The sequence below is a fragment of the Ursus arctos genome, unplaced genomic scaffold, assembly GCF_023065955.2.
Source record: "Ursus arctos isolate Adak ecotype North America unplaced genomic scaffold, UrsArc2.0 scaffold_23, whole genome shotgun sequence".
NCBI lineage: Eukaryota > Metazoa > Chordata > Mammalia > Carnivora > Ursidae > Ursus > Ursus arctos.
The window spans coordinates 5015344-5592059 of NW_026622908.1; the positions used below are offsets into that span (position 1 = coordinate 5015344).

The window sequence follows — 576716 nt, forward strand, 5'->3', positions numbered from 1 at the left end:
CGGAGGGCGGCTCAGACCCCCGCGGCCGGACCCCTCCGATCCCTTGACTGTGTGTGAGTGTGTGTGTGTGTGTGTGTGTGTGTGTGTGTGTGTGAGCGCGCGCGCGCGTGCGCGTGTGAGCAGAGTGGGTGTCAAGTGGGAGTAGGAAGAAGACAGTAGACAGTGTGTGACCATAACTGTGTAATGTCAGGGATTGTCAGGGATTATGCGGATGAAAAAATACAGTATGTGAAGGCGTGTGTGAAAAATAGAGCAGTTGTCATCTTAACTGAGTTTTTGTAGGAGAGTAAATATCCTGTGTTAAGAGTACAGATGGCGACCATGATTCTGTGAAAAACAGTGTGTGACAGTGATTGAGGATCAGAGCTGTGTCACAGTAATTGTGTGCGTGATGGGTTGCAGTGGTGAGGATGTGTGAGGAACGTGACAGAGACTGAGAGTGGGGAATAAGTCACAGTGATTGAGGGTGCATGGGTAAGTGTGAATGGGACAGGTTTTGTATGTCAGGAGAGTGTCCTAGTGGCTGCATTTATGTGTGAGAAATACGTGGTCATTGTCTAGAAGACTGTAAGTGAGAGGTTAGTTTATAATTATGTACATACTTCATACCAGGCACCGTACTCAGTGCCAAAGATCCTTTCCTGAACAGAGCGGTGTCCCTGTTCCCTCAGGGAACTTAGAGTCCAATGGGGGAGACAGCCAGGACAACAACAAAATTATAAGGCATAATGATAAGCACTGTAACTATTAAGCACCATGCAGCATGTGTGCCCATAGCAGAAGCATTCACCCGAGAGTTGGGTAGTCAAGGAAGGCTTCCTAGAAGATCTGAAGAATAACTAATAGAGACAGGTGAATAATTAGAAGAAAGGTACTCCAGGGAAAGGAAACTGCATGTGCAAAAGCCAGAGCTGAAAAGATACGAATTGTGTCACATGATTTTGAATGTTTTGGGGAAGTTTGCATGCCAGTAATTGTGAGTGAAAAGGGATTATGGGGGCGTCTGGGTAGCGCAATTGTTTAAGCCTCCAACTCTTGGTTTCCACTTAGGCCCTGATCTCAGGGTCATAGAGCCCTGCCTTTGACTCTGCGCTCAGGGGGGAGTCTGAGCCATTCTCTCTCGCCATTCTCTCTTCCTCTCCCTCTAACCCTCCCGCTAGTTCTCTCCCTCTCTCCCTCTCTCTCAAATAAATAAATAAATCTTTTTTTAAGTGATTATCTATGTGTATGGCAGTTTAACCAAATGTAGCAGGAATCACAGCTCAATGTAGAGGTAGTGTCAGGTAGTAGATAAGGCCATAGGCTCTGGGGCCAGACTGTCTGGATTCAAATCCTAGCTCTTTCACTAAAGGTGTGATGTTGGGAACTGAAACTCTGTGGCCCAAATTTTGTCTTCTCTAAGGAAAGTAAGACTACTTACCATAAGGGTTGTTTGTTGTTGTTCTTGTTCTTATTTTTCAGTAAGAATCAAATGAGTTAATACCTATAAAGCACATAAAACAGTGCCTGGCACGCAGTAAGCTTTTATGGCAGTTTTGGAACATGACTGCAAGTTCTCAGACACTACTTAGTGACGTCCTTGGAACCAAAAGAATGCAGCAGAAAAGATGTTGCAGAACTTCCAAGGCTAGGTCAGAAGAGACCGTACAGCTTCCACCTGTTCTCTCAGGATTCTCATTCTGGGAGAAACAAAGTAAGAAGTTTGACTACCCCAAGACTCCCGTGCTAGTGAGGCCACATGTAAGCATGCAAGTCAAAGGTACAGCTGAGCTCCTAGCAGACCGCCAGCATCAACTGCCAGCCTCGGGAGACATCTTGGATATCCAACGCTGTCGAGCCTTCAGCTGAGGGCTGTCCCTCCTGGCATCTGACTGCAAGTGCATGAGGGACCCCAAGCAAGAGCTGCCCAGACCAGCCCTTCCTGATCCACAAAATCATGGGCAAAATGAAGTAGTAAACTGGTTGTGCTTCTTTCAGTTTTTCATTTGGAAATTATTTCCATGTGTAAAGTAGAAAGTACACCCATACACCACCTTTACCCAAATTCCACTATTGTGAGCATTTTACTCCCCTAGTTCTCTCTTTTATATGTATATATAGGAAACACACACACATATATACATATATATATAATCCATATATAAAAATGAATTTTTTGAACCATTTAAGAGTAAGTTACAGACATTATGGCCCTTTGCCCCTAAGCACTTCAGTGTATATTTCCTAAAAATAAGGATATTATCTCATATTATCTCACAGTACAGCTATCAACTTTAGTAAATTTCATATTGATATGAATATTTTAATCTAATCTACATTGATATTCCAATTTTGTCTGTTGACTCAATAATGTGCTTTAGAGCATTCTCCCCCCAGCACAGGATTCAGTCCAGGATCAAGCATTGCATTTAGTTGCCAAACTCTTTTTATCTTTTTTTAGTGTGGTACAAAATGGTTGTTTTAAACACCTATTTTGGGGTGAGAGGAAACAAAATATTACAGCAGTAATCGCCAGAAAGGCCTCAATGACAGATATATCATCAATATGAAAAGAAGGAGAAAAAGGAGAGAGAAAAGAAAGAGGAGCCCACCTCAGAGAGGTGCTGAGAAAGGGCCAGTTAATCTTCCCACAAATGTCTCTCGATGTCTGCGTAGCCCTAAAATTGCCTATAGCCCTAAAATTTCCCATAATCCTTTAGGAGCAAGAAGATGACCAGTGTCCGCCTTATGCTCCTTGCCTTCTGAAGCACCAGCCTATTTTCAGTAGAATCTATTTCAATCACCTAATTTGTAAGCCGCTTCTATGCCTAAGTCCCAACCAAGATTTTCTTTCCTTCCTACCCGGCACCACTACGATCCCTGTGTATAGGGACAATTCCTGAAACCAAGCAAGCAAAACCATCCTACAGAAACATGTGCCGGCTGCCTCCCAGTCATCCATGTCTCCCTCCTTTCAAATAGTATCTCCAAATTTCCCCTCTAGTTTATGAATGGCACCCACCCTCAGCGCCAGGGGTTCACTCTAATTCACTTAAGATTATCAACTTCCACTAGCCACGGTAATTAGCTGGAGGATGGGTAGATAGTCTAAGTCAGGGCAATCAGGAACAGTTTCAACTGTGGAATCAAAACTACAATGAGATACCACTTCACACCCACTAAGATCACCATAATAAAAAAGCCAGATAATAGCAATCATTAACGAGGATGTGGAGAAACGAGAACCCTCACACACTGCTGGTAAGAATGCAAAATGGTGCTGCTGCTTTGGAAAACAGTCTGGCATTTCCTCAAAAGGTGAAACATAGACTTACCATATAACCCAGAAATTCTTCAGTATAGACCCAAGATAAATTAAAACATATGTCCATACAAAAACTTGTACAGGTAAGTTCATAGCAGCATATCCATACTAGCTAAAAAGTAGAAATAACCCAACTGTCCGTCAGTTGATGAGTGGGGAAACAAAATGTGGTATATTCATGCAACAGAATTTTATTTGGCAATAAAGAAGATGAGGTACTGATTCATGCTACAACATGGACGAACCTTAAAAAATCACGCTAACTGAAAGAAGCCGGTTACAAAAGGCACATATTATATAATTTCATTTACATGGAAGGTTCAAAGTAAGAAAATCCATAAAGGCAGAAAGTAGATTAATGGTTGCCAGGACTGTGGAGAAAATGCTGAGTGACTGATAATGGGTATGGGGTTTCTTTCTGGAGATAGGAAAATATTCTGAGATTAGATAGTGATGATGGTGGCACAATTCTGTAAATACACTAAAAACCATTGAATTATATACACTTTTTAAAGTGAATGTTATGGTATATGAATTAAATCTTAATAATACTACGGGGAGAAAAGATTCAATTGCAGGATTTTATCAGAGCTATCAAGAAAATGTCTTTTTATTTCAAGATGTCCCCTGTATCAACTCTATTCCTTTATTATTATTATTATTATTAGATTCAAAGTCGAGTGTTCAGCAAGCAAGAAGCTTAGACTCCACCTAGACTTCTATTCCAAAATGTTTTCTTGCCCTCTTGCCCTCCCAAAATCCTACACAAAAAGAAACCTCTACAAAAACAAATCACCGATGACATAGGAGAATATGGGAACGAAAGAACTAGTTGTCTTTCGAGCCAAATAAAAATGAATTTTCATCTTAATCTGGAAAGTTTGTTTCTCAAGTAGCTGGAAAAAAATAGGTAAGTATGTAAATCTTTACAAAAAGCGTGACCTACAAACTTGGAAAGAGTGGTAGAGATCATCCCCCTTACCTTACTGAAAGAAATCCTATGACTAGGGAAAGAATTTCTTTCCCAATGTCACCTAGCAAGTTGTTAGCAGGACACAGGTCTTCTGACTCCTTTGCTTAGAGCGCTTTACGTCATGCCAAGCTGGGTGTTATCCAGAACCCCGCAGAGCCTCACAGCACAGAGATGGCGTCATGCTACCAATCAAGAGAACTGTTGAACGCATCATTCTGACTTAAGTTGAATGAGGATGTGGCTAAAGGGCTGTCAAGAACTTCAACAGGCAGATTCAAGACCTGATTTGGCCAGCAGATATGTTTTGGGGCATAATTCAATTTTTTAATTGAATTACTGCTATGTAAGTGAGTTATCGGTATTTTAAAGTAGGATATTTCACAAACAAATCTGGATTTCTTTTTTTTTTTTTTAAGATTTTATTTATTTGAGAGAGAGGGAGAGAGCAGGAGCAGGGGGGAGGGGCAGAGGGAGAAGCAGGCTCCCCGCTGAGCAGGGAGCCTGATGTGGGACTCGATCCCAGGACTCTGGAATCATGACCTGAGCTGAAGGCAAACGCTTAACCACCTGAGCCACCCAGGCGTCCCCAAATCTGGATTTCTAACTCTTCCCAATAAAATTAAATGGAACGTCTAGCAACACCAGGTCAACATTATCATATGACAGCTGGGTCTGGGTAAATACAGGCTGCCCTTGAGAAAAGGTCTGCATGCTCCTGTTCTTCAAAGTCACCAGCAGGCCTATTGCAGCCCATCCAATGGATGTCACCTGCCTGGCCTTTGTGGGCTTTAAGCATTTGCCAATCTTAACTACTATCTGCCAACGCTCTCCAACTAGGATGCACATCTGAAATCACCTGTAATCGTCTTAAAATGAAGAACCTGGGCTCCCCTCCCCCGCCCCCGTCTTGTTAAATAAGATTGCACGCCAAGACTCCGAAGTTGTATATTTAAATATCCAAAGTAACCCTGAGACACCTCCATAACTGAGAATTCTTGGTGGAGAGTAGACTCATCCATGTCCACTCTATTTCAGAACAAACAATGACCTTCTCATCTGGAATGTTGGTGACTCACCATCTCTAAAACCCACCATTGCCCAAATACCATCCCTGGCCCATCCCAGAGAAAGGATCTAGGGGTGGAGTGGGGAAGGAGGTACTGCTGAAACGAAGATTCCCCCTGACCTCATCTATAGCTGAGTGAGACCGAGCCCAGCCTCAGTAACCAAAGAGGGCCAGACCCCAGCTGAGAGCGTTCAGTTCTTACCATGGTTGATGGAAGCGCACCATCCACTTACTTCCTTAATGGGCCTCTGCTTCTAATGTGAATGAATGGCTGGTGGAGAATGAAACAGCCCAGCAGGAGAGCTGCATGCATCTGAGATGAGACAGATGCACGAATCTATTCCTTGTTTAAAGATCACGCTGCTAAGAATAGAAACTGAAACGCACGCTGAAGTGTGGGCACACACAGCCCTGAGGCCGGCCACAACAGGGCTGGAGGAATCCATAGCTTCGTGGAGGTTCATCGGAGAATCATAGAGCCCTAGAGCAGGAAAAGCACCCTGACATCATTCCCGCTAAAGCTTTCATTTTAAAGGTGGGAAAGCAAAGGCCCAGATAGAAAAGAGCGGTCCCCAGCGCTGCCTAGAGAGAGCAGGAGCGCGACTGGAACTCAGATTCTGTCTCCCAGCTTGGGGCCAGACCCAACCTCGTGCACTGCCGTGGGAGCCCCAGAGACGAGGAGACGGAGCAGCGTCCAAGTCACACTGCCCCTTTCAGGCCATGGCTGCCAGGAAGAATCAAGCAAGAGTGTCCACCGCCGCATCTTTTTTAAATAACGAAAAATCAAAACCACTTAAATATTCAACAACAGAGACTCAGTTAAGTAAATGATGCTACAGTATGAATATGAATACTACTTGGCTTTAAAAACAATTTTTATTTGTATGGGAAAATGAGAAGACTAGGATACAAATCAGTAAATATGAAAATGTAAAGTATGTACATAAGAGCTACCATTTACTGAGCACTTAACCAGGAGCTTGGCATTGTGCTAATTACTTAAAACCTATTATCCAGTTTAATCCACAAATCAACCATCTGAAGTGGGTTCTATTATTATTTGTATTTTACAAAAAAAGTTGAAGCACAGAGATGTCATACAGCTAGTAAATGGCAGGGTACACATTTGAACCTATGAGTGGCTCAAAGCTTTTGTACTTAATCATTATGAATGGATGAAAAGAAAGGCCAATAGGATATTCAGTTATCCTAGGTCGTGAGATTACAGGAGAGTTTTATTTCCTCCTTTGAGTTTTCCTGTATTTGATTCTTTCTCCCTCCCTTTCTCTCTCTCTCTCTTCCTTCCTGCCTTCCTTCTTCCTCTCTTTTGCAATTTCCCATTCTCTCCCCCCCCCCAAGTCCCTGGTAACCTCTAATCTACTTAATCTACTTTCTGTCCCTATGAATTTTCCTATTCTAAATATTTCATGTAAGTGGAATCATACAACATTTGCCCTTTGGTGTCTGGTTAATTTATTTAGCATAATGTTTCGGGGTTCCTCCGTGTTGTAGCATGTATTCATGTTTCCTTCCTTTTATTGGCTAAATAGTACCCCGTTGTATGGATAGAGCACAATTTGTTTATCCACTTATCTGTTGCTGGAAATCTGGATTATTTCCATCTTCTGGCTATTGTGAATGATGCTGCTATGAACATTCATACACAAATTCTGAGTTCTTGTTTTCAGATCTTTTGGGTTTGAGTGAAATCGCTGGGTCAAATGGTAATTTTATGTTTAACTCTTCAAGAAACTGCCAGACTATTTTGCACAGCAGCTACACCATTTTAATCCCCACCAGCCATGTGGGAGGGTTCTAATTTTTCCACATCTTCATCAACACTTGTTATTTTCCATTTTTGATTCTAGTCACCCTACTGGGTATGAAGTTGCATCTCACTGTAGTTTTGGTTTGCATTTTCCTAATGACTAATGATGTTGAGCATATTTTCATATGCTTATTTGCCATTTGTACATCTTTGAATAAATGTTTATTCAAGCACTTTGCCTATTTTTTAATTGGGTTGTTTGTCTTTTTGTTGTTGAGTTGTAGGAGTTCTTTTTTTTTTAAGATTTTATTTATTTATTTATTAGAGAGAGAGATCACGAGTGGGGGGAGGGATAGAGGGAGAAACAGACTCCCCACTGAGCAGGGAGCCCCCTGCAGACTCGATCCCAGGACCCTGGGATCATGCCCTGAGCTGAAGGCAGATGCTTAACTGACTAAGATACCCAGGCTCCCAAGGAGTTCTTATAGCAAACTCTTATCAGACAGGTGATTTGCAAATGTAGTCTCCCATTCTGTGGCTTTTCACTCTTTGCTATGGCCTTTGATGCAGAAGTTTTTTCTATTTTAACAAAGTCCAATCTCTTCCTTTTTAAGTCAGAAAAAATATGAAGTCATGTTTATGAACAATTTTTTATTTTTTTATTTTTTTTTAAAGATTTTATTTATTTATTCGACAGAGATAGAGACAGCCAGTGAGAGAGGGAACACAAGCAGGGGGAGTGGGAGAGGAAGAAGCAGGCTCATAGCAGAGGAGCCTGATGTGGGGCTCGATCCCGTAACGCCGGGATCACGCCCTGAGCTGAAGGCAGATGCTTAACCGCTGTGCCACTCAGGCGCCCCTATGAACAATTTTTTTAAGATTTATTTCTTTATTTGAGAGAGAGAGAGAGCGGGGAGGAGCAGAGGGAGAGAGAATCCCAAGCAGACTTTGCACCAAGCACAGAGCCCGACGCAGAGCTTGATCTCACGACTCTGAGATCATGACCGGAGCTGAAACCAAGAGTCAGATGCTCAATCGACTGAGCCACCCAGGCACCCCTGTTTATGAACAATTTTTAATGATACAGACAAAGCAGGAGGCAAGGTTGTACATATATAATCTAACTATGTAAAATTTAGTGTTCGTTAGATAATCTGGGAAAATTAACTATTCCAGGGAAAACACGAATCAGGGTCAATATACAGAAAATACTTCCATTGTCCTGTTATCGCTCAGGTTGAACTGTCATGGCTGCTTTGTCCCTTCCTTTCCTGTAGCAGCTTTCTGAAGAGAGTTGGGCCTGCTGCTGTGAGGGAAAGGAACCCTGAAAATCAGGCTTTCTGTAGCACCCAGGCCTGGGTTAGGGAGCTCCAAACAGGCCCCTCTTCAATCCACATCCCTTACCAGGACCATGGCTATGACTGTCTTAAAGATTTGTGAAGAACTGGTGAAGGCCAAGAGCATGGAAGAGAGAAAATGGAAGTCTTTGCTTTGAAACGATAAGCTAAGACATCCCTAGCCTCCAGAATGGGACACAAGTTCAAGTGCAGCCATATGGATTTAGGTTAGCTGGCTGGTAGAACCTGACAATAAGGCAAGGTAGACAGCTCCGAAGAGGGTTTTTAAATGCAGTGGTTTCGAGGCCCCATTCCTGCCCCACAGAATTACACTGTTTCGGGAGAGAGCTGAAAGGAAATGCTTTGTGATTGCAATCTCCCCTCCTGTGCCCCATGAGCCACAGGATACTTCTGTCTCCCGCAGGTGCAATACCAGTGGTCTAGTGAGAACAAGTAAGGTTTTCTTCATGGGGCACTCAGGAGCGCTAGAGAGAGAGCGTGAGACACAATGCCCTAAATGTAAGAAGGGAAGGCACCTGAGAGATCTTCTACTACACCCCCCCCCCACCATATTAGTCAGTGTGGGGCATTAGGGGACCCAATCAATAACAGCCCTCTTCCTCCTCCAAGTTCTGAACCAAGTGAGAAATAGGACACAGAAAACCAACAGATGGAGACAAAAATGTCAGCCTGATTACTGGTAAGAGCTACACTGGAGGACATGGCTTAGGTGTGAGGCCAAATGGGCTTGCCTATACTGCGCCCTGAACAAACTCACCACTGAGTTACAGGCAGGGCTGGAAAAAGTGCAGGCCTCATCTTATGGGGATTGGCCTCAGTACAACTTGCGACACATACGGGAGCGCAGAATGACTGCCCCCCTTAGTCAGGCTGCCAGAGGAAACAAAGGGAAGGGTTGAACTGAGCATGCCCAGAGTATTCTGCTGACCTCATTAATTAGATAGTGCATACCGTCTTCACGGAAAAGGATGAAGAAGGGGTGGGGAGAGAGTCTGGGAGTCTCACTCTAGTGATTTTCAAATTGTAATAGGCATCAGAATCACCAAGACCCTGGACTCTGACTCGGTAGGCACGGGGGAGGGTCTGATAAACTGTGTTTGTTTGTTTGTTGAATATTTTATTTATTTGCCAGAATGAGAAAGAGCACGCACAAGCAGGGGGAGCAGCAGGCAGAGGGAAGAAGCAGGCTCCCCACTGAGCCGGGAGCCCGAAGTGGGGCTCAATCCCAGGATCCTGCGACTATGACCCGAGCCAAAGGCAGACGCCCAATGGACTGAGCCACCCAGGTGTCCCTAAACTGTGTTTTTAACAAGTTCCCTGGTGATGCTCTCCTGGCACCACACTTTGAGAACCAATGCTTGAAGAGAATCTCTCCACTTGGAACTTGAGGAATAAATGTTCCCTTTGATAGTCAGGATGTGTTTGGTTACCAGCGACAGAAACCCAACTCAAACTGAAATAAAAAGAACTTATTGGGTCATGTAAGTACAGGCTACAGCTGTTGTGCTAACTTCAAGCTGGCCCGTACTCAGAGACTCAAATGGTAAAATCAGGAGTCTTTCACTCTCTGTAGCTCTCAGCTGTACTGCTTCTATGTGGCTCTTGTCTCAAGCAGGGTTTCCCCTGGGGTTGGCACTATGGCACCTCTTACGTTCCTTCCCCTAAGCCAGTGTTTCTCAAACTTCAGCATGAATCAGAATCACCTGGAGGGCTTGTTAAAACACAGATGCTGGGGCCCAGCCCAGGAGTTTCAGATTCAGTAGACCGGGGGAAAGCCCAAGAATTGGCAATTCTAACAAATTCCCAGTTGATCGTTTTGATGCTCTCAGAAGACTAGAGAGAGGATGCTGGAGAGACACGAACAACAGATGTTCACTACTCTGTTTCATAGATCAAAAACGGAGAGGCTAAGTGGCTGGTCTGTTTTCTCCCATTCGAAAGATTAAAGTTTGTCCGAAGGGGGGCGCCTGGGTGGCACAGCAGTTAAGCGTCTGCCTTCGGCTCAGGGCGTGATCCCGGTGTTATGGGATCGAGCCCCACATCAGGCTCCTCCGCTATGAGCCTGCTTCTTCCTCTCCCACTCCCCCTGCTTGTGTTCCCTCTCTCGCTGGCTGTCTCTATCTCTGTTGAATAAATAAATAAAATCTTAAAAAAAAAAAAAAGTTTGTCCGAAGGACACGAAGGTAGGGTCTTTGAAGTAAGAAAACCTGATGTCAAATCCCATCCCTACCACAGACGAACTGAATGGTTTAGGGCAGGTCACTAAATGTCTTTGCTCTCTATCTGGTGCTTTAAAATGGAAAATAACAGTAACACCTACTCATAGGGTGAGATGAGGGTGTGATCGCTCACTGGCACGTGTCAGAGTCCTTTATAGTTAAAGAAGCATTAGATGGATGCTGAGTTTTAAATTATTTTAAAAGTCAATGTGAATTATACATAAATATTAAAATGACAGAGTTACTATTTTTGTTTTATCAGGATTATTTTTCACCTATACAATTGCAAAGGTCAAATATTTAATAACACTATGGTGTGAAAGTCAGGGGAAACAGATATGTTCTTTCACGGCTGCTGGAGTCCAGCCCATATCCTGGGACTTTGCAATGTACTCAGGAACCCAGTGCCTCAAGAATTTCATCTCTTTGCTGGACGGATTTTTCTGAACTGTGCAAGTCCATTCTTGCCACCAGCAGGCCAGCTCAGGGAATCAGCACCCACCCCCTCTACTCCCCTCTCACACCGCCATGCTCTCAGAGCAGCCATCAGCCAATGACTCTGGAGAGATGCAGTTCCCTCACCGTTGTTTGGGAAAATCCAGATCATGTCTCATAATTTCTTAGTAGGAATAAGCTCCACTCACCCACTGAGTAGCTTAGCTGACTTCATAACACATGCCTTTAATGGTTGCCTTCTCTTCCCTGGGGTGATCGAGTGAATGACCCAACAACTGGGCAGCACGGTGGAGAGTAATGCAGGGAGTCCAAAGAGGTAAAACACACCATTCCAGGTTATAATGGGGAAACCAGACAAAAATACCATAATATTTAGGGAAGAGTAGAAGATCGGACTACAAGTAAGGCCTCAGTGCCAAATGAAGCCTGAGCTATAGGACATGGAAGGTGGCGGTGATGGGAAGATGACACCTGGATAAGCAGAGATGAAGACGAAAGCACGTTGGGGAAGATCATTTCTAGTGGAGATGTAGGATAAGCCCAATATTTTGATGCATGGTAAAGAACTGTAAGATTTGGAATTAGACGGGACCAGGGTTTGAACCCAGATCTACCCTTTAATGTTGGGCACAGTTACTTAACCCCTCAGATAGGACAATAATGGGGCTTCCGAGCCAGGCTGAGATATTTGGATTATATCCTACCCCCCTCCCGGGTGGCCATTTTAGATGATTGGTCTTCAGGATCTTCCTTGAATGTTCGCCTGAAGGCCAACCAGAAAGGAGACCAGAGAGAAGGAAGACTACAGACAGGAGAAGAGGAAAGATATTTTCCTCTACGCCCTGAGATCCCCAGACCTGCAGCCGACTGGAGATTGAGGAGGAAATCAGGAGCCCCAAATGAAATGCGAGGCCTCCCCAGGCCCATGGACAGGCTAACGTGGGATGGGGCAGTGTGACAGAGGGAGAGCCTCCATTGCTGCCCCTTCTCACCGTCTCAGCCTCTGCCGGTCGCTCCCACAGCCTCTGCGGTCACCCATCCAAGCTCGAGGCCCAGAGACATCCAAAGCCCTCTCCTGCACTGGATCTTGGTTTCCCTCCCTCGCTTCTTGACCTTTGATTCCTCACTTCTCTTTGTTTCTGTTTCACTCTCTGTTCCAGCTTTTCTGTCTCCAATTCAGAGCTTCCCTGTCTCTTTGTTTCTATCTCAATTGTCTAAAGTTCTCTCTCCATTTTACTCACACTTCTCTCAATAACAAGCCCCTGCTCCCTGGACAATTTTGTTTGCATTAGTAAAACCCCAAACAAAGCAAAACAAAAACCCAGAGGCTTGGCTTGTTCACAAAAGCCTATCAATCTAAAAGCCAATGTAATTATTTAGATTCATACAATACTCCAAAAAAAAAAAAAAAAAGAAATAAAGAAAGAAAAGAAAAGAAAATCCCAGATTAAAGAATAAAATATATAAAAGCCAAATCACAGAAAAACTGGCAGGAAATTGAATTCACTGCTTATCAGATCTTTGGAGGAATAGTAACTTTTAAAGCATTGACGCGAATGAAGAAATGACAAAGGAAAAGATGAACAGATTTTACTACATAAAAATGTGAAGCTTCTGTAGGAAGAAAAGTAACAAGAGGAAGATAAAAATAGACCAAGAAAAATGTTTGCAGTGAGCGTTCAAAGAATGAATATCTAAATTACATGAAGTTCACGTCGTAAACAGAAAAATTAAAGCCTAAATAAACAGACATCTTCCATAAATAGAAATATAACCATAAGCCAACATAAGGAAAAGTATTGAGCTTCATCTTCTCAAATAAATGCAAATGAAAACACTAATAGGAGCCATTTCCCTGCCATTATACTAGCAAAAGTTACAACGATAATACCCAGTGCTTGTGGTTACATAAATTTTCACAATACTTTTGGAACACTCTTTGGCAATAATTATCAAGAAACTTTAAACTATTTGTACCTTTGTCCCTTAATTCCAGTCCAAGGGATTTATCCTAAGGCAGCAGATTTTAAACTGTGCCCCTTGCAACCTTAGAAGTTCTACAGAACTGTCCGTGGCACTGCTAGGGAGGGTTTGTATTGGCCAGGACTTGGGGCAAAAGAAGTTAACCGTGCCTATCTTAAGCCAAAAGTCAATGCACTGAAACAAACTCAGAGGCTCGCAGAATCTCTCTACGACCAGGTTCTGAAAACAGGCAGGAAACGAGAATTCCAGAGGGCTAGGCAGCTGGAACCACAGGTCACAGAGCAAGAGCCATCAGGTGCATGTGGCATTGCTGCTGAGAGGAAAATGACCTCTGATCTCCCCCCACACTGTCACGTGCTCGTCATTCAAAGACAGGAAAGAATGTCTCATTGACTGAACCTAAATCCCATGCTTCAGGTTTTGCAAGGAAGCAGGAGGTGAGGGTACAGAATCTGGGTCCTCGGCTTCCCAAGGGGAGATGGGAACTATCTCCCGAGTATACGCACATGAGGGGTATCACCCAGATGGAAGACTTGAGTACTAATTGCAAGATGATACGGGGTGCCGGACAGCTAGAAAGCAGGAAACACCTCCTACTGAGTGTGCGGGGGTGGGGTGCTGACCACACAAAGCTCTAAGCCCTCATTGTCACTTCAGCCAGAGCAATCGCACTTTCATCAGCTTTTCCAAATAGGCTCCCAGGCAAGATTTTATTTGAAGGAAGGTTTTCACAGCTTCAACACTTTTGAGAAGTCCCTGTGACAACACCAGAAACCTGGTTTAGTACACATCCCCAACTCTTTTCTTCTCTGCTGCTTCCAAAGAAGGAGGTTGGGAAGATGCTTGCTTTTGTAGCCTCCCATATTGGTAAGGCGACCATGTAACACAATTCTGGCCAAAGAGACATAAGCCTGTGCCTACTGGGGTGACTCTGAATGATAGCAGTGAAAAGCAAGACCTGAATGGCATTCTCTCTTCCTCTTTTCTACCTTGAATGTTGATGGTATAACTACAGCTTCAGCACTCATTTTGAGAATATGAACATGAGAAAAAGGCCCAGACAACCACATCTACCTTTGAGTGACTTGTTACATGAAAAAAAAAATCTCTTAATTTAAAGGGAAGCTTTCTTTCTTTGCAGTTAAAAACATTGTAGGGGTGCCTGGGCGGCATAGCTGGTTAAGCATCCCACTCTTGGTTTCGGCGTAGGTCGTGATCTCAGGATCTCAGGATCATGGGATCAAGCCCCACCTCAGGCTTAGTGAGGAGTCTGCTCAAGATTCTCTCTCCCACTCCCTCTGCTCCTCCCCAGCCCCGAGACCCTCGCTCTTGCTCTCCCTAAAAATGAATAAATTTTTTTAAAAAAGAAAAACATTGCTTATTGATACACCCCTAAGAGAAACAACAAAAAAAAAGTAAAAATATATACTGAGAAGTTGTTCATTATAGAATTTTCCAAATTGGTTAACTTTCAAAAAAAAAAAAGGAACTGAATTTAATTATGTAATTGTAGGAGATTGCTTAAATAAATTATACTCAGTCCACTGACTGAACTACTATGCCTATTGAAGCTGGAGAAGTATGAAGTCTTTATATGTTTTTAAGATTTTATTTATTTATTTGACAGAGAGAGACAGCCAGTGAAAGAGGGAACATAAGCAGGGGGAGTAGGAGAGGAGGAAGCAGACCCCCAGCGGAGCAGGGAGCCCAATGCGGGGCTCGATCCCAGGACCCTGGGATAATGCCCTGAACCGAAGGCAGACACTTAACGACTAAGCCACCCAGGTGCCCCTGAAGTCTTTATATGTTTATGACAAAACAATAATTAAAACACACTACACAATTTTATCTATATTATTGCACTATACCTACAATAGCCACTATCACCTTCTAAGGAACTAAATCACTTATAAGCACCTGCTTAGCAGAGTAGCCCTAAACAACCTGTTCTTTGCCATGTGGCTCTATGACCCCTGCTCTCTGCACAGCTGCCTGGGTCAGGAATGGGCAACAGATCCAGCGTAAGCCAACGTCCTCTGAGATGCGTTGCTGCAAAACTCTGCTCAAGCAGGGGTGAACTGGGCCAATAGGTTTCTCATCCTTTGGATTCCAACTTGGAGAATACCAAGAGAATCAGGTAAATCACATCAGGACCTGAAGCTTAAAGGATACATAAATCAGGGATGCCTGGGTGGCTCAGTCCGTTAAGCATCTGCCTTTGGCTCAGGTCATGATCCCAGGGTCCTGGAATCGAGTCCTGCATCAGCATGGAGCCTGCTTCTCCCTCTGCCTGCCTCTCTCCCCGTGCTTGTGCTCATTCTCTCTAACTCTGGCAAATAAATAAAATCTTTGTTTTTTAAAAGGATACATAGATCATGAGGTCAAGTATGGGAAAGAGAGACTGTGAACATGTGTTTCATAAAGAACTAAAAAATAGTAAGATGAGAAAAGATACAAAGTGTGAGGAAGTAGGCCAGATGAATGGAAAGAAAGAGGCACGAAACCACAAAGAGCAGCTAACTTTAGTAAATAGCAGAGCTAGAGAGAAGATCAAGAAGTCCTGCTGAGTTCTGGAAAGCTGCTTTAGATCCAGAACACCTTTCCAGTTCCACTCCAGCAGGCCTACTGGACTCCAGCGCCTTTTGCTGAATTTCAGTGGGACTCTTTTCTCTTCCCTTCCTGCTAAATGGTTTCATTTAGACCCTGTAGCCTGTGTGAGTACGCGGTCCTGGGGATGATAATAGCCTGCGGTAGGTAGAAATATAATCATATAAAAATAGTCTTTGCATATGGCCAGGAACATAAGCAAATAAAAACAATTGATTTGTCAGAGAAAGAAGTTTGTGGATATTTCTTTTGAGGAATTCATTATTGTTGCTCTAATGTTGTTTTTACATTGAATAATGTTTTTAAACCACTGTAGAACTGCCAGAGTAAAGCCTTAAATCCGTGCGTACTGTTTGACCCTGCAATACCGCTTCCAAGAATTTAAGAATATAATCAAAAACAATGCATGAAAAATGTACGCTCTTGAGTACTCATCACAGCATTGTTGTAGTGGGGAAAAAATGGAAACCACGTAAATGCCAGAGTATTGATTAAATAAATTATGATATATGCACAAAGTGGGATCCTGTACAAGCACTAAAAATCACATTGTGGAGGAATATTGGTTGGTACAGAAAAGGCTCGTGATTTGCTGCTAGGAAGAAAAATCAAACGAACAAATAAAAAGCCCTGCAAAAGACTGACCATTTTCGTGGTTTTTTTTGGCGCGGTGGGGGAGAAAACAATGTATGTTTTTACAGGCATAGAAAATAGTAACATGGAAGGACAGACACTAACAAGTAACAGCGGTTGTCGTTGGGTTGGGAGGCAGGGATGATTAGAAGAAATGTTTGTATTTTTCCTTTAGGATATTCTGCTGTCTTCGTGTTTTTCCACCTTGAATATCTTACTGATGTAATTACAGAGGGAAGGAGGGGAGGGGTTCCCCCGCCCCCCGTTTTTTAAGAAAAACCTGCCACAATTCCCAGCGCCTCCCACAGCCCCCGAGCTGGGGGAAACCCGCAGCACCAACAAAATCACACTTGCTCTCAGCGCAAAGCGTGCAGGTGACAGGACCGGAGCGCAGGCACCGGGGCTGGGCGGACGTGAAGCCGCGCACGCTGCCGGGCGGACGCGACAGGAGCCAGCCCGGGGCGGCCGAGCTCTCGCCCCCTCCTCCGCGCAGGCCGCCGGCGAAAGCGCTTGGAGGCGTGACTCTGGGGCGCGCGGGGGCCGTGGGTGGCCTCCGCGGCGCCGACCGGCTGTGCTATCAGAGGGAGGGGGCTTCACGCCCGTGAAAAGCCAAGCTGACTGGGCGGAAGCGGCCGTGCCGAAGACCCAGCCCGGCCCGGGCTGCGGAAGGCAGCCTGGGGTGCTCGGAGCCCGCGCGCCGCCGCTCGGGAGCCGGAGAGGCGCGGGGCCGCGGAGGGCGGGCGGGGGAGGGCCGCCCCCGGAGCCGGCGCGCGGGGTCACGTGCCTCCAGCCGCCGCCGGAGCCAGCCCCCCCCCCCTCATCTAGCGTCCGCCCCGCCCGTCCGCCCGCCCGGGGGGCTGTCCGGCTTGTTTTAAACAAAGAATGTGCGGTGACAGAAGAAACAGGGAAATGGGAGTGGGAGGACTTCGATTTGGCTCTCAACTCATGACCATGAGCAGGTCCTCTTGCGGCCTTATGGCCCCGCTTCCCATCTGGGACATGGGAATAATGCTAGTATTTACCCCAGTAGGTAGCTAGGAGTCTTACTACTGAAGCCAAAAATGATCTAAGAAGGGACAGGTGAAAACTGCCCCGTAGGTTATGAAAGGCTAAGCGAATGTCAGTCCCTGTTCGTCAGATGGACGCAGTTCAGTTCTTTGGAATGTTCCTCGGCTAAACGCACCTCGCCGCTTTCCACGGTTTACACTGGAGGCCTCCACAGAGAAAGGATAATGTGGAGGTCGGAAGGATAGCAAGTCCAAAGCAAACGCATACTTGCCAATGGAAAGATCGATAAAATTTCTGAGATTGGGGTTTGAATTTAGTTCTGAGTTTCACAGCAGAGGTGTTCAAACACACACACACACACACACACACACACACACACACACACAAACCCAGCCATGATCAGATGTATTGTTCTCATTACTGGAGACGAAGATTTGGACAGAGGAAAAGATTACGAGTCTTCAGGGAAAATGGAATGTTCTCTAAATCCACATCGTGTCGGTATTGGTCCTCTATATACCGCCTCAGTTCTTTTGCTGTATCTGTATGTCACACCTACTTTTAGTTAATGCTTTAAGAGAGTCTAACAAAAATCATTTCCCAAGAAAAAAAATATACCCCTTCTTCAAATGCTTGCTCTGTATCTTCCCTAACATACTGTACTTTATTAAAAAATACACAACCATGAAAATGGAAAAGGCTCACCCTCTAAGATCTAGAAGATCATCGAACATGATGCGTGTGCATGTGAACATAGTATGTGAGGGCTGTGTATACCTCGCTTGGGGAGCCCTGCTCCGGTTTTTATGAGCCCCCTACAGAGCCTGTCATGGCCTGTCCGCAGTGACTGAGATCCCAGTTATCAGCAGGGCCAACTCCCTGGACCATGCTGAGGAGAGTGAGGTCTAGCAAAGGGACCAGCTCCCCAAGATCACACATCAGGGGAGGAATGGGCTGAGGCTTCCTGACCTCCAGTCCAGTGCCCTTGGCTCCCCATTACCCACTGCCTCTCCCTTTGTCCCTTCCCCCACCACCCTGGTTGACCCCTGAGTCAGCCCCTCTTCAGGAGGTCCCACTAATGTGCCCGTGTCTGATTCTGAGAGGAGGTAAATGGATACAATTTGGGTGACTCCTCAGAACCACCTTGGATTCTTTCCAGGAGAGGAAGAGCCATGATTTAGGAAGTTGGTGCAGAGCAGAAGGTGTGGGTGTGGAGTTCTCTAGACCTCGTCTTAACAAGTAGGTGGTGAATATGCTTTGGACAAATTGCACAGGATCAAGAGAAATGGCCAGAGGAGGGAAAGATTTCCAGGCTCCAGACTTGACAGGCTGCAGCTTCTGGGGACCCTTTGTGCCCTGAAGAAAGGCACCTGCAGAGGACGCAGCCCAGGGTCCCCAAGTGACCCCGAGCCGGGCGGAGGAAGGGAAGCTGTTTCATGTGGGCTCCCAGAGCAGCTCCCTTTCCCAGTTGGTCCACCAGAGAGGATGCCTGCTTGTTATATGCCCTAAACTGCTCTTGAGCTAGCAGAGCCCCATGTGGGTGCCAAGGAATGTTGTATCCAGGACTGAAAGATGGTAACCCCAAAACCCAGGCAGATCCTCTAGGGCCAGACAGGGCTACGTCCCCTTCACCCAGAGGCCTCCCAGGGCCCCTGCGAAGCAGATGAGCGGTGCTGTGTTAGACCAGAGAGAACAACCCCCAGAGCGCGTCCGGCCTGAGCTCTAATGCAGATTCGGGAAGAAAAGAGGGGTACAGAGACCCCGCAAAGTCTAGTAGTCATAACGCCCAACACTGAGAACAGACATGGGAAATGCCTTTTTGGCTCCCCTTAGCCTCTGCCAGGTGTTGCTGCAGGAAGGAGCCCTGCCTTCGGAGCCAGGAAGCTCGAGTTCTCGCTCCGGCTCTGTGTGACACTGGGCAAACCCGCTTACCACTCTGGGCTTCAGTTTCCTCAACCGCACACTTATTTTCCTAATTCTCGTTCTGCTACAAGAATTAGAAATTTAGGTTCTGAGGTCAGGCTGATTTGGTTTCTAGTCAAATTCCTCCCAAAGGAATTCAGAGTTCAGTGGAGCACACAGACACACAAAGATAGACCCTAGACACTGGCACAAAAGCAATAATCTTGCTTCTTTGTCGAGGCAGGCAGCAAAGACGGTGAATGGCAGAGTAAGGACTAGAATAGTTCAGGGTCTGGACTCGAATGCAGAGACACATCAAACAAATAATTCATGTAATGATTAATCATAAATGTGACCAGTGCTATGAAGGAAAAGTAGACGATACCATGAGGATGCAAAACAGAGGATAACATGACAAAAGTCATGTGAAAGATTCTTCAAAGAGTCATTTAAATCCCAAGTGAATCATTTAATCCCAAGAATAATGGAAAGAGTCGGCTGCAGTGGAGACCGGACTGGAAGGATGACAGAGTAGAGGCAGGGAGGCCTGCTAAGAGCTCTTGCAGTCATCAGACAAAAGATGGATATGGCAGGGGTTAGGGGAGTGGGGAGACCAATTCAGTAGAGCCATCGGGACTCAGTGATGGATTCAGCATGAAAAAAGGGAAAGAGAGGGCAATGTCAGGATGACCCTTGTGTTACTGGAATGAACAACAGAGTAAATGATGGTGCCATCTACTAAGACTGGGGTATGAGGGGCGCCTGGGTGGCACAGCGGTTAAGCGTCTGCCTTCGGCTCAGGGCGTGATCCCGGCGTTGTCGGATCGAGCCCCACATCAGGCTCTTCTGCTATGAGCCTGCTTCTTCCTTTCCCACTCCCCCTGCTTGTGTTCCCTCTCTCGCTGGCTGTCTCTATCTCTGTTGAATAAAAAAAAAAAAAAAAGACTGGGGTATGAGAGGAGGAGCGGGTTTTACAGAAGAAGACCTTGAGGTCAACTTTGGCCATGTCGGGTTTTCTAATTGCGATGGTCGTTGTCTTGATTGCTTTGGTCTGGGCAGACTAAGTTTGACTATGAAATTGCGAAAGCAAGAGGCCTGAGCCTCTTGGTCAGAGAGGAGTGGGCTTCGGAGTGAACTCAGTATGGCAACAGCAGCCACAGTGGGCAGGGAGAGGCAGCCTACCTGTCCCTAAAGCAGAGGAGGGAATGGACAGAGCACAGGCTTTGAATGGCACCCATTGGTTTCTCTTCCCTCTTTACCACCAGCCACGTGACCTTGGGCAAATCGTATCAGCTATCTGAGCATAAGACCCCTCATTTGTAAAATGAAAATGATTTTAGCAACCTCACCGAATCGTCATGAGAGTTATGCTACCATATAGTTAACAGTCCAAGAAAGTTTCGTTTACTCTATGGGATGATATTTCAGACAAGCAACTTGTACTCGATCTTGTAAGATTGGCGTGAAGTCTAATACCGATACACTTTTTTTTTAACAAAATAAGATATCCAGAGTACTAATCACAGTAGAGAGGCAGAGTCGTAATGGTTTACAGATATTTTGGAGCCAGACAACCCTGGGTTCGAGCCTGGGCTCAACCACTTCCTAGCTGTGGGACTTTGGGCATTATTCACTGAGTTTCCTTCTCTGAAAAATTGGGCGAATAATGGAATCTGCTTCATGGGGTTGGTGCACGGATTACGAGAAATAATGATGTAAAGTACCTTGCTCTTACTATGTGTTCCCAAAATGTCTATTATTGTCATTAGGTCTAATTCAGAGTCTGGCACACAGTAAGTATTCATCAGGTTTGTTCCCCTGCACCCTCCCCTCCACTCCTCCACCCTGTACACAGGCCTTACTCAGTGTCTGTTCTCAGAGGGACCAGAGCTCTCTAAGTTCGAATTCCTCACAGCACCCCCAATTCAGCTCACTCCACAGCAACCTATTCTTCCCCTTTATTCAACAAGCACAGCAGATAATATAGGACATTGTTGCGTTGTTCGCCAGTACCAGCTCCCCTCCCTCACTGGGAGTGTAAGAGACAGAGGCTGTAGGCCATATGCTCACATCATCAGCTGTGTTTCCATGACGACCAGCCCAGCATAACTAGATGTTTCAGCAGAGATGAGCTGTGACACCCAGCTCTCCACAGAATGTCGCTGACTAGCTATTATTACATTCCTTACACTGACCTCAGGGCGAAAGCAGGCTAGATACGGCTCTGAGGGGTGGGGAAGTTCTTGTTTGCAGAAGTAAGAGACTGAATTTGGGAAGGCATTTGGCTGTCCGCAGCAGCAGTAACTACTTTGGCTGTAATATGTTAAAAGAAATCTAAAAATTTCTGTTCTAAATGCTGCAACAGAGGAAGGTACCTATTTCTACGTGAACAAAACAAAGATACAGACCTAATACTTCCTAAGACGGTCATAGAAGACTACTCCTTCTTCTCCTTCTCCTTCTTCATTTTAACACGCTCTTTGATATTTTCTCCATCTTAAAAAAGGGAAACATATTACAAATAGCGGTGGTTAGGTGCTTTCAACTGCAAGTAGCTAAAAACCTAACTAAAGTAGCTTAAGTAATTAGGACATTTGTCATCCCATGCTCCAGGAAATCTTGAAGAATGCTGTTCCAGGGCTGGGTAATTCAGTAGCTTAGGGAGCTCAGCAGAATCTGAGTGCTGTCTTTCTTCTAGTCTTTCCTTAGCATGTCTTCAAGATCTGTCCCTGTGGTTAAGAGATGAGTAAAGAATTTCCAGAGGTCACAAGCAGTCATTTCATCTCCAAACAGAAGAGGGGCATTTGTTCCTGTGCATCCCCTTTAGTTGTGAGGAGAACCTGTCCCAACCTTCTCCCTGCAGATTTCCTATCAGGTCCCCCTTCATCATAAACAAGGATTTGTATTTTATCCTGGGAGAAGTGGGGAACCGTTAAAGGATTTTCAACCAGGTGACGGAGCCATCGATTTCTGTTTCAATAGATCACTTGGGGAGTAACATGGAGGATGGAATACAGGGAAAGAAAGATGCAAAGTGGAGAAACCAGTTAGCAAATTGTCGCGAAGTCCACATAAGAGACGTTGAGGTCTGAACTAAGTTAGTGAGGTTAGAAATCAGGGTGGGAGTTGGGAAGGTAGATGGAGGGCACTGGAGATGTTAAACTGTCAATGACATTGGACACGAAGATGGATTAGGTAGAATATTACTTAGATTTCTTTTTTATTTTTATTTTTATTTTTTTTGTTAAAGATTTTATTTATTTATTCTACAGAGATAGAGACAGCCAGCGAGAGAGGGAACACAAGCAGGGGGAGTGGGAGAGGAAGAAGCAGGCTCATAGTGGAGGAGCCTGATGTGGGGCTCGATCCCATTACGCTGGGATCACGCCCTGAGCCGAAGGCAGACGCTTAACCGCTGTGCCACCCAGGCACCCCTAGATTTCTTATTTTTGTATCTGAGTAAAAGAGTCTTGCCACCGACTGAGCTCAAGAACAGCACAGGAGCAAATCTGAGGGAACCGATGGTTAGCTCGATTGTGTAACTACTGAGCTGGGGGACCTGGTCTACCCAGGGAGCCGGAGGAGGAGGCTGGAAGCTCAGAAAGAGATAGGGAGCTGGGAAATGTCAGCGTGCGAGGGACTGGAGAAACCAGACGCATAGGCGAGATCCCCCAGAGCGGAAAGGAAAGAGTGTCAAGGGTAGACCCTGGGGGAGCAGCATTTAAGGAATGGCCACAGAGAAGAATTCAGTGAGCAAGCTGGATTCCGAGAAAACAGAAAGGTACGAAGAGAACCAGAGACGGTGGTGCTGCAGAAGCCAAGGGAAGAGGATCCCAAGAGCATCAAACCCTCCAGAGGAGGGAGGAAGTTGAGGGACTGGTTTCCACTTTAACGACTTTGATGAGAGCTGTTGAGGTGAGACGTGAACGAGGCAGATGCGAACTCTTTCCAGAAGTCTGACTTTGGAAATAACCTGCCAACTGAGGTGGGAAGGGGAGGGTTTTATAAACGTGGAATGAAGCTTGAACATGTTTGAAGGCTGAAGGGAGGAGCCTGAGCCAAGGAGAGGCTACACTTACCCTGCCTGACCCAGAGAGAGGACATATTGTAGGAAAATTCCAACAGCTACAGTTCTCTCCTCCCCCAGTGCCATTCCAGAGGGACCCTCGGGTTGGCTCTGCAACAGGGGGCTGCCAGGTGTCCCTTGGCTTCTGCTCCTACAATGACACTCATCCGCGTGCCCTTATTGTTCTTGGAAGATACGAGGGAATAATCGATCATGGTGGTCCCTTAGTGCTGGCCTCCTGGGAATTATGCAAAATACTGGCTGCCTCTCAGATCACCTTATTAGTGCCTCGGGGTGGTAATTTCATGGAAATAACTCAGAGGCACAGTTGAGCTGCCTAGCAGGGAGCCTTTTACACTAGGCATCTGTCTGCCATATCCTCTCTGCCCCTTTTGGGGCCAGCCCAACTGTCCTCAGGCCAGACTCCCAGAGGGCTGCACCCTTGGCCTCCCTGCTTCCAGACTCAGAGCGCATTTGCCCTGGCCAGTCACTCACTGTCCATCCCTTCGTGGCACAACTTGAACCAGCAACAAAGGGTCTGGGACACAACTTGGGACGGTGAGGAGTGTGTAACCTGGAGGAGACCTAGGAAAAGCTGTCAACACTGCACAGATCCCATCAGAGCCTGGGACAAAACTGCTATCTTTACAGCTGCCGGGGGTATTGACTTCTCTATAGAAACTATTGGCCTCAACTCAGGAGTTTACTCCCAAAAGCCACGTTACTGCTGCGTCACCCAATTTCTCATCCCCCTCATCGGCTGATTAGTCGACAGTGGACGTTGGGCCCAAGAGCTTTACCCATAATCTTTTTCACAGCAGAATCCCATTGCCCACCACTCTGTCCTGGTGCCCATCACCACAGAGCAGGCACTAAGTAAATATTTCTTGAATTCTTTTTATTCTAGAGTGGGGGAAAGGACAGAGGGAGAGGCAGAGGCTCTATGCCAAGTGGGAGCCCCATGTGGAACCTGATGTGGGGCTCAATCTCACAACCTGAGATCATGACCTGAGCCCAAATCAAGTGTCAGATGCTTAACTCACTGAGCCACCCAGATGCCCCTTAAATTCATTGTTTATGTTTGTGGTCACCACGTGCTGTTTGCTTTACCAGGAAGGCTCTTTCTCCAACCTCATCAGTTGGCTAATGCCTACTCATCCTTCCAAGCCCACCCAAAACATCATCAACCCCATGAAATCTTCACTGATCCTCCAGCTCCAGTCTGTTCTGGAATATTCAGAGCTTATATCTGAGGTAGAACTTTGCACTCTGTATTGCAAATATTTTCTCATTCATCTGTTATGTTGGCTTCTTTAGGTAGGTAGGTAGGTAGGTAGGTAGATAGACAGACAGACGGACAGACAGACAGATATTCCTGCACTCCCCTCCAACTTTCTTCTCTCCCCTCAGTTAGACACTGGAGGTAGTTCACTAATCTGCTGTCCAAGCAGATAACCAACTGAGGAATAGAATTCTGGTCTCTTTTCTTTGCAACTCTAAGTTCTTTTTTTTTTTTTTTAAAGATTTTATTTATTTATTTGACAGAGAGAGAGAGACAGCCAGCGAGAGAGAGGGAACACAAGCAGGGAGAATGGGAGAGGAGGAAGCAGGCTCCCAGTGGAGGAGCCTGATGTGGGGCTCGATCCCAGGACTCTGGGATCACGCCCTGGGCCAAAGGCAGACGCTTAACGACTGAGCCGCTCAGGCGCCCCTGCGACTCTAAGTTCTGCAAATGATTCTTTGGGACTCCTCCATCCATGCCCCAGAACTAGCCTTCAGATAGAGAAGAAAACACCCACAGACCAGGAATAAATGCTGTGGTCTCCACAGGGCCAACTACCCTCAAGGACTCTCCCCTGTCTTCCCTACCCTGCTTTGGAAAGGGAGGTATAGTAGTGGGGGGGCTGGTAGGTGGCAGCAGCAGAACAAATTCTGTACCTATTTGTAAACCCAGGAGAAGATTGAAGGGAACGGGGGGGGGGGGGGGTTACATCCTCAAATGTAGGCTATTCTTTTTAGCGGGTGAGGTATTTACTTTTGTCTTTTTTTCTTTGTCCATAGGCTTTAGTGCAACTGAAGGGCAGTAGGAAAAGAGCCGCCAACATCCTGCTAAAAAAATAATTCCTGCTATTGGCAAAACTGATTTTTCATACCATAAATATAGATGTAATGAAGAAAGTATAAAGCTCCTATAAGCCCACTTCTCTGAAAACAAAAACAAAAAAAACAAACAGTGCTAGCAGTTTCATCCATATTCTCCCAGACTTTTTTGCAATGCAGATTAACTTTATTAACTTTGAAAAGGGGCATCTCATAGTGTCCGTACTATTTTGTAACTTCCTTTTTTTCATATTTTGGCTGAGTATATTCCCTACACATTCATAAGTTTTCTAACTCTCAGAATGTACAGTTAAATAAAGTGAAAGGGAGAAAAAACAGAATGTAGTGTTCAATTAGAACTTGAGGTATTGATAAAAACTGATCAATTTCAATATATATATAGATGTAGAAATATACACACCAATGTCTGTATGTGGGCGTCACACATATACCACACACACACACACACACACGCACACACACACCCACACATGGATATACATAGATATATCGTCAACTGCCCATTCTTAGGGTCTGGAAGCAGTGATATCCCAAACACAATGAGCGTACCTAGCACTCAGTTCTGGGTTTCTAAAAATGACTCTCCACCAAAGGAACCAGAGCTTCTTGGAGAGATGGTTGATTCCAGGGCCCAGTCAGGGAAAGTACAAGATGAACCTGAAACATCTTTTTATAACAGAAAGTAAGGAGATGGTTAAAAAAACAATGGACATAGAAACAAGGTTGAGAGGACCCCCACTGGCCACATTTAGAATGCTCTGCACATCAAAATAAATAATGATAATGATGGGGTACAAGCCACTACATAAAGTAGGAAGCAACGAGTGCATACCGACATAAATAAATGAGTAAACAGAAAGCTTAATGAAGAACAGTATATTTGTGTGGTTTCAAAACACATCTCCACAAAATACACATTAGCTACAAAAAGGGGAGTTGTTGCTCAATGGATACAGTTTCAGTTTTGCAAGATGAAAGAGTTCTAGTAATCTGCACAGTGATTTGCAAAAAGTTAACATTACTATATTGTACACTTAAAAATGGTTAAGGGGCTCCTGGTGGCTCAGTTGGTTAAGTGTCTGCCTTCGGCTCAGGTCCTGATCCCAGGGTCCTGGGATGGAGTCCCACATTGGACTCCCTGCTGAGCACGGAGCCTGCTTCTCCCTCTCCCTCTGCCCCCACCTTGTGCTCTCACTGTCATGCTCTTTCAAATAAATAAATAAAATCTTTTTTAAAAATGGTGAAAAAATTTTTTGTAAATTTTGTGTTAAGCTTTCTTTCTTTCTTTTTTTTTTCTACCACAATTTAAAAAAAAAATACTAGTTGCAAAAGGAAAGAGTGATTTTTCAGTGGAGAAGCCTGGAAGATACCATCGTAACCAAGGGATCAAAGGGAACGTCATTAGCAGCAGGACCGATTAAAACCGCGTACCCGACAGAATGCAGTGAGAACACCTCAGTCCTGTGATAGATCTGCCAAAGACGCCTAACCTGAATCTCAAGCAAACTTAAACTGAAGGACCCACTACGAAATAACTAGATGATAATCTTCAAATGTGTCAAGGTCGTGAATGTCAAGGAAAGACTGAAGATCTGTGTCAGATCAAAGGAGAAGGAAGAGACCCAATAACCGAATGCAACCTGCGATTCTGAACTGGCACACCTTTCTGTACAAGATCTCACTGGGATAACTGGTGACACTTAGAAAGGGTCTGAAGATTGGATGATTGTCATGCGTCAATGTTGAGTTCCTGATTTTGATGGCCATACTGTGGTTAAGTAGGAGAATGCCTCTGTCTTTAGGAAATACACACTGAAGTGCTCGGGAGTGAGGGACCATCCCGTCAATGCCTTACTCTCAAATAGTTCAGCAGTTGAAGGTTATTCCACATATGTTAAAACTCACCAGTTTTCAAAACACCTCTGTCGGCATTAGACTTGCAACTTTCCTGTAGGTTTGAGATTGTTTTTCAAAACTAATATTCTCAGGCGCCTGGGTGGCCCAGTGGGTTGCCATCTGACTCTCGGTTTTGGCTCAGGTCATGATCAGTGTCGTGGGATCGAGCCCCACGTCAGGCTCCGTGCTCCAGGGAGTCTGCTTGATTCTTTCCCTCTCCCTCTGCTCCTGCTCCTGCTCACACACACGTGCGTGCACAGATGTGCGTGCGTTCTCGCTCTCAAATAAATAAATAAATAAAATCTTTTTTTAAATCAATAATCTCCTGGCAGCAGAGAAGCGTGGGGTCTTTAAATGCCGATTAGAATCTGTCTACGGGCAGGAATTGTTGATAGAGGCTTCCCTGTAGCTTCTCCGTAGGCAGAGAGTTGACTTGTTCCTTGGCGGATCTCATCCCTGCCTCCCAGAGCATCTAGTGTCCCTCTAATTCCTGAGGGTCCTTTCTTAGGGACTGCAGGGAAAACCGATTTGCTTCTTGTCGGTGTCCCCCTCTAGAAATACCTTTTGCTTTAGTTTAGCTTCTCCCAAAAGTAGAGCCTGAGACAAGAACTAGGGTGCAAGTAGTTTATCTAGGAGACAATCCCAGGCAGCAGGAGTAAGGAAGCAAAGAAAAACACGCCAAGAGAAGAAGGAAAAGCCCTAGAAGGGTGCATGATTGAGAGTGTCACTGTGGACCACGGGGGCTGGAGACTGGTCCTCCTGGAATTCTCTGAAGCACCGCACGCTGGAGCTCTTATCTACTGTTTGCTTTCCTTTTGGTGAAGTGCCACCCCCCCCCCCCCCCCGCAAAAGCCAAGCAGCTTTGACTGTATCAGCTAGGTTCCAGGGCAAAAAGAGAAAAGATGCAAGTCACACGCTTGAAGTAGGATGCTCTCCGCACAGGCCAGGTCGAGCTGTGGCTAAAGTCCGAGGAGGGTTGAGGAAATGGGAGTGAGGCAGCCCAGGGACCTACTGGAACCGTCTTGCCTTCCTCCACTTCCTGAAGATGGTTTCTTCAGCTGCTTTCTCTAGTTCACATTGTGGGGGGAGGGACACAGAGGGAGACAGTCTTAAGTAGGCCCCACCCCCAGTGGAGCCCACCGCGGGGCTCGATCTCACGATTCTGAGATCATGACCAAGCCAAAACCAAGAGTTGCATGTTTAACCGACTGAGCCAACCAGGGGCCCCTTTTTTGTTTGTTTTTTTTGGTTTTTTTTTTTTTTTTGGACTTTATGTTTTTATTGGTCTCATTGTTTGTGTGGGCTGATTTCTGAGTAAAGAAGAAAAAGACCCTGAAGTTGCTATCTTGTAACCCAAAGTCCGCTAATCGATGACTAACGTAACACTTACTTGTAATTTACCAATACTTGCAGCACGTGAGCGCGATGTCCCAAGCCCTCCTAGTTACCTCATTTTTCAGGATTTTTTGGCAATCTTTCGGGATGGCTGGTTAGTGAAATGGGATTTGCTCATCCTAGGCAAACCATAGGTTGGATCCTCCTATCTGAGAAGGAATGCAGCTTAGCCTCCACAAGTTTCACAGAAGCATGTCAGCTTTGGTCTTATATTGAAAGTCTATGGAAATCCCTTTAGTCATCAAATGAATGCCACAACCCCTTAGCAAGAAGCAAAACTTAGAACCGAGTGCAAACTACCTTCTTACAGGAAGCACACTGAAGTGAAAAAACGCCCAGTTGAGAGAGAGACTGAGACGTGAATGTGCAGACAAGATCAGATCTTCTCTTTGCATGTTCTCCTTTGTAGCAATTTATACTATTATGACTAAATAATTCATTGTGAAATCAGTTGTCTGATGTCTAGCCCTCCTCCACTCTAAGATAAGCTCTGTGGAAGTAGAGATGAGATAGCTGTGTTATCACTGAAAACTGCTTGCCCTGCCCCTAATAAATCGTTGGATTCCAATATATATATATTTGTGGAGTATATGCTTTCAGTTGCAAGTGACTGAACTCCCAACTGAAATTTGCCTTAAAATAAGTTTAGAGGGAGGCGCCTCTGTGGTCCAGTCAGTTGAGCTGCTGACTTGGTTTTGGCTCAGGTCGTGATCTCAGGGTTGTGACATCAAGCCCCACACAGGGCACCGCACTCAGCACTTAAGACCCTCTCTCCCTCACCCCTGTGTGCTCGAGTGCTCTCTCTTTCAAATAAATAAATAAATCTTTAAAAAAAGAATAAGTTCAGAGGGGTGCCTGGGTGACTCAGTGGGCTGAGCATCCAGCTCTTGATTTCAGCTCAGGTCATGATCTCAGGGTCGTGAGATCGAGCCCCATGTCGGGCTCAGTGCTTGGTGGGGAGTCTGCTTGAGATTCTTTCTCCTCATCTCCCTCTTCTCCTCCCTCCACGTGCTCTCTCTCTCTCTCTAAAATAAATAAATCTTTTTAAAACATAAAATAAAATACGTTTAGAGGTAGGATATGTTCTCTGGTTCATTCAGCAACTCAACAATATCGTAAGAATCCTGGTTCTTTCCAACTCTCTCCATATGTTGTCTTTGATTTTGACTTCATCCCCCAAACTGCAAGATGAAGTAAGAGTTCCAGGCATCACACAAAATCTAGAAGAAGAGAGAACATCTCTCCATGATTCTTTCTTTGAAACAAAGAAACTTTCCCCGGAATGCTCCAGCCCACTTCTCAGCTCTCACTGGCCAGAATTGGGTCGTATGCATTATTCCCAGCCTAAACACGGGCCAGGGGAAAAGACTGCCTCGAGCGCAGCCAGCCAGGCCTCTCCCTTGGAGCTGGGAGCAAAGGCCACTCTCTCTGACGTACGTACGTGGCTGCGTGAATGAGGAGAGGATAGAAGAACAAAATCACGATTCTGTTAAAGTGGATGCTGGAGACAACGAAGTGTCTGCTATGGGCTCACGCAGCCTGGAACTCTCTGCATAGCACACCGTAATTCAGATACGCTAGCGTGGCCAGACAACGGTCTCTGAAGTCAGGCCGTCCTCACTACCCCCTTCTGATGTGGATCCTCCCCCCAAACAATTCTCTCTTTCCTGTGACCCACCCCCCCAGTAAGTTCTGAAATCAGCCCCTTGGGCACAGCCTGTGTTTCCTTCAATGCGTTTGCTACGCGGCCATGGAAGACACTGCTTAGGCTCCTCACTATCTTTTCTAGAAGAATCTGTGATGACTTTTTCCTAGAATTACAAGTTAGTATCTGTGGACAAATGTCCTCTCACCAAACAAGGATGGATTCATCATCATTCTTTCTTGCCACCGTGAAGCTGAGAGCTGTACTCGTGCGTAGCCGTCATGATCTCATCCCAGGCTCTCAGCACCATTAGCTTTCTCCTGTTTCTCATATTGTATCTAAGATCTGGTGCTGGTTGTTGCTGTTCTTTATGTCATAAGTTGATTCTGGGAAAGGCTAGACCCCAGGATTTCTGAGCCCTTGAAGAGAGACCCGCGGAAACTAGACTTAGCTTTGGTATATTTCCCCAGGGTCGGCGATTGATATCCCAGCTTACATACCCTAATTTGATTTCTAAAGTCCACTGACAAGACATTGGAAATGCATTCAAGTCAGATTCCTGTGATTGTCTTTTGAGGACCATAAAGCCAAAATACCCCCTTGTGGGCATGCAGGGGATACTTCCAGAAGGGGATGGATATTACCATTGTTAATCATCCTGACAAGAGTTCGGTCCTTTGGCTGGAAATAATGTCTGGTGAGCCAATCCACAGACCGGGGAAAGGGGAAAACTTCCTTCTCTCTGTGGGGCCCAGGGCCGATTTGGCTCAGTCTCTGAAATGGGGACATTGCTGGAGAGTTCCAGTGATGATGAACAGCGACTGCTAAGCATGAGGCCGGGCCTGGAACACGGCGGGACCAGGATGGACCACAGGGGATCCTGCGGAGGGATGGCAGTCCCTGCCATTGTGGGAAGATGGTAACTTTCATTACGCTGGCCTCACCATCACTTCTCTTTAAACCTCACGGGCTGCTCTCTGCTGGCGTATGGGCACTGAAGGGTGGTCTTGTCTCTCGCTTGGGCCGGAGAAGCCCAGAGGAGAGCAGTGCCTTGTGTGAACCGGAAACCGTTCAAAGGAATGCTGGGACCCCGGAGCAGTGACCTTGGGGACCAGACCGCAGAGGCCCCAGTGCGGATGCGCGGAGAGAAGGCTGGAGCACAAGAATAGAAGGATTCGCCCTCTATTCTTCCTTCCCCCCCTTTTCTTGCTTTTCCCCTTTCTTTCTGACTTTTTTTTCCTTCCTCTGCTCTGCCCTCCTCTCCTCTGTTCTCCTCTCCTTTTCTGTCCTCTTCCCCTTCCTACCTTCTTTTTTTTTTTAAGATTTTATTTATTTATTTATTTATTTATTTATTTAGCACGCAAGCAAGGGGAGGGACAGAAAGAGAATCCCAAGCAGACTCTGTACCAAGCAGGAAGCCTGCCCCGTGGCTTGATCCCATAACCCCAACACCACGACTGGAGCTGAAATCAAGAGTCGGACATTCAACCGACTGAGCCACTCAAGCACCCCTATCATTTATTATTAAGATTTTATTTATTTATGGAGAGAGAGCGCGTGCAAACGGTGGGGGGAGGAGGGTGGGCAGAGGGAGAGAGAGAATCCCAAACAGACTCCGTGCAGAGCCTGGCGTTAGGGCTCAATCTCATGAGCCTGAGATCATGAGCTGAAATCAAGAGTCAGATGCTCAACCCACTGAGCCACCCAGACGCCCCCTTCCTTCTTTTTTAATAGGCAATATATTCACATGGTCCTAAATGAAAAAGTATAGAAAGTATATACTACAGATATCCAGTCAACCAATCCCCTTCTCACCCTTGTTACTAGTTTCTTTTGAATTCTTCCAGGGATATCCTGTGAATACAGAAGCAAATATAAATCAATATAATATATGTATTCTTTTTTTTCTATTCAATATGATGATAGCATACTCTACTTCCTATTCTGTGCTTTTTTATTCATCTATTAACATACCTTAGAGCTTGGTGCAAAGCAGTACGTAAAGAGCTCCCTCATTTTTTAAAAATAGCTAGATGGGTTTCCATTGTATGGGGACATCATATTTTTTCTTTTTTTTCCACTGTCAGTGCATATCTCATTTCCCATGTGGGCAAATACATCTATTGGAGAAATTCCTAGAAGTGGACTTCCTGGATCAAAGGGTATGAGCGTCTGTCATTTTGACATACATTGTCCCCTTGACGAAAGGCCCATTCTTGAAGACACATGGAATAGCACCCTGAAACATTCTCAGAAATAACTGAGAATCGAGAAGGCACTTTTTTTTTTTTTTCTGGCAGTTCACTGTTGGGACTCAGTGGTTTGGGCCAAACAATTTGGGTTATGACCATATCCCCCGAGGAATGGTTATTTATGATTACAAGACCCCTTGTGACAGAGACGACCAGGTATCCTCCCAGATCCAGTCTCCCCTTCTTTCACAGTAATAGAGGGTGAGTGAGGCAAATGGCCGCCCCTTTTCCTAGCCAGTCTGCAGCTCGACGTGGTCTCGTGACTAAGTTATCACTGACACACTGTGAGCAGAAGTGAAGGATGGAGCTTTGCTTCATTTGTTTAAAGAAAAACATCACTTGCCCTGGACTTGTGCTCTGTCCACTTCTCACAAACTGAAGCACGCACAGGGCAGGCGCGGCCCATCTTTGACCATGCAGGTGATGACCATGGCATCAAGGGTGGCAAACCAGTAAGATGGCAGGAACGGGGACCCTTAATGACTGTGGATCAGAAGGGATCTGCCTCCCTGGCTTCCTTACCTTGGGGTTCTTTTGTGAAAGAGAGATAAACTTTTTTTTAAGATTTTCTTTCTTTCTTTCTTTCTTTCTTTCTTTTCTTTCTTTCTTTCTTTCTTTCCTCTATTTCAGAGAGAGAGTGAGCGAGCAGTGGGAGGAGCATAGGGGGAGGGGGGAGGAGGGGGGAAGAATCTCGATCAGACTCCATGCTGAGCCTGACATGGGGCTCGATCTCACGACCCTGAGATCATGACCTGAGCTGAAACCAAGAGTCAGACACTTAGCCGACTGAGCCACCCAGGCACCCCGAGAGATAAACCTCTATTCTCTTCAAATCACTGTAGTCTGGGACCTTTGTGATGGCACCTTAGCCTTTACTCTAACATTCACCCAATAAGGATTTAAGAGGGCTCACAGGGGCCTGCCACAGAGTAGGCAATCCTTCCCCTCCTCCGTTGCACAATGTTTATTGAGCATATAGGATGCAGTGGGCACATTGCTGAGAGCTAGGGATACACTGGTGAACAAAACAGACGCTGTCCCTGCCTTCATAGGCCTTCCAATCTGATGGAAGAGACAGATGCTATTCAGACGGTCACACAAATAAATACGAAGTTCAGAAGTAATGAGTTCGGGGAAAGTAGTGTTAGATGAGATTGGAGAGGTAGCGAGGGGCCAGATCATGCAAGGCCACAGTGAGGCTGAATGGTCTACACTAAGTAGCTGCCGATAAAGTCCGTCTTCCAGTCAGTTTGATTCTGCCCACCCACCCTCAACCCAATGCACTCATTTGACAGATACTGATTGGTCATCTGATTAGCTGATAGGCATGAGGGAGTCTCTCTGGTCTTGGGAAGACAAAGTGCTTGGTCCTTGGGAAAACCTTGGGCATCATGAAGGGATTCCTTCAAAAAGAGAAATTCTCCGATTCAGACTGGGGTGCTTACCTGAAGTTAGAATGATGCCTGGGAAGGGATGACTTTCTGCTCCCTGCAGGTGTTCCAGCAGAAGCAGGACCAGTGCCTCAGAGAGGAGCTAGCCTCGCAATTCTGGGACCCTGAGGCCAAGCAAGGCACTCAGAGGTCGGCTCAGCAAGGGCTGGAGGAGCTGGAGCAGGAAACCACAGCCTCCCGCAGCTGCTCCTGAACTGGCTGTCCTTGCTGAGGCCTTCCCCGGGCGGGGTGTGGAGGGAACTGCCCCCCTGCGCCCCACCAGGGCCCCTCCGTGAGCCGAGGCTCCGCCCCCGCTAGTGCAGCCTGAATTTGCGAAAGAATTTCCCAGGTCCTGCCAGAGGCTTATCCATGTTCCCCCTGCCTCCTGGGAGCCCTGACTCGGCCTCACCTCTCCTCAAAGATCTCTGGGAAGGCCGAGGAGAGTGCTGGGTTTTGCATCCATATCACTACCCAGGGAACCGCAAGGCGATGGAGTAGAAAGAGGACTGGATGAGAAATCACAGCTCCGCCATGTTGCCGACTCCCTTTCCTTCAGTTTCCTAATTTGTGAGAAAGGGAGTTGGGGGCAGGGGGTGGGTTTCCCTCGGAGCCTCCTTTCTTCGCTAGTACTCTATAGTCCGGTTCTCCGTGTGTGGTACCCCGTTCAGCCGCCGCAGCAGCAGCACCTGGGGGCTTGTTACAGATGGGTCAGGGTGCACCCCAGACCCACTGAGTTGGAGTCCCCCCCAGGATGGGGTGCAGCGCTTTGCGCCCCTGTGCTCTCGAGCAGCCTTTACGGAACCCAGGGCCTCCGACGCTTGCGCTCCGCCCCTCGCAGAGTGCTGGTGGCATGGGAAGCACTGCTCGAGGAACGGGCAGGGGTGCCTTGCACACCCGCAGAGCGCCCTTCGCAGTGTCGGCGCTGTAGATTTGTAGAGTTATTGGCCATGTTCTGGAAGACAGCAGTGAAGTAACTTGAGGAAGGGACACATTTTTTCCAATTGGACTGGAAGTGCAAGTGCCAGGGGCTGGAATTCGGGGCTGGAAGCTGCAACAGTCTGAGCTTCGCTGTGAGACCTTCTCCACGCTGCAGCTTCCCGAGCAGGAGCCACGGCTGCTGTTCTTACTGTTTCAAAGCCTAACACGAGAGAGTCCAGTGGAAATTTTCTCCTCTCTCTGGCTCTCCTCCAGAAGGCATTTGTTTGAGGGCCAGCAATTCAGAACTAGAAAGGCCCTTAGAGACTTCCTCACCCAACCTCTTCATTCTACAGATGAGGAAACTGAGGCCCAGAGAGATTAAGCAACATGCCGAAGAGAGTCTGTGGCATGGGCAGATTCAACGCAGGTCCCTACTGCGTTCTATGGGGCCCCAGCCCCAACTGTGAACCCGTTTCTTCTTCCAAGTTCACCTCCCACATCTACTTCCAATCCTCACAGACACACAGACACCCTCAGGCTCCTGCTGTCTCCCTCTCCAAACCAGATAAGAGGACGGGAAGTGAAATTCAGTCTTTGAGAAAGCCCATGGGACTGAGGTCAAGTTTGAGGACAGTCTTGAGCCGTAGAGAGAGTTGCATCTTAATTGGGACCAAAGCTTCCAAAGGTAAGGGAAGCGTCTGCTGGCTTATTTTAGGCACTCAGAGCAGCTGGGGAAGGCGTGCTGAGAATGGAAAACTTCCAGGCCCCCCTCCCCCCACCCCCATATGGCCAAATGAAGCCCACTCTGCCTGCCCAGGAGATTCCCAGGGCGTGCACCGCCACCGCCCCGTCGCTGTCCTTGCCAAATTTGGGAGGCCCCAGATTTAATTCCTTAACTCAGCTCTGAGTCAGAGGTGGCCCAGGCTTCCGAGCCCAAGCCAATGCTGCTAGGGGTGAAATTGCTAACTTATCCCTTCGGGCTCTGACCACATCATCCCTGAATTACTAAGGCCCAAAGCAGAAAATCAGAAATTCTCCAGCAGCCTCGGCAGCGGGGTGCTGCCTCCCAAGGGACAGCAGTGTTTCTCTGCGGCTCTAAAACCCGCATGCGGGAAGCACTGGCCTTCCCTCCCTTGCCGAAGCATTTCTAACTTGGGGAAGAGATAGGGGAAGTCTGAGCTGGGGGGAAGGGTTGTGGCTTTGCCCCAACCAAGCAACCATCTGGGAACTTCTGGCTGTAAAGAGAGTCAGTTCAGGTCAGAGACCCAGCCCTTCAGGAGCCAAAGCCTCATGGAAGGATCACAGTATCCCAGATTCAGGTACCTAGAGATGGTCCCAGCCAGTGCAGGCATTAGAGGGTGGTACTCGACATGGGCGTTAACTCAGCTGTCATACCCACAGCCCCCGCAGCCCAGGGTGGCCCGGCTTTGACCATGTGATCCCACCTCCCTTTGGCTACAGCTGACTGGACAGGTGGAAGCAGAAAGCTTGAAAAAAAAGGGGAAATAAATCCACGGGGCAGCCAATGACTGACAACATTGAACGGCACAAAAAGAGGAGCTGGGATAACGCCTATTTCTTCATTTGGAAATGTAAACGGAGGGGCACCTGGGTCGCGCAGTCGTTAAGCGTCTGCCTTCAGCTCAGGGCGTGATCCCAGGGTCCTGGGATTGAGCCCCACATCGGGCTCCTCTGCTGGGAGCCTGCTTCTTCCTCTCCCACTCCCCCTGCTTGTGTTCCCTCTCTCGCTGGCTGTCTCTCTGTCATATAAATAAATAAAATCTTAAAAAAAAAAAAGGAAATGTAAACAGAGACATGCTGAGAGAATGAGACATTTAGGAGCAGGAACAGACATTTGAGGGCAAGCCTGAGGAGCAGACAAAAGTCTTAAGGAAACAGGAATTATGAGAAATCAGAAACCATGAGTGGAGACAGTATTGAGAAAATGGAGCCAACATGCAGACGAGCCAAGGATCGGAGTCACGTTCATAGACCAGGGCAGTGAAGGCCCGGGGAAACCCTGTAGTTAAGGTCCCTTGAACCTGTCTAGATCCAGAGGAACCTTCCAGACTTTAGGCCCCAGCCACACTACAATAGGGGTCCTCTTCTTAGAGTCAATGAGAAGCTTGTCTTCCTTTTCATTTCTCTCTCACACACACATTAGACACATTACTTGAGATAAATTGAATGATTCTTCGTTCCTGACAACCAAAGGAACCAAGCACAGACTCATCTCAGATTTTTAAGAAATATAATGATTCAATAGTACTAGTGACAATGTTGAAAGAGCAAAATAAAATCACCCATCATGCTTCCCCATTTAATCAAGTAATAATAATAGGAGTAGCTTTCAAGTATTAAAAAATACACTTCTGCGTATCCTTGGACACATGTGTATACAACAGCAATTACGGTGAACATACATTTTGATTTTGGGTTTTGTTGCCTTGTTGGGACTTGAAGAGATAGTTAGGAGAAGTGTGAGGAAGAAACGAGGATGCGGGGGGAGCTTTACATTTCTGACTGGAGTCGTTGTCTGGAACTATGCTGTCCAAAATAGTAGTCACTAGCCACATGTAGCTGTTTAAATTTCCAATAATTAAAATTGAATAAGGAAAAAAAGGGGGGGAGTGGCACCTGGCTGGCTCGGTGGGTAGAACATGTGACCCTTGATCTCAGGGTTGTGAGTTCAAGCCCCACATTGAGGGCGGAGCCTGCTTAATAGATAGATAAATTGAGCATGGTAAAATATAAGTTGCTCAGTGACCAGCCACATTTCAAGTGCTCAATGGTTAGTGGCTACCATATTGGACAGCACAGACACGGACCTTTTCTATCATTGTAGAAAGTTCTACCGGACATTCGTAGGAGCGAGGCTCCTCCATTATCCTCTATCACAGGTGCAGGTAAACTTTTTCTGTAAAGGGCCAGCTAGTAAACATTTTAGGCTTTGAAAGCCACGTGGTCTCCATTGGCGCTCCTCAAGCCCGCCCTTGTAGCATGAAAGCAAGCCTGGCCAGTTTGTAAGCAAATGACCGTGGGGGTGATTTAACAAAACTTCATTTACAAAGAAGAGGCAGTGGGCCACATTTGGCCCACCTGCTGCCTCTAGTACCCTTGCTGTCCCACATCACCCTATTTGTTTCCTTCACAGCACTGAACATTTTGTAATAACTTTATTTCTTATTGCCTTTCCTCCCACGTTAGACTATAAAGTCCACGAGGGCAGAGACTTTGCCCATTTTGCTCATCACAGTGAATCCAGCACTGACCACACGTGCTGAAGTACTATTTGTGGAGGCAGTTGACTGAATGAATAATGGTGCTGCCGTTTCCTGGACTTGGGAAGGCCAGAGAAAGAACCATTTTTTTAGAGACGATAATGAGTTCCCTTAGGGACATGCTACTTGTATTATAATTTATTATTTTTATTTCTCTCTCTGGAGTCCCTTTCACCTTTAGCCTTCTTTCAGCCTCATTAGTCTGGAAATCAGTGATGTTTTTCAAGAGAAGGACTTGAGTGACTGCTTTTTGGACCCGGTCCCTGGGAGGCTGTCATTGGAGGCCCAACCACAGGGGGCAGCGCCCGAGGCATCAGCCCCAAACCAAAGGAGCAGGAAAAAGACTTGGGCCTGGCCCAACTCTACAGCATGTTTGTCAGTGTTGGCTCCAAGAACTTAGATTTTTCCCCCCATTCTGTTTAGACTGAGCGGGATTAGAAAGACCAAACTGGTGACCTAAGGAGTAACTACCGCAGAATTTCCAAAATCCCATTCATGTGCCCCCTTCACAGTTTTTACTGCACTTCCACACCATCGGAAAACATGTTGACTTAAGATTTCCAACTCTTTCAAAATTTTAAAAAATGTTTAATCAGATTGGGTCACTCCTTGCTCCAAAAACTCCTGGCTTCCCATCTCACATTTAATTCCAAAGCTCTTAACCACAGCCTACAAGGCCCACATAATCTCGCCCCTGGATACTTCTCTGGCCTCATTTCTGCCACTCAGCTAGTCCGCTCCAGCCACGCTGACCCCTCATATTTTTCGAATATTCTAAGCCACCTGCTGCCTCCGAGCCTTGGTTCTACCTGCCCAGAACGCTTCACTCTGCACAATGATCTCTCAGAAAGGCCTTTCCTGAGCACCGTAAATATAATGGCAGCCCCTTTTGCTTTTCCAACTACATTGTAGAATCAGCTAGAAAAATTTCACACACACACACACACACACACACACACACTGTCAGTGTATTGATTGGGATTACATACGTTCCTAGAATAATTTGGAAGAACTGACACCTTTATAATATGGGGACTTCTTCCTGTCTATGCTCTCTCTCTTCATTAGTTGAGGTTTTATTTTATACTTCTCATTAAAGTTTTTACAATTTTCTTGATAAAGACCAGGCACACACCTTCTGTTAGATTTGTTTCTAGACGCGTGCGATGGTGTTACTTTTGTAAAAGATATCTTTTTGAAAACAGTTACATTATGTTAGAAAATATTGATTGCTGGTCTCTTTTATATCTGTTGTACCCATTGTCATGACCCCGTTTTTATTTCTAACATTATTTGTGCTTTCTCGCTCTCTCTTTTTCCTGCTGAGTTTTACTGGTATTAGAGAGGTGTTAAAGATTGATTTCACTTAACAAAAACATTTTTTATGTAATTGAAACGAGTGAAAAGGGGAATAATTACATATTTAGGGCTGGTGTTTATGTGGAAACCTTAAAATCATTTTGTGTCCCGTCAGGGCTATGTGGCTCCCACACTGGGAAACACTGATTTATTAAATTTCACAGCCACAATGAAAATGCCTTTGAGTTACCAGTTGCTTGGGTTCACCTCTGAGCCTGTCTTTAGCTCAGGAAGTGGCAGACGTCTGCTAAGCCAGGAGAAATGGCTGTGGATGGTGACCCAGAGGAGTGGGGCATCCCAGAATCTGAGAGGCTGAGGGCCTCCCTCCCCACCCCAGCCAGCCGCTCATGTTGCTTCTGTGAGCAGCTGTGCACACAGAGGTATTCCCCAGGGTAAGGTGCTGGGGTTGGGGGTGCAGGGAGCAGGGGCCTCCCTGACTTTCCCCACCCAGGCTCTGGATGTGAAGCAGGAAATAGGGGCTTCTTAGAACTGCTGAGTTTCCTGGAAGCCTATGAGAGCTGAGGCCATCTGGCTTTCTGCAGTCACTTTCTGGAGGTGTTTGTGACCTGGAGGAAGGAGCCCCCTCTGGGGACATAAGCTAGCTAATTGTAAGCGCAAGGCTTTCAGCTCAGCTCTTCTAACCTCCCGGCTTTTCACCACGCCCTCAGACCCCAGTCCCCTGGGCAGTCTTTGCAGCCTGCGCTTGTCACATCAAACTATGTCTTCTGAGAACTAGGATCATTTTGAAGGCTCCTGCTCTGAGAAACCCTTGAACTGAGGCCGGCAGGAAGCCACAGGCTCCCTGGTGGGCAGAGCTTACCTGGGTTACCCACCCGCTACCTCGGAGGGCAATGCAGCTGCTCTGAGTCATCAAAGAAGCCTCACGAATAGCGCCTTCTTCCAAATTAGTGTCATCAAAGAAGTAGGCTCAGGCCAGTTTATAGCTGGCATGAGGGTGCTGGAGCGAACACAGGCTTTGGGGCCATCATGCCCGGATTCTAGTTCTGGCTTTTCCACCTCTTGGCCGTATCTCTTAGATGACCTCTTTGAGCTGTGAAAGGCAAATAACCTCATGGTGAATCATGGGATCCCGTTGAAGTTGTTGTTGTTGTTGTTGTTTACTTGGGCAGGTGAATACAATGTAACACAAAATAGCCTGTGTTTGTACACGCCATGTTAATTACGGTTCTGCCAGCAGCTGCAACAAACCAGCCCCCAAAGGTGGAAAGACTCAAACAGAGGTTGATTTCGCACTCACAGAAGTTCAAAGTTGTTGGGCAGGTGGCCCTTTTTCCCTCAGTGATTCAGAGACCCAGGGTCCTTCCACGTGGTCGTTCTCCCATTCCTGACCCCCCGGGGGCCCCCAGCTTCTACAGGCAGACAGAGAGCAGGGTGTGGAAGGCTCACACTTGCTTGCTGAAAGCTTCAGCCCAGAAATGATGCCGCGTTTCTGCTCACATTCCACTGGCAAAAACTATACTGAGGGCCACACCTAGACACGAGGATGGTTAGAAAATGGAATCCCTGCTCAGACAGCTTCCCAACGACAGCTTGTATCAGAGGGTGAACTGAAATTCTGGTGGACACGCCATCCACGGGAAGAAAAAAATCTGGAGAACATACCCTAATTCATCAACAGTAGTTACCTCAGGGAGTAAGAGTACAGAAGATGGAGAGACTTTCACTTTTTACTTTAAACAAGTAATATTTTATGAGCACATGTGAATTTCATAATCAAGAACAGTTGGCATGGTTCATTGTCAATTTCTGAGCAAATACATAGTTATTTGCTGTTACTTTTATTATTATTCTTTTGTCCAGCCCTAGAATAAGAAAATGTCCCTCAAGAAAAGAATGTCCTATTCCATGTCCCTCGTTCGAGGCAGATGGGTGTTAGGGTGGGGAAGGTATGGGGGAAAACAAAGAATTCTTTTCCCTTGGAAATGTTAAAATAGTCATACCAAAGGAGACTTCAAAGAGAGTAAAAATACAGGGAGCCATGGAACGGTAGACTCAAGAACCTGTAGGAAGTTTGTATGCATTTCTCGCGCACGTCTAGAAACGTAAACGTAGTTCTCAAAAAAAAAAAAAAAAGATGTCAGGTCTTAAATCTTCGGAAGATGGAAGAGCCACTCAGGTTTCCTAATTTTATTTGAACACAATGTATTTACTATTGTCCATGTAGAGGAGAAGAGGGAATCGTTAGCATGAAGAGGGAAAAGGAAAAGATGTGTAATCAATCCTATGCAGAAAGAAAGCAAAATGACAAATACCAGCCTGCCCTGCAGTTGGACATTCGAGGGGCAGGGAGACAGATGGGGGGCGGGTATCGATGGAGAAAGATCAGGGGGAGAAGAAAAGGGGATCTCTAGAGGCTGTGACCATTCCCAGACCCCATAACAGGTGGCAACCTCTGAGGAAGCTAAGAGGAGTCTGGTCTGGCCAGATCGTTTTATTCATTCAACAAACTGTCGCTGTGCGTCTACTATGAGCCAGGAGCCCTCGAGGTACTAGGAGTACAGCACTGAACAAACCAAACCCTCATAGAATTTGTTTTCTAGAGGGAGAGACCCAATAAACACATCACGCCAAAAGTACGTGACATATCAGGTGGTGATGAGTGCTTTAGGTCAAACTAACGCAGGGTGAGGGAGGTAGGAGAGGCGGGAGTGTGGGCATTCTTTTATGTAACGGGTCTCCCGGTCAAGGCGAACCGTACTGGTAAGGAGCCATTTGAGCCAAGGCCTGAAGAGACCCACGTGAACCAGCCTAAACAAATTTCATAGCTGTCGTCACGGAGGACGCCGTCGGTTGTCCCGCCAACATCCACATATTCCTCTCCGTGTCTCTGACAGGACACCTGCCCTCTTGCTCTGACACAGCCATGGGACCGGGAGACAGTGGGACTCCCCCTCTGACTCCAGAGCGAGATCCCAATTCGTCTAAGCACTCCTGCCAAGCCAGCCTCACTTCCCAGTGACCGGTTCGGGAAGCCGGGCTCCAGCCGGTCAACGCAGTGAATTCCCCAGCGCCTGTGGTTGGTCCAGGAGGGGGGGGGAACCTAAGGTGGCCGAAACAGATTTAAAGAAGGGATTTATATTTCGGTCCGGGTGGGGACTTTGTTTTTTCTGTCGTGATGGACATGAACAAGGAAGCATGTTGTCACAGTTGCTCCAGACATGTGGCACAGCCTTCCCTGCACAGTGAGGAAAGCCAGCCTGCACACAGAGCCAATACAAAGAAGAGGGCAGAGCTGCGAGAACTGCGGAGAAAGGGAGTCAGAGCCCTGATTATCCCATGCCTGGGGCCCACCCCACTTCAAGACTCCCATTATAGGAGAGGAAGAATCTCCTCACTGTTTGCCCCAGTGTGAGATCGGTTTTCTGTTCCTTGGGGCTCACAGGTTCTTAACTGGGTCAATAAAAATAACAGCAGCTAACATTGCTTGAGCACGACCTTGGGCCAGGCCCACTCCTTAAATCTGTAATTTCACTTAATGTTCTCAACAATCTTTTTTTTTTTTTTAAAGATTTTATTTATTTATTAGACAGAGATAGAGACAGCCAGCGAGAGAGGGAACACAAGCAGGGGGAGTGGGAGGAAGCAGGCTCATAGCGGAGGAGCCTGATGTGGGGCTCGATCCCATAACGCTGGGATCACGCCCTGAGCCAAAGGCAGACGCTTAACCGCTGTGCCACCCAGGCGCCCCAATGTTCTCAACAATCTTATGAGGCAAATAATTACTGTCCTTATTTGTAAGATGTGAGTGGCTTTGCCCAAGGTCACATGGGTAGTAAGTGAGAGAACCAAAATCTTTCGGAGCTCAGAGACTGTGCTCTTGATCTCTATGATTTTTCTATCAATATGGGAGAAATAGAAAGAGAGAAGAGTATGGGAAGAAGCCAGAGGAAGAGGAGATGGGGTTACTCTTATGAATTTTGTAAATATATATGATCTTTTTCTCTCGGCCTGAAATACCCTATGCCCAGAATACCTTCTTCCCACTCCCACGTCTCTGTCTAGGAACTTCTGTTTGTTTTCTAAGACTTTCACTCTGATGTCACCTCCTCTGAGAAGGCTTCCCAGATCCTATCTCCTCAGACCTCCCACCTTCTGGGATCCTACAAAAACTTGTTCAGATTTTTATTATAGCCTGGGTTATATTATAATGCGTTAGCTTTCAGAGCTCTTCTTTTACTAAGCTCCGAACTCCTTGAAGAGGACGATGTCTAATGAATGCTTGTGATCTTGGTGCTTAGTCCACCGTAGATACTCTAGAAGACTGAATTGAACATCCATCCATCCATCATCAACACCCTTTCCCGAGGACACCGTGTCTTAGTAGGGAGTATGCTGGGCCCCAAAGAGATGTCAAGCTAAAGAGATTGGACCTTGTCCTCTTGAAGTCCATAAACAAGTCAGGGATGTGTTAGTGTGTTTTAATTATATGTTACAGAAACCCAACTCAAACTAGCTTAAGAGAAAAAAAAATGTGCATGGGGCAGAATTTATTTGTCCTAGTCAGATTACTTCTCACTTTAGGAATAACTAAATCTAGACCCAAGGGCTCCCAATGAAGATTAGATCTCTCTCCATAATCAGCTCTTGGGTGGCTTCATTCTCAGGAATTCTTCCATGTGAAAACCCCTCACAACTCTAAATTTACATCCGATCATAGCAAAAGTAGAGTTTCATACTCCAATGGCTCCAGGAAAGCTCCAGGGATAACTCTCAATGGTTTCATTGAATCACCTTTCCCTCTCTGAATCAATTCACAGTTATATTGATTGAAGAGACCTAAGGCACATTCCTACCTCTGGATTTAGGAAGTGGGGTCAACACCTTTCAAATCATATGGGCTATGAGGGAGGGAAGGTGGTTCACGAGAGGAAAATCAAGTTGCTTTTACCAAAAGAAGGATAGGATGTTGGGCAGGCAAAAACCAACACAAGTCCTCCAAAGAGGAAATGTCCTATACATTAGTAATTTTATGGCAAGGCTATGAGTGGTCATGTCTTAAGTTATAGTCAAAGATTAGGTAGGAGAAATGGGTCACTTCAAGGACAGCTGTCCAGGAATATCTCCTAGAAGGAAGCCTATGAACTGGGCCGTGATGGATAGGTAGGACTATGATAGGTGAAAATGAGAAGGCCTTTCAGATACATGGAAAGGTGTGAACAAAGGCAGGGAGGTGAGATCCTTTGGTGATTTTCCTAGTTCGTTGGAAATGTTTGGGAACTAAGGCTGGAACTTTGGTTGGGGGCTAGATCCATAGACAGTCTACTAGTACACTAACTCTTTCTTCAGATTTCTTCCATTTATAATCTCAAAGAAGCATATACTAACTTTGGCAGGTAACTTGAGGAGGATTATTCTCTTCATGTTACCAATGGGGTAACCGATTCCCAATGCAAGAAGAGCTCACTGAAAGGTCATCCCACCCAGAGAAAGATGGCCCAGGAACCCCTCTAGAGTCCAGGACGGTGCCCCCCACCCACTTACCACCATCCACAACAAGACCAATTCTAGGGTTGGAATCACGAGAACAAGAGCTGTGGCTCAGCCCCAGAGCCACCCTGAGGAGACCTTTGGAGGAAACTCTGGGAGCAGCCATCTAGGCTGAGGAGGTATCTGACTTGCGTGATGGTTAAGAGCAAGATCTCTGGAGTCAGACAGGTCCTGCTTTGAATCTCAGGTTCATGGGTTAGGATGATACCTTGAACAAATTACATAACTTCTCAGAATGTTAGTTTCCTGATCTAGAAATCAAAGTGGAGAACAGTGCTTCCCTCGTAGGATAGGTAATGAGGTGAGGTCTGAATGAGGTAATATGCTGCATGGCACGAAGATGAAATGTACAGCATGGAGATTATGGTCAATAATGTTGTAGTAACATTGCGGTGACAGACGGTGACTACAGTTATCGTGGTGGGCACTGCGTAATACAGAGAATTGTCAGTTCACTGTGTTGTATGTCTGAAACTAATATAATACTGTATGTCAACTAGACTTCAATAATACGTTTTTTTAAAAGATATTATTTACTTATTTGTCAGAGAATGGGAAACAGAGAGAGCATAAGCAGGGGGAACGGCAGGCAGAGAGAGAAGCAGGCTTCCTGCCGAGTAAGGAGCCCAATGCAGGACTCGATCCCAGACCCTGGGATCATGACCTAAGGCAGATGCTTAACTGACTGAGCCACCCAGACGTCCGCAATAAGTTTTTAAAAAGAGTTTAGCACAATGTCTGTTCCATGGAGCGCTCGGTGAATGTGGACTTGAGGGCAGGACAGCATGTGCGGACCCCGGAGGCAGACAGACTTTCAGAGGTCACATCCCGGCTAAGCTGCGACTACTCGATTTCACTGATTCTGTACTGTACTTTCCCTGCACCTCACCCCCTTATTTTAAGCATCCCTGCAGCAGAGCATCTGAGCGTCGTCACATGGTTTAACTGCCAGTGTCTCTTAGCAGTACATGAGAGCGCAGCGTGACTTACAGTCGACGTCCTTCATGGGGCAGGTTACCTCATCTTTTGGCACCTCAGTTTCTTCAGCTGTAAAATGGGGATAATAATAGTACTCACTTTATAAGGTTGTTGTGAGGGTTAAATTAAATTTGCTTTGCAAATTTCTAGCACAGTGAGGGCTAAATAGGTTCTGTGAACTGCTATTAATTTTTTTTTAAGATTTATTTATTTATCTCAGAGAGAGAGAGAGCGTGAGTATGAGTGGGAGGGGCAGAAGGAGAGAGAAAATCTCAAGCAGACGCAGGGCTCCATCTCACGACCATGAGATCATCACCTGAGCAGAAACCAAGAGTCGGACGCTCAACTGACTTCACCACCCAGGCGCCCCAGGACTGCCATTACTTTTTATTACTATTACCCAAATCAGATAATGGGGGTGGTGGGAGCCACACGGGCTGAACAGCCGGAGGTGTGCAGAGGTGAAGACTGGTATCGGGGTGCCTGGGAGGTTCAGTCAGTTAAGTGTCTGCCTTCTGTTCAGGTCATGATCCCGGGGTCCTGGGATCGAACTCCGCATCGGGCTCCCTGCTCAGCGGGAAGCCTGCTTCTCCCTCTCCCTTTGCTGTTACCCTGCTTGTGCTCCCTCTCTTGCTATGTCTCTCTCTGTGTCCAATAAATAAATAAAATCTTAAAAAAAATAGGGGCGCCTGGGTGGCACAGCGGTTAAGCGTCTGCCTTTGGCTCAGGGCGTGATCCCAGCGTTCTGGGATCAAGCCCCACATCAGGCTCCTCCACTATGAGCCTGCTTCTTCCTCTCCCCACCCCCCCCCACTTGTGTTCCCTCTCTCACTGGCTGTCTCTCTCTCTGTCGAATAAATAAATAAAATCTGAAAAAAAAATCTTAAAAAAATAAAGACTAGTATCAGAGGGGCAATGTTGATTGATTCAAGCAGGGGGTGTGAGGACCGGTAGGAAGCCGCACAAGAGGCTTCTGGAGTGCAAGGGGGATCAAGGCGTTTGGTTTGCAGATGAAGACCGGCGACCATGCCAGGGTACCCGCTCTGGCTGCCCAGTGGGTGGGGGGGGGGTGATCCGCCCGGGCTTGCTGGTCTACGTGCTCTCTTTAAACTCACATGTTCTCCGACTGTAACAGCCCCTCTTCGTTGAGTTCACTACGTGCCAGGCTGTGCTAATCTAGCCGATGTCTTGCAAGATTCTGTTATCAATCCTGTGTCTTTGATGATTTCTTTAGGTCAATTTTATAGGAGAAACCAAGGCTCAAAGAGGTAAATTAACCTGTTCGAAACCACACGGCTGTTACATGCCAGAGCTGGAGTGTGCACCACGTTTTTCGACTCTGCATCCAACACCCCAGGCCCTGTGCCATTACTGCCTCTTGACAGTTCTCCATTGTCTCTCAGTGTACCAGGAAGCAATTTTCCTCTCTCCTCACCTCCTTCCACTCCTCCTTCCTCCCCCTACAGGTCTCCACCTCCCAGGCCCACAAATGCCAACCTCACAAGTCATCTGTTTTGCCAAAATTCTGTTCCGATTTGATAAACTCTGGCCGGGCCAGCTCACTCAGCATGATTCAGCCAGAGAGAATAGCGAGGCCGCATGCCCGGCGTGCCGACTGTCTGAGCTCAGGCAGGATGGGCGGCGCAGGAACCTCAGCCTGACAGATGGCTCCACTCGGCTGTCTCCCTGGGCCTGATGCCAGGGCCAGCGCTCGCTCTCTGCGGGAGGGAGGGCAGGAGCCAGGTCGGGTGATTCTCACATGCACAGCTGTCTCTGTGTGTGTGGTTACGGAGGGAGCTTGCCTGGCGAGGCTGCATGTGACCCAGAGGACACATTTGTGTGTGCCGATTTGTGTGTGCATCTTTGTGCGTGGGGATGAACGTGTTTGTGTATGCCTGGCTGTGTGCTTGTGTGTGTGTGTGTGTGTGTGTGTGTGTGTGCGTATTTCTGTGCATGCAGAGGGTGTGTGTGTGTCTGTGTGTCTGTGTCTGTGTGTGTGTATTTCTGTGCATGCAGAGGGTGTGTGTGTGTGTCTGTGTGTGTGTGCGTGTTTCTGTGCATGCAGAGGGTGTGTGCTTGTGTGTGTGTGTGCGTATTTCTGTGCATGCAGAGGGTGTGTGTGTGTCTGTGTGTGTGTGCGTATTTCTGTGCATGCAGAGGGTGTGTGTGTGTGTGTATTTCTGTGCATGCAGAGGGGTGTGTGTGTGTGTCTGTGTGTGTGTGTATTTCTGTGTGTGTGTATTTCTGTGCATGCAGAGAGGGTGTGTGTGTGTGTCTGTGTGTGTATTTCTGTGCATGCAGAGGGGTGTGTGTCTGTGTGTCTGTGTGTGTGTGCGTATTTCTGTGCATGCAGAGGGGTGTGTGTGTGTGTGTCTGTGTCTGTGTGTGCGTATTTCTGTGCATGCAGAGGGTGTGTGTGTGTGTGTGTGTGTGCGTATTTCTGTGCATGCAGAGGGTGTGTGTGTGTGTGTGTGTGTGCGTATTTCTGTGCATGCAGAGGGTGTGTGTGTGTGTGTATTTCTGTGCATGCAGAGGAGTGTGTGTGTGTCTGTGTGTGTGTGCGTATTTCTGTGCATGCAGAGGGGTGTGTGTGTGTGTATTTCTGTGCATGCAGAGGAGTGTGTGTGTGTCTGTGTGTGTGTGCGTATTTCTGTGCATGCAGAGGGGTGTGTGTGTGTGTGTCTATGTGTGCGTGTGTATTTCTGTGCATGCAGAGGGGTGTGTGTGTGTGTGTGTGTCAGTGTGTGCGTATTTCTGTGCATGCAGAAGGGTGTGTGTGTGTGTCTGTGTGTCTGTGTGTGCATATTTCTGTGCATGCAGAGGGGGGTGTGTGTGTGTGTGTGTCTGTGTGTGTGTGCGTATTTCTGTGCATGCAGAGGGGTGTGTGTGTGTGTGTGTGTCTGTGTGTGCATATTTCTGTGCATGCAGAGGGGTGTGTGTGTGTGTGTGTGTGTCTGTGTGTGTGTGTGCGTATTTCTGTGCATGCAGAGGGTGTGTGTGTGTGTGTCTGTGTGTGCGTATTTCTGTGCATGCAGAGGGTGTGTGTCTGTGTGTGCGTATTTCTGTGCATGCAGAGAGGGTGTGTGTGTGTGTGTGTGTGTTTGAATTTGAAGTGTGCATTCATCCTGGTATGCAAAATCATGAGCATAAAAGAGAAAGATAGGGGGCACCTGGGTGGTGAAGTCGGTTGAGTAACCAACTCTTGGTTTCAGCTCAGCTTGTGATCTCAGGGTTGTGAGATGGAGCCCCGCATCAGGCTCCAAGCTCAGCGTGGAGTCTGCTTGAGTTTCTCTCTCCCTCTCTGTCTGCCCTGCCCCTGCTTGTGCTCTCTCTCTAAAATAAATAAATAAATCTTTAAAAAAAGAGAAAGACAGGGAGGTGGGGAGAAGAGGGTCCTAGGCTTCGAGAAGCCAGTCTTCTGACTGTTCCCACCTGTGGTCCGGAGCTGCTGCACACCCCTCCCTCCATCTCTGTCCTCATCGCAGGACCGGTAACAGCAGCAGCAGCAGCAAGGACCCCATTCCCAGTGCAAAGTGTAGGCTCAGACTGAACCTCAGGTTTCTAAAAACAACTTCCTGGCTATATCTTCTCCCTAAATAGCAGTACTCAACTTTGTGAATCCAGGTCCCCTCTGAAAATCTGGTGACAAGAATGAGTCTTCTTTCCAGGAAAATACCCTCAAAACACACAACTTTCCATATAATATCACAGAACTCAAGGGGCCTTCCAAAGCCTATTAGAGACCTCAGCCAGGAAATCAAATATTATACAAACACTCATTGAGCGCTTACCGAGTTCTGTCGTACTGAGCCTTTATGAGAGAGATAGTAAGTACACAGAGGAATAAGGCGGCCACTGTTTGTGAAGAGGGGACAGTCTAGTAGGAGAAATGAAGGTAAATGCCTAACCACAGGCCACCGTGACAAGTGCAGTCATGACTGAGCGAAGGAACTGGTAGGGCAAGGGAGGAATGAGGGGATGCAGTTCTTGAGGGCTTCCAGGGAAAGAGTCCCTGAAGAAGCAGACACTTAAGCCATAACTTGAAACATGAGAAGCCACTTGTCAAACAGAGAAAATGAGGCAAGACTTTCCAGGTAGAAAGAAGAGCACGTAAAAAGGCAGAGGGATGCTGCATTTTGGGGGAATACGTCTGGGAGAAGCAGGAGGTAGGGCTGAAAAGGGCATCTGGGGGCAGACTCTGAGAGCCTTCTATATGGTAAGCGAAAGGTTTTGGATTTTAGCCTGTAAGTGATGGAGAACAATTAGAACTTTTTAAACAAGAGAGTGACATGACCTCATTCGTGTTTTGTAAAGACCACAGTGCACCCAGCACTTACCCAGAGACCAGATAGAGAAGCTGTTGCAATCGTTTGGGTGAGAGATAATGAGGGTGTGAACAGCAGGAATGTGGGAAAACCAGGGCATGGGTTTGAAGAAAAGAGATATTTAGGAGATGAACTAGACAAGAATTAGGTACACTAAATGTACGGGTTTAAGAAGGGAAAAGAAGGAATAGTTGAGCAGGGCTTCTGTAGTTCTAGCTTGGGAAGAAAGGTGGATGTTAGCCCCATTCACTGTGATGAAACCAACATACAGATTAGGTTGTGGGGGAAGATAATGCGTTCTGTTTGGGACACATTGTGAGACACCCGACTAGAGATGTGCTTCAGGCAATTGGCTCTTTAGGTCTGGAGTACTGGGGAGAGAGATTTGGAAGTAGGAGTTTATGAGCTGTAAGTAGGTGAATGATAACTCAAGTCATGGGTAATAAATGAGATCATGCAGAGAGAATATAGATATAGAGTGAGAAGAGAAGCAAGAAAGCAGTGAACATTTAAGGGTAAATGAAGGGAGAGGAATTAGTGAAGGAGACGGAGGATTCATAGGGTTTGGAAGGATGGAAATGACACCAGGATGGTGTGTGTGTGTGTGTGTGTGTGTGTGTGTGTGTGTGTAATGGAATATTATTCAGCCATAAAAAAGAATGAAATCTTGCCATTTGCCAGCAACATGGATGGAGCTAGAGACTATAATACTAAGCAAAATAATTCAGAGAAAGACAAATACCATATGATCTCATTCATTCATAGAATTGACGAAACAAAACAAATGAACAAAGGCAAGAAAAGAGAGAGAGAGAGACCAAGAAAGAGATTCTTAACTATACAGAACTGAGGGTTGCCAGAAGGGAGGTGGGTGAGGGGATGTGTGAAACAGGTCATGGGGATTAAGGAGGGCACTTGCTGTGATGAGCACCGGATGCTCTACGGAGGTGTTGAATCATCATATTGTACACCTGAAACTAATATAACACTGTCTGTTAACCATAATGGAAGTAAAATGGGGCACCTGGGTAGCGCAGCTGTTAGGCGTCTGCCTTCGGCTCAGGGCGTGATCCCGGCGTTCCGGGATCAAGTCCCACATCCGGCTCCTCCACTGGGAGCCTGCTTCTTCCTCTCCCATCCGCCCTGCTTGTGTTCCTTCTCTCGCTGGCTGTCTCTGTCAAATAAATAAATAAAAAATCTAAAAAAAAAAAACCCATAATGGAAGTAAAATTAAAAGCTTAATTTAAAAAAAAAAAAAAAGAAATGACACCAGAAAATAGATATTTCCAGGAGACTAACAGCAAACAAAATTTTTAAATAAGGGAGTGGTCACTAGTGTCAAAGCTTAGAGAAAGTTGCAGTAAATTGGAGAAGGATGTAAAAACCTTGCAAAACCGAAAGACAGAAGACTGGAAGGAGAAATGAAATACACAAAACACTAACCAGCGTTACTACTCTAGGGAATTATGGGAGTTTTTTAATACTCTTTTTTATAGTCATCATCTAAATATCCCCAGACCAAGCCAATAAGTGTGTACTAAATTTGAACAATGAGAGAGAATACCTGGGGGAAATGTGGGCGTTATTGAAATAGGGGACTTCTACTTGCAGCCAAGATGGAGTAGCAGACACTGGATTTAACCTCCTGTGTAAAACAATTTATAAAACCAGGCAAAATATATGAAATAACTGTTTTCAGACCTTGGACAACAGGCAGCACAGGGCACAGATCCCTAAAAGTGGGAGAACAAATACAGTGGGTTCAAGTCCCGTACCACATTACTGCCTGGAGAGAATTTCCAGGCTACAGTGCATGGAGGGGCAACCTAGGCAGAACTGGCAGGTTCCCTGTGTTGAACGGACAGGTGGCTGGTTGTTCAGGGAGATCAAGATGGCTTGAATTCACAGGGCAGAGTACCAGACAGGACAGAGTTGCACAGAGAGAACTCCGGAGAGCCACAGAAAGTTCTCTTGAAGTCTTCAACTGAGTCCTGATAATTGTATGCATTTGAAGAAACTGCTAGAGGCTGGGGAAAGCGCACTTGAAAGAAGCAGGTAGAACAATTCTTGGAGCTCACACAGGTTGGAAATAGTTTATATCCCCAACAACTAGAGTGAAGGAACCTCATAATGTGTTAGGCACGGGGAGGGTACCACATCCAAAAAGAGACAGCCTCATAATGAAGCCAAGTTACCCCTAAACTAGACTCTGCTCCCAAAGCAACCTCAAAAGGATCAGACTCTTTCCAAGTAAGTTGACTGAATCCTAGAACAAAGCTCAGAATAATTAAGGAATAAAAAGTCCAGTGCTCAACCATGTAAAGTTCACAATGTCTGGCATCAAATGAAACTTACCAGATGCGCAAAGAAGCAGGAAGACCCATAATGGGAAGAAAAATCAGTCCATAGAAACAGACTCCTAATAGCAGCGACGCTTTAGAATTAGAAGACAAGAAAAATAAACAGAGACTATAAATATATTTGATATGTTTAAGAAGACAGAGGGAAGCAGGAACAAGGCCACCTTTCATCTCTTTGAATTTTCCCCTCAGTTTCTGGGAGATTTCTTCAATTTAACTTCCAATCTTCCTATTGAATTTTTCATTTCTCTATTATGGTTTTCATTTTCTACAGGCTCTGTTTTGACTCTGCATGTTTCTTTATTTAAAAATAGCAAGGAAAGATCTCCTCTTGTCTGAGCATATTAACGATAGTGATTTAGAAATTTTCCTTTTCCTGCATTATCCTTCTTTCCTCCAAATTACTTTTATCTGCTTGTTTGGTCTTTTCTTTCTTGTTACAAGTTTTACTCAGATGTCTGTTAATCTTTCTCTTGTTGAAGAAGGGACACTAAACATTGATTAGAAGCTTTGAACACATGGGCTAAGTTTGCTGGTTTGGAATTTCACTGTGGAATGATCTCTGGCCATTTGTTAAAGAATCCCCCCCCCCCCCACCCCGGCTGTCAGTACTTTCTACATATTTCCTGTTTGGTTGATTAGATCACCCAGAAAATGTTTTGATCATGTCTGGAGGATAGATACCTGATTGCTTGTGTTCTGCGATCCAGGAAGGGACAGAGGGCTGGGAGGTCTCAGTGTTCAGCCATCAGTAGACATATATTTGTTAGGCCACAGATGGGCCATGCATCCCTTAATAAAGGGATTCTATTTTTCTATTTTTTTAATTTTTAATTTTAAGTTTTATTTTTTTTTAAAGTAGGCTCCACAGTGTGGAGTCCAATGCTGGGCTTGAACTCACAACTCTGAGATCCAGACCTGAGCTGGTATCAAGAGTCAGACACTTAACCAACTGAGCCACCCAGGTGCCCCTCTCTTGCTTATTCTTTCTAGTGAATAACCCTTCAGTCTTCTGCTGGAGTAGAGAAGGGGGTAGTCACTCAGGGAAATAAAATATGGAGGACTGTAAGAATCTGTTTCTTAGACAGTGTTCACTAGATTTTCCTAAATTTAGTTTCCATTTCCTTTGTTCTCAGTTGCTGAGCTTTTTTGACAATTCTGTAGTATAGATCAGATTGGTTCTCTGCTTTTCCCTCTTCATGTGTAAGATTTAGTTTCTTAGATCTGCCAAGTCAGTTACTTGTCCATCTGCTTTCAAGATTCCAAAATTCTATTGCTCCTGTCTCCTCTCCTTTCTCCTCTGTCCTGGTAAATCCCTGCTTCTTTAAATCTTTTTACTGTGGTTTTAATGGGTTTTTCAGGAGGGAGCAAAATTATATGTATGCGTTCAATCCACCATCTTTAACCGAAAGCTCTTAAACACTCCGTGTTAATTCATGGATGCAACTGTGAAGGTTTAGACTATTCTCCCCATTTTACGCATTAGAGGGGAAATAACTTGATTATCCAAGATCACGCAGCCGGTAGAAACTCAAGTCTGTCTAAGCACTATTTATATACAAATATATACATCAAAAGCGGCAAACCGGAAACCTGCAGACACACACAGCCCATAGAGATTTTTGTTTGGCCCCCAGAGGGTTTTTAAACTCAGGAAATTTGACATAAAAATCAAGTGTTTGGCTTTGCTTGGGAAATCCAAAGATCTAGCAACAGCGGACTTGCATTCCTGAAGGACAAAACCAACTGGAATGGAGTTGCATCTGCTTGCTTTAAATGTAGGACCCTCTCTCTAGTTTGCTACAGTCCCTAGCATGCTCTAGGGCCTTCCACCTGCTTGCAACACTCATAGGTCACCTACGTGGCCCCCATTTTCATTTGTACATGACATAAATTTTTAAGAAGAAAATGAGTCTTACACACACTGTTCTGGACCTTGCTTTTTAAAAACTTAATCTAGTAATTATTTCTTGTGTCTGTTTATCTGCTCCGCTCACAGCCATTCCTTTTACCGTCCCAGTGAATCAGGTACGTAAGCAAAGGCTTCCTGCAATCAGGTCCTTGCCGTTCGATCCTGTTCGCCTCACCCAGAGCTGACTAACGCAAGGGGAGACGCCTAACCCTCACTGAGACAATGAATACTCTCTCCTGGGAGTTTGGAACTTGGAATAGAGACTCCTGAGGTTAGGAGTCACTAGAGTTGAGTCATACTAACAGTAGCATTCTAGAGAGAAGTCCCATGAGCTCCTACTACCAAACTTCCCAGGGCTGCCCTCATTCCTTCCCTACCAAGCTTTGGTTATTTGATAATTCATTGGAGTTTATGAGCTACCCCAGTACCCTTCCAATAAATTCCTCACATACACACATTTTCTTTTGCTTAAGCCAGAGTTATGCCTTAATTTCTTATAAACCCCTCTCCCTCTTTCCCTATTGATGCTGCTGCCACTTTCCAAGCTTTATAAAAACAAGATCATTAATGATTTTAAATAACAACAGGTGTATAGAGGTACAATTCACATGCCACAAAATCCACCCATTTAAATTATATAGTTTAATGGTTCTTAGTATAGAGTTGGGCAGCCAGCGTCACCGACAGTTTTAGAGCATTTTCATCACTCCAAAAGAAATCCTGTACCCATTAGCGGTCAATTCCTGTTTCTGCTCAGTCCCCTCCCCCCTCAGCCCTAGGCAACCACAAATCTACTTTCTATTTCTATAGATTTACCTATTCTGGACCTTTCATACACATGGAATTATGCAATGCGTGGTCTTTTGTGACTGGTTTCTTTCAGTTAGCACGATGTTGTCAAGGTTCACCCAAGTCATGCCATTCTTCGGGACTTTATTTCTTCTCATTGCAGAATAATATTGCATTATGTGGATTTTGCTTATCCATGTTGATGGACTTTAGGTTGTTTCCACTCTTTAGCTATTATGAATACTGTTGCTGTGAAGATTCCCGTACACGTTTTTGTGTGGTTGTGTTTTCATTTCTCTTGGACTTCACCTAGGAGTGGAGTCACGGGGTCATATGGTGATGAGATGTTCCACCTTTTGAGGAACTTGCGGACTGTTTTCCAAACCGGCAGCACCATTTCACATTCCCACCAGCAGGGTTTGAGGACTCCGGTTTCTCTACATCCTTAACATGTGCTGTGACCTGTCTTTTGGATCACAGATATCCTAGCGGGTGTGAAGTGGTGTCTCATTGTGGTTTTGTTTTGCATTTCTTTGATGTTTGATGATGTTGGACGCCTTTTCATGTGCTGATTGGCCATGTGTATATCTTTTTTGGAGAAATGTCTCTTTAGAGCCTTTCCCCATTTTTGAACGGGGTAATTTGTCTTTTTATTTTTTGAGTTGTAAGAGTTTTTTATATTTCTGGATAGAAGTACCTTATCAGATGTATGATTTGTAAGCTTTCTAATATTCTGTGCACTTTTTCACTTTCTTGATGGTGACCTTTAAAGCACAAAAGTTTTAAGTTTTGATAAAGTCCAATTTATCTTCTTTTTTTTCATTTGTGGCCATTAACATTTTGGTGTATAGTCCTCCAGATATTTCCTATGTATTTTAACAAACACCAGATAGTGTATACTTCACTGCTTTACAGACTTAATAAATTGTGAACAATTTCCATGACTACACATCATCATCATTGTCTTTAGAGTATATATTGCATGAACTTAACATAATCTGTTTAAGTCATCACCTAGAGATGGACATTTAGGTCATTTCCAACATTTTGCTATTATAAGCAATCCTTATGCAAGCATCTTTGCACACATGTCTAAGTTACTTGACAGGAGAAACCGGGACTGAGGCATGTGACAGGTGTAGGGAACAGCATGATGAAGGTCAAGGAGGAGGAGGAGCTCATCAAGGCTGTACTGAGAAATATATTAGCTGTGTAAAGGAGAATAGGAGAAGCTAAATCATGGCTAAATCATTGAGGATCTCAGATGTCAGTTTAATAAGCTTTGGTTCTGGAAGCCATAGAAGTCTTTTAAATGGGGGTTTGACTTGATAAAAGCCATTTGATTCCACTTTGATAAGTGAGAGAAATGTATCATATAGGTCATAAGACACAGAGAAATCAAATTACATGATTTAGCAATAAAAGAATTGTAGTGGCATTTGCCTGAGTAAAATGTCAATAGAGAGAAGTCTGAGGACTAGAAGGTATGTCAGAAATAATGTAATTCTTTCTTAAAAAGTGCACAGAGGTGAGGAAGTAAAGACTACATGTGTTAGTTAGGCTAGGCTATGTGTAGTAATGAACAAACCCCCAAACTTCAGTGACTTCACACAGCAAAGATTTATGTGTTGGGGGGACACAGTCACCAAGTAACTTAAGAGTGATGGGGGCTCGAAAACCGGGGATGTACTGTATGGTGACTAACATAATATAATAAAAAATCATTATTAATTAAAAAAAAAAAAAGAGTGATGGGGGCTCCATCGTCTTGAAGTTGTAACTTTGGAAGACAAAACCCCCTTCACAATTACCTCAGCCATTGAAGAGCTCATGGGAAAGTCACATGCCAGCTACTCTATGCTTTGGTCCAAAGTGGGATGCTAGTCACCAAGGCCTGTCTACCGTCAGAGGAGCCAGGAAACGTGCCGAGTCCATGGTCTATCTGGTGAGCACCACTGTCCGGGACATTGGGAGGGTAGGCTATATACAGACTGTTGTAAAGGGAAGGCGAGACATGCAGTAGTAGCTAGGGTCATAGGACGTAAGTGGAGTTTGATTTTTGTTTGTCTAATTGGAAGAGAATTGAGTTTGTTCACAGGACAAGGAGTGAATAAGCAATGCAGCATGGTGTTGGTCCTAGAGAAGGTGGAAGAGGGAAGGAAGGGCCTCAGAAAGGAGACCTGACCCTCTTTCTCTGAGATGGGCAGGAAGGAAGTGAAGGAAGTGCAGTTAGGTAAATGTGTGGGTGCAGAGGCAGGAAACGGAGGACGTTCACACCTGATATTTTTAGTTTCCTAAGAAGTAGGAAGCAAGTCAATTGCCAAACATGGTGGTAGTGGTGGTGGTGGTGGGAGGGATCAGAAGTAAATGATGGGCCTTTTGGAGTTTGGAGAAGGTTCTCAAATCCGTCTCCACAAAGTCATCAGTCATTGAATGGACGATGACAACAGCTTATCTGGTTTACTATTCAACCTCGGCAATGTACTACAAATGGGCTGACCCTTTTCAAAAGCTAAGGCAGACCGTTTTCAGCCGGTCCTCCGAGTCGAGCTGGATCGGTACCAGACCAGCCTAAACAACCACGGAACCAGCCTGAGACGCAGGAAGACGCATCTGGATCTCTACAAATGAACATCTCCAGCGCTGAGTATTGAGGTACGAAGCGGGGAGCCATGAAACTGTGCACAGATATCGGAAGATAAACGGAAGGGGGAGGGAGCCGCCGCGTTCTGGCGCCGGGAAGCGGCAGCCACTTGCACGGGGGAGCGGGCGGGGCTCGTGGTCGGCACCCGCAAAACAGCAGACTGAGACCGTGAGCCGGGTGCGCGCGCCACCAGGCATCTCACGAAACTCCGGAATCCCGGTGCGCTCACTGGATCCAGACTGAGACCGGGAGATCCGGAGCGCGCGCGGGGCGGCTGGCGGCTGGCGGCATTAGAAACACAAAGGACAGAGACGCGCCGGCCCTGGAAGTGAGGGCTGGGACGCCGGGTGTGGGGCGCACATCCCGGGACGCTGCAGGGTTGAGCAGCACCAACAGAAACAGAGTTAAAGTGGCCAGAACATTAGCAGAGAACGGGCCGCAATCCCTCTGTTCTGTGACAGAGGCTGAAATTCGGCCGCTGCTGCTCTGACTCTCAGAAGAGGCACAGCAAACCGCCAGGGAAAGCCGCCAGAGAACAAAAGCCTGGAAATACCGGCTCAGAGAGTGTCCATCCCCATCCCCCTTCGCAGGGGACGCGGAGACTCTACCCAAACATGGCTGCCTGAGTATCGGTGCGGCAGGCCCCTCCCCCAGAAGGCAGGCTGAAAAATCAAGAAGCCCACAACCCGGGCGCCTGGGTGGCGCAGTCATTGAGCGCCTGCCTTCGGCTTAGGGCGTGATCCCAGCGTTCCGGAAAGGAGTCCGTCATCGGGCTCCTCCGCTGGGAGCCTGCTTCTTCCTCTCCCACTCCCCTGCTTCTGTTCCCTCTCTCGCTGGTTGGCTGCCACATAAATAAATAAAATCTTTAAAGAAGAAGCCCACATCCCTAAGATCCCTATAAAACAAGGGGCACGGCCTGGGACCCAGTCAATAATTTGGGCTCTGGAAACCCCGCAACCTCTCTTCATCAGAATGACAAGAAGGAGAAGCCCCCCCCAGCAAAGAAAAGACAGTGAGTCTGTGGCCTCTGCCACAGAAATAATGGATATGGATGTAACCAAATTATCAGAAATGGAATTCAGAGTAACGATGGTCAAAATGATGAGTAGAATTGAAAAAACTATTAACGAAAAGGTTACTGAGAATATAGAATCCTTAAGGACAGAAATGAGAGCGAATCTGACAGAAATTAAAAATTCTATGAGCCAAATGCAGGCAAAACTAGAGGCTCTGACGGCCAGGGTCGCAGAAGCAGAGGAACGGGTTAGTGAATTGGAGGATGGGTTAATAGAGGAAAAAATGAAAATAGAAGATGGTCTTAAAAAAATCCACGCCCACGAATGTAGGTTACGGGAGATTACTGACTCAATGAAACGATCCAATGTTAGAATCATCGGCATCCCCGAGGGGGTGGAGAAAAACAGAGGTCTAGAAGAGATATTTGAAGAAATTGTAGCTGAAAACTTCCCTAATCTAGCAAGGGAAACAAACATTCGTGTCCAAGAGGCAGAGAGGACCCCTCCCAAGCTCAACCATGACAAACCTACGCCACGTCACGTCATAGTGCAATTCGCAAATATTAGATGCAAGGATACAGTATTGAAAGCGGCCAGGGCAAAGAAATTTCTCACGTACCAAGGCAAAAGCATCAGAATTACGTCAGACCTGTCTACACAGACCTGGAATGAGAGAAAGGGTTGGGGGAGCATATTTAAAGCTCTTTCAGAGAAAAACATGCAGCCAAGGATCCTTTATCCAGCAAGGCTGTCATTCAGAATTGATGGAGAAATAAAGACATTTCAGAATCGCCAGTCACTAACCAATTTTGTAACCACGAAACCAGCCCTACAGGAGATATTACGGGGGGTTCTATAAAAGTAAAAAGGCCCCAAGAGTGATACAGAACAGAAAGTCACAGCCAATACAAACAAAGACTTTACTGGCAACATGGCAACATTAAAATCATATCTCTCAGTACTCAGTCTTAATGTAAATGGTTTGAACCATCCCATAAAACGCCACAGGGTTGCAGATTGGATAAAAAGAAATGACCCATCCATTTGCTGTCTACAAGAGACTCATTTCAAACCCAAAGATGCATTCAGACTGAGAGTAAGGGGTTGGAGTACCATCTTTCACGCAAATGGACCTCAAAAGAAAGCTGGGGTAGCAATTCTCATATCAGATAAATTGGATTTTAAACTACAGACTATAGTTAGAGATGCAGAAGGGCACTATATTATTCTTAAGGGAAATATTCAACAAGTGGATATGACAATTATAAATATATATGCCCCCAACAGGGGAGCAGCAAGATACACAAGCCAACTCTTAACCAGAATAAAGAGACACATAGATAAAAATACATTAATAGTAGGGGACCTCAACACTCCACTATCAGAAATAGACAGAACCCCCTGGCAAAAACTAAGCAAAGAATCAAAGGCTTTGAATGCCATACTCGACGAGTTGGACCTCATAGATATATATAGAACACTACACCCCAGAACCAAAGAATACTCATTCTATTCTAATGCCCATGGAACATTCTCAAGAATAGACCATGTTCTGGGACACAAAACAGGTCTCAACCGATACCAAAAGATTGAAATTATCCCCTGCATATTCTCAGACCACAACGCTCTGAAATTGGAACTCAACCACAAGGAAAAATTTGGAAGAAACTCAAACACTTGGAGACTAAGAACCATCCTGCTCAGGAATGACTCGATAAACCAGGAAATCAAAAATCAAATTAAACAATTTATGGAGACCAATGAGAATGAAAATACAACAGTCCAAAACCTATGGGATACTGCAAAGGCAGTCCTAAGGGGGAAATACATAGCCATCCAAGCCTCACTCAAAAGAATAGAAAAATCTAAAATGCAGTTTTTATATTCTCACCTCAAGAAGCTGGAACAGCAACAGAGGGACAGGCCTAATCCACGCACGAGGAAGCAGTTGACCAAAATTAGAGCTGAAATCAATCAAGCAGAAACCAGAAGTACAGTAGAGCAGATCAACAGGACTAGAAGCTGGTTCTTTGAGAGAATCAATAAAATTGACAGACCACTGGCAAGACTTATCCAAAAGAAAAGAGAAAGGACCCAGATTATTAAAATTATGAATGAAAAAGGAGAGGTCACGACGAGCACCATTGAAATTGGAAGGATTATTAGAAATTTTTATCAACAGCTATATGCCAATAAACTAAGCAATCTGGAAGAGATGGAATCCTTCCTGGAAACCTATAAACTACCAAGATTGAAACCGGAAGAAATTGATTCCTTAAACAGGCCAATTAATTATGAAGAAATTGAGTCAGTGATAAACAACCTTCCAAATAACAAAACTCCAGGCCCGGACGGTTTTCCTGGGGAATTCTACCAAACATTCAAAGAAGAAATAATACCTATTCTCCTAAAGCTATTTCAAAAAATAGAAACAGAAGGAACGCTACCAAACTCATTCTATGAGGCCAATATTACCTTGATCCCCAAACCAGGCAAAGACCCCATCAAAAAGGAGAATTACAGACCGATTTCCCTAATGAATATGGACGCCAAAATCCTCAACAAGATACTTGCTAATAGAATCCAACAATACATTAAAAGGATTATCCATCACGATCAAGTGGGATTCATACCTGGGATGCAAGCGTGGTTCAATATTCGCAAATCAATCAGCGTGATACATCATATCAACAAGAAAAGACTCAGGAACCATATGATCCTCTCAATCGATGCCGAAAAAGCATTCGACAAAATACAGCATCCTTTCCTGATAAAAACCCTTCAGAGTGTAGGAATAGAAGGTACATTTCTCAATCTCATAAAAGCCATCTATGAAAAGCCTACTGCAAATATTATTCTCAATGGAGAAAAGCTGGAAGCCTTTCCCTTAAGATCAGGAACACGACAAGGATGCCCACTCTCGCCACTATTATTCAACATAGTACTAGAAGTCCTTGCAACAGCAATCAGACGACAAAAAGGGATCAAAGGTATTCAAATTGGCAAAGAAGAAGTCAAAATGTCTCTCTTCGCAGATGACATGATACTCTATATGGAAAACCCAAAAGAAGCCACTCCCAAATTATTAGAAGTTATAGAGCAATTCAGTAACGTGGCAGGATACAAAATAAATGCTCAGAAATCAGTTGCATTTCTATACACGAATAACGAGACCGAAGAAAGAGAAATTAGGGAATCCATCCCATTTACAATAGCACCAAAAACCATACGTTACCTTGGAATTAACTTAACCAGAGACGTAAAGGACCTATATTCTAGAAACTATAAATCACTCTTGAAAGACATTGAGGAAGACATAAAAAGATGGAAAGATATTCCATGCTCATGGATCGGAAGAATTAACATAGTTAAAATGTCCATGCTACCCAGAGCAATCTACACTTTCAATGCTATCCCGATCAAAATACCAAGGACATTTTTCAAAGAACTGGAACAAACAGTCCTTAAATTTGTATGGAAACAGAAAAGGCCCCGAATCTCCAAGGAACTGTTGAAAAGGAAAAACAAAGCTGGGGGCATCACAATGCCGGATTTCGAGCTGTACTACAAAGCTGTGATCACAAAGACAGCATGGTACTGGCACAAAAACAGACACATAGACCAATGGAACAGAATAGAGAGCCCAGAAATGGACCCTCGGCTCTTTGGGCAACTAATATTTGATAAAGCAGGAAAAAACATCCGGTGGGAAAAAGACAGTCTCTTCAATAAATGGTGCTGGGAAAATTGGACAGCTACATGCAAGAGAATGAAACTTGACCACTATCTCACACCATACACAAAAATAAACTCCAAATGGACGAAAGACCTCGATATGAGACAGGAATCCATCAAAATTCTAGAGGAGAACATAGGCAGCAACCTCTACGACATCGGCCAAAGCAACCTTTTTCATGACACATCCCCAAAGGCAAGAGAAACAAAAGATAAAATGAATTTATGGGACTTCATCAAGATTAAAAGTTTCTGCACAGCCAAGGAAACAGTCAGAAAAACTAAGAGGCAGCCCACGGAATGGGAGAATATATTTGCAAATGACACTACAGATAAAGGACTGGTATCCAAGATCTACAAAGAACTTCTCAAACTCAATACACGAGAAACAAATAAACAAATCAAAAAATGGGCAGAAGATATGAACAGACACTTTTCCAATGAAGACATACAAATGGCTAACAGACACATGAAAAAATGTTCAAAATCATTAGCCATCAAGGAAATTCAAATCAAAACCACACTGAGATACCACCTTACGCCAGTTAGAATGGCAAAAATAGACAAGGCAAGAAACAACAATTGTTGGAGAGGATGTGGAGAAAGGGGATCCCTCCTACATTGTTGGTGGGAATGCAAGTTGGTACAGCCACTCTGGAAAACAGTGTGGAGGTCCCTTAAAAAGTTAAAAATTGAGCTACCCTATGATCCAGCCATTGCACTACTGGGTATTTACCCCAAAGATACAGACGTAGTGAAGAGAAGGGCCATATGCGCCCCAATGTTCATAGCAGCAATGTCCACAATAGCCAAATCGTGGAAGGAGCCGAGATGCCCTTCAACAGATGACTGGATTAAGAAGTTGTGGTCCATATATACGATGGAATATTACTCAGCTATCAGAAAGAACGAGTTCTCAACATTTGCTACAACATGGACGGCACTGGAGGAGATAATGCTAAGGGAAATAAGTCAAGCAGAGAAAGACAACTATCATATGATTTCTCTCATCTATGGAACATAAGAACTAGGATGATCAGTAGGGGAAGAAAGGGATAAAGAAAGGGGGGGTAATCAGAAGGGGGAATGAAACATGAGAGACTATGGACTATGAGAAACAAACTGAGGACTTCAGAGGGGAGGGGGGCGGGGGAATGGGATAGACCGGTGATGGGTAGTAAAGAGGGCACGTATTGCATGGTGCACTGGGTGTTATACAGAACTAATGAATCATTGAGCCTTACATTGGAAACCGGGGATGTACTGTATGGTGACTAACATAATATAATAAAAAATCATTAAAAAAAAAAAAAGAAAGGATTTATTCAAAAAAAAAAAAAGCTAAGGCAAATCAGACGATGCCATCCTCTGCATAAAACTCGTTCAAAATCCTTAAAATGCCCCAAAGCTCTAGCTCATGTTGACTTCTCCAACCTTGCCCTCAGTGCCCTCCGTATGCTGTCACAGGGCCCCCTTTCATTTCCTTCCTCCTTCCTGCCCCAGGACCTTCACAAAGACTCTTCCCTGCACCCCGAAAGCCCTTCCCTTCCACCACTTCCACTGCTCTCACTTAGTGAATCTCAACCCTTCCTGGCCCGAAATTAAGAGTCAGTTTCTCCGGAGGCCTCTGACCCAGCAGACTAGGGTAATAGGTCTTCCTATTGTGTGCTGTTCCCATATTTGGGATTAATCCCTTTGCAGCGCTCTTCACAACTGTGATTCCATGTTCGTACACAGTGGACAAGGTCTCTCTCCCCCTCGAAGGCAGGCACTATGTTGCGGACTGGTTTCGTCTGCTGTAATGTATTTAACATGCAGCCCATTGTCTGGCATATGACAGTTGATAAAGATTTGTCCAATGAATGGAGGGGTGAACCAGTTTCGGTAGTCAATGAATTTGTACCTCTTGTGAAGAGATGACCGAGATCGCAGTACCTATGAGGGCCCAGTCAAGGATGACCCCGGAATTGCTTTAGAGCCAGTCTGCATGGTCGTGCTCAGCCGCCCGAGTGCAGGGGTGGAGAAGGCAGAGGTTGGACTGATACAAAGTTTAATGTTTTCAGAATGGGTGTGGCAGAAAGAGGATGATGCTGGTTTTCATGCTGCCCTAAAGGTCTAGGCTAATAGGGAAGGAAGAGAAATAGTAAGGGGAATGGTGGACTTGGAAGAAAACAGTGAGGCCGAAGGCCTGGTGCTAACCAGCGTGTCCAGGAGCAGTCCCGGCGGAGTGAAAGAGTGAGAGAGCCGAGAGCTGGGGATACGTCAGGGAGGCAGCGTGTCGGACCACAAGATCTCTCAAGTGGAGCGGTTCCAGGACCACTGAGAAGGTGCAAGGTTTAACTCTGGCTGCGAGGCAGTGGTCACTGTTGCTGCCAACATTAAGGAACAAAGAGACCAGGCTGGTGAGTAGCTTAACGTAGAGAGGACTCCTGGGTGACGGCAGGACTTGAAGTGGAGAAGACTTTAGGGACCAAGGTAGTCAAACCACAGCCACTGCAAAGATAGTGTGGAAGGTGGCACGTGCCTCAAGGACAGGCCCGCCCGTCATTCCCTCCATTCTTGGGTCACTCATTCAAGAGTGGAGGCCCCGGGACAAGGGTCTGATGGGTTGAGCTGGATAGCATAAGCCCCACAGGGGAAGTAAATTTGCACGTGGTAGAAGTTAGGGTAGGTTAGCATCGACAGGGAATGGCGGGACGGTCAACGGAGGCCCCAGCGGAATATGTGAGCATAGGCAGCTTCTAATCAAGAGGTCGGAAGAGAATATAGGAGAGACGTGGCCTTGAGGGACAGCCAAGTTTCCATGAAGCAGGAGGTGAAGGGAGTAATCCGCCATGAACTTGAAGCTTATAACAGAGAGATTTCTGTCTGTTTGCTTGTTTTATAACGAATCAAGGATGTGCTAGCAGTGGAAGTAACAACACGGAATAGAGAGAAGACATGCTCAGAGTCAGAGGTCAGAGTTTCATTTCTGGCCCCCTCACTTACTTGCTGAGCAACCTTAACCAATGACTTCACCTCTCTGAGCTCAGTTTTCCCATCTGTGAAATGAGAAAGTGGTAACTGGCCCAGTGTGAGGATCACATAGATAAGAGATGCAAAGCTGTGTCGTAAACTTGAAAGCGTTGTCCACATGTGAATTCTTATTATCATTACTGCCCAGTCAGTGAATGGTAGCATTTTGACAAAAGTTAACACTTGACTCCCAGTTTAGAACAGTCCTGGGACAAAGGCAGGCAAATGCTGTCTCCATTTTACAGGTTCAGTTATTCAAGAAATCTTACTGCGCTGGGCAAGGGGAGCGCAGGATGAGTCAGACACAGTCCCTAACTCAGGAGCGCATAGTCTGATGGAGGAGACTGACATGGTAACGCGCTAAGCAGTGCTACGTGGTATCATAGCGGAACAGGGTGTTGTGTGAGCACAGCAAAAAGAACAATAAGGGAGGGCCTGAGCAGGCTTTGTAAAGGAAGCGGCCTGTGAGCCAGGCCTTGAAGATGAAGCCCATGAAGAGGAGAGATACTCCACTCCCAGGGAGTGAGCGGTGGAGCCCCAACTGGATAGAGCCCAGGGCCTCGGCCATGCAATTATGTGCCACCTCCCCCGTGCTCTTTGGACAAAAGGAAAAGAAGCCTCCTCGGTCCCACACAGAAGCTTATTCTCTTCGCTTCTATGAAGGGCCTGGCTGCCATGGGAACAACACTTGCTTAGTCTCCTTGCTTGCTGTCAACAACTTACTGTCAGGGTGCAAATGCACAGCTCAGACACCCTAGATATGAGGCATCCTGCTTCCGTCTCTGCCTCCTAGCCTTCTCCCAGCCGTCTGGTGATGCCCGTTATTGGCTGACTGCCCTGCCTATGCGGCAACCAATGGCAGCTCAGTGGGTCAACTTTTGAGCAGCTTTCCCAGGAAACCAGCAGGGCTTTAAGGGAATCATTACTTGTCACACACCCCATAATGGTGTCACATCTGAAAGAGGTTGCCAGAGGACCCCCACCCCCCACCCCATCTCCTTTCCCCCCTCACTATTTCCTTCAATAACAGTAAGGAAAATCCTGATCCTATCTGGTTCCCTTCTTCCTCAATCCCCCAGGTTCCCAAGCACTGACATTTCCCTTTCCCCTTTTTAAAGGGCGTTGGTGGGGACCCACCTCATTCCTGGAAACTTGGCCACCCAGGGCTGGGCCTTATTCCTATTTAACAGCCAACAATAATAAAAACCATGGTCTACCCATTTGATAGAGGAACCTCAGAGACGGTAAGAGATGAGGGGCTCAGGGTGGGGGAGCCACCCTGGAGGGGCAGCGGAACTGTAGCAAGAGGCGAGAGAATAAAGACTGTCAGCTTAGGCTGTCCAGCACCCACGTCTCTCTTCCTACTAGCACCCCGATTTCTGTACATGCCACGGACGGTCTTGGGTGTGGACATCAGATGCCTTTCTCCCTTCGGGGTCACCGAAGGGCTACGGGGTCGCGGCCTGTGAGGTTTCAGGGAACACCAGAAGTGGTCTCGGTGCTGAGGCTCGCAGGCTGCACGGCCCACAGCGTGCGTGTAGCAAACGTCATTTCAGCTTCAGCACTGCTGCTCACTGCTCGTGTTGTGGCAGGCAAGTCCCTTAGCCGTTCTCTACCTCAGAAAGGATGTAAAATCACCAGTGTGCTTAACACGCATTAACTGCTATGGCTGTCGTAATTGTTATTTGATTAGTCTTTCGAAACAGTGAACGGGCCGAATCAATCGTGGTCTATCGTCAGCATGACAAGTTATTTAAAGTAACATGGAAGCAGACGTTGACTTATTGATATAGAAGTTTATATTATTGAATAAGAAGGTCATATTGTGATATTTTGATTTAAAAATATGTATATTTAAATGAATACACATCTGAAATGACATATACCAAAATGATAACCAGTATTTACCCATATTTATCTTTGGGTGGTTTGTGGATAATTTTTAAATTTTGCCTTACTTCATTTTCTTATCTTCATGAACAGGCATTACTTAGTAGTAATTAAATTTTAAGTGAAAAAAGGCCATACTTACCAGAGAACCAAGGACTCTGACTTGATTTCAGTCAGGGGCAAATGCAAGGGGTAGGGCGAGGCGGCCAGGTTCCATGCAACAGCGATGGCGTGAGAAGAGAATACTTCTGGATGGCACACATCGGGTTTAAAGGAAGGCCCGAGGTCGTGGCTATCTACAGAATCCAACCCTTCGGGGAAGCTGGAGGTCAAAGCTCAGACAGTAATGTTTATCTGCTCCCTGTCTACCTTTCCTACTGCATCTTCCACCACTTTATCCCTCTGTCGCAAAAAAGGAGAAAGAATCCCAGCCATTCTGTTCCTCAAATATGCCAGACTCATTTCCACGTCAGGGCCTTGTTCCTGTCTTACTTCCCTGTCAACCCTGTTACCCTCTATCTACCAGCCACTGTCTGTCCCATTAGCCTATTACTTCCTACGTAGCACTCATCCACTCTGAAAATATTTGATTGTTGTTGCAAAAATGTAAGCTCAGGAGCACAAAGATTTTGTCGGTCTTATTCACCATATGCGTGCTGGGACAAGAATGGTGCTTGCATAAAGTAGGAGTTCAATAAGAAAAAAAAAACACCGAATTAATGCAAAGTCAGAACTTCTCATAAGGGAAAATGTTCAGCAGGGAAACTGAGGCAGAAATCCAGTTGTGCTATCGAGACCCAGGAGTGTGGAGGGTCAACGATTGTGACTTCACCTTTTGGGTTGGATTCAGAGTCATGAATACAAGGAAATAAATACTACTACGTTTTTTTTTTCTTTTGCAAAAAGCAGTTATCACATTTAAAAAAAAAAAAAAAAGGTGATGACACTACCAGGGGAGCATGACACAGTCTGTATGGATGAGTTTATTGGAAAGGCTAAATGAGTAACTTCCTGAATGATGTGGAAAGTGATGAGGCTTGTGGCATTCCGGAAAAACTTGACACAAATTGTGCACTAAAGCAATTCCATGGAATCAAGTTTGATAGTTTAAATGGTCACTAGTTTAAAAGGTCTTGGCTTGAAGTTATCATGACAGCTGAACATTTCTGACACACCAAAAGCCCCGGTATGCAGCTCTTAACCCAGCTTTTCTGGGCTGCAAGAAAGCCGGTAACTAGGGCTCTATGCCAAGCCTTCTGTGAACAAATAGGGAAAATGAGAAGGGGTTGCGGGGGCGGGGGGGGAGGTGGCGGGGAAGTGGCGGTTGAGACTAACTTTTATTCAACACCTTGTACATGCCACATACTCCGAGGCATGACTTCTCTCGTTTAGTAACACTGCAAGGGAGGCGTTATTTCTATTTTCCAGATGGGAAAAATAAAATAAGTCTAAAACGGACCGACAAGTCCAAGATCACTGTTCATCCATTACAGAGAAAAATCTGATTCTGGGTTTGACTCCAAAGGCTGTACACTTAATACTCTTGACTCCCCAGAATTCCTGGAAATCCCCTTGATGAAATGTATTGCTCATCTTAAAAAAGGAGGGGTGGGGGTGCAATGATATGGCCAAAAACGAGACAGGAAATAGCAGGGAAAAAGTCACCAACTATTAGGTTGAATCATACAAAATTCCTGATATTTGATTTTTTTTTTTTTTTTTTTTTTTTTGGTGGCCATGAAAGAGGCAATTTCATATCATTCAACCTCATGGTATTTGTTCTGTGGATGAAAATCATTATAACAATACTATTAAATACAGATTATGTTTCATGCCATTTCAGTAACCTTTTAAGATGGGAAGGGTAAGGATAATTGTTCCCATTTTATACATGAGGAAAAGCTGACTTGGCAATTATGAGAGCACCATCTGGCCTTAGGGGCGCCTTTAATGGTGGTGTTTTTTTTTCCCCAAAGGCTTCTACCTGTCCTCCATTCTCTGCCCCAGCCATGTCCCACCCTCCACATCACCTCCTGTCAAAATAACTCAGATTCCTAACTGTTCTCCCACACCCCCAATCTATTCTCCCAACTGTAGCCAGAGGTTTCTCTGAATGCAGATGATTGTTTCATTCATCTGCTTAAAATCCTTAGTAGTTCTTCACCCCTATGAAGTTCAAATGCCTTAGCCTGTCCTTCATGATCTGACCCTTGTCCACCATCCCTGGCCTCACCATCTGCCATGGCCCCCAACATGCCCCATGCTGAATAAACCCATCTCTCTTGTGCCGTGCCCCTCTGTGATTATACCCAAACTGTTCTGTGGCTGGACAGGCTTTGCCACCCCTTCTCTCCCACCCTCCTCTGTCATTCAGCAGGCACATTTCTGCTTTTCAAGGCTGAGTTCCAATGTCACCTCTTTGTGAAACCATGCGTTTCTTCTGTTACCAGTCTTCTGGGCTCTCTCAGCAGTTGGTACATTTTTCTAATGTAAGACTTACTAAAACCGGTGCTCTGATGAGGTATGTACGTGTTGTCATTAAGACACGCACCAAAGTGTATCTCAACCGTAGCGACTTCCGGACATACCAAGGCACTAGACATGTAGCGGGTATTATCAATCAGAACGCAAGGATCCTAGAAAGTCCCCGTCTTCTGCCTTAGGTTAGGAAATAAGGGAAAAGTCTTAGAGGCTGAGTACCAAAAACCAGAGCACTTTCTTCCAGGGCTTTTCCAGAGGGCATTACATTGAAGGCATAAACCAGCGACCACCCGAATGTGGATTGGTACTTCCATTACCAAGGCTTATTTTCATTAAGGTAAATAGTTCCTAGCGGTATATTATCTGTAGGAATTACGTAAGAACATTTGGATTTTATACTTCACACAGACACCCAGGCCAGTGGTGGAGTATCTAGAAATCAAGTTACCCTGTGCTGACCCCATGACAGTAACACATTTAATTCAGCTCGATGAACAAGGAGCAGCTTACTAGCAAAGAGTACACGTATGCAGTGTAAAACCGCCAGGGGAACACGCGGCCACAAAGACCAAGAACATTCAGCCAAATAATCCCATAGTGCTTCTTTATTACTTTTTAAATTAGGTAGCAGGTATTAACGTGTTAAAAACATTTATGGGAAAAAAACGTAACACAGACAAAATTCTTTCTACCAACTTTTCTTGGACCTAAGAAAAGGACCACCATTATTTGATTCTACCTGTGGGAACACACTGGTCTAGCTTGTAGAATCCTAGTATACTAGCAGAGGGAGTTTGAAAACCATGTTCTCAACAGTCATACCTTCACTCAAAGCATGAGTAACAGTCACACCTTTACTCAAAACACAGGGTCACTGAAAAAAAAAAGTCTGACCTTAAACAACTTCATAGAGAAAATTGTGATTATGATTAGAGTTACTTTTTAATGTTGTTGGGCTTTAGGGAATGGTTTACATAGCTTAGCAGAGTTCAGTAATTTTCCCAGATTCCTTGAGCCAGATAGGCGTCTTCCCCCTGTCCGGGCTGGTGAAGTCCTGTACGGTGATTCAGCCCCCACCCTCTTAGAAGAGAAGGCAGTGCTGACTTACAAGGGGATGCCAGCTCTCTGGGTGGGCCCAGAAGAAGCTGAGCTTTCAGCCACTTAGAAGCCCAAGAGATCAAGATCACAGATCTAAAAATCCACAAGAGCTGGACTCAGGGACTCCAGCCAATGAAATATCTTAGCCACACCCAGTGTCCTGAGGGGGTAGACAACATGTATTTTCAAGATGTATTAGTGATAAGACAAATGTGATTTTGGTTTTCTATTCACTTGAGAGACAGGCATTGTATCTGTAATATATCCTGATTTATCTGAATGCAGAAAACATTCTTACAGAGCAGTATCTTTTTTTCCCAGCTAACATTATTTCATAGACACGTCAATGGTGTGATTTAATCCACACCCTGTTATCTCTATAGCTACATGCCTCATTCATTGGGTCACTCAGTAAGAATTTATTGAGTATCTACTATCTAGTGAGTGTTCTGATACACACTATATATAATTTACACCATTTGCTCTCATTAATACTCATTTTGGGGTGTCCCAATTGTTTTCAATTTTCATTATTGAAAATACTATTATCAAAATCTTTGGACTTCTTTTTTTTCAGGTAGGTCCCTCAAAATACTATTACCAGGGAAGAGTTTGAAAAGGTAAAGGAATTGTATAGCTACTGTTGTATGTGGTTAAGATTAAAGCGGAGGATTTAATTTTAGAATTATACATAAAATTTATGGTTAGGCCACTGCAGTAGACTAGGCTAAAGATGACAAGAGTCTAAATCGGGGCAATGGTGGTAGGAGTGGGGAAAAAAAGATGAGAAAAATACTGAGGAAGGAAGAACATGGGACTTTGTGCCTCATGAGATATAGGGGGTGAGGGAAGAGGTAAGGTGACCACCGGGTTTTGAGCATAAGTGACCAGACAGAGAACACAGCAGAGGAACAAGTTTGAGGGGCAAGAGGTGTTCATTTCACAATGTTAATTTTAAGTTGTGTGTGGGTAATATCCAGGAGATAACCCAGTTGATTAGAAAATTTGTTGAAGAGGGGCGCCTGGGTGGCACAGCGGTTAAGCGTCTGCCTTCGGCTCAGGGCGTGATCCCAGCGTTCCGGGATCGAGCCCCACATCAGGCTCCTCCGCTATGAGCCTGCTTCTTCCTCTCCCACTCCCCCTGCTTGTGTTCCCTCTCTCGCTGGCTGTCTCTATCTCTGTCAAATAAATAAATAAAATCTTTAAAAAAAAAAAAAAGAAAAGAAAAGAAAATTTGTTGAAGAGGTAGCTGTAAAAACACAAGGCTTTTTAGTATGAATTTTTTCAGCTGGGAACCCTGACGGTCAGCTAACTGAATGATTTCATTTTACAGATGAGGCGGTAGGCCACACAGATATATCTACTTTCAGAAAATTACAGAGAATTGAGATTAGATTTTAAAAGACTGATTCAGGACTATGTCAGCCCACCATGCTGCATTCCATTGGTAAATCTACTTGGTTTTAAAATTACTCAAAAAGACATAGAGTTGTTTTCTCAGAATCCCACAATTATACACAGAAGCCCAGATAAAAGGCACAAACCCCACCTGCATTCTTTTGTCACTGCATAACTGACTTCTTAATCAGAGATCCTGCCATAGCTAGGTGGAGAAAAGAAAGAGAAAATGGTCAGATTGCCAGAAGTGACTTGATCAGTGAGTGACTGTAAATATCATGTTGTTACTACAACCTGGCTGCACATATCTCTGTGCTCAATTTTTAAAGAACTAGTCATTTGATCGTCATTCTGGAAGCACATAAACCAGCACGTTTACCACAGACCATTTATCATATGAGGTATATGGGTGTGACAGTCACATTAGCTGTGATTAACAACAGTTGATAAGCAGAAGTGCCAAGAGCTAATTAAAAAATTGACAGGACAAAAAACGTCATGGAGTTGAGGGCCAATGATACCTCAATTAAATAATTCTTGAGAAATGAAGATCTTTTTAAGTTACTGGTGTTAAAAAACAAAAGCATTCGAGTAGAGTACAGAATTAGGACCTAAATGCAGAGGGAGGTATGAAGAGAGTGAGGGCACGTTTCCATCTTCTCTGCAGTGTAAGGAAGGAAGGGTAATGCGGAAAGAAACGAATCAACACTTACTAATGAGCATCTGCTCTGTGCGAGATATTCACAATCGATATATTATATAACTTCATCCTCCATCAGCTCTGTGACATAGACATTATAAGCACCTTACGAGTGTGGAAACTGAGGCACAAAGGCAAGTGGTGGCAGTGTGTGACAAGCCATAGGGACTTACTGTCTTGACACCCTGGCTTTATATCTGGGGTCTTCCTCTTCCTATTAGGCCTTTATTAATAGTAAGTAACTTACCCTCTCCTAAGACTGATCACCTATAAATGATATTAACAGTATTTCCTCAGAGTCACTGGGAGGATTATGTAGGTCATGGAAAAAGCACTGACTGTTATGCACGACACAAAGAGGCACTCAATAAACCAGCTATTTATCACTGCCTAAGACTACCCGGCAAGTAAGTGGAATACAGGATTCCACGTTTTTTTTTTAAATTTTTTTAAAGATTTTATTTATTTATTTGACAGAGATAGAGACAGCCAGCGAGAGAGGGAACACAAGCAGGGGGAGTGGGAGAGGAAGAAGCAGGCTCCTAGTCGAGGAGCCTGATGTGGGGCCCAATCCCATAACGCCGGGATCACGCCCTGAGCTGAAGGCAGATGCTTAACTGCTGTGCCACCCAGGCGCCCCAGGATTCCACATTTTTGATTCTAAGCTGAACTCAACTCAACTGTATTATACCTACCTGGTTACATCTTTAGGCTCCTGAGATCCTGGGGGTGGAGAGCGGAGCTCAGGGGTAGGGACAGGTAACATTAACGGTGTGCAGAGGGTACGGGTAAGGACAGTTAAGGCACACAGCTGATAGGCCTGACCCTACTTTGAGGACAGTATTTAGAATTGTTAAAAAAAAAAAAAGTATAATTTTAAACTAAATCTTGCTTTAATTAAGGGAAAGGCTATAAATTAACTAAGAACATTTACCAATGTGGAAGGAAAATGTTGCCAGTAAAACTACTTACGTTACCCAATATATAGCACTGTTATTTCACTTCTCATACTATTTAGTTTCTTTTAAATTTTTTAAAAAGATTTTATTTATTTGTCTGAGAGAGAGAGAGAGTATACAAGCAGGCAGGTGGCGGCAGGTAGAGGGAGAAGCAGGCTCCCCACTGAGCAGGGAGCCCAATGTGGGACTCGATCCCAGGACCCTGGGATCATGACTGGAGCAAACGGCAGACGCTTAACTGACTGAACCACCCAGGTGCCCTGATACTATTTAGTTTCTAAAACTTTGTGGTTCTCTTGTCTTTTTAGATACTATGAAATGAGTTTTGTCCCCTATATTATTTATAAATCATGTAGAAAAGTTTCTTACAGCTAGCAGAATAGCACTATTATCAATCTCCTGCCTAACAGAAAAATTACCTTGTTTTTCCTTCTTATAAAAACAACTTTAAACTCCAGTCATTTCTAATCCCAAAATGAAAATAACTTCCTTCCTAAGAGCTCTAAGGGAACACTGAGCGCTCCCTCTAGTGTCATGATAGTGAAATACAAGGGCCATTTAATTCTCTTCTAAGATTTACAGGTTTATTCATTCAGTACCTTTATAGTATTAAGCCCTCACCTTGGTGTCAGATACTATGTTTATTCTCTTACTACACATTGTGGTCCTAATTATATATCTTCTAATACGAGCAACCACAACCTTTAAATGTATATCCTAATTTAAAGAGCATAGTATAAACGGCTTCTGTAAGCTATCCAATTCAGTTTACATTTATTAAATGCACAAAGCTAAGAAAATGCTAATGAAGTAAACAGCTTAATGTAGTATACATATCCGACATCTGTGTTAACTTCCTTCTCTCTGTTCTCCTTATTTATGAATTGAAGAAAATGGCAATGTGAGCCAACCTGATCCCACCAACAACAGCTGCAGTATGTTAGGCCATTTTCTTGAGAGTATCAAGAGAGATATTCTAGGTGTAGATGTCAAGGCATAATTCCTTGAGATTTTAAATGCAATACTGGTTGCTTGTGAATATAAAACCAAAACCTTTAACATGCTAAGTCACTTTTCCTGTCCCTATAATACCATCTTCAGGTAATTCTGTGAAAACTAATTCCCTGGCCAAGTAAGATGAAGATATACTGGGTTAAACCAAACTAATCTGCTTCTTTACTGAAGGACTTCTCAGAATTTCTAGTATGCTAATGTACATGATGAATCTCCAGTACCGGACAGTATGAAGCTTTTCCCCAACTTACTTGACTATGGTATCCTTTTTCTCCCAGAGTAGCTAACGACATCAAGGAAGGTAATGTTCAATGGGACAGTTTGGGAAATGATCTAATCCAAAGTTTCATCAGTTCCTCTGCTCTCATCATAAATCTCCAGCACTTGACTGAATGCATCAAACTGACCCCTTTCCTGCATTCATCGTATCTTCCCCATTGATAGCCACTGACTTGGCTTTGAGATCTCAGTGCTGTGGGATCTCAAATGCCTTGTAACCATCCGGTTCTTTCTGATTGAAAAAGCAAGTGGCTTCAACGTTTATGACATCATACAAGGTATCGATCTCCTTTATACTTCAAACAAATCATTCCACTTTCACTCAAGTGCTGAAAGAGGAGATGCTGCTTTCATTCTTTCACAGACCTTATCTGCGGTATACAACATCCTGACTGTAGCCTGAAGCCTCGCTGAAAGACAAAGCATAATAGCTCAATGTTCAGACTTAGCTAAAAGATCAGACTACCTCAATCATCCCCAAGGAAGGCAAGGGCCAAAAGGACAGCACAATCAGACTCTAGGGAACTCAGCACAGAAAGCCACATGGAATCATACTGAGAGGCGAGGGTGGACAAGCACTGGTATAAAGGAAGGAAAGAGGAAGGTGAATTAAGGCTCAGAGGACACATGGGCCCAGCACAGCTTTTCAATCCCTTGCAGCTGAATCCTCCCGGTGCAGCCTCAATAACTGGCTGCAGCCATTATATATTATGTTCCACAAACATAAAATAAGACTCCGACCTAAATGTGAATGATTAAAAGATCTACTTTGGGGGCGCCTGGGTGGATCAGTCGTTAAGCGTCTGCCTTCGGCTCAGGGCATGATCCCGGCGTTATGGGATCGAGCCCCACATCAGGCTCCTCGACTAGGAGCCTGCTTCTTCCTCTCCCACTCCCCCTGCTTGTGTTCCCTCTCTCGCTGGCTGTCTCTCTGTCAAATAAATAAATAAAATCTTTTTTAAAATAAATAAATAAATAAATAAATAAATAAATAAATAAATAAATGATCTACTTTGGATTATTACTTTTCTTTATGATTCAGGATAATTAAGAAGAGTACGTTTATTTAAGTCAGGGTTCATAATACTCTTTTAAACTGAAGATGGATCTGTTTCCTCAAGTTATTTGATACTTTCCTTCCAGAGCTCAACTCCAGAGAAAAGCTCTTAGAACACAAAAAGGCATTTTTAGAGATAATGATGTCAAAATAACAAATAAGTAAAAGTCAATCAAGTAAATCAAGGTCTGTCTCATTTCATATCACTGAATTTGTAAATTCTCTTAACAAAGTTTGTATATGCACAACTCAGAGTGATTTAAATTTATAATAGAAACCTGTAATCCAACTAAAAGAAATCCATTGCTACATAACTAAAATTAGGTAATTATATATTTATTTATAAAATAACAAAAGATTTAGGAATAGATCTGTTTATTGTACTGTGAAAATGGTCTTGGTACATGTGAGAAACATTATATACTTTGAGGACAGCATTCAGAACTGTTAAGACAAAAGACAAACTATAATTTTAAACTCAATCTTGATTTAAGGGAAAGGCTATAAATTATTGGCTGGAATGCATTCAGCATGAACTCAGATTCTATATAACATAAAGCACGAAAGAGTACAAAAGATGTTGGAGTCCAATAAGCCCATACCTAAATTTTTACTGTAAAGCTGCAAGGACTTTTTGTTTATTCTTATATACTAGTTTTCTTCTGAGACAAGTTGATTTTATCTCCAAGACTTAAGGCCATTCCCTGTAAGGAAGAATGAAAATGTTTATAATTATTAAATCTATATAAAACCAGTAGGTTATTGTATCTTAACCAAGCCCCCAGTCAATGACACCAGGTGAATAATGAAACCAAGGATGTACAAAACAGACTCACCAAAACTTTACTTTCAGTGCTAGATTTACAAATAGTCACTAGATTTGTAGTTTGGATTTCAAAAAACTCTAGAGAACCCATTTCACAAACATCCTACAGGAATCAATCTTGTTTTAGGTAAATAATCCAGAGCAATAGGCCCAAAAAGTGGGCCATTTTAATGAAGCCAAAGTTCTATTTCTAGTCAGAGAATATTATTACATATATGCATCTAATGCATAAAACACTAGTATGACAGAGAATACTACATATAGAAATAACGAAGAAATAAATTCTTCCTTTTTGTTCCATTCAGAGATGATCTCAAAACACAAAACAAAACAAAACAAAAACCACCCTATTGTTACCTGACTCTTTGCACGAATTCTTATGTGACCAGTAACAGGGGCTTCCGGTCCCTGTTGAATTGGCTTCTCAATGCTGACATTTGCAAGGGCATCTTCTCCAAATATGGAACGAGCATACAGGTTTGCTGCCATAAAGCCACAGTAACCAGAAAGAGCCTGGAAGAAATTGACGATACACTCAATACTTCACTAGAGAACGACATAAGCGAGACCCAGCAGCGTTTATAAATTAGCATTTAAAATAGGACTTACCATGTGGTGGTGGTTACATGACTACATAAATGTCAAAACTCACAGAACTGCATATATAAAAGTGTGAATGTTACTGTGTCTATGTTACACCTCAAAAAACTGTATTTAAAGAAATAGCACTTATGCCAGTTTGTATATATACATTCCCTATTCACTTACAGAGTTGTCCGACTGCACCAGACCTTAAGCTCCACGAAGGACAGACAATTTTTATTTTGCTCATTACTGTATATCCAGTAGCTCACAGAGTACTGGGTGTATGATATCTGTTTATTTGTTAGACTATTTGTTGAATAAACTGATACAGGAATTAAAACCCATCTGTCTGGCAGAACTTTACCGATAAAATTAGTAGTATTAATATTAGTAGGAATTCAACAAAGAAAAAAAATTCCTTAGAGCCTTAGTTTCATTTTTCTTTCTTTCTATTCTTTTTCATATATACAGAACTTAGTAGAAAATTCTGTATTTGAACAGATACATTCTGACCCACAATCAGAGCCAAGAGAAGAGGTCATGGACATTTTTAATCCAGTATCAAAACCTATTTTGGAATGAGCCTTGAGCTGAAAGGGAGAAGACTGAAAAGAAAAATGAATCTGACTATAAATCAACTGGGTCCCTGTACTAGGAACAAGCAGGCTGGTATATTTTGGTACGAAGAGGTAAACAGAGTGATGCATTCTGTTAGCTAGTCCAGAATGGCACTGCTTTTCTCATGCTGAACAAAGACAAAGATACACTGAAGGAAACACAAGAGAGCCAGGAACCGGCTGTACTACCCTCTATCAGATTAAGTTCTCAGTCGAATCTTACCTTCTCCGGAGTGAGGCATTTCATGTTAGTTGACCTTAATATATGCTGTAAGTAGTCATTTAAATCAATTATATTTGTGTTAACCGTCACCTGTACAGAGGGAGAAAAAAATCAAGGAGATCATAATCCTTATAATGAGAAAGTTGCAAATTTCTGATCTTACGGTTGAGAAAACAGACTCACATATCATACAGAACCTGCTTCCAAGTATTTAGTGGGGAGAGTGGGCAAAGAAAAAAAGTAAATGACAGCTACAAAATCCAACAAACGGCAAGTTGGCATCAGAACTTTCATACACAGGTAACTTCATAAAAGATCAGCATGCTCCATGTAGAGTATTTCTAATAAAAATCAAAGCCACTGACTTTGTAAAACCTCTTCTGGACACTGGATTCAATGGTAAATTATTATTCATACATCCAAGGGATGGAATATTGTCTTTAATATCTTGATCAGTCGGTCTAATCATACAACTGCTACTCTCGCCAGTTTACAACTTAGCAAACTACTCGTGTAAGTTCTGGTTCAGGCTCATGTGCAAGAAGAGATATTGAGAGACTGCTTCTTACATCTGACACTTTTCAGTGGGACTACTTTTATCAGAGAATTCCTCAACACTAGCCCAAAAGGAAGATAAAGAGTTCGGGGAAATCTCCCAAGGACTAACTTTGTTTTCCCATTCGAATTCAGCCCACATCTGACGGAATTCAGCATCAGTGCAAGTGGCAGGCTGGATATAGTCCATGATGTCGATGTGAATATCACTGAGGACGACACAATTTCTGTCACTTGCTGCTCCAGAGACATCATAAACTGCAATACACACACACAAAAAGGTCCTGAATCACCAGAGGCAAATTTTAATTTAAAAAGTTTTAGTATTTCCAAATAATAATTATTGTATTAGCCACATTTCTAAAATGCTTATTCTATCCTGGGCTCTATTTTAAATGCTTTGAAAAGATGACCTATTGAATACTCCCTTCAATCCTATGTTATGGTATTATCATTTTTCATCTTATGGATGATGAAACAAAAAGAAGTCACATTAAGTTGTTCAAGGTCACAGAACTGACTAAGTGGCAGGGCCAGGATTCAAACTCGGTCAGCACAGAGGTAGCAACTGCAGTGTGAGGCCCTCCAGGGGGATACGTAAGTAGCAGTGTTCCCTTAGAGGTACTTAACTAACATTTTTGAATGAATGTTGAAGAGCTACAGTACTTAATGATACAAGATTATTTACTTCTATGACTGCCTCATCCACAGCAGAAAGTCGTCATCTGATTGGAGCCTACCTTTCCTTCTTTTTTTTTTTTTTTTAAGATTTTATTTGTTTATTTGACAGAGAGACAGCCAGCGAGAGAGGGAACACAAGCAGAAGGAGTGGGAGAGGAAGAAGCAGGCTCCCAGTGGAGGAGCCTGGTGCGGGGCTCGATCCCGTAACGCCAGGATCATGCACTGAGCCAAAGGCAGACGCTTAACGACTGCGCTACCCAGGCACCCCAACCTTTCCTCCTCCTAGCCTCTTCTCTTGACATTCCCCTACTCTATCTACTTTCAGTGAAAACTGAGGTCACGAGAATAAGTTTAATTTTTAGCCCCACATCTAAAAACAAATTTCTCTCTCTCTGAATCCACACTCACTTCCTTACCCTTCATATCAGGGAAGTGCTGTCTCTTCTCTTCCAGAATTGTAATTCGTGCCACTGTGACCCCTGCTCCGGGTCAGGACATCACTCCACCAATCATTACCTCCCTCTTACGTCTTTACCTTCCTATTCTCTACTGACTCCTCCCTTAGTCTATAAACATACTCACCTTAAAAAAAAAATTCTCCCTCATCCCGATTGTCTTCAGTCTACCGCCCTCTCTCATTCTTATCAAAACCGGAGTTCTACACTCAGAACTGTCTACACTCACTGTCCTTATTTCTCCATCTCCAAGTCCTCAACCCACCACCACTGCCCAAGACATACCACAAGCAATATTTAATTTCACTGATCACCAAATCCAAAGGACGCTTCTTTTAGACTTTCTCTTACTTGACCTTTTGCAACTCCGGATTCTTCTGGAAGATTTTTCCTTACTTCTTCTTTACCACATTTCAGGTACCTTCGTAGGATTCTCCTCATCTGACCATACTTTCAATATTGCTGATCTCTTAGATGCAGTTTTCAAATCTCCCCTCTTCTCACTCTTTATGCCCTCTGAGTGACTTCTTCCATGCCTATGGCTTTCAAACAAGTATGTGTCTCTGGTTTAGAGCTCCTATTCAAGTTTCACACTCGTATCAAACTGCCCTTGGACACCTGTAGATACTTTATTACTCAGCCTGCTCAAGATTTACCTTAGTATCTCTCTCAAATTTGTTCTCTCCTATATTCCCTGTTTTGGTGAATGCCATAAATATCAACCCAACAGACCCAGTAAAAAAATCTGAGGGTTACTCTAGCCATTTCTTCCTCAATCAGTCCGTGTCCTGGGCATTCTATCTCTTTAATATGGGTAATATGCAGCACTTCTCTCCAACCCAACCGCTACTGCACTGGTTTGAGCTCTGTCATCTCTCACCTGTGCTACTACAATAGTCTACTAGTTAGTCTTCCTGCCTCTTCCAATCAGTCTTCTATAGCGCTATCACAGAAATGTTTAATCATGGGTGCGCCTGGATGGTTCAGTCGGTTAAGCATCTGGTTCTTGATTTTAGCTCAGGTCATGATCTCAGGATCCTGAGACTGAGCTCCACACTGGGCTCTGTGCTGAGTGTGGAGACTGCTTAAGATTTTCTCTCTCTCCCTCTGTCCTTCCACCCGCCCCACTCATATGCACTCTCTCGCTCTTTAAAAAAAAAAAAAAAAAAAAAAAAAAAAGAAAGAAATGTTTACTCATGTAACTCACTGAGAATTCCTTAATGGCTCTAACCTTTTACATCCAGGACTAAGTCTGAAATCCTTAGCATGACACGTAAAAGTGAGCTCCCATTAAGCTTCCTAACCTCATTTTTTTTTTTTTAAACCACCACCCTCCAGCTCACTTTGAACTCCCAAGTATATCAAACTACTTGCATTTGTTCCAGCTGAATCCTTGCCTAGGTAGAACACTTAATAATCTTTCAAAACGCCATATGAATATTAGTTGTTCCACAAAGCCTTTCCTAATCTTCCCTCCCCACTCCCCCACTACTTTGAGAAAAATGACCAAATTTCTACACAGACTCCCACTTTATCTAGCATAAGCTTCCTCCGTAGCACTCACCACTATGTGTTACACATATCTATTCTACTTATCTGTCTTCCCTTACTCGACCACAAATTACCTGAGGAGAGATCTTTTGTCCTCACCATGGTAGCCCCATCCCAACCAGGAACTTGCTTAAAGAAATGCTTATTGACTGACCGAATGCCTCTATATAAGCTAGTTCCTGGGTGACCTGGGAACCAATGCCTATACAAAATTTTAGACTCAGTTCAAAAGTTATCCTTTGATAACATATCTTCCTCCTCTATAAAGCCTTCTATATATTTAGCATTTTTCCTCTATGATCCCAAAGTACATAGTATATAAAGTAGCGCCTCTCACATTGTGTTGTACTTATGTATCTTACTTATTTATTTCCTCCTTTTGCTTGGCAGTTTCTTGAGGACAGTCTCTACGGTTCATTTCTGGACATCCATGAACATAGTACAACACAATATAATAGCAGGTGCCCCCATAAATGATGAATGAGTGAATGAATGAATACATTCAGGTCCTGTCCTCAAGAAATGTCATACAACTACTTATTACAGAAATTCTTCATACACAATATTCAAACATCACATACTATAGAACAATTCCTTACCTATATTACCAAAAATTATTCCATTTTCTGTTGATGCTACTTTAACATTAGCTTTAATATTTGCAAAATCATGAGGAGCAAGAGTCAAAGGAGATGGCTTTTCCACAAGTTTCAGATCCCCTGAAAAAACATTTAGATATGGTTAAAATATATATTAAACCACACGCATATCTCTCAAATCATAAATCTTATGTCCCAAAAAATAAAATCTTAAAATGTATGCAGCTTAATAGCTTCAAGCAAAATAAGGAACAAGAGAAGAGTTATGATTCAAATATTTTGAGGACAAAATAAAGAAATCATTTAACACCTTATTATTCACATCAATTTGCATATTTTCTTTGAAAAGGTAACAGGCTTCTCAGAATAATCCTATATTTAGTTTGTGTGTGTGTACTTTAGGCTTACCATTTTATTTCAATGACTGAGTATAAATTTCTCAAAAAGCTTAAGTCTTGAACTATAGACTCCATTACAAAGAAAGATAGAATAATCCACAGAAAGACTTATAAATTCTTAGAAACATAGCTCTTTATACAGGCATCAAGCTATGCCGAGGAAGACAGGGCAGAAGTAACTTTTCCCTCGATATCTTAAAGTTCTTTAACTCTTGCTTAAGCCACATGGAATTTCCTAGAGGCACTGTACTGTTTCTTTCTTTCTTTTTTTTTTTTTTAAAGATTTTACTGGACCCCTGCGTGGCTCAGTTGGTTAAGTGTCTGCCTTTGGCTCGGGTCATGATCCCAGGGTCTTGGAATTGAGTCCCACATCGGGCTCCGTGCTTGGCAGGGAGTCTGTTTCCCCCTCTCCTTCTGCCCCTCTCCCCGCTTGTGCTCTCTCTGTCAGATAAATAAAATCTTAAAAAAAAAAAAAAGATTTTATTTATCTATTTGAGAGAGAGCGCATCTATAGAGTGCATGAGCAGGGGGGAGGGGCAAATAGAGAAGCAGACTCCCCACTGAGCAGGAGCTCCATTGATCTGAGGACCCTGGGATCATGACCTGAGCTGAAGGCAACCCTTAACTGACTGAGCCACCCAGACGCCCTGGCACTGCACTGTTTCTATATACAATTTATATATTCCAACTTCAAAGCCATATGTAGAAGTGGTCAGAGAGAGTAGGATTCATGTGTTTTTATTAAGAAGAAAAACACATCTCAAGTTGCTAATTGTAATGATAATATATTACTTTGGCCACATGTGGTAGGTATCAGTTATAGACTCAAAAAACCTAATTCTGTTCTAAGGCTATTAAAAATTTAACTAAGCGAGCCATTTGGTAAATCTGTAACTTAAACAACTCTTATTTATATCTAGAAAAACTGACATTTGCTAGTTGAGCTCACTGAATAAACCCATCTGGATGTACGAAGAGCATAAACCTAAGAAAGTCAAGTATCACAGAGGTTCAGAAAACTGGAGCTGAAAGAGACTAAATATTAAATGTAAAACTAAGCCTTGATTCAAAATTCTGATACTAAAAAGATTTCTTATACAAAACTTGTACATATCCCTTAGTAATCTGTCATAAAGACTTACTATGTAACAAAATCTTTCCTTTATGGTAAATTTCCTTACCCAGAGTAGCTAACTCTAACGTGCAGTTCTGCAAAGTATCACTGGTTTGATTTACAACAAGTACATCCAGGACAATATCATACTGGTTGACATGAACATAAGCTTCTGCATATACAGGATCTGAGAAACCTGTCAACTGGGTGACCTGTAAAACAAAAATAAAGAGAAAATCAAGTGACCGAGACAATTTAACCAAACATATCCTAGCCAAATGACTAAGTCGGTTAGGTAATTAACAGATGTGCTAAGATTAGACAAGTCATTTTGAAATTGATACAATAAAATTGTTGTGTAATACAGAGGTGGTAATTGCAAATGGGACATTAGAAATAACAGGTAATAGAGTTTATAGCTCAGTAGGAGAAAGATGTTATATATGTTAAGCAAATACATTAAACATGATCTCAATTTAAGAACGGAATAGACTTGGATACATTTTCAGTTAAATCCCTCAGTATCTCAACTCACTAGTTGCTCTCCAAAACTTGGGAAACTAAATAAAATCCAAATCATGTGGTAGTTCCTGCCACCTAAATTCAGGAACTAAATAGATTATATGGCAAGGCATGCTTGTAATTCCACAAAGATAAATTTTATATGCTTCCCCCTCAGCCAAATTAAAAAAAAACAACAACACCCTGAGTACAGCACTTTAAACTTAATATTGTCACCAAAACCTCATGCAACAAAAGAAAAAATAGATAAAACTGGATTATATCAAAATGAAGAACTTTTGTGCATCAAAGAACATTATTAACAGTGAAAAGGCAAACTACAGAATGGGAGAAAATATTTGCCAATCATACATCTGATAAGGGACTTGTGATCCAGCAATTTCACCTCTGGCTATAACCTGAAAGAAATGTAATTAATGCCTCAAAGAGATATTTGTGGTCCATGTGCATAACAGCATTCTTCGCAATAGCCAAAACGTAGAAGCAACCCAAGTGACTATCGACAGATAAATGGATAAACAATATGTGGTATATATTCATAATCGAATATCCCTCAGCCTTAAAAAAGAAATTCTGATACATGCTACAGTATGGATGAACCTTGAACACATGATGTTAGGTGAAATAAGCCAGTAACAAAAGGGCAAATAGTGTATGATTCTGCTAATATAAGGTACCTGGAGCAATCAAATTCATAGTGATAGAAAGTAGACTGGTGGCTGCCAGTGACTGAGGGGAAGGGAGTGTGGGGAGTTATTGTTCAATGGGCACAGAGTCTCAACTTTACAAGATGAAAGAAGTTCTGTGGATGGATGGATGATGGTGACAGTTGCACAATGATGTGAATATACTCGGTGCCGCTGAACTGTACACTTAAGGATAGTCAAGATAAATTTGATATTATGTCAATTTTACCACAATTATTAAAATAAATTTTTATTTATTATAAATTTTAAAAATTTGTAACTGTAATATTGTCAATGTCAATTCCAAAATTAAAGGAGAGAAAGTGTTTTAGTAGTTCCAATTCTTTTTTTTTTTTAAATCAAGCACTTGGCTTGCCTTTTTCTTTCTTCTTTTTTTTTAAGATTTTATTTATTTATTTGACACAGAGAGAGAGAGACACAGCAAGAGAAGGAACACAAGCAGGGGGACCGGGAGAGGGAGAAGCAGGCTTCCTGCGGAGCAGGGAGCCCAATGCGGGGCTTGATCCCAGGACCCTGGAATCATGACCTGAGCTGAAGGCAGACGCTTAACGACTGAGCCACCCAGGCGCTCCAGTAGTTCCAATTCTGCTACTAACCTTATCTTGGACTAATCATTCTGAGACTGTTTTTTCATCTAATAAAAGGAACTAAACTAGATCACTGATTTGTAAATTTATATATTTTAAGAGTAGGAAAACTTTCCTAATAAAATCCTACATGGAAGTCAATATACTAAGAATATAAAAGTGGAGTTGCCCTGTTTAAAGTAACAGGGGACAGGAGAAACAGGGCAGGGTGTCAGAGTAGAAGCCAGAGCCCTACCCTTTAAAAGTTTTTGTTAATCTTTAGGCGCTTGGGTGGCTTAGTCAGTTAAGTGTCCAACTCTGAATATCTGCTCAGGGCTTTATCTCAGGGTCATGAGTTTAAGCCTCATGCTGGGCTCCATGCTGGGCATGGAACCTAATTAAAAAATAAACAGAAACTTTCTTAAAGTTTTAGGTAATCTTTAGGGGTCTCCCAGTGTATGTGTTAGTCCATGATTCCGCACACAACTGGAACAAGTTATAAAACCATCTACTAGACTTACAGTACTAGTGTACAGTAAAACACCAGCATCTGAGGTTTATTTATTTTATTTATTTTAAAGATTTTATTTATTCATTTGAGAGACAGAGAGAGCACAAGCAGGGGGAGCAGCAGAGGGAGAGGGAGAAGCAGGCTCCCATCAGGCTCGATCCCCAGACCCCGGGATCACGACCTGAGCCGAAGGCAGACGCTTAACCGACTGAGCCACCCAGGCGCCCCAGCACCTGAGTTTAATTCATGTTTCATGAACCCGTCAGTCACAGTGACTGGACAAAAACTGATGCAGTATAACAAGTTATTTTTTCTTTTAAAGAACAGTGGGACCAGCCACTTCCTGGTTGCTACTTTCTTAAGTGGCCCATTTAAATAATTTACCAGTGTATTTGACATTTTGTTACCTTGTTAAGTTTCGATGCCAGGGGATCTGCTGCCTCTTTCCTCTGTGTGTTGCCCATCGCGGCCAGCAAGCTCAGCTGAAACTGATCTTCCTTGCAGTTCATTTCATTCTTCGCAGTTAGTTGCATAAAGGAAATGGGGTCATCAGGCTGTACTGTCACATTCCTCTTTTCAGATTCTTTCTGTGTTAAGAAAACAATACACATGTCTCTCTTTAATATGGAAAGAAAGAAAGCTTTCTGTAAGCCTATACTAGGGGCAGCCCTCACATAGGACTGAAAACCAAACAAAATTTTTAAAAACCCACAAAGCACTATATACCTTACCTTCTGGGATAATTTCTCTTCTTCAAGTTTAGCAGACAACATGTGAGAAAGGGACTGTCTGCATTCCTTATTGAAAATGTCATTCATTAAAGGTGAACATTCAGACAAGACCTTGAGGCACAGGGAAATTCGATCTACATCATCATCTGTAATTGGCTTCTTAGGAAGAGAGGATTTTCCCAAATGAAGGATAGTAGCCATGAGTAACATAGCCTCAGCAACAAAAGACTAGAAAAGTAGAGAAATGGATTATTTACTGTCATGGTTCTCCAATTCAGTAATGTTACTTTATTATAACTCACAATCCAAGAAATAAATCTAATTTTCACTTCACCCGAATAAGAATTCAAATGCTTCAGATTTTTATCTCCATATATTTGATGCACACCCTTTTCCTTCCTTTTTAACTGCCATCCTATAATACCTTCATGAACCTTCAACTGAAAGATAGCAACAGCTTTTTAACTATTTTCCCTTACTCTAAACCCTTTCAAATGCCAATGCTATCTTTTTTTTTAAATTCCAACTACAGGGGTGCCTGTGTGGCTCCACTGGTTAAGCATCTGCCCTTGGCTCAGGTCATGATCCTGGAGTCCTGGGATGAAGCCCCGCATTGGGCTCCCAGGTCCGCGGGAAGCCTGCTTCTCCTCTGCCTGCCGTTCCCCCTGCTTGTGTTCTCTCTCTCCCTCTCTGTTAAATAAATAAAGTCTTAAAAAAATAAAAGTCCAACTACAGAAAAGTTAAAAGGATACACTTTACCAGTTGTTTACATTATGCCTTATTTGCTTTCTTATTCTACCTACACATATGCACTTACTTTTTTGGCTAAACATATGAAAGTAAGGTTCTTCACGCCTTAACTATTTTAGCATAAATCTCTTAAGAATCAGGACAGTTGGGGCGCCTGGGTGGCACAGCGGTTAAGCATCTGCCTTCGGCTCAGGGCGTGATCCCGGCGTTATGGGATTGAGCCCCACATCAGGCTCCTCCGCTATGAGCCTGCTTCTTCCTCTCCCACTCCCCCTGCTTGTGTTCCCTCTCTCACTGGCTGTCTCTATCTCTGTCAAATAAATAAATAAAATCTTAAAAAAAAAAAAAAAAAGAATCAGGACAGTTTCCTATAGAACCACAGTATCATCATCTCACCCGAGAATGAACAATCCCAAAAACTTTACACTTAAGTTCAAATAAATTTTCCTAATGTCACCAAGTGTTTTTATGGTTTTTTTTTAATCCAGAATCAGCTTTATGCATTTTATTTGGCCATTATTCTCTTCAGTCCCTTTTAAGCCAGACCAATCCCCCTGTTTTTTTGTATTGCTTTCCACTACAATGACTTTTTTAAAAAGGCTAGGCCAGTTGTTTTGTAGAATGTCCCCCACTTTTGGTTAGAATACCAGATAGGTGATGTTTTATATCTCTTACTGTATTGCACTGGGAGGCACATAATGTCAGCTTGCCCCATTATTGTGGCGCAAAGTGTGATCACCTGCTGCTGCTATCTTAATCCTTCTTGTGCACCAGTCACTTCACTCTACATGGAAGTACCTTCAGGGACTTCCTACAACCTTCATGTTGAAGTCCATACTACCTAGCCTGCTACTCAAGGTTTCCACAAGTGACTCCAACTTGCTTTTTTAGTGTCATGTACAATTATCCCGACACATACTCTCTACACCCTTGCCAACCCGTCTTTGGCTAAGTGCTGATCTGCACATGTGCATGAAAAGACTCCCAGAGGCCTGGGAATGAACCAGCAGAGGAATGAGGGTAACAATCCTGAGTCTGGATACAGTCTCCAGAAGAAGAAAGGCGAAGGGACAGAAAAAAATAGCTACAGAAATTGTGGCCAAAAAGTTCCCAAATTTAATGAAAACTATAACCTTCATATCCAAGAAGCTCAATGAACCACAACAAAGGAAACATGAAGAAAACCACACCAAGGCAAACCCTAATCAAATTACTGAAACCTATGATAGGGAGAAAATCTAAAACTAGCCAGAGAAAACAGGATACATTCCACACAGAGGCATAAGAATGACAGCAGGCCAGAAGATATTGGGAGCTACATCTTTTTAGTAAACTGCAAGCCAGAAGACAATGGAGTAACCTCTTGATAGAACTAAAGGGAAAAAACCGTCAATTTAGAATTCTATATCCACAAAGGTATCTTTTTAAAATGAAGGAAAAATAAACTTTTTCAGACAAACAAAAACCAAGAAAATTTACTGCCAACAGACCTCACTGTAAGAAAAGTTAAAGCAAGGGGTGCCTGGGTGGCTCAGTCGGTTAAGCATCTGCCAGGGTTCTGGGATCGAGACCGTGTTGGGCTCCCTGCTCAGCAGGGAGCTGCTTCTCCCTCTACCTCTGCCCCTTCCTTCCCCGCCCCTCACTCGCTCTCAAAGAATTTTTTTAAAGTCTCTTATTAAAAAAAAAAAGGTTAAAGCAAATTCTTTAGCCAAAAGGTATATAAAAGCAGGGAAACTCTAGAAAAGGCGTAAGTGAAGGATAGTCAGGGAGGTGATAACCCAACTTCTTCCTGCCTTCTACTATATATGGCAAACTTCATGAACCAGTTACTAGAAACCTGGTTCTCTTAAACAGGTATCAGCAAATGCTCAAATGGCCTCCCAATTTGCAGAACTGAGCAGCTATTCCATGAAAGGAAATCAAACTGGACTCAGAGATACAAAATTTTGGAGACTTAAAAAGCAAAATTACACTGTGTCAAAAACCTAAATAAATAGCCCACAGATAATTACAAAGTAAATTGTTGCCATAAATCAAAATAAATTGATAAGAGCTAATACACCTTACAATTTACTTGGCCCTCTAAATCTCACTTATTGGCTATTTTCTTTCATGATGGAAGTAATAAAAAAAAATCCTTTGAAAATTCCAAATCTAAAATGAAAATGTATAATTTATACAGGAGCTTAAGTAAATGAAGGAATCTAATGGACTATCACACAGCTATTAAATATTAGGATTAGGAAGGGCTAAGAGGAACATGGGACTGTTCATTATAATGTGAAGTGAAACTGCAGTGTTATAAAACAGAGAATGATCAATACTGGGGGAAAAAAGCATTTCACAGAGAAAAGCTATAATAAACTCTTTCTGGAGGAAGGAAGGATTTTTGTTATCATACTTGGTAATGTAATTCTATCTTTTAATGTTTCTATCTCCACTACAATATTAATAAGATTTGTACTTCAGTCCTCTAACCATGAGTGATTTTTTCTCATTAGTTTTTATTATAGCACTCCTTATTTTAACAATATTAAAGAGAAATGAACAAAAATAAAACAAACTCATTCACAATTCTACCACAGAAAGATTTGTTTTAAATAAAGGCAAAGTAAAGATTTTTTCAGACAAATGAAAGCTGAGAGAATTCATCACCAACAGCGTGAGTTATAAGAATGATCAAGTTCTTTAGGCAGAAAGGAAATATCACATGGAAATCTGAATTTACACAAAGGAATGAAAAGCACCATAAATGATAAATATGTGGGTAAATATAAGACTTTTTTCTCATTAAAAAAAACTTTAGAAGACTATTAACTATTTATAGCAGATGAATGTATAAACAAAAACAGCACGTTATACAGCCTTAAAAAGGAAAGAAACTCTGATATATGTTACTATATGGATGAACTTTGAAGATGTTATGCTAAGCAAAATAAACCAGCTGCAAAGGAGAAATTTTTATGATTCCACTTATATGAGGTATGTAGAATAGGCAAATTCATAGAGGCACAAAGTAGAATGGTGGTTTCCAGGGACTGGGGGAAAGACTGTGGGAGGGTTACTGTTTACTGGATACAGTTTCAATCTGGGATGATGGAAGAAGTTCTGAAGATGGAGGGTGGTGATGGCTGCGCAACAATATGAATGTACTTAATGTCACTGAACGGCACATTTAAAAATGGTTAAAATGGTAAACTTTACGTTATGTATATTTTATCATAAAGAAAAAAAATGCCAAAAAAAAGTCACCCAGAAAGGTAATTGAACTTCGTCCTGTTTCCAACTCTCAACTTCTTACAACTAATTATGCCCCCTTCATGCCCAAACCCAGCCAAGTACTAGATAAACAAGAAATGTAAAAAAATAAAAATAAATGATGCACATATATGTATATAAACACACACACACACACACACATAATTCTTAACTATTTAAAGCAAAAATAGCAGCAGTGCATGTTAGGGTTGATAACATGACACAGAGAAATAAAATGCAGGACAATAGCACAAAAGGTTAGGGGGAATGGAAATGTATTACTTTAAATAAGTGTACAGTCAGGATGAGTCAGAAGCTATGATGAAGGCATAAACTGTAGAGATGAAAACACATTTAAGAGACATTTCTCTTAAAAAAGGTAAAAAAGACAATGACTGACTGGATGAAAATGCTTAAGAGAGAGGTCTTTCCTTCTCTGGACCTTGACTGGTCCTAGCAAGCAAACGACTGACTTCATAAGCCCTTACATCTCTTCCAGTGGACTAATCACAAGGTAACATTATTGTATTACTTTGTCAATTTTACAATAACATTATATTACCATGTCCATTTCCCCCATTACCATCAGCTCTTTAATGACAAGAACTTCAGCATTCACTTTTAGGTCCTTCACTGTCCAATGCATATGGTGGGCACTCAACACTTGCTAGGTAAATGAAGGATAAATGAACTTACATTTTGCTTTTTCTTCTCCTGAACCAAAGCGACGTAGCGCAAGGCAATCTTGGTCAGAGTTGTGGCAAGGGAGGCAGCAACAAAGAAATCTCCATCCAGAAGGAAGCCTCTCAGGGGAGGTCTGCAAAGAAATCAAGGAAAATGAAACCCAACCACTTCTTAAGCAGCATACAGCTTTTGCATAAGTGACTCAAATAAGCCTATTTAACACTCTCACTGCCACCCTCCAGGGAAGAGGATCTCAATTAGCTCCCTCTTTACCTTTTAGAATGGAAAAAGGAAAATATACATGGTTTTACAACTTATCTTCAAAAGAGCTAGAGCCAAGTTAATATGGAAGGGGAAAATGATCCCGAGTTATGTACTAGAGTCAATGAACTACATTCAAATTCCAGCTTACCTATTTATTGTGTCCCTATGGGTAAGTTACAAACCTTTCTAACCCTCAAATTCCTCTTCCGTAAAATGGGGATAATAACAAACTGTATCTCAACGAGTTGTTAAGACTACAAGAGACAAACTACTTAGTACAATGCCTAGCATATAGTAAGCAGCTATTAAAATTTCAGGCATTATTTTTATCATGTTCATTACAAAATTGGAGAGCAAAATAAGGCAAAAATACTAAAATTTTATTCCATCAATCAGAAGTGGAAAATCTTCAAAATATGTTTCCCAAGTACTAATACAGGCAACAAAATTCACAGTTAAGCTCTACTTAGCATTTTCTTTAAATCTTTTTTTAGGATTTTATTTATTTATTTGAGAGAGAGAGAGAGAGCACATACAAACAGGGAGAGGGGCAGAGGGAGAGAAAGTGGGAGAGGCAGACTCCCCGCTGACTGGAGAACCTGCCGTGCCGCTCGATCCCAGGACTCTGAGATCATGACCTCAGCCAAAGTCAGATGATTAACTGACTGAGCCACCCACGTGCCCCTCCACTTAGCATTTTCTATGTGAGTAAAATAATTTAAAACGGAACAGTTATTTCAATGAAAACAGTTTTAAGGAGCAGAGGATTAAAACCATCAACACAATTCTTGGGAGAAATTAAACACCCTCCTTTCAAGTATCTTAAATGGCAAAGATTTCCATTTTAGTCAAAAAAAGCAAATAGGAGAAAAAAAAATCATCTGACTGTTCTATACTCAGGAGTAATAATTTAGAAAGTATAGAAGGTAGGGCACAGGTGCTGCAGATTACCTTTCTTCCTCTTTCTTTGTGGGTCGAGAACTGCTAAGGGCACTCTGAGTTGCGTAGGTGCCCATCTCAGTTACCAACTTCTGAACTGGCCCCACAGTTATTTCTTCCTCAGGTTTTAATTCGCCAGCTTCTTTCTTTATTTCTGACTCTACAATTGGGATCTAAAAATCAATTGGAAATACCAATTTAGAAATAATATCAAACAGCAAGCAAAATCGTATTTAAATATTCAATCATTTCTATGTAGAAGGCAATTCCCCTGATGGGATTTTTCCAACTCGGCATTCCATTTTCTTTTCTTCCCGGGTCGATATAGTGGGATGAACAGGGGCTTTGGAGTTGGATGCCACTTATTTGTTGAATGGTTCTGGGCAAGTTAATTAAACTACTCAGTTTTTTTTTTATCTCTTAAATGGAAATCTTAAATCTATTCAGACAAGTTACTCAATAGGAAAATGCTTAAGACAGTGACTAAGAGAAAGTACATACTCACTAAGTATGTACTTACTCCTCTTATCCCTTCTTCTGAAATACTAACCAAAACAGCACCTATTCTAAAATGAAATAATATGTGTACAGAATAACTTTATCAACCACCTTTTTAAAAAACCAAATGGCTACTATGTATTTATTCCTTAATACCAATCATCTAACTTAAAAGCTCTAAGAGTTTTCAATCATTATTGGTCAATTCCTTTTTTCATAAGTGAAAAACCTGAAGTCCAGTCAGGTTAAGAAATTTATATCTGAGGTCCCAGAGTTAATTAATGGCAGAAGCAAGACTGTAACCCAGGTTTCCTGACAAGCACTGTTCTCCTATTCTACCATATGGTTGTCTGGATGAGGAAACACTGACAGTTTTAGTACATAAATAGTCTAATGTCAGCATGGTTCCTGTAATACTCGCATTCTTCTTTCAGAATATACAGGCTAACACAGAGTTTTACAAGTCTTTTCCTTTTTCTTAAACACATAACCTTTTGTTCAAATAAAATCTTACCTGAAAGGGTAAATAAAACAGACAAAAGAACAGGTGTTATGGGTCAATGCAGGGGAGAGGGATGCCCCTAATTTCCCACAACCTCTAAGTTTTAATTATCTGGGTAATTAAAACACATTTTTCAGTGTTTTTAGTGTTTTTAACTCCAACACAACTCCAACAAGTAAAAACACAAAAGCAAACCACCACATAAAAGTCAGATTTACTAAAGTAAAACTTACCTCTCCAAGGGACCTGCGGACCTCAGTCATCACACTCTGAATGTCTTCCTTGGTACTACAGTATTCTCCCAGGATCCATAATGCTCCTCGGTAAATCCTAAGGGAAGAATACAATTCTGAAACACTGACGTTGCCAACAAATCTTAAAGCAGAGAACTTTCTCTGTGAATTTAAGCTCAAGCAAGAAAACGAGATTATGCAGTTCCAAGGGACCATGGATGAAATCTGAAGAATAAAACAAAGACACTAAGTTTGATTCTCTCCAGAAATCACAAGGATTAAAAGGAAAATAAGTATCCTCACCCATTACTATTAGGAACATTTTAAAACTGGTAAACTCATTAGTAAAAATAACAAAATGTCTCCCAGAAAGGTGTTATCCTCCATTTAGGACAGAGTTAAATTTTATTTTATCATTTATTACTACAAAAAATGTATAACTTTGATGTAAAAAGTATAGTCACTGAAAAGAAAAGGCAAGATGCTGAAAAGAACAATGGATAAGGAAGGAGTGCAAAGGATCAGTAATTTAAAAACTCCAAAAACATAAAGAAAGCAACAATTCTCTAGTTAAGAATGTTAAACTGAATAAAGTCTTTAGTTATCTTTTCCTTAAGATTTTCATCAAATTTATTCAGAAAACATTTTAGAAACTAAGCTCTAAGAGATGATGGCCATTAAAGGCAAAACTTCGGTATGATTTTTTTTTTCCCACGAAGAAAGTAAATCTTTCTCACTTTCATAAATATCAATACTTTGTATCATAAAAACAATTTTACAGTGGTCCTTTCTTTCCTATCCAACGCAGATATAATGCAAGTCTATTACACTCTATCCATTAGATGCTTTAAATGAAGCAAAATTTGGATTCAATAGTCCTTTCTCAGTAGCAGAGACTATTTAAGGCAAAAATGCATTATGTCAGATTTAAGCAGCATTTTCAATCCCTCACTTTAATAAATACTAATGGGGGATATAAATAATGGTATCCAAAAAGTGATACCCTTTAAAAATATGTTCCTTAGTCACTTGAGGATTCACCACGTTTTAGAGGAAATAAGGAGGGGAGCCTGGGTGGCTTGGTCGGTTAAGCGTCTGCCTCCGGCTCAGGTCGTGATCCCAGGATCCTGGCATCAAGCCCCATGCATCAGGCTCCCTGCTCAGTGGGGGGCCTGCTTCTCCCTCTCCTCCCCACTCATGCTCTCTCTCACTATCTCTGTCTCTCTCAAATAAATAAATAAAATCCTTAAAAAAAAAATGGAAATAAGGATAGAGAAACCTAGCTAAATCACACCTACAAAACAAATGTTTGCCCACAGATTATGGAATTACTAAGGGTGGGGTGATGGGATGCTTATTATACTGGCTTTAGTATCTTGATTCATTTCTTCTCCTTTATATTTTCTATCAACTGACCCTTTAAAGATAGAAACTGGTAAAATGCTTGCCTGACCTTACATTTAAACAGATTTTAAACTTACTTGACAGATTTAATAGCATGAAAGACTTCAAGCATCTTCTCAACAATAAGCATTCTCAGGTTATCAAAGCGCTGAATGGCTTCACGAACAAACTCCAAGACATCAGCAGCTGCTGCTTCATTATTGTCACTGAGAAATTCCATTAACTGAAAGGGAAAAAAAGGAAAATAGGATAAGTTTTATAATTTTTTTAAAAGATTTATTTATTTGAGAGAGCTCGAGAGCACACATATGCACAGAAGTCGGGGGAGGGGCAGAGGAAGAGGGAGAGAGAGAATCTCAAGCAGACTCCACACTGAGCACTGAGTCCGACACGGGACTCGATCTCATGACCCTGAGATCATGACATGAGCCAAAATCAAGAGTCGGACACCTAACCAACTGAGCCACCCAGGCGCCCCATAAATTATGTAACTTTCAGAAAGATAAACAAATTTACAAAGACTATAATAATTTTATAACATGTAACGAAATGTAAGTTGAGAGACAAGCACTGCTATGTAAACAAAGTAACAATGTCTTTACTGGGTTTTGTGTAGCCAGGTTTACTACAAAAAACTCACTATAAAACAAAAGCTGGAAATACACAACTCAAAATAAATTAACTGGCTACTCCTAAGTTGTAACTAAAAGTTGAATCATTTCAGAGAAAATCTGGAATTCAAAGACAAAATTTCAAATTACAATAACATATCTCATTTACCTGACAGTGACAGAAGCCAATGATTCTAGGTACATATATTTTTCCTATAACTAAATCCTTCAACTTTTAAGAGGTAAAACTATTTGAAAGAAATATTTATTTGTGCTACTGAATATATATATACAGCATAATTTTATAATAGGTAACTGTAACAAACATCAGTTGTAATAATATGTGGAGATATTTTTGTGACTGTGTTTTTGTGTTTACTTTTTTTTTTTTTTTTATTTATTTATTCGACAGAGATAGAGACGGCCAGCGAGAGAGGGAACACAAGCAGGAGGAGTGGGAGAGGAAGAAGCAGGCTCCTAGCGGAGGAGCCTGATGTGGGGCTCGATCCCAGAACGCTGGGATCACGCTCTGAGCCGAAGGCAGACGCTTAACCACTGTGCCACCCAGGCACCCCTGTGTTTACTTTTTTTGATGAAGATGTAAGAGAAAGAAGTCAGATTCCCTATCCTTCTGAGCTCAAGGGTGAACAGAAAGATCACTTCTGACAACAGAGTCAGTGATTCTACAAGACAGTTTAACTGCTAAATAACTAAAACTTTCTATTCTTTTAAAGAATTCCAAAATTAAAGTCATCAGAATTACATACCACAGGAATAACGTTTGCAGCCATATCTGGAAATCGGACAGAACAGGAATGCAATGTTCTCACAAGGAGTTGTCTGTATTTGTCGGTATCTTCATGCTCCGACACATTATTTGTTTTAATCACTTCCTTCTTCAGAACAATAACCAACTAGAGAACAAAGTAAAAATAAGTGGGAATTACACCATGTTTGGCCTGACAGCTTACAACAGTGCTGTCAGAGTTTTACCTCTTCAACATTCCTAGAAGAGACGAGATCCAGTGCTAACTGCAGGGTCTTCTTGCGTACTTCTAAGTCTGGCGTGCTCAATACTCTCAGGATGTCCATAACCAGATCCTGAGAAAGAACAAAATATCCAGAATCAAGACCAATATTAAGAGGAAAAAATCTTAACCACAGAACGGAGGGTTCTGACCATGATAACCTTAATTCTTTCATTAATAATAAAATCAGTGGTGGTGGAAGAACCAGATATTTTGGGTATCCTGATGTAATGCAATATGAAGTATATAATATCATATATGATGCATTCAAACTGCAAATGTTCACTGTGACTCTATCAAGCTTTAGGTCAAACTCAGAGTTTACAGAAAATTCAGAAGTCAGAGAAACAAACTAAATGACACCACCAGAAAGTAATTGGACGTATCTATGAGGAGAGGCACCTTCCAGGACAATTGGTCTGGTCTCTTCAACAAGCCCATATCATGAAAAAGAATACTGCTCCAATTGAAACATCAAGGACAATCAGGTAAGACATACGGTCATGAATTAAACAAGCCAAACAAAAAGGGTATTTCAGGGACATCTGGGAAAATCTGATTTTGGAGTTGGTATTGGATAACATTAAGAAACTATTAATTTCATTAAGGTGTGATAATGTTGTTTTTGCTCTGCAGGAAAATGTAATGTCTTAATGACACATACTTTAAACAACACTATGGCAGATAAAGATTTTAAAATACAGCAAAACTAATTTACAAATGATTTTACTTCTTTAAAACTTTATTTTAAAAAAATTTCACCGATAAAAATGTTCTAAAAATTATTTCCTATATAACTTTCACTTATATTCACCAGTTGTTAATATTTTGCCACATATAGTTTAGCCCACTCTTGCTACACCTAAACATTTTAGTGTACACTTCCCAAGAATAAGGACAAACTCATATAACCACAATACAATGATCAAATTCAGAGAACATTGGTAACAATGACATTACCTAATATATAATCTATAATTCACATTTCTCCAACTGTCCCAATAATGTCCTGTATAGCAAATTTTTGTTGCTGCTCTGATCCAGAATAGCACTGAATTTAACTGTCATGGGGATTTATTTTTATAACAATCATTATTCTCACAGATTACATAGGCATGCTGATAATTCCACAGAATTCAACCATCTTTTCTTCTCAATCGGTTGGCGTATTTTTCAAAAACTATAAATTATATTCAAATTAAAATGAATGTATCTCCGTTGTTAAGAATAGCAAATGCAGTACAAATAGAAAAGATATAACATATTAATTCATCTTAGAAATATTTTTATGGCAAAGACAATACCCCAAAAGGCTATGGTATTCAAGAGGTACACCTTCGTTGACTAAAAATTTAAACTGCCCAGTCTCCAAGAATTTAAGTTAACCAAGACAGCAAGGCTTGAGCGTCACCAGAATTTGAAAAAGATTTTATCTAGGATTTCTCTCTTTCAGATAACATTTACCTGTAGTACTCGTTCATGAGCGGGATGCTCTTTTAATTCTATCAATCGATCCAGAACTATGAGCTTGACGTTGTTGTCACTCTCCTTAATAATTAAATCAATGTAACACTGAGCAGCAGCCTATATAAAAAAGAAACATTTTAGGAACACATTCGTCCCCCTTAAACACAGAATCTGAAAATAAGGAAAAAAAAAAAAAAAAGCCCCCAAAGAAGCCAAAATACATTCACTACTCCTGCACTGAAAGTTTATGCATTTTTCCCAAAGGAATGTGTCCCTCAGTTCCCTGAATTCTAATAAATCTCATTCTTCTCAAGTTTAAAAAAGTTAAGAAGAATCACAAGTTAAAAGGATGAAAAGGGGCTGTTATAGGCAGAAATACTAATGGTCAAAAATTAAGGGTTGAAACTAAGGAACAGGGCTCCTGGGTGGCGCAGTCGTTAGGCGTCTGCCTTCGGCTCAGGGCGTGATCCCGGCGTTATGGGATCGAGCCCCACATCGGGCTCCTCCGCTGGGAGCCTGCTTCTTCCTCTCCCACTCCCCCTGCTTGTGTTCCCTCTCTCGCTGGCTGTCTCTCTCTGTCAAAATAAATAAATAAAATCTTTAAAAAAAAAAAAAAAAGAAACTAAGGAACAAGGCAAAAAAGCAGACAGAGTATCCCCCCAAAATATAGCTACTGAGTATGTTTTAGTTTAGGTGCAAAGTCTAACACACCTGCATTACAGGACAGAAAAATCAAGATTATAAAACGACCCTGACTCACTAAAAGTAGAGGACAAAGGAGCAAACCTCAAAGAGCTCCTCCCAACGGCCAAAACTGGAACAATTTTATCGATGAAACAAGTAATGATAATGATTATAATACACAGAATAAAATAGCCATACTGATATGAAGAAAGAAAGAAGGGAGAGGGTGGGAGGAAAAGGTACAGCTCTTCTTTGGAGAAATCCAGTTAATAAATGTAGAATGAGGGAAATAGAAAGTCACCATTAGAATATCACATTAATAACTGCGTACAGAAATGCTAAAATTAGTTGGTATAAGTTTGAGGAGAAAAAGGATATTAGCAGTTCAAAGTATCTTCCCATGTTATTTACTGATTACAAATGGAAAAATCATAGCTCAACAGTGGAGAAATCTGGCAGGCATCACCTTAATTGACTCATCAAGGTTACCATCACTAATAGTATTCCAACATTATGTACACTCCTTGACACAATACTCTGAGAAAGGTTCATCACTTCCATGGTATTCTTCCGCAAAATGCATAACCTCAATCTAACTATGAGAAAACATTAGACAAACTCAATTTGAGGGACATTTTATAAACAAATTGACCCAGTATTCTTCAAAAGTGTTAAGGTCATGAAAAACAAGAAAAGGCCTGAGACAGTGGCACAGACTGCAAGACACTAACACATGACAACTAAATGCAATGTGCAATCCTGGATTGAATCCTGGTAGAAAAAAAGGAGATTAGTAATGAAATTGGTGGAATTCAAATAACATCCATAGTTTACTTAACAATATTGTTCCAATCGTAATTTCTTAATTTTGACAATTATACAATTGCTACGCAAGACACAAACATTATGGGAGCCAGTGAAGGGTAATTAGAACTTTGTCCTATTTTTACAACTTTTGCTGTTTTGTTGTTCTGTAAGTCTAAAATTATTTTAAAATAAAAGTTAAAAAATTTTTTCTAAGTATTGGCAGATAAAGCAATTGAGTCTCCTATTCATACAAGCTGGCTTTATAGAACTGTTCATTCTCTGACTATATTAGGGGTTTCTCATGCAGTTTTGATATAGTAAATTAAAGACGAGAAAACTAACATTCCATTATTGAAAATATGCACTGTAATCTTTTTTAGGATCCATCATGTAGGATCCAAAATTCATTTTCCCAGATCTAAGTTTTAACGTAATTAAAGTATGGGGAGAGATCTTAAAATACCAGTGTAATTCTCCAGAAACTAGAAATATTAGTATTCTTTCTCTTTCTCCCCATGTATATGTATGAAAGCAGGAAGGAAGAAAAAAAGATTGGCCTATATAAGGAATCCAATAATTTCACAACATTTATAAATTGTTATTTCTATGCCATGTAAAGCCATGTAATCACAGAGTAAACTGCAATGCCACTAAATCATTAACCACTGGGGCGCCTGGGTGGCTCAGTCAGTTAAGTGTCTGACTCTCAGTTTCGGCTCAAGTCGTGAACTTGGGGTTCCGGGATCAAGCCCTGCTTTGGCTTCCACACGTCCTGCAGAATCTGCTTGAGATTCTCTCTCTCTCTCTCTCCCTCTGCCCCATCCCTCCCCCCCATTCTCGCTCCCTCTCTCTCTCAAGTGAATAAATAAACCTTTTAAAAAATAAAAAAATTGTAAGTGCTAAGACAGCATATCTATCATCTAAGTGGCACCAAAAGAAATAAGCAATACCTTGATTGCAGTAGGTGCACTAGAGAGGGTCACTAATGTTCCGGCAGCTTCATATTTTACAGCTGGGCTAGATGACTGTAATAAGTTATAGATGCAGCGAATGAAACGAGCCCTTTCTGATGGATTAGCATGACAGACCTGGAGAAGAAAACATTTAGGTTTCAACTGACTTCAGGGACACTAGCTTTCAAACAGATTTTTTTATAGATGTCAGCCAACATGAGATGAGAACTGTGACTGATAATTTCAGGAAGAAATAGGTTTTGCTTCAGGCAATTGTTGCAGTTACTCATTCACTTATTCATTCAATCATAATATTCTCTTTCACAAAAGATTTTCAAATGGTTTATAATAAAAGATATGCATACTACACACAAGTGAAATAGAACAAGAAAATTTAAGTAACAAAATCAAGGACCAAGTGTATTAACATGGGTACTGTGATATGATATTTAATTTGGTCCTAAATTTTTATTCTGGATCTTATGTCAAAAAGCGAAACATGATGGATACCAATCTCAATAGCTAATAAAAGGAAAATACCTGTTCTTAGAGCAAGAAAGATAACCCCTTTCTAAGTACTACTACTTATTTATTTGGAACATATCCCATACTGTGAAGACAACTAAAATTTTCTATGCTTACCTAAATATATTTTAATACCTTTACCTATGAAGCAAATATTCTCTATTTTTTCTTTTCTGAAGTTGGTTTTTATGTCAGATTTTCCTCCAATATATACAGCCAAATCTCTCTCATTCAGGCATGACTCAAAAGCTATTCCCTCTCACTATAATCTGGATCCTGCTAGACAAAGAAGTCTCTGAATAGCAGAGAATCCTTATTTTGGAGAGCATACAATGAATTAAATGGAACCATACAATGAATTAAAAGGAACTATATATTTATAATTCTGGTTTCATCTTAAATGCCAAATCCAAATGACTGGTACCTTGTGTTGAAAGGGGCCCTTTTCTTTCAGAATCAAAGACAACTGTAATCAGCAATGTCTGCTGGGGGTACTTTGTCAATGTTATCCTATTTAGTAAAGGCATTCCTGATGAATATTTTTGTTGGCCTCCAATGGTATCAATAGCAAAATTGGATGTTATTTACCTTTTATCAGAACATTAAGATGCAATCAATTCTTTCAAATAATATATCAAATTTAAATGTTGCCAATAAAGCACTTCATTTTAAAACCCAAATCTCTTATCTAGTTTTAAACTTTCTATTGGCCAATGGCTGACAATGTCATATTGACATACTTAAAGTGTCTCTATTCTTTTACAAACAGGGAAGACAGAAAATATTTAAAGCTTTTCTGATTTGTTTTTAGATTACCAAAGTAGTCTGGTGTGTACTCAAGAAAAGATCTTGAATTTTATTCCAAAGCCTGATTCATAATCTATTCAGTTACTGAACAATGCATGATGATTTCTGTGCTGCTGTACTGGGTCAAGCCATTGACACAATTCTTTAAGGAGGTTAGAAAAATTGGAAGTGCTTGGAAAACAGAATAAACCAAAGGAAAAAGAAAAAAAAGACTGTGCTATAAAATATTTCTACTACTAAAACATATTATCCCAGCAATTAAGCAACATTCCAGAAAGAGACAACTTAACTTTGTCTAAAACTCTTAGTGTATTTTACCCACTATCGATTAGTCTTACCTTATAAATTAGTTCAACAATAACCAATTGAAGAATGTCTCCAAATGTTTGAACTTGATCAATGCAAGTACTTAGGTAATCCAAAGCTCGATCCTAACAAAATAAAAATATATTTATCAAATTCCATCTCATTTAATAAAAGGACTTAATCAATGCAACCTTAAAAAAACACACATAACTGAATATAGAACAAATGAAATCAGGGCAAAGAAAAATTAAATGAAGGGGAAAAAACAAGGTTAACACATACATATAAGAAATAAATCCAATACGTTTCCTACAAATGGGCCATAAATCTGGGGTCTGAATTTTCTAGCAGCTACACTGAGGAGAAAAACACTATGTTACATGATTTAGGGTACCCATACAATCAAAACAAACCAGGTACTTATGGTTATTCCTACTTCTAAGACTTAAAAGAAAAATCTCAGGATTTTCATATACTGAATGCTGATACAGAAAACTATGATCTCAACAATATCTCTACAGCAAAAGTATCAGGAAATTTTACTGAACTTTTTCTGATTATGCCCCCCTTCTAGGTAAACAGCATAACACCAAATATAGAGGTCAATAAAACCAACTGTACTAGAGGACAAAACATTCTGGCCCAAATAGGCAGCTTTCTTATAATCTTATTCACAAAGATAAGATGACAGCATCTAGATTTCAGGGATACGGATAGATTCGATATCTTTGTCTTCACGCATATTATTTCCCACATGTTGAGAATTCTGGATAGCAAAAATTCCAAATTAGATGCCACCAAAGCATGCAGAGTCACTGCTAACCCTTCCAGCTGATCCATACACTTTAAGTACCAGCAGAGCGGGATGTAGAGTTGACAACAGCTTATGAAATTTGACGAGCCTAGTAAGGATACACATCTACACTGAAGACCGTGCTTCTTTCACAGACATGGCTCAAGGTGAACCCTATACAAAGCTACTACTTTTCTCTATTAAACAATTTTATATCTATACCAACAGAAGGAAAAACAGGTTTAAACCCCGAAAGAGAATGTTACAAAAAATGGCCATAATAATTTCAGATGAGATCAGGTGCATTCAGGGTGGTATGGCTGTAGACAGCCATAATAATTTCAATCTGGAAAAACTGTCAAGTGGCTATTAATAAATATCTCTCAGATGTTTACTAAAAATAAAGTATATACATAAGCAACTGTCTTGAGAAGGATTAAGAAAAAAATATCTTATACAAATTAAGTTCAAAAATCTAAAAAAATCCAAAATATACAAACACTTGTACTATAAATAAAATCACTGACTAAAAACTTGACTAGACCTATGTAAATACTTTTAATTCTCATTTGAACACAGTCATAAAAGTATTTTTTAAAAAGTACTCCAGGGGCACCTGGATGGCTCAGTCGTTAAACGTCTGCCTTGGGTTCAGGTCATGTTCCCAGGGTCCTGGGATCGAGGCCCAAGTCAGGCTCCCTGCTCAGAGGGAAGCTTCTCCCTCTCCCACTCGCCCTGCTTATGTTCCATCTCCCGCTGTCTCTCTCTGTCAAATAAATAAATAAATAAATTTTTGGAAAAGTACTTCACCTGATCTGCATGAATTAGCATCATAAATGCATTCCTTTTGCAACTTGCATCCTTCTCATTCACCAGAAAATCATGTATCAGTTCAGGAGCATCAGGTATAAGATGTTCAAAATTCCTTGAAATAAAACAGGTAAAATTCATATTTAATAAAAACCTACTTCGTTATTTTAGTAACTCCCTGGACATTACTAAAATTAATCTTTATCAAGCTTTATAACACTGTCAATTGTTTTGCTTTTTGAAACCTTAAGTCATTTAGAACTGTCGGTAGGAATCATAAACTTACATCTTCACCTATTAAATTATTAAATTATATGTTTTCTAGTTTAATAAAGAAAAAGCTGACCTCTTCCACATGCTATCTTTCACTAGAATATCTCTAATAATTGTCTTGCATACACTTTAGGAATATAATATCAATGCTCATGATAACAATCTCAAGGTACTAAAAGATTCTTCATTAAGAATTATCAGGAGTAAAAATAGTCCTTTGAGTTGTATTAATTATGCATTATATTTACATATTCACTTACTTGCTAACTTACTTCCTATACAGGAAATTTTTAAGTATTTGTAGTTACAGAATAATGAACACCAGCTTAAAAACCGTCACCTGACTTCAACAATTGATAATTCATGGCCAATTTTGTTTCACCTATACCCCTGCCCACTTTTTCTCCTCCCATACTATTTTGAAGCAGATCCCAGACCACTTACCACTTCTTCTATAAATATATTGGCATATTATAATTGAGGATTCTTTCTTTTTAAAACAAATCATAATACCATTATCATACCTTAAAAAACTTAAAATTCCTTAATATCATCATATACAGTGTTCAAATTTCCCACTGTCTTATAAATGTCATAATTTTTGTGTATGCAGTCTAGTTTAAGTTCTTAAATTTGTGTAGTCTGTATGATAACTTTCTAAGAACTCTACATTATTAACCAGAATACCACTTTCCCAACAGATAACAAAATCTAATATAACAATAAGAGAACTGTGAAATAGAACAATCAACTCTTAAAGTACAAAGATATTTATAAAAGTGTACATCCTATGTCTAAATGGACTGACACCGGCGATTATAAAAACCAAGTATTCTAGCCTTATCTAACTGGTTCTCTGAATCATTTTTAAAGCCCCAAATCTTCAGCTTTCCAAGAACAGGAATCAGTTGAGAACTGCAACCTTTCTCATTAAAAAGTTTCCTCCTTAAGGCTTCCGAGGGTAAAAAGACAAGACCCATATTCCACATAAAGGGAATTCAAAAACAGGGTCAAACCTCAAAACCTGGGGCGCCTGGGTGGCACAGAGGTTAAGCGCCTGCCTTTGGCTCAGGGCGTGATCCCGGCATTATGGGATCGAGCCCCACATCAGGCTCTTCCGCATGAGCCTGCTTCTTCCTCTCCCACTCCCCCTGCTTGTGTTCCCTCTCTCGCTGGCTGTCTCTATCTCTGTCGAATAAATAAATAAAATCTTTAAAAAAAAAAAAAAAAAAACCTCAAAACCTATAGGGACTAAGCAAGTTAACTAATTAAATGGGCTGAAGTACTACAATTGAGAATGATAGGCGCTGTAAACTGGAAAGTGTACAACTTATTTAAAGGGAGCTACTGTTAACTTCAGCATAGTGTTGTCATGCAGAAACTAGGACCCAGGGTTGCCAGATCTTTTCAATGTTGACAAAATAATAATAAGAAAAAAAATATCATTCAGGTCAAACAAAACATTATCTGCAAGCTACATACAATCTGCAAGGAAGTGCTGTGGAACCTCTAGTCTGAAAGACTAAATAATCCTCACAAAACGAAGCCACAGGAGTATCTTTATTTACCTATAGATTGTATAGATGGCCAAAACAGCATTTCTTCTAACATAGCTGTGTCGGTGCTCCAAACAAGCACGGATAGCTGGCATTAAAGGTTCTAGCAATTCTGCTTCTTTCAGTTTGCAAAGAAAACGAAGAGTGGATCCTCGAATAAATTCATTAGGATGCTGAAGATCCTGATAAAATTTAAATACAAAATGTTGAGTTCCAGCATTTTACAAAACAACACACAATTAAGTGCAAAATTTCCCATGGAAAAAAATAAGAAAGTAGGTTTGTGGAAAAAGATCTAAATTATCAGAAAATTTCCTTCGGATTCCTGTCAAAAATTTTTAATTATCACACCAATGTCTCATATTCTAAGTGTCACTGGGTTTTTTTATTAGTAACATAAAAATGCATGTAAAATGTGCAAAGAAATAACAATAAAACTTTTTACAATAACTTTTTACAACTTCAGTTGCAATTATCGATAACTTAGATCTTATCTAAGATTTAATTTTAAAAATTAAAACAAATCCCATTACACCAATTTTACAACTTAAATCAAAGCAATATTCAGAAATAACCATGGTTTGGTTTACCTTTCTGTATGCATCACATACAAGGATCATTTCATGTAAAAGTCTCCCATCTGGAGTTGTTTTAGGAACAATTTCCCAAAATACCAGAAGTAATTTTTTGATGGTATGATCCTGAAGAGGTAGCACAAAACGGATGATGGTCATTAGAAGTCCAGGAAGCTTCTCACCATTCAGAATCATAATGATTACTTTCTTCAAAGCTTCAGTCTTTGACTTCACATCTCCTTTTTCTGATTCAAAAAAACAAAACAAAACAAAACAAAAAAAACCACAATCATTTCAAAGGAAAATTCCTCAGATAATTTTACAATTCACAAAATAAAACATTTCCCTTATTACTTTATCAGCAGTAATGGTAATAAAGGCACTAAAGGAAGTGACAAGGGTTCTCAACCTAGCTCTGCCACGAACAAGCTGAATGACTTTACACAAGTCATTTATCTCTGAACCTCATGATACTTTACATAGAACATGAAGGCACTGGATTAGATCTCTGGCCCCTAACCCATGCAGTTAATGCAGAAGCCATGAATCTGTAGGCATACCACATGATGCATGTCTCAAACACACAGTAGCTATTTTTCAAAGTGTAAATAGATGCTGTTAGAATAAGCGCTTCTGAATTCAACATAGCTTTTAGTCAGTCGTGTATCTCCTCAATCGAAGTTACAGCCACTATCATGAGGGGAAGAAGGATCAGTGGCATTTTTTTAACATCAGATCTTCAAACTCAAAAAGGCTAGGAACTAATACACTAAATCCAAAATCCATACAGACTACAAAGCTTCAGTGCTCGCTTCAGCAGCACATATACTAAAAATAGAACAGACTACAAAACTTCATAATCTTTCTTAAGAAATCACCTAAAAAACTGGAAGAAAATTAAAATGTAGTAGATGGGTAGCTATTATTTAGAATGATGGATGACACTTAAGATTCTAGTTTACTGTTACTTAGCTTAAAGCAATTTACACTAAAAACTATTTTAAGCAAAACAATCTATAATTTCATCATTATCACTGCATACTGAAGAATTAATGGTAAAAATATTTGTGTCCAAAATTCAAAGGCAGGAATGTAAGAGGCAAGCACACCACTACAACTGCTTAGATCACAAAAATAAACAAATATCTAGGAGAGGGGAGGACAAAGAGGGATGATGAAGTTTTTAATAATCTTAGAGTTATCATGAGAAATAGAACTAGGAATACATTTCCAACAATTAAAGCTAAGTGGCTATCAAATGAAGAGTTCCTTGTTATTGCCAAAGAGACAAGAGACTGTGAACGGCCAGCTGGTAGTTACAGAAAGGATTTAAGCTTTGGAAGAATTGTAATAGGTAAATCAAAATCTCTTTCTAGCCCCCAAAGGGTATATATCTTTTACTAGCTTGGTATGATATTTTCACATGTTGCAGAATAGAGAATATTCTCAGGTTCTCAATTTGTGTTCAACTGAGAACATGGTAAGGGTTCTTCCCAAATTTATTCCACAAGGGTCAACATTTCTGTTTAAAACACATCGCCTTCTCATGCATCTCTCCCTGATTCAGAGTATTATATCTCCTACCACATATGAAAAAAAAATTGGTATTGCCATACCAAATAAAGAAACAACTGGGGGTGCCGGGGTGGCTCAGCTAGTTAAGCGTCTGCCTTGACTCAGGTCAAGATTCCAGAGTCCTGGGATCAATCCATGCATCTGGCTCCCTGCTCCACCAGGAGTCTGCTTTTCCTCCCACACCCTTCCCCCTACTTGTGCACATGTTCTCTCTCTCTCTCAAATAAATATATAAAATCTTAAAAAACAACAGCAACAACAACTGTAAAATGATGAACTACCAATCTGTGCAAACCTTCAGTTTTTAAGTCTGGGAGGATAACAAACACAAAGCATCAGGAAAGGTGACAGCAGTCGATAGCAATAACTATAATAAGACAGATTAGGCAAAGTTTTAAGTGGCTGAAGTTGTATTTGCTGAGCCTAAACAGGTTTTCTTATCTTTGTTCTGAGCTTCCTTTCTGAATATATTTATAAAAAAAAAAAAAAGTTTTTTCTCCCCCTAATCTGTTTGATAGCATTAAGGACACAAAGTCCAAAAGGCATAAAACTGTATCATTATAATGCCGATGTCTTCTTTTGTTCCAGTTTTTGACTACTATTCCCAAATTAGCAAATCCTAAGGGTTTAGCAGGATAAAGCTCCACTTGTAACTACAAGTTAAAAAGTTTTAGAAGTTTCATAGAAAACTTGTCAAAAATCTGTACCATTTATAATTCAAGCCCCCTTAGCCCCAATTTCCATTTATTCCAACAATTCAAACTGAGGTGAAGGATTTTTTCCTACATCTTCAAAATTTTCAGAACTTCTCTTCCATGAGCACTACTAAAAATATGGAAAATTTCAAATATTAATTCAATTTGCCAAAATCTACCAAGTACTTCCTACTCCAGGTAATGTAGTCATCAGAACTCATGTCCAGTGACTAAAAGTATAGGTAAAGTAAATATGTCACAAACAAAAAAGGATTTGTTACTCAAATTGGAAACTACTTCTAAACTTTTTCTCATCGCAATTCTTTCGAGATACAGTAAAAAAATACACATAAAAGTTGGGATTTGAGATTACTTATTTCTTGGTAGAGGGAGGACACTTAAGGCAGCTGTAATTAAGAAAAAGGTATTGTTACAATTATGGTTTTGTTCTTTATCTTCCCAGCTGTAGCCTTAAGTATTTTGGGGTCTAAAAGTGAAAACTTTTTTTTTTAAGTAAGCTCTATGCCCAACACCAGGCTTGAACTTAAGATCCTGAAATCAAGAGTGCATGCTCTACCCACTGAGCCAGCCAAGTGCCCGAAAACTTTTAAATTATAAGAAAAAATATAGTTATGAAAGTTTATTCATTAATGTGCATTCCATTCTATCATACATAAACATGAAAAAAAAAAAAAGAACTATCTGTGGCTTTTGTATATAGGGGTATAGGGTTAAGTGCCATAAAGAAACGTTTCTTTTTCTTTCTCTAAAAACAAATCTTAGTAGAAACCTAGTATTAGGTAGCCTAAAGTCAAGAGATATTCCATTACTGCTGACTAAGAGGTGGGAATAGGCAAGTAAAATATTGTCTCCTTTCAAATGGCAAACTACCTTCTAAAAGATACTTTCAAGATCTGAAGCATAATTTTCGCTGTTCTTTGTTTTAAATAGTAGTTGCCAGTTTAAGTTAAACTTATTTTTAGTAATTCAATGAAACAAGAATCATTATTTTGGAATGTGCATTACTCTGAAAAAAAATGTTTTTCACAGAATTACTCACAGAAAGGATACAGAGTATATACTTTTAAAATCCAGAAATATACTTGTTTTCTTCTCAAATACTCTAAAAGCTTAACACTTTCTGGAAAACACACGTGTATTCCAGGGTTGACTTCATTAGTTCAATAGGTGGCAAACCCAAAGAACAAAGTTCTTTTGGTTTTACAAGCTAAATAATATGAAGTTAAGTGCACAAAGGAACTGAGACATTCAAATACACATTCTCAACCCGTTACCTACAGAAAACTGTCAGCTACACTTAAGCATAACATAGTAAACTATATAAGCCGTTATGTTATTTTGAGGAATATCTAACTATTATATTTCTTTAACCTTACTAAGCTGAAATGTTGTTTTATTTCCAAAAACCAATATTGCAAGTCTAAATGTAACAAGTTTTCTTTTTTCTTTTTCTAGTTTTTATTTATTTATTTGAGAGAGAGAGAGCCAGAGAGAGCATGAGTGGAGGGGAGGGACAGAAGGAGCAGCAGACTCCCCACTGAGCAGGGAGCCTGAAGTGGGGCTCAATCCCAGGACCTGGGATCATGACCTGAGCGGAAGGCAGAAGCTTAACCAACTGAGCCACCCAGGCGCCCCAAGTTTTTATTTTTAATAAGACCAAAGTTCCACTGAAGAGATCCTAAAATATAGTATTTAGACAAAAATTAAGTACTTCTAATTACAAAGAAACTTGGAATGGAAATGAGCTTTTTATTTTCATTTTTTCTCCATTTACTTTTCAAACTATTATCAGAGTTTACCTAGATCATTTTTTAAGCTAATTTCAGATGGTGGTTCTGAATCCATGGGCACGTTAATTAACGTATAGCACACGTTCTCGGCAGCCGTCATGGTTTCCTGATATAATCAAACCTCGATAGAAGACTGAAGGATGATAGGTGCCAGAAAATCTAGAAAAATACAGGGACATCATTACAAGTAAAAAAACCAAAACCAAAAACACAACCAGTAACTATCGTGATCTTTACTGTCTAAATTTCATTCAGTTTGGCTAATGAGTAGGGTCAATTTAAACTGTGTCCCATAAAAATAATGCCTAATATAATAAAAGACACGCTTGTCTGCCTCGGTCTTAGGTATATTACCTCCCACCCCACAACCCCGCCCAGGGCTTGAGAATGCAGTACTGCTAAGGCCCACAATACAGTGACAGTCCCCCAGTCCCGCCCAATCTTGTAACAGAACAATGATTTTTAAACGTAATACATAATCTGAACTGCTCAAGTTAAGAGATCCTGTGCACGAATACTCAGCTAAAAACCTTAAAACGTTTTCTCGCGTTCATGGGTGGATACGACTGTGCGTCGATGGGTCAATCAGTGCGCTGCACCCCCACCCCCTTCCCTTCCTCCAGCAAAGCAGCCCCCGGCCCGGAATGGTGAGCCCCGGGGCCCTGGAAGGGATTAGACCCCCGGCCAGTACGCAAGACCAGGAAGGGGCGTCCGGCCCAGGGCTTCCCAGCCCCCCGTTGCACTTTGTCAGGCCCAGACGCGAGCGGCCTAGTCGCTCCCCTTCCGCATCTTCCCGCTGGAGAGCCAGTTCCTCCGATTCAGCCCAGCCCAGCACGCCTCCGGCATTGGGGGCTTTTGGCCGGCTACCTGGCTCCAAAGCGCGGCAGCTACGGCAACGGTGGGACCGTGGACTCCGGCTCCAACCCGCAGCAGCAGCCGCTGCTCCGCACAGTCCTTGGCTGACGTGGAAGGGGGTGGGGTGACGAGGCCAAGCCACCTAGCCCCTACGGCAACTCAGAGAGGACAAGCCTTCTCCGTCCTGCGCCTGCGCTCTGCAAGAATGCTGCAAGTTTCTTGCTTCTAGTCCATGGTTGTTTTAGGCGGCAGGGGGGTCTGGGAAAGCATTAAGCTTTTCCTGCAAGCCAAGCGCTGAATTAAGCGCTGTGGTCATTTAAATGCTACCTAGAAATTGTTTCCTCTTCCAGGAACTACAACAGCCGAGAGAGGAAATGCTCAGCAAGAAGGAAAGCCGTTTTATAAGAGCCGTGGTATGGGAAAGAGCGGTAGACTGCGAGCTGGAAGCCCTTTTCTAGGTCACTCACTAATAAACAGGGAAGGTAACTAGTTACTATTTGGGAAAGTCACTTCAGTTCTTCTAATAAGTGAGGCTAGATTCTATGAAGCGCCATTTCAGTTCTTAACGTCTCCAGTAGTCTCAATCTCTGCCTTTGCAGTTAGGCTGGGGTTGCTGGGACATCGAAGTCGCACTTTATTTCGTAATGGTCCCTTTCACGATCCTTTCTGAGCACCCAAGAGATGAACTTTTTTTTTTTTTTTTCCATAAAGGAAGATTGACAGTCACAGTTTGAAAGGATTTTACCTTTCTCCAAAAACCCAATTGCTAACAGCTGCTATTAGCCATAGCACCTTCGGTATTGCTCATATGAGGTTCCGTATGTCCCCACGCAGTACCTCCCCCTCAAAAAGTTTTCTGGCCAATTATTATTAAAAACATTTTTTTTGAAACTTTGAGCAAAATCCTGTGAATAAAAGACATCTGACAGAACTCACCCTTCACAGGTACACTTCCGTTAGGAAGATAGAACACAAATATTGTCTCATGTATCTAGAATCCAGCTATTTGAGATTTCTTCTTTTTAGAACCATCAAGCAAAATATAAATTCTTTGAGCACCCAAAATATGTCACAAAGGCCATGTGTTTACAGCCTTTTTTTTTTTTTTTTTTTTTTAAGATTTATTTATTTGACAGAGGGAGAGAGAGCACAAGCAGGGGGAGCGACAGAGGGAGAGGGAGAAGTAGTCTCCCTACTGAGCACGGGGACTCGGGGTCCATCCCAGGACCCTGGGTTCATGACCTGAGATGAAGGCAGACATTTAACTGACTGAGCCACTCAGGCACCCCTGTTCACAGCACTTTCTAAGAATGTTCTTTAAATCCTATGTATTGATTTTTTAGAATATTTTATTTATTTATTTGAGAGAGAGAGAGAGAGAGCACATAAGCAGGGGGAGTGGCCGAGGGAGAAGGAGAAGCAGGCAACCCAGCGAGCAGGGAGCCTGATGTGCAGCCTGATCCCAGGAGCCTGGGATCATGACCTGAGTTGAATGCAGATGCTTAACCAACTGAGCCACCCAGGAGTTCCTGTACTGATTTTTTTTAAAAACCTTTTTATCTTGAGATAATTGCAGAGTGACCTAAATACAGAGATCCATATACTCTTCCCGTAGTTTCTCCCAGTGGTAACATTTTGCATATAGTTCAATATCAAATCCAGGAAATTGACATTGATATAATTTACTCCTCATTCAGATTCACCAGTTTTACGTGACTCACTTATGTATTTAGTTTCAGGCAATTTTACCCTGTTTAGATTCGTGTGACCCCCACCAGGCATGATACAGAACAATTTTAAGGATCCCTCCTGCTATCCAGTTATAGTCACAGCCACTTCCCTCCTTAACCCCTGGCAACTTCTAACCTGCTGTCCATATCTCTGTAATTTTGTCATTTCAAGGATGAAATGTATATGAACTGTACGACGTAACCATTGAGATTGTTTTTTCTTGCAACATAATTCCCTTGAGATCAAGCCAAGATGTGTATACAACAGGTTGTTTCACTTCTGTGTATTGGTGTTTAACATGAAATTTTTACAAGAACAGTATCTGGTTTCCAAGCCCACTCATCAAGAAGTGACAATCTGTTGGCATGAAATGAGGCCCCTCAAAGCATAAAAACTAGACTTAGCAATAAGAAAGCTCAGCAGTTTAGAGCCACCACAGTGTAGGACCGACCACACCCACTTCAATTGCTCTGGAGACTCACTGTGTTACAGAAGAAAATTTGAAGGCTTATCATGACCAAGTCATTAAGGAGACTATTAAATATGAAAAGAAGACAAGAAAACATAATGTGTTTTATAAAACTTCATTTTAGGTCTGCGCTTAAAATGTCATTGGCGGTGTATATGCATTGTTTTATATTCTTTTTTTTTTAAGATCTTATTTATTTGACAGAGAGAGAGAGTGCACAAGCAGGAGGAGAGGCAGAGGGAGGAGAAGCAGGCTCCCCACTGAGCAGGGAGTCCGATGGGGGTCTTGATCCCAGGACCCTGAGACCATGATTTGAGTGGAAGGCAGATGCTTAACCAACTGAGCCACCCAGGTGCCCCACATTGTTGTATATTCTTAAATACAAATCTTGTTCAATAGATATCAAAACCTTATATAGCCGATTTCTTCATGACTTATACACCTTGTTTTGGGTCTTTTTTTTTTTTTAAGATTTTATTTATTTATTTATTTATTTATTTATTTATTTTAAAGATTTTATTTATTTATGTGACAGAGAGACAGCCAGCGAGAGAGGGAACACAAGCAGGGGGAGTGGGAGAGGAAGAAGCAGGCTCACAGCGGAGGAGCCTGATGTGGGACTCGATCCCAGAACGCCAGGATCACGCCCTGAGCCGAAGGCAGACGCTTTAACGACTGCGTTACCCAGGCGCCCAAGATTTTATTTATTTGACAGAGAGAGACAGCCAGCGAGAGAGGGAACACAAGCAGGGGGAGTGGGAGAGGAAGAAGCAGGCTCCTAGCGGAGGAGCCTGATGTGGGACTCGATCCCAGAATGCTGGGATCATGCCCTGAGCCGAAGGCAAACGCTTAAGGACTGTGCCAGCCAGGCGCCCCATGGGTCTTGTTTTTATTCAGTATGTAATTGTATCATTCTGAATGCTTTTTTTTTTTTTTAATTTGAGAGAGAGAGAGCGAACTCGTGAGAAGAGCACGGGAGGGGCAGAGGAAGAGGATCTGAAGCAGACTCTCCGCTGAGCGGGGAGCCCCACTTGGAATTCAAACTCATGACCCTGAGATCATGATCTGAGCCGAAACCAAGAGTCCGACTGAGCCACCTAGGCACCCCTCATTTTGAATGCCTTTTTTTTTTCTTAAAGATTTTATTTAGGGGCGTCTGGGTGGCTCAGTTGGTTAAGCGTCTGCCTTCGGCTCAGGTCATGATCCCAGAGTCCTGGGATCGAGCCCCGCATCAGGCTCCCTGCTCGGCGGGAAGCCTGCTTCTCCCCTCTCCCACTCCCCCTGCTTGTGTTTCCTCTCTCTCTGTCAAATAATTAAATAAAATCTTTTAAAAAATTAAAAAATAAAGATCATGACCAGAGCCAAAGACAGATGCTTAACTGATGGAGCCACCCAGGTGCCCCATCTCCCTTTTTTAAAGATTGAATCCTTTTTAAATTTGAGAGCAAAAATCTTGTCATATACTAAGAATCATAAAAATTTAGATGTCTAGGAAATCAAGGCCTAGAGAAAAGGAACTTGTCTTCAAATCAAATGGTCAAACACTGAGAAAGCTGGTATTAGAACTTGAATCGTCACCTACTTTACTGCCTCTTATTTTTTAACCATATGAGATCTTCAAAGCTGCTACTATAGCTGCCTAATAAATTCCAGGTGAATTGAATATCATTTTTATATCAGTGATAGGTTTTTTGAGAGGATATTATTAGGAATTTTATTGTTTAAAATTATTTAACACAGATTAAACAATAAATATAACACATTAGACAAAACAACAATGGAAACGCATCACAATGAACTCTGTACAGACAGTGGAGTTGATCGAATCTTATTGGGGTGGAAACGATTTGAAGTTCGAAGATCAGTGTGTAAGACTAACACACATATTAGAAAGATTACTAAGGGGCACCTGGGTGGCTCAGTCACTTAGGCATCTGCTTTTGGCTCAGATCATGATCTCTGGGGTCTTGGGACCGAGCCCTGCATCAGGCCCCACGCTCAGCGGGGCTTGCTTTTTCCTCTCCCTCTGCCCTCTCCCCTCATGCCCTGTTTCAAATAAATAAAATCTTAAAAAATAAAAATAAAAAAAGATTACTAAAACTGTCTCCGAAGTACAATACAGATGACACTTTTTTCCCAGATGAGTACCAAATAATTGGTTTACACTTAAGGTACAGATACAAAATGTTACACATTATCTTTAAACAACAGAATCACCCAACAAGACAGAGGCTCACACAATGATAGGCAGGGAAGAAAGACCTGCCTGAAACTTTAAAGAGCAGATTATGAAATTTACCACTTATGTTCCCTCCTCCAGACTATAATAGCCATTGAGTCTGAAGGCAGGTGGGACAACTCCCTCTCATTCACTTTGTGTGTGGAAGTTGCACATGCTCAATGCAATTCTGTGGTAGGTCAAATGGCCACATGGTCCTTGTGGCCTCATCCCAAGCTCAAATGGCAGACTCCTGAGGCTACTTCCAGAACAGAGACCCAACACCTCACACATTCCTGTATTTTATCAGGTCTTTCTCTCAACAAGGTTGCCAGAGTTTCTGTTAGCACTTTACCTTCAAGAAGTCAGAGATTTAAATCTACTAAACTTTCAAAGTTTTGGGCAATCTGTGGGGCACCTGTCTGACTCAGTCAGTGGAGAAAGTGACTCTTGGTATTGGGGTTGTAGGTTCGAGCCCCATGTTGGGTGTAGAGATTACTTAAAAATAAAATATTTTTAAAATTATTTTTTTAAAAAGATTTTATTTATTTAACAGAGAGAAAGAGAGAAAACACAAGCAGGGAGAGTGGCAGGCAGAGAGAGGGAGAAGCAGGCTCCCAGCTGAGCGGGGAGCACCACGTGGGTCTCAATCCCAGGACACTGGGACCACTACCTGAGCTGAAGGCAGACAGACAGTTAATCGACTGAACCACCCAGGTGCCCCCAAAATAAAATATTTTAAAAAAATAAAAATAAATTTTTGGGCAATGTGGAAAAAAAATAACATTTTATGATTTTTAGAGTGTACAAGGTGTTTTCACATAAATTCTCCCATTTAACCTTCACAATAATTCAAACTGTAATTAATTAGTAATTAGATCTAAAGTCCAAGTTCCCTACCTATAAATCAACTGCTCCTCTCTAGAAAAATAGGAATCTCAGGAAATAAAAAACTCCTCAAGGTTTCTTAGCAGCAAAATTTTGGAGTGTTTTGTTTTGTAAATCAGATTTCCTCAAATTTCATTTTGCATGGCCTAAGATAAAAATTGTTCTGCAATATCTGCATACATCACTCACAAAAATAATGGAAAGCAGTCTAAAGATGACGCCGGAGTGGAGCTGGGCATAAGAGGAAATGATAGTTTGGGATTAAAATTTCCCTTTTGTCATTTTTGCAAAAGTTCCCTACACTGAGACCAGAGCTATCACTACTGCCATCTGCTGGTTGTAAAGAAAAACCATTCATTTGTTAAAAACCTTGCTACCATGGTCGCTGGGAAGTGGTGGTTTCTTAGGTTTTAATAAGATCTCCAGGGTAGAACCCTGCAACTTGTATTCTCAACTAAATCTCCATGGATTCTCATGTAGCCAGTCCACACATAGGGAAGTGGTATAAGGCTGTGATAGATAAGAGGTACTATTTTCCCGCATCACTAAACATAAGGCAAATTAATTTGCCAAACATGGCAAATGACCAATTGTAATCTCATTACTATTTATAGTTGAAGCTATTTAAAAAACAAACAAAACCCCAATACACAGGCAGGTGAAACAATTTTATTTCACAGTTGTTTTTACAAGCACAAAGACAGTATGTTCTTCATATAAAAACATTAGTACAGATAACTATGCTTTCTAGAAAATTTTATAGACCCTCTCAAAGAAAAATTCACGCCATTATATGGTTTCTGACAAGCTGCTTGGGAACAAGAAGCCTGGACTGATTCCTAAACAAGCCGCAATACCACCACGCATCTTTTGGTTCAAAGTATAGATTATGGTCATCAGTATGTGCTCCTGCATTCCTACAGATCTGATAATACACATACAGACTGGTTTGTAACTTAATGTTCCATCGGTTCATCCGCCTTTTCTGCAGGTTCATCAGCTGGTTGAGCAGGCTGTAAGGGGAAGAAAAAAGAAAACAGATTAAAAAAAAAATCACTTGACCAATATATACTTCTTATCACAAATATTATAAAAGAATTTACAAGAAAAAGGGGTTAGGAGGTATTCTGGATACTCAATTTTAGTTCATTGTCCTGTTAAAATTTCTGAACAAAGGTGTTTTTTTAAACAGACATAATTTTATAGGTCTGAAAACCTAAGCATCATCGAACAATTCCAGCATTTTATCATACTTTGTCTCGTTCACGAATAAACCTCCTTTTTATTATCACTACTAGCCTTAGAATATAATCAGTACACTTCCGACATTCTTATCCTCTTTAGCACTAATAAACACAGACAAAACATGATCAAACAAATCAGCTGTGTGGAACTCACGGCATTCTTCCCAACAGTGCTGGTTCTTACCAACAGTTTAAATAATGCAAATCCTACTCCTCTAAATAGTACCAACAATATCCTCTCCAAGTTGAAAAAAAAATTCACACTGTAGAAAATATTTCTCTCCAGGACACTTTATTTTCAATTACACAGCTATCAACTAAGTATCTATAAACAGCATCTGTGTATTCTAAATACCCAACAAAAAAGACCAGTATTTAATCTGAGACTTCCCAACACTTTCTGATCCTTTTCTCCGTATTTGTGAAGGGCCAACTTAGTTTCCAAAGGGTCCCTGATGAATTTTCTCTCAGTCCCCACTCCTATAGACTGTTGGCCGGCCTTATGATTTCCTTTCAACCAACAGAATGAGCAAAACTGATGCTGGGCCACTCCTGAGCCTCAGCCTTTAAGAATGTCTGGCAGCTTCCACTTCTGAGCTTTTGAACTTTTGCAAGCTCTGAGCTTCTCCCCTGCTAAAGAGACCCTGGTGAAGAGAGGCTCTGAGATTACATGGACAGTGGTAGCCATCTAGCAGAGGTCCCAGCCTTCTAGCTGTCCCTCTAGGATATACCTGGAGAGTATCAATAAAGAAGACTGGGAATAAAGCCATCTTGGATGTTCCAGTCCCACTGCTTCAACTGACTACAAGAGACCCTAAAATGAGACCAGCAAAAGAATGACTTAGCCATAGTCAATCCACAGAACTGCAAAAAATAGCAACAGATAACCAAATCATCAACGCTTGCTGTTTATGGAGATCACTGCCCCCACAGTATTTTAAATTATGCAGTTCTAAGTTTTCCTACTGCCATTTGAACTGTGAGCCTACCTCAATAATTAAAGACAAAAATGGTAGGTTTACTAAACCTGTGGTAGGAACAGCAGTTAATGATAGAACTAAAGCCTCTGGTGTTATGATTAGTTACATACCTGCGCCTTTCTCTGTGGTCTTTCCTCAAGACCTTCCAGGAATGGAGATACATCATCATCATCATAAATCGTAAACTCCAAGTCTTTACCAACAATTCCAATGGAAACATTCTGGGGGGGGGGGGGGTAAAAATTAAAAATCAAGAGAATTTATGTTGGAAAAATGCTTTTTTTTTTTTAAAGATTTTATTTATTTATTTGACAGAGAGAGAGACAGCCAGCGAGAAAGGGAACACAGGCAGGGGGAGTGGGAGAGGAAGAAGCAGGCTCCCAGCGGAGAAGCCTGATGTGGGGCTCGATCCCAGGACTCTGGGATCATGCCCCGAGCCAAAGGCAGACGCTTAACGACTGAGCCACCCAGGCGCCCCTGGAAAAATGCTTTTGATTAAATGTTGGGTGAAAAAAGGAGAATAAGTTTATATAGCACTTAATAAGAGTAAAAAAATACTTAAGTATAGCAAAAACGGGAAGAAAACTAGCAGATTCTCGTAACTTGCAGATTTAAGATTCACTTTTGATAATCATCAATAATGCCAAAGGTCTATGCCACCTAGAAATTTGTAACTTGGCTCATAATGGAAATGTGCTGCAGACCAGTGTTATCGGAGCAAGCAACTTAGCTGGGAAGTAAGCCTAACTCCAAAGAAATAATCAGCTTTGTTCCTTGTGTAAGTTAAGACACGATGGTTCTTAACAAGGAAATAGAGTAAGTTTTGGGTTCTAAAATGTTGAATTTGGTGGGGTCTTGGAACTATTTTCTATACGTTAAAATTAAAGAGAAATTCTTAAAATGCTCAGTGAATGCTAACCAGTGTAAAAAAGCCTCCTGTAAGATTAAAATTTTAGTGAAAGTTTGAGGCATAAGAATATACAGGCCCTCTCTCAATGATTTCACTGAATCATTTTGTATGATTCAGTAAAAATATAAAATCAGAAAGCCAGATACTTGAGCAAACTCTTCCAAATTGTAAATGTCAACAGTAACTGTAAACCCAAATTTTAAAAGATAGTCATCTTGGAATGATGGCATTATGGGTACTTTATTTATTCTTTGCGGGGGAGGGAGGGTGGAAGGGAGAGAGAGAATCTTAAGCAGGTCCCACGCTCAGCGTGGAGCTGGATGCAAGCTTGATCTCATCGTGACCTGAGCCAAGCCAAAGTCAAGAGTCAGATGCTTAACCAGCTGAGCCACCCAGGGGCCCCTATGCGTACTTTAAACAAATAAAAATAATTTAATGTACATTCCTGATTTTTTGGAAAAAAAATTATTTTTAGGATAAGAAAAATTACTTTTAAAAGATTACACAGGATATAAATTCTTCACATACATATTAAATAATAATTACCCAATCACTATAATAAAATGGATTTACAAAATGCTGACTTGATCTCACTTTAGTTAATAATCGTTAACCACAAGGAGGCCCACAGTGGTTCCTGCATTGTACTATATGGGTTCCTAGATCATCCAACTGCCTCTTCTCCTGGACATCTTTCTAGCATTTTCCATTCTCCTTGCTCCTTATTTCACTGAGAAAACAGAAGCAATTAGAAGAGAACGTTCACAAGCTCCCACAGTATCTGTTTCCTGTATCTATGTCCCTAGATCTCTCTCTTCTTGTTAGTGTGAATGAATGATCCATTTCCTCTCTAAGGTCTACCTTTCCACCTGTATACTCTTTAAAGACATTGGTCCAGCAGTTTTTTTCATATTTCTCCTACATAAATGTTTCCCTTTACACTGGATTATTTTTATAACCATGCACCAGACGTGCTGTAATTTCTCCCATCTTAAAAAACCAAAACAATGAAAAACCCTCACTACATTCTCTTCCAGCCAGCACCCCATTTCTCTGAACCTGCAAGAGAAAATCTCCAAAGAGCTGCCTCTAATTCCTCTTCGCCCATTCTCTCCTGATTCCATTCCTTTCAGGCTTTGGGCTCGCCATTCCAATGAAATTGTCAAGTCACCGGTGACGTCATTGCTAATCTAATGGTTAATTCTCATTCCACATATCATCCTCTCCTCCTTGAAATAGTTTCTCATTTGTTTTCAAGAATGTCTCACTTTCCAAGTTTTCCTCCTACCTTTCTGGTCATCTTTTTCAGTCCTTTTTTGCCGGTACTTACCTTCCAATCTCTAAAGGTTAGAGTGCCCCTTGCCCAGGCCTCAAACCTCTTGTAAAACTATTTGATTCCTTTAGTGGTTTCATCCAATCCAATCTCTAAATGCCATTTCTACATAAAGACTCCAAAATTTGTTAAGTCTAGCTAGACCATTCTCCACCAAACTCCAGGAGATACACATCTGATAGCTGCTTATTTTTTTTTTTTAAGTAAGCTTTATGCCCAACATGGGGCATGAACTCATGACCCCTAGATCAAGAGCTGCATGCTCTACTGACTGAGCCAGCCACGTGCCCCAATATTTGCTTATTCTATATCATCAATGGACAGTAAGCATTTCAAGTTTTATAAGTCCTAAGCTAACTGCCTGATCTTTCTCCGCAACTCCTACCCCAAGACTTGTTCCTTCCACTGTCTTGACCACTTCAGTAAACCATAAATCTCTCCTTCCTCTAATCAAGCCCAAAATCTTGAAAACAACTTTTTTTTTTTGTTTCTACACCCTCACAACCAATTCACTAGCAGATGTTTTTAGCTCTAATTTTAAAACCTACCCAAAACTGAACCGCTTATCCTCATCTCCAATCCCAAAGTTCTTTTACTTCACCACAATTTCTCATCTGTGTTACCCTAACAGTTTCAAAACTATTTTCACCCATGCTGCGTACTATAATCTATTTTCAGAATGGCGACCAGAATAACTCTTTTGAAACCTAAATCAAATCATGGTATTCTTCTTTTCAAACTCTAACAATCCACTCAGTAAAATCCAAAGTACCTGCAATGGTTTATACATGATTTCTCTTATCTGACTTTATTACTTCTCTTCCTTTTGATCATTGATCCAACATTCCTGGCCGCCTTGCCTCAAATACTAGGAATATTCTGGACTCAAGGCACTTATACTTGTATTCCTTAGAATGATCTTGCTCTAGACATCTGAATTGCTCACTCACTCACCTCCTTTAGATATTTTCCTCAAATTTCACTTTCTCAGTGAGGCCACCATTGACCACCCTATTTTAAATTTCCCTCACCACATCTCCTTCCTATACCCGGATGGTCCTTCTTTCTCCTCTTAACCTATTTTTTCTGTAGTATTTATCATTTTCTAATATATTATCTAATTTACTTAGGTATATTGTCTATCTCCCTGACTTGGATGTATGTTCCACGAAGGCCAAGATGTTTACCGTGTTTACTGTATTCTCAATGTCTAGTGCCTACACACAGTAGATGCTCAATATATATTATTTGTTAACTGAGTTAATCACACAAAGATATTCCTACCTGCTGAAGAAACCGAAGGACATTTCACCTAAGACTCATTGTTTTATTCCAAAAAGAAATGTTTGAAAATCATTTCAAAATCAGATACTTCATGAACAGCTTAAAGAGAAAGAAAGAATGAACCAAGGCAACCATCTCCCAAATTAAAGAACTGTTAAGTATACACTCTGCTATTATATTTACGAAATAAATGACTGACCTGTAATGTTAAAATCTCAAATTGAAAAACATGATATCTACCTTTGTAGTTAGGTCCTGTTCTGCAGGAAGTGTCTCTCGTAAGGCACGCAGACCATGTTTAACCAGTTCATTCAAATTGCCTATATAATAAATTAACAGTTATTTCTTAATTCCATCTTCATGCTAGGCTGCTCTTATTTGTCAGGTCTATAGTCTGAAATTATGGTTTCAGTCACATACTAAATATATCACAATAAAAACAGCCCAAATTTTAATGTTTAGTCATATAATCTTCTAATAACAATAAATAACATCACTATTATTTTAATGAGAATACATTTTTGTTACTAAATTTGACCTTTTTTATGCTAAATTAAATGAGAATCCTGAATCACAAATGATACAGCACAAAGTTTTGTTCTGAATGTATTCTATAGAAGGTGTTTGCTTTTTATAAACAAAGTCTCCAACTCTTTCTATGTGGCCAGTATTAACCTGATACCAAAACTAGACAAAGATATCACAAGAAAATAAAACTACAGATCAATAACCCTTATGAATACAGACACAAAAAACCTCAACAAAATACATCCAGCAACATTTATGTTTACGTAAACATATATATATAATATATATATAACATATATATATATATATATATATTTAGTTTATATTATAAATCATGAGCAAGAAGGATTTATTCTAGGAATGCAAAGCTGGTTTAACATTCAAAAGTCATATAATGCAATATACCACAATAGAATGAAGGGGAAACACCACATGGTCACCTCAAGAGATGTCCAAAAAGCATGTGTTAAAGTCCAAGACCCTTGCATAAAGCAAAGCACTTGAAAACCTGTCCTATGATCACATCTTACATCAACATTTTACCTTTCTTTCCCATAGCTACATTAATTTTTTACTTGTTTACAGACTACTTAATGCAGAAATGTCTGTGTGGCTAAAAATAAGAACAGAATCACAGAAAACTAAAAGTTGGTAACAGAACTTACAAGTGATAACCAGTACAATGGTTCTCAACTCTGGCTGGGGCACACTTCAGACCAACTGAACCAAGACTCTTCAAAGTCGAGGACATTTGTATTTTCATATTTGTATTCTGACAAAGTTCTTTTTTTTTTTTTTTTTTTTTTTTTCTTTAAATTTATTTTTTTTTTTATTTTTTTTTAATTAATAATGATTTTTTATTATATTATGTTAGTCACCATACAGTACATCCCCGGTTTTCGATGTAAGGCTCGATGATTCATTAGTTGTGTATAACACCCAGTGCACCATGCAATATGTGCCCTCCTTACTACCCATCACCGGTCTATCCCATTCCCCCACCCCCCTCCCCTCTGTAGCCCCCAGTTTGTTTCTCATAGTCCATAGTCTCTCATGTTTCATTCCCCCTTCTGATTACCCCCCCTTTCTTTATCCCTTTCTTCCCCTACTGATCATTCTAGTTCTTATGTTCCATAGATGAGAGAAATCATATGATAGTTGTCTTTCTCTGCTTGACTTATTTCACTAAGCATTATCTCCTCCAGTGCCGTCCATGTTCTGACAAAGTTCTACTCATGATTGAAACCACTGTGATGGCTAAATGAGGTAATAACCAGTATGTATAACAGAAATAATAAACACTCCATGGGCTTATTTAAAAACAAAACAAAATAAAACAAAACAAAACAAAACAAAAAGCTTTCTGTAAGGCTGATAGTTTTCTTCATTTAGTATACTATTTATTCACAATATAAAGACTGGAGGGGACAAAAAAAAAATCACTTACACTCCATAAACCCAGACATATGTCTCTCCAAATAAGTACGAGCTGATTGAGAACGGGCTCCAATGGACATGGCTCTACAGTCAAAATAGTTGGCAGATGGACAGGTTTGGAAAATGTGAGGGCCCATATCCTACAAATAGAAAACACACACACACACATACACAAAACGTAATTTCTAGTCAGTTTTTAAAAAATCATTAAAATGTAATAATTCTATGAACTTACATCATAACCAGCAATAAGGAGTCCAACACCATATGGTCTCCGTCCATATCGCTGTGTTGGTATCTGGGTCTCTTAAACTAGTTAAAGAAACTGTTCTAACAAGGAAAAAGTACTATCTTTATTTTCAAATTAAACACAATTAACAAAGAGCTCTGTTTTTTTTAGTGGCTGCATAATCCACCACAGCAAGAAGAAAATAAAAGAGCAATATTTCTTTGACCTAGTATTAAAAAATGTTAGGACTATCCACCAAACCCAAGAATGAGTGCTAGCAAAATGATCTCTTCTCACGTACAGAACCTCATCTGTTTTGGATATAAGGGGTCAAGAATTCTGAAGGACATCTAGAACCACCAATAAAAACTTTAAATCTTCTCTAAAAATGAGACTTGAATGGTTTTCCTCAAATTGGGCTTCTCTAGGTCTGGAAAAGGGCTGACGAAACAGCAACCCAATTCCTTACTTAGAACACATTTTTCCACGGCAAAATGTCCCACAAGTCTTCTAAATTTTAAACATTCTGTTATTGACGAGGAACTAACCTTAAAGTTTTCAAAATCTTACCTATGCTATCTATTATATTCCCAATAATTAACATAACACTTATCAAATCAATACTTATCAAATACTTATCAATACTTATCAATCAATACAAAAAGTACTTATCAATACTTATCAAAACTCTTAAGTTCACATCCATAAATGCTAACAAAAAAGGATACTGCTTCCAATTAGAGATACAAGACGAGACACAGGAAGAGGTCTGTCAAATACAAATCTGGAATCCAAACACTCCTGGCGCATAAAATTACTAAAAAAGAAACAAGGAAAATTAGTTATTTCACATCAGTTATTTCAATCTAAATAAAGTAGTTTCATTTCTTTTTGCTTTCTTCACATGGATTACATCCATATAAGGGAATCAGAAAGACATGCCACAAGGATGCATTTTTATACCAAACCCTTGGGCCATATGAGTTTTTTTTTTTTAAAAGATTAAAATATTCCTTAGCTCTAGATAAATTTGGTCTCTGAGCACTTTAGAGAACAGAGAAGGCTGAGCAAGAGAAAAAGAGCAAGCTCTCTTTTCTTACCCCTCCCAGTGTCAGCAAGGTTGTCTTAATTCAAGGTTTTGAACCAGCAAAAAGAGTAACTACTTGCTTTTTTTCTTGAAAGCTGACCGAAACCTCCCCAAGAGAGCAACTGCAAGAAATAGAACCTATACTAGGACATTGCTACATGTTCTTGCCAACGCTGCTTCTATCCGTAAGTAGCACTCTAGAGGAGACGCTGGACACTAGACTGCTCAGCCTCGCTGTTAAACCTGACAAGAGTCAAGCAAATGTAACCCTGGAGAAAAGGGAATTCATGCCTAACTACTAAAGACAAGAGGATAAACAACAAGAAATGGATATGCATCTTTCCTTCCATGTTGCTTTGTCCAGTTTATGTGTGTATGTCACATCTGAGAATCAAATGTTGACTGGGGGAACCACGCTATTTGTTCAGTACTTTGAAGTCCATTTCCCAAGGCTAGCTAAACTGCATTGCTCAACATGGCAGGTACTGGTTATATGTGACTATTCAGCACTTTAGAAGTGGCTAGTCTGAATTGAGAAGTACCGCAAGTGCAAAACACACGTGAAATTTCAAAGACTCAGTACAAAAAACAATGTAAAATATCTCATTAATAAGTTTTTATATTGATTACATGTTGACATGGCAGTATTTTGGATAGATTGGGTTAAATAAAATGTTTGACCATGCAACATATTTTACATTTTCAAAAGCTTTCAGAAACCAATAATGCTCTCACTGTATCGCCAACCTAAGAAAGCAGACAGCTTGCTGGGTAACTTGAAAACTTAAAACAGTAGCACTATTATTTGCTCTTAGTGTTCATATTCTTTCTTCCCTAATTAAATCACAGGCTTAAGAAATTAGTTTTGGCTAACTACCTTTGACCTCCTAACACAATCATATATTACCTGAAAGGCGCTGTGTTAAATGCTCTACATGTTAGGCTCTTAAACAATAACCTTGAAAAAGAAAATTAAAAGAACTGATGGTGTAAGCAACTAGTCTCATCTCACATACTAAGTGGTAAAGGTGAGAACGAAACTCAATTCTGCATGACTTCAAACCCCAGCTCTTCATTTATAGAACGCCTCTCAACTAGACATTATCTCCTCTGGACTCTCACAGAAATCTACCTGTTACTCTCTCCTTTCTACCTCGCATTACAGATATACTACTAAATTTTAAGTTCTTAAAAGACAAGATGCATATCTGACTCACCCTTGCGTACCCTGCAGTATCCAGCATTGAGCTTCGCAAAAAATATATGTCTAATTAATACTGGCATATTAAAGAAAAAATGGTAGTTCCCCCGATCCTTAGAAACCAGACAAAAATGTCAAGCTCTTCTTAGACATAACATTGTCTCGAACAATATATCCTGAGTTAACAAGTATCACATTATTTGGTGACTTCTCAAAAGCTTTAATCTTAACATGGTTAATTCTAGTAGTTACTATTACAGGGATCAAGAAATGGAGTACTGGGGCACCTGGGTGGCTCAGTTGGTTAAACCTCTGCCTTCGGCTAGGGTCATGATCTCGGGGTCCTGGGATCAAGCCCCGAATTGGGCTCCCTGCTCTGCCGGAAGCCTGCTTCTCCCTCTCCCTCTGCCTACTTGTGCAATAAGTAAGTAAAATCTTTGCAAAAAAAAAAAAAAAAAAAAAAAAAGGATAAGAAATGGAGTACACAATCTGCATTTAGAAACTCTGCCAGACAACTTCCTAAAATATCTTAGCAGGATGAATCAAAATGTTTCTTTTGTTTTTCATGATCATACTCACCATAACAGTCTAGCATCAGCAGTAAGTCCCGCAATTGAGATACCAATATGGTTGTCAACATGGAGAATTTTTTTCTGATGAGCTGCAAGCTCTGACTGCGCTCTCTAAATATAGACATTATAAAACACAAAGACACATTTATAATTTCATTATTTACACAGTGAAACTTACATTTGTTAGTCCCATTTTCTACATGAGGAAGATTTATTTACTGCCTCACTCACCTTCAATGCAACCAACACTGCATGGGTTTTTGATTTTAGACCAACTGTGGCTGAACCTTGCTTGACAGCTTCCATTGCATACTCAATTTGATGAATTCTGCCCTAAAGAGAAAACAACAACACATCTTAGAGTCATCTTACAAGACCCTTTTATATATTTAAAATTGATCTAGTGTTCCCAAATCTCAGGTGAATATAGTTAAATCTGAAATGATTTTTCTTTTAATTAGGAAACTTACTTTAATGATAAATTTAGGTTCCAGGAATGTCTAAAATGATTATATTCCATTTTCTCACAGCCAACAATTTCATGAGTTTCTTTCTTTCTTTTTAAAGTAGGCTCCACACCCAAAGTGGGGTTCAAACTCACCACCCCAAGATCAAGAGTTGCATGCTCTACCAGTGAGCTAGCTAGGTGACCCTCTAAAGCCACTTCACAGATAAAGTATAAAACATTTTTACCTGAGGGCTCCAAACAGTGACATCATTGTCATACTGGTTGCGAAACTGAAAGTAAAAGAAAAAAACCCTATTAAGAACATTACAAATTCCAATTTTTAATAAGCCCTATCACTAAAAAATGTCCTCCCATCTGCTTCTATCATGCTGTTAATACAACCTCATTAGAAGATTACTCAGTTGCAAACAAATTCTAAATTTACCCTGAGTTAGAAGGAAGGAACAGATCTAGATGGGACCTAACTTCCCAACTTTCAATTCTACCACTGTCTGTAGCACTCCCTTTGGGTTCAATTACCGAAGTTCATAGTGTCAACTTTGCTTCCCTTCTCTGCTTATGCTCTTCCCTTATACTGGGCCCTAATAAAAAGAGTTAAAAGCACTCTTTTTCTTTAAACTAACTCAAATGTCTACGTCTTTAAGTCTTCCCCATCTTTTCTCCCAAAATTCCAACACATACTCCTATCAGTTCTTTATCTACACGTCCCTTTCTATTTTGTGATTAGGGACATGGCAGATTTATCTTTGAACCCTACTGCACTTAAAACAGTGCCTTGTACATATAAACACTCAAATTGAATGAATAAACACAAGAATGTTCTCAGGAAGTTACATGTTGACACAAATAGCTACAGCATCAGAACCATTACTGCTTTAATAAGGATATTAAAACAAGTCTACTAGCAGAATGTTGGGAGAATAATCTGGGGACGGGGGAAGAGTGAGAAAGTTGAGTGCTGGAATGGCAGATGAGGCTGGAAGCCATGAGCCTAGGTGGTAACCGTGATATCACCACTTCTCTCAGCCGCGGTTTATTCATCCATAAAACTAGGTGACTCGACGAAGTGATTGAAAAGAACCCTTTCTGATCAAGCTCTAGGGGAGACTGAAATCAGATGGACCCACAAGTAAAATGGACGCTATCCTGGAACCCAAACCCTGGAACCAAGTCTGCACTGGCAGTACAGTGAAGCCGCGAAGTCCAGTCCCTATTTCCTCCGCTCTCCCACACAGAGCACGAGGGGCCACTCTGGGCCGCTCGGAACTACTCCCCTGAAGGAACTGGAGGGGCGAACTCGGCAAGCTGACCGAGGAAGTAGTGCCGAGGCCCGGCAGAAAACGAAACGAACCCCGAGGAATGGCCGCAGCGACTACCCACCGCCCCTCTCCCGGCCAGGCCGGAGATGCTGAATCACTACCGGAACCCTCCCGTTGGCGGAGGCTCCCACACCCCATGGCCCCGGGCCGCTCTGAGGATGACAGGAGGGGCGGCTCGCCATCCCCCCGCGGGCGGACCTCAGCCCCAACCCTGCCCGCGCTCAGAATCCAACGCACCATGGTTCCGGCGCGGGTCTGGCTGCGGCCTCCTGCGAGGCGCGGATTCAGAAAGGTTGCCGAAACTACCGTTCGGCGATCTGCAGAGAAGCCTTCGGGATTTTGACGGAGGCGGCGCAGGGCAGGGCAGTCTATCCTAGAGATATCGATAGACACCCAACGCTTCCCCGCCCTTAAAGCTCTCGGCCCCTCCAAAGTGGGCGCGGCCTCGGAGGAAGGAGGAGTTGAGGTTGGCGGGAAATCTCGGGCTAGGAGTACCCGCGGCAGCTAAGAGCTGCGGGATGGCCACTACAAAATCGCCCCTTTCGGATTCTCAGTGATGATTACCTGTGTGTTGCAGATTCCCGCCAGTTCCTCACCCGCCCTGCCGATACACCCGAAATCCATCGGAGGCGACGCCTGCGACTCCAGGTGATCCAGTGTGCCGCTGGACATCTCTCATTCAGGATCCACAGAGATTTGGGGTGTTGTGTGACTGGGAGAAGGACGAGGCTGTAAGAAAGGCCACAAGATAATGGTCCGTTTGTATGTGTCAGCCACACTCTTCGTCAAGTATGTTGTTTGTGTACATGCTTTTCTTTCTACTTTGGAATTCTTTTCTCCGTTTCCTGGAGAAAACATTTTTCAAGGATCTCTCTTTATTATCATTAGTGGTCTCCTCTACAAGACTTTGAACTCCACGAGGGCAGTAATGTCTTTCTGTGGTCTCAAAACTAAGTATGATGCTTGGTTTTTATGTGTTTTTTTTAAATATGATTTTTTTAAGCTGGTGGATTAGACCACTGAAAAAAACTGGGGATTTTCTTCCGAAACACATATTTTCTCTGTTGAGAACTTTTGGTAAATCCCCAGATGAAAGACTTTAGTACAGCTCTGCAAATATCTGCCAATTTAACATCTACTTTGCACCAATGGTGATTTATTTTCTTTATAAAGTAGAAAAGATAAATACCTAGGCTCAGGTAGGGTATGAATCGAAAGGGTCCTTAAAGATCTAAGCTTTGCAGATGGAAGTAACAGACTCATATCACTTGAAGTGATTTGCTCAAGTTCAGAGCAATGTAGTATGACACTCTTTTTAAACCTATCACTTTTATATTTTGGTCTTTTTTCCCCTGTTAAACATTTTCTAGGTTAAATATGACTTTCTAGTATTCTGCATTATGAACATATGATGTTTTATTTGCCCAAGTCCCCACTGTTTAATATTAGGTTCCCCCCCTACTGACCCACTCATTTATGAGCTGCTTGATAGATATTTTTACACTGCTTTTTTTTTTTTTTAAGATTTTATTTATTTGTCTGAGAGACAGAGAGAGGACAGCAGGCGGATTGGGGAGCAGAGGGAGAAGCAGGCTATACTCCTTTCTTTAGAATAAATTCCTAAAAATGGAATTGCAGGGTCAAATGAAATTGATTTTTCTAAAGCTTTTAATAGAAAGTGCTAAGTTGCCCTCCAGAAATGTTTTACCAGTTTATACTGTGCACAATATGGTGGTCTAATGGTTAGGATTTGGCGCTCTTCACAATAATAGTATATGAGGGTCTCCTCCTCCTTAAATTCACCAATACTGGTTGTTGTCATTTTAAAAAAATCAGTTAATTTAGTGGATTAAATTAACAGGTTTAAATTAACAGAGTGTTCTCTTTTGTTTCTCTAGCACTCAGCATAATGCCTAGCACATACTAAATGCTTAATAAATGTTGTTGAATAATTAAGTAACTACTTATTTAAAATTTTTCATATAGTACATAAACATTTTGACTATTCTTTTCTATATATACATGTATATATTCACTCGCTTCAAAAATATGTATAATGGGGGCACCTGGGTGGCTCAGTCCGTTAAGTGTCCAACTCTTGGTCTCAGCTCAGGGTTGTGATTTCAAGCCCCACACTGGCTCCACACTGGGCATGGAGCTAACTTAAAATTATATATATGTATAATAAATATATAATTGTTTTTACGAATAAGATCACACTAAACTATTTTATACTACACTTAAAAAGTTATGGCAGGGGCGCCTGGGTGGCTCAGTTGGTTAAGCATCTGACTCTTGGTTTTGGCCTAGGTCATGATCTCAGAGTCATGAGATGGAGCCCCATATCAGCTCCATACTCAGTGGGGAGTTAGCTTGAGATTCTCTCCCTCTCTCCCTCCCCTTCTGCCCCTCTCCCTGCTTGTGCATGTCTGAGCTCTTGCTCTCTCTCTAAAATAAATAAATAAATAAATAAATAAATAAATAAATAAAATCTTAAAAAAAAAAGTCATGGCCATGTTTTCATGTTCACTAAGTAATGATATTATTTTCAATAATTGCATATTATTCTATTGTATAGAAATATGATGCTTAACTGTGGGTGAGCCATGAGATTATTTCTAAGCCTTTGGAAATACTATAAATATAAAAATACTATAAAAATACCATAATGAATATTCTTATGCATACATACATTTTGTGTAATTTCCTGATTACCTCCTTATGATGAATTCATAGCAATAGAATTGCCAGGTCAAGGGGAACCTGCATTTACAATTAGGATAAACATGGCTAAATTACAAAAAATAAAATTACATCAATTTATATTCTACAGTGCCTGAGAGTCCCACTTTCTTTATGACTTCAACAGCACTGGATAGGGTGAGTACTTTTTACCTTTTTCAAGCTGATAGGCAGAAAAAGAAAAAACTTTAATTTTATTTGTATTTTTTTATTACTAGCAAAAAAAACTTTTCATGTATTTCTTGGCAATTTATGTTGCTTTAGTGAATTGTCATTTAATTCCTTTTCTCAATTTATTATTATTAGTCATTTTCTCATTGATTTGTAGGAGTTCCCTTCCATTATCTAGTTATTGTGTTACTTTTGTAGAAGGAACCTGTTGAATACAAAGAAAAGAAGTCCAATGAAGTTAACTCAAGTGAAAGTTGGGGGGGTGCAGCATGGGGATATTGTAAATATGTAATAGGGAATCACATGAATACTCAAGGATAGGAATTTTTTATTTACTGAGGTATTTCCAGTGCTTAGAACAAAGCCTGGCATAATAATAGGCACTCACTAAACATTTGTTGAAAGAAGGAATGATGAATCTCTTACTCCCAAACTTGCCCTTTTCATTATCTCCTAAGCAAATATCGGGGCTTTGTGATATATTATTCATTCACAGTGAATGGCTCTTACCAAAGCTCCACTTATGAGCCATCGGAAGGGGCATTTGGTTGTCCTTTTTGTCAAAACCGAAGGTCCTGAGTACTTATAAAGTTTCTATATGACTTTCAGCTCCTCTGCATGTTTTGGGGATTTGGCTTGGGATACATCTTGGTCCTTAACCAAGAGCTGAAAAATTGGTCATTAAAGATATTTGGTAGGAAGACTGGGTCAGCAAATATAGCACTACTTCTTCAATTTAAAGGTCATTGGTTAATTTATGTCAGACTTTTTTTATTTCTTTTTTTTTAAATTTTATTATTTATTTGAGAGAGACAGTGGGCGAGAGAAAGAGCACAAGCAGGTTAAGGGGAGAGGCAGAAGGAGAAGGAGATTCCCTGCTGAGCAGGGAGCTCGATACAGGGCTCCATCTCAGGACCTTGAGATCATGACCTGAGTCAAAGGCAGAGGCTTAGCTGACTGAGCTACCCAGGTACCCCTATGCCAGGCTTTTTTAGAATCAAATAAAAAGTAAATGCTAAATAAAAACCAAGTTGAAATTTTTTTCCATGGGCATATAAATCTCAATATGTTACTCTGTTTAGCAGCTGTAATTGGTACATTGTACAAATGAGATGTGTAGGGTGCAATTTGCAAATAACTTATTATTTTCCCCCATATATTTAAACACACCCAGGGGATGGGGTGCCTGGGTGGTTCAGCCAGTTAAGCGTCGGACTTTTGATTTTGGCTTGGGTCATGGTCTCAGAGTCATGAGATTGAGCCCAGAGTGGGGCTCTATGCTGAGCGTGGAGACTGCTGAAGATTCTTTCTCCTTCATCCCCTCCCACACTCCCCCAGCACGCGTGTTCTCGAGCTCTCTCTCCCTTAAAAAACAAAAACAAAAACCACAGCCAGTGGAGTTAATTCCTACCTGCTCCGTGAATGAAACACGGCACAAATATGACCAGTATTAACTAGTGAATTCAACAGCCTCAGATCGGTAATTAATACGTTCAGTATAATAATAAAATCTTTAGGAGTGAAGCCTCTTCCCTCCAGCTTGGGCCTGCCATGGCAAAAGGGGAATGATTGACTTCGTTTCTGTGTCCCTACCTAAAATTTCTTTTTTAATATCCCTACCCATTACCAACACCGAGTAGGTTGCCTTACTTCTCCCAAGTAGGAACAGAGGGAAGGGCAAGAGAGTTCTTTTTTTTTTTTTTTTTAAAGATTTTATTTATTTATTTATTCGATAGAGATAGAGACAGCCAGCGAGAGAGGGAACACAAGCAGGGGGAGTGGGAGAGGAAGAAGCAGGCTCATAGCGGAAGAGCCTGATGTGGGGCTCGATCCCATAATGCCGGGATCACGCCCTGAGCCGAAGGCAGACGCTTAACCGCTGTGCCACCCAGGCGCCCCAGGGCAAGAGAGTTCTTAACATGCCTAATACAGTTCTGCAATTAAGGGTTGATGCTCTCTGAGCTTAACAGGTGTTTACACTTGACACTTGTTACTTTATGCATTCTTTGGAAACATCTCTATCCTCACCTTATCCTGATGAGCAAATACTGGCAATCTCTTACTTGCACTTGGGTAAATATATGTCATCTGGCAATCAGCTCCATGTCCGTTGCCGGCATCTGTGCTATATGCCTCAAGCTTCTTTCTGTGGAAGTCTCTACTCTTCCACTTGACTTTCTTCAGTAGCCGGTGTCTGATCCAGATATCCAGAGTGGCTTTGCCTCACACCTCTGGGAGTATAGATTTTGACCAAACTCAGAACTCATCTTTGCAGTTAGCCAGCCATCTTTGCTTGTCCAGATTCCACTAGAATGTTGGCTCCATGAAAGCAGGGGATTTTCATGTATTTCATTCACTGCTGTAGTCACCTGTGCCTAGAATAGTACCTGTACTTAATAAGTGTTCTGTAAGTATTGAATGAATGATTTCCTCAGATATGATCCTGACATTAATCCACTGTGACCCCCAGAACCCCCAGCTCTAAGGGCCATGTATCAAAGTTCCATTACAGTTCCTCTCCCTAGGCATGAGGTGAGGAAAAAGCAATGTCAACACACTGCACTGAAAACCCTCTCAAAGTCTTTTGAAATTCAACTTTTTTCTGACTTAGAAGTGGATGGACAAGTAGGGGTTGCAAAGGCAGCCCCCCGCATTTTTTTCAATTTCCGCTTTGGTGGCCTTCCACTTTTTGTGGAATGTGGGAATAATTTACTTTCTTAGAGGCACGGACAAAAGTGAGATAGAAAGAGTCTCATTTTAACATCCTGCTACATACATAGAACAATTGCACCTGTTTGTTTCCATATTGTCTCCATCTATTAAATTATAAGCTCCTGGAAGACAGGGCCTATGTTTTATTTATTTATATTTATATATATGGTGTCATACAAATGGAATGCTCAATATAGTTTATAAAGTTAGGAATGAATAAAAGTGCTTTAGCAATTGTAATAATTTCAAATGTACTGCACAGTACCAAAGATTAATGTCTAAAACTGTCTTTCGAGTACTCTTCTAGTAGAAATCTTTAACTTTGGAAGTATTTTTTTCTATTTAAAAAATTTTTTTTAATTGAAGTATAATTGACATATAATATTATATTAGTTTCAGGTACAACATAGCGATCCGACAATTATATATGTTACAAGATGCTCACGACAGTAAATGTAGTCACCGCCCACCCACCGTACAGAGTTATTACAATATTATTGACAATATACCCTATGCTGTACTCTTCATCCCTGTGATTTGTTTTATAACTAGAAGTTTGTACCTCTTTTTTTTTTTTTTTAAAGATTTTATTTATTTATGTGACAGAGAGACAGCCAGCAAGAGAGGGAACACAGCAGGGGAGTGGGAGAGGAAGAAGCAGGCTCCTAGCCGAGGAGCCTGATGTGGGACTCGATCCCAGAACGCCGGGATCACGCCCTGAGCCGAAGGCAGACGCTTAACGACTGCGCTACCCAGGCGCCCCAGAAGTTTGTACCTCTTAATCCCTAAATTTGGAAATATTTATAGCAAATTTGTAGGATTGCTTGCACCTTGATGTTTCTGTGCTAGGTAGTCTCCGTTGCCCCAGTAGATCTTCAGCAATGTCCCTTTGCCTTCTGGCTTCTGGTTGAACTCAGCTGATGGAGGGCAGTAGCAGGAGATCAGAAGGCAATGGGAGAAAGAGATCAGGGTATTTAGTACCCTCCCTTCCTCCATATTGGCCACTAGTTGGCAGTGGTACTGGTACCATCTCATCTCTTGCTGTTTCCCTGCCCACATTCTGATTACATTCTCTTTAGTTGTGCCTTTTAAGTGTGCCATCTGTATCCTGCTGGGACCCTGACTGATTCAATCATATTTAAAATTTTTACAGGGTACAGGAGCTATACAATACTTTTTTTTTTTTTTAAGTGTGAGAAAACGCTGTTTTCTTTTCCTGAAGTTGAATTTATATTATACCTCTAAGAATGTTAAATTGGTAGGTCTGAAACAGCTGGGAACTAGAACCTAAGATTATGATATATGCCCTTCCCTGTTTTTTACCTGCTCAAATATACAGGAAAAAAAAAGTCTGAGCTTATGGTTGGTTTTATAATTTTTTTCCAATAATAAAAGGAATACACATTTATTTAAACTTTTTCAACTGGCAAACAGTATGAAAAAAATCCCTTATAATTCACTAGGTAGAGAAAAATCACTGTTAATATTTAAGTGATTTTTTCCCCTATGTAGCTAAAGAAAGGAAGGAAATTATTCTGAGAGTATATTTTCTAATATTTATAATATGCAATACACTGTATATGCATATGTGTATGGTAGGTGTGGCTCTCATTCCATAGAAATAAATATTGCATTTCTTTAGATCAACCTGAATCTAATCCTGAGCTCCAACCCTGCCATGCTGGTGGGAAAGTTAATTCTCAGTTACTGAGCATTTCCTCTCCACCCAAGATTGTATGAAGTTTCTAGGGCCTTAATTATTGTGGAAGTACCTGGAAATTATTATTTTTTAAAGGTTTTATCTTTCATTTATTTGAGCGAGCTAAAGAGACTGCGTAAGTGGAGAATTTATATTTATATAAGCAGACTCCCTGCTGAGCAGTGAGCCCTGATGTGATGTGATGGTGCGGGGCTGCATCCCAGAGCCCTGAGATCATGACCTGAGCCACCCAGTTGCCCTGTACCTGGAAATTATTTAGTTGTCTGTCCACATTGATTTACTGCTGAGATTTCCTTTTATGCCATCTTCCCTTCTGGTCTAATGACTACAATATTCCTTTACCACCCTTGGAACTCAAGAATCTGGAATCAAATGAGTGAATCTGGCAGCCCCAGCACCCAGGTGCAGCCTTACCCTTTGAGGTTTTGCCATCATCCTGGGCTCTGTCACGGAGCAAGACGGAAGACTTAGCTGCTCACTCAACCTTTGGATTTCAGACTTCTAAGTCTTGAGGAATCTCTCTTCCACCTCACTTTCAAAGGCATTCCTGTCGTCTCCCCCCCCCACCTTCGCATTTCAAAAGACAGCAAGAGCCTATGTTGTCTCTAAGCAGCTTTTGCTTTTTGCCTTACAAAAATATGAGGGTCTAGATACCTGATGGTATGGGGGCAAGGGGTAGGGGACTAGGAGAACACATAGAGTTAAAATCTCAACAAAATAATGTGTTACTAAAATTTATATCAAATGATAAATGCTTATTTTTCCCCGGCTTTTTTATTTAAACATTGTACCACAAACATTTCGTGTCACATTTCATGCTTTTAAATGTCTGTAGAACAGTAGGATCCTCCATCATACGAATGTATCATAATTTATTTAACTGACGTTTAACTAATAGCTCACTCTAAAGGCAGCCTTATCTGTATTTACTACTACCTTTTTATTTTTGTTTTTTCTATTTATTCAGAAGCTAAGGTTCTCTTCTGGTAATAACTAAAGCTTAGAACAGGGCAATTGGAACTGATAGACATAATTTAGAAGAGTAACAATTTAGAATCTTATCTAAAATCTATAATATAATTTCCCCTCCCTCAGTATTACCAAAAGTGAGGCCTGTACAAAAGCCATTGGCATACTTGAGTTGTTTAGAAATATTTTTTCCAGAAATGAAGCAATTATTACATAATGTCATCTAGATAGTTGAGTAACAATGAATGTTACATGTCCATGGGAAAATTTCAACTTGGCTCTTATTAAAATTTATTTTTATTTAATTCTAAAAAATCCTGAACGAACAAACAATGACCTTTAAATCAGAGAAGTAGTACTGCTTTTCTGGTCTATTCTTTCTACCAAATACCCTTATTGATCAATTTTGCAGCTACTGGTTAAGAATGAGGTTGTACCCTGAGCAGAGTCCCCACATCATGCTTAAAGGAACTGAAAACCATTAATACCCTAAGAGACCAAATGTCTCTTCTGTTGGTCCACAAGTGAGGCTTTGATATAAGAAGAGTCCAGCCAACCACCTTCAACTCACAGAGTCACCAATATATGCATGGAAAGGAATGATGAAAAGGAAAAGTTCTAGAATCAGATTTTTTTCATTCATTCAATATTTGTTGATCTTACTATATACTAAGCATTATCACTAAGTTACTAAGAATACCTCGGTAAACAGACAAAAATTCCGGAGGAAGAATATAATGACATGAAATCAGAAAGGAAATGGGATGAGGGTTACAGATCATATAGGGCCTTCAGGCCACAGTAAAGACTTTGAGAGAGATAGAAAGCTGCTAGAGGGTATTGAATACAGAAATGTCATGACTAACACTTTATTTTTTTTAAGTTTATTTATTTTTAAGTAATCTGTACACCTAATGTGGGGCTCGAACTCATGACCCCAAGATCAAGAGTCACAAACTCTTCCAACTGAGGCAGCCAAGTACCCTATGACTGACATTTAAAAAAGATTATCCTGACCCATGTGTTGAGAACAGATTGTAGGCGGCCAAGCAGGCTAACAAGATCAAGGCTCTTACAGTAATCCAAGTGAGAGAAGACAATGGCTTAGACCAGAGCTGAGATGGTGGGACACAGTTGGATTCTGCATATATTTTGAAGGCAGAGCCAACAGTACTTTGCTGATGGATTGGATGTGGCAGGTAAGAGAAAGAGAGGTTTTGACAAGATGAATGTTAATGGCCTAAGCAGCTGAAGAATGGAGTCACAGTGAACTGCAAGGAAGGAGAGATAGGAGGAGCAGGTTTTGGGAGAGAAGATGATGATGCAGTTTTGTACATTTCAACTTTGGGATGTCTGTTGGACTTCCTAGTGGAGTTAAGGCATAGTTTGTTGGTATGTGAGTTGCAGTTCAGTGGAGAGATGGAGGCTGCAGATCTAAAATTGGGAGTCACCAAGGGCTCCTGACTGGCTTACTCAGTAAAGCGCATGACTCTTGATCTTGGGGTTGTGAGTTCGAGCCCCACCCTGGGTGTAGAGATTACTTAAAAATAAAATCTTTAAGGGGCACCTGGGTGGCTCGGTCGGTTAAGTGTCTGCCTTCGACTCAGGTCATGAGCTCCAGGGAGCCTGCTTCTCCCCCTCCCTCTGCTGCTCCCCTGCTTGTACTCATTTGCTCTCTGTCAAATAAATAAATAAGATCTTTAAAAAGAATAAAAATACATCAAAAACTAAGGATGTACTGTATGGTGACTAACATAACGTAATAAAAAAATTTTATTAAAAAAAGAATAAAAATAAAAAGATAAAATAAAATAGAGATAATATTGGCTAATATCTTTTATGATTATTGTGATGACTAAGTGAATTTTTCATTTAAAATGCTTAACACACTGTCTGGCACATGGTAAATACTCAATAAAATATTAGCTACTATTATTATTTTAAAACCAGCGTTTGGGGCACCTGGGTGGCTTAGTTGGTTAAACGACTGCCTTCAGCTCAGGTCATGATCCTGGAGTTCCAGGATCAAGTCCCACATCGGGTTCCCTGCTTAGCAGGGAGTCTGCTTCTCCCTCTGATCCTCCCCCCTCTCATGCTCACTCTCTCTCTCATTCTGTCTCTCTCAAATAAATAAATAAAATCTTTAAAACAAAACAAAACAAAACAAAAAAACCCCCAGCATTTGTCTTCCAAAATGTTGCTGGTTGCCTTGGTGATAATATACTCATAGAATTGGTAGAGTAGCAATACCTATTATTTAGCTAGATAAAAAGTGGCAAACTAAAGTGTCCAGTGAGTGACTGACTCCCTCCCCCCATATATAGTATCTTAAATAAATAAATAAAATAATGGGGTGCCTGGGTGGCTCAGTAGGTTAAGCATCTGCCTTCGGCTCAGGTCATGATCTCAGGGTCCTGGGATCAAGTCCCACATCAGGCTCCCCGCTCAGCGGGGAATCTGCTTCTCCTCCCTCTGCCCCTCCCCCTGCTCATGCTCTCTTGTGCGCGCTCTCTGTCAAATAAATAAATAAATCTTAAAAAAAAGAAGTTTTAAATAAATAAATAAATAAATAAATAAATAAACACTTTCAAAGGAGATTCAAGCAAAACTAAATATTTAGGAGGACTTCAGAAACTAACAACTTGAAAAAAAACATTCCTGGCTAAAAGTGTAACTTATTTTTCATCATGAGAAATGTATTCCTTAATCCCAATCACCTATTTCACCCATCTCCTCACCCACCTCCCCTCTGGTAACCACCAGTTTGTTCTCTATAGTTAAGAGTCTATTTCTTGGTTGACTGGCTCAGTTGGTAGAGCGTGCAACTCTTGATCTCGGGATTGTGAGTTCAAGCATCATGTTGGACATAAAGCTTAGTTAAAAAAAAAGAGTCTATTTCTTAGTTTGTCTTTTTTTTCCTTTCCTCATTTGTTTTGTTTTTTAAATTTCACATATGAGTGAAATCATATAGTGTCTTGCTGACTGACTTATTTTGCTTAGCATTATACTCTCTAGCTCCATCCATGTTGTTGCAAATGGCAAGATTTCATTCTTTTTGATGACTGAGTAATATTCCATTGTGTATATACCCCACATCTTCTTTATCCATTCATTAATCAGTGGACACTTGGGCAGTTTTCATAGTTTAGCTATGGTAAATAATGCTGCAATAAACATAGGGGTGCATGTATCCCTTTGAATTAGTGCTTTTGTATTTTTTGTGTAAATACCCAGTAGTGCGATTACTGGATTGTAGGGTAGTTCTGTGTTTAATATTTTGAGGAACCTCCATACTGTCTTCCACAGTGGCTGTACCAGTTTGCATTCCCACGAACAGTGTACAAGGGTTCCTTTTTTTCCACATCCTTGTCAACACTTGTTGTTTCTTGTGTTTTTGATATTAGCCACTCTGACAGGTGTGAGGTGATATCTCATTGTGGTTTGGATTTGCATTTCCCTGATGATGAGTGATATTGAACACTTTCTCATGTGTCTGTTGGCCATCTGTAGGTCTTCTTTGGAGAAAGAAGTTATTTTTATTTAGCTGCCAAGATCTATGAAACACAATGATAGAGACTCTTCTTTAAAGCTTTGGCATCCAGTATGGCTGACTGCTATAAAAGTAACATGTGGTCGATAAAGTTTGAAATAAGGATGTCCTTCTTCAACAGATTTGAATAATCCTTTGGTCTAGAAATTATTTCATCCTTTATAGGAAGATGTCTCCTGATTTTCAAAATAAATGACCTCTTACCATCCTAGCAAAATAAAATCCATTCGGATCTTTTTTTTTTTTTTTTTTTTTTTTTTAATAAAAATCTACCCCGAGATTATTTGGGAAACCACTTTCTGTATTTAAAAAGGGCATTTCTTCCTTTAATAAGCCAAAGCCAGAACTTTTTAGTGTCAGGGTGGCTTCAGCATTTCTTTTCCTTTGGCCTATTGCTGAGGTGGCAAGGGTAGCCATTGAGAAACAAACAAAAAAACAAGACATTTTATGATGGAAAGAGCATTCCTATAAATAAGCCAAAATTTTTCATGGGTTGTATTTCTTTTTTTTTCTCATGACGAGAGAGAAAAAATTCAGTCCCTAATCTACCAGTAGGCCAATAATTCTTTAAATATTGGTAATGATAAAAGTAACGTGCCATTTGCCTGGGTGGCTCACTTGGTTAAGCATCTGCCTTTGGCTCAGGTCATGATCCCAGGGTCCTGGGATGGAGTCCTGCACGGGGCTCCCCGCTCAGCAGGGAGTCTGCTTCTCCCTCTGCCCCTCTTGTGCTTGTGCTCCAGTGTGGAGCGCGCTCGCTCTCTCTCTCTTGCAAATAAAGAAATAAAATCTTAAAAAAAAAAAAAAAAGTAACGTGCCCTTTAAGAGCACCTGGCTGGCTTACTCTGTGGAGCGGGCAACTCTTGATCTTGGGGTTGTGGGTTCAGGTCCCATGTTGGGTGTTGAAATTATTAAAAAAAAAAAATCTTAAAAAAAAAGAAGTAACGTGCCTTTTAAAACCAATTGAGCTGGAAGTCCAAAGTTAGTGCGCAATTCCCTTCTCTGCTGCTAGGTGGCAATTAATGCCTTGGAGAGGAAAAAAGTCTGCCGCCCCCCTTCCCCACCCAGAAAGATACGTGCATTTCTCTTCCTTAAGGTAAGAATTCTCTTAAGGATAATATTCTCTTTCCTGTTTTGTTTTGTCCAAGTGAATTTACATTCACCTTTTCCTTTAATTGTTAAGAATAACACATACAAATCTAAAGCAGACTGCTATAGCTAGGGAGGAATAGATCGTATCTTTTAAAGAGGGTGGTTTCCAAAAAGAGTGTATGTTCATGAGTGATATAGAGTAGGAAGTTGCTATAATTTCCCTGCAGCATTTTTTCTTTTTTAAATTTTACTAAAGAAAATTTCCTGTGAAAGGAATTATAACTGGCCTACGCCAACTTTATGCCAAATGTAATATAATTAAATATAAAACAAAAATGGAAAGAAAATAATTTTAAAGACCTAAAAGTAATGCCAGTGTGTTGAAGCTGCTTTTTCAGGTGAACTGTAGAAAAAACAATAAAATAATTCTTTATCAGAATCACAGACTGGTACAATATAATAACCATTTTTTTTTCAGGCAACCTATTCAGATTTATCTATTCCTAGCAAAATTATTTAAAGACTACACATAGTTTCTGTGTATTTATAAATCTAGGAGTCTGGTCTACATCCTTATAAAAATATGCTTACTCATGTACGTTACTTTTTGTGACTTTCCTTACCAAAAGACTATATGTAGTGGGTGTTTGCTCCATAAAATTCAAAATATCAAATCCCTATTCAAAGAAGACTCTCAGTTTGGGTCTTAAACCAAAAAGACTCTCCCCAGGCTGAACTTAATGAAGCCTAACACCAAAAAGAAAAGCTGTTTCTGGCATTCTAGGCCTTCCCTGCATCCAGATGGCCTGTCTGTAGCCTAGCCAGGACCAAACCCTTCCTGCTGCCTTTTCTGCTGGCCTTGGATGACAGCCCCAGGCTACACCAGCTTCCATACCCTTTTAACTCCTCAGTGTCCAAGGTTTTAAGAGATGGGACTTAGAGAGTGAATTGGTTGAAAGAGTAAATCAAATTTTAAGCGTAAAGTTTAGTTTATAAAATATTTATCCACAACACCTTCCCCCTCCCCTCCCATAGGCTTCCGCCCAGAGTAGCTCAGCTAGCCAACTGGCATCACAAGAGCACCGTTTGGAAGGGAGTGTGTGTGGGCAGCTTGCAGGTGAGGACAGGGCTGCCAAGGCAGACCATGCGGTTTGTCCTGTGCCTACACCCAATACCTGACTTGTGCCTTTCCAGAGCATTTGTATACACACAGCAGTTCTGCAGTTTAGGGTGTGGGTAACTTTGAAAAGTATTTTTTAAAATAGCTCATTGACAAGACTTACGTTCAGCAAACTAGAATGCATAAATGGGAGATATAAAATGACCATGCGTGGACTTAAGTGAGAACTTCTCTGAAGTAGTTGTGCCAGCAAAACAAATCTACTCTACGTTTTACAAGGACCCTTGGAAATCTTACTAGTGGCAGCCATTGTTTTCATCATGGGTTTTCAACGGTTTGTTTATATATGGGAATTTCACCAGAAGGTAATACACAAAGCAAACTTTACACTTGAAGGCAGTATTTCCCAATGGTTTTGCTTTTCTCCACGTAGAGAGATGCTATGAACTGATTTGTAAGGGTGCTTCTAAGTTGGCCAGAATAGATATTTTTGCATGAAAGCCTATGACTCTCTATCACTTTCCTTCTTATTTTTGAATCTCATTTCTTAGTTCTGTGCTCACTGTTATTTTTAATTATTATTATTATTATGCCTGTTGCCAAGCTATTTCACTTTCCACAGAGTTGATTAGAGACCTGAAAAATCTAGGCCAACATAAAGTCCTGGTTTCCAGGTCAGACTACAGGAACAAAGGGGAAAAAGAAAGGGAAAAGCGCTAGCTTCGCAAAGCCCTTCATGAAAACAAAACCAAAAAACTCAAAGGAACCTAGAACCGTAGAGAATGGAGTTTAAAAACAGGAACTGTGGAAAGAAGAATGAAAGGATAAAAAGCTATCACAGCACTGAGATGAAAAGAAAGAATTTAAAAGAGTGAATACAAATAGGTCTGATAGACCTATTGATTTTCAGTGTTTAGCCTGGAGTGCTGGGTGTCTACTCCAAGCAATAGAACTCTCTCAACGGTTGACATAAAAGAGGCACTCTGGCCCTGCTTCCTGTTTGTGGCTTCAGAACTGAAACACTACCCTTGACCCTCTCCACCCACCTCACTCTGTTCAGGTCTTCACTCACCTGATCTCAGCTTCACCACTTACTTCTCTGCATTTGCCTGGCCCACAAACGCACAAGGTTGTCTTCTGTGCCGTGACCTTGTCTCCTTGCAAACAGGATGATGAAAACTGGGGACTCTCCATCCAGCTATGGTGTCTCAGGCTAGCTTGGGTAACATTCCTCCCTGCTGGACCCACTCTTCAGGATTCTTCCTCCCATGACAAAGACAGTGAACCAGACAGGCATTTGGGAAAGATCATGTCCTCGGGAGAGATCAGATAGCACTTACGGTTCAGTGCACATTTCCAGAATACAGGCTGATAGCACCTCAGTGCATAATGAGCAAAAAGTCCCATCATTTCTGGACATACGTGTTTGTTTTTCAGTTTTACACATTTTTTTTAAAGATTTTATTTATTTATTTGACAGAGATAGAGTACAAGCAGCAGGAGCAGCAGGGCGATTGAGAAGCAGACTCCCGCTAGCAGAGATCCCCACATGCAGCTCGATCCCAGGACCCTGGGATCATGACCTGAGCCAAAGGCAGACGCTCAACTGACTGAGCCACCCAGGGGCCCCAGTTTTATAAACATTACCTTACTAACAACTGATACCTGATGGCTTACCATCAGATTTTCACAGAACGATAAAATAGTACTCCCCCCAGGAAGCAAATGTGGGAAAACAATTTATGAAAGCAAATAAGTAACAAACAAATCAAGGTAGACGTCAGTTTTTCTTCCTAGAAAATCTGAAGAAAAACCCAATTAAAGAGGAAGATTGTTTTTTACTAAGTCATCTAATGTTGGCTTAATGCTTTTTTTTTCCTTAAGTGTTTTTATTTCTGTGGAAAGAATTTTACTCCCTTTTCATTTTGAGAGGGGCAAAAACTTGGGAGCACCATTCCTGTGTTCCAGTATAAAAAGAAAATTGCTGGTATGAGAAATGTTATGAATTTATGCAAAATAATAGCTTTCTCTCCTAATTAGAATATTGCATTTTTCTTTACTTTTCCCCATCACCATGAGAACGTATGCATATACGTGTATATGTGTGTGTGTGTGTGTGTGTGTATATATATATATATATATAGGCATCCTTGCATGAAACCCTTTGACCAGATTTCACAACTCTAGTCCTACGCTCATAAGAAGTCTTTATTTAGTTTCAGTCTTTCCAAATAAGCCTGTACGTTTCTGACAGAGCAAATACCAGTTTGGTCCTCTCTGTCCTCTGTCCCTTGACCCCCTGCTGAAACCTGGCTCAGTCTGTTCACCTAAAAAGGTGAAACTAGACCCTATTTCTACAGAGTATTTTTTTTTTTATACAGGGCCACACAGAGCCCTGGAGAGGTCCAGGCGGCCCAGGAAGGAGACAGAGATTGGCTGCCATCCAGTTGGGCTGGCTCACGAGAAGTTCAGCTTCCTTGTCCTCTCACAGACAGTCCCTTCCGTGCTGACCTTTGACTAGCTTGGCAGGGCTCTCGAGCCCTGACCCTGCTGCCTCTCTGCGCACACTCTTCCTCTTCCCCACACTGTTGGTACTTCTTGGAAGGGGGAAAAAGCCTGAGGAAAAAAGGCTGGGGAAAGGAAAAGTGAAAGTCCTGACTTTCGAGCCTCTAAGGATTTTCTCCCCGTCCTTGATAAGGGATACTGTTAATTTAAAAGGATGTCAACATAGGACATGCGAAATTTGCAAAAACGTGGAGAATTTAGCATGGCCTATGCATCAGGGTAGTTTGAAAGCCTCAGAAGAATATGCTAGCCCTTCTGCAAATATCCTATAGTCTTTTTTAAACTCCATATTTAATGGAATTTTTGCAGACAGTTTGCTTCCTTTTTGTAATTATTATTATCAGTAGTTCTGTTGTAGAGAAATAGATTCCAGGAAAAATTGCAGTGCATATAGACAATGATCAAATAGCTTATAGAATGTAATGCTAAAGCCTTTGAAAATGCAAATGATTTTTTTCATAATTATTTGATTAGTTTTGAAAGAACTAATCCCAAGCAATATGTAACACTAAACCCAAGCAATATGTAACACCTTCTATACCGTGTTTAAAATTTAAGAAACAAGTGAATAATATGGAGCAACAATTGTAAAATTACCTTTATCATCGCAAAACTAAAGATTTTATTGTATTTTCCTGATTTTTCTTCCCCTTTGATGACTTTAGTGCCAGTGGCTCCGTTGCATGCTTGGCATCTCTCCTCCTGCTAACTTTGTACAAACAATGCCCTCCCTCATGTGGGGGTGTCTATTACCCTTTCATCTAGGCTGTTCTATTTACCCTCCAAAAGCTGGCATTCAGCTGAAACCAGAGGAAAAAAATCTTTTCCCAGTTTGTTGGAGACTTGTTGAAGGCAATTGACTGCTTTTCAACAGAAAACATTTCCTTCCCCTATTGTGTCACCTCTACCCCTTAAAACACTTCATAAAGCTCTGGCTGAGCCCTCGGGTGATTGCCAGAGCATGGCTTCCTTTAAAAAAAGTACTTAGAAGCAACTGGTATTTTCTTAAGAGAAGAGTCATTGATCTCTACCCATAATGTCTGCACAATAAAAGGCACCATAGAACTGGAAGGGACCTCCCAATTCAATTCCACCCATGAATTTTCCAGAGGAGGGAACTGAGGCCCAGAGAAGTAAGAGTACTGTCCAATTTCTAAAGCAAAGATTCCTCATTTTTTCTTTTTTTTTTTTTTTTAAGATTTTATTTATTCATTCGACAGAGAGAGAGACAGCCAGCGAGAGAGGGAACACAACCAGGGGGAGTGGGAGAGGAAGAAGCAGGCTCCCAGAAGAGGAGCCTGATGTGGGGCTCGATTCCAGAACGCCAGGATCACGCCCTGAGCGGAAGGCAGACGCTTAACGACTGAGCCACCCAGGTGTCCCTTCCTCATTTTTTCTGTACCATGAATCACCTTGTCAGTCTGGTGAAGCCTATGAACTCCATTTCAAAATAATGTTCTTTTTTTTTTTTTAAAGATTTTATTTACTTACTTGAGAGAAAGAGAGGACATGAGCAGGGGGGAGGGGCAGAGGGAGAGGGAAAAGCAGGCTCCCTGATGAGTGGGGAGCCCGGCACAGGGCTCCAGCCCAGAATCCTGGGATCATAATCTGAGCCAAAGGCAGATGCTTAACCGACTGAGCCACCCAAGTGCCTCTCAAAATAATGTTCTTAAGAGCATAAAATAAGGGGCGCTTGGGTGGCTCAGTCGGTTGAGTGGCCAACTCTTGATTTTGACTGGGGTAGTGATCTCAGGGTCCTGAGATCCAGCCCTGCGGCAGGCTCCGCACTCAGCGGGGAGTCTGCTTGAGATTCTTCCTCTCCCTGTCCTTCTGCTCCCCCTGCCGCATGCTCTCTCTCTCCTTCTAAAATAGATAAATAAATAAAAAAAAATTTTTTTTAAAGAGCATAAAATAAAATATATGAAGTTGGACTCCTTCCTTACAGCATAAACAAAAATTAACTCAGAATGGATAAAAAACTAAATGTAGAACTAAAACGATATAATTCTTAGAGGAAAACATGAGTAAACATGAGTATGACTGTAGATTAGGGAATGGTTTCTTCTGTCTTTTTGAAAACACCTTTATCGAAATATAATCTCTATATACCATAAAATCCATCCATTTAAAGTGTATACAGTTTTAGTATATTTACAGAGTTGTGCAACCATTATCATGGTCTAATTTTAGGACCTGATTTATTGATTTTAAAAAATGTATATATATATATATATATATATTTTTTTTTTTTTAATTTTTTTTCTAAGTAATCTCTACACTCACTGTGGGGCTTAAACTCACAAACCCGGAGATCAAGAGTCAAATGCTCTTCCATCCGAGGCAGCCAGGTGCCTTATTTTTAAACAATAAGGAGGTTTTATTGGTTTATGTACAGAGATGACCAGTGACACCAAGGTCTGAATTTTTCTAAGTCTACCTCTTCTTTTCTTTTGCTATTTTTTAAAGCTTATCTCTCTTAGATTAAGCCACATATAATTCACTCATTTAAAATGTATAATTCGGTAGTTTTTGGTATATTCACAGAGTTGTGCAATCATTACTGAGGTATTGGTTTCTTAGATATGACATCAAAAGCACAAGCCACAAAGATAAAAAATAAATCGTACTACTTCCAAAAAAAGGAAAAGCTTCTCTGCTGCAAATAATACCAAGTGAGTGAAAAGGCAACCCAAAGAATGGGAGACAATATTTCCAAATTATACATATGATAGGGGACTTCTATTCAGAATATATAAAGAACTCTTACAGCTCAATAATTAAGGGCAAACGTTCCAATTAAAGAATGCGCAAAGAATTTGAATAAATATTTCTTCAAAGAAGAAATACAAATGGCCCATAACTGTGGAGCCTGCTTTCAGGCAAAGAGCTTGAGCAATGGAATGTAGAGAAGGCCCACTGGGGGACCCACCTCCAGATATCCATAGACCCTAACTAACCAATGGGCTACTTACAACCAGGCACAGTTACCAAAAAAGGGAGAATTCCAGACGTTGCCATACCTCTTCACCTCCCCTCTTTAAAAACAGCCCTACCCACTGCTTCGTTGCAGACAGCCTCTCCCCTGCTGTCCTGCCTGCCACTCTTCTACAGTACGTTCAATAAACTTCTGTCTCCTTTGTTCTGCCTCACGTGAATGCTTTTACTGCCCATGCCACTGGCTTCCATCCTATTGTTGCCCCACATTTGGGGGACCCCATCCGATCAAGAGACACCCTGTTTAGATACCACAATAACTGCATGAAAAAATGTGAAGCGTTATTAGCCATTAGGGAAATGCAGATCAAAACCACAAGGAGATACTACTTCATACCTACTAGGATGCTATACACAAAAAGATACACACTAACAAGAGATAGGATATTGAGAAATCGGAACTAGCGAACACTGCTGGTGGTATAAAATAGTACAACCGCTGGGGCGCCTGGGTGGCACAGCAGTGAAGCCTCTGCCTTCGGCTCAGGGCGTGATCCTGGTGTTGTGGGATCGAGCCCCACATCAGGCTCCTCCGCTATGAGCCTGCTTCTTCCTCTCCCGCTCCCCCTGCTTGTGTTCCCTCTCTCGCTGGCTGTCTCTATCTCTGTCAAATAAATAAATAAAATCTTAAAAAAAAAATAGCACAGGGGCGCCTGGGTGGCACAGCGGTTAAGCGTCTGCCTTCGGCTCAGGGTGTGATCCCGGCGTTATGGGATCGAGCCCCACGTCAGGCTCCTCCGCTATGAGCCTGCTTCTTCCTCTCCCACTCCCCCTGCTTGTGTTCCCTCTCTCGCTGGCTGTCTCTATCTCTGTCGAATAAATAAATAAAAATCTTTAAAAAAAAAAATAGCACAACCGCTTTGGACAACAGTCTGGCAATTCCTCAAAAGGTTAAACATGAAATTACCATATGACCCAGCAATTCTAGGGGTAAACCCATTATAAATGAAAATGTCCATCTACACAAACATTTGTACATGAATGCTCATAGCAGCATTATTCATAATAGCTAAAAAGTTGGAACAATCTAAATCTCCAGCAGTATGAATAAACCAAACATGGTATATCCATTGCAATGGGATATTTTTGACAATAGAAAGGAATGAAGTCTTGATACATGGTACAACTCAGATGAACCTTAAAAACATTACATTAAGTGAAAGAAGCTAGTCACAAAAGACTACATACTGCATGATTCCATTTATTTGAAAGGTCTGGAATAGGCAAATCTATAAAGACAGAAAGTAGATTAGTGGTTGTCTAGGGCTGGGGGCTAGAAGGGAGGAGAGTGGAAAGTGATTGCTAATGAGTATGGGTTTCTTTTTGTGGTGATGAAAATGTTCCAAAATTAGATTATAATGATGGTTGCATAGTTCTGTGCCTATCGTTAACCCATTGAATTATACACTTTAAATGGGTGAATTTTATGTTATGTGAATTATATCTCAATAAAGATGTTTTTAAAAAATAGAATACATAAGAATCCAAAGGAAATCAATTCTATCAAAATGACAAAAACAATGTGATATTATACGTGCTTCTTTATCAACACATTACATTTTAAGATATAGCAGCAAATCTATTAACTACCATAATTTTGAAGTAGTGATAAATGGTTGTGATATTTCGAGATATCAGCAACAAATGTAAAAGCAGTAAGAAAATATCTGGTTTCTATTGGTGAAAAGTCACAAGTCCTACTAACACTCTGGTTTCTTGTCTGTAGTAATAATCGAAGGACTACATGGCACATTTAAGCCTACAAATGGGAAGAAGTAACAGATAGGGGAGAGGTTGGGGAGGTGCTGAATGAAATGCCAAATTTCAGTTAACAATGATGTAATTTGTTTCCCTTCCAAATTCACTGGCACCTTGAATTTTGTCTGTAGACCCCCTGGGGGTTCATCAAGAAAGTCAGTGAGAAACCTGGTTTAAAATCTGTGCTTCATGACAGTCCAGTACCCTTATTCTTTTTTCTCTTTTAATAAAGGGGAGAAAGTAGAAAAGAATGAGTTTTATTTAAACTGCTAGAGTGAGTCATTTCTAAAAAGAGAGGGATCCAAGATTTGCTTGCATGGGAGTTTCTAAGGAAAAAAAGATTTTTGGCTATGACCTTCCCCTTCCTACCCTGTCCCAGCCCCACCACCACAACCACCATCACCAAATGATGCTATAACGCTTCGTCTCCCTTTCAATAGAAGACAGTGATTTCGAGAAATAATTGTTATTTAGAACTCTAGTGGAAATGTGATTTTTGCAGTTTTCTCAGAGGGAATATTTTCAAGAATTTGCCTTTGGATGTCTGGCAAGGCAGGGAAGCTGCCGGCAGAGTTTGAATCAGTGGGAAATGGTGGGGTAACCAAGCTCCAACCACTGATTTTAGATTTCGCAGAAATTTAGCCACTTTCCGATTTACAGAGGAGTTTACCAAGGCATGCCATCATTAGAGACAGCTGCTGATACACATGTGGTCACTAAGAGGTGGAATGGAGGAAAACAGTCAAATTGTTTGCCTCCATTACATTCAGACAACAAATATCAGATTATTACAATATGTACGCACAAATAGAGTAAATGATTTTTAAAAACGAGAACCGAATGTGTGACATTTCTGCCATTATTTGAAATCTGGGGCAAGGAAGTTTTTGGGTCCTCCTGTGAACTATGCCTTCTTTCCAAATCACTTACACCATGCAATATGTTACTGTCTGATAGAGTAGTAGAACTTGGACCGTGGATTGGGATTGGCCATTAAGACTAGTGGTCACTTCTTGGGGGGCCTGGGTGGCTTAATTGGTTAAGCGTCTGCCTTCAGCCCTGTATTGGGCTCCCTGGTCAGTGGGGAGCCTGCTTCTTCCTCTCCCTCTGCCCCTCCCCCACACTCATTTTCTCTCTCTCTCTCTCAAATAAATAAATAAAATCTTAAAAAAAAAGACTGGTTGTCACTTTAGTATTGGAAATTAAAAGGTTAGACAAACCATGATTTTTCTGAATTAAAGAAAAAAGGATATGTTTTGACTATGGGGTTTTTTAGTTCTTTCTGTCATCAAAAATTCTCTGGGCAATATACTTTATATACCAAAGAACTAGAGTCAAAAGGACAGAATATTTAAAATTGGCACTATCTGGAAAACGCAGGTTGAATGGCCATGATAGTTATAGATATCCCAGATCAAGAGAATTGGAATTGCAGTTAAAATGGATAAGAAATGGGGAAAGTTGAGAACAAGATCATCAGGTGGGTTCCAAAGCAAAGCAAGGTCATGAGGTCAAAACCCAGCCATTGAGGTCCAGAGACCCAGGTACACACTGGAGAGAAGGAGATGCAGGGCAGCAGCAGCTGCTTCAGGTGGGCAAGATCCTGATAAATCTTTACATATGTGTGTACACACATAAATGCACACACAGATATTATCTATATTATATATAGATAATAATAGCAACAGCAATAATCATAGCTGATGCTTATATGGCACTAAACGTGTTACTTTTCATACTTTACATATATTTATTTAATCTGCATAACATACCTTCTAAGTGGTACAATTATTATTATGTTCATAATGCAAAAGAGGAAAACCGAAGAACATAAAAATTAAGTGATTTGCCCCAAGTCACATAACTAGAGATTGGTCGGTAGAGGTGGGATTTCAAAATAGGCACTGCCTTCGGTCTTCCTCTCTACTCCATAGCCGCCTTCGTGTGTGTGTGTGTGTGTGTGTGTGTGGTGTATACCTACCCAAACCACAGGAGTATGTGCTTGTGTGCACACATATCTTCACATATATATGTATATTTACATGTACACACACACCTATGTATAGATACAGTAATGAACCGGGGCTTGTTGGTTCTGACTCACTAGAGCCACATGTGCACATCTCTTCCCAACTTCACGTTCAGTGGCATCATGTCAGTAGCTTAAAATTTGGCCACGGTGGGAGTATTTACAGCATAGAAATTGTCAAAGGCTACAAATCAAGACTTTAACTTTTTTGAAGGGCTGACTTACCAGCATACCACTGGCTATACATATCACATAGATACATTATAAACCACACATAAAGCAAAAATCCCCAAATATAAAGAAAAGTTTAAAAATACTAAGACTGCATAGTAACTTTATTTTGACCTGCTTTCCCTCACACTCAGCCTAACTGATTAAAAGATCAATTTAGAAGATTTCTTTAGAAGATACTTGCTATAAAATGTGAAATTAAATTTCGTTATAGGAAATAATGCCTTGAGGGCGCCTGGGTGGCTCAGTCGCTAAGTGTCTGCCTTCAGCCCAGGGTGTGATCCCAGGGTCCTGGAATCGAGCCCCGCATCGGGCTCCCTGCTCCACTGGGAGCCTACTTCTTCGTATTCCACTCCCCCTGCTTGTGTTCCCTCTCTTGCTGGCTGTCTCTCTGTGTGTGAAATAAATAAATAAAATGTTTTAAAAAAAGAAAAAAAGGAAATAATGCCTTGATACTGCTCTGTGGACAGCAACATCTGATAGGTCCCTAGATCTGCTATGTTGCCAAAAGAAAAATACTGATTAAAAAAAAAAGCAACCCCGATTTTTGTGATACTGTTTGTTTTTCAGCTGGACTCATGATAGAGTCAGAGGTGAAAAAGATACATTACTACAATGTCTCTCTTAAGGCTTTTGATGAACTGTGCCTATGGGTTGCTGTGAATTTTAATATGAAACTCATTGTCTGGAATCTGCACAACTTTTGTTGTTTGACTTAATACAATCCTCCGGATATGGATCAACTTCCTCTGCTCAATATTTATTATTGTTTCAACTGCAATGAAATGGAAACTATAAGCATTTTGGCAAGTGGGCTGAAAGTCTTCTAAATCTCACTCTAGCCTCTTAGAGTGAGTCCCATTTTGTTCAGTAATCTGATTTTAGAATTTCCTGCAGTGCAAATTAAACCTGAAGAGAGATTCTTGTCACCTCATGCAACAAGACAATAGTAGGCAGCTCTCCCTGCGCCCTTGGTTCCCCCTGGCCAAGTGCGTGTCACAGAGTGTGTGGAAGACCGGAGCTCTCGCCAGAGCCAAGAGGACAAGAACAGAATCTGTCCTGACGCTCCAATCCTGATGCAATAGGATGGAGTCAGTAGGTAATAATGATACTGGATCTATTCTTGTCTTAGCAAAACAAAACATGTTAACTCTTCTAAGCCTCATCTTACCCTAATGCCTGGTGTTCTGTATTTAACAAAAACGTATCTTGGGTGAAATGGTCATTTGAACAAGATTCTGAGCACAGTCATTGCTTGTAATCATGCTGAGAGCAATGGAGACCATACGACTTCCCTCTGGGGCTCTGACTGCATCACTTCATCTCAAAGGACAGAGCTGAACACAACTAGCTTATTATTATTTCAAGTTTACATAAATAAAAAGGGTCAGTATGCATGAGTTGGAGGAAAGCAAAGCTCAAAGTAAATATATTCATGTATTTCATAAACATTCATGTGTTTCATAAATAGCCAAGGAATCAAATAAAAATAAAACAGCACAACTTGATAGAAACATTATGCTGTTTTACCCCCAAACCAGTTGAACTGAACTTTAAAAACTTCATTTTCTCATATACTGCCTTTGGAAGCCTAAAATTATACTGGAATTACTCAGAAGCCCTAACATGCTAGTGGCTTATCTATTTATCTTGATAGATAAAGCTATTACAAAATCATTCATGAGGCCATTTGGGTGGTGTTTTTTTCTTGCTTTTTTGGACTTAATGAATTGATTAAGATTGGGAAGATCTCATTAGTAATGATGAGTACCCTGCTTGTGCCATTTTGAGAAAACTAGAGAAAGAAAGATAATATTGAAAACAGAAATAAAAAGCAAGCAGAAGTTACTAGAGAATACAAGGTAACTGAACAGTTTGAGGGAACAAGGTTAGTCTGAATTTTATTCTTGCTGCCATGGGTGATATAACTGAAACTTTTTATGGGAAAAATGACTTTGCAATCTATTTTTATTGTTACTCTTATTACTAATGTTAATTATATTTTCTTATTCTTCCATAAAGTAGAAAATAGGGTAATAATTCTTAATATACACATAGATAATTTACGTGAGGAATTACCATAAAGATTGCTTTTAAGCGCTTTCAAATTTGGAGTACAATACTTTTGTTAGAACATCCATTATTTCTTTGCAAAGAGTGGGAAGAAATGTCATGCACTTGCTTGTCCTATACTAGACTATTGATATATCTGAGGTTTAGATATCTCAACACAGCACACATACAATAACCCAAAAAAGATACTGTTACCCACTAAAACATAAATACCTAGGAACATTTACAGTGAAATCACTTAATACTTAACAGTATGTACTCAACACTTACAAATCTGATTTTGGTGACATTATTATTGGATCATTTGTATCCAGCAGATTTCACCCATCATCATGCATATAACAATTATTCTTCAATGGTTACAATGATGTAATTTTTTTAAAAAGTGTGATTATTTAAAAAAAATTTTAAGAGAATTCTTTTGGATGCTTCTGTGTTTATCCCACATTGAAGATCTAATATAATTAGTTTTGTATATACCGTTATCAGGATGTGGCAGGAACAGGAAGAGTAACCCAAGAACAAAGAAATTATATGGCTTTAGATTGAACTAAAGTCCCTGTGCAACTGATTGGAAGAGATCTATGCAAAATCATCCCAAAGAGACATGAATCCTAAGCCAGCAGGACTGGCCTGTTATTTGATGAAAGAGCTGATCAGTTGTGGAAGCATAGAAAAAGGACAGTCTCTAGGACAAATGGTGGTGGTGTTCATCCAAGTGCTCTCCTGGGAGAGTCCTTTCCAAATGCCTCTGAATATTGCAACTCTGCTGGCAAGGACATTCTCAAAGTGAACATGGACCCAGGGGACTATGGCCAATGAACTTCCAGTGTTTCCAACTCCCTTAGCATGATGTCAGTATCCCTACCGTGGAATTGATACATCAGACTAAAACAGTCTGACCCTCTTATTTATTTATTTGTTTGTTTGTTCGTTCGTTCATTCATTCATTCATTCATTCATTCATTCATTCAGCCTGACCCCTTTAAATGTTCAGTTGTTCTAATTTCCCTGTTCTGATTCTAGGCTCATCAAGCAACAATCTAACTAGAATCTTGAATAAAAAAAAAAAAAAAAAGAATCTTGAATATCTATGTTAAAGAGAGCAGAATGGGGCATCTGGATAGCTTAATCAGCTAAGCAACTCTGTCTCGCTCAGGTCATGATCCTGGGGCCCTGGGATTCAGCCCCTTGTCAGACTCCCTGCTTAGCGGGAAGTCTGCTTCTCCCTCTTACTCTGTGCCCCGCCTTCCCATCCTGCTCTCCCTTGAGCTCGCTCTGTCTCAAATAAATAAGTAAATCTTTTTTTAAAAAAAGGAGCAGAATGGGCTAGCCACGTGAATGTGAACTGTTGCTGTGATATTTATTGCTTATTGCAAATTAATTAAAGGGCTTTTCTGGTCCAATGTAGTTTTGGCAGAATGAATTGTTAAAATATTAATTTTATTTTGTTCTCCCTATATTTTTCCCCACATTTCAGAAGTTAGTGAGGCTTTGTAATTACCGTGGGTATTTTGGCAGGACCAAAAATAAAAGCAGCTTCAAGTTAGTGGATTTTCCCACCATCTGGAAAAGCTAACCTGATTGATCAGATGATGCTGGGTGTCCTTGGAGGACTGGGAGAGAAAGGATATTAGAGAAGTAAGTGGCTTCTCTAGGAGTTTCCCTGAGGCAGGGGAGGGGGAGTTTCAGAGCCTGAGAAGGTGCAAGACCTCAGGGGAAAAAGGCTGCATGGAGTTCGCAGGGAGGCTGCCTTCCAGGCACTGAAGACAGTTACTGAGTCCCAAGTTATCACAGAAGCCACAGTCACCATTTTGGGGAATACCCTTCAGAGTACAATAGCGGGTGTCTGTGCAGTCCCCAGACCAATGATGCCTTTCCAAAAAATTACTTAGGTTGAATTTCCTCCAGCTTATCGGATGGGGATTTGGAGTTCAAAGTGAGTTGATTTAAAGAACAGAGAGAAATTTGGTTTTTCTGGCACACCTGAGTGTGGCTGAGATTGTCATTCATAGCACATCAGTCTTGTGAGCTCCGTTAATGGAGAACCCATGCTCAATCTGCAAGAAAATTAGGTTTTTGAGCTGAAAAGCTGAGGGCCAGACATGGGGCTAGGGTAGAAGTGCCACTTGGTAACGACTCTTAGAAATATGCTACTTGCCTTCCTGAAACAATGAGCACCTACGGAAGCACCCTGCCTCCCCAGGGCTCTTTGCCTTCACTGTATTTTTTTTTTTTTTTAAGATTTTATTTATTTATTTGACACAGAGACATCCATAGAGAGAGGGAACACAAGCAGGGGAAGTGGGAGAGGAAGAAGCAGGCTCCCAGCGGACCAGCCTGATGCGGGGCTCGATCCCATAACGCCCGGATCACGCCCCGAGCCGGAGGCAGCTGCTTAACGACTGAGCCACCCAGGCGCCCCTGCCTTCACTGTATTTTGAAAGAAGCACTATTCTTAGATGAATTTTTACAATTTCTACCAACACTTCCACTATTTAAATGATCATTTTATACAATCTATAAAGAGCTTGCTAAATAAAGATAACGTTAATCCCCAAATTGATAAGATTTACGTAACTTTTTTTTCACAGCGTTTGTTTTTCCTTTTTAACTTTAGTTTGAAATAATTATAGATTCACAGGAAATTGCAAACACAATACAGGGAGGTCTAGTGTATTCTGCACCCAGTTTCCCCAGTGGTTACGACAATAATATAATATCAAACCCAGGAAATTGTCCTTGGTACAATCAATAGACTTTATTCAGATTCAGATTTCACAGTTTTATATATACTTGTGTGTGTGTGTGTGTGTGTGTGTGTGTGTTTATGTGTGTGTATTGATTGCTGGGTCAGGAGTTTTGATTGCTGGGTCACGTGATAAGTGTATGTTCAGTTTTTTTAAGAAATCGCCAAATTATGTTGCAGAGTAGTTATACTGTTTTACATTACAACCAGCAATATGTGATAGAGCCAATTTCGCCGTCAGCACTTGGTTCTGTCTCTGTATTTTATTTTAGCCATTCTCATAGATGTATAGTGAAATCTCATCGTGGTTTTAATTTGCATTCCTCTTTTTTTTTTTTTTTAAGATTTTATTTATTTATCTGACAGAGACAGCCAGTGAGAGAGGGAACATAAGCAGGGGGAGTGGGAGAGGAAGAAGCAGGCTTCTAGCAGAGAAGCCTGATTTGGGGCTCGATCCCAGAATGCTGGCATCAGGCCCTGAGCTGAAGGCAGACGCTTAACGACTGCGCCACCCAGGCGCCCCTTGCATTCCTCTAATGGCTAATGATGTTGAATATATTTTTATTTGCCACTGTATGTCATCTTTCCAGAATGTCTTTTCATTTCTTTTGCCCATTTTCTAATTAGATTGTTTTCTTACTGTTGATTTTTGAGGGTTCTTTATGGTCCTTTACAGAAGTTTGGTTTGCAGGACTTTCTGCAATACTTTTTGGTTTGTAACTACTTTCTCCCAATCTGTGTCTTGTCCTTTCATCCTTTTTTTTTTTTTTTTAAAGATTTTATTTATTTATTTGACAGAGAGACAGCCAGCCAGAGAGGGAACACAAGCAGGGGGAATGGGAGAGGAAGAAGCAGGCTACCAGTGGAGGAGCCTGATGCGGGGCTCGATCCCAGGACCGCGGGGCTCGATCCCAGGACCCCGGGATCACGCCCTGAGCCAAAGGCAGACGCTTAACGACTGAGCCACCCAGGCGCCCCCTTTCATCCTTTTAACAGGGTCTTTTTAACAGGTTTGCTCTTTGTTTTGTTTTGTTTTGTTTTTTTTTTAAGATTTATTTATTTATTTGAGAGTGAGAGAGAGCGTGCGCCCCCAGGGTTGGGGGGAGGGAGCAAGAAACTCTAAGCAGACTCTGCACTGACCACAGGGTCCAATGCAGGGCTTGATCTTATGACCCCGAGCTGATACCAAGAGTCCATCACTTAACCAACTGTGCCGCCCAGGTGCCCCAACAGGTTTGCTCTTAATAGAGCAGAGCAAACATTTTTAAGTTGATGAAGTCCAGCTTGTCACATTTTCTCTTACTGAGTATGCTTCGACTATCATATCTAAGAAATCTTCACCTAGCCTTAGGTTCTGCAGATTTTCTCCTTTGTTTTTATCTAAAAGTTGTATAGTTTGACATATTATATTTAAATCTATGATCCATTTTGAGTTAATTTTTGTATAAGGTGTGAAGTTTACATTAAAGTTCATTTCTTTGACTATGGATATCCAATTGCTCTAGCACCATTTGTTGAAAAGACTATCTTTCCTCCATTAAATATTTTGTATTTTTGTCAAAAATGAGTTGACTATGTGCACCTGGGTGGCTCAGTCAGTTAAATGTCTGTGTTCGGCTCAGGTCATGATCCCGGAGTCCTGGAATTGAGCCCCACATCCAGCTCTCTGCTCCTCGGGGAGCCTGCTTCTCCCTCTGCCTCTGCACCCCCCCCCCACCTCTGCTCGTTTTTTTTCTCTCTCTTTTTCTTGCTGACTGAAATAAATAAATAAAACCTTTAAAAGAAAAAAATCAATCGCCTATACTTGTGTGGATCTATTTCTGTATACTATTCCATTAATCAACGTATCTATCCCTTCACCAATATCTTGGTATTTTGCTTAGTATAGTCTTATCCTATGTGATCCATTTTTAAAAAACATTTCTCTGAATAATAGCTATCTTTTTCTTTGAGTGCTTATATATATGCCAGGCATCACTGTAAGTGCTTCATAAGCATAAACATATTTAATCCTCACAGAATCCTACAAAATGATGATATTTAGGCCTATTTTATAGATGAGAAAACTGAGTACAGAGTAGTTGAGTAACTTTCTTCAGAGACAGATTTGGAACTCAGGCCCACGCACGAGCCACCATTTTTCACTACCTCTCCGAAGTGAACAGATTTTTATCTCTTCACAGAATTGCTTTTATTGGAGTCTGCCCTGGCATTTTGTCATCAACCTACATCAAGAAACATCATAAGAAACAGCTTAATGAAACTTACTGTTGCAGTTACTGGAGGCAAGATGATGAGGTTGTGGTTCACTATGTCGCATGATGTCCTCTTTAGGAGGACAGATGGGACAAATGTCTCTCCCATCTCGGTCCCGGGGGGTGCCTGGGTGGCTCAGGCGGTTGGACGTCTGCCTTCCACTCACATCATGACCTCAGGGTCCTGGGATTGAGCCCCCCATCGGGCTCCTTGCTCAACAGGGAGACTGCTTCTCCCTCTCCCTCTGCCTGCCTCTCCCCCTGCTTGTGCTCTCTCTCTGTCAAATAAATAAATAAAACCTTAAAAAAAAAAAAAAAAGATCTCAGTACCAGGAATAGTTGTATTTCTCCTGAGTAAGTGGTTTGTTTTTATCTCTTGGACGTGGTGAAACTGTATAAATGATTACATTTCCCACTTTGTGCTGTCTGCTGAAAAGCTCAGAACCAAATTTTCAGCCTATCTTTAGCAATGATGTGTACTAGATCTAATATTACTTCTGACTTCTTGTTTTTTTATAAAAAATTTTCTTTTCTTCCTTATTTCCTCACTCACTTTTTTCTTTAGTCTTTTTAATAATCAAAATATAGAAGCACATAGCATATAAAATCAAATACAAAGCTTCTAACAATTGCAGCAAAACAAAATGGCCGTCCCTTTGCCCACTCCTCCCCACCTGTGATTTCTGCTCCACAGAGCCAACTATATTCACACCTTTTAGCTATTTCTTGTGGTGCTTATTCTGTTATTTTTTCCCCTGACTTTTCGGTTTAGGCATTATCTCCTGATTTCCTATTACAGAGGGTAGGATTTTGTTTTCTTATACCCACCCTCCACAACATACACCCTTCACCTACAACCATCCTTCCATTATGATTATACCACAATTTTGGTTAAACTCACTTGCAGTGTTTGCATTATTATGCCTATGGAAATACTGTTCACAAGTGACCTGTTCACTTTGTATCTTATGTAATAATTTTGTTTTCCCTTAGGTTACTAATTGTCTTTTTTAAACTTCAGTTTCATACAATCATTAATTTCTGCCCAAGTCTTCTGACAGAATTATAAATCTCTCACTCCATCAGTTTTGTGTGTTTTTTTTCCCTCACAGACTTCTCTTCTGGAACTTTCCATCATCCAGCTTAGTCTAAACCTGTTGCTCTCTAGGCCAGCTGTCCAGCTGTCATCCTAAGATTTCCCTTTTACATCATTTTAGGAATTTCTCCTGCATCTCTCTTTTGTTGGATCCATTGTTTGCCAGATCTCATATTTTCCTTTTGGTTTTACGCACTTGGTTTGGTGGAGCTCATCCTGCAAAGCTTCCCCAGAAAAAGATCATGAAAGGTAACTGTTTTTGAGACCTCGCATGTCTGAAAATGCCTTTGTATTATCAGTACCCTTGAATGAGAGTCTGGGTATAGGATTACAGGCTGGAAATGATTTTCACTCGGAATTTTAAAGGCATTGCTTCTTTGTTCTCTAGCTTCCCACCTTGCTATTGAGACGCTAATGCCTCCCAAGGTTTTTTCCTCCTCTCTGGAACGTTTTGAGATCTTCCCTTTCTCCCAAATGTTCTGACATTTCACGTTGATGCACCTTGGAACAGGGTCTCTTTTCATACACTGTGTGGAATGAACTCAATGCAATGGGCTCTTTCAATCTGAAAACACATTTCCTTCAGTTTTGAGAAATTATCACTTATATTCTTTTTTTAAATGTATATTCTTATTTTCGTCATCCCCTCCCCACCATTTTCTCTTATCACCCTTTCACCCTTTTTAGAACTCTTTTTTTTTTTTTAACATTTTTTAAAGGTTTTATTTATTTATTTGTAAGACAGAGAGAGAGAGAGAGAGAGAGAGAGCGCGCGTGAGAGAATACAAGCAGGGGGAGTGGGAGAGGGAGAAGCAGGCTCTCCACTGAGCAAGGAGCCCTATGGGGGCTTGATCCCAGGACCCTGGGATCATGACCTGAGCCTAAGGCAGATGCTTAATTGACTGAGCCACCCAGGTGCCCTGTTTCTAGAACTCTTTTTTTTTTTTTTTTTAAAGATTTTATTTATTTATTTGACAGAGAGAGATAGCCAGCGAGAGAGGGAACACAAGCAGGGGGAGTGGGAGAGGAAGAAGCAGGCTCACAGCAGAGGAGCCTGATGTGGGGCTCGATCCCATAACGCCAGGATCACGCCCTGAGCCAAAGGCTGACTCTTAACCGCTGTGCCACCCAGGCGCCCCTGTTTCTAGAACTCTTGATTTAGTTGTTGGGTCACTTGAACTGATGTAATGTTCTTCATATCTTTCCTTTATTTTTTTTCTGGGAGATTTTCTTAACTTTTTTCTGGGAGATTTCTTAACTAATTCGATAGAAGAGAAGGTAGACAAAGACTGTGACTTTTAATACGATTACTCCTCCAGTTTCAGAACCGTTATTTCTGAATTTTTAAATTTCTGCTATCATATTATTATTTTTTAAAGCTTTATCTGGTTCTCTGACTGTCCCCTTCCTCCATTCCTGGTTTTGATTTGCTTTGTTTTTAAACGGCATCTTGTTCTTGCTGTTTAAATACTCCATGAATGCAGTATTTTCTCTCATCTAAGGACATTAATTTTAGCGGTTGAAGTTTTCTTTTATTTCCTACATTGTCACCTCCCTCTGAACTCTTTTCTGTGTGAATTTCACATTAGTGACTTCCCATGAATGGCTGTCTATTCATATTAAAGAGTGAGACACTTAAACGCCCCCTGTGAATGGGCAGAGCATGTTGGCTGTTGGGCTTCACAGTAGTTTCACATTTCTTTCTTGCGGGGGGGGGGGGGGGGGCTCCAAATGTTGTTATGCGAAGATCTTTTCTCTTAGGCTGGTCAGTCAGTGAGTCAGAGAAATTTTTTTGCATGGGAATTTATAAACTTGCCTTCTAGCCCTCTAGGAGCTTATCAGGGGAAAGGGGCTGGAGGGTGGGGTGAGGGGAGTTCATCATTCCTTGTAGAGACTTTCATTTAACACCCCCCCTCCCCCGTCCCTGGTGCACCAAGCCTAGAGCGTTTGACCCAACCTCTCAAAAGAATGAACCTCCTGGCCTCTCCTAGAGTGGTGGAAGGGTAGTCGCTTGGCTGTGCTGTTGGGAAGATATGGGCATTTAACTGGTCATTGTAAAGACTTTTAAGCAATCTTTTCTTTCTACCCCACACACCAATCTTCAGGGGCATCTGATGCCTTACATTTCAGAGTATTCCAGGGTTCTGTGGTTCAATTTATCTTACTTCTTTCCGCCTTCTTTGATTTGTCCCAGTGTGAGGGAGGCTGAGTTCTGATTCAGGATCAAAACAAAAGCTGGAATTTAAAGTCAGAGAAGTGGTGCCTGTGGTTAGGTACGAAAGATGAGCAAGAAACAAGAAGGGTTCTGAAACGAGGAGTAATGTACTTAAAGTCACAGTCTTTTCTACATATCTACCTTCTCTACATATTTCTCCATTTGAAAAGACTGTACTTTGAGATAATGTGCTGAAGAGGAGCCAGTAGTTCCCTCTGCACCCCAAACTCTGCCCTGAGGGAGAGGCGAGGCTGTATAGGGGAGAAAAGGAATTCTCAGGTCAGAAACCTGGAGGTTGTAGAAAGATTGAGAAGTGTGTCCTGGCTTGAGAACTAAGGTGAACAACAATGTGAGGATGGAGAGGGTCCAGTTTTATGTGGCTCTTGATTTAGAAGTGCCCAAGAGGGCTTGATGTCTTAAAGGAGCCACTGGGGTGGGGGTGGGGGTGGGGGGACTGGGTTGTGGTTTCCGGCCTCCCGGACCAGTTGGCCTTTGAAGACTGGCCGGTTGATAGAAATCTACTGGTTGGGGACATTTCACGTTACTACACTAAATATAGTGGGCCTTTACAAAACTTGGAGGTCTTCCTACACAAAGAGAATGCTGTTAATATGCTCTCCATCCAAGGGCATGAGCTCTGGGTTGTTGTTCCAGTGGGATGTGCTGCAAGACTCAGCCAGACCAGCAATCTGCTGCCAACTTTGGCCCCTAGGGAATTTGCAAGAAGGAATGGTTGTGTCCCTAATATCACATTTAATGACCTTAAGTAAGGGTAGGTATGCCTGGCTTCACTTAAGAGATGACTCAGTGTTGGTACACAAGAAATTTACTAAAGGAAGGAAGGAAAGGGCTTAGTTCTCATTTATAGCTTTGTCATTCAGAAATTTTGAAGTGTAATAATAATAAAATTTGAAAGTGTAATACAGAGATTTCCTATAGAAGGGTGTTGAAAGCCCAGAGGGCACAGGAACTTGAAGATGCAGTGGAGTAAGGAAGTGACTTAACTCTCTGATCATGAGAGAAAGTCAATGGGGACAAATGAAAGAAACAGAAAGAAGATGGTGATTAGTAACCAGAGGGATTTAAGTTCCTCTCTTCCTGGTGACATGGAGGGATTCCCACAACTCCTTCAGCAGCTGGAACTTATTGGACTATGGGTGGAGGGAGACAAGTGACAGCTAATGGTACCAATAGCTTTCTGGAAAGATGGGATGGAAAAACTTTCTGGAAAGATGGCCTGGCACAACCAGAGAGCTGAAGAAGAAAAGAAATGACCATGAGATAGAAGCTGAACTGGAAGGCTTCTTGGCTGCTTCTCATATTCAGCACTTGCCACAGGGTCCCAGGAAAACAAAGTCTCCAAAAGGAGAAGCAGTAGTATCAGTGTTGTTGGTAAGGTCAATGAGCTTTCCAGATGCAGATCATCCAGGGATTCTTAGTATCTCTATGTATGATAGCCACACAAAGCCTGTGTGTTAGATGGTATTTTCTGTTAAAAAAACAAAACAAAACAAAACAAAACCCCCAAAAAACCTGATATAACTGTTGCATACTAAGTTCCCCGGAAACTAACTCTGAGGTGGAGATTTGCATGCAGGAGGTTTACTGGGGAGCACCCGGGGATTCAACACCAGTAGATGAATGAAGGAAATAAGACTGGGTAGAAGGAGGGATTGAACGCAGCATAGTCACAAGAAGGGCCTCGCAGCCAGTCCTGTAGGGAACTCTGTCCTCCTGCCTTGGAGCAAAGTGGGCTAGGCCTTCATACCTGGGCACGAGCTGGTCATTGTGATGAGGGAGCAGAAGGCTAGCTGAAGACAAAGCATAAGCTGACATCCTGTAACCTTCCCCTCCCCCACCTTGGGTGGGATTTGTTTGACATTCTTCCAAGAATCTCGCAACTATTTTCATGTTAATACCTTGCTGGAGGGGAAAGCAACCCTAACTGGACAATGGCAAGGCCTCTGATACCTTATAGGTCCTCTTTAGCTTCTTGTAGATGCTCTTTAGCATATGAAAGTTCTTTTGAAACGTCCGTTTTCCTTACCTCCTCCAACTCCCAAGGATATAATCAGCCACCCCTCACAACCCTGGTGCAGCCGCCCTTTCTGCCCATGGGTCCTGTGCCTGTGCTTTAATAAAACCACCTTTTTGCACCAAAGATGTCTCAAGAATTCCTTCTTGGTCATCGGCTCCAGACCTCACCCCACCAAACCTCACCTATATTCCAAAACCACATCGATTAGATGTGGGCAAGGTGACTCTCCGGCTGAGGACAATGTCAGAAGAGACACTCATCTGAGAGCCATCGGCTGAGGGAATGATTGCCTTGATCCAGGAAGAAGGATCCGAGTGGCACACCATAGCATCCGTTACAGCAAACCCTTTGCACTGGATCCACTCACTTTGTGCAGTAAGGTCTGAGAACTCCTCCAGTACCCAAGTTGGTCTCTTCTGCTGGGGAAACTTACAAGAGGAAGGTTAGTAGGACGAGCTACAGCTGGTACTGCGCCTCGTCTGAAGGTTGCAACTGATATTTATCTCCCTACTCTATAACCCATTTTTGTTTCCCTCACTCTCAGCTCCATTTACCATCACAACTGGCAAAGCGTTTCTTAGTCAATCACCAGGACCTAAACCCACAGAGTTTAGAGTTGCTGGGACAAGAAGCATAAATACCACAAGTGGGTCACTGTGAGTGATGGTAAGCAGGGCTCAAAGCCACTCCTACTTCCTTCCCTTCAATTCCAGAACCATGTATTAGGCCTACTGAGAACATAGGCCCATACAATAACTGTTGATTTGCGTTAACATCTCGGCAGATGTCACTCGCTTCTTGAAAGGTATCACCTTCAGACTGGGAGCTCAGTTGCCCCTTCAAAAGGCCATTTCATCACTGTCAAGCTGACAGCTCCTGTGTAGCGAGGTGTGAAATAGGAGTGGATCCCAGGGTCATGGGCCACTGCTGCAGCTGCTCTGAAGTGAAATGGGTTCCTGGGTCCAATAAAAATATTACCCAAGATTCCATGTTGGTGAATCAAACACTCTGCATGCCCTCAGGGAGTGATACTGGCTGAGGCCTGAGGGCAGGAAAGGCAAACCTACACCTCAAATATATATATCCATTCCTGTCAAAACGAATCACTGCCTGTTCTGGTGTCATCAGCTTGTCATCAAGTGGCTGGTTGCTCTCCCAAAAGAATGGTGCTGTACTGGGGGCTCAGGCTTGGTATCGCTTGGTGGCGGGTTGGACAGAGGGAGAAGTGAACAGTGAATGCAGTTGCAACAAAGGCTCCCTTAGGGAGCTCTGGGCCATATGTTTCCTTGAGGCAAGGGAGTCCAGCCTTTATTCTCCGCCTCCCCCATCGTTGGCCAGACATTAGAAGTGGCTGCCCTCAAGGAAGGGGCACAACCTTGGGCAAGGCAGCTTTCCTCAGTTGCTGGAGGGCAATTCTTTTTTTTTTAAGATTTTATTTATTTATTTATTTATTTATTTGACACAGAGAGAGAGCACAAGCAGGGGGAACTGCAGGCAGAGGGAGAAGCAGGCTCGCCACTGAGCAAGGACCATCCCAGGACCCTGGGATCATGACCTGAGCGGAAGGCAGATGCTTAACCAGCTGAGCCACCTAGGCACCTGGGAGGGCAATTCTTGAAGAGACACTTTCCTGAGAGTTGTCAGGCAACTCCCCTGCGACAGGGGTGGTGGAGTGGGGGTGGGGGTGGGGTGGATGAGTGCCTCAGTCCGGAATGGGAGATCTGGGGAGGCAGCCTACCACAGAATCCACTACAATGACTAAATGGTAGGAGTTTCTGTTCTAAATTTCAGATATTCTGAGGAGTTCTGGAATGGGGATGGGTTGGACTTAGGATAGAGATTTGTGAGATGTATCACCTGCCAAATTTCATAGTTGATTGTCCGGAAAAATTCATTGAAAACTGCATATTTTATGGTGTTATGCTGATCCAGGCAAAACATTTCTAAACAGATCAACAAAGTACAAAGAAGACTTTTATCATAAAATAAGCCCCATTTATGAGATTCTGCTTGCTTTTTAAAAAAATCTTTATTGTTGTATAGACATAATAATGTTTACACAGTCTTAACGAAAAGTTGTTTTCATACTATTTTAATTTCTGTTTTTCCTTTTCCATGAACACACGCTGTTCATAGATTAATTATTTTTATTAGCAATTCAGTGTTCTTCCGTATTAATATATCAACGTTTTCATAATGACTTAATCCCTCTATTTGGGGCATTTGCCTAATATCCAGTTTTTCACAATAATAAGTAGTGCATATTTATTTACTTGTTAAGATTTTATTCATTTGACACAGAGAGATACAGAGTCTGAGAGAGAGTATGAGCAGGGGGAGAGGGAGAAGCAGACTCCCCTCTGAGCCAGGAGCCGGACGTGGGGCTGGATCCCATGACCCTGGGATCATGACCTGAGCCAAAGGCAGATGCTTAGCCATGAGCCACCCAGGCGCCCCAGTAGTGCATATTTAAAAGACAGTTTTTAAGGGGCACCTGGGTGGCTCAGTCAGTTAAGCATCTGCCTTCAGCTCAGGTCATGATCCTGGGGTCCTGGGATGGAGCCCCATGTCTGGCTTCTGGCTCAGCTGGCTCCTGGCTCAGCAGGGAGTCTGCCTCTCCCTCTGACCCTCTGACCCCCCCCCCCTCCTCCCTGGCTCTCCCTGGCTCTCCCTGGCTCTCTCTCTCTCACTCAAATGAATAAATTTTAAAAATCTTTTTTAAAAAACCCAGTTTTAAAAATCTTCCTCCCTGCCCCCCCCCCCCCAAGTGGGATTAACAGGTATATTCTCATGTTGCTTTTTAGGAAGGTTTTCCTAATTTGCAGTACTATAAGAAATGTTCAAATGCCTGTTTACCTATTATTATGCTAACATTGGATTTTTCACACTTGTATTTTTGAGAGTAGAATGAATTGTCACCTCATCACTGTTTTAAATTCAGTTTCCTTAATTATTAGTGAGGTGGAGAATTTTTCTAAGTATTTACTTACTTTTTGTATTTTTTGTTATTTATAGCTTTTGGCTATTTATCTTTCCCTAAACGGGTAATGAGTTTTCATATTTCTATCAGTCCCTTATGTATTATAGATAATAAACTTTATTTGACATTTCTTTTCAGTGGTCTCTCATTCCATTGCTCTTTATCTTGAATTCATTTTTTAGCTAAATAGTTGGCTTTGTGTTTTATAGCATAAAAACCACACTGACCTTGCCAGTAATGATTTCCTTAAGTGCTTCAATATTCCAACATTGATACCTTATTTTTTTTTAGGAAAGGAATATTGTTGGATCGTCTTCTATGTTTTATGACAAATTTTTGAAATTTTTATCTTCAAATGAAAATCGATTTCATTTCAACTTCTCCAAAGCTATTGTGGCAAATAGTGTAAATGGGGTCATATATTTATATTCTTTTAAATGATACCTAGTTTCTCCTCTGTGGCTTAACAGGGATTCATTTATTTTTTTGTTTATTTCAACAAATTTTTCATGTATTATGTAGATTTGAATTTATTTCTGCAATTTCTAATTTGGTCAATTGTCTACTTCTTTTTTTTTTTTTTTAAGATTTATTTATTTATTTGAGAGATGGGGGCTGTGAGGGGCAGAGGGAGAGAGAATCCCAAGCAGACTCCCTCCTGAGTGTGCAACCCAACTCGGGCTGATCCGCAACCCCACGACCCCCTGGCCCCAAGATCACAACCTGAGCTGAAACCAAGAGTTGGATGCTTAACCAACTGCACCACCCAGCTACCCCCCAATTGGTCTACTTTTTAAAAAAAACCCTAGTACTATAAGACTCTTCCCTCTAAAATATCTGCATATGACAATAGCTATATGCATGTAAATATGGAGACAAAAAAGTCTGGAAGGTTAACTGTGGATGGTTGGGTTACAGATTCATACTTTTCTTGTCATTTATCTGTAAATTCTAATATATATTACATTAAAATTAGCACATATCACTTCATTGCTTAAAAATGGAGAAACTCTTCAAACAAAATGAAGAAAACAAAAATATCAATCATGAAATAAAAGGCAATTATTAGGAAAATAAGAAGAAGGGGTGGGTTGGGGAATATGTCACATTGGGGGCAAATTCAGACAAATGGTAATTCCTTTCATGTCCCTTTATGTGACTATGCTTGACACCGTGCAGCTCTCTGTGTAAGCTCATCTCTGCATAGCTGCCCCTGACATCTCTGAAATGTCCACTTCTCCTGTCCCAGCCTGTCTCAGTTCTATTCCTGGAATCTTCTACCTGTTACTTGCAACTCTAGCTGCCTTTGGTGTTTGACCCAGTTGGTTACCACAGTGACTACCAGTCATTGATTTCTTTCTAGATTTCTGATATCAGATTTTGCTCTTTCCGTGTTTGGGCAACTGCTCAACTCTTGGTAGTCCTGCCTCAATTATCAACCCTCCTCACCTCCATACTGCCCACCTACCCCTAGCTCTACCACCTTGTGGGCTGTCCTATTCTCAGCTGCATCAGAATGTTTGGGGTGGCAGACCATCTGCTCAAAATAGCCATGCCCTGGATGTGGTTTTTTTGGATCAGAAATGGATATCTGCCTGCAAGAGAAATAGCTTGTGACTTGTGCACTCGAATGCTCAAAAAAACCAAACTAAGCTCAGCCCTGGAGCTGGCCCTGTAGCAATCAGGGTCCAATTGGGAAAACAGAAACCGCTGTTAAATGCTGTTAAACAGAAGGGATTTAATTCAGGGAATTTGTTGGAAAACTGGAAAAGCAAAAAAAAAAAAAAAAAAAAAAAGCGGGGGGGGGGGGAAGCTAGGAAAACCAGAGATGTATATTTCAGGCAACAGCTAGTGCCTCTAAGACTGGGAGAATGACAGTGAAGAGGTGGCATGGGCATCTCCAGGGCCGCCACCGCTGCAGGTGCTGGAACTGTGGGGGTAGGTGGGAGGGGCTGTCACCCAGCCAGTGCTCAGAGCCGGAGTGCAGGGCGGGGATTGCGGAGGCACTAGGAAGGGCTCCTGAGATCTGGAGAGAGTTGCCTTGATTCATAGTTTTCATGCAGTGAGGTCCTATTCTGCTTCCATCCTCAGTGAGGTGAAATTACTTATAGTCTTAAAACAAGCCTCCTTTGCTTGAGCTACCTTGTCTCACAAACAAACTCTCCCAAGACGCCCATTCCGGTCATCAGCCTAGGCCTCTTCCCCCATGTTTCCCTTCACCTCGCTGACTCAGAACAGACCCTTCACTTGGGAGTTGAGCTGCCCGAGAATTGTGATCATTGTTGCTCTGTGACATCACAATGTTTTTAAATCCAGGAAGGGGAAGTTCTGCAACATTATCTTTTTTCCTCCCAGAACAGGAGCACTTTTGTATGCTTCTTTTGGGTGCATTTTACAACTGTTTTGTATTTTATATTCCTAAAACTCTTAATGCTCCATTAATTCGCGTTGCATTAAATCTGTGAAGGGGAAGTGTTACCTTAACACTTGTTCAGTCTCTCCAGTTGTAAGCAATGTTAACTCTCCATCGAGTCTGATTTCCTTTTACTGTGTCATCAAAGTGAAGTTTTCCTTATAGTTTTCGTTAGATAGGCATTGAAATGTTTAGTGGAGATTTGGGATCTTGGTTGTGAATAGTTTGTTTTTTTTACACTTTCATTTCTGGCTATTGATTATAACAACTACATATTTTAAAATCTGTTTATGTTCCCTGCTGATCACTTGAGCAAGAGGAATTGTCCAGTGTGAGAGGGGGTGCAGAGCAGAGACGGATTTGTGTCACGTTTGCTTTCACGTGTTTGTGTCTCTTGTGCCCAATGTTTGAGTAGCGTGTGGCTCTTGTGAGCCATTGGACGGTATACCTTTCCCGTTTTCTCCCAGGAATGATCCAAGTTAAATGACCTGTGCTAGGAGCAAATCCATGGCCTTAAACCCTCTGAAGGCACAGGCAGTACAGACTTTTGCTTTCAACAGCTCTCATTTCTAATAATTAAAGCTACCTGGACTGCTTTGGGAAATACTGATTTCTATAATATGAAAGACCGAAATGACTGATTATTTGGAGATTGGTTACAGGTTTTCAAACCATAGATTAAGGGTTGGTCTAAAGAATGTCCTAAAAATATGGTGTGCTTTGAAAATTGCACGTATAATAAGTATTCACTATACAAAAATGAGAAAATGCCCATAACTAAAAGAAAGAAAGAAAGGAAAGAAAAAAAAATGCTCATAATTCTACTACTTAGAGATGACTACTGTTATTTTGGTGTCTTTTCTTCTAAATGGTTTCCTATATCTGATGTACAGGATTATACAAATAAATGTGCACATTCATGGGACTTTCTCTATAATCATGTGAACCAATTCCTGTAATAAATCTCCTCTTACGTATCTATGTCTACCTGTATCTATGTATCTATATCAATATCAACATCTATATCTGTAGCCTATCTGTTCTGTTTCTCTGGGGAGCCCTAACTAATACACCCAGTTTCCTCCGCTGGTAACATCTTGCAAAACTGTAGTATCTATTACAACCGGGATTTTGTTGGTTTTTTTTGAGAGGGAAGGTGGGGCTGGGGAGGGGCAGAGGGAGAGAGAGAATGTTAAGCAGGCTCCATGCTCAGTGCGGAGCCCGATGTAGGGCTTGATCTCACGACCCTGAGATTATAACCTGAGCTGAAACCAAGAGTCAGACACTTAACTGACTGAGACACCCAGACACCCCGCCAACAAGATATTGATACTGTACAGAACATTCCTTCACCACAAGAACCCCCATGTTGCCCTTTTATAAGGCAACTCTGTCCCATTCTCCTCACCCCCACTGGGTCTGTTACCCCAGGCAGCTGCCAATTTATTCTTCATTTCTTTTTCTTTTTCTTTTTTTTTTAAAGATTTTATTTTATTATTTATTTGACAGAGATAGAGACAGCCAGCGAGAGAGGGAACACAGGCAGGGGGAGTGGGAGAGGAAGAAGCAGGCTCATAGCAGAGGAGCCTGATGTGGGGCTCGATCCCATAACGCCGGGATCACGCCCTGAGCCGAAGGCAGACACTTAACCGCTGTGCCACCCAGGCGCCCCTATTCTTCATTTCTATAATTTTGTTGTTTCAAGAATAGTCTATGAGTGGAATCACACCGTATGTGCCTTTTTGGCTTTTTTTCCACTTTGCATAATTCTTTTTTTAACTTAGCAAAATTAGTAATTTTTTCACTTGGCGTAATTTCACCTAGCATGCCAAATGTAGCATGTATCAATGAGGTGTTCTTTTTTTATTGTTGAGTATTCCATGGAATGGACATACGCAATCTGTTTAACCATTCATCTGCTGAAGTATATCTGGGTTGTTTACAGCTTTTGGCTATTATAAATAAAGCCGCTATGAACATTTGCGGGCAGATTTTTGTGTGAACAGAAGTCTCCGTTTATCTAGGCTAAGCACCCAGGAATGCAGTGGCTGGGTCGTAGGGTAGTTGGATGCTTCGTGCTTTATAAAACTACCAAACTGCTTTCCAGAGTGGCTGTACCATGTTACAGTACTACCCACAACGTACGAATGATCTGGTTTCTCTGCATCCTCACCAGCATCTGTTGTTAACTTTTTACTTTAGCCGTCCCGATAGGTATGAATTTCCTTAATAGGTATAGTGCTGAGGCGCCTGGGTGGCACAGTCATTTAAGCGTCCGACTCATAGTTTCGGCTCAGGTCATGATCTCAGGGTCCTGGGAGAGAGTTCCGCATCGGGCTCTGTGCTAAATGTGGAGTCTTTTTGAGATTCTCTCTCCTTGTCTCTCTGCCCCTCCCACTCGTGCTGTCTCTCTCTAAAATACGTAAATAAATCTTAAAAAAAAGTTATAGTGCTACTCAAATGATCTATTTCATATTGAGTGAGTTGTGTTAGTTTGTGTTTTTCAACGAATTACTCCATTTCTTTTTTTTTTTTTTAAGATTTTATTTATTTATTTGACAGAGAGACAGTGAGAGAGGAAACACAAGCTGGGGGAGTGAGAGAGGGAGAAGCAGGCTTCCCGCTGAGCAGGGAGCCGGATGTGGGGCTCAATCCCAGGACCCTGGGATCATGACCTGAGCTGAAAGCAGATGTTTAACGACTAAGCCACCCAGGAGCCCCAAATTACTCCATTCATCTAAGTTGTCAAATTTATGTGTGTAGAGTTGTTCGTAGTATTTTTTTTAAAAATCATTGATTTGTCTTGCCACTTGCAATGACATGGATGGAGCTAGTGAGTATTAAGCATAAGTCAGTTAGAGAAAGACAAATACCATATGATTTCACTCCTATATGGAATTTAAGAAACAAAACAAATAAGCAAAGGGAAAAAAGGAGAAAGAGAGAGACACAAACCAAGAAACAGACTCTTAGCTATAGAGAACAGATGGTTACCAGAGGGAAGGTGGGTGGGGGAATGGGTGAAGTAGGTAATGGGGGTTAAGGAGGGCACTTGTTTCGGTGAGTACCCGGTGATGTAGGGAAGTGTTGAATCACTATACTGTATACCTGAAACTAATATTACACTATATGTTAAGTAACTGCAATTTAAATAAAAACTTTAACAAAAATTGAAAAAATGAAAATCATTGATTTCTGCTATTTGTTATTTACTTTCTTTTGCTTTGGGTTTATTTTTTCTCTTTTTCTAGTTTCTTAAGTGGGAGCTTAGAATATGGATCTGAGACTTTTCCTCTTTTCTAATATGTGCACTTAGTGTTATAAATTTCCCTGAAAGAGATATTTTCTATTGAATAGGGAAACCTTAGTGTACCTGCCATGTGTATAGCTCCCCACCGAGGAATTCAATTCAATTCAGCAAATATTTATGGAGTGGCACTGTTCTAAATCCTCCGGTATACATCAGGGAACAAAACACACAAAGATCTCTATCTTTGTGGAGCTCACATTCTAGCTGGGGGAGACACACAACAAATAATAAGCGTCATTTAGATCGTATGTTAGAAAGTGGTAAGTACAGGAACAAAAAGTACTGCAGGAGAAGAGGGGAGGGACATGTGGGGAACTGTAGCGTTTAATACTCCAGTACTGACAGTACAGCATTTGATACTCCAGGTGTAGTACTGAATAGGTTGGTCAGGCAGGCCTGGTGGAGAAGGTGAGATTTGAGTAAAGATCTAAAGGAGTTAGTGAGGCCAGTGTCTGGTAGAAGTGTGCGTCAGACCGATGGGACAGCCAGAGCAAAGGCCCTGTGGTGGGAGCATGCCTGGACTATCTGAGGAAAAGCAAGGCAGCCAGTGTGACTAGAGTGAGGTGAGCAAGGCGGGGAGTGGTAAAGATGAGGTGAGAGTGTAATGGGGGCCAGGTCTTTGGGTCTTTCTCTGAGTGAAATGGGGAGCCGTTGCAGTGTGTGAAGCAGAGGAATGACTAGGTGTTCAAAGAATCACTCTGGCTGCCATGTGAGGGATAGACCATGTGTAGAAGCATGTGACCTCTTAACAGGCTCCCGCAGCGATGCAAGTGGCTTGGAGCAGAGTGCTAGCTGCGGGAAAGGTGAGAAATGGTTACATTCTAAATACATTTTGAGGGGTGCCTGGGTGGTGCGGTCGACTCTTGGTTTCAGCCCAAGTCATGATCTGAGGGTGGTGAGATTGAACCCCATGTCAGGCTCTGTGCTCAGCACGGAGTCTGCTTGAGACTCCCTCTGCCCCTCCCCCACACGCACTCTCTCTAAAATAAATAAATATATGTTTAAAAATACATACATACATACATACATTTTGAGAGTAGAACTAATAGGAGTGCTTCTAGGTTGGACTTGGGGCGTTCGAAGAAGATAGGTATGTGAATAACCAGCTTGATCTAAATCCTTAAACGTAGGTGACCACATCCCATACCATACGCAGCCTTCCTACCCCTACAGCCCTGCTCACAGCTTATTGGACAATGGCAGGCCCTTACCTAGGAGCAGCTGATCGAAAGGCTGGACATGAGCCTATAGAGTGTCCTGGCATGGAAGTTTTGCCCAAATAAGTGGCAATTAAGTGTGTCAATGGTTTTTCTCTTACAGGAATCAGAACTGGAGAGACAAGAAAAGACAATCCGTGGAAACAGAAGCTCACAGACACGGAGAGAGGCAGTATTCAGACGTCGTCGGTAAGCAGAAGCCGTGACTAAGCAAGAGCTCTGAGGGAACGGAAGCCACGAGGCGGCACAAAGATATACAAAGTAATGACGGGAATGATACACAATAACTAAAAGAGCATCAAATTCTCAGGAGAAAGAGTCCATGGCCAGGCCTGGGTCACGGGCCAGCCCTGGAGCCGGAGGTACCGTCACCTCCTCTGTTACCAGGGGCGGGGGAATGGTGCTGGACAGACACAGACTACATTGTGCCCCAGCGTGTCAAGTCAGGCTGGGATCGGCTCTGTGGAAGCCAGAACCACATATGAGCCCAAACGCCAAGGGTACAAGCCAGCCAGAGAAAGCAGAGGGAAGTGGTCTCCCGAGGGAAGCAGGAAGCGAAGGAGATGCTCGGAGAGAAGCAGGGAGGGCAGATGATGCAGCCACGTGAGATACCGCCCTGCATCTCACCTTCCTGACTCTCTCCCATCCCGGGGGGTCCTGGCTGGGCTGATCCCTGCCCTTCAGAGCCCCTGGAGAGTACCTTTTGTATCAGTTCGAACTACCTCCTTTTCTGCTTGAGCTGCTGGGAGTCGTTTTTGGTCTAGGCTCCAAGGGATGGCACATTTAGCTGGAAATGTCTTGCCATTTACTTATCTCTCAGGATCGAGCATGGCAGACAAGGTACAAAAGGTGAAAATGCAGATATTTGGGTGAAGAACTAGCTGGAATCATGTGAAGCGTTTTACGTACCTTGTCTCCTTTAATCTGTCGGGTCAGAGAGGTAGCAGTACGGAGGCTCACAGAGGGTAAGTACAGCCCACCTTCGTTATTCACTGCATCTGGATTTGCAACTTTGCCTACTCCCTGAAATTTATTTGTAACCCCAAATCAATACCCCGAGTGCTTTCCCAGTATTCACAGACATGTGCAGAGTGGTGAAAAATCGAGTCGTCCAGGCACACGTTCAGCTAACATAAAAAAGGCAACACTTGGCTTTTCTGTTTCAGCTCCCACACCGTAAGCAAGTTTTCCTTTTGCAGTCTATTTAAGGCCACATTTTTCAGATTTTGTGCTGTTTGTTGGTGATTTCACTATTTCAGGTTGCTCCCAGTTGTAACGTTGAAGTGCCGTCTTTGCTCCTAAGCACAAGAAGGCCATGACGTGCCTTACAGAGAAAATACGTGTTCGATAAGCTTTGTTTAGGCAGGAGTTATAGTACTGTTGGCTGTGAGGTCAGTGTTAATGAACCAATAATATATATTACATTGTCTGTCTTTAAACAGAAACAAACATAAAATGAAGTTGTACATTGACTGGTTGATGAAAATGTCATGACTGGAGGCCCACAGGAATCTAACCCTGTATTTCCCCTGGGAGTAATAGTTCAGTATTTGCTAATTCAGTGTTTGTAGCGACTTTTTAGAGCATAACTACCACGAAAAACAAGAATCCACTGTACCATGTGCAGGATGGGTGGAACAGTGGGATGCCCAGCTCCAAAGCCATGCCTCTCTGATTTTGGACACCTCGTGCTCATTCTATTGTGCCAGGCTGTGCTCCGGAAGAAAAAGAAAAGCTTCTCTGCTCTGCTTGCAGTGCTCCTTCCGCTGCACAATGCTGCCTTCTCTAGAACTTGTTGCCTAGCTGGGAAGTGAACTGGTATGAAACAACCATGGAAACCACAGTAGGATCTGCATTAGGGCTGGGACAGTAATGAGTAGCACATTTGTCCTCACTCATCCCTTAAATATATGGGGGCAGGCAGCGCTCATCTACCACAGCCCCTTTTCCTGCTTGAGCCCTGATGGGGGGCTCCACAGTCCTTTTCAAAACAGGATTCCAGGCAACCACTACCGGCTAATGAGAGTTGAATGTGAGATGAAACCGTTATCTTCCTTGCGTGATAACCGGCATCCTTAAAGAGTAAGCACACACTTGGAGGATCTGAGTTGCCAGGCTTAAGGAATTTTAGAGTTTAAGCAAATGTGTTCGTCTGTTTCAAAGCGTAGACCCCCTGGTAGCTCTGAGTGTCTGGTTAACTCTCTTCGGAAAGGCTTTCTGGATTCCTTTACATAGGACCTTGCTCCTGAAAGATTCATCTTGATGGCAACCATCTTTCTTGTTCATCTCTGAATCACTTTGCCTAGAGCGCTGTCTGGCGTACAGGTGATGCTCAGTGATGTTTGTGGAACGAAGGCCTGGGTACCTCGGTTGACACCTATCTTTCCCAGGGGGGAAGAGCTCTGATGTAGGCTGGCGACAGAATGCAATCCTTAAGGGCATAAAGCAGGGCAGGCACCGCCCGGGGGTGGGGGTGATGGTGGAGCTTTTCAGGGGAAGCAGTCAAGAAATTGTAAGTGAAACTGAACAGGAGCTGCGTTCTGTTGAATCTCTCTGCCTCTTTTCTTCATTTCTCTTCATGTTCTCTGCTATGGCTTACCTCTTTACTTCTGGTGCGATGGCTTTGGGAATCCCAAGCAGGACTGGGGTGGAGGCATACAGGGAAGAGAAGGCCTGAGGTATGGCTTGAGCTGAGAGCTAGTTTTGACCCTGAACTAAAGGATCCCAGCCTTCAGCTTCTGGACCTGCTGGGCACCAGGGCTACCTATCCTTACACAGGGCTCAGGATGCTTACCACTCCATCAGCCTAGCCCAGTCCCTCTCTTCCTCTGCCCTATTCCCTTTCTCCTTCTGTCCTCCATCAGTCATGGCAAATGGGGTTTGAGAGGGAGTACCGAAGAGGGGATGGGAAGTCAGGCCAGGAAGAGGGGGATCTATTTGACTAGGAGCCTAAGAAGAGAATGACACTTAGTGCACCAATATAGCATGGGAGTTAGGGTGGAAAAAATGTTAGATTTCTGAGCCATGTTTGCTATTTTAGTACTGGAAGTGATTTTCAGTCAAAATCTCTGCCCTGGTGTTGGGAGAGCTACAGAAAGCTGGAGCTTCCCAATCTGCAGCTAATTCTGGAGAAGTAGTGTGGTACTTACGACCATGGGAGACGGTGCATGGGCTTTGGAGTAAGTCTGAGCTGGGTTACCACTTGCTAGCTGTGTAGTTTGGGGTAGGTTCATTAATCGCTCTGGATTTTACTCCTTTTGTCTGTAAGATGAAGATAATATTAGTGTGTACCTTATGGGATCATAATGACTAAAAGAAATGAGGTTTTTCACGTTCTGTGAAATGTGCTTGGGAAACTCAAATGCTATCTAATGTTACCATTGATCATATGATCACCTTGTGTTATTCACTTACACATAGTGAGGTATTTTCTTTTCTTCTCAGCTCTGAGGATGGAAGTGAAATAGACTGAGTTTCTGAGAATTTTTAAGAGGAAGACAGGCACTCAGACAATGTGTCTGAGAAGCAATTCTGATACTTTCAGTGTCAGGAAGTCTGCAGATTCCCCAGCAGTGACTATAATGGTGGCTCTGGAGACCATTAGTTCTCAAGACCACAGGGTGACTGACTAGGAAAGTTTGCCTATATTGTGTGCTGCCCTTTCTCTACAGGTCTGGATTATAAGGAGTGGCCAAATCCAGTTTAACCAACAAACAAGCCAGTAAACCAGAGAGCCGACTACTAAGCTACTGTAAGCCCTGACACATTTGGCTTTACCTCGCCAGTTTCTGCAACATTTAGTTTCCCATAGCTGGGCTCACTGGTGCAAAATATCCCTGACTCCCGTTTTTGCCTATCACCCATTGTATTAGTTCTCCATGCTGCTGTTACAAATGATCACAACCTTGATGGCTTAACCCAAATTTATGATCTTATAGTTCTAGAGATCAAAAGAGCAAAATTGACCTCACTGGGCTAAAATCGAGGTGTTAGTAGGGCTGTGTTCCTTTCTAGAGGCCCTGGAGGGGACAATCTGTTTCCTTACTTTTCCAGCTTCTAAAGGCCACCTTACTTTTCCAGTTTCCTGGCTCATGGCCACCTATCATCTTCAAAGCCAGCAATGGCAGGGTGAGTCCTCACATCGAGCCACTCCAACCTCTGTGTCTGGCATCACATTTCCTTCTGACTTTTCTGCTTCCCTCTTCCATATTAAGGACCCTTAGGATTACAGAGGGCCCACCCGAATAATCCAGGATAGTCTCCTTATTTTAGAGTCAGCTGATTTGCAACCTTAATTCTATTTGCAACTCTTGCCACAGTTCCATGATTTCCCTTGCCCTGCAACGTGATATATTCATAGGTTCTAGAGATAGGATATGCATATCTTTGGGGGCTTTTGTTCTACCTTCAACAATCATCATCTATTATGCGCTGCCCTCTGCTTCTAAACCAGAATTTAGAATTTTGTAAACTCCCTCAGATACCAGGTTCAAGTCATCCTCTTTGTGATGTATCCATGAATCCCATGCTGGAGGAGTTGGTCTCTGGCCTCGCTGGCTCCCTTCACCTCATTTGACCTTTATATAAAATGACCCGAGGTGCCGTACACGGAGCATACAAGCACTCTGGTTGCTCTGCCCAAACTGGTGGGTAGGAGAAACTTTGCTTTATTTCTTCACGTTCAGATTTTTTATTGTGGTAGCCAGCTCATAGATCCAGTTTTTCTTTGATGAATATTTTCAAACGTAAGAAGCTTATCTGTCCATTCTGTGTCACAGCCTTATCTGATAGTACTTTCATTAACTCGGTTAATGCCTGAGGACAGTTTACACAAAGTACAATAATCATTAGCTGCCAGTTCCTAAAACTACTCAGAGGTGCCTGTGCTGTTTTAGATATGTACATAAAAGCACACGCATACCTTCTTAGATACATGCATGAAGGCACACTCATCTACACAGACAGTGATCAATGTAGTGGGAAAAAGATCTTAAACATCTGTTAAGGTGCACTGGATGTCGGGGCACCTGGGTGGCTCAGTCGTTAAGCGTCTGCCTTCGACTCAGGGCGTGATCCTAGAGTCCTGGGATTGAGCCCCGCATCGGGCTTCCTGCTCTGCTGGGAGCCTGCTTCTTCCTCTCCTACTCCCGTGCTTGTGTTCCCTCTCTCGCTGGCCGTCTCTCTCTCTGTCAAATGAATAAATAAAATCTTAAAAAAAAAAAAAAAGATGTGGTAGATGTCCACAGGGTGACATATAGAAGTGTTGAATTACTATATTGTATCCCTGAAACTAATATAACACTGTATGTTAACTAATTGGAATTAAAATAAAAATTAAAAAAAAAAGAAAGGTGTTAGATGTCATCTTAAGGGGAAGGAAACATTATATTGAGAACCTACTTTGGTGTTGAAAACTTTATATCTAAAACTTACTTTAATTCTCATTATAATGCAGGAAAACAGCTTTTATAATCTCCCTTTTACAAAGGGGAAAATTGCGGCACAAACATTACACAGCTAGTAAGAGCTCAACATTTCACACCTGGACTGTCTGTTTCTAAAACTTTTTTCTTTCCCCTTCACCTGACCAACGTGAAAGCAAGGGAATGGACCAAAATATGGACCAAAATGGGGATGTTCAAACAGATGACTGGAACGAGTCTTAGAGTTTTATGGAGGTACCCAGAGACTCCTCACATGGGAGTGAAGGTGCTCAGTAGGGGCAAGCTGAATGGGCTGGGTTTTAGGTTCTTCCCCCTTACAATGAGGCCAACTCTGCTATTATTAGTTCTACATATTGGGATGCAATGTAGTGTTTCAGTAGAAAGAACGAGGGGATGGAGTTCTGCTAAAATAGCCTCTTGAAGGCCATTAGACTGGAATTTGACCACCATGTCCCTATAATTCTGGAAGTCTGTCCTAATTGTCCCCAGTTAATTAACCAGTTCTTCCAATGGTGGTGCCTTGGTTGTTCTCTGAATGTAATTAGAAGAGATCATCTCAGTTAGTGAGTGATGCGGGAGAGGAGAAGCAAGATTCTCTAGGTACTTTGCTGCATTGCAGAATGAATGTAAGCTGAAGGCAGAGGGGAAGTCTGATTCATGTTGAAGACAGCACTGATCAGGCGCTAGACAGTGGAAGATTCTACAGAAAAGGAAACCCTCACAGTGATGGCGAATGAGGTATGAGGAGGTACACAGATATTTTGAAAATTGTCCCTTTTAGGGACTATATGTGGTTGGGATATTGTTACGCTCCCTTCGGAGAGCCTGTCTTGCCATGCCGCTGATTGGCTTATAGTGAGTCAATATGAGACTCTCAAAGCAAGTTCAGTCCCATTAGAGTATCACTTATTTAAATCTGTAAAGGAGATAACAACTTTGAAAATTTTAAGTCAGCACCTCCTAGGCCACATTATTGGGGGTGAGTCACTATCTTAAGACAAAAGATCATATGTGGAATTTAGGAAACAAAACAAATGAGCAAGGGGGAAAAAGAGAGAGAGGGAGAGAGAGAGAGAGAGAGGCAAACCAAGAAGCCGACTCTTTTAACTATAGAGAACTGATGGTTACCAGAGGGGAGGTGGGCAGGGGGATGGCTTAAGTAGCTGATGGGGATTAAAGAGGGCACTTGCTGTGAGGAACACCAGGGGCTGTATGGGAAGTATTGAATCACTATATTGGACGCCTGAAACGAGTATTACGCTGTATGTTAACTAACTGAAATTTAAATTAAAACGGTAAAAAAAAAAAAGACAGAAGATAGAATGAAAGCTACATTTTTTTTTTTTTCTTTAAGGGGACACTTTACCGCTGCTTCCCTGAGTTACTCTTTGGTAATGGCTCAATGAAGAATACTGAAAGTGACATATTGATGGAGCTCTTGAATCTTTACAAGCACTTGAGTCTTTAATGGAGCCTCAGACTGTGCTCCCCAAAACACCTCACCCCTCTCTGATAGTAATAAGATTCCCAAGTCTCAGCTGTGCCAAGGCAGCCTGGCATTTCCCAGCTTCCCTTGCAGCTAGATATGACCATGTGACTTAAGTTCTTGTCAATGAGATACAAGCAGAAGTGTTGTATGGCAGCTTCTGGCAATTGTACTCAAAAGATAAATGGTACATGCCCTTTGCCTCTTCTTCATCCCATCCTCCACCCTGCTTCGGAACACAGATGTGATGGTTGCCACACTAGTTACCATCTTAGACCACGAGAGCGAGGGCCACAACTGAGGAATGAAGAGCAGTGAGATGACCCTGGGTCCCTGAGGACATTATGGAGAAGCTCTGTATTTTCTTTTCTTTTTTTTTTTTTTAAAGATTTTATTTATTCATTCGACAGAGATAGAGACAGCCAGCGAGAGAGGGAACACAAGCAGAGGGAGTGGGAGAGGAAGAAGCAGGCTCATAGCGGAAGAGCCTGATGTGGGACTCGATCCCATAACGCCGGGATCACGCCCTGAGCCGAAGGCAGACGCTTAACCGCTGTGCCACCCAGGCGCCCCAGCTCTGTATTTTCTAACTCAGGACTTCCATGTGAAAGAAAAATAAAATATTGCTTAAATCACTTATATTGAATTTCTGTTTCTCATAGCCAATAGTAATACAAACTGATATGCTCTATACACTACGTACGATATTATTCCAGTTTTACAAATGAGAAAACGTGGCTTAGCCAGATTAAATCATTTGTGAAGGTCACCCAACTAGTAGATGAAGAAATTAGGGTCTGAATCACAGTTTTTGCCAAAGCCCATGTGCTTTTCTCCTCCTCATTATTCACTCTCAGACCATGAGGGTAATAGTGTTTAAATTTCTCTGGTTGGCAAGAGCCTTTCAGCAAAGCCCTCTGATAGTGTCTGATCATGAGACTACAGTCTTCAACTTGCCCCTCTTTTGTCTCTTTTAAAAGTAAAATCCACAAGTCACAAACGTCATGGTGACACTCGATTGCATATCATCTTGAGAGTTCTGGGATGTCACAGCAGCCCCCCGGGGGTCTGATTTGCATGAAGACTCTTACGCCTTCTAGGAGAAATGGTGTAGAGGACCATCGGAACTAATGATTGGGGACCTAGAGAGATGGTTGATGCCCTTGAACAGAGAGGGGATGATGAAGTAGGCCCTAATCCTAGGAGGAGGGCAGATGCCTGATGCAGGAAAATCAGAGGACTATCTTTCCTCCTTTTTATTTTTATTTTTTAAAGATTTTATTTATTTATTCGACAGAGAGAGACGGCCAGCAAGAGAGGGAACACAAGCAGGGGGAATGGGAGAGGAAGAAGCAGGCTCATAGTGGAAGAGCCTGATGTGGGGCTCGATCCCGCAACGCTGGGATCACGCCCTGAGCCAAAGGCAGACGCTTAACTGCTGTGCCACCCAGGCGCCCCCTCGTCCTTTTTAAAAAATATTTTATTTTTATTTTAAAGTAATCTCTATACTCAGTGTGGGGCTCGAGCTTGCAACCCCAAGATCAAGAGTCAAGCAGGCCCCACCCGCTATCTTAAGGTGAGAATGGAGTGATGCTGGGCAGTGGAAGTGTATATCCATCTTACTATGGGCACAAATCAGATAGGCGAGGGAGGCTGAGATAGGTGGTGTCACCAAGGGAGTCCCAGACCAAATCGAACCTTAGTTAATGAAAAGAGCTTCATGGTTATCTGAGTCCAAGTGCACTTGTTTTGATGCCGGACTACCTATGATTTGTTGGAAATACTTTCACTCTTTAGAGGAACAATTTCATTCTGTTGTAGGGTTTGAGAAAGCTGTGGTGTGATTCAATAGAGCTAACATTGGTATGGTGATCAACATTGGGGGACAGAGGAGGCAAATAGGCAGCACCAGCAGAAATGATGGAAAGGGAGAAAATGGACTGTCTTGCTCTTGACTTGCTCACCTCCATCAAGGAGAGAATCACAACCAGTGACGGATAAGGGCCAGATGGTTGGTTCATTAGAAGACCTAATAGAGGCATGGCCTGAGGCTCATCTGACAACAGATTCCTTAGGAATTTAAGGGGATATTAAAAAGCTGTGTTTCACGGGGCGCCTGGGTGGCACAGCGGTTAAGCGTCTGCCTTCGGCTCAGGGCATGATCCCGGCGCTATGGGATCGAGCCCCACATCAGGCTCCTCCGCTATGAGCCTGCTTCTTCCTCTCCCACTCCCCCTGCTTGTGTTCCCTCTCTCGCTGGCTGTCTCTATCTCTGTCGAATAAATAAATAAAATCTTTAAAAAAAAAAGCTGTGTTTCATAAACCAGACATAAATGGACAAATACTGTATGATTCCACTTATACGAGGTGTATGGAGTAGTCAAATTCATAGAAACAGAAAGTAGAACAGTGGTTGCTGGGGCCTGGGGCAGGGGAAATGGGGAGTTGGTTCATGGATATGGAGCTTTAGTTTGGGATGATGAAAAGTTCTGGAGATGGATAGTGGTGACGTTGCATTCCAATGCGAATGTACTTAATACCCCCGAACTACATGCTTAAAAATAGTTAAAATGGTAAATTTTATGTATGTTGAACACACATACAAAAAAGTATGTTTTAATGTGCAGGGCATATACTTTTTCCCCAACCTCTACCTCCCACTGAGGAGAGGGAGCCCCAGTATCCTAGCTCTGTGGCTAGAAATCCTGTACGTTTTGCTTATTCCTGCCTTGACCCTGTCTTCTGCTCTGTTTCTGCGTTTACTTGCTCCTGACGTTGGGCTTCTTCCATTTCTGACCATTCCTTGTTCCTTGGACTTAATGCAGATTTGGTATCTAAGGCTCAGTTGCTGACCTATATTCTTAGAATACATTTGCTCTTTTTCCTGTCTCAATTATATCCCAAATGCTCTGGGGAACTCTGCACCCCAGGACCCCGAAGTTGCCCCTACCTTCTGGGCCTCACTTTTGCCAGTGGCCCTGCCTGGCTTCATCTGGCCTCTCTCCAAGGCAGATCGGATACCTAATCACTCAGACCCACACTGCTGTCTCTCTTCCCTAACCCCCTAGACTCTAGGATGTACAATACTTATCTACATAGTTCCTTGTGACACTCCTTGAGGGAGTGATAAGAGCTGAGGCCAGAGCTGACCAGGCCACTCTGACCAGCCCCAGAGACCAGAGAGACTAGCAGAGAGGCCCATGAGTGCACAGTGGTTTATGTGGCCAGCCTAAGAGTCAGGTGGTTCTGGTAGCAGGACCCACAGGCTATGTTCTGTTTTGCTTTCATTCCTGCTGTTACCCAGATGAAGGCTGAGGCTTCCCTGACCAATGAGAGCTAGATGAGATTGCCTCGACTACCTGATTCCATAACATGGGAGTAACACAAAGCTTTCCCCAGCCTTTTGGGAGTTTTTAGAGGTTTCTACTTTCCTAACCCTCTCTGCCTCCAGCCGTCTGCATTCGGCTGTGTTAGCTCTGACTTGCCCCTGTTCAACCCAAGTTTTGTTTGTTTGCTTTTGCTTTAGATTAACTTTATTTTTTTCTTGTTTCTTTTTTAAAATTTAAATTGAATTAATTAACATATAATGTATTATAGTTTCAGAGGTAGAGTTCAGTGATTCATCAGTCCTTATATAACACCCACTCCTTATTATATCATGTGCCCTCCACCCAGTTACCCCATCCCCCTACCAATCTCTCCTTCCACAACCCTGTTTATTTCCTATGATCAAGAGTCTCTTATGATTCGTCTCCCTCTCTGGTTTCGTCTTGTTTTATTTTTTCCTCTCTTCCCCTATGATCCCCTGTTTTGTTTCTTAAGTTCTGCATATGAGTAAAATCATATGACAATTGTCTTTCTCTGATTGACTTATTTTGCTTAGCATAATACCTTCTAGTTCCATCCACGTTGTTGCAAATGGCAAGATTTCATTTTTTTTGATGGCTGAGTGGTAGTCCATTGTATAGATATCCTACATCTTCTTTATCTATTCATCTGTTGATGGACATCTGGGCTCTTTCCAAAGTTTGGCTATTGTGGACATTGCTGCTATAAACATTGGGGTGCAGATGCCCCTTTGGATCACTACATTTGTATCTTTGGGGCAAATCCCTAGTAGTGCAATTGCTGGGTCTAGGGTAGCTCTATTTTCAACTTCTTGAGGAACCTCCATACTATTTTCCAGAGTGGCTGCACCAGCTTGCATTCCACCAACAGCGTAAAAGGATTCCCCTTTCTCCGCATCCTCGCCAACATCTGCCATTTCCTGAGTGGTTAACTTTTGCCATTCTGACCGGTGTGAGGTGGTATCTCATTGTGGTTTTGATTTGTATTTCCCTGATGCCGAGTGATGTCGAGCATTTTTTCATGTGTCTGTTGACCACTTGTATGTATTCTTTTTGCAGAAATGTCTGTTCATGTCTTCTGCCCATTTCTTGATTGGATTATTTGTTCTTTGGGTATTGAGTTTGACAAGTTCTTTATAGATTTTAGGTGCTAGCCCTTTATCTGGTAAGACATTTGCAAATATCTTTTCCTATTCTGTGGGTTGACTTTTGGTTTTGTCAACTGTTTCTTTTGCTGTGCGAAAGCTTTTTATCTTGATGCAGTCCCAGTAGTTCATTTTTTGCCTTTGTTTGCCTTGCCTTTGGAGACGTGTCTAGCAAGAAGTTGCGGTGGCCAAGGTCACAGAGGTTGCTGCCTGTGTTCTCCTTTAGGGTTTTGATGGATTCCTATCTCACATTTAGGTCTTTCATCCATTTTGAGTCTATTTTTGTGTATGGTGTAAGGAAATTATTCAACCCAAGTTTTGTCAAGAGCTAAAAAACTCAGCTTCGTCACATGTTACTCCCAACCAAAAAATCTGTGGGTGTTACGTAGTGGTAGGTATTATTACTACTGGTTTACTAATGGGGAAACTGAGGCACAGAGAGGACAATGAACACTTGTAATTTGGTGGACTTTATTAAGCCTTTTCAGGGGAGGTGCTATTATATTGTATGGTACCCAGCCCACTGCTATCTTGTATGACTTCTCTCCCCATTTCTTTCTCTACCCTAACTTTATTCATTCCCACAGGGCCCTCCAAATTTCAAATTCTTGTTCCCTTTTATTCAGAGCAGATTTCCACTCTCACACTTTAGACTCTTACAAGCAGTTATCCAAATATTTCTTCTCAAACAGTTAATTCTCCCCTAATAGGAACACTAGTGCTAACCTTTAATGTAATACAATTTTCTCTACTATTACATTCTTTTAGTTTTGCATTTTCTTATATCAACCAAGCCAAACATTATCAAAATAAAACTACCAATGTGATCCATGCCACTCAGAATAGATTAAAACATTGAAACCCTTCCAAATCAGTCCTTCTGTGATAGCCCTTCCTATATTTATGCCCAAATGTATACCCTTTCTCTCCAACCTCCTTAGATCATGTAGCAGTTCCTAAATCTGGCTGTATATTTGTCACCTGGGGATCTCTGACCAAGCCCCAGAGATTCTATTTAAGTAGATGAAAGTGGGGCCTGGGGTTCTGCATCTGAACTGAGGAAAAAATTCCTCAGTTATGATTTAGGATCACTGATTGGACTGGCCTCATTTCGAGGGCTCAATAGCCACATATGGCTTATGTCTACCATATTGGACAGGGCAGTGACGGAACATTTCCATCACTGCCTAAGGTTCTAGTTGATAGTGCTGATCTATACCGTATATTGTCCATGGCACTGTGATGTTTAGCAAATGTAGCCCTATCCCCATCCTTCCTCTACCTTCCAGATTCTTACCACACCATCTGGACTGTCATTCCCTCACAAGAGAACCCTCTATAGCCTCAGTACCTTCTCTGACTATTCCCTCTAACTTTTGGCTGTATTTGATTTCCTCCATTCAGGACCAGGATACGGTGGTGGGTCTGCTTTTCTCCCAGTACATGCCTCCACACTCTCGTGAAAGACTCAGCCATTGGAGGCTAACGCCATTTGGCTATGATTACTCTCTGCCTTCTCATTGCTTTGCTGTCAGCCTCCTGGTCATCTCATTCACAGAAGACTTTTACATCTGGCTCACAGTGTTCCTGTTTATCTCAAACCTTGCTGTCACCTCAGATAATGCCAATGTCCAGCTAACAACTGGCCCCTCAGTTCCTTGACCTTCTCATCTCTAGTAAAAATGATAAGAATAAAAGCTAACACTTCCTACGTGCCAGTCACTAGTCTAAGAAATCAGCAAGTCATGTATTAACATTTGATTCCATGACAGCCTGGAAAGATCGGTCATTCTTATTATCATCATCTCCATTTTCTAAATGAGGAAGCAATTAAGTAAATTGCTCACGGTCATGACACCCATTAAGTAGTGAAGGTAGGCCTCAACTCAGGCACTCTAGTCCCAGAGAGCATGCACTTCACTACTCCAAATGTTCTCTTTCCAATGATGGTCTTTTTTCCATTTCAGTTCCCACGACCCACTTTCACTGTCATACCGTGAACTCTGCCATCACCTCTACCTGTGTCACCTTCAAATCACTAATTAAGGCATCCCAGCGTCTGGCCAACTTCCTCTCCCTCCAGCAGGTCAATAAATACAATAAAAGTAATGATAATAATAGCTAACAGTTATATAGTCTAAGTGCTTTTCACATGCTGACTCATTCATTCCTCACAATTCTGTGATGAAGGTAGATATTAGTACCACTGTTTTACAGATGAGGAAATTGAAACACAGAGAGATAAAGTAAGATGTGCAATGTCACACAGCTTATAGATGTCAAAGCCACGACTGGAATCCAGTCAGGCTCCAGAGTCCCCATACTTATCTGCTGTGTTAAGGATGATAAGCCTGGAGTTGTGGGGAAAAGCATTATCTGGGGACTTTTTCAAATGTTGACCCTCCAGTTCTAAATGTCTGCTTATTTATTTACTTTGAAAGAGACTCTCAGATGATTTAGACATTGGCCTCATATTGAGAACCACAAATTAAATCATTTTCAACCACCTGCTAACATGGCCTTCTAGTAGAATTCAATCTACTGCTGCCCTGCCCGTCTCAGTCAAGACTGCCTCGCACAAACAGGTTAGGGCTGGGTCTGAGAGTGAAGGCATTGTGACCAGCACCACTGAATAAAAAACATCAGTACCAATAGCTTGGAGGGCCTGCAGTGAGTAGGGATGGAGAAATTTCTTTCTTTTATTTATTTATTTATTTATTTGACAGAGATAGAGACAGCCAGCGAGACAGGGAACACAAGCAGAGGGAGTGGGAGAGGAAGAAGCAGGCTCATAGTGGAGGAGCCTGATGTGGGGCTCGATCCCAGAACACCGGGATCACGCCCTGAGCCGAACGCAGACGCCTAACCGCTGTGCCACCCAGGCGCCCCTGGATGGACAAATTTCTTGATGCCTACATAATACTTGGATTTTTTTTTCCTCATGTCCATCTGATTCAGTCCAATAGCCAGGAAGAGAACAGACTTCTTAGCTGGGGATTGCTTGGGGCAGCAATTTCCTCCCCAGTAATGTGATGGCTTCTGAGACAAGAAGAAAGCAGAATGAGAGTTAAGCAAAGAAAGTATTCTTGGCCTAGGTCCAGAGGAAAGGCAGTCTGGCTGAAACAGTTCAGTTCCCTTGGCCAGGAAGCAGCCATCTACGTAAACAGGAAGTAGAGAAGGTTGGGGGATAGGGCAGTGGTTAGTTGGTGAGAACAGGAGCTGACACCAGATGGGTGTCAAGTGGTTACATTCAAAAGAGATTCTGAGACAGGCCCTGACTTTGCACGTTCACCATCGCTGCTCTCTCCTGGGAGGCCTTCTTTCACTAGGGTGTCTGTCTGTGCTCTACGTGTCAGGTCCTACTCTTAAAAGGATAAATCTTTGAGCACCTACCTTTTTTGCCAGTTGTCTGCTGGCTAGTTTTATTTTATCTCGTTTAATAGTCTAAACATTCTGTGAGGATAGGGCTACTATTTCCGTGTTTTCAGGTGAGAAATCCTCACAGGATTAAGTTAGCTTGCCCAAATCTGTTTACATTACACCACTATACAACACTTTTGAAAACTGTCTCCTCTCTGAAAAGTGACCACGAAGCATACCCCATTAGAGAGAGAGTGTGTAAGTTTTGTAAGGGCGCCATAACAAATTACCACAGACCTGCTGGCCTTAAACAATGTATTTATTTTCTCTACCTTCTGGAGGCCAGAAGGCTGGAATCAGGGTGTCGGCAGAGCCACGCTCCTTCTGAAAGCTCTAGAGGAGAATCGTTCCTCACCTCTTCCAGCTTCTGGTGGCCCCAGACATATCTTGCATTGTGACTGCAAAACTCCAGTCTCCTCCTCCAACTTCACATGGTCTTTCCTCTTTGTCCCCATCTCTTCTTCTGTATCTCTCTCTCTCTTTTTTTTTTAAGATTTTATTTATTTGAAAGAGAGTGAGAGAGAGAGAGAGCACAAGCGGGGGAAGGGGCAGAGGGAAAGGGAGAAGAAGACTCCCCTGCTGAGTAGGGAGCCCGACTGCAGGATCATGCCCTGAGCCAAAGGCAGCTGCCCAACCAACTGAGCCACCCAGGTGCCCCTCTTCTGTCTGTTATAAGGCCTCTCATCACTGGGTTTATGGCCCACCAGGATAATCCAGGATGATCTTATCTCAATATCCTTAACTTAATTACAGCTGCAAAGAGCTTTTTTTCCAAATAAGGTAACATTCACAGGAGCTAGGTATTAGGACATGGACATATCTTTTTGGAAACCACCATCCAACCAGCTAGAGAGGGTATCATTATTCAAATATCAGTACAGATTTTGTAGTATTTTAGTAACAACCATGGAATTGAGAGGGACATTATCTTGATTAGAGTGCCCATGGCCAGATCCCTACTCTTTATTTTTTTTTTAAAGATTTTATTTATTTGACAGAGAAACAGCCAGAGAGAGCGGGAACACAAGCAGGGGGAGTGGGAGAGGAAGAAGCATGCTCCCAGTAGAGGAGCCTGATGTGGGGCTCGATCCCATAATGCCAGGATCACACCCTGAGCTGAAGGCAGATGCTTAACGACTGAGCCACCCAGGCGCCCCAGATCCCTACTCTTTAAAAGAACAAACTTTTCCAGGGGTCCCTGGGTGGCTCAGTCAGTTAAGCAGCTGACTCTTGATTTCAGCTCAGTACATCTCAGGGTTGTGGGATCCAATCCCGTGTAGGGCTTCACACACAGTAGGGAGTCTGCTTCAGGATTCTCTCTCTCCCTCTGTCCCTCCGTGACCCCCCTCAAATAAATAAATAAATCTTAAAAAAAAATAAACTTTCCAAAATGCTGTCTCCCCAGCCAACCCAACCCATCTTCCCAAACCTTAGGCCTATCACAATTTCAGGAAACGAGGAAAGTATCACAAAACCATATGTATTTTGAAAGTGCCCTCCAGATGAAAATGACATACCCTTCCCACGGTGCACACAACCACACACAGGTGAGAATTACTTCTCTAAGGGAATGCTATCACCCAGGCTGATGGGTAAGGGGGATCCTTAGGGTATGCCGATTATTGTTGAGGAAGGAAAGAGAAACACCTCAAAACAATAGTGATCATGGAGACTGAAAGTTGGATCAATCCAAAGAACCTCAAATCCAAAGAGCAGGGCTGGAAGGAAGGGCTTGCTTACTAGAAGGGGGTGACCTGTTGTCCATGTGAATTGTCAGAAATACAAAGGTAATCATGTCACTCTGTCACTTGAGATCTTTCAGAGGCTCCCTATTTATGAATACTGAATGAATTCCACATTCTTTAACACAGCACATAAGGACTTGTCAAAAGCTAGCCTCTACTTACTATTTTTTAGACTCCTCTCTCACCACTCCTTCTGAAAGACTGTCTCCTCCTGCTGCACCAAAACTCTATTTCCTGACAAGTCATGTCCTTTCTTGCTTTTCTAGCCTTGAACATGCTCTTCCATCTCCTTGGAATCCTCATCTCTCTTCTTTGTCTGCTAATTCCTACTGACATTTCAAAACCAATTTCCCTGCCACTTTATCTGCAATTCATCAACAAGCCTCCTCGGTCCTTTCCATGAGTTGGCACCTTCCTCTGCTATGATTTCAAGTCACTCTATTTGTGGGAACTGTTGACCTCTGACTTATCCAACCTCTCTTCAGTAGTTCAGGAGCTTTCAGAAAGAACTGTATCACATTCATCCCTGAATCCCTGATTCCTAGTAGGTGCTCAATGATTGTTTCCTGAAAAATGAAAGGACTGGGTCATCATGGATTCAAGTCTAAGATACTTGGTTTGGTGACAGTGGGACCCAGGATTTTATTCTGTAAACTTGTCAGGCTGGAACCATAGATAGAAAAGAACACAGAGGCAGTCCTAGAAGTAAGTCTGGAAGAGCGCAAGAAGAAGGAATTGTAGAAAACTGTGTTGTCTAGTTTGGGGGCATATGGGTGATGTTTTAAGACAGTTTGGAAGCCCTTGGGCCATTCAGCCATGTTCAGCATGAAGACTGTGGAAGTGGAATCATGTTGGGGTTCCCCATCAATATCAATGACAACACGTCAGAAGGGTTGGGGATGATGGATGAGCTGCAACTAGAAATTGTCAGTACTGATACCAGGGAGCTATGTAGTCATGGGATAAATTAAGGGAAAGAGGACAAAGGGAAGTATGTGGGAGAGAGCCATTTAGGAATTTCCTAAACAAGAGAGTGATATGGTGTTGGGTCCCATTGGCCAGTACACATGTATTGGTTGAGTTTATTATGTTCTTGGTACCTGCCACTCTTCGATGATTCTGAGGAAAGTGTATCATATTGCCCACCTCTGGCATTCATTCAGGGTATCTGACCCACAGGCTGGCAATAACTAATGAGGTCTTGGTTTGAGAGCTCTTAAAATGACATTAATAACCCCTGAGTCAGCAGGCTCAAGTAGCACAGCGTAATGATTAGCAGTCCCCAAGGTCTAAAATCAGAGTGCATACCAATCGGACAAGTTATTTAACTGCCTTAATTTTCTCTTTAGTCAAATGGTATGATAATAATAGTATTTATCTCATAAAGTTGCTTTAAAGTTACAGTGGGTTATTTAAGCCTTCAATAAGAGTAATCAATAAGTATTATCTAGTATTATAATTATTAAGAGGCAAATACAAAAAGAATTATATCAAATCCTCAAGTTATACACCTTAAAGTTATACAATGTTATATGTCAGTTACATCTCAATAAAGCTGGGGGAGGAAGAGGCACTAAAGTGCCAACTTAGGAACTGAAATAGTAATAGTCATCCTTTTCTAGCATGATGGGACCTATATGAGTTTAGACTCTTTCAGTTGGGTTTCAAATTACAGAAACCCAACTCAAAGTAGCTTAAGTGAAAAAGAGGGCTTTCTTGTCTTGTCTATCTGAAAAGCCCAGGGCTCTCTGTACATCAGCTTTAATATAGCTGGTTTCAGGAGCACAAAGTGATATTATCAGGGCTTGGCTTCTTTTTATTTCAGCTCTGCTTTCTTCTCTGCTAGTTTTATTCTCAGGCAGGTTCTTCTAGTAGAAGCAAAATGACTGTTGGCAATGTCAGACTTGCATTCTCACAACTGAACCGCCATGGTAGAAAGATCCAGCAGGGGTGCCAGGGTGGCTCAGTCAGTTAAGCATCTGACTCTTGATTTTGGCTCAGGTCATGATCTCAGGGTTATGAGATCAAGCCCCACATTGAACTCCATACTAGGTGTAGAGCCTGCTTGAGATTCTCTTCCTCTCCCTTGTCCCTCTCCCCTTCCCCCCAAAAGAGAAAGATCCAGCAAAAATTCTAGTCCTGATTCTTATTGGCCTAAGTTGTATCACATGCTTATTCCTCAACCAGTCTCTGTCTCTCTGTGTGGCGAGGCCTAGATCATGTGCCTACCCCTAAGTGAGTAGAAGGGCTTTTCCACAAAGGCAAAGATAGGGTCTTGCTTACCAGAAGGAAACCAGTGGAGGCAGAAAGGGACAGATTCAGATTTTGTGGAACCTGAAGCTTTATATTTGGGGCACTCTTGAATAAAAATAATACAAACTTACAAATTAAAAAATATGTCTGAAACTGAATTTTATTTAGACTGAGAAAATAAGCCACAACCAGTTATTGGAATTGTGGAGATTCAGGGAGGAGAGTTGAGATGGCAGAGTAGTAGAGGGACCCTATGCTTGCCTGGCCCTTCGAACACAGCTAGATAAATTCAAATCATTCTGGAATCCTGGAGATTTGGGTTCTTTTCTTCTGAGGTCCGTTTAGGCAATTTATCAGAAATGCTTGCATATAAAAATGCTGTTTGTCAGGTGGCTTCCTCTCCCCATCTAGAACACTCCATCAGTCCTGGAATTTCCTGCACTTACAGGGACAGGGACCCATGCAAGTGAAGAGCTCTGCAGCTTAAACTTTGTTAGCTTCACAACAATTCCACCTCTGGACACAGGGTAAGCAGAACAACAGATGTCTATTTCTTAATAGCAAATTCCTTGTTTTATTTTATTTATTTATTTTTTTAAAGATTTTTATTTATTTATTTATTTGACAGAGAGACAGCCAGTGAGAGAGGGAACACAAGCAGGGGAAGTGGGAGAGGAAGAAGCAGGCTCATAGCGGAGGAGCCTGATGTGGGGCTCGATCCCAGAACGCCGGGATCACACCCTGAGCCAAAGGCAGACGCTTAACCGCTATGCCACCCAGGTGCCCCAGCAAATTCCTTATTTTAAAGAATGGCAATCTGGACATATATCCAAATAACTCGGCTCAGGCCACCATGTCTGGGAACCTTGGGTGTTGGCAGAACAAGTGATCATCATTTTGTACTTTGTGGCATTCGCCAAATCCAGCTGGATTTTTGCTGCACTGATTTTTAACAGCTCTGCACTCACGTAATTCAGTGCTTTAAAAGGCCATGTTTTATTTGGCACTGCTGCTTTCAACAAACTTACAGGGACCGTTGGCCCCAGGAGTCCAAAGCTGAACCTGTCCCGACACAGCTCCCAGCCATGTTCTCATTTCCTCTTCTTCTCATCTACCTTTTCTTCCACCTCTTCTCTTCTTCCTCCTCCTTTTCCTCCACTTTTTCTTCTTCCTTCTCTTTCGCCCTGATTATTTTGACAGATCTTTGAGTTCAAACAGTACATCACACATGAGGCCTAAATTATGAGCAAATTCCACTGACGTCAGGCCATTTGTACATCCAGTGAACTTGGCTCGATTCTTGGCATCTCTAAGCTGTGTCCATTGGAGATGCAGACAAGTGCCTTCAGGGCAACAGAGGCATTCCAGATGGTGGTGTTCGGATAGGCTCCCCAGCACACTACCTCCCATCTGGGCCAGTGCTCTGAATGCCATAGGCCACTCTCGGCACATCCCCACAGCTGCTGTTGACTCTTGGAAGGAGAGCAGCAAACATACTGTGACTTATCAGGGGAAACCTGCAGATGATTAACTCTGGGCCCATTATATGCTGCATTTCCACCCAAGCGGACTCCAGGCTGGGGGTAAAAGCAGGGTATGAGAGAGGACAGACACAGCGGAATACCAGGAGTTTGGCAGCAACCGAAAGTGTTTTCCCCAAGCAAAGGAGACACTTGAGTAGGGATAAAAAAACATTTAGAGATAGACAAGCACGGGTGCAGGTCTCTGCTATTTCCCTCTTACCTGTGTAAACTTGATAGATTGTGGTAGATATCTGCCATGCGTTATTTCCCACACTCCTACTGCTGAAAACAGCAGCCTCTTTCCTTCGGGACACTCCTTTCCGACTCCCTATGGCCTCAGGGCTCTATCTTCCTACCCCCCTCCCCCACCTCTTCTCCCTCCTACCCCTCAATGATAGTACACAGGGGGACCAATTACACTGTCACAGCCCCCTGGACATAGCAAATAAACACATGGTGTATGCCAGCCCATTATGGTCCTTCCTTGAAAGGTTCCAAAATTTGGGGTGCCTGGGTGGCTCTGTTGGTTGAGCGTTTCTTGGATTTGGCTCAGGAGATGATCTCATGGGTTGTGGGATTAAGCCCTCTGTGTCCTGTTCCACGCTCGATCCTGCTTGAAGGATTCTCTCCCTCTATCCCTCCCCCTGCTCGCTCACTCTCTCTCTCTCTCTCTCAAAATAAATAAGTAAATCTTGGGGGGAAAAAAAGAAAGTTTCCAAAATTTCTAAATTAGGTCAAAGCTCTATAAGAATATTAATATACCTTACAACTCAAAAACGAGGGAGGAAGGAAAATAGCTGTCACACTAGCTGGGAGAAGAAGACATCCAAATTTAAAAAGTTATGCCTCCACTTCTCTGAATCGTTGCCGCAGCTACCTAGATTTATGGGGGCAATGTGGGATTACACATATGTGAATTTTCCTGGCAGCCTGAAGGTTATCCTTTCAAGGGCAAAAGAACTTTTTACTATTTTTTTTAACCATATTATTTGCAGACTTTTCTAAAATGTTTTAGATCCTTTCCTTATTTTTAAAATGGGAAATACCACCCTTAACCTCTTCTGGGGCTCAGGGTCGTCAAAATGAGGCTCATTTAGTAGGCTGCATGATAATATAGTTGAGGCCCCTTTTCTTTTTCTTTGTTTTGTTTTTTTTTTAAGATTATCCCACCCTGCACTTCCTAACTCCATCCTGCTCACCCAGCACCACAGGGTGAGCCCCCAACAAGAATGAGCTCCATCGACAGCCTGTGCTCCATTCCCTTCCTGTCTTGTGTCCCCCTTCCTGACGTGCTCCTGCATTCCTCTGGCTCCTGAGCTCCTGTTTGCTTCCTGCTCGGAGCCCAGCAGTTTCCCCTTAGATCTCACCTGGGATACAGCTGCTCTGGGGCTGACCTTTGGTCCTCTTCCTCATGTGCCACGCCGCCTCTGCCCTTGGGCCCTGTTCTGCCTCCAGCCGGCACTTGGACTGAGCCAGGCTAGGGTCCCATGACAAGGGGTCAGATGTTAATGCTCCTGCCTCCTTTCACATGCTTAAACGAACTGGACCATTGGCTGCAGGGACAAACAGCCTGACACACCGCCATAACCCCCAGAGTAAGATTTTAAAATAACGGAGGGCGGAAGGGTGACAGAGGATATTCGCACTTGCTGTAGAAGGTATATCCTAATTGGGCAGTACAGATATCAGTTCTCTGGGAACATGAGTTACCATTTTTACTGGTTAATCTGGTTACAGATGCTGCTTTTCCAAGCCTGACTGCTAAACTTGACTGCTGGCCCCTGTCTCACCGAGGCCGACCTTTCTCTTGTTCTCTCCCAGCTGACCCCGGGGCCCACGGACACCCAGGTTACAATATTTTCTTTCTGCTCCAACAAGCCCCTCTCTTTATCTCCATAAAAAGGGTTTCAAGATGAGTTAGAAAACCATGAAAATGTATGTGTATACATGTAAAAAATGGATCTTAAACCGTTTTCAAGGTTAGAGGAAGCTAATGTGATAAAAAATTATTCTGAAAGAATAGACAGACACCCTTTTTAAAAGCAAATGTAAAGGATTAATCATGCCAAGTAAAATGCTAAATTAAGTATAAACTTCCAGCTCCCATTTTAGAACTTCAGAGCACCCTGACCAATTCCATGTTCTCAGCGACCCGCTGGGTAGCGGCTTCTTGCCTCCTTTTACAGGGAGTTGGACCATCTGCCTGGCCAGCCAAAGAAAACACATGTGAGCCTCTCCCTCCCTTTGCACCCCTCTTGCTTACCCCATGCCCTGTTGTGCTCACCCTTGCTCTCTCATCCCGTGGCATACTTTATTTTTTTTAAAGATTTTATTTATTTATTTATTTGAGAGAGAGCAAGAGAGCACAAGCAGGGCGGAGGGGCAGAGAGAGAGGGAGAAGCAGGCTCCCTGCTGAGCAGGGAGCCCAATGCAGGACTCCATCCCAGGACCTCGAGGTCATGACAGGAGCCGAAGGCAGCCGCTTAACCAACTGAGCGGCTTAACCAGGCACACCCCCCACCGCACCCCCGGCCATGGCATACTTAAATCCTCAATCCTGGCCACACATTGCAATCATCCAGAGAGAGTTTTAAAAATTCTGATGTCCAGGCCCAAACGCAACCAATTAAATCAGAATCTCTGTGGCTAGGGCCTGAGCATAGCATTCCCCCCACAACATTTACTGAGAAAATTTCAAACATACAATTAAGTTGAAAAAAATTGACAAGACATCTGTATATCCACCACTTGGATTCCACCATTATATTATACATGTCTATCCTTCTGGTAACATTTTATTACTGCATATCCATCTATCTATTAGCATTCTGCTGATCATCCATTAATTCATCTTATTTTTTAAATATATTTTAAAGTGAATTGATTACCAGAGTGTGTGGGGAGGAGAGGATGGAGAGTTATTGCTTAATGGTAACAGAGTTTCTTTGGGAGATGAAAAAGTATCAGAAACAGATAGTGGTGATGGCCGCACAGTATCGTGAATGTAACTAATACCTATAACTAATGAATTACACACTTAAAAATGGTTATAATGGGAGCGCCTGGTGGCTCAGTCCTTAGGCGTCTGCTTTCGGCTCAGGGCGTGACCCCAGTGTCTTGGGATCAAGCCCCGCATCAGGCTCCTCCGCTGGGAGCCTGCTTCTTCCTCTCCCACTCCCCCTGCTGGTGTTCCCTCTCTCGCTGTGTGTCTCTCTCTGTCCAATAAATAAATAAAATCTTTAAAAAAAAAATGGTTATAATGGGGGTGCCTGGCTGGCTCAGTTAGAAGAGCATGTGACTCTTGATATCGGGGTCAGGAGTTCAAGCCCCACCTTGGGTGTAGAGATTGCTAAAAAAAAACCAAAACAAAACTTAAAAAATGGGGGGCGCCTGGGTGGCTCAGTCGTTAAGCATCTGCCTTTGGCTCAGGGCGTGATCCTGGTGTTCTGGGATCGAGCCCCACATCAGGCTCCTCTGCTGGGAGCCTGTTTCTTCCTCTCCCACTCCCCCTGCCTGTGTTCCCTCTCTTGCTGGCTGTCTCTCTCTCTCTGTCAAATAAATAAATAAAATCTTAAAAAAAAAACTTAAAAAATGGTTATAATGGTATATATATTTTAAAGATTTATTTATTTATGAGAGAGAGAGAGTGTGAGTGGGGGGAGGGGCAAAGGGAGGGAGAGAGAGAATCTCAGCAGACTCCCCACTGAGGGCGGAGCCCACCAGGGCTCAATCTCACAACCCCGAGATCATGACCTGAGCCAAAACCAAGGGTCGGACGCTTAACCAACTGAGCCACCCAGGCTCATGGTATATTTTATTATATACACACACATTTGTATATAAATATTGTGTGTGTGTGTATACACATTAGTTAACCATAATAAAACATTTTAAAATCACAGATAATGATGTTTTACTTCCTGAGCTTGGATAATGTATATATGTTTACTTTTCTTTATTCTTTATACTGTGCACATATATCGTAGATATTCCATTTTATCTACTGAGTAAAAGGCTTTTAAAAACAATGAGTAGTATGCTTTACCGGCAGGAGAATACTTGGGTGTTCTATCGGGAATACCCACTCTCTTTCCTTCACCTACAGCAATTCTCTCTTCAGGACTGTAAAGTCTCTCTCTCATTACTGCAGTCACGCGAATCTCCCTTTCTTCTGAATTTGCTTAATATCTTCCCTGTTCTTCCTAGCTCTGATTGGAGTACTATGTCATTTCCTCGGCCTTTCATCTCAGGTAAAGAGGTAGCACCCTTGCTCTGGCCTCAGCTCGAACCTCACCCTTTTGTGCTCTGCTCTTTTATTCCCTCTCATGGGCTCTCTTGCGTGTTGGCTCTTGATCGTTAAAGCCATGGGACACACCATCAAAGCTCGGAAGCAGGGGAAGGAAGAAGCCAGAGTATTTCTCACTCTTTCCCTGCTCTCTGTGGAATCTGGTAGGGTCCCACTGGACAGCCTCTCCCTACCTGGCCCCAGCTCTCCCTCAGACAGTTCCCGCAGTGCTTCTAGCTTCCTCTGCCTGACAGCCCAGGTTTTGGGGCCCCAGTAACACTGTGTTCTCCCAGCGTCACCCATGCAGCGAAGGGAGCACCTCCTGATTTTGGCAAATCTCTGGGTTGTTTCACCATTCCCTATTTGGCTTGTTCACGCTTCCATTCATCTATGTAACTAATCCTTCGGAAAAAAAAAAAATCCCCTTCCTCTGGAAACCTATTTATTCTCCAGGGTAGATGCCAACTGATATAATGTATAGTAAAAAAGAGCACAGGCTTGGAAGCTGGAGGGACCTAAATCTGAATCCTGTGGCTTACTCTATGAACTTGGACAGGTGACTTAACCTCATTCTATAAACCGGGGGGTCACGACACCTACCTCACTGGGCTGCTGTAACTGTTAAATAGCACACAAGCGCAGCCATGCTGTGTGGATAGTCCTTGTGCCATTGTTAGGACTCTGTTGACGGTAGCTATCGTCATTGACTTCTAAACTCCTTGACAGCATGGCTGTATTATTATTATTCTCTTTGCATCCCACTGCTTTGTGTAAAGGTATTTGTCACATTCTTGCCTCTTAAAATTTTATTTCATCAGCAACTTACTGGGCCCTTGCGCTGTGCTAGCAATCGTCCCAGGCACTAGCTCTAGGAAACAAGATAAAAATAAAGGCCTTGGGGCGACTGGGTGGCTCAGTCGTCAAGTGTCTGCCTTTGGCTCAGGGCGTCATCCCGGTGGTCTGGGATCGAGCCCCACTTCAGGCTCCTCTGCTGGGAGCCTGCTTCTTCCTCTCCCACTCCCCCTGCTTGTGTTCCCTCTCTCGCTGGCTGTCTCTCTCTCTAAGAAATAAATAAAATCTTTAAAAAAAAGAAAAGAAAAGAAAAGAAAAGAAAGGCCTTGCTTTCCATGTGCTTACAACCTAGTGGGAGTAAGAGACACGACAACAGCTAAGTCTACGGGAAGGCAGTCCGACAAACACATGCAACATGGGTGGGTACGTGGCTGAAAGAGTGAGGGACTGACTCTGCTTAGGAATACCAAGCCCAAGTCTAGAGGAGTAGGAACCCTACTGGGTTCGAAGGAAGAGAAGACTTCCAACAGGCAACAAATGCAAGGAAGGGGAGCTCCGGCTGAGGGAATGGCATGAGCTAATGGTAGAGCTCTGAGCATGCATGTGCAGTTGGAGCACAATTTGTCCAGCCCGCTCCTTTAATGGGAATATGTGGAGGGACACCTAGAGGGAGACCTTGAAATCCTTGCTAGCTCCTTGGGCATGGACTTGATTCTGCAAGTAAACAAATCAGCAAAGTTTCGAGGAGAAGAAGAATTTGATCCATCTGCAACCTAAGAAATAGAAAAGTGGAGTTTGGGCAGACCTGTCAGCAAGTTCCTGTGGTGGTCCTGCTGTGGTAGGGTTCACGGCGCTTGGGCATTGATACGGGGGATGAATAGGAGGGTTGGTTGAAATTGTCCCTAGGGCAGCATTTCTCAGTCTGTGCAGCAGAATAGTGTCTCATGAGTAACAGCAATACTTATAGCTATTTTTTTTCAGTGTACTTAGAAAAAATACATAGATACATATTTCATACACTGGCCTGTCATTATCATATAAGGCTCTGTATGACCTGACCCAGATGACATCTTGTACCTCAGCTCAGCTTTCCTCTTGCTTAGTGTATTCCAGCTCTTTCAGCCACTTTTCTGTTGCTCAGATAGGCCAACCTTGGTCCCGAGTCAGGGCCTTACCACTTGCTATTCCATCTGCGTGGAAGAATTTTCCTGCAGACCTTTGCTTCTCCTTATATGATCTGGCACTTCGTTTCTTACCACTCTCCCTTTTACTTTCTCTCCTTTTTTTAAAAATTTTTTTTAAAGATTTATTTATTTGACAGAGATAGAGACAGCCAGCGAGAGAGGGAACACAAGCAGGGGGAGTGGGAGAGGAAGAAGCAGGCCTCCAGTGGAGGAGCCCGATGTGGGGCTCGATCCCAGAACACCGGGATCACGCCCTGAGCCGAAGGCAGCCGCCTAACGACTGAGTCACCCAGGCGCCCCTACTTTCTCTCCTTTGAGCATTCTATCCCTTTGCTCCTCTTGAATATATCAGGCATGCTCTGGCCCCAGTTATCTTCCTCTAGGTTTCTGCAACTTTCACTTTCTCATCTCTTTCAGGTCTTTCATTGCTTATGTGTCACTATTTCAGTGAGGGATCCCTGCATCGCTGTTTAAACTTTAAAGTTAAAATGAGGGGCACCTGGGTGGCTCAGTCAGTTAAGCATCTGCCTTTGGCTCAGGTCATGATCTCAGGGTCCTGTGATCGAGGCTCGCGTCGGGCTCTCTGCTCAGCGGTGAGTCTGTTTCTCCCTCTTCCTCTTGCTCTGTGATCTCTCTCTCTCTCACTCTCTCTCAAATAAATAAATAAAATCTTTAAAAAAAAAAGAACATATGCTCCATGAGACCTGGAACCTTGGCACATACTAGGTAGTCGATAAATATTTGTTAAATGAATGAAGAAAAGCTATGCTAAGGGCTTCCCGTGGATTATCTCACCTTCTCACAGCAACCCCATTAACTAATACCATCAGACTCTTTTCTCCAATGACAAAACAGAGGTTTAAAGCACTTACACACCTGCGAGGTGGTAGAACCCAGATTTGAACAGAGGCAGTTTGATTTCAGAACTCATTCTGAGTTAATCTGTTCAACAGCAGGACTTGTCAGAGCTTCTGAATCTACAATCTATAACAGAAGGAAAGAAAGCGTATGCAACATTGCCCAAACTTACTTGACCACAGAATCCTTTTTTCTGGTGGAATATTTCTAGAGTTTTATGGATATATTTTGGAAATGCTGTTATAACTTTCTCACCAATTTGATTGGGAAGCTGGTAGAGTCTTGTTTACGGATCGATAACCTAACTCCGTTGTAATCCACGTGGCCTAATATACCAAAGAGGTGTGGTTGGATGAAAGAATAGAAGTCTTCTCCATGGGGAAACAAAGGGAGCCCAGGTTTATTGTCAAAAAAGCAATAGAAGAGGAAAGGAATCTAGGTGAGAGAGACAAAAAAAAAAAAAAAAAAAAAAAAAAAAGGTAGTCCCTGTAAAGCACAAAGATCACCCTTTTTTCAGCAAAATCCGACTGTTCAGTATGTGGGCCTGAGTAAATCGGGCAGCAGAAGATTGTTTGGCCTGTAGCACAGAGGGGCCTGCAGATCTCAGCGGATGAATAGACATTGGTATTTGTTTACTCAACATGGTTTTCTTTCTTCCTCTTTCTAACAGAACCCCGTGTCTGCCCTTGTAATTCACCCGCTCTCACCCCGCCTCATGCTTCCTTATCTGCCTGCGAGTGAATGGTGTAGAAATGAAAAGGTCACCTTATACATTTCTGGTCAGCAACACAGAAAGGCCAGACTGCCCGGGGACTTCTGGGAAAGTACCTGTCACCACCCGACGGGGAAAGAGACGCAGTGACGGAGGGAGTGCTGTGTCTGCGCGTGATGCTTGGGGCTAGGCAGAACTAACAGTCATGAGAGGGCAGCGCAGAAACATGGAATATTCTAGCGTTCTTGTGGGCTTTATTGTTTATTTCTGAGCCAGGTAAGGTATCTTGTGAGGCATAGTAGAGGGATTGCATTTTAGATAAGGAAATAAATCCCTCCTTTCCGGTGAGTAGCATCATGTCATGCCTTAGCTCCAGAATTTTAGCCGCGACTCCCTATTTCAGGTGACTGTCAGTTGACTGTTTCAGGAAGCAGGGGCTGGGCCTCAGTCACACAGGCAGTTTGCACAGGCTGTCGCAACAGGACTGGATCCGTGCCAGCTCAAGGGTGCTGCCTAAATTGGTAAGAGCAGGACTTGTGTTAGGAACAAACCAGAGGGGAGTAGCCATCAGATCAGTGGTGTAAGAGTGGAGTAAAGATCCCCTATGTACAGCAGTTGAGGATTTTAGGGATTCTTCCCATTCCTAAATTAAGCTCTCATCTCCTGGGTGCCAGCTCTCATCTCCTGGCTGTCCCTGGGTCTTGCGAAATTCCTGCTTGAAACCTGCAATGTCTGCTGTCCTTCCCCTTACAAAACAAGGGGCTGGTTGCCCGTGTCCTTGTCTGAGATCCTGTAGACAGATATAGCTTGGAGGAGGTGTAGACCAGGTCAGACTCAGCCCTCTTTTCTTGTTTAAAATTTATTTTATTTTTATTTTAATTCAAGTATAGTTAGCATGCAGTGTTATATTAGTTTCAGGTACGATATAGTGATTCAACACTTTGTACATCACCCAGTGTTCATCATAAGTGCACTGTTCAATCCCCATCACTTATTTCACCCAACCCTCCTCCTTTCCCTTCTGGTAACTATCCGTATGTTCTCTATACTTTAGGGTCTATTTCCTGGATTGTTGCTTTCTCTCTCTCTCTTTCCCTTTGCACATTTGTTTTGTTTCTTAAATTACACATACAAGTGAAATCATATAGAATTTGTCTTTCTCTGACTGATTTCACTTAGCGTAATACTCTCTAGCTCCATCCATGTCATTGCAAATGCCAAGATTTCATTCTTTTTGATGGCTGAATAATATTCCATTGTATATGGGATGACTGGGTGGCTCAGTTGGTTAAGCGTCTGCCTTCAGCTCAGGTCATGATCTCAGGGTCCTTGGATCAAGCCCCGCATCGGGCTCCCTGCTCAGCAGGGAGTCTGCTTCTCCCTGTCCCTCTGCCTCTGCCGTTCCCCCTACTTGTGTTCTCTCTCTCTCTGTCATGTAAATAAATAAAATCGTTAAAAAAAATATTCTGTTGTATATATATACCACATCTTCTTTATCCATTTATCTATCGATGGATACTTGGCTCCTTCCATAGTTCGGCTACTGTAAATAATGCTGCAATAAACATAGGGGTGCATGTATCCCTTTGAATTCAAGTTTTTTGTATTTTTTGAGTAACTACCCAGTAGTCCAATTAATGAATTATAAGGTAGTTCTATTTTGAACTTTTTGGGGAATCTCCATACTATTTTCTGCAGTGGCTGCACCAGTTTGCATTCCCACCAAGAGTGCACGAGGGTTCCTTTTTCTCCACATCCTCGCCAACACTTGTTTCTTGTGTTTTTGATTTTGGCCATTCTGACTGGTGTGAGGAGATAGCTCCTTGTGGTTTTGATTTGTATTTCCCTGCTGATGAGTGATGTCGAGCATCTTTCCATGTGTCTGTTGGCCATCTGGATGTCTTCTTCTTCTTCTTTTTTTAAAGATTTATTTATTTATTTATTTATTTGTTTATTTATTTATTTATTTATCGGAGCACAAGCAGTGGGAGTGGCAGGCAGAGCAGGCAGAGGGAGAAGCAGACTCTGCTGAGCAAGGAGCCTGATGCGGGACTTGATCCCAGGAACCTGGGATCATGACCTGAGCTGAAGGCAGATATTTAACCGACTGAGCCACCCAGGCGTCCCCATCTGGATGTCTTCTTTAGAGAAATGTCTGTTCATGTCTTCTGCCCATTTTTAATTGGATTATTTGCCTTTGGGTGTTGAATGGTATAATTTCTTTATATATTTTGGATACTAACCCTTTATGGGATATATCATTTGCAAATGTCTTCTCCCATTCAGTGGATTGCCTTTTATTTTTGTTGATTGTTTCCTTTGCTGTGCAGAAGCTTTTATTTTGATGTAGTCCCAATAATTCACTTTTGCTTTTATTTCTCTTGCTCAGGAGACCTATCTAGAAAAATGTTGCTGTGGCCAATGTCAGAAACATTACTCCCTGTGCCCTCTTCTAGGATTTTTATGGTTTCCTGTGTCACATTTAGGTGTTTAACCCATTTTGAATTTACTTTTGTGTATGGTGTAAAAAAGTGGTCTGGTTTTATTATTTTGCTTGTAGCTGACCAGTTTTCCCAATATCATTTGTTGAAGAGACTATCATTTTCCCATTGGATATTCGTTCCTGCTTTATTGAAGATTGATTGACCATATAATTGTGGGTTTATTTCTGGGTTTCCTATTCTTTTCTATTTATCTATGTGTCTAAGTATGCCAGTACTACACTGTTTTGATGACTACAGCTTTGTAATATAACTTGAAGTCTGAAATTGTGATACCTCAGGCTTTGCTTTTATTTTTCAAGAATGCTTTGGCTATTCAGGGTCTTTTGCTGTTCCATATAAATTTTAGGATTTTTTGTTCTAGTTATGTAAAAAATGCTGTTGGTATTTCGATAGGGATTGCATTAAATGCATAGATTGCTTTGGGTAGTATAGACATTTTAACAACATTTCTTCTTCCGATCCATGAACATGGATCATCTTTCCATTTCTTTGTGTCATCTTCAATTCCTTTTATCGGTGTTTTATAGTTTTGAGTACTAATCTTTCACCTCTCTGGTTAGGTTTATTCCCAGGTATCTTATTATTTTTGGTGCAGTTGTAAATGGGATTGTTTTCTTAATTTCTCCTTCTGCTGCTTCATTATTCATGTATAGAAATGCAACAGATTTTTGCACAATGATTTTGTATCCTTTGACTTTACCGAATTCATTCATCAGTTCTAGTAGTTTTTGGGTAGAGTCCTAAGGGTTTTCTAGATTATCATGTCATCTGTAAATGGTGAGAGTTTCACTTCTTCATTATCGATTTGGATGCCTTTTATTCCTCTTTGTTGTCTGATTGCTGTGGCTAGGACTTGCAGTACAATGTTGAATAAAAGTGGTGAGAGTGAACATCCTTGTCCTGTTCCTGACCCTAGGGGAAAATGTGTCAGTTTTTTCCCATTGAATATGATGATCCCTGTGGGTTTTTCATGTATGGCCTTTATTAAGCTGAGGTATATTCCCTGTAAGCCTACTTTGTTGAGGGCTTTTATCATGAATGGATGTTGTGCTTTGTCAAATTCTTTTTCTGCATCTAGTAAAATGATCATATGGTTTTTATCCTTTCTCTTATTAATGTAATGTATCACGTTGATTGATTTATGGCTATTGAACCAATCGTGCATACTGGGAATAAATCCCACTTGATCATGGTGAGTGATTTTTTTAATTGTATTGCTGGATTCTGTTTGCTAGTATTCTGTTGAGTATTTTTGCATCTATGTTCTTCAAAGATATTGTCTGTAGTTCTCTTTTTTGGTGATGTCTTTATCTGATTTTGGTATCAGGATAATGCTGGCCTCATTGGAAGTTGTCCTTCCTCTCCTATTTTTTGGAATAGTTTGAGAAGATGAGGTATTTCTTTAAATGTTTGATAGAATTTGCCTGTGAAGCCATCTGGTCCTGGACTTTTGTTTGTTGGGAATTTTTTGATTACCGATTCAATCTCCTTTCTGACAGATTCATCTCTTGAGTCCTTAGTAACTCTGGGGAAATGGCAACTCCATATAAATAGAGCAGGGGCTTCTCCCGGGCCAGATAGTCCTGTCTACATGCTCCTTTCAGGGCAATAAGATAGCCATGGGCTTCAGACTCTGATTTTTGGATGCTTGAAGGAGTGAAAGTGAGCACCTCTGTCCCTCATCCCCCGAATTTGCTTAGGTAACTTGTCCAAGGCCACACATTTAGTTAATGGAAGAATGATGATTAAATTCCAAGTTGTCTAACTCCCAACATCTATGCCCACGACCATGACACTAAGTGAGACCTTTCAAAATTTGTGCCAAGTAACTTCATACATGAGAAAATCCTGTGAAGGACTTATAGTCAGGCAAAGATAATGAGACTGAGCGTCACCTTGACCTGTCATCATTCCCCATCTTTCACTTCCACCCAAAATTTGAAGCCTTTTACTCTCAGTATAGACCACTGGTTCCTCACTACATATGCATAGCTTCATGCTTCACAGCGAGTATAGCACAAATAAATATGTGGGTCCTATCTCAGGCTCAAGGGACCAGCTTCCTGGCCACATCTATCATTTGGATCCCTCCCACCAGAGGAAGAGGATCCAGCAGGATGGAGGAACCCATGAACCACTAAACTTTGGTTGAAGAGGGACTCTCCATTACTGTGACGAAGGTGGTTTCCCCGAACTGGGCACTTGAGCAAGCTGTCCGGGGCAGTGAAATGCTGGGCTATCATTAAGCTATTGGAAGTAGCAAGGAAAGTTGCCCTATTCTTCATCACCTCCCTGGGATATTTGTTTAAGAGCCAAGAATGGACCTTGTTTCCTAGTCTTTTCCTTAACTTAGTGTATTCATTCATTGGGCAGAAAGCCTCGTGTCGGCTTTCTAGCTCATTTTAGACCTTCAAAGTCATGAAAGAATGATAGTTATAGAAACTTTTTTTTTTAAAGATTTTATTTATTTATTTGGCAGAAAGAGAGAACACAAGCAGGGGGAGAGGCAAAGGGAGGGGGAGAAGCAGGCTCCCTGCTCAGCAGGGAGCCTGATTCAGGACCCTGGGATCATGACCTGAGCCAAAGGCAGATGCTTAACTGACTGAGCCACCCAGGCACCCGAAACTTGTTTATATATAATAACAATATATAAAAATAATAATTATTATCTTATAAGTTTATAATCTTGAAAGGCTTACAATTTGACCCTTTTTTGGAAGAATGGATGGGAAATCATGCTCATAATCCTGGAGTAGCCGTATTTGGACAGATACTAAAAATGACGGCGGTACAGTGGATGAAGTGGTGATGAAGTTTAAATGAATAAACTTGGATAGGCAAAACAAGAAGCCATGGTGATTGATCTACAGTACAGGGAAAGAGAAAGACAGAAACCAGCTTGCTTTGAGCGCTAGTTGCATTTACGCTGAAGCAGAGACAGATAGTGAGTGTTTCTCATGGATTAGTTGTGGGCTCCGCAGAAAAGAGCGAACCTGGAGCCATTTCAAATTTCAGTCAAGAGTTCTACTCAAAAAGATGAAGTGACCCCAACAAAGGGCCAGTTCACCTGATTCCCGCTGCTGTGGGAGGAAACATAAGTGACCAGCTAGAGGTAAATATTTCACCCACAGTACAGGCAGTTCAATGTGGGAGCCTCCAAGGTACCCAGGAAGCCACCTGTGAGAAGAATAGTCAGCTTTGAACATCAACCAGAAAGAGACCGCTTTAAACATTTGCCACAGCCAGAGGAAACCGATGCCAGAGTATCTTGGTTCCAGTCAGGTAAGACATTTCCTACCCTTTAGTTCCTAGTCCTCCCCCCCCACCCCGTTTTAATGTTGGAGTATCCAGAGGCAGCCCAAGGGCAAGTGGGGATGGAGGAGTGGAATCATCAGGTAGGGAAACAGAGATGGGGCTAACTAAGCCCCCCTCTCTCACTGCAAGTACATTGTCAAGGGGAGAAACTTTTTTTTAAAGATTTTATTTATTTGACAGAGAGAGAGACAGCTAAAGAGGGAACACAAGCAGGGGGAGTAGGAGAGGAGAAGCAGGCTCCCCGCTAAGCAGGGAGCCCGACATGGGGCTTGATCCCAGGACCCTGGGATCAGGATCCAAGTGGACTAAGCGACCCAGCTGCCCCTAAGGGAGAAACTTTAAATGGAATTTGGCATTTTGACTTTTACATTTAAATGATTGAACATTTTGATTAGCAAAATGGGACTATTCATATGACCAGATGTAGTCAGAAGACTTATTATCTAGGAGTGTCCTGGTCTGGATTTCTCTTGAAGGAAGTACGAGCTCCTCAGGATGGGCAGTGTGGACGAAAGGAAAAGTTGTTCTTGACTGCACCCTGAGAGTCCACTGACTCAAAGTGCTTGCCAGAGCGTTTCGAGTTGTCTTTTTCTGTCATATGCAACTGAAAAGGTTCTAGTACCGTACTAAGTATCCCATGCATAGATTAAATACCAAATATATGCAAAAATGGATTTCCTAAAGTAATGTCTTACTTCAAATTCTAGCTCTCTCTGCTTATTGGGAAGGACATTCACTAGTCAGAAGAAATGTATTTTAATGTTGGAAAGAGCTCGTTAAAGGTGCTTTTTCAAGGGATTTTGTAGGAAATCAAACATGAGATCGTACACTGACTTTCTCAAGAGAAAGTCAAGCATCAGTCTCCTTTTTCCCCTTATAGAGTGATCAAGCGACAAACTCTATGTAGCCCTCTTGGCAGAGCTATGGAACTAAAGCATCTCTTTGCCTTTGGATTTCTGGGACATTTCTTGATGCTGATTTTCAATTCACAATTTTATGGATCTATTTTTTCTGTTGCCACATCTCTGCATTTTGAAAAAATTTGTTTCTTACATTTATAATTAAATAGTCGACCAGCCTATGTCCAATAAAAATTTAATTGAGGCCACATATTTGCTGCTTTTAGCATGCCTAATAATTTCCATCTTTTCTTACTCAAATAGTTGTAAGTATTAGCATTTTATTTTTCTGCTTTCTACTCATTTTTATAAAATAGGTTTAAGCAAAATATTCATTGCATAAGCCAGTAATGCTTTATGGATAATAATACAATCCAGACAAAATAGGACCAATAGTTAATGACACCATTATGAAAACTTTATTAATTAGCAAATGTTTGAGATTCCCAATTTATGCATATAAAAGGTGGGTTAGGGTGCCTGGGTGGCTCAGTCAGTTAAGTGTCTGCCTTCGGCTCAGGTCATGATCCCAGGGTCTTGGGATTGAGTCCCATGTCAGGCTCCCTGTTCAGTGGGGAGTCCACTTCTCTCTCTCCTTCTGCCCCTCCCGCAGCTTGTACACACCCTCTCTCTCTCAAATAAATAAATAAACTCTTAAAAAAAAAAAAAAGAAAAGGTGGGTTATAAGGTATCAAAAGACAGTGTCAGGGTCTCCTTCATCTGAGGGATACCAGTATCTAGAAACATGGTGCTCAGTAAATGTTTGCCCAGGGAATGAATTCCCTTCCTAGAAGGTGTGGAGTAGATTTCTAAGTTTGATAAATTTTACCTGATTGTTAAGATATTTACTTAATCATGTTAATTCTGCTTCCTTGACTATTATGTTCAAACCATTTGAAATATCTAGATTCAAGCCTTCCCAGGTCCCCAACACAAAGATGAAAATATTGGGACAAACACAATTTTGGACTACTCTTTGTCATGTGCTAGGTCACATTAGAGAATATGATAGTTAGAAGTTGTTTTTCTTCAAATCCTTTGAAGTGTTTGTCAAGACATTCAGTGAGGGGTACCTAGCTGGCTCTGTCGGAAGAGCATGGGACTTTTGATCTCAGGGTCATGAGTTCGAGCCCCACATGGGGTATAGAGAGCACTTGAATAAATAAAAAAATTCTTTAAAAAATTTTTAAAAAGACATTTGGTGAGAGATTTCAAATGTGACAATTTAAAAGTTTAAAAATAATCCAAGATAAGTAAGTGCAAGGCTACAGAACCAAACCTTATGGGGGCACCCGGGTGGCTCAGTCGTTAAGCATCTGCCTTCGGCTCAGGGTGTGATCCCGGAGTCCTGGGATTGAGCCCCACATCAGGCTCCTCTGCTGGGAGCCAGCTTCTTCCTCTCCCACTCCCCCTGCCTGTGTTCCCTCTCTCACTGGCTATCTCTCTCTGTCAAATAAATAAATAAATAATCTTTAAAAAAAGGAAAAAAAAAAAGAACCAAACCTTATGAACACTACTAACGTATCCACTAGTGGGTTTTTCTAATTTTTGTTTGTCAAAAGTTTTCCCTATGCAAATAGCACTATAATAAATGACTAAATTAAAAAGCATGGAAGCTAAGAACTCAATTGTTAGCTCTCAATTCTTCCTGAATTCTAATTCCCCCACTTGTTAGCTATATGATCTTCAGAAAGTTGCTTGGCTCACCTTATCTCAGTTTCCTCTTAGGTAAAAAGGGAATAATAGTACCATCTCCCCATGAAAGTCAAGAACCAGTTATGAGACAGAAAAGGAGAAGATAAATGGTGATCAAAATACCACCTACTAAACAGATAAAGATGAGAATCGAAGGTGTGGCTTGGATATAAGCAACATTAGGTAGCCTAATATGGAATCACAGTCATACACTGAGTAGCGCTGAATCAGCTGGGCTCCCCATGCAGGAGCCTACCTCCGTAAAACTAGTATGGCGTGGAGAAGCAGAATAGATGCATGCTCTCTGTGGCTCCTGGGGTAAAATGAAGTAGGAAGGAGCTGAGATAAGCCTTTTAAAATTATTCTTCTTAACTCATCAAGATGAGAAGTCATTCCTCTTTCTCTGTGGGAGGATTGAGAGGGGTTGTCAGAGAGTTGACAGAAGTATTACATTAGTGAAGCTCCTTCTATAAACATTGGGGTGGGGGGACATTCCTAGACTTTTGTTCTCTTAATCCATTGGGATTAAGAGACCATCTAGCCTGTACTCAACCAGGCCATGGCTATCCCCTTGTGGGAAACAGATCAGCAGACTATCAGGATCCTTCTATTCTCACTTTCATTAGGCTATTGCTCCAACACTAATCATGCTCGTCTACGGGTCCTCCTGATATACTCCAGGTAAGTAGTGTTGCCTCTGCCTACAGAATGCTCTGAAACAGGCCAGATGAACACATTAAATAAAGTAACCTAGAGGCAACACTGTGCCCAGGGCTGAAAATCAATTTCCTATTTTATTTCCTCATGAAAATTATGTCTAGCCAAGTTGTCCAGTTACAGTTGACCCTTGAACAATCCAGGCGTTCAGGGTCCTGACCCCCTACACAGTCCAAAATGCATGTATAACTTTTGACTCCCCAGAAACTCAACTACTAATAGCTTACCGTTGGCCAGAAGCCTTACCAATAACAGTCACTTTACATGTATTTTGTATATTATCTGTTTTTTACAGCGTTCTTATGATAAAGTAAGCTAGAGAAAAGAAAATTTTAAGAAAATCATAAGGCAAAGAACATACATTTACAGTAGTACTGTATTTTTTTTAAAAATGCATTTAAGCAGACCTGCACAGTTCAAACCTATGTTGTTCAAGGGGCAACTGCACATATGTGTTATTCCAGTCCACTGAGAAGCAGATTCCAAGAAAAGACCAAACATATAAGAGATTTACAGGGAGAGGGGATAGAAGATGAGGAGAGGATTCAAGCCACAGCACTGGTCTGACACCTGTGCAAGAAGAGAAGGAAAGGATTTTTCCCACACCTGGATCGGAGGAGTCTTAGACTGCAGTGCAGTTCCTAGAAAGGTTACACCTGACTGATGGGGAATCCTTGAGCCAAAGTTGCTTGTCGGAAGAGTTCTACACCTCATTGAAAAGTGCCTGCTCTAGTACCCCAGCCATCCTCAGTCATTGGCCAAGAGCAGTTAGCAGAAAGGATGGCCTCTGCGTGAACGTGATGACGGTATGCTCCCTGCAGCAGGGGATCTGAGCAGTGTATTTTCAGGGCCGCAACATGTATATAGCCCATCAGAGGTTCCACAATTTGACAACATAAAGATACTCCCATAATAATATATTAACAATAAGATGCTTCGCATCTGAATATAGACCCCTTCCCATGACCAGATTCCAGGGAGAAATTATAGTAAAATTAAAAAAAAATTGGATGGTCTTGCAAGTTAAGTCCAAGTAAGTTCAAGTCCAAAGGATTGAAGTCCTGGCTGACTCAGTTGGTAGAACATGTGACTCTTGATCTTGGGGCTGTAAGTTCAAGCCCCATGTTGGGTATAGAGATTACTTAAAAATAAAATCTTTTTTCTGGGATGCCTGGATGGCTCAGTTGGCTAAGTGTCTGACTCTTGATTTCATGCTGGGCTTGGAGCCTACTTAAAAAAAAAAAAAAAAAAGTTAAAGTCCAAAATTCATCTTCTCCAAATTCTTATCCTCTCAATCTTAGTCAAGATGTAAGATTGGGTTCCCTGAGCAGCACTTCTGGAATGGATGTGGTGCCTTTGAAAACTCAAGATAGAATTTGCCTTCATGGTCCCCACTTTAGAAAAAGTCCAAAGAATTCCTGGAACATACAAATTATAAGAGTTCTAGTTAAAAACTATACAACTTAGAAAGCAAACCAATCCCTACATCATAATGCAGCTGTCACAGGGGAATTATGCTCCCAGATCACTTCACTGGGGGAGGCCAAAGATTATATCAAAGGTGAGTAAATGAAAATAAACTGGCTTTTCATTTCACCAAGATTCATTTATTCATATCACAACTAGTTACAGGATAACTACTGTGTTTCAGGAGGTATTCTAGCAGTGAGTGAAACAGGTGAAAGTACTTGCCCTCATGAAGCAAAATTGTAATCCATTGGGGAAGGCATTCTTAACATGGGACAAATAATTAAATATGTAACATATTAGTGACATGATAAGGAGAAAAAATAAGTAAAAGAGGAGGCCATGACATGTTGGGAGGGGATTAGAATTTTAGTTAGGATAGACAGGGAAGGTAATTTTAAATAAAAACCTGGAGGATGTTGAAGAGCAAGCCAGGAGGATATCAAGGGAGCAATCATTGTAGGGTAGAGGGGATAACACATGCGAAGATGATAGGTAGGAATGTTCCCAGGGTGCTTAACAAACAACAAAGAGGTCTGTGTGGCTGGAGTACAGTGAGGAAGGTGGACAGTGCCCAGGGAAGAGATCAGAGGGACAGAGAGGGACAAATTGTGTGGAGCCTTGTTAGTGTTCACTCTGATGAGCTGAGAAGCCAGTGGAGGGTTTAGAGTATTGGCTGGAACTAACAAGATCATCCTGGATGCCGTGCTGAGAAGAGACTCTACAGGTCCAGGTCCAGAAGCAGAAGGATCATTTAGAAAGCTGTTGCAGTAATCTAGGGATGAAATTATGTTTTGGACCCAGGTGATAGCAATGAGAGGGATGACAAATGGTTGGGTTTCTCAACATAGTACGATGGCAGTCACTTCCAGTTTTCTGGAGTGGAGAAACTGTGGGCTTAGACTCAACTGTGAGAAATCACCCATCAAAAAATTAATCTCTCACTTCCAGTCTCGGAGGAAGAGACACATCTGCATACTATTTCCTTTCTCAGGGAGTGGCATTTGTGACACTTCTGGCTTCTAAAACAGTTGAAAGATCTTCACAGGATGGCCGCCCTAGTCAGTAGGCTTTACTTGAAGTGCCATTCCTTTCCTTCCTAACGTACTCAAAACCTCTTGATTTCCCTTTTCCCACTGAGTCTCATGTTTCCGACATTCCCATGCTGAAGCGTGGGGCTCCGTCTAGTTACATAGCCTCCGTGACGTCTTACGAACAGCATTTCAATCCCGAGCCCTGGAATTGTTGCTGGTACTTCTTGCCATAGTTAAGACGCCTGCCTCCTACGGATGACTTCCTTCTGCTTTCTACAGTTGTTTCAACAGAATAATCACTCTCAGCAGAGATCTGAATTAATGCTGCTTTTGGACCTTGTGGCCCTATGGGCCTGGTGAGTTTCTGTTACCCGTGTTACATCCTACTTAAGACCTTGTCTTTCACTTTAAATGTCACAAGCCTCAAGTAGCATTTCTTTGAGCTACATCTTTTTCTGCAACCAGAGATTAGGCCTCTGGTGTTCTCTTTCCTTCCGCTGTTCCACTGTTACTTTTCAGCAAGACTCATCTGAGTTGATAACATTTCAACCTGTTTTTTAGCTTGTTCCCCTTCTTTTTCTACCTATGGGAAGGCTAGTACTGTGTGCTAGATTTGAGCATGCTTCTTTCTTTTGCTTTGTTACACAAACATTTTTCTTGCCTCTCTTTTTGTTTTCTGGCCCAGACATGTATCTTTCTTTTTTTCTTTTTTGACAGAGAGAGAAAGCCAGCGAGAGAGGGAACACAACAGGGGGAGTGGGAGAGGAAGAAGCAGGCTCCCAGCGGAGGAGCCTGATGTGGGGCTCGATCCCAGAGTGCCGGGATCATGCCCTGAGCCGAAGGCAGACGCTCAACGACTGCGCCACCCAGGCGCCCCCAGACATGTATCTTTCTTATACACACTTTAGGTTTTGCTTTCTGGGGTCTTTCATAGAGAGACATGTGAAATCAATACATTTTGTGTTTGCCAAAAGCGAAGAAATTCTCACCTTTCTAAGCTGCCTACTATTCCCAGGAGACAGTCTCCTAGCAAATCAATATCCAATCCAGGCCTGGCAGGGACAGGACCTTGACCACTCTGCTACTGGCTTGTCCAGAGCAGACCAGAACAGGTGCTTTTTGCAGGCTGGAATATCTGAGGGAGAATGGGGAAGGGGAAAGGAACAGTAGCTATATTTGCTGTTTATCATGGGCCCTCACCCCAAACTCATCAAAGTTGCTTCTCCTCTCCTGGGAAAAGTAAGTGGATACAGGCGGGGAAGATGCAGCAGTCCCTCCTTACCCATGATTTCTCTCTCAGCAGTTTCAGTTACCTGAGACCAGCGGCAATCCGGAGGCAGATCATCTTCCTTCTGACATCTCGTCAGAAAGTCAGTAGTAGCCTAACGCTACGTCACTGTCACTGTGCCTCCGTCATTCATCTCATCACGCAGGCATTTTATCATCTGACATTATCACAAGAAGAAGAGTGAGTACAGGACAATAAGGTATTTTGAGAGAGAGAGAACACATTCACTTAACTTTTATTACAATATATTGTTATAATTGTTCTATTTTACTCTTAGTTATTATAGTTAGCCTCTTACTGTGCCTAATTAGTAAATTAAAGTTCATCACAGGTATGAATGTATAGGAAAAAAACAGAGTTACGTAGAGGGTTTGGGACTGACCACAGTTTCAGGTATTTACTACTGTACTGTAATGGGAGGAAATGTACCCTGTATGGAAGGAAATATCAGGGGGTAAGTGTTTGCCCATAAAGATATGTAAAATACTTAGCACAGTGCCTGAAAAGAAATTAGTACTCAAATGTTGGCCATTATAAATCAAAAAGGAATTGAAAAATTGAGATGAAAATTATTTCCAGTTCATCATTTAGAGGAGTAGGGCTACCAAGCACATTCTACAATATTGGATTTTTTTCCTCCAAGTCTCTTTTTAAGAGTAAAACTCTATGCCTTTAAAGTGTCCTTTTAATAATCATCCATGAATACAACCTGCTTCCAACATGGAACCAGACAAATGAATGCCATGAGGTCACTTGTGAACTTTTTTCCCTCGGATCTCAGGACCATAGAATTGGATTAATCCTAATCTTTGCTTATGACGCACTCTCCTCTTTGGTTCTTTCCTCTTTCCCTCTTTCCCTTTCTTTTCTCCCACCCTCTTTCCCTCCCTGCCCTTTCTGCCACCCCCCCCCCCCCCCCCCCCCCCCGCCTTCTTCCTAACTCACGCCCCCTCCTAGGGAATCTGACCACACCAACACCACTTTCTGAGCGGAATAGAACTGGAGGCCTCTTTTGCCTTTCTCCTCCTTTCCCTCCTAGGCAACTGTCTTTATTTGTTGGGCTGAGTTTCAGATTTGAATAAACGCTGAAAGTGACAGACTTGTCACATCTGGAGGACACTGCTGCTGTCTTTTTGGTTTCTCACAGAATTCTAAGCGCATCCCAAAAGCTCAAAGGACGGGTGTGGTTTTGACTCAAACTTTGCCCTGTTTGCCAACCTCAGGGAGTCTAGGTTGAGTTAGGGAGACTGTAACAAAACCTGACAGTGGACAAGCCTAGTGTGGTTTGGAGTTTTATTATGAAACTTCCACGTAGTTCTGCTTTTCACCCAGTTGTGTCATAAGAAAACAGCCAAGAGTCATTTCAGTTTTTGCTCCCCATCTTCTAGAATAACACACACATTCAGTATCTAAATATTCTGCATTGAAACGAACATTTTATCCTAAGATGTTGAAATTGTATCATGGACTAGTTCACAAGTCCATGTGAAGCTATTTTCTTACTTTGTTTCAATTATGACCATACACACACACACACACACACAATATACAATATCAAGATCTACATAAAATACACACACTAAAAACAAACAAAATATTGGACTTTTAATTATTTTTATTATATAAACAACTTATATTCATGAAAGAAAAATTGGATAATACAAAAAATTAGAAAGAAGGGAAAATTATATGTGGGGCAATTTCTTAATTCATTTCTCCTGGCAACTGATATTGTGCTGTGTGCTGAGAAAAATACATAGATGACTAGGACAGGGACTGTACCCTTTAGGAGAGAGATATAAATAAAATACATGTATTTTAAAAATTCAATGAAAGGTTAAGTTTGTCAAGCACTTGCAGTCCTTCAGAAGTTTCCTGTTACCTTTAACTCAGTCATTTGGAGGTAGGCTCTGTTTACCGAGAGATCCTATGATCTGTGGGAGCCTGGGTTGTATCATGATTTACCTTGAGGTCCAGTCCTCTTTAGACCGCATGTATTTGTGTTTTATTCTTTAGAGAGGCAGCAGTTGGAGAGAAATCTTTCCACTTGTTCCACCAGCTGGGGGGATGAGTGGTAAAACATACTGTTGCTAGTGCCCATGGGAGACAAAGAAACTACATTAAAATGAAGGTAGAAAGGGGACATGGTTACCCAGTGTATTAATGACTCATTCCACATTTCACAAGAAGGACAACCACCAAACTAGAATGTTTTTTTCTAAAGCTATTTTGAATAAAATTTCAAAAAGAGGATTTTTTTTAATTAAAATTTTTTTTTTGAAAAGAGGATTTTAACAAAATTGGGTCTAGTCAATAATTTTATAATTTTCAATAGGTGTATTAAGACACCTATTGGGGCACCTCGGTGGCTCAGATGGTGAAGGTCTGACTGCCTTCAGCTCAGATCTTGATCCCAAGGTCCTGGGATTGAGCCCCATGTAGGCGCCCAACTCAGTGAGGAGTCTGCTTCTCCCTTTGCCTCTCTCCCCTGCTCATGCTCTCTCTCTCTCTGTCTCTCTGTCTCAAATGAATAAATAAAATCTTAAAAAAAAAAGACAGCTATTGATCATGTATAAATTTGGAGTCAAAATCAATTGACTGTTTATGCTATTAATGGTAGACCTACATTGGTTTCAGATAATTAGAACTACATGTCTAATATTTTTAAATAATTATGCTGGGAACTATACCAACGAAGTAAAGTAAAAGAAGTAAAGTTGAGAGACTCTGTACCTGTGATCATTTAACATAGCAAAAAAACTGGAAGAAAAGAGGCGGCCGGACATAAGGAAGACACTGGCAGCTGTCTAATTCTGGCTTTCTTCCATTGATGAAGCAAAACCAGACAGTTTCTAATTCTCTCTTGATCATATTTTTTACATACTTATGTGTGCATATCAAACTCCTAGCAGAATCATCATGATTTTAATATAATCCACTGCCTTCATTTATCCACGTGTCTACCATCCATTCATCCAGTAAATATTTGTTATGTACCTACTATGAGGGAGAGAGCTTTTCTGGACAGGGTATTACCAAATGCCTCAGTTGAAGAATAATTGCATGTCACTGAGATATGAGTTTATATAATAAAATGAAGCTGCTATGGGAAAGTTGGAGTTTATTTACAAAAGAAATGAGTTTAAATTTAAGGAGCAAATAGCACTCAGTCTTTTCAAAACGTAGGGTCGCTGGGTTGTTTGTTTTTTAAACTACCATGTGGTTCTGAGTTCTGAGTTTCTTTTACTCACGAACAAACGAAAAACCCTTCCCATGGCAAGGAGCATCAGCAATGGATTATTTGACTCTCATTGTGGTTTATTTCATTATACGATGAGTCACATTTTTTTCCTTTGTTAGTTACAGAGATTGAAAAAAAAAATCTGGTGGCTATATTTTACATAGGCTACAAAAAGTCAATTGCTCCTCAAGGTGTCTCTCTGGCTCCTCAGTCCCTCTCTGGAGTCCCTGCCATCTTTCACCATTGGCAACTAGACATTTCCCCGCTAGTGTTCCACAGGCATAGCAGACTCAGTATGTATAAAGCTGAACTGTATGTTGTCCAGTCTTCTTGAATTTTCTCCCATCTTTAGTACTACCACCATCTACCTGGTTTTTCAGACTAGAAATCTAGAGCCTGTCTTTGCTGGCATTCATCATAGTCCTTAGGTCATCAAGTTCTGTTAATTTTATCTTCGGGATAGGTCCAGAATTTTACTTCATCATCAGTGCCCCTGCTTTAGTGCCATTCTTGCCTGGACTATTGGAAAGACCGCTGATATGATCTTGCTGCTTCTGGTCTATCCTCTATACTGCCATTCAAGTTATCTTTTTCTGTCTTAAATATGCTCATGCCTTTCTCACTCTCTCTCTGAAAGTCTTGAATGGATTCTCATTAACTATAGGAATGAGTCCAGTCATTTTAACATAGCACTTAAGAACTTTTGTAATCCAGTCCTGGATTTTCTTTTCAGGCCCATCTCTCCCCAAGTATTGTGTGCTTCTGCCAAATGGGACTGCTTGCCTAAATATACCGTACATGCCCTGTTTATATGTATGAGCTGTTGAAGATGCTCTTTGCCTGGAATGTCATTACTCACGTCTCCACTTGGTAAACCCTACTTACCATTCAGGAGATAGCTCAAATATGACCTCCTTTAAAAGGTCATCTTTGAAGTTCTCCGGAAATATTAATACCTCTACGTGCTAGGCTATATTCTTTGTTTGCCCCTGTAGATTCCCTGTCCGTCATTCTCCACCTGCCCTGTGCCATTGGAGGCTCACCTCTTTGGACAACATTAACCCGATTTTCTTGCCTTCTGACTTTTTGGTGGATTTGAATGACCGGAGTCACTGGAAGAAGTTCAGAGGGCACAGAAGATAGTGAGATTACAGTAATATTTCCCTAACTCTCTTCTTCCTGGGCTGGGTTTTGGTGGTAGCTCCTTTCCTCAGCCTCTTCAGGTCTAGGGGTGGGGACAGTTTCTCAGTGTTGACGCTTAATTATCCTTAACTCTGCCTCTACCTTTGTAAATAAATCCCTTAGTAAACTTTCTTTATTTTTTTAAAAGATTTTATTTATTTATGTGACAGAGAGACAGCCAGCGAGAGAGGGAACACAGCAGGGGAGTGGGAGAGGAAGAAGCAGTCTCCTGGTGGAGGAGCCCGATGTGGGACTCGATCCCGGAACGCCGGGATCACGCCCTGAGCTGAAGGCAGACGCTTAATGACTGCGCTACCCAGAAGCCCCTAAACTTTCTTTAATCACTCCTTTTAAGTATGCCATCTGTTTCCTGTGCTGACTGGTACACTCCTGTTTAGATAGCTCTATAACTGTTCGTAACACGTAGTATTCCAATTATTTTTGCCTATCTGTCCATTTCCCCCATTCAACTCCTTAGAAAAGGTCTGAATCCCGGGAAAGAATCCTTGTGACTAGGTAGAAAAGAGCATTCATTTCCTAGGAGGGCTTTGGAAAAACCAGGGTAGAACATGCAGAGGCCAGAGCAAGGAGGGATTCCCCAGAATGTGCAGGAAACCTGTGGGACACGGGTGTAAGCCTGGAGAATCAGGTAAGGAACTGCCTGCCTTCCTTAATCCAATGAGTCAATCTGGTTGAAAAGGGAGACTATACTTAAAAGGAAAATCAGAAAGCAGGGACTGAAAAATCTGACCCAACTAATTAGCTATGTCAGCCTCAATACCAACTTGGGCTAACGTCTGAGATGCTTGGCCTGGCATTTGGAATTCACTGATAGAGTCTTCCAGGTTTCATCCAGTAAGGACACAAAAAACTATGAACAAAAGGGCAATGACTCCAAGAACTTTCATAACTGTTAGAAGTGAATTGGAGAATCCCAATATAGCACTTCTCCTTCCTGCCCACGTTTTCAACAAATTGAGAAAAAAAGATGAAGACAGATGGAGTCAAAAATAATAATGGTAGTAGTAATGACAGCTCAAATTTCTAGAGCACTTATTTTGTAATAGGCACTATTCCAGGTGCTTCAGATGTACGACCTAAATCTTCATGACAGCTGTATGAGTAGAGACCCTTAGTCCCATCTTGTAGATGGAGAAACCGAGGCACAGGGAAGTTGAGTGACTTGCCCAAAGCCACAGGGTTATATTGAATGGCAAATCTGGGGTGTTATACAAGTTTGGCTCCAGCATCTATGCACCTAGCCACTATGCTATATTGCCTCTGGAAGTATGACATTTATTTTGGATGACACTAATGTTGGAGAATGTGATTTGTACCAGTGAACAAGAAGGATTTCTAAGAATGAACCTTAGTCACAGATAGTGCGGGACTTCTGCAGCCTTCCTCGCATGGGGCCCGTCTCTGGAAAACGTGGGACATGGAAGAGCAGGCTTCTTCGCAGTCAGGCTGCCTGCAAGGAGAGAAAGAGAAAGAGAGAGAAAGAGTGAGAAAGAGAATAAACAGGGCTGGCCTAGGCATGCGCACTTTTTTTCATACTCATCAATCAGATATAGTAAATTCTCCTCTCCTGAGAGAAAAGAGTTGAGGGGTGGAGGAAGTTTTGGGGTATGATACTAGGGGAGTTCCCTCCACCAGGAAGGACACATCAGGAATTGGTAAGAGGTACTTCCCCCCAAGGTACTGTCCCTATATTTATTACTTTTTATTACCTATTTAGTTCTTAATATCAGTGCACATTGCACTGTAATCATTCACTTGTCTGTTTCTACCACCCCTTTCCTCACCTATGCACTTCCTAACAGCAGAAACCTTTTTCTATTAGCCTCTGGATCTCCAGTGCTCGACACACAGTAAGCACTCAATAATTGCTCATTAAACAGAAGAATGAATAAATAAGTGTTTTTCTCTCACCCCCGGAAAATACAGAAGTAAGAATTTAATACGCACTAGGATTAGTTAACTCAGAAACATATTAGCAGCTTCGGAACTTCCTATGAGCTCGTTCTCAAGCTCTTTAATTCCTGGCTTTTTTTTTTTTTTTTTTTAAATATAATGTCTTAGCAGGTGAAGTGGACAAGCTGAAAACTTCCTGCTTAACAGTGCTGCTCATCATGACTTTTCTGAAACTGGACTCAGAAAAGGTGGTGAGGGGGGCGCCTGGGTGGCGCAGTCGTGAAGCGTCTGCCTTCGGCTCGGGGCGTGATCCCGGAGTTCCAGGATCGAGTCCCACATCAGGCTCCTCCACCAGGAGCCTGCTTCTTCCTCTCCCACTCACCTGCTGTGTTCCCTCTCTCGCTGGCTATCTCTCTGTCAAATAAATAAATAAATAAATAAATAAATAAAATCTTTAAAAAAAAAAAAGAAAAGAAAAGGTGGTGAGGAACAACAGAGTAGCAGCTTGACAACTAGCTTGGTTATCCCTGTCCAGCAGAAAGTAGACAAGGGCTTTGGTGTCATTCAACCTGGTTTTTGAAGACCCACTTTACAACTTACCTGTGTGGCCTTGGGAAGATTATTCTTGTAGCATAGGAACTATGTTCTAGATGTTTTTAGGCAATTCCCTTCTGTGAGGACATCATCTACTTTTCAGAAAGATTCTCATTTGACTGCTTTTATGGAATTACGCCCTGGCCCCATGGCCTCCTTTTCCACTTTTAATACCTGCCTGCTTTATCTTCTAGACATCAGATTCTGCTGTCTGATAGCATGTGACTATCGAGAAATGTGATTATTCCTCTTACTCCTTTAATTTATCCTGTTTTTCTGGTTTGTGATCATATCTCAATTAACTATTTCCCTGGTTACTGATTGACTTAATGGAATCCAGCTTCATTGACACAATTGTGAACTTTGGCTACCACTAACATCTATTTGAACCATAGTAGCTTGTCAAATTGCCTTGATATTTTTATTGCTTCTTCCCAAACCACTGAAGCTTACTACCAATGGTCACTTCAAAATGCTCCAGTTATTTTAGCATCTCAACAGAGTCATCCAAATGTAACACGTTTCCTTGACCAATCAGGCCTGTATATTTTGTACCTGGTAACACCTATTTCTGGGAATGCTGTGTGGAATTATCCAAGTCCTAAACATCTAAAGAAATGGTCTTTTATAAACCAAGACACAGAAATGAATAATCGAGGAAGACTTCAGCAAGACCCCGTTTTCCAAAACTGGACTCCCACTGTATTAGGGGACAACTTCTTGTCAACATGCTTCGTTTACCCCTTCATGGTCCTCCTATTCCAACAAGCCAGCTTCATTCCTGTTTTCACAGACTGTTGATTCACAAATTCAAAAACTATTCCCCGAGGGTTGCTGAATAATAAGTAACCGGGATATTTGCTCATATTCATGTAGGATTTCACAGTTTATAAAGCATTTCATGTCCATTCTCTTAACTGGATTTGAGTTCTAGAACAGAGGATTTTACATGGGTCCATGTTTAAACTACTAAAAGAATGATTCTCTGTTTTGTATTTTTGACATGCTGGGTATTTTTCTGCCTCAAGGCCACTGTTCATTCATTAATTCATTCATTCAACTAATTTATTGAATTTTCCTCTGTATTAAAAACTGTGCTAGAAATTCTGAAAAATGGGGTACCTGAGTGGCTCAGTTGGTTAAGCATCTGCCTTTGGCTCAGGTCATGATCCCAGGACCCTGGGATCGAGCCCCGCATCAGGCTCCCTGCTCAATGGGGAGCCTGCTTCTCCCTATTCCTCTGTTTCCAGGCTCGTGCTCTCTCTCGCTCTCACTCTCTCTCTATCTCAAATAAATAAATAAAATCTTAAAAAAAAAGAAAGAAATTCTGGGGAAAAAAAGATGAATCTGACATGGTCTTTGCATTTAAGCCAGGAAGACAGATTTAAAATTAACCAACAAAAATACAATGTTCAAATACTGTAATGTGCATCTATACAAAGAGCTAAAAGAATCCAGCAAGAGGAGAGGTTAATTCTAGCCCGAGCTTAAGGGATGCTCAGGCTTCAGAGGAGAGGAATTTATATATAAGAAATCGACGACAAAATAAAACCCTGAAACAAAGTAAGATAAATTTAAATTCATCTAAGTGGTTTTTTAAAAAAAATTCCGTATAATAGATTAATAATTTTTTCTTGAGGGTGTGATGAACAGTAATAGGCAGGATAGTTGTGAAATCTCACAAATAAGATAGGTTGTCACAACTTCAAAGGGGTTAGAAATCCTTGTCCTAGTACGCTAGAAGTTTCAGTGCTGGATTACTCAGACCTTGTTACATATAATTTTTAGTAGTAACCGGGAGCAATTTGTGCCAAATAAGCAGAACTAAAGGGTTTTAATAGCAATCACTTACTTATCTTTATCTTAATAATTATGATAAGGTTAGTACATGGCATCAGAACCTAGATGAGTATTTCCCATTTCATAAATAGGGACATTTAAAGTTTTATACCTGAAGAATATTGGCAAAATACTTCTAATTCTCACGTATCCAATAGTAAAGACAACAATGATGACCTATCTGGTTATAAACATTCTTGGTTAGGGTGTGTGTGTGTGTGCGCGCGCGTGTGTGTTTAATGGTGTTTTAGCATTATAACACAGCAAAAAGCTCTACTTGAGTTCTTTATAAATCCAACTATAACAGAAGGAAGAACAAATAGGATTTCCTCTATAACTAATATTGACTTAACTTTATAGGGTCCCACGCCTGAACTCCTCTGTTTATTCATGAAACCGATCCAGGCTATTGGTCCATTAGGATTTACTTCCAACCTCCACAGTTCAGACTGTACAGCTAGCTTAACTCTTGGCCTCTCAGGTGACTCGACTTACAAGGGCCACAGCAGTGCTGGGAGGTTGCGAAAGAAACCCATGCCCTGGCCCCTAGCCCAGTAGACGAGAGTCCCTCCGCAAAAGAGACTTCTCTGGTGACACTTGGGAGTTACCCCGGGTCTAGCCTTTGTCTCAAACCATCTGGATGCCGAAAATACTAACAAGCCACTGAGTCACTGGTAGAACAGAGCGACTTCCTAAGTTTCCAGGTCTTCTGAGCCCAGTTGTGAGATGGCATATTGATCACTGACACCTGTCCTAGTGGCCAAGCTCTTTGTAGATGAAAGGAGCCCTGTTTAGATTTTGCCTGACACCTTTTGCCTAGCTCTCTTCAAAGTAGCTGGTGTGGGGGCGCCTGGGTGGCTCAGTTGTTAAGCATCTGCCTGCGACTCAGGGCGTGATCCCAGGGTCCTGGGATCGAGCCCCACATCGGGCTCCTCCGCTGGGAGTCTGCTTCTTCCTCTCCCACTCTCCCTGCTTGTGTTCCCTCTCTCGCTGGCTGTCTCTCTCTCTCTGTCAAATAAATAAATAAAATCTTAAAACACACACACACACACACACACACAGACACAGACACACACACACACACACACACACACACAAAGTAGCCAGTGTGGAGCCCTTCTTAGAGACAGCTCTCACTGTGATAATTGTTGGGAAAGTGTAATGACACTTGGCAGTTCCCTGAGAATCATCAAGATCATTGAAAATTTGACTATGAAACTAATGCCGGAGGGTAATAGCTTTAAGTTGTCTCCATCACAGTAATATGCAAGAACAATATTTGTCCTAAGGAAGACTGTGTGTGTGTGTGTGTGTGTGTGTGTGTGTGTTCTGGGATACTACTTTTTCATTTTTCTGTGCTAACTAATTTTTTACAATTTTTAAAAATAGGCTTGAACTCACAACCTCAGATCGAGGGTCACAAAGTCTACCGACTGAGCCAGCCAGCCACCCCTTCACTAACCTATTTCAGAGAAAAGAAAAATGTGAATATATATATTTTTAATATATAGAAACAGATGTTTAGGTAACAGAAAAATTTGTGGGTTTTTTTGTGAGGTGGCGACTAGGCACAAATGCATTTATTTGTTTTATTTCAAGATCATGTTTCCCTTTATTATTAGTGAGAAGCATTTGTCAAGCATCCCAATTTCAAGATTTCATGAAATTACAGCAACACTGGTAATGAATTGGCACACAGTAACCACCATTTCTTCCCATTAGGATAAATGTCTATTTCTATAAGTAATTATTTCTTTCCAGCTTTACAATCATTTTCTTTTGAGTTTTCCTTGGAAACGTCACACCCTCAGGAAAAATATTCCAGGCATTCTCACTTTAAAGGGCAACTCACCTTACTCACATTTCACTTAAAACTCTGGTCAAGGAGTTAGCCTGATGTCACAACTCTCTATCATCTGATAGTTTTCTATGACCTGGAAAATAAAATCAATAAGAAAAACGGAGTGCTTTTTAGGTGCCAGGCGCTTTTGTAAACACTTGGTAGGGAGCTCATTTAGTCCTCGTGACAACCCCATGAGTTAGGGGTCAGTTCATCTAAATCAGCCTGAGTAGCTATGTTCTTGAATTTGATTCCCAATTTATTAATTCGTTTATAAATTACTTATAGAATGTCTGTTAAGTGCTAGGTACTGTGCTAGTTGCTCTAGATACAAAAATAGATAAGGCTGCCTACCCAGTCTGCCTTTTAGAAGTTCAGGGTTAAGCAATTAGTAGCCCTAATTGCAGCTGATTTGCTGGACGTTGTGTAATAAGGCTTCAGACTCATGGTACGTGCAATCTATATGGCAAATACATTCTTTTCGGGGTGCCTGGGGGGCTCAGTTGGTTGACTGCCTTTGGCTCAGGTCATGATCTCAGGGTCCTGGGATTGAGCCCCACATCAGGCTCCCTGCTCAGCGGGGAGCCTTCTCCCTCTCCCTCTGCTGCTGCTCTTTCTCTCTCTCTCTATCAAATAAATAAATAAAATCTTTAAAAAAATACATTATTTTCTATTCCAATTAGAAGATAGATTCAGAAAGAGTTTACATTCCTGTAGGACAGACAATATTTGTTTAAGCTTTTGCCTCAGGGCTACATTTACTCTCCTGTACTCTGAAGAGATCTGGACTGCCTGGACATCCCACAGGACAGCCCACTGATGCATTACATTGATGGCATCATGCTGATAGTTCAGGATGAACAAGAAGTGACTAGTATGCTGAAAGACTCAGTGAGACACAGCGTTCCCTAGGGTTGGAGATAAATCCTATGGAGATTTAGGGATCTGACCCTTCAGTGAAGTTTTTAGGGGTCCAGTGGTCAGAAGCATGACAAGATATCTTCTTCAAGTAAAAGAATATTGTTGCATCTTGCATTTGCCGCTACAAAGAAGGGCTCTTTGGGTTTTAGAGGCAACACACTCCACATTTATAAATGGTCTGTATACTGAGCAACACAGAAAGCTGCTGTCTTTGAATGGGGAGGTCCATGCCACAAAGCAAGTAGCCCCCCTGCTTGGGCTATACAGTCCAGCAGTTCTTATGGTGTTGGAGGTGTCTGCGGTGGGAAAAGATACAGGGTTTATGGCAAGCCTGTTGGGGAAAATAATAATGCAGGCCTCTGGGACTCTGGAGCAAGAACAAGCTATTTGTAGCATAGAATTATATGCCTTTTGAGAAATAGCTCTTGGTGAGTCGTTGGGACCAGGTGAGGCAGAATGCTTCATGGGGCACCAAGTGACCATGGGTCCAGAGCTGCCCATTATGAGCTGGGTTCTGGCAGATATGTCAGATCATAAAGGCAGACAGGCCAGACAGTAGTCCATGGTAATATGGAAATGATACATCTGGGATTGAGCCCGAGCAGGGCAGAGGACACAGGAAACTACACTAGCAGGTAGCTCAGACCTGCATGTCACTCATACCCGTAGCAGCCGCACCCTGCCTCAGCTTGCTCTTGTGACCCTTTGGGGGTTCCTGTAAGACCAATTGAAGGAGAAGGAAAAGCCCAAGCTTGATTTATGGATAGGTCTGTTCAATATGTGGGTACAAGCTGAAAATAGGCCATGGCTGCATTATAGCCACCTTCATGGAGATAGAGAGGGAAAAATCTTCCCAATGGGGGGAGCTGTGAACAGTGCACCTAGTCATCTATGTTTTGTGGAATGAAACGTGGCCCAGTATATACAGATATGGGAAGTGGCTCAGAAAGAAAAGAATTAGAAAATTGGAAACAAGACAATAGAGGCAAGTAGATGAACATGAAGAGTGCTTCACACATTATAGCTCAACAGAAAGCATCCAGCACGAAGACGTACTGTAAATAACCAAGTAAAGGTAAGAACTAGATCAGTGGACATAGGCCAGCCTTTGTCATTGGCCACCCTGGAACAGCCACGATGGCACATGGACAAAGTTGCCAAGGTGGCAGAGGCAGGCTATGCATGAGTCCAAGAGTATGGACATCCCATTATCAACGCTGATCTAGCTTCTGCTGCTTCTGAATGTCCAAGCCTGTCAGCAACAGAGACCCATAGCATTATTTCTTGATGAGACCAACTGGTTAATTGGTAGAAAGTCAACTACAAGAACTAGTGGTTTGTCCTCACAGGCATAGTTACATATGCTGGGTACAGTCTTGTTTTTCCTAATTACAGTGACTCAGCTGGCACCACAATCCAGAGGCTTGGAGAATGCCTGATCCGTGCGTATAGAATCCCACACAGTAAAATATCTGAAAAACAATTAAAAATTAAAAATAAATAAATAAAACATCTGAACAGGTGATCCACTTCGCTGTGAAGGAGATGCAGGATTGGATTCAAGACCATGGGAATGCACTATCATATTATATATCCTATCCTATCCTATCCTATCCTATCCTATCCTATCCTATCCTATCCTGCATCATTTTGAAGCAGAATACTGGAATAACTTTTCTAACGGCCCAGCTGAAACACCAGCTCAGAATCAGTACTCTGAAAGGATGCAGTGCCGTCCTTCCTCAGGTTTTCTTCCTTCCCCGCTGGTCATATGAGACCGCTCTCCTTCTTGCCCACAGAAACCATCGGTATGAGCTGGGGGAGGAGCGTTGTTGCAACTGCAGCAGATGAAATGGGGATCTGGGCAAAATCAGAGACCCCTGTATGGTCCCCAGTAGGAAGAAGACAATGAACACTGAGGGGGTAGAATCAAGAATGTTCCCACTTACCATCACTCCCAAAATTTACTGGGAGATTTTGTGCCTCCTGTACCTGCAATTCTGGCCATTCTTATCCCCAGAAGCAGTGCGCTCTTGTCAGAGGATAGAGTAAATGTCTCACTGAACTGTAAGCCATGGATACTGCCGGGCACTTTGGACTCCTTGTGTCCAGAGACCAGCAGGTAAAGAGGACTCACCATCTTGGCAGGGGTAATCAACTCTGATCATCAGGAGAGGATAGTGCTGCTTCTAGACAACAGGGATAGGAATATGTTTGGAACTCAGGAGATCTACTTAGAAGCCTCCTAGACTCCCTTGATCTACTCTAACTGTGGATGGATATGGACAGCAACACCAACTTGAACAGGATGTGATTGCCAAGAACTGAGGCTCATCAGAAATGAAGGTTTGGGGGTGCCTGGGCGGCTCAGTCAGTTGAGCGTCTGACTCTTGGTTTCAGCTCAGATGATCTCGTGGTCCTGGGATCCAGCCCCACATCAGGCTCCATGCTCAGTGCGGAGTCTGCTTGTCCCCCTCCCTCTGCTCCTTCCCGTGCTCTCTCTCTCTCTCAAATAAGTGATTAAATAAAATCTTTAAAAAAAAAAAAAAGAAATGAAAGTTTGGTTCACACCATGAGATAAGCTACCTGGCTTGCCGAAGTGCTAGCTAAGGGTGATGGGAATTGAGAGTGGACAATAGAGGAAGGAGTGGATGAGTACCAGTTGTAGCCCCAAGACCAGCTGCAGCAAGGGGGGCTCTGATTTATCTCACTAACTTGCTTCTTCTAAGTTTTCTCTTGGGAGGAAAGGCCCATAGGAATCATGGAGGATCTGTTCTCTAAATCTGCATAGAGAAGCAGATTTCTCCATAGCATGGGGTGGACTGTGGCAACCACAAACATGTGCCACTCAGACTGTTGTGGGGGGCAAAGGTGACCATTGGACCTAACCCTACCCTCCAGATCCACTCCTGTTTTTGCACTGAGCTAACACTTCCCCTGGGCTTTGCTGAGCCAATGACGGCATAGCAGGGCTTCTAATGGAAGCCCATTTCTGGGAGACAGGGACTCCTTAAACAGGTGACTTTGGCTCAAGGGCTCATTGTTGGCCTGGTTGAAACTTAGAACTGTGCTGTCATGTAAAGCTGTTTCTACCTAACCTTGTTTCCTTCCTGCTCTCTTTCACTGGTGTCAGACTGGAATCACCCTCTGAAGGCTCTCCCTGCCGTCTCTGACTTTCTCTCCTTTATCCTTCACAGGCATTTCCCCCAGTAAATCCCTCACGTGTCTGATTCCATCTTGGCGTCTGCTGCTCGGAGGACACAAACGAACACAACGCTGCTGGGGAAATGAGACCTTAACTGATAGGAAAATGTAGGGTATGAAGAAAACAGACTTAGAATCTACCTTCCTGTTGGGTGTCTAGAAATTGCTCATATGGTGTTGACATTGTTGCCTGCAAATACCAAGTCACGATTTCTTTATTATTTTGCTACCTGAAAAAAAGGAAGTGCTAGCAAAAGGAGAGAAAATGAAAGTAAAGGAATCACTTCCTCTATCTTTAACTGCTACTACCCCCCCCATTACAGTTTCTGTTATTACTTAAGCTGTAGCCCATTGTACAGTCTGGCATTCTGTAAACTTAATCACTTGGCATCTCGAGCAAACCCATTCCTATTACTAAAAAACCACTCAGAAGTGTGCACCCTAAAGAACCATAGGCATAATCTTAGTCCATATAAATGGGAGAATTTTGTTACTGCCTAGTCAATTGTTTGAGAAGAGAACTAGACATTAGGAATCTGTACAGTATTTTGAGCTCATCTTTGCTATTAATATTTGGGTACATTTCTTGAATTCCTGAAACCATATCTTACTTAACTAGAAAACAAGGGTAAAGCTATTGACTTCCTAAAGCTAAAGAAAGGTATTTACCTCGATGGGCCTTTTACATAATAAGCATACTTCATGGTGTGTGTGTGTGTGTGTGTGTGTGTGTGTGTGTGTGTGTGGTGTAGCAAAAGCAAGCTTAAGTTTTGGGTTTGGAAGACCTGAACTCAGCCCTACAACTTACAAGAAACCCCAGGCAAGTCCTATTGCCTTATCGAGTCTTGCTGACCTCAGAGTTTGTTGCAAAGTTGAGTGCAACAGAGCATGTGAAAAGGCTTTGTAAATTATAAAATGCCACAGAGGAGTGAGCTTTAAAGACAGTGATGATAATGAAGGATCTTCTTTGGCACTGTTTCTGATCTACGACAAAGCTACATAGCTTAAGAGAAACAGGAAGTTAGTTCAGCTCATTGTACTAGTCTACTAGGGCTACTGTAACAAAATGCTATAGACTGAGTGGCTCAAACAACAGAACCTTATATTTTCAGGGCACCTGGGTGGCTCAGTTGGTGAAGCATCTGACTCTTGGTCTCAGCTCAGGCCTTGACCTCAGGGTTGTGAGTTTAAGTCCCGTGTTGGGCTCCACGCCCAACGTGAGGCCTACTTTAAAAAACCAAACCAAACCAACAAACAAAAAACCCATATACTTTCACAGTTCGGGATACTGGAAGTCCAAGATCAAGTTACTGGCAGGGTTGGTTTCTCTTGAGGCCTCTCTCCTTGGCTTGCAGATAGCCATCTTCTTCCCATGTCCTCACCTGGCCTTTTCTCTGTACAGGCACACCCCAGGTGTCTCTTCCTCTTCTAATAGGAGCACTAGTCATGATGGGTCAGGGCCCTACTCTTACAACCTTGTCGAACCTTAATTACCTCTTTAAAGGCCCTATCTCCAAATACAGTTGCATTGGGAGTTAAGGTTTCATCAAATGAATTTTTTTTTTTTTTGGTGGTTCAGGTTCAGTCCTGTACATTAATCTTTAAGTATGTTCAAGGCTGTTCTAGGTCCACTCAGTACTGCCTTGGTCTACCTCAAGATAGTGTGGTTTCTGAACCTCCTCCAGGTGTTTGGTAGAAATGCAGATTCCTCAGTCCCATCTTGGGTTAATATATAAAAACCAGAATTGTTGAGATCCAGCAAAATCTGCATTTTTACCATCTGGGTGAAATTATTTAGAAGATTTTTATGTACCAATTTAATCATTACGGACACAATGGAAAACACATAGATGTTTGGAGTCACACTGCCTGGGTTTGAATCCTTGCTCTACCAATTACTAGATGTGTAATCTTTGCCGAAATACTTCACCTCTCTGTGCCTCAATTTACCTAAATGTAAAATGAATATTATTACTACCTTCAGATTGCTGTGAGGAGTAAACATAGAGGATTAGAGGATGCTTCATAATTTATTTTTTTAACTTATTTTATTTCAATTCGATTAGTTAGGTGCTTAATAATTTAAACATGTTTATCATTCTTCAACTTTATATCCTGATAAAATAGTGGCTCCATGAAAACTTTCTTCATTTTATGTTCTGTTATCTTCCTTGCAATGCGCTCCTCTCTCATCTCTAATTCTATCCATCCTTTAAGGTGAACTTTAAATCCCACGATTTCATGGCATCTTTCGTGAGCCGCATTACAATCTGGCTATCTCTTAGTGTATTCCATTTTGCATCACGGTTATTCGTATATGTCTTGTTCCTGCTGGCTGCTGACAACTGATCCCATCCCAAACACATACACGTATGCAACACACACACACACACACACACAACATGTATCCTTGAGGGTAACTAGAATCAGGTTTAAATGAGTAAGTATTTTCTGAATGGGGTCAAAGGTGATCTACTTTTTTGAGCTGAAGATCTGGTTTAGTTCTTTGCAAACTTACTCTCTCTATGCTCATGATATACTAGGAAGTAGCTCATGATTTAGGGTCTGGTAGTGTACAGAAAAACTAGAAACAGAATTTTGACAAATGTAAATGTATTCAGGAAATGACACTAACATTGTTCTCCATTATTATACCCCAGTGGTTGCATAGAAGTGAATCCTAAAGGGGAGCAGATTTTGCCATCCCCAAATATGTCTCTTTGGCATAAGGATTATTATTATCTTTTTAAGATTTTATTTATTTATTTGACAGAGAGAGACAGCAAGAGAGGGAACACAAACAGGTGGAGCTGGAGAGGGAGAAGCAGACTCCCCACTGAGCAGGGAGCCCCGACTCCGGAGACAATGGATCCCAGGACGCCAAGATCATGACCTGGGCCAAAGGCCCACGCTTAACGACTGAGCCACCCATGCGCCCCATGGCATAAGGATTATTTTGAGCTAAAGGCAATCAAAACCCAGCAGATTCAGGAAAAACTCTTTGCTTTCCCCTCAATTGCCTAAATTTGCAATGGAAAAGGAGCCTGGACCAGGAAGAGAGCTATTGGTAGGATACCTTTTTACCTAATAAATTTATCTGCATAACAGGGCCATCTTTGTTTTCTAAACACCTCCTCTGCCCGCCTGGGACCTGCCTTCCCATTTTGGCTTTCCTTAGTTTAGGATCTTAGATAAACTTCAGTTACCTGGCTGCCGTATTTTTATGGGGCTCTTGTATGTATAAATTTTGTTTTTCTCCTGTTAATCCATTTTACATCAATTTAATTCTTGGGCAGCCAAAGAACCTAGAAGGGAAGAAGGGAAAATTTGTCTGCCTCCACCACCCCTTAGTTCTTATGAATACGTGGCCAGAGTGATTGCTTGCAATGTAGCCCTGGAAGAGTAAAGAGCTAGAGAACGAAGTTGATGAAGGACGAAGGAATTTTGATTGTTAGAGAAACTTGGAGCCTACAGTTTATTTTGAAACTATTTTTAGTAATGATTTAGTCAGGTTCATTCCTATGAAGGCTTGGAAATGTCTGGTCTATTTTATAGCACAATAAAACCTCATGGTTTCCTGGTTGGCTGGTATTTGTTTAAAGAGAGTGGGTTGCTGGTCCAGACAACATTTGAGAGGTTATAATGAGAGGAAATCTGATGTAAACCTTTTCACCTGTAAAAAGAAGTTACTAAGGAGTAAAAATCAGCCATACCCATGAGGTTTATTGGTTACAAATCATAGTTTTGGTTTATTTAAAGTCTTGTCCATATTCGAGTGGATGTTAGTCATCCTTTCAAATATGATTACACATCCCATCCCCAAAAGACAGTATTAAAATCTTGAATTTATATAAGGGTTCTTGTTATTTTTCACAGTTTGCACTTACATTTAATATAGTTACCAAAGCACCAAACCATGCTAGAGAGTTGTCACTGGGAACGGTCCAAACAAAATTGTAGTGAAGGCTGGTGGTAGGTTAACTGGAACACTGCGTTGAATCCTGGTTATTTAGCAGGAAAAGGACGTTAAATATGCTTGCTTTTGTCTGAATTATCTGACCAGATATTTTTTTAGAAATTCTCTAAATGTACAATTCCACTTCTTGTTTTTCATTAGATCTGGTGGCTTGTTTACTATTTACAGAGCTGGTGAAAATATCGTGATTTTAAGCAAAGAATATTGAACAAGGGCATTCAAATGATCTTATCAATGGAGTCTTCTCAAAAAATGACTTCTTGCCAGCTTCAAAGGGATACAAGAAAAAAAGAATCAGACTGAGTCTGCACTACTCATCAAAGCTAAATAATAACTGCTTAGTTAAAAAAACCTTTCAGAGATGAGTTAGACATTTATTAGCTTCTGTATCTGTCTTATTTTGTATTCCTTTATTGTAGGACACCACTATGAATACAAAACAAATGCTAGTTTATGATACCTGTTTATAAAGATATAGGGAAGGAGACACCTGGCTGGCTCATTCGGTAGAGTGTATGACTCTTGGTCTCAGGGTTGTAAGTTCGAGCCCCATGTTAAGTATAGAGATTACTTAAAAATTAAATTAAAAAAAAAGATGTAAGAAAGACTGTAGATACACCATTAAGGGGAATGCTTTTATTTTTACACAGGAGAAGTGTGTGTATGTGTGTGTGTGTGCGCGTGCATGTGTGAGCACGTGCGTGTGGTCTTTATATTTTATCAGTAAGCTATTTAAATGATGCTTTTTAGCTGAAACTAACAAGAAGTACTGATGAAACTAAAGGTAAATCTTTTTCCTGGCTAAACTTTCTAGAATGAAACTTATCCTAATGTTATCATAAATATGAATTCATATTCATAAATATGAATTCATGCTTCAATCCACTGCAATCTGGCTTCTGCCCCCACCATGGCAACGGTTCCACATGTGGTCAATAATGACTTCCTCTGGATTCTTTCCTGTCCTCATCTTTTTAGAAGGTGGCATTTTATGTCTTTTGTCCCCTTTCTTGAAATGTCCTGTCCTTACTTTAGTAAGGATTGTCTTTCTAACTTTGCCACTTCCTTTTCAGTCATCCTTTTGAGAAATTCTTTTGCTCCCTATCCCTTAGCAGTTGGTATTCCTCAGAACTCAGACACGGAATCTCTTCTTATAATATATACTCTCCCGGGGAATGTCCCATTTTACTTTGGGATATCCACTTCTACCTATAGACTACAGGCTTCCGAACTGTCTCTAGTCCAGACTGCTCTTTTGAGCTTCAGACTCATCCATTCAACTGCTAAGGAGCATCTCCACTTGGATTCAACCTGTTCAAAATGAAACCCATAATCTTTATTCTAATGATTCCTCTAGTACTTCTTATCCTGGCTAATGGCTTCAAGGTATTGTAGTCCCCTAGCCCAGACCCAGGGAACCCTCTCTGCAGTCCCCTTTTCCACCTGTGGAATTGATCAGAAAGTTCTGTAGTTGCTATTATTAATTCAATCCTTCCTTCCCAAATTTACTGCCATTGCCTTACAGAACTTTATCTTTCATTTAGTCTATTATAATTGTTCCTGAATTATTTTTCTGGCTTTGGGTTCACATTCTTCCAAACTATTCTTCATGCGGTATCAGCTTTGAGATTTGTAATACACAATTAAAATAGGTCTGCAAAAAAAATAAAAATAAAATTTGATCATGCCTGTTCCTTGCTTTAAAACCTTTAACAGTTCCTTATCACTCACAGAATAAATTCCAGGCTCTTCAGAATGGCCTGTAGGGCTTCCCAGAATTTGACTTCCACCCATCTACCCACTCTCATTTCTCCATGCCCGTCCTCCCGCCATCCCAAATCATACTAACCTGGTTACAGAAATATTCGTGCTGTTTCATGCTTCCGTGTCTTTGGACATACTGCTCTCTGTCTGGCATGCTCAACTTTCTCTTTGTCTACCTAGGGGCCCCTATTATTCTTCTATACCTGAGCGAGCATGTCTTTATCTATGAACTCCTCTCTGTCCCACCACTGTACTTGCTAAGAGCTATATTAGAGCATTTCCTACTGTGCTGCACTTGCTTACATATTTTCTCCTCTACCAAACTGAGGGCAAGGACTATATCTTATTCGTATTTGTATTTTCAGTATCTAGGGCAATGCCCAGCACATGCTGAATGAATGAATAAACTTTTGCAAACATAAATGTTTTCTTATCTTCACTAAGTTTAATGCTACTATGGATGAAATTGGTTATTGAAGTTTGATTTTTGTTGTTTTTTTTCTGTTTCTCCATGTTACCACATATGGGCCTTAAATCAACATCTTTCCAGCAGAATGAAATCTAAGATGAAAGGACCACAAAATTATGACAGTAATATGCAGTCATTCCTTTAAGAGTTAATGTATTATAATTTTTTGCATTTATAGTGCATAATTAGAATAGAACATGAAAACTGCTATAGCGTTTGCCTTCTGATGAAAGAGAGTTGCTAATTTATCTATTTGATTGCATGGTGAGGGAGATAAAGACTTAGCAAAATGGCATTGAAAGAAAGCCTTGAAAATGAGTTGAACAGATGATATAATTTGGGGCTCTCCTTGGCAAAACTCAGAATTGATAGAATCTTGAAAAGCCCTGAAAGGATGGGGAAAGGTAGGGAAGAGGAGAGGATGTAAGAAAAATACATTTACTGGGGCACCTGGGTGGCTCAGTCAGTTAAGCGTCTGCCTTCGGCCCAGGTCATGATCCCAGGGTCCTGGGATTGAGCCCCACATTGGGCTCCCTGCTCAGCAAGGAGTCTGCCTCTCCCTCTCCCTCTGCCCCTCCGCCTGCTTGTGCCCTCTCCCTCTCTCTGAAAGAAATAAATTAAAAAAAAATAACATATACTGAGCATCCAGTAATTTTTAGTCATTTTACATATTAATTTAATTTAGTCCATGACAATGAGCCTATGGCAGAGACACTGTTATCCCCATTTTGTAGATGAGGTGGGTAACTGGAGACAGTAAGTGATCTCCAAGATCATGCAGCTACAAAGTGGTAACTAGATCTGACTGATGAGTTTCCTTCCTTCCCCGCACGCAGCCCTGACTTTCAAATAAAGTTTCCAGAGCGGCCTGCTGCTGGGTGCAGCTTACTGACACACACGGAGACACACACAGAGACACATTATTTGCTCCTATTTGCAATGATCACATGTAGGTGGCTCGCTTAGTAGTTAGGAGTAATATAATTACAATGTTATTTCCAATCTCAATGCCTATTTTAAAAAATTTATTAATGAAAAGAAGAGCCTCACATTTATCGATGATGCTAGATAATGAATCGAATGAATCTTTTCGAGCTGCTCTTGCGAAATCACAAGAATACACTTTCAGGAGGTTTAGTGGAGAAAGCATACTTCTAAATTTTTCTTTGGTGTGCCCCGCTGCTGGCTCCGTTTGGAATCCAGAAACGACTGCCTCCTGTCTATTGCTTGGCCTGGCAGTTTGTCACTCTCCTGGGCAAAAATCCAGCTTGTGGTAGTGAGGTGGTTTTGTGGCAGAACTCCACAATTAACCACAAGTTCAGTGTCGACGGTAGGCTGCCCGTAGTGCCTGTGATCCTTCAGATCTGCTGGGTTAGCCAGAGCCGAAGAAACTACTGCTTGTCTAGGGAGGGAACAGGAAAACTTGGAAGGAGTTTGCATTGCTGTTTATTGTTCAAGGTTCAGGTTTTAGGTTTAATACACAAAATCCAGGAAATTTCAGATTAAGAGTTACGTATTTAATACCTTTATCGGTTGTTTTTTGTAAAAAGTATGGTGGATTTGTGTCATAGATGTAATTGTTGCTCTGAAAATGAGAAAGAGAGAAGGGAAAATTCTCAAAGGAATAGAATATATTCTTTCATAGCAAAAGACATCCAGGTACCATCACTTGAATTTAAAAAAAAGTCACCGATACTCTCTTACACACTTATTTTATGTTGGAAATTAAACCAAGCATAAATATATGTATGATGTTTTCTGTAAGTCTAAAATAGAAAGGGTTCTTTTACTGATTTCGTGAAAATGGATGTTAATAAAAACAGTTTTCAATATCAGTATGGAAGCTTTTTTCGTATTAAATCATATATTAAGAGTTTCAATTTAAATTCATCGACTAATAAAAAATCCAAGGACATAGAACTAAAAAAATCTGATTTATTAAATTTTTTTGAGACATACAAACATACTTCAAAAAATATTGAGTATTGGGGTGCCTGGCTGGCTCGCTCAGTGGAGCATGTGACTCTTGGTCTTAGGGTTGTGAGTTTGAGTATTGGAGATTACTTAAAAAAAATTTTTTTTTTTTGAGTATTAACTGAGTACTCTGTTAGTCATGGCATGGAGATTGAGCTCAGATTGAGTAAAACAGAATTCTTGTGTTTAAAGAGTAGAGTGAAGAGGTAGCCATGTAAATAAACAAATATGATAACAGAATATGAACTTTTATATAATAGTAACAATAAATTCCAGTTCCATATTACAGCTACGCCATCTCTCTAGCCTCCTCATTTTTGTTCTTTGTCCCTGTATCCCTTACACTCCAGCCACAGGGTACTTGAAATTACCTGAATACCCCGTGGTTGTGTTCCTCTGGAGTTTTGCCCTTGCTTGTTTCCTTTGCCCAGATTATATTTCTCCCTACTTTATGTAGGTAACTTCTCAACTTTCAACACCAAGCCCAGAATCTCTTTCTCTGACTCCCTAAGAGCATTATTCCTTACTCAATATTCCCACTGTGGTCTGGGTTAGGTGTCCCTCTGAACTACCAGACTACACTGAGCTTCCTTACCCCCATATCACAGTGCCTACTACACTGGGCTTTAGTAGTCTTTGTACTTTTTTAGCTTCCACTCTGAATCCGCCCCCTTTTTTCCCCACTATGAACCCTTAAAGCAGGAACTATACCTGTCATCATTGTGTCCTTGTCCGCTAGCACAGTGCCCAGCACAATGTCAGGTACTTAACAACTGCTGAATGAATGAATGAATTCATTAAGAGAGAGGGATTAAATGTTGGGGGGAGGGGAGTGGCATCTAGGAGAACTGAAGAAGTCAAAGAAGTGAGGGAATTAAACATAAAAATGAAAGAGAGAAGACAGGGAGAGAGGAGACAGGAAGATGGCCATGCAGAGAGACTCTGGGGAGGGAATTGGAACTGGGAGAGGAGAAACAAATTGTGAAAACAAGCTGAGAGAACCATACAGGGGGGAGATTCTGGAAAAGAATGATGCTCTTCTTCTTCTTCTTATTTTTAAAATATTTTATTTATTTATTTGACAGAGAGAGAGTGAAGAGCGCAAGCAGGGGAAGAGCAGAGGGAGAGGGAGAAGCAGGCTGAGTAGGGAGCCTGACATGGGGTTTGATCCCAGGACCCTGAGATCATGACCTGAGCTGAAGGCAGACACTTCACCGACTGAGCCACCCAGGAGTCCCTCTCTTCTTTAATAGGTCTGAAGCACTGTTTTCCACAGTTTTTATCATATATTCTCTTGTGCTCCTTTACAGTCTATGTGCATAGGCCCTATCTCCCACATAGAGCTGCCGCTTGAGGAAGCTTCTAAAGAACTTTATTGTTCTTAATGTTCTAAACAGCAGCTGGCAGAGTGCTCTGCATATAGTGGGCACTCAGTAAATACTTGTCAAGATGAACTAAAGAGTGAGTCAAGGGCACCTGGGCGGTGCAGTTGGTTAAGCATCGGACGTCTGGTTTCAGCTCAGGTCATGATCTCAGGGTCTTGAGATCAAGCCACATGTTGGGCTCTGGGCTCAGCATGGAGTCTGCTGGTCCCCCTCTCTCCCCCTCTGCCCCTACCCCTGCTGGTAATCTCTCTCTCTCTTTTTAAAAATATTTTATTAAAAAAAAAGATTTTATTCATTTGAGAGAGTGAGAGAGAGAACAAAAGCAGGGGGAGTGGCAGAGGGAGAGGGAGAAGCAGGCTCCCCACTGAGCAGGGAGCCCAATGTGGGGCTTGATCCCAGGACTCTAAGATCATGACTTGAGCCTAAGGCAGTCACTTAACCCACTGAGCCACCCAGTGCCTCCCCACCTCTCTTTCTCAAATAAATAAATAGATAAATAAATAGGTAGATAGATAAATAAATAAACAAAATCTTTAAAAAACAGGAGTGAGACAAAGTGAGGCTCAGCTTCTGAGATGAGTGTTAGCTGGAAGTAACATGGATATTTTAACATACTTAGACAATTGAGTTGCCACTGCGTATTGAACACAGGGACCTTTCTATACCAGAGAAAAGCCAATCTATTTGACTTTCAAATGTATATTTGTAAATGCTAATTCTTTCATTCTTTCAAAACCCTATATGGCTTTCATATACCTTAAGGAATGGCTCTAGTTTTAGGAACTTGGAATCTCAGAGCGGTTTATTTACTGACTATTCCCGAAAGTTTCTTTGATACTTAGAATTGTCAGGCTGCTTTATATCATTATTCCTCAGAATTTAGGGCTGCTTTATTACTGAATTCAGAAAAACTGCATTTTAGAAACAGCGCTTGGTTCTAAGCCTTTTTCCAAATCCAATTCAAATCCATTTTTTATGGTCTATTTCAGAGGTTTAAAATCTTCCTTCCTCCCTCCCTCCCTCCCTCCCCTCCTTCCTTCCTTCCTTCCTTCCTCCCTCCCTCCCTCCCCTCCTTCCTTCCTTCCTTCCTTCCTTCCTTCCTTCCTTCCTTCCCCAGCCTTTTCCCCCTCCTTCTTTTGCCCAAGGGTTCTAGAGAGGGGCTTCAGGTCAGAGTAGGAGGTGTCAGAACTGCCTAGTTGGGGTTGTCAGGCCTTGGGGGTACCTCCACTTCAATAAGAGCATTCTGCTTTTATTTGCATCATCCATCTTCCTTCCTTCCTTTTCTTTCTTTCTTTCTTTCTTTCTTTCTTTTTCTTTCTTTCTCTTTTGTAAATTTTTTTTTAAAGATTTTTTATTTATTTGACAGACAGAGACAGCCAGCGAGAGAGGGAACACAAGCAGGGGGAGTGGGAGAGGAAGAAGCAGGCTCCCAGCGGAGGAGCCTGATGTGGGGCTCGATCCCATAACGCCGGGATCACGCCCTGCGCGGAAGGCAGACGCTTAACGACTGCGCCACCCAGGCGCCCCTCTCTTTTGTAAATTTTAACTTAAATTCCAGTCAGTTAACATACCATGTTGTGTTAGTTTCAGGTGTACAATAGAGTGATTCGACACCGCCATACATCACCAGGTGCTCATCACAAGTGCCCTCCTTAATCCCCGTCACCTGTTTCATCCATTCCCCGCCCCCCAAACATCAGATTGTTTGCATAATATTTCTCTTGAAAAACGTTTTAAAATGCTGGTTGAGAGGCAGCAATGCTGTCATAAAAAGCTCTTAAAGAACGGGTAGCCAATTATTCCCTGCTTTTCCACTGCTCTTAGCAAATCTTTAGAGGCTGCCCATTATCATCCTGAGGAGTCAGATCCTGAGGAGTCACCTGACCGCAGGACAGCGATAATGACTGGACCGAGTCCTATTCCTCATCGGACCGCTTTACTACCCCTTCCTTCTTGCATTCCGTGAGCATAACTGTAATAGTCACCAACAGGTGTAGCTGCTAAGATCCATTTAAAAATATTTAATTTTAGAAGGCAATTTCTGGGAATACTGCTTGAGACATGGATTTTTTTTACATCTGGATTTTAGTTAGAAAATAATCCTATCTTCTTAAGAAAGGTTGAAAACGCAAGTTACAAGGACAGATAATTGCACTTTATCAGAAGACAGGGAGAGTGGGGAGGAGCAGCTGAGACCTACCGTAAAGCTCAATTGTTATTTCACTTATCTGAGGATGAAGGTTAAGGAGAAGAACAAGGTAATTTATAGAGAAGGCAGTTTCCAGGCCAGCAATGGCAAGCACCAGAGGTCCCAGATGAAGAGGCAGGTGTTCTAACAGTTGGGCTGAGCCCAGTAATGGGACATGTGGGCAGGCAGTGGCATCTAGAAGGCCTATCAAGGGGGATCCTTAGCTACTAGGTTAGTGGACTAGTGTTCAGGGATACAGCTTTTGGCTCTGAGCCTGGAAAGATCTAAACAGGGTTTTAGTTCCTCCATAGTTAATTGGGGGCACTATCAGCTTACTGGTGTGGGTACCTAAAATGGAGAAGACAAATCTCATCCTACAAACTGAGGAACATGGGAAAACTGGTCTTTGGAACTTGACAGCAGGGACCCCATTCAGAATAGAGGAATACACACAGGGTTGCATTGCACCAGAACAACTCGGGAGCTGGATGGTAAGCACTGGGATCCCATGTCATGGATCATCAAACTGGAAGAATGATTCTGGTGGAGAGTTCATGGGTCAAGATGTGAGCAAAGGCAAAGTCAGGTAAAATAAGGTAGGGGTAGAGTACTGAGAAAAGTCAAAGGTATGCCGTGACTCTAGGTCTTTTTTTCACAACAGATAATGGTCATACATTCCTGAACCTAAAGACAAGAGCTAAGTAATTCTATTGGTTGTTTAAATCTGGCAAAAGAATAATTAAATAATTTGAACTCTAAGAAATGCAGCTTACTAATCTTTGACATGGATTGTAAACAGAGAGGGGAGTTGCTATAAACATAGCAAGCTTATTCTTTTTGTGCGTATTTTTAGTTAAGTAAACTGATGGCCTTTGGTTATGTTCTTACATTTTATTTTAGAATCGTCTCAGGTGCTGGGGTTGGTGTTTAGAGGTATGCATTCCAAATATAGGGTATTGCAAGAGTTGGGCTTTTAGCCTTGGAAAGACCTGGGAAGACAGCCGAAAGAAGGTGAAAGAACTGGGGAGTATGAAGAGTATTTTGAATTTTATTTGCCAGATAATAATTCTTTGATACAAATTCTTTTGATTTGTCAACACTGAGAGTTTGCTTTAGTTTGATGGTACAAATAATTCCAGGGTTGCTCTTGGCAATGTGAAGCATGGATCCTAAGGATGCCTATATATTTTTGTCATACAGAAATCAAACTTTTTAAGACCAGGAGAGACCTTTAAGGTCATCAAAATTAACTTTCGGCAGTTTTACAGTTGAGGTGAACAGGGCCTGGAAATGTTATGTGACTTGCTTAATGTCAGGGCATGAATGGCTGGGCGAGGATTAGAAGCTATGAAATAGATTTCTAGCCCATTACTATTACCATGCCTATCCCACCTTGGATTATTAACTGAGGCTTTAAAACAACAACTTCAATCTGAATTTGTTCTAATTTTCAAATCAGTTTATTCTTTCTTTTTTTTTTTTTTAAGATTTTATTTATTTGAGAGAGAATGTGGAGAGAGCAGGAGAGCGGGGTGAGGAGCAGAGGCAGAAGCAGACTCCTGGCTGAGCAGGGAGCCCAGCACAGGCGCTCAATCCCAGGACCCTGGGATCATGACTTGAGCTGAAGGCAGATGCTTAACTGACTGAGCCACCCAGGGGCCCTGACAGTTTATTATTTCTTATGAGAATTTATAATGGGCATTTCAGTGATGCCAGGGCTAGTTTTACCATGCCCTCTGTAAAAGCTCAAAATGTATCCACAAAGTTCCTACTTTAATCTTTGGCAGTGATGAGTGCTGTGCATATCATTTAAAAAATGTATTTGTTGAGTTGTGTTGAAATGGTACTTAAAAAAAAACCCCCAAAACACCCCCTTCCATTGTCATGGTGGAAAAAGGACACCATGGCTTTTGATCTTTTAAGGAAAGCATTTGAGTAATCAATTTGAAAACTCTTATTAAATATTTTTTCCTTTGTCCAAGAGACAGAAAAAGAAAGGGAATTCTGGTCCTTTTTTTCATTTGGTCAAATGCTTGTGCTAATTTCTCAGCGATTTCTGCTATGTATGTGAACTATGGCCATATACGAAAATGGGTCTGTTTTAGGTCATGGCTGTGGGCAGAGATTAATTGGTGAAAAATGGGCCTGTTTGTGGGATTTACCACACAGTAAGGTTTCTCATCTCCCTGGAAAAATGTGGAATTAGCTCTTTGAGAAATGCAGGCCTGTCATGAGGTTGAAGGGAGAGTTTTGGTGGAGGGAAACACAGCTCACTCTCTAAGGCAGTTATGATTGGTTAGATTCCAGAGCAGTCCCTTTGGTACAGCGAAGTTCTCACTTTCAAGTCAGTGTTTCCATGTTGCTAGTTTCACCAGTAATTCGCAGATAGCATCTTATTTGGCTCCTTTCGTGGCCAACCGATCCAAACTGGGCAATGGTCTTGGAGAGGACTCCTAATCCCCCCATTCCCCTTCTCTAGAACACGCTGTTACAGTGAAAAAGACTTCAACGTGGAACAACTTTGTGACAACAGATTTTCTATGCTTGTTTAAGGAGACACAGACGTGAACCAGTGGGCATGTATGGTAAGGGTGTGAAGTGGAGGATGGGACCTTAGTTCTTTGCCTGTGAAGACCGTTCTTGAGGAAGACAAGCTCAGTAACATCTACTCGGATGCTCCCGGAGAGCACTCCACGTGCACGCTCCTTCTTAAGTGCCGCCGCACATCTCCCGGGACTGCTGCGTGGCCCAAGAGTCCACGTTGCTGTTGAGGGCAGACCCAGCCACAGAGGTTAGGGAATCCTTTGCCATGCCCAAGGCGGTGGCTGGTCCTTCCCAGTCACAGTTCGGACGGTACAACGGCCCACCCTGAACCGGGATGAGTTAGAGGCGGGTCCCGCTTCCCCCCTCAACTCGGTTTCCCAACTAGGCACTCCCCTTGGGGGCCACAAACGCCCTCTCTCCCCCAAACCCCAGTGGTAACCTGTCGGAGCCTGGCTGTGTGTCTGTGCCGTACCCCCAAAGGGAACCTGCGCGCCTGGGACCCCAGATTGGCGGGCTTGCCCCCTCCACCCGGAGAGGACCCCGCCCGCTTCTGGCGGCTCCGGCCGGTCTCCGGGAAGCCCGGCCGCGCTCTCCCCGGGCCCGGCACGCTCAGCCGGCGGGGTCCGCTGCTCGCGTCCCGGACGGCGGCGGCGGGACGGGGCGCGGGCGCGCGCGCGAGGCGGGCGGGGCGCGCGCCCGGCCGGGGCAGGCACGGGGGAGGAGCGCCCGCCCGCCCGCCGCCGCTCGCGCGCCCAACGGACCAGGCTGGGGCCGGGAGGTAACTGTTGCAGCCCGCGGGAGCTGGGAGGCGACGCCGAGTCTCCAGTCCCGAGAAGTGCCCGAGGGACACGGAGGGGGCGGCCGCGGCGGTCCCGAGAGCAGTCCCTTCCCCCCCTCTCCTCCGCCAGCATGTCGCGGACCCCGCCGCAACTCCGCCCGCGCGGCGGGGACCCCGGGCCGCGGCGGCGGGCGCAACCCTGACGCGCCGCCGAGCAGAGCCGGGGGGCGCCCCGAGCGCGGGGGCGGGGGCTGAGGGAGCGCGAGCGGCCGCCGCGGTCGGAGCGGGGCGTGCGGAGCCCCGCTGCCAGCCCGGGTCCGGGCCATGAGGAGGGACGAGCGAGACGCCAAAGCCATGCGGTGCCCGCAGCCGCCGGACGGGGCCGGCTCGCCCCCCGAGAGTCTGAGGAACGGCTACGTGAAGAGCTGCGTGAGCCCTTTGCGGCAGGACCCTCCGCGCGGCTTCTTCTTCCACCTCTGCCGCTTCTGCAACGTGGAGCTGCTGCTGCCGCCGCCGGCCTCCCCCCAGCAGCCGCGCCGCGGCTCCCCCTCCGCCCGGGCGCGCCTCTCGCTGGGCGCCCTGGCCGCCTTTGTCCTCGCCCTGCTGCTCAGCTCGGGGCCCGGGAGCTGGGCTGTCGGGGCCGCCCGGCTGCGGACCCTGCTGAGCGTGTGCTCGCACAGCCTCAGCCCCCTCTTCAGCATCGCCTGTGCCTTCTTCTTCCTCACCTGCTTCCTGACCCGGAGCAAGCGGGGCCCCGGGCCGGGCCGGAGCGGCGGAGGCTCCTGGTGGCTGCTGGCGCTGCCAGCCTGCTGTTACCTGGGGGACTTCTTGGTGTGGCAGGCGTGGGCTTGGGCTTGGGGGCCCGGAGACGCGGGGGCCCCCGCCACGGCCCCGCTCACGCCCCCGGCGGTGGCGGGCAGGTTGTTCTCGGTACTGAGCTGCGTGGGCTTGCTGACGCTCGCGCACCCGGCGAGGCTCCGGCACAGCATCCTGGTGCTGCTCTTCTCCAGCTTCGTCTGGTGGGTCTCCTTCACCGGCCTCGGGTCGCTGCCCGCAGCCCTCAGGCCGCTGCTCTCCTGCCTGGTCGGGGACGCCGGCTGCCTGCTAGCGCTGGGCTTGGATCACTTCTTTCAGATCAGGGAAGCCCCTCATCACCCTCGCTTGGCCAGTGCCTCCGAGGACAAAGTGCCTGTGATCAGACCCCGCAGGAGGTCCAGCTGCGTGTCGTTCGGAGAAACTTCGGCGGGTTACTCCGGCAGCTGCAAGATGTTGAGGAGACCTTCGTTGCCTTGCATTTCCCGAGAACAGGTATGTTCCCAGAAAGCACGGCTTGGTGAGGAAGGGAGTGCGGTTTCCCAGCTTGAATTAGCGTACTTGAAAGCAGGTTCACTTCCAGGGTGAAAAAAAGTTTTGTTCTGGAAAGAATTCCTAAATGACAGGAGGCTTTTTGAACACGCAGAGGTACCTTTTATCGTGGAATAGAAATGAAAGAGCAGACTGATCATATTGCACTTTTTAAAGACTTTGCTCGCGCGATAGATGAGTTCTCAGGAATGAAGTGAATTGTTTGCGGTTTAATAGATCGGCGACTGCCACTTGGGCATACACTGATGTAGGTCTTTTTGATGCCATTTGTCTGTTGCTGTTATAACGGTGGTGTTTCCCCAACGATAATATACAGGCATTAGACTGAATACATACATATATATATATATAAATTTTAATCAGTGCGGTTTCATACTTGATAATCGAGACGAAGAATTTGAGATCATACAATGAAGAGCGCTGCGCTTTGGAACTGAGGCGCAGTGTAGATGAAAAGATCGTTGGAAATAATTTTAAAGGGTTCTCCCCCCTCCCCCATTTCAGTACTATAGGCCATATTATAATCTTTTACAGACTAACTCATGGTCGTGTGTATTTGTTGCATAATTAGGAGAATGTTGTAACAATTTAACCTTTAAACTTAGTAATGTCTGGAAAGATGCCAAAAGCATTTCAATTTTTTTTTTCCCTGTAGGTTTACATGTTTTTGTTTTTTAAAGGAATTGAAATCATCCTCAGGGAAGAGTTTCTCTTTATGTGGTTTACAGAAATCTTGTTCTACATCACAAGGAATCAGTAAATATAGTCGTTATTCATTGAGCATGTGCTAGGTGCAAAATATTACGTATATTGTCCCAAATGCTCACAAAAACCCTGTATGGTAGATGACAACCTCAATTTAGAGATGAGTAAATTGAGGCTTGTAGAGGCTACCCAACTTCACACATCCAGTAAGTGGCAGTGCGGGGATTTGAACCTAGATCTCTCAGTTTTCAATGCTGTTCTAAGCAACTGAAAGGATGTGTATAGAGGTTTTTAAGTAGGAGAGCGGGAGTCTATACCATTGGTTTTCAGAGTTCTTAATTGGTGATACGTTTTACACTGGTGTATTTGAAACAAAAGTTTCTTGTTCTTGCTGCACCTGGTGCTCTCTTTTCTTAATAATGTTCAAGCTACTACATTGATTTTATGTATAACATAGATCTGTAGTGTTCCAGTGAGACCACACTTTGCTTCTTGAAAAGTGTTCTCAGAGGCCGCTTTTGTGGTCTGTAGTTATTTGGCCAAACGCTAGAAAGAATTGTTCAAATAATGTTACGCCTTTTGTTTTCTTAATTTACAGCCAGTGATACTAGACAATGCTTAGAAAAATGTGTGTCAGGGGAAAAACTGTGTGAGAAGATTTACTGCAGAGCAGGGTAATACCAGCCCTTTTCATAGACTGAATGGCATTTGGTTTGAAGATATGTGAATAGTTTGTATTTTTTAACACCGGAAACGTGTTTTAGCAATCTCATCACATTTATAGGCAAATTTCCTGTACTTAACAGTATTACACTTTAATGTATTTTAATTGTAACCTGTTGGCATAGTCAATTATGGCTGTTCTCTTGTAAATCGAAAATTCCTGGTCTTAATCCTAGTCTGGTGCTCTTTCCACAACAGCAACCTTTTCAACCTTCTGCTAGGTACAGTGTTGTTATTGCTAGGTTGCTTCATTTATTATTTGTATTAGAGGAAAATACAATTTCACTTTCTAAAAGGGCATATTTTCTTATTTCAGAAAACTTTTTCACATTCCACAATGAATAGGAACATTTTTGGGGTCTTACATATGATGTTAGTCCAAGGGTTTAGACATGGTTGTTTAACATGCAGTGTCATAAAATAATACTGTTTTGGCATTACTAGAAATTACTAGGTATTTTTAACTTAGCAGAGATTGTAATAATACACATTTTTACTTATGCTAAGTTCCCGAAGTATAACAGTGGGTCTGTGGTTTTGTTTTCATATTGTTTATGCTAAAGAAATTAAGGGGAAATCAGTACTTTTATGGAAGTGAAAGATAAGAGATTTTCTAATTTTCAAAGTGCTGGACTTCGTATATATGACAATTGTAAAGCCACCTTTTTGTTTCAAAAAGTGAAGGAAGACAAAAAAGATTTTGGGTAGAACCTGATACAGGGGGAAATGTCCTGAATTCATCGGCAGAGGGTCAAGGGTAAAGTCTTGGCTCTGCTGTGTAATCTTGGAAGAGTGAGTGAGTGAGTTTTTCTGATCGCAGGATCCTTTCAAGGTAGGGGATCCCAGTACATTAATTCTATAATAACTTTCAATTCTAGAATCCATTTCTTTTAGTAAGTTATAAATAAAAATGTAACTAAAACATCACAGGTTAGTAGTTCTTGAAGTTTTAAATGTTGAATGTTAATACTGCTAAGCTATATTTTTTAATTGGAAAAGATGAACAAATACTCTATTTTTTGAACAGAGAACTTCTAAAAAGTGTAAGTAGATTCATTTTTGGATTGATAGCAAAATGATTATACTTTCATTTCCTTAAGAACTTAAATGTTTTCATGCACATCTTTGAAAAACAATTGAAAACCCATATTAACATAAACGTTTTTAATTGTGTCAGAGTAGATTTAAAATAATTTTTAAGTTTTGGGATGTTAGGTACGATGTTGGAAACCCAGGGCATATATTTGTAAGACACTTTATTTTCATAATTAGATTAGTAGCATTTGTTGTAAATGCTGTGTCTGTGTCAGTTCTTAGTGAAGGGTTTTTGTTGTTATTCGCAAAGCATTTAGAGATTTAAAGTTTAAATCTAGTTACTGCTGGTGGATTAATGGAAAGAAGCACTAAGTTTGTAGTGCATTTGCTAGCAGTCAGCTGAAACTAATAGGAAGCTAAAGGAAAAAAAAAATCAGTTGTCTACATAGAAGCAGTGACCAGAATTTAACAAACTAAATATGTGTGCCATTTTACTTGTGTATTCTGCAAAGTAGTTTTCAGCTTTTCAACCAGATTCTTTGGTGTGTGATAGACTAGGTAAGTACGAGGTTTTAAAAGGTGTAAGTTAGTGTGTGAGAAATTTTTCTATACCTAAAATGCTAAGTGCTTTCTGAATGGTTGGGTAAATATTTAAAAATTGTGTGACCTTAGAGCCCATAAATATTATTTAAAGTGTTAATTTTATTTGAAAAAGTTACTGTATGAAGGCTTTTAAAAAAGATTTTAAAGTTTAAGTGATTATTTACCCCCTTTAAGGAATTTGCAAGGCAAACCCCACTATTAATTTCTTTAGTAATACTTTAGTGTTTGTGTGTTTATTTTATGTTTTTAATGAGTGAGTGTTTTATTCTAATTTCATGTTAATGTTTTGGTAGAAAAATATCAACCTACGTCATTATTTTATGCTCTATTTTGTAAATATTGTATGTACTCTGCCACCCACGTTATCTTTCAAAAACACAGATTTAATCAAATCACTCACTCTTAAAAATCTCTTAGGCTTTTCATTGTTCACAGGATAAAGTTCATGCTCTTGACCCTTGCTTGCAAAGTCCTTTACAACTGCTTTTAGCCTTTTGCTTGTTTTGTTTTTAGAAAAGCCATCTGGGATTTACAGAGTACCCCTTCCTCACACCCATCCTTGGTCTGGCTGCTTGAGGACTGCTCATTGTTACTGACTTTTAGATATTTTCCTCTTGCTTCTACCATTCACACTGGTTGGAATCTCCTTTAAGGAAATCTTATTTAAGATTAAGAATCTTTAGAAAGTACAGTGATCCTCAAATCAATGTGTATGCTGAGGACGAAGCTCCATTATAATAAAGTTGGCTATATTTAAAAATAAAAGGTTAGAAAAAGAAGGTGACAAATCACGTAAAGCAGTGATGATGTGAGATAGAATATTTTCATTATATCATATGCAATAATAACATCTCCATAGTTTATGTTTTCCCATATGGTGAAAGGTAAGTAGGGTCAACCATGAGTAAGATCGTATAAGGTTTGTTTTCAGTGTCCTCTGACTTTTTATCCTCCTCAGAGGGAGCTAAGAACTGACACAGAGGGAGGCCTATTTTAGTCTCTTTCCGTTTTCCGGTTCAGTTACCATGTCAGCCCATTTCCCTAGCACATTCTCCCATTTTCCTATACCCCATCCCAATCAAGAACAAACTATACTTGCTAAAAATTTCCAGTTTATTTCAACATAAATATATTCAAAATAGCTCTAGAAGAGATTTAGAATTTATGTAATTGAAATGTCATTTTATAGAAAGAAAAGTAATTCAACTCCAGAGAGACGATATCGTGTCTAGGTTATGCTGTGACATCCTGGGACACAGGGCCTAGAGCCCAGGTCTTGACTCCTGGTCCCTCCGTATTTGCCATAAAGAGCATATGCGCCTGCAGTCATAGTTTTCCAAGGCTGTTTGATTTTGCCAGTTATCTCCAATTATGTGATAAATGATATTCTTGGTAAAAAGAGGTGGTGGGGGTGGAGAGTGACGGGAGAGAGAAAGGAAAGATAGGAGAGGCTCTTGATCACGTGGTTCGTAATCACCTTGAAGACACATGGGTACCTGATGTGACAAGTCAGGGGTGACTCGTCAGGATGCAGCTGGTCTCAAACTCCACTGCCTTCAGAGGCCAGCTACATAGCACATTTATGTTACATGTTGGGGAAGGAGGGGAGGGTAAGAAGAATGGAAGTGAACTGACTATCGCCTGCTTTGCCTAAGGGCTTTCAATCTGAACAAAACAAACTGAACAACTGTGTTAGCCAAGCAAAACTTGAGAAGAGCTGAGTTCTGAGTCATTTCTGACAGTTTATGACATTGTTCACCTTATTATATACAAGTTAATGTATGTTTATTTAAGTGATTGTTAGAAGCTTGTTCCTAGAACTTGGGGCAGAGGAATGTATTTCCCGCTGTCTTTTTCTTTTACAACCCAGAACTTTCCCTTCACTAGCGCTACCTAGCAGGTATCTTATAAGATAAAGATATTCTTTATCCCTCCTCTGTCAGTGAGAGTACATTGTTTGACTACTTCTTCCTTCAGTTTCATACCACTTGCATTCATTGTATTTTACATTTATTTAGTTAACGTTTAAATTTGTAAATGAGAGATGCCATACATGAAAGACTATATAGTTGTATATTTTTATACAGTTTAAGGAAGAAAGTAAAACTAAAGCCATGTACTCACCACTCATTTTCTTTGAAGTTCCCTGTGCATCTCCTTCCTGAGCCAGAGTCGACACGTCTATCCTGCTTTCTTTTTTTTTTTTTTGCTATTCATTCCCTTGCTTATCTTTATAATTATAATCCTCATGAATGTATTCCTAAGTAAATAATGTGTTGTTAGTGTTGCCTACGTCTGAACTTGAAGTAAATAGAATCATGCTATATGAATTCTTCCATAACCTGTTTTTCTGATGTCTTCTGAGATTCATCCATGTTGATTTGGATAGTTGTAGTTAATTTTTCAGGGCTATATAGTATTTCAGTATATGGCCATAGTAAGATTTATCCATTCCACCGTTCATGGACCCTTGGGTGGGTTTCAGTTTTTATGTACAATGCTGCTGTGAAAATTCTTGTAAACGTCTCCTGGCGCATGTGTGCATCCGGAAGTACAATTGCTGAGTTGCAAGGTACATTTGTGTTCAACTTTACTAGGCAGAATAATGGCACCACAAAGATGTCCCTGTTCCAATCCCTGGAATTTATGAATTTGTTGCTTTTCATGGCAAAGGGGACTTTGCAGATGAGATTAAGTTAAGGGCCTTGAGATGGGGAGATCAACCAGGATTATCTGAGTGGATTCAGTGTAATTGCAAAGGCCCTTGAAAAGTGGAAGAGGGAGACAGAGGAGGTCACAGAAAGAGATGTGACAGTGGCATTACGGTTAGAGTAACACAGTGTGAGGAAGACCCAGTTCACCTTTGGCTTTGAAATGCGAGAAGGCGGTATTGGAGCCAAGGAAAACAGGCACCGTCTTGAAGCTGGGAAAAGACAAGGAAAGGGATTTTTCCCTAGAGCTCCCAGAAAGTCATGCAGCCTTGCCAATACCTTGATTTTAGCTTGGTCAGAGCAGCCTGACCCATAGAACTGTAAGGTAAATTTGCGTTGTTTTACACCACTGAGTATTTAGTTATTTATTAAAGGAACGTATTCATTTGCATTAACTGCTGTAACAGTTTGCATGGGTCGCTGTAACAGAGTACCACAAACTGGGCGGCTTAAACCACAGAGATCCACTGTCTCTGTTCTGGAGCCTAGAAGTCCAAGATCAGGGTGTCCCCAGGCAGGGTTGGTTCCTTCACAAGGGCTTTGAGGGAAAAGCTGTTCCGTGCCTGTCCCCCAGCTCCTAGTGGTTTGCTGGCAATCTTAGGCATTTTTTTGGATTGTAGATGCATCACCCCTATCTTTGCCTTCGCCTTCACATAGTTTTCCCTCTGTGCCTGTCTTTGTGTCCCAATTTCCCCTTTTTGTAAGGGCCCCGGTCATAAAGGATTAGGGCCCAAGCTAATGACCTCATTTTAATTTAATTACTTCTGTGAAGACCTTATTTCCGGATAAAGTAACCTTCTGAGATACTGAAGGTTAGGATTTCAACATCTTTTTGGGGGGAAACACAATTCAGCCCATACAAGTGGCAGTAGAAAACTAAGACACTCTGGCAATCTGAACTGTTTTTCAAAATAGTTATACCATTAATACTTTTGCTAGCAGTGAGTAAGAATGCCATCAAACCAGATGATTCCTATGTACTGGCTTTAACTTTTGTTAGTCTAGGGGGTGTGAAATGGTATTTCTTTGTGATTTTTTAAAAAATAATTTATTTATTTGACAGAGAGGGACACAGCGAGAGAGGGAACACAAGCAGGGGGAGTGGGAGAGAAAGAAGCAGGCTTCCAGCTGAGCGGGGAGCCTGACGCAGGGCTCTATCCCAGGACCCTGGGATCATGACCTGAGCCAAAGGCAGACGCTTAACGACTGAGCCACCCAGGCACCCCTGGACTACATTTCTTATTCAGGGATTACCTGTTTATATCTTTTGCTCTTTTAAAAATTGGGTGGTTCATTTTTTCCTGAATAAATCATGAGTTCTTTATGTATTCTGGACATTAATCCTTTATTGATTATTTGAGTTGCCAGTATTTCTTTCAGCTTTTATGGTGTCTTTTGATAACTGAAGTTCTTAGTTTTAATGCTGTCAGATTTGCCAGTCTTTTCCTCTAATGGTAAGACTCTGTATCTTTTTTTTTTTTTTTTTAAAGATTTTATTTATTTATTCGACAGAGAGAGACAGCTAGCGAGAGAGGGAACACAGCAGGGGGAGTGGGAGAGGAAGAAGCAGGCTCATAGCGGAGGAGCCTGATGTGGGACTCGATCCCGGTACGCCAGGATCACGCCCTGAGCCGAAGGCAGACGCTTTAACGACTGCGCTACCCAGGCGCCCCATGTATCTTGTTTATAAAAAAACCCTTCCCTGTTGGAAGTCATAAAATAGACTTCTATATCGTCTTTTTAAAGTTTTCAAGTTCTGCCTTTCAAAATGTTTTTACCCACCTAAAATTAATTTATATGTGTGATGTGATACAGAGATCCAATCTCATTTTTTATCCAGTGAATATTCATTTATGTCAACACAATTTATTGAAGAATTTATTCTCCATTTATCAGCAGTGCTACCTCTGCATATATCAAGATTCAATGTATGTATGAATCTGTATCTGGGCTCTTTATTAGGTTTCTTCTTATTTTTAAAATACATTTTTAAAGACTTATTTATTTATTTGACACAGAGAGAGAGAGGGAGGGAGAGAGCAAGCACAAGCAGGGGTAGCGGCAGGCGGAGGAGCAGGAGCCCGATGTGGGGCTCAATCCCAGGACCCTGGGATCATGACCTGAGCCTAAGGCAGATGCTTAACCACCTGAGCCACCCAGGTGCCACTCTCTTAGGTTTCATTGGTTAGTTTATGCACCCTGTGTTGATAACACACGTCTTAATTATAATAGCTTTATAATAAAACAATATACGGTAAATCCCCTTGAATAGTTATTCTTCTTCAAGAGTAGGTTGGATTTTTTTTTGGACTTTGCTTTTCAATATAAATTTTAGAATAAGTCTGTCAAGTTTCACAAAAAATCCTGTTGGGATTTTGATCAGCATTGAATTAAATCTTTTGGACAGTTTAGAAAATAATTTGTTTCTGATTGAAATTTTTAAGTTGTATTTTTTCTAGGAATTTATTTAATGTAACTTTTCAAATTTTCTTGGTTCATAATATCTTTTTATTATCTGTTTGTTCAGCATCTGCATTTATGTCCTCTTTTTAATTTCCAATATCCTTTGTCTCTTTTTTCTTTGTTTCTTACTCAGCCTTGCTAGAAGTTTATTTGCTTTTTAATCTTTTTAAAAAATCAGCTCTTTGGATTGGCACTTATTTTCTATTTTATTTATATCAGCTCTTTTGTTATTTTCTTTGAGTTTCTTTTTTTTTATTATTTTTTTATTTTTTAAAGATTTTATTTATTTATTCGACAGAGATAGAGACAGCCAGCGAGAGAGGGAACACAAGCAGGGGGAGTGGGAGAGGAAGAAGCAGGCTCCCAGCGGAGGAGCCTGATGTGGGGCTCGATCCCATAACGCTGGGATCATGCCCTGAGACGAAGGCAGAGGCTTAACCGCTCTGCCACCCAGGCGCCCCTGAGTTTCTTTTTTTAAAGATTTATTTATTTCAGAGAGAGAGTGTGCATGTGGGCGTTCACGAGCGGCAGGGAGGGGCAGAGGGAGAGAGAGAATCTCAAGCAGACTCCCCCACTGAGCGAGGAGCTTGGAGCAGGTCTTGATCCTACCACCCTGAAATCATGACCTGAGCCAGAATCAAGAGTCAGATGCTTAACCGACTGAGCCACCCTGGTGCTCCTTCTTGTTCTCTTTCTAACTTTGTAACTGGGATGCCAAGCTCATCAATTTTTAGCTTTTTTACTGTATGCATTGAAATTATACATTTTTCTGTGAATTTTGCTTTAGTTGAATCTCACAAGTTTTGATGTGTAGTATTGTTATGGTTCTGCCCTAAGCATTTTCTGATTTTCTTTTTGATTTCCCTTTGACTAACAAGTTGTTTAGAAATAATAAAAACTTTTAATCATGCAGGTTTTCTAGTTGTTTTGTTGTTGTTTTCTTTTTTTTTTTTTTAAAGATTTTATTTATGTGACAGAGAGACAGCCAGCGAGAGACGGAACGCAGCAGGGGGAGTGGGAGAGGAAGAAGCAGGCTCCCAGCGGAGGAGCCCAATGTGGGGCTCGATCCCAGAACGCTGGGATTAAGCCCTGAGCCGAAGGCAGACGCTTTAATGACTACGCTACCCAGGCGCCCCTGTTGTTGTTTTCTGATTTAATTGCCTTGTGGGCAAAGAATGTGGCCTAAAATATGATCAGTTTTCATGAATGTTCTGTGTGCTTGAAAATAATATATCTTTTTCAACTTTTAGGTGCAATGTTTGTGAGCTATCTGGTAGGTAAAAGTTGTAAAATGTTCTTGTCATATTTTTCTGTGCCCTTACTGACTTTCTTTTTATCTTCTTGACCCATCAGTAGCTGGAGAGAATATTAAAAATCTCATTCTACTGGTGGATTTGTCAGTTTCCCCGTCATAGTTTGCAATTCGCTTCTCATGTTCTTGAGTACATAGATGGAGGATAAAACTTTTCAAATTGGATAGAATTGCTTATCAAAGGAACAACAAAAAGGATACATGAGAGAAAGCACATTTCAAATGTCTAAAGAGTTAATGTAGGAAAGTAATGAAAAACTAATTTGATCAGAGTTAGCATATATTTGCAAATTGCCTATTTTATGTGCCAGGCTCTGGAGATACTAAGATGATAAGCCAGGGTCTGTATTGCAAGGAGATCAAACTCTAATGGAGAGAAAAAGTAAATAAGTAATTACAATTCGTGTGGTAAGTGATACAGCAGAGGTATAAACAAGGTACCATGGGAACATTATGGAAGGAACAACTAACCCTTTGTTAGGGTTAGAAAGCCTTCAAAAAGTAATTAACAATTGACATTTAATCTTCAAAGAAAGTTTCATCTTGATACGAAACAAGTAAAAAATGAATTAAAAAATTTCACTTCTCTGACTTTAAAAATAATTCTTTAAAGTTTATTCCGGCTTAATTTCTACCCTATTCTAAATATATATAGAGGTTAATACTTCTTGTCAACTAAGAGACTGAAAGGTCACAGAAAACATACTCAGCCAAATCAGGCAAACTGCTCACTTTCAGCCATCAATCAATGCTGATAACTATAAAAGATGTTTAAGTTCTCTACCAGAAATGTCAATATCAGTAGTAAAAATAGGCAATTAAGCATTGTAACCCAGGATCAGAAAAGAGGGATTATCAGAAGATACAATTACCAAGTGCTTACTAGGGTGCTAGTTTTAACAACCCTGTGAGTAAGTATTGGGATCCCGTTTTGCATCTGGACACTAAAGCAGAAAGGTGAATTAACTAGCCCCAAATCGCTTAGCTAGTACATAGAAAATACCATAATATGCTAAGTGTCATTTCCATTTTAAGCAAATCCCTAAGAACTCTCCCACTGAAATAACTACAGATTAAAGGTTGTATAGAATACTTTTTGAAAGGAATCCCTGAGTAAGAAAATCACAGATCCCAAAAAAGAAGTGAAAGTAGTGTAGGGTAGGAAACATTTCCCTCCTTCTAGGTTCTTTGGCTGGTCTAATAATTAAATTGACATAAACAGATTAACAGGAGAAAAACAAATTTAATTTTGTGTATATTGGAGCCTCATAAAAACATGAAACTCAAAGAAGTGACCACAGCAGGAATCCTTTATACCTTTTAGACAGGGAAACAATAAATTTATGAAGAATTGACAAGACAAAGGCGTTTGGGCTTGGTGCAGTAAGTTGGTAAAGTTAGGTTTGTTTATACAGCTTTCTTGGCTCTAATTTCCCTATCTCTGGTGATAAGGATGCATTCTACCCTCCTAGCAGAGGGAGAGGCACCTTTCACACTAGAGATTTATCTCCGGCTGTTGGAGGTGGGGGAGATAAAAAGGAGGGTTAGAGTGTCCTTTTTGCACCAGCTGTTTCTCAAGTACCTTTATTTTTATTTATTTTTAAATTTTTATTTTTTATTGAAGTATAGTTGCCATACTGTATTATATTAGTTTCAGGTGAATAACATAGTGGTTTGACAATTATATACATTATGAAATGCTCACTATGATGAGTGTAGTTTGCATCTATCACCAAAGTTACTGTAGTATTATTGACTGTATTTCCTATGCTATTCAGGTATGTTTAATTCATAATAATCAGGATGTCAGCATATTTGGGGAGAGCATATTCTGCTCTCCTTCAGTAGGAATTCTGAGAGGGAAGCGGACAGTAAAACCAGTTTTCACTGGACAAGTTTCTGACCATCCTTAGAGACTTTGAACATTTGCTTCTGTTAGATATGGCTAGGCTCAAGAGATAAAATCTAGAGTCTGTCCAAAGCCAGGAATCTAATAAGAAACCTCTGCATAAAAGCAGAGATTCCAAAGTGCTCCTCCCCCAGTGAAAGGGTAAATGAGAAATAAATATGGCCATGGATATGGGATGCTTATCTTGACCTTGGCACAAGGGAGTTGAGGAGGAATAAAATATAGTAATGTGTAATAACAAGAGGCCCTCACATAATTTTGTTTTTTTTAAAGATTTTATTTATTTATTTGACGGGATAGAGACAGCCAGCGAGAGAGGGAACACAAGCAGGGGGAGTGGGAGAGGAAGAAGCAGGCTCACAGCAGAGGAGCCTGATGTGGGGCTCGATCCCGTAATGCCAGGATCACGCCCTGAGCCGAAGGCAGACGCTTAACCGCTGTGCCACCCAGGCGCCCCAATTTTTTTTTTTTTTTAATGTAAGCTCTATGCCCAACGTGGGGCTTGAATTCATGACCTTATGAGTAATAGTTGCATGTTTAACCAACTGAACAGCCAGGTACCCCTGCCCCCCATGCCCCGTTTTGTTTGTTTTTTTTTTTTTAATTGAAGTATAGTTTGACACACATTGTTACATTAGTTTCAGTGATTGGATAACTCTGTTGTGCAATGCTCACCAGAAGTGTAGCTGTCATTTGTCACTATAATAATACTACTGACCATATTCCCTGTGCTGTACCTTTCATCCCTAAGACTTATTCATTCCATAACCAGAAGCTTGTGTACCTTTCAGTCCCTTTCACCTGTTTTGCCTATCCCATTACCCCCTGCTCTGGCAACCAGCAGTTCTCTGTATTTATGGGTCTCTTTCTTCTTTTTTTGTTTCTTCATTTGTTCTTTGGATTACACATGTAAGTGAAATTAAATGTTATTTGTCTTTCTCTAACTTATTTCACTTAGTATAATACCTTCGAGGTCCAACCATGTTGTCATCCTTTTTTATGGCTGAGTAATATTCCATTGTATATATGTACCACATTTTCTTTATCCGTTCATCTGTCAGTGGTTGCTTCCATATCTTGACTGTTGTAAATAATGCTGCAACAAACATAGGGGTGCATATATCTTTTTTTTCTTTTAATATCTTTTCAAATTCGTGTTTTTTGTTTTCTTTTTTCTTTTTTTTTTACTTCTGTGTATTATCTTTTTAAAATTAATTTATTTATTTTTTATTTTAATGATTTTTTTATTATATTATGTTAATCACCATACAGTACATCCCCGGTTTCCGATGTATGTTTTGTTTTCTTTGGGTAAATACCCAGTAGTGGAATTACTGGGTCTTATGGTATTTCTATTTTTAATCTTTTGAGGAACCTCCATAGTGTTTTCCACAGTGGCTGTACCAGTTTATATTCCAATCAGCAGTGTATGAGGGTTCCTTTTCTCCCACATTTTCATCAACACTTGTTATTCCTTGTCTTTAAAAAAAATAGTTATTTATTTGACAGAGAGAGAGACAGAGCATAAGCAGGGGGAGTGGCAGGCAGAGGGAGAGGGAGAAGCAGGCTCCCCACTGAGCAGGGAGCCAGATATGGAGCTTGATCCCAGGACCCTGGGATCATGACCTGAGCTGAAGGCAGACGCTTAACTGACTGAGCCACCCAGGTGCCCCTCTTATCTTTTTGATACTAGCCATTCTGGCAGATGTTAGGTGGTATTTCCTTGTGGTTTTGATTTGCATTTCCCTGATGAGTAGAAATGCTGAGTATCTTTTCATGTCTTTTGGCCATCTGTATGTCTTCCTTGGAAAAATGTCTATTCAAGTTGCCTGCTCATTTTTAAATCAGATGATTTGTGTTTTTAGTGTTGCGTTTTATAAATTCTTTACATATTTTGAATATTAACCCCTTATTAGATATATCATTTGTGAATATCTTCTCCCATTCTGTAGGTTGCCTTTTAGTTCTGTTAATTGTTTCTTTGCTGTGCAAAAGCTTTTTATTTTGGTGTAGTCTCAATAGTTTATTTTTACTTTTGTTTCCCTTGCTTGAAGGGACGTACCTAGAAAAATGTTGCTGAAGCTGCTGTCAAAGAGATTGCTGTCTATATTTTCTTATAGAAGTTTTACAGTTTCAGGTCTCATATTTAGGTCTTTAATCCATTTTGAGTTTATTTTTGTATATGATATAAGAAAGTGGTTCAATTTCATTCTTCTGCATGTTGCTGTCCAGTTTTCTCAGCAACATTTAGTGAAGAGACTGTCTTGCCTTCTGTGTTGTAGATTAATTGACCATTTTAAGTGGATTTACTTCTGGGCTGTCTATTCTGTTCCATTGTTCTATGTGTCTCTTTTTGTGCCAGTTCTGTACTGATTGGATTATTACATCATTGTAATATATCTTAAAATTTGGGATTGTGATGCCTGAAGCTTTGTTTCTCTTTTTCAAGATTGCTTTGGCTATTGGGGATCTTTTGTGGTTCCATACAAATTTTAGGATTATTTGTTCTAGTTCTGTGAAAAATGCTATTGATATTTTGATAGGGATTGCATTGAATCTGTAGGTTGCTTTGGGCAGGACATTTTAACAGTATTAAGGCTTCTAGTCCATGAACACAGAATATCTTTCCATTTGTTTCATCTTTAATTTCTTTCATCAGTGTTTTATAGTTTTCGGAGAACTGATCTTTCAGTTTTTCGATTAAATTTATTCCTAGGTATTATATTCTTTTTGGTGCGGTTGTAAATGGAATTGTTTTCTCTTTCTGCTACTTCATTATTGTATGGAAACATTACAGGTCTCTGTATATTAAGTTTGTATCCTGCAACTTTATTGAATTCATTTATCTTAATATTTTTTTTGGTGGAGTCTTTAGGGTTTTCTATGTTTAGTATCATCATCTGCAAATAGTGACAGTTTTATTTTTTCGTTATGCATTTGGATGCCATTAATTAATTAATTAATGATCTGATTGCTGTGGCTAGGACTTCCCATATGTGTTGAATAAAAGTGACTAGAGTGGGTATTCTTGTCATACAGGGAAAGCTGTCTTTTACCCTTGAGTGTAACATTATCTGTGGGTTTTTCATATGTGACCTTTTCTATGTATATTCCCTCTAAACTGACTTCATTGAGCATTTTTGTCATGAATGGATGTTGAATTTTGTCAAATGCTTTTTTTGTATCTATTGAGATCTTATGATTTTTATCCTTCATTTTGTTAATATGATTTATCACATTGAATGATTCGTGGATATTGAACCATCTTTGTTTCGCTGGAATAAATCCCACTTGATCATGGTGAATGATCCTTTTAATGTATTGTCGAATGCAGTTTGCTGTATTTTGTTGAGGTGTATTTATGTTCATCAGGAGTATTGATCTGTAGCCTTTTGTTGTTTTGTTTTGTTTTTGTAGTGTCTTTGGTTTTGGTGTCAGGGTAATGCTGGCCTTGCAGAATGAATTTGGAAGCTTCCTTTTTCTTCTATTTTTGGAATAGTTTGAAGAGAATAAGTATTAACTCTCTTTTAAATATTTGGTAGAATTCTCCTGTGAATCCAGCTGGTCCTGGATTTTTGTTTGTTGGGAGTTTTTTGATTACTGATTCAATTTCATTACTAGTAATCGGTCTGTTCAGATTTTCTATTTCTTCCTGATACAGTGTTGGAGGATTGTATGTTTCTTTTATTTTTTATTAAAATTTTTTTTAAGTTTTTATTTAAATTCTAGCTAGTTAACATATAGGGTAATACTGGTTTCAGGAGTTGTATATTTATTTTCTTTCCCTTTTTTGTGGTAAAATACGCATAACCTAAAATTTACAATTGTAAGCATTTTTATGTGTACATTTTAGTGCCATTAAGTACGTTCTCATTGTTGTGCAACCATCACTACCGTCCATGTCTAAAACTTTTTTACCTTTCTATATAAACTCTATATTCATTAAATAACTCTCCGTTTCCCCTACCCCCAGCTCCTGATAACTGACATTCCACTTTCTGTTTCTATGAGTTTTACTACTTCAGATAACTCATATAAGTGGAATCATACAGTATTTGCCTTTTTGTGACTAATTTATTTCACTTAGAATAATCATTATTGGAATTTTCATAGGAATTGCTTTGAATTCATAGATTGTTTTGAATAGTATTGACACATTAACAGTATTACATCTTAACCTTCTGTTAACATGGGATGTCTTTCTATTTATTTGTTTTTCTATTTATTTATGTTTTAATTTCTTTCAGCATTGTTTTATAGTTTACAGTGTATGGGTCTGTTTCCTCTTTGGTTAAATTTTTTCCCAAGTATTTTTTTTTGATGCTATTGTAAATGGAATTGCTTCTTTTTTTTTTTTTAAGATTTTATTTATTTATTTGATAGAGAGTGCGTGCACAAGCAGGGGGAGCGGCAGGCAGAGGGAGAAGGAGAAGCAGGCTCCCTGCCACCAAGCGGGGACCCCAATGCGGGGCTCAGTCCCAGGGTCCTGGGATCATGACCTGAGTCGAAGGCTCACACCTAACCAACTGAGCCAACCAGGCACCCTTGGAATTGTTTCTTAATTTCATTTGTGTGTTGTTCATTGTTAGTGTATAGAAATATAGCTGATTGATATGTGTTGATTTTGTATTCTGCAGCTTTCCTGAATTTGCTTATTGTAACAATGTGTGTGTTTAATCTTTACGGTTCTCATTTAGTTAAAACATTTTAAAACTAAGGCTCAATTAAGTTACTATTATTTTTTAGACTTAATTTTTTTAGAGGAGTTTAAAGTTCATCGCAGAGGCGCCTGGATGGCTCAGTTGGTTAAGTGTCTGCCTTCAGCTTGGGTAAAGATCCCAGAGTTCTGGGATTGAGTCCTGTATGGAGCCCCACACGGGCTCCCTGCTCAGCAGGGAGTCTGCTTCTCCCTCTCCCTCTGCTCTTCCCTGCTGCTCGTGCTTTCTCTTGCTTGCTCTCTTAAATAAATAAATACATAAATAAAATCTTTTAAAAAAAGTAAAGTTCACTGCAGAATTGAGGGGAAGGTAAAGAAATTTCCCATGTGCACTCTGCCCCCATACTGGTGGAGTCTGTTCCGTTACCAGGATCTCCCACAGGATTACATTAGCTCCAGCTGAGGGCCTACCTACATTGAAACTTCATAATCACTCAGAGTATGTGGTTTACATTATGTTTCACTCTCCGTGTTGTATAATCTGTGGGTTTTGACAAGTGTATAACGACATGTATGCATCATTATGGAAAATAAAAAATATTTTCACTGCCGTAAAAATCCTGTGCTCTTGCATATTTACTCCTTCCCCCGCTCCCACCCTTGGAAACCACTAATCTTTTTACTCTCTTCATACTTTTGCCTTTTCCAGAATTATAATTGGAATTATAAAGTACTCATTTAGTTTCTTTATATAAATTAAAGCTATATATGTAGACTGAGAAAATGCAAGTGAAAAGTGTAAAGTGGTCCCAAGGAAGGAAATTCATATTAAGGCCTCAGATAATTCCCACAGATCAAATTCTAAGGAGATTGAGCAGCGCATCATCAGGGATCCATAAAACCTGCAGGGAAACAAGGCACAATGAGTAAGATTCTGCAGGAAAAAAGTATACGGCTAAAAGCACACCAGTCTTCAGAGGTCAGAACTATCATACACCAATGTAGAAAATATTAGTATGTTTAAAGAAATATGAAATTGGGAAAATGGGGAACAGAGGATCAAAAGAACAGTCATACAGATTTGAAAATGAGAACTTTTAAAGATGGAAAAAATAACCACAAATTTAAAAGCTGGTGCACATATTAATTAGCAGTTGAAGGACAGAATTTGTGAACCAGAAGGTAGATCCATAGAAACTATCCGCAGTGTTTTGCAGAGAAAAAAAAAGAGATGGAAATGAAGAGAAATAGAACAACTTGGAGAATGAGGAGAAAAGGCTTAACATGGATTTAACTGACGCGCTGAAGGAGATAAGAAATGGAAAGCAGGCGATATTTGAGGAGATAATGGCTGTAAAAGAGAGTTTTAGAGCTCTGATGAAAAATACCAACTAGAAAGCCCTCTGAATCTTAAGCAAAGTAAATAAAAATCCATGCCAGATGTATCATCGCAAAATTCGGAACACACAAAAAGGGGAGTACTTACAGAAGTCAGAAGTCAGAGAAAAAAGAGAAATTTAACTACAAAAAAAATGAATGACAGTTATATTGAAAGGTGACTTACTAATGGCAACGGTGGAAGCCAGAACGCCTGCATGTGCTAAGGGAAAACAACTGTCAAACTAGAAATCAGTGTCCCGCAAAACTTTCCTTCTGGAAAGAGCACAAATTAAAATCATTTCAGACCAGCAAAATTTGGAAATTTTTCTCACCAAAAATACATATAGTTCAGACAGAAAGAAGAATTGAAAACAAGAAAAAATGCAGTAATAGACATGTAGGTAAAACTAAGCAACCGTGATGTTATAAAAACATCACTAACCAGACGGAATTTGCACTGGAGGACAAGCTAGGGCTAAACCACTAGAAAACAATAGCATTTACATTAGAAGGAGCAATTAGGAAAGTGAGACTGTCAGATCAGTGGGAGCAAAGACAAATTACAGCTATTTTCATGTGAAGAAAGAAGTCTGGCTTAGTCCCTTAAGGCCTGCCTGAGGCTCAGGTCATAATCCCAGAGTCCTGGAATCAAGGCCAATGCGGGGCTCCGGCTCGCCAGGAAGCCTGCTTCTCCCTCTCCCTCTACTTCCCACCCCCCTCACTTGTGCTCACTCTCCCTCTCTCTCGAATTAAAAAAAAAAAAAAAAAAAAAAAAGCCTGAAGATATTTTAGGTCTGGCTGTGTGAAAGGTTAGTGGTATCATTAGTATTATTGGCTACCATAAGGAACATGGGGAAAGGAGCTGGTTCGTGAGAAGTGACAAAAAGGTTGGCTTTATCAAGTAATGCTTGTTGTATTCTCATGTGTGTGCTTGCTCCCTGACACGTAAGCTCCCTAAGAACAGGGCTCAGACATTTCTGTTCTGTGTTTCTCGTAGTACATTTGTGAGTTCACAGCGGTTATCTAGTGCTGTATTTACTGCTACTGTCATTTTTTGTAGTAGTTCCGTGTTACCCTTGAGTGAAGGAAAGAACTGTAGGTGGAGGTGAGTCCTAGTCTTTGGCATTCTCAACAGTAAGTTGTGTCGCACGGTGTTGAAGCCAGATTGCTTTGAGTTTAAATGGCATCTCTGCCCCTTACAGGATATTGGGCATGTTATTTAACAAACTGTGTAAACTAGGGGTAATAATAGCATTTATCTCCCTGGCGTGAGATGTTGTTAGAGAATTAAATGAGTTAATAACCCGTAAAGTTTCTGAAAAGCGTCTCGTACCTGGCAAGCTCTCAGTAGGTTAGTTGGTGGTGGTGTTCTTTTTTTTTTTTTTTTTAAAGATTTTATTTATTTATTTGACAGAGAGTGAGACAGCCAGGGAGAGAGGGAACACAAGCAGGGGGAGTGGGAGAGGAAGAAGCAGGCTCTCGGCGGAGGAGCTGGGGCTCGATCCCAGAACGCTGGGATCACGCCCTGAGCCAAAGGCAGACGCTTAACGACTGCGCCACCCTGGTGCCCCAGTGGTGTTGTTATTAATAGTTAAAATTTTCATCTTCAGATTAGTTGGTAATTTATGCCAAATTACTCTAAAATCAGTGGTAAGGCTGATAAGTTCAGATCTTTCAAACAATACCTTTTTATTATCCCAATAGTTCTCTTGCAACCGCATTAAGTAAAATAATTCTGGGGGGCATTCTTTCAGCAATTGCCAGTAGTAGGGCAACAAGGAAACGAAACAAATGATGATTTAAAAATTGATTGAAAGGGTTTATTGGGATTCCTTACCTTTTGAAGTTTCAGACTTCAAGGTTAAGAACCTTTGGTGTACGAGATGAAGAATTTGTCAGTTACTGCTACATAGCGTACTGTTCCCTAAATTTTTTGTTCCAGTTTTTGTCACTGTGGAGTTTGAGGTACACTAGAACCTGAAACAAATGTCCTTACCCATAACTGTTGTTTCACACATAGTTCACTACTGAGCATGTCGACAGCTATGCAACCCCACCCCAGGGATGGTGAGAGGGAGACAGAGATAAGAGAATAGAAGGAAGAGAAATGGTATGTAAAGACTGGCCTCCGCCAGCGCTGTTTCTCACTCCAGTCAGCATTAGGCACTGCGCTTTACTGCTCCTTCAATTTAACGCTTTGTTTCACTTTATTATTATTATTTTTAAAGATTTTACTTATTTATTTGACAGAGAGACAGCGAGAGAGGGAACACAAGCAGGGGGAGTGGGGGAGGGGGAGAAACAGGCTTCCCGCTGAGCAGGGAGCCTGAAGCGGGGCTCGATCCCAGGACTGTGGGATCATGACAGGAACCCAAGGCAAAAGCTTAATGACTGAGCCACCCAGGTGCCCCTTTGTTTCACTTTTTAGATAAAGTTCTGTGAAGATCTTCCACTACATGAATGGTAATGGTTTAAAGCAGCCAAAAGTAATTATGGATATGAATTTTTCCAAATATATGGAGAAATATTTTTCTTAAGGGGAAAAATGCCTATGTACACATTAGGAAACACCAGTGCTAGGAGAGCTATGAAGAATCATGTAAGCATATAACACCCAGGAGTTTACTGTAAGATAAGTGAAGATTTTATTTTAAGTTAGAAAAAAAAATAAAGACACTGTAGTATTGTAATGTCTAAGGGGGCTCAGTAAATAACACCCATATTCCTTGCCCAAATTCCGAGTGACAGAGAAGAGATCAGAATACCACCTTCATTCCTGATAAAGCTTGTATTGGAGGACTTGCCTTATTGCCTTATCTGTGCAGGCAGTTTTGTTTTTTAATACTGAACCCCAGAGTTACATAGACAAACCTGCTCACGGGCGGGACGGGGCCTCCCTATTTGTGGAGAAAGCTAAGCATGGAGGAGCCCTGGAGAACTGCTCCCAGTTAGCAGGTAGGCTCCCAAGAGCAAAAAGCAAAGGGTACAATTATGCTTATGTAATTCTTTAGTCTAAATTTGCCAATCACGTAAGTCACCATTCCCCTTCTGGAAAAAAATAGCGAGGGGTTAGAGAGAGGCCAGAGTTTTTTAGGAGAATTCCCCCTCACAGAAGCCATAGGATTGAGGAAAAAGCATTGCCTTTCAACCTGGCAGTAGAAAAAGTCCTTTGTAAGCTCAACACCTTTCGCATAACAAATATTTTAAGTTTTGCATGTCCGTGTTTTTGCAACTAGTTTTTACAGAGTCGTATGGAGTGTAGGTCGTTTTAAAACAGATTCTTTCTTTCTTTGTTTCCTTTTCTTTCTTTCTTTCTTTCTTTCTTTCTTTCTTTCTTTCTTTCTTTCTTTCTTTCCTTCCTTCCTTCCTTCCTTCCTTCCTTTCTTTCTTTCTTTCTTTCTTCCTCTTTCTTCTCTTGACAAAATTGAGTCACTTCCTTCTCAGTGTGCATTGATTATTGCTCTTAACACTCAACTTTATTTGTGTTGACAGGTATCTCTTACCTCTTTGTTTTGTGTTCTTTAAATGCAGGGACAGTATCTTACTCATTTGCATATCCCTGGTGCTTGGTATATACCAGATAGTTCATTGACTTGAATACTGTGGTGAACACTATGCTGTTTATCACTTACCAGGGCATTTTTTCCTAGTTGCTGCATAATATCCATAATTCCATTATTGAAAATAACTTGAAGAGGATGCCTAAAGAATAAGTTCTTGAAATGAGAGAACCCAGCAGTAATCTCTAGTGGGGACGTTTGCTGTAGGTAGTTGAATGCAGGAATTTATAAATGAAGCTTAGAAGAATATTCAACATTGGGAGAATAGAGACTAATGCAGGACTTTGTGGGTAGGAGTTGCCTCTTAAAAAAAAAGGTAGCATACAATTGATGATTTGAGGTGACGTTGTAGTGATTCAGTAATGTTATAAACGACTTTGACATTACTTTTCAGATACAGCTTACAAAAAAAAATGCTTACAGCTTGGTAACAGATTCCTAGGTGTTTGGTTCTTAGCAAGTGTCTATAGAATCCAGTCAGTGCTTAGATGCACTTTTTAAAATTTCTGGGTAAACTTCACATTCTTTATACACATCTGCTAATTTTTATAGTTCACCAAGGAAGAAGATAGTACTAATTATTCGTCATAGTTATCTAGCAAACTCTAGAAATGTGATTATTTTATTTTTTATTTTATTTTTGGGACTATTTTAAATTAAGTACGTTTTTTGTCAGGTAACTGAGCTTTATCTTTTTACAAGTAATACTTTTTCAGTTTAAATACGTTTTTGTTGTGACTGTTTCTCCTGTGTTTACCCCCTTTTGTGCTTACCGAGATCTTGATGAGAATATTTCCTAATTTCCCTGATAACACTGTCCTACTGCGGCATGATACAGTGATGCTCTAAGTGGCTTATAAAATCTTCCTGCCACGTACTAAATGATCTCGGACTTTGTGTATCTTGTATTTTTACCTGTGTTTTAATAGGTATTATATTCGCTTCTTGCTGTTCGCTGTTATTTCTTGCTGTTATCAATCTTTAACAGACCCCCTGCCCCTTTCCCAATTTGTTACTGATTGTCAACAGTGGGTCAGGAAACTGGTTAACCAAGCTGATTGGAATTGGCCATGAAAGTAACAATGGATAGGCCTGAAAGTCTTCCTCGTAGATAAAGTGTATGGAGTTATAACATCTATCTTGACAGCACAGAGACCTTTTTTGCTTGTTTTGATAAAGAACCTCTGGATAAATGAGGTATTAGCCATATTGATTCAACATGAGCAGCAAAAAAAACCCCAACTTATTTTTCCTTTTTCTTTCTTAGTGAAGTATACTGTACATACCATAATGTGAACAAACGTTAGGTACACAGCTCAACAAATTTTTCTGTATGTATACACCCATATAATTACCACTGGGATTAAAGTAAGGAACATTTCCAGCACCCTAGTTGGCTCCCCCGTGCCCTTTCCCAGTTGATAGCCCGCATCCAGAAATGTCCACAAATTTTGACCTTTATCCTAGTAGATTAGTTTCGTCTGTTTTTGAGCCTTTATGGAAACTGAAGGTTGAATTTTATGTCATTTACTTTTGTCATGAAGTTTTCTTTTGAGTTTTACTGTTTTTTACTTTTCCCCATTTATTCTTGAAGCATTCATTTAGTGTCTACTACGGGCAAGAAATTGATGATTTGGGGCGGCACCTGCGTGGCACAGTCCTTAAGCGTCTGCCTTCGGCCCAGGGCGTGATCCCAGGGTCCTGGGATCGAGCCTGCATGGGGCTCCCTGCCCCACTGGGAGCCGGCTTCTTCCTCTCCCACTCCCCCTGCTTGTGTTCCCTCTCTCGCTGGCTGTCTGTCAAATAAATAAATAAAATCTTAAAAAAAAAGAAGATGATTTGGGAGATTCAAAGATGAGTAAAAGGTACTTTGCCATCAGGAAACTTGGAATCTAGTACAAGAAAAAAAAAAATCTGTGCCGTAAAGGAGGTATAAACAAAATACAGAGAAGGCTAAGGGAAGAGTGGTGCTGTGTCCATTTGACAGAAGTTTTGGCCCCTGGAAGAAAAACGGTGCTAACTAGAGGCGACTTTATTTGATACCTGGGAGAGTAAATAGCCCAGTTCACTCGCTGTCTTTCAGTTAGTTCTCTGCCAGTGTTTTCCATTGGCTGAATCCACTCAGAAGACAGGACAAAAGAGACCATTGTTACAGTTTATTCAGGATACCCTCCTGAAGAGTGGAGAAGAGTGGAGAATGGATCTGGAGGGGCGGGTGAAACATTCGCAGCACAATTGGCTATTTGAGGACAGACAGAGGATACCAGTCTCCGCAGAAGTGGAGGAATGGCCGCTTAGGAAGAGAAAGTGGTATAAACAGAGGTGGAGGAGTATTGAAGTAGAGTGTAGAAAAGGCAGGACTGCTAGTCCTTTCTGTTCTTACAAAGAAGGATCTCCCGCCCAGTGAAGGGCTTATAGAAATGGTGATGAAGGATGCAGATGTGTAATGTTTCTATTAAGGCAGTTTGGGATAAAGGATTTCTTATTGCTCTTAATATATCTCATCTTTGTTCTTGAATATTAGGTTAATATTGTTCTTCATTAGGTAGAACTGAAATTCTTGGAATCGCAGTTCAGGCTGAAAAGCTGCTTGAGAACCTTTTAGGCCTTAAGTCCCTCTTCCTGTTTCCAGGATTGTCTCCTTAAGAGATGCAACCTTTTTTTTTTTTTTTTTCCCCTGTTAGGTAGTCAGTTATCACCTATTTCTCTATTTATTTTTCTTCTTCTTCTTTTTTTTTTCTTTTAAGAGGGTTGGTGAGAGGAGCAGCGGGAGAGGGAGAGAGAAAATCCTAAGCAGGCTCCATGTCCAGCGTGAGCATGGGGTTGACCCCATGACCCTAATATCATGACCTGAGCCGAAATCAAGAGTTGGATGCTCAACTGACTGAGCCACCAAGACACCCCAATTTCTCTTCTCTTTTCTTTTTTAAGATTTATTTATTTATTTTAGAGGGAGAGGGAGGGAGAGAGAATCCCAACCAGACTCCCCTGCTGAGCATGCAGCCCAATTTGGGGCTGGATCCCACAACCCTGAGATCATGACCTGAGTCGAAATTGAGTTCGACGCCTAGTGGACTGAGCCTCTCAGGTGCTGCAATTTCTCTGTTTCTTTTTTTTTTTTTTTTTTTTTAAAGATTTTATTCATTTATTCGACAGGATAGAGACAGCCAGAGAGAGAGGGAACACAAGCAGGGGGAGTGGGAGAGGAAGAAGCAGGCTCATAGCGGAGGAGCCTGATGTGGGGCTCGATCCCAGATCGCCGGGATCACGCCCTGAGCCAAAGGCAGACGCTTAACCGCTGTGCCACCCAGGCGCCCCTGCAATTTCTCTGTTTCTTAAGAGCAATCATAATCTTTGGGTTGTTCTATTATAATCTTGATTCAAGATTTTTTCTTTCTTATTTATGTTGCTAATCACTTTCTGATTTGCCTATTTTTTAACATTCAGAAAATTTTAAATTGTGGTATAATTTATATACTTAAGTATCTAGTTCAGTGAGTTTTGATGTTTGCATATACCTACATAGTTATGATCTCAGACGAGAGATGAAACATTTCCTCCACCCTAGAAAATTACCTTGAGTCCCTTTATAGTCAATTCCTGCCTGCCTCTTAGAGGTAGCCATTTATTGATTTCTGTTACCATAGATTTATCTGTTTTTTAATTTTATGTAGATAGAATTATATAGTATGCTTTCTTTTGTTTTGAGCTTCTTTTATGCCATGTAATGTTTGGAGATTCATCCATGTTGTTATATATATTAGTTCTATGAACATATTGAATGAATATGTTCACTGAATGAATATACTTACGACTATATTACAATTTATTTTGTCACAATTTGTTTATACATTTTTATGTTGATGTCTATGTTTCCAGTTTTCGGCAAATGAATTAGGCTGCTCTGAGCATTCTTGTACAAGTGTTTTTTGTAGTAACATATCCTTTCTCTTGGATAAATACCTAAGAGTAGAAGTGCTAAGTCATATAGTAGATGTGTATTTAAATAGGTAAGAAACCGACATACATTTTTTCAAAGTGGTTGTACCAACTTACTCTCCCGTCAGCAGTGTATGATGGTTCCAGTTGCTCCACATCCTTATCAACACTTGATGTTTTAGCTGTACAGTACCTGATGATATTGAATGTCTTTTTATGTACTTATTGGCCATTTGTATTATCTTCTTTTGTGAAGTATTGGTTCAAGTCTTTTCCTAATTTAAAAACTGAATGTTGAATTCAGTTCAAAATTCATTCAATTCAAAAATTGAATTAAAAATTAAAAATTATTGATTTGTAGGAGGTCTTTACATATTCATGAGTCCTTTTCCATATGTACGTATCATGAATCTTTTCTCATAGGCTGTTATCTTTTTCTTAATGATAACTTGTGCTTAGCAGGAATTTTTTATTTTCTTCAAGTCTAATGTATTATTTTCCTTCACACTTAGTGCTTTTTTATATTCCAAGAAACCTTTTTCTACTTAAACATCTCAAAGATATTCTCTTATGTTTTCATCTGAGAACTTTATGGTCTATGTTATAACCTGAATTAATTTTTTTGTGAATGGAGTGAGGGTCAAGATTTCTTTTTTCCATGTAGATAACCAGTTGTTCCAGCACTGTTACAGACTTTTCTTTCCCCGCCATTGAATTGCGTTGGCACCCTTGTCTAAAATCAATTGGTAATATATTTGTGGGCTTATGTATAGGATTCTAGTCTTGTTTTTCTTTCTTTCTTTTTTTTTCCAATTTAAACTCGAATGAAACAAAAACTAGGAGTAGAACCTAGGATGAGAAAGATACTTAATGGTACTTAATTTGATTATATTTTATAGTTTTTTTGGTCTTATCATTTCAGAATACATTTGAATGCATCAAAAAAAGGGAAGAAACTTATCTCTTCTTCCTCTTTTTTAATCTCTTCTATTCTTATGCTAAATTACTCTGGAGATTAGGGAAGTAATCAAGGCTTTGGTGTGAGGCCCTTGATAAAGGGTGAGGTAGCCCATAATCTTTACCTTTTTGGGTTAGGACTTAATAAAAATAACTTACATATATGATGAATATTTCCTATGTGTTAGAATTCTGCAAAGCGTTTTATTATGAACAGTCTCATTTACTGCTTCCCCCAAACCTTAGGTACTTAACTTTTATTTTTTAATTAAAATAAAAATTTTTTAAAGATTTTATTTGTTTATTTGAGGGAGAGTGCAAGCTGGGAAGAGGTAGAGGGAGAAGCAGACTCCACGCTGGGCAGGGAGCCCTATGCGGGGCTCAATCAGGGGCTCTGAGATCATGACCTGAGCTGAAGTCAGATGCTTAACTGACTGAGCCACCCAGGGGTTCCTAATTAAAAATTTTTAATTAACATAATAAAATGGACCTTTTCGGTCCATAGTTGGATGAATTTTTTTTTAAGTTGGATGAATTTTAACAAGAGTATAGATTTGTGGATCCATCCTAGCAATCAGAATACTGACTAGTTAGTTCCTTTACCCCCCAAAGTTCCCTTGTACTATGTCTTTGTAGTGGTATCTTCTCTCCTTTCCTAACCCTCAGCAGCCACTAATCCTCTTGCTTTCTTTGTAGTTTTATCTTTTTGAGAATGTCAGAAATAGGATCATACAGTATGTAACCTTTTGAGATTGGGTTCTTTCACTTAGCGTAATGCCTTTGAGATTCTTCTAAGTTGTTGTGTGTACCAACATACTCCTTTTTATTGCTGAGTAGTAGTCCATGGGCTGGATGTCCGTTTGTTTATCCATTCACTTGTTGAAGGATATTTGGGTTGTTTCCAGTTATGTTGATTATGAATAAAATTGCTGTTAACATTCATGTAAAGATTTTTGTGTTTTTATTTCTCTAGCATAAATACCTAAGAGTAGAGTTCTTGCCTTTTTGAACTGGCTAGGACTTCCACTACCATGCTGAATAGGAGTGATGAGTCAATACCTTTTCCTGGTTCTTAATCTAGGGGGAAGGCATCCAGTCTTTCACCATTAAATTTTGTATTGACTGTACCTTTCTTATAGATGTTTTTTATTAGCTTAGGGAAATTTCTTTCTATTAGTTTGCTAAGAGTTGGATGTTGTCAAATGCTTCTTCTGCATCAAGTGATATGATCATATTTGTCTTTTTTTCTTTAGACTGCTAATATGGTGGATTACACTGATTGGATTTTGCATATATTTTTTAAAGATTTTATTTATTTATTTGAGAGAGACAGAGGGAGGGCATGAGTGTCAGGAAGGGGCAGAGGGAGAGGGGGAAGTAGGCTCCCCCATGAATAGGGAGCCCGATGTGGGGCTCGATCCCAGGACCCCCGAGATCATGACCTGAGCTGAAGGCAGACAGTTAACCAACTGAGCCACCCAGGCACCTCTGGATTTTGAATATTGAACCAGCTTTGTATTACTGGGATAAGTCCCACTTGGTTGTAGTGCATTATTATTCTCGTATATTGCTGGATTTGATTTGTTAATATTTTGTTGAGAATATTTGCCTCTGTGTTCATGAGGGATATAGGTTCGTAGTTTTCTTTGTGTACTGTTTCTGTATCAGGGTAATGGTGGCCCCCAAAATGAGTTAGAGAGTGTTCTCTCTTCTATTTTCAGAAGAGAGTACGTAGAATTGATTTTATTTATTTTTGAAATGTTTGGAGAAATTTGCCAGAGATACCATCTGGGACTAGAAATTTCTTTTTTCTCTTTGGAAAGTTTTAAACTATGTATTAAGTTTATTTAATAATTATAGGATTGTTCAGAGCATCTTTTCTATCATTGGTGAGTTTTGATAGTTTGTGGTTTTCAGGGAGTTGGTCCATTTCTTCTGAGTTGTCTGTATGCAAAGTGTTGTTTGGAGTGTTCTTTTGTTACCCTTTTGCATTCTGTGGGGTCTGTAGTGTTATTCCTTTTTCATTCCTATTGTTGGTAATTAGTGCTTTGCTTTCTTTTTCTCTGTCAGTTTTGTTAGAGGTTTATCTGTTTGTTTGTTTTTTTTTTTTTTACATTTATTAACATCACCACCAATCTACTTAAAATTTTTTAAGGTAAGCTCTGTGTCCAGCGTGGGGCTTGATCTCCCAGCCCTAGAGGTCAAGAGTCACATGCTCTACCAGCTAAGCCAGCCTGGCGCCCAAGGTTTATCTTAGTTAAAAAATCTTTTCAAAGAATCAGCTTTGGTTGTATTATTTTCTGTCTGGTTTTTCTGTTGTCACTTTCACTGATGTCTGATCTTACCATTATTACCTTTTTTCTGTTTGCTTTAGGTTTATTTTCTTCTTTTCCTAGCTTGTTAAGGTGGAAGCTTAGATTATTGATTTTTTCTTTTTTTAATTTTTCTCCTTTTCTAATATAAGCATTTAATGTTTACTTTTCCCTGTGAGCAAAACCCTATCTGCATGCCATAAATTTTGGTATGTTGTATTTAATTTTTACTCAGTTCAAACTGTTTTCTAGTTTCCCTTTGAACTTCCTGTTTGAACCATAGCTTACTTAATTTAATTTCTAAGTGTTTGGAATATTTCTGTTATCTTTTTGTTACTGATTTCTAGTCAAATTTCATTATGGTTGGAAAGTATACATCATATGATTGCAGTTCTCTGCATATATTTGGTTCACAGGCATGATATTTCCCTATATTTACCCTGGTTGGACTTACTAGATTGTAGGTTGTATCTGTCTTCAGTTTTGCTAGGTACTGCCGAACTGTTTTCCAAAGTTTGAAAACAGTTGTATTAATCTGTTACTACCCCTACCACACACCCTGCCCCAGATTGGATATGGATGTACTATAGCCTCCTCAGACCTACTGTGCGTTTGATTCACTCATTATCTCATTTAATTTTACACTTTTCTAGTCTTGGAAGACAACTAACCCCTAAGGTAACATTTTCTCATCTTTCTTGAATTGAGGTTATACATTCCCCCAAATTTAGGGTTATCACATTAAGCATCCTGAAGCTGAAATTTCAGGTTTTGGTTATCATCCTCAGTGACTTGAAGTTTCTCATTGATCATGGATTTTTGTCTGTGAAACGAGCCCTAGGACTGCATGTGGCCAGAGTGATTCTACCTGTGCTACAGGTGGGCATCGTAAGCCCTTTTATAGTTGCTGAATTAAGTCCGTACCCTAGGGATGAGATTAGACTTTCATCCATATTTACTTCAAGCCCACATGATTTAAGTGATCAAAATTTTTTAGTTGGATGTAGGTAGAAGAAATTTTGCACCCATACCTAGTTTATAACTAACCTCTTCCACCAGTCTTTTCACTGCTTAATTGAATTTTTTTTTTAACATTCATTTTATTTGATGGGGATACATGTCTTCCATTTGAATTCTGCAGATCACTCATAGCTTTTTTTGAACCTGAATTTTTTTCTTTTTAAGATTTTATTTTTCTGAGAGAGAGAGAGAGTGAGAGAGCACGGGCTGGGTGAAGGGCAGAGGGAGAAGCCGACTTCCTGCTGAGCAGGGAGCCCAATGTGGGACTCAGTTCCAGGACTCCGGGATCATGACCTGAGCAGAAGACAGACGTTTAACTGACTGAGCCACCCAGGCACCCCTGAACCTGAATTCTTTTTTTTTTCTTTTTTTTTAAAGATTTTATTTATTTATTTGACAGAGACAGCCAGCGAGAGAGGGAACACAAGCAGGGGGAGTGGGAGAGGAAGAAGCAGGCTCCCAGCGGAGGAGCCTGATGTGGGACTTGATCCCAGAACAACGGGATCACGCCCTGAGCCAAAGGCAGACGCTTAGCGACTGCGCTACCCAGGCGCCCCTGAACCTGAATTCTTAACACTTAAGTGCTAATGATAAATATTTAATTCTGTCCTTAAAGAAGAGCTGATTGTGGGCATCTACTATATTTTATAACCTCCCTAATACAGGTTATGTAACTTTTAGTGCTGAATCTATACTTTAAAGAAAATAATGTTAGTGATTAGTAGAAGTTGCTTAGGCCCCGTAATTAATTTGAGAATATTGAAATAGTGGTCAGTTTCTAAGATATAGAAGGAAGGTTTTCTTTCTTGGGAATAATTTTCTTTCTTAGAATAATTTACCTTAAATTGAGACATTATTTTCAATTTTAAATGGCAGGAAAACACCTAGCTTTTTTTTTTTTTTTTTTTTTTTAAATGAGCTCCATTCCCAGTGTGGAGCCTAATGCAGAGCTTGAACTCATGGCCCTGAGATCAAGACCTGAGCTGAGATCAAGGGTCAGATGCTTAACCAACTGAGACACCCAGATGCCCCAACATCTAGCTTCTTCAATCATTGATTAAAACTTGAATTCAAGGGACACCTGGGTGGCTCAGTTGGTTAAGTTCCTGCCTTTGGCTCAGGTCTTAATCCCAGGGTCCTGGGATCAAATCCTGCATCGGGCTCCCTGCTCAGTAAGGAGTCTGCTTCTCCCTCTGCCTGCCGCTCCCCCTACTGGTGCTCTCTCTCTCTCTGACAAATAAATAAAATGGTTTAAAAAAAAAAACAAAAACCTTGAATTCAGTCAAGATGAAATTACCTTTATGCTCATTTTAAATTATAAAGCACCTTAATATCTGTTTATCTTAAAAATAAGGCAATATGTTAGTTTACTTAAAAAAAAAACTTGAGTTTTAGAGTTAACTTAAAAAAATAAGCCAATGTTATTTGTTAACTGCAAGTGTCATTTATTAAAATAATTTATAAAATAATTTGTAAAATAAAAGAATGCAAGCTTATTGTTCTAAGTAAATTTTACTTATATTTGTTCCTTTTGATAATGGTGATTTTGTAAAATTGGACTGAAATATCTCCCAAATACCCCTGCTTTACTTACAGATGTGAGAATAAAAAGCCAGACACTTGGAACAAAAATTAAGCTAATAGCCATTTAGGGTGCTTTTTACTAAAATGGAACTCTGATTTGTGAAGAATATTGTCAGGGAGTGAAGATATAAAATTTTGTATAGGTAGGAAAATTATTAATTTGACTTCCTCACTGTTATTTAAATAACACATTCATAATGAGCTTATAATAAGTTAGGCTGAATTGATTGGAAATATTTGAATCTTGAAATAAAGTGTGGAAGTTGCATTGTAAAGTATCTAAAAGCTGAAAAATATTTAAATGATGGAAAACCAGTGGGGAATGTGAAGCAGCATTGTTTACTGCTGCTGTTTTCCTAACAATGAAACTGTGTTGTTTATTATTAAATATTGAGCTTCTGTATGTTTTCCTGCAAGTTTGATTGTTTTTGCTGTCAACCAAAGGTATTTCAAGCCCACTTGATGCATCATACCTGTGCCGTACCAAGAGAAAATGCAAGTTCCTGGGGGGAACTTTCTTACCCTAATTTGAGACAGGATGATAGTTATGGAACCATAAAAAATAGTCTGAGGTTGACACTATTTCTGTTTTATTTGCCTAACAAGGAGATTTCTTATTTCTTCTCTCAAAGATTATGTAGATGACATACAAGTCAGCTTATTTATTAGTATCTAATCGATGAACATATTTTAGGATTATAATTCCAAAGGTGAAATGGATGCTAACTGGAGCAGCGTCAGGAGTTCACTCAGATCACCACATAATTTCTTTTTTTGAATATTCCAAAATGCCCTTTATGATTACGGAGATTCAAAAAATTTCTGAATAGGCAGGAGCTATTTTCTTTTAAAGCTGCGCTCAGCATCTTCTTACGGTGATGGTAACTTGAAAGTATGCAGTTTGCCTTTTCATTTCATTTTGTTGAAATTGAGTTTTGCTGTTGTTTTTGGTAAAGAAAATAAAAATTTCACTTCCGTTTGCTTTTTTTTTTTTTAACCGTAGAGAAAACATGATTGTTTTCAAGAAATTAGAGATTTTATTTGGGATTTTTTTTTTTTTTTATATATATATATCAAGCTTTTGGTCCATCTTCTGCTTAACTATGGAATCTTTAGACCATGGAAGAGTTGCATGTTTTAAAGCCTAGAGAGAAATGGATACACTGAATCCTAGCAACTGAAGGCAAATAGTCAGCTACGTCAGTGCCACACTTAGCTCAGCAGTTTGTTCTGTTTGCTTGGGAACTCTTTTGTTTTAGGAGTGTGTTTACAATGAGGTCTTTCAGTGGTGCAGGACTACATGACTGCATATGTACTCTGTATTGTCTGAGTACACTCTGTGTATAAACTTTAAGACTTATGTATACAGGCATATTTATTGTTACTTAGCTATTGATATTTAGTCTTACTGTATTTTCTTTCCCCAGAGTATTTTATTGGTTCATGTTTGATAGCTAGCCGGAGGCTTTGCATTTCTAATTATGGTGTCTTTGTATAGGGCACTGAGTATGTTCCCAGATAAGTTATTAAAATTAGGTCCATATGGCTGAGCCACTTAACTTGTTTTTAAGGGATAAATTTAAGCTATTAGAGGTAGAATAATATGGATTTTTCTTGATCGAGGCCTATAATTTTGTTGTATCTTAATTTCCTTAAAGGCTACTGTGAAAATTAATAAGAGTTTCGAATGTATCATTGAGTTTTTAAAATGAAATTCAGGATATTCCGTGTGCTATGGGATTTTGTGTGTGTTTTCCTGAGGGTAGGGGCAGAAGTTACCTTGGTGGGAGAAGTGCGTAGGCAGTTTAAGATGGCAGGTTTGGAGTTGGAAAGAATGAGGCCAGAGATACACTTTGGAAGTTAGTGTATTTCGTGGAGGGCTTGCTATAAGCCCCCTGGAGTTCATGCAAACCACAAGACTGGCTTTCTTCCCTGTGAATTTGATAGTCTAGTCCCTAGATTCTGGAGGGAGAACTGTTAGCCTGGAAGGTCATAGATGAAGCTTGGTAATGGATGAGATTGAGAAAAAAGGAGTGTAGATGGAGTTAAATTAAGGACAAAATGACTTCGGGAAGTAACTATACTGTGCAGGTTTTGGGGAGAAAGGCAAAGATTATGGGAAGTACCTATATTTTGTGGTTGGCATGGTAAAGAGGAAGACTGAAGAAAACAGAACTAGGGTAGTAGGATGTGGAGAACTTACCATGAACCTAATTAAACTTAAGCTTCAGGTCTCTCACTTGTGCAAAATTTCTTCCAAGACTTTGGGAGAAAGGTATTCACGTGGCCATAGGTTTCTGTAGGATTTCAAAAAATAAAATACTTTAAGTTTGCTGTCTCTTTCCATTCTTGACTTACCCTCATGTTATGTAGCATTGAAGTACTGCGGACATTTTTGGGGTCTAGCTAGGGGAAAGTTGAATTAGAGTTATAATTAGGTTGGGTGGCATATATTTATTTGGTTCATTGTCATGTACGTTTTTGCCAACCGTTCTGCTATAGGAATGACACCTAGAAATACTCTTCTTGTCCTCCGTGCTGGTTCAGTGTTTTGGCACAAAGATGCCAGGCCAGAGATCACAGGTTATATGAACATATTCTGTAGGGCCTGACGGTAGAAGTATGTGGTTAGGGCAAGAGAAACACAGTTTAAAATATACAGAGCCAGAAGCTATTTTGGGGAAAATTCTTCTCAAAGCTTGTAAATAAAAGAAACAATACCAAAATTGTATGATATGGGCCAGTAAGCGTTTGTGAACCTAAAAGAATATCTTCTAAAATATAAATAACAATTGAGTCTATAGGAAGTTTTTAAAATCGCTTTATAGAAAATCTTACATATCATTGTCATGGAAGAGAGGATCGTGAAACATGCAGTAAAAATGTGGAAAACATATTCTACACGTGTGTCAGGGAATTTATTTCTAGAATTATATTGTTTTTTCCTGAATTTTTGTGATGTTTCTGATATGTTTTTCCCCCTCTTTTGTATAAGTATTTGCCTTTCTTCTTTTTTTTTTTAAATGATTTTATTTATTTATTTATTTGAGAGAGAAAGTGGGCGTGAGTTGGGGGGGAGGGCCAGAGGGAGAAGCAGCCTCCCCGCTGAGCAGTGAGCCCGATGTGGGGCTCGATCCCAGGACCCTGAAATCATGGCCTGAGCCCAAGCCAGACACTTAACTGACTGAGCTACCCAGGTGCCCCAAAAAGTATTTGCCTTTGCACCTAATTTTGTATTTGTAATCCTACTTTTTTCCCTTAAAGAGGGCCTCCTAAATTCCTTTGAAGTTCATACCCAACAAAACCTGCAAGGCATGAGATCATGCATGTCAAGAGGAGACAGTTGAAAGATGGAAGATGTGTTCTGTTTTAAATGATGCATCGAGGGGCATGTCTGGGTGGCTCGGTTGGTTAAATGATGCATTGAGGTAGCTAAAGAAGGCAGTTTGATTTGGTGATGGATATCATTATTGGCGATTTTTAGAATTCAATATGATTTTGGGAGTGAGAAGTAGAGGTTATGTAATTTTTGGAGAAAGTGCCAGTGGAGTCAAAAGAATGGCATTTTGGGGGAAAACAAGAAACAAGAAAGATGTGTGTGAAATGTGTGTGAGCGTGTGTGTGCACACACACACTTTAAAAATAGGTGTACATCTAAATGTGTTAAAGAGAGGGACAAAGATACAGCAAAGAAGGAAAAGTTAGAGACCATAGCAAGAGAGGTTAAAGCAGAGCGGAGATAGTGGCTACAGCAGGCTGGTCAAAGGAAGTGGGATCAAGGCGTAGGAGTGTCCTACGCAGTAGAATTCCGTGAAAGGGCCACCATCCATCCCTACAGACGTCAGGAGTTCTTTAGTCATCACCCTGTTAGCCCTGCATCAATGCCGAGTACAGTAATTGGTCTTCAGGATGCTGGTCCCAACTATCTTTTTCCTAAAACCATGATGTACGCTATGCTTAGTTGGCTCCACAGTTCTAAAATTTACATTTGGATGGTTATGTTGTTCATGACATAAGTGGAAGATAATCATCTCTATTAGTTTAACATGCTAAACATAGTTTTCCAAATTCTTTTTTGACTATATGAAGTAGTTGTCCAAAATCAAAGATCTATATCAAGGTTATATAGATTAATATATTTGTAAAATAGGTTATTTCTTCGTTTCATAGATGTTATAGCAAAGGGTACAGAATTGAGTAGGATGTTTGTGATTCCATCCACTCCTATTTGTTAGCTGTTCATTATACGCCAGGCCTAGGTTTAGGTGCTAGGGGTAGAGCAATGAACATCATGGACAGTCTCTGACTTCATGGAACTTATATTCTAGTTGGGGAGATAGAAAGTAAGCAAATAGGGGGCGCCTGGGTGGCTCAGTCGTTAAACGTCTGCCTTCGGCTCAGGGCGTGATCCTGGCGTTCTGGGATCGAGCCCCACGTCAGGCTCCTCCGCTGGGAGCCTGCTTCTTCCTCTCCCACTCCCCCTGCTTGTGTTCCCTCTCTCGCTGGCTGTCTCTCTGTTGAAAGAATAAATAAAATCTTAAAAAAAAAAAAAGACACTGTTTAAAAAAAAAAAAGTAAGCAAATAGGCACAAAAATATATAATTTATTATCAGAAGGTAGTGTGTGTCATGAAGTAAAACAAGGGAGAGTAAGATGACCGAGTGGTGGAGGAGGAGGAGGTTTAGATAATGTGGTAGGAAATTGACATAGCACTTTTTGTTAGTGTATTTAGAGAACTATTTTATGCAAGACAAATTGTGTTTACTGAGATCAACTGATTTAAAATTTCATAAGAGCAAATCTAGTCATCATTGTTTTCTCATCTCTAAAACTACTAATTAAAAATAGTAACTACTGGGGCGCCTGGGTGGCTCAGTTGGTTAAGCGTCTGCCTTCAGCTCAGGTCATGATCCCAGGGTCCTGGGATCAAGCCCCAAGTCGGGCTCCCTGCTCAGTGGGGAGTCTGCTTCTCCCTCTCCCTTTGCCCTTCCCGCCTGCTTGTGCTGTCACTCTCACGCACTCCCTCTCTCTCTCAATAAGTAAAATCTTGAAAAAAAAAAAAAAAAAGTAACTACCACGGGTGCCTGGGTGGCTCAGTTGATTAGGCATCCAACTCTTGATTTCTGCTCAGGTCAGTGATCTCAAGGTGAGATCAAGCCCTGAGTCAGGTTCCACGCTAGAGGGGTTTAAGATTCTGTTTGATTCTCTCTCTCCCTCTACCCATCCCCCCACCAAAAAAAGTAACTACCAAACAAAACAAAACAACAACCAGTAACTATCTAGTAGGTTTGTTGCAGGGCAGCAATTAATGTCTAGATTATATGTGTAGGTATGGTTTTGGTACAGTGCTTAAGATATTATCACCTCCCAATAAATGTTGACTCTTCTTTTTAATATGATTTTAATTTCAATTAATTATTATCTGTGCCTTTATGTGAACCATGTAAATTGTAAGATGACTAGCTCTTAAGTAACTTCTTTGCATATACGTCCAAATTCCACGTTGAAGCTTCTGTTTTTTTTTTAAATTTAGGGATCAAAAAATTTTTTTTCCATTGAGGTAAAATGTGCCTACTATAAGTATACTAATCTTAAATATACTGCTCAGTGAAAGTTTTTATAGGCATATATACCTGTGCAATCACCAGCCAGAGTCAAATACACAGCATTCCCAGGACACTGGAAGAAATCTTTGTTCACCCTTGGAGTCATTGCTCCCTTCATGTATAACCAATATTTTAACTTCTGTCTCCTTCTGTTTCTTTTGCCTATTTATGAATTTCATATAAATCAGATTATTGGTATGTCATCTTTTATATTTGTTTTCAGTTACTGAAAAGAATGCCTGTAAGATTCATCCATGTTACTACATGTCCCACTAGTTTCTTTTATAGTTCTGTGTGGTATTTGTAGTATAAATGTACCACAATTTATTTATTCATCCTGTAGTTTATGGACATTTGAGTTATTTCTATTTTTGGGGGACCATTAATACCAAAGCTATTGTGAACATGTTTATGTTTGATAGTTATATATATTAATTGTTGTTGACTATATACTCAGGAGTAGGTTTACTGAATTACAGGGTTGATATATATTTAACCTCTGAAGAAACTGCCAAGCAGTTTTCCAAAGTTGTACCAGTTTACACACTCAGTAGCAATTGATGAGAATTCCAATCTCCATATGCTAATTAACATCTCGAATGAGTGTTTGGCTGTTCTGTGATATGTGTAATTTGCATTTCATGGTGCTTGAATGCTTTATATATGTTGACTGGCCATTTGGATATTCTGTTCTGTGAAGTTCCTATTTAGATCTTTTGGCCCTTAAAAAAATTGTGTTGTTTTGGGGGCCCCTGTGTTGTTGTTCAATTGGTTTAGCCTCCAACTCTTGGTTTCAGCTCCAGTTGTGATCTCGAAGCGGTGAGCTCAGGGTTGTGATCTCAGGGTCATGGGATCAAGCCCTGTGTTGGGCTCTGTGCTCAGCCTGGGAGTCCGCTTGGGATTTTCTCTCTCCCACTCTGTCCTGTTCCTCCCCCCCCCCCCCGCCCCAAACCCCCCGCCGCTCTGGTCATGCTCTCAAATAAATAAATTTTAAAAATCTTTTAAAAATTGGATTGACTTTTTTATTATTGATTTATAGCAGTTATTTATATTCTTTAGGAATTCTATATATAAAATCGTTTCTGGATTTACGTATCGGAGAAAATATCTCCTGGTGGTCTGTGGCTTATCTTTTTGTTCTCAGTGATAACTTTTGGTGAACAGAAGTTTTTAATTTTAATGTAGTCTAGCTTATTTTTTTTCCAGTATGTTAGTAGCTTTTAGTAACTTGGTAGCTTTAGTTTTTAGTGAGTAGTTAAATAGTCTTTTGAATATTAACTTGAAAAATCTTTGCCCACACAGAAGATCATAAAGGTATTCTCTTATATTTTTTTCTTGAAGCTTTACAGTTTTACCTTTCACTTTTAGATCACTTTTTGTGATCTATCTTGAATTAATTTTCATTCATGGTGTGAAATTGGGGTCAAGGTTCATTGTTTTTTCAATGTTTTTCAAGGTTCGTGTTTTTCCAGTACTCTGGCTCCATTAATTGAAAAGATTGTCTTTTCCCCCACATATTTGTGGTGATGTCTTTTTCAAAGGCTGAGTGTCTATATATGTGTGGATTTATTTTTAGACTTTGTTTCATTGGTCTTATTTGTCCATCCTTTGACCATTGTCATACTATCACATTATAGTAAATCTTGAAATCTGGTAGTGTAAGTACTTCAAGTTTGTTCTTCTTAAAAGATGGAGGAAGAGCTTGGCTACTCTGGGATCTTTGCATTTCCATATAAATTTTAGGGTCAATTTGTTAATTACCACAAAGAAGGTTCCTAGGATTTTGATTGGGATTGCATTGCACCTACAGATTAATAGGGGAGAATTGGTGTCATAACAATATTTAGTTTTCCAACTGAACTGTGGTCTGTATCTCCATTTATTTACATTGTTAAATATTTTTCTCAATTTTTAATTTACTTTTTAATAATACATTTTATTTTAGTTTTTATTAGTCTTTTTTTTTCTATTGAAGTGTAATGAACGTAACACATTATATTAGTGTCAGGTGTACAATATAATGATTTGACAATTCTATAACTTAGTGTTCATCAAGATAATTATACTCTTGATCCCTTTATCTATTTTACTCCTACCCCCAGTGCACCTCCTGTCTGGCAACCACTAGTTTGTTCTCTAAGTGTGTTTTTTTGTCTCTTTTTTCTTTGTTTACTTTGTTTCTTAAATTCCATATATGAGTGAAATCATATGGTATTTGTCTTTCACTTATTTCTGAGCATTTTACCCTCTAGGTCCATTCATGTTGTTGCAGATGGTAAGATTTCATTCTTTTTTATGGTTGAGTAATATTCCATTATATATATATATATATATATATATATATATATATATATATATATATATAAATAAATAAATCACATCGTCTTTATCCATTCATCAATGGATAGGCATTTCTGTTGCTTTCACATCTTGGCTATCGTAAATAATGCTGCAGTTAACATGGGTGCATATATCTTTTTGAATTAATATTTTCATTTTCTTTGGATTAATACCCAGTAGTGGAATTGCTGGGCCATAGGGTAATTCTATTTTTAACTTTTTGAGGAACCTCCATACTGTCTTCTACATGGCTGCACCAGTTTGCATTCCCACCAACAGCATGAGGGTTTCTTTTTCTCCACGTCCTTGCCGACACCTGTTGTTTCTTGTGTTTTTGATTTTAGCAATTCTGACAGGTATGAGGTGATATCTCATTGTGGTTTTGATTTGTATTTCCCTGGTGATGAGTGATGTTGAGCATTTTTTCATATCATTTCTGGTTTTTTGTTTTCAGTATATTTTACCCATCTTAGATTTATTATTTGATTTTTGTTATTATATAATAAATGGTGTTTCCTAAATTTCGTTTTCTGTTTATTACCCCAGAGAAATATAATAGAAGTCTTGAACTTACATCAGACAGCCTTACTAAATTCACTTGTTTATTATAGTTTCTTGTTTGTAGATTTCTTTGCATTTTCTATGTATATAATCATGTTAGCTATGAGTAAAGGCAATTTTACTTCTTTCTGATCTTTATTCTTTATACCCACCCTTTTATTACCTTATATTGACTAGAACCTCCAATGTAATGGTGGATAGAAATGATGATAGTGGACAGTGTCATTTTTTCCCCAACCTCAGGGGAAGGTATTCAGTATTTTACCATTACAATTGATATTAACTGTAGTTGGTGTGTGTGTATGTGGTGTTTTTTGTTTGTTTGGGGGTTTTTTGGGGGGTCATAGATACCTTTTATCATTTTAAGGAATTTATGTTCTATTCCTAGATTGCTGAGAGGTTTTTTAAATGATGAATGAGTATTAAATTTATCATACACTTTTTTCTGAATCTATTGAGATGATCCTGGGATTTCTCTTTTTCATTTTGTGTATGCAGTGATTCACTCTGGTTTATTTCTGAATGTTGAGCCAACATTGTATTCTTAGAATAAATCCTACTTGGTCATATATATTATGCTATATATATGTTGTAGGATATATCTTGCAAAATTATATTATTATTCTTCGAATTTTCATCTATGTTCATGAGACGTGTTGGTCTGTAATTTTCTTTTCTCATAATGTCCATGTCAGATGTTGGTAATAGGATTATGGTGGCCTCATACAAAGACTTAGTGTTTCCTTTTTCACTGTTGGCTGAAAAAATTGTTTACGATTGGTTTCAGCTACTTTTAATCTGTATGATCATTTCTTTATCCTCCCTTTTATAAAGTTTGTGAAGTAGTCCTCCAAACAGGGTTATGGTTGTCTTCTTTATAATTGAGGAAACAAGCTTAGAGAAAGCAAGCAGGGTTAGGCAGCTGGTATTTACTGAACTGGTATTAAAAACCAGTTCTGCCTTTCCTCAGAGCCCATGCAGCATGGTGCACCTGGAGGAAAATGACTGACCCAAGTCTTCATAGGTGATCTTAAGAAATGTTAGAGGAGTTGTTTTTCTGAAAACTTCTTTTGAAACCTGACTTTCTCCTCATCTGAGATTCACACTAATGATGCCTGCATCTTAGCTGGTTGTGGCTTAAAGGAGCTAAGCTTTATAATTCTCTGTTGGCTCTGTCAAATGAAAAGTCCATCCATTCCAAAACTGAACAAATCAGTTTTATTTCTCTGTGGGAACAAATGGTTACTTGGAATTTACTGGAATTCCTCTTTTTCCAAATCCACATAGTCCTGGCAAAAATTCTTTGGCTTTGTAGAAGTTCAGATATTTCCAACCTTGACTTTTTCTAGCATATGATAGGTTAAGATTCTGCTTACCCTATACTGACAGGTCCAAGCATATGGGGAAAAGCTTCATACAAGGGAAATACAAGGTGATTTTTGAGACTTATTTAATACTTTATATTTACCCAGGTTCAATCATTCTTATCAAGGAGCCTTTCTTATAAAAATAAATTTTAACTTTTATCTCATGTGGAAGCATCTTTTCTGTTAAGTGATATAAAATACATGAAAAAGTATACCTTGTTTGTTGATTACCAAAGACTTCAGATTTGCAAATAACTCTTTACTAATGACTTCTCATTCTATAACTGTTTACATTTTATTTTTAGGATTATACTAGAAATGTTTGACTCCTTTATGAGTTTTCAGCAAGTTATAATGTTGTTTAATCACCGAAGTTTATACTGTGCCAATCACATCATTTTATTTCTTCATATGAAAGACTGAGTAAGTTTGTCTCATTTCCAGTCAACTTAGGGAGAAAGTCTGGCTCCCTTTGAAACAGCTTCTCATTTTTAAAGCATAAAGTGTTATTTAGTGAAACCTACAAAAGAATAATATTAGAGTAGGTAGTTCTGTTAGGGGGAAAATGTTCTATGTTAATAAGATCTCAGTACCTTAGAGCTGGAAACTTTCAAGAGACCATTTAATCCTTCTAGTAGATATTGCTATCTCAAGAAGGTTATTTTCCTGAGAAATATAGTATTTACTGCTGTTAAAATTCTTTATTAATTATGGGTACCTCCAACAACAGAGATAGAAATTTAGTTTAAAGGAATAGCTGTTATTTTTAGTCTTATCACTTTAAAAATTTAAAGTATTGGCCTACTGGTTCTTTTCCTTCTCTTTGGTTCTGCTGGGAATAGTAGACCATTATTCTCTTCACATTCTATAGGTCTATTATGTGGACTGTAATATTTAGTAAGGTTATTTATTAGTGTGAGAATTAAGGATTTCATTTTGATTTTTATATAAAGCTAAACACGAATCAACTTGATAGTTACTTATTTGTGCTAGATAATAAAAGTTTAAGTTTTGAAGGTTCAATATTTTAATAGAATTGGGAACATTTGCTCTAGAAGTTGTATTAAAATTCTGAGACAGAAGAAGTTGATTGATTTTATTACAATAATGCTGTTAAATGAAAAATAAAAAAAAATATCAAGGTAAGCTGCCAAAAACAAGTATTTAATAAGGAATATTAATGTTGAATTACTTATGAACTGAAAACTATAATTCTTTGCCCAAGATTAATATCATAGTACAGTGCTTTCACTATCCTAGAGAAGGCTTGCCAGTTTTTCCCATATTTAAGGTATTATTTCTTAAAATATTTGGTGAATTAAAAAAAAAAAGATTACTGAAATTCCTGAAGTTTTTCCTCTCTATGGTCTCACTTCTAATGTTCAAGTGATACTCTCACTAGTAAGATCTCCTAATAAGAGTGAATTTATTCCCCTGTTGTAGACGTTCTGATGTCATTATTTCCTTTTCTGTGTTTTATCGTGGTTCGGTTATTTAATGGGAACCTGACGCAGTGAAAGGGCAAAAGGTTAGCTGGAAGAGAGGAGAGATGAAACTGAAACTAGAAGTGGTTAAATATACACTAGTCAGTTATCAGTTACTCCTTGCGTAGTATCCACGGTCAGTTTTAAATTGGTACTGTCATTTCCTTGTTTTTCAGGAGCGTGGCTTGCAGAATCCCCTTTGATCATTTTGTTAACAGATCCGAGCGTCTATTTTGTACATTTCTGTGAACACCCAGGTCACTGATTGTCCTCAAGTGATAGGGATCAATTTTAATATTAATGTTGTAAAACATAAAGAACTTAAACTTCCCCACTGGTTTTATTTTGTGTATTTTAAGGACAAAAATAAATGAATTTATTAATATCCTACTTCTCTCTCATCGGAATGAATGAATAGGTTTAGCTGTTTTTCCTGTTAGCATTTTCTTATGTTTTACTAAATGAGAAGGCTAAAACGAGTAGTAGATAATTACCTACATTGCAGTTATCTCTGGATTCCAGTTACTTATACCATCTCTTTACAGCTAATAATCAAAAATAGTTTCGAAAGCTCAAAAAGTTTTAATATAAAATTTCTCAATTTTTGGCATGATTTTATTTCTTTCAAAGTAACCCATGCACACAGTTAAAAAATGAAATGGTACTAAAAGACTTAAAATGAAAATTCCAGTCCCCTTTCTAGTTCTTCCCTACACTCTAGCCTTGCTCTGCAGACATAATCACTCCAAATTCTTTTCACTGTTTATTATGGTGTTTGTCTGCATAATTTAAAATAATCTGCCTCTCTGCCAATATGTTGGTTTCAGCAGTTCTTACTACTGAGAGTTTAGGTTTCTCAGATTCCTGTCCTTCCACTCTTCTTCCATTCTCTTACTGTAGCTATGTCACAATTTTAAAACCTATTTTTGGTGTTTGCATGCTTTGATTATGGAACTAGTGTTTACTATTGAAGTCAGTAGTCTTTTTTCTTTTTTTCTTTTTAAATACAGTGTTACTGTTAAAGAGGTCAAAGCCATTCCGATTTCTCTCTGGAAGCATTTAGGATTTTCTTTACCCTATATTGTGGTGGTGTGTCTTGGTATAGGTCTTTTTTCAATCATGTGCTGACATTTGATGGGTCTTTTTATTTAGAAGATTCATGCATTTTAATTTTGGGAAATTCTCCTGTGGTTTCTGGTACTTTCTTCTTTCCCCTTTTTTCAGTTCCTCCTTTCTGGACTTCCTATTAGTTGGACACTGTATCTTCTAGGTTGACATTGTATCTCCTAGAATAATTGCTTAATTAAAAAAATTGTTTTTTCCTCCCAGGGACACTGGGGTGGCTCAGTTGGTTAAGCGTCTGCTTTTGGCTCAGGTCATGATCCCAGGGTCCTGGGATCAAGCCCCGCAATCAGGCTCCCTGCTCAGCGGGGAGCTTGCTTCTCCCTCTCCCTCTGCCTGCTGCTCCCCCTGCTTGTGCTCTCTCTCTGTTGAATAAATGAATAAAATCTTAAAAAAAATATTTTTCCTCCCAGAGTCCACCTCTTAGGCTTTTTGTTTTTCTAGTTGTCCTTTACTTCATCTTCCCATCCTCCTACTGAATTAAAAAATGTTTGTTACCATAGTTTTATTTTCTCAGAGGACTTTTTTGTTCTCTGTTCCTATTTTAATTCAATGTTTTGTTTCATGGAATAAATATCTCCTCTTACCTCTCTGAGATTATTAATAACAGTTTATTGATTTTTTTTGTTTTTGTTTTTCTCCCATTTCCTAATTTCTTGTGGTTCATTTTGGTTTTTGACTTTCTATTACTTAGTCCTCTCCAAAGCATACTCATAAGTACTTTGATTTGGTTAATTCAGGAGATGATTCCAGGAATTATAATGAGAGAATAGGGAAGTGAGAACAGAAAGAGAGGAAATCTAATGAAGTGTATTGATTGAATGGTTTTCTTCTGTGGGCAGTTGAGGTTCAGTATTACTGGAGACCCTTGGAAAGACTATAGAACTGTGCTGTCCAGTACTAACTACTAACCACATATGGTTATTTAAATTTAAATAAACTAGGGGCGGCTGGGTGGCTCAGTCAGTTAAGCATCCAACTCTTGATTTCAACTCAAGTCATGATCTTGGGTCATGAGATCGAGCCCCACATGGGGCTCCACACTCAGCAGAGTTTGCTTGTCCCTCTATCTCTGCACCTCCCCTTGTGCTCTCTCTCTCCCACCTCCCTCTCTCAAATAAATAAATAAATAAATAAATAAAATCTTTAAAAAAAATTCTCTCTCGCCTTCTCCCTCTGCCCCTCCCTGCCTCTCTAAAAACAGTAAATAAATTTAAATAAACCAAATAAAATTAAGAATTCAGTTTTTAGTCACACATGCTTTATTTCAAGTGCTCAGTTGCCATTTGTGGCTAGTGGTTACCATATTGGACAGTACAAATACAGAATATTTCCATACTGGTTTAGAACATACCTCAGAATTTCTGCCCCACTGCGGTGTGGGAAAACTGGGCTCTTTATCTACCAGCCTCTGTCCTTTACTGGTTAAAGGTTGCTCCTGGAGTTGTGAACTTCCTATCACTTCTGACCTGCTTCTAACATAGATTGTACCAGTCTACTTACTATCTCACCTCTGTTTTCTCCTGAGCACCTGCCGACACCAAATGCAGAGTTTGTCTAGTTGATTTTCACCAGTTTGAGGGAAGTAGTCACTTGATTCAATATGGTGGAGATAGTCTTTTATAAGCAAAAATAATGTAGATTTTCAACCCAACGCCCCAGATTTTAGTGGGAAATCTTACTCCAAAATTCTACGGCAATTGCTGTCTTTAAGTTCTGTCTTTGGAGGGTTCTGTGGAGTAAATTGACTTCTTATTCAAATCCCTTACTGTAGGCATTTAGGTTTCAATCTTCTTTGATCTACAAATTACCACCCCTTTAGAACTTAAGAAAAAAATTATGACATACAGTAGACTTTTGAACAACATGGGGGTTAGGGACATCAACTCACCTGTGCAGTTGAAAATTCATGTATAACTTCTGACTCCCCCCAAATTTAACTGCTAATAGCCTTCTGTTGACCAGAAGCCTTACCAATAACTTAAATAGCTGATGAACACATACTTTGTATGCTATATGTATTATGTACTGTGTTCTTACAATAAAGTAATTTAGAGAAAAGAAAACATTAAGACTATCATAAGGAAGACAAAACACATTTATAGTACTGTATGTATATTTCTTGAAAAACATCCATGTGCAAGTGGACCTTCACAGTTCAAACCTATGTTCAACAGTCAACTATGTAATGTTTCAAACATATGGAAAAGCATGAAGAAAAATATACTTGTAATTCATATAATGCTGACATAAACTCAGGTTTGTCCTGATCATTGTCTTTTTTTTTTTTTTTTTTTAATGCCCAGAGTCTTTCATTTGATTAAATTTCAGGAGACTTCCACCACTTATTGATAGCAAGTCTGGTAAGATTGTATGGTTTTTTTCTCTTCTACCTTGCTGTGTTAGTTTGCTAATATCTTATTGAGAACTTTGTCTCTATTTTCATAAGAGATCTTGGCATATAATGTTCTTTTCTTATAACAGCTATTTTCATTTTAATGTTAAGGTAGTACTAGACTTATGAAAAAAAGTCAGTGAGTGTTACCTCTTTTTCTGTTATCTGGAATACTTTGTACAAAATTGGGATTAGTTATTCCATAAATGCTTAGCTGAACAACCCAGTTTAGGGCTAGTTGTATTTGTGTGTGTGTGTGTGTGTGACACTCCTTTGTTCTAATATTTTTCTTCCTAAAGTACATTTTAAAAAATAGTTCTTTCACTTATGATCTGCTAGTAGTAAGCTCTTTTTGTATATTTGACGGTTTCTTTTTAAAACACTCTTGAGGGATGCCTGGGTGACTCAGTTGGTTAAACGTCTGCCTTCGGCTCAGGTCATGATCTCAGGGTCCTGGGATTGAGCCCCGCATTGGGCTCCTTGCTCAGTGGGGAGCCTGCTTCTCCCTCTGCCTGCTGCTCCCCCTGCTTGTGCTCTCTCTCTCTGACAAATAAATAAAGAAAATCTTAAAAAAAGGAAAGAAAACACTCTTGAATGACAGTTTAGCTAGGTATTGAATTCTAGACTGACAGTTGTTTTTTCTCTTGAGCTTTTTTCCCCCTTCTTCCTCAAATATCTTTGAAAAATTTCCAAATTTCTTCTCTTTACAGTTTGGCATGATGACCAAGTGGCTTGATATTTAGTCTGAGTCTTACTTAAATTTTAAGTCTTTACATTTATAAAGTAGAAACTAATTTTTAAATAGATACCCCAGTTTCTAGTTAGATACCAACAATATTTATGACAAAAAGCATTTTATAATCTCAGATCTCTTTAGTTTTAATGGTAAGAATTGTTTCAAAAGTTTAAACCAGCATTTCTGAATCATTATATTCTGTATTAGAACCTATTGACTTAATGGGTTTGGGGTAGGGGTCCAGGCCTGGATTGTCTTTCAGCGTACCCCAGATAATTCTGATATATAGACAAGGATTAAGAAATACTGAGCTACAAATTGATCTGTACATTCAATGAAATTCTAATATAAATTTCAGCAGTCTTCTTCCTTTTTTTTTTTTTTGAAAGGAATTAAACATATAGGGAAGACAAATTAATAGTCAAAGAAATAAAGAAAAAACCATAGTTGGACTTATGTTACCAGATTTTAAAGTTTACTTAAATACAGCGTGGTAGTAGTGATAGGAGAGACATGGTGGATCAGTGGAATAGAATTGAGTGTCCAGAAATAGATCCACATATAAGTTCAGTTGTTTTTTGGCAAAGGTACCAAAGCAATTCAAAGGCGGAAGTTACAGTCTTTTCAAATGTACTAGAACAACTGGATAATGTGTGTGGAAAAAAGTAAACAGTGACTCTTACCTCATACCATACACAAAAAATGGGTTATAGGCTAAAATTTAAAAATAAAAAAACTGTAAGACATTTAGAAGAAAACATTGAATATGAGAAACACAAACCATGAAAGAAAAAATTAACTGGATTTCATCAAAATGAAAGACTTTTGTTCTGTGATATCTATCAGTAAGAAAATGGAAAGGTAATCTCTGACATGGGAAAAATATTCATGATACATATATCTGGCAAATGACTTCTATCCTGAACATTTAAAGAACTCTTACAACTCAATAAAAAAGAAAACAAATGATCCAGTTAAAATTAGGCAAGAGATCTGAATGTTGCTGGAAAGCATGTAAAATGGTACATACCTGTGGAAAATATTTTGGCAGTTTAGCATACAATCTTTGATTCCTCTACTAGGTATTTGCCAAAGTGAAGTGAAAACATTCATTTAATATCATTAAAAAAAATTTGTTCATACATGTTTATAACACTTTTTTTTCATAATAGCCCCAAATTAGAAACAACCCAAATTTTCATCATAGGTGCATGAGTAAACCAATTGGGTATATTTCTGTATGGAATACTAGTCACTAATAAAAAGGAATAAACTTTGAATACACACAGCAACATGGGTGAATCTCAAAACATTAACAAAATCATCATGCTTAATGGAAGAAGCCGTATACAAAAGAGTAAATGCTATATAATTCAATTTATTATATTCTAGAAAATAAAAACTAATTTATAGTGTCAAAAAGCAGATCATTATTGGGGCTAGTGATAAAGAGAATTGTTTGCAGAGGAATGTTTAGGAATGTGAAGGTCTTTTAAAATAAAATATTTTAACCTTTAATTGAACGTTGATATAGCATGAATGTTAATCATATGTTACAATTACACCCTGTTGTATATTACTGGGAATCTTTTATTACTTATATAATAATAAGGTGAAAAGACTGTATACAATCTTTAAAAATGTAGAGAGTAGGTATTTCTAGATCTTTAATGTGAGCCTATTAAAGACAAAAAAGTTTAACCACTGTTTTGTATATGTTGAATTAACCTCTGAGCAAAATAGGATTCAATGACCATATTGTTAGACTGTCGGAGTAATTGGACACAAATGAGGAAGTGCTGAGTCAGGTACTCCAGGACTTCGGCTGTTGCCCTGGAAACTGTTTGCATCAAACTTGCTAGCAATAACCTCCCTCCCTCCTTCTCTTCCATTTCCCCGTCTCTTCCTCCCTTTCATTTCTCTCCTCCTCTCTCTGCTTTCTTTTTGATGATGGCAGTACAAGTTAAATTTGTGTACTCATCTAGACTCATGGTTGTGTAAATAAAATTTATTTTTTAAAGATTTTATTTATTTGAGAGAGGCAGAGAGAACACGACTGGGGGAGGGGCAGAGAGAGAGGGGGAGGGACAAGCAGACTCCCTGCTGAGCGTGAAGCCCCAGGGGCTGGATCCCAGGACCCTGAGAGCATGACCCGAGCTAAAGTCAGACACTTAACCAACTGAGCCACCCAGGTGCCCCTTGTGTAAATAAATTTTGTAAAAAAATTGAGTTGAATGAAGAAGGAATATCAAAACTATAGTTTCAAGTAGACTTTATTATACAGAACTTGATTAATTTTTTAAAGTATTACATTTTCTTGGCATCTATAATTCAGTTAAGAAGATAGATTGCAGTTTACTGAGGGACCTTGGGTAAATTACTTAAGTTCTCTGTCACTCAATTTCTCATTTGTAACATGGCAGTGATAACAATACCCTAACTCCTAGTGGTATTGTAAGGATTAGCTAAATAATATTTGTTTCACATCTGATCATGACAATTTTTATAATTTTAAAGAAAAATACTGATGTGCCATTTTCAAAGAAATGAAAAGATTTGTATTGTGTATTTTAGATCATATATATGATTGAATTTGTAAAATTGTATATGTTGCCAGTATATTAGGTTCATGTAATAATCTTATAGATTAGTGCAATATTTACTCGTTTTTAGAGTTTTTGGCCACTTTCATAGATTTCAAAGTGGCTGTAAAGACATAATTATAGTTTTCATATATATACATACATTAGCATCTTTGTGTATGCCATATTAGAATATATCTCAGACATCTGATAGCATGTAATGCCAAGATTGATTTCTCCCTCATTGTTAGTCATCTAGCAAATATTGAGTACCTATTGTATATCAGAGGCTGGGGGTACCACAGTGAATAAGACTGTGAAGATCCCTGCTGTCATGGAACTCAGATTTCATTGTTGAAGAAGATACCAGGAAGAAGTGATTAGAGAAGAAAACACAAGGAGCAGGATAACTTGAGATAGTGGTAAGTGCTGAGATGAAAATAAAACAGGATGATAGGAAGGACTAGAAGGACTACCATAGCTTACATGGCTGTAGAAGGCCTTTGTAAGAAGACGACATTTGATCTGAGACTTGAATGATGAGGATACGGTCTCATGAAGACCTGTGCATGGATTTTCTAGTCAGTGGAAAAGAGCAAAAATTGAACTGTACATTTTATCCCAAAGATGACAGTTATAGTGCTCAGAATTGTTGTTAGAAAACAACTCATACAGACCATGAATGAGCTGGTGATTAAAATTAATATTTTTAAAAATAATAAGTTATATGCAAGCTAAAGTTCATATAATTCAAGTAACAATAAATACATTTTTTAGACTCCACAGGGTAGACTTTATCTGTCATTACATAATAGTTAATATAAATTTAAAATGAATGATTAAAATGGATTTAAATTTTATAGCCATCATAGTACTGATCGGATCAGGCAAGAGTCATCAATGGATGCTAAATATATGAGAAACTTTTAATGAGGAGTGGGATATTTACATGATTTTAAAGTGTTCCCTCACAGAATGCTTAGTAGTAGCAAAGGAAAAAAATAGTAACCATACAGAGGAGAAATCAGGCAGCATCTTGATCCAATGTCATGAAAATTAGTATTAACAGTAAGGGGTAGGTGGACACCATGTGGTTCCAGATGTGATTCTCTAAGCAGCATTAGTATTTCAACCAGGAATGAATAATCTGAACCTAATTATGAAAAAACAGACAAATCCAAAATGAGGAACATACTATTAAAAATAAAAAAGTTGGGGCACTTGTGTGGCTCAGTCAGTTAAGCGTCTGCCTTTGGCTCAGGTCATGATCCCAGGATTCTGGGATCAAGCCCCACAATGGGGCTCCCTGCTCAGCAGAGAGCCTGCTTCTCCCTCTCCCTCTGCTGCTCCCCATGCTTGTTCTTCCTCTCTCTCTGTCAAATAAATACATAAAATATTTAAAAAATTAAAAATAAAGTAATATTCTCTTTTTTTTTGAGAGAGAGTGCAAGCATGAATGAAGGGGGGAGGGGCAGAGAGAGAAGGAGAGGGAGAATCTAAGCAGGCTCCACACCCAGCGCAGAGCCTGATGCGGGACTTGATTTCACGACCCCGAGATAATGACCTGAGCTGAAGTCAGGAGTTGGATGCTTAACTGAGCCACCCAGTTGCCCCAAAAGTTATATTCTTAAAAATGTCAGTGTCATGAAAGGTAAAGAGAAGATTTAGAAAGGCATAAGATTAAAGGAGACTAACGAGACATAACTGAATGTAATATTTGTAGGAAAAACTATAGGGTATTATTGGATCAGTTGACAGAATTGGAAAAGTACAGTAGATTGGTACAAATATTTAGTAATGTTGGTATTTCTGAAGTTAATAACTATAATGTAATTACATAAGAGAATGTCCTTATTCTAAGAAATTTACACTGAATGGAGCGCCTGGGTGGCTCAGTCGTTAAGCGTCTGCCTTAGGCTCAGGGCGTGATCCTTAAAAATATTAAGGGCGTGAGCCCCATATCAGTCTCCTCCGCTATGAGCCTGCTTCTTCCTCTCCCATTCCCCCTGCTTGTGTTCCCTCTCTCACTGTCTGTCTCTCTCTCTGTCAAATAAATAAATAAAATCTTTAAAAAAAAATGTACACTGAAGAATTTAAGGATAAAAGGCATCTTATAAGCAGTATTCTCTCAAAACTTTCCAGGGGAAATACATATGTGTAGAGAGAGTGTGCACAAAAGAGTGCGTAAATGATAAGGCAAATAGGACAATGTTAACAATAGATGAGTCTGGGTAAAAGACATACAGGGCTTCTATGCACTAATCTTAGTTTTGCACAACTCCTCTGTAAGTTTGAAATTATGTTCAAGTTAAATGTTAAAAAATAGATTAAAGGGCGCCTGGGTGGCTCAATTGGTTAAGCGACTGCCTTCGGCTTGGGTCATGATCCCGGAGCCCCAGGATCGAGTCCTGCATCGGACTTCCTGCTCAGTGAGCAGTCTCCTTCTCCCTCTGACCCTCTCCCCTCTCATGCTCTCTTACTCTCAAATAAATAAATAAATAAATAAATAAATAAATAAATAAATAAATAAACAAAATCTTTAAAAAAATAGATTAAAGGCTCTTTTCTTTGTTTGTAAAGATGACTCCCAAGAGCTGTTTATAAAAACAAAGATTTTTGATCAGTAGTATTTTATTGTGTATGAAATAGGGAGGAGTAATTCCAAAATGTAGCTAAATCTCAATAAGTCAGAAATGGTACTAATTCTGTGTGGAGGAATGTCTCATGCAGAACAGCAATGGCTGCCATAATTAGCAGGTGTTAAATATTGGGTTACAAAGTAAATATTTTTAAGAATCTTGAGCTGGGAAGGATTAGTGTGGGCTCTATGTAAGGACCCTAAAGAAGTTAGTGTAGTAGTACTGATGGTTAGGTGAGAGAGAGAAAGGGAAATGGAGAAAGTGAATTTGGAAGTTATCCATGTAAAGGCTGCCACTGTAGAGCAGTGATTCCAATCTTTTCCTTCCAGAGGTCACTTACATCTCATTCATTTTTTTAAAAAAAGATTTTATTTATTTATTTGAGAGAGAGAGTGCCTGAGTGGGGGGAGGGAGGGGCAGGGGCAGAGAAAGAAGCAGACTCCCCACTGTGCAAGGAGCTGGATGTGGGGCTCAATCCCAGGACCCTGGGATCATGACTTGAGCCGAAGGCAGATGCTTAACTGCCTGAGCCACCCAGGTACCCCATATATCTCATTGATTATTAACATGAACTTTTTTTCTCTTCACATTTAAAACCACTGAAGTCTGGATGTGCCTTACAATCAATGGCATCTGACCATCAGTGTCCGTGTGTGTAGGAGTGCCGACCACACTGACTCCATCTTTTTCTTCATCACCCCTCACTCCTTCCCGCAAGGACCTCCCTCGGGACTACATGTCCCAGGCCTCTTGGAGGTTAATGTGTGCCTTGACCCGAGTGTGAGAAGGCTTGCTCTGATCTTCCTGACGTGGAGCACAGAAGGCGCCACCTGAGGGGACTGGTGGAGACCCTCTGGCACACAGATGGCGGCACTTGACAGAACTGCCTTGTGACCTCACCACCATACCCCTTGCTCTGTAAAAGCTGGGGATTAAGGTCTGGATTTGGCAGGGCATGGGGTCAGAGAATGGCTGCAGAGTGCCGTGGGTCGTTGGCATGCCCGATAGCCCTCTGTCAGTAAGTTATGCTGAATAAAACTCCGTGTGAATGGTATGGAGTGATGGTGACATTTTTCTGTCCCAGAGTGCCTTCTCGGTCTGGAGGATACTTTACTGACCATTCTTCACCCGGTAAGAGTGTGGATTAAAGTTAATTCTTCCGTAAAAGATGTGCGTTTGCTTCTGCCAGTAACAAGAGGCCATTTTATTTATTCCTTGGTTTTTTTAAGATTTTATTCATCATTTATTTGAGAGAGAGAAAATGAGTGGGCAGAGGGAGAGGGAGAAGCCAGCTCCCCGCTGAGCAGGGAGCTCCACGAGGGGCTCCATCCCAGGACTGGGATCATGACCTGAGCCGAAGGCAGACGCTTAACCAATCGAGCCACCCAGGCTCCCCGACCAGAGGCTATTTAAAATTAAATTTTGTGGTTGAGTTCTTCCATACTAGTAGTATGAATTCAGATTACAAATCCGTGTAAGCTGTCAGTGGTAGTTCACCTTTGGAGAGGAGATACCCCCATTCCAGTAGTGCAAGATTCAGAAGACAAGTTTCTGTGTTGTTGCTTTCCATGTACAGTAGGCCCTTGAACAATGCGGGGGTTGGGGCACTGACCCTGCCTCACAGTCCAAAATCCACGTACAAGTTTTGATCCCTCAGAGCTTAACTGCTGATAGCCTACCTACTGTTGATTGGAAGCCTTACCGAGACCTTGAAGAGTCAATTAACACACGTTTTATATGTTGTGTGTGTTATATACTGTATTCTTACAATAAAGTGACCCAGGGGAGTCCTTCTAAAGGTAAAACAACACCCTGCATCTGTAGTTCAAACCCCCTTAAGCCATTTGTGTTGGCAAGAGTTTACAGTGTGAAGGCACGGTCAGTTTTCGGTTTTGAGTACATTTCGGATGACATTGTAGAATAGATGAGTGAGCGTACAAAGGCCTTGGCGTTGGAACTGGTTTTGAATCCTCTGCTGCTTACCTTTGGACGTGACTTCACCTCTCTGAACCTTGCTTCCCTCATCTAGAGAATGGATATGCAATACTGTTCTGATGCCATATTGTGGGCCTTCAACCAGACAGTATATGTAAAGGTCTAATGAGGCATCTGGTACACGTGTGGTGTTGGATAGATGATTCTTTTTTTTTTTTTTTTTGGTTGACTATGAAACTTGAGGTTTTTGGTTTCCCAGGATATCCCCTTCTACTAATCCCTTTTGTTTTAGAAATACATCGTGGTCACTCATTTCCCATTGCCCCCGAAGGGATGGGCACATTACTACTCATCCTGGCCAATCTAGGTAAATCTGAATTATAGATATAACGGGTACAGGGGATAAAATGACATTTGCAGTTATTTGTGGATTGAATCTTCACTGTCTCTACTTAAGAATCTCAGAGTGAGTAGGGCCTAATTGGTCTGAAGTTTAACGGGTGACCCAGAATGCGGGTGAAAGGACCAGAAGGGTACTGAGTCCATGTCAGCATTCTCAGCTGGTAAAAATGGTATTTGTGTTCTCCATTGGGATAGTCAGCTAGAGATCTCGACGTGGCCACATTCACATAAAAGATTGCAATTTGATTAGGATTTGAGAACATGTTAGGGAAGGAAAAAATTCCCCTTGAAATCATCGTGGACACTGAGTAGTGTGGTAGAAATGAATATAAGCTGAGAAGCCAAGAAAAAATGTCATTCTTCCAAGAGTAAGGATAGCTATATCTAGAGAATAGTATATAAACTCCTGCCATTTGTACTTGCTTTCTTGTTTTGATGTCCACTAGTTTTTAAATTTTACTCAAGATTGGAAAAGCGGTTTATGTGGGTGTGTCAGAAATATGTTTTTAAATTAAGTGATAATCCTTGGGGCACGTGGGTGGCTCAGTCCGTTAAGCGTCTGCCGTTAGCTCAGGTCATGATCCTGGGGTCCTGGGATCAAGCCTTGCTTTGGGCTCCCTGCTCAGCGGGGAGTCTGCTTCTCCCTCTGTCTCTTAAATAGATCAATAAAATCTTTAAAAAAGAGTAGATGATAATCCTGTGGGTTGACTTAATTTTCTTTGTAAATGGTTGCATGGGAGAATCGAATACATGTCCTCCTACTAATGTCAGATTCAAATAATGCCTTAATATAATGTCTTAAATAATGAACTATCTGGTTATACTACAGATTGTCCCATGATTCTGTTAACATATCTTGTAAAGTTGTACAAAAGAATGAGATTGAGATTCTTTACCGTCAGGCACTTAGATTTATTTCATTTAGTATTTATTTAAAAAATTTGAATACTAGTTATATGCAAGACACTATCATAAATACAGAGGATACAAATAGTTTTATGCCTTGGGCCAGTTATATTCTCAGAGAGATTTAAAATATATTTTTTTAAAGATTTTTTTGTTTGAGGGGCTCCTGGGTGGCTCAGTCAGTTCAGTATCTGCCTTTGGCTCAGACTGTGATCCTGGGGTCCTGGGATTGAGCCCTGCATTGGGCTACCATATCAGTGGGGAGCCTGCTTTTCCCTCTCCTCCCCGCTGGCACTCACTCATCTTGCTTATGCTCTCTCTTGCTATCTTTGTCTCTCTCTCTTAAATAAATAAATAAAATCTAAAAATAAAATAAAATAAAGATTTATTCATTTGAGAGAGGCAGAGAGAGAGAGCATGAGCAGGGGCGGGGGGGGGGGGGGAGAGGGAGAAGGAGACTCCCTGCTGATGCAGGGCTTGATCTGAGGACTCCTGGATCATGATCTGAGCTAAAGGCAGTTGCTTAACTGATTGAGCCATTCAGGTACCCCAAGATTTAAATCTTTACACAATATCTATTACTCAAAGCATTGATATTAAGTGTATTTTGCTGAGTATAAGCTAAGTGTTTTAAGGTCTGAGAAATGTCTTTGAAGTCCATTTGGGGTATGTGATGGTTGATTTTATGTGTCAACTAGACTGGGCCATGGGGTGCCCAGATTTTTGGTCAAACATTATTCTATGTGTTTCTAGAAGAGTGTTTTTAGGTGAGATTGGCATTTAAATAGGTAGATGGAGTAAAGTAAATTGTCCTCTCTATTGTGGGTGGGCCTCATCCAATCAGTTGAAGGCCTGAGTAGAACAAAAAGATGACCTTCCTCCCAGTGAGAAAGAATTCTTTCCTGTTTGACTGCCTTCAGACTGGGACATTAGCATTTTATCTGCAGACTCAAACTGAAAGATCAGCTCTTCCTGGGCCTCAGGCTTGCTGGTTGACAGACAGGAACTATATCGTCAACTCTCCTAGTTCTCAGGCTTCCTACTCAGACTGGAACTAAACCATCAGCTCTCTTGGGTTTCCCACTTGCTGACTCACCCTGCAGATCTCGGGATTTGCCAGCTTCCATAAATTGTTGAACCAGTCCTTTATAATAAATATCTTTATTTATTTATTTATTTATTTATTTATTTATTTATTTATCTTTTTTAAAAATTTTATTTTTTATTTGTTTGACAGAGCGAGAGACAGCTAGTGAGAGAGGGAACATAAGCAGGGGGAGTGGGAGAGGAAGAAGCAGGCTCCCAGCGGAGCAGGGAGCCCGATGCAGGACTCGATCCTGGGACCGTGGTATCATGACCTGAACCAAAGGCAGACACTTAACGACTGAGCGACTCAGGTGCCCCTAAATATCTTTATTTTTTTTAAAAGATTTTAGGGGCACCTGGGTGGCTCAGTAGGTTAAGTGTCTGCCTTCGGCTCAGGTCATGATCCCAGAGTCCTGGGATCGAGTACCACATCGAGCTCCTTGGTCAGCAGGGAGCATGCTTCTCCCTCTGCCTACTGCTCCCCCTGCTTTTGTTCTCTCTCTCTCTCTGACAAATAAAATCTTAAAAAAAAAAAAAAGATTTTATTTATTTATTTGAGAGAGAGCAGCAGAGAAGCCGGGGGATGGAGAGAGACAAGCCGATTCTGCAGTGAGTGTGGAACCTGATGTGGGGCTCCATCGCAGGACCCTGAGATCATGATCTGAGCCGAAATCAAGAGTCTGGCGCTCAACCAACTGAGCCACCCAGGCATCCCTGTAATAAATATCTTTATATCTGTATATTTCCTCTTAATTCTGTTTCTCTGGATAACCCTGACTAATATGGAACAACTCAGGAGGGTATCATGGAGGAAGTGAAATTAAACCACAGGCTAAGCTATTGTATAAGTGGGATTTCACTAGGTGAAGATGTTAAAGGAGAACTATAGGCAGAGGAAATTGTGTATTTGACAGGGGCAATCTCAAGTAGTATAATTTGACTTGGATTTTAGGGCTTTTCTACTGCTGTTTTGTATTTCAAAAGAGTTGTAGGCGAACACTAGTTATACTACAACCTTGCTACTACTGGGTGGTGGTGATGTATATGTACTTTTTTTTTTTTTAATTGTAGCAAGTGGGTTGATTATTGGATAAAGAGGAAAACTACTTTCTTAGCATCCTAGTTCATCTTACCTGTGATCATTTTCATTACTTTGCCATGCTCTAGTTCCAGGGAAGGGATGGTTAGATGCAGAAAGACAGACTGTACAAATGTGTGTAAGTGTGTGTGTGTGTGTGTTACTATTTGTATTGGTCTCGGCAGTTTGCAAAGTCAAGATAATTGTATTCTTCCTTTAGTCCCATTTTAAGTTTGCTTTTCTGTTTGTGGATCTAAGTTACAGAAAAGCAAAGGTTTATATAGCTTTGAAATTCATGTTTATTATTGAGCCCATGAACTATGGCTAGTGTGGCTGAGAAACAGAATTTTTACTTTTATTTAATTTTAATTAAATTTAAATTGCCACATATGGCTAGTGGCCACTGTATGGGACTGCACAGTTCTGGAGTTCAGGCAGTTTTGATGTCTTTCTAGCTCTATGGAGTTTAGAAGGGCTGACCAAAGCAGTATTTTCATTCACATATAGTAAATACGTATTTAGAATAGAATATTATTTTAAATTTATTTAACTGTGTTACTGGTGGCTGTGCAGTAAGTGAATTTTTATTTTTGGCAGTTCTCTAGTAAAATTAGGTGTTAATTGATTTATTTATACTCTGCTAACACCAAATATTGTATGTGAATGTTAGAAAGCAATATATTGATAATAGTCTTAGTAAAATAATGATAAAAGGAAAAAAGCCAGATAATAAAAGAAGTAAGAATAGGGGCAGGAGAGGGAGAAAAATCTAAGAAAGGCTAAGTGGAGATAATTTGGCAAAAATCTGTCTGAACCAGCTGTTAGGGGAAAAGGAGACCTCCAATAAAAAAACAGTACTTTTATAGATAATAAACATGCTGTTTTTGTCAAGAGAGAAGCTTTTCCCAAAGAGGAAACACAAGGACAAATTTATTGCAATTTTTTTTTAAAGATTTTTATTTATTTATTCGACAGAGATAGAGACAGCCAGCGAGAGAGGGAACCACAAGCAGGGGGAGTGGGAGAGGAAGAAGCAGGCTCATAGCGGAGGAGCCTGATGTGGGGCTCGATGCCATAACGCCGGGATCACGCCCTGAGCCGAAGGCAGACACTTCACTGCTGTGCCACCCAGGCGCCCCTATTGCAAATTTTTTGTAAGGGATGTTGAATAGCATAAGGATGACACTGTTTTATAAAAGTTTTATAAATGATAGAGACATTTTCATCTTGTGTCCACATTAAACCGTGTTAGAAATTTGTGAAGCCCGAAAGTCTGCTAGCAGCCATGTGCGGGAACTTACACGTGGACCCTTCATCCCTCGTTGAGTCTTGAGATGGCTGAAGCCCCAGCTGACAGCTTGACTGCATAGCCTTTTTAGGGAACTTGAGCCACAGGTACTCCACTAAGCCACTTTCAGATTATTTACCCACAGCTGTGAGATAAAAATGTTTGTTGTTTTAAGCTGCTACGTTCTGGGGTACGTTTTTCACACAGAAGGAGATAACTATATACTGTATGTTTATTTTATGCTATGGTTTTTGTTTTTTTTTTTTTTTTTAGGGTGAAGGTACTTGATCTTAAGCTTTGAACAGATACAATTTTCAAAATTTTAAAAATTATTTATGGAAATATATTTACTGCTTTATACAGTTGAAGGTATAATTATGAAAAGGGCTGAAATTAAGTTAACTTTTACTAAGCCATCCTAAATGGCATCTGACCATTTGAATGAATGAAGATCGCTAATAATAACTGCTAACATATATTGAATTTTTCTCTGTGTCAGAAACCGTACTAAGCATACTCATGTACATTACCTTGTTTAATCCTCACGAAATCCTATTAGGTACTTGAGGTTTTAAGAGGTTACGCAACTTTCCTAAAGTTACATAGGCAGATTCGTTCAGGACTGAAACTCTTCATGCCAGTATAGCCAGAGTGCCATCTGCCATCAGATAACTTCTCCCGTGTGGAGATCCATGGAGCAGCCATCGGAAGAATTCTTAGATTTTGATAGATGCTGGAGATACAGTGGTGAAGAAAGTGAGACAGTCTCTGCTCTCATGACACTTACAGTCTCTTCTGAAGGAAATCGACATCCTAATAAGCATGTATTTACAAACCGAGGTGGGTGCGATGAAGGTGAGTTCTGTGAGACCCTTGGATAAAAGCAAGAACGTGTTATAGGTATTAGCATGTCTAGGAACTGAAAGAAGGCCAGTATGTTTGTAGCACAGGAAACAAAAAGGAAGAGTGGTGTGAGATGGGCCTGAAAAGAAACATGTGGGTTAGATTGGCAAGGCGCTGGAGGTGATGTGTCGTTCTTCTCCCTGAGGCCCAGGAGAAACTATTAAAAAGTTTTATGTAGTCGATGTTGCAGTGTTCTTTTTGAAAAGACTTCTGTAGCCGAAACACGGACAGTTCCGTAGATAGGGGTACCAGAGTGGCTGGGGGAGACTATTAGGACGCTGTTGCAATACTCCCAACTAAAAGGTGAAGTAGGGTGATGGCAAAAGTCTTTACAGAAGCAGAGACAGAGGGGCGCCTGGCTGGCTCAGTCAGTGGAGCATGCGACTCTTGATCTTGGGGCTGTGAATTTGAGCCCCACACTGGGCGTAGAGATTACCTAAAAATCAAAGAAGAAAAAACAGAGATGGATATTTGAAAGACGGTTACAAGATTAAATCAACAGGACTTGGTGATAGATTGATTACCAGGGGATGGGGGCGGGTGATAACGAGGATGATGAGAATATTTCCAGCTTGCCTCTTGGATGGGGGTGGGGGACAGGTTTGGTGGCAAAGCTCACTATTAGCTCTAGCCAAATTTGAGATACGTTTGAGGTATGTATCCATGATGAAATCTTGAAATAGGTTGGATCTCAGAGAATTCTGGGCTGGAGATAAAAATCTCCAAAACGTGGGCAAATCGACGGAAATTGAAGTGGTAAGTAAGAAATGCCTTTTGAGAGCTAGTGAGAAGAGAATAGGTTCTAGAAATTGAGGCGCTCTAGTATCAGCTGGCCAAACTGAGGAGAATAACTCACAGAGGAGACAGTACGAGGATTCTTTGAATCTTTGAATTTGAATCTCTGAATCTTTGAATTCTTTGAATCTCTGAATATACTGATCCATTCAACAAATGTTTATCAAGTGCCTGCTATGTGCCAGGCAATATTATAGGATCCAGGGATCCAGCAGTCGACCAGACGGTTAAGTAAGGTCTTTGCCCTCATAGAGCCTGCACTGTAGTGGATGTAAAAGTGATTCGGATAGGGGCAAGTGCTGGAAGGAGATAGGAAAGGATTATGTGACAGCAGCTGAGCTGGGGACGACTAGAAGAGGGACAAGGTTTTTGATGAAAGCAAGAATGTCCCTTTAGCCGTGCTACTTTTGAGGGGTCGGGTGGCCAAGTGATTATTAGTGGCTGCTGCGTGCTAGCAGAGAGCATTACCGTTCGCCTCCTTTGGCAGGTCAGAACCCCAGCAGTCATTGTTTATTCCTTTCTATCTTTTATCCCATGTTCAGTCATTAACAACTCCTGACAACTCTATCTTTAAAATGTGAGCTCAGTCTGATTACATGGATCCTGGTACTCTCTATTTAGGCCAAGCCACCATTTCCTCTTGCCTAGACTATCATTGCAGTAACCTTTTCTTTGGTCTTTGAACTTCTAGTCCTGTCTGCATGTAATCTGTTCTTCGCATTGCAGCCAGAGTGATTTTTTTTTTTAAGATTTATTTGTTTTAGAGAGAGTGAGCAGGGGCCTGTGTGCACATTCCTGAGGGGGCAGGGAGGGGCAGAGGCAGAGGGAGAGAATCTCCTGCAGACTCCTCCCTGAGTGCTGAGCCCAACATGGGGCTTGATCTCACCAGCCTGAGATCATGACCTGAGCCAAAATCAGGAGTTGGACACTCAACTGACTGAGCCACTCAAGCGTCCCCAGAGTGATCTTTTAAAAACTGAAATCTTACCATATCGCTTCCTCGGTCAAATGTTCCTGTTTTTTCCCATAACAATTAAGTGCTTTACAACAGTATAATGCTCTGTAAGATTTGATCACTTTCAACTTTTCTGACTTCATGTTCGAATGTTCTTTCACTCTACTTCAGGACCCCTCGCTCTTCTTTCCAGGTATCAGAACTATTCCTGAGTTTAAGGCATTTATTATTTCTTCTGCTTAGAATGCTCTTCCTCCATACGTTCATATAGCCTGCTCCCTTCATACTGACTTCTGTTCAGGTGCGACCACGTAAGAGAGGTTTCTTTTTTCTGACCATCCTATATAAATAAACCTCTCTCTATATCTGCCTTTTGTTCTGTATTCCCTTAACCCACTTTACTTTTCTTCATTCCACTTATCAATTATATATATATACTGGCAGGCCAAAAACCCAGCAGTCATTCTTTATTATTTATATATATTATATTTCTTTTTTTTTTTTAAAGATTTTATTTATTTATTTGACAGAGAGAGTGACAGGCAGTAAGAGAGGGAACACAAGCAGGGGGTGGGGGTGGGAGAGGAAGAAGCAGGCTCCCAGCGGAGGAGCCTGATGCGGGGCTCCATCCCAGAACTCTGGGATCACGCCTTGAGCCGAAGGCAGACGCTTAACGACTGAGCCACCCAGGAGCCCCCTATATATATTTCTATATAATTTATCATATGTAGTATTAGCTTATTTTATATATATATATATATATATATATATATATATATATAAATATATGTCTGCTTATTATCTTTCCTTTTCTCTAGAATACAAAGACATCTGTCTTATTTAAAATCTCTGTATCCCAGAAGCCTGGAATAATACCTCATGCATAATATATGTATTCAATAAATATTTGATGAATGAATGAATGAATATGTTTGTCCAGAGCTCAGGGGAAAGTTCAGTGCTGAAATGTAAATTTAGGAGTCTATAGTACATAAATCGTTTTTAAACCATAGGATTGGGGCGCCTGGATGGCTTAGTCAGTTAAGTGTCTGCCTTTGACTCAGGTCATGATCCCGGGGTCCTGGGATCGAGCCCCATGCCTGCTTCTTCTCCCTCTCTGTCAAATAAAGAAAATCTTAAAAAAAAAAAAAAGGCAACGATAACATGGAATGAGATTATCAAGGGACAATGTGTAGCTGTACCAGAAAAGGGGACCCAGAATTTAGCTTTGGGCTACTTTTCCATCTATAAATCAGACAAAGAGGATCCAGCAAATTAGGAGGAATGCCAGAAGAGATGAATCATTGAAACTAAGAGAGGAAATGTTACGAGGACACAACTGTGTTGAATGATACTGAGAGGTTGACCAAGATGAGGGTTGTGAATCAACCACTGGATTTAACAAGATAAAGGTTGTTCTCTGGCTGGCAGGAGTTATTTCAGTGGAGTGCGTGGACTAGAAACCAGATTTTAGGGCGCCTGGGTGGCGCAGTCGTTAAGCGTCTGCTTTCGGCTCAGGGCGTGATCCCGGCGTTCTGGGATCCAGTCCCACATCGGGCTCCTCCGCTGGGAGCCTGCTTCTTCCTCTCCCACTCCCCTGCTGTGTTTCCTCTCTTGCTGGCTGTCTCTCTGTCACATAAATAAATTTTTAAAAATCTTAAAAAAAAAAAAAAAAGAAACCACATTTTAGAAGAGTGAATGCTAGGTCAAGAGGTAGAAAGAGCGAAGTAGAGAACTCCCTTGAGAGGTTTTGCTGTGAAGGGGAACAGAGGATTGGGTGATTATTGAAGGAAAGAAATGAAGTCAAGGCAAGGCTTAACTATTTCTCAGAATTTTCTGAATTTGGAATGTACCCATCTTGGTTATCTCCTCTTGTACTGAGGTCTAGGTGTCATGAGTTAGCTGGCTGGAGGATTGGCTCATACTGTCTTTTTGTGAGGTGGTAAAGCCTAGCTTCCTCTCCCAACCTTCTGTCTACCAAGGTGCTCTTTCTTCTTCCATTTCTTAGAATCTGGTAAATGCTTCCTGTTTCTCTAAATGATAATTCTTCAGTAAATTAAAGTTTTTCAACTGATGTCTTTTCTTGATGATTTTATTGCATTGTATAACCATTGTAGTTTCTAGTGTCAATATTGATAGTAATTGAAATAAGATGCTAATGTATATTGATATTTACTATGTGTTTGGGACCATTTGAACAGATTTATATGTATTGTATTCAAAACAGTTGTGGGTGACAGGTACTGTTATTATTCTCAACGTAGGATCCAAGGGTATGAGGTATAGAAAGTTTTAACTTAATTTCCTCAAGATTATATAGTTAAGTGGCTGTCAATGTGGTTGTAGAGCTTTTGCTCTTAACCACTCTGCTGTTGTCTCTACATGAAAAAAAAAGTCTCCTTTTCAAAGCAAATGTCTCATTTCCCAGTTATGTTAAGTAAATATGCCTTTGGTGAATTACTTTGATAAAGTCAAGAATTCTCCACTTTTTAAAAGATTATATTTTCTTATTTGAGAGAGAGAGAGAGCGCGAGAGAGTGTGCGCGAGCATGAGTAGGGGGAGGGGCAGAGGGAGAGGTAGAGGCGGACTCCCCACAGAGTATAGAACCCAACAGAGGGTTCAGTGCCAGGACCCTGAGACCATGACTTGAGCCAAAGTCAGCCACTTAACAGATGGAGCCATCCAGGTGCCCCAAGAATTCTCCACTTTTATATCTATTATATGAATGTATGTTTTGGACTGGGTTGATGGTAATTCCATTATTTTTTTAATAATCAGGTTTTAGAGCTAGATGGGACATTTAATTAAATAATGAATGGAATAAAATTTACTAATCAGATAAACCTGTTTTCTAAATTGCATTCTCCCCCAACCCCTGTATCTTTTTTACCTACCTCTTTTGGCTCTGAACTTTAGTTTTAAATTTATTTGTGCTTGCAACAAGAAGCAATATTTATTTAATGTGTAATTTTACTAGCCTTACAAGGTTCACGATTTCCAAAATGTCAGAGTAGCCATTATCAAGTTTACACTTCTCAAATATACTCTTTTGGGTTCGTGACATTCCATTTTGACAGGGGTAAAGAGCATGCTCATAGGCATCACAGAAAAGGAATGTTAGAACTATGATAGCTCTACAAGTTTCTTTCATTTATCTAACAGAAGAAGGTCTATCGACATGCTTACTATAGACTATATAATACATAGGTATGTTTTTATAAAGTTATTAGTAATATGCTTCAGTGGCAAATAGAAGAATGTGTAGGAATTTACATTTTGGAGATATTTTAGGACTGGAATTTAAATTTTTAAATGATAAATTTAAATAAGCTGTTTCATTTCAGGTGATTGGCCAAACCACCTATGGCTGATAAAAGTTATAAAGTTGTTCTAATATTGAAAGGCTAAAAGCCTCTTTAAATAAGTTTTTATGCTTTTGTGAACGTCGCACTTAAAATTGAATGAAAATATTATTACTGCTGCAGCTGTGAAGAGCTTGCAAGAACAGAGGTTTAGTCAGTAATCTTCACGCTAACGGTATAAGAATGCCTCAGAGGCAATGGGGAGGACCAAGAGAGAATCAGAGAAAAGGAAGAGAAAGAAACATTTTTTTGAACACCTATTGTATTCTAAGCAAGTCAGTGATAGGACTCATATTATCTCATTTAATTCTCACAGAAATATTGCAAGATAAGTATTAATCATTCCCCTTTTATAGATGAGAAAACTGATGTTGCAGAGGTTATCTTGACAAAGATCACGTAGATAGAATTCAAATCTAGATCTATTTGATGTTCAAGCCCAATCTCTACTGTTGCTTCATGAGTTGTTCTTGGTGACATCCTTTTTTTTTTTTTTTTTTAAAGTAGGCTCCATACCCAGTGTGCAGCCCAGTGGGGGGCTCGATCTCATGACCCTGAGATCATGACCTGAGCCTGAATCAAGAGTTGGTCACTTAACCACCTGAGCCACCCAGGTGCCCCAGAATAATTTTATTTTTATTTTATTTTAATTTTTTAAAAGATTTTATTTATTAGAGAGAGAGCAGAGATAAAGCACGAGCAGGGAGAGGGGCAGAGGGAGAAGCAAGCTCCCTGCTGAGCAGGGGGTCCGATGTGGGGCTCAATCCCAGGACCCTGGGATCATGACCTGAACCAAAGGCAGATGCTTAACCGATTGAGCCACTCAGGCGCCCCAATAATTTTCTTTTTAAAAAGGACCAAGAGGGGTGTGTTGGTGGCTCAGTTGGTTAAGCGACTGACTCTTGATTTTGGCTCAGGTTATGATCTCAGGGTCCTGGGATTGAGCCTCTTGTGGGGCTCCGAGCTCAGCGTGGAGTCCGCTTGAGATTCTGTCTGCCCCTTTCCCTGCTCGAGCTTACTCTCTAATAAATAAATAATATCTTTAAAAAAATTATTCTATGTCATAGCAGAATTTCTATGATATTTACATTTTTATTCACTTGGCTCTCATAAACATCAAGGTATTAACACTCCTATATAAGCCTGCCAGTCTTTTCAAATACAAGTACGGAGTTGCACAACTGCCTGATCTATCAGAGTGCTATGGTATAATTAAAAGTAATTGAAGTAGATCTGTCAAGTGTACATGTCGTTGGTGTTTTGTTGGAGCTCAGACAGCTTTTATAGAAGCATGCTTTCAGACCGTGTTCACTGCCACATTGGGGATACCCAGAAACAACCTCCTATTTACCTCTACCCAGTTCATTTATTTTCTGTAGGAGTCCCTGAGTTAGAGAACCTTCCCTATTACCTCTGATACAGTTTCAGATAAGGGGAAGATCACACCTACCTACCTTCCTTCCTTCCTTTCTCCTTCCTCCCTCCTTCCCTTCCTTCCTTCTTCCTTCCTTCCATCCTCCCTCCCTTCCTCTACCTCTTTCTTTTCTTCTCTTTTCTTTTCTTTTCTTTCTCCATGCCCAACGTGGGGCTTGAAATCATGATCCTGAGATTGAGAGTCTCATGCTCCACTGACTGGGCCAACTAGGTGCTCCAAGATCAGACATTTATTTCTTGGACATAATTTTCCTTAGCATTTATTTTAGAATGCCAACAGTAAATGCATTATTGATCAATGTGGATATGTAAGAAAGCATCTCAGTCCCTTTATTGATCAGATTTATAGTTCAGTTGTTTTAGGAATTTCAAATAAAATGATACTAATATATTAATCTGATGATGCTGAAATTAACTTGAATATACTGACTTTTATGTTATTGGTTTTTTGTTTGTTTGCATTTTATAACATTCAAAGATCACATTGTGCTTATTTTCCCAGTGACCTCTGACCAAGAGCAATAAAGTTCTGTCTTGGGTGGGACTTGGCTAGTTTTAGTTTCTATAATAAGGGATTTTGCTTTAGCAAAAATAAGTCCTACATTTTACTGCCACCTTTGCTTACTTCTCTATTTTTCCCATCTTGGTTGTAGAAATTAAGTACTACAGATTAAAATACTTATTAATTAATAACCGACCTTATGACTTTTCATATTTTAATTTGCAAGCAGAAGGTTTTGCTGAAACATTTGTAAGACCAAGCTACCGTGAGATAAACAAGATTGATACTCAGCAGCTGGTTGATGTAACTTTCAGGACTAGACCCAATGTACAATATGTACTTTCTATATGTAAAGACAGAAACCAATGTTGAGTATAGAATCATAGTCCTAAGTTTTGTTCTGCATTTGAGTGTTCAAATGCTTTGTAACATAATGCATGACTAAAAAGACCAAATAAATTATTAAGTAGGGGTATATAAATTAAAGTTCTTAGTTGCGAATAATAGAAATCAGCTCTGGCTGTTTTGAGAACTGAAAAAAAAATAGGGGAAAAATATTGAGAAATTCACAGAATTACTGGGAAGGCTGGAAAACTAGGCTCAAAAAAAGTGAGGAGAGATCTTGCAGTATCTTGGAAGAGAACAATAAATGCAGAGAGAAGGGCAAGGTCAAAGGCCCTGAGATGGGAGTGTGTCTGACATGTTCAGGTTGAGGCAAGGGAGACAGTATGTCAAAAGCTGGGAAAGCAGAGGAAAGAATAAAAAGAGAAAGATAAAAATAATGAAAAAAGCTTACAAAAGTGTGCCTTTATTCCTTATGTCTAGATTGCATACGGTACCTAACTTTAATGACCGTTTCAGTTGTTAATAGGAATTGTCAGTGCTCAATCAGCTTGTCAGGGGATGGGGTTTGAGCAACTGCATTTTTAATTGGGGCAACTAGATTGAGGTCAAAATGAAAACAGATCCAATTAAATATACTCTGAGGGACTACCTTTTTAATATATGATTTTGGAGGTCTTTTTTAGTGTCCTTTTTTTTCATGTTAGATACCATTGAGAGGAAAATAATGATCTTTTAAAATATCATTGTTCAAACTGACTTACTAGGATGGATCATCTGTGTTTGCCAAATCAAACAGAACAATTTAGAATGTATCAGGTTAGTATTCTAGAGCTGCTCTGTTTTGCCTTGTATAAAATATTGATCTTTAGATTGATTACATGATTTCTGTTTCGTGTGGTTTCATAAAGACAGAATGCAATTATTTCAGTTCCCATTGTTTAGATGCACTTATTAATATTTTTAAAAGGCACATTATGAAAAATTCATTTTGGCAAATTGATAAACTAAGCTTAATTTGGGACAGTAGTATCTACATTGCTTTACAGAATGACAATATAAAAAGTGGCATTCAGATTCCTCTTTGTAAGATGCGTGAACATCTTACTTATTCGGTTATAGGTTTCACTGATACTTGTCAACAAATAGCTACAACAAGAAATTTATGAGGACCCTATAGTGTCAGGAGTATTGAAATTTTAGGAATGTGTGTTTTATCTTACAAAAAGTTATCTTTTAGGAAGGTCTAAAAGAAGAGACAATAAAACTCCAATTGTATATTTTAAAAATTTCTTTTTCTGTTTCTGTCTTGTCCTCTACTTTCTCTATTTTACTCCTCATCTCTCCTGTTTCTTTTAATCCATCAAAGTTGGAAATTGACCAGTAGTTTTGGTATATTATGAGATCTGAGGTCTTTGTGAATTCTCAAATCCACAAGTAGAATTGTAGTAATTGCTAAGTAATTGCCAAAGCTTTTAATTACTTTTAATTACATACTACTGCCCAAGATGGGCTGTGGGAGTCTCCTAGCCGCGGAACCCAGTTGCTGTCCTACTTTAGAACTTTCTATATGTCCTGTTCACAGTAACTTCCATGAAGTGATAAAGGTTTTTTGTATAGGGTCACTTTGTGGGAAACAGTCCTGAAAAGGGAGCCATTGGTAGTGATAACAGAAAATGAAAAAGGCTAAGAAAGATCTGACTTTTAGCTAGAAAATACAAGTGTAAGTGAGATCACAGCGTGGGGTATCATTCTGTGCAGAAGCTTGGATTCAGCCATTGTTAGGGCCACCACCATTACTTTTAGGAGGAAAAAGAAAAGAGATTCTGACTGTTTCAGAAAGCCTTCTTCTTATATTGAAAAGCATTTGAAAGAGAATACTTGGGGCACCTGGGTGGCTCAATTGGTTAAGCCTCTGCCCACAGCCCAGGTCATGATCCCAGGGTCCTGGGATCGAGCCCCGCATCCGTCTCTTTGCTCAGCAGGGAGTGTGCTTCACCCTCTGCCTCTCCTGCTCCCTCCTCCCCCCCCCCACTTGTGTTCTTTCTCTCTCTGTGAAATAAATAAATAAAATCTTTAAAAAAAAAAAAAGAGAACACTTTACTGAAAACTAAAGATTATTAACATTCAGTGTGAGGATATACATAGGAATCACCTTTCTCAAAATTTTAAGTATCGTTTTGACTCAAACATATCATTTCTTCTCAGACTGAAATTAAATGTAGTTTGTATATTGATGACAATCTTGCTGAACTTACTGGTTCTTATAACTTTTAGATTGTTTTCCTTGGAGTTTGCAAGTAAATAATTTTATCATCCGTAACAGTGATAATTTTTCTGTTTCCAGTCTCAGATTTTACTTTTATCTCTAATTGCACAAAGTCAGGACTTCCAAGACCATATTTTTCAGCATCTATTGAACAGTTACATGCTTTTCCTTTTGTTGTGGATTAATAATGTGAAGTATTTGAATAGGTGCTCAATATTGAATTATTCTTGAATTTTTGGAGCATATGATTCTACTCTTTTTCTACTAGTGTTTTATTACGAAAAATTTCAACACAAGGAAAGTGGAAATAGTTCAGTGAAAATCTGTATATCCTGTGCCTGAATTCAGTAATTGTTCACATTTTGGTGTATTTGCTCAATTTTTCTAAACTGTTTGAAGCCAGTAGAAATTGTGACACTTTACCCTGTATACTTTATATAGCATACATTTCTAAGAATAAGGACTCCAACATAACCACAAAATCCTATCACATCTAAGAGTATTAATAATGAGTCTACATTGTCTAATATCTATTCTTTATTTTCCCAAATGTCCCAAGAATATCTTTTATAGCTCTCATTTTTTCCAGACTAAGCTAGGTTTATACATTGCGTAGTTGTGTCTCTTTCATTTTATTTAATCTAGGACTGCACCTGCCCCACCCCTCTTTTTTCCCCAATGAAGTGACTCTGAAGAGTCTAGGACAGTTGTCTTGACAGATACTGTCCCTGTTCTCACAGAGCTTTTTACTAATACAAGAGACAAACATTAAATATACAGTTTCATACATAATTTATAAATATGTAGAACTATATAGATGAGAAAACTGGGAAGTAGTGTGATTAAGTTATATCTTATTCAAGATAACACTGTGGATAAGTGGCCAAGCTGTATTTGAACTGGGTCTGGTTTCAAAAGTCATGCTGTTTCAACCATTATCAAGATACATCTAATTTTAAAATGTTAAAGAAAAATTTGAGCCTGTAAAATTCAGGTGAGATTTTTACTTTTCACTGATGTGTATTTCTCATTTATAAATTGTATACCAATAATGTTTCTAGATAAAAAGTAAAATCTTTTTTTTTTTTAAAGATTTTATTTATTTATTTGTCAGAGAGGGAGAGAGAGAGAGTACAAGCAGGGTGAGTGGCAGGCAGAGGCAGAGGGAGAAGCAGGCTCCCCTCTGAGCAGGGAGCCCGATGCCGGACTCATCCCAGGACTCTGGGATCATGACCTGAGCTGAAGGCTTAACCGACTGAGCCACCCAGATATCCTGATAAGAAGTAAAATCTTAAAAGACACATTATATTAAGGATTGTCAGGCTGTGGGCTTCTGAATAACGTACAGGTTAACTTTGGCTCAGAGATGCTGTGGTCTGCTGTCTAAAGAAGTAACTTCATGTAGAACTTTGTTTTAGCATCTCCTTTGGTTCAGTTTTGACAGAATTTATATGTTTTTAAGGTTTTATTTATTTACTTGACACGGAGAGAGCTAGCACAAGCAGAGGGAGCAGCAGGGAGAGGGAGAGGGAGAAGCAGGCTCCAAGCTGAGCAAGGAGCCAGATATGGGGCTCATGACCCTGGGATCATGACCTGATCTGAAGGCAGATACATAACAGACTGTGCCATCCAGGAGCCCCAGTTTTGACAGAATTTAATCTTCTCTTCTAATTTAAAAAAAAAATTGTTACACATAATCTGTTATCTGGTAAGAAAGACTCATAGGCAGTTAAATTCTCTTAAACACCTGCAGATCAGCTATGTCGGTGATCCGAGAAGCAACCCATATGTTTGTAATTCTTTTAGTCAGGAATTGTTCTAGGCTTATAGGTGATTTCTGTGAAGTATGGAGACTAGAATAAATTCTTTAACTCTTTCCAACTTTGGTTTTAAAAGTTAAGCTACAAGTTCTTTTGTTTTTTGTTTTTTTTAGATTTTATTTATTTATTTGACAGAGAGAGAGAGACAGTGAGAGAGGGAACACAAGCAGGGGGAGTGGGAGAGGGATAAGCAGGCATCCCACCAAGCAGGGAGCCTGATGTGGGGCTTGATCCCAGCACCCTGGGATCATGACTAGAGCCAAAGGCAGACGCTTAACTACTGAGCCACCCAGGCACCCCTAGCTACAAGTTTTAATTAATGTTTGCTTTGGACTTAGGATACAAGCAGGCTCGTTATTTTTTGTGACTGCCATAGCCAAAAAGCCAGAAGTAATGAATGCGTGGATATTACAATAGAGGTGTTGAAAATAATCCATTTAATTTTTCTATAAGATCTGCTGGCTATTTAGGTACTACTAAATCAAAAATTTTTTTTCCCAATATGTTCAGTGTTTGCAGGTTTTTTTGGTCATTAGATCCAGATTGTTAACCTTTGTCGGAGGCAGGGGTGGAGGTGTGTGTGAGGTATTTAAAACACATCGGCAGAGTATTAATAGCATTAATATTTACTGTGCACTTTTTGTTCAAGCACAAGCACTGTGATAAGTGATTTCCACCTGTTATTTTCCTTAATACTCATACTACTAGCCCTTTGAAACAGGTACCATATTAGTTCCATTTTTACAGACACTAGGCAAAGTCAAAACTTTGCCAAGGTCACATGGCTGTTACGTATCAGAGTCTACGTTTGAACTCAGCTCTGGGAAGGACATACTCTATCGCACTGCTACTCCTACCTGTTCAACTCTATTCTACAGAGGAGGAAACTAAGTTACAAAGAGGCTAAGTTATTTCTTTCAAAGGACTTCCTTTGCTACTTAGCCCATCTGAGAATTCCTTGACATTTTTTCTCTCCAATAAATGCAAAGAATGTGCTGCTTTTCATGATTCTAAACATTAATGAAATTTGGTTTGTTTGATATATTTTATATGTAAAAATAATATAAACATGGGCAAAAGCATGAAAACATAAGAAACCATCTAGAAAGTCTTAACAAAATCAGTATTGTTTTGGAACTGCAATTTGAGAATGTTTTTACTTGGATATTAATTTTGGTCCTTTTTAACCAAAATGGGGTACAGGGATAACTAAGGGATGGTCCCTGCTTATGTTGTTCTCTTTTCTGAAATGAACTAACCTTCCATACTGCTCCACTTCCACTGCCCCCATTCTTTCTTCCCCTTTTCTCCCTCTTTCCTGTTTGGAATAATCAAATCCCATCTACCTTCTTCCTCTGGCTCCCTTAGAAACAAACTCTTCTTCCTTTGAATTTCTCTAATAATTTAAGGCTTAACTGTTTTTCTCTTGCTTACTATACTCCTTTGTTTTGCTAAAGCACATTTTCAAACAGCCTTTGAAGAAAGAATACGTGGACCATATGCTTTCTGAGTTCTTCCATACTTAAATATGACTTTATTCACTCCCAGACTTGACTGTATAGTGTAAGTGTAGTTTCTAAGTTGTTGAGCATTGTTTTTCAGAAATACGAGGGTTCTATGATCTTCCTTCATCCAGTATTCCTGGAAGTTGGATTGTAGTCTGATTCTTGGTAGGTGGATTTTTTTTTTCTTCTTGGAAAGTAGAGGGAGTGGTTAGTGCCACAATTCCCTTCTTTGTTGACAGGAAGGTTCTGAATTGACTTTGATACTTTCAATCCTTCATAATAGAGGGAGTGTAGAACAGTAGTTGAGAGCGTACATTCTGGAACCAAATTGCCCAGATTTGAATCTCAGCTTCATCATTTCCTTGCTGTAGGACCTTGGACAAGTTACTCAATCCTTCTGTACCCCACTTACCCCAGCTCTAAAACGGAGATGATGGTAATAAAAACACCTGCCTCCTAGGATTGCTAGAATGATTTAATATTCGTACATCCTTAGGATTATAGCAGGTATATAATAATGAGTTAATAAGCTACAACTTATGGGCCAAATCCAGCATATGCAAACTAAGAATGGTTCTTACACTTTTAAAGGATTGTTAAAAAAAAACAACAAAGAAGAATATGCATGGCACAAATTCTGAATATTACTGTCTTACCCTTACAGAAAAAATTTGCTGTCCCCTTAACATATGTGTTTGTTAAAAAAAAAAAAAATTGTAATAACCTAACTGCTGAAGAAGGAGGAAGATAGGAAGAAAGTACTTAAAGTTCAGATAATTTTTGGTTTTCACCCCAAAATTGTTTTACCCCACCTAACTTTTTTTTTTAAGATTTTATTTATTTATTTGAGAGAGAAAGCAGGAGCAGGAGAGGGAGAGGGAGAAGCAGACTCCCTGCTGAGCAGGGAGCCCATTTCTGGGCTCAATCCCAGGACCCTGAGATCACGACCTGAGCCGAAGGCAGACGCTTAACCAACTGAGCACCCAGGTGCCCCCAAAGAAGTGTATTTTAAATGTTGTAGAATTATGTTTCGATATTTATTAATTTGCCTTTTAGCTTTCTTTTTTTTTTTTTTTTAAGATTTTATTTATTTATTTGACAGAGATAGAGACAGCCAGCGAGAGAGGGAACACAAGCAGGGGGAGTGGGAGAGGAAGAAGCAGGCTCACAGCAGAGGAGCCTGATGTGGGGCTCGATCCCACAACGCCGGTATCACGCCCTGAGCCGAAGGCAGATACCCAACCGCCGTGCCACTCAGGCGCCCCTGCCTTTTAGCTTTCTAAGAACTAGAAGGCCCTTCCTTTGTCTTCCGTGTAGGGTCTGGATAACTTGTTTGCTGAATAACCCAATTTCTCTTTTGTTTCTTTCCTTTCATTATAATTAAAGTTAAGCTCATGGCAGGAAAAATTTAAAGGGTAATTTCAAGGAATTGTTATTACAGAGAAGAAATTAAAAATCTGTTTAGTTTTAAGTTTGCTGATTAAATAAACCAATACCCAAAGATGTCACGGGGAGGTCTGTGGAGTACGCCGTGGTACAACAAATCAAGGGAATATAATAAGGAAAACTGAGAAAGAAACATGGAAAGGAAGAAAATAGGAGTAAAAAGAAGATTTGGCAATGGTAGTACATAACTAAGAATCGGTCCCTTGTGCTGTTTGGTTATATTCCTGGTTAAAGAATTTTAGGAAATTTGGAAACTGAGTCAAATATTGTTCTAGTCTCCTCCTTTGAAAAACCAAGTGACAAGATATGCCTCAACTCTACTGTTTTCTGAAATAGGGTGTTTATGCTTGAGATGTGCCATTATGGAGCAAAGTTAATTTCTGACGTAATATATCTGATCTTCTTCAGCTTGTGGCATTTCTGTTTTCTCAAAACACGTGTTTGTCATTACTCTGTCTTTTAGAAAGTTTGTAGGCATTCATCCAGGAAAAGAAACTAACTACAACCAAATGAATCTATATTATTGCCTAGGATAAAAAAACTTTAACTTTTATAACTGTACTTTGGTATCTCTTCCCCCCCCACCCCATTTACATTTTGCATTAGGAACTTTTGGGGTAGAATATATACACCGGATTTTATCATTATATAAGACCCTTGTTGTTTTTCCTAAAATTACCGTTTTGTCCATCTATAAGCAGCTTTCATACTTCAGACAATCAGAATCAGTGTTACACTCAGTGGTATTCCTAGTGTTTCTTGCTGAGATCAGAATTTTTATTCTTCATTTGTTATAGTTCAGCTTTCCTTTGATTAGACTTTAAAATCCACTGTTGGCTTCCACCTAACTGGATTCTTATGTTTAACAATTTTTGGACTCTTAACCTAGCAGCAGTGAATTGATTTTAATCTTACAATTAATGAATTATTTCAGACTGTGTCATGTGGCTCAGAGGTTGTAGTTTATTAAATTTTTAGAAACATATAGAATAATTAAGCACTGTGAATTTGTTTTAACACACTTCTATTGAAAAATCTTTCAAGTGTATTACATACATCCCTTAGTTTAATAACCACAAATACACTCTATGATATTTAATTTCTCTTGGCAATAAGGAGCTTTAACTATTAATATACTAAACTAGTACAGTATATACAAGGGATTTCTTAGTACAATATATTCATTTTAGCTCAGTAGTGTCCTACAGATGAGGAAGATAACATATATGGAAGTTACGTGACTTGCCCAGGGTCCCATGGTTAGTAAATAGTAGAGTCAAGTCTTTGGACCTTTGTGGAGTGCTTTATCCTTTACTATGATTTCTATGCTTAGAGAAGGTATGAGATAATAGATTAGCTTCTTCTAGTCCTAGTAATAATATTGCTAGACTAGCTGTTTTGAGTACATTCCTGATATTCCAATTTATTCTATAGTTGGTCTCACTATCATAAAGGCAGAATAAAGAAAGCACAAATATACAAACCATGGAATTGAGAACTAGAAAGGAACCTTAGCTTTTTAGTGCAGTGGTCCCCATAACTGACCATACACCAGGATCAGCTGAATAGTGCTTAACAGTGCGGTGTCCCTGTGCCTGTTCCCAGTGATTCTGATTTAATAGGCTCAGTGTGGAGTCTAGGGATTTGTACTTATTAAAAGTTTCCTAAATGATTCTCACAAAGTTTGAGAACCTCTGACAGCCCATTCCTTTCTTTTATAGACAAGGAAACTGAAAGCCAGAAAGGTTAGAAGATAGTGCTAGTAAGTGGTAAAACTTGGACTCACAGGTGTTCTCTCGAATCTTAGCTCAGTGCTTTCCCTGTGTCAAGGACTTACCTATAATTCTTTAGGTACTCTCTTTTGCCAGGGACATTGATAGGTCCTCCATAGGTGTTATAATACTGAAGAAAAGGTAATAATAATAATGATAATAACAATAATAGTTTTTGTCAATTTCTTTCTCTATTATGAAAATCATTGTTTATTTCAGTGGTACTTACACACCATTGGTTTAGCCTCCTTTTTAGTAGCTTTCTTCTTTTTCACCTCTCTTAGTTTTTGTTGCTTGGTAGTTTGTGATACTGTATTTTCTACTTCAGAGCTTTAAAATACTTCTTCAGAAGCTAATCCATAAAACTGAATGGACTTAATAACAGAAGGTGGAAAAAGTTAAATAATAAGTGATAGACTTTCTTGTAATTGGGTAGTTTACAATCTTGTAACTGTGTCTGACAGACTGTATTGATTGGTAATAATTGGTGTTAATTTTTTTATGAAGAACCAAACCATATGTTTGGCAGAAGGAGTACCCAGTAGTTAGCAGGAGGCTAATAATTAAAATGGCTACCACTCATTGAATTCTTAATATATACTAAGCCCTGTGTTAAATGCTTCACAGACATTACTTCATCTAATCCTTTACAATAATTCTTGGAAATAACTGCCCCTTTGGAGATTTTTTCTTTTTTTTTAAATCAAGGATATATGGTCCTTATTTGTCTCTTAAAATCTTTTGTTTACATGTCTGTTTTGTCTTGTATTAGTAAGCCATCCCAGCTATCTTTTGCTTACTGTTTGCATGGAAAATCTTTTTCCATCCTTTCAGTTTCAACCTATTTGTTTTTTGTTTTTTCCTTAGTAGTTACCCTGGGGGTTACAATTAACATCTCATTACAATCACGTTTGTATTAATACCAACATTTCAATAGTGAACAAAAACTGATCCTTTACAGCTCTGTTCCCTTTTCCCGTATATTACTATTGTCACAAATTACATCTTCGTGCTTTATGTTCCCTCTTTAACACAGTTATATAATTATTGTTTTATGCATTTGCCTTTTGAATCCTATAGAAATAAGGGCGCCTGGATGGCTCAGTCAGTTAAGCATCTGTCTTTTTTTTTTTTTTTTTAAGATTTTATTCATTTATCTGACAGAGAGAGAACAGAGGGGGAGCAGCAGAGGGAGAGGGAGAAGCAGGCTCTCCCCTGAGCAGGGAGCCCGATGTGGGGCTCAATCCCAGGACCCTGGGATCATAACCTGAGCCGAAGACAGACACTTAATCGACTGAGCCACCCAGGTGCCCCAAGCATCTGTCTCTGGCTCAGGTCATGATCCCAGGGGTCCTGGGATAGAGCCATGTCGGGCTTCCTGCTCAGCAGGGAATCTGCTTCTTCCTCTTCCTCTCCCCCACCCCTCGCTATTGCTTTCTCTCTTTCTCAGATAAATAAAAATCTTTAAAAAACGTAAATCCTATAGAAATAAAAGAAGTTACCAAAATATGATACTACTGGCTTTCATGTTTGCTTACCTCAGCTACCTTTACCGTATGATTTTAAATCACTTTTTAGTGTCTTTTCATTTCATCCAAGAGGACGAGGATGGGTCTAGTAGTAACTAACTCCTTCTGTTTTGAAAAGTGTTCGGAATGCCTCCTAGAATTTCCGTCTAAAGGACTGGCGACTGGGACCTTTATCACTCAGTCTTGTCCTACAGTGGTTGAGGATTGTCCTTCCCCTTCAACCTGGGGAACCTAATTTGCCCACATTTCTAAGCTGTGTTTCCTCACGGGCTGAGTGGACCATTGTAGTGCCATTGAAAGTGCTGAGATGGGAAAATGGAAAAATGAGCAAATGCAGGTTTGAAGTGCCATTCTGTTAATACGAGGCGAATCTTCCCAGGACAGTCCACCAGAGCTATGACTAGAAGTGGACTGAGGGGCTGTGACATGGCACCTGCTACCCTCATCTCTTGTATTTTACGGGATCTGTCTTCTCTTTTAAAATAAATTACATTTGTTTGTTTCTAGGATTCTTCAGTGGTCACCAGTCGCCTCATGTGCTACTGCTCTTGGTATCCTAGAACTAATTCATCTTGACAGGGGCTTCGGGCTTCCCTGTTTTGGGCTTTAGTTCCAGCACTACAGTGTGTGTTCAGCCTTTTCAATCCCTGACAGAAAACTGGGACAATTCAGGAGTTAAAGAGTTTGGTTTTCTCTTTCTTGGGGTTATCTTTTGAGATAAGCCTACTTTTTTCTTTTGTACTTTAAGCCATCCAAAAATTTTTTTAAAACAGAGACTTCCTTTCATTTTCTCTTCTGTTTTGCAAGTGATAGATATTTTTGAGGTTGGGCCTTTTTGAATCCACTGGTCAACTTAAATTTCTTCTCTTGTCGGTCTCAAAGTGCCTCCCTCCATGGAGTTTGATGCTGTGGAATCATGGCTATATTTACTGTGAAATTTTTGAAATGTTCTCTCAAATGTAAGGAGAGAGACACATGACTGTGTCCAGACTTCCCGTATGACCGTCGCGAACACTGAGCTGACGTGGTCACTGTTTGCGTCTTCTCCTTGGTTCCGGCTAGCCTCGGGCCCTTCAGTACGTATTTCTGTCCACATGCAGTACACACGCCCTGTCATTCTGTCATTTTTGCTCTCCTACCCCATTCTCTTCTTTTGCCTCATCCTCCTTCCCCTCTTCCTCTGAAAGCTATCTAGAAGGGTCTGTGGACTTTTACGTCTAAACTATCCTCATTGCTCTCATTTTTGCCCCTTGCCTTGGGAGCCTTATTCAGTGATTAGAGCTAATCTGATAAACTATTTGTGGCTCGAATATTTGGAATGATGGTGTTTGGAAGTGGCAATATAACTTATTTGTGTTTTGTCAGTAACCTAGGATCTCTGTCCCCACCTCCTTTATTTTTTTCTTATCCGTGAGGCTTTGGGTCACAGGAAATATCAACTGGCTATTAACATAAGGGAAAAGTAATTTAGTTCTTTGGAAGGAGAACTATGAAAGTTTCTACTCAGGTGATTCTAAAATGGACATGTCTATGTAGTTTTATCAGTATATATTTTGAAATCCTTTTATTTTATGACTAGTTAAAAGAAAAGTTGAAAGGAAGGAGAAAGGAAAGCAGTGAGTAGCACAAAAGAAAATATTTGAGGAATAGAGAAGACAAGGGCAAATCAGAGGGTATGTTGAAGGGTCATTTTAAGTATGACAAAGTGAGTTCTGCATTTCTTAGGGTAAACTGGAAGAGAGGGTTGGGGGAGAGAGGCCATCCTAGGTACCAGCCCTAATCACTGTCATTCGAGGGCCAAAGATGTGATCGATTTTTGGGATTTCAAGCAAGCCACTATGGAGAGAGAGAGAAGGGAAAGGAGGGAGGGAATGGGAATGAGTGTGACCATACGTTCATCCTGGTCACAGGAAATCACACATAACAGTTTTCAACAAGTGCTTGTTAGTTATGGTAAAGTGATATAGGTGGAACGATTGTTGTGTAGATGTAGTGAACTTGGTATATATCCCAAGTATAAATGGTTACTAATACTAGCACAGTGGTGAAACTTGCTTTCTTGGAAAAGAGCTATCATAGTAATTTGTCTCTTGTTCACTTGCCTTTCCCTCATACATGTGGAATGAAATGTATGCTGCATGACTTTCTGAGTATTGTAAAAGCTTTTTTAATTTTAAAAACCATGCCAAACCAGCCTAATCTCAGAATATTCAGTAATTTTTGCTAGGGTGTTTGGAGGAAACTTTTCCAAAGTGTGCAAAAATTTCATGTTAAGAAGGTGACGTTCCTATAAACATTTCAGCAGGTCATAGTTTTCTTAGGCTTGCTTTGATAGCTGGTTTTTATTTTCTCATTTATCGAGTTTTCATTTATTTGAGTGCCTTCCACGAATCATGTACTTTGTTAGTCACTGAGCATAAATAAAGCAGGAAACCTTGCCATCAAAGAATCTAGGAGATAAGATGGAAACGTAAACAAATACTGAATTTTATTTTGTTTTGTTTTTTAAAAAGATTGAGTTTTGGGCACCTGGGTGGCTCAGATGGTTAAGCATCTGCTGTCAACTCAGGTCATGATCGCTGGGTCCTGTGATGGAGCCCCACGTCAGGCTCTGCGGGGAGTCTGCTTTTCCCTCTCTTCCTGCCTCTCCCCCGGCTTGTGCTTTCTCTGTCTCTCTCTCTCAAATGAATAAATAAAATCTTAAAAAAAATTAATAAAAAGATTGAATTGTAATTTCAAAATACAATTGAATGCTCTCAGGATTTTTTAAAATGAAATCTCTTTTGTAATAACAATTTGATATTCTGATAATCCTTGGGTCATAAACCATTTGTGCCTAAAGTTGACATGTTATTCTCAGATACCAATTCCAGTTTCCTTAGGCTGAAAATTATGTTTGTCTAAGAATCCAATAACTTTTTCCTTAAGTAAAATGTTAAGCTAAACATCCATCCCCGTATCATCAGCATTTTCTACAGACAGAATTGTTACTTTTATGCCTCTCTACTTAAATGATAGAGGCAAGGTAATTTAATTGAAAAGATAATGGAAAACTTAAACATACCCATTTTAGGGGATCAAAGGGGAGCAGGAACTCGCCATCTGGTCACAGCTACCATATTGTTTTCAGACTTTTTTTTAGCATAATAAAAAAGTAAGTTTATAAATATGGAAGTGGTTTAAAAAATTAAAAACTCCCTCAAATTCATTATTGTTTTCCTTAGAAAGGTAATAAATAACATTTTCTGCATTGTTCATTCATTCAACTCAAGTGTTCAAATATTTTATTAAGTAAAATGTACATAAAGCCTTAAAATCATTACTTTTCCGGGAAAACTTAAGCAAGTACGAGAGAATTTTGAATCTTCTCTTGATGTTAGATGACTAAATGGTGTCTTGCTTTGGAAGTTAGAAAGCCAGAATTATTATGAAAATAGTTTATTTCACACCAGTAAAATCTTATTGGCTTATTTATTTTTATTTTTGAAGAAAATAGAGTGAATTTTGGAAGCCTGTGTTTTAGGAACTTCCTGTTTAGATTGTGTTAAATAACATACACTTTTTTTTTTTTTTTTCCACAGCAGCTCTTATAAACAAAGAACTAGGCAAAGTAGTATGGATTGTGAGAATGAACTTGGCTCAGTAGATAGGCAAAGACTTTAGAAAGCATTTTTGGCATAGAGGGATAGTTCACTTTTCATGAATTAGTTGTTCCTTTCTGACTTGTGTGGATATTTATGGAAATTCAACTTAAGTTTTCACTTAATAATTGGATACTTTAATTTGATAATATAAATTTACTGGCTAGTTTCTTTAACACTTTAGTTTTAATGTTCATTATTCCTTAACTTTCTGTAAACCTTTAAGTCAAGAGAACTCCTTATTAACATCAAATAGTAGTAGTAAATAATATTAACATTTATTGAGATCAGTTTTTACAGTAATACGTAGGGCCTTCATGTGATCTGAATAAGCTGAGTATGAGTATTATTACTATTTTATAGATGATATTACTTAAAAGAACTCTGCAGTTAGTCCTTTGGAAAAATGAACTGTATTTAGGAAAGTGAGCAGCCACACCTCCAATTTATCTGCTTTATACACAAGGATTTTTGTATATGATAACATTCCTGTTAAACTTGCTGTTTGTAAATCTCCTCATCTATTTAATTATTATTTTTACTAATGTCATTTTATAATGTCAGTCTCTTTAGACTTGAACTTTCTAGGCACCTTTGTGCACCCCTGGCCTCCCCTTTAGTCTCTCGCAAATCAGGATGTAGCTCAGTTTTGGAAAGACAATCACTGTAATATATCCACTATTGTCTAGTGTGTACTTTGAGCTCAGGGTTGAGATCGAAATTTTTCTGAATGAGAGAACCACCCTCCACCATTGTTAAACACTGAATGACTTTGGACATTAGCTTATGGTGCAGGCTTGATAATATTTCTTAATGGATTCAACGTAAAATTACAAGGGAATAACAATACTTCAATGCCAAATTTATGCTGCAGTAAAAGTAATTTTGATGAGAATGAATGTTGTTTGAGTCACAAATAATGTCGCCCTGTTTCGTATACTTCACATGTCAAAAGTTAAAACGAGGTGGGATCTACACTTCCACACCGATTTGCATCACATATATTTCCAAGATCAAAATACAGTTTGAGCAGTGGTTTTCGGAACTCAGTGCAAGTAAAGGCTTTTTTTTATTTCAAAGTCCATTTAACTGCCCAGTGAAGGAACAAGTAACCTTCCATTGGAACAATGTAATGACAAGCTGAAATGCACATACCAGGAGAAGAATTTAATTCTATGAATACCTTTCAAGTAATGAATATGCTCAATTACAATATATGCTTGGGGGCTAGTGTCAATATTTGGCAGCATTTATATCAATGAAAAGACATTTCCAAGGGTGGGATATGTAAGATCATATTATAGACGAGCATTTATAATAGATGAACATTGATTTTCATGGTAGAGAGTACCAACTTTGAGTCACAAGGAAATGAAATGTTCTCATCCCCAAATAATTCCATTCTTCTTTCCGGCAGACTGGCATTATAGAAATTTATACTCACTGTTATATTTTGTATTTTGTCAATAAAAACTATACATTTTTCTCTTGTTAATAGAAGTACTTATACAGTACTGATTTTGTTTCCTGGCTACACAGCCTAAAATATTTACTGTCTGGCCCTTTACATAAGAAGTTTGCCAACATGGAGCTAAACAATGATTACTTTGTTTTTAAGTGGTACCATACTTATCCAAACACAAAAGAGAGACGTCTCTGTTGGTGGGGTTTCAACTATTAGCAGAGAAAAAATAACTCTGCATCATTCTTGGAACAGACGTTAGATGACCATTTGATCCAGTTTAATCCAAATTCCTTATTTTGCGATTAAGAATCCAAGGTTTAGTGGGAGCTAGTCATTGGTAGAATTGAAGGTAGAACTAAAATGTTCTTATTTTTTGTCCAGTGTCTTTTTTTTTTTTTTAAGATTTATTTATTTATTTTAGAGAGAGGGGATAGGGCAGGAGTGGGAGAAGTAGAGGGAGAGAGAGAAAGAGAGGGTAAATCCCAAGTAGACTCTGCGACGACATGGGGCCTGATCTCATGACCCTGAGATCATGACCTGAGCCGAAACCAAGAGTCTGACACTCAACCGAGCCACCCAGGCGCCTCTGTCCAGTGTCTTTTTAGTATCCTTTATTCGTATGCAAGTGTTTATGTTTGGTGCTAAGGATGACCAAAAAAAGTATGAGAAGCAGTATCTAAATCATCAAGGAACATAATCTAGTTGAGTAGTGTATCAGGTTCCCAGCAAGAAACAAATGGCACACTAAAATGGAGAGAGGATCGTTAAACAAAGGACAATTTATAAAAGTGTGAGGGAGTTAAGGGAAACAACCGTTATCACCACCCAAGACCTAAAGAGACAAGGGGTAGCTGTAGGAGCTCCAGGAGAGGGTCCCCAACAGAAACTGTGGCTTTTTGCGGAGGAATCCAGTCACTGCCAGCCTGTGCTGTGTAGGAAGGAGCACCTCCTTTTCCTCCTGCCCTTTCGTCTCTGCTGGTGTCTCCCGTAGTCTTCTGCGAAGAGCCAGATGACAACCTTTTGATGCAGGCCAAGAAGGTCAGCCTCCCAGGGATAACTGCCATTTGAAGAGTGGATCTGAAGGGACGAATGGAGAATATCCAGCCAAGGAGCACGATTGTTTATACAATACATGGTAACATATACTAAGTGTGAGCAATCCAGACAAAGATATTTTAGACAATGGCGTATTGACACATAAAGTATTTTATGAGCATTTTTGTAATGCTTTACATTTTATAAAATACACTGTTATCTTACCTTCATGATAAATTTAAGACAGTGCCTTCTTTTCTATACCGACATCTGGAACAAAAGTAGTGCCGTCGTTGATATTCTAAATCGTAGGCCAGTCTCTGCATAAAATTGTTCTACCCTCTAATAGAAACAGATGTTGTTTTAAGTGGTGAAGAACTCAACTTTAGCAGAAGACCGAGTAATAAAAACCAGGAAGGCAAGTGATGTTTTACAAGTATTTATCATTTGAAAATTCATCATTTTCATATTTTTATACACCCATCTTTTCTATAGGGCGAAAGAGACTCATGTGGTAGAGATTCTCAGGATAATAATGAAATGTGAACATTCCAGTATAATATTGAGATTAAAATTCTAGATTTTGTAGTTAGAAAAGCCACAGTTCGAATTCTGGCTCTGTCACTAACTTGCCATGTAAACTTGGGGCAAATTATTAGTGTGTCTCTCGGCCACAGTCAACTGCCAAAAGGAGAACAACAGGTCTTAAGTGCCCTAATGGCGTATAGGATGCTCTCAATAAATTTTAGCTACTAGTAGTAGTATCGATAGGTTCCATGACCAAAATTTCAGATTTATAAAATGTGACGAGTGATATTTATAGGTTAATTCACTTTACAAGTATTTGGTAAGCAACTGTTATGTGCTAGGTACTCACTTTGCTAGATATTGGGATTACAGTTGGGAACAAATCAGGCCTTGTCCTCCTAGAGACTGAAGGTACATAATTTGTGTCTGATTTGTATTAATAATTGGTGAATTAGTAAACAGTGCTGATGCTGACATACCTGTCGCCAGCCTAATGGTTTATTTAGCTATCCTCATTAACCATCAGCATACCAAAAAGGCCAGGTTAGTTTATTTTTTAATGGCTTTGTTGTCAAGAATTAGCACAGTTTGTCACTGTGCTAGCCTCACTAATCTCAGCAAAACACTAGGTTGGTGTGCTTTTGTCCCCTAATGAATGAGCAGTTGTTAATTTAGGGGGGAAAAAAAAGACTATCAAGTTAAAAATAGAAGTATTTTTAAAATTCTAATATATTGATCATTGACAGGTCTTAATGTAACTATCTGGTTTCCTTTTTTATGCCAGGTGGAGCTACTAATGGTAACTATTACTTGTGCAACACTATCAGAAAGTTCAGTGTTTGGGAAAATCAATTTATTCCACACATAACAGTCTGCAGTTGCTCTCAGTTTGTAGAGGATTTCTAGAAGTTACTTGAGGCTTGATTTTGATCTGTTGGTTTCTTTAGCTGATCCGTATCACTTTATAATAAAACTTAATTCATGTTAAGTAGTTCTTAGATTTTTTATTTTATACATGGGAAATTAGTGTTTAATGGTCTCCAGCATGGTGATGCTTTTCTTAAAATGTAGTGTCAAATTTATCTCTGTAGTTAAAATTTATTTTAAAAAGTCCTTTTGCTCATACAAAGCATAAAACTTTTAGTACACTTTGTTTCACAATTTTAGGATATACTGTGAGGATCCTTGGGGTCTGATTTTTTTTTTTTAATAGACTGGAGGTTGTATTTTCATTTTCATGTCAAGTCTCTATGGGGCTAGTATCTTTGTTTGCTTAATTTTAAGCTCTGTTACCATGACAAAACTTATTTACTCAACTAATGCCTAGCAGTGTCAAACAGATACTGCTGGCAACTTGAATAATTTCTATCTGACCAATAAAACCCCAAATAAAAATGGTAAATTTTCATTTTAAATGCAAAAGAATAGTTTTGTTACTATACATTGATTTTAAAATTTTTCTTGGTTAATTACAATCTACTTTGATGCTTTTATGACAACTTTCTTTAATATCTGTATCTCCTAAATTTAACATTCAGTTGTAATATAAAGGCAGATAAGGTCCCGGTAAATGTAGCTCTGTTAAAATTATTAACAATAATAACAGTAATTATTATTTAAAATTTCATCCATGTGAAGTTGTTTAATTTCACACAAGTGACAAGAAAATATTCTTAAATATACCTGTGCTGCTTTCCAACAGAGTCTTGTGTGTGTGAAATGTCTTCTATGCTTTGGAGATGTCACCGTTTGGCAGAATCAGAGTTCTTTGTTTCTGGTCTTGAATCTTTACCATGCTGGCAATGTGCTTGTTCATACTGAATCATCTATTTTTGATTATTAGTTTCAAAATTAGCTTGCAGTTGCTGTTTGCAAAAAGCTCTGTTGTTTAAAGAGTACTTTCACTGTGGCCTTCAAGTATGTCTTCCGTTTGAAGAGGCCAGATACATCAACTGAGATTAAGAAATAGGAAGTAGACAATAAAACCAAGGAAAATAAGGTTTAAGTCAGATGTAGAAAGTGGTAAGCGGATTTTTTTTTTTTTTTTTTTTTTTTTTTTTACAGATCTACCTCCTCCCACCCCCACCCATGATGAGTTGGTAGAATTATAAAAGGTAATCAGAGAGAGATGTTTCTATTTTCTTTGCAGAAAGCTTGTTTCACTTAAAACCAAATAGTTCCTTTTTTAAAATTTAAAAAAAAATTTTTTTTTTTTTTTTAGTTTGAATGTCTGCCTATAAGTAGATTTTTTTTTAGTTGAATGAGGTTAGGCACAGAGGTAAGAAAGACAAGGAAAATAGCTTAATTACTCTGGTCCTTGTTTTGTTTATCTGAAAAATGAGAATATTGGAATTCTTGACTTCTGAATTCCCTTCAGCTGAAATATACTCTCAATATTTATAATAGGGTAGTAACATGATACAAATGGTTTTGAAGATTGATTCTATTATATAAAGTAGATGTAATTGTCAGAGAGTAAAACTGATTGGAGGTTGTTTTAAGTGATCCAGGCTTGATGTAATAAAAATGTAAAAAATATACTGATGACAGAAAATCAGAAATATCTAGATTGAATTAGATTGATATGAAGAAGAAGAGAGAGGAATGTTTTAAATGAGTAATTCATTCAACAAGTTATTTAATCTAAGTTTCATTATACATTAACAAAATACTGATCTCACAGGATGAATGTAAAGGTTGAATGTAATAATGTAGATAAAGCCCCCACCGGAGTGCCTACCCTAACGGATATACATGTTTTCATTCCTTCTGTTGCAGATGGTTTGCCAGACCATATGATTTGCATATGATGCCTCTTGTCTTTTAACTAGGTTTTACTTTGTTTTAGTTGCAATGAGACAGAAATCCGAGGACACTGGAAGACTGAGACTGACGGACCATTTGTTCTCTCTCAAATGCATGACCCAAACAGTATTTAGATACTACCTACAGGGCTTCCCTCCCTCTGTCCAAAGGTGGATTGGACAGAACTCGTGTTTGAAAATGGGAAACTTCAACAGCCTGAATGGTCGTGGGCCCATAGCTGGCATTGATAGTTCTAATGATCAAAGACAGGGTAGGATGGGTAGATTGCGGAGAGGTAACAAAGCCTAGAGTTGAGCCCTTGAAAGGAATTTCTAGCTTTTTCCTCTTTTTTCTTTTCTTTTCTTTTTCTTTCTTTCTTTCTCTTTCTTTCTTTTCTGTCTTTCTTTCTCTTTTTTATTGTAAAGACTTAATTAATTAATTTATTTATTTGACACAGAGAGAGACAGCCAGTGAGAGAGGGAACACAAGCAGGGTGAGTGGGAGAGGGAGAAGGAGGCTCCCAGCAGAGCAGGGAGCCTGATGCGGGGCTCGATCTCAGGACTCCGGGATCACGCCCTGAGCCGAAGGCAGATGCTTAACGACTGAGCCACCCAGGCGCCCCCTTTCCTCTTTTTTCTAAAAGAGTATTCCGGTCTTCTTCAGTATTCCTCTTGAGGCCAGGGATTACACATTAATGATGAAATATAATCTCTGCCCTTGGTAAAATACCATTAGGACTCTCCATTGTATTATTTGGGGATACAAAGATTATGTGTCTCTGTAAACACATTAGACGAGACATAGAAACGAGCCAAAGAGCAGAATTTCTAAACAAAGGGACTTCCAGCAGATTTTGCATGTGTTATTTTTAAATTTTTCCTCAGTACATATATGTAACTTTTACCAGTACTGTTTGTGTCTTGGTTGGCTCACCATTCTTAAGTTTAAACTATAATTTATCTGTGCCCAGATAAATTTTAAAGAGCAGCCAGAGAAGAAATACATGTTGTATTTGCTTTGTTAGTCAGAGGGTGTGCCTGTCTATAGGACCAGCTAGTTCCTTTTTTTTACTTGAACGTCTGTTAATTTGTGGATCTTTTAGTTGTCTGAGTTGTATAGAGTTGATTGGGAGGAAAAAAAGCGACTGAGACTCCTCTGTTTGAGTCTTAAGTAGGTGGGAAGCAGTTTAGTATAGTGTCTGAGAGCCTGGGCTCTAGCATTCGTCTACCTGTTATTGAATGAAGAGATGAGGGTGTCTTTAGGTTTGGTTGTAAGACCACCGTCTTAGGTTGATCTCACATCCCCCCCAGAAGGCCTTTGTGATTGTCTTTCTAGACCCAGAATCAAGTTTGTAGCATATCTTTGTTATCGAAGTGAGGAGCCATTTTTTCTCTTTTGGTCTTGCTCATAAACCACACTTAGAATTCTAGAATATCTATTAGGATATTCCTTATGCAATCCTGAATTATTGACGTGTTTTAGTAAGGTTTTAAAAAATATTAGCTATTATTAATTCAATCCTCTTATTTGCTTAAATTATACCAAAAGTCACATTGTAACTTAAAAGGAAGACATTTTATTTATTCATGGTAGGGGGGAAATAGAAATTGTTTTCTTTAAAGGTTTACAATTCCATTTATTCCAGTTATATTTGGCACATTATCCCCAGAAAGTATATCCTTTGGTGTGAATGTAGAGTCCGTGTCAGGGGTGGAGGTAACGTTTTGTTCACTCATAGGCTAGAGAAGGCAGTTGAGGCATGCACCGAGATAGACATCCAGAAAGGCACAAGAGGTCTGGAGGAGGAGCAGGCAGGTAAAACTTTGAAAACCTCTAGAGAGAATAAGAGATTAAGAACACTGGTAAAATAGAAGCTATTACATATTATAGTTAGAAAGTGGCTCTCTGTGCTTGAATTCCCTCAGCACACTAATTAGGCCATGGTATGTGGAACTGTTTTGTAACTTTTAAATGATGATGAAAAATTGTAAGGTTTTAAAAAAGACATTTTACTTAATTTCAGAACATCAAATGAGAAAAACAAAATAGTCTCCTAAGAGCTAATGAACAAAAATTTTAAGTGCTTATTAGTTTACCAGTAGGACGTAGAGATTTAAGTAATTGGTACTTTCACAGGTCAAAGCTCTGTGTATTTCAAACAGTGTATGACTTCAGTACTTTTGTGTTATACTCGCTCAACCTGTGTTTATTCCTGTCCCTTTAAATGTCTTTGTCTCAGATTTTTGTACTCTTGACAAGAAAAAAATGAAACTTGTATTTCAGGTGCTACTTTATAAAATCTGAATTACCAGTCCAGCTTCAGAAAATCACACCTTATAATACAGTATAATGCAATTTATTTCCTTTTGAACTTATTAAGAAAAAGGAAAGGGAAGTGAATTTTATTGGTACTCGCCTGGCGTGTTCAAGGACCAGTAAATAAACCAGTGTAGCTAGATCAGTGTTCTCTTAAGAGAGAATTATAGGGGAGGAATTGGAAACAACAGGCAAACATCACTCCTTTGAGGAATTTTGTTCTAAAGGGGAGCAGAGAAATGGGACAGTGGCTGGGTGCAAGTGTGATCCCAAGAAGGTATGTGTAGGTGAGCTGTGAGAAATTGCAGCACGTTTATAATCTAATAGGAATGATTTTGTAAAGAGAGAAAACGATGTTAGGAGAGAGGGAGAGAGTAGCTTGTGAATATCTTCAAGTAGGCAACATGGGACTGGATCTAGTATGTTTATGGAAAAACTGGTCATTGACTAGAGCTCAGAAAGTCCATCTGTAGTAACTGCATGAAACGCAGGGAACGTGGGATCAGATTTTAGAGGGTGACTTGATAAATAAAAACAAGGTCTTTGGGAAGGTTAAGATCTCATAAAAAGCATGAATAATTATCCTTTTAGCATTAGTGGAAAAGGAATAAAATTGGAAGGAGATAAAATTTGAGTTCACATTCTAGCTCTGTGATTTACCACCTGACATGTGAACTTAGTACAACGGCCCTGTACTGTTTAGGGGTGCAGAAGTAGAATTCATTTCAAGGTGGTTCAAATAAAAAGATTTTAATGACGAATTGACTTTGAGAGAATGAGCAGGGCTGAGAGACTGGACGAGAGATGGTTAGAGGCTAGCAACCCTAAAAAGCTGTTACGTCCCCTGTGGCTGCAGCCACAGGGGTGGGAATGGTGTTTTCAGAGTCACAGCTTCAGCTGGAAGGGAAGGCCATCTGGTCAGAGCTGTAGTCACGGGCGGAGGGGGGGGGGCCGGGGAGGGGGGTGCAGGGACACACCAGGAGAGACAATGGTGCATACGTAGGCAACAGAAAAGAAAGAACCTTGATTTCTCTTTCCTCTCAGATTCCAGTTTCCTGTTGGTGGGTCCCAGCCTAAGCAGAAAGCAGGGGAGCTTCGGTGAAGCAGAATATGGGGGTCAGCCTCTCTAGGATCGAGGGAAGGGCCAAGAAGGAGTCTGGGAGGCAAATGCAGAATTATTAGTATAATCACCAAGCCTCAACATCTCTGTATAGAAAATGGGGTGACTTGAAAAGCTGTTGTGATTTTACATGGCTGCCGAGGGCCTGGCACACTGCTAGCATATAACAGTGCTTAGTAAATGATAATGAGATGGTATGGCATCACGGTTAAGAATCCTTAAATCTTTGGAGTTAGAGCCCAATTTAGTTTCTGTCTCTGCCACTTACCGATCATGTAACTTTGGGCAGGTTCCTTAACGTTTCTTAGTCTCTGTTGTGTCATCTGTAAAATGGGTAAATAAGGCTTACCACAGAGAATTCTAGTAGAGAATAAAGGAGACAATATGTATTAAGTGTCTAACATAGTGCTGGTACATAGCATACAGTCTGAGTTACCATAATCATATTGTTTGTTGGACTGGTAGGAGCGGTATCCAAGTAATACTAGTCCTACCACCACCTTCCCAATATATACACACACACCTTTTTTCTGCTTCTCAGTTCTTCTCTCTGGGGCCCATCGTTGCCATGAGGGGTCAAGGATACTATCTTTGTGCTTTTAGACTGGTAGAAAGTACAGGTTAGTTAGTTTAACACTTTGGCTATCCATTTATGTTTTTGGTTTATGTTTAATAAACATAATCACAGAGTTAAATGGTTTCTTTTTGGGCCTACGTTGGAAGGCATAGAAATAGCAAAAGTTGGAAATACTGAAATTCAATCAGTTTCTTTAGCATAGATTTATACACAAAGCTCAAGTAAAATGTCATTAAAAATATGAGAATAAAGGGTATTGTAACAGTTAATTCACAGCTGTACCATAATAAACATTTTTTAAATTTCACATAAATAATACAGTTCTGTGAGTTTGACTTGAAGGCACATATATGTTTTTCTTTTTTGACTACATAGGGAACAATGAAATAAAACCTCATTGACGTAATTGAACCTGATAACATCTCCTGGTTGTACTGCTGATGTTTCACTGTGGTATTGGTGGTTTTGTAGAGCTCTGTAAAGCATGTTGGACTTATAAACACATTCAAACAGAAACTTATCAGGATTCAACTTTTTTAACCACAAAGTTGAATTTATATGAAGGCATAGTTTTGGGTTCACTTTATCAAATCCACTAAAAAAATTCTTTTAGTAGTGTATACCTCATATGCTACTTAGAAAGAATGCTGTGTTTAAAATTAGTATTGAACAGATAACCACAGCGCGTGAAAATATATCATAATTTCTGATACAGTTTTTGAGCTTAGAAGGAAACACAAATATTGGAAGCTCCTAAATCAGCAATTAAAATTTTATACTTTCGTTAAATGATGCCTTCTAATATAGTAGAACCATGTTCTGGAAACATACTACCTACTATAACTTCTTTTTTACTGTGATTAGAAATTTAGCTAATTTGAAATATTTATTTTTATATTTAAATTATTTACAGAATCTACTTTGGTATTGATACTAAAGTTTAGATGCCTAAAGTTTTGCTGACTTGGGAACAAGGTATATACAGGACATATACTGTTTGCTTTGAAGTAAGACTTTAAAATAGCTGTGTGTATTATATTATGGAAGGAGTGAATGTTTCCGCCAATTTTTCTTAAACTTTTAATATCCATGTACCACATACTATGTATTCAAGTATGCATGGTAGGCACCTGCCAATTTTAGATAAATGTATAAAAATGATTCATTATAATTTTTAAAAACTAAAAAAAATCCACAATATTTTTATATCAGTGAACATTGCAACATTAAGGGTATCTCTCTTGTCGCTCGCTGATGGTAAATAGGTTGTGTGATGTAGATTCATTCTATATCCAACAAATTCTTTTCTCTATTTCTCTTAAATTAGAAAAATCCAAGCAAAATCATAATTGGGCGATGAAAGGCAGCAAGTGTTTTTGGTTATCGGTTCTCAATAGTCAGATTCAGCATGGACCCCGCAGTTGTAAAGAGATTTCTCACTGAAGATTATTTTCGGAGTTGTGTCAGTTGCTAAGTTAATGGCCATTATCATACTTAAAAGCTTGGGAAATAGGGGCGCCTGGGTGGCTCGGTTGGTTAAGCACACGACTTTTGATTTCGCCTGGGGAACATGATCTCAGGGTCGTGGGACTGAGCCCCACATCGGGTTCCCTCTCCCTCTGTCCCTCCTCTCTCTCTCAAAAACAAGTAAATCTTTAAAAGCTTGAGAAGTAGGGGCGCCTGGGTGGCTCAGTCGTTAAGCGTCTGCCTTCAGCTCAGGGAGTGATCCCAGAGTCCTGGGATCGAGCCCCACATCAGGCTCCTCCGCTGGGAGCCTGCTTCTTCCTCTCCCACTCCCCCTGCCTGTGTTCCCTCTCTCTCTGGCTGTCTCTCTCTGTCAAATAAATAAATAAAATATTTAAAAAAAAATAAATAAAAGCTTGAGAAGTAGAAGTTCTGTGCATTTTATTGAAGAAAATGCTTCTATTGCATTTGCTATTTATGTTTATATCTTACATTTGTTTTTTAATATATTTTTATATTTGTTCCATTTTCCACAGCACACTGCAAGGATGTATATACTGTGTGGCCAAAAATTGAGTGGTTACATTTATGCTATTTCACACTGAATTATGACCAGCATATGTGTTTCAACCACCAGCTGTTTTCTGTGAATACAGTAGTGTATAAACTTGCAGTGAGGAGATAGTCTCATTGTTTAGCAAGATTTCTCCTTGCTGTACAGATAACTGATTCTCCCAGAACTTATTCTAACACGCATTTCTCAGTTTCTGTCAGAGTTCACAAAATAATCATTCAATGCCGGGGGGGGGGTTCCACTTTTGTAGTATGGGTTTTTGGTGATAGACGCATAAAAACTTGTCTACCACCCTTCCTCATAAGTATTGCACATAACGAGAGTAGATTCAGACTTACCACAGGATTGCTTTTATCCAGCAATAAAGTAAAATATCTGCTGTATGCAAATGTGGCAGTAATTACTCTTTTGCATCATATTTCTTTTCAATTCTGTGATACCCCAAGGTGTCATATGGTACGTATATGTTGGAAATTATTTGATCTGTTCTCTCTTCCAGCATAATGCTTATCATCTGTGTGACTGGTTTTACAAGTCTCTCGGCAATAGTTTCTCATTTTTTTTTATACGCATTTGCAGTGAGGAGCATAGAATCTGGATGGTGCCTCTGTAATTTTTGTCTCTTCTGTTAAGAACAAATGTCTTCAGATTCATATAAGAAAGCATTATGTTCTTGTTCTAGAAAAATTCTATTGGTTTACCAAAAAGATTTTTATGTTTTGTTTGAATATGTCCTTAAAGTTTCTGTGGCTTCCTATTATCATTATTCGATAAAGTTTCAAAGTGGAAAATATGGGTAAATGAATTACAAGTCTAAAAATATTTAGCTTTTTAGATAGTTGTGTGTGCTAAAATATTTTCATTTTTGTGGGTTGGTGTGGTATTTGCATTAGATTTGTATTCCATTTGCATTAGAGTCTTGTTCTTGTTTTGTTTTGTTTTAAGATTTTATTTATTCATGTGAGAGACAGAGCACAAGCAGGGGGAGAGGCAGAGGGAAAGAGAGAAGCAGATGACTCCCTGCTGAGTCGGGAGGACCTGGAGAGCAGGACGTGAGCGGAAGGCAGACACGCCCAACCATCGGAGCCACCCACGCGCCCCTAGAGTCTTGTTCTTGACCTACACTTAGCATTTATTCTGAGTTATTTATGTTTCTATTTTTATCAACACCTTAAGCTTTAGGAAACCAGCTTTGAGCCATTTCTTTTTTTGATTGGAGACAGTGCAACACAATGAAAAGAATTTAATAGATGTAAATAATAATATTCCAATGACATAAAAATACTTCAGATAAGATGGTTTGTAAAGAATAACATAGGCCCTTAGGGCACCTGCCCAGCTTTTAAAAATATAATAGTTATTACAATGAAGATGATGAGATTTCTATGGAAATAAGAATTAATCTTATATTTCATAATTTTGAAATATATGTAAACTACATAGATTCCTTTTTTCCCTCTAAATATTCCAGACCACTGATGAACAAGTGATTTATAGATCATAATCTGATAAATAATGGCTAATACGCCATTACTGTTCCCTACTTTAGATTTTATCTGAGTCCTAATATTATACAGCCATTGAGCAGTATTTTCCGTAAGGATTTTGTTATTTTGAATATCTCTCCATCTATCCTGTGTTATTAGTTCGCCTACTGTCCTGGATCATTCCTATCAGGTACAGACAAGCTCTAGAACGTAGAGCTTTTGTTGACCATGTCAGCAACAACAAGAAGTGTTATCCCCACATTCTTTTCCAACTACTGTCTCTTCATTCTTGCCATTTACAGCACAATTTCTTAAGTTTTCACTAGCCACTCTTCACTTCTTTACCTTTCTAAATTCTTAATTTTTAGTTAAAGCTTAATAAATACTTATAAAATATGCAGTCTAGACGAAGGATAACAAACACCATCTACTCTCCATTACCATTAATTTTGAACATTACCCGTCACTTTGAAGTTCCCTATATGCCACTCCCAGATCCAGTTTCTTCTCTTCTCCCTTAGGGACAGTCACCATCATGAATTTCTTACAGTTTCCCATATGTTTATATTTCTAAAAAAGTGTATTTCAGTATATTTTGCATGTATGAAATTATACTGTGTGTATTCTTCTGTGACTTTCCTTATTCAATCTTGTGTTTCTGGGATTTATTTATATAGTACGTAACTGCACTTCATTTATTTTCACTGTTGTATTCCATGGTGTGAATATACCCAAATTTCTCCATTTTGTTATAGATAGATATTTGGGTTATATCTAGTTTTCTCGCTACCCCAACAGTGCAGTTACGCGCATTTAGGTTAAACTGTATAGCAAAGTTCAAGTTTTGGAAAGGTTTTTCTCCTAATTTGTTGTGGATTCATGCTTTTGTAAAATACACTAAAAATGTTTTGGCAATGTTAAATTGCTATAAAAATTTCTAAACATGGTACTCTTAATTTCTTTCTTTATCTTCTCTTACTGTGGCTCGCACTTGGAATAACGCTGCCTTAATATATTCCAAGCCGCAGAATTCCTGGCTCATACATCTTCTACTACTTGCGCAAAAATTTTGTGTTCTCAAAATCACTAATCGCTGGTTGTTCAGATTAAACAGAAGATGGTCTACTAGCAGTTTGTGACTTTCACTGTATCTTTTCTCAGTTGCTAACATGCAGGGGATTTCAAAGACCTCCAAGAGCGGTTAGAATAGGGTGTATCACCTCTCGTGTTACCACTGCAGCTTCTGAGTGCGCATCCTCAACGCGGTCTCTCAGAATATAGGCTAATGGTGCTTTTATAAGCAACTTTATATCAGTATTTATATCAGTATTTCTCAACCTTATTTTTATTATCATTCTGCTCCTTCCCCCCCCCCCCCAATCATTTCTCCCCTCCTGTGAAATTTCAGAACTGTAGATTGACAGCCTGTCTGTTTATGTACTGTGGCGTTTGGAGGACTACAAACATTTTATTATTTTTAAGATTTTTTTGGTGGGGGGGGTCTCCTAAGAACCAGTTTTCGCCTGCTTGGGAGTGATAGGACTACCTTAAGAATGCATGGTATGAACACAGATACAGTTTGGGCGTCAGAGTACAAGCATTTACAAAGATAGTATTTATTTAATTATCATCAGGTGAATGAAGTGGGGAGCAAGGAAGACTCAGTGTTAAGAAACTGTCCTAATGAAAGTGTGCTTGATATAGCAAAAGCTTCTACTTCGACTCCTGAATTGGGAGAGTGAGGAATGAGCATTTGTCATTGATGGCATGCTTTGTAGAAGAAATGTGGAAGTATGGATTGGAGCACGGTACAGTTAGGCAAGTTTGTAGATTCAGAATGCAAATTAGTGAATTGGTGCCTATCTCCTAGGTAATTTTTGGTGACCCATCATGAGGTTCTGACTTCACGCCTATCTATTCTGTGCTTTTATTGGTGACTTAAGAAAACCTCAGATGTTTATAAGTGATGAGAGGAATGGTGAATAGGCTAGTCGACATCCTCAATCTCAAAAGAAAACTTCGACAGGCTAAATAAGGACAGAAGTAAAGTTGCAGCTGGGTCTAAAATGCCAATTGTAGGGGCACCTGAGTGGCTCAGTCAGTTAAGTGTCAGCCTTCAGCTCAGGTCATGATCCCGGGGTCCTGGGACCAAGCCCTGTGTAGGACTCCCTGCTCAGCAGGGAGTCTGCTTCTCACTATCCCTCAAATAAATAAATAAATACATACATAAATACTTAAAAAAATTGTATGAGAGTAGCATGGACAAAGTGAGCATAGCAATACCAAGTATAAAAGAAACTTAGGGATTTAAGTTACATTACTCTTTAAAAAAAAAGATTTATTTTTTTTAGAGAGGGAGAGAGAATGGGGGGGGGTAATGGTAGGGGGAGAGGGACAAGCAGACTCCTGGTTTAACTCAGAGTCCCACGCAGGGCTCAATCCCAGGATCTTGAGATGTTGACCTGAGCTGAAATCAGCGGTCGGCTGCTTAACCAACTGAGCCACGCAGGCGCCCCCAAGTTATGTTACTCTTAATATGAGTGTTCTGAGAAAGTAATTAACATCTTAAACTGCATTAATTAATGTCTCTAGAATCTAGAATGTATGCTGGTCAAATCACAACCTGAAATAATTATGTCAGGATCACACTTAAGGCCATAGAAAACACTGAGTAAATTTCAAGAGTCAGTACTACTAGTGTTCGTGAAGTACTTTGCATGTAGTTACACCATAGCCATTCTGTGAGTACTGGTCCATGGATTTTAGATGTAGTTATAGTATGTCTGGATATTCGTTGGGAAGAAATAGGTTTCTTTTCACTGGCAAGAGATGACCTTCTGCAAGGATGTTGACAAGGAGATGGTGATAAAGACAACTGACAATTTTTTGAAGGATTAAGGGTGGGTATATCATCTAAAATAGGGGTCAGCAAGCTATAGCCCACCAACCAAATCCAGCCAGCAGCCTGTTTTGGTTCGGCTCTCCAGCTAAGAATGTTTTCGCATTTTAAAGCATTGTAAAACAAACAAGAAAAGATTATGTCGCAGTGACCTTAGGTGGCTTGCAAAGCCTAAAATATTTACTATCTGTCCCTCTACAGAAAAAAAAATGCGAACTCCTTATAAAATATTGGACCAGTGATACAGTGGGTAACACTTCAAGATCTTTTACAGACAGGAGACAGAAGACGAAGGATAAAAAACAACACGAATAGTTCACTATTCGGGTGCGCCTGGGTGGCTCAGGTTGTGAGTTGGAGCCCCCCGTTGGGGGTAGAATTTACTTGGAAAAAAAATAATAGTTCAGTATATAAAAATCAGGTGATTGTGTTACAAATTAACTAGGTTTAAATTTGAGACTAGGGTTCAAAGCTATGTAGAAAATTGCATTTATAATTTATGTTGGCAGAAGGAGACCTATTAAGAGAAATTTAGGATTAATTATAGATAGCAGTTGTAGATGGCTAAATTAAAGCTAATGTTTTCTCCTTGAACATAGTGACTATTGGAAGGAGAAGCAGCCAGAAAGCTTGCTGGGAAGAAAAAGGACAGGAAAATACTAGTCTTGGACTAAGACGTTATCACTGATAGCTTATAAAGCAGATAAACAGGGAAACCATCACTAATTATCTGCGTATCAAAAAGGGTTGAGTGTTGCTTTTTATAATCCATTACTTTATACTTAATCTAACCTCAAGGACAAGCTTTTTAAACTGCTTTTGCCAGAACTGCCTTATTAGTAAGGAAATAGCACCACCCATTGACCCTGGTGTAGAATGATGACTGATGATCCTTTGAGGATGGGAGGGGGGAGGGAGAGTGTCTGGTGATTTGTAATTTTTCTTGTTAACGGGGTGTTATTTTGATTTATATTTTCCTTTTTGTGGTAATGGATTTTTTGAAGGTGAATATAATTTATTATAGTGACTTTATTCTGACAATTTTCTTGATTTCCCAATCACAGAGTGTATAATTTATGGAATATTCTTTCTGTAGATAATTTTATTCTCACATTCCCAGTTGCTCTCCCAAACTGTAAGCTATCTTAGGTATCTGTAATTGAAGATGTTCCATTTTGTCTTTACATATATTTGTTTATTTCTGGTTTGTAACTAAGTGTTTTTGTTTTTGTTTTCCAGATGATTCTTTGGGATTGGGACTTAAAGCAATGGTATAAACCTCATTATCAGGTAAATATAGTAAATATCACTAATAATGTCTGTAATGAAACTTTTTTTTTAATTGAAGTATAGTTGACACATAATGTTAGTCTCAGGTATATTGTAATGAAACTTTTAACATTTTGTTATTTTTTGTTTTTTAAAAGATTTTATTTATTTATTTATTTATTTATTTATTTATTTATTTATTTATTTGAGAGAACACGATGGGGGGTGGAGGGCACAGGGGAAGGGAGCAGCAGGCTCCCTACTGAGCAGGGAGCCCAATATGGGGCTTGGTTCCAGGACCCTGGGATCATGACCTGAGTCTAAGGCAGATGCTTAACCAACTGAGCCACCCAGGCGCCCTGAAACTTTTGACATTTTAAAAAAGTTACTTTCGGGGCGCCTGGGTGGCACAGCGGTTAAGCGTCTGCCTTTGGCTCAGGGCGTGATCCTGGCGTTGTGGGATCGAGCCCCACATCGGGCTCCTCTGCTAGGAGCCTGCTTCTTCCTCTCCCACTCCCCCTGCTTGTGTTCCCTCTCTCGCTGGCTGTCTCTATCTCTGTCAAATAAATAAATAAAATCTTTAAAAAAAATAAATAAAAATAAATAAATAAAAAAGTTACTTTCATAAGATTTCTGTGTCATAAGATTTTCTTTAACTGAACTAAAATAAAGAGAACTTTCATTTAGGTGATTTAAAAAAAAATACATTTCAATCATGAGAGAAAAAGAAAATGATACGAAACCATACTTGTTTAAGAATTATTTTTTAAATGTTGCTAATATAATCTGGGCTCAGAATAAACTAATAATTCTATATTAAGGGTGGGATTTTTTTTCCTGATTGTGAGCAACTGCTTCAGAGAGGGGAAAATAGATTGAATGCCATATATGAGAAAAGGCAAAACAATTGGCAGAATATTTTATTAGGGAAACTAAAACACAGTTTTTGGTTAAAAAAATTTTTTTTTTAAGTTTTTGGTAAACTTTTAATTAAATTATACATACAGAAAAGTGCACAGCTTGATAAATTTTCACAAACTAAACATTCCACATAACTAATACCCGTTTCAAGAGATAGAACTTCACCACTATTGCAGAAGCCTCACTTGTGTACCATTCTCATTATTGACTGTATCCCCAAGGATAATGTCTGTCCTGACTTCCACCAATTAAACTGGTTTATTAATGAACTTTATATATATAAATGGAATCATATAATATATACTTTGAAGCTTTTTTGATCACTTAAGTAGTATATATTCATATCAGAAGAATTGAAAATATAAGTATATGAGAAAAATCACTCCTAAATATCAAGCAATAACTGTTAATTATGTTAACTTTTGATGTATATCTTTATAGATCTTTTCTCACCGTATTGAAATGTGTTTGTGTATTCTATTTTACAAAAATAGAATGTTATATTATAATAATGATAAATTATATAAAATATATGTAACATATTAACAAAATAAATAAAAACATATAACTATAATTATATATAATATAAAATATAATCATATTTATTGTAATTGTGTTATGCTGGTTTGAAACCTGATAGTTTTCACACTAATAGATAAACATTAATAAATGTCAAATCTCTGTCCTTTATATTTACAGAAACATTACCCCTGTTTATTAGATTTAGTTAGTTCTCTCTATCCCAATTTTTGAAAAATGATTATTCCTTTCAGTGGGTTTTATTTTTAAGGTGTGAATGGAAGAGCCACAACACCCCATAAGAAGAAAATATTCTCTGGGTTTTGGTGAATAAAAAACATAACTATTATGGTCAGATAAAATCAAGAAGGCCACTTCTGACCCAAAAAAGCCTGGTTCTTTGACCTACACAAGGGCTTTCTCATCAGTCATACTCACCAAGATCCTCACTTTCCAATTAAAAGAGTATTTAAATTACTAGTAAAATCTAAAGATAAATAAGCAGTAATGGTTAAGAGCATAGACCAGTAGTCAGACAGACTGATATGTGGTATTAGGCATCTATCTCCCTTTTTCCTCCCTCTCTTCATTTACCTCTTTCTTTCTTTCTTTCTTTCTTTCTTTCTTTCTTTCTTTCTTTCCTTCCTTCCTTCCTTCCTTCCTTCCTTCCTTCCTTCCTTCCTTCTTTCTTTTCATTTATTTGAGTGAGAGAGAGCGAGAAAGTGCGTGCACATGCGTGCAGGGTGGGGTTGGGGGTGCAGAGGGAGATGGAGAGAGAAACTCAAGCAGACTCATCACTTAGCACAGAGCCTGCCATGGGACTCGATCCCACGACCCCAAGATCACAACCTGAGCCAAAACCAAGAGTCAGAAGCTTAACTGCCTACACTACCCAGGCACCCCTCCTTTTTGTCTTTCTAATTATCCCTTTAAAAATTTTTTTAATGTAACATTCATATATAAAAATGAGTAAATCATAAGTGTACAACTTGATGAATTTTCTCAAAGTGATTATATACATGTGACATCTTTCAGATGAAGAATTCAGCTCTCCCAGAGTCCCTCTTATGCTCCCCTACTGGTCGTCAGCTTCTCCCAAGCATTATTTCCATCCTGATTTCTGTTATCACAACTTAGTTTTTCCTGTCTTTGAATTTTATATAAATGGAATTAATGATGTGTATTTTGTTTTGCTTCTTTCTTTAAAAAATTTATTTATGAGATGAATTACTGCTATGTGCAATAATATTAATTTTCATTGTATTTAGTATTTCTTTGAATGAATATACTCCACTTTTTTCATTTATTCTATATTAGGTGGACTTTTTTTTTTTTTTAATTTTCAGCTTTCTGGCTGTCAGGAAGCAAGAATTTCTATCTGCTCAAAGGTCCTGTAGCTGGACTAAGAATCAAATTGATATAAGACAGATTAACAGGAAAAAATGAAATTTAATAAGAAATCCTTATACGTAATCCACATAGACGTGGAAATTCCAAAGACAGTCGGGCAAAATAAGGTATATCTGTCATTCTCAACTAAGGAGAAAGGGGGCAGGGATCTGGGACGTCAGAGGAAAGGGTTGTAATTCCCAGGGTGGTTAGAAGAGCAAGTGTTTGGTAATTAGATGTTTGCCCTGCCATACAGTGGTTCACTCAGATAAAATATATCTCTGCTGGGGCACCTGGCTGGCTCAGTCAGTAGAGCATCTGACTCTTGATCTCAGGGTTGTAGTTTTGAGTACCATGTTGGGTGTAGAGATTACTTAACATCCTTAAAAAAATTATCTCTGCTAATAACCCTTATTCTGGGAAAGACCCCCCAATTTAGATTCTTCTGTGTACTTAAAGGAGGGGTAGAAGTTTCTCCTGAGGCCACAAGATCTCAAGTGCTTTCAGCGCAAAATAATACCCATGCCAAAGGGGTACATTCTGGGAGGGCCCATCCTGACCCCCTTCATGGCTATTGTAAGTAATGCTGGTGACACTCGTGATGTTTTTTGTTGGGTGTGTATCTTGGAGTGGATTGCTGGGTCATTGGGTCTGCATATGCTGAGTGTCAGTAGATAGCCCTCTGTAATTTTCCAAGAGGTCGTATCAATTTTTACCCAGCCATCAGCCTTTGAGAGTTCCAGTTGCTCCACATCCTTGTGAACACTTGGTAGGGTATGTTTTAAACCATTCTGGTAGCTGTGGAACAGTGTATCATTGTGCTTTTAATACTTGCATTTCACTGATGACTCATCAGGTTGACTATCTTTTTATATGTTAATTGCTACCCAGATATTCTTGGGTCTTTGACCTATTTTTATACTGATTTACTTGGTGATCAGTAGGATTTGTTTATGTATTTCAGAAATGAATATATATATATTCATATATATATAGTTAAAATGTGTGGGTTTTTTCAAAGATTTTACTTATTTGAGAGAGAGAGAGCAGGAGTGTGGGGGGCAAAGGGAGAGGAAGAAGCAGGCTCCCCGCTGAGTGCAGAGCCCCATCCCTCGACCCCAGGATCATGACCTGAGCCCAAGGCAGACGCTTCACTGACTGAGCCACCCAGGCTCCCCAAAATGTGTGTTTTTTAAAAAGTCCTCTCCTAGTCTGATTTATCATGATATCTTTTGATGAAAATATCACTAATGTTTTCTGTAGATACCCTTTATCAGATTAAGGAAGTTCCATTCCAATCCTAGTTTACTAAAGACATTTTTTTCTCTTTTTAGTCATGAATGGGTGTAGAATTTTTATCAGATGCTTATTCTGCATCTATGGAGATGATTCCTGGATTTTTTTCCATTCTATTAATGTGGTGAATTATATTGTTTAATCCTATGCTTGTGTTAAACCATTCCCACATTCCCAGAATAAAGCAAATTTGATCAAGATATTTAAAAAATATTTTTCAAAGAACTGGAACAAACAGTCCTTAAATTTGTATGGAAACAGAAAAGGCCCCGAATCTCCAAGGAACTGTTGAAAAGGAAAAACAAAGCTGGGGGCATCACAATGCCAGATTTCGAGCTGTACTACAAAGCTGTGATCACAAAGACAGCATGGTACTGGCACAAAAACAGACACATAGACCAATGGAACAGAATAGAGAGCCCAGAAATGGACCCTCGGCTCTTTGGGCAACTAATATTTGATAAAGCAGGAAAAAACATCCGGTGGGAAAAAGACAGTCTCTTCAATAAATGGTGCTGGGAAAATTGGACAGCTACATGCAAGAGAATGAAACTTGACCACTATCTCACACCATACACAAAAATAAACTCCAAATGGATAAAAGACCTCGATGTGAGACAGGAATCCATCAAAATTCTAGAGGAGAACATAGGCAACAACCTCTACGACATCGGCCAAAGCAACCTTTTTCATGACACATCCCCAAAGGCAAGAGAAACAAAAGATAAAATGAATTTATGGGACTTCATCAAGATTAAAAGTTTCTGCACAGCCAAGGAAACACTCAGAAAAACTAAGAGGCAGCCCACGGAATGGGAGAATATATTTGCAAATGACACTACAGATAAAGGACTGGTATCCAAGATCTACAAAGAACTTCTCAAACTCAATACACGAGAAACAAATAAACAAATCAAAAAATGGGCAGAAGATATGAACAGACACTTTTCCAATGAAGACATACAAATGGCTCACAGACACATGAAAAAATGTTCAAAATCATTAGCCATCAAGGAAATTCAAATCAAAACCACACTGAGATACCACCTTACGCCAGTTAGAATGGCAAAAATAGACAAGGCAAGAAACAACAATTGTTGGAGAGGATGTGGAGAAAGGGGATCCCTCCTACATTGTTGGTGGGAATGCAAGTTGGTACAGCCACTCTGGAAAACAGTGTGGAGGTCCCTTAAAAAGTTAAAAATTGACCTACCCTATGATCCAGCCATTGCACTACTGGGTATTTACCCCAAAGATACAGACGTAGTGAAGAGAAGGGCCATATGCACCCCAATGTTCATAGCAGCAATGTCCACAATAGCTAAATTGTGGAAGGAGCCGAGATGCCCTTCAACAGATGACTGGATTAAGAAGTTGTGGTCCATATATACAATGGAATATTACTCAGCTATCAGAAAGAACGAGTTCTCAACATTTGCTACAACATGGACAGCACTGGAGGAGATAATGCTAAGTGAAATAAGTCAAGCAGAGAAAGACAACTATCATATGATTTCTCTCATCTATGGAACATAAGAACTAGGATGATCGGTAGGGGAAGAAAGGGATAAAGAAAGGGGGGGTAATCAGAAGGGGGAATGAAACATGAGAGACTATGGACTATGAAAAACAAACTGAGGACTTCAGAGGGGAGGGGGGTGGGGGAATGGGATAGACCGGTGATGGGTAGTAAGGAGGGCACGTATTGCATGGTGCACTGGGTGTTATACACAACTAATGAATCATCGAGCCTTACATCGGAAACCGGGGATGTACTGTATGGTGACTAACATAATATAATAAAAAATCATTTAAAAAAAAAAAAGATATTTAAAAAATATACATATATATAATATGGCTATATACCACTGGATTTTATTTTTTGTTTTGGAATTTTGAATTCATGTTTATGAGAAAATTGGCCTATAACTCTTGCTTTTCATAGTGTTCTTGGCATGTTTTTGGTATAGAGGTTTTAGTGGCGTTATAAAGTGGAATATTCACTCTCTTTCTATTATCTAGAAATATTTGGTGAGATTGGTATTCTTTCTTTAACGTTTGAAAGAATGCTGTGGTGAAGCCGTCTCGGTTTGGAGCTTTTTTTATGAACAAATGTTAAATTATGTATTCAGTTTCTTTAATAGTTTTAGGCCTGTTCTGGTTTTCTGTCTCTTCTTGTAACAGTTTGGTTAGTGGTGTTTTCTAGGAACTCCTTTTTTTGTCTTTCCCTCCAGCACTGAGACTGCTGAAAGCTCTGTTTTACTTTCAAAATAGAAATCTGTTTGACAATTTTTGCTTGCTTTTTCAACTCTCAGCCACTGTTTGCAAATTGGCAAATGCCTCTGGGGGAAAGCAGGTCTGCCTATCTTGATAAGCCTGAACTCCAGTTATGGGCTTCCAGCCTCGGGTGACTACAGAAAGCTCTGCTCTGTTTCCTAGCCTCTTAACTGCTCTGGTTCCTATCCTCTCTGCCCCGTCCAGGTACGAGTCCGCAGCAGAGTCCTTGACGGAAAAGGTAGCACAGTATGGCGGATTCATTTTAATTTATTAACTCTGAGTTCTTGTTCTTTCAAGGTCCGGCTGCTTGACTGTTCCCTGGTGCCTTGAAATGGGTGCTGTTTTTATTTTATTTCAGCTTTTCTAGGCTAGTTATTCTAGGCAGAAGAGTTGGTTTGATACAGCCTCCTTGCTGAAAAATAAGGCAAGCCTCTTAAGTCACTCTGAACCTATTTCGTCATCTATAGATTGGGAATAATACCAGTTTCCTCAGAGGGCTGATTACGACAACAACAATAATAAGTGCCTGGTGGATAGTAGCACTCAATAAAAATGTGAGCTAATATTAATTTCAACAGCAATGAATTCCAAGTATCTCTGAAATTGTAGCATAAGACAGGGTTTAGCACAGTTTTTTCTCCAAAGGGCCAGATAGTAAATATTTTAGCATTTGCAGGTGATACACAGCCACCTACCCCCCCTTCAATCATCCTTTATTTATTTATTTATTTATTAAGATTTTATTTATTTATTTGACAGAGAGAGAGACAGCCAGTGAGAGAGGGAACACAAGCAGGGGGAGTGGGGAGGAAGAAGCAGGCTCACAGTGGAAGAGCCTGATGCAGGGCTCGATCCCACAACGCGGGGATCACACCCTGAGCCGAAGGCAGACGCTTAACCGCTGTGCCACCCAGGCGCCCCCAATCATCCTTTAAAATGCAGAATCTATTCTTAGCTCTCTGGGCAAAAACAAAATTTGCCGCATATAAGCTAATGGGAAATAGGAATTTAACTTCAGATTTAAAAATTTGTCTCTCTTGCTTACTACACTCCTCTCGCCCGGAATAAAAGTTGAAGTCCTTATCACGGACCTACGTGACCGTGCACGACGCGGTCCCTCACTTTATTCCCGCTCACTTCTCTGACCTCGGGTCGTATTCATTTCTCCTTTGTTTACTCTGCCCCAGTCACTCGGGCCTCCTTGTTATTCCTCAAACCGGCTGGGTAGGCTGGGCCTCTGGGTCTTCACACTTGCTGGTCTCCCTGCCTGGAATTCTCTTTTCCCACGTCTCTGTCAAGTTCTTAACATAAAGATGGTCTTCTCACCTTCTCTAACCTTTCAGTGCCCTCCATTACTTACTTTTCTCTTTCCTCGCTTTACTCTTCCTCTTTAAACTGCTCAAAATCTGTGATTCTCCCTTCCTCCTGTCCATTAGCCTGGAATCTGGTATTCTGAAAAGTTTGGTCCCAACATGCCTTTCCAAACGTATTTTCCAGTGCTCTTAAAAAAAGAAAGAAAGAAAGAAACCTGTACTTTAATAATTTCACGATCCCTGTACTTTGCTATTTTACCGCTTTTGTACCTTTATTTGCATTCTTTCTTGATGAGCTCCCCCAAATAAATTTTTAGTTTTATTGTAAAAGAATTATTTCTCCCTAATCTGTATAAATAAAATCCTACAAATTAATATCTCAGCTCAAATGCTACCCCTTCCATAAAGTTTCTGTTAACCATTCAGATTAAAGTTTATGTATCTTCTTTGAACTCTGATGCCACTTTATCTGTATTTTTATTCCATCACTTTCCATAATATTAATAATAGTACTTATTGTACTTTACCTCTATGCACTATACATTGCTCAATGTGCTCTGCATGTATTGCCAGATTTAATTCTCCCTTCTTCTCTCCACTAAGTATCACTATAAACTCTGGAAATAACAGGAGGCAACCAAAGGAGAATTCTGAAACATGGAAAGAGGAGGGTGGACTAGTTAGGCACCCCAGTAATGGAGAAAAACTATAGTGATAGGGTTTCTTATAACCCCTGCCTAACAGCAAAAGGTGACCAAGTCCTGACTCCCAACCCAGTAACAGAATATGATTCAGATAGGCTCCTTCCTTCCCCAAGATTAAATGAGAGTCCTGCCAATAACACCAAATGAGTGTAGTTGCTCTAGCAAGGGAAAACTAATCAGGAACTCCACTGAAAGTAAGAGGTCAAAGAGGATTCTCATTCCCTGGTGAGCAGGAGACTCCCCTTACCCAGTGAGAGACTGGGTGGCCAGGGGGCCTGGCAGAGGGAATACTGCCAATAATGTGTCTAGTCCAGTAGGTGCTGTTTGTCTCTGTGGCCTGGAGACTCTCTTGCCCCACCGAGAGGTACCAGGTGGCTCAAGGGGAGGAAATTCCTCCCTCCTCCTCCCATCTCCTCACCCACAGAGGTACTGGTAAGGACCAATGGGAACCCTAGTGGCACCAGAAAACAATCAAACTGAAATACCACTGTGAATGCCCTGAAAACTAAATTGTCATTAGAACTACAGCCTGAAAAAGTAGTCTAGGACCTGTTGCTAAATCTAAACAGAGACACCACCTCCAAATACAGAAGATTTAAATAGGACCCAGAGTCTTCTAGGATAATCGCGAAAATGTTGATGATAAAGAAATCACTTTTCATACCAAGAACCAGGAAAATCACAATTTGAATGAGAAAAAAACAATCCATGCTTAACACCAAGATGAATCAGATTTGGAATTATCTGACAGATTTTTTTCTTAAGATTTTATTTCTTTATTTTAGAGAGAGAGAGAAAGAGAGCATGAGCAGGGCGAGGAGCAGAGGGAGAGGGACAAACAGACTTCCCCACGGAGCAGGGAGTCTGGTGTGGGACTCTGAGATCATGACCTGAGCCAAAATCAAGAGTCAGGCGCTTAACCAAGCCACCCAGGTGCCCCTGACAAGAAATTTTAAAGCAGCCATCATAAAAAGCAATTACAAATAAACAAACAGAAAATCTCAACAACAAAAATACAGGCACGCCCCCTTTTATTGGGCCTCGCAGATACTGTGGGTTTTTTTGTTTTGTTTTGTTTTTACAAATCAAAGGTTTGTAGCCACTCTGCATCAAGCAAGTCTGTTTTTACTTTTTTTTTTTTTTTAAAGATTTTATTTATTTATTTGACAGAGAGAGACAGCCAGCGAGAGAGGGAACACAAGCAGGGGGAGTGGGAGAGGAAGAAGCAGGCTCCCAGCAGAGAAGCCTGATGTGGGGCTCAATCTCAGAACGCTGGGATCACGCCCTGAGCCAAAGGCAGACACCCAACGACTGCGCCACCCAGGCGCCCCTGTTTTTACTGTTTTAACAACTGCATTTGCTCACTTCATGTTTCTCTAACACATTTTAATAATTGTTAAAATATTTCAGACTTTTTCATTATTATACTTTTTTTTTAAGATTTTATTTATTCGACAGAGATAGAGACAGCCAGCGAGAGAGGGAACACAAGCAGGGGGAGTGGGAGAGGAAGAAGCAGGCTCATAGCGGAGGAGCCTGATGTGGGGCTCGATCCCATAACGCCGGGATCACGCCCTGAGCCAAAGGCAGATGCTTAACCGCTGTGCCACCCAGGCGCCCCTTTCATTATTATACTTGTTAGGTGATCTTCGATCAGTGATCTCTGATGTTACTATTGTGATTGTTCTGGGTGCCACGAATCATGCTCATGGAAGACGGCGAACTTAATAAACACTGTGTGTGTTATGACTGCTCCACTGGCCGCTGTTCCCCATCTCTCCCCCTTCTCTCTGGGCCTCCTCATTTCCCGAGATGCAACAATACTGAAATTCGGTCAGTTAATAACCCTAAAAGGCCCTCTTAGTGTTCAGGTGAGAGTCACACATCTCTCACTTTAAATGAAAAGCTAGAAATGATTAAGCTTTGAGAGGAAGGCATGTCGAAAGCTGAGCTAGGTCAAAAGCTAGGTCTCTTGCATCAGACATCCACGTTGTGAAGGCAAAGTGAAGTTCTTGAAGGAAATGTAAAAGGGCTGCTTCGGTGAACAGGTGAATGACAAGAAAGTGAGGCAGCTTTATTGCTGATAGGGAGAAAGTTTGAGTGGTCTGGATAGATGATCAAACCAACCACAACATTCCCTTCAGCCAAAGCCTAATCCAGAGCGTGGTCCTAACTCTCTGCAGTTCTGTGAAGGCTGAGAGAGGTGAAGAAGCTGCAGAAAAAAGTCTGAAAGTAGCAGAAATTGGTTCATGAGGTTTGAGGAAGGACGCCATCTCCGTAACATCAAAGTGCAAGTGAGTGCTGACGGAGAAGCCACGGCAAGTCACCCAGAAGATCCCAGCCAGTTAATGATGGTGGTTACACTGAACAACAGATTTTCTGTGTGGGTGAAACAGCCTTCTATTGGAGGAAGATGGCACCCAGGGCTTCCACGCCAGAGAGGAGAAGTCAGTGCCTGGCTTCAAGCCTTCAAAGCTTCAAAGGATAGACCGATTCTCTCACTGGGGCTAATTTAGCAGCTGGTGACTTGACATTGAAGCCAGTGCTCATTTCAGTGTTCTGAAAATCCCAGGGTCATTAAGAATTATGTTAAACGTACTCTGTAAATGGAATAATAAAGCACATCTGTTTGCAACGGTTTACTGAACATTTTAAGCCCACTTTCGAGACCTCCTCAGAAAAAAAAAGATTGAAGTATTACTGCTCGTTGGCAATGCACCCGATCACCCAAGAGCTCCCATGGAGATGTACAACAAGATTAATGTTTTCATGCCTATTAACGCAAAGTCCATTCTGCAGCCTGGGAGCAAGGAGTAGTTTTGACTTTCAAGTCTCATTATTTAAGAAATACATTTTGTAAGGCTGTACCTGCCACAGACAGTGATTCCTGTGTCGGATGTGGGCAACGAAAATTGAAAACCTTCTGAAAAGGATTCGCCATTCAGGAGGTCAACATACCAGCATTAACAGGAATTTGGAAGAAGTTGATTCTAACCTTCACGGACGACTTTAAGGGGTTCAAGACTTAGGTGAAGAAAGTAACTACCGCTGGGGCGCCTGGGTGGCACAGCGGTTAAGCATCTGCCTTCGGCTCAGGGCGTGATCCCGGCGTTGTGGGATCGAGCCTCACATCAGGCTCCTCTGCTATGAGCCTGCTTCTTCCTCTCCCACTCCCCCTGCTTGTATTCCCTCTCTCGCTGGCTGTCTCTATCTCTGTCAAATAAATAAATAAAATCTTAAAAAAAAAAAGGTTGTAAAAAAAAAAAAAGAAAGTAACTACCAATGTGGTAGAAACAGCAAGAGAAATACAATCACGTGGGCCTGACGATGACTGAGTTGCTGCAATCTCCTGATAAAACTTGAACATATGAGGAGTTGCTTCTTTTGGACGAACAAAGAAAGTGGTTTAATGAGATAGAATCTACTCCTAGTGAAGATGCTGTGAAGACTGTTGAAATGACAACAAAGCATTTAGAATATTAGGGAAGCTTGAGAAAGCACCAGCAGGTTTTGAGAGGATTGACTCCAAGTTTGAAAGAAGTTCTGCTGTGGGTAGAATGCTGTCAAACAGCATCACATGCGACCGAGAAACTCTTGGTGAAAGGAAGAGGCCATTGAATGCCGCTAACTTCGTTTATTTTAAGAAATTGCCACAGCCACCCCAGCCTTTAGCAATCACCACCTTGATTTGATCAGTCTGCAGCCGTCAACATCAAATTCAAGACCCTCCACTAGCAAAAAGATGACAACTCACTGAAAACTCAGATGATGGTTAGCATTTTTTAGCAATAAAGTATTCTTTTTTAGAGGCGGGGAGAGTGTAGGGGGGGAGCAGAGGGAGAGAGAGAATAGAGATAGAGAATCCTAAGCAGGCCCCACACCCAGTGCGGGAGCCTGACACAGGGCTTGATCTCACAACCCTGAGGTCATGACCTGAGCTGAAGTCAAGAGTCAGATGCCTAACCGACTGAGCCACCCAGGTGGCTAAATAAAGTATTTTTAAATTAAGGTCTGTACATTGGTTTGGTTTTTTTAGACATAATGCCATTGCACACATAATAGACTACAGTATATTGTAAACATGACTTTTATATGCACTAGGAAACAAAATTTATTTGACTCACTTTATTGTGCTATTTGCGCTGTTGCAGTGGTCTGGAACCAACCCTGCAACATCTCTGAGGTAGATCTGTAGAAATTATAAAAAAGAAAGAAATGAAAACTATGAAACTGAAAAATGCAATAACGGAAATGAAAAATTTGCTGCATGGGCTTAGGAGAGTGGAGATGACAGAGGACGGAATTTGTGAGCTTAAGGATAGAGCAACAGAATTTACTGATTTGAACAACAGAGAGGAAATAGACGGAAACAAGATGAACAGCTTTAGGGACCTGTGGGACAATAGCAAAAGATCCAGAATTCATATTGGTGTCTGAGAAGGAGGGAGAGTGAGTTTAAAAGATTATTTGGAAAAAAAAAAAAAAAAAAAAGGCTGTAAACTTCCCCAAATGTTGCAAAAGAAGTAATCCTACCAATTCGAGAAGCTGAGTGAATCCCAAATATGAACCCCCCCCCCCAATATCTGCAAGCCGTGTCATATTTAAACATTCAAAAACTAAAGACCAAAGAAAATAACTTGAAAGCAACTAGAGAGGAATGACACACAATCTGTACGGGAACACCACCTCCGGTATCAACAGGCTTCTCATGTGGATGTCGGGAAGCAGATGCTGTTGTAATACAATTTATGGAAGAAGAGATTTAGCCAGCATACAGGAGCGCAGTTTTATAGTAATGATCGAATTGTAACACATTAATTTACTATGGTTCAGCAATTCAATTTTATGGGAAGCTATTTATCAGAGGTATGCTTAATTATCTTATAGTGACATATATAGGGAAACAGATTAGAAATGGCTGGGCTATCCCCTAGTAATAGGGAATGTTTTCAGATAAAAGCTAAGACAAAATAATACTTCACAAGGAAAAAAAAAATTCCCCAAAGAGCAAAGACATTATCTAGCTATATATTGTTCTAACTTCCATGACATTTCTTAGTTCTGAAATGTGTTGAGGATACTTAATAAACAGTTTTCTGGTTAACTCATTAAATGCATTCGATAATTATGAATTTTGGACACACTCAAATATAAGTTCAAAGTACAATAAAAGCAACGAAAGTAACATTTAATTCACTGTTGATTATCCGTGCACTCATTTCTATGGGCAATTGAGTTGAACATTGTATATATATATATTTTCAAGAAGTAAAATTATACCATATGTACACATCATGAAATATTTATTCTAGATTTTAAAAATATCTTCCCTAGCCACTCTTTAAGGCCACGTGCGTTGTTAGCCCTTCCATGAAGTTGTTGGTGACCAGTCAGTTCAAAGTTAATCACCATCTCCTTCAAACTCTGACACCTTTTTTCCTGTATTTTTATCTTCTTACTTTCCATAATATTGATGGTTATACTGTGATTTATTGCACTTTAAATATATTGCCTTATGTGTTTTACATGTATTCTCAGACTAAAGTCTCCTGTCAGCCCTCAATGAGAAGTTGTTATAATCTCCGTTTTATGGTAAAGAAACTGAAAAGTTAAGATGTTAAATAGCTTGCTCAAAATCGTACAATTAGGATTAAAGTGTAGATTTCAAATTCTGATGTCTTTGCAACAGAGCCATGTCACTACGCTCGGTGCCTCTTAAGTGCGTCAGGTTAACTGGAAGAACTCTGGATTTATATTCTGTGTATATATTGATTTAAAATAGAGTGTTTCTTCAGTGTTGGAGTGTTTTCGTAGCAAATCTATAATATTACTTTTTCTTTTCTTTTCTAGAATTCTGGAGGTGGAAGTGGAGTTGATCTTTCAGTGCTAAATGAGGCTCGCAATATGGTGTCAGATCTTCTGGTCGATCCAACCCTTCCCCCACAAGTCATTTCCTCCCTTCGGAGTATCAGTAGCTTGATGGGTGCTTTCTCAGGTTCCTGTAGGCCAAAGATTAATCCTCTGACACCATTTCCTGGATTTTACCCCTGCTCAGAAATAGAGGACCCAACTGAGAAAGGAGATCGAAAACTTCACAAGGTCAAGATACAGTAATCAGCCAGCCCTACTTACCATGTTTTTTGTTTTCAAATTAAAACTGCTCCTTTATAGCTTAGATAAAATACAATTTCTTTTTCAGGGATCAGCTTTTTTATACAGTATATTGAGCTCCTTGGGACTTTGGAGGCAGTTGTAAATCTCAAATAATTCTAAATGAGTATTCAGCTTTTATTCTAAATAACTTTGCTATAATCAGCAGTTAAAACTTCATCGATTACAACTATTTATCATCGTTGTTATTGTTTTTAAGTGGAAAACAACACACAAATTTAATTCCAGGCTTGCATAACAAACTAGTGGTCCTATCGTGTCATTAATCTGTTGTATGATTTAGAATCCAGGAATTGTTCTTCCTGAACCACAAAGAATTGATCGTTACAGTATTCATTTTACGAATTACATAGCATTATCTTAAATTAATTTTCACATTTTTTTGGTCTCTGCTTTTCCCCCTTTACGCACTAGAGATTGCTATCGCCCAATAGACATGATTTTTCCATCATTAAAATTGGGATTAATTTTTCTTTAAATATCAATGCTTCGAAATAGGATTTTCTTTAAGAAATAATAAATACTGTTCTAAGTAGGTCTACATTCTGCTTGTTCAGAGTGCAATTAAAATTGCTTTATTTGACTAATCAATATCTTTATCAATAGCTAAAATCATAAACTGTAGAAATAAAAACATTTTAGAGATTATTCTAGATTAATTTACAGGTCAAGAAACTGTTCAAGAGAAGATAAAATTCAAATCAGTTAATTTCGTTCATTGTAATAATGTTATATACATTATTGAGCTTAGAAAAAGTTAAATATAATTTTGAAAGGATTTCGGTCTGTCAGTTTCATTTTGTTAGTTCTCAGCATTAGGATTTAGAAATGTCAAAAAATTAAGCAAGCCCAATTACTGATCACAAATCTAGACGATAGGTGATTATGTGATGCTTTTATTTTTAAGAAATACATACAGTAACACTTGCCTTCGTCAAAATCCAATTAACAATGGTGCTTAGTTATATGGCATTCTTCTTAGCTCTCTACCTATGAGAAATAGTTTAATCGCAAGCATGACAAGTGACAGTAATAAATTCATCAATAAAATAACTCTAATATATTCTTTGGTTTTCACTTGATACGTTGCTCTTTGTGTTTTCCATTGATATTTGATGTTTTGAATAGTTTTTCTCTTTTTTCAATTGAAGTATACTTGACACAATGGAAGAGCAATTTTTAATAATAATTCTTAAAAATCTTAATCAGAAAAATATTACTGATATCAGTATTATGTTTGTTACTATGTTTATTGTGTAAAAAAAAGTGTACTGGTAGATTTTAGAAGAATTTTAAACAATATTAATTAAACAGGATGCCTAAGTGCCTCATTTCCTGACCATTCTAGTTAATCAGGCTTATTTTTGGTACTGGAATCTACTGATAGGAGTAAGTTCTATAAGAACCAGGAAGTAACCCTTGTTTCTTTTCTTTGTGTTCTTTAAACTTCTTTTTTGAATTTCACATCTAATTTGTCTCTGCTTTTGGGAAAGAATAGAAAAAGGCTGATACTACTCCAGAAAGCAATAATAGCCATTTATGAAAAGATAATTAGTAAGGAAAAGGGAGTTGTAAAAGATAATTTAATGTAAATGTCCTCTATATGTGTTAAGAACTAAAAGAGACTATATGGACCTAAATTATAGCCAGAAAGGATTATGTTCCACAAAGAACGTTTTCACTGTGAGTCTAACTAACTATGAAACTTTACAAAATCAACATGCTTGGGAAACTTAAACATAGGAGATATTTATCTCTGAGATGGTTTCAGTATTTGCTAATGGGGGAAATTCAGAAGAAGCAAAGACTGTTTTATGTAAATCTCGGTAAAACACCTATTCGGTGATAAAAAAGAAATAAATAAATACATCGGTTAATTATTTGGATCACTTTAGAATATTTTCAAAAGTTAAGGTAAAATATTAATGCTAGTGGTGTTCTGAGTTAATTGCTAATTGAAAAGCTAGCTCCGCATCTTTCAGTTTCTCCAGGTTAACCCTATGTACATAACCTTTTTTATGTTTAGGATATAGGGCTTATAGTCCCTGATCGTAAGCTTGACCTCTGCAATTGCTTTTCAGGGTAAATCTTTCGTATTTGCCTTTGAAACTATCAAGTGTTTATTTCTCATAAAATGAGGGAGTAAAGTATACAAAAGAATAAAGATCTTGTTAAATTGTAGGGAGTTCAGAAATCATTTTTTAGTGGGAGGAACACTAAATAGAACAACAGTATAGAATGTAAAATTTGGAGTAAATCTGATATATTTTCAGAGTAAAATGTTCTATTTCTCCTGTACATGTTAAAAATAGACTTCGTATTGGTATTTTTTACGTGTCATCTTTACTAATACATACCCAGCATCTCTGAGGGTGACCGTTTTAACCATTGTTAAATCGTTCAGCAGGGACTAAACAGCAGGAACAGTTTACCAACCCCGCAGCTGAGGAGGAGTTCCGCCACCTCAGGTCTGCCTCCCGTTGAACAGGCTTCTTCAAGGTGGGAACGCAGTAATGGCAAGAGGCCACACCAAGAGTTTGGCATTTCAAGGTAAAATCCCCAGGCTTTTGAAGAAACTTGAGTCAAATACATCCATTTTGTCTCTGTTGAATGACTTCGAAATAACTAAAAGCAGAAAGGAGCAGTCGAAATATTTTAGACATAGGACAGCATGAGTAGTAATAAGGCATAAAGAGAAAGATTCTCAAAAGGAAGCTCAGGTGTCTCCTCCAAAAAGTGAAGTACGTTGGGCATAAGGCATGGTGGGGCCTTAAGAAGAAATCGGGGAGGCCGTTTAGGGAAGCTAGGGTCAGTTTAGGGCAGGCAGTGAGAAAGCTTTAAAGTGAATCTCAGTGGCCGTTATGGGAGCAGTCACACGCATCCAGTGCACAGTGTCCAGAGAGGGGTCAACAGACTTACCTTGTTACTCGTTAGAGGAGGAGCTCATTCCCAGGGCTCGTTTCAGATGTTAGATACAAGGTAGCAAAACTCTTCCAAACCCTGGTCTGGCTGGAGGGCAAGACTACTGATCCGTTCTGTACTCACCCGAGGGCTGACTTGGAACATGAAAGGCATCAGTAACTCCAGCTAAACGAAGCTGGGAAAATGCAGGGGCTGAACTTTTCTCCATCTAAGTATACCCATTTGCCCTCATACCAAAGGATTCAGTACTTTGTTTTTTAATAGCCAGGAAACATAGTGATCTCCTGGATGAGTTATGAACTTCTCTTTGGTCACTCATCTGACTATGTTAACAGGGTTGGAATTAGTGTAAACTTCCTGTTAAGCCACTGTTGTTACTGGACGGGAGTTGTACTTCGTTCAGCTCGACCTGTGTAGTTACACGTTTGAAACAGCAGATGGCAGGATTGGATCAAACGGATTTGTCTGTTAAAAGTGGTATTAATGTTTGTGTAGGAAATATCAAATAATTATAATGTTCCAGATTTTTGTGTGATTTTTAAATTTGAATTTGTTATATTCAAGTAGATGAGCTCCTTTTTTATAAAAGAAAAATTGAGTGAAATAATATGTAAAACAGGAAGCGATTGATATATAAAAAGTATAGCCCAGGAGAATGCAAAGCTTGCCCAGAGCCTAAACATGATAGTCTTGGTTTTTTTGTTTTGTTTTTTGTTTTTTAATGGAGGCAGGATATGGGGAAGTCAGCAATGACAGGAACTGAAAATATGACATATTTCTTAACCATGGGAAACATCATCATGAGAATACTGTTTGGCTTAAAAAAGAATGATGAAAATGATTGCTTCTTAAACTTTCAGAATCACACTGATGTAAAAGCAGTACATTTGCAATTAAAGAAACACTTGATACAGTGAGTTAAGGTCAGTTTTATCCTGCTGACTTAAGATGATTGATGTTAAAATAGAACCATGGTCCAAAGAAAATTCACTCTGAGAAATGTTCATGTAAAAGTAAGTGTTCGCAGGTTCAATATAATTACTTAGCTCTCGTTAAAACAAAGCCATATGCCTCAGAAAGATTTGGAAATTTGGAGAATAAAGTAATTCATGGGATTATGCAGCATCTACTTAAAAGAGGTAAGGCTAGAAGTAACTTTGCTAGTGTGCGGACGCTGTAGCGTCTTAGTAATAAATTTCTAAGTGTACTTTGAACGTAGGGTAAGGAGTGTATGAAGCATTTACAATCTATTCCTTTTGAAATTCAAGTCTCTAGATCAGTGCCGTCCAAGGGAAGTTTTTGTGACGATGAGAATATTTTCTATCTGCACTGTCCAGTATGGTAGTCCCTAGCTACGTGTGGCTGTTGATCGCTTGAAATGTGTCTGGTATGTTTAAGGGACCAATTTCAAATTTGATTTAATTAACTAAAATACAAAGAGCTGTGTATGACTGTCATGGAGACCTGTATGGCAACCATATTAGATGGCATGGCCATAGATCTTTCGTGTATGGTAATGTTTTGTTCAGGAACCTTTAGGCTTTAGTAGCTTTAACCGAAGAGACTTTTGTATCTGGAATCATGAGGCGTTCTTCTTGACTTTATTAGAGTACCCCAAAACTGAGATCACATGTCCTACATTTTTGAGTCTGGGTTTGAAGGCAGCCTTGGATTCTGACTATAGCTACTCTGACTGTGATTTTAAATGACCCTGACTGTGCTTTCAGCATGGTTCCAGTGTTGAACCTCTCATTCCCTGAAGTTCTGTGAAACCAAATTTCTCATCCGTCCAGATGCTTTTTCATGTTAGTATTTTTCTGCCCTTTTTTTTTTCTGACACAATGCTGCTACCCTCTAGTTTCGTGGTTGCTTAAAAAAACGGATTTAGCTAGAAAACGTGGTGTTATCTCTGCGTCCTGTTACCTTATCCTGTAGATACCAGTTGTCAGGTCTGTGTCTGCATCTTGTTTTCTCTCTGCTCCCTCTTCTCCTTTACCACTTTGCTTACACTGTTTCATGATTTCTTTACTCTTTACCTGGGCTATTATCCTCTTAATTGGCCTTTCCATTTCTAATATCCTTCACTGTCTGGATCCATCTCCTACCCTTCCACCACAAATCTTCCTTAAAACCTTGATGGTAGTTTTTCTGGTCATTAAGTTTTGGACCCTTTACCAATGCCTATAGAATAGTGCCCAAATACCTAGCCTGGGATTTGAAACCCAGTCATTCCCTCATGACAAAGCTGCACCAATTATTAGTTGGAATAATTAAACAAACTAAAAGACATGAGCTGTCTTGCAAAGAATGAGAACCGAAAAATAACATGGAAAGCTCTCTAGGTGAAAACAGCAGGCATGTGACTTGAGTTAAAGTCTTCCTTGAACTTTCTCTGATAGTTTCGTGTTTAGTTTAACCTACTTGAAAATTAAGCTGAATTATAGCTTCCAGCCCACCTTGTTTGAGTAAAGAGTAATGTAGGATTCAATTTTGCTTTTCTTCATGCTTTGCCTGGAGAAAGAAGTGCAGTATTATAAACCTCATGACAGCTACGATAAAAGGGATCTAAAGGAAGAAAACCACAAGGAGTAAGAGTTACCGTATTTGAACAGCCACTGCATTACCTACCCTGAAGAGTCTATCACTGTTCATCTCTTATAGAACTGGAAATTTTAATTAAGAGGGCCATTACAACACCGAAACACACCCGTTTTTCTCTGCTTATCTGAAACTCCAGTCAAGTGTAACTATTTGCTATTCCCTCTGTCTGTCCGCTTCTGTGCCCCCCCGGAACAGGTCTCCTCACTTGAAGAATAACACCCTGATATCCTCCTCCCTTGGTTTCAAACTGTTTCACCTCTTAATCTCCTAACACCTTTTCTTTGCCCCTTTTATGGCACTTTCACTTTCTACCGTGTGTTAGTCATCACCGCTCTTCTGAGGCCTCCTTGATCACTGTGACAAGTTGGATTGCGTTAAAATGGATCTTGGAAGACAAACAGCTGCTTCACGAATGCCCTGCAGAAGTGCGGTGTCCATATTGGATTATGACGGCGGTGCCGCCTTCCACTGAAGTTTCAGATGACGGTCCTCTGGTCAGGAAGTTCCAGGAAATGTGGGAGAATGCTTTTTGGGTTAGCTGACAATTGGATTGCCCATCTCTGAGTTCCAGGGTTCGTAGCTATGGTTAAAAAATGGCTACACTTGTACCCTTGGACTGCTGGGCCCCCTCCCTCCTTGTGGACAAACAGAACACATATTTAGAGCTCACAGCTCATTTCCTTTGAACAGGCTTTCCCTGGGGGAAAAATAGGCATGTTGTTTTCCAAAACTCCATGGGCTATCAACTCTGGTTACTCCTACACTAACTAAAAAGACTTGCCTTTAACCTATTCCCCAGTTCATCCTTCATCTCCATAACTGCTCTGTAACTCAGTCTAATAGTTTGTTAGGAACTATGTTCCCTAAATGAGGTACTAGGGAACCAGCTTCTCAGTTCTGTGTCTCATAATTTCTTAGAGATTTATACCAATGCCTGGACCCTATTTGAACTGCAGAGGTTCAGGAGGGCCAATGGGGTCCTCTCACTCAGTTTCTCAAGAGAATAGCTCTGTGAATCTAAGGTTATACGCTTCTCACACACCCACACAAGATGATACAGACCTTATCAAGGTAATTTGCAATGGTTATCTAAAAATCAGCTCTTAACATATGGCTTAACTCTGTGCCCATAACTTTTGACAATCTCTTATAAGTCAAATCTGACTTCAATCATCCTCCAGCCAACTATTAATAAACCTTGAGACTCCTATCCTTCTTGTCCTCTGCTTTCTTCAGTACTGTTTTATATAATCTCATTAGAGTGTACATTTATCTGGTTGTAGGCCAGAAATTAATGAGAGGATTCTAGAACTCAGCTGAAAACCTATAATTTGACCTGTACCTCTCAATTCTAAACAGCTAACTGAATGTATAGTGTACTTCAATTATTAGAAGACCCTGGATCAGGGCAGGAAACTGTGGAACAGTGCAGTGGGTCTGTTTGGAAAAAGAGAAAGTCGTCTTTGTTTTGAATATTAATCAGGGAGTAAACTTTGGTAGAGTACACAGATTTTTCTGTTTGAATATAGCCCTGAGTGGTATTCTTACTGTGCTTTCCTAGTCTCCCCCACTTCACATGTGAGCAAGGAGTACTCAGATACAAAGGATGATTGAGCATGAGCAGGGACAGTTTATTGGGTGGTATTGCCTCTTTTTGTGACATCATCAAATTATCATTACTACTGGCTTGAGAATAAAATATGATAGACTCTGAAAGTTAGATGTTAAAAGTTCTTACCTCTAGGAGGGATGGTGGGTGGGGGGATGGGGTAACTGGGTGACGGGCATTAAGGAGGGCACGTGATGTAATGAGCCCTGAGTGTTATATAAGACTGATGAATCAATAAATTCTACCCCTGAGACAGACAGACAGACAGACACACACACACACACACACTCAAGTCCTTATCTCTAAACCTCTAATTTTACAAACACACAAAGTTAGAATCAGAGCTGTGCTATGGAAGGTACAGGCAAGATCTTTGAAAATAGGTAGAAGCTAAATGCTTTTGACTCGTTTTAGAGTCAAAAAAATTAGAGGTCGAATTTTAGCTCTGCCACTGTGAACTTCAACTGTGTGAATGGGGGGACATTACTTAGCTTCTTGAAGCTCGATTTCCTTATCTGTTACATAGAAGATTAAAAGAGATAAAAGTGTGTAAACTACCGAAAACAAGGAATGGTTCATAATAGACTCAAAATAGTGCTGTTGTTATAGTTTTTGTTAATGTCAATAAGGAAGTTTTAATGGTTGCTAACTGGTTTTACATGCCTTCTCTTTTTGTAATACAGAATATTTTTTCTCCCATGAGGATAATAGAACAAACTAGATTTCTAGAAAAAGGTCCAAGGAGAGCCTCAAAGCAAGAGTTAGTGAAAGAAAAAGAGTCCATTCGCCCAAAATCGGGGAGCAAAAATGATCTGTTTTCTAGGAAATTGAGACTAGGAACCTGAAAAGAAGATCATTGACTTATTCCACAGTATCTGTTGAACACCTGTGTAAAGCGCTGTGCTGTCTCCACCGAGAACGTAGAGAGATGTGTTAGAGCCCCTAAAGAAAATCACAAAATAATGAGGGAAAAGAATCTGTAAGCCGTGAAATCATAGTACACTGTGGATAAGTGTAATAGAAACACGAACAAAATAGGCCTTCCTTGAATGGCAGGGTTTGGAAGTACAGAAAAGATAAAGCAGTTGGAGAGGGCTTATTGAGAACTTAGCCCACACTAAAAAATACTGAGTGAAAAGTAGAGAATCTAGATTTGTCCTTGAGCCTGTGGCAAAGTGCCCACGTGAGGAGCTGACAGAAGAAAACAGATGAGTGAATATCGAAGAAAAGGTAAAATGTATGGTGTACTTGCTACATGCTTGGCGCTGGAAAGCTTTCAAATATATAATCTTAAATAGCATTTGATGTATCGCATTGCTGCACTATGTGATTACCTACCTATGTTTAATTTCTTCATAAGCGCTCTAAAACCTATAATAAATATTTCAGTTTTAGGAAATGACTGAGTTAATGGGTAATCAATAGCTGTGAAGAGAGGGAGCAGGAAATAGTGAAAACTGTATTAGGCCAGTGATTCTCAGTGAGGTCCCCAGACCCAGCAATGTCAGCATCACCTAAGAACTTATTAGAAATGCAGATTACTGGCCCTGCCCCAGACCTACTGAATCAGAAATCCTGGGGTTAGAACTAGCAATCTGTGTTCTAAAAAGTTCTCCAGATGATATTGATAACCTGCCTTATACCAGGGTTCAGCAAACTACAGCCTGTGGGCCTAATGTGGTCCATAACTGTTTTTTTGCAAGTAAAATTATATTGAAACACAATCCTACTTATTTGTTTATTATTATTTGTGGCTACTTTTATATTACAATGGCAGGGGCGAGTAGTTGCAAAGCCAAAAGTATTTACTACTTGGTCCTTTACAGAAAGCATTTGCTGGCTCCTGCTTTAGGCTTTAAGCACGAGATAGATGTCTAAACTCTGAATGTATAAGCAGATGTTTCCTAGTTGAACTGAAGACCATAAATGAAAAAGAGGAAATTTCCCGTGGCTTTAAAATTCTTAATCTGTTATCTTTCCCTTTTAGTCAAGGATCCTATCTAAATGGGCCTTTTAGTTCAAATCTACTGACAATCCCGAAGCAAAGGTCATCTTCTGTATCCCTAACTCACCATATAGGTCTAAGAAGAGCTGGTAAGAAATTATTCTTTATGATTTAAATGTGGGAGGTCTCAAAGTGTATGGTAGTGCACAGTTTTTTCATTATACATTTAAAGCTAATTTGGAATACCATTTTATGTGTCATAAATTAACATGACTAAGCAATTTGGATTGGCTATTAGTTGACCATTTGCTCATTCATTCATAAACACCTTTTGAATATTCACTATGTACCAGGCACTTTGTTAGGCGCTAGGGATTCAGGGATAGAATATAGAACTACTTAGCTGATATGAATACTTGCAGATCCAGATTCACATATCCAGAACAAGGAAAAATTCTATGGAAAGGGTATTCTTTTGCAGTATGGCAATTATAGAGAAAAAAAAAAAAAACCCACAAACAACTGAATATGAGAGTGGAAAAAACCTGACTGAATCCAGTAAGTCATCCTGATAGAATTTTCCCCATTATTTATTTAAGGTATAAATGACATGTAACAGTATATTAGTTTCAGGTGTACAACAATGATATTTGTGTATATTGCCAAATGATCACTACAGTGAGTCTAGTTAACATCTGTCCCCATACATAGTCACAGATTTTTTTCCTGTGATAACTTTTAACATCTATTCTATTAGCACTTTTCAAATATACAATCCAGTAGTATTAATTGTAGTCATCATGCTGTACATTACAGCCCCCTGATTTATTTATTCTGTAACTACAAGTTTGTTTTTTTTTTTTTGATCCCCTTCACCCATTTCACCACCCTCACTAATTAAGGAATTTTCTTTAACTCAAGAGATTATAGAACACTTCAAAATATTTTAGGTGGATGATAGAGATACAAATAGCAATAACAGAACAGCATTGATACCTACTTTTAAAGTACATTGTGTCTGGTATTAGGGGCAATGGAATACACAATTACAAATTTCTTTTATATACAATTTTTGGCATGCAATAAAAAAACATGTAAAGAGGCAGGAACATGTTATCGGTAAGAAAAGCTGACAGTAGAAGGAGATCTACATGTGATACTGATGTTGGATTTAACAAAGTCTTTAAAATCACGATGTTTTAGAAGAGATAGAAGGAAAGAAAGATGGACAAAAAATGGGTGGATAATTTTAACATCGACCTGGAACACACAGAAAAGAAACAGTGGACAGTCTAGAACGGAGAAATGTGGTCGAATAAACGAAAAGCTCATAGGATGGTTTAAGAACAGATTGGACGCGGCAGAAAATAAGGGTAGTGACCCTGAAGACAGAAAAATAGAAAATATTCAAACCGAAACACAGAGAGGGAAAAAATATATAGATAACAGAATACTTATGACTTCTGGTTCTGCGTGTTAAGGAGCTTTGAAGCTGTCATTCTGTCCTAACAAGTAAAAAGCTGAACAGACTAAAAAATCAACTCTCTAGGATTTGTGAGAGAGATGAGGACACAGGGCAGCTGGTCCCTCCACGGTTGGAGAGACAGGCAAATACAGGAAGTAATGACTTACTGGAGCAGAGACTCACAAGGGGAAACTCAGAACCACTGTCTGGAACCAGTGCTGGGGTAGGGAAGCCTGAACTGTATCTGGCACGTTGCTGGAGGATAACTCTGAGAATTAAAAACTCCAGGGAGACCCAGTCGGAAGGAGCCCCCCACAGTTTTGTGAGATTCACCTCCAGGAGCTTAACCAGATTCTCTCAGAAATAGCAGAGAAAATGCTTCTGTCAAGGGGAAGGGAAAGGAACCATGTTTAAATACATCAGAGCACTTTCCTCTTCTTAACCAGGCGGCCCTCAGGAGAAACTAGTTAACCAGAGCCTATTTGGCTGAGGATTTATCAGAGTCTAACTAACCTGGGGGAAGGGAAATACTCAACTTCAGTCAGCTCTGGTCATTCTTCCACCAAAGGAGAGGCAAAACCAAAAACCAAAATGAAACATAAAAACAAACACACCGAAAAACAACCTGAGAAACACTTGTGAAATTCTTAGTCCAGCGGCACAGGCTTACTGAAAGCCCGAGACCTAATCGCAGGACTATAGAGCACTTCTCCCTTTACACCTCAGCACCATTAATAAAGGCCTATTTACAGCATTTTCTTTTACTTGGTACATCATGTCTGGCTATCAAGAAAAAATTGCAGGGTGTACCAAAAAGTAAACACAATTTGGATAGACAGAACAAACTACCAGAATCAGATAGGGTTGTTGGAATTGTCAGATGGGGAACTTAAGACAACTATGATTAACATGCTGAGGGCTCTAATGGATTAAGCAGATAATACGCAAGAATGGATGGGCAGTGTAAGCAGAGAGGTACAAATCCTAACATAATAAAACAAAAACGAATGCTCACAATCAAAACCCCTGTAACAGAAATTAAGAATGCTTTTAATGGGCTCATGAGTAGGCTGGACACAGCTGAAGAAAGAACCTCTGAGCTTGAGGCTATGTCAACAGAAATCTTCAAAACTGAAAAACAAAGACTGAAAAAATAGAACAGACTATCCAAGGACTGTGGGCAACGACAAAAGGAATACCAGAAAAAGAAAGCAAGAAGGAACAGAAGAAATATTTGAGACAGCAATGACTGAGAATTTTCTCAGATTATTATCAGACACCAAACCATAGATCCAGGAAGCTCGCAGAACACCAGACAGGATAAATATCAAAAGAACAATACCTAGACCTGTCGTTTTCAAATTACAAAAAATCAAAGATAAAAAATCCTTAAAGAAGGCAGAGGGGGAAAGACACCTTACCTGTAGAGAAACAAAATTAATAATTACATCGAACATATCTTCATAAACCGTTCAAGTGGAGTGAAACATTTCAAGTATTGAGAGGGGGAAAAAACAACACCAACCTAGAATTCTGTACCCTTTGAAATTCTCCTTCAAAAGTGAAGGAGAAAAAAGGCTTTCTCAGACAAACAAAAATTGAGGGAACTTGTTGCCAGAAGATGTGACAGACAAATATTCAAAGAAATTCTAGAAAGAGAAGAAAAGTAATATAGATTAGAAACTCAGATCTCCATAAAGAAGGGAAGAGCATTGAAGAAGAAATAAGTGAAGGTAAAATAAACTTTTCTTTTTTATATGATCCAACAGATAATAGTTTAGAATAATGATAGCAACAATGTATTCAATTATATGTGCTTATATATATATTGTATGTATGTATGTGCACATGCTTATACATGAATGAAGTGAATGATAGCAGTGATGCAAGGCCAGAGGAATTAGGGTTATTTTGTTATTTTCGGGTACTCATAAAGTATCTGTCAAGTGGTGTAGTGCTACTTGAAAGAGAACTTGGGTTAGTTGTGAATGTATATTGCAAACTCTAGGGCAACCACTAAAAAAAGTTGAAAAGAAGTGTAATAGTCTAAGAAAAGAGAGAAAGTGGAATCATGAAATGCTCAATTAAAATCACAAAGGCAGAAGAAGAGTAGAAGACAAAAATAGGAACAAAGAGCAAGGGCAAAAAATAGAAAACAGTAATAGGTATGATAAGTATTATTAATCCAGCTGTGTCAGTAATCAGTGGTCTAAATGCACCAATTAAAAGACACATATTGTGGGGCGCCCAGGTGGCTCCGTTGCTTGAGCGTCCAACTCTTGAGTTCGGCTCAAGTTATGATCTCGGGGTCGGAAGATCTAGCCCTGCATTGGGCCCTGTGCTGGGCGTGGAGCCTGCCCAAGATTCTCTCTCTCCCTCCTCCCCAACCCCCACTCACCCCTGCTCACTTTTGCTCTCTCTCTGTCTCTCTAAAAAACAAATAAATGAAAGACATCCTGTTAGAGTGGATCAAAAACTATGACCTAACTCTATGTTGTCTGCAAGAATCCCACTTTAAACATAAAGACACGTAAAGATTAAAAGTAAATGGATGGAGAAAAATACACCATTCTAACCCTAATCAAAAGAAAGCAGGTGTAGCTATATTAATTTCAGCCTAGGCAGACTTCTAAGCAAAGAAAGTTATCAGAGATAAAGAAGGGTATCACATAACAAAAGACATAACAGTCCTTAACATATATGAGCCCAAGTAACAGAACAACATTTAAGAGACATATTGGGCCCAATTAATGGTTTAATGTATGTATAAACAAAGTCCCAAAAGGGAAGGAGAGAGACAATAGGGCAGAATAATTTTCCAAAATAATAGGGGAATTAACAAATTCCTGAAACTCCATGAATCTTAAGAAGATAAGGAAAATTATAGCTTGGGATTTCAGCCAAACCCCTGAATTATAACACAACAAGAAAAATCTCAAAAGCAACCAGATAAAAAAGGCTATTTTCCAGGAAACAACGGTAATATTGATACTGACTTTACAACAGCAAATATGAACTCAAAGACAATAGAATGATATATTTAAAGTATTGAAAACCTGAAAAATGCCAACCTGGAATTCTTTATCCAATGAAAGTATCTTTTAAAAATTAAAGCAAAATGTTATTTCATATAGACAAAAGCTGATAGAATTTATTGCTGGTAGGCCTGCACTATTAAGCTTCAGCAAAGGAGGTAGCTTAGGTAGGAGGGAGATGATCCAGATTCAAGCATATAATGGCAGGAATGAATGAAAAGCACTAGTAAGCCTAAATACGTGGGTGAATATAAGTGAATATTGATTAAAAAACACAATAGGAACTTCCTTTGAGCATGCATGATATATGAAGAAGTCAAATATATGGTAACAATGGAATATAAAGGGTGGAAGAGGGGTAAATGAATTTAAACTAGTAAAAGGTACAAATTTGGAGAAAGTAATACTTCAGAGATGCACATTGTACTATCCAGAGAGACAATTAAAAGAATGAAAGGAAACCGTATAAATAAAAAATGAATATAGCAGGTAATATTGGCATGGTTTTTTAACAACAACAACAAAAAACAATCCAAAAGCATCCAAGAAAAGATAAAAAACAGAAAGAAGGAACAACTAAAAAAGAAATAGCAAGATAATGGATTGAACACTATATCACATTAAACATACACTTTGGGTGTGGGGGGAGAGAGGCAGGGATCTGCCAGAGTTGTTAAGCATATTTTAAAAATACCGTTTTCAACAAAAAAACTGAAATATACTCCCGTTAAAAGACGAAGATTGTCAGGCAGTTAACAACACAAGACTCAAGCATATGCTCTTTACAAGAGGCACACTCTAAATCCGAGGATGCAGGGGGGTCTGATGTCAGAGCTGTAATATACATGAGCTAAAAATCGACAGAACTCAAGGAAGAAATAGACAAATCTATATGCATATTTGGAGATTTTAACTCCCCATTCTCATTAGTAGGATAAGTAGACCAAAATATTAGTATAGATACGTGAAAGATTAGAGCAACCTGACTTAACTGACTTGACCTAATTGACTGCAAAACACTACATTTAGCCATCACAGGATGAATATGTTTTCCAAGAATACACACAAGATCGAGGACAGCAGACCATTTGCTGGACTATGAAACTAGTCTCGATGAGTTTCGAAGTATTAAAATCCTATATGGAGATTGACTTCAGGAAGAGCAGAGAGAAGATCTCCATAAACTCGCTCTGCTGCTAAAACAACAAAAAGGCAAAAAATGAAATTCAGCCATTTCAGAACATTGGGAATTAACAAAAGCCTGAGAAAAAACTGGGAGTCCTCTGTACAAAAGAGACTGCTGAACCTGGGTAAGACCGTGAGTCCTGTGACATTTTATTTGAGGGCTACCCCATCCCCTCTTTCTCCCTCAGTGGCACTGTTGTTAAAAGCAGGTAGCATTGCTACCATCAGGGAGATCTGACCTCTTCTAGAACGCCACTGAGAGTACAGTAAACACTTTGTCCCAACTTGAAGCTCCTGGGGAAATCTCTGTTCCCCGGGTGTTGTGGGTATTTGGACCCAGAGCTCAGTTCTCTAAAAAAACAAACAAAAACCCCAAACCCTATGCCAGGCAACATTGTGATGGCCTGAGGCTGTGATTTCAGTGGTGGCCAGCAAGAGCTGCTTGGGAATTTAAAGGGAAATCCTGGATACTACTCGATGACCATAGGGAACTTGAGAACGTCTGAGAGATTCCTGGGGGTCTCTGAGGCTATGCACGTGTGTAGGAGAAGGCCCCAGTCACTCACGTGGAGCGGACCCAGGGGCCTCTCGCAAGCAGGATGTGAAATCCAAGGCTGTTTCGAAAACTGAAGTTTGAAGGTGTATCTTTTTCAACAGATACCCTTCTGTAGTTGACATATAAGCAGGACATTTTAAGAAATCTTCAGACTCATCATTGATTGACCACAAAATGACTCTGACCCATGGGTGGCTTACAGGAAGTCAAGCTTAAAAAATAAATCAAGAACGTAACGGTTAAAAAAAACAAAACAAAACAAAACAGTGACTACACATGTCAGAGAAAATAGAATCTACGAAATTAGTCCCGGAAAGCCATTCAACAACCAGAAGCAAGAAAACAAACACAATACAACAACTAACAAACCTTGGATGTGGGAGGAATCTGATACCAGAATTGTTAAAATATATTACCTAAAGTGTCCAGTTTTCAACAACAATAAAATGAAACATGAAAGAAAATTTTTGCCATGTACAAAGAAACAAATTTTTGTTAACAGAAAATTTCCCTGATGGGGCTTGGATTTTGGACTTAGTAGACAGTGACTTTAAATCTGCTATTATAAATATGTTTAAAGTACTAGTGGAAACCATATCTACATTTTTTAGAAGATTTTATTTATTTGAGAGAGCACAAGCCCAGGGGTGAGAGGGAGGAGCTGGGGGAGAAGGACAAGCAGACTCCCCACTGAGCAGGGAGCCCAATGCAATGCGGGGCTCGATCCCAGGACCCCGGGATCATGACCTGAGCTGAAGGCAGATGCTTAACTGACTGAGCCACCTAGACATCAATATCTACAGTATTTAAGAAGAGTTACAACAACAGTGTCCCCATCAAAGAGAGAATATGGAGAACTAGAAATTATAAAATAAAACTATAAAATAATTTTAATACTTAGAAAATAATTGCCACATCTATTCAATATTGAATTGGAGGTTCTAGCCATAGCAGTCAGGTAAGAAGGAATAAAAGGAATAGATAAAACTCTATTTGCAGATGACATCATGTACTTATAAAATCTGAAGAAATCCATTAAAATCTATTACAAACCAATAAACAAGTTTATCAGTATGGCAGGAAGCAGGATCCCAATGCAAAAATCAATTCTATTTCTATATACTAGCAATGAATAATGCAAACTGAAATTAAGAAAATAATTCCATGTAAAGTTAGTATTAAAAAAGAGTAAAATACTTGGAATAAATTTAACAAAATAGCCTAAGACCTGTACACTATAAACCATAAAACAGTGTTGAAAGAAACTAAAGGTCTAAATAAATACAAAAATGCCCTGTGTTTATGGATCTGAAAATATAATATTGTTAAGATGAAAATACTCTCCAGATTGTTCTCGACTTCATGCCGTCTTTATCAAGTTCTGAGATGATTTCTTCGCAGAAATTGACAAGCTGATCATAGCATTCAAATGGAGGGTCCCCTGGGGGGCTCCGTCGGTTAAGCATCTACCTTTGGCTCAGGTTATGATCTCTGGTCCTGGGATTGAGCCCTGTGGCAGGCTTCCTGCTCAGCAGGAAGTCTGCTTCTCCCTCTCCCTCTGCTCCCCCCACCCCAACTTGTGTACTCTTTTTCTGAAATAAATAAAATCTTTAAAAAAAATAAAAAAAAATTCATATGGAAATTCAAGGGACCCAGAATAGCTAAGGCAGTTTTTAATAAGAAAGAAGAAATTGGGGGACTCACACTTTCAAATTTAAAATTTACTACTAAGATATAGTAATCAAGACTGGTACTGGCGTAAGGGTATTCCATCTCAATGGGGTAGAATTGAGAATCTAGAAGTAAGTCCTTACATGGTCAACTGATTTTCAGCAGGAGTGCCAAGATGATTCAATGGGGGAAGAAACAGTGTTTTTAACAAATGGTGTTGACACAACTGGAAGAATTAAAGCCTAAAACTAGTAGAAGAAAACAAAATTTTAGTGACTTTGGGTGTTGAATACAGCATTCTAATATGACAGCAAAAGCATAGTTCATGAATGAGAAAAACTGATAACTGGAATTCATTAAAATTAAAAACATTTGTATTTCTTCAGACACCTAAAGAAAGTGAAAAGACACAGGATGGGAGAAAATATTTGCAAATTGTATATTTGATAGTGGCCTGGTATCCAGAATATACAATGATGTCGTACAACTCAATAATAAAAAGACAAACGACCTCATTAAAAAAACAGGCAGAAGATCTGAATAGAGTTTCTCCAGAGAAGATATACCAGTGGCCATACCACACGAAAAGATGTTCAATATCATTAATCATTAGGGAAATGCAAATCAAAACCACACTGACCTAAGACTTCATACCCACTGTGAGGCCTGTAATTTTAAAGACAGACAAGAACAGTGGTAAAAGTGTTCTGAAGTGGGAACGCTGACACATTGATGGGAAAGTGAAATGCTTCAGCCACTTTGGAAGACGATTTGGCAGTTCAGTACTTGAACAGAGAAATAAAATTGTGCTATCTTCATGCGTACAATTTTATACAGCCTTGAAAATTGGAGAATTGCAATCACACCCAACTGCCTGGAAAGATCTTTTTAAAATGTAAGCAAGGCATAGAAGCATTTATATTTACTGTCTAATTAAGTTTATAAAGCTAAAAAAAAGGGGCAAAACTAATCTAAATTGTTAAAAAATGTGTACTTACATGGTGTAAATACAGAGAAAGGCAAGAAAAACAATACCATAGAAATCAAGATAATGACTTCCTTTAATGAGAAGACAGGGAGCTAGAAGACAGGGTTTCTTGAGTGGTGAGCATTCCCATTGTAACTTTTCTGTATGTGTGTTATATTTCACACTAAAGAAGGTTTAAAATTAAAATGGTGAATCTATATTGTAGAAAGCATTTTTTAAAGGGTTACTAGGTTTTTCACTGTTATATCAAATCTCTACCCTAAGATTATGTTACCCTTTATTCTTCTTAGCCCATCTGTCAGGATTTTGGACACTCACTAGTATAATTAGAGAAAAGAGGACTAGAAATTGGACCCTTAGTTTCCGGTTAGTAATTTATCATTATGACAGGCAAGACATTTCTTGTCTGGTCCTCGGTTTCCTCTTCTGAAACATTAAATTGGCTGACCACATTTAAAAAAAAAAAAGAATCCCATTCAGCTCTAACACCGTATGAAATTATAGGAACCTCTACATAAATCAGTCTGATAGAACAGTTGTGGCGCCTCTGGAGAAAGGCATATGGGTCTCCCAGTGTTAACTAAATCAAGTTTTTAGACTTTTTTTTTTTTTTTGTAGTTTTGTTTCCCCACATGTGAAAATGAAAATACTACTTAACTCCAAAGGTGATGAAAATAACACATTGTATTAAATAAAAGAACACATTGTATTCAGGTTCTCGAGAGAACTAATAGGATGTGTGTGTATGTATTTACAGAGAGAGAGAGAGATGGAGGGATGGTTTATTTTAAGCAATTGGTTTGCAGGATTGTGAGGGTTGGCAGGTTTGAGATTTGCAGGCCAGGCTGTCCAGCTGGAAATTCTAGGAGGAGCTGGTACTATATTCCTGAATCTGAAGGCGGTTGGAGGCAAAATTTCCTCCTCTTTGGAGGACCTCAGTCTTCTTTCAAGGCCTTCACCCAGTTGGATGAGGCCCCCACACGTTAGGGAGGGTAATCTGCTTTACTCAGTTTACTGATTGCAATGTTAATCACCTCTGAGGAATAGTTTCACAGCCACAGCTAGCCTGGTGCTTATCTACACCATAGAGAGCCTAGCCAAGTGACACACAAAATTAACCGTCACACACATCCGTAAGTGTTGATACCACCACGATGCCCGAAAATACCAGAGCTCCCCAATAACTGTTACTTGCTTTCCCCTCTGATTCACACTTTGCTTGGATCTTTAGTTCCAAATAAAGTTTTAAATCTGCCTACTTTTCTCCAGATATACCCATTCTACCCATTCAGGGCACTCGGTGAAGGTTTTTGGAGTGAATCAGTGATGTTAGAGATGTATTTCTGAGGCACTCTGGTTTTTTCTTTTTCAGCACTGAGCACTTGTGTGTATTCTCCACTAGTCCCTAGGTTTGTTGAGTTGCAGGGATGGTATCTTTTTCTCCATTGTGAAACCCAGCACATATTCTACCATATAGAAGAAGGCTCTCAAATATTTGTTAAATGAATGAATGAGCTGGAAAGATTTGGATATATATATATATTTTAAGATTTTATGCATTTATTTGTCAGAGAGAGAGACAGAGAGAGAGAGAGAGAGAGAGCACAAGCAGGGGGTGGCAGGCTGAGGGAGAAGCAGGTTCCCTGTTCGATGTGGGACTTGATCCCAGGACCCTGGGGTCATGACCCGAGCTGAAGGCAGACGCTTAACCGACTGAGCCACCCAGGCCTCCGAAGATTTGGATATATTTTTAAAAGGAACCTGCTGTTGTGTTAATATATAATCTTGTCATTGTTCAACTTGCTTAATGATGTTAAGAACTTTGATTCTTCAATAAAGTTTGGTAGCAATACTTTGTTCATATGGATAATAAGCTGGTGGGAATATAAAATGTGAAAGATAAAGATCAGTGTGAATTAGGAAAATTTGTGTCTATTTTAGTTACACTGTTAATATCTGTGCCATCTTGCCACAAGGTATTTATTTCACACTTGCTGATGATGACAAATAATGCCTACAATGTCTTGCAATAGCTCCACCTGGAAATCTCCTTTATCATTTAATTGTAAATACTTTGCTTTATTTAAAGAAGGAAAATGTTCTTTATAAATACACAGAGACAATAAATGCCTACACATGCTTACATATTTATTTATCGATCTCCTTCCTCTCTTTTAATTTTTTAAGGTGCTTTCCCCAGCCTGAGTCCTGTGAATTCTCCCAGCCATGGACCAGTGTCTGCTGGCTCTCTAACTAATCGATCACCCATAGAATTTCCTGACACTGCCAATTTTCTTACTAAGCCAAGTGTTATTTTACACAGATCTCTGGGCAGTGCACCCAATTCACCAGATATTTATCAGCAACTTAGAAATTCTGATAGCAGTTTGTGTAACAGGTAAGTTTCCCAAATGTTCATTATTCTATTTCCAAATATATGTTATTTTAATAAAGTATTACTAGTTTTCTGTTATAAATAGTTAATGAATTAAGACTATACATTCTTTATTGAGTAGTTTTTATTCTTAATTTTTTCTCATTTTAGTGCTATTATTTTCCAATTAAGTGATCTCCATTGGAAGTGATATATAGTGGTATTCTATCCATCTCAAGATACCAGTAAATTATGAGAATTATTTTCATATATAATACTGTAGTACCCAGTTCATATGGTGTTTGTTTTCATTTTTCCATTTTTTATCAGTAATAAGTGTTTACTTCAGACCTCAGTGTTGACTTTCAAAATACATTATTTTCTTCAGGGGCACAGGATGCCTTCCAGGATAAAGCCTGCCTATTAGGTTTATTGATAGATTGGCCTTGTATGATGTTTTGCAGTTAGGATCTTGGTTAAAAATTAAGCAGATTTTCTAATTGTATTTAGGTCAAAATTTGCTTGCCTCATTTATAAATATGTATTTATCTGTTTTATTCTATAAGCTGTGGACATCAAATATTGAAATATGTGTCAACGTCCGAATCGGAGTCTGGGACAGACTGCCACAATGCAAAGTCAGGTGAGATTGCAAAAGTCCTGTGTGCTTGAATTTTGGAGCAATTTCTGACATTGTTTTAGAAGTGAATAAATGAGTGAGTTTAACTTCGGTTTACCCATCTTTAAAATGAAGATCTGATGTTTTGCCTACTTAGGAGGTAAGTAGAGGAGTTACTAGGAACAAGTTACGAATAACAGATGGTGAAAGTGTTTTGAAGACTACAGTGTGCTGTAGAAATGAGGGTGGTCTGTTCAGGTTATGGCGAGGGTTCATAAACAGTGAAAGTAATTACGTTAAGGTTGAACTCTAAGCCCAAAAGAGTTTGCATACAATTTTTTTACGGCATAGAGAGGAGTTGTTCTAAATTTTAACTTGTTGTATGACACCGAAACATTTTATATCCTCAGACAAGAAATGTTGTTGGTGATAAAATTTTGGTTGTTTTATAACTTTAAAAAATTGATAACTCAGGCCTACAGTCATAGTTACGTAGGTGACTCAGATCATCATTCCCCCTGAAAGTAGTTAGAAAAGCCAGACAAACTATTAGCAACAAAAATCTGCTTAAAACCATTGAAAACTAACAAGCTCCTCAGAATTACCAAGTACAAGATCTGGAGGAGGATAGAAATTTACAAAAATGAGCCTGGAGTTTGGGACCATCAAAAGGGTATTTCCTCCTTCTAGAGGGGCTGGTGACTGATAGAACGAGCAGTCCTTTTGGTAGTTCTGTGGGACTAGGGAGACAGAGATTGGAGTTGCAGGCTTACCATAGTAGGGGTAACTCGGTAAACTCTGTAGCCCTGCCCCAGAAGTGTAAAGGTAAACCGGAAATAGATGGGCCCCCCCCCCGGGACTGGGGGCTCTTATCGATCTCTTTATATACTATGAAAGTCACCCTTTTAAAGTGATGTCATAACCAGACAAAGGCATCCAAGGATACTACAGACCAATACCCCTTATGTATATAGACACAAAAATCCTTAGCAAAATAGTATTAAACTGAATCCAGCAACATATGAAAGGGTCACACCATGACCAAGAGGCATTTATCCCAAGAATGCAAGAGTAGTTTAACAGTTGAACATCAATGTAATACAGCACGTTAATAGAACACAGGGGGAGAAAATTACATGATAATCTAAATGTGTGCAGAAAAAACAGTTGATAAAATCCAAGACTCTTTCATGATAAAAACAAACTAGTTAGAGCAGGGAAGTTCTTCAGTCTGATAAAGGACATCTTTGAAAAACACACACCTGAACATCATCCTTAATGGAAAAAGACCGATGCTTTCTCCCTAAGGTCAAGAATAAGATAAAGATTTTTGCTTTTAGCACTTCTAGTCAACATGGTACTGGTGGTTCTCTGCAGGAAAAGTAGAAAGAAAAAGAAAGGCATCCTGAATGAAAATAAATAAAACTGTCCCATATTCTTAGATCCTATGCACCTTTGTGTAGAAGACCCCAAAGAACACACATACACGCACTAGAACCAAGAAACCAGCTCAGCAGAGGTAAGATGCGAGGTCAGTGACGTACAAAATTGCATTTCTGCACACTAGCAACGAACCATCATAAATGGAAATCAAGAAAACATTTCAATTCATAATAATATTGATAAGAATGAAGTATTTAGAATAATTTAACAATAGAAGGAGGGATTTATAGACCGAAAACTACAAAACATTGTTGATAAAAATTAGAGAAAATCTAAGTTGAGAGGCATTTCATATTACAAGATTGGAAAACTCAGTATTATCAGTAGGGCTCTTCTCCCAAATTGATCTATAAATTCATTGTAATCCTTATCAAATTCTAGCAGGCTTTTTTTTTTTTTTTTTGTAGGAATTGACAAGTTGGTCTTAAATTTTACATGAGAAGACAATGACCAACAATAGCCAGATCAATCTGGAGAAAGAACAAATTTGGACGACTGACACTACCTGATTTCAAAACTTATTATAAAGCCACTCTAATTAAGATAGTGAGGTATTGGCCCGAAGACGAGCCTAGATCAGTGGAATAGAACTGCAAGTCCAAAAATAGATCAACTGAATTTTGATACCAAAGCCAAGACAATTCAAAAGAGAAAGGATAGGTTTGTTTCACCACACGGGGCCAAGACAATTGGATATCCACTTGTCAAAGGAAGAATTTGGACTCTTACCCTAACTGTATACACAAAAAGTAACTCAAAATAGATCTGAGACCTAAGTATAAGATTTAAAACCTTGAAACTTGTAGAAGAGAATATATAGTCTTTGTGACCTTAAGTTGAATATAAAGCATTCTTAGATACAATACCAAAAGCACAGACCATGAAAGGAAAAAATGACAAATTGGGCTTCAACAAAATTAAAAACTTTCGCACTTCAAAAGACAACCATAAGAAAATGAAAAGACAAACCACAGATTGAGCGAAAATATTTGGAAATTATATATCTGATTAGGCTTTATATCCATAATACATAAAGAACATTTATAATTCATTATTAAGTCAGATGACTCAAAAAACGGGCAAAAGATGTCAGATATTTTGGTCTGAGTCATTTGGTGAAGGATATAAACAAATGGGTAATGAACACATGAAAAGATGAATGACATCATTGGTCAATAAGGAAATGCAAATTAATACTACAATGAGATACCACTCTACTCAAACTAGAATAACTATAGTAAAAAAGACCAATACCAAGTGTTAGCAAGGAGGCAGAGAAATTAGAACCTTTATATATTGCTGATGGGAATATAAAATGGTATACCACTTTGGAAAACATTCTGACAGTTTCTTTAAAAGTTACACATAAATTTACCGTATCAGCCAGTAATACCGTGGCTTAGAATTTATCCATGAGAAAACATATGAACACTCAAAGACAGGATTGTGAATGCTGACATTATTGATGCTGCTGCAAAACCGGAAATGATCCAAATGTCCCTTAACTTGTGAATGGATAAATACATGTGGTATATCCATACAGTGTAATTTCATTTAGCAACTAAAGGAACAAACTTTGGATACATGCGGCTACATCGATAGACTTCAAAACATTATTCTAAGTGAAAGAAGCCAGGCTCAAAAGATTCCATGTTGTAGGATTCCATTTATATGAAATGCTAGAAAAGGTTAATTTATAGGGACAATAATCAGAACAGTAATTGCATAGGATGAAAATAGGGATTAACTGTAAATAAGCAGGAGGGTACTTTTGGGGTGATGAGAGTTTCCTAAAACCATATTGTCATAATGGTTGTACAACTCTGTAAATTTACTAAAATTATTGAATTATACACTTATAATGGGTAGATTTTACGGTATGTTATTATACCACACACACACACACACACACACAGTTCTTTGATTGACTGGTATCAGCTAGGAGATGCTCGTTTGAGGACTCTCATGTGATTGCAGTCAGATATTGGTAAGAGCGACAGTCATCTGAAGGAATGATTGGGCTGAATTTCCAAGCTGCGATTACTCATGTGTCTGATGACTATTGACTAGTCCATCTAAATACGACCTCTCTATGGGCTTCTTCTAACATGTTTGCTGGATTCCAGGAGAGGAGGAAGTGGAGGCTGCCAGTCAAGTTAATGGCTCAACCCAGAACAGACAAGTGTTACTTCCGCCATATTCTGTCAATCAGAGCAGTGTCACAGGCTGTCTGGATTCTAGGGGATTAGGAAATAAATGCTGTGTCTTGATGGAGGAGTGACAGGAATAAATTTCAAAAGCGTGCAAGGGGAGTAAGAGACAGTGTTGTGGACAACTTTGGCAAAGAAATTATTACATTTATTTCAACTGTTTTTATTACTGTTCTATATAAGATATAGTTACTAGGAGTTTGGATCACTAAAAAGTATGAAGGGGGCGCCTGGGTGGCTCAGTTGGTTAAGTGTCTGCCTTCAGCTCAGGTCATGATCTCAGGGTTCTGGGATCGAGTCCTGCATCGAGCTCCCTGCTCGGTGGGGAGACTGCTTCTCCCTCTGTGCTCTCCACCCCCCCCTTCAAATAAATAAATAAAATCTTAAAAAAAAGTATGTAATGAACCTCATATGTCATGATGGCTATTTTAGAATATTATTATAGTAGTACTGCCTTGTCTTACCAAGAGTAGTTTCATATTCTAATTTTCGTTTCTTAAATGTTTTTCATTGGGAAAGAATAATATTTTCCAAAGAATATTTCCTGACCATCATTAGTTAATGATTTTTTAATATATTCAGATTTGACTAACATTTATTGATCATTTATTATATGTAACATCTAGTAAGATAGATGTTATTACCCGTATTTTACAGGGGAAGAAGCTTGCCATTATCAAGTACAAAAATCAGGATTTGAACCTAGTTCTTCTGAAACTCATTTCCAATATGTACTCTTAAAAACTCTTTTACCTAGGGGTGCCTGGATGGCTCAGTTGGTTAAGCATCTGACTCTTGGCTTTGGGTCAGGCTATGATCTCAGCGTCGTGAGAGGGAGCCCCACATGCTCAGCATGGAGTCTACTTGAGATTCTGACCCTCTCTTCTCCCCTCTCCCCCGTTTGTTGTGTGCCTGTGCACGCTCATTCTCTCTCAAATAAAATAAATAAATAAAATCTTTTAAAAAAACCTTTTACTTAGGAAAACCCCTAGGTATTGAAAAGTGAATGAATCATAACTTTATAACTAGATGAGTATTCATACACTTAACATACCTGTGTAATCACCCAGATCAGTAAACCAATAAAATATTACCAGCACCTCAGAATTTCTCCTCATGCCCCCTTCCAGGTGTACCCTTTAAAGATAACCTTTGTCTTGGCTTTCAGTACTCATATGTATCAGTTTTGGTCTGTCGTTGAACTTTTCACAAAGAGAATCAGTAGGTACCTTTGTGTCTGACTTCCTTCATTCAACATTATATATATATTTTGGTTTTAAGATTTTTTATTTATTTGACAGAGAGACAAAGCGAGAGAGGGAACATGAGCAGGGGGAGTGGGAGAGGAGAGTCTTCCCGCTGAGCAGGGAGCCCGATGCGGGGCTCAATCCTAGGACCCCCGGATCATGACCTGAGCCGAAGGCAGACACCTAACGACTGAGCCACCCAGGCGCCCCCCAACATTATATTTTTAAGAATCATCGGCTCTTGCACGTTGTTGCACGTGGCTGTGGTTCGTAGTGCTCGGTTGTGTGAATACACTACAGTCATTTATTCTACTGTTGGTGGGTTTCAGGGAAATTTCCTGTTCATAATATCACCAAGAGAATGAATATGATTTTTTTTTAACACGTGAATGAATGCTGTTTAGCTACCAGTGCTGCTTCCCTTTTCCATGAGATTTGGGAAAAAAGAGTATTCTTTATCACATTGGTAGAGGAATAATTCACAATAAATGATACTGTGTTTTAATTTTTAGATGTGCCTTGATCTCATTCATTTATAATTATGAATCTAGAGTTTTCATAGCCAAAACTCAATTTCAAATGTTAGACATGGCATACATCAAATTACTAACAAGTTCCTATTGATAGGGACTGATTTTTCCTTTTTTTTTTTTTTTTTAGGATTTTACTTATTTATTTGACAGAGAGCGCACAAGTAGGGGGAGGAGTTGGGGGGAGCAGGCTCCCCACTGAGGAGGGGGCCCAAAGTGGGATCATGACCTGAGCCGAAGGCAGATGCTTAACCGACTAGCCCCCCGGCTGCCCCATTTGAATATTTTTTATAAGTAAGTTTCCTTATAAAATTATGCATATAGGGTAATTTTTATTCTTATTATTACTATATGTCTTTTTTGAAAGGTGATGAAGACAGCGCTGTTCCCTCAAAACCGTCATTCAACTGTACAGAAGTGCAACAAGAAGTGGAAACCGAGAACAGAGACTGCAGGAAATTATCTGTGGAAGGTGATAATCACCTAACAGAAGAGGCCCAGCATGAACAGCAGCCAAATGTAAAAGATAAACTTTCCGTATGATTATGTTAAGGTGAAATATGACATTAGTTTAGTGCTAGTTTCATTAATCTTTGCCCAGAGCAAGATTTTTAATGTAATAGTATTTTTAAATTTTTTACTAAAAAGTCATTATATCGTATTAAAGGAAACCTAAGGTTAAAAATAATTTAATTACAGTTGACCCTTGAACAAGGCTGGTATTGGGGTGCTGACCCTCCCACACATAGTCGAAAATCCCCATATAACTTTTTTTTTTTTTTTTTAAAGATTTTACTTATTTATTTGACAGAGAGATAGCGAGAGGGGGAACACAAGCAGGGGGAGTGGGAGAGGGAGAAGCAGACTTTCCGCTGAGCGGGGAGCCCGACGCAGGGCTCGATCCCAGGACCCTGGGATCATGACCTTAGCCGAAGGCAGACACCCAACGACTGAGCCACCCAAGCGCGCCCAAAATCCCCATATAACTTTGACTCCCCCAGAACTTCATTGCTAATGACCTTCAGTTGATCCGAAGTCTTACTGATAGCATAAACACACGTGTCAGTTAACACGTATTTTGTATGTTGTATGTATTGTATACTGTATTCTTGCAATAAGATAAGCGAGAGCAAAGAATGTGGTTAAGAATCACAAGGCGGGGGGCGCCTGGGTGGCACAACGGTTAAGCGTCTGCCTTCGGCTCAGGGCGTGATCCTGGCGTTATGGGATCGAGCCCCACATCAGGCTGCTCTGCTATGAGCCTGCTTCTTCCTCTCCCACTCCCCCTGCTTGTGTTCCCTCTCTCGCTGGCTGTCTCTATCTCTGTCAAATAAATAAATAAAATCTTAAAAAAAAAAAAAAAAAAAAAAAAAAAAAAAAAAAAAAAGAATCACAAGGCGGAGAGCACGCAGTACCGTATGTACTACAGAGGTGCACGCTAAGTGGACCCGCGTGGTTCAGACTCATGCCGTTCAGGGGTCATCTGTCCTTCCGACCGTCATCCCAGAGCAGCAAAGGGCATTCGTTGTAAAACGAACACGCGAACATGTTTGATTTAGTTTTATAGTAGACATATTACTTTCTGTGCTGGTATTTTCTTCATTGTACATGTTAAAGTGCGAGGAGCAGGTGCATAAAGCGTTAAAAAACGGAATCTGTTTACTATAGAATAGCAGTTTTTTTGTTCTTAAGTTCCAAATTTAAGCTTTTTGGGGAAAAAAAAATCCATTCCTTTTGGGAAGTTAAACTAGTAATAAATGCCAGTATAAGGATAGGAGTCTCTTTCTATTATCCTTTGATACCTGTAACTTCTCAAATGAAAATAGTGGATTTTAGATTTGTATATAGTGTTTTAGAAATACAGTATTTTTATTTGGAAAAGTACTGTAGAGATGAATAAATCTTCTCATGCCTAGAAGAGATTCTTACATTTTCCCGAAGATAGCATTTTACAACGAGGGGAAATCGGAAGTACAGATTCAATCTGAGAATAACTTTTGTAGCAGATAGTATTGACCATTTTTTCATGTTCAGTTTTAAGTGTTCCCATTTAGATGTGGATTTAATGATGTATTTAAAAGGTACGGTTAAGTTGTTTGGGTTTTCTCCCCCCGTATGTACAGGTGGAACAGGGAGCTTCACTGGACCTGATTTTGATAGAAGATTATGATTCCCTGATCGAGAAGATGAGCAACTGGAATTTTCAAATATTTGAAGTTGTAGAAAAAATGGGAGAGAAATCAGGAAGGATTCTTAGCCAGGTTTGTTTAAAATCTCTACTTTTTTTTACTATAATTTTTTTTAAAAATGTGTAATATTGGTTTAGGCACAAGTTCAACATTGTTCGCTGATTTTTTTTTTTCACAAATGAAGTTTTCAGTAGAAAATTTGAAAAGAGAAACATATACATAAACCCATATATAAAAATAATTATATTATTGTATGTAATGTATTTCATGTAATTTTATTTGAATAAATGAAAAGTAGTTTTTTGGCCCATATTGTAGGATTTAATTTTACTACAGAATAAAGTTACTTTATATTGAACCCCGAGGTTGAAAAGGGTATGAAAGGTGAGCTGGATCTAACCACTGAAACCTATGCTTTATTTTTTTTCACCTGCCCTCCCTGTACTTTACCCAAGGCCAGATGGTTCATTTCATGCTAGGACCATGGAAAAATAGTTTCTTTTTAACCACCCAGACTCAAGGTCCCCCCTGAGGGGTTCATACAACAGCATCAGATTAACCTTCCCAAAATATCATTCTCGTTCTCTTCAAAGTTTCTTATTTATGAAATGTACAAACATAAGGGTAAATTACGTGGAGGGCATATAGCTTCATCTCACTGTAGTCTTGAGGGACAAAATGTAATAAATATATTGTTCTGACTTCTGTTAACACCTAGGACTAGAGTAGAATTCATGTGCCCCTTAATAAATTGTAAATAAAAAAGTTAAAGGGAGAAATGGAAAAATTAAAAAACTGGGATATGCTATGGTAATCTTTCTTTGGTTTTCAAGGGTTTTAGGGTGATGTCTTCCTTTTTAATGTTTTGAAAAGAATTTCTCATAGAGAAATTTTTAATAAATTATTAACTTAAAGACACATACATGGGAACATTCCCAAATGCAAATCACAAAAACATATTCTACTCAACTGCAAGTAGAAATTCTGATTTTTAAAGTGTATTTTATTTTAATTGACATTTAGGTTATGTATACCTTATTTCAAGACACTGGCCTGTTGGAAATATTTAAAATCCCCACTCTGCAGTTCATGAACTATTTTCGTGCGTTGGAAAATGGCTATCGAGACATTCCTTGTAAGTATCAGCAGATCTTATTACTTAAGTTCAGTTAATACTGGTTTTGAAACTAGTATGTTTCCCTTCAGATCTAAACACTTTTTAAATTACATGTTTGGAAAAATTTTAAATAGGGATTTTAAAAAGTAATCTATATCCTGCTACCTAGAGTTAACGGACTATTAACATTTTGGTATATTTCCTTATTTATGTTTCATAAAGTGAATCATAATACAGACATATATTTATAATGTGCTCTTTCCCTTAATTGTTATATGGTGTACAATTTATCTTTTAAAATGTTTAGTAATTAAGAGCGTCAGAAAATTCTTGACTTCAAAATATTTAAAAATTATCCATAGAATTTCTGTTTTTAACTGTATCCTGACTTACGGAAGTAAGTAAAATATAATTTGAATTTCATATTAGGAAATGATACAGATTTCTTTATACATGTATATATTCTACAGTTTCCTTTCATATGGACACATTTTGGGAAATCACTTGTATAAACACAGAGCAAGTTATTCTTAAATTGGTATAACTCATAAATAATAATACTTAATGTGAGTTATATGTACTATAATTTCCACTTATAAAATATGCTTTTAAAAATGACTGTATTTTATAAATAGAATAAAGTGATAGTTTATTTTTTTTTTAAGATTTATTTATTTATTTGAGAGAGAAATGAGCATGAGCAGAAGGAAGAGGGAGAGGCAGAAGCAGGCTCCCTGCAGGGAGCCCAACTCAGGGCTGGATCCCAGAACCTCGAGATCATGACCTGAGCTGAAGGCAGACACTTAACAGACTGAGCCACCCGCGTGACCCTAAAGTGATACTTTAAAATGGACTTGAAGGGGAGTGGGGGGAAAAAAGAGGCAATAAAGTCTTCACTATCAGCTCCAAATAGGGTGTTAAGAAAAGAGCCTCTGGATCTAACTCTTCTAAACTTTCGTGTCCAAATTTATAAATGGAAATTAAAATAGTCCCTACTCCATAGGTAGTGATAAGACAAGCCATGGAAAGCACATATCAGAATTCCTGGCACATAATACATGGTCAGTAAAAGGTGTTGACTGCATGAATAATTAAGCTCCTTGCAGACATCATGTCGCGTCGATAGCCTGAATACTTCGTATTGTGTCATCGGCTGATTCTGCCTGGTACTCATTAGATGTGTGTAGAAGTGTTGAACTTTTATTGAATATCAGCTGTGACTATCATCATTAGATCCATGAAGATTAAATCATTTAATGTTTGTTGGAAAGTTTATGTTATCTACCTTTCACAGGTGGGAAGTAAAAGCTCAGAAGAATCTTTCCCAAGATCCTAAAACTTCTGTAGGTCTTGCCTTTTCACATAGTGATGTTTCAGTAAACTCATGTTTTCTTGATTACGTACTATGTCTCAGACACTGTTCTGGATGTTTTCCTATGCCATTTTAACATTTCATCCCTATAGCGGGCCTGAGAGAGAGTTATGTCTCATCGCTTTTTTTTGTTTTTTGGTGCATGTGTTTTTTTGTGGGGGGGGAGGGGAGTTCAAATATCCAGAATTTGTAAGTGTTGCCTGTGTGCAAACATGGGTCTCCATAATCCAGACGCTATTTAGGTAGTATTTTTAAAGCTACAAAATTAGGGGCGCCTCGGTGGCTCAGTCAGTTAAGCGTCTGCCTTCAGCTCAGATCATGATCCCAGGGTCCTGGGATCGAGCCCCATGTCAGGCTCCCTGCTCAGCGGGGAGCCTGCTTCTCCCTCTCCCACTCCCCCTGCTTGTGTTCCCTCTCTCGCTGTCTCTCTCTCTCTCTCTGTGTCAAATAAATAAACAAAATCTTACAAAAATAAAAAATAAAAAAATAAAGCTAAAAAATAGCAACCATCAATAAATTTTTCAATGCCTTTCAATTAGCCCTTGTTACTTGCCTTTTCTTTGACTGTCTTACTATGTTTTCATTGTATATATGAAAGGTTTTTTTTTTAAACATTTTATTTATTTATTTGACAGAGAGACAGCTAGAGAAGGAACAGTTAAACAGGGGCAGAGGGAGAGGGAGAAGCAGACTCTCTGCTGAGCAGGGAGCCAGACATGGGGCTCAATTCCAGAACCCTGGGATCATGACCTGAGCCGAAGGCAAATGCTTAACGACTGAGCCACCCAGGCACCCCTATATGAAAGTTTTTAGAGGAGAACTTTTTAACACATTAAGAGACTTTAAAAAAATAAGATGAAACAAGGGTTCCTGGCTGGCCCGGTCACTAGAACATACAGCTCTTGATCTCAGGGTCATGAGTTCAAGCCCCGCATTGGGCATTGAGCCTACATAAAAAAAAATAAGATGAAACCAAAATATAATTGTGGGAAGTTACTCCAAGCCATACATTTTGCTTATGAGGATATAGGATAGTAGAAAATTATTGTACTTTAAAAAATGTCCTATGTTAAACATAACATTTTGTAAAACATTTTGGTGACTTTAGATCACAATCGCATACACGCCACGGATGTCCTACATGCAGTTTGGTATCTGACGACGCGGCCAGTTCCTGGTCTACAGCAGATCCACGGTGACCATGCAGCAGGAAGCGAAGCAGGTACCTCCGTCTACGAGTCTTCCTTTTAATTATTTGTCTAGAAGTAATAAATCACGCTATCTCATTTCATTACCTCTGTTCTCTTAAAAATTTCACTCAGTGACCTTTGGTACATGTAAATGACTATATAAATTTTGGTGCATAATAATGGCATGCAAGTTAGGAGAACTACGACTCGCCTTAAGAGCTAGGTTGAGACGCGGTACTGTTGGACCTACCATGTTTCTTTTCTGTGTCCCATCCTGCTGCTTGCTATCCAGAATGGCAAGAGAATCTTTTCTTTGCTCTTTTCTTTCAATTCTTGGTTTTCTGTTTTAGGGGTATCATGTAAATTTAACTATATAACCTTCACAGTGAAAGCGGCCATACTTAAAAGCGTCATGTAAGCATTTAAATGATGACATTAAAAACCTTTCATTACATTTATGTTTTGCTCCCAAAGCCTGGTTAATTGTGTTCCTCATCATAAATACAATTATTTATACAAATGTAATGAATTTGCATAACATGGTTCTCTTCCTCTAGTTTGTCAAAGAGGGGAGAACTACTCCAGTGAGGTACACACACACACACACACACACACACACACACACACACACACCAGGACAGACTCTGCTTAGTTACAGATGCCTGAGAAATACGATTGTGCTAACCCGGGCGAACGTCATAGGCTCAGCTATTGCTTTATTGCTTTACAGTCTTCGGTCATTGAGTCCAAAGTACTGCCATTACATTTTCTGCCATTCCATGTTTACTCTTTCTTAGTCTCCTCGTTCCTTCCCTTAGTTCTGTGCTCCCATCAGGTCACTTGTTTGTAGATGTATTTATTTTCTTAGAAGAATATCTTCATATTTTAGCACATTTGACGATAGTGATTGATTTTGTCTGATCCTTATTATCGAGGGGAAATGAAGTTCCTGCTGTACATGGGAGGATGTATGTCAGTAACCCAGGGGATTTTTTGGCCTTTTTGGTACTCCCATGGCCAGTGACAAAAGGTAATGGAAAACTACAGTGATGCAGTATCATCAGAATCACAATAGTGCAGAAAATAGAGGTCATTCCACCAGGCAAAGTACCATGATCAGCAGAGATGCTGGCTGAGGACAAAGGGAACACGGAGTTGTTGATGGAATAAGAAGATGATACATCTGAAGTACAGCTATGTGACCGGCCTCAGAAGTGAAATCTATAATAGCCATATGTATTTTCCTCATTGATACTTATTTTATGTAATAAGCAAAATTTTTTTCCCTCTTTCTCATTCTCCTACCACCCACCCAAATGTTGGTGGACTTTTGGGTTCTTTCTACTCTGGGGCTGTTGTGAATAATGCTGCTCTAAGTGTCCTTGTACTAGTTTTTGTGTGGATGTGTTTTCATTTCCTTTGGGCGTATACCCGGCTGTGGAATTTCTGGGTCATAAGATGAGTCTGTGCCTAACATTTTGAGGATCCGCCAAAGTGTTTTCCCAGGTGGCTGCACTATTTTATTTTCTCACCAACGATGTATGAAGGATCCAATTTTTTGCCACTTCTTGTTATTATCTTTTTGATAGCCGTTCTAGTGGCTGTTAAGGGGTATTTCGTTGTGGTTTTGATTTGTGTTTACCTAATGGCTAATAATGTCGAATGCCTTGCCATTTGTCTGTCTTCTCTGAAGAAATGTCTATTCATGTCTTTTGTCCATTTTTAAATTTGGTCATTTGTCTTTTTATTATTGAGCGGTAGGAGTTCTTTGTATATTTTAGACATAAGTCCCTTATCAGATTTATGATTTGCAGCTATTTTCTCTCATTCTGTAAGTTGTCTTTTTGCTTTCTTGATGGTGTCTATTGAAGTACAAATCTTTTAATTTTGTTGAAGTCTAATTTATCTTTTTCTTTTCTTGCTCATGCTTTTGGTACCTATTAAATGTTTGGCTAACCCAAGGGTTTTGCCTAACCCACGATCATGATGATTTACTCGTATGTTTTCTTCTAAGAGTTTCATAGTTATAGGAAGTTTAGGTCTGTGACCCATTGGAACTAATTTGGGGAATAAAGGAAGAGGTCTTTCTTTTGCACCTGAATATCCAGTTGTTCCGGAACCATTTGTTGAAAAGAGTTGTTTATATGTACTCCACATAGTCAGCTCTTAAATGTCACTAAATCAGTTTCTACCTTGTAAGATGTGAGCATTAAATGAAACAACACGTATGAAAGAGCCTAACATCATGCAGGGCCATAGATGGCTCTCAGCATGGTCTTAGCACCCTTGTACGAAATCAGTTGGCCATAAATATGAGGGTTTATTTCTGGACTCTCAGTTTTATTCCATTGATTTTTATGTCTGTCCTCATACCAGTGCACTATCTTCATTACTAATGCTTTGTTAGTAAGCTTTGAAATTGGTAAATTTAAGTCCTCCAACTTTGTTTTTTTTCAAGATTGTTTTGGCTGTTCTGGGTCTCGTATTTCCATATGGATTTAAGTCCAGCTTGTGAATTTCTACCAAAAAAAAAAAAAAAAAGAAACAAACAAACAAACAAACTAGGATTTTGATAGGGATTGTGTGAAATCTGTAGGTCATTTTGCGGGAGTACTGCTATTTTAACCATATTAAGTCTTCTGGTCCATGAACATGAGTATTTTTTTTCACTTATTTAAGTCTTCTCTAAGTTCTTTCAACAATATTTTTTAGTTCGCAGAATACTGGTTTTGTACATCTGTTAAGTTTGTTCCTAAGTATTTTATTCTTTTTGATGCTGGTGTAAATGGGATCGGGGTTTTTTTTTTTTTTTCCTTTGGCTCATTTTTTTTTTTTTTAATATTTATTTATTTGATAGGACAGAGACAGCCAGCGAGAGAGGGAACACAAGCAGGGGGAGTGGGAGAGGAAGAAGCAGGCTCCCAGCGGAGGAGCCTGATGTGGGGCTCGATCCCAGGACTCTGGGATCACACCCTTAGCCGAAGGCAGACGCTTAACCACTGTGCCACCCAGGCGCCCCTTGGCTCATTTTTTGATTATTCATTGCTGTCGTATATATAAATTATCGGTTTTTTGTATATTGATCTTTTATCCTGCCATCTTGATGACCACCTTTATTCTAATAGTTTTTTTAGACTTCTTAGGATTTTTCTATATACAGGAGCATGTCATCTGTAAGTAGAGATAGTTTTACCTCTTTATTGTGTGTCTTTATTTATATTTTAGCCTGTCAATAACCAGTGTTGTGGCTGGACCAGTTCTTGTGATTATTATAATTGCAAGATGCCCTCTAGAAATAACCATCAAGAAACTTAAAAAAAAAAAAAAAAGGTTTATTACTTATAGGAATTGAAAATTACCAGCATAGCTGGGACCCCAGAGCCAAGGTCACAGGGGGAGAAAGAGAGAGCACGCGCGAGCGTCCATGTGAGCAGACATACCTGAGGCTCTGTTTTCTGTCGGGGTCAAGAGTGGGGGTTTCACTGGCTCACTGTTTATTGGTGAATTTAAAGCATAAGAGGAATTTTTTTTTTTTTTTAAGATTTTATTTGACAGAGAGAGACACAGCGAGAGAGAGAACACAAACGGGGAGTGGGAGAGGGAGAAGCAGGCTCCCCGCCGAGCAGGGAGCCTGATGCAGGGCTCCATCCCAGGACTCTGGGATCATGACCTGAGCTGAAGGCTGATGCCTAACTGTCTGAGCCACCCAGGCGCCCCTAAAGCATAAGAGGAATTTAAAGCATGGGTACAGGAAAAACCAGCAGCCCAAATGGTCAGTTATATTGAAATCAACCAAGATTTCTAAAACAGAAGCGGCCTGGCTCTTTGTCTAGATAGGTGGCTGGCAGGGTGTTTCTTTGCCATTGGCATCTTTAAAATGGATGCCGGGGAGTTTAGAGCTTAAATCAAGCACTTATGTTACAAAAGCGGGGGGCTGTCAGGGTTTAGACTCTGCTTTTCTCTTCCAGTCTGGATGCCTTTTACTGAGGCCTCCTTTTAAATTAATCAGCCAATTAAAAGAATCACCATTTTCTGAAAGAAAGTAAACAAATGGGATCTGTGATAGTTATGTTGAATTGTCCTTGCCAGCTATTTTATTTTTCATACTATTAATTTCATGTTAAACAAAACAAAAAATAAAACTGAATGTATTAGGATCCTAATATGTCAATTTTAAGTAATTGAGTTTAAAAGGATGTCTTTTGCCATTTTTTTATATTTTATATGTATATTTATAATTCTAGGGAAATCCAGAATGCATATAACATAGGGAAAATTCAAATTACTAGAAATTTGAATGTTAAATATATCTTTATCCATACATTTAACTGTCTTGCTTTTATTTTTTATAATTATTTTTTAAAAGTTCTAGTGTGGCTGATTCTAAAACTCAATTTAATTAAAAACTATAAACAACATAAAAATAATGGGGTATCTTTATAATTGTCACTAGTGTGTATTAAAGCCTTTAGGTTAAAAAATTCATGTGATGGCAAATATTGAGTGAAATAAATTATGATGAAGATCATTTTGGACTTTGACAAGCCAGGACATTATTCCTTGTTTCCTCCTGGGGAAGTCAGTCAGTGAAACTTTGTATCTCTCTAATATCTTTGTAGTTTTATTTGCTGTCTACTCTAAATATGGTTTATTTTTTCCTTCTTGTACTTTGAGATCATTTCAGCAAAAATAATAGAATGACCGTCTAAATAGATAAAGCCACTAAAATACAAAAGAAAATGAAATCACTGGCAAGATATTAAGACACAGAAAGCACAGTGTTGATAGTGAAAATACTGTCTAACTAGAGGATAAAAAGAGAATTATGTAGGGGCGCCTGGGTGGCACAGCGGTTGGGCGCCTGCCTTCGGCTCAGGGCGTGATCCCGGCGTTACGGGATCGAGCCCCACATCAGGCTCCTCTGCTATGAGCCTGCTTCTTCCTCTCCCACTTCCCTTGCTTGTGTTCCCTCTCTCGCTGGCTGTCTCTATCTCTGTCAAATAAATAAAATCTTTAAAAAAAAAAAAAAAAGAGAATTATGTTAAATGAGACATTTCTCAGTTTTCTGCGTCTTTTCATTTTCCATAGTTTTTCCTGCCATTGTCTTATAAGGGGCTTCAAGGAAAGAAAAAGGGAAGGGGAGGAGTTGTAGTCAGGGCTACAAATGAAATGTAATCTCCTGGTAAGGTTGGAAAAGCACCAATGTTGGGAAGCTTAGTTTGTTAATACATTAGATTCCTAAATCTCCCTACAGTTTTCATGAAATTTTATTCTCTAGATTGCTTTTTCCTCTTACTTCCTATGCCCTGGCCATTTATCTGTGTCCTTAAATAATAAATGTTAAGAAAACCAGAGGTTTTTAAAGATTATTAGCCCAAGTAAGAGGGCATCATAAAAACCTCATAATGCTTATAAAGTAGGTGACTTCCCCGTCATGTTTAACCTTGTTCCTCTCTAGTAGCATGGAAGCTGGAAAGAAGAGACTGTTTAAGTCCTTGTATATAAATAGAGTTTATTTCTTTTTTTTTTTTTTTTTTAAGATTTTATTTATTTATTCGACAGAGATAGAGACAGCCAGCGAGAGAGGGAACACAGGCAGGGGGAGTGGGAGAGGAAGAAGCAGGCTCATAGCGGAAGAGCCTGATGTGGGGCTCGATCCCATAACGCCGGGATCACGCCCTGAGCCGAAGGCAGACGCTTAACTGCTGTGCCACCCAGGCGCTCCAAATAGAGTTTATTTCTTAGCTTAGTCAACAAGTAAGATAAATAATCATATCACCTATGGGGGAATCCCGTCCCTAGTCTCATTTTGTGAGGAAGTTACGTGTAATGCTGGTTTATTTTGCTTGTCCCTCAGACGCTGATGGTAGAATGAACCCCGGGCCAATTGCTTACCTCTCTTCGAGAAGCTGCTCAATTCCAGATGCCAGCTATGGTTGCCTGTCGTCCAACATTCCCGCGCTGGAACTGATGGCTCTCTATGTGGCGGCTGCCATGCATGATTACGATCACCCAGGGCGGACAAACGCGTTTCTGGTGGCTACAAATGCCCCGCAGGTAGGAAACACCTTCTCGGAAAGTTTCAAGCGTGATTCTGAAATTTTACAACCGGGGCGCCTGGGTGGCTCAGTCGTTAAGGGTCTGCCTTTGGCTCAGGTGTGATCCCGGAGTTCTGGGATCGAGCCCCACATTGGGCTCTTCCACTGGGAGCCTGCTTCTTCCTTTCCAACTCCCCCTGCTTGTGTTCCCTCTCTCGCTGGCTGTCTCTCTCTCTGTCAAATAAATAAAATCTTTAAAAAAAAAAAAAATTTTACAACCGCATAGGATATCCTTTTGTAACGCATCCTCCAGTGGAATCAGATAGCCCTTCCATCTGCATTGTAATTACTTGGATTTTGACATGTGGCCTGGACATGAGATGTGCAAAAGAATGAAGGAAAAGTTACCTTCCTCCACTTACAAATAAATAAAATGGTCATGAAAGAGTAATTCACTGTTTTATGAAATTCGGGAATCCTTGCCGCCAATATTTTTTGCCTTTGATCGAATTGATAAGACCGACTGGATGTCAGCCTGATTCTTCCTTCTTCCTTTCTACGGCTAAAAGCATAATGATGAACGGTCATTTTCGTTGATGTCCTCCTTTTCCCTAAAGACTCCGATTCTAAAGCTCTTAATGCTGCATGTATTGGTGTATGTAAACATTTCTTCTAGTACCACCTTATTTTTGTATCCAGTACAGCTGGTAAGGTGCAAGATTACTTTATGGTCCAAATTTGCGTAAGAGGTGAGAGTTACCACAAATGGATACTGTCATTGCAGTAGCTTTAGACATTAGGTCTTGGAACTAAATCCTTGGTTTTAAGTGGTTGTGGGTGTTTGTTTAAGCTGGTGGTTCCTGAAATGTCCTCTTTGGAACCGTGTGCCTTACAAAGAACGAGAAGTCAGTGACTGCTTGCTGAGTTCATCTTACGTCTTCACCGCTCCGTGTATAAACTTCACTTCTCAAATTTTTTTTTTCATCTTCTGTAGTCATCCTGTGTTGCTCTCCCCACTTCTCTTTCCCACACTCTCACTATGGAAAAGAGAAGAGCCCGGTTCTCGAGTCAGAACAAGACTAGGATTCAGAGACAGAGAGGGAGAGAGGGTTAAAAATGCTGTGTGATCCATTTCTCCAGCAAGGATTTATCTGTTAACAGCTCATGATTTCCACAGGTAACTTTTTCATGAATTTCAGTCTCGATATTAATATTTGCCCACTCTCGAAGAATAGCTGTGGGAGAGATTACGAGTAAGGGGCACATGCCCCCTGTGTGCCGTGCCACTCGGCCCAGAGCAGAGGTGTGTTCTCTCTCTTGCTTCACACTCCGTCACCTTTAAAAACCTGGTCCTGTGGGGTGTCGTGGACCTGGGTGGACGTGGCACACTGCAAAAAGCACTGGTCTTGCAATCAAGGGACCCAAGTTCGATTTCTGATTATGCAGTCGTTAGCCGTGTGATCTCGGGCAAGGCACCCTTGTCTTTCTGAGCCTCCAGATACGGACCTGATATGATTAGGGGTAAAGGGATAGCGTGTGGGAAGTTTTCCATTTCGTGTGTTTGAGAGGCTCCTGAATCAGGTATCATATAGACAGAAGTTACCAACTCTTCTCGTTCATTCTTGGCTTTAAGTCTTTCATCAGCTTCCAGCACAGGTGAGGCAGACTTAACTACCTCTCCTCCAAGGATATGAAGCGTGAGCGAGCTCCAGTGTTCTCTGTCTCACTTGCAGATAAAGCAGTGATACGTGAAAATCATTCCTGCAAGTTATATGCTTAAGACCGTTGTCCTCATCAAAGTAAAAATGTGAAGTCTGGATATAATATCAATAATACGTGGAATTTCTAACTTCCCATTGTTCAGGACTGCCAGCAGAGGAAGCCATGGGAAGTGTTGGAATGGAAAGGAAATTGACAGGGAGTTCAGCTATTGGAAAAGTGTCGTCTTCCACCCAGTCTCCTTGCTTTCTTCCAGCTCCCCGCTGGTCTGTTCTCACCCCACAGCAGCGAGAGTAACCCTGTTTAAATGCGAGTTACAGCACTTTCTGTTCCAGATGCTCCAGAGGCGTTCACCTCACTACTAGTAAAAGGCCTTCTAATGGCTCGGTGTGGCAGACATGATTTAGCCCCTGTTGATTCTTCCGCCTTTATTCACCCAGGTCCGGCCTCTGGCCCCCTGGCTGTTTTCTTCCGTGTCCCGGGCGCACTCCCTTTCTGAGAGCCTTTGCACTTCCCGTCCTCCCTGCCCGGACTGCTGTCTCCCCACGCATCTACATGGCTCACTCTGTCACCTCATTCCGTGTAATACTGCACAAGCCCCCTCCTGGCACTCATGTTCCCTCCCTGCTTTATGTTTTCCATAGCAGTGATCGTTCAGCATACTGTGTATTTTATTATAGGTCTCTCCTCAGTGGAATATGTTTTCATGGGAATAGGGATTTTTGCCTTTTATTCCCTAATACCTAGAATAGTGCCTAACACATAAAAGTCATTTAGTAAATATTTGTTGAATGCTGAAGGATGCCTGATTTCTTTGCTCTGCAGGACTGCTAGCTTGTCTGAAATATACTCTGTTCTTCCCAAAGTAATGAAATTCATGAGATTTTCTTCAGCTAGCGTGAGTGAGATAAGGACCCTTCTGTGAAAGCATGAGGCGTGTTTATTAGGTAATAAAGTAGGTCCTCTCATCTTGGGAAACTCAGTGGGTCTGATTAGGCCACAATTAGTGAAAAATGTTATTGCTTCAGTGGTAGTGTGTAATACCACCAGCTGGATCAAATGTTCTTCACTCTCATGGTAAGGAAAGTACGCCGAGAAGGTATAGGAGGATTATTTTAAATTCTTGCTGTAAAAGAATGTGAAACATTTAGTCAGGTTTATTCTGAAGAGATGCTAGTATTAAAATTCTAAGAGATTTCTGAGCTATTTCCAAATGAAAAGCTGGCTAAAAGATGGAGATTAGTGCCTAAGGTATTAGAGTTTGAGAATATTTTCATGATATTTGAGGTAAAAGGAAATGAAATTTGAGGTTGAGATTTGTAAATTGGAGACACTTGTAAATGTTTTATCCCACAAAATTACGGATCAAGATGGTGACTAAACACATGCATTTGACTCCTCATTACAGCAGAAGAATAGGTGGGGAAGGGTATTATCATCAGAAGATTAAAGAGCTTTCCAGAAATTTCTATTTCTGGAAAATGAAAAAGATGAATATTGAGAGGTGAAAGTATACTAGAGGAGGCTACAGCTTAAGTGAGAGAGTCCTGATGCCATTTGTCCCGGCTTGCTACACACACACACACACACACACACACACACACACACGACTGTGTGCACATGCACCCCCAGTCCCCTATGCACATACACTACACATGTTTAAATAAAGCTACTACAACCCTGCATTTACCTCCAGGCAGAAAACTCATCTCTTAGATATTGAAGGAAACTGCCAGAAGAGAGTAAGAATTACTAGTAGTGAGTATTAGTACTCCAGAGAAAATCCTTCTCATCCTGGACACCTAAGGGCTGGCAGCTGGTCTCATAACTCTAAAGCAAAACCATCCAAAAGGCCATCCACATTCACAGAGTTCCTACTCATCTTTCCCAATTAAAGAAGAGACGCAACACTGAAACAGAAGAGAATCTAGAATTCTTCCTTTTTTTTTTTTTAATATCAACAGATAACCAAGGATCACTGGACATGACATTAACCAGTAGCTTGGAAAGAAAAGGCTAAAATGGACAGGGTAACCAGCTACAGAGGAAAAAAAATCTAGGGAATAGAAAACTGTTAAGTTTTTCTAAAAGGTATTCTCAGAATTTGAGAGACACTGTATCCCTAAGAATAGGAAGCTATGAAAAAGGAACCATCAGAGGACAAGTTAGAGCTCATAGGAAGTAAAAATATTACTGCAAAAAGATTTAAAAATTCACCATAAGCCCTGGAAGTAAACTCCAGGTAACCTGTCCCGGAATGCAGACTAAAAAGAGAAGGAGATGGAAAGTATCGGGAAGGGGAAAATGCGGCACAGTGGCCCAGGTCAAGGACTGACTATTAGAATTCCAGAAGGAGAGGGTCTTTGGATGGAAGGGGTTCTGCAGGTGCCAGAGAAGTTGAATGGGGAGAAAACACCAAAAACCTCACGCGGAGTGTCATGGTAAAATTTCTTAAAAAAAAAAAAAAAAGAATTCCTGAGAGAATGACAACAGTACACGTGTGAAAGAACAAAATCCAACTGGCAGCATATTTTAGCAACAATGGAGGCTCGAGGGTACTGGAATAAACAAATATTGGGCGCCTACTGGGGAGAGGCACTATTCTAGACATTATTCTTCAAACAAAAGAGGCCAAAAAACACCCATGCCCCCATAGAACGTACATTCCGGTAAAGCAAGAACAAGAATAAAGAGTATATGTGGGAGGCAGAGAGAGAGAGACGATTACGACGTAGGTGCTAGGAACGAAGTGACCGGGGCGGGGTGGGGGGTGGGGTGGGGGGTGGTGGTGCCGGCGTGAAGGTGCTATTTTCAAGTTCGCTTTCCGCATCCAGCGAAGCTACAGCCGAGCGTGAAGCGCAAAATGAAGAGAATCTCAGATACACAGGTAAAATAAGCCGTGTACCCATCCACTTCGAGAGTTAGCTAAAAACATGTCTGAGTGAAACAAGGTTGGTAAGGAAGACAGAGGACCTTAGGAGATACAGGATTACCAGAAATTTGAGAACAAAACCGGAACTTGAGGAGAAAGGGATCTCAGGATGACAGCTGTTCATCTTGACTGTTTCTTTAGGAAGTACCTTCTGTCTCTCTTTTTCCTTTTCAGAACTCGCTGCTTTGTTTTCTGTAGCACCTGAGTCACTACCTCCGTGGGATTTTTTAAGCTAAGAATTTTTTTTAAATGAAAACAATTTTTCTTCCGGGTTTTCACTTTCCAGAAGTCGCCTCTTTAATCTCATGACTGTGACCTAGAGATTTGTTTACTGTTTCCTCCTGTCTCTTGTGTTTCAAAAGGGACACATTCGTTCAGATTTGTCAGCTCTTCCTTTGTGTGATCTAAGTCTCCGACAGGTCTGAGGGGTTTTCTCTTTTCACTTATTGAAAGGTGTTTATTATTTGTGAAGATTAATTCTATCCGTGTGTATTAAACCTGGTTTCAGACCTTTCCAGCTCAAAAAGAGGGTGAAAAAGCAAGTTTATGATCAGTGAATTTGCTTTGCTGGATTAGAGACGAGCCTGTGGAGGCAAGGAAGGGGGTCCCTGGTTAGAGAGAGCGGGCATCCAGATGCTTTCGCGAAACGTCCCAGCAGGTGGTTAGCGCAGCTCCCAGTCAGCTGGGGTGTGCGCTTCCTTCTCGGGGCGTCAGGCAGCCCTCAGCGAAAGCCTGCTGCGGCTTCCCAGCTCTTTTCCCTGGAATGTTGTTCTCACCAAGTTTAAGCTCGGTTTATTGTTCTGTGCGTTCACCGAATATTCGTCCAAAAGTGGAACGGACATTTACCTCCTACTTACTGCTCCATGATTGTTTCTCTACTCCTCTGTGAGGTCATGGGTTTCTTGGGGTCCAGCGGGGGACTCCTTCCACTTACTCTCCAGGTGGGTTTTTCCTTCTCATGCGATAACTTAGTTGGCCTCTCCCCTCAATCCGTTCCCACTTCCCCATGTATTTGAAGTTTCCAGTATGGTGATACTATCTAGATTTTAATATTGATTCAGATTTTTTTTTGCCCCATTTTATATTTCTTTAGTAATTTCAAAGGGCGATTTGAATGGTGAAGAAATTCTGAATTTACTTATTTCTTTTACTGCTCTTGTTAGCTAAGAGTTATTAAGTGAGGGGCGCCTGGGTGGCACAGCGGTTAAGCGTCTGCCTTCGGCTCAGGGCGTGATCCCGGCATTACGGGATGGAGCCCCACATCAGGCTCCTCTGCTGGGAGCCTGCTTCTTCCTCTCCCACTACCCCTGCTTGTGTTCCCTCTCTCGCTGGCTGTCTCTCTCTGTCGAATAAATAAATAAAATCTTTAAAAAAAAAAAAAGAGTTATTAAGTGAGCCAGCTGTACAGGGCACTTATTGTATGTTGTGCTTTATTGAGCTGGAAGTTTGATTACTTCTTCCTGAACAGACAAAGCTGTTCTAATAGTTTCTCAGTTTTCATCAGATTTGAATATGAACTAGTGAAATCACTATTAAATATAAATTGACCCCTTAGGGAGTCATCAAAGACTTATTCTTTCTCTTTGAGACTGATATTTGGAAGTTGTAATAAGGCTAGTATAAAATGCCTTTTTTATTGACATATAATTGATAATGTAACATTGTGTTACGTTTAAGGCGTACAACATGTTCGTTTGACGCATGTATCATTGTAATGCTACCACCATGGCACCTAATATCCTATCTTTTTTACGGTGAGTACACTTAAGATCTAGTCTCTCAGCAATTTTCAAGTATATAATCTAGTACTACGAACTATAACCACAGTGCTGAGCGTTAGCGCCCCAGAACCTTTTCGTCCTGTAACTGGAAGTTTGTACCCTTTGGCCAACATCTCCTCAGTTCCCCCAGCCGCTGGTAGCCTCTGGGTTTCCATGAGTTCAGCTCTTTAAGATTCCACACATAAGAGATACCATACAGAATATCTTTCTTGATTTAACTCACTCAGCTTCATGCTCTCAAGGTCGATCCATGTTGTCTCAAATGGCTGGATTACCTTCTTTCTCGTGGCTAAATATCCATCTCTCTCTTTCTCTCTCTCTCTCTCTCTCTCTCACACACACACACCCCTTTATCCATTCATCTATTGATATTTAGATTGTTTGCAGCCTTTGTATGTTCCATAACAAAGCTTAATTCATCGTTACTTTCATAAAATCAAATGGTGTTATCTTACATTTAGACTATAGCTTATTTTCACAAATAACACAAACTTGTTTAAGTTCCCAGAATATGTATCTTTTTTTTTTTTTTTAAGATTTTATTTATTTGAGAGAGAGAACACAAGCGGGGAAGGGCAGAGGGAGAGGGAGAAGCAGGATCCCCACTGAGCAGGAATCCCAACGGGGACTCGATCCCAGGACCCTGGGATCACAACCTGAGCTGAAGGCAGACGCTTAACCAACTGAGCCACCCAGGCGCCCCCTCCCAGAATATGTATCTTAATGTGGATTGCATTCTATTGTTATCTTTCCTTCTTGTTAACAAGCAGCTCTATGAAAACAGGGACAGGTTTTTATGTTTATCCCCAGCCTTTACCACTGATTGTGGAAGTTTTAAAAATAATTACTATGCTTATTTAATAATTTTTAATTGCTTAATTTTTAGAGCTAGAAGACGCTCTAACCTATAAGCCACTGCTTTTTAAAATCTGTATTCCAAAGTCCTAGAGTACCGAGGGTCTTGCACTGAAATGAGGTGGATAAGAAGTGAATAGTTGCACACCACCTGAACAGAGAGAGTTGTGTGTTTACCTTACTCCCAGGCACTGTGCCAGGATCAGAGTGGAGGACTGTGTCCTTCCTGGACACGCAGGACTGCTGCTCACCCGGGACAGTGCTGCTGCTTCCTCCTCTTCGGTCCTGAGCACCACTGATTCCACGCTAGCTGAAGAAGAAAAGTGTATCCCTAAACCCGCTCTCTCTCTCTAATGACTTCACTAACAGAAGCTTTATCTAAGAAGGCTCACGGGTTCAATGAAGTGGACCTCCAATATCAACTTGACATCTCTTGAGGGCAGCAAGCTGTCTGCAAAGACGAACTTTGGAGACGACTTATCCTTTCACTGGAAAGGTCTGCCTTACCCTTCCTATACTGCAGTAAACTCATTTAGAAAATTCTCACAAGCCTTCTTCAGATATTAAAATGCTGGGCATAGAGTAGTTACTCACTGTTTGTATTCTTCCAGCCTAACGCTGTTTATTATTAAAGATTAATATCTCTGAGACGCCTGACTCATTTTTATTACTTTTCAGGCAGTTTTGTACAACGACAGATCTGTTCTAGAAAATCATCATGCGGCATCAGCTTGGAATCTGTATCTCTCTCGCCCAGAATACAACTTCCTTCTTAATCTTGATCATGTGGAATTCAAGCGCTTTCGTTTTTTAGTCATTGAAGCAATCCTTGCCACAGATCTTAAAAAGCATTTTGATTTCCTTGCTGAATTCAACGCCAAGGTTTGTGATACAATGTACTGTCTGGTTTCAGTGGTGGAAATCATTATTGTATTACTGATAAGTTTTTTATAATGTTAAGTGAGAATTAATACTACTCATAAAGTCATAATATCTGATGTGAGACAATATATCTGTCAATATTTTTGAAATAACTCTTACTATAACATGTCCTAAACATACTCTCTCTTGCTACCTTTCCTTTCTGACACATAGTCTTATAACTTTCTTTCGCATGGTGATAAGCCAATTCATGACGTCAAAAGCTTTTAGGGGCAGATTGGAGAAAGTTGTGCAGGGTGCCAAGTAAGCTATCTTAGGAAATTAAAGATGTGTTTCTCAGAAGCCAGTTATGCTTCCCTCAGTCACCTGTTAGTCCCTTCTTTCTATCAGCGTTGAACTGGCTGGTGTGGGAGAGAAGTGCCCTCCACTCTTCCACTTGAGAATAATGCACTCATCGGACGACTACCTGGGATCTCCCTCAATGTGCAGTCGTGCCAGCAAAGAATAAGGAGAGAACAGGTGGAAATCCCTGCCGTCAGGAATTCACACTCAGTAGGGAATGGGGAACCCCTGCCCTGAGGCGATAGGGGTACTCATTGGAATGTGTTCTATCCCTCAGACATCGGGGGGTGGGAAAATGTAGAGAACCACTGCATTACGGATTACTGACGGAAGGATGCTCCCTCTTTGGCTGGCAGGAAGCTGTTGTTTCCCTGATGACATTTGTGACGTATAGGAAAGGTGTACCTTCAGGGGAGAGGAACTGATAACAAAGGAATCCTAGATTTAACCTTCTAGGCAGAGACCCTGTCTGTGGCTGTCATGATATTAATAAAATACTTCTAAAAATCAGTGAGAGATCCATATGCCTTTAAAATTATTTTATAGTTGTGTGGCTCTGTTAACTTCTACTTAATAATAAAATTCATTTAAGCGCTTCAGTCAGGGTAATAGAAGTTTTCACAGGTAAAGGATCACCTAGTCCAGTACTTTTGACTCTGGGTTCCTCAGAGGTTTCTCTTCTGTAGTCTCTCAGGAAAATGCCATATGAGTGGGGCTCTAGGGCCCCTGCATGGTTTCAATCAAAAAAGCTCTCCTTGTGTTTTCTATAGTGGTGGTCTACATAAATTCTCCTTTGACAAAAGGGTTTGGTGTTCCAAAAAAACTGCCTTCAAACCAAAGTTCAAAAGCCACTGCTCTGGCCCATTTACTTCATTTTTTTACAAGAGAAAATTTGAGTTTTTGAAAGGCAGAGTAATATGCCAAATTAGTGATGATAATTACATTTAAATAACAGTGTTAGCATTTAGTATTTACTATGAACAAAACATTTTTCGTTTATTAATCCTCATGGTAATATGGCTAGATTGGTACTACTTTTCCTGTTGTATAGATGAAGACAGATTCAAGGAGATTAAGTAATTTTTCCAGTATTACACAATGAATAAATCATTGAGTCAGGATTTGAAACCATAAGGATCAGCGTTTAAGACTTGTTTTCTTTCAACTATATCATATTTTCCTTTCACAGCTGAAGCCAACTTCTCTGTAGATCCTAAGTGTTCTTTTTGAAGTAGAATTAGTTAGAATTCATAAGTGATTTATTGATGTTTTGCATATACATATAATTATGTTAACATATGTTATATGTACACACGTTACAATTTTCTGTGGTAATCACAGATATTGAAACTCCTGGTTTGTTATGTTTTTATGGTGCTCTGCTTCCAGTGAAACAAAATTATAATGACACTTCAAAGGGAAACTTAACCCATATTCCTTCCTATAATTTAGAGAGGAAACAGTTTTAAGATGATTTGGTTAAAAAAACAAAACTGTGCCCTCGGAACCTAAAATAATTGTTTTTCCAAAATAGGCCAACGATGTAAATAGTAATGGTATAGAATGGAGCAATGAGAACGATCGCCTCTTAGTATGCCAAGTGTGCATTAAACTGGCAGACATCAATGGCCCAGCGAAAGTTCGGGACTTGCATTTGAAATGGACAGAAGGCATTGTCAATGAATTTTATGAGCAGGTAAGTTGAAACGTGAGATGGGCGGGATTTTTGAGAGCTGCCATCTGAAGACATTGGTCTTTGGGATTTGGATAGCTACATTAAATGTGTGAAGTCTGGTTACTTTGACCAGAAACAGTTAGAAATTGTAGAACTTGCACTGGTCTTAGTATTTTCTCAGCTCTTTTTTGCTGATAAAATTTAAAAAATAGCTTATTGCCTATCTGACACGGGTCGAATGTCCCTTGAGGCTAGAGGTAAGGCTAGGCTACATCATGATTCCAGGTCTCTTTTAAAACCCTGAGCGCCTCTAACTTAGGATAGTTTATTTCCAGATGAGGTGGTTTTTAATCGATCCAGGGCATACTTAGATTATATTTAAAGAATAGCAACCCATTTTCAACTCTGCTGTAGAAAGACTGCCTGACTGCCTTAGAAATAGCAACTGGGTGGAAGTCTTGGCAGAGGGTAAGGTATTTGAGGGCTAGAAATGGGGAGAGAGGAGGTATTTCATGGTTTTTAAGGATTCAGAGATAAAAACATGCTCTTACAGGTTTTAAAATCTTTCAGATAACACTCCTGTAATTGAACTCGTTTGTATGCCCAACACGCAGCAAAGCCGGTCACCGAGATGCTGTGTGCATCAGAGAGTTTATTGGAGAGGCAGCCACACTAGGAAGGGCAGGCCTCCGATTTGCCTCCTCAAAGTGGGAGAGTCGGGACTACGTAAAGGCAGATGAAAAGGGTGTGGGTAAAAGGGAGAGGAGCTGTGTGATTTCAAAATCAAGCGAAGGAGGTTAGGAAGTGTCGGGAGGGGTTGAAGTCATTTCGTTGTCTACACCTGCGTGGGTCTGCCGCGTGTATTTTCATGTCAGTGAATGACCCCTGACCAGAAAAAATGGCATCCTTAGCATGATGGGAGTTGGGGGAGGGGGGTTAGGCCCTTCTACATTAAAAGCTTATCCATTGGACACTTGTCCGTGCTCAGAGAAGGTCGGTGGTCCTGACCGGTTCTGGCTGGTTTCTTGGTAAAGCCTGAAGTCTCTGCCAAACGACTAACTCAGCATTTTGCCGTCATGATGTCAGGCAGGGTCATCTATAGCAGCACGGTGGCAAGCTGCATTCCAGGAAAGAGCAGAGTTGGGTACAAAGTTTCGGTGGCACTTATGAGTCCCGTTAACCCTTTGGTTACTGGTTTCACTACCACGTTGCAGAATCTGTCATTTTTTGGGTCCAATTCTGAAGCTCCCTACAATGTAGAAGCATATGGATTTCCCCACAGGCCAGCATTTCATTTTCTCCCAAATACCGAACACGTCTTCTTTACTTTGGAATTGCATTCCTTGGGAATCCTTGTTGCCCGTGATAGTCAGGCAAGATCAAGAGGTCTTCGAAATGAGGCCTTCGAGACCGTTTTCTTACCCCGAGTAGCTGCTCCAGCAGGGGTGATGAATTTGACCCCTAAACCGTGTGTACTTATCTGTTATACCGTGTTACGCCCAAACGGTATGGAATAGTGACTGTGCAGTGTCTCTCGGCCACCTTAGCTGAACATCCTACCCAAGGCTCACTCCGCTATTGACAAGTTACAAAATGCTATATGGTGAAAAAACCGCGGGAATACCTAAGTGTTCCGAGATTAATGTTTTACTATTTTGATACATTTGAACTAAATTATATATAATTTGGAGATCTAAAGGGTTATAAATATTTACCTAGAGATTACAATATAGTATTTGCAAATTACCATCTCCATTCTCAAAGATAATTGAAGCTGATCTCAGGCTTCAGTTCGTATTTGCAAAAGAATTTTACACTAAGGAAAATGCCATCTTGATATTATCTGTGCAGAGGTAATAAAGTAGTAGTATATGCCGATTTAAGACTCACAAATTCACTTAGACCCAGTTTATAATTAAAGTTGGAATCAATGCTTGAGGTTGAATCCTGGGTTCTCTTCTTTACCAGCAATGTGACCTTAGGTAAGTTACTTGACCTCTCTGTGCCTCAGTTTCTTCATTGATAAAATAGGAATATTTAATCGTACCTACCTCATAAGGTTGCTGTGAGGAGTAGGTGAACTAATAAAGTTCTTAGAGCAGTTCCTGACACATAAGTGCTCATTAAAGTTCAGCTATTATAATTCTAGATCACTAAAAAATATTATTTCAGACAGTTTTACTTAATCTAAGTATTTGTATGTTAAAGGAAAAAAAGGTCCTCTGACGCCCCATCAGAGTGGTCACGAGGGTTAAAGGTACTGATCTGTATGGAAGGCCTGGTCCGTCTTCATCAGCGCTATCCAGTCTCTCAGTCTGCTCGCGCTGTCATCCGGCATCTGCAGATGTGGCTGCACAGTTCTAATCTTGCCCAACTTTTTATTTATTAATTATCCTGTCTTTACACCCCTATAGTCATGTGAGTGCCATGGGCTTAGAAAAGCCAAATTCCTATTAAAAAAAAAAAAAAGCCTGGGGCGCCTGGGTGGCACAGTGGTTAAGCCTCTGCCTTCGGCTCAGGGCGTGATCCCGGCGTTCTGGGATCGAGCCCCACATCAGGCTCCTCCGCTAGGAGCCTGCTTCTTCCTCTCCCACTCCCCCTGCTTGTGTTCCCTCTCTTGCTGGCTGTCTCTATCTCTGTCGAATAAATAAATAAAATCTTTAAAAAAAAAAAAAGCCAAACTTATAAAATTGTAGAATCCTGTGGATAAACCCAACTGAGATTTTTTTCCTGGTTTTTTTTTTTTTTTTGTAAACAATGGTTTTTTTGGTCACAGAAAGTAAAAATCATAGCTTTTTAATCATGGGCCAGTCACTAGCACAGTTTCCGGTTCTTTCCCTAGGACAGTGTTGCCTCATCAGAGACGCTGCTTGCCCACAGTTTATACATTCTGGAGTTTATTCCTTCCCCACCAGTTCAGATGCCAGCAACGAAAATGTCAGTAGTACCCTTTGGGGAGCGCTCAGCACTGGGCTCGGTACCGGAGCTAATACTGCTTTTCCTCCTCACAGCAGCCTCGTAAAGTAGGTTGTTAAGATTCTACACATGAAATGGGCATAGAGCTTGCTCAACACCGCACAGGCAGCAGGTGGCAAAAGCAGGGTTCGGAAACCACATCTGTCCCCTCAGACTGCGCTGTCCGGAGCCCTGGAGACCACGGGGGAGGGTGTCAGAGGGCAGGCGGTGGAGCAGCGGACCACGCCCCTCACCTCAGCCACTCCTGCCTCTGCTCCCGCTGTTAGAAACGGGTAGGGGGTTGAAAGGCATTTGCAAAATTCAACTCTGGGCATTTAAGGTACAACACTAGCTTTCCTGATCCCATCTCCCCCCAGGAGAAAGAGACATAAAATTTTTCAGGTTGTTAGATTTGTTGATTTTTTTTTTTTTTAGTGTATATTTTTCTTGTTCACTGAACATCAATCATCCTGGTTGGTGGGGTGTGAAAATAAAGTCTTGCTTAGGATTTTTCAAATATTGGAGAAATTCTTACCGTTGAAATGACAGAGTAATTAGACACTTCTTTGTGAAAATTATTTTGATGTAGACTATGCCTGTTAAAAAATCTCAAGATAATTTTAACAGCAAAGCTCAGTGGTTATTCTTTCAACAGTTCAAAATGTACTTTTCTTCTTAAAATGATCAGGGAGATGAAGAAGCAAACCTCGGTTTACCCATCAGTCCCTTCATGGATCGTTCTTCGCCTCAACTAGCAAAACTCCAAGAATCTTTCATCACCCATATCGTGGGGCCCCTGTGTAATTCCTACGACGCTGCGGGCTTGCTGCCGGGTCAGTGGATAGAAGCCGAAGACGATGAGGACACGGAGAGCTGTTCCGGTGAAGATGGTGATGAATTAGATACCGATGATGAAGAAATAGAAGACAATCTAAATCCTAGTAAGAGTAGAGGGATGCTGTGTTTTCTTAAATGGATAGTTGCAGTTAATAACATTAAATTTGGATCTTTGTTTTTTGGGGGGTGTGTATGTGTTTAGGGAGAGAGAGAATCCCAAGTGGGGCTCGATCTCACAACCCTGAGATCCTGGCCTGAGCTAAAATCAAGAGTCGGACGCTTAACCGACTGAGCCACCCGGACGCCCGTGGATCTTGGTTTTTAAGATACGGATCCAGTAGTTGTATGTTGAGTAACTACTCTCTGAATGTTCAGCTCGAATAGTCTCTTGAGTAACCCCCGAGGGCCGGGGAACGTGCTAGCGCGGCCCCCGTGGTCTTGGTTAAAGTAGCGTCTCCTCGGGGCCAGTCCACTTCAGGAGGCTCTGCTTCTGCACGCGCCGTAGGGCTGTCACCGTGTCGGAGTCTGTGAGGTGAGGAGGTGCGAGGGGCTGGCGCTGCCCCACCTGCTCACCTGCCCTTCCTAACGACTGGGAAGATGGATGCCAATAGTGGGGAGAAGAGGAAACGTATCTTCTGTAGCTTCTCAGGGGAGAAGCAAGTTTTGTGTTATTATGGATTTGGACTGCCAAACTGTAGGGACGTAGTTTCTGTAGAAAGCAGTGAATATAAATGGAAAAAGAAGTGTCACCGTTGTAGCCGTGACCGAAGTCCGTTGTTTGCTCTTTAAAGATCTGAAGTTACACCTAGCATCCCAAGCATGCTGTAAACGAGAACAGGTACCATGATTAGGAAGACCCGCCCCCACGTCCGGTTGTACCAGGACTAGCGTAAGGAAGAGTAGTCTTCTGCCACCACCGTCTGAGCATCGTCCTGGACAAGCTGACTGGCTTCCAGAAATTGCTTATATTCACTGAAACCTAGATAAGAGTGTTTAATTCAATACTTAAATCCTAAAAAGGTGGTTTAACTTCACATTGCTATTTGTCCTTCAGAATTTTAGGACCATCCTCCTCTCTCACCCCACCCAGTCTCCCCTAATCCCCTTCTCTGCTTCATTTTCATCCAGTAACAACTTAACATCGTCTCGTGTTTCGCTTACCTAGGTCTTTCCCTTAGAACAGGAGCGCCATAGTGCAGAGATTATTTCTATCTTACTGTTTATGACTGCAACCCCAGCGCCTTAGGTAAGTGCCTGGAAAAAACAGGCACTCGGATATTTAGTGACTGAAGGAATTGTATTGCTATGATTATAAGTATTGCTTTTACATTTCGCAGAACCACAGAGGAGGAAAGGCAGACGGCGGATATTTTGTCAGCTAATGCAGCACCTCACGGAAAACCACAAGACATGGAAGGAGATCATAGAGGAAGAAGAGAAATGTAAAGCTGATGGGAATAAACTGCAGGTGGAAAATCCTTCCTTACCTCAAGCAGATGACATTCAGGTCATCGAAGAAGCAGATGAAGAGGAGGAGAGACAGTTTGAATAGAAGAGAAGGCCTATCGAAGAAGCCCCAAGGGCTGCGCCCGGGGTCAGAAAACACCGCCTGGCGCTCGGTGGGCAGACCCGCAGCGGGCCGTTCCTGCGGGGACAGGCCCGGCTACCGAGAGGCTGCTCGCCGTGCCGGCGGCTCCCGCTGCTGTGCGCGCTCGCCGCACGGGCTACGCAGGTGTCCTTAGAGCGCGGCTTCCGTTGACTCATGTGGCGAAGCGCTGCTTGAGGCCTTCGCCGGTATCCCAGCACTCTGTCGTAATCATGCTTTGCCGGGTAGTAAACTCTTCTTTCTCGTGAGCGGTAGCTAGAACTAAAAATTCAAGTGACTTCAGTTTCCAAAGTGGCCGGAACTTTTTGCTTTCATGGAAACAGGATTCATATTGTTGTTTTTTTTTTTTTTTTTCTTTCCCCCAATTTGTATTTTAGGTCTTTGAACATTTTGGTGGGAGGGGGTAGGGCGGGGGAGTCTGTGCCTATCTAAAAAGGAATCCAGTGTTGCCTTTCAGAGGGGTCTGTTCAGTGCAAGACACTGTTCGGTGCTCTGCTCCCAGCTGGGTTTATCCGTGAAAGACCGAGTGACCTTTGTTAAATATAACAGAATCCAGGTGCATCGATTTCTGATGCTTCTTACTGTTGTGTGTTACCTACTATGTGTGTTCGATTCCCGCTCAGAGTACTCAGGTTTGCCCGGGACATCAGAAGTCTGAATTCCAGTCTTACTGACTTAATTCCACGGCTGAGTTTCTGAAGCTGTTCGGGTGTAACAATGAAGCGACTTTCTTCTTCAGTCAAAACTGTTCTTACTACTGTTGCTCAGGATTCGTATTTTTAAACATTTACTTAATATAAACGCAGATTTGTCAGAAGAAAAAAGGTTAACATCTTTAGGACAATTTATGAGATGAGCATTATTCTTTCTTAGATAAATCTGAGTCTAATCAAAAGAAATAGTAGGAGCTCCAAAAGCCACAGCGAATAATTGGAATATGTGCTTATGTCCGGATCCGTATGTTAGGTGTCCTGAGTTTAGTCACTGGAAAACTGATGCTCATCTTTGTGGATTTCCTGCTGCCTTGAGACTACATGACAGAAGTGACCTAGGACTACTCAGTACTGCTACAGCCCAACTGTGAGTCTAATTCCTTTAAAAAAATGGTGGGAATACTTAATTGTGAAGAAAATGGACCATATTTACAATGTTCACGAACTCCTAAGGTACAGATGGGTACCTGAGTCGTGAAAGATTTTTGATGATCTAAAGAGCAGCCTAAATGATAACAGGATGGAAGACTAATCTTTTTTTTTTTTTTTTTTTCTCCTGGAGACCATATTTTGGATCTGTATGGCTTTTGTAGACAGTAAAACCATTAATTTTCCAAGATGATTCCTTTTAAGTATGATGTCAGGCAATTTCTTACCTACCTAAATATTTGGCATATCTCGGAGATATTAAAGATCTATGGAAGTGTTGGAAGTTTTGATCCTGTATAATATTGAATGAATCACCGAGCTTTATTTATTAGACATGTTGAGTGCAAAGTTCCTTCCTGTCACTTTTGCTACCACTGCCACATAATTTGTAACCTGGTCGCACATTACTAAGTAATAAAATTTTAACTAATTTATTGAGTTTGCACTTAAAATGTATATATCCTGTGCTCTTATTTCCTTGGTACACATTTTGCATCCTGCGTAAGTATATTTCTGCTATTGCAAAGTCCATGTGTATAAATTCACATGTGTTCATATGCCTAATGAGACTCAGATTTCCTTTCTACTTTATTAAAATTTTGTATTGGGGTTAATGTATATATTTTCTCAAAAGAAATATTTTTATTAAAAATACTATTACCGAGAACTCATTTTTAAATAATTTAACTTTTAAATTTAACCTTTGCTAAATAATTGACATATTAAAATAGACCAAAGAAACACTAAGAAGTATCCTTGCTGAAACAAATTCATAAACTTTAAGAAATGAATGTGACTATATTAAATATATACAGTGCTATTAAATGCAGTCTTACTTGAAAAGTTGCCATAAGGGGCGCCTGGGAGGCTCAGTCGGTTAAGCTTTGTCTGCCTTCGGCTCAGGTCATGATCTCAGGGTCCTGGGGTCGAGTCCCACACCGGGCTCCCTGCTCTTGGGGAGCCTGTTTCTCCCTCTGCCTGCTGCTGCCCCTGCTTGTGTGCGCGTGCTCTCTGACAGCTAAAATCTTAAAAAAAAAAAAAAAAAAAGAGAGAGAGAGAGAAATTGCCATGAGGCATATTACGTATTCTATTTTGGTTACTACTGAATCAGGTTAATTTTATTATAATATTGTTTTAACTCACTGGTCTTAGAAATAATTTTGTAGTGCTGTATCTGTGTGCTTACCCATACATTCTTTTTCCATATAAAACAAACTACTTTTTAAAGTTATTTCCTGATTTGAAGGCTATTTCCTGCTATTCTTTGGTGCTGTTGGTCTTTTCTTTTTTTATAAGAATCCTGTAAACTCTAGCATTGCTGAGGTCAAACATTTCCTCTCTCTAGATTGCATCTCATAGGAAGGAACTTCACAAAAGAGACGAATAAAGCCAGCCCTGGTTTATTCTAGTTGCCAGGCTACTCTGAGCAGCTCTAGAGAGTGGGCGGGGATGGCGACTGGCCTGTGGAGCCCGGATGAACAGCTTCCCAGAAGCAAGAATTAGGATTTACCTTGGAGGTAGCTGCTTGTGGAGAGATTAACTGTGTGTAGAGGCCAGGACAAGAGCGCAACACCCTTGGAGGAGCGGAAGGAGGTTGAGGGTGGCTGGAAGGCAGTGGTGGAGAGAGGGCGGCTAATGAAGGCCTTGGTGAAGCATGACGTGCCATTTAAACTTTATTCCCTCGAGGAAATGGGGAACTGAAAAAGTTTTAATCTGGAAGAGTGACCTGATTGATTACATTTTATGAAGATCATTCAAATAACATACTATGTCAAATAGAAGAATAAGATGAGACATGGGGAGGTCTCCCTGATCTGGACATGGAAAGATTATAGGAGAACAGAGAAGTGAGTAGACTGGAGATCGGAGATGGAGAATCAGTCTGCCCTGGCGATTAACTGGATATGGTAGTCAGAAGACCACAGGGACTTTGAGATTTCTGCTCCGGGCGGCCGGGTCCATGTCATTCTCTGCGAGCGGGTATACCAGAGAAGGGGCAGACGGTGGATGTGGTGGAGGGGCAGGGGTATGTGTATATCCTATTGGCTCGCTTTTTCTGGAGAACTTCGATGAAAGTCACCAAACCCAAGAAAACAAGCCTGAAGGAGAAGCGCAGAACTCAGGAGCAGCTTTAGATCACCCAACGCCTGCGGAGGCTGCCTTGCCTCATCAAAACAATGTAAAATAAGCATGCACGAAACGTTTAAGGAAATGAGATACAGAGTGACAAAACATGAACAAGCAGTTAGAAATTTAAAAATCACCAGGTACAAGGGCGCCTGGCTGGCTCAGTTGGTGGAACATTTGCCTTCATCTCAGGGTCGTGAGTTCAAGCCCCATGTTGGGCATGGAACTTGGGCGGGGGGGGGTGAGATTCACCAGGTACAAAGAGCCATAAGACTGATGGCAAACTTGTCAGTACCAACAGTGGAAGCCAGAGGTCACTACAACATTAACTGCTAAGTGCTGGGGGGGGAAGCCAATTACAGTTAGTCACCAAGACTACCAAAAGTGAGGGTAAAATAAAGAGACATTTTCAGATAAACACTGATCTTTTCCCATCAATAGACTTAACCTATGAAATTTTTAGAGCAGTGCTTCTAAAGCTTGCTGTAATATACATATAAATCACTTGTGATCTGGTTAAAATGCACATTCTGGGGGGTGGGAGGATGGGGTAGCCCGGTGAAGGGTAGTAAGGAGGGCACGTATTGCATGCACACTGGGTGTTACATGCAAACAATGAATCATGGAGCACTACGTCAAAAACTAATATGTACTGTGTGGTGACTAACATCACATAATACTTAATTTTAAAAAATGGGCAGAAAGTCAACAGGAATTCCATAAAAGCAGAAATGGCTCATAAAAATTTAAAAAATGCATATTCTGATCTAGTAAATTCGTAGTGGACCTCAGGAGTCTGTATTTCTTAAAAGTAGTTTCCTGATATTTTTTTAAAAAGTTCTCAGGTGGTGTAATGTTGATGCTACTGGTCTGTTGACCACACTTAAGAGTAGCAAGATTCTCAAGTGTATACTTCAGAAAAGAAGAAAAAGGACCCACAGGGAAGACAGGCAATGCAAGAAGGAAAAGTAAACATTAATAAACCATATATTAGGTAAGTCTTAAATCATTCATCATTTATATGAACGAAAATATTACTTTGTGGCCTTAAAATCCCGGATAACAACATGTCAATCAAGAGATAAAAGGTCTTATATAGTTTCAAAATGGAAATTAAGATATTAACTTTAGACTTTGTTAAATCAGGAAAAATGCTAGAGTTAAGGGAAACTACTAACATTTTAAAAAGTATATAACTTCTGGGGCACCTGGGTGGCTCAGTCGTTAAGTGTCTGCCTTCAGCTCAGGGCGTGATCCCAGTGTTCTGGGATCGAGCCCCTGGGAGCCTGCTTCTTCCTCTCCCACTCCCCCTGCTTGTGTTCCCTCTCTCGCTGGCTGTCTCTGTCTCTGTCAAATAAATAAATAAAATCTTAAAAAAAATAAAAAAAATAAATAAAAAGTACATAACTTCTAAACTGGTAGTGGTAGGGAAGTAAAAAAACCTGAATTGATAAAAATGTCATAAATGAGAAAAGAGGAACAGGACAAATAGGGGGAAAAAAACAAGGTAGGAACTAATTTTAAAATATCAATACCCACCAGAGATGTAAATAATCACTATTTTGGAGCAGCACATTGAATCTATCAGGATTTTTAAGCAAGCATTTAGGTAGCACTTACAACATTGTTCTCAGTGATTTGTGATTTGATGTCAATTTATATTATCACCACCCTTTTAAGGTTGATATTGTATTATTATCTCTGTTTTGCAAAGGATATTTACCAGGTACATAAAATACATGTACTTACTTAATGAAATAGTCTCAAAGATGCGTAAGTCAAAAGTTGGCAGAACTACAGAGAAAAATTGTCATGTCTACAACCTGTATGGGAGATGTAACACAATAAGTTAAACAGACCAAAACTTAATAAAAATATAAGACAGCACAGTGAACAGTCTTATTAGACATATACACAACATAAAACCCAACAATTAAAGATTTTTGTCCTTAAAAAATCCAAGAACACTTATAAAACTTGACCACACACTTGTGTATAAAGCAAGTCCCAATAAATTTCGAGAATATGTATCATACAAACCATGTTCTCTGACCACAAGTCCATTAGGCTTCAGTTATTTTTTGTTACTTACTTCTGTGTATGCTTGATAGATAAAGAAATTGCTCCTAAACTCCAGGCTAAATAAAGAAATCATAATGGGCATTTAAACATAAGTAGAGGTGAACAACTAGAAAACCTGTACTACCTTCCAAAAATTAAGATGTAGTGAAAATGGCACTTGAAGAGAAACTTAGGGCATCAGAGGTTAATATTAGGAAAAAAGGCTGATAAGCTGGATCCTTAGCTCATTAAGTTAGACAAACAGAATGTAGGTACAGTACATTCACAAAACGAAGGATAAAAATCATATCTCAAGAGAACAGAAAAAACGTTTGATAAAATTCACCATGTTTATGATAAAATCTCTCAACAAAGTGGGTAACGGAAGAAACATAATAAAGACCTTATATGGACAAGCCCACAGCTAACCTTCTAAAATAAAAACCAGACAAAGGTGCCTACACTTACCACTTTCATTCAACATGGCGTTGGAAGTCCTAGCCAGAGCACTCAAATAAAAGCTTCCAGTTTGGAAGGAAGACGTAAAATAGTCTCTATTGGCAGAGGACATGATATTATACGCATATAGAAAACCCTTAAGACGTCACCAAAAAACAAACAAAAAACAAAAACAACCCACAAAAACCTGTTAGAATAAACAAATTCAGTAAAGTTGGTGTGTACAAAATAAAAAATTGTTGCATTTCTATAAACCAATGAAATACCTGAGAAATTAAGAATCCCATTTATAATTTCAAAGAGAAAATACATAAAAATACAACTAGGAAGGTGGACAACATAGGAGCACCCGGGTGGCACGTCGATTAAGCGACTGACTCTTGGTTTCAGGTCTGGTCATGATCTCAGTCTTGTGAGATCGAGCCTGGTGACCGGTTCCGTGCTTAGCACAGAGACCACTTGGATTCTTTCTCCCTCTCCCGCACCCCTCCATGCTTGCGCACATGCTCTCTAAAATAAATAACGCCTTGGGGCGCCTGGGTGGCTCAGTCAGTTAAGCATCTGCCTTTGGCTCAGGTCATGGTCCCAGGGTCCTGGAATGGAGCCCTGTATCGGGCTCCATGCTTACCAGGGAGTCGGCTTCTCCCTCTCCCTGCTGCTCTCCCCGCTTGTGCTTGGTCTCTTTCAAATAATAATAAAAAAAAAAGTCTACATCAAAAACTAAAGATGTATTATATGTTGGCTAATTGAACATAATAAAAAGTCTTTAAAAAAAACAACATACGCACTAAAAAAAGTAACACATTGAAGAAAATTGAATAAATGCAAAATTCAGTGCTCATGGTTGAAAGAATATTGTTAAAACGTACAGACCACCAAAAACAATCTACAGATTCAGCGCAATCCCTACCAAATTCCAGTGGCATTTTTAAGATTGAGAGAGATATAATTGACAAACTTGTATGGAACCACAAGACATAGCCAAAGAAATCATTAAGAAAAAAGCAAAACTAGGGGTGCCTGAGTGGCTCAGTTAGGCATCCATCCACCTCTTGATTTCGGCTCAGGTCATGATCTTGGGGTTGTGCGATCGAGCCCCACATTGGGCTCTGCACTCGGCGAGGAGTCTGCTGTTCTCTGTCTTTCTCTGCCCCTACTCCTGCTTATGCTCACTCTCAATAAATAAATCTTAAAAAAAAAAAAAAGCAAAATTGAAGATAACATGCTTCCTGATTTTAACCTATATTATAAAGTTATAGTTATCAAACAGAATAGTCATGAGATAAAAACAGACATGGATACAAGAACGAGAGGAGAGAGCCCAGAAATAAATCCACAAATAGGGTCAATATATGAGAAAGAAGCCAAGGATATACAATGCTAAAAGAACAGTCTTTTCAAGAAATGGTGCTGGGAAACTGGGCAGCTGCACGTAAAAGAATGAAACTGGACCACTTTCTCACGCCATGTACAGAATAACCTCAACAGGGATTACATGTGAGACCTACACGTGAGACACGAAACCATAAAACGCAAAGAAAACAGGCAGTTAGCTCCTGGACACTGATGTTGGCATTGATTTTTTTGATAGGTCACCACGAGCAACAACAAACAACTGGGACTACATCAAGCTGAAAAGCCGCAGTGAGGGAAGCCAGCAGCAAAACAAAAAGGCAACTCGCCGAGTGGGAGAAGATATGTGTAAAGGCCTATCTCCTAAGGGGTTAAGATCCAAAACACACGAAGCACTCCCACACCCCCACAGCGAACCACGCACCACAACAACCAGAGCCCGCTCCGATTCTACAACTGGGCAGAGGCTCTGAACGGACCTTCTCCAGAGAGGAGACACAGATGGCAAGAGGCACATGGAAAGGTGCTCGACACCCAGTCAGGGAAGCGCAAATCAAAACCGCAGGGAGTGGTCACCCCCACCTGTCAGCTCCTGTCTGTCTGAGAGTAACCACTCCTACAAGTGCTGGCGGGAAAGGAGAGAAAAGGGCATTCTTTAAAAAAGATTTACTGTGACTCTTGGGTGGCTCAGTTGGTTGAGTGGCTGTCTTTGGCTCAGGTCATGATCCCAGTATCCTGGAATCAAGTCTCGCACTGGGCTCCTTGCTCAGCAGGAGCCTGCTTCTCCCTCTGTCTGCTGCTCCCCCTGCTTGTGCTCTCTGGCGAATAAATAAAATCTTAAAAGAAAAAAAAAAAGGTTTTATTTGTCAGAGAGAGGGGGAGCTGCGGGTTCCCTGCTGAGCAAGGGGCTCAATGCAAAACTCAATCCCAGGACCCTGGGATCATGACCGGAGCCAAAGGCAGACGCTTAACCGACTGAGCCACCCAGGCGTCCCAGAAAAGGGAACGCTGGTGTGCTGTTGGTGGGAAAGTAAACTGGCACGGCCACTATGACAAACATATGAAAGTTGTCCCCAAAATAAAAAGAACTACCGTAAGATCCCACAAGTCCACTTCTGGGTATTTATCCAAAGGAAACAAAAACACTAACTCAAAAAGGTACATACACCCCTCAGTTCACCATTCTTTGCAATAGTCAAGACATAGAAGCAACCTAAGTGTCTGCTGATGGATGAAGAAAGAAAGAAAATGTGGCATAGATGTCCAACAGAATATTATTCAGCCATAAAAAAGGAAGAAATCTTGCCATTTGTGAAAACACGGATGGACCTTGAGGTCCTTAAGCTAACTAAGTGAAATAAGTCAGAAAGAAAAACACCATACAATCTCACATTTTCAATCTAAAAACAAAACAAATGAACAAAAATAAAAACAGATCCATAAATACAGATATTAAACTGATGGTTGCCGGAGGAGAGGTTTGGAAGGATGGGTGAAGTAGGTGAGGGGCATCAGTAGGTATGAACTTCCAGTTATAAAATATATCAGTCACGCGGATGTGAAGTGTGGCTCGGAATACTGTCGATAACAATGTAATAACATCGTATGGTACAGAAGGTAAACACCGTGGTAAGGGTTCCCAATATTTACATGTTGAATCACTGTGTGGTATGCTTGAAACAAGTATAATATTGTATATCAACGATATTTCAATTAAAAAATAAACATGTTAGCCAATTAAAAAAGAAAAAAGATTATCTCAAGAGATAAATAATTCATCCTTTTATCATTTAAGGGGAAAAAAAGAAGTGAAAGAAGGAAGGATGGAGGGTAGGAAGGGGGAAAAAGACAAACCTAGAAGAGAAGCAAACTGAAGTTCTAGGGGCATGAAGAAAAACTACAGTAAAGGTCATATTAACGGTGAAATGTCATTCCCTTAAAAAGCTAAGCATGCTCACTATCGTCACTTTCATCAACATTGTCCTAGAGCTTCTAACCTTAGTAAGAAAAACCACCATAATAATTGGAAAAGAAGACATAAAACTGTCATCATTTATAAATGGTATCATTGTTTAAGAGAAAATCCCAAGAATTGAGAAACAGGATTTTTTCAAATTAATTGAAAGTTTAGAATTTTGTCATGTGCTATCAGTGTACAAATTTCTACCGCATTTTTATAGAACAGTCTCAAATCCTGCTGTTACCAATTTCAGTTTGGAAACAGTCCCCAAGCTTAGGGTCTTAGACTTGTTTTAATTCTCTTGAACAAGCTTCACCTGGTCAAAATTCCCATTGGGGTTTCCCAGATTTTTTAGGGAAAGATTTTAATGAGAATATTCACAGTTAATTTCATCGGGAAAACAATTAAGTGGGTATCTGTCTGCTGCAGTTTTATCTTTATTTTCCCTTAACAGCTGTCTCAGTATTACCAGCCTGAATGAAGACACAGAAGATTAATAAAGATATGAAAATCCACCATTAAGTTGATGAAGTTTAAGAAGAAAAAACATGATTCCTTGCATTTAAACTCAAATAATTGCTCTTAGTAAAGGATAAATGAAGGGCTGGTTTAATAAGACCACTACTAATAAAAGCACTGGGAGCTGTTGTTAATTACCTGTTGTTGTTGTTTTTCTGGTTAAAAAAAAAAAAAAAAGACAAACGGGCGGTTCTTAAACTCCGTTCCTCAAAATACAGTGTCCGCATCCACTCCATTCTGAACTAGATGATAGGTTTAAAAAACCAAAACCCCAAAACACTGGTAAGTAAAAGAGGTCCAGAGAAGGGGGATAAGGATCAAATAATATAAAGAATCTAGAATATTTTGCCTGTAGAAGCAGATTCACAGTGGGACGCAAGTGAGAGCTTTCTTCAGATGTTTTAAGTGGAGGTCACATATTTAAATACCTACGAGACCAGATAGAAATTACAAACTAATGATGTGGACTTGGTGCAGTAAATATGGATATAGCATGTAAAAAGCCGCAACTAAAGTATACTTGATTTTTGCCATTCGAAATGCCAGTCCAGCTTTGATAGAACTTCATTTTTAAAGACAAGGTTAAAAATACAGATTTTTAGGGGCACCTGGGTGGCGCAGTCCTTAAGCGGCTGCCTTCAGCTCAGGGCGTGATCCTCGCGTTATGGGATCGAGCCCCACATCAGGCTCCTCCGCTATGAGCCTGCTTCTTCCTCTCCCACTCCCCCTGCTTGTGTTCCATCTCTCGCTGTCTGTCTCTGTCGAATAAATAAATAAAAAATCTTAAAAAAAAATACAGATTTTTATGAGAAGTCTCAATTTTTAAGTGTTAAATTTTATTTTAAAATTAAACCTAAAATTTCTAGCACCAATTCCAATGTGGAATGTGGTTTTCTCACATTACCACCAAGTAATGAATTCTCCAACACCAGCTGAGTGTCCTACAATTCAACTCAACTTCGACACTATTTACCCAGACATAGCATCACATTCCACAAGGTAAGGGCTGAGTCCCACAAGACTGTCCTCTGCTTCAGACGCCATTCACTGACTGACCCACTGACTACAGATTGGAGGTTCCCACAGCCCCCTCTTTGGGTTCCATTAATTTGCTAGAGTTCTTCACCAAACTTAAAAAAAAATCCATCTACTCACAAGTTACCAGTTTATTACAGAGGATATTATAGGATACAAACCAACAGCCAGATGAAGAAATACAGAAGGTAAGTTCCCCAACAACGGAGCTTCTGTCCTTACGGAGTTTTAGACCCAGCACAACACCGCATGAAGCATTCTGATTCCCCAACTGGGAAGCTCTCCAAACCCCTTCCTTCTGGGATTTTATGGAGGCTTTATTCCACAGGTGTAGCTAATTAAATCATTTACCATTGCTGATTGATACAACCTCCAACCCTGTCCCCTCCCCGGAAATCAGGGGGTGGGACTGAAAGTTCCAACCCTTTGATCATGATTGGTTCTCCTGACAACCAGTCCTCACAGTAAGGCATTACGCCGACGTCACCTCCTTTACATAAACCCTGCTGGGGTGGAAAGGAGCTTGTTATGAATAACAAGAAACCCATTACACCTTTATGGCTCTGAAGGGTTTATTTAGAAACCGAAGAGGAGAGATCAAACAGTATAGTAAAAGATGCTCTCTTTGCTCTTATCGCTCAGGAAATTCCAAGGGGTTTGGGAGCTGTAAGCCAGGAACTATGAATGAGGCCCAAATATATATTAGAAATGTATTTTCATTGCATGAATGGCCAGATATATTTCTTATAGATCTCAACATTGCTGACCTTGTATTCATCATTACTACATACAACATTTGAAAAATATTCAGTATTCTTCATTCAGTATACAGGCTCCTCTGCTTCAGAAGATAATTTATAAATGAAATGTTTTCACATTAAAAGTGAGTACAATGGGGGGAGCCTGAGCGACTCGGTCTGTTGAGCATCTAACTCTTGATTTCAGCTCAGGTCATGATCTTGGGGTCCTGAGACTAAATCCACTAAATCTATCCAGCTTCCTGAGTTGGGCTCAGTGTGGAATCTCCTTGTCCCTCTCCCACTGCCCGTGCCCCAGTAGCACTCTCTCTCAAATGAATAAAATCTTTTAAAAAATGAGTACAATGGGTAAAAATTGATGTTTTTGTGCAATATACATGGGAGCATACAGAAATACATGCAGCAAAATAAGACGCTCTGAACACCCCATGCAGCAAACCTTGCTGTCTACCCAGAAGCTCTCACATGCCTCTTCCCCACCTCAGTCCCCTCTTCTCCCTGCTGAAGACACTCACCTGACTTCTCTTTGTTTGAAATGCCTTTCACCTTTTGGAGTGAAGCTTATCAAGGCGGAGTGTCATATTCCTAATTATTTTCTTGCAGCATGTAAAGATACCATGCCTTTGTCTTCTGGATTGGCACTGCTTCTATTATGAAGTTAGCGATCAGTTTTATTGTTGCTTTGAAGTGATGTTTTTCTTCTTTCTATTTACTGTGTATGGTGTTCATAGGGCTTCTTAAATCTCTGGCTTAAACTTTTTTATCAGTTTTGGAAAATTCTTAGCCATTACATTTTCAAGTATTACTTCTGTCCCATGCTTTCTCTTCTCCCCCTCCAGGTTTTCAAGTTCATAAATGTTAGATATTATTATATCCCTTTCATCACTTACACTTTTTTCATTTTCCATCCTTTATCTCTGTGTTTAATTCTAGGCCGTTTCTTCACTATATTGCAGTCCACTACTAAATCTATCCACTAAGTTCTTATAATTTAGCTAATTTATGGTTCAGTTTTGGAATTTCTATTTTATAATTTTTAATTCCCTGATGAATTTTTCAATCTTAAACATGTTAGGTTTCCTAGAAGCAGAGCCTGAGCTAGGGAATCCTGTGCAACTGATTTATTGAGGGAAAGCTTCTGAGAGGAGCAGAATAAGGCATGGGAAGAAGCCCGACATTGATGTGGCTGAAATCCTCAGCCTGATCCCATAGGATAGTTCTGAAGCACCAATAGCATCACAGAGTTGTGCTCTTTGAGGCAAATCTCAGTACTCCTGGATTAGTGAGTTACTGCCTTCTGGGGCAGGGATGGGGGCGTGAGTTCAGGCTAACCTCCTAGGGAATTCCAGGAGAGAGGACCTCATCAATTGTGGACTATTCTTCTGGGAAAGAGTATGAGCAGCTTACACTTGGGGGTACGAGTAGGGGCATAGGTGGAGTGAGTGAATCCACCCAATAAATACATCATGGTAGAGGACTAGGAGTGGGGCGCCTGGGTGCCTCGGTCAGTTGAGCGTCTGCCTTCGGCTCAGGTCAGGATCCTGGGGTCCTGGGATCAAGTCCCATATCGGGGGCTCCCTGCTCTGTGGGGGGCCTGCTTCTCCCTTTCCCTTTGCCTGCAGCTCTCCCTGCTTGTGTGCTGTCAAATAAATAAAATCTTAAAAAAAAAAAAAAAGGACTCAGAGTGTCCACTACAAATGTATTAAGCATATTTGTTGTAAAGTTAGCAGTTAATAATTCTATTATCTGGATCTGTTAAAGGTCTTTCTGTTGTCTGTTGTTTCTTTTGATTTGTCATTATCTTGTCTCCTTACATGCTAGTTATCATTGACTGCCAACAATGTATATGAAAAAATTGAAGAAATATTTAAGGCCTAGGATTTTTATCCTCCTCCAGAGAGGATTTGTTTGCCTCTGGCAGGATGCTGGGATTAGGATTATTAATCTTGAATCACCTTCGTCCCACCAGGGACTGAAACAAATCAAAGCTGGTGGTCACTTTCAATGTAGCCCATTTTTTCACTCTTACTCTGAGAGTATAGCTTTTTAGGTCCCTTGGTAGGCTATATTTATTCTCCAAGTGTTTGGCCCCCAGCTCTGTGAATCCATCAAAACCTGTGCTTAACTTCTTAGCCTGTGAGTTACCTCCCCCAGATTGGTTCACAACTCAAGGAGAAAATGAGTGTGACAGTCCAAGCTCACGTCTCCAGATTTCCTCTTTTGTTTAGACCTTGGCCACAGAATTCTTCATTACCTTGTTGTTGTGAGCTTACTTGTATTCCCCCAAATCCATGTGTTGAAGTCTTAACCCCCCAATTGGAGACAGGGCCTGTAAAGAGACAATTAAGTTAAAATGAGGCTATGATGGAGGCCCTAACCAGATCTGATGGGTGTCTGCATAACAACGTTGGTTATATGTGTGATTTACACATATATATTTCTTCACATCTCTGTTCATGAGTGAGATTGGCTTATAATTTCCCTGTCTTTAAATAGACATGAATTTGGTATCAAAGCTATTCTAGCATGGAAAAAAAAAATCATTTGGGGGGTGTGCCTTTTCCTATTCTCTAGAAGTATTTGTATGATTGTTGTTAGAATTCACTGGTGAATTCATTTACACATAGAATTTTCTTTGTAGACATTTAAAAAAATAATGCATTGTTTCTTTATTACAGCACTGTTTAAATTTTCCATTACTGTTCCTGTCAGTTTTGGAAAGTTGAAAAAGAGCTTCTCCTAAGACAGTGTTTAGTTGCATATTAAAATCACTTGGGACCTTTGAAAATAACCATGCCTAATTTCTGTCCTTAGACTAAGCTTCCAATTTAATCTGGGTATTAATACTTTGTAAAAAAAAAAAAAAAAGAAGAAGATGAATTTTAATTTTCAAGAATACCTTTGTTTTTTGTGGTTTCAATTCTATCCATTTATATTTATATATTCACTATGTGTTTGTTTTATATATATAACAAATACAATTACTGATAATCAAAAACTTAAGTAATCAAAGATGGACACAGTAAAATGTCTTACTTCCACCCCATCCTCATCTACCCTTTTCTCTCAGTTTCCTAGGAATGACCATTTTCATTAGTTTGTATTAATCCAGCTACTGCTTTTTATTCAAATACAAGTGCATACGTGCACACACACACACTTTTATTCTCCACTTCATACAAAAAGGGGACATATTTTATACATCGTTCTTTGTATTCATTAGCCAATGCTAAGAAATCACCCCAAAATATACTGGTAATAATCATCTATTGTAGTTTTTGTGAGTCAGGAAATGGCCGCGTGAGCAGTTCTGGCTCAGGGTCTCTCCCAAGATCACAGTCAGATGCTTGCTGGGTCTGTAGTCATCTGAAGGTCTGAGGAGGATCTGTTTCCAAGGTGGCTCACTCACATGGTGGGCGAGCCGATCCCGGCAACTGATGCTCCCATCAGTTTCTCCGTATGTGGGCCTCTCCACCGGAGTCCTTGAGCGTCCTTATGACATGGTGGCCAGCTCCCCACAGAATGAGAGCTCAGAGACCAAGGCGAAAAACTGCAGTGCCTTTCTTTAGGCAAGCCTTGGAAGTCACACAGTCACTTTCGTCACATCCTATTGGTTACATGCACCAGCCCCGATTCACAAAGCTCTGTTGTTACTAGGTGGGGATCATTTCTACATAGTGATATGGAGCGATCACCAGGACAAATCCTGTCAAACAAAACAAAACAAGGCAGGCCAACATACGGAATGTGGACCCAGTCTCCAAAAATGTATGTCTTACTTTATAGCGTCTGGATTTTGAGTTGTAATTAGAAAGGCTTTCTCCTTCCAAAGTTAAAGAAGGATTCATCCGTGTTTTCTAGCATTTTTATGGCTTTTATAAATTTAAACTTTTAAGTCATTTATAGTATATCAAGGCACAGGCTATGAAATACGAATCCAAATTTTTAGCTGTTTCCAAATCACTAGAGAGTACTCTCAATATCAATACCATTTATTTAAAAGTCCATCTGGGGCGCCTGCGTGGCTCAGGTGGTTAAGCGTCTGCCTTCGGCCCAGGTCATGATCGCAGGGTCCCGGGATCAAGCCCCATGTCGGGCTTCCTGCTCAGTGAGGAGTCTCCTTCTCCCTCTCCCTCTGCCCTTCCCCCTCGCTCATGCTCTCTCTCAAACAAAACTCTCAAAAAATAAAAATAAAAAAAAATTAGAAGTCCATCTTTGTTTCACTGACTTGACTTTTTAAATGTAGATTATTCTTTGTTATTTTTCTATTTATCTATTCATATCATTATTATGCTATTTTATTTAAAAATTATTTTAAAGATTTCATTTTTAAGTAATTTCTACATCCAACATGGGCTCAAACTCACAACTCTGAGATCAAGAACCCATGCTCTACTGACTAAGCCAGCCACGCACCTCTATTAATAGCTATCTTATACTAGGAAGATCGGTAGGGGAAGAAAGGGATAAAGAAAGGGGGGTAATCAGAAGGGGGAATGAAGCATGAGAGACTATGGACTATGACAAACAAACTGAGGGCCTCAGAGGGGAAGGGGGTGGGGGAATGGAATAGACCGGTGATGGGTAGTAAGGAGGGCACGTATTGCATGGTGCACTGGGTGTTACACGCAACTAATGAATCATCGAACTTTACATACGGAAACTGGGGATGTACTGTATGGTGACTGACATAATATAATAAAAAAACATTAAAAAAAAATTAAAAAAAAATAGCTATCTTATTATTCAAACTTTATACTAGAAACAGGTCTATTAAAAAAACAAAACACCTGACCACATTAAACGTATACATTAACCTATGGAGAACCAACGACTTTATGTTGTCTTTTTACCCAAGAATATAGCGTCTACACATTTGCACAAGTCCTCTTTCAAGAGTGTTATGTTTTTCGACTCATCTTTTACATATTCTTGTTATATTTATTGCTATTTCATTTTTATCAATATTGAAAAATGGTACTTTCTCTTTCATACATCTAATGGTTGCTGGACATATAATAGCTATTGATGTTTTTGTATTTTAATTTTATATCATTACTTTATTGAATTATCTATTTATTCTCACGGATTCTATGGGATATAGTTATACCATCTGCAAATAGAAATACTTTCATTCTGTTTTCCCCAATTCTTTCAATCTAATGTTCTCTAATTGTGTTAGCTAATACAATGTGAAAACAGTAGTGATGATAGTGGACTCATTTTCTTGTTAACGTTAAAGGAAGGTCTCCAATATTCCCACACCAGATTTGGAATGTGCATATATACTTTACATACATATATTCGCAAATATACATATCCTTTTTAAATAGGTGTACATATGTATATATTCATTCCACGATTTGTATTTTACTGAGTGCTGAATTTTATCAAATGACTTTCCAGCATCTATGAAGATATCCACTTCAATTCTTTGTATATGATTAATAATATTGCCAAATGTTGAACCATTCCTATGTTCCAAGAGTAAACTCTATTTGATCATATGCATTAATTTTTAAATGTAGTGGTGGATCTTTTCTGAAGAATTTATTAAAATTTTTTGATTTCAAAAGGATTTAAGAATTTCCTTTTTGTTTTTATGCTATGCGACAGCTCAAATATTTTTTTTTTACATTTTATTTTATTTAACTCCAGTATAATTAACATGCAGTAGTATATTGTTTCAGGTATACAGTATAATGCTCGTCGTAAGTGTACTGTTAATCTCCCTCACCTATTTCACCCATTCCCCCTTTTGCTTCCCTTTGGCAACCATTAGTTCTTTATGTTTAAGACTCTCGTTTTTTGTTTGTCTTTTTCATTGTTTCTTAAATTCCACATACGAGTGAAATCATATATTTGTCTTTCTCAGACTGAGTTATTTCACTTAGCATTATACCCTCTACATCTATCCATGTTGTTGCAAATGGCAAGATTTCACTCTTTTTTATGGCAAAGTGATAGTCCATGGTGGATATACATACCAATCTTCTTTATCCATTCATCTATCAATGGATTCTTGGGTTGCTTCCATCTCTTGGCTATTTTAAATAATGCTGCAATAAACATAGGGGTCCATATATCTTTCTGAATTAGTATTTTCATATTCTTTGGGTAAAGACCCAGTAGTGGAATTACTGGAGCATATGGTAATCCAATTTTTAATTTTTTGAGAAACCTCTATTCTGTTTTCTATAGTGGCTGCCCCAGCTTGCATTCCCACCAACAGTGTATGAGGGTACCTCTTTTCCACATCCTTGCCATTCAGTAGGTTGTCTTTTTGTTTTAACTGTTTCCTTTGCTGTTCAGAAGCTTTTAATTTTGATGTAGTTTCAATAGTTTATTTTTTATTTTATTTTTTTAAGATCTTATTTATTTGACAGAGAGAGAACACAAGCAAGGGGAGCAGCAGGCAGAGGGAGAGGGAGAAGCAGGCTTCCTGCTGAGCAGGGAACCCGATGTGGGGCTTGATCCCAGAACCCTGGGATCACGACCTGAGCCGAAGGCAGACACTTAACTGACTGAGCCACCCAGATGCCCCCAATAGTTTATTTTTGCTTTTGTTTCCCTAGCCTGAGGAGGCATACCTTAAAAAAATATTTCTATGGCCAATGTCAGAGAAATGATTGCCTATAGTCTCTTCTAGGATTATTATGGTTGTGGGTTTCACATTTAGGTCTTTAATCCATTTTGAGTTTATTTTTGTGTATGTGTAAGAAAGTGGTCCAGTTTCCGCAACACTATTTGTTGAAGAGACTCTTTCCTATTGCATATTCTTGCCTCCTATCCTGTAGATTGACTATAAAAGAGTGGGTTTACTTCTGGGCTCTCTATTCTGTACCATTGATTTATGTGTCTATTTTTGTGCTGGTACCATACTGTTTTGATTACTTGTGGTAATCTTGTAGTGTACCTTGAAACCTGGGATTGTCATACCTCCAACTTTGTTTTTCTTTTTCAAGATTGCTTCAGCTATTCAGGGTCTTCTGTTGTTCTATGCAAATTTTAGGATTACTTGTTCTAGTTCTGTGAAAAATGCTGTTGGCATTTTGATAGGGGTTGCACTGAATCTGTAAATTCCTTTGGGTAGTACGGACATTTTAACAATATTTTTTCTTCTAATCCATGAGCATAGAATATCTTTCCATTTATTTTTGTCTTCTTCAATTTTTCATCAATGTCCTATAGTTTTCAGAATACAGGTCTTTCACCACCTAAGTTTATCCCTAGGTTATTTTATTATTTTTGGTGCAACTGTAAATGGGATTGTTTTCCTGATTTCTTTTTCTGCTACTTCATTATTAGTGTATCAGCTCAAATAGGTTTTTGAAGGCTACATTTTGGGCAACTTCTTGTTTTATGAAAACTGATCTATTGAAGCTATTTCTTTTAGAGTCAATACTGGTAAAAAAAAAAAAAATATATATATATATATATATATACACACACACATATATGTATGTGTATATATATATATATATATATACACATACATATATATATATATATATATATATATATATATATATATATATATATCAAGCAGACTCCACACTGAGCCTGGTATGGGGCTCGATCTCATGACCCCTAAGATCACAATGAGTCAAAACCAAGAGTTGGGGGCGCCTGGGTGGCACAGCGGTTAAGCGTCTGCCTTCGGCTCAGGGCGTGATCCCGGCGTTCTGGGATCGAGGCCCACATCAGGCTCCTCCGCTATGAGCCTGCTTCTTCCTCTCCCACTCCCCCTGCTTGTGTTCCCTCTCTCGCTGGCTGTCTCTATCTCTGTCAAATAAATAAAATCTTTAAAAAAACAAAAAACAAAAAAAACCCCAAGAGTTGGACACTTAACCGACTGTGCCACCCAGATGCCCTAATATTGGTTCATTCTATTTTCATAGCTTATCAATTAATTCAGATCTTCAAACTTCTTTGCATTGAGTTACTTAAATTAATTTCGTGTGATTATTAAAATTCTGTTTCTGTGATTATTTTCCCTTATCATTTCATATTTGAGTATTTATTCTGTCTCCCTTTTCCTTGATTAATCAAGCTAGCTAGTGCTTAGTTTGCTTGTCTAATTCCAGAGTCACGATGGGGTGGATAGTAAATATTTTAGGCTTTGCAGGCCAAAATATTATGTAGGTACTTATAGAACAGGAATGAAAAATTTCTAAAAAATTTTTATTTATGACATTCGAAATATAATAATAATTAAGTACTGAAAAAATAATATTGATTCACTAATGAGAAAAAAGGAATCCTTTTCCAGGAGATAAAATTTTGCTTAATTGGGGTTCAAAGTTCGTGCTTCCCATCATCAAAACATTACAAATGTTCATCTGTTAATGCTGATCTGTAATGAGATTTACAGATTTCATATTTGAAAGCACCTTTTCACAAAGATGGGTAGTGTCAAATACTGATATCAATCCATGAGCATCTGATTTTAACTGAGTACATTAATTATGGGGAAGGCATTTATGGAATTCTATTAAATTCTTCAATCTTTGCCTTTTTAGCATGTCATTACTTTACAGACTAATCACTTCCAACTGAAAGTTAGACGGAAGCTCTTTGATCGCAAGGTTAAATAAATTTTGAAATATGGAAATTTCCTTTGCACTTGCATTCAGGTCTGAAAAAGTGCTGCTGGAACTTCAGTTTGAGCTCACAAACATACCGGCTGGAAAGATCTTTGAGAATGAAGGCCTCATTTCTCGTTTTAACTTTTGACAGCACAAGAAGTATATAAAGTAGCTTGATGTCAAAATCTACACTTGAACCACACAGGTCTGGACTGAGTGGGTCCACTTATATGCATATTTTTTACAGTACAGTACTATGAATATATTTTCTCCTTATGATTTTTTTTTCTTTTTTTTGAGAGAGAGACTGAGCGCATGTAAGTAAGGGGGGAGGGGCAGAGGGAAAGGCAGCGAGAGAATATTAGGCGGGCTCCATGCCCAGTGTGGGGCCCAAGGGGCTTGATCTTACGGTCCTGAGGTCATGACCTGAGCTAAAATCAGGAGTCAGACACTTAACCGACTGAGCCACCCAGGCGCCCCTCTTAGGATTTTTTTTTCTTTTTAAGATTTTTATTTATTCATTTGCCAGAGAGAGTGAGAGAACAAAAGCAGGGGGAGTAATAGAGGGAGAGGGAGAAGCAGGGTCCCCGCTGAGCAGGGAACTTGATGTGGGACTTGATCCAGGACCCCGGGATCATGACCTGAGCCAAAGGCAGATGCTTAACCATCTGAACCACCCAGGCGCCCCTTATGATTTTCTTAATAACATTTTCTTTTCTCTGATTTATAACAAGAATACACTATATAATATATACAACATACAAAATATGTGTAAATCGACTATTTACGTTATCAGTAAGGCTTCCAGTCAAAAGTAGGCTATTAGTTTTTTGGGAAGTCAAAAGTTATACCCAGGTTTTCAACTGCACAGGGTTGGTGCCCCTAACTCTTGTGTTGTTCGAAGGTCAACTAGACTGTGATTCAAAGCGTTCTTAGGTTGTTGGAACAACTTCACCTCAGTATGTTTCCTATAGAAGTACTGTTTTGCCATATAATTTTAGGTTAAACTCATTAAGAACGATCAAGTCTGCTGTAAAAGCTAGTGTCTAAAGCCATTCCATATTTGATCACAGTGGTTAAGGGTGGTTGTTCTTATTCAGAAAAATTTCAATTTTGGTCCCGAGCTAAGAAACTTGCAATAAAAAGTGACTGCTAAGTCACTGAATTGTGACTTGGTAGAGCAAGTCAGGATAGCTTCTATTTCTAACAAAAAATCACAAAACTTAAGATGGTTAAGTCCCTGAGAATAAATGAAGTTCACCGCTTGACAACACCAGTTTTGTACCACATGATAGATTCAAGTATTTTGTGCAAAGTACCTGCTGATGAATCACACTTGTCCATGCCTCTTTCTGTTCCACATGTATTTTCACTATCAGTTGTAACACATCTCAGCTGATTCCATAGCAAGTTGACCTGAATTAGTGTTTCCTCATCTTCTTTGAGAAGATCCTCTCCTGTAGTTGTTTCACGCAGACCAGTCACCGAGGCTAAATTTTTAGTCAAACTTGGCATGGATTTCTTGAATAAACAACCGAACAGTATGGGTAACATCTGTTCACCCATCAAGAGCCATGGAAAATCACTCAGAATCACGTGCATTGTTTTTAACTGACTATCAACATTGCTCCAATGTCCTCAACTTTGAGCAACTGTTCTCACTGAAAGACTATTAGTCTTACACAAGTTTGTTTTCTGGACATATTTCTTTGGCTGCTTCAATTAAACACAATTAATTCACAAGTAATAAATGTCTTTCTCTGCCTGGATAACAAGTGAACCACTCAGAAACTTACTTTGGTTGCAGCTTTGTTTTCATTTTTCGTGAAGAAATTGTTAGGATGTTCGATTGTTAGATATCATTAAAAATATCTAATTTTTCTGACCATTGCCTCCTGAGGGATATTGTGCTGAGTGCTTAGTGTGGGAGTGCCAGAGCATACTGTATTCTTCTGGCAGAGCTACAGTGTTATTCTATAATAAACATAATGTTTTGCCACCTAATTTGGTTAAAATAATCCACACTCCACTATGCCCTAAAAGCAGGACATTCAAAATTCACTTTTCTCTCTCTTCTTGTTCTTGTTTGATGTGATGACCATGCGCTGGCAAAAACATTAAATTTAAGGTTTTTAAATAAAATGCTACAATATGGAGATGTGCATAGAGCTGGGAGTGCTGCCATGTTCTAACCACATCACTGATCTGCAGTGTGTCAAGCAGCATGCAAAGGGTAAGACATGAGAGTGCCACATACACTTTCTGTCACAACTACTCAACTCTGCCATCATTGCACAAAAAGCAGCTATAGGCAATGTATTTTTTTAAATGAGTGTTTCTGCATCCCAATGTAACTATGAATACTCAAGTTGAAATTCAGAATATCTTCATGTGTCACAAACTATTTTTTCAAACACTTAAAAACCTGAAAGCCATTCTGAGTCTGTAGGCCATACAAAACAGATAGGAGCCAAATGTTGACTGTAGAGTATAATCTGCTGACTCTTGATCTAATGTACTGATTGACTGATAAGTAAGTAAGTAAGTAAATAAGTAAGATCCAGAGCGCCTGGGTGCCTCAGTCGGTTAAGTGTCTGCCTTTGGCTCAGGTCATAATCCCAGGGTCCTGGGATCCAGCCCCTAGTCATGTTCCCTGCTCAGCAGAGAGTCTGCTTCTCCTCCTGCCCCTCCCCTCTGCTTGTGCTCTCTCTCTCTCAAATAAAGAAATAAATTTTTTTAAAAAAGATCCAACTTATTAGTTCTATTTCTCTACGTTAATTCCTACCTGTCGGGAATTTATAATTGCTTTCTTATGCTTTCCTTTGGTTTGTTTCCTATTTTGAAAAAATAGAGTATGCTTAATTCATTTTCAACATTTCATTTTTCACTGAAATAAGCATTTAGGACTAGGAGTTGTCTTCTGAGGACTACTTTAGGGGATTCCATAGATTCTGATAGTCAGAGTTTTTATCATTTTCTAGAAATTCTGCAATTTTGGTTTATCTTTCCCCTTTGCCCAAAGTTTGTAATTTTGTAAAAATTTCAAGATATATGGGACACTTGGGTGGCTCAGTAGGTTAAGTGTCTGCCTTCAGCTCGGGTCATAATCCCAGGGTCCTAGTACTGAGCCCCACGTCGGGCTCCCTGCTCAGTGGGGAGCCTGCTTCTCCCTCTGCCTGTTGCTCCCCCTGCTTGTGCCCGCTCGCTCTCTCTGGCAAATAAATAAATAAAATCTTTAAAAAAGTAAAATAAAATAAAATTTCAAGATATAGGGGCAATTTCATTTTCTGGCTTTGTTATTAACACCCATTCTTAATGTATTATTTTCAGAGAATGAAATCTGTATTATTTATACTTCTGGAATTTATCAAAGTTCACTTTTTATCCACTGATAAGGTCAGTTTTCGTGAATGTTAGATGGCACTTGTAAAAATGGCATTTCTACTAATACATACAGAATTTGATGTGTATTTGCCAGATCTACCTTATTGACTATGTAATATGGGTCTTCTTTATTTCATTTGTTTTCTCTTTTTCTGGCTCCACTTGATTTGTCCTAGGCTGAGAGAAGTGATTTAGTCTCCTAGTATTACGGTACTTCGCATATCTCTCCATGTAGCTCTTGTCGCCTTTTGCTTTATGAAAGACACTATTATGTTATTAGGTGCAATCGTTATTCAAACTATCATAACTTCCTTGAGAATTAGTCTTTAGGATTAGAAAGTGCATTTCTTTGTCTTGCTTATGCTTTTCTGCTTTGAATTGTACCTTGTTTTACTAAGATCATGAGTCCTGCTTTCTTTTTATTTGCATTTGCCTGGTATGCCTTTGCCCATCCCTTCTTCACTTTTAATCTGTTTCAGATGTCTCTTATGTACAGCATGATAGAGAATTAGGCTTTGTCTGTGAGCCAATCTGAACACCTTTTTATTTTAATAGGTGAGATAAGCCTATTTACATTTCTTCATGTGACTGTATGTACAGACTTAGTTTAGTTCTCTCATATTATTTGCTCTTTCCGAAAAAAGTATTTTATTTTTATTTTTTTTTTAAAGATTTTATTTTTATTTTTTTTTGAAGAGTTAGAGACAGCCAGCAAGAGAGGGAACACAAGCAGGGGGATTGGGAGAGGAAGAAGCAGGCTCCCAGCGGAGGAGCCTGATGTGGGGCTCGATCCCATAATGCCGGGATCACGCCCTGAGCCGAAGGCAGACGCTTAACGACTGCGCTACCCAGGCGCCCCCAAAAAAGTAATTTTAGCTTTAACACTTACAAAGGTTTGTATTTTTGATTTAGCGGTTTTCTTTATCCTTGCACCTTTATGTAATATCTTTGAATCCTGTTTCTTTGGACAGTATCTGCTTTTCTTTTATGAGTAACATCAGCTTGTACTTCTTCTTCCTCCATACCTTCCACTACCCAAGTTTAGGTCATGTTACTATCCTTTACTTTTGTACTCTTAAATAGACTTAAAATTCTACTACTTGCTTTGTCAGTTTTAAATTACTACCTTTGATTTGATTCTCATTATATATGGGGCAATTAGGGAGCTTATTTTACATTCTACCTTTTTTCCTTTTTTTTTTTTTTTGTTGCTGTTGTTAGATACATTCTTTCTTTTTTTTTTTTTTTAAGATTTTATTTATTTATTTATTTGACAGAGAGAGAGAGAGAGAGACAGCCAGCGAGAGAGGGAACACAAGCAGGGGGAGTGGGAGAGGAAGAAGCAGGCTCCCAGTGGAGGAGCCTGATGCAAGGCTCGATCCCAGAACGCCGGGATCACGCCCTGCGCCGAAGGCAGACACTTAACGACTGCTCCACCCAGGTGCCCCTAGATGCATTATTTATACGCTGTCAAAGAGTAAAACATTTAGGTATTCCTGTCACACTTATTCCACTTTCGTTTTAGTCTTAGTTGATAGTTAAATATATTAAATTCTTAATGCTAGCCCTTTTGCTGACATTTCCCCTATAATTACATGGAACTTGGAACTTGCCCCCACACCTGATGAACGGTTTGAATGACGCAGAACTTTAGGATCAAAATCAGACCAAACTAGGGGGCTGCCCATCTAGGGCACCAATCCCTCTGTAGGAACACCATCATCTCCTAGGCATAGCGCTCGATTTATTTAGATAGATTTTTACTTCAGCACTGGGGGCAAGTCCTACAGCTGCACAAACAGGAAGAGAAAGTAGAGTGAGGCCAGGGCACTGGCTTGATGTCTTTCCACTCTTTTTGTCCTCATGAGCTCCTCTCCTTATCTACTGATTTTCTCCATAGCTGTCCTGTGAAGAATGAGCTCTCATCTTACCTCAGCCTTGGACTATGCATGGTCTTGTCTGTAGTTCTTGCAATATTACTCCATTTGCCTTCCACCTTTTAGAACTTGGAAGTACAGAATTCCTTAATATGGCCCTCCATCCCCATTCTCAATGCCTTTATCCCTTTTTCTATCCTTAGAGTTATTTCAATGGCATTTGAGGAGAAGTATGCTCAGTTGCCATCTTGAATCAGAAGTTGATTTCCTACATTCTGGGTAGGAGCTCACCACTGACTGATGAGAAAGAAGGCATTTCCACTGCAGGAGATGCACAGTCTATTACTACATAGTTCCCTAAAATAAATATTTTCCATTATGGATTACTTACTAATTCATGTTAATTTATATTTTTCCGGGGTGCCTCAGTTGGTTGAGTGTCTGCCTTCAGCTCAGGTCATGATCTCAGGGTCCTGGGATCATGCCCTGTGCTGGGCTTCCTGCTTAGCGGGGAGTCTGCTTCTCCCTCTCCTCCTCGCTCATGCTCTCTTGCTATCTCGCTCTCTCTCTCAAATAAATAAAACCTACAAAAAAATTTTTTTTAATTTGTATTTTTCCAAAACTGCAATATTTTATTTTTACCATAGTTACTTGGTTCCAAACAGTCAAGAGTTGACACTATATAAAAAACAGCCTTGGGTTGCCTGGGTGGCTCAGCTGGTTAAGCGTCTGCCTTCGGCTCAGGTCTTGATCCCAGATTCTTGGGATTGAGTCCCGCATTGGGCTCCCTGCTCAGTGGGGAGTCTGCTTCTCCCTCTGCCTGCTGCTCCCCCATTCTTGTGTGCGCTCTATCCCTCTCTTTCTGACAAATAAATAAAATCTTTAAAAAAAACCCAACCTTATAATAAACTGTAAAGCACAGTATAAATCATTAAGAGTAGAAAGAATATGGGATGAAGGACATGCATTTCTTATGAACTAGAGGAATCACTTCCTCTGAACTCCTATTTCTTTGGCTGTAACATGAGCACATTAAGTGAGATTAAAGTTCTTTCACCTTTAACAAGTTATAAGTCTACATTTTAAAATTATTTTTGTCAGGATGGCATTAACTTCAGTAGGAAAAAATAAAACATTTCTTTAGATACAAGGTAAAGAAAATAAATAGCATGTACTTTATTCTCTGTAGATTTATGAAGGTCTTAATCATTCCAGAAAAAACAGTGATAGTCTTCAAGAGCAAAATAAGGCCTCCTTAATTTTTTTTTTTTTAAAGATTTTATTTATTTATTTGACAGAGGTAGAGACAGCCAGCGAGAGAGGGAACACAAGTAGGGGGAGTGGGAGAAGAAGAAGCAGGCTCCTAGCGGAGGAGCCTGATGTGGGGCTCGGTCCCAGAACGCCGGGATCACGCCCTGAGCCGAAGGCAGACGCTCAACCGCTGTGCCACCCAGGCGCCCCAGGCCTCCTTAATTTTGATTATACTCTATTCTAGTTCAATAAATTTCTTTGCTAAGACCACCAAGCTTCCAGAATCCCCAGTCTGTAGAGTTCAACCTAGGCATTTATAGGAGAATGACAGAAAGTAGGAGGCCCAGGGATGAGAGATTTGCTGTGCCAAAGGAAAAGCAAAGATCAAACATTTTCAAGAGTCAGTGAAGCAGGTGGGAAAGTTGCTTGGGTTAGCAAGTGGTTAGAGGGCAGTGAGGTAGATGTTGTAATTAGTCTGCTGGTCAGGAGTTCCTCTTCTCATAACTCTCCTTACTGTTGTTTAGATAACTATACTGCCCCAATGTAGCACGTGTACTTCGGCGGAAGCCAACTCCATCACTGGCTCTAGTAGTCAGGCCAAAGTGAACCATAATCCCACTCAAAAGACCTAGTTTTAAAAGATGGGCATGTAACTTAGTTAGGACCTATGGGACACAGAGAACAGTTTTGGGAGATTATCTGAAAAGCTCCCTCACTCCCCCAGAAACAACCCAAGCTCAGTTTCAACAAGGAGGCAAAGCACATGTACTTCTGTGAGTCAGTCTTAAGGTATAAGCTGATCCCATCTGGGAGGCAAAATCGAGGGATGCAAACAAGCAGACCTTTGATGACGCCATGGAGCACGCAGGTCATACCTACTCTAAAACTACCACACTACCGCCAAATTTCTCCTTTATCGTAAGTAAGTTTGCCCAGGACTTCTTCCTCTTGCAACCAGAAACATCTTAATATATCAGAGATGCAAGAACTCCTGATTCACCATACAGAAACTTGAAAATATTCAACAGATGAGGTTATTATGGTTAAATTCATATTCTTAACAGAAGTCATCGTTATGTGCATTTATTCTAAGGCTGCAACTACTCAAGAGCCAAGTTATAAGAGCAGAAATCCTTGATGTACAACCTTAGAAGAAATCATGTTAAAAAACTATAAATGACAGAATATACATACCAGTTTGATCAGGGCAGTCATGGTTCACACTTATTTTCCTGGCATCATTATTACTAGAAGCCCATCATTCTCAAGTGTCCCAATGTATACACTTACCCGGGCTATAAAGCATGTTTTTTGGATTTGTACAGTATTCTCTTCAGAAAAATAACAGTAATCCAAGGAAATGGCTGGAGACCTTTAAAAGGTAAAACAATTCCATCTTTAAGACCTGTGACTGGTTTAGGAAAAAAGTGTACTAGGAAAAATGTCTGTGCCTATGAAGAATTAATGATTATTTTTGCAGTGTCATTTTTTATTATAATTACATTACTGTAATTTCCTTCTACTGAACTGGTGCTATGGGGATGAATACTCGGGTCACAGGGACCCTCATTTGTAATAAGAACAAGGTAATTCTCACGAAGACATAATGGGGGCAAGATTTGAAAGCACTGTGGCAGGTTCTTAAATACATAGATATTTCTTCTATTATCTGCCACTATGTCTAAAATACCTCTGTACTCCAAACTCATTTATTTAGGTTCTAATTTATTTAGTCCTCTATTAAACTGGACGCCTACCACACCACCTATTAATAATATCTTACCAGAAGGGAACTGGCATTGGCATTTGGAAGCAAAGGCCCCAGGACAGGAGCAAGATGGAGTCAAGAAGGGAAAAGCAGTACCTGGTGCTCAACAAGAGGCTGAAAACTCAGGCTCTGCTTAGGGCATCCATGGCCCGGCTTCCTGAAGCAACACCTGTCATTTGCACCTTTGTGTTCCCCCACAGATAATTCCACCTTAGAGGTCATGAAAGCTTGGAAAAAACCATAGCTAATGCTTATTATTGCTTTAGTACTATTTTCAAAGACATGCCTGTGTTCCTTTGGCTTTATGATGCTGTGAGTTTTGTCCACACATACACACTGATTAGATAAATAAGGTTCAGGGGTAAAAGGCAACCAGGTAACCTTTTCCCACAAGACGTCCAGCACTTTCAGCGTCTTTCTGCACAGATGAGGTAGGGCTGGGGTTGCAATGTCATGCCTAATCTGGGCTTCAGATCCGGCACCAGCCCGTGCGGGAAATGCAAGTGAAACCGCTGGAGCAATGCTGTGAAAAACAGGAACATCTCCATCCGAGCCAGCTGCTCTCCGAGGCAATGTCTTTTCCCTAAGCAGAAAAGAATAGACATAATCTTTAAAATTCATAATATTAACCAAAATTTACATCTACTACATGGGTACCATTCAGGAAATCTGGTATTTAAAGAAATTTAGAGGAGCCATGTTTATTAAAAAGAATAACAATTGGCACTTCAGCTCCCAGAGTCCATTTCTTTACCTTCTCTCGTCAGATCACGGACTTCTGTAAGCATATTAATGCCCTTCCACACTTCCCTTGCACACTGCCACACAGCCCAACGTATGCCATGAAAGATCAAACTTCAGGCACGCCATTTTGTTCTATAGATTCAGGAGAAGTGCATTTCATTTCAGATGATTAAATGTGAACCTTTCCCCAATGAAAGGAAGAGTTTCCAGTCTGTCTTCCATGGGTGTTGTGGTCTGTGTACTTTTTCACAGCAGAAGCAGTATTTTTGGAGATGAGGTACAATAAACAAGGAGCCGAGAGAGCTACATTTCAGTTGCACTTCAAATTATGATGTCATTTCTACCCCTGGGTCTCAGTTTCTCAAGCTACCTATTACTGACTTCTAGCTCCACAAGTTTTGCTTACAAGCCAAAATCCACAAGCAAAAAAAGTTTCAGAAGAAGCCAGAGCTTCTCAACAATTTCTTTCTAGTTACTAAATTAAGTGTTGAGTAGACACAGGTGTTAATGACCTCTAATTACACCAATCTCTCCTGTAGGAATCACTGCTGTGTTTTCAGAGTTAGAATCTTTAATTCTACAACAGAATGCTTCAGATTAAGATGTCAAACATGATCATTCATCATGACCCTCTGTCCTAAAGCTGTGTCCCTGTGAAAGTTCTTACCTATAGAAAAAGGAACCAAAGCCTCCTTCTTGGCAAAATATCCACTGCTGTCCAGAAATCGCTCAGGAGAGAATATTTCTGGGTTTCTCCAGTACTTTTCATCAAAGTGTACAGAATAAAGGTTGGTAATTATTGTTGTGCCCTTAGGAATGGAATAACCACGTACGACTGCGTCTTCAGAGGTTGCGTGGAAAATCCCTAATGGCACGATATTACAGAACCTTAAAACTTCGTGCAGAACCGCCTCCGTATAAGGCATTTTGCTTTTGTCATCCCAACAAGGCTTCCCAGTGGGTCCCATAATTAAATCGATCTCTTTCTGAACTTGTCCTGTCAGAGGAAAAGTGTTCAAGTCATTATGCAATTCTTAGAATTATATCCAAAGTTATTTCCCTTTGGATAACCTGCAATGTAATAAGTCAACAAGGTATGGGTACAACCGGATTCAGATTTTTCATTATCTGGGAGTTCTATTTGAAAATATGCCACATATTGTGTGCCACCAGAAACCAACGTTCTGAGTACCTTTGTTGTGAAAAACACACTAAAAGTCATGGAAATAAAAATTAAACCAACCTACAATTGGAGTAACATCACTTTCACCAAGGGAAAGAGTGAAACATAAAACCTGAATTAAAAAAATAAATAAATAAAAACCAGGGTTCAGGTCCCAGTTCTGCCACTTCCAGGGGCTGAGCTTAGGCAAGTCAGCCATTTAGCCTTTCCCCTCATTTATAAAACAGGCATAATAAGGCCTATCTCTGAGGTTCTTACATGACTTGAGAGAACAGATGTGAAACTCTTTATAACTATGAAATATTTTTCTTCTTGGCTAGCACAGCAGAAATTCCTAAAGTGCTTTGTATATAGACAAAGACTCCAAAACGTGTGAGCCCTAAATGGAGGGACAGCCTGAGATCAAGAGGACCCTCACCTTGAATGTTAGGGTAAAGGGCCATGAAAAGAATTGCCCACCGTAGCACATTGGTGGTAGTTTCGGTTCCCGCAATGATGAGTTCACCCACGGAAAAAATGAGGTTTTCTTTGGAGAAAGTACATGATGGGTCATTTTTACCTTGATCCATCTCATCTAAATAAGCATCGACAAAATGCTGAGGTGACTGAGGCTTTCTGTTGATGGAAGCTTCTTCAATAAGCCTGGAGAGAAAATCATAGACCACAGCTGCATTTCTAAATAGCTGTTGATGTTTTCCAAAAGGTAAGATGCCAATCCATGGAAAGGCATTATACAGGAAGACGGAGGCACTGGCAGCCAGTTCCACATTTTCACTAAATAACTCAATCATGTGCTGAAAATCAGTGTCTTCATAAGTGAATCGTTCTCCAAAAATGATCAGATTGGTTATGTTTGAAACAGCATTTGTTATTAACTGTTTAAAGTCAAAAGGTCTACCTTTGTATGTTTCAATAACATCAGTAAAAAATTTGGTTTCTTCTAAGATTTTAGATTCAAAAGACTTTTGGCCATATCCAAAACAGCGAAAGCTATTTACAGCTAATTTTCTGTGATCAACCCATCCTCTGCCGTATCTGGAATTGAGTAACCCTGAAAAAAAAAATAAAGTATTAAAAAAACTTTATCATCCCTACATTCGTGTATCGAACACCTGAAAATGCTATAGAGTAAAAAAGGATGGTTAGTCACTCTTCTCCAAACTATCTTTCTCTAGTAAGACTAAAACTAGACCTGCGGTTAAGCCCTGTTCTCTGTTCATCATTAGCCACAGAATATTGTCAACAGATAAAACTTGTCTCCTTTTTATCTGGGGATAGGCAGAAAAGACCTGTAATTCTCCCACCGCAAGAAACTGGACAGTCCTATGTAATTCAACCTGGGTGAACCAGACACGGTGATTTTATCTATTACTATAAGCCTCATCGACAAAAGACAAACCATTGCATGTTCTATGGGCACATTTTATCTTGGACTAAGAAAACAACTGAAAACTATCCTTGTAGGATTCGAAATTTTGTTTGTTTCTAGATTTTAGAACACAGATTTTCTCCTGTTAAAGGCATATGTTACCTGACAAGGTAACTCTGGAAGAGGCTAAGGAAGCCTGAATGAGGTGTCAGTGTGGTGGAAATATTCAAGCCAAAAGGAGGATAATATGGATTGAGTGTTTGTGTCTCCACAAAATTCTTATGTTGAAGCCTAACACCCCAAAGGTGGGGCCTTTTGGGAGGTAATTAGGTCATGAGGGTAGAGCTTCATGAGCTAGACTGGTGCCCTTATGAGAAACACAAGAAGAGATGACTGTTCTCAGCTATGTGAGGATACAGAGAGAAGACATCTGTCTCCAAGTTGGGAAGTAGGTTCCTTCTAGACACCAGATCTCCTGGCACCCTGATCTTGGATTTCCCAACCTCCAGATCTGTGAGAATCAATGATTGTTGTGTAAGGCACTAAGTCTATGGTATTTTTACTAAAGCAGCCCAAATGAAGACAGAGGGCAAACCTGAAACTCAAACTTCTAATGTTGAAATTGCTGCCTTAAAGTTTCAGAGTCTCCACAGTATACCCCACTCTTATGATGTGGCTACTATAGAATATATTCCCTTTAAATTATCAAGATGCACCCCTATGTTTATTGTAGAATCATTTACAATAGCCGAGATATGTAAGCAACCCAAGGGTCCACTGATAGATGAATGGGTAAAGAAGATGTGGTATGTATATATACAATGGACTATAACTCAGCCCTAAAACAGAATGAAATCTCGCCATTTGAAATAGCATGGATGGATCTAGAGAATATAATTCTAAGTGAATAGGTCAGTCAGAGAAAGACAAATACCATATGATTTCACGCATATGTAGAATTTGAGATAAAACAAAGAAAAAAGAGACAAACAATAAAACAGATTCTCAAATAGAGAGAACTGGTGGTTACCAGAGGGGAGGTGGGTGGGGAGAAGAGTGAAACAGGTGAAGGGGATTAAGAGTATGCTTATCATTATGAGCACTAATATATGGAATGTTTAATCATTACATTGTATACCTGAAACTAATATGACTATAGTTAATTATACTTGAATTAAAAAAGTGATTTGCAAAAAATTTTTTTAAATTACCTATCAAGAGAAAAACAGGGGCGCCTGGGTGGCTCAGGTAGTTGAGCACCCAATTTTTGATTTCAGCTCAGGTCACAACCTCAGGGTCATGAGACAGAGCCCCGCCATCAGGTTCTGAGTTCAGCGTGGAGTCTGCTTAAGACTCTCCCTCCCTCTCCCTCTGCCTCTCCCCACCACGCTCTCTCTAAATCAATCAATCAATCTTTAAAAAAAAAAAAAAAAGACAGGAAAACAACATCTTTACCACATTTATGTAACATGTACTTTACTCAAAATTTCATTCATAATTGGTACATACACATACCTTTGATGAAAAATACCACATTCTCTTGTGTACATGAGGTACCTATAAAATTTATATCTCAGCAACCTTTATGCAGCGGTTTTTGAATTTGGAGCTTATGATAAAGCTAACCATACAAGAAGGGGTCTTTAGCGCTATGTAGCCATCTTATGTTCCCACAGTCCATTGTCCTTCCTAAACTCCCAGATGACCATTCAACAAATAGTCATTCAACATGTATTCATGGAGCACGTACTGTGCTCCAGGCAGTGTTCTAAGAGTCACAGATATAGAGGCAACGATGCCTGCTCTTCTTACACACTAGTGAGAAGAGGCAAACAAATAAATTATACAGCAAGGAAGGGGACACAGGATAGTCAGGGAAAACCTCACTGAGAAAGTGGCATAAGTACAGATATAGGACATGAGGGAGTGAGTCAAGCAGATATCCAGGGAAAGATCCTTGCTATAGAGGGAACAGCTAGTGCAAAGCCCTAGAGCAAGGTATACATATGGGATCCATGTACAAGAGGGTACAGAGGAGCTGTGTGATAACTCTATGCTGGCCAAGCATGGGCTGAGCCCACCTATAGGACAACTTCTACCCAAAGAGTGGGCTGATGGTGGCTCTGAATTCTCATTTCCAAGTTCCGTGCATATGTATTTACAGTAACACATAATTTTCTACTTCTTTCTCTCACTGCTTTATGCAAATATCAAGTCAAACTACAGCTTTGAAAAATATATATAGTATATACTTTATCCCAAACGTTACTCTGATAACATCATCTTTCATTTTCACAATTTTTTAAAGATCTTCTATTATAATTGTGGTATAATTTCTTCTTTGGTCTAATTATTATTGAGAAGAGTATTTAAGAAGCTGGAAACTGGTGTTTTATTTATTTTATTGCTTCCAAGTATCATTATACTCTGGCCTGAGAATTTGTCCTTTAAAACTGGTGTTTTCTTTGTATTAGTTGATCTGCTTTGTGATTTAATATATGGTTAATTTTTATCTTCTTTTCAATGTCTTCATTTTTAGTCTATGTAAGCCAAATTTTGTTACATTTTTCTTGGAAATTGAGTGTGAAGCTCTCATCAGAGAGTTCTGGACACCATCACTGTAAAACTCTTACACTATTAAGTATTCAAATTACTGCATCTGACTTCCACATTCTAGTTTAGGCTTTCTTCTCACCAATTCTTTTAACCTTCAGCCTTTCTCCCTTATTGAATATCAAATCACCCAAGGCTGATCAACACTAAACCAAACAGAAGCTAGTCCTTTACACAAATCCCACAATTCTTCGTTTACATGTCATACTGGTTAGTAGTTAAGAAAGGCTGCTTCGTATTCTATTCTGATGGTAAAAATGTCACCAGGTACTCAAGAGTGGCTTTAAAAATCACTTCTGATTTCAAGTGTGCATGCACGTGTATGTAAACCTAACTTGCTTCACAAAACCTGCAGGTATTATGAAATGCTAATTCTTTAAAACATTATTTACAATATTTATTAGACAGGATTACAACAGTAGAATGAGCATGTACTGGTCTAAAATACGGGTGTAATGCAGCCTGAAAGGTCTTCAAACATTAAGTTCTGTAACCTAAATTAATTAATTAATTAATTCTTTCCTGCTAATCAGTACAACAGAATCTACACTCTATATACTAAAGTTACATAAGATAAGGAGCGTAACTTAGAATAGTAAATCACTAAATATGTGAAAATAAACATACCTCCCATTTTTGTCATCTTCATGAATAAAGGAAGGCATGGTCTGTCTGCAAAAATCTCACTTTGATGAACAAGGCATTCCTTTACTACATCATAGCCATTTAAAACCACAGCTGATATACCTCCAAGATCTAAACTGAAGATCTTTGAAAAGAAAAGAAAAACAATATTTAAATGACAAAATGGAGAAACAGAACTATGGAAATCCACATGTGCTAAACCCAGTTCTCCCAGTATTTGTTACTTCCCAGAAAATGGAAGGATTTATTATTCAACTGACAATGTTGAGTGCCTTCTCTCTACAAGGCATAGCAAACACTACAATTTCATCACCCAGTCAGTACCTGAAGACATCATCTTATAAATGGTATAAGGAAGAGAGTACCGGGCTCATGAAGCCTGGGTTCTAGTTTAAGCTTTGTCACTAAACAAATATAGGACCCTGGGCAGAACCCTTAACCTTTTTGGGCTTCAGGATTGCTACAAAAAATATACTTGATTCAGATGCTCTTTTAAGATTCATTCCAACTCAGTGCATTGAGATCTAGGAATCTCTTTTTATTTCCAAGATAAATCAGGAAGCAGCACCATCTATATATGATTTATTACTCCAGGCTTAGATAGGGGAGGGGATTACCTGAGACAGAACTTTGAAGTATAAACATTATAATTAGGCTCATTTGGATTTGGGTCCCTGAATTCCATGGAGTTAATGAAGATGGCCCCTAAGGGAAACTGACCTTGGAGAAAAGGCATTTACCACACAGGCACAGGCGGGTGCCCCTCAGCTAAGGGGAAGGCGAGTACCCACCCTATGCCTTGCTGGAGCGCCTCAGTCGCTTCCCCTCAGGTTCATCTACCATAGAACACCTCCTGTAGTCTATACTAGCTAGTCCAAAATAAGAGGCTAGTCCGGTGACGGAACAATGCTACTTTATCAGTGGGGTGCAAAGATGGCTTATCTTCATCCTCGCAGGGCTTGGCTGAGAGCTTTTTAGGGCCAAAATACTGAGTCAACCCTCATCTCTGTGCAAATAAGTAGAGCAGATTTAACTACAGTTTACACTACTTTGGGGGGAAAAACAAATAGGAGGTTTAATGGAGAACAGAAGTTCAGTAGAAGTAATTACAGGAAAAAATATGGTGACCTCCAAGTAGTAACAGAAGCAACCCACTGAACAACGGAGTCTTTGGCTTAGGGAAGGGCTCTGCCAACCAACCGAGTAGTAAGAACATCTAGAACCTTGGGGAAGTAGCATGGACTGCGTGTGACAAGCAGTGGTATCAGTCAAAAGTGGCAGTGGAAGAGTTTCAGTGTCAAGAGACTGGCTACCAGCTGAGCAAACGTGGGACTCTTTCAGTTCCCAAAGCAGTAATGGAATAGTCTTAAAATCATTTCCCAGAAGTGTAATTTTAACAGATATAAAGGGAAAATGCCTCCTCCTGTGTGTCTCCTCTAATCTCAATACTTTAACACCAGCTGTGTGGGTTTTCCACGCCTCAACAATCTGGGACACCAGCTAGGTGTCCTAGAATTTAACTCAATTCTGACACTATCTACCTGGAGATAGTGTCAGATCCCGTAAGTTAAGGGCTTGGTCCCAAAGGATGCTTCCTATCTCTTCAGATGTCATTCGCAAGTCCAGGTGCTTCTGACCAACAGACTGTAAATCAGAGGTTCCCACGACCTCCCCCTTGGGTTCCATTAATATGCTAGAGTGACTCAGAGAATTCAGGAAAATAATTACTAGAATAACGGTTTATTATAGAAGGATACAACTCAGTAACAGCCATATGAAAGATATGCATAGGGAAGGTACGGGGAAAGGGGAGCAGAGCTTCCATGCTCTCCCCAGGCATGCTCTCTATTCTCTGCTCACCTCCACCTGTTCACCAACATGGAAGCTCTCTGAATCCTGTAATTCAGGGATTTTTATGGATGCTTTATTACCTAGGCACAACTAATTACATCATGGGCCACTGGTGACTAATTCAACTTCCAGCCCCTCTCCCTTTCCCAGAGGTAGTGGGGGTATGACTGAAATTCCAACCCTTTAGTCATGATTGGTTCTCCTAGCAATAAACTCCCATTTTAGGGACTGTCCAAAAATTACCTCATTAGCGTAAACTCAGGTGTGGTTGAAAGGGGCTTGTCATGAATAACAAAAGACACCTTTATTATTTTTAACACTTAGGAAATTCCAAAGACTTTAGGAAGCATATTCCAGGAAAGGGACAAAGACCAAATATGCATTTCTTATTATAAATCACAGTATCACAGCAGGAAAGGATGGCATTAGTGAATGCAGGAAAAAAACGGACTGATGGTTTCACAAGCATGGTAGAAGACCCCAGAGTTGAAAGCTGTGCTAATATGGAGTGAGAACAAACAGGAGAGTCATATTGTATGGTAAAGCTATCAGGTGTGGACACTATGGATTACAAAGACCAAAGAGGAGCCATGGCTTGAGAAAGTTGTTATACAATCCACTTTGACTCAAAAATTTGGTCCCCTATTTGAGGCTAGAACTGGGGAAACTGTCATTTGAACTAGCATCTATTCTGGTATATGCTGTTTTCAAGGACTTTTGGTAATGGTTTGCGAAACACTTTCCTTCTCTTCTAGAAGTCACTCTGTGATTGTCAAGTTTCTCCCCCCTCCCTGCAAACCAGCTCTGCCCATAATTTTTCACTGTCTCAGGTAATGAACACTCCATCCATTCTTCCAGCTGTTCAGTACCCAAACTGCCTGTGTTGACTCTATTTTTCTTCCCAGCCCCACATCACTGCTTAAAGTCACGTTGCCCCTATTTTCAGAATATAAACAGGAGATGGCAATTTCTTACCCTTCCATCCCTGACACTCTGATCCAAGCCACCTTAATCCCCCCCCCATGTTATCACAACAGCATCTCAATTTGTCTCTTTATAGGTGATTCTCAACAAGGCATACTCCTGCTTCATGGCCTTTGTACGTGTTCTTTTGGTCTGGAATGTTCTTCCTCTAGAGTTTGCACCTTCCATTTCCTTTAAGCCTTTGCTCAAATGTCTTCTTTGCAGTGAGGCCTGCTCTACCCCAGTTAAAATTCCACCCCTTAGCCTTCTCCATCTCCCTTCCCCTAATTTAGCTGACTTCACACTCTGTACTCTGATATATTATATCATTTACTTATTCTATTTATATTGTCCATCTCCCCCCACCCCCAAACCACCTCAGCCCCCAGGAGAACATAAGCTACACCAGGACAGGGTTTTTACCACTGTTTTGTTTACTACTATATTTTCCCACCTATGACAGTACGTAGCAGATGCTGATAACTGATAAGTGTATGTTGAATTACTGAATAGTGGTGAAGACATACATTTAAGTATACTATTATACAACACCATGGCTGAAGGGCTAGTAAGAGAGGGATGTGAAAACTGTCATTGATGAAAACTGATAAACAACGGTCTCCCACTTTTCAACCTTTGCTTGGGCTGTTTTCTCATTTGAAATCCCCCTCGACTGCCAGACTGTCCAAACCACACCAAGTCTTTAGGGAACATCCTCTACGAAGGCTTTCTTGGTTCACTCTCCTCTCTCTCTCCTTTGAACCGCCACAGCACAAGCAGAGATACTCCCACGGCACTTATTTAATACTACCTTGCACCAGAAACCAGAATATTCTTGTCTTCTGCTTGGCTGCTAAATTATAAACTCCACAGAATCCGTGATTTCATCTCTTTCATCTTCTGAACCTTCCATAGAATCTCACTCAGTGCCTTGAATAAAGGTCTCAATAAATGCGTACTGTATAAATAAATTAATAAGTTGGCAGATCCACTTGCCTTAAAGTAAAGGAATTGCTTTATTGTCCTTACATGCATTAACTGAAAATATTCCGTAAAAAACACTTTTACTACCTTGCTAGCTAGGCAATGCTTCTCGAAATTTGGATTCAGATTAAAGTAATTTCAGAAGCTTACACATTCTGAGTGAATCTCCAGGGAAATGATACTTCTTGATGTGGTATATTTCTATATAAGATTCCCTTTAAAAAGAACGTATGAGACCCAAGGACTGGTTGCTTTCCCTTCATGAATTATAAAAAAAGAATTGAATTCACAGACTTCATAAAAGTAGGTGTCACTTAAGTGACCACCACTTCTCACAAGCAATTTTCAAGTCCAGGTTTTCCCTATGAGCATACATCTCCAATGAAGAAGATAGTGGAAAAATAAGATTCTATTTACAAATAAACCCTATAAACAACTTTCCATAACCTTTCAGAAGCATAAGAGGTAACAGTCTCCTCCTACTTCCAAAATAGGTAAAGTATTTTAACAACCTACACTAACTGTGAGACTTTATCAGAATTGCATAGTATCTCTAAGGCAATGAGAGCCCTTTAGGGTGCTTCACGGCTAAGATAAAGCTCAAAAGTTGCCAGAGAGGAGGGTCCAAAATGGAGCTATAGGAAGACCTGGAACTCACTTTCTCCACAGACACACCAAATCTACAGCTATTTAGAAAGCAATTCCTCCTGAAGAACTGAGGGCTATAAACAGCTTCTATACAAAAAAAGAGAGGCCACATAATGAGTGTGGAGAGAAAATGGAGACACGGTAACAAAGGGAATCCCCAGCCCCAATGCTTCAAATTGCAGTGGAGAAGGACATCCATGAGGGACTGAGAGGAGATTCACATGCCTTGGGACACAGAAAAAAAGCCATGGTTTGAAAGGACAACTAGAATATATTGGGGCACCTGGGTGGCTCAGTCAGTTGGGCGTCTTTTTTTTTTTTTTTTTTTAGAGAGATTTTATTTGAGAGAGAGAGAACATGAGCAGGGGGAGGATGGACAGTGGGAGAGAGTGAAGCAGACTCCCCACTGAGCAGGGGGCGCCACGTGAGGCTCAGTCCCAGGACCCTGGGATCACGACCTAAGTGGAAGGCAGACACTTAACCGACGGAGTCACCCTGGCGCCCCTTCCAGAGCCCATCTTGGCCAGGGGTTTTACCTGCGCTTTCTAATCCCCACAGCAGACGCCCAGACCAGCCATCCTTAGATGCAAACATTTAGGAACCTCCTATTCAACATTAATCTGGACCTAGAATTTGGATGTCTCATTTTCGCGAGAAGCCACGGGTAGAACCGCGCACACGTCTAGGTCCCACCGGCTGACCACGAGGAAAAACCACTCCGCAAAATAGCCCGGGGCCCCACTGCGCAGGCGCGGAGCACATCCTTGGCGCCCTCGGGGCCGGGGCCCGGGGCCCAGGGCGCAGGCGCGCGAGCACCACCAGGGGATTCCTGCTAGGCGTCGGAAGGGTGGAGGTCCTGGCTGGGCGGCGTTCCCCTGGCGGGGCACGGCCTCCAGGACTCCAACCCCACTCCCGGGAAGCCGGTTTCCCTTTAGGTAGCTAGCACACGGAAAGGGCGTCTCGACAGGCCGGGCCCGGGAGCGGCCGTCAAGTCCACCCCTGAGGAAGGCCGGGCCCTCCCAGCCTGCAGCCCGTTGGGCTGTACCTCGCCGTACAGCTGGCTCTGCTTGCTCATGTAGACGTGGGGGAGCTCGCCCGAGGCGGCCAGCGAGTAGATGTTGCCGATAAATGGCAGCCCCGACGGCCCGGGGGGGAAGCCAGCCGGCCGCCTCTGCTTCAGCAGCTGGCGGATCCCCAGCGCGAAGAGCAGCAGAAAGAGCGCGCCTCCGAACGCCGCGGCCCATGCCTCCGCACCCGGAGGGTCCCACATAGCCCGGCCGGGGTCTGGGGCTACGAACCTCGGGGCTTTGGAGCAGGCCCGCCCTCTTGCCCCACTTCACTCCTATTGGTCGGACACCCCGAGGTCCCGCCCCCATTCCCTGGCTATTGGGTGGCGGCTCTGGCCTACTCCTCGCTCGTCGGGCTCAGAGTCTAGGTGCGGGGGCGGGTGCCACCCTTTGGATCTGGGCGTGGCTCCAGGCGAGCTGGAGCCTGGGGCCCTTTTCCAGGGTTGTTGACTCCAGGCTTGGGGAATGCTGCACAGCCTCCGTCACTAGGCTAGCAGGATCCTTCCTCCTTTGTGGCCAACTCTTCTCGAAGGTGAATTTTTAGGAAGTTTTAAATAAGGAACTCTTAAATAAGCTATTTAAGAGTGAAAAAACTGCAGAGGTTATCAGAACTCAGTCTTGGAACTAAACCTGATAATCTTCACAATTAACACTTGAGAACTGAGTCATCAATATTAAAAAAAGGTATCTGTCCTGTTTTACTCATTTGTTCCTTCCTCATTATGAGGCATTTTTCTTCTATGTGTTCCCCTAGGAATTGTGATTTCACAATATTTAGGCAACCTGAGTTAATCGTGTATCTTTTCCTTCCTTTCTGGTCTTCCCCAACTGGTTACTTCTTGGCAATCACAGAGGACTCGTTAGTCTGCAGTTGCCTAGGGAAGGTACTTGATGGGGGAAATAGAGGCAGAAGGAAATGTAGATGAAATTAAATGTCCTTATAACTTGCTGCCCATTGACAAATACTTGAGGCAGGCAGAGTATAACATTCCTTTAGGAAGCTCCCAACTGTCTTAACTTTAATGCCTTGCTAGAGGGAAGAAGAGACAATCGCGGAGGCCTCAGGCATCTTGTGAGTTTTCTTTAACATATGAACAACCTTTTGCAACCTCCCTTATCTTTACATCCTCCAACCCCGAAGTATATAATCATTGCTCCTCCCAATACCTGGGGGCAGTAGCTCTTTGTGCCTGTGAGTCCTGTCCTGGACTTTAATAAAATCACTTTTTTGCACCAAAACGTTTCAAGAATTCTTTCTTGGCTGTAAGCTCTGGACCCCAGCAACACTACTCCAAAAACACGTCATTTGGCGCTGGAACATGGGGCTTTGAGTCTTTTCATCTGGACTCTGAGCCACAGTGCCAATTTGGTGAGTACTTTTCTCTCCCTTTACTCTCGTTGCAGGGGATTTTCAAGGAGTACGGTCTTACTGGAACGTTTTCAGGTAGATTGCTCAGGCTGCAATCATCTAGGCCATGGGTACTCTATGGGGAGGAGAAACCTGCCTTCTGGCTGGTAGTAACATGGCCTGAAAGGTAATAAGACCCAGAAACTTGATGCCTTCACTTTATTCCTGTCCTTATACAAAGTTGTCTGTCTTGGGCGCGCGGCGGCCACAAAAGTAACCGGGACGATTGCCAATCTTAAGACTCCAGCGTGAATTTTCCTCCTCGTTGGTCTAATGTGAACCTCTCCACATCTGTGGTCTAGCCACTTCTGGCCCCAAGACCCTCACTGGGAGCCAGCCGAAACCGGTACCCGATTGGATTAAAACCCTGCTGGGGACTATTTCCTAGCGAAGTTGGCTCTAAAGACTTCCTGTGTTGGGATGTCACTTAGAGCATGATGGATTTCTGTCTTTACGATTGTCAGTGTCCTCTGCTAACTACTTAAGTTACAAAATTGGGTACTTTCCTTTTGTAAAACTTTCCTAGTCTCTTCTGTGGGTTAAAAATGGTGAGATCTCTGTGGCCTTCACGGTGGGACCTTCACAGTCAGTCAAACTCGGTCCATATGCCCCACCCATTGTAGTCTAGAATGCGATGGGGAAGCGAGGGGACGGCAGGCCTTCCTCCTACAGAATCTTTACGGTTGGCGGTGATCTTAGAGATTTTGTTCGAGGGACGCTTCCAGTCGCTTCGACACCAGGAACCTCTGACCTATCCTGCAGGTGGGGCAACACCCAGGAGTGGGGGTGGGGTGGGTGCAGATTTTCTTGGTAATGGACCTTCTCTCTTCAGTCCCTAAGGACTGTCCCTTGGGATCCCTTTTAACCCACTGGAAACAATTTGGATTGCAAGATTTAAGGGAAGAAAATCTGTGTCTGCTCCTCTGTCCAAGCTGACAGGCTTTAGAACGGGGAGACCTCTTCCTGTGTACTCTCCACTTTTATCTGCCTTCCCCTCCCCCACCTATTTCAGCACCACCTTGGATGCAGCCTGCCTAACTGGTTCCTACACCATCTGGGTGCGCTTGGCACCATTGGCTCCTCGGACTTAACACCACCCACTACAGATTTCCCCACCAGTGTCTCTGGTAAAAACTGAGAATGGGGAACAATTTGATTGACTTTTAAGTGGACCCAGGTGGAACATAATTCGGTGTTTAAAGTAATTGAAACTTTGTATTCTACCAAGATTTACTAAAGATCAAATAAGCTCATGTTATCTCTGTTGCAGCTTGTTAGCAAAAAGATGACTTAAAATGATGGTTAATTTTGTCTGCCTCAAGTTTTCATGGGTGATTGTTAAGGTAGCTTTCAAAGTCTTTAGTAACCTGAAACTTTAAAGTTTTGCTTAGATAATAAATAGGATCGAATTCATTGGACAGCCAGGCCTTTTTCAAATGGGCTAAAATACTAAAGCACTGATTGCTGAATGTAGGTTTGTGCCTTTGACTTCTTATTTCAAAGAAACTAAGGATATTTGAGTCTGTTTGAAAACATGCTTTGTGCTTACTAGATTCATACATTTGCCATCTAAAGACAGTTTGCAATTGGCTATTGCTTACTACTTTTCACTGAGACTAAGATCTCTAAGAGTTAAAATTCTGCTAAATGTAATTAAGACTGATGAGAATAAGGGAAGCAACTCCGAAAAAGTTGTAGATTTATGAGGGAAAATCTTTGGAAGGGAATTTTATATGTGGTCAGGAATAAAGTTGAAATGAATGGATTCTAAAAGTACAGCGGTATAAGATTGAAATTCTATCTTTTCTGTTAAAAAGACAAAGTTTTCTTGAATTGTTGGTCTGTGCTTGATAAGAAAATGTAAACAAAGTTTTTTCTCCATCTGCCTGGAAAACCAGTTTCTAGGTTTTGTCTTTGATCACTTGGTTAAAACTTCTCAGTATTAAATGAGCTAAGTTTTGCTAATAACTATATAACCCTACATATTTGGCTTTGGAATCGCTTATTGTAATATTGGTTAAATGAGTACGTTTTGTAATGATCTGTAATCCTATTCAGGCATGTATTACAACTTCGAGGTTTTTAAACAAACTTGCCAAGATTTAAATTGTAAATGAAGTCTCTGACTCCTTAGGCCTGGAAGCACTGTTAAACAAACAATATGCCTTAGATTGTATTACTCTAACTATCCTAGAGATGATATGCAATTCCTAAGGTTTTAATATGTTCTGGTGTAAGGCCACCATTTAATATTCGGATTTTTGAAGTGTTATGTGTCACAGAAATAACCAGAATTCCCTGCCACCTATATTGTAACCTCTCATCAGATCCTTAACCATGTCTATTCTTGGGTCTTTCTGTCATTTATAATTATTGTTCGTATTCCCTTGCAAAACGTGTTTCATCTTCAAGGAGATTCATAAAAAGGACTTTTGACAAATACAGGTTTTTAATATCTTTAAAATCCCCAAACTGAAATTGGTAAGAAGTTCCAGAACTAATTAAACTGAGGAAGATCATAGTTTTTGTGACTTTTGTTTAAAACATTGCTGGTTCTCTAATTTTTGCTCTTCCAGACTAAGAAAACTTTCTCTTAAGATATCTATGGTATAGCCTGGGTGGCTCAGTTGGTAGTGTCTGCTTTCAACTCAGGTCATTATCTCCGGGTCCTGGCTCCCTGCTCAGCAGAGAGCCTGCTTCTCCCTCTCCCCCTGCCTGCTGTTCCCCCTACTTGTTCTCTCTCTCTCAGTATCAAATAAATAAAATCTTTTAAAAAAGATATCTGTGGTATAAAAAATAAGATAAATTTTGTGAACAAATTGAAGACTAACTTTTCTCTCTACTCGAACCCTCTACTATTCTTTATTTCTTGGCAGTTACAGTCATTTGCATAAGTTCAATAAGAATGTGTTCTGCTTGTAACAGGACACCATTGGAAACATTAGTTGTTTTACCGAGGCTTTGACTGGAATGTCATATTTGAGAACCATCCATAGACTCAGATATAACCAGACAGCTTTAAAGAACTAAGGTTGACTTTATGAAGCATGAAGCCAGTCAAGCCCCTTGGAAATGTTGGCCTGATACCTTTTTCCTTAAGTTATTTATTTATTTATTTATTTATTTATTTATTTATTTGAGAGAGTTTGTGAGTGGGTGAGGGGCAGAGGGAGACGCAGACACCCCGCGGAGCAGGGAGCCCTATGTGGGGCTCCACACAGGGAATTCGGGATCATGACCCCAGCCAAAGACAGATGCTTAGATGCTTAACCGACTGAGCCACCCAGGCACCTGGTTGGCCTGATACCTTCCTTACAGAGATCCCCGGGGGTCTTACCAGGTGAGTAAAGAACGTCACTTCCTGGCAGGTGCAGGAAAGTCAAGATATATCGGGGACCTCCACAAGGAGAATTTGCCCAAATCTACAGGTATTCCAGGCATGTCTGGTGGCAAGCACTTGGCTCGGCTTCTGGCCTAGAGAGGCTACTAAAAGTTCGATCTAGAGACTCCTTATTAGAAGAAGATCCAACCACATGCTAAAAGGTCTATATGATCAGGCACTACTTTTGCTGAGCTTACGTAAGCCATTAGGCCAACTTTGTAAAATTAGACTTGTTTTATAATCAAATTAGTCCTGAATTGGCTATCTCTGGTTGAAAATGAGGGTTATTGTAGAGAGAAAATGTTTCAATAACACATCTTGGGGCGCCTGGGTGGCACAGCGGTTAAGCGTCTGCCTTCGGCTCAGGGCGTGATCCCGGCGATCTGGGATCGAGCCCCACATCAGGCTCTTCCGCTATGAGCCTGCTTCTTCCTTTCCCACTCCCCCTGCTTGTGTTCCCTCTCTCGCTGGCTGTCTCTATCTCTGTTGAATAAATAAATAAAATCTTAAAAAAAAAATAACACATCTTTGTAGATATTAGATTTTAGGCATTGAGGCTCAAGAAAACTGGATTACTCTTTTACTGTTAGGGCTTCTCAGAAGGCGGATTACCCCAGAACAATCAATAGGGTTAAGTCCCTTTGAGTTACTATATGGAAAACCTTTTCTCACTGTAGACCTATCAATAGACAGAGACTATAATACTGTGTAAAAGTGTTCACTTAGGGCCAGGTTAATTCATAAATCTCTAAATGAATACACAAACCACATCCTCCCTAAACCTGATCTGACAGTCACTAGCAACTCACCCCATACGAACCCAGAGACATGGTTTATTTAAAGGATCGCAAGTCTAATATAGCAGGGGATTTAACTCCAGAATGGTAGGGCCCCGACTGGGTGGGTCATATTATGTGCTCCCACTGCAATACAATTAGAGGGACACTCTTCATGGGCTCATAGATCTACAATGAAACCTGTATCTCCTTCACAGGAAACCAATGAGCAAACTAATGTGACTTCTTATTCCTGTGAACCTGTGGAAGACCTCAAATTGCTCTTCAAATAACAAAGGACTGGAGGGCTGGAAGAAAACTTTAGTTAACTATCATAGGTTTTTTTATTCAGAATTCTCTTATTATAATACTAACCTTCCTTTGTTGGCTTTTCCAGTGTCTCCCTCTCTGGTGCCAAGACCCTTTCGCTGCCATAACTTCCAGCTGACAGATGATCCTTTCTACTCAAGGAGGTTCATATATGTTGTCTGTCTTGGATTGGCTGCCTCTGCCTTGGGTAACTCCTATAGATAAATTCCCCAACTGACCAATGTTGACCCATAGGAAGGGACATTTCTACGCCCCTATTCAGCAGGAAGAAGTTACAGAAAATAAGATCTTTCACCCTCAGCAACCTTAAAAATTTAAGGATCAGAATGTTTGGGGGGGGGGATGATGTGGGAAAACAAAAGCAGGAGGAAATGTAGTTAAAATTAAATGTCCTTCTAAACCGCAGCCTATTGATAAATACTTGAGGCAGGCAGAGTATAACATTCCTTTAGGAAGTTTCCAGCTGTCTTAATGTTAATGCCTTGTTAGAGGGAAAAATAACCTTGGTTTGACAATAGCAAGACCTCAGGTATCCTGTGAGTCTTAAGCATATGAACATCCTTTTGGAACTTCCCTTACCTTTACTTACCCCAGCCTCAAAGTATATAATCAGTTGCTCTTCACAGTCCTAGGGCAGCAGCTCCTTCTGCCCATGGGTCCTGGCCCCGTGCTTTAATAAAACCACCTTTTTGCACCAAAAGCGTCTTAAGAATTCTTTCTTGGCTCTCGGCTCTGGACCCCAACAACACTACTCCAAATCACATCCGTACTTACTATTCAAGCTTGCTAAATTATCTGATATCAAGCAGCTGATTGCTTATTTGGGAATTCCCACTTGGTAGTTGCTCCTATTCCTCTTTACTACTGAGCTCCTTACAACATAGCACCTATCCAGGCATGGGACTCCACTGGAAACAGCTGCCCTCTAGCCGTGATCGGCAGTGGCAAGAGTGTTACGGTCCTCAATAGCTTAAGGCTCATTGATACAACAAATACTTATTGGATGCCTACTACGTACTGGTATCCTAAGCGATGGAGATACACAGGTGAAAAGAGCAACAAAATCCCCACCCTCCTAGAATTAACATTCTTGTGAAAAGGAAGAGGAATAAACAAAATAATTTTAGGTAATTATAATCAAATGAAAAGAGTGTGGTGAGATACCTTTGTGGGTGAGAGATGTCGAGAAATGTCTAAGAAGATGATATTTGGGAAAAAAATGACATTTGAACTTAGATCAAATGATAAGGAGGTGTATTAATTTCCTACTTTTGCTGTAACAAACTACCACAAACAGTGGCTTAAAACACGCACACACACACACACACACTCACACACACTCACACACAGACACACATTTATTATCTTAGAGTTTTTGAACTCAGAAGTCCAAAATGGGTCTTCCTGGGCTAAATGCCAGGTGTGGTGCGGCTGCATCCCTTCTACAGGCTCCAAGAACCCGTTTCCTTTCCTTTTCCGGCTACCCACGTTCTTTGATTTGTGTCCCCATTCCTCCATCTTCAAAGCCAGCAACATCAGGCTGTCCTCGTCACGCTGGATCTGACGCTCTTCTGCCTTCCTCTTCCACTTATAAAGACCCTTGTGGTTATATTGGGCCTATGTGGGTAATCCAGGTGATCGTCCTAGTGTCACCTGTTTAGCAACCTTAATTCCCCTTGCCATGAAACGTAACCTATTCATAGGTTGTGGCCATTAAGATGTGGACATAATAGTGGGGAGGAGCAGTATTCTGCTTACCACAGGAGGCAGACCTTAGGGAATTCTGGGGGAAAATCTTCCAAAGAGAGTATCAAGAGCGCAGGTCCCAACATATTAAGCAAGCCCTATCCTCTGAGAGTGTTTCCAGTTTCTCACATATTTCTGATGCAAATACAGCGGAGATGAAGCCAGCCAATTAGGTAACCTTAGAGTTTGGCTGTTCAGCTGTGTACAGCTCACTGGTGTGTGGATATGCCCAGGGTCTGAAGATCTATTTCACAGGATCTCCAGGTATGGAATGTCTACCTATTGAAACAGGGTGTTTCATAGCATCTCCAGCCACAGAATATTTACTGATTACCTATTACAAATGCCTGATACATTATTATCTTTAGAGATTCCTTAAAATTCTTAGTACTCAAGAATCTTCTAGTAAAAAAAAAAAAAGATCATTGCTAAACGTAGTCCTCAATGTCTTACCAAAGGCCAATGAAGATGACTGAAGGTGGAAAGTCAGGAGCGTTCCTTCTTTGGGAGTCTCCCCTCCGCATTCACAGGATAACTGGAGTCCTGACAACAGTCTGACAGACAACAGCACTAATGAGATGCTTCCTCCTTCACCCACACACCTCTTGAGACATAGTCCTGGTAGAGAAGGGTGGTCCTCAGGAATCATTAAACGTTCCTCAGAACACAGATCCTTTCTTGTCTCCATTTATTATGTTTTCTTACTGCTCAGCAAAGAAAAATAGCTCACTTTGCTCCCCTTCCCCGTATTTTCTCCTTGAGTGATAGAAAATAATAAAGTTTGTCTATGGATTTTATCAAGACAAAAATGTTGGGTGCTACAGGAAGTAAAGGATTTTACTGTTTTCATAGCAGGAATCCCATCATCAGTTTGCAGGGTGAAATAGATGCTTGGGGAAATGTGAAAACCCTGTATATGGCTCTGAATGCTTCTGTGCATGGAACGGTAACTGTGTCAAGAGAGGACAGTGTTGCTGGGCTGGAGCAAAAGCCTCTTTCTTGGCCTTTGGAAGCAGTCCCTTCAGGGTTCATTCTGAGGGACAGTGACAGATGAGTGTCCTGAGGGCTCCCTGCAAGTTCTTGGATGGCTGCAACGCTGGCCTGAGCCCTGGGTGCTCACTTGACATTCCTCCCCCAGTATACAGTGTTGGCAACCAGCACGAATGCATTTCTTTGCATATTCCATTATGTGCACTCACACCTGTGTGTCACCAGAGTGGGAGGAAATGTACTGAGGTGAGCTGTATTGGAACCTGAGGCAAAAGAAAAAAACAATACTGATCTTACTTTTAAAATTTTGATGTCTCTCTCTTAATGTAAGCTCTATACCCAACTTTGGGCTCAAATTCATGACCCTGAGATCAAGAGTCTAATACCCTATTGATTGAGCCAGCCAGGTGATGCAAAATTTTGATACCTTGTTCATCATGGATTTTTGCATTAATTTAGATTTTGGAGTGTTACACTGAAATATTTTCTTGATCATGGAGCTTTTTGGTGCTCCCTTAAATTTTGCTCCCAAAGTGAATGCCTCACTTGCCTCACCCTAGTCCTGACCATGGGAAGCAGAGTACCAAAATGATGGTTTCAATGACAAAGTGGTATGTAGGAACAAGAATGAGAAACTTCTTTCACAATTTTCCCAAAGTCTAGACAGCTGTAGAGCGATCCCATTTCTCCAAGGAGTCATTCCTGCCATGTCCTGGGGAAGCTCAGCTAACCACCCCTGCCACTGCCTCTTCACCAGCTTCCTACTGGACCATCCTCTAATCCTGACATCTTCTATCCTTTCCTTGTTTTTAAATAGAAGTCTGAAGTCGATGAACCCTTTATGACTATCTTGTTGAGGACCCTCTTCCAAATACAGTATCTGCGACTCAGAGGAAGTGTAATGCTCTATCCAAGGGCACACAAGACAATACCAACACAACCAGAAATCTGGCCTCTGGACTTGCCGCATGTTCTTTCTGTCATTCATCACAAAATTATTCAGCACCTACTAGATTAGTTGCTAGGGATGTAAGGGGAACAAAATCGGTCATGGCCCCCACCTTCCTGGGATTTACAGTTTATTAGAAAATGCAAACATCAGTCAAATAATCCCCAAAAGATATACCATTACAGTTTTCTGAAGTAAAGAACAGTTCTTTTTTTTTTTTTTTAAAGATTTTATTTATTCGACAGAGATAGAGACAGCCAGCGAGAGAGGGAACACAAGAAGGGGGAGTGGGAGAGGAAGAAGCAGGCTCATAGCGGAAGAGCCTGACGTGGGGCTCGATCCCATAACGCCGGGATCACGCCCTGAGCCGAAGGCAGACGCTCAACCGCTGTGCCACCGAGGCACCCCAAGAACAGTTCTGTAAGCATGTATATACCACAGGAAATGTGATCAGTGTTGGGGGTCAAAAACTGAAGTCTGGGGCATAGAGCTAACTTATTCCCAGGGACTTATCTTTCCCAGGATTACGTTCACTGCAAATTTTACTGAAATTCCTCAAGCTACTGGTTGTCTGTGGGACATTGAGTGCCAGGTAGGAAGGAAAAGGGATGTGGGTGTAACAAAATTCATTCTTTAAAGTTTGTGAGTATCACAGTCACTTAAGTACCAATCTGAAGCCTTCTTACTCTTGCTTTGCAAATGATTTTGATAAAAATTCTTATAGTGTGTTTCTAAAAACAGTAACTTACAAGCAAAATAAACAAGATGAAATTGATTGAACGTGCTCATCGAAGATTAGTTATTTTAAGAACATTATTTTTTAAGAGTATAGGGGGAGTGTGTAAATGTGTTGTTGGGTGATTTGGCTAAGTTTCTTTTTTCTTTTAAAGATTTTTAAATTTATTATTTGTTTATTTGAGAGAGCACGAGGAGGGAGAGGGGCAGAGGGAGAAACAGACTCCCCACTCAGCAGGGAGCCCAACCTGGGGCTCCATCCGAGGACCCCAGGATCACGACCCGAGCCAAAGGCAGATGCTTAACCGACTGAGCCACGCAGGTGTCCCAATTTGCCTAAGTTTCTAAAACACAAAAAACTGCTAGAACTTGAAGGATTAACTTCAGTTACCTAGAAACCTTGCTTTGGGAGCCCTGATTCTTCAACAAGGACAATCACGATAAGAAGCCTTACAGCAGTGGCTCCCAGAGGACAGAGGAGAATCACATGGCTTCTGCTTTTGAGCCAAAAAAATAATTTTAATCATTGTGGAACATAACCCAAACCATTCTTTGATGTCATGTGTGGAACTTATCCACCTCTCGGAGTGACCAGCCTGGTCCATCACACTGCATCTTGGACCATCCTATTCAGCTCATTTTCCCCCAATATTTTTGAAAGTATCTTCTGTTCTTCAGCAGAGACGTTTGTAGGTGGCCGGTGGGACAGAAAGTTTATTTCTCTGGGGTTTGAAGACCAGCATTTTGAGTATGAGAGAGGGAGTGAGCAATTTTCTGGGCCTATAGGAGATGGAGGGCCAGTAAGATTTCCCACAGGAATACCTGGCTTCCTACTTTCTGCCTATCCCAAATTACCCCACCCCAGGCCCGCTCCAGACTGCCTTCACTGGGGAGCCTTAAAATGCTCTGGACCATAGTGACCTACACATCTGAGCCGCTCCAGCCTTCACGCTCGTTATCACTTTGATCAGCCTTCACCTCTCAGTGCCTTCTCTTTTTCATTAATCTTTGATGAGAATGATTTCTGGAGGGTAAGATTCCTGTCTTATTCTCCTGAATCCCCCTATCCTTACACATGGTTAGGCACCATGGGCCCCAAATCCATGCCAGATGATTGGCACTGGGAAAGTCTCCTCTGTCAAGACTAGAGGGCCTTCTGGGGAGAGTGTTGCAAGCCAACTTGCAGGCTCCAACAGAAGAGATGTTTTGTCTCTAGGTTGCTTGGGAAGCATTTGTCCACAACAAGGCATGGTACTGTCAGCACTCAACTTGTTTTCGGAGAAGCAAGGGCCCAGACCCAAGGGCAGGTGTGTTTCAGAGAAGCAGGAACAAGGCCCACTGACACCTGGTCTGAAGGGCCTAGTGCTCCTTCCTCTTTAACACTCTCTTCTGAGAATCTCTTACTCCTACCTGGGGATGGAGCAGTAATTCTCCTGATTATGCCTCCCACCACAGTGACACAACCTTGCACCCCTTGGCAACACTTCTGGAAGGCATAGACTGAACTGATATTATAGAAAGGTTGAGTAGGGTCAACATGGCACAAAGCTTAAGGCAACGTTAGAGGATTTCAGAATTGGAAGGAACCCTAAAAAACATTCAATCCAATTCAAGTTCTGTTTTACCCATGTGGAAGCTGAGGCCCTGAGTGGACAGATTGACCCAAGGTCACATACTCAGTTGGAGGCAGGAACAAGAACACAGTGTGCTGGTTCTTGGGGCTGTCCTCTTTCCATTCGCTCAGGCTGCCTCAATTGGGGCACAGTGAGTTACACCTCAGATTTGACAATATGAGGCATTCCAAAGTCATTTCACAGGTGTGTGAGTTCCAGTTTAAGCAAAATGGATTAATTTGGTTAAGCAGATTTATAAACACAGAATAAATTGAGTGGAGAAATTTTCTGCTGGTGCAAAATGTCTCTTTCATTTTAATCTACTTAATTAGGAAATTTTAGGATTTAGTCTGAAATATGTGAGTAAATACATAATTTTCTGCTGCAAAACTGAAAGTTTCCCATACATATCCCACACATATCTTTGGGTAACTTATGTTCTGACATTTTGTCTTTCATTATAATCAGTCTGGTTCTGAAAGACCTATGTTTTCTTTTGAACATATCTATTTCCCTAGAGGACCAGATGCATTAGCAAATACGACAGAAAATAGAGAAGACTGTTTACTAATGTATTTTAGTAAAAAGTCTATGGTGAAATTGCATAAATGTTGACTTTTAAATTGAGACGAGTTGGGACTATCATTCCTGAATTTAAGTTTAACAATTCATAGAATGTAAGTATCTCATTTTTGGTCTAAGTTGTAGTTTGTGGGTGTTGTATTTATGTGTTGATATCTTTAGAACACAATCCTACAATTAGGTTTATAGTCAAGCTTCCAAAATTTCCCTGTGGTAAAGCTATATAGATACTATAATGAATATCTTCCTTCATACTGGTTCTCTGTGTTTGAGATAATTTTCTTTGTGTAGATTTCCAAATGCAGAATTATTAAACTTATTAGTCAGGGTTCTCCAGGGAAACAGGACCAGTAGGATTTAGATTTAGAGATAGTGATAAAAATATAGAGACATGTAATTATAAGAGGAGATGTATTATAGGAATTGAGTTATGTGATTATGGAGGCTGAGAAGACCCGTGATCTACTCTCTGCTAACTGTAGAACCAGGAAAGCTGGTGGTATAATTTAGTTTGGGTCTGAAGGCCCGAGGAACTGGGGAGCTGATGGCGTAAGTCTGAGTCCAAAGTCCAAGAACTAGGAGTGCCAATGTCTGAGAGCATGAGAAGATGGCACAGTGACAGCAGTTGGAGTCATCAGCTGGTTAAGTTTACCATAATCCACTGTCATTCTCCAAGATTTGTCTGTCCTCTAACCATCCAAATAGGAAAATTGAATAGGGATGTGTGACAATCACCAGTCTTTCAAATCCTTGATGGTGGCACTAATCTCTGTAATCCCTCCAAGGATGCAGTATTGCATTCAATTTACTATTTTTCTAGGTAGAGGCTGTTCTGATGACTTTCACTCGGCCTTTCCCTCACTCCACAATTCAGGAAACTAAGGTGGGGATTCTGCTACTTCTAAGTATGTCTACTCCAATTATAAATTCTGGAAATGGGGAAATAACTACGGAATGGGTTCAGAGACCCACTGGACCACTGTGAAATGGACCTGAGCTAAAACTCCATTGATCACCTGACCTCCATAAGCCTATACTCTGACTGCAGGGCCACAGTGACATTCCGGGTCCCCTGGAATTAGTGTCAGTTTGAAGCCAGTATCCAGTAGCCTCTAAAAGATAAGATTATTTCATTATCTTCAATGTACAGTTATGCTGGTAAAAGGCTGTAGGTCTCTTTGAGGAAGGCTGGGAAAAAGATTAGCAGTATGAATTTTTGGTAGTGTACCATAGTCCTTCCTCAAGGACCTTTATTCAAAAGGTTCTTGGTCTCTAAACTGTCTCAACTCCGAGAATTGATTGAGGGTCCATGACTCTCTGTTTTCATTATTCAAGTTAGGTTTTTGTTAAAGTGATCTTAAACTTTTCTGCTTATCCAGGTCAAGTAAGAATTTAGTAGGCTTCCGTTCTATCTTACTTCTAGGAATCCCATGATAAACTAGGTAATGCTGTAGGTCTGCATAAGTCAGACTATTTTGATTGCTGCTTTGACTCTTGTCCATTACAGTAACCATATGCACTTTGCTTTTGATGGTGAGTGTCGTCACATGGCTCCTGCCACCCTGGGATCCAATTACTCCCACTGCATTTAGGTTTCTCAATTGAGTGGCTGCAGTTCTCACTGTAAGGTCTGGCCTACAGAGAAGAGCGACCACAGAGCTCTTCAAGGATACTAGGGCTCCCCTATGAATTAATATCTCACGGTGTTGGTGAAAATTATGTCATCTGGGCCCTCCCACTGTGAGGGAGTAGGTTTTAAATGACCAATTCACTCTAGCATTCCAATCTCTTTAAGCCTCTGGCATCCCTTACTCTACATTAAAGCAAGGGAGGTCACACATTTCCAGTTCACTCATGATGGACCATCTTTTAGTCCACGTTTCAGCCAACTAAACAAACAATTAGAGCCCCCCCCTTTTTAAGTACCTGAACTGCAAGATTAAGTGCAGAATTTCCGCTCAATGAGTTCATATCAATAAATTTAGCCTGATCCAACTTTATGTTCCTTCCACTCTTATCTCATACTCTTAATATCCATTCCAAAACACATTCCCCAGATTTCTGCTTGTATAAATTAGAAAACTCATGGGTCACATTTAGAGACCGGCTGGGACTTGAGTCTAGTTAGAGGTCTGGAAGGAAAGAGGGGAGGTGGGGTTGGGTTCTGAGGAGAATCAGTGTTGTGTTGCCTGTCAACTGCCTCAGTTGGGGGGCATTATTATTTCCTCAGCTTACATATCTTTTCATCTGGCTTTTTATCTGTATCCTTACCATCTCTTTTCATAAACTGGTAAATATGTTCCCTGAGTTCTGTGAGCCACACTGGAAAACTAGTTGAACCTGAGGAGAGGCTCATGGGGAAACTCTGATTTGTAGGCAAGTCAGACAGAAATTGTGGGTAACCCGAGGATCTACTACTTGGGATGGGCATCTGAAGTGGAGGGGGGAGCACTCTTGTGGGACTGAGCCCTTAACCTGTGGGATCTGACACTATCTTCAGGTATGTAGTGTCAGAACTAAATCGTAGGCCACCCTAGCTGGTGTTGCAGACAATAATTTGATGGGGGGAAACCATCACACGTCTGATGTCAGAAGTGTTGGGAGTGAGGTAGTAGTGTGAGAGTAAAGGGGATGTACGAGGAAAACTGGGTTTTCCCTAATACGCTGCAGGATTACTAGGAGTTCCCATGTGGGTACCCTGCTACCTGGATTCTGGGTTTGTTGGCTTCCCAAGAACATGTGCGACATTTCTCTCTGATCATACCCTAATATACAGCGGACTAGCAACCATTTCATTTTCTTTCTACTTTCTTTCTGAATAGGCCCTTTGATAGAAGGCTTTTGGTTCTATCCTTCCAAAACTATAATCTCTATACAGTTTGGAACACTCCAGTTAATTAGAGCTCTTCAAATCCTGTCAAGATAGAGAAAGGGCCAGGCTTAGAAAAATATTGTCTTGCTCACACATGGGTTGATCCAAAAGCAGTATGTTATTATTATTATTTTTTAATAATAATTTTTTATTATGTTATGTTAGTCACCATACAGTACATCCTTAGTTTTTGATGTACTGTTCCATGATTCGTTATTTGTGTATAACACCCAGTGCTCCATGCAATATGTGCCCTCCTTAATACCCATCACCGGCCTAGCCTATCCCCCCACCCCCCTCCCCTCTGAAGCCCTCAGTTTGTTTCCCAGAGTCCATAGTCTGTAGTGGTTCATTCCCCCTTCTGTTTACCCCCCCTTCATTCTTCCCTTCCTTCTCCTACCGATCTTCCCAAAAGCAGTATTTTAACCTGAGCTCTGAAATATAATATTTCACTAACTATTATCTTGGAGGAAATGAAACTTAGAAAAAATGTATTTTTGCCTTCTTGATATTTTACTCAATTTCAGAACTTCATAATAAGCTCTCAGCTATGAACCTAGTGGTTGCCTAGAACTTGCACATAAATTTAAAATCAAAGTTAAGCCACTTATTTTGTCTCTGTAAGGGGTGTGTGTGTGTGTGTGTGTGTGTGTGTGTGTGTCTGTGTGCGTATATGTGTGTTTGTGTGTTCCTGTGGTAATGGTATTAAATTACCAAATAGAACAAAATTTGTTTAAAATAGATATAGTTAACCTTCTCAGATTATTTTATTTATTTAGTTAGTTAGTTAAAGATTTTTTTTAAAAGATTTTATTTATTCATTCGACAGAGATAGAGACAGCCAGAGAGAGAGGGAACACAAGCAGGGGGAGTGGGAGAGGAAGAAGCAGGCTCATACCAGAGGAGCCTGATGTGGGGCTCGATCCCATAACGCCGGGATCACGCCCTGAGCCGAAGGCAGACGCTCAACCGCTGTGCCACCCAGGCGCCCCTAGTTAAAGATTTTTATGTATTTATTTGAGAGAGAGAGAGTGAATGGGTGAGAGAGAGAGCACAAGCAGGGGAAGAGGTAGGCAGAGGGAGAAGCAGACTCCCCACCGAGCAAGGAGCCCCATGTGGGGTTTGATCCCAGGACCCTGGGACCATGACTTGAGCCAAAGGCAGCTGTTTCAACCAACTGAGCCACCCAGGCACCCTATTTTAAAATATATTATAAAATAGAACCTCTATTTTATAACTATCTTTTAGGATTGGCCATCACTGCCAAAATAAAAATTAGGAAAACAGTTTGATACCAAACTACAAGTAAGATAGTTACAGAGATAATACTTTTACTATTTAAAAAAGTTCTTAAAAATGTTTTTAAAAAGTTTGAAATTATAAGAAATTATTAAACAAAGAGCATAAGTAAATATTTAAATCATTAAAAAGGAATTACAACTTAAAGAATGAAAATGTATAGCCTTACTCTTTATAATAAAAGCAAAATAAAACAACTCTGAAATTCATAGCAGCTTTGTTCAGAAAAGACAGCTGGTGGGGCGCCTGGGTGGCACAGCGGTTAAGCGTCCGCCTTCGGCTCAGGGCGTGATCTCGGCGTGATGGGATCGAGCCCCACATCAGGCTCTTCCGCTATGAGCCTGCTTCTTCCTCTCCCACTCCCCCTGCTTGTGTTCCCTCTCTCGCTGGCTGTTTCTATCTCTGTCGAATAAATAATAAATAAAATCTTAAAAAAAAAAAAAAAAAAGAAAAGACAGCTGGACACAGCCCAGGTGTCTATCAACAGGAGAATCAACAAACACCTATGGTATATTCATGTCATGGGATACAGCTCAGCAATAAAAGGGAGAAGAACACCTACGCATACGTGAAACAGTAGGGAGGAATCTCAAAAACATTTTGCTGAATGAAAGAATTCTTATCCCAAAGAGTACATGTTTGTATGATTCCACTGATGTGAAGTTCTGGAATTGGTGCAAATAAACTATGATTTAAAAAGTTGAAAACAGTGGTTGCCTTTGGGATGGGTGCTGGTATTAGGGGCAGGGTTTGATGGAAAGAGTCATGAAGCAACATTTGGGCATAATGGTGATGTCCTGTATCTTGATAGAGGTTTGTGTTTCATAGGTGTATGTATTTGTCAAAACTCATCAAATGGTACATTTAAGACCCTGAACAGCCAAAGCAATCTTGAAAAGAAAGACAAAGCTAGAGGTATCACAATCCCAGGTTTCAAGATATACTACAGATCTGTAGTAATCAAAACAGTATGGCACTGGCACTAAAACAGACACATGGATCAATGGAACAGAGTAGAGAGCCCAGAAATAAACCCATACTTTTATGGACAATTTATCTATGACAAAGGAGGCAAGAATATATGGTGGGAAAAAGACAACCTCTTTAACACATGGTATTGGGAAAACTGGACAGCTACATGCAAAAGAATGAAATGGGACCACTTTCTTTTACCATACACAAAAATAAACTCAAAATGGACCAAAGACCTAAATGTGAGACCTGAAACCATAAAATTCCTAGAAGGACACATAGGTAGTAATTTCTTTGACATTGGCCATGGAAACATTTATCTAGATATTTTTCTAGATATTTTCTAGATATTTTGGCAAGGGAAACAAAACCAAAATTAAACTGTTGAGACTACATCAAAGTAAAAAGCTTTTGTGCAGTGAAAGAAACCATCAACAAAACAAAAAGGCAACCTAAAGGGGAGAAGATATTTACAAATGATATATTCAATAAAGTGGTAACATCCAAAATATAAAAAGAATGTATACAATTCAACACCAAAGACACAAATAACCCAATCAAAAATGGACAGAGGACTTAAATAGACATTTTACAAAGAAGACATCCAGATGGCCAATAGAGACATGAACAGATGCTCAACACCACTGATCATCAGGGAAATGCAAATTAAAACCAGAATGAGATAATCACTTTGTACCTGCCAGAATGGCTAAAATGAAAAACACAAGAAATAACAAGTATTGGTGAGGAGAAAAAGAAACCTTCGTGCACTGTTGGTAGGAATGCAAAATGGGGGGGCGCCTGAGTGGCTCAGTTGGTTAAGCAACTGCCTTTGGTTCAGGTTGTGATCCCAGAGTCCTGGGTTTGAGCCCCACATCAGGCTCCTTGCTCAGTGGGGAGTCTGCTTCTCCCTCTCCCTCTGCCTGCTGCTCCCCCAGCTTGTGTTCTCTCTCTCTCTGTCAAATAAATAAAAATAAAATCTTGAAAAAAAAAAAAAGGAATGCAAAATGGTGCAGCCACTGTGAAAAGATGTGTGGAGGTTCCTCAAAAAATTAAAAATAGAACTACCATATGATCCAGTAATTCCACTACTGGGTATTTACACAAAGGATATGAAAACAGTAATTTGAAAAGATATCTGCACCCCTATGATTGCAGCATTATTTACAATAGCTAAGATATGGAAGCAACCCAATTCTCCACTGAGGTAAATGGAAGAAGATGTGGTATATATACACAACGGAATATGACTCAGCCATAACAAAGAATGAAATCTCGCCATTTGCAACAACATGGATGGATCTAGAGGGTATAATGCTAAGTGAAATAAGTCAGTCTGAGAAAGACAAATATCGCATGATTTCACTGAGGTGCAGAATTTAAGAAACAAACAAATGAACAAAAAAAGCCAGACTTTTCAATGAAAAGAACAAACTGGTGGTTGCTTGAGGGGAGATGGTTGGGGGGAATGGGTGGAACAGATAAAAGGGATTAAGAGTACACTTACCTTGAGGAGCACTGAGAATGTTTGGAACTGTTGAATCATCTTGTACATCTGAAACTAATGTAACACTGTATGTTAATTACATTTGGATAATAATTTAAAAAACCAAACAATGTGCTTGCTGTAACGCTGCAATGCAGCTTCAAGACAAGGAGCCTGCCCTCGGAACATCACTGCTCCTCAAGTCTCTCACTTATAGATTCTTTTTTTTTTTTAATTTTTAAAAGATTTTATTTATTTATTTGACAGAGAGACAGCCAGTGAGAGAGGGAACACAAGCAGGGGGAGTGGGAGAGGAAGAAGCAGGCTCCCAGCAGAGGAGCCTGATGTGGGGCTCGATCCCAGAACGCTGGGATCACGCCCTGAGCCGAAGGCAGATGCTTAACGACTGCGCCACCCAGGTGCCCCTCTCATTTATAGATTCTTAAACGGCCGTGTGCTTACCAGTTTGGGGAAACGTCAAGTTATACTCAAAATGTATATTTAAAAATTACAAGTTTATTAAATAACTTTATAATAGTCATATACTTTAGGAAGTAAAGTTGAGAGTTTTTATATGTTTAGATATAGTGTCTGAACATGAATCTTCGAAAGAATTCATAAAGAGAAACGTCAATACATAACTTCTGTACAAGAACCAACAAGTCACGGTGAAGTTAAAAAGAGCAGGACAAATATTTGCTTTAAATGTTAGAAAAATGGATTATTATATATAAAATATAAAAGTTTATTCTGATATATATAAATATCATAAATGCACCCTTACGGGCAAATGACATAAACTTTCTTTCTTTCCTTCTTTCTTTCCTTCTTTCTTTCTTTCAGATTTTTACCTGTTCATTTGACATAGAGAGAGAGCGCACAAGCACAGGGAGCAGCAGAATGAGAGGGAGAAGCAGGCTTCTGACATGGGACTCAATCCCAGGACCGTGGGATCGTGACGTGAACCAAAGGCAGATGTTTAGCCATCTGAGCCCTCCAGGCGCCCCGTGCTCATACCTTTCTGACAGTGGATATAAAACAAGAACTTGATACTATGTACTAAGAACCATGAAACGGTCCACACCTTTTGACCCAGTAATTTCATTCATTGTAATCTAGGTGGAGGAGCTAATTCACGCAGAGGGCAATCCCTAGGTATAAGGGTCTTCACCGTAGCATTCTCTATAATAGCAGAAATTCAACCACCTAAATGCCCAACAGAAGGGAAAGTAAAAACAGTGAGGTAAGTTGTAGTACATTAATGGGATGGAATATTCTACAGTTAACAGAAAAAAATAACTATGAAGAATATCAGATAGGTTAAGGAGTTGTTCAAAATAGAATTCTGAAAAACAAAATATTCAATTACGTAGATGCGTTGCTTATAGCTTTGTAAAATATGCCAGTATGTAGACAAAGACACTGAGAGAGCAGAGAAAAAGAGATTGTGTTTGCTGCTGCTCCTTCTCATTGAATCACGAAGCTGGTAAATTTTCTTTTGGCATCGACACACTCCTCTACCTGCATTGTTTGCTCTTTTTTTCATCGTTCTGTCTCACCCATTTATTGAATGAATATACTTCTGCAAGGGCACCCATGTCACCTAGAAAGAAAATCAGCAGATACATTTATTCATTAATTATGGAGCCTTTGTTTCGTATTCAGCACTGGGATACAATAATGATCAAGATCTGCTCCCCTCTGCTCATTGAGCTCAGTGTACGCAAACACGGATAAAGAGATATTTGCAAGATAGTATAGAATTTCATAAACTGAAGGAAAGACAAAAGGGAAGCTAACTGGGAACCAGAATTCTTAGGTGTCAAATATTTTATCTCTTCAATGGGATTTTTCATTTAAAAGGGGCTCAAGGGATTTGCACTTTTAATTACTTCACTTTTCTCTACATCACACATTTCCCTCGTTCTGGCTTCTCCCCGAGAGACATAAAAATGCTCCTCTCTCCTCCAAGGCAAAAATCGAATTTTTACTTCCACGCTCCCTCTCATTTTTCCTATTACTCTCCTTCCTTGTCGTCACAATTCCATACTAGTTGTTTCTAATTTCATGTACTCATTCATCCAGTAACAATTATTGACCATGAACTAGAGATGTACCAGCTCTGGACTAGGTGGTCTCTGGGGCAGAGGCAAGAGCATACAAGATTAATGACCACTGGCTCCCTAGAGGACAAATGAGACAGGATTTGACCCCATCTAGGGAGATGCAGCCTGACTAGGGACCTCACAACATCTGACCAGGCTGCATTGTAGGCCCTTGGGCAAGAATTTAGACAACCTCCTCTCAAGTCCCAAACCTTGAGACACATCTCTCCTATTTCTTGTCCTTCCTCCCCTAGACTTACATCTTCAGAACTCTGATCTTCATGGCAATAATAGGAAGTAAGTAGAATAGATGACAATACCTATTTTACAGGTGAGCAAAATGACACTTGACCAAGGCCACATGACTATAAGTCGAAGAAGGATGGTACATGAGAAAAGTTAATTGGCCCCGGAAACACATGAGATAAAAGTGATGGTCCTCTATTTGTAACCAATCCAGGTAGGCCTGTTGCTTCACCTGAGAAACTGTACTCTGTAGGGGTCTTTCCAGCTCTCCACTCTGAAGTGACAAATTCTCTCCATTCCCTTTTGGCCTCCTTATGGAGGAGGAGGAAGCTTCCTAACCCTGAAGCCCAAGCCACAAGCCAACCAATTTAATCCGAGTCTGGAGGAACCTGAGTATCAGGATTTTGTAAAGGTCTAGGAGATTCCAATGAGCATTCAAGGTTGAGAGTTAGTGTATTAAAAACTCCTGAGGGGCAGGCATGAGGGCCACCCAGATCTCTGTTGCCCTGCCCCTCCCTCCTAATCTTTCATCACCTGCTCCCCAGGTGACTCCTCCCTGTCCTTGGTGGATGCAGAAGAGGCAGTCAAGCCACACCCCTTAACCGCTTTCCACAATATTTACTGTCCCCTCCTGTTGGCAGCCCTAATGGATCCTGCAGATTAAATAATCCCTGTGATTTTGAGTTGCCCCCCAAGGGTTGGTCTGTCAGACCACAGTAGAAGCCACCCTTGCTTGAATTGTTTGTTGTAAATAGCCTCTCTTCCTTCCAGAGTCAGGCTGTAATGGATGCAGGAGCAGAAATGAGCTGCCCATATGGACCAGTGGTTGCAGCAGCCACAGCAGCCATTGGCTCCAGTGAGAGACACAAGGCTCCAGGTCTTTCTTGTAAACTAGCCACTCCTGATCAGGGAGGCACAGCCAGGAACCCTGCAGAAAATGTTCCAGGCTTGGGGTGGGGAGGGGGGTGGATTTTCAATTAGCAAAGGCCCCAAGGCAGGTGATGGGGGGAGTTCCCTTTTCCCTGCTTTCTTACAACCTTCTTCCTCCTCCCCTCTCCTCACTCCCTCTCCCAGATACTCAGCCCTGCTCTGTCCTAGTCTCCCAAAGGATTCCGTATCATCTTTTTTTTTTTTTTAAAGATTTTATTTATTTATGTGACAGAGAGACAGCCAGCAAGAGAGAGCTAACACAGCAGGGGAGTGGGAGAGGAAGAAGCAGGCTCCCAGCGGAGGAGCCCGATGTGGGACTTGATCCCAGAACGCCAGGATCACGTCCTGAGCCGAAGGCAGACGCTTAACGACTGCGCTACCCAGGCGCCCCGGATTCCGTATCATCTTATTCCTATTCAGTTTGAGAAGTTCTTACTCTTTCAAACTCTTGCTCTGAGATCGGGTATCCTCCGCCAGTGTATGGGAGGATCCAAGATGCAGATGCCTGATATCAGCTCTCACTGGTGCCTTCCTGGGATGCAGGACACTTGCATGAAGAGAAGAATCATCCACCAGGGAATGTTTTCATGTTACTAAACTTTTCCATCTAGAGGGATGTGCACAGGGTTATATCTTGTTTATTTCTCCATCCTTAATCCACTTATTCAATGCAGATTTATTTTTACCATAAACACGGGGAATTCCATCTTTCTTTCACAAGTTGTGTCCAGCCCAGCAGCAGAGATAAATAATGTTCATGTGGCCACTCACTGTATCTGTAGCGGGCTGCCACAGCACTATCACTCGTGCCTTGCCCTGTGTGTTCAAGATCATGGTCATGAAGCCGTACCAGCTGGAGTATACAAGGAAGAACTCTGGGAGGAAAGAGAATTGGACTGTAGCCACTCCCCTGATGGAACCCCAAAACCCAGGATGGACTGGGCTGTCCTGGCCAAGGCCAAAGGACAGGAAAAAGCCAGGGCAATGAGAATGGTGTGAGAGCCCCCTGGGGTGGACTGGATCCCATGGACTAGGTCAGCTGGAAGAAATGTTGTTTCTGGACATGGTGTGCTGCTGGAAACAAGAAAATCCCTAATTAGTGGCCTGTGTGCACACTGGGAGAAATGAAGAGTGTGTGTGAGTATAACTCAGAGGTGTTATAGCAGCACCTTAAGACTGAATTTCAGAGCAGAAAAGCTCCCCTGAAATTGGGAACAAGGCATCACTGGCTCCACATTTCCTGGAACTGTGATTTACAACCAAGGCAGGCCCACTCTGTTTTTATTCCTGTACCATTTTACATACGGACCCTTTTCCCAAGATGTTCCTCATCTTCTCTCTTAGATTTTAAGGCTCAGATTGGATGGCTTTCCACTCCTCCCTCCAAAGGAAATAATCCCTCTCTCTTCTGTGTTTTATTTTAAAAAATTTTTTTATTTGCTTAATTGAGAGAGAGACCGAGAGAGAGCAGGAGCAGGGGGAGGGGCAAAGGGAGAGGGAGAAGGAGAAGCAGACTCCCCGGTTGAGCAGGGAGCCTGATACAGGGCTCTGTCCAGGGACCCTGGCATCATGACCTGAGCCAAAATCAAGAGTTGGCCGCTTAACCAACTGAGCCATCCAGGCTTCCTCTTCTGTGTTCTAAAGCACTTGTTCATATCTCAAATGAAACGCTGTCAACACTTTTATCAGCTTAAATCTGTACTATGTGTTATTTCCACACTGGACTATGTGTGACCCTGATGGCAGTATTGTCAATTGCACCTACCTTAGTGCCTAGCATATAATAAATATTCAGTAAGCACTGAATGAAATAGAATTATGTACCCAAGTCAAATCAGTATGTTGTGTATCTGAAACTAATACAACATTGTATGTTAATTATACTTCAATAAAAAAACAAAGAAAAGAATTATGTAGCCTGATATTTTGTTAGAGAATGTTATATATTAAATAGAAAAAATATGTTTTCCTACATAGGGTAGTTACCAAGAGAAGGGGAAATAGATCGCAGGGAGTCACCCTCTTGTCTATTCACTATAGGGCCTATTGTCTTCAAAAGGCAAGTGGGATTTACTACCTTTAAACGAGGAGTGCTCCACAATACCATCCCAGAGAGCAGTGCACCAGTTTTTGCCAGGAGTCCCCATCAGGCAGGCTGGTTAAAAAGCACAGCAGGGCTGAGAGATAATTTCTCTTTATCTACCATTCGGGCTTGGAAACAACTAAGGGCCTCCTTCCTTCCAGATCCTCCTGCAAACATGCTAACAAATTCGTAGTGTTTGGTATCCATTTTTTGGACTTGGTTATCACCTTTGTCATATTCTTTTCTTAGTGTATTCATTAACGATCTCAGTCTTCTTCCAGATCAGTTCTCTTCAGAGTCCACACCTTGGTCTCTACAGATGCTGAATCCCAAACATGAAACGTGGGATTACTCATTTTATCTGAAAGTACTGGGAGAAGCTCATTCTAATCCCCTACGCAGTAAGCACCTTCCTTGTCTATCCTTTCTCTTGATGGAAAACATTAGATGAGTTTAAGGATGTGAAATCATTTCATAAAATCCAAAATACTATGCAGAAGAGATTAGCATTATATATGCAGGGCTAGAAGGCCAAGATTTCATGAACCCCAAATCAGGCAAGCCTCCTTGCCTCCCCCCACTAGTCTCCCCCTAAATGGACATTGCTGTCAAGTCTGGATTTTTTTTAAACTTTTTATCTTGAAGTAAATTTAGTTTTACAAAAGGGTTGCAAAGATAGTACAGAGAGTTCCTGTCTACCCTATCCCAGCTATCCTGGTGTTAACATGTTTCACAAACACTGTCTGTATATTAAAATAATATATAATTAATATACATATATTTAATATAATATATTAAAATAACATTGGTATAGTAAAATTAACTAAAATATAGAATTTATCCAAATTTTACCAGTTTCCCCACTAATACCCTTTTTTTTTGTTCCAGGATACCAAGTTGTATTTATTTATTTACTTATTAAAAAATTTGAGATATAAATGACACATAATGTAGTATAAGGTTAAGGTGATTCCACAACCCTGAGATCATGACCTGTGCTGAAATCAAGTCTCAACCAGCTGTGCCACCCAGGTGCCCCCCTTGACTTTAATTCTGTGTTCTCCTTAAGGCCCTTGTAAGCAGCATATAGTTGCTATTATTTATTTTTTAAAAATATTTTATTTATTTATTTGACAGAGAGAGAGAGATAGTGAGAGAGAGAGCACAAGCAGGGGGAGCTGCAGGCAGAGGGAGAGGGAGAAGCTGACTCCCCAGTGAGCAAGGAGCCTGATGCCTGGCTCAATCCCAGAACCCTGGGATCATGACCTGAGCTGAAGGCAGATGCTTAACCACTGAGCCACCTACGCATCCTGTTGCTGTTATTTTTTAATCCATCATCTACTCTGTGCTTTTAGTTGCTGTATTCAATCCATATACAATTAGAGTAATTACTGATATTAAGGACTACTAATGCCATCTTATTAATTGGTTTCTGTTTTGTGTGTGGGTTTTTTTTTTTTTTTTTTGTATTTCCACTGTTTCTTTTTCTGTTTCTTTTTTTTTTTCTTTTTTTTATTTTTTTAAAGATTTTATTTATTTATTTGACAGAGACAGAGACAGCCAGCGAGAGAGGGAACACAAGCAGGGGGAGTGGGAGAGGAAGAAGCAGGCTCATAGCAGAGGAGCCTGATGTGGGGCTCGATTCCATAACGCCGGGATCACGCCCTGAGCCGAAGGCAGACGCTTAACCGCTGTGCCACCCAGGCGCCCCTCTTTTTCTGTTTCTGCCTACTTTTGTAAATTGGTTATTTTTCACATTGGTATGGTCTGTTTCCCCTTTTTTGTCTTGTGAATCTACTCTAGGTTTTTGCTTTGTTTACCATGGGGCTTACATAACACATCTTACAGATAACACAGTTCATTTTAGGCTGATGGCAACTTATCCTGGTCACCTATAAAGGCTCCAACATTTACTCCTCCCTTTTATATCATTGATGTCATCATTTACTTCTTTTTATATTGTCTATTCATTAATAATTTATAGTACTATAGTTATTTTTACAACTATTTTCCTTTAAACTTTACACTATAGTTGAGTGGTTAAAATAGTTATCAAAATCTGACTGTACATTTTTCACCTATACCAGTATGCTGTGTACTTTCATATGTTTTCATGTTGATTATTGTCTTTTCATTTCAGCTTTGAGAACTCCTTTCAGAACTCCTTGCAATGCAAGGAGTAGTGGTGATGAACTCCTTTAGCTTTTAGTCTGGGAAAGCCTTTATTTCTCCTTCATATCTGAAGAATAACTTTGTCAGATAACATATTCTTGGCTGGCAATTCTTCTCTTTCAACACTGTGAATATATCATTCTACTCTCTCTATCTATAGAGTTTCTGCTGAGAAATCCACTGATTGCCTAGTGGGGGTTCCTTTGTAAGTTACACTGGCTCCCCCGACCTCAGCTGCATTTAGGATTGTTGCTCTGTCTTTGATTTTTGATAATTTCATTATAATGTGTCTTGGGGAAAGTATTTTTTCATTAAGCTAATAGGGTGATTTATTAGCTTCCTGGACTTGTATGTACAAGTCTTTCCCCACATTTCAGAAATAATTTGCTATTATTTCTTTAAATAAATTCTCTTCCCCCATCTCCCTCTGGAACCCCAATTATTCTGATATTTGTATTTTGATAAATTCCCATAGTTCATGCAGGTTTTCTTTGCTTTTTAAAAATTGATGTTCTTTTTTTTTTTTTCCTGTGTTGTTTCAAAATTCCTATCTTTCAAGGCACATATTTGTTCTTTTATCTGGTCTGCCCTGATGCAGAGGCTCTCTCTTGCATTCTTCATCTCATTCATTGACTTCTTCAGCTCCAGAATTTCTGTTTGGTGCTTTTCTGTCATTTCAATCTTTTTGGGAAATGACTCATTTTGTTCATATATTTTATTCCAGATTTCATTGAATTGACTTTCTGAGTTTTCTTATAACTCATTGAATCTTCATAACTGCCACTGTAAGTTCCTTATTGGTTAGATCTCAGTATTCCGTGCTTTTCAGCTCAGTTGCTAGAGACTTGTCATTTTCTCTTTGTGATGCCATATTTCTTTGATTTTTTCATATTCCTTATTTGAAGTAGTGGAGAACTCCTTAACTCTGTGCTCATTGCCTTCAGAAGATGGGGTGCTATAGTCTATGGCATTGTTATTATTTGAGTTTTTCCTCTGTGTTTGTGAAGCTGAACCTGCTTCACTCTTTTTGCTCTGTCCTGTGGCAGGACTTTTAAGTTTTTATGTTTTCTCTGGTTCTTGAAATTCACCAGGCTGGTTACTGGAAACCTCTCCTATATTCCAGAAGGTGGTGCTATAGCTCAAGTTTGTGGTTTCTTTCTTGCCTGCCAACCACGGACTATTTTGTGAGGGTGCTGTCTGCAGAGAGCTCTAGCAAACACACCCGGAAGCAGGCACAGGGAGCCTGCCGCAGAGTGCCCAGACGTGTGGGTTTAGCAGTAGTGCGCTGGGAGCACCTGGCCACCGGGTAGGGAGATCTGGTACCCTGGTACTCCCAGAGGTTGGTGGATGGACTTCCCGCTGAGCACAGTTGCTTTAAGGTGGTTTGAACTTCTTATCTGCCTCTTTCCTAATATCCTCCCTCCCCCCAAGTCTTAGAGCTCCCATTTTAGTACTCCCAGTGCTGATGGAGACAAATGGGTTTCTCCAGTCACATTCTGCCAGGCTGGGGCAGCCAGGTGCTCACTCACCGCTTTCCTTTTCCCTGTGGGAGAGGTCATCACGCCAGATAAATCAGCCTTGTTCAGTGTTTCCTTGGGGAGGAGGACAAGCGACAGGAAATTGTCTCTTACTGCCTCCACTGCAACCAAATTCATATTTTGTCTTTTCTTCTCTTTCTCCAATGGCTTGCCTGAGTCTGGACTTGTACAAGTTGTCACTCATGTGTGAGTGCCTGCCTCCGTCAGCACGCGCCCGATGTTTGCCTGAGGGCGGCTACAGGGGTCTAGGCTCCGCCTGTACTGTGTCCTGTTGTGGAGGTTTGTCTGTCTCTTACCAGGGGCCCTTGGTGGGTGAGATTCCTCCCAGGTCCCTTGGAATAAAGTCCTAGGACCCCAAAAGACCAATCAAGGCAATTTTGTTCGTGTATCGATGACTACTTCAGTGACTAAAAAGGGGGGATAAAGAGGAAGAACGGCTTACGCCGCCATGTTGCTGACGTTAACTCTCTTGCTGCTTTTAGTTATCTACCCCCAGGGTCTCCTCCGTTCAACAGCTTCGCAGTTTTCCCAGCTTTTTCACGACTTTGACACTTTTGAATGCGCTGATCATATATTTCTTGAACTGCCCCCGATTTAAGTTATCTGATGTTTTCTCATGATTAGAGAGAGGTTATGGATCTTGGGAAGGAATATCCCAGAAGAGAGGTGCCTGTCTCATTGATCCTACCAGGCAGTTCATGATGTCGATCTGTTTCACATTCTCTCTCCCTTTCCCGTACTCTATTTCTCTCAAATAAATAAATAAAATCTTTAAAAAACCCAAACAAAACAACAGCTAAAAAAAAAAAAAAAAAAAAGACATATTTACAATGAGCCATAATATGATGTGGTATGAACCACGATAGTGACATGAGCCAAAACTCTCAGAGGGCAAGGACAGTATCCTTCACCTCTCTGCCCTTAATGTCAGGCAAAATATGTGGCATAGAGGACTTCAGCACAGACTTATCCACCAAATGAATGCATGCCCTGGGAGCTCAGAAGACAAGTAGAAGCCTTGGATGCACTGTCAATTAAATCTCTTAGGATTTACTATAAGCTCATTGAGGACAGTGGTTTACTTTCTCTGTATTTTTTTCAAATATTTTTAAAATTTATTTGAGAGAGAGAGAGCAAGCACGAGTCGGGGGGGGGGGCAGAGAGAGGGGGAGAAGCAGGTTCCCTGCTGAGCAGGGAGCCCAATGGTGAACTCGATCCCAGGACACCGAAATCATAATCAACCAGAGCTGAAGGCACTCAACTGAGCCACCCAGGCGCCCCACTTTCTCTGTATTTTGTTGATATATGTTTGGGATTATTGTTAGGATGTTTTATTTATCTTTCATGAAACTTTCTTTAAACTCATTGTTAATCACATTTTTAAACAAAAAACTTTCCTACCATGAAGCATACTATAACATGAAAAGGGTAAAACTCATGCTTATCTTGAGAACAGTAAATTCCTAATTATCTATTTCCATCTGAGTCACAGATAATATGGGACAAATTTAATTCTCTCCTGCTCCCTTTTCACACTACCTACCTGCACCCTGGCCACCTACCCTAACTCCTAGCTGATGTGCATTGAGGAAATCAGAGTAATTTTATTCTTAGCCTGAGCAATACACCGGTAGAATGGTGTGAGAATCCTGCAATGTCAGGTAGAGTAAATGACTGTGAGGTCATAACTAACACTGTTTCCTCTATTAATGTCTGTAGTTTACGCTAATGTATTTCATTTCTGAGGCCAATTGAAAGATGAGGTACGTAATCATGTTGGCTATGGGAACACTTAGCATTATTGTGGGAAATTAAAGCTGTTTTATTCTTGTATTTATGGTTCTTCAGATGCTTATGGTGGAGTCAAACTTGGTCAAATTGCTTGCTTTTTCTTAAAGAGTTTTATAACTCTGGCTACCTGTCCTCAAACCTCACTGGAGTCGGCGGCTTCGTGTGTGATAGCTGTCATGCACCAATATGATCACCCAAAGAGGACGAACACACTTCAAATACCTACAGTGCCCCTCGGGTAAGAAATACTGTTTTAAAGAAAACGTGGAAAGTAATTCTGATACTTCATAACTAATCTGTACTGTGTAGATGCCTTTGAAAGTATATTTTATGATAAAACCTAAACTCGAAGTAAGAAATACAGGGAATGTAGAAAAGGAAATACAAGTTCCTATTTCCCAATTCTTAGGTCAACAATTGTTGATTTTTGAATCATGGATATCCATATTTTATTGTTTTCTCTGAATCTGAAGATTTATTTATTTATTTTTATTGAACTGTAAGTGTGGAGGTGTAATGCTAACGGTAGTCCCTTGTGTCAAAAAGCTATTGTCGTTAAATGATCACTGGTATTTCTTTAATGAATGAGAAGCAATTTATTTTGTTTTGCCTTTTACCTTCCATTTGGCACAGCACTCAGTTATTATTAGTTATTCTTTTTATTATTTTTCCATATGAGATATTGTATCCTGATGAGTGACTCTAGAGTGGAAAGGTGAAGCAACTTTTCTAAAATCACATTAATGTTGCAGATGGGATTTGAATCTAGATTGTTGTTCTAAGCTTAGGTTCTTATTGCTAATTAAAATCTGTCTAAAGCTTTGGGTCAAGAATTAGATGTTGGGGCGCCTGGGTGGCGCAGTCGTTAAGCGTCCGCCTTCAGCTCAGGGCGTGATCCTAGAGTCCTGGGATCGAGCCCCACATCAGGCTCCTCTAGCGTGCTATGAGCCTGCTTCTTCCTCTCCCACTCCCCCAGCTTGTGTTCCCTCTCTTGCTGGCTGTCTTTCTCTGTCAAAAAAATAAATTAAATCTGTAAAAAAAAAAAGAATTAGATGTTAAGTTTATCAGTAGGAAAATCCTTGGTCATGGTTCAATCCAAGTGAGCTGTGACACGCTCCAAAAAACTGTATCCTTGGGTCTCTCATGCCAGGGATGTGGGCTACATACAGATTTGCATTTGAATATTACTATGTCTGTTGTTCCGTGTGAGAGAATACTTAAACTAATATAACAAAGCAAGATCTAAAGATATAATGTGGAGCGGACTAAAATATTATGTTGCTTCTTCTCCATTCTTCTACCAATTCAATTTCACAATTCTATAACACATTGATTAAATGTCATAATAAGATGAGGAGTTAGGAGATAAAAGGAAGTACAGAAATTTTGTTAATATAAAACAAATTACAGAATGCTTCCAGAATGAAGCTGATCTTGATCAGTGAGAGGAAGGAAAGGGAGGATCTTATTGTGAAGATTGACAGTCTAGAGTTAGTTCTCCAAACTTGCGGGGCATCAGAATCACCTGTGGCACATAGTAACTCTAGTGCTCAGACCTGACCCCTGCAGATTCAGATTCACTTGGCTTAGGGTGGGGCCTGGGGATGCTGCATGTCTTTATCAATACTTGGTTGATGCTGGTATAATAAGCCTTTGGACGTTTGTTTTTGTTTTTTTGTTTTTTTTTTGAAAACATAGGTTTAGGACCCAGTCCAAAGTTTTGTTTTTTTTTCCTTAAATTTCTTTTTTTAAAAAAAGATTTTGTTTATTTATTTGAGTGAGAGGGAGAGAGAAAGAGCACAAGCAGGGGGAGTGGCAGAGGGAGAGGGAGAAGCAGCGAACCAGAGGTGGGACTCGATCCCAGGACCCCAGGACCTCAGGATCATGACCTGAGCTGAAGGCCCACGCTTAACCAACTGAGCCACCCAGGCGCCCCTTTTCTTAAATTTCGATCTTCAGCATTTAAAAAAAAATTGATGTCATTCTCTCTTATCATCAGATTTTTTTCTGGCTTTCTTTTTTTGGAATATGTACAAGGTAATGTCTGTTCTTTAATAGAAGCCAAGATTCTGATCCATTTTTGCTGTTATCACATTAAGTTATTCTAATATCTCTTGTGCTAAATCAGATGAAAGTCTATTTTCTTGTTTCCTTGGAATTAAAAATGGAATAAGACTCTTAGAATATATGATTATGGGCTATCGATAAATTCGTATTTACATTTCCTTTAAATATCAAGGTTTATTGCCACAAACACCAGTAGTGTTTGACTGAACCTTCTTTTTTAGTACAGAAATGACTGCTTTCCAGAATCAGCTTTCTTTCGTTCAGTGTTTGCTATAGCTTTGAAAATTGGATAAATATACTCCAGTGAATTACCAAACGGACTTCTGCAAGTAGTAAACTATTACTATTTAGCGTTTGTCAGTATTTCCTAAAAGCATCTAGAAATCTCTTAGCCCCTTCCTTCTCCAATCCTGTAGTGCACTATTGGAGGTTTCCTTAAGCTGTTTTGATACTGATGTTTGAGATATATATAGCACACCCAGCATGGAGCCCAGTGCGGGCTCAAACTCATGACTCTGAGATCCAGACCTGAGCCAAGATCAAGAGTCTGACACTTAACTGACTGAGTCACTCTGGCACCCAAAAAGGGTTAAAAAAAAGATTTCATTTATTCATTTATTTGAGAGAGAGAGAGAGAGAGCGAGCAGGGGGAGGAGCAGAAGGAGGGGGACAAGCGGACTCTATGGTAAGCGTGGAGCTGGAGGCAGGGCTTGGATCTTGCATGAGATCATGACCTGATGATCGAGAGTGGGGGGAGGATATTGAGGGATTTATTGCAAGGAATTGCGGGGACTGCCTAGCCAAGTTCAAAATTCCTAGGGCAGGCAATTAGTTAAGAAAGGTTGGAATCTCTCAAGCAGAGATGACACAGCATTTCATAGGTGAAATTTCTTATTCTGCAGGGAAACTTTGTTTCTGTTCTTAAGGCCTTTCAACTACTTGGAATTGACCCACCCTGACTGCGGGGATAATCTACATAAAGTCAACTGACTATAGATGCTAACTGCATCAATAAACTACCTTCACAGTAACACCTCAATTAAAGTTTGATTAAATAACGCAGCACTACAACCTAGCAAGGTGCACATAAAACAGTATCACAGCAATGTTTGGAAAATGCTATGGCAGAAAAAGTATAAAATACCAAGGGCAGACATAACAGGAGCATTTATCTTAGACTAAGGGAGAATCACATGTTTTCCTGAAAGAGATGACAATTAAGAGAACTGAGAGATGAGTAGGAATTAGATAAAGAGGTAAATAGAGAATATTCTGGGATGTGGGAAATGTAAGCAAATACCCAGAGACCAGAGAGAGAGAACTAGAGATGTAATTTTCTCTTATCAGATTTTTTTCTTTCTTTTTTCAAAATACCTTTGAGGTGATGGTTATTCTTTAATGGGAGCCACAATTTGATTCTTTCTTTTCTTTTGTAATTATTATATTAACTTGTAATGTCCTTAGTGCTGAACCAGATGAAACTCCATTTTCATGTTTTAATTAGCATTCCCAATTACTGGTGAGATGAAGCACCTTTCATAGGTTTAGTTGACATTCAGGTTTCCTCCTCTATAGATCGCCTGTTTGTAACATTTGCACATTTTCTATTGGGTATATTTCTTTTCCTTATTCATTATGTGTGATTTGGATATGACTAGAAGCCTCTTGTCTTTACATGCACTGCAGATATAGTCTCTCAGAGAGCACCAGTCCCCACTAGAGGAGCTTTGTACACTACAGTTTGCAGGTGAGTGCACGGGGACCTCATTAAGTCAGAGAGTACTGGGGTGATCTCGATTGTGGACCCAAGTCTCACTTATAGGACGAGACCTCATATTAAGCAGGAACAATAGGGGCAAAGCAAAGAAGAGGGTAAAGGAAACAGCACATTTCAGAGTATTTTTAAACAATTCAAATAAATGACAGAAGAGGGCGCTCTAGAATCTCGAAGCTAGGAAAACTACGCCGGCTTCCTTCTAGTACAAAAAATTCATCTCGCTGAAATATAAGCAATAAGAAAGAAAAGCAGTCAAACACATTAAAAATTATTATTAGTGGGAACCAGGACAAATTAAAAAAAGGTGCCTGACCGGCTCAGTCGGTGGAGCATGCGACTCTTGATCTCAGGGTTGTGAGTTCAAGCCCCACACTGGGGGTAGAGATGAGTTAAAAATAAAATCTTAAAAAGATCATTATCAGAAAAAAAGGAAAACTAGAAGAACAACATTCTTTCAAGCGATGTAAACACACCAGAAAGACATGATAAAATAAAGGAAAACTATATTCTAATATTTTAAATAAACAAGCTAAAAGAAGTTAAGAAGATAATAGAAGGTATAAAAGAACAACTTAAATTGGAATCAAAATAACTCAGAAAGAATATTATCAGAGAAAAGAAAACATGAAGATTTGAAAATGAAGCTTAGAAAACCAAGGAAAGTGTTAGAAATAAAACAATATTGTAGAAATGGAAACTAAACTTGAAGCAATATAATAATTAATAAATACCATGGGCGGTACGTAAAGGGAAACAGAAAATGGGAAGGAGGAAAATTTTAAATTAAAAATATGAAAGAAATGAAAAAAGGACTTAAGAGAAAGTGACACAGAACCTCACCAAAGTGTTTGTGTGCGTGTGCATTTGTTTGTAAATTCCTGAGAAAGAAAGCCAAAGCTACTGAACAGAAGAGAGCAAATACTAAAACTACTGACTGAAGAAAACCATTGTGAAATAAAAGGCAACTTGAAGTCATATATTGAAAGAATATGCTGTATAGCCTGGAAGATCAACCCAGAGATGATATTCTAGGAAAATAATTAGAACTAAAGAAAAAGAAAAATGAATTAAAAATAAATATTCAATAACAAAAAGTTTAAGAGTCTCTTTCAGTCTCCATGCTCCAGGATTCATTCTGAGGGGTGGCATTGGCTGAGTGTCTTATGGGCTCTTGCCAGTTTTCTTTTTCTTTTTTAAAGATTTTATTTATTTATTTGACAGAGAGAGCGAGAGAGCAGAAGCTGGGGGAACAGCAGAGGGAGAGGGAGAAGCGGGCTCCCCACCAAGCAGAGAGCCCAGCGTGGGACTCAATTCCAGGATCCGGGGATCATGACCTGAGCTGAAGGCAGACGCTTAACCATCTGAGCCACCCAGGCACCCCAGGCTCTTGCCAGTTCTTAGGCAGTTGTGGCCTGAGCCTGGCCCTGGGTACTCAACCCACGATATTCTTCCAGCACAGAGTTGTGCAGCCAGCACAAATTTGTGCCCTTTGTACATTCCATTATGTGCACTCATGCTTGATCAGAATGAAGGAGAGTGAGGGTCTGAGATGAGGCAACCTAATGCCTAATCTCAAAGATAAAATTACACATGAGAATATATTGCATTCCTAGGCAGTAAAAAATGAAAGGTTAAACCAAGGGCTTTGCCTGCTATTGGATAATCATAACCATAAGGTACCAGTAGCGCAAATGTAAAGGTGGTAAAAATCGTTCATGTGTTAAGATCTGAAGAGCCCTCCCAATGCTAAGAGGAAAAAGAATTTCTCTCACTGATAGATGAAGTTCCATTATTAGAAATTCATTCCTTTGGATTAAGCCTTATCCTTGGCACACTGGAAATATTCAAAGCACTTGGCTTTATGATAGAAATGGTAACAGCACACTCAGGGTCCTTTTAACCTTCCTAGCTATTTGGAAAACTAAGGCATAACTGTTCCCACACTTCCTTAAAGCTGCTGTCTGAGAGCAAATTTTGTCCAATTAAATGTCTTTTGTGGAATTGGAAGGCAGAACTACAAACATTATTTTTTTAATGCTTTAGTTCCCTGTGTGAAATTCCATTCTACTTAAAATATCTACAAGTAGCTTTTATTTCTAAACTGACCAGGACCCTCACAGATGTGAATAAGCATGTCTACTGGGGAGAATGGATGAAGCAATGTGAGGGAATAAGATTTCTCATGAAAGCATAAGCTCTAAAACATGGGGAGAATACACAGCTCATGAGAAAACTAGTCTCATTTCATATGTGACTGAAAGATGGCTTCTTTAAAAACTGGTTCTTCTGGAAGAACTTACCAGGAAATTAGGCTGGTCTTCTCCACAAAAATAAAATAATAATCCTCGATGTCTCCCAACTAAACTCCAAGTAAATCTCATTGTCATTACACAATGTCCTTCATCTGTCCTTGGTTCTTTTCTATCCACCTCCTTCCCCATTTTAAGAAGTTAAAAATGTAAAATAGCCTCACAGCTATTTTAGTTAAATGTTACTATTTTCTAAACATATAAAGAAGCTACATCAGAACTACTTTCCTAATATGATCTATACTTGATCTAATGACTACATATGTTCTACCTTTATCCCCCACCTAGTAGGACTGCCGAGAATAAAAACAAATGGGAAGAGAGCCAGTCTAAACATTCTGTGGTCAACATACATGACAGAAGTAGGAATAAATTTTCTCAACAACCTCCTCCTATTCTGCCTCATTCACTTCAGGAACCTGGTATCCCTCTTCCTACAAAGAAAACAGAAAGCATTTCATGGCAGTATTTTGGCCAGTGAAAACTGAAGTTCTGAGGCAAAAGGAACAAGTTATTACCAGGTTTGCCACAGGCAAAGCAGTGAAAAGGAGAAGCCCCTCTAGCCCATGGTCTCTGGGTCTCTGCTGGGCCCTTGGGTTCCTTGGGGAGCCTATTCTTCTCATTCCCATTGTAACTGGAAGTTCCCGTGGGTGACGCTTATTGGTACTGAAGAGAAGTTGGGCACTGATTGCTTACTTGTGTTTGACGACTGCTTCATGGGGCGCTGAGGACAACTGGCCCAGGGCTGAGGGGCTTCCAAAGGGCCTTTATGGTCTTCTGGGTCTTCGATGCTGAAGACTGACTCTGGGTTATAGAAGAAGGTACAAGATCTAACATCTGCAAGTTGGTCGATTTCACACCAGCTGTAAGGATATTTGCCTGGAAATAGAAACACAATTTCTACTTGTGTCCTGGGAGCCCAATTATCCAGAGACACACCCCTCATAAGATGGGAGCCTGGATTGCTGGGCTCGTCCCACAGTGGACTTGGGTCTTCACCATGGCTGTGCCTCGTCAAAGAAAATGCAAGAACACCCACTCATCAGGTGTCACCTTGCCTGCAGACCTCCCTTAAATCAGACAAAGCTGAGGAGAAGAGACCAAGAAACTCGCCTCTGGATAAGTGACATAGGTGTCACGACAATTCATTGCTGCCACCGTGACCACGACTGAGTTCTCACTCAATGTCCATAGGCTCTGCACTCACACACAGCTCTCACCTGCTTGGCTGCTTTCCGTTGTTGCCCTGAGCATGAGCTAGTTGAAGCTGTTGTTGCAGAAGAACCGTGAAGATCCTGCCCATTATTTGTAAATGCTCACTCGGTATCTGTTTCCCCTGTGTTTACACATAATTCTGGCAAGCCCTGTTTCTGTTCTCATCAGTACAGATTGTGTAGATGTCCAAAAACCCTTTTTATAGCTACTGACCAGTATTTACAGGTTTGCATTTAATGCAACCTTTGTTCCTGTAGTTTGCAAAGCATTTTATCTAGTTTTCCATACAAGTTGATATAATTTGGCACTTGAAGGGGTGAGCTTTTGGTATCATCATAATAATAGCCATCACGTTTGAGTGCCTTCTCCATGCCAGGCAAGGTGCCAGGTGCTTAAGATAAATTGTCATTAATCCTGCTGGACAGTGAGCCTGCAACAAGGCCAAGCATGCATCTGAGAGGTTTGGGGAAAGCAGATTCCTTCTGCTCTGGCTTTGGCAATCGGTTTTATTTTTAGAATTAAAGACACATCGTTCTCCTCTTAAGGCGGAGGACTATGTACTGATTTAATCTAATTTATCATATTGAGCCTATGTAGTTAGGTGAGCAATAATAATTTTATTATTAAAAATAATATTATTATTATTATTATTATTATTATTATTATTATTATGAGGCACTACTCTTAAGTATCCGCTCTGTGCTAATCAGTGTATCTGGATTTTAACATCAAATATCTTTACTCCAGCCAGGTAGTTATTACTATCCGCATTTTATATGGTGAGAAACACTGGCTCCAGGGGAGTATCATCTGCTCAAGGACAATAGGTGAGTGATAGAGCCAAGACTCAACTCTACTTGCTTAAGAACCTAAAGCCAGACTCTTCCCAATCCCAGACCACTCCAGCTAGAGAGAAAATCCCGTTAACTGCAACTTACGGTAACCACTGCCCTAAGAGTCACCTCTGCAAGGAGCTTCCTAGTATAGTGGGAAGGTTCTGATTTCTATCCCTCTTCTCATGGAACAGTGTTCTCAGCTAGGGAGAGGAGAGGCATTCTGCAGCCTCTAAGTCTGAGTCAAGAGAGAATTTTAATCATCTAAGGGGCATCCCGCCAGAGTAATTCCTAGAATTTACCAGCTGAGTCCACCTCTCAGAATGACCTGGCCCTCTTCCACCACACTCAGTTCTTTTCCTGGCAGCCTAAGATTCTGTAAACACGGTCTCTGGACCTTGGAAGTGTTGCAGGATTTTCTCTCCATCGGTGCCTGCTGCAGGTTCTTCTTGGTCACACCACTTCGAAGAATGAAGAGGTAGACCAAACGGAGTGGTGGGCAGCAAAGCAAAGTTTATTGAGGGATAGCAAAGTGATAGTACAAAGCTCCCGAGGAGGGAGGGGACCCAGAGGGGTTGACACCGGAGTTTCTAAGTCTAGGGGTTTTTATGGGCTTGGTGGCGGGCTGTTTCAATCTAATTAACGCTCCCTGCGCCCTGTCATCCAACCAGATTTTTGTCACCTATCTATGATATGGGAAAGGGTGGAGGGCTCCTTCCAGGGCGGTGTAAAATCCTTTTAAGGGTGGTTTCCTCTTAGGGTGGGGGCCCCTTGTCCCTGCCTGCCTGCCTTCCAATTATCCTTCATCAGAAGGAACCTCTCCTGGTGCCTGCAGCAAAGAAGGTGCCTGGGTGTTGGGAGAGTAGCCCGAGGGCTAGTTGACTCCACTCTGTAGGAAAGTCAGCTGGCTCTAAGTCCAGGAAGACCCCAGGAACGTGAAATCCCATTCCTTCCTTCTGCCATAAATGTCTTTCTCATTCCTTGTCTCTTCTAAAATCCACTCATGTCATCCCTTTGGTTCTAGGCTCCTCTGGCTATCGGAAGAATAGAGGTGCCTACAGCTGGGTATCTCCCTTTCGCCTGGTCAGTTAGGCCATGATAATATTACAGCATTTAGGCTCTGGTTAACTGGTTTCTCCTGAGGACAGGCCTTCTAGAGAAGAAGCTCTGGAATATTACAAAATGGTTCCTTTCCTCTCCCTCTCTGGGAACCCTATGAGGTTTTTCTCTGTTATTTACTCCAGGAAGTGTATAGCTCCAGGGGGCAAATCCCACCCGTGGAGTTTTCTCTCATATATACTGTGAGAACCTGGTCAGGTTCCTAGTGTAAAATGCACACATCACGTCTGTGGGGAGTCCCCGATGAGTGAGTGTCCCAGGAGCTTTTCTTTTTAAGATTTTATTTATTTTAGAGAGGGGGAACGGGGAGTGGGGAGGGGCAGAGGGGAGGAGAAAGAATCTGAAGCAGACTCAATGCTGAGAGAGGAGCCCAAGGAGCAGGGGGACTCGATCGCAGGACCCGGAGATCATGACCTGAGCTGAAACCAAGAGTCAGACGCTTCGCTTCACCAACTGAGCCACATAGGCGTCCCGCCCCTGGAGCTTTTAACTCTCAAAGTTGTCCACACTGAGCCTCCAGCAGCTCACCAGTTAACACTCAGGTCATCCTACCCCAGTACTGGCTCCAAGCACTGAGGTCTGCCCTTGTTGAGCGTTACTTCTGCTAAGACATCACTCCCTGTATTCATCTGTCTCTCCAATCTTGGGGGCAAAGGTTTGCCCTGTGCTCACCTGTCTTAAAGATCCTAGAAGAGTTGTTCTTTTTCCCCAGTTTCTTCAGCTTTTCATTGTTAGGACAGAGTGGCAACGTCCATGTTCCCTACATGTGGAATACAGTGCAATCAATTCTCAGTCGAGAGTCTCCAGGTAGTTTGACCGCTCGGAATCCTCCCCCCCACCCCAGGCTGCGGAGAATCAATCAGTGCTGTTGTTGCTACTCTGCTGCAGTTGTTATTGTTGGGATTTGGGTGTTGCTGCCGAGTGTCGTTCATACACAAATTGCGTAGAATTGAAGGAGCCGCCCGTTAGGTGTAATCCTCCTAAATGCATAAAAACTCACATAAGAATTTTCAACCAGGTACAAGACTATGGCACACTCTGAGAAACATCTTTTTAAAAAACTTTAAATGAAAAAGTGCAGGAATCTAACTTAAAATAATGGAAATACATGTTACAGGTAGTTTATCAGCTTGCCAAGAAATTGTGTTTCCAGACAACACTGTTTCCAACTTAGCTGATTTCTAGGTATAATACTATGAAATAAGATCATAAAATCAAGAGCCAAATAGTCAAATGACTTATTTTATTTTATTTATTTTGCATTTTATTTTATTTTACTTTTATTTTATTTTATTATTTTTTAGAGACACAGTGTGTGAGCAGGGAGGAGCAGAGGGAGAAGGAGAGTATCTTAAGCAGACTCCACACTTGGTGTGGAGCCCAACATGGGGCTTCATCTCAGGACCCTGAGATTGTAACCTGAGCCAAAGTCAAGAGTCAGACGCTTAACTGACTGAGCCAACCAGGGACCCTTTTTTTATTTTATTAAAAATTTTTTTTATTATTTTAAAAATTCTGGTATAATTATAATACAATTTACATATTACATATTAGTATCAGGGGTATGGTGATTCAACAATTCTATTCATTACTCATCACAAGAACCTATTCACCCATCTCTCCTCTTTGTTTGTTCTCCTTATTTTAGGGTCCATTTTTTTCTTTCTTTTTTTCTTTGTTTTCTTTGATTCTTAAACTACACATATGCGTGAAATCCTATGGCATTTGTCTTTCTCTGAATCCTTTCACTTAGCATTATGCCCTCTAGATCCATCCATGTTGCTCTAAGTGGCAAGGTTTCATTCTTTTTTATGGCTGAGTCATATTCCACTGTATATATACCACATCTTTTTTATCCATTCATCTATCCATGGATGCTTGAGTTGCCTCCGTATTTGACTATTATAAATAATGCTGCAATAAACATAGGGGTGCATTTGCCTTTTCAAATTAGTGTCTTCGTATCCTTTGGGTAAATACCAAGTAGTGGAATTACTGGATCGTATGGCAATTGTATCTCTAATGCTTTGAAGAACCTCCATACTGATTTCCACACTGGGTGTACCAATTTGCATTCCCACCAACACTGCATGAGGGTTCCCTTTTCTCCAAAAGCTTGCAAACATTTGTTGTTTTCTGTGTTTTTGATTTGAGCCATTCTGACAGGTGTGAGGTGATATCTCGATGTGGTTTTGACTCATTTTCTCTGGTGATTAATGTTGTTGGATGTCTTTTCACCTTTCTGTAGGCCATGTGTATGTCTTCTTTGGAGAAATGTCTTTTCATGTCTTCTGCCCATTTTTAAATTGGAATCTTTGCTTTTTGGTGTTGAGTTGTACAAGTTCTTTATATATTTCCCAAACTAACCCTTTATTGGATATATCATTTGCAAATCTCTTCTCTCATTCAGTAAGTTGTCTTTTAGTTTAACAGATGGTTTCCTTCACTGTGCAGAAGATTTTTCTTTTGATATAGTCCTAATAATTTATTTTTGCTTTTGTTTCCCTTGCCTGAGTACTCATATCTAGAAAAATGTTTCTATGGCCAATGCCAGAGAAATTACTGCTTGTGCTGTCTTCTAGGATTTTTATGATTTCAGATCTCACATTTTAATCCATTTTGAATTCATTTTTGTGTATGTCATAAGAAATGCAACAGTGTCATTCTTTTGCATGCAGCTGTCCAGTTTTCCCAACACCATGTGTTGAAGAGACAATCTTTTCCCTATTGCATATTCTTGCTTCCTTTGTCGGAGATTAATCAATCATATAATCGTGGGTTTCTTTCTGGGCACTCTATTCTGTTCCCCTGATCTAAGTGTAGAGAGCCTGGCCTTTAAAGTAAAGCTGGAATTTGCTGGAAGTCACTCTAGCACCCTCTGGGTGCACACCCTGATTCCTGTCATACACCGCCAGCCCGTCTTTTGTAGCCACCAAAGATCTCAGAGTGAGAAATGAATGTTGGCTTTGAAGGCTTAAGGCACACATGGCAGCCAGAGGGAAAGTCCTGAGCCTACAAAGGAAGGAAGCCACAAAACTGGCTACTAGAGCAGTCATCTCTTACCCATTCTGTAGTCATCACTGCACTGGTGAAACTTATGGTTCGTTCTCTCATCAGAAAATTGCAGTCCAAGGATACGTACATTTACAAATGATTTCAGAGAGTTCTTAAGTTTGAACCTCGAGTCTTGGAGTAGATATTATTTCTGTGAAAGGGTGTGGGACCTGAGAGCAGTCACCTACAAAAGCCTCAAGTGGCAGAGCCCAAGGTCCATGCCACTCAGTATCTGCTATGTTGCCTTCACCAGTGTTACCCTGCACCTTCGGGTGGAAAACCTATAGACAAAGCTCGGGGCCTAAACTGCTGAGCCCCGAAGTCCCAGACTGGGTCTGAGCCCTGGCTGTCTGTGTGTAGCCTCTAGGATGCACTGGGCCTGGGATCCACCATTCTGAGCCCTGTCCTTGGCTCAGCTCACTTTCCTTTGCTCTGTGCCTAAATGCATTTGCATCTTACTAACCAGGTCTTCCATTGTTGCCCCCCCCCCCCCCCCCGGGATTGACAGCATACGGACGCTAGACAGAGGTCTCCAGTCGGTAGCTTCTATTTCCTGGCAGTGCCACGCCAAGAGTTTAAAAGGTCTCCAGTTGGTAGCTTCTATTTCCCGGCAGTGCCACGCCATGGGTTTAAACGCTGAATAAGGTCATCTTGGAAGCAGGGTGTCCCCAAGCAGAGGCCATCAACCGGGAAGGGGAAGAGATGTGGCACAAGGCAGGTGTGTCCTAAAGTGCTAAAGCTTTTGGGGACGGAGGGGAGGGGTGCACCGTGGTTCGTGTCACTGAGGGCACATTCAGGGCTAGTCTCTGCCTGGCTGGGGTCTCTGCCTGCCCCCACAGCCCCGTGATGCAGCCTCGCCAACCGCATTCACAGCCCGCCCTGTGGGTGGGGGTATTTGCGGCTGGGGGCTGCCAACGCACCAGCAAAGGCTGCACTTGCAGTCGCGCTGGGAGAGTGTATAGAGACTGAAGATCCTGTACTGTGCGCTCAGACTCGGAGATCCCGGCCACAGTGAGAAGCTTCTTTCTAGGCACTCTGTTGTGTTGAGGGCAGCAAGTCGGGACCTCGGACTTTCCAGGGGAGCTTGGAACTGAAAAGATCAGGTGGAGGGGTCCTAAAACCCTCCAGTTAGCTGGGTCCAGGAGAGGTGCCAGGTGCTGCATAATTTCGTTTAGGGTGCCACCTAAAATTGCCATTTATCGCTGGTATGATGAGAGCAGTTCATGATCATGCTGTGTGTGCGGGGATCCCATGACAAGCGCAGAGAAGCTTCAAGGATTGTGTATCTCTGAGCGATCGGCACACAGAAAGATCTAAACTTGGTTTCACTTGATAATCGTGCAAGAGCTCAGTAGAAAATGGTTTCGATTCGTTTTTTCCTTTATTTTATTCAAGAAGGTTGAGAGGATAGTCAGGGGGACTGAGAGGATCCCTGACTCGCTGAAATTCCCAGTTCTCCTCCCGCAGCAGGACCGGAAAAATGTAAGTGGGGACTCCAGCCCCACCCAGACAAGCTGGAGAGAGACAGGACCCAGGAATATCAACCGACGGTCCTTCGGGTTTATCCTCGTGGGCAGTGGCCAGAACACTTGGGGTGAAGCCCTCAGACTACCTCGAATAGGGCTAGGAGGGAGTTCCACGGTCCTTCTTGGGAGTGGTGAGGGTCTATGGTGAAGGCATCCACCACACTCATGAACATGGTCGTATCAGGGATCCGGGCAAGGCAGGTGGAGCAGTCGTTATACTTACACATGCCTTCCACCAAGGCGGTCATGACTGTAGGGGTCCCCTGAAAGCATGTTGAGAGTCAGAAGTGGCTCCTCAGAAGATCATCAGGAAGTTGTTGGCCATTGATCTGAATTTCTTTGAGAATGAACTTCTGTGGTTTATTTGCCTTGCCCTCTAGGCAGCCACGTTACAGGACTTTGTGAAAGATGATCTTGTAGGATCCCCTGGTGCTGGGCTTTCCTCTAGCCCTGAACCTGTGTACTCAGACAGGGACCCACAGCAGGGAGGAGACATTGCTGCCATTTTCCCCATTTGTGGTGGTCGCAGCTACAGGAAGAAGACCAGAGCGGGCAGGGGCGGGGCTGTTGGGGAGGTGCTGCTTGAGTCCCAATGGGACTGGAGTCCAACACGTGAGCCTCCTCACACCAAGTTATCAAATAAGCTTACAAAACAAATAGCAAAATAGTCAAGCGACTATTTTAAAATCAGTATTTTCCTTGGCGACTTCTATATTAGATTGTCTTCTGTGTAGCCTTAATTTAGAGAGGTTCCAGGGCAGGTGGACATAATCTAAGCAGCGCGCACCCGTGAAGGTCTAAACTTCCTTGTATATACTCGGTAAATCAGGTACGGACTCAGGGGAGAATAGTTTTGTATTTCACACTAGAAGGAAGAACGCGCCCCCTGCCAGTCCGCCATGAGGAGAACGACTTTTACACACCCAATCCCCAGTCTCGAACTCACTTCCTCTCGGCAGGGCAACACTAGGACTTAAGATTGAAGAAAACTGCACAGAGGCATCTTGGAAAGTAGGTGTTACAGTGGCCAGCAAATTAGAAGGGAAGGAGAAGTGGCACAAGGCAGGTGTGTGCTATGAAATGCAAAGTCTTGTGGGGACTGAGGAACGGGGCGCACCTTTGCCTGGATCCCATACGACGTACCCGGGCATTATTTCCGCTCTGTCAGGGAGAAGCACCTAACTGGGGTCTCTGCCTGCGCTGCACAGCCCCGTGATGTAGTCTCCCACCCACTGTGCCTGCAACACCATGCTTGCTGCGGGGACAACGGCTGCCGTGGGGACCACGCTTGCCGCCGCGGCCACACTTGCCGCTATGGCCGCACTTGCCGCCACGGCGACGCTTGCTGCCGGGGGAGAGTATGTAGAGGTTGAGGCTCACGTGCTTCGCTCAGACTCTGATCCTGGGAACAGCGAGAAAATTCTTTCTCAGCACCAAGAGTGCTGAGGGCAGCAAGTCAGGACCTACGACCTCCAGGAGAGCTGGGAGTGGAAAGATCAGATTGGAGGGGTCCTAAAACCCTCCCGCTGGTGTGTCCAGGAGAGAGTGGAGGTGCTACAGTGAGAAAGCACACTTACATTGAGAGTGAGTGCAGGTATGATTTCAGCAGATCATCATACCATGTGTGCATGTGATTCCGTGAGAGAGACTCAGAGAGAAGCTTGGGCTGCGATTCAGAGTGAACCCACGTACATGCCCGGTGTGTTGGACCCCGTGTGCCGGCCTGTGCTCCTGGGAGTGCGCACACGTTTGGAGACTGAAATGAATTTGTGTGAAAGCTTTGTGTGTGAGCCTTGTGTCCCCAGGGACTCTTCAGTGCCTTCAAGCGCACTGTGCTCTCTAGTGGAGGACTGAAGTGTGGGGGAAGTGGGCAAAGGGCTGGAATTACATGCCACTGGGAAAACTTGGCAAACAGCAGCCAGAAGCGAGGGGCAGTGGGGCAAATGGTTCCAGCAGACTGATGAGCCAGAGGTGCTGGCTGACAGGATAGGAAGAGGAAGGGCTAGAAGTCTTTTGGAGGCTTGGAAAGCCTCGGTGTCTAACACCTTCAGGCTCAGGCCCAGCAGGGCTTCCAGCTCCTCCCAACCCACCTGACAGACCACCCAGCACGAATCCGGGAAGCCACACAAGGTGGGAATCCGAAAACTGAGATCGCAATTTCACAGAATCGGTCTCTGGGCATGAGGGCTCTTCCAAATCCCTCCCTAGCTGGGTGACAGGCACATGGCTACTCACGACAACATTTTCTCAAGCTGGGAATATGGTCCCCATTTCAAAGATGAGTACATTGAGGTGCTGAGAAGTTAACTGCCCTTCACCTTACCACCTGGAATTGAGTTCTACTGATAACGTTCTTGCTATCACTCTCATCTCTTGCTTTTCCCATGAGCTTTGCCCCTCTGTGATTCCTGCTACCCGAACCAGACACCCTGCGTGGGTCCAGAATCAACGCTGCTGCACGTTGTTAATCGTCCACGCCTCACTTAGACGGGGCCTCTAGGGTCAAACTTGGAGAGCTAGGATGTCCTGCTTTGTGCATCTCGCCCCTTACGACAGCACCACTGGGGATGGAGAGGGGCACACGTTCCAAACCCAGCGGAACTAAACAGGTGAAATTTACCATGACGTCAAACTGCCCTCAACTTCCTGCTCATGTTAAGGGGATATTTCCTCGGTCCCCACTATCCCTCTCCCTCCCTCCACTCCCATCAGTGACCTCAATGCAAATACAAGTGGGATGGTCCCGCGGAATGTTCTAGGTTCTGGACGTAAATGGGTGACACGATCCACTGGGGTACGAGATCTGTCCCCTCATTGGTTGCTCAGAGCTCCTGGACCCCCCCCAGACCCAGAGCGGCGGGAATAAGAGCAGCTGCTGGTGCTGGGAGGCAGCAGAGCCACCGCTCCGCTCAAGTGTCTCTGCCACTTCCACAGCGCCATCGCCTGACACCAACGTTGCCGCAGCTGCCGCCGCCTGTGCTCCAAGCCACCTGCTGCCTGCTGCCAGGTGAGCCCCGAGATTCCAGCTTAGCGGTATGATTCTAACTCTCCTTCTTCTTCCCTCCCTCTTCTGCATTTGTCTTTCTTGTAGCTGCTCTTCCTGAGTGTCTGAGAGTCTCTTTGCACTTCTGTCTGGGTCTCTTCCTCACAAAATCTCTGTTACTCCCGGATTCATCCCAGGATCCTGCCTCAGGTAACTCTGGACGGTCTCTGTTCCGGGACTCCCTGCTTCACTCTGCACTGAGACAGGCTTTAGTCTCTCTCTTCTTGCTGCACTTGCACTCAGGACGCTGGAGCTCCACGGACACCGCGCACACAGTGGGACGCAAGGGTGCTCATGGATCCTGTTTGTGCCTAGTGTTCCCTGGGAAATCATTTCGGAACTTTGGCCAGCCTCAGTGGGTGGCAAATAGGCTCAGAGACCTAGAGGCAGGTAGCCTTGAACAGCAAGCCCCATGTGTGTGTTCTGGGAGCTTTTCCCCCTGCTTTAAGTCCTAGCCCCAATTTAAGACTCTGCTAAGCTTGGTTCTTGCAGGGAATTCTTTGTCAGAGTGCGGAGCAGGTGAGTAGTAGAATTTGTTTCTTCAGTTTCTCTAAGGTTCCGTCAGTAGAGATACTCCCTTTTTAGCTACCTCTCCATGCCCCGGCAGGTATGAGCAAAAGCCCTACGCAGAGAAGACAGTTCTGGGTTGTGGTATGAGAGTAGCTTCAGTGACAGGGTGTTCAGAGATTGTCTTCAATGGAGACCTGACCAGGAGAAGAATGTGAGAGTGTGTAGGATAGTGGGGAGGGGGCTATGGACCTCTTTGCCCAGTTGTCTTGCTAGGATAGCTTTGCTGTTACTCCTCCGTCTTTGTTAAACTATACATGCTACAGGCTCACTGGATCTTTCAGCAGTCCACTTCCCTGGTGAGTAAAGGGAATGACATGACCACCCTGAAGCCACCATGCCAGGGAGTTATAGGTAGAAGCAGGACTAGAGCCCAGGGTTTTGGACTCATAGAACTTCAAATTGGTGCAGAAGATGACATCTTTCTTCCCTTGCAGAGAAGCATCATGGGCTTCTGGAAGTTCTCTCCTTTCCTGGTTCTCAGCATCCTGGCTCTGTACCAGGTGGGCGTCCTCCAGGCAGCACCATTCAGGTAAGACAGCCATGTCAGGAGTGCACTCCCCTTTCACTGCTCCTGGGATCAGACAATCCCTTCCTCAGAATTGTAATATGCTGAAAGTTTACCAACTGGTGAAGGGGACAACAGGGGAGTGTATATTTTTCTGATATAAAAATGTGTAGGACGTAATTGAAAAATAGCAATGATATACAATATTCTTTATTATAAGTTTCATACAACTCATTGAGTCTCACAGAATGCTTTTGTTGTTTTTACCAGGAAGCCTGGCTGCTTATTCTGGGGAGAGGCAGGCAGGGACTCAGAGCTTGCCCTGGGCTTTCTTTCCCTCCACAGGTCTGCTTTGGAGAGTCGTCCAGACCCTGCTGCGCGCAACGAAGGGGAATTGCAACTCCTGCTGGCTGCAGTGATGAAGGACTATGTGCAGATGAAGGTCCATGAGCAGCTGCAGGAGCAGGAGACTGAGGGCTCCAGGTGAGGCTCCCCACCCGGCTAAGTTCAGGGCATCCCCTCCCTCCTGTCATGCCCAGGAAGGCATATCCCAAGAGGTAAGAGAGAACACAGCTGGACAGGAGGCCAGCAAACTGCCATTGTTCACCTCGGCCTGGGACCCAGCTATTCTCAGGCTCCACTGACAATAGAGGTCACACAGAGACTGGTTAGAGCACATGGAAAAAGATCTCTTTCTGAAAGCAGTTGGGGAAGGTATGAAATCCCCCACTCTGGAAACTGGGCTGGTAGTACTGAGGGGACTTCCTAGCATTGGAGGTAAGTGTGAACCTCTCACTGACAGGTCTTTTCTTCTTTCTCCATCTTGCTAATTAGAGTCACTGTCCAGAAGAGATCCTGCAGCTCTGCCACCTGCGTGGCCCACTGGCTGGGCGGCGTGCTGAGCAGGGCCGGAAGTGTGGCAAACACCAACCTGCTGCCTACTAGCATGGGCTTCAAAGTCTACAATCGCCGCCGCAGGGAGCTTAGGGCTTAAGCAGTGAAAGGACTCCAGGAAGAAGGTGACTGCCCTTCTAGTGTCAGATGGGAGGATGGAACACCGGGAATTACAGGGGTGCAGTCCACATTTTAACCCTCCGAGAGCCCACATAATAGAAAAAATCCACAGGGGAATGTGCCCACTCCAATGTCTGCAGAGAGAACAGGGAGTCCCAGTAGCTGAAATGCCTAGAATGTAGGTTCATTCCCCTGCATTTGACCAATATCTCCCTGTGACATTGAGATCATCTGCCAGAAAAGAGAGATCTGTTTATAATTGTGATTACTCCATCATTTGAGTTTGAAATGTAATGACATGATTTGGGTCTAAACACTCTAACGTCATGTACATCTGAATTCAGAGCCAACTCTTGGGATCATGAACTGAGTTTGCCTTCTATTAGCTGTATGACGCCGGGCAGACACGTTTTCCGGGCCAATGTCACCATCTATGAAACAAGGGCAACAATAGTATCTATTGCTAGTATTAATATAAGACTGAATGAGATAATAGATACCAATATTTTCACAATTAATAAATTACTAAATTCTGGCTGTTCTTTTCTTTTCTAGGTCATCATGAAGCGAACTCTACTTCTTTTAATTTATAATGAATACAACTCATAGGATAAGGAGCATGGAAGACACCTACATATGCATGCTTAATATTAAAAACACTCTTGTCTGAGATAAACTAAAGCTAAATAAAGATAGAATAAAATCATTGCAATTACCAAGTGTGCATCTTTTTGTATTTAACTGTTCAATCAATGTAACAGCATGTCTCACTGACTTCTCTGGTAGCAAACATGGGTCCAGTCAGCCAACCTACTGATGTTGGCAATCCTGTGAAACCTCAGGGGGACGGGGAGGAGCTGCCCGGTGGGTGTCTGGGGGCACATAATAAATACTGTGCCTGCACGGAACTCTTTGTTTGAAGAAATGTTGTCACTGCTGAACTTCATCAAGATAAGAAAGGGTTTTCGACACACTTAAGCGGAGTCCCTGCTGCTGTTTATGGTGTTTCTCCCTGGAAAGCCGAAAGACCTGTGAACGCTTTGTGAGCAGGCTGACCCATGAAGCAAATGCAACAGGCTTGGGACGGGATGGGTCCTCACTATCCCTTACCGGAATTAGAACTCTATACATCTCAGAGACAATTCCCCTTTATTTTCAGAGTTCCCTGGTCCCAGCACCAGAGGTTATCTGTGCACTCCCCTTGACTCAGGTTTGCCCTCACCCAGCCCTGCCTTTCCTCCCCATAAGGACCTCTCCTACTCCCCATAGTCCCCAAAGCCCTTTAGAAAAATGGCTCAGAATCTGAGATGCTGTCACAGACTGGCAGGCCTGGAAAGGTCAGCAGGTGCCAGCCGGTCCAACTTTTCTTATTCTCTGGGGTGCTGAGAAGAAAAGTATGTTGCTCAAAAGCCTGCAATATGTTTAACAGACACATTCATACCTTTAACAAGTACTCATTGAGTGGCTGCTATTTGCTGGACACTATCCCAGGCCCCAGGAATACGGCGATGAACAGAAGGGACAAAACCCCTGCATTCTAACTGGGGGAGATTGGGGTGAAATATGCCGTGGCATCAGAGATGCTCAGTATTGGAAGGAGTCTGGGATGTTTGAGTTTAACACCTTACCTGAAGCAGGAATTTCCCAGCGTCAGGGTCCCTGGCATCCGCTGGGACTGTCAGTGACATGCTGCTGACTGGCCCCAGGGTGACAGTGCAGACAGTTTCACTGGTGGATGGTCACGTAGGTGAGGTCGTTTAGTTGGAAAAGTCACCCCCTTCTATCCACTGACTCTAGTTATTTTCTCGGGAGCCCCTAGAATTATGACCCTCGTGCCCATTCAGTCTATACTCCACACTGTCACCCACTGTTGCTGGAAATCACCCAGATGGCTCCTCTATGCACAAAGTACTCCATTGACTCCCCATTCCATGGAGTAAACACCTGGGGCATTGCAGTGGCTCCCAAGGTCCTCACTGATCTTCCCTCCCCTCCCCTTCCCGCCAACCCATCACCTGCCTGGCCTCATCTTGTACTTCCCTCTCACACACTGGCCCTCTTGCTATGCTTCAACCTGCATTCCCAGGCACCAACCCCCTCAGGTGTTTGCACTTGCTGTACCTGTTGCAAAATGCCATCCACGCCATGACCCCATCTCCTACAGACCTTTACTCAAATGTCATCTATCCTGGCCATCCTCTCTGAAATTGTACCTCACCTTGCCAACACACCCTAACCGTCTTCTCTGCCTTATTTTTTTTTCTCTTTACCTCTTACTACCTTCTATTACAGTATATTATATATTTTTTATTTAATTAGTGTGATGTTTGTAAGCCATTCCACAAACAGTGTAAGTTCCACATGAACAGGGATATGGCTATTTTTTTAATTGTTTACTTCTCAATACACAGAGCAGTATGCCTGGCACAAGGTAGCACTCAAATATTTATATATTAATAGAATGAGAGAATGAATGGAGTTATGTCTCCTCTCTTTGTGTTGTCAATTCTCAGGTCCCCTCTCAGCCTGGTTTTCTTCAGGACAAACTGTGCAAGGGCCATCATTTTCAGCAATTCAGACACATGGACCATGAACCCTTCAAACGCCTGGGTGCTTCTGCAATGGCCACCAGCCACTCTGCCTCCTGCCTCAAGACCTCCACATGGCCTGTTTTTCTGGTTTGAGCACCCTTCTCTTCCTACAATTCTCCTCCTCCAGATTCATCTGACCAGCTTTTCTTCCTCCCATGCTGTAAACAAGGCAGACAGGCAGGCTGGTCTCAGGAGTGATACCTAAGACTAGGTAAGTAAGTTCAAATCAGAAGGGGGAAGAGCTGAGAAACCTATTTAGTCTGGGATCCAAAGCAACTTCACCAATACCTAAGCTAATACTGCATTGAATTCCCACCAGAACTCTGGATACCTTTCCATTGACCCAGAGCCCACAGAGTTAGAGTTTGACTAACGAACCTTCAAACCATGACATATGGTGCTCTGGTTCAGAACTCTAAGAAGTCTAAGAAGCTATGTAAGGAGTGGGTAAGGAATCAAAGCACAACATGGACAGACAGAAGACTTCTGCTGGGCTGCAGCATCAGTCCTTAGGGCTCAAAACCACATGGGCCATTGTAGCAGAAGAATGTGCTTTGGCATCATGGCAAACACTCAGAGCCTAAGAATATATGCTGTGGCTGATTGAATTACTGCTCCCAAATCTTCACTGTGCCATGGTCATATTATATATGCTGAGTCTTGCCACGGCCGCATGGTTGGTGAAATGGACATCCCTGCCCCTTGACGGTGGGCTTAGCTAAGTAGGCTTGGTTAGGCTGATGCAATGTTGGTAGATGTGGTAAAGTTGAGGCTTGAAATGTATTTGTGTGTTTGGGTTTTGTGCTCTTGTGATACTGCCATCGCCTTGAAAAGTACATGCTTAGGTGTCCTTTGCCGTCTTAGCCTGGACTCCAAAACGAGGCCCTTGGACCTGAACCTGACCCACAGTCTACATCCACATGCAGCCAACACCAGCTGAGATCATCCTCATCCCCACTACACGCCCGTGACCAAGAAAAATAAGTATTTGCTTTTGTAAGCCACGAAGATTTCGAGGTTGTGTATATGTAATATATCTGTGGCAAAAGCTAACTGGTAGATATGATTTGAAGTGTTACAAAGTGAATGTGTCCCCCCACGAACCGTATGTTGAAGCTCTAACCCCCAGTGTGACTGTGTGTGGAGATAGGGCCTTTAGGAAGCAGCTAAGATTACGTGAGGTCCTAACATAGGGTCCTGATCTGATAGCACTGGTGTCCTTATAAAAACAGAGAGATACCAGAGATCTCTCTCTTTCCCTCTCCATGCACACACAGAGAAGGGGCCTGGTGGGGACACAGCGAGTAGACTGTATTTGTAAGACAGAAAGTGAGACTTCACTACACAGCAATGCTGATGGGACTTTGATCTTGCAAGTCCAGCATCCAGACCTGAGAGAAATATGTGTCTGTTGTTAAGCCATCCAGCCTGTGCTATTCTGTAATGACTGCCAGAGCAGACCAATACAGGGGTCATTACTTGGTGGAATTATTTTTGGTACCACAGCCAGCTTGTTTTTCCTCTTACTGAGATTTTGGGTTTTATGTCAATTGGCTCAATGTCCAAATTAGCCATTTTGTTTCTTTTTATGAGTTCATTTGCATTTTGTCTCCCTAAAATCGACTTAAAGAATGTTCATTTTGTTTTGGTTCCAATCTCCTGCTGCTGAAACTGATCATCTGTACCATAGATACTGAAGTGGTTTACGCATATAATGGATATATACAACACACTACAGAGCAGTGGCTATTGATATACGTACCAACCTGGATCAATCTCACATAGTATAGAGTACAAAATAAAGCAAGTTTCAAAGGATACATACAAGATGACCCTATTTGTATTGAATTTAAAACATGAATAACATTACTATACAAAACCTATGGATATATAGGTTCATAGGGAGAATAAACACCACATTCTAAAATAAGTAAATTTACAGGGTAGGAACTGAATGTCAATAAGAGGGGTATTCAATCAGCACCCATGAAAGTTTGGTTTTATTGTGTGAGCTGGGTACTTGGTATATGAATGGTCATGATATATGTGTTCAGTAGGAAAAAATTTCATAAGTATGAGTCCTATATTAAGGCAACTGTCATCAATTTTTTAAATGTATAAATTTAAAATGCCCAAGGCATATCTGTTCTGTTCAATGGAAAGCATGAAAAAGACCCCCAAAATATATAATGAATATACAATTGAGAAAAGATGGCAGTAATAAATGCTCATATAGCTTTAGAATAATGGTAAGTCACCAATTAAGAACCAAGACCATCAGTTTGTACAATTTTAAAGAATACAACCATGTTTTTTCGACAAGAGAAACATTTAGAACAAAAGGACTCAGAATTGATAAAAAATAATTGGGTAGTAAAAGTTATGTGACAAATATGAAGAAAACAAGTTGAAATAAGTTCATAATCTAGGATCAAAATAGAATTCAAGGCAAAAAAAATAAAAATTTATTGGAAATGGAAAGGAGTCGTGTGATGGGAAAAGGAACAAATAGCAAGAAGATACATTGATAATACCCACACATGCACCCAACAACATGGCCTCAAATTATGTCATCCAAAAACCGACAAAACTGGCAGGTGAAATATGCGAATCAAGAATTTTTGTTATGGAATTAATATACCACGCTCAATAAGCCATTAGCTTTTGGAATCACCTCCAAATGCATGGTCCAAAGTTGGCTTTGCAAATACCCTCTGACAATATGATAGGTTTGAGAACATAGTGTTTACAACCCCAAAGGTGTGATAGAGTTTATTAATAATAAGATTATGTGTACTTTTCCCAACACCATTTATCAAATAAACCAGCAGATCTCATGTTGATTTGTAACACTATCCTTATATGCTAACTCCTTCTGGCCGTTCTTTTCTCCTCCACTGATAATTGCCTATGTACTAGTAATATGGTTGCATTACTAGTAGGACAAAGGCACTTCGGCTTCTCTTTTTCAAAATGCTCTTGGCAATTTTTACACATTTATTCTTCCAGAAGAAAGAATAATTGTCAATTTTTTTAAACATTTTATTTATTTATTTGACAGAGATAGAGACAGCCAGCGAGAGAGGGAACACAAGCAGGGGGAGTGGGAGAGAAGAAGCAGGCTCATAGCGGAAGAGCCTGATGTGGGGCTCGATCCCATAACGCCGGGATCACGCCCTGAGCCGAAGGCAGACACTTAACCGCTGTGCCACCCAGGCGCCCCTAATTGTCAATTTTTTAAAAATCCTGGTTGAATTTTGGTGGGCATTGGGTTTTCCAGGTAGACAACTGTATCATCTGTAAACAATAGTAAATCTTTGTTCCTATTTTTGTTGTTTTTGTATCACGTAGAACTTCCTGACAATGTTGAGACGAAAATGATTACAGTTATCCCTGATGATGAAGGCTACTGGTTTCAAATGGAGCTTCATTATCATCTTAAGAAAGCATCTATCTTCTTATTGTGTACCAAGAGAATTTTTAAAAATCATAAATGAATATTAAATTTTATCAAAATATCTTTTGGTACTAACAATAATCTTAGGGCTTTTCTCCTCTGACTTACTATTATGATAATACATTTCCAGGCATAGAAACTCATAGTAACAATTAATATTTTTGAGTGCTTACTACATGCTAGGCTCTAGGAAATGCTTCACAGAATTAACTCTTAATCTTTACAATAACTGCATAAATAGATAGTATCATAGTTCCACTTAATGGATGAAGAAACTGAGATACAGAGACATTAAACAGGTTAACCAAAGACATTCGGCTATCGGATCCATATTGAGATGAAAAACTATTCCTAGGTATCTGGCTCCAGAGTCTGGTGTCTTACATCACTTTACTGCTTCTTGAGCAACTCTACTTGGTCAGAAGAGATGTATTAAAATACACTTCCAAATTCAGTGCACTTGTGATTTATTAAGGATTTTGTACTACCATTGTTAAGTTTAATATTGGGGCTATGCTAAGGTCATCAAATGAGTTAGCAAACTTTCAATTTTTAATGTACTTCAGGTCAATGTAAAAAACAATGAAAACTATGAGATTTAAGTTTTCTATAATTCATCTGTAAAACTTTCTTATAGAGTTTCCTTAGGTTTTAGGTTTTTTCACAGAGTTCTTAAGGTTTTCAATTTCTGCTATGGTTATTCTACTCTATCGTTATTCTATCTATTCTTGATTTACATATACTTCTGTGAAATTTGGTATTTTAAATTTTTTTGCATGCATTAGCAAATTGTACTTCTTTACTGTAATTTAAAATCTTCATATTTGACATTATATCTTTCTTTTCAATCTGGATGTGGTATATCTTTATTGTCCCTTTTTCTTTCCCTCACTTACTTCACCAGAAATTTCTATTTAATTGAATTTTTCAAGAAAGAGATTTAATATTTTTCAATTCTGCCATCTCTCTTCTTTTTAATTCACTAATTTCTTTGTTGACCACTTAATTCCTTCTCCCAGAAAATTGTTGAAAATTTTTTGAGCTGGTCTCTTCCTAGATTTCTGAGTTGAATTATTAAATTAAATTGCATATATTCTCTTTGTCCTGATTACTTGCATTTAACCACTTCTTCCCACCCCCACTGACTCTTCCTGATCCAAGTCTCCATCATGTTTTACATGAACTATAACAACCTCCCAACTGATCTCCCTGTTTCTCCCCTTTTCATGCAGACAATTCTGGATCCTTTAAAAATATAAGTCAGATTATGTCTCTCCTCTGCTCAAAATCTTCTGCAGATTCCCCATCTCACTCAGAGTAAAAGTCAAAGTTCTATGGTAGCTTAAGAGGTACTGCATGACCTGACCCCGTATCATTTCTCTAATCTCCCTTCCTGCCAATTAACCCACTGCTTACTCCACTGCCAGCTTCCTGAGGGCCTTTGAACTGTCTTCTCTGCCTACAAATGCTATGCCCCCAGTGTGTGTATGACTGACTCCCTCCCTTCCTTCAGAATTCTGGTGAAACGGGGCGCCTGCGTGGCACAGCGGTTAAGCGGCTGCCTTTGGCTAAGGGCGTGATCCCGGCGTTATGGGATTGAGCCCCACATCAGGCTCTTCCGCTATGAGCCTGCTTCTTCCTCTCCCACTCCCCCTGCTTGTGTTCCCTCTCTCGCTGGCTGTCTCTATCTCTGTCGAATAAATAAAATAAAATCTTAAAAAAACAACAACAAGACTTATTTAAAAAAAAAAGAATTCTGGTGAAACATCACCTTCTCACGACTGTCTTCCCTCAGTACTGTATACAAAATGACATCCCTCTCTCACCACTCTCCATCTATCTTTATTTATCTTTATTTTAGCCAAAAACCTTATCACTATCTGCAATATTATGTACTTATTTTCCTTTTTTGTCTATGCCCTTCCATGAGCAATGTAACTCTATGAAGGAAATTACATGTAACTTTGGCTATATCCCAGGAATCTAGAAAAATTCCTAGAACATGATAGGCCTTTAATAAATACTTGAGTTATAAATAAACTATGAAACTTTATAAGGCTCTTATTCTTATCTCTAAGTTTATTTTTAACGATGTGTCATATAATGAGATGTAAAGACCGAACTCTTTAAATAGTCTATAATTTTTGTTTTCATTTGCACTGTGACTTAAAAGTTATTAAGTTATATATAAGTTATATAATAACTTAAAAGTTATTAAGAAGAGCATTTAAATAAATTTAAATTATACTTTAGTTATTCAGTCCCAGATTTTTGCATTGACATTTGATATATACAATTTTTTTACTTGGGAAAATGGAGATTTTCTACAGTGCTTATTATGTGATTCTTTCCCATAAATATTTCAAGGATATAAGAAAACAGTTTTTCCCTGAGATAATATTTATATCTCTATCTATCTACCTATATCTATAGGTTAAAAAAATGGCTAATTATATTATTCATATATATTATTTTTGCCTTGTCGTTGATCTTGCAAAGACTAAGAGAAGGCAATAAAGTTTCCCAATACTATTTTGTTTCTCTGAACTACCCCTTCCCTTGCATGCTAAACCTTTTAGGTTTACATATTTTTATTTTTTCTTACCTTTATAAACAACATTAATAAAGTATAAAGATAAAATTATATACATTGAACTATATTTCAGTGAGTTTTACCAAGAGTATGCCACATAACCTATGTAACAATTATCCGTCTAACAAAAAAGATATGATATTTTCATCATCCCAGAATGTTCCTCATTTCATTTTCAAGTCAATATTTCCCAAACCTGCCCTACACAATCACTGATGTGATTTCTCATTGTGGATTCATTTTTCCATAGACAGATGGTATGTAATCTCTTGTATCGAGCTTCTTTCACTCAGCATAGTGTTTGGGAGATTTACTTATACTGTTACATATATGAGATATAACTATTTGGGGGGATTAATTGGGTATTAGTTGGATATTAATTACAAGACACTGGGGAAAAAGTGTTAAGTATCATTCCATTATATACCAAAATCTGTTGTCTGGACACATGTGATTTCCAGTTTGGGTTGTTACGTATGACACTCTGATGAACATTCATGTACAAGTGTTTCTATGACAAGTGGAAGTCATTTCTCTTGCATAAGTAGCTAGAAATCACATGGCAAATGCCTGTTTTAACTAAATTGACTGTGCCGGTTTACAAATGGCATAGCCATTTTACTCAGCAGAAATTTATGATCGTTTGCCTTGCTCCCCACATCTTTGACAAGGCTTGATATTTTCAGCTTTTTCAATTTTAGCCATTCTTATAATACTGTAGCAGTACCTCATTATAGATTTTAATTTTTATTCCCCTAAGGATTGGTGGTAATTGAGAACCTTCTCAGGTACCTATCAGTCATTTGTTTACCTTCTTTTGTGAAGTTTCAATTCCACTACTTCGCCCATTTTTAATTGAGCACATTATCTTCTTCAGTTGTAAGAGATCTTAATGTATTCTAGATACAAATCCTGCTCCCTTTTGGGGCACTATTTCACTCACCTGCTCACATTTCTCTCCCTCTTTAATCTCTCCTTCTGTGGGAATCCAGATGCCATGAAATGAGGCCACTCAAGCAGGCTATGGAGGGGTCCACGTGTCAAGGAAAGGAGGTCTCTAGCCAAGAGGCAGTGAAGATGGAGGCCTGTCAACAACCAAATGAGAGAGCTGAGAGGTGGTTTCTGCACCTTTGAGCCTAGATCTGACTCTAGAGCTGAGAGCTGGACTGCAACCTCAGGCTAGATCCTGAGCCAAACCTACGAGCTGAGCCTCTCCCAGAGCCTCTCAGAATCTGTGTGAGATAATGAATATTTGTTCTTCTGAGCTGCTACATTTTTAGGTAATTTTAGGTAATTTTAGGTAATTTGCTACACAGCTATGGATAACTAATATCCATCCACACGATGACAATTCTACTCAATCCCAATTTTGGGAAAGCCTATTCAGTGGAGTCAGTTACATGTGCAGACCTGAGTTCAAGTTGGAAGCCACAGTTCCCAGAAAGGACACGCTGTCAGAATTCTTTCCCCTGGTTCCCAAGCCCCAATCAGATTAGGTACAATGGCATAAGCTGCTTCTACTTCAAACAAAATTAAGTCCTCTGTTATTTTTCATTATTGAGTGCTTTTTACAACCAGCCTCTTTCTCTGTCTGCGTTCTCAATGCTTTCTATCCTATAGTTACTGTTTTAACATCATTCTTTCTGCCTTTAAGATTCTTCTGATGGGACAAAACCATTAAGGCCATGTGGACCAACCCACACACTTGAATCTTCTCTATAACATCCCCCAAGTCATCTTCTAGTATCCTTTTAAATTATGAGGTCACTATCTCCTGGGATAGCTCATTCTATCTTTGGATCTTTCCTTTAGAAAATTCCTCCAAAGTAAGCAGAGTTCACTTGCTCTGCTCTCCTGCTTCACTTGGTTCTCAAGGGACTCATCCTTGGGCAGACCCTCCAGAGAGAACTGGCTGTGACTGAGAACACACCTCTTAAGCAGAACTGGTTATTGTTGGGGATTTAAAAGAAATCATATTTTCTTTACTATGATAGCCCTAGCTTGACTTGGTTTTCTACGAGCCATCTTTTTTAAAAAAAATTTTTAAAGATTTTATTTATTTGACATAGAATGAGAGAGACAGAGTGAGAGAACACAAGCAGGGGGAGTGGCAGAGGGAGAAAGAGAAGCAGACTCCTGGCTGAGCAGGGAGCCTGATGTGGGGCTCAAGCCCAGGACCCCGTGATCATGACCTGAGCTGAAGGCAGGCACTTAATGGACTGAGTCATCCAGATGCCTCTCTATGAGCCATCTTATTAGCTGAATCCAGTCTACAAAATTATCTATTCATTCTCAAGAATGTATCTGTCATAAGGGAGAAGGCTCTTTAATTATTCGTATTCTTAGATATTTCTACACTGTTCTTGAAACTTTTCTGGATATACAGCTGCTGCATGTAAGTGGTGGATAGAGCTAACAAATATCTTGTCCTTGTCTCTGTTGGGCCCTGGGCCAAGCACTGTCCATCTGAGTTCCATCTCTCCTACTCAGGCTTGCCAGGACAATGATAAGATTAATTTTTTTTCATAAAGGAAGTGGGGTAGGTACTCTAGAGACTTTGTGGAGAGTTTAGTTCTTCTGTAGATCTGGGAAGGTTATAGGAGTGTTTTCCTGCCTCCTAAAGGCAGCCAACAATGGCCAAGTCCTATACGTAACCCTTAATATAGTCCACAAAACTTTGTATGATGTGGCACCTATTATTCCAGCCACAATTCTCACCACGCTCTCCTTCCCACTCTGAACTCCAGTTATACTGGCATTCTTTCAGTTTGCCAAAATCTCCATGTTCTTCCTACCATGGGGCCTTTGCACATGCCATTTCCATATTCCAGAATCCCCTTCTTTATTCTCAGTTGATTTGTTCATCGTTTAGATCTCAGCTAAGTGTTGCTTCCTCAGAGAAGCCTTCCCTGATAGCTACCCACTGAGTCTAGGTTATAGTTCTTTCTTATCTGATATCAAAAAGTGGACATACCTTTCCTTTAGTTCACCATTTCAACTTTAATTTATACATTTATTAGTGTGAATATTTGATTAATGTCTACTCCTCCTTAGGCTTAAAGTTCCATTCACACAGGAACCGCATTTTGCTCTCCTTGTAACACTTAACATAGAATCAAGTATAGTAAGTGCTCGATAAGTGTTTATGGCATGAAAGAAGGGGGCAATTAGAACCATTTTGATTAAAAGTATCCTTTGAATAACACAGGAAGCTATATCCTAACCTAATTCAGATAGAAAAGTTTTCCTAGGAATGACATTATATTACAACTCTAGGGGCGCCTGGGTGGCACAGAGGTTAAGCGTCTGCCTTCGGCTCAGGGCGTGATCCTGGCGTTATGGGATCGAGCCCCACATCAGGCTCTTCTGCTATGAGCCTGCTTCTTCCTCTCCCACTCCCCCTGCTTGTGTTCCCTCTCTCGCTGGCTGTCTCTATCTCTGTCGAATAAATAAATAAAATCTTTAAAAAAAAATAAAAAAATATATTACAACTCTAAAAATGAACAGAATTATGTCAGAAGAACAAAACAAGTGGGGAAGCAAAAATAATAAGAGCTTGAATGAGCTCATCAGTCATTGGATTAGATCTAGTCAATTATTTCTTCTCTGCAAATGAGAACATTTGGTCCTTCTGTCCAAATACAGGAATTTACTGACGGTCCCATGAAGAATTGTAGGAGCTTTAAAACTGAGTAGGAAATGAGCTTATAAAGTGGCAGGTGGATGCCAGACATCTCCTGTAAGATAGCCAGATCTTTTGCAGAACATCACTGAGAAAGACCACCTTTGTTGGAGAGTGCCTCTTCAGATCACTTATGACTGGATCTCTAGAAGTAGCAGAACATCCAGAGGTGAGGATTTGAAAAGGAGAAGTGATGCCAAATCAGAACAGGATCAGTAGGCTATTTGCTGGTTAGCCTCTTGAAGATTGGGCCCAGGGTATGTCCTAGGAATGCAAGGTAACTCCACAGAACCCTAGAGAAGCCAGAAAGCAGTGTCACATACATGAGACCTGGGGAGTTGACAAGGAATGCTGGGCCTGTCTATAAGGCAGGTATGAAATCTAGGAGATGGTGCTAAGCTTGGCTGATTCCAAGAGAGATCAAATAATTCAACCTCATCCAGACTCAAATGGTTAAGCCCTAGTCCCTAATGTGATGGTATTTTTAGATGGGGCCTTTGGGAAATAGGTTTAGATGAAGTCATGAGTGCAGGGCCCTCATAATCGGATTAGTAGCCTTTTACAAAGAGACACCACAGAGTTGCATGCACTCCCCATCCCTCTCTGTACCATATGAACACACAATGAGAAGGCAGCTCCCTGCAAGCTAGGATGAGAGACCTCACAAGAACCCAACTGTGTTGTTACCCTGATTTCCAATTTCCAGCCTATGTAACTAAGAAGATAAATATCTATTGTTTAAGTCACCTAGTCTATGTATTGTGCCATGGCAAGCTGCAACTAACAGTGGCAATACAGAGGTGAACAGGAAACACATGTCCCTATTCTCATTGGTGGATAAACAGGGAAGATATCAAACATTATCATAAAATATAACTAATAACAGGGGTGCCTGGGTGACTCAGTCAGTTAAGCATCTGTCTTTGGCTCAGGTCATGATCCCAAGATCCTGGGATGGAGCCCCATGCTGAGCAGGGAGCCTGCTTCTCTTTCTCCCTCTGCCCCTGCCCCCATTGTGCTCTCTCCCACTCTCTCAAATAAATAAAATCTTAATAAAATAAAATAAAATAAAATAAAATACAACTAATAACAGGTATGTACAGTGCAGCACAAGTATATTTAACAAAGATGTAGCCTGGCCAGAACTAGGGGGAAAACTGCCTTAAGAAAGAAACTTGAAAAAAAAAAAAAGAAAGAAATTAAAAAAAAGAAAAGGAACTTTAATTAACGATCTGAAGATTGAAAGGCTATAGTGGGGGTGGGGGAATTGAGCGGCATTCAGGCATGAAGCCCAGGGGCGTGATCATGGTATCCACGGCATGACAGAGCCTGCTCATACCAGTTTATGTAAGCCATTGTCAGCATCTCTTCCCAACTTTTTATTCAGTGATAGCTCATTGGGAGCTGGAAACCAGACATAGTGGGAGTATTTTTACATGGAAGAATTTTGCAAACACTACGAATCAGGCCTTTTCTTTCCTGACAGCCACCAGTTGTTAAATATTTACCACAGACAACTGCAAAACATGTTGGAGAAACAGAGTATAGCCAAGTTGAGACAGAGAGTAAAAGATAATGTGGAACGAGAGGAGGCTAAAAATAGACTTCTATGGATGGTACCTGATCATCAGTTTTTTAAAAAAATACGCTCAGTTTTTACAACCAAGGATGAGAATGATGAGGTAATAGAGTGTCTTGTAGAGCAATAGTAAAAGGTTGATATCTATATTAAGAACAAAGATGGGGGGGGAGGATTCTGGAAAGATGGCATAGTAGGAACCAAAAGGAATCGTCCACCTACCTAGACAAAATTGTACTTGCAGAATCTGTCTATTTCGAAACCCTGGAGTCTACTGAAGGCTTCCAACATCCCAGAGAAGGTTTGGCCAGTAAATTGCAGTTAATTCTGGTCAATTTTAGCTCTTATCACAATAGCAGTTATCTATCTCCTCCCCTTACAGCTTTATAGCAGGCAACTGCGCAGATGTTCCTGGAGCAGCTTGCACACAGCTTGTGGGGGCCAGGGTAAGCTAAAAGGACCCTGTTCTCCAAATACTGGAAACATGTTCTCTGATAGCTGCTTCTGATCACTAAGGGCACACACACAGTCAGGCAGATATTACTGTTACAGCTCCCCTCACTGTTTCAAGCCACGTGTATCTCCAGCTGAAGTTTCTTCCAGTGGATTTAATGGGCCAGCAGCCTTTTCCCCACTAATTTATTTTTCTTTTTTTTCCCCCTTTTGGGAGTCAGACATAAATGCCAGGATATTTATTTATTTATTTATTTTTCATAAGACAAAATAGATTATTTTATTTTATTTTTTAAAATTTTTATTTTGTTATATTAGTCACCATACAGAACATCCCCAGTTTTTGATGCACTGTTCCATGATTCATTATTTGCATATAACACCCAGTGCACCATGCAATATGTGGATGAGGAAGATGTAATATATACACACAATGGAATATTACACAGAATATTAGGATGAGATCGTGTCATCTGCGACAACATGGGTAGATCTAGAAGGTGTTATGCTAAGTAAAATATGTCAGTAGAGAAAGACAAATACCATATGATTTCATTCATATGTGGAATCTAAAAAATAATGAATAAACAAAAAGCAGAATCAGACCTATAAATATAGAAAACAAAATGATGGTTGCCAGAAGGGAGGGGGTTGGGGGCTGGGCAAAATAGGTAAAAGGGAGTGGGAGGTACAGGCTTCCAATTATGGAATGAATAAGTCATGGGAATAAAAGGCATAGCATGAGGAATATAGGTGACGATACTGTAATAGCATTAGATGGTGACAGATGGTGACTGCACTTGTAGTGAACACAGCATAATGTATAAACTTTTCCTATCGCTGTGTTGTATAACTGTAACTAATGTAACATGTATGTCAACTATACTCAAAAAAATAAAAAGGAAATTTTAGAGGCCAGAAGACAATAGGATGATACATAAAAGTCATTTTTAGAAAACTGTCAACGTTGCAGCAATGTCTACAATAGCCAAACTGTGGAAGGAGATGAGATGTCCTTTAACAGATGAATGGATAAAGAAGATGTGGTTCATATATACAATGGGATATTACTCAGCCATCAGAAAGGATGAATACCCACCATTTGTATCTACATGGATAGAACTGGAGGAGATTATGCTGAGTGAAGTAAGTCAAGCAGAGAAAGACAATTATCATATAGTTTCACTCATATGTGGAACATAAAGAATAGTGCAGAGGACCACATGGGAAGGGAAGGAAAACTGAATGGGAAAAAATCAGAGAGGGAGACAAAGTATGAGAGACTCTGAACTCCGGGAAACAAACTGAGGGCTACAGAAGGGAGGGGGGTGGAGGGATGGAGTAACTGGGTGATGGGTATTAAGGAGGGCATGTGTGGTGATGAGTATTGGGTATTATACGCAACTAACGAATCACTGAACACTACATCAAAAACTAATGATATACTATATGCTGGCTAATTGAACATAATAAAAAAATGAAAAAAAAATTGTCAACAAACAATCTGGTATTTGGCAAAACTGTCCTTCAAAAGTGAGAAAGAAATTAAGACATACCCAGAAAAAAAAAAAAAAAGCTGAAGGAGGTCATTATGACTAGCCCTGCCCTGCAAGAAACGATCAAGCGTGTCCTGCAGAGGGAACTAAGAAGACACTAGACAGTCACTCAACACCATATGAAGAAATAAAGATCTCAATAAAAGTATATGCATGCACAATAATAAAAGCTAGTATAATTTTAACAATGAATTATAACTCCAATTTTATTTTTTACATGATTTATATTTTTTACATGATAATATATTTTTTAATTAAAAAAATAAAATAAAAGGGGGGCCATCTGTGGTAAGCCATGGACAATGGGTACGACTCTAGTGACTATAAAGTGGAACAGTACAGGTATGCATGACAACAGTCAGGGTTCTCCAGAGAAACAGAAAAACAGAAGCTGCAAGAGATGTCATTTATAATATACAAATATATATATATTTTAACTATATATATTTATATATGTAAATTATAATTAACTGGGTCCTCTGCTCAGGGTCTCACAAGGCTGCATTCAAGGTACAGACCAGAGCTGCAGTCTCATCTAAGGCTCATTGTCCTCTTCTAAGCTCATGTTGGTTGTTAGCAGAATGTATTTCCCCAAATCCACAGAACTCATGGTGGTTCACTTCTTTAAGGCCAGCAGCGGAATATATCTCTTCAGAAAAGAGAGTTTCTCTTTTAAGCATTTTCACCTAATTAAATCAAACCCACCTACAATAATCTCACTTTTGATCAACATAAAATTAATGGATTTGGGACTTTAATTATATATGCAAAATCCTTTTACTTTGCCATCTAAGGTAGAAGTGACATCCATCATATTTGTAGGTCCTTCCCTAGTCAAGTGGAAGAGACTGTGCAGTGGTACACCTGAGAATGGGAATCTACATCAGAATTCTACCTAGCAGAATCCACCCTTTGATTCCCAGTGACTCCTGCCCTGTTTACAGGCAAAAATACATTCAGTCTTCCCCTGTTTCCAAGAATCTCATTCCATCAGCTCAATGTCCAAAATTCCATCCAAATCAATTCCAGGTGTAGATGAGGTTCCTGGATATAATCCATTAAATACAACTCCTGGGGCAATTGCTTTCCATCTGTGGATATGCGAAACTAAAGAGACAGCCCCTTACATACCCAACGTACAATGATGGGACAGACATAAAGTAACAGCTATAGACATTTTGGTTCAAAAGGGGCAGGAAATGGAAGGTAAAAAGGAGTAATTGGTACATGGTAATTCTAAAATCCACTGGGCAAATGTCTCTTGATTAGGTGGTTTCAAGGCCTGAGAACAATCTTCCCTGGCTCTCAGCTCTGCCCTCTCAATCATCCTTCCTTTTTCATGAAAGATAACACATTTGCAGCTCTGTGGTTTTATAAGTCAGCTTCTAACCAGTAGAATTTATGGGTCTAACAGTCTTATTTAATTTTGTACTTTTCTTGTACTTTTTAGTCCAAATTGGCAGTGTTTCTTTTTTTTTTTTTTTTTTAAGATTTTATTTATTTATTTATTCGACAGAGATAGAGACAGCCAGTGAGAGAGGGAACACAAGCAGGGGGAGTGGGAGAGGAAGAAGCAGGCTCATAGCGGAGGAGCCTGATGTGGGGCTCGATCCCACAACGCCGGGATCACGCCCTGGGCCGAAGGCAGACGCTTAACCGCTGTGTCACCCAGGCGCCCCGAAATTGGCAGTGTTTCTGATAAAACTTTTTTTTTCAAGAACCTTGTAGGTCTTGCAAGGTTTCACAGGGATTTGCCCCACTAGACAAAAGATATACCCACAAATTTTGTCAAGAAAATTCATTCTCTATCCTTGGTTCCTGCTGAAATAGTTAAGGGACCATGTTCTTAAGTCTCCTGGAGACCCTCTGACTTGCCTGAAACGATCTGTGAGGCAGACTCCGAATCTCTTGAAAGTATGACAGAATGACTGAATACTCTGATCTTTTGATCTTTCTTAGGTTTTAGCAAAAAATGCTATAGAGTAATGACTTCAGCCTTTTCTATAGAGTATGTTTTCCTAAGAATGAATCTCTTAATTTTAGCATCATCTGCTATCTAGAGACACTAAGATTTTTTTTTTTTCAAAATCAGATTTGGGTTCCTTTTTGCTCGTTTCAAGAGTTCTTCCCTCAATTTCTCTCTCTTCTTAAATTTTACTATAAACAAGAAAAAAAATGGGTGGCACTTTTCAACATTTTGCTTGGAAATCTTAGCTATCTACCAAAGTTCATCACTTACAATTTCTCCTTTTAACATAACTGCAGGAGACAATTGTGCTAAGTTTCTGTCATTATATAGTAAGAACTCCCCTTCTCCAGTTTCCAAGAACATATTCTTCGCTTCCTTCCAAATCCTCACCAGCAGTGTCCCTAAACCAGATTTCTACTACAGTCTACTCAGTGCAGTTTGAACTTTCTCCTGCAGGCTTCTCAAAACTCTTCCAGCCACCACCTATTCTCTGGTTCTACAATAACTCTATTATTCCTATGTATTTGTTACAGCATGATACCACTTCTAGGTACTAACATCTGTGTTTATCATCCACTGCTGCCTAACAAATTAGCACAAACTCAGCAGTTTAAAAAAATATATATATTCCCGCAACTATTGCCTTAGTACCAGCCCTCATTCACTTCATGCCTGAATTATTGCAATAACTTCCTCCTGGCTTCTTGCCGTGGCCTGGTTCTCTCTCCCATTCAGTTCACCCTCTTCACTTAAATGAGACAATATGATCTTGTTGCTCCTGTACTCAAGGAACTCCTGAAATTCTTACTGTCTATAGTCTTTGACATAGCATAAAAGATTTTTCACAGTATGGTCCCAGCCTATATTTTCAACTTCTGTTCATCCATTTTTCCGGTACTACTACAACTCACTATTCCCCAAATATACTGTTCATGGCCCTAAGTCTTTGTGTTATCGCCTCTGCCTGGACTGTCCACCCATCTGTCCTCTTCCCTCATCTGCTCAGCAAGGTCTTCTCTGTCCTTCTTTGCCCAGTGTATATGGTATCCCTTCTGTGATGCTTGCAATGACACCCTCACTCTTCAGTTTTAGGCAGAATTGTTCCTTCTTTTGTACTTTACAAATTCATGTCTCAAAATGTGATCCATGTACTAGCAGCACTGGCATCCCTAGATGACTCATATGCATTATGAGTCATATCATTATGTTAAAATATAGATTCTAAATCAGTAGATCTGGGCTGGGAACAAACACCCCAATGATGCCGATGCTGCTGATTTAAAGACCACACTTCGAGCAGCAAGGTTAACAGCATTTTTATTATAGCTCTGAATACGTGATAGTTAACACCTCTGTCTCCTTTCTTATATTCTAAGTATCTTTAAAGGCAGGGGTTGTTTATCTCTTTTTTCTTTGCCAGTCTCCAGAGTGCCTCACACAGCACTCAGCAGTTGGAGGATGATAATAACTTAATACCTGTGTTTTACGGAAAAGAGTGACGTACAGAGCCCTTATACAAGCTGTTAGCATTAAATGTACCTGTTTGAGACTGTGCACTAAGCTTGGAAGGAGACATGGTCAAGAATAATAAAGGTGCCTAAGGCCAATCCTTTAGATGAAGACTCAGAACAGAGTCTAGATTAAGAAGGAACTTGAGGAAAAAAAAAAAAAAAAAAAAAAAAAAAAAAAAAAAAGAAGGAACTTGAGGGCACCTCGGCGGTTCAGTTGGTTACGTGTCTGCCTTCGGCTCAGGTCCTGATCCCAGGATCCTGGGAGCGAGCCCCACTGCTGGCTCCCTGGTCAGCAGGGAGTTTGCTTCTTCCTCTGCCCCTTCCCCTGCTCAGTCTCTTTCTCAAATAAATAAATAAATTCTTAAATTTAAAAAAAAAAGGATCTTTTTTTGTTGCTCTTTGTTTTTGTATTCAAGTGTCTTAATCCTTCTTTTTACACCAAAGAAAAAGACTAAGATCAGTGATAACTCATCTTTAACACTCAACACTGGTAATTATCCCTTTCTTTTTCTCAATTTTTTGTTATGATAAAATACACATAACATAAAATTTCCCATCTGAACCATTTTTAAGTGAACAATTAGTGGTGTTATACACATTCATAATGTTGTGTAACCTCCACCACTATCCATCTCCATAACTCTTTTCATTTTGCAAACTGAAACCGTACCAATTAAAGACTAACTCTCCATTCCCTTCTTCTCCTAGCCCCTGGCAACTGCCTGAAAACTGGCTGTCTTCCTTTCAAGACTTATTAAGGATAATTGAAGTCACAGACTGAATAAAAGTAGATGTTATTTGAAGTGATTGTCATTTCTCATAAGCAATTTTATAGTCCAAGTTATTTTTTTCTGTGAGCACACCTCTCCAAATTATGAAGTAAAATAGTGTAAAATAAAATTCTATTTATAAGTCAGTCCTATAAACAAATTTCCACAACCTTCCAGAAGTACAGGAGAGGAAAACAGAAAACAACCGAACCAAGGAGATAATAGTTTCCTCCCACTTCCAAAAAAAACGCATAGTATTTTAACAACTAATACTAACTTTGAGACTTTGTCAGAATTGGGAACCACCTCTAAGATAATGGGAGACTTTTAGGGGTGTTTCACAACTAGGATTAAGATCAAATGCTGCCATAGCTTAAAGAGTTACTATGTTTGGGGGTTATCAATTTAAGTGTAAGGCAGAGCCAGGCAAAAAATATCTCTGCTTTTTCCTCTGCCCTTCTTCACCTAATAACACAGTTTAGCCCTATTCCATTTTATCACTCCAATAGAAAGCCCTCTATATAAAGAACCATGGTCTCCTCAAATAGTTGTACCAGCAATAAAACTGTTTATTTGTGCCAAATTCTTGTCCACTGTACTTAGATCTACTTATTCCAAGATAGCAGTCTTCCAACACATTTATAATTTATTTTGTAATCTCTTACGATAGGAAATTTACACCTTCCCCCAAAAGACTGTTCATAGTAAATACTGACTTCTTTCAGTTCAAACATTTATAAGTGAAAAATTAAGTTTCCTTTCCTGCAAGAAATGATTTCAAATAATTGATTTAAAAATCCTTTCTAAATTTGTTGGCCTAATAAATCTGTTCTGTAATTAACAACCCAGAACATTTGAATAGCACTTCACTGTTTTCAGTTATTGTTCTTATTATGCACACGAGGAAAAATTAAAATTCAGAGGTCAAGTTTTATCAATCTCTAGTCTCATGATTTCACACCTTTGAGTCCTCTAGAATATTATGATGCTTTGTACCAATACACCAGAGGTCCAAATGTATTAAATGGAAATAAGAGAAATGGGGAACTGAAGAGTGGACAATAAAATCTAAGAATTATGCGTGCTTTACCTAAGTCCAGCTTCCCCTAGCAATATAAACTATTAGTAAGCTTCTAGAGAAACCTAGGATAATTCCTGTAAACACTGGTTTAAATAAAGACTTAAGCTCCAACCCGAAATACCACAATTGCCAAACAGCAACACTATACTATTCCTTCAAAGCACTCACAGTTTGTGGTTGATATTTAGATTTGTTCTCTCCCACTGGGCTCTAACTCCCTAAAATCAGGCAGTGTCTGCATTCCTCACCTCATCCCCAGCACCTGGCAGAGCCCGGCTTGTTGCTGCATAAGAAGGCATGGATTCAATACAAAACCAGGTGAGCTCAGCCAGTGCCAGTGCTCTGGAAACTTCTGCCTCCTTCTGAGGTCGGGACACCCTTCCAATCACACGCATGAGTTGTGGTCTTTTCCCCTGCGTGGAGCAGCGGTGAGGCTGTGCAAGTCCCTCAGCACTTCTGTGCTGTGCTGTACTTTCCTTCTCTGCAGTGGGAAAGGCCGGAGGGTTGTGAGTTTACGTGAAGGCACCTTGTATGGGAGGCTGGCCCATCCTGGCCAGTCAGGCCGACACTGCTCACTTCGCTGCAGAACTCCGCACCGATTTTTAGTTATTAATTCACTTGCTCTTTCATAATTATTTTCCAGAGCCCATCTTGGCCAGGGACCTTCCCCTGCGCTTTCTAATTCCCACAGGAAACACCTAGACCTCAAACGCAAACATCCAAGAACGTCCTCTTAAACAGTAATTTGATTCTAGAATCCGGACGCCTCGTTTTCCCAAGAAGCTGTAGGTGGAATCTAACTACGAAGGCATGCAGAAGCTGGATCCGTGACTCGTTATGCTGAGGGTTGTGCCTGCCGCCTCTGTGCAGCTTCCCAGCGTGCCCTAGACATCATTGCGCAGGCGCGGAAGCAAGGCCTAGGAACCCTGGAGGACCTGGGGCCTACTGCGCAGGCGCGAGAGCATTACCCAGGTCTCCTCTCGAGCGGGAAGTTTGAACACTGATCCACCTGGGCGTCGGGCAGGTGACGGCCCTGGCAGGGCCGGCTTTCCCTGGAGGGGGCGCGGCCTCAAAAACTACCCCCAACTCGGAAGCGGATTTTCCTCCAAGTCGCTAGTACATGGAAAGGGGGTCCCGACAGCTTGGGCCCAGCAGCGGCCATCAAGTCCACCTCAGAGGAAAGCCCGGGCCCTCCGAGCCCGCAGTGTGTCGGGTGGTATCTCCCTGTACACCTGGCTCTGCTTTCTCATGTAGATTTGCGGGAGCTGGCCCCAGGTGGCCAGCGGGTAGATGTTGCTGATCAATGGCAGCCCTCACGGCCCCAGCAGGAAGAGCAGTGGAAAGGGCGTACCTCCAAGCACCGCTGCGCTTGCCTCAGCTTCTGGAGGGCCCGAAACTTGAACTGCAGATCTCCGCCGCCCTGGGACCAGCTTGCCCTTCAGCCTCCCCGCACTCCCAGGGGCCTGAAACTCCAGTTTCGTGGCCATTGGCTAGCTGAATTAAGGGCCCTGGCGCTCCGTAAGGCCGTAACTCCTGGAGTTGCCTGACTCTGAACCTGCTCTGAGGAGGTGGGTGCGACCTTCTGGATCTAGGCTCTACTCTACACGGGGTCGGGCACCGAGACTGAAGGCCTTTTACAGAGGGTTGACACCAAGGGCATTGAGGACATGTCAGCATAGCCTCCCTCACTGGGCTAGTGGATCCTCCCTTCCTGTGGCCGGCCCTTTATTAAGGTGTCTTTTTAGGAACGAGGTCCTAAACTAAAGAGGTTATCAACACTGCAGTCTTTCGCTGAACCTAATAATTTTCAGAATCTCCGTGAGAGAATTAACTATCTATATAAAAAGAAAACAATCTTACTATTTTGCGTGTTTTACTCATCTGATTGTCTTCCTCCTTATTGAAAGGGTTCAGAATGAGCCTCACCAAAATGTGCCATTTTGGCATGTGGGTTATTTTGAGCTGAAGAAAATCAGGGCTCTAAAGATTCAGGAAGAGCTTTTTACCTCTCCCTTTACTGCCTAAAAAAACTTAAGAGAGCCTGGTCTAGGAAGGGGGCTATCACCAGAAATAACTACAAAGAGTACAGGCTAGGTGTGGTCAGCTGGGGGGAGGTTAGCAAGACCTGTTTGTTCAAGTCCTCAGGGTCCCATTGTCTCTGTATAGCATAACAAACACCTAATTGCTCGTCTTAAAGTCCTGTAAATTACCCTCCTCTCCTTTGAAGCCCTAGGCCCCTACCTCATTTCCTAGCTTAGTTTGGCACGTATGCCTCCACTGCCAGAATTGCCCTTGAGTCTCATATTTTTATGGTGCTCCTATACATATGAAATTAAATATGTTTTTCTCCTGTTAGTCTATCTTATGTCAGTTTAATTAATAGAAGAGCCACAAGAATCTAGGAGGGTAGGGGGGAGGCGTGCCCCCCCCCCCGCAGTATGTTATGAGGCATTTTTGTGTATGATCCCTTAAGAACATTAAGTAATATTTACGTAATTAACTCAGATTACCTATTTTTCCATTCTGTGGTCTTCTAGTAAATGGAAAAAATAATTGTGAAAGAATATGCTAAATTTAGTCCTCAATTTTTTATCAGAGGCCAGTGGAGATGACCCAGGATGGATATGGGACTGTAGGTGGAACACAGTGATACTGAGACAGAAGGAACAGGGGACTATCACCTGCTGGATGATTGAGGTTAGTCCTGTCTGCTTTCCCCAACATCATCAGGTTCGTAATGTCTTGGCTGGCCACAAGTGTTACGCAGTATTGGTACTCAATTCAAAAGTGTCCCCCTTCCATTGTTTATTTTCAAAAAGGATTAATTTCTATTCCAAAAATATCCTCCCATTCACTTAAAGTAAGGAACATTCTTTCTTGGGCATGCTCCCCCAGCTGCAGAGGAGACCTGGAGACCTGACAGACTAACAGCACTGATCAGATGCCTTCTCCCCCACTCACATCATCCCTTGGAAGATAGGAGGGAGGGATCTCAAAAATCACTAAACATGACTCAGAATAAAGATCCTTCCTTGTCACCATTTATTATATTCTCTTAGTGCTCGGCAAAGAGAAATAGCTCCCTTTATTCCTCCTCTCCACATTTGCTCCTAGAGTGATAGAAAACGATAGACACATAAATAAATTTTGTCTATGGATTTTAATATGACAAGGATGTTTGGTGGAACAAGAAATGAAGGATTTCACTAGTTCATGGTAGGGATCCATCTTCAGTATGTAGGGTAAAATGGGTACCTGGAGAAATGCGAAAACTTTGTACACGACTCTGACATTTCTGTGTGCACAATGGTAATGGTTTCAACAGAGAACAGTGCTACTGTGCTCCACCCAGAGCCTTTTTCTTAGCCTTTGGGAATTGTCCTTCCATATCTCATCCTGAGGGTGAGTGTTTCAAGGGCTCCTTGCCAGTTCATGGGAAGCTAAAACCCTGGCCTGAGCCCTGGGTGCTTAGCTGACAGTCCTACTCCAGTGCACAGTAATGCAGCCAACACCAGTGTGCCTCCTTTGCACATTCCATTATGTGCATTCATAGTTGTGTTTCATTAGAGTCGAAGGAAGTAAGAGTCAAGGTAGTGCCAAGCCAAGCCATATTGGAGCCTTAGACAAAAGAGAAAAGCAGCATATCTGATGTTGGCACATTAAAGATTTGATATCTTGTTTGTTATGGATTTTAGCAATAATTTTGATTTTTGAAGTGTTACATTAAAATATTATTGAGATTTAGGGACTCCCTTAAATTTTGCTCCCAAGGTAAATGCCTCCCTTTCCTCATGCTAGTTCCAACCCTGGGAGGTAAAGTACCCAAATGATGATTTTGATGACAAAGTGGTGTGTAGAAACAGGTTTGCCCACTTGGATTTTCCTGGCACTCCTAGGAGTCAGGCATTCAGCAGGGACTGGCAAAGCAGTGGAGCCTCCGAGTGGGATTTGAGGAGGCTTATAAACATCTCTCTTTGACCACTAAAAAAAACGTATCCTACCTTGCCTTAAGTTCAAGCTTTACCAAATAATTTATGAATTAAACATTCCCTAGAAAAAGCTAAGTTGGCAAATGCAAACCCTGATAGCAGGAAAGTACAGTGAGAGGAAGTTTCTAAAACTGTGCTTATCCATGCATGAGTTTATTCCAACATTTCCTTAGAGGAAAGACAGAATGGGAGGCATGATGACACTGATTTGTTGGAGGTGGTCCTGTGGTAATGATGATGGTGGTAGGTGTGGGGTTTCAAGAAAGGAATGCAGAAAGGAAAAGCAGGGTTTCCACGAGAAACTTATTTTCTTCACAGATTCTCCAAAGTCTATACAGCTGTAGAGAGATCACATTTCTCCCAGGAGTCATTTCTGCCATGTCCTGGGGAAGCTCAGCTAACCACCCTGCCACTGCCTCTCCTCCAGCTCCCTACTGGGCCATCCTCTAATCTTGACAACTTCTATCCTTCCTTTGTATTTAAATAGATTAGAAGTCTAAAGTCGATGAACCCTTTATGACTATCTTGTTGAGGACCCTCTTCCAAATACAGTATCTGCGACTCAGAGGAAGCGTAATGCTCTATCCAAGGGCACACAAGACAATACCAACACAACCAGAAATCTGGCCTCTGGACTTGCCGCATGTTCTTTCTGTCATTCATCACAAAATTATTCAGCACCTACTAGATTAGTTGCTAGGGATGTAAGGGGAACAAAATCAGTCCTGGCCCCCACCTTCCTGGGATTTACAGTTTATTAGAAAATGCAAACATTAGTCAAATAATCCCAAATAGATATACCATTACAAACAGTTTTCTGAAGTAAAGAACAGTTCCGTAAGCATGTATATACCACAGGAAACGTGATCAGTGTTGAGGGTCAACAACTAGCTGATTCCCAGGGACTCATCTTCCCCAGGATTATGTTCAGTGCACATTTTACTGAAATTCTTCTCAAGCTACTGGTCTTCTGTGGGACGTTGAGTGCCAGGTAGGAAGGAAAAGGAAAGTGGATGTAATAAAATCCATTCTTTAAAGTTTATAGATATCACTCAGAGCCACCTCAGTCCTAATTTGAAGGTATCTTGCTTTGCAAATGATTTTCTTTTTTTTTCCTTTTTTTTATTATGTTGTGTTAGTCACCACACAGTACATCATTAGTTTTTGATGTAGTGCTCCATGATTCATTGTTTGCATATAACACCCAGTGTGCAAATGATTTTCATAAACATTCTTATATTGTTCTCCTGAAAAGAGTAACTTGGAAGAAGCAAACAGTAGATTGAATTATTATTAAATATAATCACACCAATGTCAGAAATGATACCTGACAACCTAAATATGAAAAAGGAAATGATAATTATAAAATACAGATGTAAGAAAACAAAAAGCACAGTCTCTAGGATTCTTTAGGTTGGGGAATATCAATCCCACACTTCTCAAAACCAAAGGTGAGGTCATCACCTCTAGGACACAGAACACAATAATTCATGTTTTTGTTAATTAAACATACTCATAAAGAGGATTAAAGTTATTTTAAGAACATTCTTTCATAAGGGTGCAGGGAAGTGTGTAATGTATTTTTAGAAGGTTTGACTAAGTTTCCAAACACAAGGAAAATACTCCTAGCACTTTAAGGGTTGGCTTCAGTTATCTAGAAAATATCTTTCAGACGCCCTGAGATGAAGTACAGTGGTGATGACATGAAGCCTCATGGCAGTGACCTGCTGATGCAGTAGGCATGCCCTAGCTCCTCTTTCACTGGTTTTGTAGATCAGTACTCTCAGAGAACATAAGAGAAGATTCATCTGGTCTTTGCTTCTGAGCCAAAAAATAATTTTAATCATTGTGGAACATAACCTGAGCCATTCTTTGATGTCATGTGTGGAACTTATCCACCTCTCGGAGTGACCAACCTGGTCCATCACACTGTATCTTGGACCATCCTATTCAGCTCATTTTTTCCCAATAATTTTGAAAGTATTTTCCGTTCTTCAGAAGAGACATTTGTAGGTGGCCGGTGGGACAGAAAGTTTATTTCTCTGGGGTTTGAAGACCAGCATTTTGAGTATGAGAGAGGGAGTGAGCAATTTTCTGAGCCTATAGGAGATGGAGGGCCAGTAAGATTTCCCACAGGAATACCTGGCTTCCTACTTTCTGCCTATCCCAAATTACCCCACCCCAGGCCCGCTCCAGACTGCCTTCATTGGGGAGCCTTAAAATGCTCTGGACCATAGTGACCTACACATCTGAGCCGCTCCAGCCTTCACGCTCGTTATCACTCTGATCAGCTTTCACCTCTCAGTGCCTTCTCTTTTTCATTAATCTTTGATGAGAATGATTTCTGGAGGGTAAGATTCCTGTCTTATTCTCCTGAATCCCCCTATCCTTACACATGGTTAGGCACCATGGGCCCCAAATCCATGCCAGATGATTGGCACTGGGGAAGTCTCCTCTGTCAAGACTAGAGGGCCTTCTGGGGAGAGTGTTGCAAGCCAACTTGCAGGCTCCAACAGAAGAGATGTTTTGTCTCTAGGTTGATTCATCAGGCAAATGCTTGGGAAGCATTTGTCCACAACAAGGCATGGTACTATCAGCACTCAACTTGTTTTTGGAGAAGCAAGGGCCCAGTCCCAAAGGCAGGTGTGTTTCAGAGAAGCAGGAACAAGGCCTACTGACACCTGGTCTGAAGGGCCTAGTGCTCCTTCCTCTTTAACACTCTCTTCTGAGAATCTCTTACTCCTACCTGGGGGATGGAGCAGTAATTCTCTTGATTATGCCTCCCACCACATTGACACAACCTTGCACCCCTTGGCAACACTTCTGGAAGGCATAGACTGAACTGATATTATAGGAAAGTAGTGTAGTACAAAGCTTAGTACAAAGCTTAGCACAAAGCTTAAGGCAACTTTAGAGGATTTCAGAATTGGAAGAAACATTAGTTTCAGTGGGCACAGAACACAGATTTGTGTCCACAAACCACTCAAATGTTATTTTGGTAAGAATTGCAAGACAGCTCAGGGCCTATGACAACACACAATTTCCATCCCCCATTCCACACCCCCCCCCCTCCATGTAGGCCGAGATTATTAGGAAGATGCAGCAGTAACATGCGGTCATAACTGTGCCAGAGATCCTCACCAGCAGTTGCTGATTTTGAAGGGGAAGCATTTAGCAACCTTTTAAAGAATTAACTGTAAGCTTTAAAATTTTTCTGTAATTTGGGAATAATATATCTTTGTAGAGTTAATGATTTTGTGCATTTGCACATGTAATCATCATACCCATTTTCATTACTTTATATAAGGGTGCTAAATAAAAAAAAGCTCTAGGTTCTTGACCACATTTCTCCTCAATACAAAATAAAATTGAGGGCATGTTGCAAATTTCAGGTAAGAAAAAGGAAGCATTCGGTCCACTTCAGGCTACATTTTACACATGTGAAAACTGAGGCCTTGCAAGAACAAATGACTTGCTCAAGGTCACACACTGGTTTTTTGGCAAGAATAAATCACAGTATGCTGCTTCCTGGGGCTATACTCTTTCCATTTTCTCAGGCTGCTTCAACTGAGTGAGAATTAATCCTAAAACTTGATGATACAAGACACTCCAATCCAAAGTGAGTTCACAGATGTTCTAGTTCCAATTTCAATAAAATGAATGGGTTTGTTTAAACAGATTTATCGAGGAGGGAGCTAAGATGGCAGCATAGTAGACGGACCCTAGGTTGGCCTTGTCCCTTGAACACAGCTAGATAACTATCAAATCATTCTGAATACCCAAGAAATTGACCTGAGCACTGACAGAACAAACTGCACAATGAAGAGGAAGAAAAGAGCCCATATGGAGGAAGGTAGGAAGTGCAGAGACAAGGTTTAGGAGAGAAATTGAGCGGGTGCTGTGGAAGGGAGGGAGCCCTGGTCACAGAGAAAGGTGAGAGAGTAGAGTGCACAGGGATGTGCACAAAGTCATTGGCTGGGAAAATGAGAGGGGCTGATTTTTATGAGGTTTTGTAACCAGCAAGGCTCAAAGACCAGAGTTTTAGAAGTCAGCAGTCTTGGCTGTGATACAGACCTGAGGGCACTGCCCTACTCCTGGAGAGAAGGCAGGCAAGCAACTGGGGCAGATGGCATAATTTGAGGATCTCCTAAGGCACATGGGGAGACGGTTCACTTTTCTTAGAGTACCTCTATGAGAGATGGTTATGGCAGAGACACCTCTCCAGGGATAAATTAGCTGGGGGACAGCCGTTCCCCATCACCACCCCTCAGTGTAGGTACAGAGACACCTGCTGAGGGCAGCTAACTGGGACATTGGCTATTTAGCCTGCTTTGCTCCAAATCCCACGTCCCTGTGCTCTGGTGCCACTGCCCTTCTCGGTCAAACCTGCATCAGTCCAGTACAGCAAGACAGTCCCCCAGAAGACCAGTGCAGGTCCCTGCCATACCAATTACCTAAATTTAGAGTGTTAAAAGTCATCAGGCTTAGCTAGGATAAAGCCCAAACTGTACTGTGCTACTGTAGGCAGGCAAACAACCTGGAGACAGCGTGAAAACATCAATCTGAAAAATGCCTGGCGTAAACATGGGGAAATATTTTCTCTTCTGGAAGTGCTTCCCTGAGACCAGCAAGCATGGAGGCCTCTGGGGACAAAGGAATTAGCTGGTGCCACTTCCCTCCCCTGCCCCTTAGCATAAACTAACTTCAGGGAGCAGACAGTGCCAACACTGGCTGCCTAAACCTGCTTACATCAAGTCCCACCCTCTGGCACTCTGCTGATACTGCTTTTCTCCAGCAAGTATGGCTAAGGACCATTGCAGAGGGCCTGTTCCCCAGAAGGCTAGCAGAAACCTCTGCCTGCACCATGTCGACAAACCAGAGAGTTCTGCAAGTCTTCAGTTCTAGTGGATATAGAAGATAGAATAATGGAAAATAATGAAGCTGAACAAAAGAGAAGGAAGAACTATGGATCGCGAGAAAGGACTTAGGGAACTCAGTGACTCCATCAAATGTAATAACATTCCTATCATTGGAGTCCCAGAAGAAGAGAGAGAAAAGGGGGCAGAAGGTTTATCTGAGGGTATAATAGCTGAAAATATCCCTAATCTGGGGAAGGAAACAGACATCCAGGTCCAGGAGGCAGAGAACTCCCATCAAAACAACAAAAGTAGGCCATCACCAAGGATAAATGGTAAATACATTAATTTTCTGTGCAAAACTGAAAGTTTCCAACACATTAATATTTTTGGGTTATTTGTGTATTGACATTTCATCTTTTCTTACAATCAATTTGGTCTTGAAACAATTGACTACTTTTTATTTTCTATATTTTCAATTTTTTTAGTTTCAGAGGTAGATTTTAGTGATTAATCAGTTGCATGTAACACCCAACGCTCATTATATCAAGTGTCCTCCTTAACGCCCATCAGCCAATAGCCACACCCCCCCACCAAGCTCCCCTCCAGCAACCCTCAGTTTGTTTCCTATAATTCAGTCTCTTATAGTTTGTCTCCTTCTCTGATTTCATCTTATTTTATTTTTCCTTTCCTTCCCTTATGTTCATCTGTTTTGTTCCTTAAATTCCACATATGAGTGAAATCATATATTTGTTTTTCTCTAACTGACTTACTTCGCTTAGCATAACAACACCTAGTTCCATCCATGTCGTTGCAAATGGTAAGACTTCATTCTTTTTGATGGCAGAGTAATATTTCATTCTCTGTGTGTGTTTGTGTGTGTGTGTGTGTGTGTGTATTATACATATGTATATATGCATACCACCTCTTCTTTATCCATTCATCTGTTGATGGACATCTGGGCTCTCCATAGTTTGGCTATTGTAGACATTCCTGTTATAAACATTGGGGTGCAGGTGCCCCTTTGAATCACTATGTTTGTATACTTTGGATATATACTTAGTAGTGCAGTTGCTGGGTCCTGGGGTAGATCTATTTTTAACTTTTTGAGGACCCTCCATACTGTTTTCCAGAGTGTCTGTACCCGTTTGCATTCCTACCAACAGTATAAGAGGGTTGCCCTTTCTCCTTATCCTCCCCAACATCTGTTGTTCCCTGATTTGTTAATTTTAGTCTTTCTGACAGGTGTGAGGTGGTATCTCATTCTGGTTTTGATTTGTATTTCCCTGAGCTGAGTAATGTTGAGCACTTTTCATGTGTCTGTTGATCATTTGTATGTCTTTGGAGAAATGTCTGTTCATGTCTTCTGCCCATTTCTTGATGGGATTATTTGTTCTTTGGGTGTTGAATCTATAAGTTCTTTATAGATTTTGGATACTAGCCCTTTATCTGATATGTCATTTGCAAATATCTACTCCCACTCTCTCAGTTGTCTTTCAGTTTTGTCAACTGTTTCCTTTGCTGTGCAAAAGCTTTTTATCTTGATGAGGTCCCAATAGTTCATTTTTGCTTTTGTTTCCCTTGCCTCTGGAGACGTGTCTAGTAAGAAGTTTCTGTAGCCAAGGTCAAAGAAGTTGTTGCCTGTGTCCTACTCTAGGATTTTGATGGATTCCTGTCTCACATTTAGGTCTTTCATCCATTTTGATTCTATTTTTGTGTATGGTGTAAGAACGTGGTCCAGTTTCATTCTTCTGCACGTGGCTGTCCAATTTTCCCAGCACCATTTGTTGAAGAGACTGTCTTTTTTCCATTGGATATTATTTCCTGCTTTGTTGAAGATTAGTTGACCATAGAGTTGAGGGTCCATTTCTGGGTTCTTTATTCTGTTCCATTGATCTATGTGTCTGTTTTTGTGCCAGTACCATACTGTCTTGATGATTACAGCTTTATAATAGAGCTTGAAGTCCGGAATTGTGATGCCACCAGCTTTGGTTTTCTTTTTCAACATTCCTTTGGCTATTCAGGGTCTTTTCTGGTTCCATACAAACTTTAGGATTATTTTTCCAGTTCTGAAAAAAGTTGATGGTATTTCGATAGGGATTGCATTGAGTGTGTAGATTGCTTCAGGGAGCATAGACGTTTTAACAATATTTGTTCTTCCAATCCCTGAGCATTGAATGTTTTTCCATTTCTTTGTGTCTTCCTCAATTTCTTTCATGAATGTTCTATAGTTTCAGAGTACAGATCCTTTACCTCTTTGGTTAGATTTATTCCTAGGTATCTTATGGTTTTGGGTGCAGTTGTAAATGAGATCGACTCCTTAATTTCTCTTCTTCTGTCTCATTGTTAGTGTATAGAAAGGCAACTGATTTCTGTGCATTGATTTTATATCCTGCCACTCTGCTGAATTCCTGTGTGAGTTCTAGCAATTTTGGGTTGGAGTCTTTTGGGTTTTCCACATAGAGTACCATGTCATCTGTGAAGAGTGAGAGTTTTAATTCTTCTTTGCTGATTTGGATACCTTTTATTTCTTTTTGTTGTCTGATTGTTGAGGCTTGGACTTCCAGTACTATGTTGAACAACAAGGGTGAGGGTGGACATATCTTTTGTGTTCCTGACCTTAGGGGAAAAGCTCTTAGTTTTTCTGCATTGACGATGATATTTGCTGTGGGTTTTTGTATATGGCCTTTATGATATTGAGGTATGTTCCCTCTATCCCTACACTGCAGAGAGTTTTTATCAAGAAAGGATGCTGTATTTTGTCAAATGCTTTTTCTGCATCTATTGAGAGGATCATATGGTTTTTGTTCTTTCTTTTATTAATGTGGTATATCACATTAATTGGTTTGTCGATGTTGAACCACCCTGGTAGCCCAGGAATAAATACCACTTCATTGTGGTGAATGATGTACTTCTAATGTACTGTTGGATCCTATTAGCTAGTATCTTGATGAGAATTTTGGCACCCATGTTCATCAGAGATATTGTTCTGTAATTCTTCTTTTTGGTGGGGTCTTTGTCTGATTTTGGGATCAGTGTAATGCTGGCCTCATAAAATGAGTTTGGAAGTTTTCCTTCCATTTCTATTTTTTGAAAGAGCCTACTTAAGATTCTGTCTCTCCCAACCGGGGATGTACTGTATGGTGACTAACATAATATAATAAAAAATCATTAAAAAAAAAAAAGAAAGAAAGATTCTGTCTCTCCCTCCTTACTCTGCTCCTCCTCCCCCTCTCCCCCGCTCGCACATGCCCGTGCGCTCTCTCACTCACTCAAAAGAAAACGAAAGAAAATATAAGTAATTAATCCTCTTAGGTTATTTTAGAATTTATTATAAAATACAACTGGGTGGTTCAGTTGGTTAAGCAGCTGCCTTTGGCTCTGGTCATGATCCCAGGGTCCTAGGATTGAGTGCCCCATCAGGTTCCTTGCTCATCAGGGAGCCTGCTTCTCTCTCTACCTGCTGCTTCCCCTGCTTGTTCTCTCTCTCTCTGACAAATAAATAAATAAAATCTTGAAAAAAATTAAAAACGACTTTTACTTTTTAACTAAATTATGGAAATTGGCCATCACTTCCCAAATAAAAGTTATAAAAATGGTTATATGCTAAACTACAAGTAAGTGGTCATGGAGGAAATACTTTGATTATTTAAACAGCTCTTATATTTATATAAGAAAATCTTTGAAACTCTCATGAAATTATTAAGCAAAGGGCAAGAGGAATTACAACTGGTGAATAAAATATAATAAAAATACACAACCTCACTCATAATAATAAATGCAAATTGGAATATCTCTAAAATTCAAGCAGCTTTATTCAGAAAAGACAACTGGACACAGCCCAGGTATCTATCAATAAACACCTGTGGTATATGCACGCGGTGGAATATAGCTCGGCGATAAAAAGGGACAAGCAATAAACAGCCCTGCTGGTACTTGAAACAACAGGGAGGAATCTCAAAAACATGCTGAGTGAACAAGTCCTTATCCCAAAGAGTAAATATTGTATGATTCCATTGATAGGAAGTTCTGGGACTGGCATAAGTAAACTATGATTTAAATAATTGAAAACAGCAGTTGCCTTTGGGATGGGGGCAGGTATTAGGGGCAGGATTTGATAGAAAGAGTCATGAAGCAACATCTTGGCATAATGGTGATATCCTGTATATTGATAGAGGTTTGTGTTTCATAGGTGTTTGTGTTTTTCAAAACTGATCAAATGGTATACTTAAGATTTCTATTTCATTGTATTTAAATTTTACAAAAAAAGACTAGTAAACAAATATTGAACTCTAATGCAGTATGATATCTATGTGTACTAGAAGTGAATGCCAAGACTGTCTCTGTTGGCGGTGTGTGCTGGGGGTTCAGCATCCTTATGGTCATCACAGCGAATGAGTTACTAGATGGCTGGGAGGTGGCCAGCTCTTGTGTGGTGTGAATTGAGAATACCTTGGGCCTGGGTGAGTCTGAGAGGATCCAGTGAGAATGACTGTCCTTAGCTGAATTCAGACACTTGATAACCTTCTGGCCTGTGGCACCTACTGCCTTCCTCTGGAGGATGGGCTGACGTGTGTCAGCCTCTTTAAATCACCCAGATAGGGGCAACAGGTAAACTAGCCTGGACTGGCTGACCAGCGTAGCTCTGCTAACATAGGTCTGGCCTAAGGTAGCCTCTAGAGAGGCTGCCTCTTCCCTGATGGATGGGGCGGGGGGAGAGGAATGTGTGGTAGGGACAGGAGGAGTTGACAGGGATAGGTGCAGCCTCCAGGGAGTTGTAGGCTGCAGTGAGGGTGACTTGTTATTCTGCGAGAGGGGCACTGCGGTGGGTTTCACTCCTCCCTCTGTGGGCCACCTGGACATTGCTGTGCTGGGCAGAGCAGTAGCCCCAAGAGAGGCGGTACCAGTACTGGGTGAGTCCGCCCATATCCCACTTTGCCTACCACCTGGCTACCACCTGGCCTTTCAGTTAGACCAGCCCCTGTCTGTATCTTTCCTGGACTCTCATTTTGATCTGGAGACTGTTTTAGAGGCTGTCAGTCTCTCCATGGGTAAACTTGATTCTAGTCATCCTCCTCCTCGGTTCTAATCCTCCTCCTCCTCTCTGCCTGTGGTCATTCCCCTTGCTAGCTGTTTGGAGGCACCAAGTCTCTGTGTCCAAGGCTTGCAGAAACCAAAGGGCACCACAGGTGGCATCCTGTGCACCTTGAAAGGTCCAGTTTGGTGGAAACCTGGCTTGGTCCAATGTTGGGGTGTGTCCTTTGGGAACCATCCCTAGATTGCAGCAGTGTGGCAGGCAATTTCAGGAAATGGGTATATTGGGGGTCTAGCCACAGGGGAACAGATGAAGAGACACCCAGATCTGAATTTAAGTGACGTTGGCAATGCTTAGCTCCTGCTGAGGGCATGTCTGACTCCCTGAAGAACGTCAGGCTCTGTACCTGTCGTTAAATGTCTCTGAGACCAATAAGGTGCAGAGCATGTGTGTATTTCTCTGGGTTATTGAAATTAGTGATAACTTTGTGTTGGGAAAGATGGTCCCAGATTTCTCAATAACTGAGGAGGCAGGTAATGAGCTCTGCTTCAGCCATATCCCACGGAAGTCCCTCTGGGTACACTAGACCCATGAAATGGGACACAGGCTCCCCAACACCCAGCAAAACCAGAAATCTTAGGCCTGGCTACCTCTCCCTGCACTTTAGAGCTACAAACTGTTCCCATTCGTGGACACCTTTGTACTTGAAGGCAGCCAATTGGTGCAGAAGAAAGAGGCATTAGAGAGGGGTCTGTTTACTTTGCTGAGGTCACACAGGGACAGAGATAGCACTGGAAGCCTGGTCTGTGGCCATTCTGCCTCACCAACCTCTTGGGGAAGGGCCCCAAAAGACACAAGGTACCTTAGGAGACATTCTGAGGGACCCCATGCACAAATGCAGAGTAGTGTGGACCCTGGAGATTTAAATTTGTAGAAGAAAGAGACAAAACCAAAGACGGCAGAAGGGGCAACTTCAACATCCCCCCCACCCCAACTCTACAGACGAGGAAGGGTGTATAGAGATATTTCCTGAGGGAGGTAAGAAGAGCTGGAAAGACTTGGAAAGAGGGCCCGAAGAGACTTGGCAGACTCACTTTGGGACTCCTAGACTAGAAGTTCCTTTAGTTATGGAAAGCTCGGGGAGCCCCAGGCATCCTTTAAGGATTTCATGATAGAGGGAACGGCCTGACCTTCTGGATGCTTCTTTAGGCTGGTAGACTCAGCTTGGCAGGATAGGAAAGAAAGCAGGTATTTAGGGCAGGAGTTCAGTCCAGAAATGTACTCTCTTAATCCCAGAGACATCATACTGGCTCTCCAACTCTAATCCAGAAACATAGGATTCATTCCAACTTCCCCACTTGCTTATCTGTAACTTCTTTCACTGACAGTAAGAAACCTGTGTACCATCTGTTTGTTTTTTGGTTCAACCCTAATATAAATATAAAGTACTTTCACAATTGTTAACCTATACCCATGTGAGAAACAAGTTTACAAATTAGAGTGCAGTGTTTATACGCAATTCTTTTTGTCTTTAGCCTTACAATTTCCAAAGTTATCCAGGCCAGTTCTTTTTACCCCCACATCCACCTCAGCAAGCTTATGTAGTTAGAGATTTTTCACAGTCTGTGTTGAGTGTTGGGATCCTCCAACATCCTGGCTGATTTTTTTTGACTCTCATACACTTAAAGCTCACTCTTTGGATGTAAAGTTCTGTGGGTCACGACACAGGTATAGTCATGTATTTACCACCCCCAAGGTGATGGAGCAGATCCAAAATTCCCTTGTGCGTCCCTTTTATAGACAGTCACTCCCCTCTCTCCCAAAAACTGGCAGCCATTGTTCTTTGTCCCAAAAGTTTTGCCTTTGCCATAACATTATATGACTGAAATCATGCAGTATATAGTCTGGTTTCTTTCATTTACCAAATGCACTTAAGATTGATTCACATGTTTTCATGTATCAGTAACTCATTCCATTTTTATTGCTGAACAGTACACCATTGTATGGTTGTATCACAGTTTTTTTATCCAGTCACCTGTTGAACATCTTTGTTGCTTCCTGGGGCAATTATGAATAAAGCTGCCATAACCATTTTTACAAAGATTTTTTGTGTGATCATAAGTTTTCAGTTATGGAACTACTAATCCACTTTCTGTTTGTATAGATCTGTCTATTCTGGAGCTTTCATGTAAATGGAATTATGTAATATGTGGCCCTTTGTGTCCAGCTTCTTTGACTTAGCACTGTTTTTAAGGTTCATTTTTATTAGCACTTCATTCCTTTTTATGGCTGAATAATATGTCATTGTATAGCTATGTCATCGTATAGCTACATTTTGTGTATCCATTTATCAATCAATGGACATTTGAATTGTTTCCACTTTCCACCTATCATGAATGAATCTGTTGTGAATATTCATGTTTTTGTGTGAACATATGTTTTCAGTTCTCTTGGGCTGAACCTAGGAATGGCATTGCTAGTATGATACAATTCTATATTTTATAAGAAACTACTAAACTGTTTTCCAAAGTTATGTGTATATGTGTACAACCCTTCTTATATTCTATCCTCAGTCTACAAAATGCAACATCTCTTATTAGCTGGAACAATTGTGAAATACAAATGTAGTGCTGACTATGTGCTGGGTGCCATTGTGAATAGTTGATTAAAGCTTTTAATCCTCACAACAGTTCTGTGAGGCAGGTGCAATTATCCCTATTTTACAAGTGAGGAAACCAAAGCAAGAAGGCTAAGTAATTCGTTCAAAGTCATAAACCAGTAGATGGTAAAGTTGGGCTTTAGAATTCTGGTAGTCTGGCTCCAGAGCCCATCTTATTAACCAGTACTTCTACTTCTAGTTTCTGAATAAGTGAAGACCTAGCATGGAGACTGGAATAGACTAGTTGATCTAACATGTTAAAAGGCTTCAGTCTTTTTCTCCTTTCCTTTCAGTCGTTTTGATTTCTGATGGGTGGGTCTCCCTCATAGACTCCTCCCCTGAGGGTAAATCTCAGGTAGAGCAGCTAATCACCAGAAGATGGCAACAGAGAACTGTCCAGATGTGTGCTCAGCGCTCTTCACAACAACATGAGTTAGATAATCTGTGAAAAAGAAAATTCAGGGGCACCTGGATGGCTCAGTTGGTTAAGCGTCTGCCTTCTGTTCAGGTCATGATCTCAGAGTCCTGGGATTCAGCCCCGTGTCGGGCTCCCTGCTCAGCTTCTCCCTCTTCCTCTGCTGCTCCCCTCCTTGTGTGTGCTTTCTCTCTCTCTGTCAAATAAATTAATTAAAAAAAAAAAAAGAAAACTCATATAGAACTTATGGAAATGTTTCTCATTTATGAATAGCTAAATTCATCCAGGAAAGTAAGCATAATTCCTAAGGTTTAATTGCTGCTGAAATGCCTTGGGGACATTTGTTGCTCTTTAGTGTAATATTGAAAAAAACTGGTGACAGTGGATATCCTTGTTATGTTTACAAATTCAAGGTAAGAGAGTTCACTATTAGGCCATCAAATATGATGATAGCAGTGGGATATTTCATATCTTTTATCAGAATAAGAAAATTCTATTCTTACTTTTCTGAGAGCTTTTATCAAGAAGGGTCTTAAATCTTATCAAATGCTTTTTCCACATCTATTGAGATGATCATATGTTGTTTTTCCTTTATTCTGCTAATGTCGTGAATTATATAGATTTTTTTTTAAATGTAAAACCAACCTCATGATCCAGGGATTAACACCATTTGGTCACAATTTCTATTATTTTTTTCCATATTGATGGCTTTGCTCTGATTTTTTGTATAGGATTCCTGCATCTATATTAATGAGATACATTTGCTTGTATTTTGCTTTCCTTGTAATGTCCTTTTAAGTTTTGGTGGGTTTATCCCAGCCTCATTTAATGAATGGGGAAATGGGGGAAATGTTTGTTTGTTTCCCAAATAATTTTTGTTTGATTGGTGATATTTCTTCCTTCATGGAGGTTGTTTTGTGAGAGGGATTTAAACTGTACACTCAAGTTCTTTATCATATAGGACTATTCAGATTATCCATTTCCTCCTGTGTAAATTTTGATAACTTGTCTTTTTCAAGGAATTTTCCCATTTTATGTAAATTATCAAAATTACTGGCACAAAATTATTCATAATATCCTCTTATTTTCTCTAGAATCTCTAGTGATGTTCCTCTTTTTTTTTTTTTTAAAGATTTTATTTATTTATTCGACAGAGATAGAGACAGCCAGCGAGAGAGGGAACACAAGCAGGGGGAGTGGGAGAGGAAGAAGCAGGCTCATAGCGGAGGAGCCTGATGTGGGACTCGATCCCAGAACGCCAGGATCACGCCCTGAGCCGAAGGCAGATGCTTAACCGCTGTGCCACCCAGGCACCCCGATGTTCCTCTTTTTATTCCTGATATTGGTAATTTATGTTCTTTCTATTTTTTGTCATGCTCAATTTTGTTAGGGTATTAATATTCTTAAAGAACCAACTTTTTAAAAAGTTTATTTATTTATTTATTTTTTTAGTTATCTGTACACCCAAAGTGAGACTCAAACTTATGACTCAGAGATCAAGAATCATGTGCTCTTCTGACTTTGCCAGCCAGGCGTCCCTCAGAGAACCAACTTTTGGCTTTGTTGATTTTTCTCTATTTTCCTTTGGTATAATTTCATTGGCCAAAACTTCCAATATGTTAGATGTTAAACTCACACTTTTATTTTAATTGATATAGATATTTCTTGCTATAAACCTCACTGATAACTACTATAGCTATATCTCACAGAGTCTTACATGTTGTGTTTTTATTATCATTCTTTTAAAAATATTCTCTAGTTAAATTCGGATTTCTGCTGTGACCCAAGAGTTGTTTGATAGTGTAATTTTAAACTTTCTAGCTGAAAAATTTTTAGAAATTTTGTTATTAAATATCTATTTTAATACATTTTCCTTTTTCTTAAAATTCCAATTATTTTACTACAATATGCCTTGGTATCAATCACTCTGGGCTGATTTTCCAGAGTATACAGGGTATCTTTTCAATATGTAATTTCAAGTTATGTTTTATTTCAATATGAATTTCTCCAGTGATTGTTTTTTTTTAGTATTCTGTTCTGTTCAGTTGATTAGGTATTCTTCTTTAGGAATTTATACACATGGACATACACACCATTTTGCTGATGTTCTGTATCACATTCTCTTAAATCTTTTTAAATTTTTCATATTTTTTAAATTAAAATTTTTCTCCTTTCCGTTTCTTTTTCTTTTTATGTACTAACCATGGTATTTACTAACTAATACATTACTTCTAGTTTAATCTTCATTTCTTTTTTTTTAAATAATAATATATTTTTTTATATATTATGTTAGGCACCATAGAGTACATCCCTGGTTTTTGATGTAAAGTTCGATGATTCATTAGTTGCGTATAACACCCAGTGCACCATGCACTACGTGCCCTCCTTACCCATCACCAGCCTATCCCATTGCCCCACCCCCTCCCTCTGAAGCCCTCAGTTTCTAAAATATTGTTCTTTTATTTCTAATTTATTTCTTAGTTTTGTAAGCTCCATTTACAAATCTTCCTGTTGCTTTTGTTTCTCCAATAATATTTCTGAATTATTTTGATCCTAATTTAAGTTTTTTTTATAACTTTCTTATTATCTTATAAATTTCTTTTGGATTATTTCTTTAAAATAAAAGAATATAGTTTTCCTTTATTTTGTGGGCATAACTCTCTGGCTTGTTTTCATTGTTTGAAAGAAGGTTATTCTCCTAATTTTCCTTTTTTCTGATAATAATTTTGAGTGGATTTGATGCTTTTCTTTCCTATTGCTTATATTTCAGTGAGATGAGTTTACCTGTAGTAGAAGGAAGGTCAGCCAGTATAGTTATAGCTTCAGAGTTCAAATGCTCAATCTTCTGTCATTTATTTGAAATGTAAAAAAGAAAACAACAACAACAAAAACACACAAAAAACTGGGGTTTATGAGATGTGATGTCTCCTTTACCCTTTTTTCCCCTTTGCCTCTGTTCCTGTTCGATATGGGGACTCTGTCCTAGAAGTGAGACTTGGGTCCAAATCAAAATGCAAATGAACTCATAAAAAGAAAGAAACAAAATTGCTAATTTGGACATTGAGCAAATTGACATAAAACCCAAAATCTCAGTAAGAGGAAAAACAAGCTGTGGTACCAAAAATAATTCCACCAAGTAATGACCCCTGTATTGGTCTGCTCTGGCAGTCATTACAGAATAGCACAGGCTGGATGGCTTAACAACAGACACGTATTTCTCTCAGGTCTGGATGCTGGACTTGCGAGATCAAAGTCCCATCAGCATTGCTGTGTGGTGAAGTCTCATTTTTTTTTTTTAAAGATTTTATTTATTTATTCGACAGAGATAGAGACAGCCAGGGGGAGGGAACACAAGCAGGGGGAGTGGGAGAGGAAGAAGCAGGCTCATAGCTGAGGAGTCTGATGTGGGGCTCGATCCCATAACGCCGGGATCATGCCCTGAGCCGAAGGCAGACGCTTTAAGCGCTGTGCCACCCAGGCGCCCCATGAAGTCTCACTTTCTGTCTTACAAATACCGTCTACTCACTGTGTCCCTACCAGGCCCCTTCTCTGTGTGTGTGTGGAGAGGAAAAGAGAGAGATCTCTGGTATCTCTCTGTTTTTATAAGGACACCAGTGCTATCAGATCAGGACCCTATCCTAGCACCTCACTTAATCTTAGCTGCTTCCTAAAGGCCCTATCTCCAAACACAGTCACATTGGGGGTTAGAGCTTCAACATACGGATCATGGGGGGACACATTCACTTTGTAACACTTCAAATCATATCTACCAGTTAGCTTTTGCCACAGATATATTACATATATACAACCTCGAAATCTTCGTGGCTTACAAAAGCAAATACTTATTTTTCTTGGTCACGGGTATGTAGTAGGGATGAGGATGATCTCAGCTGGTGTTGGCTGCATGTGGATGTAGACTGTGGGTCAGGTTCAGGTCCAAGGGCCTCGTTTTGGCGTCCAGGCTAAGAGGACAAAGGACACCTAAGCATGTACTTTTCAAGGCACTGGCAGTATCACAAGAGCACAAAACCCCAATACACAAATACATTTCAATCCTCAGCTTTACCACATCTACCAACATTGCATCAGCCTAACCAAGCCTACTTGGCTAAGCCCAACGTCAAAGGGCAGGGATGTCCATTTCACCAACCGTGCGGCCGTGGCAAGACTCAGCATATATAATATGACCATGGCACAGTGAAGACTTGGGAGCAGTAATTCAATCAGCCACAGCATATATTCTTAGGCTCTGAGTGTTTGCCATGAATCTTAATGATGCCAAAGGACATTCTTCTGCTACAATGGCCCATGTGGTTTTGAGTCCTAAGGACTGATGCTGCAGCCCAGCAGAAGTCTTCTGTCTGTCCATGTTGTGCTTTGATTCCTTACCCACTCCTTACATAGCTTCTTAGACTTCTTAGAGTTCTGAACCAGAGCACCATATGTCATGGTTTGAAGGTTTGTTAGTCACACTCTCACTCTGTGAGCCCTGAGTCAATGGAGAAGCACCCAGAGTTCTGGTGGGAATTCAATGCAGTATTAGCTTAAGTATTGGTGAAGTTGGCTTGGATCCCAGACTAAAATGGTTTCTCAGCTCTTCCCCCTTCTGATTTGAACTTACTTACCTAGTCTTAGGTATCACTCCTAGAGAGCACCCTGCCTGTCTGCCTTGTTTACAGCATGGGAGGAAGAAAAGCTGGTCAGATGAATCTGGAGGAGGAGGATTGTAGGGCGAGAAGAGTGCTCAAACCAAAGACAGGCTCTGTGGAGGTCTTGAGGCAGGAGGCAGAGTGGCTGGTGGCCATTGCAGAAGGATCCAGGCGTTTGAAGGGTTCATGGTCCAGGGGTCTGAATTGCTGAAAATGATTGCCCTTGCACAGTTTGTCCTGAAGAAAATCAAGCCAAGAGGGGACTTGAGAGTTGACCACAAACAAAATGGAGAGGAGACATAACTCCATTCATTCTCTCATTCATTCATTTATTCATATTTAAGTGCTACCTTGTGCCAGGCATACTGCTCTGTGTATTGAGAATTAAGCAATTAACAAAATAGCCATATCCCTGTTCATGTGGAACTTAACTGTTTATGGAATGGGTTACAAACATCACACTAACTAAATAAAAAATATATAATATACTGTAATAGAAGGTAGCAAGTGATAAAGAGAAAAAACTAAGGCAGAGAAGATGGTTAGGGTGTGTTGGCAAGGTGAGGTACAATTTCAGAGAGGATGGCCAGGATAGATGACATTTGACTAAAGGTCTGTAGGAGATGGGGTCATGGCGTGGATGGCATTTTGCAACAGGTTCAGCAAGTGCAAACACCTGAGGGGGTTGGTGCCCGGGGATACAGGTTGAAGCATAGCAAGAGGGCCAGTGTGTGAGAGGGAAGTACAAGATGAGGCCAGACAGGTGATGGGTTGGCGGGAAGGGGAGGGGAGGGAAGATCAGTGAGGACCTTGGGAGCCACTGCAATGCCCCAGGTGTTTACTCCATGGAATGGGGAGTCAATGGAGTACTTTGTGCATAGAGGAGCCATCTGGGTGATTTCCAGCAACAGTGGGTGACAGTGTGGAGTATAGACTGAATGGGCATGAGGGTCGTAATTCTAGGGGCTCCCGAGAAAATAACTAGAGTCGGTGGATAGAAGGGGGTGACTTTTCCAACTAAATGACCTCACCTACGTGACCATCCACCAGTGAAACTGGCTGCACTGTCACACTGGGAGCCAGCAGGAGCATGTCACTGACAGTCCCAGCGGATGCCAGGGACGCTGACGCTGGGAAATTCCTGCTTCAGGTAAGGTGTTAAACTCAAACATCCCAGACTCCTTCCAATACTGAGCATCTCTGATGCCACGGCATATATCACCCCAATCTCCCCCAGTTAGAATGCAGGGGTTTTGTCCCTTCTGTTCATTGCCGTATTCCTGGGGCCTGGGATAGTGTCCAGCAAATAGCAGCCACTCAATGAGTACTTGTTAAAGGTATGAATGTGTCTGTTAAACATATTGCAGGCTTTTGAGCAACATACTTTTCTTTTTTTTTTTTTTTAAAGATTTTATTTATTTATTCTACAGAGATAGAGACAGCCAGCGAGAGAGTGAACACAAGCAGGGGGAATGGGAGAGGAAGAAGCAGGCTCATAGCGGAAGAGCCTGATGTGGGGCTCGATCCCATAACGCCGGGATCACGCCCTGAGCCGAAGGCAGATGCTTAACCGCTGTGCCACCCAGGCGCCCCTGAGCAACATACTTTTCTTCTCAGCACCCCAGAGAATAAGAAAAGTTGGACCGGCTGGCACCTGCTGACCTTTCCAGGCCTGCCAGTCTGTGACAGCATCTCAGACTCTGAGCCATTTTTCTAAAGGGCTTTGGGGACTATGGGGAGTAGGAGAGGTCCTTATGGGGAGGAAAGGCAGGGCTGGGTGAGGGCAAACCTGAGTCAAGGGGAGTGCACAGATAACCTCTGGTGCTGGGACCAGGGAACTCTGAAAATAAAGGGGAATTGTCTCTGAGATGTATAGAGTTCTAATTCCGGTAAGGGATAGTGAGGACCCATCCCGTCCCAAGCCTGTTGCATTTGCTTCATGGGTCAGCCTACTCACAAAGCGTTCACAGGTCTTTCGGCTTTCCAGGGAGAAACACCATAAACAGCAGCAGGGACTCCGCTTAAGTGTGTCGAAAACCCTTTCTTATCTTGATGAAGTTCAGCAGTGACAACATTTCTTCAAACAAAGAGTTCTGTGCAGGCACAGTATTTATTATGTGCCCCCAGACACCCACCGGGCAGCTCCTCACCATCCCCCTGAGGTCTCGCAGGACTGCCAATATCAGTAGGTTGGCTGACTGGACCCATGTTTGCTACCAGAGAAGCCAGGGAGACATGCTGTTACATTGACTGAACAATTAAATACAAAAAGATGCACACTTGGTAATTGCAATGATTTTATTCTATCTTTATTTAGCTTTAGTTTATCTCAGACAAGAGTGTTTTTAATATTAAGCATGCATATGTAGGTGTCTTCCATGCTCCTTATCCTATGAGTTGTATTCATTATAAATTAAAAGAAGTAGAGTTCGCTTCATGATGACCTAGAAAAGAAAAGAACAGCCAGAATTTAGTAATTTATTAATTGTGAAAATATTGGTATCTATTATCTCATTCAGTCTTATATTAATACTAGCAATAGATACTATTGTTGCCCTTGTTTCATAGATGGTGACATTGGCCCGGAAAACGTGTCTGCCCGGCGTCATACAGCTAATAGAAGGCAAACTCAGTTCATGATCCCAAGAGTTGGCTCTGAATTCAGATGTACATGACATTAGAGTGTTTAGACCCAAATCATGTCATTACCTTTCAAACTAAAAAAAATAGATTAATCACAATTATAAACAGATCTATCTTTTCTGGCAGATGATTTCAGTGTCACAGGGAGATACTGGTCAAATGCAGGGGAATGAACCTACATTCTAGGCATTTCAGCTACTGGGACTCCCTGTTCTCTCTGCAGACATTGGAGTGGGCACATTCCCCTGTGGATTTTTTCTATTATGTGGGCTCTTGGAGGGTTAAAGTGTGGACTGCACCCCTGCAATACCCGGTGTTCCATCCTCCCATCTGACACTAGAAGGGCAGTCACCTTGTTCCTGGAGTCCTTTCACTGCTCAGTCCCCGAGTTCCTCGTGACGACCACCAAGGGCTTCGGGACCCACATTGGTGGGCATGAAGGTGCTTTTCACCATGCGCTCAGCTCTGGCCAGCAAGCCTTCCAGAGGATTGGTCACACAGGGGGCCTTGTTGCTGGGGCTCTTCTGGGCAGTGATGCTGATTTGCAGGATGGAGGAAAAGGGGCCCGTCAGTGAGAGGCTGTCAGAGAGAGATCCTATGTGCCCCATGGGATATTCATGGTAACAGTATTGCTCTGAGAGGCACCTGTTAACGGTATGTCTTTCCCTAGTCACAGTGATCACTGCAGAAATACATAAGCTTCTGGGGAAAATGCTGTGATCATTCCCATGGACATTCCCAGGGGTGTCAAAAAGCCCAAAGTGGCTCTGGGTGAGTGGCCATGGAACGCAGACTGTAACAGCATATCTTTCCGGTATAATGAACTGAAAATCAAGCAAGGCTTAGGGGACAGATTACTTACCCAGAAGAGGAAGAGGTGAGAATGAAGGCCAGGTACAGGTGTACACGAAACCTAATTTCTAAATCTCCTGAGATATATGCAGTCCGTCTGCCAGCTTCACACTAACCAGTCCTAAGACCTCAATGCTAGGAAGTCCCCTCAGTACTACCAGCCCAATTTCCAGAGTGGGGGATTTCATACCTTCCCCAACTGCTTTCAGAAAGGGATCTTTTTTTCCATGTGCTCTAACCAGTCTCTGTGTGACCTCTATTGTCAGTGGGGCCTGAGAATAGCTGGGTCCCAGGCCGAGGTGAACAATGGCAGTTTGCTGGCCTCCTGTCCAGCTGTGTTCTCTCTTACCTCTTGGGATATGCCTTCCTGGGCATGACAGGAGGGAGGGTATGCCCTGAGCCGAGCTGGGTGGGGAGCCTCACCTGGAGCCCTCAGTCTCCTGCTCCTGCTGCAGCTCACGGACCTTCAGCCGCACATAGTCGTTCAGCATTGCAGTCAGTAGGAGGCATATTTCATCCTCAGTGAGTGTAGCAGGTTCCAGTGGGTTCTCCATGGCAGACCTATAGAGGGGAAGAAGGCAAATAGAGGCTCTGGGCCCCTGTCTACCACTTCCCCTGGATCAGTAGCCAGGCTTCTTGTTGTCTGTGTTTTCCCTGAGGATGTGGCCACCCCAAATCCTAGTGCACTGGGCGTGAGCCCAATGTCCTCCAAAAACATGGATTCACCAATAGTCAGGCGCTAGGGTGACCTTGACGTGGACTGCTGGAACTAGAATATATAGGGTCATGAAGGTGATGGTTAGAATTTTCAGGAATATTATAAGCTTAGTGTTAAATTAGGCATTTTTAAGGATTAACTGATAAAACTTACATTAGTTTGAATCTGAAAACATTTGTGTAAGGGTGAGAAATTAGATTGAGAGGTCACGTATTAGATCTAATAAGAACAAAATCAGTGGAAAATTAGATTAGTATGCAATCATTTCTCAAATTGTGCTTTAATTAGATAAATAGGTTTGGTACAGATACAAATGTTTGGTGAACAGCAATGACTGTTCCATTAAGCTCAATAAACCATATGAAAATCACAGTAAAGTGTAGTATATACCATTTGTTTTTAAGTTGTGTATAATATCTTTATAGTATAAAATCTTTATAATAAACCCTTATGCAGGTTACATGCATACCTCTCACCCGCCACCCACCCGCTGAGAGCTGGTTGTTAACCTTTTAGCACACCAGAGAATAGAGCTGTTTGATGCTAGGAACAGTGGGAGGGGAGTGCACTCCTGGCAGGGTGATCTTACCTGAATGGTGCTGCCTGGAGGGTACCCACTTGGTACAGGACCAAGATGCCAATAGCCAGGAATGGGGAGAACTTCCAGAAGCCCATGACACCTCTCTGCAAGGGAAGAATGATGTCCCCACAGCAGTTAAAATTTCCATGAGCCCATTGATAAGAGTGAATCCCAATGTTCTTGTTCATATTGATAAATATTTTATTATTTGTATAAAATAATAGTTTGGATCTCTTGTGATTTCTTTGAGTTTTTGTATATCTCACCAATAATGAATTGAATGGAATCTTTGATTTAAAAAAATTGTTCTCTGAGCCCAAGGACTGGTGTTCTAGTCCTGCCTCTGCCTGGAACTCTCTTGTGTCATGGCTTCTGGATAACCATTTACCTTCTCCATTGTTTTTTTGTAAGCGAAGTGACTACTGGAGGGTGTGGTGAGAATATAGCATGCAAGGATAAGACGTGTTCCTAGTGCCCAAGTGGGTAGGGGGGAGTGAGTAAACATCTGTACTCCACACCCCATACCATTCTCCAGCTGGCCAGGTCTCCATTGAGGAGAGTCTCTGAATGCTGTCACAGAGCTTTTCCTATAATGCAACACAGAGCTCTCTTCCCTGTGTGGGGTTTTTGTTCACACCTTGTGGTGTGTGTGTGTGTGTGGGGAGGATGCAGCTAGAGAGGGAATATCTGTGCCATTAGAATCTCTGAGAAACTGAAGGTCAAAATTCTACTGCACAGCAGCTACACATGTGGACAAGAGTCCCCCCAAAACTAAGCTTAGCAGAATCTAAAATTGGGGTGCAGGGCTTACACTGGGGAGAAGCTCCCAGAACTCACTACTGGAATTTGCTGTTCCGGGCTGCCTGCCTCTAGGACAGTATGTCTATTTGCCACCCACTAGCACTGGCCCAGTTTCCACCAATTTCCCAGGGACCACCAGGCAGGAGATAGGATCCCTGAGCACACATTCTGCAGAAACTATGCCTGTTCTGCTCTCCACGTGCAATGCTGGGGAGTCCAGTGTCCTGAGATCAGCCTAAAGCATGTCTCTGCAGGAAAGAGAGAGACTGAAGCTCACTTCAGTGAGGAAGAATGAAGCAAGGAGTCCCAGAACCGACCGTCCAGTGTTACCTGATGCAGGAGCCTGGGATGAATCCTAGAGTAACAGATTTTGTGAGGAAGAGACCCAGAGAGAAGTGCACAGAGACTCTAAGACATGCAGGGACAGCAGCTACAAGAAAGATGAATGCAGAAGAAGGAGGGAAGGAGAGATAGAATCATACCGCTAAGCAGGAATCTCGGGGCTCACCTGGCAGCAGGCAGCAGGTGGCTTGGGCACAGGCGGCGGCAGCTGCGGCAACGTTGGCGTCAGGCGATGGCGCTGTGGAAGTGGCAGAGACACTTGAGCGGAGCGGTGCTCTGCTGCCTCCCAGCACCCGCAGCCGCTCTTATTCCCGCCGCTCTGGGTCCGGGGGGGGGGGGGGGGCGTCCAGGAGTTCCAACCAACCAATGAGGGGACAGATCTCATACCCTGATGGATTGTGTCACCGATTTACGTCCAGAACCTAGAATATTCCGCGGAACCATCCCACTTGTATTTGCGTTGATGGGAGTGGAGGGAGGGAGAGGGATGGTGGGGGCCGAGGAGGAGAAATACCCTTAATATGAACAGGAAGTTGAGGGCAGTTTGACGTCATGGTAAATTTCGCCTGTTTAGTTCCACTGGGTTTGGAACGTGTGCCCCTCTCCACCCCCAGTGGTGCTGTCGTAAGGGGCGAGATGCACGAAGCAGGACATCCTAGCTCTCCATGTCTGACCCTAGGGGCCCCGTCTAAGTGAGGCATGGACTATTAGCAACGTGCAACAGCATTGATTCTGGGCCCACGCAGGGTGTCTGGTTCGGGTAGCAGGAATCACAGAGGGGCAAAGCTCATGGCAAAATCAAGAGATGAGAGTGATAGCAAGAACGTTATCAGTAGAACTCAATTCCAGGCGGTAAGGTGAAGGGAAATTAACTTGTCAGCACCTCAATGTACTCATCTTTGAAATGGGGACCACATTCCAGGCTTGAGAAAATGTTATCGTTAGCAGCCATGTGCCTGCTTCCCAGCTAGGGAGGGATTTAGAAGAGCCCTCATGCCCAGGGACCGATTCTGTGAAATCCCTATCTCAGTTTTCAGATTCCCACCTTGTGTGGCTTCCTGGATTCGCGCTGGGTGGTCTGTCACGTGGTTTCGGAGGAGCTGGAAGCCCTGCTGGGCCTGAGCCTGAAGGTGTTAGGCACAAAGGTTTCCCAAGCCTCCAAACGGACTTCTAGCCCTTCCTCTTCCTATCCTGTCAGCCAGCACCTCTGGCTCATCATTCTGCTCGAACCATTTGCCCCGCTGCCCCTCGCTTCTGGCTGCTGTTTGCGAAGTTGTCCAGTGGCGTGTAATTCCAGCCCTTTGCCCACCTCCCCCACACTTAAGTCCTCCACTAGAGAGCACAGCACGCTTGAAGGCACTGAAGAGTCCCTGGGGACACAAGGCTCACACACAAAGCTTTCACACAAATTCATTTCAGTCTCCAAACGTGTGCGCACTCCCCGGAGCACAGGCCGGCACACGGGGTCCGACACACTGGGCATGCACGTGGGTTCACTCTGAATCGCAGCCCAAGCTTCTCTCTGAGTCTCTCTCACGGAATCACATGCACACATGGCATGATGATGATCTGCTGAAATCATACCTGCACTCACTCTCAATGTAAGTGTGCTTTCTCAGTGTAGCACCTCCACTCTCTGCCGGACACACCAGCGGGAGGGTTTTAGGACCCCTCCAATCTGATCTTTCCACTCCCAGCTCGCCTGGTGGTCCTAAGTCCTGACTCCCTGCCCTCAGCTCCCTGAAGTGCTGAGATAGAAGCTTCTTATTGTTCCCAGGATCTCCTTGTCTGAGTGCACTGCGTGAAGAATGCACTCCCTGAGAAATTTTAACGCAAAGAAGGTAGCGCTTCGGGATTTGCTCTGGATATATGCTATAATGTCGCGCGACATTCCTGGCGGTAACTGTGCCAACCCGGTTATACAGGTGCAGTGGGTGGGGACTCATTAATCGGGCGGTGCAGGGTAGGCAGAGATCCCAGTTAGGTTGTCCCCTGGGAGAACGGAAATTCTGGCTCTCCCGGGAGAGCAGAAATCCCCCGGAGGAAGCTGTCCGTGATCCGGGCAACGGTGCGCCCCACTCCTCAGTCCCTAGAAGCCTTTGTATTTCATAGCACACACCTGCCTTGTGCCACTTCTCCTTCCCTTCTAATTTGCTGGCCACTGTGACACCTACTTTCCAAGATGCCTCTGTGCAGCTTTCTTCCATCTTAAGTCCTGGTGTTGCCCTGCCGAGAGGAAGTGAGTTCGAGACTGGGGATTGGGTGTGTAAAAGTCGTTCTCCTCATGGCTGACTGGCAGGGGGCGCGTTCTTCCTTCTAGTGTGAAATACAGAACCACTCTCCCCTGAGTCTGTCCCTGATTTACCGAGTATATACAAGGAAGTTTAGATCTTCATGGGTGCGCGCTGCTTAGATTATGTCCTCTTATCCCTGGAACCTCTCTAAATTAAGGCTATACAGAAGACGATCTAATATAGAAGTCGCCAAGGAAAATACTGATTTTAAAATAGTCGCTTGACTATTTTGCTATTTGTTTTGTAAGCTTATTTGATAACTTGGTGTGAGGAGGCTCACGTGTTGGACTCCAGTCCCATTGGGACTCAAGCAGCACCTCCCCAACAGCCCCGCCCCTGCCCGCTCTGGTCTTCTTCCTGTAGCTGTGACCACCACAAATGGGGAAAATGGCAGCAATGTCTCCTCCCTGCTGTGGGTCCCTATCTGAGTACACAGGTTCAGGGCTAGAGGAAAGCCCAGCATAGGTTCAGGGCTAGAGGAAAGCCCAGCACCAGGGGATCCTACAAAATCATCTTTCACAAAGTCCTGTAACATGGCTGCCTAGAGGGCAAGGCAAATAAACCACAGAAGTTCATTCTCAAAGAAATTCAGATCAATGGCCAACAACTTCCTGATGATCTTCTGAGGAGCCACTTCTGACTCTCAACATGCTTTCAGGGGACCCCTACAGTCATGACCGCCTTGGTGGAAGGCATGTGTAAGTATAACGACTACTCCACCTGCCTCGCCCAGATCCCTGATACGACCATGTTCGTGAGTGTGGTGGATGCCTTCACCACAGACCCTCACCACTCCCAAGAAGGACCGTGGAACTCCCTAGTAGCCCTATTCGAGGTAGTCTGAGGGCTTCACCCCAAGTGTTCTGGCCACTGCCCACGGAGGATAAACCCGAAGGACCGTCGGTTGATATTCCTGGGTCCCGTCTCTCTCCAGCTTGTCTGGGTGGGGCTGGAGTCCCCACTTACATTTTTCCTGTCCTGCTGCGGGAGGAGAACTGGGAATTTCAGCGAGTCAGGGATCCTCTCAGTCCCCCTGACTATCCTCTCAACCTTCTTGAATAAAATAAAGAGAAAAAATGAATCTAAACCATTTTCCACTGAGAATATCTACTCCAAGACTTGAGGTTCAAACTTAAAAACTCTCTGAAATCATTTGTAAATGTATGTATCCTTGGACTGCGATTTTCTGTTGAGAGAATGAACCATACCTTTCACCAGTGCAGTGATGACTACAGAATGGGTAAGAGATGACTGCTCTAGTAGCCAGTTTTGTGGCCTCCTTCCTTTGTAGGCTCAGGACTTTCCCTCTGGCTGCCATGTGTGCCTTAAGCCTTCAAAGCCAACATTCATTTCTCACTCTGAGATCTTTGGTGGCAACAAAAGAGGGCTGGCGGTGTATGACAGGAATCAGTGTGTGCACCCAGAGGGTGCTAGAGTGACTTCCAGCAAATTTCAGCTTTACTTTAAGGCCAGGCTCTCTACACTTAGGTCAGGGGAACAGAATAGAGTGCCCAGAAAGAAACTCACGATTATATGATTGATTAATCTCCAACAAAGGAAGCAAGAATATGCAATAGGGAAAAGATTGTCTCTTCAACACATGGTGTTGGGAAAACTGGACAGCTGCATGCAAAAGAATGACACTGTTGCATTTCTTATGACATACACAAAAATGAATTCAAAATGGATTAAAATGTGAGATCTGAAATCATAAAAATCCTAGAAGACAGCACAAGCAGTAATTTCTCTGGCATTGGCCATAGAAACATTTTTCTAGATATGAGTACTCAGGCAAGGGAAACAAAAGCAAAAATAAATTATTAGGACTATATCAAAAGAAAAATCTTCTGCACAGTGAAGGAAACCATCTGTTAAACTAAAAGACAACTTACTGAATGAGAGAAGAGATTTGCAAATGATATATCCAATAAAGGGTTAGTTTGGGAAATATATAAAGAACATGTACAACTCAACACCAAAAAGCAAAAATTCCAATTTAAAAATAGGCAGAAGACATGAAAAGACATTTCTCCAAAGAAGACATACACATGACCTACAGAAAGATGAAAAGACACCCAACAACATTAATCACCAGAGAAATATGAGTCAAAACCACATCGAGATATCACCTCACACCTGTCAGAATGGCTCAAATAAAAAACACAGAAAACAACAAATGTTTGCAAGCTTTTGGAGAAAAGGGAACCCTCATGCAGTGTTGGTGGGAATGCAAATTGGTACACCCAGTGTGGAAATCAGTATGGAGGTTCTTCAAAGCATTAGAGATACAATTGCCATACGATCCAGTAATTCCACTACTTGGTATTTACCCAAAGGATACGAAGACACTAATTTGAAAATGCAAATGCACCCCTATGTTTATTGCAGCATTATTTATAATAGTCAAATACGGAGGCAACTCAAGCGTCCATGGATAGATGAATGGATAAAAAAGATGTGGTATATATACAGTGGAATATGACTCAGCCATAAAAAAGAATGAAACCTTGCCACTTAGAGCAACATGGATGGATCTAGAGGGCATAATGCTAAGTGAAAGGAGTCAGAGAAAGACAAATGCCATAGGATTTCACGCATATGTGTAGTTTAAGAATCAAAGAAAACAAAGAAAAAAAGAAAGAAAAAAATGGACCCTAAAATAAGGAGAACAAACAAAGAGGGGAGGTGGATAGGGGGATGGGTGAATAGGTTCTTGTGATGAGTAATGAATAGAATTGTTGAATCACCATACCCCTGATACTAATATGTAATATGTAAATTGTATTATAATTATACCAGAATTTTAAAAATAATAAAAAAAAAATTTAAATAAAGTAAAAAAGGGGTCCCTGGTTGGCTCAGTCAGTTAAGCGTCTGACTCTTGACTTTGGCTCAGGTTACAATCTCAGGGTCCTGAGATGAAGCTCCATGTTGGGCTCCACACCAAGTGTGGAGTCTGCTTAAGATACTCTCCTTCTCCCTCTGCTCCTCCCTGCTCACACACTGTGTCTCTAAAAAATAATAAAATAAAATAAAAGTAAAATAAAATAAAATGCAAAATAAATAAAATAAAATAAGTCATTTGACTATTTGGCTCTTGATTTTATGATCTTACTTCATAGTATTATACCTAGAAATCAGCTAAGTTGGAAACAGTGTTGTCTGGAAACACAATTTCTTGGCAAGCTGATAAACTACCTGTAACATGTATTTCCATTATTTTAAGTTAGATTCCTGCACTTTTTCATTTAAAGTTTTTTGAAAAGATGTTTCTCAGAGTGTGCCATAGTCTTGTACCTGGTTGAAAATTCTTATGTGAGTTTTTATGCATTTAGGAGGATTACACCTAACGGGTGGCTCCTTCAATTCTACGCAATTTGTGTATGAACGAGACTCGGCAGCAACACCCAAATCCCAACAATAACAACTGCAGCAGAGTAGCAACAACAGCACTGATTGATTCTCCGCAGCCTGGGGTGGGGGGGAGGATTCCGAGCGGTCAAACTACCTGGAGACTCTCGACTGAAAATTGATTGCACTGTATTCCACATGTAGGGAACATGGACGTTGCCACTCTGTCCTAACAATGAAAAGCTGAAGAAACTGGGGAAAAAGAACAACTCTTCTAGGATCTTTAAGACAGGTGAGCACAGGGCAAACCTTTGCCCCCAAGATTAGAGAGACAGATGAATACAGGGAGTGATGTCTTAGCAGAAGTAACGCTCAACAAGGGCAGACCTCAGTGCTTGGAGCCAGTACTGGGGTAGGATGACCTGAGTGTTAACTGGTGAGCTGCTGGAGGCTCAGTGTGGACAACTTTGAGAGTTAAAAGCTCCAGGGGCGGGACGCCTGTGTGGCTCAGTTGGTGAAGCGAAGCGTCTGACTCTTGGTTTCAACTCAAGTCATGATCTCCGGGTCCTGGGATCGAGTCCCCCTGCTCCTTGGGCTCCTCTCTCAGCATTGAGTCTGCTTCAGATTCTTTCTCCTCCCCTCTGCCCCTCCCCACTCCCCGTGCCCCCTCTCTAAAATAAATAAAATCTTAAAAAGAAAAGCTCCTGGGACACTCGCTCATAGGGGACTCCCCACAGATGTGATGTGTGCATTTTACGCTAGGAACCTGACCAGGTTCTCACAGTACATATGAGAGAAAACTCCACGGGTGGGATTTGCCCCCTGGAGCTATACACTTCCTGGAGTAAATAACAGAGAAAAACCTCATAGGGTTCCCAGAGAGGGAGAGGAAAGGAACCATTTTGTAATATTCCAGAGCTTCTTCTCTAGAAGGCCTGCCCTCAGGAGAAACCAGTTAACCAGAGCCTAAATGCTGTAATATTATCATGGCCTAACTGACCAGGCGAAAGGGAGATACCCAGCTGTAGGCACCTCTATTCTTCCGATAGCCAGAGGAGCCTAGAACCAAAGGGATGACATGAGTGGATTTTAGAAGAGACAAGGAATGAGAAAGACATTTATGGCAGAAGGAAGGAATGGGATTTTGTGTTCATGGGATATTCCTGGACTCTCATAGTAGGAGAATAGGAGTACCCAGTTGATTTTCCTGCAGAGTGGAGTTGACTTGCCCTGGGGGCTGCTCTCCGAATACCATAGGCACCATTTTTGCTGTAGGTACAAGGACCCTCCAGGGTCCAGAGACCATGTTTGGGTAACATCAGCTGCCAGCAAAAGAAATGAGTATGGTTGAGGAGGGCCAGATCACTCTGACAGGTGGATGGACTCAGCTGGTGAGGTCAAGGAATTGTTCTGGTTTGGTTCCTCTTAGATGATTAAAATACTCCCTTGACTCAGACTCACAGGATGAATTATGTCTCTCCTCTCCCTGGCTAAGAACACAGTTTCATGGAGAAAATGGATAGAAATTGGAAACTTCCCACTATACCAGAAAGCTCCTTGCAGAGGTAACTCCCTTAGGGCAGTGTTCAGGAACCATAAGGTGTAGTTAATGGGATTTCTTCTCTAACTGGAGTGATCTGGGATTGGGAAGAGTCTGGCTTTGGGTCTTCTGCAAGTGGAGTTGAGTCTTGGCTCTATCACTCACCTATTGTCCTTGAGCAGATGATACTCCTCTGGAGCCAGTGTTTCTCACCATGTAAAATGTGGATAGTAATAACTACCTGGCTGGAGTAAAGATATTTTATGTAAAAGACTGGACACATTGATTGGCACAGACCAGATACTTAAGAGTAATAACAATAATAATAATATTGCTTATCTTACTACATAAGCTCAATAGGATAAATTAAATAAAATCAGTACATAGTCCTCACTTTTCTTAAGAGGAGGGCAATGCATCTTTACATCTCAAAATAAAACCAACTGTCAAAGGCACAGTAGACAGAATCTGCCTTCCCCAAACTTTTCTGATATATGCCTGGCCTTGTTGCAGGCTCACTATCCATCAGGATTAATGACAGTTTATCTTAAAGACCTGGCCCATTGTCTGGCATGGAGATGGCACTCAAGAGTGATAGGTATTATGATGATACTAAAAGCTTACCCCTTCAAGTGCCAAATTATATCAACTTGCATGGAAAATTAGATAAAATGCATTGCATATCTTTCTTAAAAGAATAAATAGTATTAATTTAAATCTTTTCTTGTGGATTCATCGACACTATCATAACAATGTCACTTTGTGTGTTGGCATGAATAATTAATACAGTGCTGCCCTCAAGGGAATAAGACATGTAGGGCTGAGAACCCCAAACTAGATATCATGCTGTTGGTTCTTTTATATGACTAATAACTATATAATTTTATGTTTATTTTATTTTATTTCTTCCCATCAGATTGTCAACTATCATTTCTTGCTGATGTCATTCTGTCTTTAGCAACATTTCCCCCAACTGCATTTTCATTTGCTATGCAGTGAAACAAACAGCAAAACAGAACTAACAAAAACTAAGCTGAGTATAATAGTATGGAAACAAATGACCAATAGTCATTAAGTGAAAACCTAGAAATCCCAGTCAAGAACAATAAAAACAGTCTTCATAGTCATCTACTCAATTAATCTGTACTCAACAGAACAGAAACAAAGCTTGTTGTAATTATGCGTAAATACAGAGCAATTAGATCCTGAGTAAGTATGTAAGAAATAATGGCCAGGACGTCATGATTTTTTTTTTTTTTTTACATTCTGCCAGGTGTTTTTTCCACAATTCTCTGTGTGTGCATGTGTGTGTGTGTGCATGCACACATGCTAGCACATGCGGTAAAATTCACATAAAATAAAATTTACCACCTTACCCATTTTTAACTGTACAGCTCAGTGGTGAATACATTCATAAATATGTGCTACCATCACTACCATCTATCTCTGTAACTCCTTTCATGTTGTATAACTGAAACTCTGTACCTAGACTGGCAGCAGACCTATCCACAGAGACCTGGCAGGCCATAGAGGACAGGCATGATATGTTCAGGGTGCTAAATGAGAAAACTAACAGCCAAGAATACTTTATCCAGCAAGGATGTCATTCATAGAGAGATAAAATAGAGAGATAAAAAGCTTCCAGGACAAACAGAAACTAAAAGAATGTGTGATCACCAAACCAGCTCTGCAAGAAATATTAAAGGGCATCCTTTAAGCAAAGAGAGAGCCCAAAAGTAACATAGACCAGAAAGGAACAGAGAAAATATACAGAAACAGTGACTTTACAGGGATTACAATGGCACTAAATTCATATCTTTCAATAGTTACTCTGAATGTAAATGGGCTAACTCCCCAATCAAAAGACACAGGGTATCAGATTGGATAAAAAATCAAGACCCATCGATATGTTGTCTGTAGAAAATTCATTTTAGATCCAAAGACACCTCCAGATTTAAAGTGAGGGGGTGGAACACCATTTATGATGGTGACAGACATCAAAAGAGAGCAGGGTAGCAAACTTTATATCATACAAATTAGATTTTATACCAAAGACTGTAATAAAAGATGGGGAAGGACACTATATCATAAAGGGTCTATCCAACAACAATATCTAACAATTGTAAATATTTATGCCCTTAACATGGGAGCAGCCAATTATATAAACCAATTAATAACAAAATTAAAAAAGAACACTGATAATAATACAATAATCATAGGAGACTTTAACATTCCACTCACTGCAATGGAGAGATCATCTAAGCAGAAGATCAACAAGGAAACAACGGCTTTGAATGACACACTGGACCAGTCAGACTTCACAGATATATTCAGAACATTCCATCCTAAAGCAACAGAATACACATTCTTCTCAAGTGTACATGGAGCATTCTCCAGAAGTTCACATACTGGGTCACAAATCAGGCTCAACTGGTACCAAAAGATTGGGATTATTCCCTGCACATTTTCAGACCACAATGCTTTGGAAGTGGAACTCAATCACAAGAGGAAATTTGGAAGGAACTAAAATACATGGAACATCTTACAAAGAATGAATGGGTCACCTAGGAAATTAAAGAAGAATTTAAAAATTCATAAAAACAAATGCAAATGAAAACACAACTGTTCAAAACCTTTGGGATGAAGCAAATGTGGTCCTAAGAAGGAAGTATGTAGCAATACAAGCCTTTCTCAGGAAACAAGAAAGGTCTCAAATACACAGCCTAACTCCACACCTAAAGGAGCTAGAGAAAGAACAGTAAATAAAGCCTAAAACCAGCAGGACAAGGAAATCAATAAAGATTAGAGCAGAAATCAATGAAAGAGAAACTAAAAGAACATTAGAACAGATCAAGGAAACTAGGAGCTGGTTCTTTGAGAGAATAAATAAGATTGATAAACCCCTGGCCAGACTTATCCAAAAGAAAAGAGAAAGGACCCAAATAAATAAAATCATGAGTGAAAGAGGAGAGATCACAACCAACAGAGAAGAAATACAAAAAATTACAGGAACATCTTATAAGTAACTATATACCAACAAATTAGGCAATCTGGAATAAATGGATGCATTCCTAGAGATGTATAAACTACAAACACTGAACCAGGAAGAAATAGAAAACCTGAACAGATCCATAACCACCAAGGAAATTGAAGTAGTAATCAAAAATCTCCCAAAAAACAAGAGCCCAGGAATGGATGGCTTCCCAGGGGAATTCTACGAAACATTTAAAGAAGAATTAATACCTATTCTTCTGAAGATGTTTCAAAAAATTGAAATGGAAGGAAAACTTCCAAATGCTTTCTATGAGGCCAACATTACCTTGATCCCAAATCCAGAGACCCCACCAAAGAGGAGAATTACTGACCACTATCCCTGATGAACATGGTGCAAAAATTCTCACCAAGATATAGCCAATAGGATCCAACAGTACATTAAAAGGATTATTCACCATAATGAAGTGGGATTTATTCCTGGTTCAACATTTGCAAATCAATGTGATACATTATTTTAATAAAAGAAAGGACAAGAACCATATGATCCTCTCACTAGATGCAGAAAAAGCATTGACAAGTACAGCATTCTTTCCTGATTAAAGTTCTTCACAATGTAGGGATATAGGGAACATACCTAATACCATAAAAGCCATATACAAAAAGCCCACAGTGACTATCATTCTCAATCAGGAAAAACTGAGAGCTTTTCCCCTAAGGACAGGAACACGACAGAGATGTCCACTATCATTGCTGTTGATCAACATAGTACTGGAAGTCCTAGTCTCAGCATTCAGACAACGAAAAGAAATAAAAGGAATCTGAATCAGCAAAGAAGTCAAACTTTCACTCTTCACAGATGACATGATACTATATGTGGAAAACTCAAAAGATTCCACCCCCAAACTGCTAGAACTCATACAGGAATTCAGCAAAGTGGCAAGATATAAAATGAATGCACAAAAATAAGTTGTATTTCTATATATCCTCAATGAGAAAGAAGAAAGAGAAATTAAGGAGTCAATTCGATTTACAATTGCACCAAGAACCATAAAATACCTAGGAATAAACCTACCCAAAAAGGCAAAGAATCGGTGCTCTGAAAACTATAAAACATTCATAAAAGAAATTGAGGAAGACACAAACAATGGAAAAACATTTGATGCTCACGGATTAGAAGAATAAATATTGTTAAAATGTCTATGTTACCCTCTGAAGCCCTCAGTTTGTTTCTAAGAGTCCATAGTCTCTCATACTTCAGAGGGGAGGGGGTGGGGGAATGAGATAGGCTGGTGATGGGTAGTAAGGAGGGCATGTATTGCATGGTGCACTGGGTGTTATATGCAAATAATGAATCATCGAACTTTACATCAAAAACCAGGGATGTACTGTATGGTGACTAACATAATATAACAAAAAATATTATTGTAATAAAAAAATAAAAATTAAAATTAAAAAAGCCATTTAAAAAAATGTCTATGTTACCCAAAGCAATCTATACATTCAATACAATCTCTATCAAAATACCATAAACATTTTTCACCGAGCTGGAACAAGTAATTTTAAAATTTGTATGGAACCTAGTAAGACCCCCAATAGCCAAAGGAATGTTGAAGAAGAAAACCAAAACTGGTGGCATCAGAATTCTGGATTTCAAGCTGTATTACAAAGCTGTAAACATCATGACAGTATGGTACTGGCACAAAAACAGACACATAGATCAATGGAACAGAATAAAGAACCCAGAAATGGACCCTCAATTCTATGGTCACCTAGTCTTTGACAAAGCAGGAAAGAATGTCCAATGGAAAAAAGACAGTCTCTTCAACAAATAGTATTGGGAAAATTGGACAGCCACATGCAGAAGAAGGAAACTGGATATTTTGTTATACTCAAAAATAGACTCAAAATGGATGAAAGACCTAAATGTGAGACAGGAATCCATCAAAATCCTAGAGGAGAACACAGGCAACAACCTCTGTGACCTCTGCCACAGCACTTCTTGCTAGACACATCTCCAAATACAATGGAAACAAAAGTAAAAATGAACTATTGGGACTTCATCAAGATAAAAAGCTTTTGCACAGCAAAGAAAACAGTCAACAAAACTAAACAACAACCGACAGAATGGGAGAAGATATTTGCAAAACTCTTATCAAATAAAGGGCTATTATCCAAAATCTATAAAGAACTTATCAAACTCAACACCCAAAGAACTAATAATCCCATCAAGAAATGGGCAGAAGACATGAACAGACGTTTCTGCAGAGAAGACATCCAAACAGACACATGAAAAAGTGCTCAACATCACTCAGCATCAGGGAAACACAAATAAAAACCACAAGAGATACCACCTCACCCCTGTCAGAATGGCTAAAATTAACAAGTCAGGAAACAACAGATGTTGGCAAAGATGCAGAGAAAGGGGAACCCTCTTACACTGTTGGTGGGAATGTAAACTGGTATAGCCACTCTGGAAAACAGTATGGAGGTTCCTCAAATAGTTGAAAATAGAGCTATCCTAGACCCAGCAATTGCACTACTAGGTATTTTCCCAAAGACACAAATGTAGTGACCCAAAGGGGCACTTGCACCCCAATGTTTAAAGTAGCAATGTTGATAATAGCCAAATTATGGGAAAGAACCCAGATGTCCATTGACAGATGAATGGATAAAGAAGAGGTGGTATATATGCAATGGAATACTACTCAGCCGTCAACGAAATAATTGTTGCCATTTGCAATGATGTGGATGGAACTAGAAGGTACTATGCTAAGCAAAAAAGTCAATCAGAGAAAGATAATTATATGATCTTACTTATATATGGAATTTAAGAAACAAAACAATGGATCATAGGGGAAGGGAGGGAAAAATAAAATAAGATGAAATCAGAGAGTGAGAAAAACTATAAGAGACTCTTAATTGGGGGGGGGCAAGATGGTGGCAGAGTAGGGGAACTCGTTTCATCTGGTTCCATGAATTAGGTGGATATCTAAAAAACCATTCTGAACACACACGAATTCAACCTGAGATGTAAGAAGATTTATTTGGATCTCCACAAGCAGAAAAACTACTACTTTTTGCAAGGTGGGAGGTGCAGAACCTTGAATCTTCTGGGGAAATATCCAAAGATAAGCAGGGGGAGGGAAGGGAGCCTCCATAAGCTGGCTGCCAGAAACTGATATAACACAGGAGCAAAAAAAATTGGGACCCTTGGAAATCTACTCTAGTGAGCAGCAACCCTTTTTGAAAAAGGCTCAGGGGGCAAATAGGGCAGAATTCTAGGTGGATCATTGTGGTCTCAGGATTCCAGGAGACTCAGAAAGAACAGGGGAGCGAGCCCAAACCGATAGAGTGCCCAAGCAGTGGAGTGGGGAGACTGGTTATGGTCACCAAGCCCAGAGGGAACTTTCAGCCTAGGGCAATTCAGAGCTGTAAAATTAGCTGGAATTTTGTAATTGAAAATTGTACGGGTTCCACATGTAAGTAGTTTGGAAAGTCATAACAAGTCAAAAGGTCAACAGACTGAAAAATCATCAATTATTCTAAGATCATAAAGAGGAGGAGAGGACAAAGATCAAAACCCTGCCCCTGAAGTTTGGAGAGACAGAGAGGCAAATACAAGGAGTAATGGCTTACCGGAGTGGAGAGTCACAAGGCACAGCTCGGGAGGAACCAGTGTCTGGAAGTAGAGATGGGGTAGGATAACCTGAATTGTGACAAAAGGCTGGACAATAGTGAGAGCTAAAAATTCCAGGGGGACGTGACCCTGGTGGGTGGAGGTGCATTCCACAATTTTGGAAGGTTTACGTCTAAGCGCTCCACCGGGTTCTCACAGAAAGTATCAAAGAAAAACAATCCCCTTGTGCTTCTGTAGGGCAGGAGAAAGGAACCATTTTGAAATACACCAGAGCACTCTGTTTTTTTAAATAGGATCTGTCCTCAGCAGAAAGTAATTAACTAGAGCCTAATCTGCTGGGGTATTATCAGAGCCTGAATGACCAGAGAAAGAGAAATACCCAACTCCAGTCGGCTCAAGACTTTCCACGTGGAAAAAGGGAAATATCCAACTTTAGCTGATTCTAAAAACAAAAACCCAAACCAAAACGCTAAGAGTGTGTGAAGTTTACAATGTGTTCCTGATCTTAAGGGAAAGGCTCTCAGCTTTTCCCCATTGAGAATGATATTCCCTGTAGGCTTTTCATAGATGGTTTTTATGAAATTGAGGAATGTACTCTCTATCCCTACACTCTGAAGGGTTTTAATCAGGAAAGGATGCTGCATTTTGTCAAATGCTTTTTCTGGATCAATTGAGAGGATCATATAGTTCTTGTCTCTTCTCTTATTAATGTGTTCTATCACACTGATTGATTTGCGAATATTGAACCACCCTTGAATCCCAGGGATGAATCCCACTTGGTCGTGATGAATAATCCTTTTAATGTACTGTTGGATCCTATTAACTAGGATCTTGTTGAGAATTTTTGCATCCATATTCATCAGGGATATCAGTCTGTAATTCTCCTTTTTGATGGGGTCTTTTCCTGGTTTTGAGATCAAGGTAATGCTGGGCTCATAGAATGAGTTTGGTAGCTTTCCTTCTGTTTCTATTTTTTGAAACAGCTTCAGGAGAATAAGTATTATTTCTTCTTTGAATGTTTGGTAGAATTCCCCAGCGAATCCACAAGGCCCTGGACTTTTGTTTATTGGGAGGTTTTTGATCACTGCTTCAATCTCTTCACTGTTTATCGGTCTATTTAGATTGTCAATTTCTTCCTGTTTCAGTCTTGGTAGTTTATAGGTTTCCAGGAAGGCATCCATTTCTTCCAGGTTGCTTAATTTATTGGCATATAGTTGTTTATGATAGTTTCTAATGATTGTTTCTATTTCCTTGGTGTTAGTCGTGATCTCTCCCCTTTCATCATAATTTTATTAATTTGGGTCCTTTCTCTATTCTTTTGGATAAGTCTGGCCAGTGGCTTATTGATCTTATTAGTTCTTTCAAAGAACCAGCTTCGAGTTTTGTTGATCTGCTCTATGTATTTCTGGTTTCTAATTCATTGATCTCTGCTCTAATGTTAATCAGTTGTCTTTTCGTGCATGGCTTAGGCCTGTTCTTTTGTTCCATCTCCAGCTGTTTAAGGTGTGAGTATAAGGACTGCATTTTAGATTTTTCTATTCTTTTGAGTGAGGCTTGGATGGCCATGTATTTCCCCCTTAGGATGGCCTTTGCAGTGGCCCATATGGTTTGGACTGATGTGTTTTTATTCTCATTGGTTTCCATAAATTGCTTAAGTTCTTCTTTGATTTCTTGGTTTGCCCAAACATTCTTAAGCAGGATGGTCCTTAGCTTCCAAGTGTTTGAGTTACTTCCGATTTTTTTCTTGTGATTGAGCTCTGGTTTCAAAGCATTGTGGTCTGAGAATATGCAGGGAATAATCTCAATCTTTTGGTATCAGTTGAGACATGTTTTGTGACTCAGTATATGGTCTATTCTGGAGAAAGTTCTATGTGCATTAGAAAAGAATGAGTATTTTGTTGTTTTAGGGTGGAGTGTTTTGTATATATCTATTATGTCCATCTGGTCCAGTGTGTCATTCAAAGCTCTTGTTTCTTTGTTGATTTTGTGCTTAGGTGATCTGTCTATTGATGAGAGTGGAGTGTTGAGGTCCCCTACTATTAACGTATTATTATCTATATGTCTATTTATTCTGGTCAACAGTTGGCTTATGTAGTCAGCTGCTTCCCTGTTGGGGGCATAGATATTTATAATTGTTAGATCCTCTTGTTGGATACACCCTTTAAGAATAATATAGTGTCCTTCTGTATCTCTAACTACAGTCTTTAGCTTAAAATCTAATCTGTCTGATAAGAGGATTGCTACCCCATCTTTCTTTTGAGGTCCGTTGGCATGAAAAATTGTTCTCCATCCCTTCACTTTCAGTCTGGATGTATCTTTAGGTTCAAAGTGAGTCTCTTGTAGACAACATGTGGATGGGTCATGTCTTTTTATCCAATCTGCAACACTGTGTCACTTTATGGGAGCATTTAGGCCATTCACATTGAGAGTGATTATTGAGAGATATGATTTTAATGTCATGTTGCCTGTGAAGTCCTTGTTTCTATCGATTGTCTCTGTATATTTCTGTTCTGTATCACTCTTGGGGTCTTTCTACTTTTATAGAACCCCCCCCCTTAATATTTCTTGTAGGGCTGGCTTGGTGGTCATATATTCTTTCAGTTTCTGCTGGTCTTGGAAGCTCCTTGTCTCTCTATCCATTCTGAATGACAGCCTTGCTGGATATAGTATCCTTGGCTGCATGTTCTTCTCAGTTAGTGCTCTGAATATGCCTTGCCAGCCCTTTCTGGCTTGCCAGGTCTCTGTAGACAGGTCTGACGTTATTCTGATGTTCCTCCTTCTGTACATAAGGAATCTCTTCCCCCTCGCCGCTTTCAAGATTATTTCCTTGGATCTAAGATTTGCAGATTGTACTATTATATGTCGTGGTGTTCTGTTCTCATCGATCTTGGGGGGGGTCCTCTCTGCCTCTTGGACATGACTGCTTGTTTCCTTCACCAGATCAGGGAAGTTCTCAGCTACAGTTTGTTCAAATCTCTCTTCTAGACCTCTCTCTTTCTCCACCCCCTTGGGAATTCTGATAATTCTGACACTGGAATGTTTCATTGACTCAGTAATCTCCTGCAGCTTTTTTTTTTTTTTCATGAAAATGGAGTTTTTCCCCCATGTTACCTCTCTTTCCTTCTTTTCTATCATTGCATCCTCTAATGCACTATTTCGTCTTCTGCCTCGTTTGCCCTGGCAGTCAGAGCATCCAGTTTAGACTGCATTTCATTCATAGAATTCCTAATTTCCACCAGATTCATTCTCATTTCAGCCCTTAGAGATTCTATATTTTCGTTAATATTTTTCTCAAGCCTATACATCATCTTGATAATTGTTACTCTGAAATCCATTTGACATCTTGGTTATATCTATATCCATTAGTTTTGTGGCAGAGGCCACAGTCTCTGTTTCTTTTGTTTGTTAGGGGTTCCTCCTGTTTGTCATTCTGATGAGGTGTGGTTGCGGGAATGTACAGAGTCCAAATTATTGACCAGGACCCAAGCAAGATGCACCTGTTTTATAGGGACCTTAGGGATGTGGGCTTCTTTTTCTCTCAGCCTGCCTTCTAGGGGAGGGGCCTGCCGCACTGATACTCAGGCAACCCTGTTTGGGCAGAGTTGCCCTGCCCCCTGAGGGGCGGAGTGGGAGCGGTGAGAACTGGTTTTCGGGGTCTTTTGTTCTCTGGTGGCTTTCCCTGGCGGCTTTCTGTGTCTCTTCTGAGAGTCAGAGCAGCAGTGACTATATCCAAACCTCTGTCTCAGAACAGAGTGATCTAGGTCTGCTCTTTACTGAGCTCTCCAGGCCACACTGACTCCGTTTCTGTCATGCTGCTAAAAACCCTCAGTGTTCTGGTTTGTGCGCTCCACAGACGCTCTCCCAGTCCTCGCTCCCAGGGCTGGGCACCTCTCTGCCCTTTGTGTTTCTAAAACCACTAGCCGCCCCCGGTTTTCAAGCTCCCCATTTCAGTCTGGTTTCCCTGCTGCTACCTGTCCTTGAGTGAGGCCCCCACCCAGTGTGGAAGGCTTCTGCCTTCCAGGTGCAAGAGTGCAGCATCTCCCTCCCACCTTTATAGAAAACTTAAATCTCAGACAGTTTTCATTGTTTTTTACATTGACCTGAAATTTATTAAAAATTAAAAAGTTTGCTGACTCATTTGATGACATTAGCATAGCCCCAATGTTAAACTTCACAATGGCAGTACAAAATCCTTAATAAATCACGAGCACACTGAATTTAGAAATATATTTTAATACATATCTACTGACCAAGTAGAGTTGATCAAGAAGCAGTATAGTGATGTAAGAAACCAGACTCTGGAGCCAGATACCTAGGAATAGTTTTACATCTTGATATGGATCCGATAGCCGAATGCCTTTGGTTAACCTGTTTAATGTCTCTGTATCTCAGTTTCTTCATCTATAAAATGAAACTATGATGCTATCTATTTATGCAGTTATTGTAAAGATTAAGAGTTAATTATGTGAAGCATTTCCTAGAACCTAGCATGTAGTAAGCACTCAACAATATTAATTGTTGGGACACCTGGGTGGCTCAGTCAGTTAAGTGTCTGCCTTCGGCTCAGGTCATGATCCCAGGGTCCCGGGATTGAGACCCGTATCAGACTCTCTCCTCAGCAGGGAGTCGCTTCGCTCTTTCCCTCTGCCTGCCATTCCCCCTTCTTGTGCTCTCTCTCTCTCTGTCAAATAAATAAATAAATTCTTTAAAAAAATATTAATTGTTATTATGAGTTTCTATGCCTGGAAATGTATTATCATAATAGTAAGTCAGAGGAGAAAAGCCCTAAGATTATTGTTAGTACCAAAAGATATTTTGATAAAATTTAATATTCATTTATGATTTTTAGAAAACTCTCTTGGTACACAATAAGAAGACAGATACTTTCTTAAGATGATAATGAAGCTCCATTTGAAACCAGTAGCCTTCATCATCAGGGATAACTGTAATCATTTTCGTCTCAACATTGTCAGGAAGTTCTACGTGATACAAAAACAACAAAAATAGGAACAAAGATTTACTATTATTATCAGATGATACAGTTGTCCACCTGGAAAACCCAATGTTGACCAAAATCCAACCAGGATTTTTAAAAAATTGACAATTATTCTAACTTTCTTCTGGAAGAATAAATGTGTAAAAATTGCCAAGAGCATTTTGAAAAAGAGAAGCTGAAGTACTTTTGTCCTACTAGTAATGAAACCATATTACTAGTACATAGGCAATTGTCAGTGGAGGAGAAAAGAATGGCCAGAAGGAGTTAGCATATAAGGATAGTGTTACAAATCAACATGAGACCTGCTGGTTTATTTGATAAATGGTGTTGGGAAAAGTACACATAATCTTATTATTAATAAACTCTATCACACCTTTGGGGTTGTAAACACTATGTTCTCAAACCTATCATATTGTCAGGGGGTATTTGCACAGCCAACTTTGGACCATGCATTTGGAGGTGATTCCAAAAGCTAATGGCTTATTGAGCGTGGTATATTAATTCCATAACAAAAATTCTTGATTCGCATATTTCACCTGCCAGTTTTGTCGGTTTTTGGATGACATAATTTGAGGCCATGTTGTTGGGTGCATGTGTGGGTATTATCAATGTATCTTCTTGCCATTTGTTCCTTTTCCCATCACACGACTCCTTTCCATTTCCAATAAATTTTTATTTTTTTGCCTTGAATTCTATTTTGATCCTAGATTATGAACTTATTTCAACTTGTTTTCTTCATATTTGTCACATAACTTTTACTACCCAATTATTTTTTATCAATTCTGAGTCCTTTTGTTCTAAATGTTTCTCTTGTCGAAAAAACATGGTTGTATTCTTTAAAAAGATACAACCTGATGGTCTTGGTTCTTAATTGGTGACTTACCATTATTCTAAAGCTATATGAGCATTTATTACTGCCATCTTTTCTCAATTGTGTATTCACTTTATATTTTGGGGGTCTTTTTCATGTTTTCCATTGAACACAACAGATATGCCTTGGGCATTTTAAATTTATACATTTAAAAAATTGATGACAGTTGCCTTAATATAGGACTCATACTTATGAAATTTTTTCCTACTGAACACATATATCATGACCATTCATATATACCAAGTACCCAGCTTACACAATAAAACAATACCTTCATGGGTGCTGATTGAATACCCCTCTTATTGACATTCAGTTCCTACCCTGTAAAGTTACTTATTTTAGAATGTGATGTTTATTCTCTCTATGAACCTATATATCCATAGGTTTTGTATAGTAATGTTATTCATGTTTTAAATTCAATACAAATAGGGTCATCTCGTATGTATCCTTTGAAACTTTCTTTATTTTGTACTCAATATAATATGTGAGATTGATCCACGTTGGTACATATATCAATAGCCACTGCTCTGTAGTGTGTTGTATATATCCATTATATGCGTAAACCACTTCAGTATCTATGGTACAGATGATCAGTTTCAGCAGCAGGAGATTGGAACCAAAACAAAATGAACATTCTTTAAGTCGATTTTAGGGAGACAAAATGCAAATGAACTCATAAAAAGAAACAAAATGGCTAATTTGGACATTGAGCCAATTGACATAAAACCCAAAATCTCAGTAAGAGGAAAAACAAGCTGGCTGTGGTACCAAAAATAATTCCACCAAGTAATGACCCCTGTATTGGTCTGCTCTGGCAGTCATTACAGAATAGCACAGGCTGGATGGCTTAACAACAGACACATATTTCTCTCAGGTCTGGATGCTGGACTTGCGAGATCAAAGTCCCATCAGCATTGCTGTGTAGTGAAGTCTCACTTTCTGTCTTACAAATACCGACTACTTGCTGTGTCCCCACCAGGCCCCTTCTCTGTGTGTGCGTGGAGAGGGAAAGAGAGAGATCTCTGGTATCTCTCTGTTTTTATAAGGACACCAGTGCTATCAGATCAGAACCCTATCCTAGGACCTCACGTAATCTTAGCTGCTTCCTAAAGGCCCAATCTCCAAACACAGTCACATTGGGGGTTAGAGCTTCAACATATGGATCATGGGGGGACACATTCACTTTGTAACACTTCAAATCATATCTACCAGTTAGCTTTTGCCACAGATATATTACATATATACAACCTCGAAATCTTCGTGGCTTACAAAAGCAAATACTTATTTTTCTTGGTCACGGGCGTGTAGTAGGAATGAGGATGATCTCATCTGGTGTTGGCTACATGTGGATGTAGACTGTGGGTCAGGTTCAGGTCCAAGGGCCTCGTTTTGGAGTCCAGGCTAAGACGGCAAAGGACACCCAAGCATGTACTTTTCAAGGCACTGGCAGTATCACGAGAGCACAAAACTCAAACACACAAATACATTTCAAGCCTCAGCTTTACCACATCTACCAACATTGCATCAGCCTAACCAAGCCTACTTGGCTAAGCCCACTGTCAAGGGGCAGGGATGTCCATTTCACCAACCATGCAGCCGTGGCAAGACTCAGCATATATAATATGACCATGGCACTGTGAAGACCTGGGAGCAGTAATTCAATCAGCCACAGCATATATTCTTAGGCTCTGAGTGTTTGCCATGAGTCTTAATGATGCCAAAGGACATTCTTCTGCTACAATGGCCCATGTGGTTTTGAGCCCTAAGGACTGATGCTGCAGCCCAGCAGAAGTCTTCTGTCTGTCCATGTTGTGCTTTGATTCCTTACCTACTCCTTACATAGCTTCTTAGACTTCTTAGAGTTCTGAACCAGAGCACCATATGTCATGGTTTGAAGGTTTGTTAGTCACACTCTCACTCTGTGAGCCCTGAGTCAATGGAGAAGCATCCAGAGTTCTGGTGAGAATTCAATGCAGTATTAGCTTAAGTATTGGTGAAGTTGGCTTGGATCCCAGACTAAAATGGTTTCTCAGCTCTTCCCCCTTCTGATTTGAACTTACTTACCTAGTCTTAGTTATCACTCCTAGAGAGCACCCTGCCTGTCTGCCTTGTTTACAGCATGGGAGGAAGAAAAGCTGGTCAGATGAATCTGGAGAAGGAGAATTGTAGGAAGAGAAGCATGCTCAAACCAAAGAAAGAGGCCCTGTGGAGGTCTTGAGGCAGGAGGCAGAGTGGCTGGTGGCCATTGCAGAAGCATCCAGGCGTTTGAAGGGTTCATGGTCCATGTGTCTGAATTGCTGAAAATTATGGCCCTTGCACAGTTTGTCCTGAAGAAAATCAAGCCAAGTGGGGACTTGAGAGTTGCCCGCAAACAAAGTGGAGAGGAGACATAGCTCCATTCATTCTCTCATTCATTCAATATATTCATATTTAAGTGCTACCTTGTGCCAGGCATACTGCTCTGTGTATTGAGAATTGAGCAATTAACAAAATAGCCATATTCCTGTTCATGTGGAACTTACACTGTTTATGGAATGGGTTACAAACATCACACTAACTAAATAAAAAATATATAATATACTGTAATAGAAGGTAGCAAGTGATAAAGAGAAAAAACTAAGGCAGAGAAGACGGTTAGGGTATGTTGGTAAGGTGAGGTACAATTTCAGAGAGGATGGCCAGGATAGATGACATTTGAGTAAAGGTCTGTAGGAGATGGGGTCATGGCGTGGATGGCATTTTGCAACAGGTTCAGCAAGTGCAAACACCTGAGGGGGTTGGTGCCCGGGGATGCAGGTTGAAGCATAGCAAGAAGGCCAGTGTGTGAGAGGGAAGTACAAGATGAGGCCAGGCAGGTGATGGGTTGGCGGGAAGGGGAGGGGAGGGAAGATCAGTGAGGACCTTGGGAGCCACTGCAATGCCCCAGGTGTTTACTCCATGGAATGGGGAGTCAATGGAGTACTTTGTGCATAGAGGAGCCATCTGGGTGATTTCCAGCAACAGTGGGTGACAGTGTGGAGTATAGACTGAATGGGCATGAGGGTCGTAATTCTAGGGGCTCCCGAGAAAATAACTAGAGTTGGTGGATAGAAGGGGGTGACTTTTCCAACTAAATGACCTCACCTACGTGACCATCCACCAGTGAAACTGGCTGCACAGTCACCCTTGGAGCTAGTGAGCAGCATGTCACTGATAGTCCCTGCAGATGCCAGGGACGATGACGCTGGGAAATTCCTGCATCAGATAAGGGGTTAAACTTGGACATCCCAGACTCCTTCCAATACTGAGCATCTCTGATGCCACGGCATATATCACCCCAATCTCCCCCAGTTAGAATGCAGGGGTTTTGTCCCTTCTGTTCATCGCCGTATTCCTGGGGCCTGGGATAGTGTCCAGCAAATAGCAGCCACTCAATGAGTACTTGTTAAAGGTATGAATGTGTCTGTTAAACATATTGCAGGCTTTTGGGCAACATACTTTTCTTCTCAGCACCCCAGAGAATAAGAATAGTCGGACTGGCTGGCACCTAATGACTGTCAGGCCTGCCAGTCTATGACAGCATCTCAGACTCTGAGCCATTTTTCTAAAGGGCTTTGGGGACTATGGGGAGTAGGAGAGGTCCTTATGGGGAGGAAAGGCAGGGCTGGGTGAGGGCAAACCTGAGTCAAGGGGAGTGCACAGATAACCTCTGGTGCTGGGACCAGGGAACTCTGAAAATAAAGGGGAATTGTCTCTGAGATGTATAGAGTTCTAATTCCGGTAAGGGATAGTGAGGACCCATCCCGTCCCAAGCCTGTTGCATTTGCTTCATGGGTCAGCCTACTCACAAAGCGTTCACAGGTCTTTCGGCTTTCCAGGGAGAAACACCATAAACAGCAGCAGG

General features: G+C 40.7%; 6 protein-coding genes and 3 long non-coding RNA genes across 21 annotated transcripts; 3 read left to right on the forward strand and 6 right to left on the reverse strand.

The window, feature by feature from the left end:
* Positions 1–36764: 36764 nt before the first annotated feature.
* On the reverse strand, positions 36765–68721 carry LOC130544670 (uncharacterized). Of its 2 annotated transcripts, none has more exons than XR_008961130.1 (3): positions 67955–68721; positions 51476–51625; positions 36765–40691 (listed from the first exon to the last, which is right to left on the reverse strand). It is a non-coding gene; the product is annotated as an uncharacterized LOC130544670 (long non-coding RNA). The 2 variants fall into 2 exon arrangements; XR_008961131.1 differs by lacking the exon at positions 36765–40691 and adding an exon at positions 43233–46195.
* An 8397-nt stretch (positions 68722–77118) lies between these two features.
* On the reverse strand, positions 77119–112692 carry COPB1 (COPI coat complex subunit beta 1). 2 transcript variants are annotated; one of them, XM_026486789.4, is made up of 22 exons: positions 112115–112692; positions 111257–111406; positions 107182–107411; positions 106604–106773; positions 104763–104877; positions 103192–103284; positions 101519–101656; positions 99075–99194; positions 97576–97683; positions 97350–97496; positions 96049–96194; positions 94568–94664; positions 93347–93507; positions 92144–92264; positions 87440–87667; positions 87116–87295; positions 84470–84614; positions 82891–83010; positions 79717–79862; positions 79050–79139; positions 77982–78137; positions 77119–77502 (listed from the first exon to the last, which is right to left on the reverse strand). In XM_026486789.4, exons 2-22 carry the CDS (start codon positions 111345–111347, stop codon positions 77443–77445), a joined length of 2862 nt encoding a protein of 953 aa, XP_026342574.1. In that variant the 5' UTR covers positions 111348–111406; positions 112115–112692; the 3' UTR covers positions 77119–77442. The 2 variants fall into 2 exon arrangements, with proteins under 2 accessions (XP_026342574.1, XP_057173481.1); XM_057317498.1 differs by having other exon boundaries at positions 77430–78137; positions 112115–112267.
* A 5365-nt stretch (positions 112693–118057) lies between these two features.
* PSMA1 (proteasome 20S subunit alpha 1) lies at positions 118058–130323 on the reverse strand. Of its 2 annotated transcripts, none has more exons than XM_026486805.4 (10): positions 130239–130323; positions 128907–128951; positions 128445–128546; positions 128221–128324; positions 126082–126170; positions 125360–125430; positions 125135–125264; positions 123400–123479; positions 119743–119853; positions 118058–118421 (listed from the first exon to the last, which is right to left on the reverse strand). In XM_026486805.4, the coding sequence occupies exons 1-10, from the start codon at positions 130239–130241 to the stop codon at positions 118365–118367; spliced, it is 792 nt and encodes a 263-aa protein (XP_026342590.1). In that variant the 5' UTR covers positions 130242–130323; the 3' UTR covers positions 118058–118364. The 2 variants fall into 2 exon arrangements, with proteins under 2 accessions (XP_026342590.1, XP_057173527.1); XM_057317544.1 differs by lacking the exon at positions 130239–130323 and adding an exon at positions 130034–130055.
* A 342-nt stretch (positions 130324–130665) lies between these two features.
* Positions 130666–235575, forward strand: LOC130544674 (uncharacterized). Its single transcript, XR_008961139.1, has 4 exons — positions 130666–130755; positions 132835–132881; positions 176104–176189; positions 234622–235575. It is a non-coding gene; the product is annotated as an uncharacterized LOC130544674 (long non-coding RNA).
* An 11318-nt stretch (positions 235576–246893) lies between these two features.
* On the forward strand, positions 246894–416577 carry PDE3B (phosphodiesterase 3B). 4 transcript variants are annotated; one of them, XM_026486773.4, is made up of 16 exons: positions 246896–248234; positions 346474–346524; positions 360773–361021; positions 363498–363643; positions 370213–370319; positions 381258–381468; positions 382011–382087; positions 387861–388012; positions 389617–389754; positions 390706–390817; positions 393280–393393; positions 399219–399418; positions 407365–407568; positions 409445–409606; positions 413229–413481; positions 414715–416577. In XM_026486773.4, exons 1-16 carry the CDS (start codon positions 247251–247253, stop codon positions 414927–414929), a joined length of 3375 nt encoding a protein of 1124 aa, XP_026342558.1. In that variant the 5' UTR covers positions 246896–247250; the 3' UTR covers positions 414930–416577. The 4 variants fall into 4 exon arrangements, with proteins under 4 accessions (XP_026342560.1, XP_026342558.1, XP_026342559.1 ...); XM_026486774.4 differs by having other exon boundaries at positions 363501–363643; XM_057317543.1 differs by lacking the exon at positions 414715–416577 and adding an exon at positions 414543–414627.
* LOC130544675 (uncharacterized) lies at positions 362222–369787 on the reverse strand. The gene is made up of 2 exons (XR_008961140.1): positions 364013–369787; positions 362222–363718 (listed from the first exon to the last, which is right to left on the reverse strand). It is a non-coding gene; the product is annotated as an uncharacterized LOC130544675 (long non-coding RNA).
* Positions 416578–433956: 17379 nt separating the features above from the next.
* On the reverse strand, positions 433957–455583 carry LOC130541833 (vitamin D 25-hydroxylase). Of its 7 annotated transcripts, XR_008961142.1 has the most exons (7): positions 455311–455582; positions 449802–449943; positions 445611–446243; positions 444677–445006; positions 443552–443848; positions 442788–442869; positions 433957–436506 (listed from the first exon to the last, which is right to left on the reverse strand). XR_008961142.1 is itself a non-coding variant. In XM_057317546.1 (5 exons), exons 1-5 carry the CDS (start codon positions 455533–455535, stop codon positions 443673–443675), a joined length of 1365 nt encoding a protein of 454 aa, XP_057173529.1. In that variant the 5' UTR covers positions 455536–455583; the 3' UTR covers positions 441506–443672. The 7 variants fall into 7 exon arrangements, 3 of the variants coding, with proteins under 3 accessions (XP_057173529.1, XP_057173528.1, XP_057173530.1); XR_007189589.2 differs by lacking the exon at positions 433957–436506 and having other exon boundaries at positions 441506–442869; positions 446091–446243; XR_008961143.1 differs by lacking the exon at positions 433957–436506 and having other exon boundaries at positions 441506–442869; positions 445752–446243.
* Positions 455584–503293: 47710 nt separating this feature from the next.
* Positions 503294–504349, forward strand: LOC130544678 (calcitonin receptor-stimulating peptide 1). The gene is made up of 3 exons (XM_057317550.1): positions 503294–503379; positions 503701–503838; positions 504190–504349. The coding sequence occupies exons 1-3, from the start codon at positions 503294–503296 to the stop codon at positions 504347–504349; spliced, it is 384 nt and encodes a 127-aa protein (XP_057173533.1).
* A 45885-nt stretch (positions 504350–550234) lies between these two features.
* Positions 550235–552102, reverse strand: LOC130544683 (calcitonin receptor-stimulating peptide 2-like). The gene is made up of 3 exons (XM_057317587.1): positions 552017–552102; positions 551133–551270; positions 550235–550394 (listed from the first exon to the last, which is right to left on the reverse strand). The coding sequence occupies exons 1-3, from the start codon at positions 552100–552102 to the stop codon at positions 550235–550237; spliced, it is 384 nt and encodes a 127-aa protein (XP_057173570.1).
* Between the last annotated feature and the right edge of the window lie 24614 nt (positions 552103–576716).

Bases quoted from the DNA above. Each gene is read 5' to 3' on its own strand.
- COPB1 (XM_057317498.1), bottom strand. From the start codon at position 111,347: ATGACGGCTGCCGAGAACGTGTGCTATACGTTAATTAACGTGCCCATG. The intron at 106,774-107,181 runs GTAAACCAAACC...AAATTTTATCAG, and splicing joins TATGTGATGCATACAGAAAG to GATCTTCAGCATCCTAATGA. The intron at 99,195-101,518 runs GTATTGCTTATT...TTTTTTATATAG, and splicing joins GTGCACCTACTGCAATCAAG to GCTGCTGCTCAGTGTTACAT.
- PSMA1 (XM_026486805.4), bottom strand. The intron at 125,265-125,359 runs GTAAGTTCATAG...TTCTATTTGTAG, and splicing joins TCCTTATTGCTGGTTATGAT to GATATGGGCCCTCACATTTT. The intron at 119,854-123,399 runs GTAGATATCATG...CCCCCCCCCCAG, and splicing joins AACAGGACCTAACTACAAAG to AATGTTTCCATTGGAATTGT.
- PDE3B (XM_026486773.4), top strand. From the start codon at position 247,251: ATGAGGAGGGACGAGCGAGACGCCAAAGCCATGCGGTGCCCGCAGCCG. The intron at 248,235-346,473 runs GTATGTTCCCAG...TTTGTTTTCCAG, and splicing joins CTTGCATTTCCCGAGAACAG to ATGATTCTTTGGGATTGGGA. The intron at 361,022-363,497 runs GTCAAGATACAG...TAAATCGTTCAG, and splicing joins GAGATCGAAAACTTCACAAG to CAGGGACTAAACAGCAGGAA.
- LOC130541833 (XM_057317545.1), bottom strand. From the start codon at position 455,535: ATGTGGGACCCTCCGGGTGCGGAGGCATGGGCCGCGGCGTTCGGAGGC. The intron at 446,244-449,801 runs GTATGTTTATTT...TTTTTTTTTCAG, and splicing joins GAAGATGACAAAAATGGGAG to GGTTACTCAATTCCAGATAC. The intron at 445,007-445,610 runs GTGAGGGTCCTC...TTCCTCTGACAG, and splicing joins CCTTTACCCTAACATTCAAG to GACAAGTTCAGAAAGAGATC.
- LOC130544678 (XM_057317550.1), top strand. From the start codon at position 503,294: ATGGGCTTCTGGAAGTTCTCTCCTTTCCTGGTTCTCAGCATCCTGGCT. The intron at 503,380-503,700 runs GTAAGACAGCCA...TTCCCTCCACAG, and splicing joins CTCCAGGCAGCACCATTCAG to GTCTGCTTTGGAGAGTCGTC. The intron at 503,839-504,189 runs GTGAGGCTCCCC...CTTGCTAATTAG, and splicing joins CAGGAGACTGAGGGCTCCAG to AGTCACTGTCCAGAAGAGAT.
- LOC130544683 (XM_057317587.1), bottom strand. From the start codon at position 552,102: ATGGGCTTCTGGAAGTTCTCCCCATTCCTGGCTATTGGCATCTTGGTC. The intron at 551,271-552,016 runs GTAAGATCACCC...TCCCCTCTATAG, and splicing joins CTCCAGGCAGCACCATTCAG to GTCTGCCATGGAGAACCCAC. The intron at 550,395-551,132 runs GTGAGGCTCCCC...CCTGCAAATCAG, and splicing joins CAGGAGACTGAGGGCTCCAG to CATCACTGCCCAGAAGAGCC.